Source organism: Lethenteron reissneri, chromosome 7 (assembly GCF_015708825.2).
Source record: "Lethenteron reissneri isolate LAM-NWPU_2019-01 chromosome 7, ASM1570882v1, whole genome shotgun sequence".
Classification (NCBI taxonomy): domain Eukaryota; kingdom Metazoa; phylum Chordata; class Hyperoartia; order Petromyzontiformes; family Petromyzontidae; genus Lethenteron; species Lethenteron reissneri.
In genome coordinates, this window is record NC_083785.1 from 10,285,226 (window position 1) to 10,861,941 (window position 576,716).

The 576,716-nt window shown below is 47.6% G+C and overlaps 6 protein-coding genes, 3 long non-coding RNA genes and 1 other non-coding gene across 20 annotated transcripts; 6 read left to right on the forward strand and 4 right to left on the reverse strand.

Moving 5' to 3' along the window:
- The first annotated feature begins 23,535 nt into the window (after positions 1-23,535).
- Positions 23,536-55,076, forward strand: LOC133357528 (carboxypeptidase inhibitor SmCI-like). The gene is made up of 5 exons (XM_061575503.1): positions 23,536-23,823; positions 37,911-38,114; positions 39,637-39,822; positions 45,660-45,833; positions 49,911-55,076. The coding sequence occupies exons 1-5, from the start codon at positions 23,739-23,741 to the stop codon at positions 50,066-50,068; spliced, it is 807 nt and encodes a 268-aa protein (XP_061431487.1). The 5' UTR covers positions 23,536-23,738; the 3' UTR covers positions 50,069-55,076.
- Positions 55,077-77,163: 22,087 nt separating this feature from the next.
- Positions 77,164-228,256, forward strand: LOC133357508 (calcitonin gene-related peptide type 1 receptor-like). 3 transcript variants are annotated; one of them, XM_061575476.1, is made up of 13 exons: positions 77,164-77,513; positions 149,488-149,574; positions 156,279-156,456; positions 165,200-165,310; positions 174,609-174,721; positions 181,068-181,159; positions 185,127-185,253; positions 190,703-190,856; positions 197,572-197,632; positions 199,784-199,850; positions 207,945-208,163; positions 212,747-212,788; positions 221,450-228,256. In XM_061575476.1, the coding sequence occupies exons 2-13, from the start codon at positions 149,527-149,529 to the stop codon at positions 221,789-221,791; spliced, it is 1,554 nt and encodes a 517-aa protein (XP_061431460.1). In that variant the 5' UTR covers positions 77,164-77,513; positions 149,488-149,526; the 3' UTR covers positions 221,792-228,256. The 3 variants fall into 3 exon arrangements, with proteins under 3 accessions (XP_061431460.1, XP_061431468.1, XP_061431477.1); XM_061575484.1 differs by having other exon boundaries at positions 77,165-77,287; XM_061575493.1 differs by lacking the exon at positions 77,164-77,513 and adding an exon at positions 108,178-108,318.
- Positions 228,257-230,113: 1,857 nt separating this feature from the next.
- TRNAQ-UUG (transfer RNA glutamine (anticodon UUG)) lies at positions 230,114-230,185 on the reverse strand. The gene has a single exon. It is a non-coding gene; the product is annotated as a tRNA-Gln (tRNA).
- A 98-nt stretch (positions 230,186-230,283) lies between these two features.
- On the forward strand, positions 230,284-240,998 carry LOC133357545 (uncharacterized). Of its 2 annotated transcripts, none has more exons than XR_009756978.1 (5): positions 230,284-230,557; positions 230,833-230,936; positions 236,367-236,451; positions 237,925-239,882; positions 239,929-240,998. It is a non-coding gene; the product is annotated as an uncharacterized LOC133357545 (long non-coding RNA). The 2 variants fall into 2 exon arrangements; XR_009756977.1 differs by having other exon boundaries at positions 237,925-238,231; positions 238,724-240,998.
- LOC133357553 (uncharacterized) lies at positions 238,316-416,321 on the reverse strand. Its single transcript, XR_009756980.1, has 4 exons — positions 416,239-416,321; positions 270,933-270,979; positions 241,623-241,699; positions 238,316-238,781 (listed from the first exon to the last, which is right to left on the reverse strand). It is a non-coding gene; the product is annotated as an uncharacterized LOC133357553 (long non-coding RNA).
- LOC133357536 (distal-less-like protein DLX-3) lies at positions 299,982-326,714 on the forward strand. Its single transcript, XM_061575513.1, has 3 exons — positions 299,982-300,636; positions 310,040-310,224; positions 325,037-326,714. Exons 1-3 carry the CDS (start codon positions 300,114-300,116, stop codon positions 325,529-325,531), a joined length of 1,203 nt encoding a protein of 400 aa, XP_061431497.1. The 5' UTR covers positions 299,982-300,113; the 3' UTR covers positions 325,532-326,714.
- A 44,363-nt stretch (positions 416,322-460,684) lies between the features above and the next one.
- LOC133358675 (uncharacterized) lies at positions 460,685-465,239 on the forward strand. Its single transcript, XR_009757110.1, has 3 exons — positions 460,685-460,754; positions 462,131-462,166; positions 464,942-465,239. It is a non-coding gene; the product is annotated as an uncharacterized LOC133358675 (long non-coding RNA).
- Positions 465,240-476,792: 11,553 nt separating this feature from the next.
- LOC133357557 (glycoprotein-N-acetylgalactosamine 3-beta-galactosyltransferase 1-like) lies at positions 476,793-499,836 on the reverse strand. 2 transcript variants are annotated; one of them, XM_061575551.1, is made up of 5 exons: positions 497,586-499,836; positions 483,983-484,238; positions 481,941-482,259; positions 480,278-480,626; positions 476,793-478,862 (listed from the first exon to the last, which is right to left on the reverse strand). In XM_061575551.1, the coding sequence occupies exons 2-5, from the start codon at positions 484,227-484,229 to the stop codon at positions 478,446-478,448; spliced, it is 1,332 nt and encodes a 443-aa protein (XP_061431535.1). In that variant the 5' UTR covers positions 484,230-484,238; positions 497,586-499,836; the 3' UTR covers positions 476,793-478,445. The 2 variants fall into 2 exon arrangements, with proteins under 2 accessions (XP_061431535.1, XP_061431528.1); XM_061575544.1 differs by lacking the exon at positions 497,586-499,836 and adding an exon at positions 493,425-493,765.
- Positions 499,837-502,942: 3,106 nt separating this feature from the next.
- Positions 502,943-534,502, reverse strand: WDR75 (WD repeat domain 75). Its single transcript, XM_061577330.1, is given in 23 exon segments — positions 502,943-503,993; positions 504,529-504,620; positions 507,308-507,499; positions 508,965-509,024; positions 511,396-511,458; positions 511,460-511,566; positions 517,096-517,191; positions 519,005-519,099; positions 520,851-521,067; positions 522,128-522,291; positions 523,014-523,192; positions 523,416-523,531; positions 523,874-523,933; positions 524,705-524,863; positions 525,701-525,789; positions 527,336-527,452; positions 527,861-527,931; positions 528,627-528,751; positions 529,930-529,934; positions 530,203-530,315; positions 530,736-530,801; positions 531,209-531,338; positions 534,340-534,502. Coding segments are annotated over 23 exon segments (2,640 nt in total). The 5' UTR covers positions 534,444-534,502; the 3' UTR covers positions 502,943-503,773.
- Positions 534,503-535,481: 979 nt separating this feature from the next.
- Positions 535,482-572,118, forward strand: LOC133357571 (solute carrier family 40 member 1-like). 7 transcript variants are annotated; one of them, XM_061575580.1, is made up of 12 exons: positions 535,482-535,765; positions 543,743-543,952; positions 554,182-554,395; positions 556,500-556,567; positions 557,792-557,951; positions 558,619-558,734; positions 559,489-559,612; positions 561,228-561,503; positions 562,380-562,621; positions 563,577-563,798; positions 564,513-564,666; positions 568,063-572,118. In XM_061575580.1, exons 3-12 carry the CDS (start codon positions 554,272-554,274, stop codon positions 568,431-568,433), a joined length of 1,857 nt encoding a protein of 618 aa, XP_061431564.1. In that variant the 5' UTR covers positions 535,482-535,765; positions 543,743-543,952; positions 554,182-554,271; the 3' UTR covers positions 568,434-572,118. The 7 variants fall into 7 exon arrangements, with proteins under 7 accessions (XP_061431564.1, XP_061431583.1, XP_061431555.1 ...); XM_061575599.1 differs by having other exon boundaries at positions 554,219-554,395; XM_061575571.1 differs by having other exon boundaries at positions 543,860-543,952.
- The last annotated feature ends 4,598 nt before the right edge of the window (positions 572,119-576,716 follow it).

Sequence of the window (576,716 nt, forward strand, 5' to 3'; positions counted from 1 at the left end):
AATTGCATTGAACTGCCAGGGGGCCGCAAATTGGCGTTTTTACAGTCCACCTGGGGGCGACCGGCTCCGGTTGCCCAGGTGCAGGCGTTATCGGAAGTTTCAGTTGATATTCCACCTGGCTCGCAGATGCTCATTCCCCTACGATACCGGAAGCCGGTTCCGGGTCGGCAGAGTGCTTGTGGAATTTTGCTGTCGCCGTCCGCCGCTGTTACGGGCGGATTGGCACTGGTGGGGGCGCAAACCATTGTCCGTCCGGATCAGCGCCCGTTTTTGCAGGTGTTAAATGCGACTTCTGAAAGCGTGTGTGTGCCGGCTGGTACCGTTGTGGCACACGCCACTACGGCGTTTACGGCTCAGAGTGACATTCCGGACGGGGGGCTGGTGGGTGGTGTTTCACACGACGGAGGGGTGGACGATCGTTGGATCGCCGAATTATGTGCGGAAAATTCGGCCCTTTCCGCTGAGCAGCGTTGTGCGATTCATAAATTATTAGCGAGCTATTCCGATGTGTTTAGCTCGGACGATTTGGACTTGGGACGCACCTCGCTGCTCTCTCATCACATCGAAACGGGGGACGCGGCCCCTATCCGCTTGAACTCGCGTCGGATGAGTCCGGCTGAGCGTGAGCACGTTCGAGGGGCAGTGGAAGACATGTTGAAAGCGGATATTATATCTCCGTCTAATAGCCTGTGGGGTGCGCCTGTCGTGTTGGTTAAAAAGAAAGATGGTAAATTACGATTTTGTGTGGATTTTCGGAAGTTAAATAAAGTGTCGGTGGCAGATGCGTATCCCCTGCCGCGTATGGACGATTCTCTCGACGCCTTGTCAGGGGCTAAGTTTTTTTCAACGCTAGATCTCTCTTCGGGCTTCTGGCAGCTTCCCCTTGACGAGCCCTCGCGGGAAAAGACAGCGTTCCGTACGCCGCAGGGGTTGTTCCAATTTAACTGTCTGCCGATGGGGTTGAATGCAGCCCCTGCCACCTTTCAGAGATTGATGGAGTTGGTATTGACGGGGTTGCAGTGGGAGACATGTCTCATTTATTTAGATGATATTATTGTCTTCAGCCGCACATTTGATGAGCATTTATTGCGGTTGGAGGCCGTTTTTGCCAGAATGCGTTCTGCTAATTTGAAATTCAAGCCTAAGAAATGTCATCTACTGCAACGTTCCGTTCGATACTTGGGACATATTGTTAGTGCGGACGGGGTGGCCACGGATCCAGAGAAAACTGCGTGTGTCCGGGATTGGGCAACCCCCGCCACGGTGGGTGATGTGCGTCGGTTTTTGGGGTTCGCCTCATATTACCGGAGGTTTGTTCCGAATTTCGCTACTATCGCCAGGCCTTTGCATCTCCTTACTGGGAAGGGGCACAAATTTGTGTGGGGACCGCCGGAGGAGGCGGCGTTTCGGAGCCTGCGCGACCTACTGGCTACTGCGCCGACGTTGGATTATCCGGATTTTGAACATCCCTTCATTCTGGATACTGATGCGAGTGACACCGGGATTGGGGCGGTGTTGTCCCAGTCAAAAGGTGGTGTTGAGCGTGTGGTGGCGTACGGGAGTCGGGTTTTGTCTCCCGCGGAAACTCGTTACTGCGTCACTCGCAGGGAACTTTTGGCTATTGTGTATTTTCTCCGCCAATTTCGACCGTATCTGTACGGTCGGTCGTTTATTGTCCGAACGGACCATGCGGCCTTGCAGTACGCTCTTAAGATGGACCAGCCATCCGGACAATTGGCGAGATGGCTGGACACGTTGCAAGAATTCTCCTTCCAAATTCACCATCGGAAGGGTGTGCGTCACGCTAACGCGGACGCACTGTCCAGGTTGCCGCAACAATCCCCTTGTGCGTGTGCGTCGGGGACGCATAGGTGTGGACCGGCTCAGCCCCCCCCTCAACCTGTCGCGCGGGCAGTGGATGTTCTCGAACCTCCGCTTACACCGGGACCGGTTGAAGGGGGACCGGCTGACGGGATTTTGCGTCTTCCAAGGTCTGTGTGGATTCGGGAGCAAATGTTGGACGATTCTTTGGTGTCGTTACGGAAACGAACGGAGAAGGCGGGTAAGGAAGTCGGTGCGGGTGGTAATTCGGAAACTGCTCTCCGAGATGGGTTACTGATGTGGAGGGAAGGGATACAGGAACACTGGCGTCTCGTTGTGCCTGCGTCATTGCGCTATGAGTTGATTCGATCTTTGCACTGTGACACACTTTTACACCTGGGGGTGCAGAAAACCCTATTGACGCTGCAACGAGACTATTATTGGCACGGCATGACGACGGATGTCGTCGGTCACGTTCGCGCGTGTCCCGATTGTGCCCGCCGTAAGCCGCCTAAACATCCATATGTTCCGCCGATACAATCGATTAAAGTATCTCGGGTTAATGAGTTGGTGGCGTTAGATATTTTGGGACCCTTTCCGCCATCAGCTAAAGGGAATAAGTATTTACTGGTGGGGGTGGAGTACCTCTCTCGCTGGCCGATGGCCTGGCCCTTGCCTGACCAGTCAGCGGCGTCTATCACGGACGCCTTTCTATTTGGGTATGTAATGGACAAAGGGGCTCCGGAGAGGCTCCTTACGGATCAGGGACGTAACTTTTCGTCTAAATTGTTGGGGGAGGTGTGTGCGGCTCTTGGAACTAAAAAGATACGGACGTCCCCCTACCACCCGCAAACGGATGGTATGGTGGAACGGTTGAATCGGACTCTGTCCGCCATGCTGTGCCATACAGTCGGGGAAAACCAATCTGATTGGGATTTGCATATCCCTGGGGTGCTTTCGGCGTATCGCATGACGCCGCACGCGGCTACTGGATACTCGCCGTTTTTCCTTATGTACGGCCGTGAGAACGTGCCGCCGATTCATGACCAGTTGGGAACCGGTGCGAGGGGGCCTGTTAAGCCTCTTCCTGAGTATATTAAGGACAACGTTCGGCGTGTCGCTGAGGCGAGGGAAAATGCCCGCATGGCTACTGCCAAGGCTCAGGCCAGGAATGAGCGGTGTGCCCGACGTTCAAAGGGGGAGTGTCCCTGGAAAAAGGGGGACCTGGCCTGGCTTCATTGCCCACAGGTGCGGCCAGGTACATCTCCTAAATTACATCGACCTTGGCAGGGTCCGGTCCGCCTCATTGAGGTTCCCAACCCACAGTCGGCGCGTGTTCAGGTTGGTGCACGGCGTTGGTTCGTGCACACGTCCCGGTTGAAGCCATACATTGCCCCACGGCCGGATGCGTCATCTCCCCAAGTTGCCTTGCCGGGGTCTGTTGCTGCCGACTCGCCCTTGCCTGTGTCTGCTGACCTTGCGAGAGCGCCTGTCGTACCCTTCACAGACAAGCCGGCCGTGACAGCGCAGGGAGGAGGACCTTCCGCTTGTGGGACGCCGACCGGAGCCGCAGAACCCACGGGACCTGCAGCTCTTCCTATCCCTCCGCGGACGCGAGTACGGGATGTTTCTGGACGCGAGCGGGACAGTGGCGGGCCTCCAATGGCGACGGAAGAACTTGCGCCCGTCGCCCCTAAAACCCTTCCACGTTCCCGCTCGGCGGGTGGGCCGCCGACCGTCCGGGACGGCCCGGCTACCCGTACTCGCTCGAAATCCCTCACGTTTCGTTAGATTGTGTTGTGTTGTGTTATTGTTATAATGTTCTTCAATGCTTCGTGTCTTTTTGCGTGTTGGCCCTTTACACCCGCATTGCTTTTCAGGTTGCAATTCAGCCGAGGTCGGCTGGATTTTCTTTAGGGGGGAGGGTGATGTAATGCGGTTGTAAACGGCCCTTCTGAGGTGCCGTCAGGGGGGGAGGAGTTAGGTCACGTGGGGGGAGAGGGGTTGAGATAGAAGGAGGGGAACCGGAAGAGCAAGGGGGTGACGGGGAACCAGGAACAGAGGAAGGCCACGAAGGGCGAAGCGGGGTGTGGCGAGATCGCCACGAACACGGGGGGAGCGAGGATCGGAACCGTTGGCCAGCGGTGACCGACCCGAAGCAGCGAGGAGGCTGCAGTCAGCAGCGGGGCTGCACAGAGAGAGTGGGCAGCGGGTCTGCATACAGTGACAGCCAGAGGGTCTGCACATAGGGGTAGCAGCAAGTCTGCAGGGAGGAGGTTACAGTAGATGAAGCAGAGAGTCAGAGGGGTGAGGAAGCTATAATAGCAGTGAATAGCCGGGGGCTACAAATACAGGAGTTATAACAGAGTGCCGTGTGGGTAAAGACGTGAACCTGAATAAAGACACGAAGACAGAAAGAAGTGTTCGAGTCCTTTTATTACACATGCATGACGCAATGTGTTCACGCTCGCTGGTTACTCTTGGCAACCGCATTGTTTACCATCAACGAGTTTAGAAAGGGCCTTTCACATCGTTCTCGGTTACCATACGGATGCAAACAAAGTCTTGTCGTAGTTATTTTACATTGGCAAATCCACAGGCGATTATTCACCGATGACTCTCATCGTGAGTGATGCAATTTTATGAATCACCTCCCGTACCCCACTCGCAAATTGCCACGCCGTACCCCCCCCTGCCCCCCTAACCAGGGGGGGGGGGGTCTGCCGTACCCCCCCCCCCCCTTTGAGACCAACACTGCTCTACAGTGCCACGCACTTGCTATAGAGGGCGCTGTGAGGCTGAGTGGATGGAAGCGCTCCTCCGCCGCGTTCACGCTCCAGATATATTTACAGCCAAGCTGGACAGGGGGCCCATGCGTGACCAATCTCTGCCCACCCGCCCGCTCTGTCTGCACGAACTGGAGGGGAGGAGAAGCACGGAGTATAACTCTCGTAAAAGATCATCCGACGCGAAGGGAAGTTTAGTTTTGCGGTCGTTAAGCGGTTGTCCAAAACAGTGGGGGACGCGAGCCAGAGCGAATAAGTGAAATTATTGCGCCAATGCTGCCATGGCAAAAATGCAATTTTGCACTCACAAGTCAGCGCGTTGACTTCTGTGCTGCCAATGTGCCATTCCCTTGGACAAGCTCAAGTTGGAGGAGCGTTCCGGAATCCATGCGTATGCAATTATTTTTCGATTTAAAGCTTTCGTGACTGCAGGGATTCATCTTCTTGGTTCTTTCGGTAAAGTCACGTAGAAGGGAAGTAATCAAATAATAAAAATAAAACATAATAAAATAATTCTCACGACGTTTCGGCCACAACGCAAGCAGCCGTCCTCAGGTGAAATTGTTATTATTTTTATGAACCGGTGTCCGATTCCGCGTGATGCAGTCAACTTGTAACGTTCTGACCCCGTGCTCCCGACTGGACATCTGTGAAAAAAAGAGCTTTGTAGCTCATCGGATTCCCCCAGTGTAAATACAGTATTCTGATGAAATAATCATTGGCGTCTGGGGTGAAAACACACACAACGCATTGCACTTTAGCTACTTCCCCTCCCGTACGACCCCCTCCCCCCCCCCCACATCCACCCTCTTTGTACCCCCAGCGAGAGTAAACAAAACCATCACGACCACTCTGAGCCGCCAAGTCAGCCCTCGGGCATTTGCGAAACATCTTGTTCCGAGTCTGACTCTTTCCCTCGGTGCAATGTATCCTCTCCTCTTACCGCTGTTTGTTTACAGCAAAGTTAGTGGTGGGGGAGTGGGAGGGGCGGGGTGAAGGTGGTGTGGTGGTTACCGCACTGCGGTCGTGAGAAGCATTCCGCACGTACGACACGATGCACTGTGCACACCATGTACGGCAGCATGGATAGTTTTGTGGCGACCGATCGTTTGGAAGACTCTTGGCCAGCATATGCGGGGTTTTACCGTGAAGAGGGAGCCGATTTACTCGTTTTCGTCCGTGTATCGTTTTGCTTAAAAAATATAACACACGTTGACCGCTGGAAATACACCAGCACGGGTGTTACATACACAACATTTTAGATTTTCATTCATGGGAATGTTGTGAATGTTGGCACAAGCCAGACCACGAATGAAAATGGCAGACCACACACGAAGCCTGTGCACATCAGAGATCACTGAACTGTTTGGGAAGAATGTGCTCGTCTGAGCCACCGTACAGCCCAGATCGAGCAGCCTCAAACTTTCATCTGCTGGGCTGTTTCAAGGATGGCTCTGACGGGCAGCATTTAAAAAAAAAATTAACCCGTAAAAACAAAGTTTTTCACTATAAATCCTTTATATGCGTGGCGGCTAGAGTCCTCTCGTCCTCTGGCTTGATGGCTGCCACCTATGGGTCAGATGATTGTCTGCCAGCATTAAGCAATTGGTAATTAAATATTTATTTATTTTTCCCTAAACAGTGTAAAATTTTGGAATTTTTTTTCACGAAAATTTATTGTCACGTACAACGAGTCTGTGTGCAAAATGTCAGCTCGATTGGATCACGGGAAGTGGGTTTTAAAACGACCGAAAGATTTGCACGGTCGTAAGCAAGCAAGCACGCAAGCACGCAAGCACGCAAGCAAGCAAGCGAACTTAATATAAAGGATTTAATGACACTGGCTTACACACAAGACGCAACACGGTTATGCGATGCTGATGAATCCTCATACGTTGATGGAATACTGCCCCTGATTTCACACTGGCACAATTGCATAGCAAAAAAAAATATACACAAAGGCAGAGGCGCAGCCCTGCAATTGTTTGCTCAAGCCACTGCATGGGGAAGGGCCTAGACTGGGGAGAGCTCTAATAGAGTCCTTGCAGAGCGTATTTTGGCCTACAAATTCCAGCCTGGGCAAGACGCATCGGAAGAGAAGTCGGATTACCGACGCTTTACCACACCACACGCGACTTGCTAATGGACTACACGCGATGCACCCATGCGCACTCAATAGCAGGGGGATTTCAAATACTTATCTATTGTTACAAAATAATAGAGACGGACGGGGCTTTATGACATTCCCAGTGAATTAACATTGGAAAGTGTTTTTTTTTATAATTAAAAGGACGGAAGAGTGTCAAAATGGGGCATTGCTCGTAGGTTGAAACTTTAAAATGTTCGTTTTAGCTCCAACGTAGCATCAGCTTTTTCCATGGAGAAAGCGCTGTCGCTTGGCACCACAACAGCTCGCTCACTGTAATTAAGCTGAATTCCCATGCAGGCGCAAGAGGAGAGAGCACGCGATATTTAATCTAAATGGATTTCCTCGGCAGCCCATGGCGTCAACCGAGGTGCATTACTTCTGGACAATATACGTGCCGTGTGCACCACGAGTGAGCGAGACGCACATATAACGGGGTTTTTGTTAAAGACATATATTTTCGGCAAACATTATACGATTCGGTAAAATTAATCCGGGGCTCAATTACGCGCAATTACTGCGAGTTATATATCACACCTGAAAGCGGCGATTTTTGTTTGTTTGTTTGTTATAAACGCGACGCTCGCACGCGCCTCCACCATTTCATCGCGAATTAAAATTCACTGGAGGCGCTTCATAATTCCGCGCAGCTGGTTTTTTTTTCGCGTGTAAATCTATCAGCGCGTGGGACTAAAATGGAGATTGATTGTGTCGGCGAATGCTCTCACGTACGCGTCCCCGTGAAACATCTGCATGTCCACCGCGAAACGTTGGCTTCCCTATTCTCTCAGGCCCAGAGGCCGGCAGACCTGTGTCTCCAGAGCTGCGGGCAGCTCTCGCACCTGCCAACCCATTCGGTTTACCCGTATTCTTGTACGGGTAAATTTAGTTTTTTTTTGTCTATTTGTTTTTGTTTCTCCCATGTGATGGGACTTTGTCGGATGAACGTTGAGATTTATAAAGGGGCACGGAGGTGACCAATAAGGTTTGAATTGGGCTGTAACAAGTATAACCCGTAAAAACAAAGTTTTTCACTATAAATCCTTTATATGCGTGGCGGCTAGAGTCCTCTAGTCCTCTGGCTTGAGATGGCTGCCACCTATGGGTCAGATTATTGTCTGCCAGTATTAAGCAATTGGTAATTAAATATTTAATTTGTTTTTCCTAAACAGTGTAAAATTTTGGAATCTTTTTTTCACGAACATTAATTGTCTCGCACAACGAGTCTGTGTGGAAAATGTCAGCTCGATTGGATCACGGGAAGTGGGTTAAAAAACGACCGAAAGATTTGCACGGTCGTAAGCAAGCAAGCACGCAAGCAAGCAAGCGAACTTAATATAAAGGATTTAAAAAGGTAGGGCACTGATAAGGGGTTGACAGGTGTGGGCTCTTTAAGGACTCCTTCGTGAGATGTCCTTGGCGTGCATAGCGGACCTCTTGAATTTTTGTTAGTTTTTTGGACTGAATTCGAAAAAAAGTGGCTCTGCTTGTTATTTTGGTTGTCGTCCCCCCGCTCTGCCTCAGGCGTAACGGCACCTCTTGAGCGCCTTAGCCGTTCTGTACTCGTGCAGCCCTAAACTACTTTGTGTTTAATGACCTTGTAAGGGTTTCGGGTGGGCTTGTTGTCGTTGCACGTAATGAAGGGCCGAACGTGCGTTTCGAGGCGCTGTACGAAAAAGTGGGGGGACGTGTGTTACGTGCGGCAGGAGGTGCGTGGTGTCTAACCACTGCGTAAGGGTTTTTTTGTTGTTGTTCGCGTTTGTGCCTGTGTGGCTCGCTGACGTGTTGAAATTCCAGGCTTGTACCGCTTGTACAACCAAAACATGCCTCTGGAGCTAAGGGGGATGCGTACTCTCTATCCTACGTTTTTTGAAAGGCGAAAGTCAGTCCATAGGCAGAGAAGAGTAAGGTCCTGAAACTGGGTTTGAATTCGACAGCACGGGTGGCTGTGGGAGGTTTATAACTGACTAGCGGTAAGTACCCGGCATTGCTCGGGCGAAAAAGTCAGACACGCACATGGACTTACACACATACATCGACCCACACACATAGAAACACATCGACTTAGACGCACACACACACACACATGGTTTAACCCAGGATGGATCGTTAGTAGGCCAGCCAAAATGTTTCTAACCGGCGAAGATGTTCAATGAGGGGGGTGCACGCTTCGCAAGCGTAGAGAAGTGAGAGAATTACCGTGGCCGAGCAGACCTGGAGCTTCATGGGGAGCGACAGACCAGGAAGCTTCCACACAGCGTAACGCAGCCGATGAAAGATAATGGCGCTCGACTGATTTGGAGTGAGACCTCTGCTGTTAAACAGATTATGAGGGCAGCAGAAGAGAAGGAGCAACGTCCTACAAACCAATAGTTGACTTGCTGGAGTAGTCGCGCAGTGGATCGTGTAACCGCACTCACATGAACCCACTGAGCCGATTAACACATCCAGCCATGGCTCACATCAGCGGCTAACATCAGTGGCGAGTGATATATGAACCGGGCCTGACCCCCCTCCCCACCCTTTTGACAAACCCACACCGACCAGCGTGGTGACGTACGACCCACAAACACCCCCTTGACCGTCACGGCATCATGGGGAGGCCATCAGCCAGAGGTGGATTGATAAGTTATCATCATAAAGAGGTATCGGATGAGTGCGTGAAGCATGACTCATGCAAACACGTGGCTACGTCTCAGCAACAACAATGAGACAAAGTCCTGATGCGATGTGTTTGTGTATTGCAAATGCGTGAATATGACCCCGTAGTGGCTTTGTCAGTCGCGATTATATACATGTAACGATTGATTGATTGACGTCAATTGTTTAGGCTCACGCACACATGAGATCGAGGTTTTCAGAATCGATATTTTTAGTTTCCAATCTTCAGGTCCTGTGTGGTGGGGTAAAGTGTGGGTAACTCCAACGCCTACCAAGACGTCTGGCAAGCGTGGGAAAACAAGACAGACCAACACTCCCTCGAGAGGAGCTTCCTTTCGCTCCCTCTTAGCAGAGGCCCTTCCGCTAGCAGTGGCTCGAGCAAGCAATTGCAGTGGCTGCGCCTTTATTTGTGTTTCGCTTGCACACGTGTTATGTAATGGGTTCGCAGGGGCTCACGTGACCCCAGTATACACGATCGGTAGCTGCATGCGCTCTGAAAGGGGAGAAGGATATTTTTTTATGCGCATATTTCTATTGGCAGTGATCTGTTCTGTTTATTGTGGGTCATAGTCCCGAGAATGTGTTGAGCAATTGACTTCTAAGCCTAATTGGCAGAGGCAGAGATGTGAAATCGCACCGTACAAACGCAGCTCTATGTTTGGACATGTTTGTGCGCGTGTCATGTGAAGCGTTTTATTTTTGCCTTTTAGGCCAATTCACGCACGCCCACTCCTCCCACACATGTGCGCGCTTAGCTCCGTTATAATCACAAATAATTGTACCCAGACCCGTAACCTGGGTTCGCACGCAATGCCTTTACGACAGAGAGAGAGAGAGCAGCTGCATCATATCGATCATTAAGATCACTCATTACAGTATTCTGTGGGTTACGAGGCATTCCGGAAAGTAAGACGCACCCCAAACGTGTGACCGGTGTCAATTAAGTTAAACAAATCTGATGACACACACAGCCCCCCCCCTCCCCGCTCTCAACTATTGCTTTAAATTGATGGTAACAGTGCGTCATAATTCGGAGAATACCGGAAGACAAAACAACATGTGATTGAATATGTAGGGAGTAGTGGCACTTCGGTTAGCACACTGCATTATGCAACTGAAAACTCATTTCTTTAGAACTGATTTTTTCTGTGTGTTGAGTTCGTTGTCCTTCCCCTGCACCTTCGATTAGCACGCTTGGCTACGTACGGTGCGAAAGAAGCTCAGCATACATACGTGCAGACAAGTGGTCGACCAGTATTTGATTTCCGGCCACGGCTACCAAGAGCGGCGTGTGGCATCTGAACTGGTCCAGCCTCCACGCTTCTGCTCCCTCTTCACAAGTCGAGAGTTATGGCCGAGCAAACCCCATGACCCACCACGGTGCGTGGGCGGCATTCACCCTCTAAGTGAATTGCCAACGGGGTCCTCATTTATTATCGATACAAAATATTTACCCAGGAAAGCCTCTCTCGGGAGGATCCTTCATTGGCATGTTTGACCAATTATATTGTTCGTGGGAGGAGACCAGATAACGGTACCCAGAGGAACAGCCCACGCATGTGAGAGGGGTTAACACTTAACTCTGCAATAGTCAAGCCAAACATTTTTGCAAGCTATGCACGAATATTCACGTTACCCTAATCGAGTGGATGGGACAGAACGCAGCGGAAACATACGTGACGCACGGTACAGAATGTGGGATCCTGCCGCGGTGCTCATGGTCTCCCGGCACGACCGCTGACATGACGGTGCGGGTTTCTCCAATGGCCCCCAGCAGTCTATGAATGGGTTCACCAAAATTGGACCGATGATCGACAGGTCGACAGGTCGCGGTGCTGTCGGGTACAATTCGGGATACTCCCACCTCTTCCAAGGCTTCTTATTTCCATCGTGGAAGAGGAGGCCACAGTAGCAGCTGCTGCACAGTAGGTACTCGTTAGTAGTAGGTACTCGCTTAACGCGTTTTCATGCGACGCGTTTTTTTTTATTCGGTAACACTTTTCGCGCGGCGCGGAACGCGCCCGTTATAACGTGGTTTTGGAGCAGTCAACGGCGTACTACCCTCTTGAGCTGCGCGGCTGAGCGATGTGTTGCAGCACGTGGAACGATCCCAGTGTGCGGCGGCGTACCCTCATCACAGTTCTTTGTCTCGCCATGGGATGACTGCGGCACGCTGTGGTGCAAAATGCCATTCAGTCGTCGTGATTGCTCGCTGAACACGGGTTTCGCTTCGCGCGGCACTTTTGTAAAACAAGACAACAAAGCATCGGTTCGGGGAAATGGTCACTGTTCTATGCTTAACAAGGAGATTAAATACACCCATTTAGACGAGTGAAACATTGGCGGTTTTTGTTTTTTTTGTTGCAAGGGCAATCTGCGTGACATCAAGTTATCGTAATTGCACTGAGCATATAATACTACAAATAAAAAAAAAACTATTTAAACGTAACATTGAACGGTGGCAATTCATGAACACTGTGGTCTAGTGTGGGATAGACTTGCCCACAGCTGCAGCGCTATATTTGACGCGGCATTGAGCGCATATCTGAGCTGTCAAAATTGACAAGTGGGTGTCTAAACTGAGTGCACCATGGGTCTCTTTTAAAGTGAGTGCCCTGCTGGGGGGGTGGGGGGGTGTTGAAGCAGCAATCAGCAGCCGAGCTTGTGGGGTTATGCTGGCCAAGCAAGCACTCTGTGTGCATACTTTTAGTTCTTTCGGTAAAGTCACGTGACTTTACCGAAAGAACTAAGAGTATGAATCCTTGCAGTCACGAAAGCTTCACTCTGTGTGCCTTACCCCACACCGCTCTTGTGGTGCTCATCTCAAGTTCGTCTCCTTCTTCGTCACGTCTCCCACCCGACCTTTCCCAAATATTTTGCACAGGCCACCGCTTCTGGTGTTGGCATTGGCAAATCTTAAAGAGTGCATTGCAGTGCTGCAGGGGATCTCAGGAGATGATCCATGGTTTTGCTTCTTCTGACAAGCACATTTAACAGTTGTGTCGAAGTCCCCCCGCATGAATTCATGAATTCACGAGGGTTGTATCTTAAGGAGTGCATGGCAGTGCTGCAGAGGATCTCAGGAGATGATCCATGGTTTTGCTTCTTCTGACAAGCACATTTAGCAGTTGTGTAGAAGTCCCACCCGCATGAATTCAAGAGAGAGTTGTATCTTCCGAAGCCCACTCTTCAATCTGTTTAGGGTCCGCCGTGTGAGCCATTCGGAATTGTAGCCAGATGCGATGATTCCTCGCCGGCTACGTTCAGCGGCTTTGTCGCTTGATTTATTTCCCTATTGCCAGAGGGACGTTATGGCAGATTCCGGTCATCATCTCAAGTGACGTTCAGCCAACCCGATAGAAATCCTAACAAATGAGCCCCGCGAATAAGGACCCGTACGTCACGTGACGACAGACAGTGTGGTTATTGTTGGCATGTGCTGTGGGCGACATGATATGATCTGAAAGGCGTCATATAGGCTGTAATTCAGATTTTTGTTTTAATACATGTCAGAAATGTGACTTAAGAATATGTTCACAAACAAAATAGAAGTTGTTCCAAAAAGCAAAGATGTGTTTTTGTTGCTGTTGTTATTAAATTCTGCAGCTATACCTCTGTGCTCTGTGTCCAGAGGTTTCACTTTCATAATTGATTTAAAAAAAATTGTGCCGGTTTATGGTGCTGACACATCATTGCAGTGTGGAACACTTTTTATTTATTAAATTTTACATGAAAGACGATTTTATCATGACACTTTTGGCAGCGAGCTTGCAAGTGATGGTGGATGGTTGGTCGGTCGGTCGGTGGTGGTGCTGAAAGTATTTCGTCAACATCGCATTTCATTTTATCGTGGGAGCCCTCCAGAAACAGATGTTTGCGCCGCGCGTTACAAACCAAAGCACGCAGATGCAGAGTGTCGTTGTAGACGAACGCTCTTGGGTGCATGTCGAGGCACGTCAGAAAACATTGCGATTAGTTCGTACGCATTTCTCTTCGATGTTTACCTTCATTTACTCCATCAGCAGAGCTTGAATTGGCGGAGCAGTCGCATTGGACGGGGGCTCCTCTTGTGCGGAGGGACTTTGCAGGAGCTCTGTTGCTAGGGAGGCAAGAATCGATCAGACTCGGGTGAAGTATGGTTCAAATTGTACCATTTAAAAGGGTTAAAACCTACTATTATATTTTGCCACTGGTAAAAGGGATCTCATAGTGTAAATGATTACCCCGAGCTCTCAATACTCTGATATTGCACTGTGTTTGAGTTGTACGCCTTCTGGTGTCATCTGGGTCAACACCAATGGGGACTAGGCTCTAAAGAAAGCCGTCTCGGGTGTGGACCAATCAACTTCAAGGACAGTGCATATTATTATCATTATCAGAGTTGCTTCTTTTTGTTTGATTTTTTGACTACTTGTGTTGTGGTCATTGCAAACATGATGCCTTGAATAAAGGTGTCAGTTTTGTACCAGTTAAAAGGATAAAAACCTACTATTAAGTATGGTTCTGTTGTAACTTGGGTTCAGCGTACTTGCTTGTTTTACTTTTTTAACTGCAACAAAAAACACCGAGGCGGAATTATTGATATGCACATTCGGAATGTTTGCCCGAAAACTTCAGTTGATTGTTCGCAGATTCCACGAATCGTATTTTATTTTTTTAACGAGAATTAGAATTGAAAACACGTGCAGATAAATATGTGTTTACCAAGCAAAAAAGTTCTGGAAGAGTGCAGTTTGTGCATTCTGCGAAACTCGTGTAGAGTTGTTTTTTCTTTTTCTAAAATAAGTTTAGTTATAAGCCACGTAAAGTAAAAAAAATGTAATAAAAATAAACTTTAAATGCAACGTTTAAAAAGAGTATAAAACATTCAAACGTCTGTTGGGATTTTCTAAATGTCGAAAATGTGTGGTTCATTCCCCCCACAGGTAACACCTAGGGTTGCACCAACACAGCAGTCGTAATTAAGAATAACTTTAAGCCCTTTCTCAAACTTGCATCAAGGCCTTCACCATGCAGCGTCAGTTATGGGGGTATGTTTGATCATACTTCACACTTAGTCACTATGCGTTGGTAAAGAGGTTGGTTCAGCTGTCGCTCGCCACTATTAGCCGTGGCCGAGAATTGAACGGAGACCACCGGGTTCAGAGTGGCCAGCGTGCTGACACTTTGTGCGAATATTGAATTCCCCACTTAGGTCGTTCGGTTGAATTTGAAGCTACATTGTAACTTTCTGTGTCTCCCCATCTCCACTGAGAGCAGAGGTAACACCGAGCCTCCCTCGTGGCCACACAAAACATTCCAGGGGCCACATGCGGATCTGAGGGCTGTAATTTCAGAGCCTTGATCCCTAACTGCCCGAGCCTCCCAGAACTCGCTGCTCTGTCTCCCACACCTCATTCCCCAGTCTCCCACTCCACACTCCCCTGTCTCCCACACATCGCTCCCCATTCTCCCACACCGCACTCCCCAGCCTCTGACACCTCAATTATTTGGCCTCCCTTACCTAACTCACTTCCCCTTCTAACGTTACTTGACCGAATTTAAATACATAAAAAAAGTAATCCTCTTTACATCGGGTGGCCATGAGGTCACATGCTCCGTGCATGGATCCGATGATTATTACACGTGACGAATCTCGCAATGTCAAGTGCTGTGGGACGTCGTCTTTGCTAGTTTTAGTACATTTCATGAGTGACCGAGGTTCGAGAAAAAAAAACTAAAATGCAGAAAAAGGTGCAGAGGTGCTCAAACTAAATTTCACTTCAGCCAATTTCGTCTCCTGGCCACTTCGCGGCCCAGTGGTTTTTGAAACTTCACGAGTCTCTGTGTGACCCACCAACCCTCGTTCTAAGCTCTGGATCACAGGCGCCCACTTTGCACCCAGATGTATATCGTGATTGCCAACCGTACCGATTGAAGCGAGTAGGCTGCTAATTTTCAAACCATTTCACTGCACGCTGATTTTGAAAGCAAAATTGGTCTAATATTTGTTTAGTATTTTGCCGTAAGAGTGGTACGATTAGCTTTCAACGTCGGTATGCGGTATGAATATTTAAAAATCGGCAGCCTAACGCAAGTGTGCCATCTGCTCCTGTTCGTGCAGCTTAGGATGAGACGGGAGACCCGTTTGTTGTTATGTGCATGGTGGTACGTGCGTGGTATATTGTGGTACGAGCGTGTCGAGTTCATTGAGGTGGATCATTCTATGCGTGCAAGATGCCCTCACCGTGCTCGGCCTATAACTCATTCACCACGGCCACATTTTTGGTATCTATGCCCGTGACACCAGGGTAGACACCCTCCCCATACACATACAGACACGTATACAATTCCTAACCCTCAGTGTCACGCGGAGAAAATAGAAGGATGAAATTAAAACCTTTAAAAAAAACCCTGAAATTAATAAATTACTCGTTTTATTTATGTATGCCTCATATTAAAATAATGTCGAAACAGTCACATATTTGCCAATAAAGAGAACTGACGTATTATTTTTTTCACTGGGCCGATCTGGATCTTGGACCGTGGATTAAATATCTCTCCCCTCCCCCCCGGCTAAATCCAGGACATGATATTCAGCGCGCAACATAATATGTCTTCCGCGAAGAAACACACAAACCCAATCTTCAATTAAGCGATAGCCTTGTTCATGAGATAGTGCATCTCAGTGGGCCCGCTGCTTCTTTTTTTAATTAGTTAAATAATTGATGAATTGATTTGACTACATCAATAGAGCCCGCGGGATGAAATGGAGCTCTTAGGTAAATGCAACGAGTGTGAAATAACAGTTCGGTTACCAAACGTCCCGGTTTAGCCTGGACAGGCCTGGTGGCAGTCAGAAGCTGTTGTGGAAAATTAGGAGGATTTTGTCTCCGGTAATTTGTTTTTAATCTAGCGCTGTGCCACGCTCATAATCGTGGCAGAGGGCGGGGCTACGCGAGTAGTGGGCGGGGCGGAAGGGGGGAGGGGCTGCCAGGCCACCGCGTGTCTCAAATAATAATGTAATTAATACAAAATTAAATCCCTTTATGCATGTTGAACTTTTTCTTCTTGGTTCTTCCGGTAAAGTCACGTAGAAGGGAAGTAATAAAATAATAAAAATAAAACATAATAAAATAATATAATAATTATGCTTTATTTTTATTATTTTATTATTTCCCTTCTACGTGACTTTACCGAAAGAACCGAGAAGATGAATCCCTGCAGTCACGAAAGCTTTAAATCGAAATTTATGTTGAACTTCTTTCACATTGTACGTAGCCAACCGTGCTAATTAGGAGGTGCGGGGGAAGGACAAAAAACTGACCACAAAAAGCAGTTCTACACAAATTAGTTTTCAATCTAGATTTTAAAGTGCATAGGGGCCGTCCATAAATGACGTCACGCGATTTTGGACGATTTTTGACCCCCCCCCCTTCGTCACACGGCGTCACAAAAGTCAGACCCCCCCCCCCTCAAATATGACGTCACAAAGCTCTGCCCCCCCCCCCCCCAAAAAAAAAGAAATGCTTCAAATCGCTTTAAACTATTGTCATTGTAGTGCGTATTTAATGTGGCGATGCACTCTGATGTTGAAGGAGAAAACATTTATTAAAAAGTATATTTAATTAAGTAGAACGTGTTGTCTATATTTATTTAAAGTTGCGCATTTTGATGTGACGTCACATTTCGCAAACACCTCCCCCCCTCGTCACGCATCGTCACAAATGTCTGACCCCCCCCCCTAGGTGCGTGACGTCATTTATGGACGGACCCATAGCTCCCAGTGGCTTCCTAATATCGTAAGAAATTGGCTGTAAAGTACAAAGTATAACTGATGAATTCCAACGTACATTGTAAACCCAGTGAATGACAGCTGTGGCAGTTGTGATGCAAGTTAACCTTCGGGTGCAGGAAGCCAGCCCAGGGTTGAGTCAGCTGTGCATGATATCACCCTCCCCCCCAAGGTAAGACACTCATACCCATAATACAGTACCTCGTGTCATGCCCATTACACAAGGCACAGTGGCTGGTATTGGTAGAACGTTAAGCAATATCTTTAAGTGTGTAAACGTACACCTTAAAAGACGCGCGTCATTGTGAACTTTAATAACTGCGCAACCTTCCTTGCGATTGAAACTGCCAACATCTTTGAAAAAAAATTTGAATGACACATCTTTCACGGAAAACGTTTAAACTACTGCGTACCATCATAATAATAATCATCAAAATAATTTACGAAACATTGTCAATCCACGGCTGGATGAAGGCCTCCCCAAGCTTATTTTATTTTTGCTTATGGCGATTTGTTCCGGAGATAAATGCCAATGTCGAGATCTGCTCGCCACGAGAGGGCTTCACGAGTTTCCAGTTCGTGTAGTTTTGCTGATCCTCCTCTTCCGTTGAAGGAGCGCAGGCCACGGTGGTTTTACTATATGGTCCATAGCTTGTGTTGCATGGCCACAATCACACTCCATACTGTGTCGGTTATGAGCGTTGTCTGACCATACTCTTTGGGTTTTTCGGTAAAGTCATGTAGGTAAAAAAATGTAAGTAAATTAAATCACGACGTTTCGAGCGCAACACAAGCGTCCTTTTTCAGGTGGGGACAACTTAGCGAAAAGCACACCGCTTAAGTGTGTGGCCACACTTAGCGAAAGCACACCGCTTAAGACACACTTAAGCGATGTGCTTTTGCTAAGTTGTCGCTTAAGACACACTTAAGCGATGTGCTTTTGCTAAGTTGTCGCTTAAGACACACTTAAGCGGTTGTGCTTTCGCTAAGTTCCCCACCTGAAGAAGGACGCTTGTGTTGCGCCCGAAACGTCGTGATTTAATTTATTTAAATGTTTTACCTACGTGACTTTACCGAAAAAAACAAAGAGTATGAATCCTTGCAGTCACGAAAACTTCACATCTAGAATTGTCTGACCATACTTCACCACACTGGTCAGTGCGAGTTAGTGAAAAACGGCGGTATGGCCTAGGAATTTAACTATTACAATCAATTATGGCCAAGATACAGCATCACGATGCACTTGCAACATATATATATATATAAAACGTGCACGTAAAAAAGGCAGTGATATATGTGCGGCTTTGTATTCTTTGAGTGACCCGTTCCCACGCACCGAGATACATTGCTCTAGCACTCGTTCAGACCCCTTCTCCCCGTGCTGCTGCTGCTGCTATGCGTAACCCTGGCAGACACGCTTATCTGAACCGTGACAAATCCCCGTACGATTTCCTTGCGTCCAGATGCAATATCGAGTTGCATTCCCGATCGCTGAGTCGGGGTCATTGGCTTGAGACCCCATATTGCCTGTCCAGTAATTGGACAAAGCCTTAACATCCGGGCCTTAGATAGTCTCATTAGTTTGATGGCAAGCGGCAAATGTTCAACACACTTGTTGGACATGTCCCTCCCTCCCCGCCCATGTTTTATGTGGTGCACTCTTGCCAATAAAATAACAGCTGCCAATCCAGCCGCATCTTTAGAACGGATGTTTGTGTTTCGGTTGTTGTCTCTTCCCCCGCACATTTGTTTAACAAGTGGAGCTTGTACTGATGAGACCCAGAATATTGGTCTGGGAAACCAATAGGCTGTGGACTGAAGCATATTTGTATTCATATGTGGAGAAACAGGATCGAGTTCTGCTTGTATTAACATAAGTGCAGGTTGGCCTGGGACAGAGCCCCATTTAGGTGGTGGTTCAATCGAGACATTTGTCCAGGGCTCAAAACTCCGGAAGGGACCACGAAAAAAATACAGTGAATTCTGTTGTTTATTATTCAGAAAGAGGAACACATGAGTTTGAATACACGCATATTATGGCACCATTCAGTTCCTGAATAAGCTCCAAGTGCATATCGTCGGACATCCCACACCTCCGATTAGCACGGTGGGCTATGCACGGTGCGAAAGAAGTTCAACGTATGGTACAAACATCACGCCGAACTAGACGCAGTACAACCAGGACATCCCTTAGGTGTCCTCAAACTGGCAATAAACGCGAGCGGGCTTGGGCAGGACACGTCGTGGCTAGAAGCGACGATGGCGAATGTTTGAGGAGCATGACAAGAGTGGGCAGCTAAAGGACGGAATGAGAAAACGTCAAGTCGAGGAGTACGGAGCAATGAAATCAGCTTGTGTGCGGGTACCAGAGGTCGCAACCGGGTACCCGATACCCGTACCCTACCCAATACCCGGCTACCCGTACCCGGCCGGGTACGGGTACGGGTAGCCGTTTGCGACCCTGGTGCGGCCGGGTACGGGTACGGGTAGGCCGTGAGTCACTGGTGAGTAACCGTTTGTCACTCATTTCGGTAGGGTACGGGTAAGGAACGGGTAGCCATACCCGGCCGGGTACGGGTACCCATTTGCGACCCTGGTGCGGCCGGGTACGGGTACGGGTAAGGAATCAAAACCCGTTTGCGACCTCTGGCTGGTACGTAGCAGTTTCTCTCCGTGGTCGTGTGGATTTTCTCCGGGTCATCCGGTTTCTCCCCTCCTCCTCCTCCTCTCCACATTTAGTATCAACATCACGCGTGTCGAGTATTTGGCTGCTATAAATGTCCACGTGACGAGCCACTTCGTTGAGCTTTCATTGGTGGCCAGGTCGCTTCTGAGCTACGCAGCTCAGTTCGCCTTATCTGGTAAAAAACAAATGTGGTGGATTACACTGGTCAACACACTTTTTCTGGCATAAGGTATTCCAACGATTTTAATGCAATTTTGGAGTGCCGATTCCAAATCTGGCATCAGTTTTTGTCTATCACATCAGGTTTTTGAGATATCAAATATTGCATTTTCAATAAAAACTGCAGAAGAAAAATATTTAATAAATGTGGATATCTACATAAAAGTATGTTATAAACACACTATCCTAAAAATACAGCACCATATTTTAACACTAAAGCAGTCACTGACTCGCAACAACTTGCAATCATAAGTGACAGAGTTAATTTCGGGTAAATGGGGTATGCCGATAGCATAAAAATGAGATGTGATAGAGCAAATCTGAGATCAGATTTGGAATCAGCACCCTGAAATTAGTCTTAAACAGCTGCAAAAGTCCAGGCCAGAAAAAAATGTTTCTTTTTTTGTAGACCAGTGTTATCGCATCGCAGAATCGTGAGAGATGGCGGCGGCTTGGCAAGGAGGCCTTCCTCCAGCAGTGGATTGAAAGAAGGCTGATGATAATTACAACGGCCAACGTAGGTTATGTTTATTCATATAATCGATTTAATATGAAAATATATAAACAATACTTTACCATATTTAAGTGTTAGGGTTTTCTTACTATTCCAGTGTGAGGGACGCAACGCATTTGAAACCATTTTGGGTTTGACAGCAACACGATGATGGCGATGATGATTGGGGGGGGGGGGAGTGTTTTCACTCTTTGTGTATCGCCGGGTGCCGCATGTCTGGGGCCACACTAAAGGCCACCAGGGGTTGCCAGTGGCCCCGCGGGGCCTTGCAATGAAGACCACAGCTCTATTCTAATCTGATGTCCTGGGGGGCAAAGATACCTGACTCCGACGAGCTGTTGGCAATTTGATTCTGTTATTTTTGTTGTTGTAATTAAGTTAAATTACGATGCGTCAGTGTGATTGCCCCGGAGGTATAATTGCCTTGCCCTCAGAGCAAAGCACTCTGGACGCGCCTGATCCCCGTCGATTTTGTCATAAGCTAAGCAGGGATGAGTTTTTGGTTATAATCTCCAAAGAACGTGTTCATGACCAGGGCATTGCCAGGTGCTGAGTTATCATACTCTTAGTTCTTTCGGTAAAGTCACGTAGGTAAAAAAATTTAATTAAAAATGTATAAAACAAAAATAATAAAATCACGACGTTTTGGAGGCAACACAAGTCTCCGTCATCAGGTGGGACCGTCACAGCCAGATTTGCTGCATCAAGTGAGGCAGGGATTCAAGATGCAAGCTCTTAAATACAAGTTAAGAGGGAGTTATCATTTGTGGCCAGGTCGCTTCTGAAAAAGAAGCTAATAAATAGCTCAGTGAGCTCTAAATGGTAAAATAAAAATGTTTTTTTTGTGACATGCTTACATTTCCAATACTTTGCACTTCTATCGTGTTTTGCTTTAGTTTGCTGCTGTAACGTTCTGACCCGCCCCTACTGAACATCTTTCACAACGAGCTTTATAGATCGTCGGATTGCTCCAACATCAACGAGTAATCTGATTCTGTGGCCAGGAACTATCAGCTCGTGATGGTGCAGTGCTGAGTGCCGTAATTTAGATGTTGTTGCTGGCCACGCGGCGTTTTCAGCCATTCTAGGCTTTTGCTCATAACCGTAATAACAAACAAATCTTGTTTGATACATAATTGCTTTCTTCTGGGTTAGGTCGTGTAACAAAAAAATGCAATAAACCCTCCTCCGCCCGACACAGCCAATTAATAAAAGTGTCCCCGTGAATCAAACGTGCGAAATGCATTGCCTGCTTGGGCAAAGCCATCGGTGTGATGTTGGAGAGTAATCTCACGACAATTATATGGCTACAATACGACGTTCCGCTGGAGGTTACGTTTATTTTACTTGCGACACGGACGATGGTCCAGTTTAGTCAGTCGCCCCCGATATTTTACAAAGGAGATCCGTGGTGCGTGAGCACACCAGCGACAGCATAACAAAGGCAAATACATCCGATATTGCAGAGAATGAGTACAGCAGGGTCATTCGGAGATATTGCACAGCTAACAACAAGGGGTATTTATCTGTCGCGAATAAAAAAAAGTGCAAATATAATGGGAGCAAGAGGTGTGTTAAAATGATTGACACAACTTCAAAGCAGTATATTTCTCGATGGCAACATGTTACAATTACACGAAAAGTTACAAACGGTATAATGAGTTATCAAGTTTTACTAACCATTGTATAAATGCTCTATGTGCCCTCCACCTGCTGTACAGACAACATCGAGACGATAGTTGAATTCGTCCCAAACGCCTCTCAAAGTGTCTTCTTCCACTGAAGTCACCGCTGCCGTGATTCTGTTTTTGAGGTCATCCAGATTAGTCGCCAATAATGGTGGCACAGAAACACCACGGGTCTTTGACGTATCCCCACAATAAAAAGTCGCAGGGTGTGATGTCTGGGGATCTTGGGGGCCAAGAGTGTAGCGCCAAGTCTTGGGGTCCCGTGCGACCTATCCAACGTTGAGGCAGTGTGTCTGAGGCTAGGGGCTGTTTGTGCGCTGGGAGAAGCATCGAGTGGTAATCATTTGACACTTTATGCCCCGCCCTTTCAAGTGGTAAGAATTTCATTAATGGACGGTTCGTGGTTGCAGAGATTTAGCGATTTCAAATCGGGTACATATTTTTAATCACCCTGTATATTCAGTCTACCAGTGACACAAACACACACAATCTAAAACAAAAATATGGAGCAAAAATGTGGGAGGAAGAGGAGCCAGAAAAAAAGTTAGGTACAGGCGGAAGTAAGTGCTGTTTTGGTGAAGTGGGGAAATAGATGGAGAGTGAAGAGACAGAGAGAGGCAAGCTGTGGATGAGCAGCGATGGGTTTCAGGAAACGTGGAGCAGCAACACGGACATATTTTTCACCAAAGTGTTTTTCTTCTCCAAAGTTACATCCAGCATCATGAGGTTGTTGACAGGAGCTCAGCTCTCGGAGGCTTTGAGACTCAGTGATAGGAAGAGGTGCCAGAAAGAAAGAAAACGTTAGGTACAGGTGGAAGTAAGCGCTGTTTTTTGGTTAAGTGGGAAAATAGAGGGAGGGTGAAGAGAGAGGGCAGCTTGTGGATGAGCTGCAATGGCTTTGCAGAAACGTGGAGCAGCAAAAGCGGAAATGTTCTTCACCAAACTAAGTTTTTTTTTAACCAAAGTTACATCCATCATCATCAGGTTATTGACAGGAGCTCAGATCTCGGAGGCTTGAGACTTCGTGAAGCTGTTGTTCCGATGTGTGGGTGGGGTGGAGGACGAGAGGGGGAGGGGTGTGTGGTTTAATTATCTTTAAAGAATGTGCGTAACAATACGTAGAGCACGATGACACACACACACAAGCTCATTATCTTCTTTGCTTACTCTTTGAGCGCATTAAAGTTGGACGTTTACGCCCACAAGCTGTGTTTTTACTCATTGAGCGTCATTTCCTGGGGGTTTTCTGCGTGTGTGTGTCTGTGTGTGTTGCGGTGAGTTGCGAGTGGGGGCGGTGAAAGTTTATACAGAGCAGCAGCAGCAGAGGAGCAGAAGCAGCAGAGGAATAAAAAAAAGGCGAACAGGCGGAAACCCGACCGGCTTATCCAGCCAGAGCCGACGTACGTACAGAAATCCTCGTTCAGCTCGGACACATCTCGTGAGATGACGATTTTAACGATGACTGCCACGTTCTTTTACTACCTCTTGGCGTACACGGCCATCACGTGCAACTCGCAAGAAGTCACGGGTGAGTGAGAGAGTCAAAAGGGTGCGGTGTGAAGTTTTTAAACGTGCTTCTGGCCGCTTGCTTGCGTACGACGGGGTTTTGTCGCGCGGTCATTGGCGACTGTCTGTCAACCCCGTGTGGCTGTTCGGCTCGATGTTCCGACGTTTCGCTCCTACATTGCCGGGGGAGCTTCTGCTGCAGCGCTCGAAAGAATGGTCGGGGCGAGGTGGCCGGCCGGTATAGGCAGACGTTCGTGGGAAGAAACTCGCAGCTCGTGCGGCGAAACGTCGGACAATCGTGGCGAACAACAACAACAACAAGAGGCAGTAGAAACCACGCGTCCACAACTCGAGAGTTGGTTCGACCAACTCTTTGTGCCGTGTTCTTTGTGGGCGCGTGTCCGTCCCGAATTGCTTGCCTCTCTGTGCGTGCGTGCCTCTCTGTGCGTGCGTGCCTCTCTGTGCGTGCGTGCCTCTCTGTGCGTGCGTGCCTCTCTGTGCGTGCGTGCCTCTCTGTGCGTGCTTGCCTCTCTGTGCGTGCGTGCCTCTCTGTGCGTGCGTGTCGCGGTGTTTGTGTTTGTTGCGGTGTTTGTGTTTGTTGCGGTGGGCGCGTTTGCGTTACGGAACCCGGCGATCCGAGTTCGATTCCCTGCTCACAGACAACTTATTTGTACTGGTGCTGGGCCTCCCGTAGGTGGACTCGGCACTCAAATGAGAACCCGGGTGCCGTGCGTAAAACATCGACACTGGGGAGACAAAGGCGACCGGGCGTGGTGCTGACCACCAACCCCCACCCCCACGTGTGCCGTGCCGGCCTTCACAAGCGCTACTCGCTAACAGCACTTGCCCCAACAGTCTGTCCAAGGCTATACGGGGGGGGGGGGGGGATCTTTGTCTTTGTGTGTCGTCTGGAAGTTGTTTTGTTTCTGCGGGGTTGACGACTGTTAAAATGGAAATGGGAAGAGGGATTGAGAAAAACACGTTTTCTTCATCTTGTCAATTCTCTTTGCGAGGCAATGTATTGATTGTCGATGCGTCCGATGCGTTCTGGTTACGTGTGTACGGTGTGTGTCGGTGTGTGCGGTGTGTCAGTGTGTGTGTGTGCAGTGCTTTGTTTCTGGTGAGATGACTTTGAGAAATTATCAGAAGAAAAAAAACACGAGCATGTGTTTTTAATTCGTGCGAAGACTCATGGACAGTAATGTACATGCTTCATGTGGTGTCTGCGTGTGTGCTGGTATGTGTGTGTCTTTGTGTGTGCTGGTGTGTGTGTGTCTTTGTGTGTGCTGGTGTGTGTGTGTCTTTGTGTGTGCTGGCATGTGTGTGTGTCTTTGTGTGTGCTGGTGTGTGCGTGTGTGCTGGTATGTGTGTGTCTTTGTGTGTGCTGGTGTGTGCGTGCTGGTGTGTCTGTGTCTTTGTGTGTGCTGGTGTGTGTGTGTCTTAGTGTGTGCTGGGTGTGTGTGTCTTTGTGCGTGCTGGTGTGTGTGTCTTTGTGTGTGCTGGTGTGTGTGTGTCTTTGTGTGTGCTGGTGTGTGTGTGTGTCTTTGTGTGTGCTGGTGTGTGTGTGTCTTTGTGTGTGTGTCTTAGTGTGTGCTGGGTGTGTGTGTCTTTGTGTGTGCTGGTGTGTGTGTGTGTCTTTGTGTGCTGGTGTGTGTTGTGCTGGTGTGTGTGTGTCTTTGTGTGTGCTGGTGTGTGTGTGTCTTTGTGTGTGCTGGTGTGTGTGTGTCTTTGTGTGTGCTGGTGTGTGTGTGTGTCTTTGTGTGTGCTGGTGTGTGTGTGTGTCTTTGTGTGTGCTGGTGTGTGTGTGTCTTTGTGTGTGCTGGTGTGTGTGTGTGTATCTTTGTGTATGCTGGTGTGTGTGTGTGTTTGTGTGCGCTGGTGTGTGTGTGTCTTTGTGTGTTCTGGGTGTGTGTGTCTTTGTGCTGGTGTGTGTGTGTGTGTCTTTGTGTGTGCTGGGTGTGTGTGTCTTTGTGCGTGCTGGTGTGTGTGTGTCTTTGTACGTGCTGGTGTGTGTGTGTCTTTGTGTGTGCTGGGTGTGTGTGTCTTTGTGCGTGCTGGTGTGTGTGTCTTTGTGTGTGCTGGTGTGTGTGTGTGTCTTTGTGTGTGCTGGTGTGTGTGTGTGTCTTTGTGTGTGCTGGTGTGTGTGTGTGTTTGTGTGCGCTGGTGTGTGTGTGTCTTGTGTGTTCTGGGTGTGTGTGTCTTTGTGCTGGTGTGTGTGTGTGTCTTTGTGTGTGCTGGGTGTGTGTGTCTTTGTGCGTGCTGGTGTGTGTGTGTCTTTGTGCGTGCTGGTGTGTGTGTGTCTTTGTACGTGCTGGTGTGTGTGTGTCTTTGTACGTGCTGGTGTGTGTGTGTCTTTGTACGTGCTGGTGTGTGTGTGTCTTTGTGCGTGCTGGTGTGTGTGTCTTTGTGCGTGCTGGTGTGTGTGTCTTTGTGTGTGCTGGTGTGTGTGTCTTTGTGTGTGCTGGTGTGTGTGTCTTTGTGTGTGCTGGTGTGTGTGTGTCTTTGTGTGTGCTGGTGTGTGTGTCTGTGTGTGCTGGTGTGTGTGTGTGTCTGTGTGTCTTTGTGTGTGTGCTGGTGTGTGTGTGTCTTTGTGTGTGCTGGTGTGTGTGTGTGTGTCTTTGTGTGTGCTGGTGTGTGTGTGTGTCTTTGTGCGTGCTGGTATGTGTGTGTCTTTGTGTGTGCTGGTGTGTGTGTGTACTAGTGTGTGTGTGCTGGTATGTATGTGTGTGTGTCTTTGTGTGTGCTGGTGTGTGTGTGTGTCTTTGTGTGTGCTGGTGTGTGTGTGTGTCTTTGTGTGTGCTGGTGTGTGTGTGTGCTGGCGTGTGGGTGTGTGTGCTGGTGTGTGTGTGTCTTTGTGTGTGCTGGTGTGTGTGTGTGTCTTTGTGTGTGCTGGTGTGTGTGTGTCTGTGTGTGCTGGTGTGTGTGTGTGTCTGTGTGTCTTTGTGTGTGCTGGCGTGTGTGTGCGCTGGTGTGTGTGTGCTGGTGTGTGTGTGTGTGTCTGTGTGTCTTTGTGTGTGTCTTTGTGCGTGCTGGTGTGTGTGTGTCTTTGTGCGTGCTGGTATGTGTGTGTCTTTGTGTGTGCTGGTGTGTGTGTGTGCTAGTGTGTGCTGGTGTGTGTGTGTGCTAGTGTGTGTGTGTGTGCTGGTATGTGTGTGTGTGTCTTTGTGTGTGCTGGTGTGTGTGTGTCTTTGTGTGTGCTGGTGTGTGTGTGTGTGCTGGCGTGTGGGTGTGTGTGCTGGTGTGTGTGTGTCTTTGTGTGTGCTGGTGTGTGTGTCTTTGTGTGTGCTGGTGTGTGTGTGTGTCTTTGTGCGTGCTGGTACGTGTGTGTGTCTTTGTGTGTGCTGGTGTGTGTGTGTCTTTGTGTGTGTGTGTCGCTGTGTGTGCTGGTGTGTGTGTCTTTGTGTGTGTGTGTGTGTGCTGGTGTGTGTGTGTGTCTCTGTGTGTGTGCTGGTATGTGTGTCGTTGTGTGTGCTGGTGTGTGTGTCGCTGTGCATGCTGGTGTGTGTGTGTCTTGGTGTGTGTTTGTGCGTGCTGGTGTGTGTGTGTCTTTGTGTGTGTCACTGTGTGTGCTGGTGTGTGTGTGTCTTTGTGCGTGCTGGTTTGTGTGTGTCTTTGTGCGTGCTTGGGAGCGGTGGCGCAGTGGTTGTCGCACTGCGTCACGAACCAGGCAACCCACGTTCAATTCCCGCTCGCGAACGATAAGAGTGGCGAATATTTGAACCGGTCCCTTGGATCCTTCCCCCTTAGATCGGCAGAGGCTTAAACGACTACCTGGTGCTGGTCTGTAAAACGAAAATAAAAAATCTGCACTGGGGAGACAAAGGCGGTCGGGCATGACCACACCGCGTCTTCCCCCAATATTAGTGTGTATTTTTAAATCCTTTATATTAAGTTCACTTGCTTGCTTGCTTGCGCGCTTACGAATCTTTCGGTCGTTTTTTAACCCACTTCCCGTGATCCAATCGAGCTGACATTTTGCACACAGACTCGTTGTGCGTGACAATTTCTTTTCGTGAAAAAAAATCCCAAATTTTACACTTTTTAGGATTTTTTTTATATATTTAATTACCAATTGCTTAATGGTGGCAGGCAATCATCTGACCCATAGGTGGCAGCCATCTCAAGCCAGAGGACGAGAGGACTTTAGCCGCCCGTTTCAAAGACCAATGTGGGCTGGGTTGTGGCCCATTGAACACGCATATAAAGGATTTATAGTGAAAAACTTTGTTTTTACGGGTTAATTTTTCCTGCCTGAGTTCGTGTTCGCTAACAGCACTTGCCCTCGCAGTCCGCCGGAGACTGTACGGTGGGAATCTTCCTGAGAGAAGTCGTGCTGCACACGATTGCCCCCCCCAGTGTCTTCTTTGTCGTGTTGAACGCCCGAGGCGTGTGGAGGAGAGGGGAGCGGTGGCGCTGTGGTTAGCCGCTGGGGGGATGGGGGTGCTGTGTTGTGATTCCCGGCGCACGGCTCGCATCGGTGGCGAGTGGCGCCTGAACCGGTCCTGTGGGGGCATTCCCCCAAAACCCCCTCGATCGCTGCGGCGTCAAATTTGCTAGCCCGGTCCGAGTGATGTTGTTGTGAACCATCAGCACCGGGAAGACAAAGGCTGCCCGGGTGTGGTGATGACCACACCGCCTCCTCTCTCTTCCCATGAGCCTGGCGTGCCTTAATAGGTGCTCGCAAACATAGGGTGTGCAGTCTGCACCGTGGCGTTATTCATACGGCCAGGGGGATGAAAGAGGGGGGGGGGGCAGAGCGAACATGTTCTCGATTGTGAGAAGACCGTTCGATAGTTTATTGTTCACGTGTTCGCGCTGTGCACGTCTGCATGGTCTGTGCACTGCGTTTGTTTCCGTGCTGCGATGAATTACCCGGTGGATTAATCCGAGTGGGATGTGCTCTCTTGCACGTGTGTACGTTGAACTTTTTTTCGCACCGTACGTAGCCAACCGTGCTTATCGGATGTACGCGGAAAAGGACGACAATCTGAACACAAAAGGCAACTAGTTCTAAATACAGTAAAACCTTGGATTGCGAGCATAATTCGTTCCGAAAACGTGCTTGTAATCCAAAGCACTCGTATATCAAAGCACTCGTATATCAGTTGTGATCACGTGACGCTAGGCAGACAAAGCGTATACACGTACTACTCGTATTGCAAGACCTCGCTCGTTTATCAAATTAATATTTATTTAAAAAAATTGCTCGTCTTGCAAAACACTCGCGGACAAAGTTACTCGCAATCCAAGGTTTTACTGTAAATTAGTTCTTCAGTTGCTATTAATCCATGTAATTTGACCCAGCAACTACGCAGCGGAAGCAACTGTCAAAGTGTTGTTCATTGCCATCCAGGAATTGTTGTAATGATTAATCATCATAATCACTTTCAACCGGTCTCTATCCACTGCTGGCTGAACGCCTGCCCCACGCCGTCGCCGTCGCCTCGCGGTTCCGTGAAGACGTCACGATCTTCCGCGCTCCTGCACGTGAACCGATCTCTCATCTAGATTTGAAGCTTTCGTGACTGCAAGGATTCATATTCTTAGGTTTTATCGGTAAAGTCACGTAGGTAAAAAAATTAAAATTAAAATTAATAAAAGTGAAATAAAATAAATTAATTTTAATTTAAATTTTTTACCTACGTGACTTTACCGAAAAAACCTAAGAATACGATCTCTCATCGCTGATCTCATGTTTCCATCTCTCCGGGAACAATCTCTCCTCTCCCTTGGGCTGCCGTTGTCACCATTCTTGTCCGCCAGCAATCGTCCCCTCTGGTCACGTGATCTGCCTAATGCCAACTTAATGTAATTCTTGGTCAACGTGGGAGTCTGATTTGTGTTTGGTCGCTGATGGATACATGTGTTACACGTGTTCAGCTCCCTCGGCCCTTCTTTGGCTGCCATTCCATCACCATTGCACGTATGTTGAACTTCTTTCGCACCGTACGCAAGCATTCTTCTCGAGATATGTCCTGCCCAAGCATCCCACTTACTTTTTCTCACTGACCGTGTGACGCATCTCATTTCCATTTATTCCCCAATCCACGCGCTCCTCCCATCTCTTCCCTCCTTTGACTCTCATTCCATCACCAGCCTCAATCGGCGGTCCAATGTCTCTTCAAAAATCAACTCGCATGCTTCTTTAGTCGATGTGCTTCGAATAATGTGCACGTTACGTGATCCATATTCTCCCTTTGCTCATCGATGTAACTCCGATCGTGCTTTTATGCGCACTCAGTGATCATTACGTTGCCACAATGATAGATGGCCTTTATTTCAGCAGGTGAGAGCCCATTGAGACCAGACCTGCGGGTCAATTACAATTGTAATTGTGTGATTGGTAATGCATTGCAATCGCTGTGAGTAATTGTAATTGTAGTTCCAGCTAACGACACTGCAATAAATATAATTAACATTGACCCCCAGGTTCGCTTGAGTTGACCCTCAGTCCGATTTCCATGGGTGACTGCGGGTAAACAAGTATAGACCAAATTAACCCTGAAATATTTATTGCACAGCACAGAGATATATTTTTTTTGCGGTTGTGATGCATAGGCTCTCTCCGATTGTATTCTGGCTGGTACCGCAATTTTTGGTTGGGAATGAGTTAGAACATTTTGCGTCAAGTGCCGGGAGCTTTTTCAGTTTGTCGGTGGGTTTATTTCGGTTGCTGTTGAGCGTTGTCAATGTCCAAACAAACAAACAAAAATCAATTTCGTGACATCTGACGAAGCTCTCCGAGCATATGGAGCGAGATGCAATGAAAGTCGCACACACCCGCGTGGTTTTGTAGTTGCACCGAGCCGTTTGTTTTGTCTCCCGCAAATGAGCTTCCATATTCACTTATATAACCGTGTAAAAGAACACGCAGAGTTTCTGTGTCGCCCAACACATTCTGGCCATTGGCACTGCCACGCACCACGTGGGTTACACAAATACACGGAGGGAGTCCATGGAACGTGCTTCGATTGGTATGCATGGCTGACACCACTTTCCATGCAACAACTTTGCCAAAGTTGAACTTTATCTCTGATTATTTGGCCTGAATATCCAATCCACTCCCCACTTGCCATGTGTTTTTTATTTATTTCGGACGGGTTTTCATAAGGGCCCGACTGGTGTTCTCTGGATGAATGTACGTTAAATCGCTTGTGCTTCATCACCTATACTCCTGCCCTTTTAACAGAGTGTTCGGATGGGTTAGATACATCCGCTGGCATCCCACTGGTTTGCTTTACGTTGTTTTTGCCAACGTAATATAACGCTGGCCGTAGAGCAGAGGTCGCAAACGGGTTTTGATTCCTTACCCGTACCCGTACCCGGCCGCACCAGGGTCGCAAACGGGTACCCGTACCTGGCCGTACGAGTATCGGGTACCTGATTGCGACCTCTGGGATGTAGCCATGTTGCAGGCGCGGGTGGGTTGATTCTAGGAACTTGAATTGTGAGAAGAGACAAGACGTTGGGAAATGAGTGACAAACGGTTCCTCACCAGTGACTCACGGCCTACCCGTACCCGGCCGCACCAGGGTCGCAAACGGGTACCCGGGCCGGGTACGGGTAGGGTACGGGTATCGGGTACTCGGTTGCGACCTCTGCCGTAGAGGGCAGTGGCAGCATTGGCTGTCACACTGCGCTGTGTCTTCCTACACTGCCACCGTAATCCGTCTAACACCTGCTTGTGAGCTAGGCTCATCCATCGCTCCCATCTCCATGGTGATTGTCCACTCCTGGTGGATTCCCTCCTTTGGCTGATACTCCGTCGTCAGTGCAGCGGATTGGCCGTCGTCGTCCGCTGTAGCCATGATGAGTTCTGCACAAGCCCCGCTGCCTTCTTGGCTAGAGCTCTCAGCGTGATGGATCCAAGTTGTTGTGTTTGTTGTCCGATTTGTGCTTCCTCAAATCTGTCATTCAGTTTAATTTCAAAGCCGCCTGTTCAACTAAAAACTAAAACTAAACCTTCCACCCTCCGCCTGATCCCACAGCTGATGCACAGGCGACACATGACCTCCAATATCTGCCCTGACAGTAGAAACCAAAAAGTATAGATAACAAAAGCATTTTTTATTTTACCAGGTAAGGTCCACTGAGCTATACAGCTCTTTTTCAGAAGCTACCTGGCCACAAATGATATCTCAATGAAGTGGCTTATCACGTGGAAATGTATAGCGGCCACATAATCTACAAAATGTACTGTCCTTGGAAAACTCAATTAGGTAGTGGAATGCAATATACCAATATTCATGAATAAAACACTTTCCAATAAGTCCATATATTTGTAATCCTATTATGATGACATGGATCACACATGTCGTTCAGTCACATGATCAGTAACAGACAAAACATTTACAAAAACTGAAATCTACGCATGGATGCATGGAGATACAACGTTTGGAATTATATTGAGAGACAGATATAGGAACACGTGGATTAGGGAATATATGCAGTTTTAAAGACAATGATAACTGTGAGGAATGGCAGGCAGGGTTCGGCAGGGACACGTCACTAGAAATTGATGATGACCGATGGTCCTGAATGATGATGGAGCGGCAGCCAAAGAACAGAACGTGTCCAAGCGGCCGTTCAGTGGGGAGACGGAGCGATGAAATCGGCTTGTGAGCAGGTGGCAGGTGCTAGTTGGATCATCATATCGCAGGACCATGAGAGACGGTGACAGCCTGTGTCGAGGAGGCCTTCACCCAGCAGTGGATTGATCATGGCTGATGATGACGACGACATATCAATTTGAAACATGGGCTCTGACAAAAGCTGAAATGTGCACCAAAGAAGAAACGGAGCGATGCAGGAGGCCCCTGTGAGTTACGCACTGCTTTTTACGGTCGTGCTCGTGATGATTTAAAAATACACGCAACTTATCGGGATGAGGAGGTCATGTGCTGCTATGTTATAGTACTGGTAATGCAATTTTAATACCCGCCGGTCTCATTATTTATTGTTCATAAACCTCACGTGCAATCGGGGGACCCGGTGAATTGTGTTTTTTTTTTGTGCGTGGGCGTAATTCATCTTGCATTCCAAAATACATCGTGACCGGGGCTTCTAGGGAGGGAGAGAAGAGAGAGAACGGTTCCAAAGGTTTAAAGTTCTGCGTTGGGAATTAAAAAAACGGGCGTATTTCTCCCGTGTTTTTTTTTCTCTCTCACCGCTTGCACCGCGTGACTATTCAGGCACCGAAGTTTCAATCTGCTTCCCACGAGCTTCATCTACAAGAACTGACGGAGCAGCTTGCGGCCGCGGTCTCTCTCAGCTACGTCGTCGCCGTTATGCCGCTGATGATGTTTGGTGTTGACCGGCCGATGTCCGCCGTTAGCTTCGTCACACGTGTGGCACACGAGCTGGTCGCTTGTGTATATGTTGTGATACCGGAGAGTGCTATCTTGTAGGGGTCCCTTGCCGATGCAAGTTTCAGCTGTTCACCAGCATTGGTTCGAGCAAGCATGACTCTGCTGATGAGACGCTGAATATCAAAACTGCTCCATTGTTTGCTTGCAAGGCCGTAATTATAATATATATTGGGGGGGGGGGGCACATCCCCCCCACGCCAATATTCAAATATGCTCAAAATGTCCCCCCCAAAATATATCGCTATAAAATAGATTTCTGTTTATATGATTGTGGTTATGGTTGTACTTTATGAATCCCTAATCTCTGTCATTACATACAATGAAACAAGAAAAGGTAAAACAGAAAAAACAGAGCAATGTAATACAATACACTATTAGACATTATTGTAAAAAATAAATAAAACGTCCATCCCATGTGTTAGTGAATTTTTTTATATTTTAGGCAGGAAATTAGTTTCCAAATTTAGATTTTTGTTTCTGGGTTGGGACTCCCAGACCCCCTGGAAGATTTGGTCCCCCCCAATGTTGACTCCATGGCTACGGCCGTGTTTGCTTATATCGAACAGTGCCTGCTGATAAGATGCGATCCCAGAAGGCCGTGCAGCCAATGGGATGTAGGGAAATTTAAAAATAAAACATTTTGTGAAGAGGCAAATATGGGAAAGAGGCATTCTTTCTCCCACGCAATGCGAGGGTGACGCACCTCTATATAATCGAGGGAGAACATGAAACTATGCCCAATCAGTTCCTGAAGAAGCTCCCAGCAAATGGAGAAAAAACGTCGGACATCACACTGAACAGCACGGGGCCCAACCTGAAAACACGAGTGAGACCCCTGCCAGCACAACCCTCAAAAAGCTCCGTGGTGGTTATCTTACGTGCATGTTTAATCACCCCTTAGCCATGTTTCACACTCCACCTAGTTATTTATTTGACATTTTAGCTTCGCCTATAAAACACGAGGGGGGGGGGGGTGATCGTATTCACCGACCTTATAAATAAGCGCCGAGTTCGTGACAACACGTTACGTAATGTTTAAAAATAAGAATATTTAATGGCATAGTTATAAACCATTTGAGTTAACCGTCCAACTGAATTTGTTGGCTGTACGTGGTGGAGAGTGCTCTAAAACGACCTGTGAAACGGACCGCTGTAGAATTAAGAGGGGGAAACGGCATTGAAATAAAACCAAACGTGCAAGTGAAGGTTATTTAAAATGTCACGCTGCGCCTAAGAGTTTATATTGCGCCCCTTGACCCTTCCAAGGGCAAGTCGGTGTTGTGGAACAAGTGTGACACACACGTTATCAAATTTTAGTTTTTTTTGCGAAAAGTTGCGCTCATCGTTATTATGATGATGACGGTAAAACACGGTTTGTATGTGAAAAATGTCAAACGTTAGCGAATATTAAATTACCCACTCCTTATCAAATGTTTGTTTTATTGCAAAAGTTGCTCTATCATTATTATTATGATGATGATGGCAAAACATTGCTTTCGTTAGCTCACGCACACGTTTTTTCTCGAAAAGTGCTGAAACATTCGTGAAGAATAAATGAAGAACAAAAACCCTCCACTCCTCAGGGCCAGTACAAGTACATTATAAGACAATGACAACTATTCATGAGATACGAGCGTGCAGTCGCGGATGGTTATGTCGAAATTATTGAAGTGTCCTTGGTTTCTGTCAAGGGTATAAAGTCAGCGGAGGGAGCGTTCACGCGGTGACTGGTGCACTGTACTACGAACCGAGTGACCTGAGTTCCATTGCCCCACACGGCAAAAACAGGCGGTAGCGAGTGATATGTCAACTGCTTCTGGCCCCCCTCCATAGCTTCACCAAGCCCGCTGCTCTCACGACACCGTGGCACAGCATGGTCAAACGAATCCACACGACAAACGTGTATTGGGGAGACCTTCGTCCCGCAGTGGATTGATAAAGGAACTGTAAGTTATTACGAGTTTAACCCTGCCAATTCCCCGATCTTAAGACCTGCGATTGAGGGAAAGATTAACGCGGACACGGCTGCGCATGAACGCAAACGCTACGAGTGTCCGCTCGTGTTGGGAACGACCCCTCGGCCGCCACGTCCCACGCGGCGGGCCGCTGGGACCTCTTGGCGTTTCGGCCACGGCGAGCGGTGCGTCGGAGCCCCCCCTCGCCCCCCCCTCCGGCACACTCTGTCCTCCTCTCCATGGGACATCGGTGTGTGGGGCAGCCGTAAGAGCGGTGAACGGCTGGATGACTACGGGCAGGGGACGCTCTGTGGCGCTGAGATTTGGCACCAGCTGGTGGGAAAGGTCACTCGTGATGGAGGTTTTTTTTTAGGGTTATATCTCGTAAATAGATAAATGTGTGCTGATAAATGTGACGAATTGGCACGTGCTGTTTACGTGACAACCCTTACTAGTTGGTTGTGTCGGGTGGTAGTTGGTTTTAACGACACATTTATATATTTTTACGCGATCTAACCCAAAAAAAACTCTATTGTGGATGATATTGGTCGCGAAAGCCTCGTACTTGTTAAACTGGGAAGCTCCGCTGTCCATCGTGATGAACACGAGCGTAATGTTGCGAATGAACTTTGTTCGCAAGCCGTTAAGACGGCTCTTTGGGGATTTCGCCATTGATGCCTCTCGGCTCTCTAATGCGCGTCAACCTGAAATGAACTCGCTAACTGGGTTGCTTTGACTAAAAATCACATTACAACAATAATAACGTCGAGGGTTTTGTTATACTCTAATAATACTAATACACGCATGGCAGCGTGAAGCCTATGAAGCATGAGTTTGCATCCTCATTAGCCATGTGCGTTTTTGGATATTAGGCAACATGCAGTTGCAAATTGCGATAGTTACGTGCAAACAAATAACAGAGCTAATTCATTAAGGAATGTAGCAGTTTTACACCATTCAAATTGTAATGGTGTTTTTATTGTTGTTGCAAATATATTACGTGAAAGCTATCGGGAGGTTTTTTTTTTAATGAAGCAGCAGTATTACATTTCAAGCTTTCAAATGGGGCGCAGCGATATTTAAGATGTCGGTGAGCATAAACATATCCAGTGGTAGACATTATAACCCCTCCAAGTGTGGTGCGCAAGCTCTTAGTCTGGAGAGAAAACAGTGAATTACATTTGTCACATGAGAAGCTGATACAAAATTAGTTTTATCTCTTGTTTCGATTGAAAATGCGCGGTTGCAATTTGCCAAATGTTGGTCAAGGCTTGCAAAAAATAATGCACGTACATATTGTATCCTTCAAATTACTATAATATGCTCCAGCGAGTAAGATGCACCCCAAACGTGTGCTCTGTGTCAATAATGTTATTTAAATTGGGTCACACACACGCACGCACGCACACACGCACACACACACTCACACACACACGCACACACACGCATGCAGTAATCCGGAGAATGCGGCGACTCTCACTGGGGTATGATCTTAAAAGTCAAATTATCGTACGTTGAACTCAAAGACACACATGGAGAGAAAATATGTTGTTACACTGCTACCGATTTTGTTGAAACATGTTTGTGCGTCATTCCACAATGAACTTGAGCAATGAAGTAAATTATGGATGAGCCTTTGCGATAGCTCAAAGAATGGCATGAATACCGCACTTTTTTTTAAACACAGAGGCTGAACATTGGCCCAAAACGTCAAAACGGCCAGCAACCAACAGCACTTGTCAAAATTGTAATAAATACTTGCTTAACGTGTTTTTTCAATTGAGCAAGGCCAATCATTATTTAAAACAAAAGCTTGGCAAAAGAGACGATGGTGGAAGGAGGGAATTCCGCAGTCGAGCACTGCCAGGGAAGAAACAGAAAGAGAAGCAGCATCTTGACCTGCACGGGTGACTGAGTGGCTGGGCGGGGGAGCTTGTTGTTGTGACCTGCGGCATTGTGATTGAACACGACATTGATGAGACAAATATGTACGGTGCATGAGCCGTCGTTTTTACGACGGGAGTTCAACCCCGGGGTGCCACAGTGGTTAGAGTGGTGCCGCGGTGGCTATGAGATGCTAGCGAGCTCACCTGGTATACAGGAGTCATGGGTTCGATCTCGACCCTGACGCCTGCTGTATATTTGAAGTTTGCAGTCTAGAATCAACGTGCATTTGTAGAGTATTCGGCTGCCATGAACTTCCACGTGATAAGCCACTTCGTTACGCTATCATTTGTGGCGGCCAGGTCGCGTCTGAAAAAGAGCTATTCAGCTCAGTGGGCCCTAACTCCGATTATCACACCATTGGAACTTCATTTGCCAGTAACAAAATATGATAATAGTTTTTTTATCCTTTTATCTGGCAAAAAAACTGACACCTTTTTTACAAGGAGTCATGTTTGCATTGACCACAGTACCTGCAGTCGGAATGCGAACAAAAAACATAACTCTGATAATGTAAAAGGCGCCAAAAGGCGTCATCTGGTCCAACACCATGTGAGACTAGGCTCTAAGAAAAGCTGTCTCGGGTGTGGACCAATCAATTTCAAGGACAGTGCATACATTATCAGAGTTATGTTTTTTGTTTGCATTCCGACCGCAGGTATTGTGGTCAATGCAAACATGACTCCTTGTAAAAAAGGTGTCAGTTTTGTTGCCAGATAAAGGGTAAAAAACCAATGATCTGATTGTCACGTTTGGCTACGCACGGTTCGAAAGAAGTTCAGCGTAAACATGCACGTACAAAATAGTTGTTTGTTATAGGGTCCTCCTCGTTCTCCCTGCAGGCGATGAGAGCGAGGAGGAGCTGTCCATGCGCGCCATCTGCACGATGGACAGCGAGATTGGGCCCTGCCGGGCCCTCATCCCGCGCTTCTTCTACAACCGCTACACGCAGCGCTGCCAGGAGTTCGACTTTGGCGGCTGCAACGGCAACGCCAACAACTTCGAGACGTACAAGGAGTGCCGCATGGCCTGCAGGACAGTGCAGAGTAGGTGCCCGCACTCACCACGCCACCGTCACCGCCGCCGGCGGCTATCGAGGGCAATGAGCGCTCAGGCAGTTTGTTGTCCTTCCCCCGCACAATTAGATTAGCGGGGTCAGCTGCGCACGGCGCGAAAGAAGTTCAGCGTAGAGTACGTACGTAACCCCCGGTGGCCTCACGTGTCGGAGAGACCCCACATGCCGAAGGGCCCCACGTGCCAGGGCGAGATATTGTGTTGTTTCTAAACCCATAGAATTTGGCCCCCGGGGTCAGAATACTTTATCTTATATGAACCTTGGGATACATGGGATATGTTCACCTCCCCCGCCCCCTCTCCCCTGTCAGCCCCCCCCCCTCGTCCTCACCTCCTGCACCTCCCCCTGGGTTGAGTTTACTATGTTGGGTTAGGGTCTCTGCTCATGGTTTCTCACAAAGCTTGTTCAGTTTGGCTTTTGTCAGCATTAATGCGCAACTCCTAAATGAGCTGTATGCCCCAAAATAATTGCAGCTGTGAGAAAAGTGGCGAGTGGCTTGAAGGACCATGCGGAGGGTGCGGTTCTAATAATAATTATTTACAGTGTCCTGACTCCCAAGGTCAGAAATCTACAGGGGTCTAAACGCTCTCTCACACGGGGCTATGAAGAGGGGGGGGGGGGTGGAAGGCAGACAGATTACCCTAATTAGTAAGGCCCAGCTCCTTTTCAGAAGTTATAGCTCAACAAGGTGGCTTAACATGTGGACATTTATAGCAGCCAAATACTGAAAATTCATGTTTTTTGAAATGTGGAGGGAAAAACCGGACGACCCGGAGAAAAATCAAGGCGACCACAGGAAGAGAGAGACGCGCAAACTCCAAATGTACAGTAGGTGTCAGGGTCGAGAACGAACCCACGACCTCCTGCACACCAGGCGAGGGATTTAACATCTCGCCACCGCGAACCGACTGCAGTGCAAGGATGAGCCCCCCTGAGCACGTGGTTGTGGTGAGAACGCCCGCTTGCCACCAGCGCTATTTGTGTATTACGTTGAACTTCTTTCGCACCGTACGTAGCCAACTGTGGTAATCAGAGGTGCGGGGAAAGGACAACAAACTAAACACAAAAAGCAGTTCTAGGTCCATTGGCTTACTAATATGGGACAGAAGAGCATTCCAGACGGCTGCATCTGAAAGCGTGTGATGCGGTGACCGTCTTGGTTCGCCAAAATCCGCTGCGAGGATGATCGGAGTTCGCGTGATGGTTTATGCTCCCTGAACGAGATCAGCGAGGTGTTGTGGTTCTTTTTTGGCGAGCACTTCGTGCGTAACGAGTGCGACCTCCTCATGTATTTGTTTGGCCACCAGAAACAAAGCAGCTCGGGCGAGCACTGAACGTCCGATCTTGCAGTACCCATCACGACACACGCCAGAGAATTTAGTCCCGCGGCGACATTCATCCGCACGCCCCCGCCATCGTCATCGCCCTTGCACGTCAGGTGTTTAAACTCCCCGCCATACCTCCCCCTCACCCCCCCCCCCCCCCCGTCGCAGGGGTGGCCAAGAAGTGCCGCTTGGAGCCGGAGACTGGCCGCTGCCGGGCCGCCATCACGCGCCACTTCTACAACATGACCACGGGCCAGTGCGAGAGCTTCGTCTTCGGCGGCTGCGGAGGCAACGACAACAACTTCCGCACCACCGAGGAGTGCGTGGAGAGCTGCAGGCGCCCCAAGACCAGAGGTCCGTGCGCCGCTGGGCCTACGCGTGATGCGTGCGGCCCCCTCTGGGCCACGCCGTGCGGGTGGCTGGCCTGACGGAGCTTCGACGCGTTTTAAGATACGTATGGCCCAGGAGACGCCCTGCGGCATTTTAGAAAAAATAATCGCGGTGCTTTTTTTTGAGTGCGTTTTTTTTTTAACTCCTCCGTTGCAGCAAGGCGACGTAAATGCCGATTGTGCTGCCGATGGATCCCTTCCGTTCACGGGGGAGCCCACGACCAGCGGGGGTTAGTACCGAGTCAATGGCCAGGAGTTGCCGTAGGTTAAATACGATTGGAGTTGCGGCGGAACTCCTCTTGTCCGTGACGAAGCGAGGGTGGGGGCCGACTTCACCGGAACCTATCTGGAATCTAACCGATAACCACGGGGAAGCGTTCATGAGTAGGACACTTCCCCCAACTCCCACCGTGGGACTGCGCCCCTGGCCAGTGAGCATGCGCTGGTGCACGGTGGAGACTCGATAAGGTCGGGGGGGGGGGGTGGTTAGGATCACGGCAATCAATTTCGATCAACGGGAATCTGCTCCGCACGTGATTAGTTAGGTACGCGGCACCGAGGGGAACGGAAAAGGAGACAACTACAAATCGGAGGAGTTGACCCCAAGTTCGAACTATCGCATTTGTGCACGCCATAGGCGTGCGAGGTTTTTCACCGTCACGCGGCGGGGGGCGGGGAGGTGACGTGTGGTACGAGCTTGCGCGTGCACATTGATGCTTTTGCAAGGCCGTGAGGCAAAAGCAGCTGCACTCTTTGGGACGTGCGTGGAGGGTGGGAGAGGGCCACGAGTTGGGGTGGTCTCCACCACGTGACGGCGGCGATCGAGGGGAAAACCAAAGAGCACATGGCGTGGGGAAGGGGGGGGGACTCCTCGGTGGCGAGATGTTAACTCCCTCGCCTGGTATGCAGGAGATCGTGGGTTTGATTCCGACACTGACACCTGCCTGTACATATTTGAAGTTTAAATTTCGATTTAAAGCTTTCGTGACTGCAGGGATTTATCTTCTTGGTTCTTTCGGTAAAGTCACGTAGAAGGGAAATAATAAAGACAGCGTCTTCCCGAGAGACCTGTTCTTCACCCGAGGACGGCTGCTTGCGTTGTGGCCGAAACGTCGTGAGAATTATTTTATTATGTTTTATTTTTATTATTTTATTACTTCCCTTCTATTTGGAGTTTGCTTGTCTCTCTCCCTGTGGTGTATAGTATGAAAGGCCGAAACACCCTAAGACCCAAAGGTTCACTACTGACGATGCGCTCCCCAAATTTCACCAGGCTCACTGTTCATGAACTCTTGGAAGTGCTTGCACAAAGGATAGTAACATCTCATCCTGTGTTCTTTGGAATCTGGTCGTGTGGATATTTTTCAGGCTCCTCCCATTTTTCTCTCCACATTCAGAATGGACATCACGCATTTCGAGTTTTTGATTGCTAAACATTTCCGTGCGATAAGCCGATTCGTCGAGCTATCATTTGTGGCGGTCAGATCGCTTGTTAAAGCTCGGTGGGCCTTACCTGGTAAAATAAAAAATAGTCAAAAGTTTTTAGTTTCTACCGTCAGGGCAGATATTGGAGGTCACGTGTTGACTGTGCATCAGCGGTGGGATCGGGCGCAGGGTGGAAGGTGCTGGTGATGAGGTGCGGCGGCGGCGGTGGTGGTGGCATCGATGGCTTTGGCCGTGATGACCTCTAGATGTTGACGATGAGGCCGCGTGGAATCGATGATTCTACTTGGTATTCTCTCCACTCTTCCGCTGAAGAGGAGCGGTGGGTTCGATAGACACCGATGCATTGCTCAGAGCGAAGTGTTCTATCTCGTTCTAGATTTGAAGCTTTCGTGACTGCAAGGATTCATATTCTTAGGTTTTTTCGGTAAAGTCACGTAGGAAAAAAATTAAAATTAATAAAAGTAAAATAAAAATAAAATAAAAATCACGACGTTTGTGTTGCCTCCGAAACGTCGTGATTTTTATTTTATTTTTTATTTTACTTTTATTTATTTAAATTTTTTACCTACGTGACTTTACCGAAAAAACATAAGAATATGTTCTATCTCGTTCGGACAACGCTGCAGCGGCCCTTTTACTGGGCGTCTGTGAAAAAGAGCTTCATAGCTCTTTGTATTTCTCCAGTTTAAATAAATATTCTGATTCTGATGTTTTTTTTACTCCACCCCCCCCCTCTCTCCCCCCCCCTTTTTTCTTCTCATAAGCCACACGGTCGGTTGGTCAGGTTGACACTGTTACTGTTTGAACGGGAAGAAAAATATCTGAAAACCCTGCCGGTCATTTTTTACCGTTCCGTACGAACTGCATGCTGATCGAGTTTGTTTGAGCACGTGTTTCAACGTAAACACGTGCCCAGGGCGGCTTTATTTCGGCCAGAGCCGTCCTGAGCTGAGTTACAGAAAATACTTCCCTACTCCCCGAGGCCCCACATCTTCCTCAGCGTGGTGGGGGTGGTACAAGGGAGGGGGGGGGGGAGTTTTGTGGGTCCTCACAAAATATTAAAATATTCCGTGAGAAAGCAAGCCCCGTATGTGGCATTGGGAAGTTCCTTCTCGTGCAAGGAATCAAATCTTCGGTGCAAGGAATGGTGCGAGATGTTTATTGCCACGCCTGGTATGCAGGGGAGTCATGGGTTGGATCCCGACCCTGATGCCTGCTGTATATTTGGAGTTTGCGTGTCTCTCTCTCATCATCATCATCATCACGGTGGCTAGGAGATGTTAACTACCTCGCCTGGTATGCAGGGGAGTCATGGGTTGGATCCCGACCCTGATGCCTGCTGCTGTATATTTGGAGTTTGCGTGTCTCTCTCTCATCATCATCATCACGGTGGCTAGGAGATGTTAACTACCTCGCCTGGTATGCAGGGGAGTCATGGGTTGGATCCCGACCCTGACGCCTGCTGCTGTATATTTGGAGTTTGCGTGTCTCTCTCTCATCATCATCATCACGGTGGCTAGGAGATGTTAACTACCTCGCCTGGTATGCAGGGGAGTCATGGGTTGGATCCCGACCCTGACGCCTGCTGCTGTATATTTGGAGTTTGCGTGTCTCTCTCTCATCATCATCATCACGGTGGCTAGGAGAATGTTAACTACCTCGCCTGGTATGCAGGGGAGTCATGGGTTGGATCCCGACCCTGACGCCTGCTGCTGTATATTTGGAGTTTGCGTGTCTCTCTCTCATCATCATCATCACGGTGGTTAGGAGAAGTTAACTACCTCGCCTGGTATGCAGGGGAGTCATGGGTTGGATCCCGGCCCTGACGCCTGCTGCTGTATATTTGGAGTTTGCGTGTCTCTCTCTCATCATCATCATCACGGTGGCTAGGAGATGTTAACTACCTCGCCTGGTATGCAAGGGAGTCATGGGTTGGATCCCGACCCTGACGCCTGCTGCTGTATATTTGGAGTTTGCGTGTCTCTCTCCCCGTGATCGCGTGGATTTTGTCCGGGTCCTCCAATTCTTCCCTCCGCATTTAGAATCAACGTGCATTCAGATTAGCTGTATTTGACGGTTTGCCAGATGCAATCGATGTCATATCCTGAGAGAAAAGTGGTCGAACTGCTTTCCCTGGGTCTGCCAGAGAATTTTAGTGGCTGCATTCACGCCAATAAATTGTCACCATCTGGGTTTGGACACTATTTGGTCGGGATGTAATGATTTGTTTCAGTCGGGTTAAAATCCCGTGCGACCGTTTACGATTGATAGAAATTATATGGATGTTGTAATAGTCCGCACACTGGACGTGCAATGCAGAGATCGCCTTTTTACATTTGAACTCCCGGCGCAGCAGTTGAAACGACGGTGCCAGTTTCCTCAATATCCCCGCCTCTGTTTACCCAGCAGTACAAACGGGTTCAGACGCTGTCTTTCCGACAGACCTGTTCTTCACCTGAGGACGGCTGCTTGCGTTGTGGCCGAAACGTCGTGAGAATTATTTTATTATGTTTTATTTGTATTAGTTTATTATTCCCTTCTACGTGACTTTACCGATAGAACCAAGAAGAGGGTACACCACAGTTGATCAATCAGCAGGTCGCGTGTGGATGGAGGGAATCGCGAGTACTACCGCATCTTCCACGGCCATCTGGCCAGGGTGGAAGTGTAGGCCCATGTACCGTCCAGGACAGGGCTCGGTACCCTGCGGCTCCGGAGACGAACGCGGCTCCTTAAGGGGCTGCTGCTTCGTGACGTTGTTTATTAAGGAACCTACCGTCTCGTATTCACGTCGCGTTGCGGCTCTTGAGATATCGAGTTGTCTTCTTTTTTTTACCGAATTTTGATTGCCGAACCCTGGTCTAGGAGGACTCTCTAGAGCTCCCTCTAACCGGAGGGCCTTCTGCCGGCAGTGGCATGAGCAAGCAATTGCGGAGCTGCACCTTGACCTTTTTTTACGTAATTTACTAAAGAAAATACTGATGATTTGCAAACGTTATTTGGAGGCTCATGGAAGTGAATGAGATGGAGCAAAACGAAACGAAACCTACGACGAAGATAGTTACGCGCGAGACGTTGCAGACCAGGCAGGCGGAAAAATAATAATCGATTCCTGAATTAAATTGCGACGCTCGCATGTGACAGTTCATCAGTATTGTTGCTTAGCATGTAAACTGAACCTCTTGAAAGGCGCGCGTCGGTGTTTTGCTTCATCGATTGCTTCGGTGAAAGCTGCCACACAAATTCCTCTCCCGCACGGCTCCTGCAAAAAAAATTATATTCCTGCCAAGAGAAAGATTGTGAAGAGAGACGTGAAAGCTTACTGTGTGACGGCTGTTTTTACGCAGAGCAAAAGAGATGCAATGTGACAAGATGGTCTCGGGTTAATGTGCCCTCTGGGGTTAATGCACCCTCTGCCACAGACAGCTGTCCTATATTTGCAAATTCCTTCCCTCCCCCCAACCCCGTAGGGTTTTTTCCCCCATTGCGTTGCATTTTAAACTCTTTATTTTGTTTTCGGGTGAAAGTGCGGCCACTCCCAACTCCTTCGAGGAGTTTTTCGACGGGGTGGGAAGAGCTGGCACAAGATACCCCTCTTAAGAGTGGGAGGCCCTTCCGCCAACAGTGGCGCGCAGGGGCGCCAGACCTTGCAGGGCTGCGCCTCATATTTTTCACCTGTTTCAGGTCAAAAAGTCCCAAGTCACTTCAAATCTCCCGTGTACAGCCCTGAGTCTGTGGTTGGAAAATCCACATTCTTATGGCAGGGGATGCTGAGTCTATCCCAGTGTTCTTCACTAATTTTCATGGTGGGGGGGGGGGGCACTTTTGCCGAGAAGACATCAGTGCGAGGGCCGCCACGCCTCCTGTGTGTTGTCGGGGGGGGGGGCCCACACATCAGGGGCTGCACTAAAGGCCACCAGGTCAGAGGTCGCAACCGGGTACCCGATACCCGTACCCTACCCGATACCCGGCTAACCTTACCCGGCTGGGTACGGGTACCCGTTTGCGACCCTGGTGCGGCCGGGTACGGGTAGACCGTGAGTCACTGGTGAGTAACCGTTTGTCACTCATTTCCCAACGTCTTGTCTCTTCTCACAATTCAAGTTCCTAGAATCAACCCACCCGCGCCTGCAACGTGGCTTCATCCCAGAGGTCGCAATCAGGTACCCGATACCCGTACCCTACCCGTACCCGGCCGGGTACGGGTAGGGTAAGGAATCAAAACCCGTTTGCGACCTCTGCACCAGGGTCTACCAGCGGCCCGTTGGCTTTGCAATGAAGAACACTGGTCTAGCCGTGGCACACCCACCGTTGACTGAACCACGATCCGATTCTCTTGGCAATGTCGTCGGACAGGGATCCCCAAGATCTGCCTGTGGCCGGCCGCGCGGGGAAACTGCGAGGACAATAAGCCGCGCTACTTCTACAACGTGGAGAAGCAAGCGTGCGAGACCTTTCACTACAGCGGCTGCGATGGCAACGACAACAACTTCGCGAACGAAGAAACGTGCAAGCATGTCTGCTCCAAGGGTGAGCGACAAGGCAGTAGGTGGGGCGGGGGGGACACAGGGGTATCTCGTAGCGCCGGGCGAGCACAGGGAGTTGGCGACCGAAATACAGGAGACTGTCCGTTATCCGCGTGCGGTTTATCCGATTTTGAGGATTGACCGCGCCTGGGATTTTGACGTAAATTAATAACTTGCGGATTTTCCCTTTGAGACCAAATTAACGATCTAGACACATTTCGATTTAAAGCTTTCGTGACTGCAGGGATTCATCTTCTTGGTTCTTTCGGGAAAATCACGTAGAATGGAAATAATTAACGACGTTTCGGCCACAACGCAAGCAGCCGTCCTCAGGTGAAGACGCTGTCTCCCCGACAGACCTGGTCTTCACCTGAGTACGGCTGCTTGCGTTGTGGCCGAAACGTCGTGAGAATTATTTTATTATGTTTTATTTTTATTATTTTATTATTTCCAATCTAGACACAGTTGTGCATTGTTATTCTTGAAAACGTTCGTGACAAGTCACGTGCTTAAGCCGAACAAACAAGTGCTCCGGTTGATCCGAAATCCACGTGACCACCCCTGCAGTACAGTAGTTGCCAGATCTTTACAAGGGTGGGAGGAGTTTGATTGATGTTGCTTGGCGTGGCTCTGCTATCCACTTAGTGGGCGGACTCTTCTACGGGGGAGCAGGAAAGTGTTATCACTGAGCACGTGCATCCATCGGTGATTTATACCTATGCAATAATTGTCTTGGAGACGACTTTTGGAATCGGTCCTTTTATTGACTCAAGTTCACATTTACTCCAGTTCACATTTACTCCCCGCTGCTGGTAGGCAACGGAAAGTGGACAGACAGACCACGAGAGACGCACAGCCACGTGGCACTCGGAGCCCCCGCTCGCGCGTGGCCCCTTCCTTCCTTCCTTCGTTCCTCGTCTGACCACGTGTCGTTCATCTCTCCCCTTATTTAATACCCGGGTCACGTGGTACGCTCCAGCCAATCCTTGGTAGCCTGCGCCGAATCTTCTAGGTTCCCCATCAACTCCCGGGACCACGCCCCTGACTTGCCTTCCCATTGGCTGAGGCCAAAGCCAGCAGAACCAATCACCCGAGCTGGCACCTCTCGATCACGCCAGGGCCATGCTCCCAGGCTTCCCCCCCATTGGCTGTAAAGCAGCACCGGCAGAGCCGATCACCACGTGAGCCGGACATAGGCTCTTATTACACCTATATTCGTGGTGTTTGGCATAGATAATCCACGGAAAATGGTTCTATTTTTGGATTATCCCCGATTTTGTTTTTAATCCGCGGCCGTCCTCCTCGTCATTAGTGCGGATAATCGAGAGCCTACTGTATCAGAATCAGAATGTTTGTTTGTACCGGAGGAGGAATCCGATGAGCTATAAAGCTCTTTTTCACAGATGTCCAGCAGGAGTACAGGGTCAGAATGTTACAACAACAAACACAATACACGATAGAAGTCCAAAGTATAGGAAAGGTAAGCAATTCACAAAACATTTATATATACGAATACAACTAGACTATTCTAGATTTGAAGTTTTCGTGACTGCAAGGATCCATACTCTTTGTTATTTTCGGTAAAGTCACGTAGGTGAAAAAACAAAACAAATAAATTAAATCACGACGTTTCGGAGGCAACACAAGCTTCCCCCGTGACTTTGCCGAAAAAACCAAAGAGTATGAAGACGGAAGCTTTTGTTGCCTCCGAAACGTCGTGATTTAATTTATTTCTTGTCTTTTTTAACCTCCGTGACTTTACCGAAAAAACCAAAGAGTATGAAAACTCGACTATTTTATTTTAGCAGGTAAAGCCCACTGACCTATTGGCTTCCTTTTCTAAAGTGGATTGACCGATTGCACCTTGATATATAGAGGACCCACAGAGCTTGGGCGATTGTTAGTAGGCACCGGCTCAGCGCTTGGCTGCCTTCCTGCGCCCTCCTGAGTCGTCTTCGAGAGTGGGTGCAGCTCTGTGCGGTGCATGACAAGTTGAAACTAATATATTTTATATTATCAACTTAAGGTCGAGCTAACCTATTGGAAGCCTGGGCCAAGAAGGCTTCGTGCCACATGGCAAGGTATTCTTAGGAATCAGAGTGCCGAGTCAACACCGCTGAGATCCTAGATTCGTTTCTCGGTTTCACCCGCTCCTGAATGAACCGATTGTTTGACATTGTCCGTGTTGCTGACCCGTTAGTTCATTAGCAGAGCATATGCAATGATTGAATGTTCCTGATTTATAACTGCGGGTGTAATAACCGTGACAATACTACGCGCCGTCATATATCCCTTGACGTCATTCACAAGAGTAGGCCATTGTGTGTGCTGGCGTCAGGGTACAAATTTGCCAAAGTCGAAAATTGCAACGCCAAATGAGTCAGTTGGGACTAAACACACACAACAAATGAATGTCCCAGGTCACTCTTGCAAATGGGACTTATTCTGGCCTAAATTTCGATTTAAAACTTTCGTGACTGCAGGGATTCAGATTCTTGGTTCTTTCGGTAAAGTCACGTAGAAGGGAAATAATAAAATAATAAAAATAAAAACATAATAAATAAAATTCTCACGACGTTTCGACCACAACACAAGCAGCCGTCCTCAGGTGAAGAACAGGTCTGTAGGAAAGACATTGAGACGCTGTCTTTCTGACAGCTCTGTTCTTCACCTGAGGACGGCTGCTTGTGTTGTGGTGGAAACGTCGTGAAAATTTTATTTTATTATGTTTTACTTTTATTATTTTCTTATTTTTCTTATTCTGGCCTCTTGAAATGTCACACGGTTAAACACGAAATAAGATTAACACTTTTTCTTTAAGCACTTCCCTATTGACTGCACTAAACACTATTACATTAAATAAGTTTGTTTTTACTTAGTCTGGCTTATTCCAGCCTTGATATGGGATGTTTTCAGTTTGACATGCAGAACTTTGCACAAAGAATATAAACGACCAGTGCGATCTCAGTGTGCATTAAGGCGCTCAATGGAGCGACTTCAGAAATAGTTCTGTGATCTCATCTTCTGGGGCCCATTGTCAGCCAGGGCAGTAACCGTGCGAGCGGAGAGAATACTAAAACGGACTTTTCTTCATCTATTAACGCAATGCAAATTAAATTAATTCACACGTGGATCATCTGGTTTGCGGTGCTCTCATCGGTGTGCCGAGTCACTGCACGCACGATAAAGAAATAAAGGCGCAGCCCTGCAATTGTTCGCTGACACCACTGCTGGCGGAAGGGCCGCCACTGGAGGGAGCCCTAGACAATCACTCTGGAGGGTTTTGTGACCTACTGTTGCACGCTCGCCAGATGTCTTGGAACAGGAGGGAGTACCCACACTTTACCCCACTGCGTGTGACCTGCCAAACGCGACTGTGGTTTATCTGCTTATACTGCTGAGTGGACAGCGTTGGGGGGGGGGGGGCGGATTCAAGATGCTGGCACCGTTGTGTCCACTGTACGCATCGAACCAGTGACCTCGCGCAAGGGGGCCGACTAACTACATTCGCAAAAAACACCGTTCGCCACTAAGTGGCGGTGACATCCCCACGTCGCTTGTGCCAGTGCGCGGTGCATCTTGAGGCCACGTGAAGTGTTGGAAGGCTCGCAAGCAGGAGGTTGCTGAACAGACCCAGGTGCCGTGGGTTGACTGGTCGAGATGACTTGCTGATGCACACTACACTGCAACAAAGATCCTCCATGTAGCTTTAACAGACTCTTTGAGCAAGTGCCGTTTGCGAGCACCTATGAAGGCCGGCACGGCACACGAGGGGGTGGGTGGCCAGCACCATGCCCGGCCTCCTTTGTCTCCCCAGTGGCGATGTTTGCACACCGCAGCAGGTGCTCATTTGAGGCTGAGTCGACCTAGGGTTGGCCCAGGACCGGTTCGTATAATCGTCACTGGTGTTGGCCGTGAGCGGGAATCGAACCCAGGTCTCCAGGTTCGTAGTGCAGCGTAGCGCTAACCGCTCCACCACCGCTCCCCACACACGCACGCAAACTCATACGTACACACGTGCGCGTGGATTGTTGATTTAACCTCAATGTTTTTTGTTTCTTTCCCCCACTCCCCCCCGAAGACATGAGAGCCTCAACTTCGATGATCCAACCCAGAGGCAAACCATTCGCCAGCCGGATGAGAGCGGGCATGAGGACCAGGGAGTGGAGGATGAAGCAAAAACAACTTCGGAAGAACGGTGAACGAGCTGACCGCACGGAGCATCGAGGGCAGAACTGACAAGAGTAGACAATCGCAGCGCCGTCTGTAGTCGCGAGGTCGGTTGGGTTTCATAGCAAGAGGCACAGACCGTATAATTGACGTACTTACTTTTTTAATTAACCCGTTTCACCACTTTCGGTTGCGCCGGCCTAACTCAACGGAAACGAATGTGGCTGCGTGTGAAAGGAAGTGACTTGCGTCGAGGTGGGGTCACCGATGTTGATGGTTCAGGTGGCGGCGGCTCTCCAGTTAACTACATTTAAAAGTCACGCGCCCGTTCTTATTAAACGCAATGCGCCTATCCCTCGCATCGGCATCTGCCGTCTCCTGCGCATTTCTTACTCGCAGTATGCGCATACTTAGTTGTTATTTTCAACCCCCGCCCTCCCCCCGATATCATTACAAATTAGTGCTGTCGGTTATCGCGTGTCGCGAGTCAAAAAAAACATCCATTTGGAAATCTTGCGGAGCAGAGAAGCATCCCTGAGAACGGCTGCTGTGTAAGAGATTTTGGAAGGCGCCTTTTAATTCTCTATGCGCAGCAGGGGGGGGGGGGACACTGTCCTGCACGCTCGGCCACGCAAGTATCACGTGACCGTCAGACCCCCCGTATGTTTCATTCTCAGTGCCTGGGAACTTAGCCAAATTGAGTGCAAAACCTAATTTGACGCGATGTGTTATTTGTGCGGTCATTCGTTACTGGGTCCAGACTCTCAACTTGCGAGCGCTGAATAAGTACCCGGTTAATCACGGATGTGTGAAACCCTGGATTTGAACCCAGGTTCTCAGCATTGCCTGCTTAGTGCTCTGACCTCTGACCAACTGGCAACGTGAAAAAATAGTCATCAAGTTAGAGGTGCAGCCCTGCAAATCCTTGCTCATGCCACTGCTGGCATTGGGGCCTCCCCTAGAGAACGCTCCAGAGGGGACAGAATTTGGCCTACTCTTCCATGCTCACCAGATGTCTTGGAAGCAGCGGGGAGTACCCACACTGGCGCCATTGTTTCGCCCGCCAAAATCGAAAGGTCAAATCGAACCGGTGACCTCTGGATATGCGAGTGCGGTGTGCTAACCGCTACATCACGGGAGTGGGTTTGGTGTTTTCATAGCACGCATAGCTGGTTTAAACACCGCCTGCCAGTGGACTGTAATTGGTTCGTACAGCGACCTGAGCGAGGGACCTCCCCCCCACGTGCTCTTTTGCGGCCAGCGATGGAATGCATCGCGATTGATCTGGCAAAATATATATTTTTTAAGGTCTAACCCGGCGCTGGCCACTATCATCGACACTCGCGTAACCTCCGTCCCGTCCGCCGTTCGTTGTTACACAAAAAAAGAAACGGAACTGAGCAGAAACATGACGCAAACGAGCGGAGGCTCGGCTTTCGAGATGGACATTATTTTGTTAAATCGTTTTAAATCAGGTGTAATTGAGTTTTATCGCCTAAATTAACATTTCCAAACGGACTGAGAATGTAGGCTCTTGTTGCGTGCGGTTATGCACTGCGATCTAATTAAGCCATCAACAGGCATTATATTTGCAATGGTTACCACGCGGTGTACGATAGGTGTTAGAAGTCTTTAAATCAGCGGTTCTGAACCCATCTGGGGGTGGGGGGGGGGGGGGGGTAAAGGCGGGCTGTGTGGACAAGGGGTCTCCCTCCACTTGGGGGACCCGCCAGAACCCAAAAACAACAGTCGGGCCACTTACCGGGGTGATTCGTTTCAGAATGCGTTTCCACCAAATTTCAGTAGAATCTTTCCAACTCTGACAAATCTTACCTAGCAAAGTGTCTTTCGTGCAAGTTGTCCGCATCGCCAGCGACCAGTGTCGCGACGCAACGCTGGTCAGGAAAAAGCCACCCTGGTGTCGCTGCCCCGTTAGGAGACCTGCGAAACAAAAGAGCTTCCATGGCTCAACGCATTCCTCGGGTCTAAAGGGAAAGCTTTTCGGATCCTGAGCAAATTCCCCCATCGCACGGTTCGCCCGGCGTCGCGCCTGCTGGGCTCGCGTCCGAGCGAGAGCGCCATTCCCAACGGCAGCTCTCTCCAGTAAAACGTTCGACGTTCTGCGTTAAACGGCGATGACGACGACGACGCGAGCGTGGGGTGACAGGTGACGGGGGCCGGGGCGACGGCGGCATCTTGACCCTGTGTTCACGTGCAACGACGGTTCGCGTCGCATTGCTCCCACGCCGTGAGTCACCGTCATCCCATATCCAATTCCGCAGCTCTGATTGCCGTTGTGGGATTACGCCGCTGCGGAGCGATTTAATCATCGCCGCGCTCAATTTTTGCCGAATCGCATTCCGTCGTGGCCGCTGCTCCGTCCATCAATTGGACGTCAGCTTCTCGCCGCCATTGATAAAAGGTGGCGAGGTTAAAGGCGCAGCCCTGCAATGTCTTTGTCTCGCTCAACTGCTGGCGGAAGGGCCCTCCTCCAGAGAGAGCTCTCGAGGGGCCCCGCAAGACTTACAGTGATTCTGCGACTCAAGTCTCATTTGGAAGACTCACCTGGGTGACCAATAATGCCAGGGAGGATTAAAATAAAATACACTCCAGGGGGGCACTATAGAGAGCGCCCTCTGGAGGATATTTTACCGACTCCTCCACGCTAAGATGTCCCGAAAGATGGAGTACCCACACTTCACCCCACCACACGCAAACCTGCTGAACGCCTAATATGTTTCCATTGCCATGACTCTGCTCTATCTTTCCGGTGGGTGCGGTTCCCATTAGATCATCGCCACCGGCTGCGTTAACAGGAAAAACATTATAATTGACCAACGCAAAATGCGAGCGGCGCTCCGATGTACTTTCTCGGAGTTGTGCCTCACGCTCCGCACGATGTTCCAAACTTTTCGCCCCACGTGCTGCGAGCTTCCTCCGGGAACTCACCGTGCCGAACATTACGCGCGGCACAACCCGAAAACACATTGGAGAGCTGTGCCGCACAACCGCGAAAAACCTACGCGCACAGTCGTAAATGCGGCCGTGGGTTTTTCCAATAAACACAAACACACACACACAGATCGACGAACACGCTGTGATTTTGCGATGTCCTCGTGCTATTAATGTGCCTGTCAGTGGACGTAGCGTGGTTGGTATGGGCCCTTGTGCAAGGGAGGGAACGCCCCCACCCCCCACTTCCACCCCTGTTGCCCACTATTAGATTTGCCCTCACCCCCCTCTTCACAGCCCAGCACCCGAACCACTCTGGCCTGTTGGTCTCAGTGCAGTTGTACCGCCTGCACCGCTTCTCACAGCCGCGCCGCTGGTGCCCATGTTTTTGTTGAGGGTGGCGGGTAATTCCTTGCACGGTGGAAGAATTTGAATAAGAAGACTCGTAGACACCGCGGGTGTGTGTATGTTTGCGGTGTTCGCTGTGAAGTTGCGTGTACGCTCACTAATTGTTTTTCTAAGTACCAATGACGGTGCCTGTGGGGTACTTCCCCGCGAAGGAAACCAGACGATTGTGAATGTATATGTAAATGTACAGCGGCGTATAGCAAATCGGGACGTTATTAAATTGAATTCGGTTCGGGGTTAATTTGTTCAATTCAAGATACCAGGAGAGCCTCGTTAGCAAGTGATCCGGGTCACCAATATTGTGCAAAAGGACTAAAACTAAATTCGGTCAGGAGAAATAAGCAAAAAAATCGGGGTAGAACAACCACGTTACAGGCAAAAATAAAAAAACATACTGCACATATATACTTATATATTACAATGTTAAATTAACTTAAACTACCCGTAGCATATAAGCTGGCTTGGTTAAATGATTATTCATGACCCAATCCTCATTCACTATCAAAATAAAACTGATACTGTGCAGTCGCCCTTCGAGTCAATCCGCTGCAAGAAGCCTTACCCTCCCCTTTCCCCCACGCCACGTCGATCATGGGAGTTGTTTGACCATTGGGCTGTTGCAGTGGCCGGTCAGTGCGTGTTGGCGAGGTGGAGCAGAGGTGGCCCAGCACTGGCTTTATGCGTCACCCCCCCTCCACCACCGACGTTAGCCACGTGGCAGGCGTTGAACTGTCGGATGTGTGCTGGGGTTTGGAGCGCAGCGCGTGACACCACTGGGGTCAATGCCTGTCGGGTCACAGTCACGCGTTGAGATGGACGTCGATTGGAGCGTTGAGTGTGTGCGTCGCGCGAAAAGAGTTTTTTTGGGATTTGGAGAAAGTAAAAAAAAAGACAAGTGCATTCATTTTGGGGCTGCGGGAGCCACTCCTCTGAGCGAGCACCTTCCTATGACAGCCCGCAAGGCCAACAGATGGGGCGTTGTGGTCTTAGATTTGAAGCTTTCGTGACTGCAAGGATTCATACTCTTAGGTTTTTTCGGTCAAGTCACGTAGGTAAAAAATAAAAATAATAGAAATAATAATAGATTCATAATTTTATTTCTATTATTATTTCTATTATTTTTTTACCTACGTGACTTTACCGAAAAAACCTAAGAGTATTCGTCAGGTCGTGTTGTGTTGTCGAGCGGTCGCTTCATCTTGTGAGGACCCTCTTCCTCGCTTGCATTATGAGACGCTGCGGCATGCAAGACCCGCACCAAAACGTGTGCCCTGCGTCAATGTGTGTACTCGTCCGATCAATTACACGCTCACACCTCTGCACGCGGATTACAAGATGCACGTAACACGTTTTGCTTATAAAATACCGATTAAAAAAATATATAGTGCGTCTTATAATCCAGATAGAATATACGGCAGTGGTGATCTTAACCGTGGCAGAATTAGTGTTGTTTTATCGTCTGTCATGGTCACCAAACACTATGGCTTAACGGCACGACGAGTATAACTCACGTCGTATTTTGTTCGTCGTGTTCGTCTCACTAAAGAAAAGTTGTAACGTGATTTTGTTGTTTTTGTTGTTATACGCTTGCAAAAAAATATATTTTATTTTCACACTTCAGTAATCGATGCACTACATTTTTCTTCTTATAGAGCAACAAACACAAAATCCGAGTTATGTTCACCATGTAAATAATAAAGGGCACTAAACCAAAAACGCCGGACAGCACCACGTGTCGTTGCACGTAATGGGCCAGCGGTGTCTGTGACGTAGTCAACGGCAATGCTGTGGCCACGCTTCTCGTACGCGCGTGTCTTTTTTTAAAATCCTTTATATTAAGTTCGCTTGCTTGCTTAGGACCGTGCAAATCTTTCGGTCGTTTTTTAACCCACTTCCCGTGATCCAATCGAGCTCACATTTTGCACACAGACTCGTTGTGCGAGACAATTAATGTTCGTGAAAATTTTTTCCCAAAATTTTACACTGTTTAGGGAAAACAAATTAAATATTTAATTACCAATTGCTTAATACTGGCAGACAATCATCTGACCCATAGGTGGCAGCCATCGCAAGCCAGAGGACGAGGGGACTCTAGCCGCCACGCATATAAAGGATTTAGAGTGAAAAACTTTGTTTTTACGGGTTATACTTATTTTTCTTTCTCCTGCTCAATAGTCGCGCTCACGTGCGGTGTGACCCCGGTGTGACCCGGGGTCCCAGAGCGATGTGGTTCGCAATCGCAACGCTGCCAGTCGAATCCTGTTTTGGTGGGTCCGGGGGCTGTGGGTGGGGGTTGACTCAGCCAATCATCCCGCTCTCTAGAGTCGACTAAATGAGTAACCACGTGGTGGAGAGGTCAACAATCGTCCTGTGGATGTACTCGCCCGCCGCCGCCGCCATATGAACGCGGAATTTCCACCGCCGGCTTACGCCTGTAAACAGGAGAGGAGTAGATGTCCTCAAAGCTCGTCTGAAAAGGAAATTCCTTAGACTTTAGATTTTTAGTCTCGGTCTGTTTATAGCTAATCCCCAGTGTCCAAAACATGCCATCAATACAGCGAGATTGAAAGCGTGAACGTTAATTTGTGTATGCTAATTTTGTCTCATTAGCTGCAGCGGTTTTTTTTTGTGTTGGCGTCAGCGCCAGCGTAAGTAAACACTCTTTTTCTAAAGCATGATTGGGGAAATAAATACGTTTTAATTTTAAACGCGTGATTGTTGCAAGGTGTCCATGCCGCAACTATCTTCACTCCCACAGTCACGTTGTGACGTGACTGTACAAATAGTTTACACTATGAGACCTCCTTTACCAGTGGCAAATATAGTAGTAGGTTCTATTGGGACATCATTTGCCAGTAAAAAATATGATAATTCGTTTTTTACCCTTCTATCTGGCAACAAAACTGACACCTTTTTTTTTACAAGGAGTCATGTTTGCATAGACCACAATACCTGCAGCCATAATGCAAAAAAAACATAACTCTGATAATATATGCACTGTCCTTGAAGTTCATTGGTCCACAACCGAGACAGCTTTTCTTAGAGCCTTTTGGCGTCATCTGGTCCAACACCAATGGAGACTAGGCTCTAAGAAAAGCTGTCTCGGGTGTGGACCAATCAACTTCAAGGACAATGCATCTCATTATCAGAGTTGTTTCTTTTTGTTTGCATTTTGACTGCTTGTGTTGTGGTTATTGCAAACATGATGCCTTGTATAAAGGTGTCAGTTTTTGTTACCAGTTTAAGGGGTAAAAACCTACTACTATACAAATAGTTGTTGTGGCTGACAATCCACTGCTGGATGGAGTTGAACAGCGATGACAGTGGTTGGGACGCCACGGTGGCGAGATGTTAACTACCTCGCCTGGTATGCAGGAGGTCGTGGGTTCTATCCCAACCCTGACGCCTGTTTTTGTTGAGTTTGCGTGTCTCTCTCTCCCCTGGTCGAGTAGATTTTTCTCTGCTTCCTCCGGTTTTTCTCCGCGTCCTCCGGTTTTTCTCTCCACACTTAGAATCAACATCACGCGTTACGAGTATTTGGCTGCTAAACATTTTCACATAATGAGCAACTTCATTCAAATATAATTTGTGACCGGGTCGCTTCAGAAAAAAATATCTATATAGCTCAAGTGGGCCTCACCTAGTAAAAAAAAAAAAACAAGTGAATAGTTTTATAGATGTTATTTGGATAATTTTTTACCACGCTGGCGAGATCAGAATCTATATTTAGACTGGAGGAATTCGATGAGCTTATGAAGCTCTTGTTTCACAGATGTCCAGTGTAGATGTCGTGTAAGAGGGCGGGAAGCACACACGCTTTACCCTCCGCCGCACGTGACCTACCGTTCGACTCGCTCTGGAGTGACCCGTTCACACTGTTCGGTGCACCATGCAGAAGAGGCACGGAGGGGATTTTAAGAAACTCAACAGTCCCAGCTGCCACGCTGTGAGATGGAATCGAACTGGTCCCCTCTGCATCGGAAGAGGTCCGGCGCGCTGACCGTCACACCACAAGTGGAAGCAAAATTGAATACAAAAACGTTATGTAAAACAGTGGAAAAATACAGCAGAATTTCACCAATCAATCACACGCACGTACACACAAAGACAAATATCCCCTCGCATAGCAAGTTCTGTGAGCGAGCAGCACTTATGATGGTGGCAAGGCACACGAGGGATGGGGTGGCCAGCACCACGCCCGGCCGCCGTTGTCTCCCGAGTGGGAATGTTTACGCACCGCACCAGGTACCCATTTGAGGCTGAGTCATTCTAGGGGAGGCCCAGGACCGGTTCAAATATTCGCCACTGTTATCGGTGGTAATGTAGCGCGCTAACCGCTGCACCACCACTCCCCACACGTACACACAAAAGACAAAGATCTCCCGTATAACCTTAACATATTGTTGGGGCAAGTACTGTTAGCGAGCACCTACACAAAAAGACAAAAATCCCCCGTATAGCCTTAACATACTGTTGGGGCAAGTGCTGTTCGCGAGCACCTCCACAAAAAATGACAAAGATCCCCCTCATAGCCTTAACATACTGTTGGGGCAAGTGCTGTTAGCGAGAACCTACACAAAAAGACAAAAATCCCCCGTATAGCCTTAACATACTGTTGGCGCAAGTGCTGTTATCGAGCACCTACACAAAAAGACAAAGATCCCCCGTGTAGCCTCAACATACTGTTGGGGCAAGTGCTGTTCGCGAGCACCTACACAAAAAAACAAAGATCCCCCGTATAGCCTCAACATACTGTTGGGGCAAGTGCTGTTAGCGAGCACCTACACAAAAAGACAAATCCCCCGTAAAGCCTTAACATTCTGTTGGGGCAAGTGCTGTTATCGAGCACCTACACAAAAAAGACAAAGATCCCCCGTATAGCCTCAACATAATGTTGGGGCAAGTGCTGTTCGCGAGCACCCACCCAAAAAAGACAAAAACCCCCCGTATAGCCTTAACATACTGTTGGGGCAAGTGCTGTTCGCGAGCACCTCCACAAAAAAGACAAATATCCCCCTCATAGCCTTAACATACTGTTGGGACAAGTGCTGTTAGTGAGAACCTACACAAAAAGACAGAAATCCCCCGTATAGCCTCAACATACTGTTGGGGCAAGTGCTGTTCGCGAGCACCTACACAAAAAAAGACAAAGATCCCCCGCATAGCCTCAACATACTGTTGGGGCAAGTGCTGTTAGCGAGCACCTACACAAAAAGACAGAAATCCCCTGTACAGCCTTAACATACTGTTGGGGCAAGTGCTGTTCGCGAGCACCTACACAAAAAAGACAAATATCCCCCTCATAGCCTTAACATACTGTTGGGGCAAGTGCTGTTAGCGAGAACCTACACAAAAAGACAGAAATCCCCCGTATAGCCTCAACATACTGTTGGGGCAAGTGCTGTTCGCGAGCACCTACACAAAAAAAGACAAAGATCCCCCGCATAGCCTCAACATACTGTTGGGGCAAGTGCTGTTAGCGAGCACCTACACAAAAAGACAGAAATCCCCTGTACAGCCTTAACATACTGTTGGGGCAAGTGCTGTTCGCGAGCACCTACACAAAAAAGACAAAGATCCCCCGCATAGCCTCAACATACTGTTGGGGCAAGTGCTGTTAGCGAGCACCTACACAAAAAGACAAAAATCCCCCGTATAGCCTTAACATACTGTTGGGGCAAGTGCTGTTATCGAGCACCTACACAAAAAGACAAAGATCCCCCGTATAGCCTCAACATAATGTTGGGGCAAGTGTTGTTCGCGAGCACCTACACAAAAAAAGACAAAGATCCCCCGTATAGCCTTAACATACTGTTGGGGCAAGTGCTGTTATCGAGCACATACACGCGCGCGCGCATGACTGCTCGGGTGTTCATCGCGTGGCGTATTTTGTTGGGCTGGCGCCTTCTCGGTCGGCCGTCTTGTTTTCTTCTCTGATAAGGTGAAAGAGCGCGTTGAGTTCTCCAACCATTACAAAAGCTGCTCCATCCAGATGCCCTTCAAAAAAACAAGTGGGGAAACACCCCTAAGGGGGTTGGGGGGGTGGTGGGGGGGTCTGCCTCCGGCTGATAGAGGCTCTTGTTTGCGGGGGTTTTTTTTCCGTCCCCCACCCCTCCGGAGGCGAACGCCGCGTTGCTATATTCTCATGGGAACGTATCCCCCCCCTGTGGGTTCATGCGTGTGGGAGCGATGGGATGGGAGGGGTTGGGGAATGCCTCTTCTGGATTCGCGAGATGCCCTTTTTAAATCCTTTATATTAAGTTCGCTTGCTTGCTTGCGTGCTTGCTTGCTTGCTTACGACCGTGCAAACCTTTCGGTCGTTTTTTAACCCACTTCCCGTGATCCAATCGAGCTGACATTTTGCACACAGACTCGTTGTGCGAGACAATTAATGTTCGTGAAAAAAAATTCCTAAATTTTACACTGTTTAGGGAAAACAAATTAAATATTTAATTACCAATTGTTTAATACTGCAGACAATCATCTGACCCATAGGTGGCAGCCATCTCAAGCCAGAGGACGAGAGGACTCTAGCCGCCACGCATATAAAGGATTTAGAGTGAAAAACTTTGTTTTTACGGGTTATACTTATTCCATTGTTTTACGTCTGCGCGCCTCCGCGTGCATTCGAGAAGCTACCCTCGCTTTGAGCGATGGCGAGGGGGGGGAAGTCTTTTGTTTGTTTGTTGTGGGGTGGGGGGGGTTTCGTTGTCATCTGCGTCGCATTAAATTAACCCCCCCCCACACACACCGCCCCCCGGGGGAGCCGTTTGCTGTCTTCTCTTGTAGTCGTACCCACGTTTTGCTTTCAAGCAGAGTTTGTTTTTATTTCGTTTTGTGTCGTTCTATATATCGCCGCACACATTGGAGGGAGTTCGTGGGCTGCCGGGGGATAGAGGGAGTGGGTGGGGTGGGGTTAAAACAACAAAAGCCCACACACACACACAATGATTGTTGCGTCTTGTTTACCCGGTGCAGCAAAGTGTCAATGACTCGAAGGTCGTCGATGCGATCCATGACACCGGCGGTTCTAACCTCGCGTGAACCCCCAGATTAAAATGTTCAAGGCGTAGCCCTTTTAGCCAGCCCTACGACTGGCAAAAGGGCCTCGACTGCAAGGAGATACAGAGAAACTCGCTAAGGTGTGGGGAGCATTTGGCCCTACTGCTGCTGCTGTTTAAACATTACGTCAACATGCTGCTTGGTAATAGTTGGGGAGATATTCTTAAGTTTTTTCGGTAAAGTCACGTAGGTAAAAATGTTTAATTAAAATACGGAAGCTTGTGTTGCCTCCAAAACGTTGTGATTTTTATTTTATTTTATTTTACTTTTATTACTTTTTATTTTTTACCTACGTGACTTTACCGAAAAAAACCTAAGAATATGAATCCTTGCAGTCACGAAAGCTTCAAATCTAGTTGGGGAGATACATTTTTTTTTCAAACCGATTCAGCTCGCAGCTGATGCTGTTCGCTAAAGCCACGTCGAGTACATCAGCCGTAAAATATTGGAACAAAATTTGGTCGGGACACTTTTAGCTGCTGTTTAAACAGCGTGCCGTTTTAATAAACGATGTTTTGACAGTTGAATGTTGGCACTGCCATTAATAATGCGTGGTGCACGGAAGCCCTGCTTACATTCCTGTGGCCGGTGATGAAACATTAGGGTGCTGAGACAATGTATGCCACTGTGACTTTGAATGAGGATCAGAATCTTTATTTATACTGGAGGAATCCGATGAGTTATCAAGTTCTTTTTTCACAGGTGTCCAGTAGGTATTGGGTCAGAAAGTTACAACTACAAACAACACAAAAGGCCACCGAGCTGTGAGCTTATTTTTCAGAAGCGACCTGGCAATCACAAATGACAGCTCAACGAAGTGGCTTATCGTCACGTGGACATGCATATAAGCCAAATACTCTAACTAACATAAACTCATGATTCCGTGATAAGCTCACACTCTGGGGACTTTGCACTATATGTATACGGGTGGCATTCTAGATTTGAAGTTTTCGTGACTGCAAGGATCCATACTCTTGGTTCTTTCAGCAGACTTTACCGAAAGAACCAGGGGTATATACGGGTGGCAGTCGGTTTCGTCAAGTGTTTGTTTAAATAATGTATTTCAGAAACTGATCCCAATGAAAGAATGGGATTGTTTGGCTTTTGAAGACGATGCTTGCCACAGCGGTGTGAACGGTAAGCTGCACACTGGTTCGGTTTTATCTTCCGGTGCGGCAATTTGAAAGAGTGATGCACTTTTTCTTACCCCCCCACCCACCGCTTCTACACACCCAGTAATATAAATGGGTTCACCGAAATGTGTTGATGTGCAGGGATCACGTGTGGTTGGGTAAAATGTGGGTACCCCGACCTCTCCCAAGACGTCTGACTTGAACAAGTACCTTTCTAAAGGGGCTCTCTTAGGGTTTCCCGCGAGTGGAGGGCCCTTTTGCCGGCAGTGATCTGAGCGAGAATTGCCAGGGCTTTGCACCTTTACCGTTTCATTTTTTTATTTTAGAAACACTTGTCATTGTGCTACCAGCACCCGGGTCAGATTGCATCGCTGTGTCCATCACTGGAACTGCCGCTTCTATCAATAAAGTGCATTCCTGTCTGGCTGCGAACATTCTTAAGACTTGGGAAAGTGGCAGGCTTGCATCTAGTCACTCAGTCAGTGGTCTCCTTTGTCTGCCGCTACAAAGGGGACACTTACAACTGCAGGTTCAAGCGCTTAGCTCCGATGCGTATTCGGCTTGTAATCGCGTCGCTTGGCACGATGTACGACGTTTCGCTGAACATGCTGGGAGCTTCTTCAGTTCGTAAACTTTAGTTCACCAAAAAAGCAGCTCACTTGCCTAAAAAACTCCCAGCGAGTTCGTGCCGAATATCTGCGCCGCTTGGCGTTCTGTCCAACGTTTCACCACACGTGTTGGGGAGCTTCTTGAGGAACTTGCTCTTCTTGAGGAGCTGAACTGAACTTACGCCAACTAGAAAGGTCGTCGGGACCCAACGGAATGAGGTACAGCTCGAGGACACGTCACAGGGAGCTTGCCAGCTGCAACTGCGACCACCGCCGCGAGACGTGGACCAGGAGGAGAGAGCTCTCGCTCGAGGGAGGCTCCCACCCTGCACTGCGTGAGATGTCACGGTGTGCGGTCAGTGCCGACACTGAATTGTGCTCGACACCGGAAGGGCATTCGCCTTTGGTGGACGGTGACGAAGAAGAAGATCAGAGAGCGAGAGCGAGAGAAATCGTCGCAGCACATCCGCGCGAAGTTGCGCAAAAAGCGAATGTCGATTTCCCCAGCGTTGCATCTTCACAATGTTTGTACCACCGGAGCTGCGAGTTGCCCAAATCAAGTGCAAACAACAATTTTGCTATGGGGGGGGGGGGGGGTTGTTGGGGGGGGGGGGCGAGTGTGAGTAAAGGTTTGTGTAATCGTCGTGATTGGAGCTGAAGCCATCCCAACCGTTATTCAGCGGGGATTTGTACCAATTTAAACCTTGGTCCGAAGATCGCACGTGTGCTGGCTTGGCACGATGGCGTTCGGGGAAAAGCCAAGACGCCGATCATGAATAAACACCCGGGGTGAGAGGGAGAGAGCTCAGATGTTGACGTTCGTTTTTCTGCAGAAATCCCTAAGAAAGAAGTTAGACTAGAAACTAAATTTTAAAAAATGTCAATGCGGCGTGGATGAAATGGAGGCAAGTCACCGGAGTCCTCTGTGATCGGAAAATGCCAGATAGGCTGAAGGGAAAAATATACAAGACCATCGTCCGACCGGTGGCACTCTATGGATCCGAGTGCTGGCCAGCCACAACTGTACACGAACAAGCTCTCCACACCATGGAGATGAGGATGCTCAGATGGAGCCTCGGGCTCACTCGATGGGATCGTGTCAGGAACGAAGACGTTCGGAAGCGACTTGGTGTGGCCCCCATTGCAGACAAGATGCTTGAGGCAAGGCTTCGGTGGTACGGCCATGTGATGCGAAGTGAAGAGTCATCAGTGGCCAAGACTGCCGTGCGTATTGAGCCAGAGGGCCGCCGTTCACGCGGACGTCCGAAGAAGCGATGGATGGACCGAATAAAGGAAGACATGAAGACGGCCAACGCATCCCCTGAAGATGCCCTGGACCGAGCCAAATGGAGAAGACAATGCCGAAAAGCGGACCCTGCGCCACAGCGGGAACAACGCTAGGAAGAAGAAGAGGTAATGCCCACTGAGCTGTATAGCTCTGTTTCAGAAGCGACCTGGCCACAAATGATAGCTCAACGAAGTGGCTTATCACGTGGAAATGTATAGCAGCCGAATACTCTAAACGCGTGATGTTGATTCTAAATGTGGAGGGAAAAACTAGAGGACCCAGAAAAAAAGCCCACGCGACCACGGAAACAGAGACAAGCAAACTCCAAATATACAGCAGCAGGCGTCAGGGTCGGGATCGAACCCACGACCTCCTGTATACCAGGCGAGGTAGTTAACATCTCCTAGCCACCGTGATGATGATGAGAGAGAGAGAGAGACGCAAACTCCAAATATACAGCAGCAGGCGTCAGGGTCGGGATCGAACCCACGACCTCCTGTATACCAGACGAGGTAGTTGCTGTACCCCCCACTGTGCCAGGCTAGGTGCAGGACGTCTCGGGACAAACCCTGCAGGTGCCATGGGTTGGCTAACTGAGATGACCGGTAGATGCACCACCAGCTGTACCCCCCACTGTGCCAGGCTAGGTGCAGGAGGTCACGGGACAGACTCATCAGGTGCCATGGGTTGGCTGACTGAGATGACCGGTAGATGCACCACCAGCTGCACCCCCCACTGTGCCAGGCTAGGTGCAGGAGGTCACGGGACAAACCCTGCAGGTGCCATGGGTTGGCTGACTGAGATGACCGGTAGATGCACCACCAGCTGTACCCCCCACTGAGCCAACCCCCCTATTGTGCCAACCCGTTTCATTTTAGCCGCCCGGCGCTCCGCTCACAACAACGTTCTTACCAGCCCCTACTGGATACCTGTGAAGCGGAGCTTCACGGCTCACCGGAGTCGCCCAGTATAAATAGAAATTCTGATTCTCTCTCGATGCCGTTACGTGTTTTGCTATACACCTGCCAATTGGGCACCACCGATACCCGTGCAAACGAGATGTCCCATCTCAGGGGCTTTTCTTTTTTCCCACGTGAAATAATGTTGTGAAAATAAACTCTCAATCAGCAAATGTTTTGTTTGGCATCGCCGTCTCTCGATCTCAGAATCTTCGTCCAGTATCTCCACGTCGCTATGTATCTCCCTATCTCTCTGTGGTCTCCGTAAATGTGAGCGTATCTACGTCCCTGCTTAGCTCCGTGTCTCTCGATGTCTGTCTGTGTGTGTATCTTCGTATCGGTGCACACTATATCCGTGTCTGTGTGTGTACCTCTGTGCCTCTCTGTGTATCTCTGTGTCTCTCTGGATATCTCCATATGTGTCTGTGTGTGTCTCTGTGTCTCTGTATATCTATGCATGTCTGTGCGTGTGTCTCTGTGTCTCTGTATATATCCGTATCTATCTGCGTATCTTCATGGGTCTCTGTCTATCTCCCGATGTGTCTGTGTGTGTTTTATCTCTGTGTCTCTCTGTGTATCTCCGTGTTCTATCTTGTGTTTAACCCGAGTCAAAACCTTGGAGGCGTCTAACTCAATGGCTTTCAACAGCCATGTCCAAGAGTTCAGGGTCTTCATTCAAAGCCACGATCTCCGTGACCTCCGTGACAACACTGCTTGTCTTAACCGCGACTGATGATGATGATGATGATAATTTCTAGTTTTGTTTAAATCATCGGGCTCCACTTTGCAAGTGGCACGCGATTGTGCTGTCCCAAACACGTCAGCTTTAATCAACACGGATCTGCATCCCATCCACCCATGGGAAAAGGTCAAACAGGCGTTTGACCTTTTCACTCGACCGACACGGAGCATCCCCTACGCATGCCAATTAGCGCGTCGTTCAAAGCGCCCAACGTTGCCATCTTGTGGGAAAACGGAGAAGTGCGTTTAACAACGAAGTCGGCTTTCGCGACGAATATTTATTTTCTATGTAAAATAGAGGTTTTTTTTAGGTTAACTCGCGTTAAATATAAATGTGTCGTTAAACCTTCCACCACCCGACACGCCCAATTAGTAAGGTTTGCACGTTAACAAAACGTGGCGACGAAATAATCGACTGCACGAGGTGAAACCACTGCCTTGCTCACACCACGCAAACACACACACACACAGATACACAAAGTTCAACAAATGCCTTGCTCACACCACGCAAAACACACACACACACGGATACACAAAATTAAAATAATTGCCTTATGAACACCGCGTTGGCAAGAGGCGTGGACACGTGATCTTTCCGGGGCTTAAGTGACCTCATTTGTGTTGTTCAGGTTAAGGGGGGAACGGGAGGGATCATTTATGCGTGTGGCGCAAGGGATTTAAATTCTACAAGGTTGATTCGAGATCGATGCTTGCTTTTGCAAAGGAATATACTCTAAATTTCGATTTAAAGCTTTCGTGACTGCAGGGATTCATCTTCTTGGTTCTTTCGGTAAAGTCACGTAGAAGGGGAAAATAATAAAATAATAAAAATAAAACATAAAAAATAATTCTCACGACGTTTCGGCCACAACGCAAGCAGCAATTTTTCACCTGAGGACGGCTGCTTGCGTTGTGGCCGAAACGTCGTGAGAATTATTTTATTATGTTTTATTTTTAGTATTTTATTATTTCCCTTCTACGTGACTTTACCGAAAGAACCAAGAGGATATATGTTAGTCGACAGCTGACGCGTACGTTTTAAATATACAGATGAAGCAATACAATACCAAAGAAACTGGTCACCTTGAGTCATTCACGTATAGCCTTCTCTCTCAAAGCTGTTTGAGTCTTGTGTTACAAGGGAGGGTGTGAACACCTTTAATACGCGAAATGAAATTCGCGAGAGACATCCAGAGGCTTTGAAATAAAATGGTGTTTTATTCTACAAGTCCTCACTCTTATTTTAGTGGGGTGTCTATTATAAATGTATCAGCTTGTATAAAGTCGATGAACTTTCAGACAATGGCCCTCCTTCAGAACAGAGAGAGAGAGAGGGAGAGCAGAGATATTCACTGACTTGTAGTGGCAGGTCACATAAAAAATACTGGGGGAATTATACTACTATAAAAAAAAATATCTATGGCCTCGAGTTTCCTAGCTGGCTGCTGGCTGGGCTACTCTCCACCGCAATGGATAACTCTGTTGTTGTTAGGGGCCGCTGCGGGCCGTTGCCATCGAAACTAGCTGGCTGCAATGGATTATTCCGTGTAACAAATAAACAGCAGTAGAATTGAATTTGAAATGACGGACGAAGTTCGAAGGACATTATAGATGGCGAGACCGAAGAGTTGAGAGTAATGGTTACAGAAGACTGGCGCAGTTTATTTAAATTGCTCTAACTTTTCAATTTGTGCTCCTATTAATGCATTTTGTCGGGAGCATTTAAAAAAGAACTTCCAGTTTATATAGAAATAAAAGCCTCGATATACATATTATCTTGCCATTGTATTACACAAAAACAGATTACGTACAGTTATCCGAGTAGAGGGGGAATTGTGAGAAGAGTGTGAAAATGACAGCTCTATTTTATTTTCCTTTGCTGAGCAGCTGGTTCGCTACTGATTCTATATTTTTTTCGAAATGCCGACAAACCATGTTCAATTGACGCGTCAACCGCAGTGTTCCTGTTAGTACACAACACTGGGTACCAGGCGGCCCCTTCATAAGTCACGTGTATCAACGTTGAACTTCTTTCTATATGTATTTTGAACTTATTTCCGTAGTTATGTTGAACTTCTTTCGCACCGTACGTAGCCAGCAGTGCAAATCGGGGGTGCGGGGTGGGGGGGAAGGACAAAAAAAACTAAACACACAAAAATCGGTTCTACAGAAATGAGTTTTCAATCTTGATGATGATGATGATTTGAAAGTGCATCGCTACAGTGGCTTCCTAACATCGGCAGGAAGAGCGTTCCAGACGGCCGTTGAAGCGGTGACTACCGCCGTCTTTGTTCAACGGCGAGTCAAAGGCTGCTTCTGCTGCGAGGACGAGCGGAGTTGGTGCGATGAAGGTTTACACTTCTCCTTGACGAGACCGCCGAGGTACTGTGTTCCTTCATTTGTCGCGAGCGCTTTGTGTGTGCAACGAGTGGCATGTGAGGAAGAGGAGTCCGAATACCCTCGGGAGGGACTCTCTCTCGAGATCTCCCTGCGGCGTGCTCTGCGTGAGCGACGTGCTCAGAATCAGCATCTGTATTTATCCTGGAGAAATCCGATGAGCTGTGAAGCTCTTTTTTCACAGATGTCCAATGTGTTGTCGCGTAATAACAACGACAACACAGCGAATGAAGTACACATTTCAACACATCGATGCCACTGGTAGTGTCTATTGCAGCGTTCTCGAGTGAATATCATGGACAGAGATGAATGGAAGGCCATTATTGTCGACTGGCATACAGAGACAGAGAGATAATACGTCTGTGGAAGGCAATCATCCAGCAGTTGATTTGTATCACGGCTCATAACGCTGCCGCTGTTGGGGCTGATGGTAAAGCAGAGACAGAGAGAGCGCTCAGGCTGGAGATCGAATTGTGGAAACCCGTTCCTTGCACCATGTGTGCCTAATTGAATGAATGATTGACTGATCAACGAATGTTAAGAACGCCTATTTCTGGACGTGCGATTCAAATCAAGCGCCCTCGGTGTCAATCTTCAGCAATGAAGAAGCTGGAGAGGCGACGACTTAAGGGTGATCCATGATCATCATCATCGTGGTGGTGAACCGCACGCGTTGAACGTTTTTGTTGTTGTACTTTTCAGATCCCCAGCCGGTAGGGACAAAATTTTGCCAATTAGCGCAGCCCAATATTCTCGATATCTGTCAGAAGTGCCAGCCATCCTTTTCCTCCTGTCACACGCACATCATCTCAGTGATCCCACGTTAGCGATATCATAATGACGATGATAATAATGTCAGTGCCAGACTCCTTACCCCTACAATCTGTTAAAGGCTCTGACCAGATTTTTGTATGTAATGAGGACGGCTGCTTGTGTTGTGGCCGAAACGTCGCGAGAATTATTTTATATGTTTTATTTTTATTATTTTATTACTTCCCTTCTACGTGACTTTACCGAAAGAACCAACAAGATGAATCCCTGCAGTCACTAAAGCTTTAAATCGAAATATAAATGTGCCGTTACACCCACCACCACCCGAAACAGCAAATTCGTCAGGTTTGTCACGTAAACAAAACATGCCAATTCCTGACCAGTACAGCACACCGGTGTGTTGGAGAGTAAACCCACAACATTTACATGCCTACAACACCTGGCAAGTCCTGACAGTCACCCATTCACTTTACTAACCAGGACTGACTCTAATTAGGGCCACGTGCATCAACATTGATTAATTGGTTGGCATGGATGGCTGGGTTCTACCTGGGATAGCTATGTGCCTTCGTAACCAGATGTCATCTGATTCGGTGCAGTAAGTCTCTCTTGTTCAGGGGTAGACACGTGGGAAGAAGTGAGGATGTGTGCGCTGAGAATTGTAGCTGGGAAGAAAATATGTTAAAGTCTTTGGAAAAGAGTTTTATTTTTTTTTATATGCGGCATATATTTTAAATGAATGAAAAATAATTGCATTCCTATGTTGTGTGTCATTCACAACCCTTTGTAATTTTCACTGCTGGGCAATGCTATCATTATAAGTGGGATATCTATACATGGATCGCCCTGCTGCGTTACTCAATAATTGACTCAAATTAATGCGCCGCGCGTCTTATCCATTGAACTGACGTGCAGCACCTGTAGGAGTGGCCAACTCGTGAAATCATTTAACAGGCAAACGTTGTTTCAGCTGGGCTTGGCAGCTGTTGACACTCCCAGTCAACCTGAGCGGTATATCGCGAGTGAACGACGTTGCACGAGAGACGGGTTAAAGCTACAGCCCTGCAATTGCCCGCTGAACCTCAACTGCGTTGGCGGATGGGGGACTCGATAGAATGAGCGCCGGAGAAGTGATCCTTTGACCTGCTCCTCCACGCGCTAATTTAGTTTTAATTCTTCTCTCAAACACGTTGGAGCTGTGCAAAGACCCACACTTTACCCCACCACACGCGAACTGCCGGCCGACTGCGGTGCACCCATTGTTGTTGTTTTTTTAATCCGCTCCCTTTGGTGGCCTGCGGCGAAGGTGTATTCGAGAAAGCTTGCCGATTGTTCCAACCGTCCGCGCCGTGAGATCGAAGCGAATCTCCGGACACCTCCGGATTGCAGGTGCAGTGTCGCGGACATCACTCGACTACAGCTTTCCGCGCTGTGCACGAACGCATTTGCGATTGCTGCAAGCGTCCAACGCGACCAAGATAGCGATGGATCGAACGGCGATGTTCTTTCTCCGCCTGCGCGGCACGTGGCATCAAGCATTGGCGACGATCAATCCACTGCTGGATGAAAGCCTCCTCCCCCCTCCCCTCCACTCCCCGGCGCCAGCTCTCACCAACTCCGTTACGTCAGGTAGGACACACGAAAGGTGGAGATTGCTCCCCGTGTCGACTTAACAGACAATATTTTTGGGGCAGCACCAGTGTCGGATTATCCCAGTAGCAAAAGTAGCTACATATGTAGTAGCTACGGGACCAGCACTAAATGCTTTCAAGCTATCAATTCCGGTTCAGTGATTCTGCACTTGCTCTATTACTATAGTACTATACCGCCTTCAACTTTGATGAACGACTGGGTGTTTAAGGTTAGCGATTTGTCATTATCTGGCTGTGTAGCAAATTAAAAAATACAATTACTTTACTATTAAATTAACAAAAATTGTGTTTTAATATTCATGTTTTTATGTAGGGCCCTTTTTATAACATATGCTACAGGCCCCGCACTAGCTTAATCCGGCCCTGGGCAGCACCTATGAAGGTCTGCACGGTACGTCACAGTTAATATTTACGAACGGATACGTCTAAAATGTGTTCGTCGTATGCGCGTGTAATGTGGAGAGCGATGACACAGTGCTTTGAGACCTGCTCTTCGATTCCCGGCCACGGCTAACATCAGTGGCCCTTCCCTCGGTTGGCTAGGCACGGCGGCGAAATAAGTTCAACCATCTATACAAGCGGCGAGTAGTTATCACACCCTGTTTTGGCAGATTTCCTTAGATTTACACTATGAGACCTCCTTTACCAGTGGCAAAATATAGTATTAGGGTTGTACCCTTTCAACTGGTACAAAACTGACACCTTTATACAAGGGATCATGTTTGCAATAACCACAACACAAGCAGTCAAAATGCAAACAAAAAGAAACAACTCTGATAATGATAATGATATGCACTGTCCTTGAAGTTGATTGGTCCACACCCGAGACAGCTTTTCTTAGAGCCTTTTGGCGTCATCTGGTCCAACACCAAAAGCTGTCTCGGGTGTGGACCAATCAACTTCAAGGACAGTGCATATCATTATCATTATCAGAGTTGTTTCTTTTTGTTTGCATTTTGACTGCTTGTGTTGTGGTTATTGCAAACATGATCCCTTGTATAAAGGTGTCAGTTTTGTACCAGTTGTAAGGGTAAACAACTATTACTATGGCTTCCTTTAAGTCAAGTCAGCCTTTTTGTTCATCATAAATGGGCGCCTGGTGCAGTGTATAAACACCCACACTGGGAAAACATTGGCGGCCCGGATGCGGCATTGTGGCTGGTCTCGAAGCCGGTGTATCGAAGCCACAGCGGCTTCGATAATAGTCGCTCGCTGACAAGGCCTTGCCCTACCTACACCAGGGGTCGGTAACCTGCTTTGGCAAGCGGCTCTTTAAAAGGACCGCTTTGTGGCGGTTATTTATTAAAGACCACCAGCGTCTTGTGTTCGCATTGCATTGCGGCTCTTTAAATGTTGAGTGGGTTTTTTTTAAATACCGAATTCTAACAAATAAGCTTCTCGTTTTATTTTGGATGCCGACCTCTTGGGCCTAATCTAACGGTCTATAAAACGAAACTTGATATCGTATATCTTTTGATTTGTGTACAAAACAATTCGTTTAGCCGCAGCGTGCTGTAAGAAGATGGTCATTATTACATAAGAGGTAACAAATCATATATTTTAATCAGAACTCCATCCTGTCTCTCCACATATCAACATTAATACGTCTGAGTCCAATGTTATTGAGCAGCCTTTACTTCAGCGACTTGTGTGATACAATGCAGTTGTTATTTATGGCCTCATGATGTTTGCGCGTATGCTACATGATCCAATTGTGAATTTAATATTCGGTATACATGTTCGCCTGTTCATAAATGTTAGAAATATTGAACACAATTGCATCATTGTATACACTCTATTTTACTGCGACGCATGTTGGCTTTTATAGACTCGTCATCATGGCTATTATAATGAGCCATGGTTATTCCACTGCTGGATGAGAGCCGTCGCCATCTCTCAAGAGTCCTGAAAATAACACGATCCGTTTCAAAACCCGCACTAGAGATGATTAAATCGCTTCGTGTCCGCGGTTTTAATCGCAGAGATAATGATAATTGTGGGTGCCACGGTGGCGAGAGGTTAACTGCCTCGCCTGGTATACAGGAGACCGTGGCTTCGTTCCTGACACCTGATGTATATTTGGAGTTTGCGTGTATTTCTCCCCGTGGTCGCGTGGATTTTTATCCGGGTCCTCCGGTTTTCCCCTCCACATTTAGAAACATTCCTTTAGAGTATCTGGCTGCTTTACATTTCCACGTGATAAGCCACATCGTTGAGATTTGTGACCAGGTCGCTTTTGAAAAAAGAGCTATATAGCTCAACGTGCCTTACCTGGTAAAATAATAAAAAACGTGTTTTAAAGTTTATAGTGTAGTTTTGAAGTTGTTAAAGGCTGTCATCGCTGGCGTGTTCTTTCACACGTTTGGCTACAGTTCCGTGAGCAGTCTCGTCCACGAAGCGTGATCACAATCGCCATGTCTTCTAATCGCGATTACGTGCCCTCCTCTCCAAACCCACTCCCTCTTCTCATGGGTCCAACATAATGCGCACTAATTTGCCCAGCGTGCGCCTCGATCAGGAGCGTAACGAGCGTGGGGGCAGGCACGACGGGATGCCTTGCCTCACCCCTCGGTGGCCAAAGCTACGAGTTGGGGGGGGGGGGGATGGCCTTAACAAGCACCATGAGAGATGTTTTCAACAACAATGTAAAAGAACCAAAAAACGCATTTAAAACGGGGTTAAATACTCACTGGTTCTTTCGGTAAAGTCACGTAGATATAAACAATAATAATAATAAAAGAACACGACGTTTCGGTCACAACACAAGCTTCAAATCAGGATTGAACGGGGTTAAAAATATATTTTTTAAGAAATTGCTTTCATTGACGTTCCAAGTTTTATTTTAATTTAATTAGAACAATATTGGGAGCCCCCACCTAACCGCTTGGCGCAACCCCTGAGCTGATAATAATGCCGTGAGCTCCGCCACTGGCCCCAACCCTAGTGCGGATCTGTGACATTTCCACCGTGCGTGCGTCTCTCCCTCCATCCTTCGTGAACGCTTCGTGCATTTGCGAGTCAGAATAATCGTTCATTCGGTCATTCTCTCTGTGGGCCGGCAAAATCCCATCACCACCTCCACGCGGTGCCGGCTGGATTCCAACCAACGGTGAAGGTCTTTGGCGTCAGATGGAGCGACCCGCCGGCCAAAGTATTTCTGTGTCGCATCTATGGCAACGTCAAATCAACTTGGAACAAGCTAGGGCGCCCCCCGGGGGAAACGCGCGCCGTCCTCGCCCAAACGCCGCGAGAAGCAAGACATAAAGACGGTCAACGCATCCCCTGAAGATGCCCTGGACCGAGCCAAATGGAGAAGACAATGCCGAAAAGTGGACCCTGCGCCACAGAGGGAACAACGCTAGGAAGAGGAAGGTCATTCTCTCTGTGAATAAAAAGTAAGCGGTGCTCTGGGGGGGAGGGGGGGTAGGGCACATCGCTCGCTAGACGGGAACGATGTCTGATGGACGAATGGCAGTCGAAGGGAGGGTGCAGATCCGTGGAGATGGAGCGATGGGACCAAACTCAACGAGCAGGAGTCAGAGGGAGTGTGGCATTGCAGGATCGTCGGAGAAGGAGACGATTTGTGGAAGACTTCATTCAGCAGTTGATTGATCATGGCTGACGATGATTTGCAGTATACGCATGCTGCTATACGTACAGTACAAGCACGGGTGCTCCTTGCCACAGCGCCACGTGCAGCAGTCGGTTAGGAGGGGTAACGACGCGTCGATCAATCGATGATGATGGTTATCGTGTCTCGCTCCAAAGTTGCACCCTTCAGCCAACAACGCATCGATTAATTGATGATGATGTTTTTCACTCCAAAACTACACCCTTATACCCAACGACCCATCGATTATTGAGTGATTGTATCTTTCACTCCAACGTGACATACGCCGTTATACACAACGAGTCCTCAATTAATCAATCTTGATGCATTTCACCACAATGCTGCACCCGTATATATTCCCAGCGACGCATCGATTAATCCACGATCATTATGACGATGATGTATTTTCGTACCAAGGCTGCGCGTTTATGCAATGACTCATTGATGAATCGACGCGCGCGTCTTGCCCTCCAAAGCTGCACATTTACATATTCCCAACTACTCATCGATCAATCCACGATGATGATGATGACGACGATGATGACCACGGTGATGACATTACAACCTTATACGTAAATGATAACTGCTGAAGTGTGCGCGCGATCGTGCGTTCGTGCGTGCATCCCGTCCAGTTCCCGTGCCACGAGAGATAAAGGGCGACTCTGATGCCCTTGCGTTGGTCGCAGCGGAGACGCGAGCTATATATTTTTTGTGGGCACGCACTTAAAAACCGCGAAGGCGAAACGACAGCAAACGAAACCCCCGCACCCCCCCCAAAAAAAAACTGGCACGTGGCGTCGCGCGCACAGCGCCCGTGGGACTACGCCGCTAAAGATCTCACAGATCTCTCGTGGCGGATGACGTCCGTCGCCCCCGCTGCTTGTCCGTCGAGTTTAGTGTCGAGAGAGACGACGTGAGAGAGAGAGCGGCGGGGGGGGGGGGTACGCAGCGAAGGGACAGCCCCGTGCGTTGCACGCGTTGCGGCCAGAGATAAAGATCACCCGTGTAGCCTGTAACATTAGACTGTTGGGCAGGTGCTGTTAGCGAGCACCTAATGAAGGCCGAGTGGCGATGTTTACACACTGCACCAGGTACGCATTTGAGGCTGAGTCGACCTAGGAGTGGTCCAGGACCGATTCAGATAATCGTCGACCGGTGTTGGCCGCGAGCGGGAATCGAACCCGGGTCGCCAGGTTCGTAGTGCACGAACCGCTACACTACCGCTCCCAGTGTGTCCAGGGATAGACACACACAGACCCACACAGACCCACACCGCGCCGAATTCCCCCGATGACTGTCGGTTTGATGGAGCCACTGCCAACACGACCGCTATCGCTTCGTCCCAGTGGCTCGTGCCTCTCGCTCTCTCCTCGCTCTTCTCCAGCACTCGCGTGCGCGCTGCGGAGTATAGGACGGCACGGCTAATCACCCGTGTGCCATCTCGACAGCTACAGCTCCGTACGGTGCGAAGAAAGTTCTACATGCAACACATTCCTGCGGAGGGAGCTGGTAGGAACGTTGGGTTGCTCGGTCAATGGCCAGGGTCAACGGCGGCGTGGTGTATTTCGCAAATATGCCCGACTGTGAGGGCGGGCACAAGCCGGCGTGAGTAGGTTAAACGTTGAGTTTTATAAGGGCACCACGGGGTGACCAGCCCCTCCCATCCCCCACCCAGCCCCACCCTCCCCATCCAGCCCCTCCCCACCCTCCCCACCCAGCCCTTCCCTCCCCACCCAGCCCCTCCCTGCACTACGGACGGACGGACACAATAATCCCCTGTGGGCTGGTGTAACCAGGAGGTTCCTACCAGTATAACTTCATACTCGACCGCCAAATATATCGAGATCAACCATGGTCAGTGCGCTGCGAGGTGAGGGCCTTCTCCAAACCGTCTCCACCTCTCAAAATGTATGCCAGGTAAAAACTTGATTTGGAGCATTCGTGACTGCAAGAATTACTGTTTGGTTCTTTCGGTAAAGTTACGTATAAATAAATAAATAAATTTAATAATAGCATCCGACGTTTCGATTGCAACACAAACAATTATCATCAGGCACAAATGAAAGAGAAAACAAACCTAGTAAACTTAGAAATATATGCAATACAACACAGAGAGTCGGCGAACACAACAGTCAACACCATACCTGGTTGATTACGTTCTTCCAAAGATTGCTAAATTTGAGAGAGAGACAAAACACAGACACACAGACACACAAGCAGAGAGAGAGAGATATAACACAGAGACACACACACAGAGAGAGAAACACGCACATAGGCACACTGATAAACAGAGAGAATGCCAGGTAGACAAATCCCCTTGAGCGCCTGCACGTTAACTGATTTCATCATATCGCTCCGTCTCTCCCCGTTGCACGCACTATCAGATACGTGTCACCCAGGGCTGCTGGCAGTCGGTTATTATAATTATCATCATCATCATCATCGGCCACCATCCCTTAGAGCGGAGTCATTTCTCACTTGATATTTTCCGGAACGCTTCTAGGCTGGCTTAGAGCAGGGACCATCGGCGCAAGCACTCCCAAGGGTACGGTAATTCTATCCGTGATAATTGTATGTTATTTTGTGCTCAACATTCCTGTCATCCCGACGAACAGATTTATAAATATTAGACGGGACAGAATGTCGCGATATGGATGTGGGCAGGGTTAAAAAATAAATCCTGGAGCAGCGTTCTGGACTTCTCCGGATGAAATGGCTCACTGAATATCGCTCTGTGCTCCTCCTCTATAGCGTCCCCTTCAAAAAGCCTACCGCTAACCCACAGCTGTCGTTTTCGTCCCGCAACAGTCGGCCCATAATGCCCGACTCTACAGCCACCTGTCTAACGAACGTGCGCGCGTATTGATCAGAGAGGCCGAGAGGTGAGAGGATGGTGGTCGTGGCGGCGAAGCGACGGCCTGTTCGGGGAAAGGGAGAGACTGAGAGGTGGGGCACACGCCACGGAGACACAGACAAAGATCCCCCGTATAGCCTGTAATAGACTGTTGGGGCAAGTGCTGTTAGCGAGCACCTATGAAGGCCGGCACGGTACACGAGGAGGCGGGTGGCTAGCAAGCACGCCCGGCCGCCTTTGTCTCCCCAGTGGCGATGTTTACACAGCGCACCAGGTACTCATTTGAAGCTGAGACGACCTAGGAGAGGCCCAGGACCGGTTCGGATACTCGCCATCACTGGTGGTGGCCGTGAGCGGGAATCGAACTCGGCTCCCCGGGTTCGTAGCGCCGCGCGCTGATCGCTATAGACGCGCGCGCGCACACGCAGCCCCATGCGTTTCAATGCGCACACCTTCCCTCGTTTCCGGGCGGCGTATAAATTCGCGAACGAGTGTTAAGTGGATGTGCCCAACGCTGTCCGCTATTGTGCGCGGAGCATAAGCTACGTGGCCCCACGCTCTCTCGCTCTCTCTCTCTCTCTGGCTCTCGCTGGCTCTCCTACCGGTCACGCCATCCTTAGCCCAGACCATTGCCACAATCCCAGCTCCAACCACCCCCCACCACCACCACCACCCCCCACTCCACCCTCCCCTAAAGCCAAACCCCTCTAGCCCCGTCCGCAGAGCGCGGCGACACGAGACCCAACCGGAGCCACCGCTGCTACCACCGCCGCTACTGCTGTCAAAATGCGCAGGGACATCCTCCTGCGGGTTGCCTGTCAGATGTGTCCGCGCATCGGACACTAAATATAACGTGAGAACATTTCTCTACCGGCACGCACACACACACACACATGCGTACGTACATACACGTGTGTGTGTGTGTACGTGTGCGGTTGTGGGTTTGGGGGAGGGGGTCATAGTTCGTGTTGCGCGGCACCGTCGTCCGTATCTGCGTAAAGCCGATTTGGAGTCCCGGCTCTGGATTTACGCGCGAGGAAGGGGATGGATGGCCAAGGATCGGATCTGAGCGCGCTGCGGTGAGTAAAGCTGATGCGTGGTGGCGCTCGCATTCATACGGCCAGTCGGCGTAAGGAGGGTAGCGTGCACGTCTCTCTGTGTGTGTGTGTCTGTGCGCGTGTGTGTGTGTGTATCTGCTTGTCTCACTCTGTCTCGTTTCTTTGTGCGTGTGTGTGTTTGTCTCTCTCGCTCTGCGTGTGTGTCTGTCTGTCTGTCTCTGTGCGCACGTCTCTCTCTCTCTCTCTCTGCGTCTCTCTGTGCGCGTGTGTATCTGCTTGTCTCACTCTGTCTCGTTTCTTTGTGCGTGTGTGTGTTTGTCTCTCTCGCTCTGCGTGTGTGTGTCTATCTGTCTCTGTGCGCATGTCTCTCTCTCTGCGTCTCTCTGTGCGCGTGTGTGTGTCTGTCTGTGCGCGTGTGTATCTGCTTGTCTCACTCTGCCTCGTCTCTTTGTGCGTGTATGTCTGTCTCTCTCGCTCTGCGTGTGTGTGTCTGTCTGTCTCTGTGTTCATGTCTCTCTTTCTCTCTCTCTGCGTCTCTCTGTGCGCGTGTGTGTGTCTCTCTGTGTGCTCGTTTATGGATGGGTGTCTCTATCTTTGCGCGCGGGTGTGTGTGTGTATCTCTCTTCGTGACTCTGTGTGTATGCGTGTCTGTGCACGTGTGTGTCTCTCTCTGGGCGTTGTTCTCGGTGTCCCTCTGTGTGTGTCTCTCTGTGCCTCTCGATCTATCCCTGTGCACGCGTATTTCGCGCTCTCCCTTCTCTCTCTTGCTCTCTACATGCGCGCGCTCGTGTCTTTCTGCGTGTAAGTGTATCTCTCTCTCTGTGTGTGCCCGTGCGCGCGTAGCTGGGTGCATGTCACTGCGTCTCGCTGTGCGCTTGCGTGTCTCTCTCTCTGTCTGAGTGCACGTGTCTGTCTATGCGCGTGTCTTTCTGTCCGTCTCTCCTTGTGCTCGCTTGTGTGTGTCCCTCTGCCTCTCTGTGCTGGCGTGTGTGTACGCGTGTGCGTGTCGCTCTGGGGAGCGGAAGTGTAGCGGTTATCGCGCTGCGCTGTGCTCCAAACCCGGCGACCCGAGTTCGAATCCCGCTCACGGTCAACACCAATGACGATTATCTGAACCGGTTCTGGGCTTACCCCTAGGTCGACTCAGCCTCAGATGAGTACCTGGTGCGGTGTGTAAACATCGCTACTGGGGAGACAAAGGCGGCCGGGCGTGGTGCTGGCCACCCACCCCCTTGTGTGCCGTGTCGGCCTTCATAGGTGCTCGCTAACAACACTTGCCCCAACGGTCTGTCAAGGCTATACGGGGGATCTTCGTCTTTGAATGTTGTGTGAAGCGGTGGTGTAGCGGTTAGCGCGTTGCGCGATGAACCTAGCGGCCCGGGTTCGATTCCCGCTCACGGCCACGACCAATGACGACTATCTGAACCGGTCCTCGGCCTCCCCCTAGGTCGACTCAGCCTCAAATAAGTACGTGGTACGGTGTGTAAACATCGCCACTGGGGAGACAAAGGCGGTCGGGCGTGGTTGCTTGCTCACCTACCCGCTCGTGTACCGTTACGGCCTTCAAATGTGCTCGCAAACAGCACTTGACCCCAACAGTCTGTGAAGGATCTAATGTAGGACCTTCGTCTTTGTGTGGCACTCTATGACTCTCTGCGCTCGCTTGTGTTCTGCCTCTGCCGCGTGAATCCTCCGCGAGTGTACACGAAGCGTTGGATGCTTCACATAATCTGTCATCGAAATAATGAGGCCGACGGGCATTCTTTATCCTTACAAAGCACAGGCGCGCGGCATGTTTTAGTTTTCGTTTTTTTCCCTTTAAAGCGAGAGTGTGCGTGCATGCGTGCGCGCGTTCACTGGCAGGAATACGTCCGAGAACACGAAGACAGGAACGTCATAGTATCCGTCTGGAGACGCCGTGCGTCTCTCCTCGGGAGCGGGGACATGAATAATAGATCACGTGTTTGTTTCAATTATTCATACTATTACTATTGTCATGTTATGCACTTCTCTGCATGGAGCGGTGGCGCGGCGGTTAGCGCGCCCGCCGCTACGACCGCGAAGCCAGCGGCGCGAGTTTCGTTCCCCGAGTGACATTCGGGTCCCGAGTCGCACACCGCTGCCGCCTCTCGCGGTCCTGCCGCGTGAATGATACAATCCACCTATCGCCTGCACGTAGACGTGATTTAAAGCGACACCCATCGATATCCATTCATCCGTACATCGATATCCATCTCTTTTGTTGACGTCCTCTCGTTGACGCGTTCCATCCATTGGCTGCCATTCCATTATTACTCTCGCCCATCCGTTATCATCATCATCATCACAATCATCATACCTAACAGCGGCACGTCGTGTCCAAGCCACACTCGCTGTTCTTAACATTTTGAATGATGTCAATAAACCCTGCTATGTATCTTCTCCAATCCAAATGTGCTCCTCTCTCTGCGACCACGTCATTGCCGTGTCTACGAGAACGCTCGCGGTAGACTGTGCGAGGCATCTTGTGATGTTAATCGCAAGCGATCGAACGCCTTAGAGTTCGCTGCCCGGAGTAGCCCTAAGTCCCGTGCCGTGATGAATGTTCCGCGAATAGAAAGCCAAGATTGAACGGGAGCTCAGAGTGAGAATAGCGGGAGCGATCGGAGCAGATTTACCCCGAGAATGCGTGCAGCTCTTTGAGTCAATCCACTGCTGGATGAAGACCTCGATCGCCATGCCGTTCTGGGTCGTGCAGGTTTCTTGCAACATACTTCACCACGCTGGTCAATACGGTTCGGTGTTGTCGCACGAGAAAAAATTAACTAACACGACATTGACCATTTGTTTCTATCCGTTTAGACTTTAGAGCGACACGCCGATGCAAACGATCAGCTCAATTAGCTCCACGCCTAACCGTGGATTTGCGCATCACGTGTGTGTCTATGTGGGGGGGGGGGGGGGGGGGTGGCCTCCCCGAGGTAAACTCAGCCTCAAAATGAGTACTTGACCTGGGGCGGTGTGTCAACGCGAGCACTGGGGAGACAAATGCGGCCGTGCGTGTGGCTGGCCGCGCTACCTTACCCGTTGCGCCGCGATGGCCTTAATTAGGTGCTCACTAACAGAGCTTTGCCCCTAGGTTCGCTCAGCCTTAAATGAGTATGCCTTGAACGGCGTGTAAACATCAGTGCTGCGGAGAGAGAGAGAGAGCGTGTTGCGAGCCACGCCAGCCTGTGCCGCCCTTAATCGATACCCACTCTAAGCACTTGCCCCAACAGTTTGTTCAATGTTATACCGGGGGGAGGGGGGCTCTTTTTCATTGCGGCATACCAATGATGACCTGCGTTTATTCACGAAAACGTGAGTCTCAAGAGCCTGCTAAGGAGGGTCCTGCTACAACTGGGACGTGTTGGCCACAGTGCCACAAAATGAGCAGTGCCCGGAAAAATTCCAGCGCGCATTCGAGAATAACTCTGGAAGCTCCGCACAGATGGATCCAATAAATATATATCCCCAAATAGAGTTGTAACCATTAGCCAGGGGGTCAATCCACTGCTGGATGAAGGCCCTCTCAAAAAAGCCGCCGATACCCTGGACGATCCTGCAATGTCATTGGAGTGATCCAACCTAAGGCACACGGCAAAAAAAGCCGATCCACGATTTTCATCACTCGCGCCATCCCAAATCCATCGCTCCGTCTCTCTCGGCGGCCCCGTTGCGTTCCGTCGGCCGGGCGCTCCTCGGCGTCCAGTTCTTTTAACCGCCGGCGTTTCCAAACGTTTTTGGGTTTTTTTCCCCTTCATCCCCCCCCCCCCCCGCTCGCTCCCCTCGTTCTAATTTCACACTCAAGCAGGAACTACCGGCCCGCTCGCTCTTGGCCAGGCGGGTGGTGGGGGGCGAGGTGGATTAACACGGTCCGCGTGCCGCCTGGGACGGAGATAACGGCTCCTGTGAATCCACAGAAGCGACCGTGCGTGCTTTTTGATAAGCAATAAGAAATTCGCGGAAGTTCCCCGCAAGATGTTTTATATTTGTTTTTGTATCGTCGTCGACCTATTCTTTATTCTCTCCTTTTTGTAAGCAATGTCGCGGGCACGAGGCTTTCTTTTTAGTTTTTTTGACATCTTCCAGGGCACAGCTGGGCGCTCCCATGGGATGCGTTTCCGTCTCAGATGCTTGTTCGGTGTAGGTTGCATTAGAAAGAACGCGATTGCGATGGGGGGCGGGGGGGGTGGTTTGCGAACTCGAAAAACGGCGTGGCGTCTGGTGGAGCTCCCCCGGCCACAGCAGCCTTAAAATACAAACGACCCGCATTTAGTTTTTTTGACATGGGGTTTCAAATGTACGCACACGAAGTCGAACACACTGCTGTAGTAGTAGCAGTATGAGTAGTAACCACACCTTTCCCATGCCTGTGTCAGTCACGTGGATTGTTTTTGTTTGTTTGTTGTTTGTGACCATACTTCACCACGCGCGTTAACAACAATACATGGTTGGCGAGTTGGTTGATGCCATCACTCGCCACTGAATCGGACTCAGGTTGGCGGGTTCCCATCACTGCCGTTGTGTGTGTGTTATATACTGTATATAATGGGGAGCGGTAGTGTAGTGGTTATCGCGCTGCACTACGAACTTGGCGACCCGGGTTCGATTCCCGCTCATGGCAAGCACCAGTTACGATTATTTGAACCGGTCCTGGGCCTCCCCTAGGTCGACTCAGCCTCAAATGAGTACCTGGTGCGGTGTGTAAACATCGCCGCTAGGGAGACAAAGGCGGTCGGGCGTGGTGCTGGCCACCCACCCCCTCGTGTGCCATTCTGGCCTTCATAGGTGCTCGCAAACAGCACTTGCCCCTACAGTCTGTTAAGGCTATACGGGGGATCTTTATGCTGTATATATAGACGACTACATGTGCTAATGCACGGTTGTAGATAACCCGAAGAGATTGTGTGGTGGTGGTGGTGGTGGTGGTTTATTATTGAAAACGTTGTGACCGTTTCAGATTTTATAGCCAGGCGACCTAAAGACCCAAAATGCGTTTGTGTGTTTTGTTGTTGTTGTTGTGCTGAGTGCGATCCAATTGTAGATACCCCACCGATTTGTAGTGGACGCGTGATATGCTCTTCTCGGCAAACCTATTTGGATACTGTGCTTGTGAAAGCCATGGTATCACATCTTACTGAGGAGAGAGTTAAGCGATTGAATACGTGGTGAGACTCGTGTAGAGAAGGCTTTGAAATAAGAGGTGTTTTTCTCTCTCGATATACAGTACTGTCATTTATCCTTATTTATGTTATCGGGGTGTCTATAAATGGGTCACTTTGTTTTAACTGATTCCGCTTTTATAATGGGGTGTTCTTGCAACAAACAACATCAGGGTATCCAGCAAAAAAGAAATCTTTCTAAAAAGCCAGATTCTGCTGATAAGACCCAGAAGGTCGAAACCAGTCCAGAGTTTGCTTGCTTAAAACATACTGCTTCATTTATAGCGAATGACTACAACCTATACATTCACCCTTATCTTCAGCATCGCTATGAACGTGATGATCATCGGTGATGATGGCAGCTGTATGTTCCATTTCCGCTCACGGCCAACGCCAGTGGTGATTATCTGAACCGGTCCTGGGCATCTTCTAGGTCGACTCAGCGTTAAAATGAGAACATCAGCAATGGAGAGACAAAGGCGGCCGGTCGTAGCGCAAGCAACACCAGCCCCGCGTGTGCCGTTCCGGCCTTCGTAGGCGCTCGCAAACAGCACTTGCCCCAACAGTGCATTGAGTCTATGTATGTAAAGGATTCCCTAATGGTCGGCTATCGTACATTTCTTAAAGAGCAGTAATTACACCGTGCGTGTGTTTTGAACTGCGGGATTGACTGTCGGCACTAAAGATGAAGTGTTTGCCCCCCAAAAAAAGCCCAAAAAGATCGAGTGATCTGCAACAGCCCGTAGCAGAATCGTTCCCGACAACCACGCTCAGCATACACTTGGGGACTCTTACATCTCAATCAGTGGCGCAGTAACTGCACCATCAGCTCAGGGGGGATGCGCCAATCGGTCACGTGGGGCTCCCAATACTCCTCTAATCAAAAATTAAAAGAACGTAAACGTAAGTTATTTCATTAAAGGAACTAATTTGAAACCGCGTTTTAAAATGTTTTTGTTCTTTTACGCTGTTGTTGAAAACATATCTCGTGCCGGTTGTCAAGGGGGGCCCCAACTGGTAGCTTTGGCCACCATCAGGGGGGTGGGTGGCGGGGCAAGGCACCCCATGCCCCCCCACGCGTGTTGCGCTACCGGCTGGCAGTGTTTGTCACGCGTGGAGTCACGTGATAACATCTTTCCACGCTTGCACGCGCGTGCGTGCGCGTGTTAGTGTGCACAGCAGTATCAGCCTACGCGTACACTTGGTTCATTCAAACTGCTGTCTGTCATTCTTCAATAATCGATGGCGTGTTGTGCTCCCGTGGGTGCGATGGTTCGTCGACGAGACCTGCAATCCGGAGTTCGCCGGTTCGATCTTTCGCTCTGGCAGTTGAAAGAAGATTCGTGAACCCCACTCTCTCCTTTCGTGTGTAGTAAAGTATGGATATTCCGACCTCATCCAAAACGTTTGTCCACGGCGTGAAAGAGAAGAGGCGAAAATAACACACGGAGAAGCGTTCTTCACTAGTTTTCAGATAGAGGGGGGCAACTTTCGCCGATAAGACATCATCGGTGCGAGGGGCGCCACACATTTGAAACCATTGGGGGTTTGACAGTGGAACGATGATGATGATAGGTGTGTGAATTGTTGTGGGGTCCGCACCTTAGGGGGCCGCACTAAAGGCCACCAGGGGCCGCCTGTGCCCCCCGCGGGGCCTCGCAATAAAGATAACTGTTATAGAGCGTCTCTCTAGCGGAGGCCCTTCCGTCAATTGTGGTGTGAGCGAACAGTTGCAGGGCTGCGCTTCTACCTTTGCGTTTTTAGCAATGACAAACATCCCGTATCATAATGCTCGTAAGTGAGCTGTGTGCGCAAATACAACCCCCCTTTGCGAATTGGAGACTATACAATGGCTGAATGTGTTGATTTAATTATCCTCTCCCACGGTTATACTGCAAATTGTACTCAAGGGTGACCTGTCATTATGGCGAAGGAGAAATGTCATAATAGTGCTCGTAAACTGTGAGCGCAAATACAATCTCCCTTTGCCAAATGGAGGTAATACAGTGGTTGGATGTATATATTCACCTCGCCTCTCCCACGTTGTATCGCAAATTATACTCATGCTGGATGACCTGCCATTATGGGGAAGGATGAATGTCAAATTAACCATCGTAGAGTTGTGCACTGGCCGTGTGTTCGAGGGCCGGTCTCATGAAAGGCGCAAAGGTCCTGTATCACAGAGATACATCCGAGAGCCTATTCAATGACCGCATTCTACCGAGTATTAGATGCTCAAAGAAAGTAACAAAAACAAAACAGCGCATCCCTCATTATCCCTATGTGGCCTGAACAGGAAATGTATATAAAAGGTGAATTTTCAGGCAATGTCCCTTCTTCATAGCACTTACATAGAGAGGCCAGATAAGTAGGCTGGATAATGAGATACTCAAGAAAAGAACTGTAAGACGCAATCCGAATTACACCTTGCACCCTGTGAATAAAGCCACGAACCAACCTGATTATAAGACGCACCTGCAAATGTTACTTTAAAACGCAGGACGAAGGGTTAGGACGGTGGGGGGGGGGGGGGGTGTGGTACTTGGGTTAAAGGTGGAGGGGTTACCAGCCCCTCGCACCCATCCAGAGCCCCCTTTGACCGCTGTGGTGGCTCCAAACGCCACGAGTTGAATGGCCAATCGAAATTGGTCTTCCCTCCTTGGCGCTGCTCACCACATCGTTACTCCCCGGCACCACCGAGGAGGTATGGGGGGAGGTGTTTTGCCCGGGGGGGGGGGGGGGGGTCGTGGTGCGTCTTATAATCCGGATAATACGGTATCAGAGAAGAGCTGTTGTGGCCCCTTTTCACATGAGCAAGAGGCGACAGCAGCAGCAGCAGCATCAGCAGGCACGGCTCCCCTGCAATGCTGAACTGAACCGCCTATGGGCGCTGGCGATCGACGCGGGCGGCGCAGTCGCGTAACGAGCGTGGGGGGGGGGGGGGCAAGGAGGGTGCCTTGCCCCCCCACCACCACCACCCTGGTGGACAAAGATCCGAGTTGGAACCCCCGCATTGACAACCACTGTGAGATGTATTTTCAACAACCGGTGTCAAAGAACCAAAGAAAAGTTTGTGAACGACTCTCGACTTAAAGCTTTCGTGACTGCAGGAATTCATATTCTTTGCGTCTTTCGGTAAAGTCACGTCGATAGGTTCAAAGAAAATAACATTTTTTTGTTATTTTTTGTTATTTTATTTGAACCCATCTACGTGACTTTACCGAAAGACCCACAGAATATGTGAATGATGTGATCAGGCAAGAGGAGTCACGGGATATAGAGCCTAGGTGCGACCATGTGAGACAAATCAACTATTAGGGCCCCTACCTGGCCGATGTCTGCACCCCCTCAGCTGATAATGTCGTCACTACGGCACTGCACGAGTGTGAAGTCAGTCGGATGAGTCTCCCTGTTGTCACCACAGCAGCAGCAGCAACAACAACAACAACACAGCCTCCATTCGCCACTAAGTTGCGTTGACGTTTCCACGGCGCCTGTGCCAGGCCAGGTCCACTTTGAGGCCATGTGAAGTGTCGAAGGCTCGCTGACAACAGGCCACGGGAACAGACCCAGGTGCCCAGATGGTCGAGATGAATTGCAGATGCACACCACTACAACAAAGATAACAAAGATCCCCTGTGTAGCCTTACCAGACTGCCGGGACAAGTGCTGTTAGCAAGTAGCATTTAAATTTCGATTTAAAGCTTTCGTGACTGCAGGGATTCATCTTCTTGGTTCTTTCGGTAAAGTCACGTAGAAGGGAAATAATAAAATAATAAAAATAAAACATAATAAAATAATTCTCACTACGTATCGGCCACAACGCAAGCAGCCGTCCTCAGGTGACGAACAGGTCTGTCGGGAAGACAGCGTCTGAATGAAACACCACCAGGCTTGGAGCGTATATTTAAGCTGGGTTGGAGGGGGAAGAGCGCCTTGACAAAATAATTATTTAATTATGCTTCATTTGTATTATTTCCCTTCTACGTGACTTTACCGAAAGAACCAAGAAGAAGTATCAATTAATGAAGGCCGGCACGGCACACAAAGCGGGTGGGTGGCCAACACCACGCCCGGCCACCTTGGTCTCCCGACTGGTCGACGTTTACAACACCGCACCGGGTACTCATTTGAGGCCGAGTCGACCGAGGTTGACCGACTCGTATGACCGTCAGCAACGAACGGAGTCTCACGCACGTGTCGCATTGTGCGCGAGGCAAAACACGAAATTCGAACCTTTATGGGCGAACAGCGACCGCAATTTCCCTGCTGATTTTTTGTTGTTGTTGTTGTTGTTATCGCTATCGACGTCGGCGTTTAACGCGGCGAATGGTTGTGCTCATTATTTCGTGGCGTCTGTTATGAGTGAGTGCGTGCGTGCGTGCGAAAGATTGCGAGCGGTGGGTGCGGTGGTTAGCGCACTGGAATAAGAATCCCGGCGGCCTCGGTTCGATTAATCGTCAAAAGCGGTCCGAGGTCGACTCGGATTAAAAAAAAAACTACCGATTACCCAGGTGCGGTGTGTAAACGTCGGCACTTGGGAGAGACAAAGACGGTCGTGTGCGGTGACAATCGCACCACCTCCGTGAGTGGTGAGCCGTGCCAGCTTTTCATAGGTGCTGCTCGCTTAGGGCACTTGCCCCAACAAGCCCGTGGAGGCTACTCGGGAGAGCTTTGTCTTTATTTGAAAATCTGAAATCAGAAGAAAAAAAAAGAACCCCTGAAACTCATCCCATATTGAGCTTGGATTAGAACAGCGTGTGAATGTGTGCTGTGGCACCTGAGTCAAGAATACATCATCCCCTCAACTGCAAGGCAGTGAAGTGCACTAGTGGGTACAGAGTCCACAGAGAGAGAGAGCCTCGGGCTGACATTATTGCGCAGTTGGGTGCATTGATGTTAAGGGCTTGAATTGCTCTTTAATTTAGGTTCCGTGAAAACAAACGCTTTGTGTTAAAGGAACTGTGTACGGCAACCACCTCTGCTGCCCTAACGTTTTCCAGCCGGGTGGCCACTGCTCCCTAAGTGGCCACCAGTGTTTCACCACTGGCTTCCACGTTTATTTAACGCCATTGCTGAACACGAGCACCCCAAACGGCCGACGTGTCGAGCGGCCAGCAACAAGCAGCACTAACCAATGGCATCCAAATTTTGACTTAAAACTTTCGCGACTGCAGGAATTCATATTCTCTGGTTCTTTCGGTAAAGTCACGTAGATAGAAAAAATACAATAAAATTAAGTGAATAAAAATATCACGACGTTTCGATTGTGCTGCGATCGAAACGTCGTGATAATTTTATTCACTTTTTTTCTATCTACGTGACTTTACCAATAGCATCCACTTTATTTACCATGCTAGTGGGAAGACGGAGGGGGCGGGTGATAGACCGATTCATTGAAATCGTGGACTGGTGCTTGAACCAGTGGCGTATAGGGTGGTTTGGCAAGGGCACTGGGGCAACGAATTTTGAAATGGGCACTCCCCACCCCTCTCCCATCTTCGTAGCCCAGATGCTAGGGCCCTTCCTGCCTGGTGGGCGCTCGGTGCCGTTGGAATGGCTGCACACTCGATTGCTATGCCACTGGAAAAAGGTCCCCCATAGATATGAACATTTTGAATCGGGAACATCACTTACCATATTGCTTTTTTACTACTACTACTACATCCTGCCTTCTAGCGTGCTTTTCATATCGCTAAAATGCATCATAAATACGGCGTACGTGTAAAATATATCAGCCCGCTATTCATATATTAAAAGGTGTCCCTTTTAAAATGTGCATGAATAGGAGGGATTATGAGGATGTTGGCGCAGCAGGATGGGGACATCGCTCACGGATTCGTGTTTACGCATTTTTTTCACATCGTGGCTCCCAACAACGGTGACGTTTTTTTTTTCACTTCTGGATTCTGCATCATCAACGTGAATAAATAATAAGCAAGATTGTTAGGACTCAATGAATTACTCAACACGAAGCATCCAATCGCTAATAACCATCAATAAATAATATTGTCACCATCAATTAATCATCGTCATACTCATTAAGTCACCATCATGATAAATTATCTTCCCAATTTTTTATTCATCGTTATAAATCATCACTCAACCAATCATCACGATTCACATCAAAACATCATCAATCAATCATCAAGATTATCATCATCATCCTCTCAATATAATCATCATATTGATCGAAATAAATCATTAATCGTCATCATAATTCAATCGTCAATCGCCACCATGAATAGTTCAAGCTTCAAATTTATTTTCTTTAACCAGGTGAGAATTCAATACACCAGGATAAGCCTCATTTGCAAGAGTGACCTTTTCGTGTAAATAATCCCGTATAGGGGAAGTGGACGGTTGGCCGTGGTACGCGTTTCTATCCCGTCTACTCGATTCATCCACCGAGGCAGCGATCTCAGTATTGGGCTCCTTGTAAGAGTTGAGCGAGTGAGTGTGTGTGAGTGTGTGTATTACGAGTGTGTGTGTGTGTGTATTACGAGTGAGTGTGTGCGTATGTATTACGAGTGAGTGTGTGTGTGTATTACGAGTGAGTGTGTGTGCGTATGTATTACGTTGCACTTCTATCGCACCGTACGTAGCCAACTGCGCAAATCGTATGTGCGCGGGGGGAGGACAACCAACTGAACGCAAAGATCAGCTCTAAAGAAATGAGTTTTCAATCCAGATGATTTAAAAGTGCATAGCTTCCAGTGCCTTCCTAATATCGGAAAGGAAGAGCGTTCCATACCGCTGCAGAAGCGCATCTGAAAGCGGCACGCGATGCGGTGACCACCGTCTTTGCTCGATGGCGAGCAGTCAAAAGACCACAGGAGTTCGTGTGATGGAGCAGCCAGTCCGCCGTGCCTAAGAGTGGACGTTCGTTCGACTCCACCGCCTGCCAATCGCACATTTAATGACGCCATCGAGAGCCCAGCCGTTGTTCAGAACAGCAGCGCGGTTGAAAGAAAAAAAACCGGATTAGCTCACTTGTCCTCTTGAAATTAAAACGGCACTTAAAGGCCAACGGGGCGCACCTGTCCTAATATGGGACATTTGCTAAGGGACCACGCGACAGGGCGGCACGTTAGCAGTGACACCACTGGCTGCGTTTCAGCTCCATTGGATGTTGTAATGTTACGTCACGTGCGTCTTTTCATTTTAGCCACATGTAGAATTTGTTTTTGAAATCCCAAATTTATTCAGATTCTTTTGGGATGCCGCCATGGTGTGACGGTTAGGACGCCTCGGTCCAACCAGCAGTATAAATTAATAATAAATTGGTACACCACAATTGCTCGGTGAAAATTGTGCTTTAATTCTCAGAGCTGACATTTATCCAAATTAAGTGGAACCCCAAAAAAACACTGAATGTTTTGGGTTTTTCTTTTTTATGTGCAGCCATTAGTAGGCCAGACCGAGTCCATCAGCTCACCGCACTTAAGAATCCAGTTTACTCGCGAGCTGTTCATAAACACCGAGATTCAAACCTCGGATCTCAATAGCGCCGGCTCCCTTCTCTGAATGCTCGGCCGCCTCCTCGAGGATGAACCTTGGATATGACACAGAAATGCTGACATTAAACTAAACAATTTTCATATGATCTTACCAGCTAAGGCCCACTTGAGCCACATTTGTCTTTTTCAGAAGCGACTGGCTATCACAAATGATAGCTCAACGAAAGTGGCTTCTCGTCACGTGGAAATGTATCGCAGCCAAATACTCTAAAGGCGGAATATTGATTCTAAACGTGGAAGGAACGACCAGAGGACCCGGAAAAAAGTCCCCACGACTACGGAGATAGAGAGAGACATGCAAACTCCAAATACACAGCAGGCGTCAGGGGTCGGAATTGAACCCACGGATTCCTGTATACCAGGCAAGGTAGTCAACATCTCACCACCGCGGTGCCCCATTCTGCCACTGCTGCTGCTAACGCTGACCGAGGGAGTGTATCACCTCTCTCCTCGTGCCAGATTAAGCTACTGCGGGGCCTGTAGCATATGTTATAAAGAGGCCATAATAAACTAAAATATTAAAACACAAATTTTCACTTGCACAGTAAAGAAATTGTATGGTCTTCGTTTGCTATGCAGCCAGATAATACGACAAATCGCTAACCTTAAACACCCGGTCGTTCATAAAAGTTGAAGGCAGTATAGTGCTATAGTAATAGAGCAAGTGCAGAATCACTGAACCGGAATTGATAGCTTGAAAGTATTTAGCGCGGGGCCCTTGACAGTGTGGGGCCCGTAGCTACTACATATGTAGCTACTTTTGCTACTAGGATAATTCAGCACTGCCTCCCCCCCCCAATATGCGAACGAGGTCTCATGTCTCCTGTTAATGGGCCAGCCTGTGGCTGCCGCCGCCAGGGGTGCAGGAGGAGGGTGACGGCGTGTCCGATGGAACGGAATGCGTGAAAAGTCGGCACGGTTTATTTTTGCTGAAGCTGCGCGCTCCGGCGTGTGTGTGCCGACTCCGGGCGCCTTGTTTACACGGCTCTCTGGCACATCAGACGGCCACCGCGCTTGTACATCGAAGGCGAATCGCTGTCACTTGCAGGAAAACAATCTGGGAGCTGGGAAATAAATTGATGCATTTTCCACTATTTTTGTAGGGAAACGTTGAGCTTTTTGAAGGTTCTGTGCATTCGCGCGTTTGATAAATCGATGGGCCAGTGCTGCGTTTGTTTGTTGCTCTCAGTTGTGGCTTTGTGGGGTCTCAAGCAGCAGCGACTAAACAGTGTCTCCACTATGGGGATCTCATTTGCCAGTAAAAATGTGATAATTGGTTCTTTACCCTTCTATCTGGCAACAAAACAGTGTCTCTTCAACCTCTTTTTTTTCTCTACTGCCGAACCAGCCCAGCCCGGCACGGGTCAGGAGGTGCCTGGTCGATTTTTTTAGTGGCAGAAGTCGAGTCCTGCCACTGACGTCTCACGCAATGAACTGGCGAAGGCGCGTGCCGATGATGACGCCGTGGAGCTCGTCATCCTCACCATCTCCTGACTGAATTCGCACTTTAACCTCTGCATCCCACCCCCCAACCCACGACCCCCCGAGCCACATCGAGGCGTCTTGTGACGCCAGCGTGTATCACAGTTTGGTTTCCGGCTCAGCTGACCAACAAACCACAGTGATTTGGGCCGAATGTGCCCGTGGAAAAGATCGTCTTTGTGTCTTCCACCATTCCATCTCAAAACGTATCTCCAAGCACAAGAAGACACGGGGTTAGCGAAGAGGGTGGAGGTTGTGCCCTCTCATTTGTTTTCACGCCCCCAACCCCTCCTCCAGCTACCTGACATGCCCCCCCCCCCAACCCCATGGATATTTTCCACCCTTAAACAACTTCCTAAGTGTCTCTGCACGTCTGACTTCAGGCGTTCTTTTCCAGCCCTTGAAGCCGTGACCTTTGGGACTTGTGACACGTCCTTCCTACATTCGCCGATGCTTTTGTTTTTCTCTTCCGTTCAGGCTGTACCCGCTACGCGTTGTGTTCGTCACGATGCCCGACGTTTTTCGCTGTACGTTCTCGGGAGCTTCTTGAGGAACAGAACGAACATCGTTGGTTTCCGAACACACACGCGGCGGCAATGACCCCAAAAAAGTGCACGGGAGAGTTTGGGAGGCTGACCGCGTCCTTGCCGTCGCGTGCCGTGGCCTGTTGCGTCCCGACAGCAATCCGTGTTGAATAACACTGGTCAACAAAAAAAAATGTTTTTTTCTGGCCTGGACTTTTGCAGCTGTTTTAGACTAATTTCAGGCTGCTGATTCCAAATCTGATCTCAGATTTGCTCTATCACATCTCCATTTTTATGCTATCGGCACACCCCATTTTCATTGATTTTACCCGAAATTAGCTCTGTCACTTATGATTGCAAGTTGTTGCGAGTCAGTGACTGCTTTAGTGTTAAAATATGGTGCTGTATTTTAGGATAGTGTGTTTATAATATCATTTTATGTAGATATCCACATTTATTTAATATTTTTCTTCTGCAGTTTTTATTGAAAATGCAGTATTTGATATCTCAAAAACCTGATGTGATAGACAAAAACTGATGCCAGATTTGGAATCAGCACCCCAAAATTACATTAAAACCGTTGGAACACCTTGTGCCAGAAAAAGTGTGTTGGCCAGTGTTATCTGTGAGCGAGATGACTTGCTCGCAATATTTTCACTGCGAATCTCAAATTAATGTTATGCGTAGAGTCGTAATAAATAATCTCCTTTTATTTACCCGACAGAACCTTATTTAATTACAAGACTGTTTTTTTTGTCTGAAGAGGTGTCCTGTATTTGGGTGTTCTGACGTATCTGCTCGTGAGAGTTTGGCACACGTGAGGCAGTACACAGACCAACACCGACGCGTATGAGGGAGACACACTCTGAGCACTGCAAATATGGATTCATGAATGCAACGCTGTACTGCTAAACTGCTGGCCACCTCTCAGTCTTAATTCTCCAGCACCGGTTACTTGTGAAGGTAGTCTCACATTGCCAAGTACTCAACCAAGGCCCTCTGGGAACCTGAGATCCGGGGAGATCAAGAGATCGTTGTGCGTTCACAATGATTAAGTCATTGTCATGTTTTTTTTTTTTACAAAATCGAGAGCTTTTCTTCTGTTATTTAAATTGGGATTCTGTCAAAACTAATGGCACTTCAGATGCCATTAGCCTGAATATATTACTTCCGTGAACAATTATAGGCACTTATGGATTTTGGGCTCATGGTTACATAAAGAGGTTCTCAAGCGTGATGCGATGGGGGTGTAATGGCGTTTATTTTTAAGATCTAAGTTTCCGTGATGTATCTTCACGTCACCGTCCGGCTGCGCGCTTAAAGATGTTAAAATGGAAATCGGCGGAGTAACAATTTGGTTAACGCCACGCAGCCCAACCGTGCGATGTAAGCGATCGCAGCAAATAGCAGGCACAATCTGTTCTCCTGTAACGCTGTGTGTTCGTGACGCGAATTGGATATAACGCGATGAATGTATTAGGAAATGCATTTTTATAACTGCGGATGCGAATTGAGATTTAACGCGATCGAGTGAACGAAACTCCATCGCGCGAGTCACTATAAGCGGTTGTACGGCTGCCTCGGCCGAAGCATCACACAAGGCATCGGGATGCTGCTGGATGCTTCTAGATGCTACCCACGTGCCTCAGCCGTTGTTCAGCCCTGCGGACGCATCTCCCGTTTTATCGCGGACTGTGCTTTACCGCCTTCATTTTACATTATTTATTATAACGCAATTTTTCCACAATGCGGTGTTCTTTGAGCACGCGACTACTACCACGTTATAGGAGAACAGAGACCGTACATTCTGCTGAGATGGCAATTGGGACGAGTGTCAACTGCAATGGGAACTGAACAATTTTCCAGGTGTATGGTTTTTTTTTGTCTGGATGCTGCCGTGGGGTGACCGTTAACCCACTGAACTTGCACTCCCAGAAGTTATCGGTGCTACCTTTCAGTGCGGCAGTTTCATTAATCCCCTGCTTCTTCCCTATTGTAAATGGGTTCGCCCAAGCCTTGATTTTTTTCACCTAATATTTTATTTGACTTCCGACCTCCATCCCTCCTAGGGGTAAGGGGGGGGGGAAGTGTGGATATATTTTCTGGAGTTCGACCCCGGACAGCTCCAGGCTGAAATTAATCCGTGGGTCCTAACCCACGTGTGTTGCGTGTAGTTGAAAAAGTGTGGGTAACTCCCAGCCTCCAAGACGAAAATACCCTCTAGGGTAACTCTCCAGATCTGTCTCCATTGGAGACCCTCCTGGCAGCAGTCGCTTAAGCAAGAAATTGCGGGGCTACACCTTTTTACCTTGCACTTTCTCATCTGTATTTGTTAATCGACGTCACGCCGAGTTTATCCCGTTTCGTGTGAGCTGCCCCGGAGATGAAATCCATCGTTAACTGACAAAGCGTGCCAGCATCTGCCTGCACATAAACCCTTGCTGTCCATAGCCCTCTCTCTCTCTATCTCGACGGGTTAACAGCAGCCACCGCGTCCAAGAGCGAGCAACGTTGTTGTGAGTTCAAGAACGAGGCGGTGGGGGGGGGGGGAAACGTGGAAATGTAAATCATTCAATTAAGCCGCGTGGCGGAGAGCCGACAGCACGGTGAGAGGACAGCTCGAGTCCCCCCCTTGAGCATTGCAGGGTTTCAAAACAATCTCGTTCTTATTCCGGCGCTTTCTTTCATTAATGTCAGGGAAAGAAGGATGCCGGCCGGCGTAATTGCGTTCTCATTCATGTTTTGTGTCTTTCGAGGACAGCCGCTGCCTCTGCCCCCGCCCCCCCCCCATCCACACCCCCCCCCCCCCGCCAGGAGCGATATTGAGACGATGCGTTACGTCTTTTCTCTCGCTTCAAAACATAACGCCACTCTCCTGTCCCCCAGGTGATGGAAAGAGCGCCGGCTTGCACCGAGGGGACAGGCGATGTGCATTGCGCGTGTGCCGTCTCTCCGGCACGGCAGCGCACGTCTGCTCAACGTGCGCGCGTGCGCGTGCGAGGAGTTTTCGTTTGTAAACATCAGAGTATTTATTTAGACTGGAGGAATCCGATGAGCTTATGAAGCTCTTTTTTCACAGATGTCCAGTGTAGGTGTCGTGTAAGAGGGCGGGAAGCACCCACGCTTTACCCTCCGCCGCACGTGACCTACCGTTCGACTCGCTCGGGAGTGGACCCGTTCACGCTGCTCGGTGCGCCATACAGCAGAGGCAGAGGTCGCAAACGGGTTTTGATTCCTTACCCGTACCCGTACTCGGCCGTACCAGGGTCGCAAATGGGTACCCGTACCCGGGTACCCGTTCCCTACCCGTACCCTACCCGAACTGAGTGACAAACGGTTACTCACCAGTGACTCACGGCCTACCCGTACCCGTACCCGGCCGCACCAAGGTCGCAAACGGCTACCCGTACCCGGCCGGGTATGGGTAGCCGGGTATCGGGTAGGGTACGGGTATCGGGTACCGGGTTGTGACCTCTGAGCAGAGGCACGGAGGAGATTTTAAGAAAGTCAACAGTTGTTCCAGCTGCCACGCTGGGAGATGGAATCGACTTGTCCATTAAGGGCAAAATAGCAACGGCCTAGAGACAAAATCACCCTGAAATGGATCCGATCCCATCGCATCTCAGAAGCTCAGCAAGGTTGAGCTTGGCTAGTGCCTGGATGGGTGGCCACCATTCGCCAGGGACAGGTGCCATTATTGGCGTTGTGGGGCCCTAGAAGAGATCAGTGCAGCAGAAAAAAAAGTGTTGTTCTGTTCTACCTTCACCAGCGTGGTGCCGTACAGTCAAATCATCTCTTGCGGCCATGCGTGCCAGGTGTGAGAGAGGCCCTCATCCAGCAGTGGAGTAATAAAGAAAACGGGCCTTGCATTGTGCTGCTCGAAACGTACGAATAAAAACCGCGCGATGTGGGGGAAACAAACGCCTAGAATTGTAATGTATTACTAATTGTTAGTAGCTCAGCTATTTGAAGAGTATATTTAGTATACTGATGATACCATGTAGTTTATACGTTAGTTGTTTACGTGGTGGTTTAGTTACTGCAGATACATACTATTAACATTCCTTTTCTTTATTAATGCTACCCCTACCCCCTCCCTTTGATGCTACTAATCCTGCATAATGCACGGGTATAATGACTTTAAACCCCCCGCCAAACCTACGCATTTCACAAGTAGTACTAATCGCATATCTGCATTTCCCATAAATATGCTAAACTCCTCTTGATATGCAAGTTATTTTGTCAAGGCGCTCTCTCCCCCCTCCAACCCAGCTTAAATAGTCGCTCCAAGCCTGGGGTGTTTCATTCAGACGCTGTCTTCTGGACAGACCTGTTCTTCACCTGAGGACGGCTTCTTGCGTTGTGGCCGAAACGTCGTGAGAATTGTTTTATTATGTTTTATTTTTATCATTTTATTATTTCCATTCTACGTGACTTTACCGAAAAAACCAAGAAGATGAATCCCTGCAGTTACGGAAGCTTTAAATCGAAATTTAAACGCCTAGAAGTGAAAACGACCGTCGGTTCGCAGCATCGTTTCCAATGGGGGCCTTGCACGGAGCCGCCACTCCGAATGATCGCCTATTGAGTTCCAGGCGTAAATAGAAGGCCTCTACTTCCATAATTTACCTTCGTGAGTTGTTTTTTTTAGGGGTGGGGAGCAGATGGAGGCGGTGGGGGGGGGGTGTATGAGTGAAACGGTGCCTCTTTCAAAAATGATCCCCATCGGCCACTTCGCTGGAAATGCCTGGAGAGGCGCCTGGCAAGCTTCGCCCGACGTGAGCGTGCACGGTGTGTACTTGCTGCGCACGTGTGTGTGGGTGGGTGCGTGGGTGGGTGGGTGCGTGCGTGGGTGGGTGCGTTGGTGGGTGCATGGATGCGTGGGTGGGTGCGTGGGTGGGTGCGTGGGTGGGCGCGTGTGTGGGTGCGTGGGTGAGTGCGTGTGTGGGTGCGTGGGTGCGTTGGTGGGTGCGTGGGAGGGTGGGTGCGTGTGTGGGTGGGTGCGTTGGTGGGTGCGTGGGAGGGTGGGTGCGTGGGTGGGTGCGTGTGTGGGTGCGTGGGTGGATGCGTGCGTGGGTGCGTGCGTGCGTGCGTGGGTGGGTGCGTGGGTGGGTGCGTGGGTGGGTGCGTGGGTGCGTGCGTGCGTGGGTGCGTGCGTGCGTGGGTGGGTGGGTGCGTGGGTGGGTGCGTGGGTGCGTTGGTGCGTGCGTGGGTGTGTGGGTGCGTTGGTGCGTGCGTGCGTGGGTGGGTGCGTGGGTGGGTGCGTGGGTGCGTGTGTGGGTGGGTGCGTGTGTGGGTGCGTGGGTGGGTGTGTGGGTGCGTTGGTGGGTGGGTGCGTGGGTGCGTGGGTGGGTGCGTGGGTGGGAGCGTGTGTGGGTGGGTGCGTGGGTGGGTGCGTGTGTGGGTGCGTGGGTGCGTGTGTGGGTGGGTGCGTGGGTGGGTGCGTGGGTGGGTGCGTGGGTGCGTGTGTGGGTGGGTGCGTGGGTGGGTGCGTGGGTGTACCTGTGGACTGGGCAGCGATGTTGGGGTGCAGCGGTGGGCGCGCTGCCCTACAAACCTACGAACCTACGAACCCGACGGCCCGAGGTTCGACCAACCGCTCTCATGGGGCCAACATTGGTGACAATGAACCGGTGCTGGGCTTTTCCCCTAGGTCGACTCGGCCTTAAACGGGTGTCAGGTGCGGCGTGGTAAAACGTCGTCATTGGGGAGACAAAGGCGGCTGGGAGTGGTGCCGATCACTCATCCCCTTCGTGTGCCGTGCCGGCCTGCATAGGTGCATCGCTAACAGCACTTGCTCCAAAAGTTTGTTCAGGCTATACGGTGGATCTTTGTCTTGTACCCGTGGGTGTGCGTGTGTCCATGTGCAGTATCGTGGGGAGTGGTCGTATCGTGGCTCAGTGCACCGTACTGCCAAACCCAGCGACCCGGGTTCGATTCCCGCTCGCAGGGCCAACGAATATCTGAGCCTTGGTCAACTCGGCCTCAAATGAGTACCTTGGCCCGATGTGTGCGACCATCAGCGAGACAAAGGCAGCCGCGTGCGGTGCTGACCTCACCATTTCAGGTTCCGTGTCGACCCTCAGTGGGTGCTCGCTAACAGCCCCGGCAGCGTACAACGTCTTTGTGCACGTGTTTCGGTGATGCATCGTGATGTAAGATGTAATTGCAAGCGGTGTTAATTCGTGACTTTTGCATCGCACACACGTTTTCAATGTCAAGGCTCGTGGAAATCACTAACATTTTTTCCATTTGGTAAAGGGACTGCATATTTTTTGCCAAATTCAAAGCCTTTGTAAACAGTAAGTGATCATGTTGACAACTTTTGCATGTTTATGCATTTTTTCGGGTTGCTGCCAGGACTCGGATTTTAGTGTTGAACTAGGCGCGTGTTCGTGCGCTTATGTGTGCATACAATGCGTAGATGTGTTAGGTGTGTGTTTACATGTGTGTAGGTGCGTGTAGGTGTGTGTGTGTGTGTGTAGTGGGGAGCGGTAATGTAGCGGTCAGCGCGTTACGCTATGAACCCGACGATCTGGGTTCGATTCCCGCTCACGGCCAACACCGGTGACGATTATCTGAACCGGTCCTGGGCCTCCCCTAGGTCGACTCAGCCTCAAATTAGGTCGACTCAGCCTGAAATTAGTACCTGATGTGATGTGTAAACATCACCACTAGGGAGACAAAAGCAGCCGGGCATGGGGCTGGCCACCCCCCACCCCCTTGTGTACCGTGCCGTTCTTCAAAAGGTGCTCGCTAAAAGTACTTGTGCCAAAAGTCTGTGAAGGCCACACGGTTTCTCTTTTTCTTTGTGAGCCTGAGCGGTAAAGAAGCATTAGGGACAATTTATTTAAGGACGCCAGTGGATAAAGAGTTCAAGTCTTTTTTTTAGCTGAAGAACAATTCGGTCAGACCCTGCTGTCTTTTTGGATTTACCCGATCGATACTCACCGCTTCCCTGAGTGAAGACGTACTTTATTTTATCTCTTTTATTTTTTATAGACTTATTCTCTGCCCGCCGCGCCACCCCCCACCCCTCCACCGCGAACAAGTGAGCCACTTTCTCGGCGCTGGTTCTGGCCCAATACTCAGCCAGAAGTCGCTTCCCCTTTGATGGAAAAGTCTCGATTTCCATCGACGCCCGTCGGTAGCCGCGATAGTTGGCGCAAAACAGCTTTTAGAGAAAAATAAATAAGCCACATTGACGTTCTCCACGCTCGAATATTTCAAATCGCAGCAGCGTTTCTACGATTTGTTGTTGTTGTTGTCGTCAGCCTGCAATTTCCCGCTGCTGGTCAAAGGTCTCTCCCCCTGTTCTCTTCTACTCCTTCCTTTCCCCAGCTGATCGTGTCCGGTAGTTGGCTCCATCTCTTCCGCTGCCTCTCCTCTCTCTACTTCGCTCCCCTACCCCCCTCTCTCTCAGTCGCCACTCTGGAATTGCTTCTGTCTAAAACGACGAAACTATTTTTTTTATTTTACCAGGTAAGGTCCACTACTGAGCTATGTAGCTCTTTTTCAGAAGCGGCCTTGGCCACAAATGGACTCCTCAACGAAGTGGCTGATCACCGGTAAATTTACAACAGCAGCCAAATACTCCGAACGCGCGACGTTGATTCTAAATGTGGAGGGAAAAACCGGAGGACCCGGAGGAAAAATCCAAAGTGGCTACGGGGAGAGAGAGAGACACCGCAAACTTCCAATATACAGGCGACAGGGTCGGGATTACACGCATGATCTCCTGTATACCAGGCAAGGTAGTTAACATCTCGCCACCGTGGTGTGCCTCTCATAAGTCCTTGTAATGATGTGCATGCCTTGCACATAATTACAGGAACACGGTACATGTGCAGCTCTTTGGTCAATCCACTGCTGGATTATGGCCTTCGACGCCAAATGGATCATGTTGGTTATTTTACCACACTTTGCCGTTCCTGGTGAGTTTGGGTTGATACTCTTTGGTTCTTTCGGTAAAGTCACGAAAGAACCAAAGAGTATGGATTCCTGCAGTCACGAAAGCTTCAAATCAAGATTTAGTTTGGGTTGGTGAAGGCTGGGAGCATAGACGTGGGAAGAAAGAAGTACAGAACAACAACGGAGTTTGATGTGTTCGTCCCTAACGCCGACATCATAGCATTGGAACACAGTGCAATAGTAATTAAATTTAACACATTCATCAATAATGCTGTGTGGCCTCAAAATAAGGCTTAAATATATATCAAATGGGCAACATTTAAAAAACAAATGGCCCTCCGTCAAAGCCCAATTGTGCTTGTGCACCACTGCCAGCGTAGCACCGCCATGCAATTAGCTCAACGGAAAGTATTTAAATCGTGGTGAAAAATTTGGAAACGAGTTGCGAAATCTCAGGACAACGACCGCTGCCCCCCCACCCCACCCCACCCCATGAGAATTCACGTCGTTGACACCCAGTCCCGTGCACGGCGAGGAGGACTTGGCGGACGGCCGTCGAGCAATTGCCCCAAGCGCGTCATCGCCGTCGCGTTTCTCGATCGGCACGGCGGCGGGAGCGGGAGCGGGGGACCTCCGCTGGCGCGCCGCGGTTTTGCGCGGCCCACCGGCCCGGGAGGGGGGGAGCCCGCTTCACCGGCGCGTTCGTCACCCAGGCGGGGAATCCTTCAGCCGCACCACCTCTACATAACAAAAGGCTCAGTCCCATTTACACGCACCTTTACATCAGCCGCACCTTAACAACTCTTGGAACCTCCGAGTTCAACCAGTCTACACAACAAAGGCTCATTCCTAGCAGCGTGCTTCAGCCGCACCGAACCTCACAATAATAATATCCAGGGCCTTCCTTGGCTCCTCCCACCCTCAACCAGTATATGTACAAGGACTGTTTTCTTGGAATTTCTCTTACTTGATACAGCTATCGTGCTGTGACGGTTCCTCCTGAAGACGGAAGCTTGTGTTGCCTCCGAAACGTCGTGATTTTTATTTTATTTTTATTTTACTTTTATTAATTTTAATTTTTATTTTTACCTACGTGACTTTACCGAAAAAAACCCTAAGAATATGAATAGGGAATCCTTCCTCGAGGAAATAAACAAGAGACGCGCTGCGGGCTCCGAGCCCGGTGACCGTATCGCCGCATCAGCGGAGCGTGCACGCGACTCTCCCGAGGTTGGATTATTAGCGAGACCCGCGTTCGTCTGTCAGCAGCCGCGCGGTGACGAGATCCTGGCGGTGGTAGCGGCGCGTTTTTCTTTTTTTGCCGCTCGTTGCCTCGGAGGTGTTTTGCGGTTCGTACTCCCCGCGGTCACCCTGGTTAATGGCCGCGGGTGCGGTTAACGATGAAACTAAGCGATTTTTTTTCTCGTGTCCGCTTCACGGTGGCCGTTACAAATCGCGTGAGGTTTTTTCGGATATGTCTCCGGAGACACGCGTGTTGATGTAGCGAGGCAAATGTGGCAAATTTTGAAAATGACACCGTAGAGTAATACTCGGGTTGGGTTCATAACACACGGTGACATCGCCTCCCACCGGCCGACTATACCTGTCTGTGAAACATCGCGTATTCACGATCGCCTCGGCCTATATCGGTGGTTCTCAACCTTTTGTGTCTCGTTTACGGCCCACCTGGCCTATCAATCGTCCACGGACCCCGACCAGCATATGCTGCGAATCATTAAACACATTGATTGTTAAATGTGAAATAAATGTGTAAGCGAGAGTGAGCGAGGTGAGAGACCAATAGCACTAACAGAGTGCTTGGAAGGCAAAAAGCGATCAAGCACAGAGTTTCGCCAAATCCAATAAAATAATTCGACAGCCTTCGCGTTGATGTGGTGCATACGCCACGCGGCACTGCTTAGTAGCCCCGAGTGACCATCGCCGCTACACGATTTGTCTCGCGTACCCCCCCCCCACCTCCCCATCGCTACAAATACCCCCAAGAGGACGCACACCACAGGTTTGGTAACCGCTGTGCCATAAAATTGCCGCGTAAAAAAAAAAAAACTATGAACTAAATTTTGATTTAAATCTTTCGTGACTGCCGGGATTCATCTTCTTGGTTCTTTCGGTAAAGTCACGTAGAAGGGAAATAATAAAATAATAATAATACATAATAAAATAATTCTCACGACGTTTCGGCCACAACGCAAGCAGCCGTCCTCAGGTGAAGAACAGGTTTGTCATTCAGACGCTGTCTTTCCGACAGACCTGTTCTTCACCTGAGGACGGCTGCTTGCGTTGTGGCCGACACGTCGTGAGAATTATTTTATTATGTTTTATTTTTATTACAAACAAAATGTGACACACTGCCTGCATGTGATTATGATTGTCATGGTAAAATCACGCGGGATAACACCCGCACAACGATGTGCAAGCTTCAGGTCAGAAAACCACCGCATTCCTCTCTCAAGCACTGCCACGCGTCTTCTGCGTTGGCAACAGCCTTACGGAAGGCGAGCTGTTTTAGTTAGGGCGCTGCGGTGGCGAGATGTTAGCTACCTCGTCGGGTATGCAAGGAGGTCGTGGGTTCCATCCCGACCCTGACGCCCGCTGTATATTTGGAGCTTGTGTGTCTTTCTCCCCGTGGTCACCTGGATATTTCTCCAGGTCCTCGGGTTTCCCCCCCACCCCACCTCGACATTTAGAAACGTGCATCTAGAGTATTTGTCCGTGATACATGTCCACGTGATAAGGCACTTCGTTGAGCTATCGATTGTGGCCAGGTCGCTTCTGAATAAAAAATATTCAAAAATACTTTTTTAAAAACACGTTTTAATGAAATGTACTGTCCGAGCTGCCCATCCCCCTGCCCCCTTCCCCCATCGCCCCTCCCCTCCTTCCACATCCCCCGCCCCTGGGCGTGGCTTCCCGTGGCTTGCTGTGACGTTAAGGGACCACGTGGTGATTTACAGCCAACGTGAGTTGAGCGTCGACAATTAGAGCCGTAAACGTGGAAAATTAGAGCCGTAAAAAAGATCGATTAAAAATACATATTTTAAATTTTCAATGATAGAATATAGTATTGTCATCAGTATGACACACCTATACCAAGTTTGCAGTCGATACGACATTGGGAATACGGTTGAAATTGAGTTACAAGATTTTAGGATACGACAACACATACAGTAAGTTAAATAAACGAGTGTAAAAAGTTTTAAAATATGTTTTGGAATTTTTATGATAGAATATCGTGTTGTCATCAGTTTGACATACCAATACGAAGTTTGCAGTCGAAAGCACGTTGAAAAGTGTGTAGAAATTGAGTTACAAGATTTCTTTTTTGAGGATACAACAGACGAAGTGAGTTAAATAAAAGCGTGTAAAAAGGACCGTACGTGGTAAAAGTAAATAAAAAGAATTGTCGCGACGAATGGACGACGATGTTTTATCTCTCTCTGGACGCCATCAGTGCACGCGGCAAGACCTTTTTAAAGGAACAGCTTTGGGTCGTCGTCTGATTTATTTCTGTCCTATCTCTGTAAACACTTGCGCAGCGCTCCAAAGCCCAATTTTCCGGGGTTTTGTGCGAAAACAGGGCCCAGATTTTTCGATTTAAAGCTTTCGTGACTGCAGGGATTCCTCTTCTTGGTTCTTTCGTTAAAGTCACGTAGAATGGAAATAATAAAATAATAAAAATAAAACATTATAAAATGAAGTCACGTAGAATGGAAATAATAAAGTAATAAAAATAAAACATAATAAAAGAATGTTTTATTTTTATTATTTTACCTAATAAAAGAATGTTTTATTTTTTATTATTTTATTATTTCCATTCTACGTGACTTTACCGAAAGAACCAAGAAGAAGGGCCCAGATTGTCCAAGGATTCCGACGCGCGGCACAGAGATTGCGTGGCCACGGCCCGTCTCGAGTTACCGGCGCCTACCGACGTCTTGCGTACGGAGCCGTGCGTGCGAGAAGGCCCACGTGTTGGAGAAGAAAGCGGGGGGGGGGGGGGGGGCAGGCAACCGGCCTCATGTAGAAATAAAGCTACGATCCGTGTTGCTTGGTTTTTTTCGTTTTTCTTTATTTTTCTGCTGCAATTTTACAACCGCTTGCCGGGTCTGGTGTGTGCGCACAGTGTGCGTGAATCGGTTATTAGGGGTAACTAGATGTCCTCAAGGACGGTACGAAGGAAAGTATGCCACAACAATGTAGGATTATTACGGACAGGCACACCCTTGTATTCTCATGTGAGTGCCTGATTCCAATTTTGCCAAGAAATGTGCATCACGTATTCATTATCGAATAATGAAAAATCTACCAAATTATAATTTAAACATTTCAATAGTTCCGACCTGCAATTGGCGTTCCCGGAAAGAAAAAAAACCCAATCGAGGTGAGAAATGAAGCCCTGCGTATACGAACGCGCAGCGTCGAAAATTTCGGGCGTCGTGCCAAACAGCACGAGGTCACGACCCCAGGAGCACGCCCCAGGGAGAGCGGCGTGGCACAGTCGAGCGACGCGTCAAACCCCCGGCACACTGCGCTATGATGTTTACCACATTATAGGGCCGATGATTACCATGGTGGTGAAAGGCCTTTATTGTTTTAGTGTTGGTCGATAGGCCGTGCTCCGAGTGTAATGGTACACCTTTCCACTAAATGCAGACAAAAAGGCCCTTTCAGCTGAATGGCAGTAATCCGATTCTGTCCCGAGATGGAAATGCAACGTCGATGTCCACACTGGAGGCGTGTATGTTGAACTTCTTATGCACCGTACGCAAGCCAACTATGCTCATCTGAGCTAAACTATTTATTTTAACCAGGTGAGGCCCACTGAGCTCTATCCCGTAGCTCTGTTTTTTCAGAATGGAACCTGGCCAAAAATGATAGCTCAACGAAACGGGCCTATCGCGTGGAAATTGATAGCGGCCAAATTATCTAAATGGACGTTGATTCCAAAAGTGGAGGGGGAAAAATGCCGGAGGACCTGGAGAAATGTTCGCGTGACCACGGCGAGTGAGGGAGACATGCAAACACCAAATATACAAGTGCCGGCGTCGGGATCAAACGCGCGACCTCCTGCATACCATTCATAATCAGCGTTTTTGGGTTGGATCACGTTATTTATAAATGTGTCGTAACCCTCCACCACCCGACACGGCCAATCATCAAAAAAGTGTCACGTTGACAAAAGACAAAATAGTTCACTACGTTATCCCACCGGTGTGTTGAAGCGTGAAACCACAACATTTACAATTTTTGAGTACGACGTTTCGCTGGTCATTGCATCCAGCATCATCGGGAAATTCGCCAGAGGCAGTTGGCATTTCGCCACCTCGACACCCCGAGGAGGAGCCACGGCTCAGGCACAACCCTCGAGATGCTAAACCGCGAGTCTCCGGTGACCCGCGCCGACGTCGGGAACCGGCGTCGGTGACCCGGCGGTCGAGCGAGCCGGCTAGCACAACCGAAATGCCACCGGTTGTGGTGGGGGCGTCGCTTGACTCGGTCAATCATCCCTCTGGGGTTCATAAAATTGGTACAGCTTTGTGGGGAAAGTCAAGAGTGGTTAGACCCCCCCCCCACCACCATAGAAATGTTGAATATCAAAGAGATGAGCATCGCCTCATTGCTCGTGTGAGCCGGACATCACACTGGCTTTTTATTTTACCGACGAGTTGATTTCACTTCCGTGGTGGTGAGGTCGCCAATTCGATTCGATCTCCCGGCACGTCAGTTTGAAACCACGGATAAAGACGCCGCCGCGCGCAGTGGAATGGTCAGCGCACTGCACTTGCAATCCAGAGGTCACCGGCTCGATCTCCCGGCGCGGCAAAATGCCACGAAGGGCGAGCTTCTTGGAATCCCCCCCCTCCCCCATGCCTACACATCAGTAATTAACGGGTAGAGCACGGTTAACGCGGTGAGGTGTAGTGTGCGGGTAACTTTCCTGCCTCTTGCGAGACATCTGGCCAGCATGCAGAAACGAACGCCAAAAATACCGCCAAGAGGGAGGGGAGGAGGCCCTTCCATCAGCAGTGTCATGAGCAGAGCAATTGCAGGGTTGCACCTTTTATTTTGTTTTTGCTGCTGCTGCTGCTGTGTGCGCAGACACACACCGCACGGCTGATTTAGAAGCGTTCACCCGGTATTTTAGCGGGGAGTTGCCGGGGAAGGTAATTGGCACGCTAGTGCCGTCTACCACTGTGAATTCCTCACAAGACAGATTTTTATCAAAATCCATAACGTACCATTTACGCGCGAGTCTCGTGGTGCGTCTACTCTGCTGTGCTCTGCTCACCGCTGTTTTCTGCTGTTGCCGTGTACACGGTTGTGCCCGTCTGTTTTGAGCATTCCTTAAACGGGAACCCGCGGGTTTTCGAGATGCAAACGTACAAGGGGAGGGAGCCGACGTTTTCGTCTTCTGTTCTTGTGTGTTATAGTTTTTTACTCATTTTTCTGTCGCACGGCACACACTTCCAACGGTAGACATACCATATTCTTAGATTTGAAGCTTTCGTGACTGCAAGGATTCATATTCTTAGGTTTTTTCGGTAAAGTCACGTAGGTAAAAAATACAAATTAATAAAAGAAACGTCGTGATTTTTATTTTTATTTTATTTTTATTTTACTTTTATTAATTTTTATTTTTTTACCTACGTGACTTTACCGAAAAAAACCCAAGAATATGAATCCTTGCAGTCACGAAAGCTTCAAATCTAGAGGTAGACCTACCGCACGGCGTTACAGGTCCTCCAGTGTCCTCGTGTGCAGAGCACACAAGGTTGGCCGTTTAAACTTCGGATTCCTACGGGACTGACACCTATTTTTTTTCAGAGAATTCACTTTTTTGAGATTTTTATTACCAATTGCAATGCGTCTCATTTTTTTTATTCGTTATCGGACTTATGCCTTAGGGTTAATACGATGTTCTTTTTACTGAAACGCCTACGGTCAGGTCGAATGTTTACGCGACGAAATCGACCTGTCCTGCAAAAATAAAAGTAACACGAGAGAGACTTCCTCACAGAGGGAATGAATTAAATAAGTCACCTTCCATTCGGTTATCTCCACACATCAAAATGATCATTCAGCCTTGCGGCAAAAAATGGCCTTCCAGATTTATGTCGAGCCGGCCAAAGCATTTGCTTCAACTGCGAACTCTGAGACCGGTTTTGCCTTCTTGAGGCTCGTCTGCAGTTTGGCTGCGGCCTAGAACGATTGGGAAAATAATTTGAAACGATATCGGAGAACAACAACGGCACGAACATGAATGAGGACATCGTAACGAGCTATGGGAGCGCGGAGGCAGCAGTCGGACTATTGAGTTTAACAAACGAGTCGCTTCCATCGGCCTCGATTGCCAACAAGATAACTGGGATAGGCTTAGATTTTGATTTAAAGCTTTTGTGACTGCAGGGATTCATATTCTTGGTTTTTTTCGGTAAAGTCACGTAGAAGGGAAACAATGAAATAATAAAACAATAAAATTTTCACGACGTTTCGACTGAATAAAATTATATAAAACAATAAAATTCTCATGACGTTTCGACTGCATAAAATTATATAAAACAATAAAATTCTCACGACGTTTCGACTGTAACGTCGTCAGAATTTTATTGTTTTTATATTATTTTATTGTTTCCCTTCTACGTGACTTTACAGAAAGAACCAAGAATACGGGATAGGCTTAAATATAAACGCATTTTACGTTAATATATATTCTGTCTCTGCTCTGAGGGACGGTCATTGACTTAAATTTCGCTTAACTTAAAAATATAACCTTTTAGGGGCAGTGTTATTGATAAATGTGTTACGTTTTTATGTAAACTCAAGTCTCCAATGGATGGATGCCCCCCCCCCCCACGCCTTCCATGTGATATCCGTTGTTTTTTTACCATACTTCACCACCCTGGCCAGTGCAGATTAGCGGATTAGGGGGACTTTAACCCAGGACTGGTTCTGATATCGCTCGCCACGTATGTAAGCCGTAGCCGGGAGCTGAAATTATTTCAATGCTTCATTATCATTTTTTTCCACGCAGTCGTTGCTGACCAGGCTGGGTTCATCCGCACCACCGCACAGTTCCCCGGAGAAACCGGCTTCAATGACGAGAGGCGGCTGCCTGGATGCGAGTCCGGGGATTTCAGCGCTGCTAAAACTCGCCGCTCCGACCGCAATCATCGGCTCCCCCGGGGTCAGCCCGGGGTCGTCTCTTAACCGTGATATATAAAACGTGACCACGAGAGAGGCGCCGCCCGCCACACGGTCACCGCCGCGACGATAACCGCGCAGTCGTGAGCGCACCGCTGACGTGGACACGGCGGAGGGGTCAGGCACGCAACGCACGCACGGTCGGTGACGAAGGGCAAGAGGGGGGGGGGGCACCGTTGCAGAGGTTCGCGGTTTCGAGTCACGTTAAAAATAATAATAATGCACTATGAGACATCTCCTTTACCAGTGGCAAAAATAGTAGTAGGTTTTTACCCTTTCAACTGCTACAAAAACTGACACCTTTATACAAGGCATCATGTTTGCAATAACCGCAACACAAGCAGTCAAAATGCAAACAAAAAGAAACAACTCTGATAATGGTAATGATATGCACTGTCCTTGAAGTTGATTGGTCCACACCCGAGACAGCTTTCCTTAGAGCCTAGTCTCCATTGGTGTTGGACCAGATGACGCCAAAATGCAAACATGATGCCTTGTATAAAGATGTGAGTTTTGTACCAGTTTAAAGGGTAAAAACCTACTACAATAATAATGCAATGTATAACGCGCGCACATTTGCGGACGTAACGGCCGCAACTCAGAGGCACTGAGCCAAGCTCAGAGTCGCTCGAAAGCACGTGGTTGTAGAGGTGAGTTTTTAAGTGTCTCTTGAAGGAGGCGATTGAGGTGATGCTGCGAATATGCAGAGTCCCATTAGCAGCAGTCGCACTTTAACAACTCTGGCACCTCCCAGCTCAACCAGTCTACATAACGAAGGCTCAGTCCTAGCAGCAGCCTCAGCCGCACCAACCTCACAATAATAATACAAAACTCCGATCCAGGGGCCTACCCTGGCTCTTCCCCCCTCAACCAGTATATATACAAGGTCGGGTCTCTTGGAATTTATCTTTACTTGATACAGCAATCGTGCTGTGACGGTACCACCTGAAGACGGAAGCTTGTGTTGCCTTAATTTTATTTTTTACCTACGTGACTTTACCGACAAAACCTAAGAGTAATATGCAGAGGGATGGCGTTCCAGACTGTTGGGGCTGCCACCGAGAAGCGGCGCATAGACGTGACCATCCTGGATCTTGGTATCAAGAGGAGGTCGTGAGTCGCGCTGCGCAGGCATCTGCCGTGTGCTGGGCTGCAAGTTGTCAATAATGAAGAAAGGCACGGCGGGCAGGCAGATGTGAAAGCAGTCACCTTCACTCACTAAGTTTCCGCTGCGCACTCAAGACGCGAGCTCACTCCAATCTCCCTCTCGTAACCACCACCGTTACTTTTTTCCCTCTTCATATTCTCATTGTACGGCTTTCGCTCATTCGCCATTCATTCGATCCGTTCACCATCATTTACTGCCCACGATTTCGCTTTCGCCGAATTCGCGCATCATCGCATATTTTGCCCCGTCGCTTCCTCTCATCAACTTCATTCACCTCATCCCACACCATTACATCCATACGTACCGTCGTTAATTCTGTGTAAAGCGCCTTCGATAAGGCGCTATATACATTCCTTTAAGATAAGATTAGGAGCTAAGGCCCCCCCCCCCCCGCAGCCATCCCAACGGTTAATGCCACGGGTGTGTTCACAACAACAAAACCATGTTGCATGCCCTGGTGCACGGTGGTCAATAAAAGATCCCGTGGCCCGGCATCATGGCCCCGTTATTGTTTGCAAACTTGAAGACCACTCACAAATTACCTAGCATAGCAACAGTGCCCCCCCCCCCCTTCCCTATATGCCGTGTAACTACTTGCAGGCTGAAGTCATCTTGAAACACCAATGCCTTCCCTTCGTGGTGGCCTCGCCGCTGTAAGGATAACGTAAAACCCAAATCTACTTTTCATTGATTCGATTTAAAACTTGAAAGGACAGTGTACAGGCTGTGCTATATGCAGCTATATATTTTTTTACTTTCAGAGGAATAAAAGCAGAACCTAAGAAGGACACAGTGGGTGGTTCGTGCACTGCGCTATGAACCCAGAAACCTGATTTTTTGTATTCCCAGCCGTGTGTGTTGAACTTCTTCCGCACCGTACGTAGCCAACCACGCGAATCGGAGGTGCGGGGGGAAGGACAACAACACGAAACACAAAAAGGAGTTGAAAAGAAATTAGTTTTCAATCTAGATTTGCAAGTGCGTAGCTCCAGTGGTTTCCTAAATAGGAAGGAAGAACGTTCCAGACGGCCACAGAAGCGCATCTGATAGTGCGTGATGCAGTGATCGTCTTTGTTCGATCGCCAGCAGCCAAACAACGCTGTTGAAAGGATGCCCCAAGTTCGCGTGATGATGGTTTGTATTCCTTGACGAAATAAGCAAGCACTTTGTGTGTATGTTCAACCTATCCTGAGTTTACATTTAAATCCACTGCTGGGTGAGGGCCTCCCTACGCCACGTTGGGTCACGGTGGTTACTTAAGCAAATAATATGAATTCCTGCAGTCACGAAAGCTTTCAGTCAAGCTTTACTTCAGCATACGTCACCTCGCTGGTCAATACTATACAGACTTGCAGACTCTTCTTGGTTTTTTCGGTAAAGTCACGGAGAAGGGAAGTAATAAAATAATAATATTTTTATAAAATAATAATATTTTTATTATTTTATTACTTCCCTTCTACGTGACTTTACCGAAAAAACCAAGAAGATGAATCCCTGCAGTCACGAAAGCTTTAAATCGAAACTTGCAGACTCGTTCCAGTTTGCGAGCTGACGAGCCGGCACGCTGAGCAGTGGCAGGCGGGGAGCAAACAGCATCGCAGCATCACGCCCCACTCCCATCTACTCCTCGGCCTGCACAGCTTGGGCAGCTATCGCAAAGGAAGAGGGGAGGAAGGTTGGCGATGCTAACATCAGCCTCATTAACTCCATCGACCGCAGTTAATCCGTCTCGATTTCTAATTACGTCGCAATCACCGTGCCCCATTTTTTTTTTAGTTTTTTTTTTTTAATGATCGGTCCTCGAGCAGTAAGGACGACGCCCGCGGAGCGCTAATGAGAACCCGAGGGTGATTTGCGAAGTTGCCGACTATCCAGTCGGCGTAAATCAGCGGCGAGCTTGCTGCTGGGATTCAAATTCCCCGCAGCAGGTGTGTGCGTGCGTGCGCGCGTGTGGACAGTCGGCGAGCGCGCACGGAGGTTTGACGAGATCACAATGGCCACGCTGTAATTACCGCTATTTAACACTGATGGCCTACGGTGTGGTGGGTCGGGGGGGGGCAGTGCCCCCCTCCACCACCCCCCAACAAGTGGCAAAAATCCAGCCAGAGTCTTGAGTCACGCCGCGGCACCGGCGCGATTGGCTGTTGATGCTGCTGCTGATGATGCTCGGGTGCGCTCAGAGCCGGCCCAGCCACTAAGCGACCCTTGCAATTGCAAAGGGCCCCGTGGCCAGCAGAGGGCCCCCTAGAGTCACTGCTAGCTAGTGGGTGAAAAAAATCAAACATCAAAGGGGCCTCCAACCAAATTTAGCTTAGGGCCCCCAAAGGTCTAGGGCCGGTTCTGGGTGCGCTAGATCAAGTCGCGCATTTTGTTGTTGTTGTTGAGATTCTCGAAGCGAGAGGTTGAGCTTCTCGGTGTGTTTACTGCCCTGGGTCAATTTTTGTTCTCGCTCTTATGCGCCGTGTGTGTGTGTTGAACTTCTTGCGGACCGTACGTAGCCCAGCCGTGCTAATCGGAGGTGCGGGTTGTGCCACAGGCATCGCGTTACTGGTCGGTGCAGGTTTGTGAAGTTGAGAAATCACTCACCACTGTTGTTAGCCATGGCTCACGAATCTAACTCAGGTCGCCAGGTTCCTATGACAGTGGGTCTAGCACTGGTTTATTATCACTCGCCACTGATGCTATCCTTGTCCATGTATTGAATTCAACTTTTCGGGAATCCATGGAATCGTGGGTTCAGGACCGCGCCAGATGTACGTATGTTGAACTTCTTTCGCACCGCACGTAGCCAACCGTGCTAATCGGAGGTGCGGGTTGTGCCACAGGCGTCGCGTCACGAGCAAAAGAATCCCTTCGGATGTCCCGCAGAGCAGTGCACGACCATTCGTTTCCGAGAACGGTCCGCGGAAGGGGATATCACATAGTTTAATTCTAAATTTGAAGCTTTCGTGACTGCAAGGATTCATATTCTTAGGTTTTTTCGGTAAAGTCACGTAGGTGAAAAATGAAATTAAAATTAGTAAAATAAAATAAAAATCACGACGTTTGGGAGGCAACACAAGTCTCCGTCATCAGGTGGGACCGTCACAGCCAGATTTGCTGCATCAAGTGAAGGCGGGATTCAAGATGTAAGCTCTTAAGTGCCAGTTAAGGGGGGGGGGAGGGAGGGGAGGGGCTTATCAGAATGTGGTAGCCAATGAATGGAACGTATCGGGAGGGGGGGGGGGCTAACAGAGGTAGTTCGGTGAGGACACAGCAGCAGATGTGAGTGTGAAAGCGATGGGTATTTATCCCGTCTTCTGGTGACCTCCGGTGCACACGACACAGGGCTGACCTTTCCCCACCCGCTGTGCATAAGGGAGGACAGTTCATCGCATGAGAAGCCAGACTGATATTTCCAATTTAACACGTAGGAGGCGTTTGCAACCAATATCATCCATAATAGAGTTTTTTTTTGGGTTAGATCGCGTAAAAATATAAATGTGTTTATTAAAACCCACCACCACCCGACACAGCCAACTAGTAATGGTTGTTTACGTGTCAGAGATGCATTTGATCCAGGATAGGTGCAAAACGAAATTTAATGTCAAGGTCTTTTTTTAAATCAGCGATTAGTAACTGGACTGAGGCTTGTCGGTAAGTGGATATTTTAAAGCAATGGTTCGTAACCTCGGGTGCTCGCTTTCCCTGGGGGTGCGAGATATGCCAGATATTTGTAGAAACGAAATAATTGAAACACAAATTAAACACGGGCACGTAAGTACAACTTACCGTGTTTCATCAAACCTTTGTATTTATTCACATAAAAAAATACAATTGAGAACCAAAGGTGTGCAAGGCTGCAGTAAAGGTTAAGAACCACTGGCTTAGAGGAAGAATCAAGGGACAAAAAACAACACGTACGACAGAGCCCTTTATATTGGGCGCTGGTCTGACGTCCATTTCACAATCACAGTGCCATGAGTGTGGCAATGTTCATGATACTCACACATGGGGAGCGGCGGTGTGGTGGTTAGCGCTACGCTGCACTACGAACCTGGCCACCCGAGTTCGAATCCCGCTCACGGCCAACACCGGTGACGATTATTTGAACCGGTCCTGGGCCTTGCCTAGGTCAACTCAGCCTCAAATGAGTACCTGGTGCTGGTGTTTAAACATCGCCACTAGGGAGACAAAGACGGTCGGCCGTGTTGCTGGCTACCCACCCACTCGTGTGCCGTCCTTCATAGGTGCTCGCTAATAGCACTTGCCCCAACACTCTTTAAAGACTACATGGAGAATATCTGTCCTCATACACGCGTGTCATTATTTTTTGTAACGTTGCTGGGGGAATAAACTCCAAGATTATAATTAATTGCCCAAGACCAGAAGAGGATCAATTAGGGCAAGGCTCAATTGTGTGCACTCGGTCTAATGCTGCACTACTCAACCCGCGGGTCTCAGGGGCTCGGGAGAGCGAGTGGGGGAGATGGGCAGGAGACGGCATAGAGAGCTCGAAGGAGCAATTTTGAAAGTTCTCAGGAAAAAAAAAATCTGCGCTAGGTTGTGGTGAACAAAACAGCCTAATGCACAACGTCAACACACACACACACACGTCTTACCGACACAAAGCACGCTCATAATAATGTTTTTTGGGTTAGATCACCCAAGTATAAATGTGTGGTAACCCTCCACCACCGGACAGAGCCAGGAAGGGTTGTCATGTAAACAACGCGCCAATTAGTTACTAGTATAGTGTATAGTGTAGTTACTATTTTAGCCCACCAGTGTGTTGGAGAGTAAATCCACAACATTTACAATTTGAATTTGCCTTCACTATTCTGGCAAATCGCGCGATGATGCTGAATGTAATTACCAGCGAAACATCGTACTACTCAAATTGTAAACGTTGTGGATGTACTCTCCAACACACCGTTGGGCTGAAGTAGTAACTAATTGACGTTTTGTTTACGTGACGAACTTTACTGGCTGTGTCGGGTGGTGGAGGGTTACGACACATTTATACTTACGCGATCTAACCCTAAAAACCTTCATTATAAATAATATTGGTCGCGAAAGCCTACGTGTTTAAACCGGCAAAGCACACCGATAGATTCCAAAGAACACAGGATGAGATGTTACTATCCTTTGTGCAAGCAATTCCAAGAGTTCATGAACAGTGAGCCTGGTGAAATTTGGGGAGCGCATCGTCAGTAGTGACCCTTTGGTTCCTAGGGTGTTTCGGCCTTTCATACTATACACCCTCCCCAAAGGCGGCCAGCGACAGGGTGATCAATCCTACGCTTGCGTCCCATTCCCAATTAGTCATAGGAGTTGCCTTGTTGTTGGTAGCCAACATCCCATGGGACTATGCATGGCAGGGGCGTCCTCCTCCCTGAGTCAAGCATTGTTGACTGCATACCTCCTGGCCCTCTCACTTTGGGGCCCAGCTGGGGTCTTTCCTCTTCATCCAGAGCCACTGACTGCTACACACAGCATTGAAACGCATGCCTTGCGAACACAAAAAACACACGAACGTACGGCGTTAAACAGAGGCCTTGAACATCATCTCTTTGTATGTCTTGCCCTGAGTAACCCGGAGGAGGTTGGCGAGTAGGCGACTCGGGGAGATGTTGGTGGGCATAGAAACAAATCAAGATACCAGAGCAGTTAAGAGCCGCTGGTGTAATCTTTATGCGTGGGGGGTTTTTTTTTGCTCGTCTTCACTGCACTTTTGGTATGTACACGTAAGTTGAACTTATTTCGCACAGTGCGTAGCCAACCATGCTAATCGGAGATGCGGGGGGAAGGACAACAAACTGAACAGAAAAAAAGCAGTCCTAAAGAAATGAGTCTGTGAATCTAGATGATTTAAAAGTGCATAGCTCCCAGTGGCTTCCTAATATCGGAAGGAAGAGCGTTCCAGACGGCCGCAGAACCGCATCTGAAAGCGCGCGATGCAAGTGACCGTCTTTGTTCGATGGTTGGCCAAAAGCCCCGGCGAGGATGACCGGAGTTCACGGGACGAATATCAGCAAGGCCATCGTGGTTCATTTGTGCCAATAAACACTTTGTGTGCAACGAATGCGACCTTGACATCGCCTCTTTGCCCTCGCGTTCTGCTCGGCCGTGACCTCTTCAGAAGAACCGACCCGATCGACACTTCTCTCGTACCCTCTCGGCGTCACGTTGTGCGGCGATCACGTGGGAGCCGCGTGCCAAGGATGGGGAGAATGCTCCACTCAAATTGCTAATGGCGCGACCCTGTTGTGAATTATGGTCTCACATCCCCCCCAGTGACCCCTTTCACACGTTGACTCAGACTTTGTTATTTCAGCCGGTAACGCCCATTGAGCTAAGCAGCTCGTCCACAAAAGGGTGATTACAGCCCGAGACTGTCGGCGGTTGAGTGGGAGGGACGTGGAAGGATGTTGTTTGATATTCTTTTGGAAGGCTATTTTCATCGGTGAAACTCACAAGGAAGGATGTATTGTCGGAATCCCAGCGATAACCTCTTTTGTGGAAGCGTCTTGAGACCCTTGGGGGATTTTGACATCGCACGGAAGCGAATTTGCGTTGGAATAATGTGCCGCGTTATAGTCACGGGTCGCAGATTTCCAAATGGATTTTTCTCCCAATGTCAACCTCGGCCACTTCACGGCACGATAATTATTGGTCTGGCTATCAGCGGCATAATGGGGGCACTGCAGTTAGTCAGTCGGCAAGTCCCGCGTGGTGGGCTACAGTGTGGGTAGCTGGCACCTCTTCCGAGATGGCTAGCCAGCATAGAAAAGTAGAATAAATGCCCCTTTTTTGGAGGTTCTCTATTAAAAAAAATTTAGTTTTTATTTTACCAGGTAAGGCCCACTGAGCTGTATAGATATTTTTCAGAAGCGACCTGGCCACAAATTATTGCTCAACGAAGTGAGTTTTCATCACGTGGATATTTACAGCAGCCAAATCCTCTCTCGGCCCACGTTGATTCTTAATGTGGAGGGAAAAACCGGAGGACCCGGAGAAAAATCCACGCGGCCACGGGGAGAACATGCAAACTCCAAATATACGACAGACGTCAGGGTTGGGATTGAACCCCACGACCTCCTACATACCAGGCAGTGGCGTGTGAAAGCAATTGCAGGGCTGCGCCTTTAACCTATTACAGATCACGACGGTCAGTGCTGCTGCAAGCGAGTCATTTAGAAAAAAGCTTTCGCTCACCCTGTCAATGCTCTTCTCTCTCTCTCATCATCGTCGCTTCCAGAGAGCTTATCTCAAATTAATTACGCTGGGTTTGAGCGATCATGGTGGTTGGTGGTGGTGACCCAACGGCGACATGTAAGCCACACTGCGCGCCACGGTGATGAGATGGTAACTACCTCGCCTGGTATACAGGAGGTCGTGGGTTCAATCCCGACCTTGACGCCTGCTGTCTATTCGGAGTTTGCATGTTCGCTATCCACGTGGTCGCGTGGATTTTTCTCCGGGTCCTCCAGTTTTTCCCTCCCCATTTAGAATCAATGTGCGTTTAGAGAGTATTCGGCTGCTATAAATTTCCACGCGATAAGCCACTTTCATTGGGCTATCATTTGTGGCCAGTTCGCTTATAAAAACACGCGTTATAGCTCAGCGGGCCTTACCTGGTAAAATAACAAAAATTGTAAATTTTTTTGACATTGAGCACTCTCCCCTTAATTGCTCCCTTGAAAGTAAATTGTTCGTGTCTAGTGGAGGCGGGTGTACATTTTCCTGATGTGTAAACGCGTGACAGTCAATGCTCAGATAGTGCCCCCCCCCCAACAACTTCTGGGTCGTGGTGACGTTTTGCTCCCCCGTGCTCGGAGCTTCTTCAGGAAGACGAAACAGTTCCCGAAGGAGCTCCCAGCACGTGGATCGAAACGTCGGACATCACGCCACGCAGTGCTTCCGTCAAAACCTACACAGTCGTAATACTCAGATCCTCCACAAACTCGCCACCACCTACCATCTCTCTCTCTCTCATCGCTATCTCCTCCCCTTCACAGATAGCTAAAAGTTATAATTTGCCATCGTTGCGGAGAATATAAACAACCAAATGGATAAGCAGCAGAGGATGTCTCCTTCATAAATGTGTCACGCCACGTAACAAAGACAATATACAGTACAAGCATTCCGTCAACCGAAAGACCTTCTTAGACTGCACAACAGCACTCTCCTTCAGGTGATCTCTGCTCCAGAAATCGATGTCATCCTTTAGAGAATCCCAGAGTCAGCCTGCGCTCAGCGGGGAGGCTGCTCTGTGTGTATGTGTGGGTGTGTTGAATTTCCTTCACACCGTACGTAGCCAACCGTGCTAATTGGATGCGCGTGACAAGGACAACAAACTAAACAGAAAAAAATCGGTCCTCAAGAAATGAGTTTTCAATCGAGATGACTTGAAAGTGCACAGCTCCCATTCGCTTCCTAACATCGCAAGGAAGCACGTTGCAGACGGGGCCGCAGAAGCGCATCTGAAAGCCCCGCTCCCCTCCCTCCCGATACGTTCCATTCATTGGCTACCACATTCTGATAAGCCCCCCCCCCTCTCCTCCCCCCTCAACTTGTATTTAAGAGCTGGCATCTTGAATCCTTGCCTCACTTGATGCAGCAAATCTGGCTGTGCCGGTCCCACCTGATGACGGAGACTTGTGTTGCCTCCGAAACGTCGTGATTTTTATTGTTTTATTTTTATTAATTTTAATTTCATTTTTTACCTACGTGACTTTACCGAAAGAACTGAGAGTACGCATCTGAAAGCTCCGTGCGAAGCGGTGACCACCGTCTTTGCTCGAAGACTCTCTCTGTCTCTCTCTCTCTTGCTTTGCTGCAGCTCCACAAGGGGTCTGGAAAACCGTCTCCCGCTGGTGGTCCACACTCCGGGGTTCGCTCTCCCGTTCGATTGCAGATTAGTTTTAATCTTTCTTCTGCTAATGTCCATCTCTCTCGTTTTTCTCTCTCGTTTTTTTCTCTCTCCGATGTCTTCGTTTTCACCTCTACTGCAGTGTTGTCCACCCGTTCCTTGTTCCATCTTTCCTGTACAAATCCCTCTTCCCCCCCACACCCCCCCTAAAAGTAGTTCAATCAGTGCCCAAATATCTTTCACTCTCTCGCTCTCACTGCAATCAGTTCACAGCCAGTGGTGGGTCCCTAGCCAATGCGGGCGGGGAGGGGGGTAACCACTGCGTCGATACCATTGGCAAGCGACCCATATATATAGTAAAAGGGGCCGTCCATAAATGACGTCACGCGATTTTGGACGATTTTTGACCCCCCCCCCCCACCTCGTCATACGGCATCACAAAACGTCAGATCCCCCTCCCTCAAATATGACGTCAAAAAGCTCTGCCCCCCACCCCCCCCCCCAAAACCATATTTCTATTTTGAAAATTAAACATGCTTCAAATCGCTTTAAACTATTGTCATTGTAGTGCGTATTTAATGTGGCGCTGCACTCTGATGTTGTAGGAGTGTTGCTATAACAATTAGTGTTGTTATAACAATTCTATATTTATTTATAGTTGCGTATTTTGATGTGACGTCACATTTCTCACCCCCCCCCCCCCCATCGTCACGAATGTTTGACTCCCCCCCCCCCCCTAGGTGCGTGACGTCATTTGAGGACGGCCCCTAATATCTGCCCGATTGTTTTTTAAAATGTATCGTTTACCGAGAAACCCCCACGGCCCGCCTTTCTACTTAATTAAAGTCGAGTGAGATGATAGAAAAGATACGGACGGGGGATATTCGATGTAAAGTGACGTCAGAGAAATGTAACCGCGGAGAGATGCAGTGAGGTGACGTCACGCAATAGACGCGATCCCCAGTGACGTCATACTTTAGCGTAAAATCCGAAAAACGTGGGTCCCACATTTTTCGCGCGGTGTCTTCGTTTTTATTATTACACGCTTTTATTTAACTCACTCTGACTGTTGTTGTAACTCAATTTTAACCCACTTCCCAATGTGGTATCGACTACAAACTTGGTATATTTATGTCATACTAATGACAATACTAAATTATCGGTTCTTTCGGTAAAGTCACGTAGAAGGGAAATCACACCTGATGATGATTGCTTGTGTTGCAGTCGAAACGTCGTGAGAATTTTATTGTTTTATATTTTTATTATTTCCCTGCTACGTGACTTAACCGAAAGAACCAATAATATTAATCCCTGCAGTCACGAAAGCTTTAAATCAAAATACTATATTCTATCGTAAAACATTAATATTTTTTAACATTCTTTTTTATATATCATGTTTCGGCTTGGGTCTTATTGGCCAGGGTCAGCTAACGTTGGCTGTAATTGCCCACGGTCCCTTAATTTATGCCCCACGCTTTTATTTTTAGTCAGTTACAACAACAGTATATTAAACATATATAATGCGAAGTACTTGAACAGAAATTTTTTTTTTACTTTTTTGTACATTTCATGAAAGCGTGTTTTTAAAAAAGTTAAAAAAATATTTATTTAAAAAGTGTTTTTTTTATATGTATTCTTTATTGTGTATTCGCCTTGAAAAGGCATTAAAAAAATTGAGAACTCCCAGGATTTACTCGCTCTTATTTTTGCTTGCGGAGCGCGGATGCCAAAGGGTTGCAACAGTTTTGAGTCTCAAGCGCCTCTCCGACGCAAGGCGAATTAGCGAAGCGGCTGAGAAAGCAACACGAGGAAGCGTTTAGCGCTGCCACGACGACGCAGATTGGCGCTGACCTCCAGAGAAGGAACGTGTTCTTGGTTCTTTCGGTAAAGTCACGTAGAAGGGAAATAATAAAATAATAAAAATTAAACATAATAAGTGAGAATTGTATTTTATTATGTTTTATTTTTATTATTCGCCTTACTACGTGACTTTACCGAAATCAAAACCAAGAAGATGAATCCCTGCAGTCACGAAATCTTTAAATCGAAATAAAAAGAACGTGGATGTAGCCTCTGAAATTTACGTAAATAGCACGGGGGGGGGGGGGGTTGAAACGCGGGTGGCTTGATGACTACTCGTCACGTGGGGCAGGTTATCTTGTGACTGGTCACGTGGGCAGGTTATCTTGTGAATGGTCACGTGGGCAGGTTATCTTGTGACTAGTCACGTGGGCAGGTTATCTTGTGAATGGTCACGTGGGGTAGGTTTATCTTGTAAGCGGAATGGATCCGGCTTCTTGGTGGGAGAGAAAGTCTCTTTCTAACTTCGTGTTCCAGGAAACCCAACAACGCTGCGTTCAATGGAATCGCAGCCGACGTAGTTTCGTTTGGAATTGACAACATTTTGAAATGAGACATTATTGGAGCGCTGCCTTGTGATGTTTTTGCGTGTGCCAGAAAGCAAATTTTATTATATAACACAATTATTAAAATGGACAAAAACGCCACACATCAAGCAATGACACTGCCCTCAAACATTTTATATAAAGTATATGCATCTAAAAGACATTGTTTTGCAGAAACGACTCATCTTCGTAGCAGAGAAGCAAAACAATACATTTTATAAAATCGGTGACATTTCAGACAATGACCCTGATAAGATGTAGAAACGAGGTGATGTTTTTTTGGTAATGTCCCTTTTTCATAGCAGAGAAGAAAGGGGCCGTCTCCGACATGCTTATATATAGCCGTTGTATCCCATTTTTAAGGAGTTGAGTTTGTTATTTGTCCTTTTGCACTGCTGCCAACACACAGTACCCCCCCCCCCCCCCCAAAAAAAAATGTAGTTAACATTTTTTTGTAAGCAGATGAAAGTTAAACGTTTAATCTGCTGCCCCGATAGAGCGATGGTGGCACTTTTAAAACGCGTGCTTTAATTGAATCTATTTCTGTCCGTGGCCTCGTGATGCGTAAACCTACAAGGTCAAAATTGCCACCCCGAGCCTCGCTGGACTGTGATTAGGAGACTTGTCGTGTCTTCGATTTGTCCGGTGGCTTTTGAGAGATTTTATTTCTCTACTTGAGCTCTCTTGCTACCAAATTGTAAGGTGATCCGTTATATAGAAAAAAAATTATCTACTTGTTCACACCATCCATTGTTATCCCAATGGGGGAGGTGGAGCGAGGTGGGAAGTGATGGGACACACGCGGGAGGAGTGGCGCATAGCGAGCTCATAGCAGGTATTTAAGCAACGATCTATGACCGAAGAATGACACAACGTTACCGTGTTCTCCTCCAGTTTATAAGACGCTCTGGAAAGTAAGACTTCAACTGCTACACGGTGTCAATGACGTTATACAGATCCGGCCTCATACACGCATCTGCCGGATTAAATAAATGTCAACACATTGATCAATATCACTGCCCTAATAGAAATAAACAAGTATTTACAGTAATAGGTAACGTTTTGGGCAATGGCTCGTCTTCATTGTACATAGACCAGAGAGGTAAAGTGAAAAATAAGAAAAAAATAAAAAATATATATTTTATTTTTATTTTACTTTTATTAATTTAGATTTTTTTTACCTACGTGACTTTACCGAAAAAACCTAAGAATATGAATACTTGCAGTCACGAAAGCTTAAAATCGAGAATGAAAAATAAGAGTTGGGGGAGACACTTAACACCATGGGGTCCAATGAGAATTGCTTAAAAAAATAACGTGATTACAAGTTTAAAATGTCATATGAATGTTTAAACTAGTCGATGGTGGATGACAGATAGACCCTTCATTGACGAAAGATTATCACTCCTAAACAAACTTAATTTATCTTTAAAGTAAATTGATCAAATGTAGCTTAGCACGCATGCTTTTGCGACCAATATCATCTATAATACAGGTTTTTTGGGGGGGGTTAGATCGCATAAATATAAATGTGTCGTTAAACCCACCACCACCCGATACAGCCAACGATTAAGGTTTCTCACGTGAACAGAACGTGCCAATTCGTTACTATTATTGACGTGATCTAAAAATGTAGCTGGCACATTGCATTGTGGGAAGATTTGTTCTTGGGAGCACAAGGCAAAGTCCACTTTAGCGGCGCATTCCTGGCCCTGATTGCCATTTCAACAAAAGGAATGTAAAACTGTTCGGCATTCCTCAGAAATACAAACGTGAGGTACACATAGGGATGATGTGTACCGAGCGCTCATTAATAAAGCTGTTTTGTAAGCGTATTATAAGACGTAACACCAACTTTTGTTTTAAATACAGACTAAAGCGTGCGTCTTTTCACGCGGGGGAATATGATAAGTATCCGTTTCTCGAGCCTGCGAAACATCAAGCGTTCAAGTAGTCCAGCTGGAGTAAGTCTATAATGCGTATGCACAACGATAGGAATTGAGTTTGTAAAATGACACTGTGGCCCAGACATTTCCCGAACGCAAATAAACCCAAACTTAATCGGTTCATGTGAAATAAATAAATAACATCCACACATTATGTAATTGTATTCGCTTACTATAAACACTGTCTACTGTTCGTAGCAGAAAGTGAGGTTTTAAATGTTAACACAATTCTTTGGGAAATTCGTCTTGTTAAATGGCATTATGTCAGTGTCGAGTGAGTTTCAATTGAATTGCAATGGTACGATAATTGCGTGAAATGTGTAGAATGTAATACCGTGCAATTTTTTTTGTCCCATGCTTTGTTTCAAAAGATGTATCAGCTAAGAAAAGTGTTTTTACATTAATTTCACACCTCTCGACTCTCAAACAGTATTTTGATGTCTCGAATTCCCTTGGACACCATTTTTTCTGAATGGAATGAGTATCCCTGTACCGTTAGATATAAATCATGTTCATATATACATTATATACTACATTGATATATATTCCCCTTTAACCCAAGACCATGGAGCTTTCTCCTACGATATGTCAAGGTATCTCTGAGTCTGCGGTCATTTTAAAGCTCATCTGAAATATTATTTACACACTGCCGTTTATTAAAAGTTTAGCTAATTCAGCAAATGCGTGTCTCGATTCGGTGCTGCTGAAATGATGCGCTTCTCAGAAGGCCTGTGCGGCTGGCGGGGTTGTGTCATTAATCCAAACACATTCCTCCTGCGGAGGGAGCTGGTAGGAACGTTGGGTTGCTCGGTCAATGGCCAGGGTCAACGGCGGCGTGGTGTATTCCGAAAATATGCCCGACTGTGAGGGCGGGCACAAGCCGGCGTGAGTAGGTTAAACGTTGAGTTTTATAAGGGCACCACGGGATGACCAGCCCCTCCCCACCCAGCCCTCCCCACCCTCCCCATCCAGCCCCTCCCCACCCTCCCCTCCCCACCCAGCCCCACCCCTCCCATTTTTGGATTCACGATGGACGGACACAATAATCCCCTGTGGGCTGGTGGAACCAGTGGGTTCCTACCAGTATAATTTGTTTTCATGCGGACTGATGGATATGTGACGGAGTCGTTATCCGCTTAATTATTTTGCTAATGTTTCATGATGTTCTCGAACAAACAACAACAACAACATTTCAGGTCAACCTTCTAAGACACCTTTTTAATGAGGCTGTTTAAAAGGCACTTCGAGCATAGGTGAGTCACCGTTGCCCGTTCACTGATGTGTAGGGCAGACTTTTCCACAGAGCAGACTTCACCCCCCTCCTCGTATTAAATACAACTCAACCGCTTTTTCGTTCTAATGGGAAAATTAACCGACAAGAAGCGTTGATTACGAAGCTTATTTGTTTGATTTTGATACCAATTTCCCAGGTGCGATTAAAACGTCCCCCCCCCCCCCCCCACCTCTTTCTCAAGATTGAGGAAGCTATTTTAGAACAAACGACCGCAAGCTATCTTCGTTGCCTCTTGTGTGGGCAGAGGGTTCGCGGTTCCAAATCCAGCGGTCGCCCTGGTTAATACTGCGGCGTGTACTGCATTCACCAAAACGATATTCCGCCGTCTGATTCGCAGCGAATGGCAGAGATCCCGTGACGGTGTTCGAAACAGAGCAAGGGACGCGTGTGCAAACGGCGTTACAATCCGGGTTTATGGCAAATTTGAAGAAGAAGAAAAAAACTGCTTGCAAATTACCTAAATTGGACAAAAGCACAAAAGATAATCCGTTCCTGGCAGACCTATTACCCGTCTGTGAAAAAGAAGCGCCCTTCGTGATAAACTTGTACGATAAAAGCAGCGTAGATACCAAATCTACGCATTGTGTGTTTTGTGTTTTTTTTACCAGATTATAAAACGTTTGCGTCGCCCGTGCCCTTGTAAGGAGGCCCTCTGAGGTAATCTGCGGGTGGTTTTTCAAATTAGGTTCATTTGAACCGGGACACCGGTACATCATGGACTACTATATATATTTAAATAACGTCACGGGATCTTTAACGTCCGTTGTGAAGCAGAAGGCGTTACGTATTTACTGTTAATACTGAAACTAAACTATACTTTTTATCTTCTTGGTTCTTTCAGTAAAGTCACGTAGAAGGGAAACAATAAAATAATAAAAATAAAAATAAAATATCTTCTTGGTTCTTTCGGTAAAGTCACGTAGAAGGGAAGTAATAAAATAATACAAATAAAACATTTTAATATGTTTTATTTTTATTATGTTTTATTTTCATCATTTTATTACTTCCCTTCTACGTGACTTTACCGAAACAACCAAGAAGATGAATCCCTGCAGTCACGAAAGCTTAAAATCGAAACATAATAAAATAGTTTACCAGCTAATGCCCACTTGGCTAAATAGCTCCTTTTCAGAAGCGACATTGCCAAAAACGATCCCTCAACGAAGTGGCTTATCGCGTGAAAATCGATAGCAGCCGAAAATGCCCTAAACGCACGTTGTTTTTAAATGTGGATGAGCAAAATTCCACGCGACCACGGGGAGAGAGACACCCAAATACACAGCAGGAGTCAGGGCCCGGGGTCGAACCCACAACCTCCTGCACACCAGGCGAGGTAGTTAACATCTCGCCACCACGGCAGTATTATCACTATTACCCAGGGCGGCCCCTGGCATCGAACCACGATACCCCTTCTCCGAAGCACCCATGCGACAAGCGACAAACGCGTGGCTATACATCCCAGGGTCTCCGTGGATTTGTGGTGGGTGATGGGGGGGGGGTTAGAAGTGGTCCGGGAAGACCCCCCGTTTACTTCACTGCGGCCAGCGAGATTTCGCGTAACGCTCCCTGGCTCGCGCACATCGCATTCCTGCGAGAGGTGCAGAGGGGGCGCTCCGGAGGTGGGAGGAGGGAGGGAGTTGGGATGGGGGGGGGGGGGTAGTTGGTGGCAGGAAGGGGGTGGTGGGGTGCAACGGTATCCTTTGATTTGATGCAAAAAGAACAGAGGTGGTTGTTGGTTCAACGCAAGCCGAAGCGAGGCGAGCTGAGAGCAGATGATGGTGGGGAGGGGTGGTAACAAAATAGGAGCGTGCCAATTCGCATTCCCTACGACCCCTTCCCCCAACTCTTCTTGAAATGATGAATTGCATCGATTTTGGGGGACGGGATTCGAGAATGAAATATTTTTTCATGTTTTTTTTTTTTAAAGTAATATGGTGAGTGTAGCGGTCTCTTATGGCTGGAGAGAGGTCACGTGAACCGTGTTACGACCAATGTAAACAAATCATCATCGGTCATGTTCAATCCACTGTTGCATGATGGCTTGCCCAAGCAGCCGCCGCCACCTCCTGCGACGTAGCAGTCAGTCCACTTAGTCCCATACACAACGGAATTATTTGATGGCTCCATCTCTTCAGTGGACATCCTCTCGAAAGTGTTCCAATCCTTGGATACTGCCTGCCCGGCCGCTTTTGTCTCCCCAGTGCTGATGGTTAAGCACTGCACCGGGTGCTCATTCTAGGCTGAGTTGATCTGGAGGGAGGGGGTGTGCAGGACCGGTTCAGAGTTTCAAGTTTTGTTTTGTTTAACCGGGTTGATAATTAAGTCAAGCGTTTCCCGCATGTCCGATTCGCACAGTTGGCTACGTACGGTGCGAACAAAGTTCAACATAACTCACATACATACTCCATTATTATTATTATTGATCATCGTTCATTATTCCATCTGGCAAACGTGTCCTGCCCAAGCCCACTACATTTTTCCCAACAGTTTGAATTACGCATTTTACCTGTGCACATTCCCTAAGTGAGACAAATAATAGATTTTAAAAAATGCCGATTCTTACACACACACACACAATTCTACGCGTGATTTGTGAATCTCAAGATCGATAGACATATAACGATGTAATCGATACATATACACTTCTAGAAACAACTGCCCCGAACCTCAGCTCCCAAGGCAGCTGTCGTTAACCACATATACATACATCGGTTAAATATAAGTTGGATGTATTTGTTTATTTTACTTCCGTCTTGGTTAATATTAGAAGGACGCTGCCGTGGTATGATGGTAAGCACACCGCACTTTCAATCTAAAGGTCGCCAGGAGATTGAATCGACCCGAGCCAGACAAGACGAAACAACGGCACGAGTATCTTGAAATCCCACCCACTGCCTCTGTCCACCCCACACAGTGGCACGAATGGATTCGTGCTATACGTGCGTGGTGGGGTAAAGTGTGGGTAGCTCCTACCCAGCAGCGGAAGTAACGACATCAGCTCAGGGGGTGCGGAAATCGATCAGGTGCCGAGCCCCAAATATATTGGTAATTTTCATAAAAAATATTTTAACTGAGTTTTAAATAACTTTTTGTTATTCTTTTACACTGTTGTTGAATACATATCTCAAGGTGGTTCTCAAAGGGGCCCCAACTCGTAGCTTTGGTCACTACATCGGGGGAGAGGGCAAGGCACCCCCTGCCCCCAAGCTCCTAATCTCAGCTCGTTACCTGTATAAAAGACACCTGGGAGCCAGAAATCTTTCTGATTGAGAGGGGGTCAAATACTTATTTCCGTCATTAAAATGCAAATCAATTTCATTTTTGACATGCGTTTTTCTGGATTTTTTTGTTGTTATTCTGTCTCTCACTGTTAAAATGAACCTACCATTAAAATTATAGACTGATCAATTCCTTTGTCAGTGGGTAAACGTACAAAATCAGCAGGGGATCAAATACTTTTTTCCCTCACTGTAGTTGGGCCCTCCAGAGCTCCCCTCTTAGTGAAGGCACCCTTCCGCCAGCAGTAGCGGGAATCGAGCAATTGCAAGGCTGCGCCTTTGCTGAATAGTTCAACATTCTGCCTCGTTTTCTTTGGATCTTTTTGTTTTTAAATCTCCGTGATGCTTGGTGACAACACAGAGTCTTTCTTGAAGACGTTAGTCTCGATGGGCACCCACACCAGGTTTCAAGTAAAGATTAAATTTGATCGATGGTAAAAGTCTAATGTTTACAAGAAGAGACGCCCTATGTCCCCCCACCCCCTCTCTGCTAATGCTACCACCCCACAGCTGTTGACCATGTGGTGTTTTTTGGGCGAGACATTGTGACCAAATCTCTGCCAGACGCCTTGCGAAAATTATCTGCAAAACTCTTCATCGCCTTGCTGACTAACACATCTCTCTACTGTTGACCTTTTAGTTTATTTCTCAACAATTGTTCTAATTGCATCTTCCTATTCATAATATACGTTTTTTTCTGGGTTAGATCGTGTAAATATAAATGTGTCTTTAAACCCTGCCACCACCCACCACAGCCAATTAGTAAGGTTTGTCACGGAAACAAAACATGTAAATTAGTTACTGAGTCCAGCACTCGGGTGTGTTGGAGAGTAAACCCACAACATTTACAATTCGAGTAACGACGTTTCGCCGGTAATTACAACCAGCCACATCAGGCGACAGCCAGAGTTGTGGAGAAATCCTCCTGCTGCGGTCCTATCGTCCAATTGTATCCCGACGGCGTTCCGCGAGCGACACGAGATGAACAAACCATCTTCTTGGTTCTTTCGGTAAAGTCACGTAGAAGGGAAGTAATAAAATAATAAAAATAAAACATAATAAAATAATTCTCACGACGTTTCGGCAACAACGCAAGCAGCCGTCTTCAGGTGAAGAATGAAGTTACAGCAGCAGATGTTAGTGTAAATGCGTTTGGTATTACCTTAGAGTCGCGGCATCTCTTCAGAAAGGTGAGAGACTCGATTAGCTGAGCCTTCTTATCACGGAGCTTGTTGAAGGATCTCAAAGTTACGTGGAATCCCCCCCCCCCCCCCCACTCGGATCTCTCGCGGAAGCAGTGCGACCCTTCGCGTTGGAGAAACGGTCCGCGGAAGCGGACATCGGAGCGCTACCTCCGAGATCCCGTCGAGTGACCTCCTTGTCCACACAGTAGAGCCGCAGCACTTTCCCGTCCGCTCCGCATTTGAGAGTAATGCTCGTCACGTGACAACATTGATAATGATTGTTGTCAATGAGATGTTGTGTTTGTCGAGACTTTAGGAACGTGATGTTAAACACAGGGACATGCGCTCAAACCGTGGATGTCGCCCATTCAAGCACTGTTAAGGGCTCGACGCTTGCTTAGCATCTGATGAGATCGAGCGCTTTCCCGGGGTGGTTTGGTCATTAGGCTCCGCATGCATGCGTTGTACACACGACTCAAACACGAGTTACTCTCACACGCGCGCGCCATTCCTGCGAAGAGCTTCGTGGCGGATAATTGGAGGCCTACCGGGCCAGCGTCTCCACCGAACTGCAATCCTCAGCTTTGTTCGATGTCATTCTAATTCCAATCAGGCCAGGGGTCACCTAGCGGTTAGAGAAAGCGGTTCGCAATCGAAAGGTTTGCGAGTTCAAATCCCAGTCAGTGGCTTTAATAGCAACGATAAATCACGTCCGTGTCGAACTACTCCAAGGCACATTCACAATGAGGCTCTGCGTCATACATCATCATACCGCATTGACATATTAATCGTTGATTAAGGTCGAGGGTTCAATATCCCGGCGCAGCAGTGGACGCAGTGGCGCAAGTTTCTTGAATCCTCCACGCCGCCTCTGCCCATCCGGTGATGCACGGACCTGCCGATCGCGTGGTCGATCGGCAGGTCGTGTGTGGTGGCGTAAAGTGTTGGTACTCTTCCAAGTCGTCTCGCCAGTTGAGGCTCTTCCGACAACGGTGGCAGCGCTGCTCTTTACACGTACGTTATACATTGAGCCCATGTCAAACACGCATTGCCATCGTCATTTTTTTTTGACACGGTCAATCTGCTGCTGGACGAATGCCCTCCACCTAGCTGCCACCATCTCTCACCACGCTGTCCATCTGAACATAGGCGACTCCGATAGAGTATCTGTAGAAACCCACATGCAAACGATTGAAGCGGGGGGCAGTGGTTGTTATTTATACTGAAGTGGTCCACGCCTTCACATTTGCCACTGCGGTCACCCCCCGTGGACTGTTGCTTAATCGTCCGTCGGTGTAGGATTGAAAATCAGCGTCTGCCGTGCGATGATGCCGCTGCAGCTGCGATGGGGGTCAACGCGGACTCGCTTGTTTGCGCAGGTTGGAAATGAACCCTTCGAGAAGCTGTTACGCGCGCCGCGCGTTCACCCCTGCCGTGGGAATGGAGAATTCCCACCAAATAGCCCACAGGCCTGTAAAGAGGCAATTAACGCCACCCTCCCTGTCGCGAGTGTTGTGTGAGTGGGGGAAGTGCTGCCCGTTTTGGAGTCGCGAATTTCAGCGTTCGGAGTAAGTGGCGCTCTGACCACGCGGTCAGGCGTCGTCATGGTCCCTAACGTTGCCTTCTACCCCACCCCCAGCACCCACCCCATTTACCATAGGGGTGGGTGCGAGCCAATTGCAGGGGGGGAGGCTGTGCAGAATTTACTTTTTTTGGGGGGGGGGGCGGTGGCATAGACTTATAAACTCCCAAGTGAGATGACAGACGAGAGACACACGAGATAGAAATGGAGCGAGATGAGAGAAGAGATAGACAGATGAGAGAGAGAGAGAGTTCCACACTTGAGATGTGAGATGTAGATAATAACATGTGTGGAGTTTGAAGAGAGAGAAGAGGAATTTAAAAGTTTTTTGGCAGTTCAATTATCGCCGGTGTTTGGTTCATTCCAATTCTTTGGACGTTATTAAATTATCTTCGTCTGCGTCTTGATTGGTTAATTTTGCCTCGTCGCAGTCGGCAACGCTTTGGCCTGTCGTAGGTTCTGTCGCTGTGGTCACTGTCGCCCTCGATGATTCTCATCCACTCGTGGTCACCGTCAGCTAAAATTAAATGAAAAAAATTAACTCGTAAAAACACAGTTTTTCACTATAAATCCTTTATATGCGTGGCGGCTAGAGTCCTCTCGTCCTCTGGCTTGAGATGGCTGCCACCTATGGGTCAGATGATTGCCTGACACCATTAAGCAATTGGTAATTAAATATTTAAAAAAATCCTAAAAAGTGTAAAGTTATGGAAAAAAATTATCACGAAAATAAATTGTCACGCACAACGAGTCTGTGTGCAAAATGTCAGCTCGATTGGATCACGGGAAGTGGGTTAAAAAACGACCGAAAGATTTGCACGGTCGTAAGCACGCAAGCAAGCAAGCAAGTGAACTTAATATAATGGATTTAATAAAAACACACTTTGTGGACGAAAGTTTCCCTCGCCCATTTCGTGAACACGATTGAGAATCAGAATATGTATTAACATAGCCACTTGTGTGCCCTCTAATTTCTCACATTAGCATCATGCTAATCCCTCCCATTAACATAGCCTCTTCCGTGCCCTCTAATCTCTCACATTAACATCATGCTAATATCTAACATTAACATCACTAGCACCGGCCACTTCTTTATAACCCTTGAGCAACACCCATTTCAAACATTTTAAAACAGTCTGCCTCAGCAGCAGACCATGCTTTCCCGATACGTCGTGATCTATTTTATTTTATACCTACGTGACTTTACCGAAAGAACCAACGAGTATAGAATATGTATTTATATGAGAGGAATCCGATGAGCTGCAAAGTTATTTTTATCACAAGATGTCCACCGCCGAGTCGTCTCCCCTCCCCTGCCCCATACCGGTCAACCCCTTATCAGCGCCCACCCTATTACAGACCCTATTGGTCACCCCGTCCCTTATAAATCTCAGCGTTCATCCTACAAAGTCTCATCAACAAGGGAGAAACACAAACAAATAGACACAATAATGTTTTGCCCGTATTGAAACTAAATTTCCCCTGTACAAGAATACGGGGTAAAACCGTATGGGTTGACAGCTATAGCCGCTATCACCCCCCCCCCCCTTCTCTCTCTCCGCGACGTGGCAAAGGCAATGCCGCGCACCTGTGAAGGCTCGCGAGAAAACCCCGTCCACAGCATCTGAAAGCGGTTAAGAGATCCCGCGGGCATGGCAACGTGTAGACACACCGCTCCATGTGGAGCATCCATTATCACGCGCGCGGAATTCCTGCGTCAGATTTTGTTTTTACTTTAAATGCCCACCGCTGGCTCGCAAGCCACTGTGCACTGTGGTAGAACCTCGGTGGGGCGGCGGGGGTATACTGAGGTTGATTTCCTGCCATGGGGAGTGAGCTATTTGTGTTTTGTTTTATTTTGCCCTTCCACCCGAACCTCCGATTAGCACGGTTGGCTATGTACGGTGCAAAAGAAGTTCAACATACATGGTTGATTTCCTGCCATGGGGAGTGAGCTATTTGTGTTTTATTGTCCTTCCACCCGAACCTCCGATTAGCACGGTTGGCAACGTACGGTGCAAAAGAAGTTCAACACTCGTACACCTGAACCGACGATTCCATAGATCCCCAGAAAGTTGAATTCGATACAGGGACAAGAATAGCACCAGTGGCGAGTGATAGCTAAACCAGTCCTGGACCTACTGTGGTAGGAGCCTAGCAACCCGAGTTAGATTTGTGGACCTCGGCTAACATCAGTGGTGTGTGATTTCTAAACCGGTCTTTGGCCGCCACCTTAACAAATCTGCACTGACCTACACGGTGACGTATAATCAGACAACCCACGTGACTGACTTGGCGCGTGGGATGGCCTACAACCTGCAATTGGTTTCAAAATGATTTGTTATTATTATCGAACACTAATATTTCTAATTTTTGCATCGGCATTGCGTTATTTTACTATCGATTGTCAGGTTATAAACAAACACAAATTCGGGTTCACATTATTTTTTATTGTTCAAACATTCGTTATTCATTCAGTTTCACGATGCATTGTGGCTCATTTACATCGTGGTTTCAAAGAAACAATCACGTTCGCAAAGAGCAAAGCTTGGCAAAGGGCAACAGTTTTATCTTCAACAAATCCACGCTCTCGCGTGAGACAGGTGCGTGCGCATTAAAAGGGCCCCTTTGAAATGCTCCGCATTGCAAACACCAACCGTGGAAGGTCACAAAGCCTTAGCTATTGTTCAAGTGGCGTAAAGGTAAAGGCGCGGCGCTGCAATGTATTGCTCGCGCCGCGGTGGCGAGATGTTAACTCCCTCGCCTGGTACGCAGGAGGTCGTCGATTCGATCCCGACGATGACGCCTGCTGTATGCTTGGAGTTTGCGTGTCTCTCTCTCCTCTCTTACCCCCCCCCCCCCCCTGGTAGCGTGGATTTTACTCTGGGTCCTGTGGTGTATTCCCTCCACATTTCGAATCAACAACACGCGTTGAGAGTATTTGGTTGCTATACATTTCCACGTGATGAGCCACTTCGTTGAGCTATCATTTGTGGCCAGGTGACTTCTGAAAAAGAGTTATACAGCTCAGTGGCCCCGACCTGGTATAATAAAAATGTGTTTAGTTTTAGTTTAGTGGAAGGACGTTCACGAGAGAGAACTCTTAAGAGCCCCTCTATAAGCGAATGGGCCTACTCTTCAACGCTGGTCTTGTTCGAGGTGGGAGTACCACCACTTTACCCCCCCCCCCACCCCCCGTTGTTTTACTGCTGAGTGGACAGAGGCGGGGAGCGGATTTGAGAAATTTGCACCATTGTTTCAACTGCCACGATGGGTGGGAGATCAGATCGAACAATTCAAAAACACGGCAGCAATCTTTATATTCCATAAGACACGTGTCACAATCCAACTCGCCCAGCTTACAGTAAGTGAGGCCTCGAAGGAGGGTGGAAGCCAATCATCTTTTTATTTCCTTCAAAATAATTGTTTATGAATAGGAACAATTCGCCCCGATTGCTGTTCTGCTTGTCCTATTGGCTTCGTGCATCGAGATGGAATGAAGGCGTCAGAAAAAATCTTAAAGAATGCTGCACCCAAGTGTCAAGTGGGCCTTATTAATCTGGTACACGGGAGCGGTTTGATTTTCCCAACCCTCTGAGATTGTCAAGGCCATTTTTTATCAGAGCTGTCATTCGACCAAATTAAGTGTAAAAGTACATTTCATGAGGTGGTGTTCTTGTGTGTGCAATCATTGCACCCTAGCCACTGTGCTACCTGATCACAGGAGATGATTGAGGAATACTCGAGATCACGTTTTTTTAAATTGTATCCAGATAATGTTTTTTCTGTATCTTGAAAAAAGGTCACTTTTATTCCAATATTATACCAGTTGTGCTATCAGCAGCATGTTACAAGTTGAAGAATCCTCTCACAGAGCAGTGCATGGCCCTTTGACTTATAGAACTGCCCACAAACGGATATTGCATGTACTGCAACCGTGATATCCGCTTCTGCGATTCCTTAAGAGTTGACCTCTGGTTCACAAAGTAGAACGAAGCACCTTTCCACCCGCTCTACACGTGACAGTGAATGTTCCGTCGCATTACAGGCAGGCTGGTGCTTCGATTTCTCATAGCTCGCATTTATCCAAATTAAGTGCCAGAGCCAATTTAATGTCGTTGGGGGTGGAGGGGTGGGTGGAGGGGTGTTCATGGTGAGGGCCAAGACTATCAACTCATCCCACTTGAGAACCCCAATTTATCTTCTTGGTTCTTTCGGTAAAGTCATGTAGAATGGAAATAAAAAATAATAAAACATAATAAATATTTCCATTTTACGTGACTTTACCCAAAGAACCAAGAAGATGAATCCCTGCAGTCACGAAAGTTTTAAATCGAAATTTAACCCCAATTTAATCACAAGCCGCCTGCATTGGGGACCCGGGGTTCGGAGCAGATGCGCCACGACCTCTGAGCCACCGTGGCCACTTCTCGGGAGCGCCTCAATGAGGCACAATCCCATCCGCTGTCAGGTTCACTGATGCACGCGACAGTGGCGGGCGAGGCTGCTTATAATTCAGCGCTCCACTGCAGTTCCGCCTGAATCCTTACGAGATGCTGGTACATCGACCCAAAGCGGTGGCATCGGGGCCGTCCATAAATTACATCACGCACCTAGGGCGGGGGGGGGGGTCAGACATTTGTGACGATGTGTGACGAGGGGGGGGGGGGTTGAGAAATGTGACTTCACATCAAAATGCGCAACTTTAAGTAAATATAGACAACATTTAATTTAATTAAGTAAATATACTTAATTAAATATACTTTGTAATAAATGTTTTTTCCTACAACATCGGCGCCACATTAAATACGCACTACAACGACAATAGTTTAAAGCCCCCTAGGTGCGTGACGTCATTTATGGACGGCCCCAGAGATGTTTTTAGTCGAGATTTGAAGATTTGTAGTGTCTCTGAAGTCCTAATCTCTCAATATTCGTTTCGCTTCATGGTGCAGCGGCATTACGTACTTAGGCTGCTTAATAGCCGTATTTAATTAATGTGCTGCGTTGTGGAAAGCGATTGTCTTTAATGACGCTATGTAAAATTAAATATCGATTTAAAGCTTTCGTGACTGCAGGGATTCATCTTCTTGGTTCTTTCGGTAAAGTCACGTAGAAGGGAAATAATAAAATAATAAAAATAAAACATATTAAAATAATAATATAATATTATAAAATAATAATATAATATTTTTCTTATTATAAAATTATAATAATATAATATAATGTTCTTATGTTTTATTTGGATTATTTTATTATTTCCCTTCTACGTGACTTTACCGAAAGAACCAAGAAGATAAAATTAAATAGTCATCATCTATTGTATATGTCCCAATTATATTCCAAATGTGCCCTTTGCGTCACGCCATGGGATGAAACGCCTCTCCGGAGACCTCGGAGAGCAGTGTATCACCTCGTGTCAGAGAACAGCCCGTGGAAAGAGATATCACAGAACTTTGTCTGAGAACTTCTGTTGAAGTAACTTGATATGTCTTTCATTCTCAAAGCTGGAATTTACCCAAATTAACGAGAGAGAAAAATGAGGTGTGTGTGTTTTTGTATACAGCAATTGGTGATCAGGCTGAGACCATAAACTCAATATACTTGAGAACCCAGTTTCTAATCACGAGTAAGTGAAATGCAGATTTGAAGCCAGGTCCTCAAACCGTGCCGGCTCATAGCTCCGACTACTGAGCCATCCAGCAGTTAGGATGTCATTTTTATTTACTCTAAAGGTTGCATAATAAGTACAATCTTCATCCAACCACGTCTTATTCTTTCGTATGGCAGGATGGTAAAGCAACTGTTTTGAAACGTCTTTTAATGTGTCCAAACAGCGTTTGTTTAATCTCTCGTATACAGTACGGTATTGCCCGCTGATTAATTATTTTGCATCGTACAGTAAAACCACAGAGCCGGACATGGGAAAACCAGAAATTGTGGTAAGCCAGAAAAGCTACAACATTTTTAAATGAATAAATACATTAACCTAATGGCGGGACCCCGGGGTCCCGAATAAACGGAAGTCCAAATCGTGATGAATTAATTTATTTTTGGCGACTCCGTCCCACCGCGCACATAAACGCCGCGACCCGCCTGGCACGGATAATTCTGATGTCGTGTCGTGTCCAAGCTGCAGCGGCGAGGACGAATGCGCAGAAGAGCTGAACAAGCGAATGCGCTCCAAGCTTGGGTATGGGCTGGATCGTAAGTGTTATCCAAAGCTGCTCAAACAGCCTACACGACTAAAGTATTTTATTTGTCATCACAGTATATGCATAATAGTATTATGATAATACAGTGAAACTGCTCTCTTATCTTCATTATTATTTGTGACCTACCAATGTCTGCAGCCAGGATCAATCGATGAAAATCCTATTACCTGCAGATATTTAACAGATGAGATGCGTTGCACCGTTAAATCCTCCTGTTTGATAATACTTCTTTTGTCCGTATGCATCTGTGCAGATTGGTTTTCTTTTTGCGGTTAAGCCATAGTCCCCACATACCGCTCGTATCAATGCGGATAAGAGGAGCAGCGACCCACTACTCTGTAGAGTAACATTGGTATAAACGCTTGTTACAATATGAACAGCGCATTGAAAACGCGTACTATTTTATGTACTGTTTACAAAGTGTTCACAAATCCACACTGAGAAACACGATGATTGACAGAGGGGTGTAAAACATGTTTCCGATAGTGTATTTAAATAGAGGTACTGCAGGAAAGTAGTATCGAGTTTTAAAGGCATAGTCTAACAAGACAACACTTGCCACCATCCTTCAAAACCCATTGGTGAAAAAGAGCAAAGTTTTTGTTTACATTATAATATAATGTGTATGCGAGAGCCGGGGGCTTATGGTTCATATATTAAAATACACCAAGAAACTCCCGAGTAGAAAAAAACTTGTTCAGGTTGCCATTAAAGCTGTTGTGTGCGGCAAGATACGGTGTATAACGTGCATTCCATTCGCGCGTATCAAGACTAGAAATATTCGTCAACTAACACTGCCTCTCAGCAGAAGAAATACATAATCGGGTGACGTTTCGGGCGATGGCCCTTCTTTGGAGTGCATGCACGAAAAGGGCGATTTCTTGCAAATGCGACCGTTTTTTTCGCCTTTTGCGTTGAGTTTTGTATTTGCTATTAATTGTAGGGACAACGCAGCTATTTTTGTTTCATTAAGACAAGGAAGTTGTGATACAGTAATAATTTTCCATTGCAATCTTGAGTGTGCACTGTCGTATGTACTATTGATAGTGCGTGTGTGCACTACTAATTCTAAAGTTGATTTTACAGCGAGCACGCGTCCGTTGTATGGAATCGAATCCATAATTTTGAATGCACCCCGCCCCCACTCATCCCCACGTTGTCTGCTTTAAAAGCCCTCCCCGAGTCTTTGCCACCTATTGCATCAAGGTGATGGTGACCGATTAAACTGTGCGATACGTAGAGTGATTTTTTTGTTTGTTTTTAAAGTAGTGTTGTCAAATATTCTTTGGTTCTTTCGGTAAAGTCACGTAGATAGAAACAATAAAGTAATAAAAGTGAGCGTATTGGCAGTCTATAATGTAGACTGTAGCCTGGTTTTAAAGTTGGTGAGCGTATTGGCAGTCTATAATGTAGACTGTAGCAATGGTTATTAAACTGAACCTGAGTGAGCGTACTGGCAGTCTATAATGCAGACTTATTCTGGTCCTTTCAGTAATACAGATAAAATAAATAGTGTTGTCAAACGTAAATTGCGTTTCGTATTTAGTTGTTTGATCTTAACTTATTACACGTTCAATGTAAATGCATCAGCGTGTGGTATTTTGTTGTTGCCTTGTGCGTCGCTGCGCTCTCACTTTTGGAGGCTGAGGTCTTCATTCAGCAGTGGATAGATCATGGCGGAAGTGAATAAGTTTAATATAATTGGTTCACATTGACCCCTGTAGCCACTCGGCGCCTCAACGTTTACCGCACAGTGGTTCAACCATTGCTGCTACTGCTGCTGATGACAAAAAAATATAAACGTGCTCTGTTAATGTTTGATGTCTAGGTTCATTGGAGGGTTCGTTATCTTCCAGTAGCGACGGTTTGGGCACACCATAGAGCCAGTGGATTGCTCTTGGCTGATGTATGTGTACCGTATGTTGAACTTCTTTCGCACCGTATGTAGCCAACCGTGCTAATCGGAGGTGCGGGGGACATGATGACTGATGGTGGTGATGGTGATGATGATTTCAGGTAGCCCGCATCCTCCTCCTTGCTCCGAATTCCAGACTTGCCGAGTTAATATTAACAACCGTCTCCACCTTCAGAAGGACATCTTGCCATGAGGGTCACGCACACTGACTGTGGCAAGGGTCCATTGATCCAGGCAAACACGAGCAGAGTTTAACGGACAAGAGGCATTCCTGCAACGCAAAGTAACCCAGTGGTGTGGCGACTTGACATTCAACATAGGGGCAGGTGCTGGGGAGGAGGCATGAGCAGAAGGGAGGGCCCCCTATAGATTTATAAACTCCCAAGTGAGATGACAGACGAGTTACAGACGTGATAGAAATGGAACAAGAGACATACAGATGAGAGAGATCTGCACTTGAGATGAGAGAGATGTAGATAGCATATGTGGAGTTACAAGAGAGATATAGATAAGATGAGAATTGAGATGTTTTTTGGAAGTTCAATTCTAGCCGGTGTTTGGTTCATTTCAATTCTTTGTTTCACTGAGTCCTAACGACGTTATAAAATTATCTTGATTGGTAAATGTTGTCTCGTCACAGTCGGTTCTGTAGTTGTGGTCACTGTCGCCCTTGATGATTCTCATCCACGTATGCCTACCGTGAGCCAAAATAAAACACACACATATTTTGTGGACGAAAATTTCCCTCACCAATTTAATTCACACGATTCAGAATCAGAATATGTATTTATACAGGGTGTTTTAAAATGATGGACCCAATTTAAAAGCAGTATATTTCACGATGGCAACATGTTACAATTACACAAAAAGTTACAAGCGGTTTAATGAGTTATCAAGTTTTACTAACCATTTTAGAAATGCTCTATGTGCCCTCCACCTGCTGTACGGACAACATCGAGACGATAGTTGAATTCGTCCCAAACGCCTCTCAAAGTGTCTTCTTCCACTGAAGTCACCGCTGCCGTGATTCTGTTTTTGAGGTAATCCAGATTAGTCGCCAATAATGGTGGCACAAAAACACGGTCTTTGACGTATCCCCGCAAGAAAAAGTGGCAGGGTGTGATGATGTCTGGGGATCTTGGGGGCCAAGAGTGTAGCGCCAAGTCTTGGGGTCCCGTGCGACCTATCCAACGTTGAGGCAGTGTGTCTTGCGAATGACTGCGGCTAGGGGCTGTCTGTGCGCTAGGAGAGGCATCTTGCGGTAATCATTTGAAACTCTATGTCCCGCCCTTTCAAGTGGTAAGAGTTTCATTCATGATCGGTTCGTGGTTGCAGAGATATAGCGATCTCAAATCGGGTCCTTCGTTTTAAAACACCCTGTATTAGAGAGATCCAGTGAGCTATAAAGCTTTTTTACAAAGATGTTCAGTAGGGGCGGGTCAGAGCGTCACAACAACAAACAGTACAATACACGACAGAAGTGGAAATTATAGTAAAGGTAAACAAATCACTTTAAAAAATGTGCAAATAAAACTGAACAATGGGACACATTTAACAATACTATAATAATAATAACCTCTAATTTTATAAAGCGTCTTCCTGTATTGAAGTGTCTCAAACCAGCTAGAGCGTAAAACAAATAAAACTAGTCGAGAAAAAATCGAAGCGAAATAGGAAGTTGATCATTTCCCATCGCTCTCTTTCTCACGTTTAAACCGGCGGACCTCTTGGATTTGCGAACTATTTAATTGAACTATTTTTTAATTTTCCCAGGTAAGGCCCACGGAGCTATATCGCTCTTTTTTCAGAATCGACCTGGCCACAAATGATCGCCCAATGAAGTGGCTTATCACGTGGACATTTATAGCAACCAAATAGTCTTGAGTGCATGTTTCTAAATGTGGAGGGGAAAAAAACCGAAGGACCCGGAGAAAAATCCACGCAACCATGGGGAGAACATGTAAACTCAAAATACAGGCGTCAGGGCTGGGATCGAACCCACGACTTCCCGCATACCAGGCGAGGTAGTTAACATCTCGCCACCGCGATGCAAGGCGGTGGCATCCTCTCCCGATGACACCACCCGCCTGTCCGCCTCTGTCCACCTAGTGGTGCACAGTATTCCTTTCTTATCCGCGAGGGAATATCTATAAAAAGATGTTCCGGAGATGCTCGTGAATAGCACATTTCGTGAGTGATGGTATCACAGACATACATTATTGAATACAGGCTGATTACCCTATAGAGGGGCTCTCTAGAGCTGCCTCGAGTGGAGGCTCTTTTGCCAAAAGCATTGTGAGTAAGTAATTGCAGGGCTGGGCCTTTGCCTTCACGTGACATCATCGTGGCCGTGATCGAGCTGGCTGGCGGATGAAGTTTTGCCAAAGTGAAAGTGCCGTAACACCTTTTTGGGTTTCTGCCAAATGTTTTTTTTTTCACGATAGGATATAAAATGTCACGATATGACACATTGTGACATCAGTTTCCGTTCATTCATTAATTGTATTTCACATGTTATCGTGTTCCCTTTTGTGCTTTTATCTACTTAAAGTTTTCTTCAAAGTAATGCAACAGCAGTTAATTCTCCCGAAGCCTGCCATCCAATAATCTAATAATACATTTTGACTTAAAACTTTTGTGACTGCAGGAATTCATATTCTTTGGTTCTTTCGGTAAAGTCACGTAGATTAAAAAAAAAACTCACGACGTTTCGATCACAACACTAGCGGTTGTCATCAGGCGGAGAGAAACGGGGGGGGGGGGTAATCCTCTAAATGCAACTGTTTATAAACGTTTAAAATGGGCGTAGCCCAAGTGTCAGAAGGAGTGGGGGGACAATAACTCGTCCAATCAGGCTGCTCCGTGGCTCTTGTCCCCCACTCCTCCTGACACTTGGGCCACGCCCATTTTAAACCTTTATGAACAGTTGCATTTAGAGGCTTACCCCCCTTTTCTCTCCGTCTGATGACCGCTTGTGTTGCGATCGAAACGTCGTGGGTTTTTATTTAAATCTACGTGACTTTACCGAAAGAACCAAAGAAAATGTAATCATAATTTTACAAAATAATGCTTATAACTCACAGGCTGTCAGAGAATTATGTTGTCATGATGACATCAACCATTATGCTCATATGGAAAACAAAATCTCGACAAGCTTATTCTTAATGGTTAACTATGTGTTTTTAGATACTTGATTATTTTCCTATTGTGAATGGTAATTGTATAACTTCAGAAATATTTGTCCTGAAATGTTCACAATTTTGAGTTCATTCACTAAAAGTAAAATGAGCAATGATAACCACAACTTCGGGGTGGAGTCGGTGGCGGCAGTGTTGAGCACACTTTTCCCACGCTCCGGGTCACCTGAGTTCGAATCCCGGTCATTGGTAACACAAGTCACGAGTGATTTATATCTGCAACCGGTTCCAACGCCCTCTCCGGCCCGTTCACCCTCTTCATCTACCCACCCTGACCAGGACGGTGACGTACGGTCAAGACAGCAACCGTGACGGTCGGTAGCTTTGCGGAGGCCTTCATCCGGCAGAAGATTGGCAAAATGGCTGTGAATTAATTTCATATTGTGCACTTCAGTGGGCGGATCACCGTTCGAAGTGAACTGCGACCCTCAAAGGAATGGTGCCGGCCCCCCCCGTGGTCACCCCACCCTACCCCACCCCGACGTGATCCATGGATCAAACAAATCACTCGAAACGGCCAGTGTATGGCAACCAAAAGCAGTCGATGCGAATTCTGCAAGAGGATACACGTTTGGCGCAACGGTCCTTCGCTGACTCTGCACGATGAATTAATTAATCTCACATTTCCAATTTAAATGGAATGATATTCAGTAAAACAGACGTTACGATTGTCATCCACCTCGTATCGTGTGATACATCGTCGTATCGGCATGTTACGACAACCCTAGAAATGCTCCCCCTGCCCCCCCCCCCCGCCAAGTGGATTTTCTGTTTTTTTTTATACAGCCGACATGGATGGACCGGCAAGTACGGTCATGTCAGGAGAGGCACGGAGTGTCCTTCTAATTCATGGGCTCGGAGCCTGCGAACCCGCCGACCTCCAAATAAGTAACAAAATTAACCCGTGGGATCGGATGGGACAGAAAATCATTGCAAAGGGGGGGGGGGGGGATTTAAAAAAAAATAATTTTGGACATTAAAAAAATTAAATAGCATTATTGCATTTTGCAGCCCACGGTATGCTAATATCTCCGCATCTACAGAGCTCGGACATACATAAATGGCATGTAATTACTCTGCTTGCGAGCATAATGGATTCGATAAGTGATCTCGTGCTGCGAGGCTGTCGGGACAAGACAGCGCTATAAACATTTGCTTCTGATTGCGACTGAACGGATTGCTGCCGTGGTGTAATGGTTATCGCGCTGGACTTGCAAATCCGAAGCTTCAATCTCCCGGCACAGCGGGTGAAACAATCTACAGATATTTCTTAAGTCGCCCGCCTCTGTCCGCCTAGCAGTGCGAATGGGTGATGCAACGAGACTACTGGCGGCGCGGCAGCCAAAGGGGTGGGACGCATCCGGAGAGAACGTCCACCGATGAGACAGAGCGGTTCGACTGATGATCGTTGTAAACCGGTTCATGTACACCATAAGGCCCCCTTACATTCACCGCAACGTTTTAACAACAAGAAAGAAGCGTGTTCTTGTATCGCATGACGAGCTGGGATTTCTTGCATTGAACTTCTTGCCGCTCCGTCGTACGTAGCCAGCCGCGCTCGTCAGATGTGCCGGGGGTGGAGAGGACAACGAAACTGAAAACAAAAATCAGTTTTCGCCGAGTGAATTCTGTTGGCGGCGCACCTTTCGGCGCCGCGGCGGACTAAAGAATTTGAATGTCACATTGTTTCGGTCCACTTTTGCAAAATAAATATTGCATCTCAGTGGGCGTTTTCCTGCTGGTTTAAAAATAAAGTCTCGATAAATACAAAAAATGGGCTTGCTCAACAAGTCAAGGGCCCCAGAACCAATAAACAAGTTCCACATGTCAAGATGGAGGTGATCCGGAGGAGCGGTCAGAGCGAGCCGCGCGACTAACCCGGCGAGCCGAGTTCCATTCCCAACAGGATAAGTGGCTTATCTTGTTGAAATGTATAGCGGCCAAATACTCGATACGCATGTTTCCACATGTGGAGGGAAAAACCGGAGGACGCGGAGAAAATTCCACGCGACCACGGGGAGAGAGACATGGCAACTCCAAATTGACAGCAGGCGTCGGGGTCAGGATCAAACCCACGACCTCCTGTATACCAGGCTAGGTAGTTAACATCTTGCCACGGTGGTGCCCTCCAAATTAACGTACAGCGTTGTGGGATGCTGTTGGCATGAATCACGCTATATAAAGTGAAATTGTTGTGAAGGAGAGCCGACACAAGGTTGCAGGGCGTTCGTCTTTAATTGCTTCCCCCAGTCCACACTCGTCCCCAGCCTTCTCTGCCTGTTTTCCCGCCAGCTCTTCTCCTTTTCTCGTCAGTTCTCCCCATTTTCCCGCCAGTCCTCCATCTTTTCCCACCAATTTCGCCCCTTTACCACTAGCTATCCCTCTTTTCCCACCAATTTACCCCTTTTCCCACCAGTTATCCATTGTTACGTCAGTTTTCTCCTTTTCCCGCCAAACCCCCCCCCCGCCCACTCATGGTTCGCCATTAGTCAGTACCCCCTTTTCCGCCATCTCTTTCCCATTTAGTTATCAATTTTCCCGCCAGTTCTCAATCTTTTCCCACAAATTTCCCCCTTTCCCATTAGTTATCCCTCCTTTCCCGCCAGTTTCCCCCCTTTCCCCACTGGTTATCCATTTCCCCACCAGTTCTCCCTCTTTTCCCGCCAGTTCTCCCTCTTCTATCTCCTCGCCTGCTCCTCCCCTTTGCACTGTCCCCCTCCTTTTGGTGGGATTCCTTCCCCTGACATCCCTGACAGTATTAACATTAGATACAGTACACATCAGACTCTTCGGGTACAGAGGTGTAGGTGGATATGTGAAGAGGTCGCATAAGCAAATATATATAATCACAATACTGGACCAAAAAAAAAATTAAGCACAAACCGCTTTGCACGTGGGGGCACATGCTTCGCCGATCTCGAGAAGTCAGGTGAATGTACGCGAGATGAATAGCGCATTGCTGCACATGAAATGGTCGGTGTTTTGCGTGAAACACCTACCGAAAAATGTTAGTTTCACCATGCGCAAATACTGCAAAGCTGCGCGTTGGTGGTGAAAGGGGTCTGCGTAGGAACGTATTCCCTTGCGAGTGACGAATGCAAGTTTCGTAAAAACGTGGCGCAAGCCGTCACAGTTTCGCTGGATTGGTCTCAATTAAAATGTGGTTTAAATTGTTGAGGGGGGAGCCCCTGTTCTCAATCAATGTCGTTGTGGAATTGACCAACACGACCGCAGCTCACAGCGTACCGGACCAGGTGGACTGCATTTCGTTTGGTCACTTTGGAAAAGAAAGAAAGAAAAAAACCCACAGGGAGATGGATTGAGGTAATTTTTAGACCATTTTTGTCTTTGATGAGTTTGTTTGTGTTATAAATTCCACTTATCTTCAAAGGACGAACGCAACTATGCGCATTAGATGTGCTGATTCACGTGTGTTTTATGTCCGTAATCTGGAGCGGCAATTAGCAATTACCCCATCGCTGATTATTTTGTTTGCATGCCCGTAAAATATGTGCAATTAATAAAAATTCCACCGCTAATCAGCACAAATATCTATTAATGCTCTTTAATAAATGCATAAATGGAAGCGCACTTTTTAAACTCATGACGTTGCCCCTTGTCTGCCTTCATCATAATGTTGTTGGTTGAGTGCACGTATTTCTGAACAATGTTTTTGTTTTAAAGTATACTTTTAGATAAGGGGCCGTCCATAAATGACGTCACGCACCTGGGGGGGGGGGGTCAGACATTTGTTCTACTTAATTAAATAAATATACTTTTTTAATAAATGTTTTCTCCTACAACATCAGAGTGCAGCGCCACATTAAATACGCACCAGGTTTGTCGGGGAGACAGCGTCTCAGACGCCGTCTCCCCGACAGACCTGTTCTTCACCTGAGGACGGCTGCTTGCGTTGTGGCCGAAACGTCGTGAGAATTATTTTATTATGTTTTATTTTTTAATATTTTATTACTTCCCTTCTACGTGACTTTACCGAAAGAACCAAGAAGATTATTTTATTCTGCAAGGACATTTTTTGATTAAAAAAAATAATGTCGCTAAGACTTTCTGAACATTCACAGCGAACGGAGGGAGCAACGGTGTTTACGAGCGATCACGTGCGCGTTGTGGATCTCGCAAAGAGTCTGACATTGACAGTGGTGCAACTTGGCCGCACTGATAAAAGCGTCGGGAACAGCGTGAATGCTGTTATTGTTGTTGATACTGTGCTGTTTCCCTTTGACGCCGACAAAAAACGAAATGCGTTTCTCTTGGCTCGGGCTGAGTTCGTGGTAATCTGTAGATGCGCGAGTGAACAAAACAAATCGCTTTCATATTCGCGCACCCCGTATACGTATCGGTACAAAAAAATAAATTAACTACAAAGTAAACTACTTTTTATTTGAACAGCTAAGGCCCACGGAGCAATAGAGCTCTTTTTTTCAGATGCAACCTGGACTCAGTATGATAGCTCAACGTAGTGGCTCATCATGTGGAAATGTATAGCAACCGAATACTCTAAACGCGTCTTGATTCTAAATGTCAAGTTTGGTACCGTACAACGTCGCATTTTCAACTCGCCGGGTGGACAGAAGGTATAGGCGTACGTGTGAAAAGGACAGATATGTGAACAGCTGAGAGTAAAATGACAATTACACCACTGTACACAAAGAGGTTACTAATTTTGATTTAAAGCTTTCGTGACTGCAGGGATTCATATTATTGGTTCTTTCGGTAAAGTTTACGTGACTTTACCGAAAGAATCAATAATGAAAAGGTTACTGGCAAAAATAAGGGCAATCTGCTTTTAAATCACGGGAGAAATGCTCGACTGTGATTTCGTTCTGAGCTGTTAAAAGTTGAATTAAAATGCGTCTCCCTCTGTGTGTGTGTGAAAACGCCGTAATTGTGAACTATCTATAGACTGCGGCAGTTTTACTCCGTGTTAAAATACCGCACTGGGCGTGGGCAGTTAATTGGTTGGGGTGGATATCACGGGACGGGATACGCAACGTTGAACTGCATTTGGATGATATAATTAATGCGAGTCGCAACGCTATCCCAACACGAGGCGAATACAAGCAGAATTCCGTTCTGTGTCTCCCATTGTAAATGTAATTATTTTTGTAGCTCATCAGTCTGTTGGGAATTCCGGACCGATATTAACGAGCAGCATTGCTCAAGCAACCTCTGGACCCGTTCCGACCCTCTGGGTCTCATCAGCAGAGTCGAGGCTTGCGGTAGCAATTTGGATTTGCGGAGCGCGTAAATGAAATCGCGTGTCAAAGACGCTGTAACAAAAAAATATTTGGGTCGCACCAACTTCTTCCGGAATGAACGTACGTGCAAACTCCTTGTCCGGATATTTACACAATAAGTAGGTAATCAGCAGTCATTTTGTTCCAATAAAAAAACTGCCTTTTTTTTTGCCCCATTATGTCTCTGCAAAGAAACAGATGGGGAAGGTGTCTCACCAACGCTGAGTCATGAGTATTAATTCAAGCCAGTGCTGTTCTATTTTAGAATTTATAAATATTAAGAGATGTTTTGTTCTTCGTGTAAATTAATCGTTTTTTTTCAAGCAGCCCTGACTCCCAGTTAGTTTTTTTTTCATTCCAAATTCACATTTTAATGAAGAATTTCCTCTGGGTAAAAAAGAAAAATAGCGGTGGCGTGAGGTTTAAAGACATTCAACTGTGACCCTGGCGACCCGAGTTCAATTGCTGACCACGTCTCGCATCAGTTGGCGAGCGACATCTGAACCGGCTCTGGGTCCCCCCCCCCTTCACCAACGTGCACTGACCAGAATGGGTCAAGTATGGTCAGACAACCCCCTACCATGACCAACATGCCGCGAGGAAGCATTCTAATGTCTGTCAATGAACATTGTTGTTGCATGATGAAATATCCCACCAAAAGTTTACTCGCAATAAAAACAATAATTACCGAGCGAAGCAAAATTACAGTCGTGACATCCTTTAAAGGGCCATTTCGCGAAACATCACCGCATTTAAATGCATGTATATTTTAGCGTATATTGTTGACTGATGAATGCGTTGAGCAGTTGCTAAACGTGCCCCCTGCTGCACCGCTGGCAAAAGCAGTACCACAAAACAAAACATTTTAAGGTGCAGGGGTTCATCTTCTTGGTTCTTTCGGTAAAGTCACGTCGAATTGACAGACCTGTTCTCCACCTGAGGACGGCTGCTTGCGTTGTGGCCGAAACGTCGTGAGAATTATTTTATTATGTTTTATTTTTATTATTTTATTATTTCAATTCTACGTGACTTTACCGAAAGAACCAAGAAGATGAGTCCCTGCAGTCACGAAAGCTTTAAATCGAAAGGTGCAGGGGTTGTTCCTGCCCATCAAGCCATGTGGATCACACCTGATGCATGAGTAACACTATACACTGTGCTTTTTTATTTGACCAGGTAAGGCCCACTGAACTCTGTGGCTTTTTTCAGAAGCGACCTGGCCACAAATGATAGCTCAACAAAGCGGCTTATCACGTGGAAATTCGAAACGGCCAAATGCAGGACTCTGAACGCAAGTTGATTCTAAATGCGGGGGGGGGGGGGGGGAACCAGAGGACTCGGCAGAAAAATCAACGCGACCGCCTCGAGAGAGAGAGAGAGACGCGTCAACTCCATTTCCTAAAGACGACTCACGCTGTCCGGGGGGAACTTGGAACCTCGTGCGACGGGACGTCTCGTCGTACCTCGCATTTGCTTGCTGCCGGCGGGATGGCGGAACGTTCAATTCCGCGTTCGACGATTGCCCTTTGAGCGGCTCTCCAAACTCCAGCCAGCCCTCGTTAATGTTGCTGTTTCCAACACGACGGCGGAAGAAGACTACGTTTTATAATCTTCTTGCGTCGTGCGACACGGCGGGCATGCCGCACGACCCCTGACCCACGGTGGCATCACCCCTGAGCCACTGGCAGAATGGACACGTGATCACATCATGAGATAGCCATCGAACAAAGACAGGCACCACATCACGTGGTTTCAGATGCGCCTTCTGTTGCTCGCCATCGAACAAAGATGGGCAATGCATCGCGTGCTTTTCAGATGTGCTTCTGTGGCCGTCTGGAACGTTCTCAATATTAGGAAGACACTGGAGATTTGCACTCTAAATCATCTATTCAGAACGTATTTTTTTCGAACTGCTTTTTATTTTTAGTTTGTTGTCCTTCCCCCGCACCTCAGATTAACACGGTTGGCTACGTACGGTGCGAAAGAAGTTCAACGTACATGCATGAGATCCTTGCTTCGTCACATCCGCTATTTATAATGATGGTGCACCTATTATTCTGTCCGAGTTTACGTGCCACTGAGCAATCGAAGGGAGGCTTATGTAACGACGCTGACAGTGTCCCATCGATCACGATACTTGCACGTTTTGAGACATGAATGCGTGTGCCGTCATGGGGAGTTTTGGGTTTGTTGCCACTCAGGTCCGGTCGTGACAAATTGAGATGTTAGTTTTCGGTTTTATGAAAGCGGCCAACAAAAGGTTGCATCGCGTTTTACAACAAATTCGTTAGAATTGCCGTATTCTCCAGGTTATAAGATGCAGTTTCATTTGCCTGTCTTTCATGGCAAAATGTCAGGGTGCGTCTTGCATAATTTGTTCGGCGTCTGTGTATTGACCGGATTTTTATAACTTTAGTGATACCCGGCACACGTTTGGGATGCGCATTACCTTCTGGAATTTCTTATAATCTGGAGAACGCTCTATCAATTATTTACAGCCCTTCATCGATCCGTTGCTGAATGAGGGGCTACCCACGCTGTATCCTTTGTAGGGGTTTGTCAACCCATACTTCATACTGGGCAGCGTGGGTTTGGCGAAGGTAGCGGAGATCAGTCCCGGCTCAGATATCACTCGCCAACGATGTCAGTCGTGGCCGAGAATGGAAGTGAGGTCTCCTACGTGTTCACAGCGCAGGGCACGAACCATTGACCTCCCTCTAAAAAATGTTGTGATTCGGAACTAACACGTTGACTTGACTATTGTGTTTGTTGATTTTTGCGCTGTCAGCGTTGCATTTGGCTGATTTTATTGTTATTTTTTTCTGACGAAGAATGTTATGTCTCTGGTCTGTGCAGGCTGATCTAGACCCGTAAACATCCAGCAAAAACCTCATCATGGAACACAGACTCGCCTTCCTCAATTTCATCATACTCATCAGCAAGGTATGGTCCACATTTCATTTCTTACGAGCGTGACTGAGTGGTTTACCAGAGTGACCTAAGTACATTTTTCATCGGTAGTATTTTGGATCTTTCGGTAAAGAACCAAAGAGTATGGATCCTTGCAGTCACGAAAACTTCAAATCTAGAAAAGTTTTTTGGAGTAAACAATTTTTTTTTAATTTCCAACTGCGCTCTCGGCATCGTGTCATGAGATCGAGTTTAGTTTATTTATTTTTTCTCACCCGTGGTAGTTGTGCCCATTGGGTCAAAGGGTTGTTTTGTTCAAGGGGAGACGCTTCCCCCAAATGGGACAGCGGTGGACAGGGGGGAGAATGCAACATTGAAAACCAGAAAATATAACGGCGGACAATTTGAAAAGGAAAATCCATCGCGGCAGCAGCAGGCACCTTAAAACTTAAAACAGCTCAAGCCTTGCCGTGTCGATCTCTGGGGGCTTTTTGCTTGTGGAATGTTCGGCTCCCCCACACCCCCCCCCCCCTTCTTGTTCTGTAATCGGTGCTGTGTACCGGGCAAACCGTTGAGTTGAGCTAAAATACAAACAATTTCTACAGCCAGAAGAAGAATCTATTCGGAAAGCCTCAGAGATGTGCTGCACCTCAGGTGGCAAGTGGCCTTGTTGTCATGCACACAGGAGGCATCCCGTTCAACTCATCTTATATGAGAAATGTTGAATCGCAGTCAAAGCGAAACGTCGTACTCAAATTGTACGCGTGGATTTACTCTCCAACTCACCAATGGATTAAAGAACTAACAAATTGGCACGTTTCGTTTACATGACAAACCTTACTTACATTTATACTCACGCCATCTAACCCAAAAACCTCTATTATGAATAATATCGGTCGTGAAAGCCTACGTGTTAAACACATTATTTTAAATATCAGAGAAAACTAATATCTTTAATTAAAATTTACGTCGGTTTTTTTGTACGTTTAAACAGTTGGTTAGTAGGACTGAGACCATCGCCTCACTGCAAATGGAGAGCCCAGATTATTCACAGATGGCTGAAAAAAATTGGCTTCAAACTCGGGGTATCAGCGACGCTGGCTCGGGTGTTATTAGAACTCAGAGCGACCCGGCCACACTGCTACTGATATGAATTCTGATCGTGTTTCGGAATGGCGAACAAAGTTGAAACGAGGGACAATCGCAGTTGGGACCCCTACTCTCATAACTAGAACAATCCTAAAAGCCACAGTCTTAGGAATTGGTCCCCTCAAATATGAATCCACACCAGAGGTGATTTGGTTTCACAAACAGGGAAGGGTTCTGTCTAAAGTTATCTATTGCTTTAATTATCGTGCTGATCACTTCGATGTATATGTCAATATTAACTAATAAGGAAATATTTTTTCTCACGTAGAGTATAACGCTAAATTAAAACAAAAAGCAATCAAAGCAGGGTCATATTTACTCGTATATCAGTTTAACACGCAGGCTTTCGTGACCAATATCATCCATAATGTACTGTACTCAGATTGTAAATGTTGTGGCTTGGTTCTCCAACACACCGGTGTACTGTACTGGTGGCGGGTTTAACGACACATTTATTTTACGCGATCTAACCCAAAAAAACCGATATTATTGATTACTTGTGTATATTGCCAAACACACACATACCGGTCGGGACTATTTACAAAAGCAAAAACAGTAATGGAAAAGCAAAAAAAAAGAAAATGGCGCCCATGCCGTCGGCTTCAACTTTGTAATTCCTCGTTGCGATGAATCCCAGTCTGCTGTCCAACCGCGTTTATTAAAACCACAAATAAGAGCGACAAACGGGGGACTCCTTCGGGGAGTGGAGGTGCGGCAGTTTCTCACGTCCGTATCGTCACGCATCCGTTTTTTTCTTAATGAACGCAGGTAAACATGTGTGTGTGTGTGCGTGTTATCGACCCGGGTTCGATTCCCGCTCACGGCCAACACCAGTGACGATTATCTGAACCGGTCCCGGGCCTCCCCTAGGTCGACTCAGCCTCAAATAGGTACCTGGTGCGGTGTGTAAATATTGCCACTAGGGAGACAAAGGCGGTCGGGCGTGGTGCTGGCCACCCCACCCCCTCGTAAACCGTTCCGGCCTTCATAGGTGCTCGCTAACAGCACTTGCCCCTACAGTCTGTTAAGGCTATACGGGGGATCTTTGTGTTATCGACCAAGGTTTGATTCCCGCTCACGGCCAACACCAGTGACGATTATCTGAACCGGTCCCGGGCCTCCTCTAGGTCGACTCAGCCTCAAATGAGTACCTGGTGCGGTGTGTAAATATTGCCACTGGGGAGACAAAGGCGGTCGGGTGTGGTGCTGACCACCCACCCCCTCGTGTACCGTTCCGGCCTTCATAGGTGCTCGCTAACAGCACTTGTCCCTACAGTCTGTTAAGGCTATACGGGGGATCTTTGTCTTTGTTAAGGGTCTTTTAAATTATTGAAAAGAAATCTCATTAATACAGAGGAAGGTGCTAATTTGGACGCAAGTTGCACGTTTGGCTTTGTTTAGGAATGCCCAACGTTGCTCGGCATCGCGCTCCGACGTATGGCCGTGATTATTGTGTCGTCTTTATCGTTGTTGTTGTTGTCGTTGTTGTCAACTCTGTGGTTGTTATCCTTGTTGTTGTTATTGTTGTCGTTGTTGCTGTTGTTTTTGTTGTCACGGTTTGTTGATAATTTTGACGAGCGATGCCCTGTGTTCCTGAGTCTACTAGAGGCAAGGGTAGCGCAGCCGACAAGCGTAATTCTCAGTGGAATTGTAAACGAACAAAAACAAAGTTTGACCATAAATATAGGAAACCCTGAACCGAGTTCTGCTTAGAAATGCGTTTACCCATAATGCTCCACAGTAACGTGTGATGAGTTTATATACAATTTCGATTTTATATATGTGCACTTTTTTATTTTTAAGACGATGTTAATGACCAATGTGTTGAGTGTATTTTTTATTTTAAAAAATGTAGCCGTACACAATATTGCGTTGTATTTTAAAGTGGAATACTCTCGCCAACAACAGGCATTTGTTGAACAAAACCTGACTGCTGCTGATGAGACTCAGAAGGTCAAAACCATGCCCAAATGCTGCTGGATAATGTGGGTCTGGATAAACAAGAGTTCTGCTTGCATGTGTCTTTAATAAAACTTCTGTCCAGCTTATAAGCGTATCGCGAGTTTAAATTACTTAAAGCCGCCTCCACCCACCCATGCCGCCCCACGTCAGATAATTTTGCATGGGAGTTTTTGCCACTAGCCCCATACGCGTACGCATGCCGCCGCCTTACCAAGCAGACATACGTAATCTTACCACGGACACGTTATATTACCACATACACACATAATCTTAACACGGACAAACGTAATCTTACCACGGATACAAATAATCTTACTCCAGACACGTAATCGTACCACAAACACACACACAATCTTACCACAGACACACACAATCTTATCACAGACACACACAATAATACCACAAACACACACAATCTTACCACAAACTTACTTAATCTTACCACAGACACACACAATATTACCACAGACACACACAATATTACCACAGACACACAATCTTACCACAGAGACACACACAATCTTACCACAAATACACAATCTTACCACAACCACACACAATCTTACCACAGACACACAATCTTGCTACAGACCCACATACAATATTACCACAGACACACAATCTTACCACAGACACACACAATCTTGCCACAGACACACACACAATCTTACCACAGACACACACACAATCGTACCACAGACACACACAATCTTGCCACAGACACACACAATCTTACCACAGACACACACAATCTTACCACATACACACACAATCTTGCCACAGACACACATACAATATTGCCACAGACACACACAATCTTACCACACACACACAATCGTACCACTCATCGTAACCGTGACACCAAATTGACCGAATAGGGAATTATCGTCCCGGGCGGCCGTCTCTCCATTAAACTCATATATTCCATCAAGGTCCTGAAGATCTTCCGATCTCCAACTGCTCAGCACTCCCCGGTCTACAGGTTGCGCTCTTTTGGTGATCAGGCTTTTGTTAGCGTGGCACCCAAGCCGTGGAACGCCTTGCCACTTGAAATCAGGGCAATCGGAGTCAGTAGATGAACACCAGATTGAATTGAATTAAATGATGACGTCACCCTGATGCTGCTCTATTTAAGACCGGAAGCAACAGGAGAGCTTCACCATTCTTGCCCGATGAAGCTGATTGTAATTATCAGCGAAACGTCGGACTACTCAAATTTTAAAATGCTGTTGATTCTCTCTTCAGCACACCGGTGGGCTAAAGAAGTCAATTAATTTGTCCTTTGAAAAACGTGACACATTTTTTACTGTTTGGCCGTGTCGGGTGGTGGAGGGTTACGAAACATTTATAAATAACGCGATCAGACCCAAAAACCTTTATTATGAATACTATTGGTCGCGAAAGCCTGCTACGTGTTAAATAGATGTATTTAAGTCTGCTTTGAAAACCCATCTCTTTAAAGTGGCCTTCCCTCTATAGTTCGGCCGGTTGCCCTGGTTCTGTCTTTTTTTGCTTCCTGCTTTTCGTGCATTGCGCATTGGGATCCTAGGATGGAATGCCGCATGACACATTTTAATTATTATTCATAGACGTCAATGAAAGCTACAGGCAGACGGACACCTGGCCGAGAGGTAGTGGCGGAGACGTGAACGGCGACAGTCTAAATGCCGTGATAGCTCTGCTCACTCGTATGTGTGTGTGCGTGGGGGGTTATGTTTTTGTTAACTTACAGATTCGAATCTTTATGTCAATCGGTGCTGCCCTCTTACAAGGGTCACAGCTGGGGGAAGGGGAGGGTCAGGGGACGGGGGGAGGGGAATGGAAAAGAAGTGAAAGTGGTTTCACGATGAGCACGGCATCGTGATTCTCTCCCATTCGGAGCGGCTCTGAGCCATTGGTGGAAATTCCATGTTCCATTAACTCACTTACCAACCGACTCACTCATCCACCAACTCACTTACTGACCGACTCACTCATCCACCAACTCACTTACCAACCGACTCACTCATCCACGCACCCACTCACTCACCGATCGACTCACTCATCCACTCCCTCACTTACCAACCGACTCACTCATCCACCAACTCACTTACCAACTGACTCACTCATCCACCAACTCACTTACTGACCGACTCACTCATCCACCAACTCACTCGCTGACCGACCCACTCATCCACCCACTCACTTACTGACCGACTCACTCATCCACCAACTCACTCGCTGACCGACCCACTCATCCACCCACTCACTTACTGACCGACTCACTCATCCACCAACTCACTCGCTGACCGACCCACTCATCCACCCACTCACTTACTGACCGACTCACTCATCCACCAACTCACTCGCTGACCCACCCACTCATCCACCCACTCACTTACTGACCGACTCACTCATCCACCAACTCACTCGCTGACCCACCCACTCATCCACCCACTCACTTACTGACCGACTCACTCATCCACTACAGGTGAATCACTTCCCTTTCCGCGTCTTCCCTCGCACTGCTCGACTTTGGAGTTGCCTCCCACCGCTGTCTCTTAACTATCGCACCTTTAAGAGTGCTGGCTATCGCTGGCCACTCGGTGCCCTGGGCCTCTGGGCCTGTGCTCGGCAACCATGGTGTAATACATTCAAGATACTGCCGAGCATTAAACACAGTGCTTGCGACACCGCAGATCCTCATATCAGCTGTGCTTACGAGCGTGACAGATGCCCTCTTCGGATGCACAAGCCCACACTTAGGATGTGTCCGTGAAAGCAATTTGCATGTCCACACCTGAGCATTCATCCGCCAGCTCTAATGCGCGCGAAACTCCACTATACGGCGGCAAGTTCATACATTCTCACGTGCGCCCGAAGGCGCTGTGTTGTTCAGCAATCTTCCATTCTTGTACCCAGCGTCGGCACGGGATGTCATCTCACCTCGGCAAAAATTCGGCACCAAAATGTTCTCCCGTTTGGTCCCGGTGACGCCCCTTGACGTGACTGCACGTGCCTCCGACTGTCTCCCCTCTCGGCCTTTTCCGACCCTGTACGTCACACCACCACTGCTGCCACCATCACCAAGGACAAAAAACATCCCTCGTGTAGCCTTAATAAACTGTCGGGACAAGAGCTGTTAGTGAGCATCTATGAAGGCCGGCACGGCACACGAGCGGGGTGGGTGGCCAGCACCACGGCCGGCCGTCTATGTCTCCTTAAGTGGCGATGTTTACACACACCACCAGTTACTCATTTGAGGCTGAGTGGACCGAAGGAAGGGCTCAGGATCAGGTTCAGATAATTATCTGAACCGGTGACGATTATAATCGTCGCTGGTTTTGGCCGTGAGTGGGAATCAGACTGGGGTTGCCGAATTCGTTTGTGTTTAGTTTGTTGTCCTTCCCCCACACTTCCGATTATCACGGTTGGCTACGTACCGTGCTAAAGAAGTTAAACGTACATACATCTGAATCGGTCCTGCACCAACATACTTACACGCATAACACAGCGCGCTAACCGTTACGCTACCGCTCCCCCCACCATCACCACCACCATCACCACCACCACCACATCTACCTGCCCCATCCTCACCCGTGCTTTATTTCTGCTCAACCTGCCGGGATTGCACGCGAACGACGCAGTGGCCACCGGGCTCGGATGCCCTGAACGGGAGCCGGCTGGCGACGTCGCCGGCGGTGCCGGAGGAGGAGACGGAGGCGGCGATGGCGAGGGTGCCCGTGGGCGAGGAGCAGTACATCGTGAAGGCGCAGTACGAGTGCTACATGAAGATCCTGCGTGACCCTCCCTACAACGGCAGCGGTGAGCGACGTGGGGTTGTTTTTTTGTTGAACTTTTTTTTGGAGGTGCGTGTGTGCGTGGTAGTGCTACGCTGCGCTCAGAACCTGGCGAGCCGAGTTCGACTCCCGCTCACGGCCAACATCGGTGACGATTATCTGAACCGGTCCTGGGCCTCCCCCTAGTTCGACTCAACCTCAAATGAGTGCATGGTGCTGTGCGTAAAAATATCGCCGCTGGGGAGACAAAGGCGGCCGGGCGTGGTGCCTGGCCACCTACCCCCTCGTGTGCCGTGCCGGCCTTCATTTGTGCTCGCTAACAGCACTTGCCCCAACAGTCTGTTAAGGCTATATGGGGGATATTTGTCTTTGTCTATATATAAGCTCAGTATCCCCTCGCGAACTTGCTCTCCGAGATTTTTGGCCATCCGCAAGTCGCATCTGGAACTCTACACGACTGCATCGCGAGAGAGAGAGAGAGACAAAGTGATGAGCGAGAAAGCGTATTTACATGTTATTGTTAAGGTTATTCATTCAGGTTTTCGTCGGCCAAATATCATTCTCCGCGAAATTTGATATTCACGAATAACGAAGGGAAACGCTGTTATCTCGATGGATGCTGCCTCGGTTGTAATGGAATAGAGGAAACTCGCTGGATTTGCATCACGGGAGGTCGGTGAAACAAAAGGAACGTTGATTTCAAGTCCCCCACCCAGCCCACGCACCTCTCTCCGCATCTCGGCAGTGTCTAAATGGGCAACACTGGGATTTAAAGTCGATTGGCAGGTCGCGTGGTGGTGGGGGGTATATTGTGGGCGCTACCACCTCTTCCAAGACGCTTGCCCGGCGCCGTGGAAGAGTAGGCCTCTTGGAGGGGGCTCTCAAGAGCTCCCTCGAGTGGAGGCTCATTTGCAGAGCTGACCCAGCCACTAAGCGACCCTTGCAATTGCAAAGGGCCCCATGGCCAGCAGAGGGCCCCCTAGAGTCACTGCTAGCTAGTGGGTGAAAAAAATCATACATCAAAGGGGCCTCCAACCAAATTTTGCTTAGGGCCCCCAAAGGTCGAGGGCCGGTTCTGGTCATTTGAGGAAACTAGAGTATACAGGGGCGCCACGGTGGCGAGATGTTAACTGGCTCGCCTGGTGTATACAGGAGGTCGTGGGTTCGATCCCGACCGTGACGCCTGCTGCATGTGTTCTCTCTCTCACTCTCCCTGTATTTTTCTCCGGATCCTCCGGTTTTTCCCTCCACAATTAGAAACATGCGCTTAGAGTGTTTGGCTGCTATACATTTCCACGTGATGAAACGACACTTCGTTGAGCTTACTCATTGGTTCTTTCGGTAAAGTCACGTAGAAATAAAATAAAATAAAAAATAGAATACCACGTTTCGATTTCAACACAAGTAACCGTCATCAGGTATGAATGAATGAGAAAACAAACCTAGTAAACTTAGATATGTAATGCAATGCAACACAGAAAGTCGGCTAACACAACAGTTAACACTTTACCTGGTTGATTACGTTCTTCCAAAGATTGCTAAATTTGAAGTTAAGTGTGAGAGAGAGACAAACACAGACACGGAGAGAGACACATACACAGAGAGAGAGAGAGAGAGAAACACAGAGAGAGACACATATGGGGGAGAGACACATAGAGAGACACACAGAGAGAGACACACACAGAGACACACAGAGAGAGACACACACAGAGGCACACAGAGACACAGAGACACAGAGAGAGAGACACACAGAGAGAGACAAACACAGAGAGAGAGAGACACACACATGGGGGAGAGACATAGAGAGACACACAAGCAGACAGAGACACACAGAGAGAGACACACAGAGAGAGACACACACAGAGACACACAGAGAGAGACACACACAGAGACACAGAGACATACACAGAGACACACAGAGAAACAATGACTCTGTGACGAGGCATTATATATATGGAGAGAGGGGGGGGCAGAGAAATTAGCATGTCGTTGAGCTTATCATTTGTGGCCAGGTCGCTTCCGACAAAACGCTATAAAGCTTAGTGGGCCTTACCTGGTAACATGAATGTAGTTTAGGTTTAGTTTAGTTTACATGGTGAAGCTGGGGTTGCCAACCAGTCTTGGATCTTCACGGAATTGTCTTCTTGTTGAGGAAGCTGCTGTCCCGGGAAATCCGTATTCTTCACGAGACATTAAAAGTCCGGATAATTGTCACTTGCGAAATACACGTAATAATCATAATAATAACATTAATACACCATTCTAGACGATGCATTACCATGTCGCTCTTTCCTATTCCGGATCTGTGAGATCATTTTGCTTCCTCCCGTGATATGTCCCTGTTTTCAGTACCTCGGAGGTGGCAACCCTAAGCCAAACCCCCCCACACGTACAACAATGAAAGCAAACACTCACACATTTGTAACAGTCATAACACTACTCTTTGGTTTGTTCGGTAAAGTCACGTAGGTAACACCTGATGAAGGAAGCTCGTGTTGCCTCCGAAACGTCGTGATTTATTTAGTTGTTTTCATTTATTTTATTGTATTGATTGTTTTACCTACGTGACTTTACCGAAAAAAACAAAGAGTATGATTCCTTGCAGTCACGAAAGCTTCAAATCTAGAAGTCATCACACTAATTTCCATACGTCCAGCTGCATTCGACATAACGCAGTATAAAAAATACACACCGTGCAACATTCGTTGTTCATCAACAACGTTATGCCTGTCACGAGGACACTCGTAAAGGAACTTAATATTATCTTATTATTTATTCAGAGCCGGAGGTACATTTGGGGTATGCTTTTTTTTGTACGTCCGCGTTAACAACCTGCCACGTGTTAACACATCATCGCGAAACTTACTTTCGGGAGAAAAAAAATTGCAGTCACGCCACCTTGGGCTCAGTGAGGTGGATTCCACAACATCAGAAAAAAATGCATCTGCAATCGATTTAGACGTATTCTGGGAGGTATTACTTATTTATTTGCTTGCTTTCCTGCAGTAACTAATTTATATGCAAAATACACTTTGAAACGTTCATTCGGTAGCAGAGCTTCCATCTCTTGCCTCTCACTGAGTCATTCTAAATTCCCCTTCAATTAGACAATTCAGAATCAGAATCTCTATCCTGGAGAAATCTTATGATCTATGACGCTCTTTTTTTCTCACATATGTCCAGTAGGGGGCACGGGGATTAGACAGTTAGGACAGACAAGAACCGATACAAACAAAAAGCAGCGATAGGAATGCAAAGTACAAGATATTTCATGCACGGTATCGTGGAAAAAATAATAGATGGGAAGTTGGAATGGGTTGGGATGCTTGTGTAGGATGGAAGAAAGAGAGGGGTAGCTTGCAGAGACGGTCATTGGACTGGCACCCAGAGATCAGTTACCAACAAAAAGAAGAAGACCTAAAGCCATTGATTTTTTTTGGGGCTCAGCCATCGAACAAAGACGGTCACTGCATCGCGTGGCGCTTTCAGATGCACTTCTGCGGCCGTCTGGAACGCTCTTCCTTCCGATATTAGGAGGCCACTGGGAGCTATGCACTTTTATACCGGTAGGAACCTCCTGGTTACACCAGCCCACAGGGGATTATTGTGTCCGTCCGTCGTGCATGGAGGGGCTGGGTGGGGAGGTAGGGGCTGGGTGGGGAGGGGGTGGGTGGGGAGGGGCTGGGTGGGGAGGGTGGGGCTGGGTGGGAGGGGTGGGGCTGGGTGGGGAGGGGCTGGTCACCCCGTGGTGCCCTTATAAAACTCAACGTTTAACCTACTCACGCCGGCTTGTGCCGGCCCTCACAGTAGGGCATATTTGCGGAATACACCACGCCGCCGTTGACCCTGGCCATTGACCGAGCAACCCAACGTTCCTACCAGCTCCCTCCGCAGGAATGTGTTATTATCTAGATTGAAAACTCATTTCTTGAGAACTGCTTTTGTTTTTAGTGTGTCGTCCTTTCCCCGTATCTCTGATTAGCACGGTTGGTTACGTACAATGCTAAATAAGTTTAACATACATACAGTATATACAGAGTGGTGCCATGGTATCAGTGGCATTGACTCTGATGACCTTTTGACCTTTATTGTTCGACTTGTCTCCCTTGATAAATATTAGCGGTTGAACGATGCATTGATTTCGTTGATCAATATTGATTCTTAAGCTCACGATAAACGCATCGGAAACCTCCCGTGTAAGAATCGATGTTTGTTGATTCGTATGTGTGGGTAATAATAGGCATGGCTACGGCATATGTCAGTAACTTTTAGTGCAATTCACAGCTGAGGGTGAGGGGATGTAGCGGCGTGGGGGTGGGGGAAATCGATAAAATCACGCGCGGCATTAGTTGAAAATAAGAAAGATAAAAAAAGTGCCTCGATCTTGACGCGACTTCACGAGCGTCGTTCAAACTCGGGCAATCCGCGACCTCCGTGACGGAATCGCGACCGTACTAATGGGGTTCGTATGCTTATACTCTTAATTCTTTCGGTAAAGTCACGTAGGTAAAAAATGAAATTAAAATTAATAAAAATAAAAGAAAAAAATGTAATCACGTTTCAGAGGCAAAACGTCGTGATTAAATTTTTATTTATTTAAATTTCATTTTTTACCTACGTGACTTTACCGAAAGAACTAAGAGTATGAATCTTTGCAGTCACGAAAGCTTCAAATTTAAAATTCGTATGCTTAACCCTCCCAGCCATTACAATTGTTGTTGTTCTTGTTGTTAAAATCAAACCCAATCGTCAGTGACTGGCATCAGGGGCAAATCATCGAATCGCGAGTGCTTTGGCACGAGTCGCCCGCACCGATTAATGCCGCAACGTTTCGGTTACGTCATTGAGCATGTGTGCACTTTGAGGCCATTGGAGGGGGATTGGGGTTGAGGCGCTATTACTTTCTTTCCATTTCCTTGGAAGCCTCAAAATTGTTTCCACGAACCCCCTATCAGCGCACAGAAGGGATGACTGCTACCACCTGGGGCGAGGCTTTGTTTAAATCGTCACAAGAGAGAACATTGACGGTCCATTTGTTAGTCAGCTGCCGGATGAAGACCTCCCCCCGCGCGGCGTTGTTGGACTATACTTCACAGTCGCCGCGCAGCGTGCGGGGTTGGTGATTGGAGGTCTGCCCAACAACGTTGGGTCCTGACGTCGCTCACCGCTGATTTTAGCCGTGGCCCCGGGGGGGTGGGGGGGGGGGGATCGAATGGACTGTTTTTCGTGGCGGCATCTGATTCCGGGACGTTTGGCCGATGTATTTTTATTTTGTTGTTGTTGAGTATTTTTCCACGTGGGCAGGAAGCAACAGGGTCGAACGAAAACCCACGCGCGTGCTGGGATGACACTCAAACCCCCCGCAAATGTAAAGGTAGCGTTGCTACAAAACATACTTGCTGCACTGCCTTCTTCTTTACAGGCACCAACAACAACACTGCTCCCGAGTTGGTCGCCATCCAGCCTCCTAGTTTGCAGGATTAGTTAATCATATTCATTATGACCAGCAGGAATTGATTATCTACTCATCCTACCAGTAGTTTGAATTGTCTCCATTAAAGGCCACAGTTTGATTCAGTGTTAAATTCCCATCAGACACGTTTTTACTTTCTCACTTGGACTGTTTCGTGCTGTTGTTGTCTATCACATTTCTGTTCACTCCATTAGCCTAAACGCTTCATGAGCGATATAATTCACGTTTAAAAAAAATTCACTGGACTTGGTCACGAATCGACTTTTTCTGCACAAGCGCGTTCCAGTGTCTGTTTAATGAGCACGAGAACGGGCCGTTCGTGAGTGGGAAGCCCAGCGTACCAGGGTTTCTTCCAACGTTTTTTTTCTAACTGAAGTTTTTATGCAACAACTCACTCACGGGCCCCCCGCGCCGTTCCATGCTGGAGGAGCTCCGTCGCGAAAGAAGGCGACCGCGGAGACGCAACTTGAGCCGTCTACCGGAAAGAATTGGGGGGGGGGGGGGGTTGAGAATTAAAGGGACGGATCGAAGGGGGCTATGGGTCCCCTGTCCCAACAGGTGGGGGCTGTTAAAACAGGTGGTGAGGTGGTGGCATTTTGTCCATGAAGCCATCCAGATATACAAACATAGACATAACTTCAACCGAGATGATGGATTAAAATTGAGCAATCATTGTAAGGATGTAATTAACCAAATTAAACTTTAGCTGCTGTGCAGTTTACTACGAGACAGTCAGTTTAGATTTAATTTTCATAAACATATCCATTTTCCAAGTCTGTTAACCCCAGCTTCACACACTACCATCACCATTACCACACACTGTTTTTGGTCTTTTTAGCTTGTCCGTCTCCAATTCACCCCATCGGCAGCGTAACAAAAGCCTGCGTAATCCTAGCTTGCTTATCTACTTCCACCATCTGCATCACAAAGCTTCAGTGACTATATAATTCCTCGTCACAGCCATCTCTGAGACATACCTAAGCGGCTGTGCTTTCGACTACGATGTCCCCACCTGAAGAAGGACGCTTGTGTTGCGCCCGAAACGTCGTGATTTAATTCAGTTGTTTTCATTTATTAAAATGTTTTACCTACGTGACTTTACCGAAAAAAACAGAGTATGACGTTAAATTCTAGATTTGAAGCTTTCGTGACTGCAAGGATTCATATTCTTAGGTTTTTTCGGTAAAGTCACGTCGGTAATAAATTAAAATTAATAAAAGTAAAATAAAATAAAACTCACGACGTTTCGATTGCAACACAAGCAATCATCATCAGGTATAAATGAAATAGCAACAAAAAATTCTAACCAAAAAAACTATAGACAGACATATAAGCAGACAGATATCACCAAGATACATAGAGAGAGAGAGTAACACACAGGTACAGAGAGGGGTGATCGTCTCTGTGGAGTGGCCTTAAATAGACAGAGGGGGCGGGGGCAGAGAGATGGAGGGGTTAGATAAAAAATTTAACATGTCACTGAGTGCGGAAAACGCGTAAAAAATCAACATGTCACTGAGTGCGGAAAACGCGTAAAAAATCAACATGTCACTGAGTGTGGAAAACGCGTAAAAAATCAACATGTCAATGAGTGCGGAAAACGCGTAAAAAATCAACATGTCAATGAGTGCGGAAAACGCGTAGTAAAGTAAGCAAGTTTGAACGCTCGGCAGAACGAGTTGAACGACGCCGCGGACTTCCAGCCTTTCACCTCGTTTCTATGCGTTCTGCTCCGCTTCTGTCACCCGCTGGTGTTCGCGAGGAGACGGCTGCCCGCCGGCTCGTGTTAATGCCGTGACGCGGGGGGATTTTAGTGCTGGATGCAGCGGTCGCAGATGCGAATGTGATTTTGTACTTTGATCCTGAAACCTGTGTATCGATAGCTCAATGGCTCAGTTGTTTAACACATGTGTACCTGGGTTGCTCTCTCTATGTATCTTGGTGATATCTGTCTGCTTATATGTCTGTCTATAGTTTTCTGGTTATATTCTATGTCGCTATTTCATTATACCTGATGATGATTGCTTGTGTTGCAATCGAAACGTCGTATGCTATTATTTAATTTATTATTTTATTTTTATACGTGACTTTACCGAAAAAACCAAAGAATAATTCCTGCAGTCACGAAAGCTCCAAAATCAAGACATGTAGGAGGGTTTCTGCGACCAATATTGTTCATGATACAGGTTCGCGTAAATTATATACGCGCGATCGAACCCAAACCCCCCCCCCCCCCCCTCGTATTATGTAGTTCTATGCTCGCGTTCCATTTTATTGTGGGACCACTTTGTGTTATTGTCTTGGTGCGGTCTGCGGCCGTTTTGTTGTTGTTGCTGCCTTGCCCGATCTTGATCAATCGGACTTATATAATTAATGTATTTATCATGTATTTCTATTTATATCTATGGGACCTTTTTTGCCAGTATCAAAGTATGAAAAATGATAATAGGGTTTTACCCTTTACTGGCAATAAAACAGGAGGTGTTACGGTTTCCAGACACCAAACGGATACCTTTGACAAGGAATCAAGTCTACACTAACCACATGTCATTGTGGTGAACATGCAAACTAAGCATGCTCTGATAATGTATGCATTAAATTTCGATTTAAAGTTTTCGTGACTGCAGGGATTCATCTGCTTGGTTCTTTCGGTAAAGTCACGTAGAAAGGAAATAATAAAAGAATAAAAATAAAACAATAAAATAAAAATTCTCTCGACGTTTCGGCCACAACGCAAGCAGCCGTCCTCAGGTTAAAAACAGGTCTGTCGGAAAGTCTTTCCGACAGACCTGTTCTTCGTCTGAAGACGCTGTCTTTCCGACAGACTTGTTCTTCACCTGAGGACGGCTGCTTGCGTTGTGGCCAAAACGCCGTGAGAATTGTTTTATTATGTTGAATTTTTTTTTATTTTATTATTTCCTTTCTACGTGACTTTACCGAAATAACCAAGAAAATGTATGCATTGTATTTTAAGCTGAAGAAGGCTGTCTCGTGTAGGCCAATCAGTTTCAAAGACAATGCATATATTAGCAGCATGTTCACCACAGGTACGTGTGTGCTCTTTGCAAGACGTGATTCCTTGAAAAAGGTATTTGTTTGGTGTTCATTTCTATTTAGCGACTTGATTACCATTTTCTCTGCTTTGCACTCCTATCGAGTTTGATGTCGTAAACTTGCTGACCCTCCCATACTGGACGTCTGTGTAAAAGAGCTTCATAGCTCATCGGATTCCTCTAGCAGTCTGATTCTGACGCTGATGGCTTGTGTATGTGTGTATCTGTGTGTGCATGCTTAGGACCTTACTGTAACCGCACGTGGGATGGCTGGCGCTGCTGGGACGACACGCTAGCAGGCACCGAGGTCTCCCAGAAATGTCCCGACTATTTCGAAGACTTTGACCCGTCTGGTAAGACGCACAGACCCACTCATTCATTTATTTATGTCTTTGTATGTGTTTTAGTGGTAGTGTAACGGTTAGCGCGTTGCGCTATGAACCCGGCGACCAGAGTTTGACTCCCGCTCACGCCCAACGCCGGTGAAGATTATTTAAACCGGTCCTGGGCCTCCCCTAGGTCGACTCTGCCTCAAATAAGTACCTGGTGCGGTGTGTAAAAACATCGCCAATAGAGAGACAAAGGCAGCCGGGCGTGGTGCTGGCCACCCACCCCCTCGTGTGCTGTGCCGGCCTTCGTAGGTGCTCGCTAACAGCACTTGCCCTAACAATCTGTTAAAGGCTATTTGGGGAATATTTGTGTGTGTGTATGTGTGTGACATCTGGACAGGTGCTTCTCTGTTTCGAGCACTTGACTCACAGTCGGAAAGGTCGTGAGTTCAAATTTCGGACGAGGGTCAACTCAGCTCGTCATCGCTGCTCGTTCTACTTTTGTCATGTCCACCGTTCTTTACTTTGAGATCCATTGACTCGCAGGCCGTAGACTTCACATAGATAGCCATATGCCTTAATTCTAGATTTGAAGCTTTCGTGACTGCAAGGATTCATACTCTTTGGTTTTTTCGGTAAAGTCACGTAGGTGAAACAATCAATAAAATAAACGAAATGAAAACAACTAAAGCCATATGCCTACATATATTTAAATAGATACCTATAGATGCAAATCGATAGGTAGACCCATAGAGTGATCCACGATACACATAGCAAAAAAAATTGTGTTTAGTTTGTGGTCTTTTCTCCATAACCTCCGATTAGCACGGATGGCCGCGTACGGTGCGAAAGAAGTTCAACATAAATACAACACACTCTTAGTTTTTTTTCAGGTAAAGTCACGTAGGTTAGACAAGAAAACAAATCAATTAAATCACGACGTTTCAAGTGACTTGATACAGTAATTTTGCCGTGACGGTTCCACCTGAAGACGGAGGCTTGTGTTGCCTCCGAAACGTCGTGATTTAATTTATTTGTTTTCTTGTTTTCTTTTTTAACCTACGTGTCTTTACCGAAAAAAAACAAAGAGTATGGATCCTTGCAGTCACGAAAGCTTCAAATCTAGAATAAATACAACACACCGTTCAAATTCTAGATTTGAAGCTTTCGTGACTGCAATGATTCATATTCTTAGGTTGTTTCGGTAAAGTCACGTAGGTAAAATTTTAATTAATAAAAATAAAATAAAAATCACGACGTTTCGGAGGCAACACAAGCTTCTGTCTTCAGGTGGATACCGTCACAGCCACGACAGCTGTATCAAGTAAATGAGAGATTGCAGGAGCTACCACTCCGTTTATATAATGGTTGGAGAAGGTGGTGGGGCAAGGGCCGCATACTTATTATTAATATGGTAAGGTGAGGCTTAAGACTAAACATCCCCTTTTTGCATGCGGTTGGCGGCACGGATTTCCTTTCTCCCCGTACCCCTCCTCTGTACCTCTTCTCAAGCCACGTCCACTGGTCCTCATCCTCGTCTCCTGGATTTAATTGCTCACTGCACCACTGGTAGGCTGAAGTGGGTACACGACGAGTAGACGCAGCCACCACAGCGAGAGGTGTACGGAACGTGGTGCGATGCCTGCTTGGACATTCACAGGGTTGCTCGCTCAGGCAGACCCGCCTCAAATGAGGACCTGCCCGTCGCGTTCCACTGCATCCTCCCGCATCCTCCCGTTCTCCCCCTTGGCTTCCCCCCTCCCCCTTCTCGTCATTCTGCCCTGCACCGGTGGCATCTCCCATAGCTCTGCTCCTCTGTGGGTCTCTGTGTGAGTCTGTGGGTCTCTCTGTGAGTCTGTGGTTGTTTCTTTGAGTCTGTGGGTCTCTATGTGAGGCTTTGGGTCTCTGTGCGAGTTCTTGGATTTTTGTGTGAGTCAGTGGGTCTTTGTGTGAGTCTGTGGGTCTCTCTGTGAGTCTGTGGGTCTTTCTTTGAGTCTGTGGGTCTCTGTGTGAGTCTGTGGGTCTCTATGTGAGTCTTTGTTTGAGCATGTGGGTCTCTATGTGAGTCTTTGGGTTTTTCTTTGAGTCTGTGGGTCTCTGTGTGAGTCTGTACGTCTCTATGTGAGGCTTTGGGTCTCTGTGCGAGTTTTTGGATTTTTGTGTGAGTCAGTGGGTCTTTGTGTGAGTCTGTGGGTCTCTCTTTGAGTCTGTGGGTCTCTGTGCGAGTCTGTGGATCGCTATCTGAGTCTGTGGGTCTTTATGTGAGTCTTTGTTTGAGCATGTGGGTCTCTATGTGAGTCTTTGGGTCTTTCTTTGAGTCTGTCGGTCTCTGTGTGAGTCTGTGCGTCTCTATGTGAGGCTTTGGGTTTCTGTGCGAGTTTTTGGATTTTTGTGTGAGTCAGTGGGTCTTTGTGTGAGTCTGTGGGTCTCTATGTGAGTCTGTGGGTCTTTCTTTGAGTCTGTGGGTCTCTGTGCGAGTCTGTGGGTATCTATGTGAGTCTGGGTCTCTGTGAGTCTGTGCGTCTCTATGTGAGGCTTTGGGTCTCTGTGCGAGTCTTTGGATTTTTGTGTGAGTCAGTGGGTTCTTTGTGTGAGTCTGTGGGTCTCTATTTGATGCTTTTGGTCTCTATATGAGCCTGTGGGTCTCTATGTGAGTCTTTGTTTGAGCCTATGGGTCTCTATGTGAGTATGTGGGTATCTATGTGAGTCTGGGTCTCTGTGAGTCTGTGCGTCTCTATGTGAGGCTTTGGGTCTCTGTGCGAGTCTTTGATTTTTGTGTGAGTTGGTGGGTCTCTCTGTAAGTCTGTGGGCCTCTATTTGAGGCTTTGGGTCTCTATGTGAGCCAGTGGGTTTCTATGTGGGTCTGTGGGTATCTATGCGAGTCTGGGTCTCTGTGAGTCTGTGGGTCTATATGTGAGGCTTTGGGTCTCTGTGCGAGTTTTTGGATTTTTGCGTGAGTCAGTGGGTCTCTATTTGAGGCTTTTGGTCTCTATGTCAGCCTGTGGGTCTCTATGTGAGTCTTTGTTTGAGCCTATGCGTCTCTATGTGAGTATGTGGGTATCTATGTGAGTCTGGGTCTCTGTGAGTCTGTGCGTCTCTATGTGAGGCTTTTGATTTTTGTGTGAGTCGGTGGGTCTCTGTGTAAGTCTGTGGGTCTTTATGTGAGTCTTTGTTTGAGCATGTGGGTATCTATGTGAGTCTTTGGGTCTTTCTTTGAGTCTGTCGGTCTCTGTGTGAGTCTGTGCGTCTCTATGTGAGGCTTTGGGTTTCTGTGCGAGTTTTTGGATTTTTGTGTGAGTCAGTGGGTCTTTGTGTGAGTCTGTGGGTCTCTATGTGAGTCTGTGGGTCTTTCTTTGAGTCTGTGGGTCTCTGTGCGAGTCTGTGGGTATCTATGTGAGTCTGGGTCTCTGTGAGTCTGTGCGTCTCTATGTGAGGCTTTGGGTCTCTGTGCGAGTCTTTGGATTTTTGTGTGAGTCAGTGGGTTCTTTGTGTGAGTCTGTGGGTCTCTATTTGATTCTTTTGGTCTCTATATGAGCCTGTGGGTCTCTATGTGAGTCTTTGTTTGAGCCTATGGGTCTCTATGTGAGTATGTGGGTATCTATGTGAGTCTGGGTCTCTGTGAGTCTGTGCGTCTCTATGTGAGGCTTTGGGTCTCTGTGCGAGTCTTTGATTTTTGTGTGAGTTGGTGGGTCTCTTTTTAAGTCTGTGGGCCTCTATTTGAGGCTTTGGGTCTCTATGTGAGCCAGTGGGTTTCTATGTGGGTCTGTGGGTATCTATGCGAGTCTGGGTCTCTGTGAGTCTGTGGGTCTATATGTGAGGCTTTGGGTCTCTGTGCGAGTTTTTGGATTTTTGCGTGAGTCAGTGGGTCTCTATTTGAGGCTTTTGGTCTCTATGTCAGCCTGTGGGTCTCTATGTGAGTCTTTGTTTGAGCCTATGCGTCTCTATGTGAGTAGGTGGGTATCTATGTGAGTCTGGGTCTCTGTGAGTCTGTGCGTCTCTATGTGAGGCTTTTGATTTTTGTGTGAGTCGGTGGGTCTCTGTGTAAGTCTGTGGGTCTCTATTTGAGGCTTTGGGTCTCTATGTGAGCCTGTGGGTTTCTATGTGAGCCTGTGGGTATCTATGCGAGTCTACGGGTCATTCTCAATAACCCCCTCTCAATGCATCTTCTTTGTCTCTTCTCAACACGTGTCCAAACCCGTGTCGCCTCCGTCACCTACTCGAGAATATCAGCAACCCCAGCTTGAGGCCTCTAAACTTCTTCATTCCGCCTCCGTTCCTTTGCAGATATTCCCAAGAGTCTCCCTTTTGCAGGAGGGCTTTGTTTGCAATTTTGCACTGCAAATCGTGACGTGCGTGGCTTTCGAGCGCCCGCACGCAAGGGAAGCCGAGGTGTAAATGAAATCACCTTCTCTCGAGCCGTGCTTCCCCCCCACCCCCCGCCCCCACCGTGTGCATGCATGCTCTGCTTGCTGAGTGGGAGCCATTCCAGCGGGAGGAGGCGACTCGCCCCTCCGAGTGTGTGTACACTTTTTCCAGAGCTGTCGTTTTTCGCCCCAGGCTGGGCGTTTTCTACGAAATTCGTGGACAAATGACGATGGCCAAAGCGTCCGGAACGTCTCGTGGCCGGGAGTAGCTGCGAGAACACACTGGAACCTCATTTGCCAGTAAATACTCTGATGGTGCATTGTCTTTGAGTTGTGCGCCTTTTGGCGTCATCTGGTCCAACCCATGTGAGACTAGGCTCTAAGGAAAGCTGTCTCGGGTGTGGACCAATCAACTTCAAGGACAGTACATACATTATCAGAGTTATGTCTTTTGTTTTTATTATGACTGCAGGTATTGTGGTCTATACAAACATGACTCCTTGTAAAAAGGTGTCAGTTTTGTTGCCAGATAGAAGGGTAAAAAACCAATTATCATATTTTTACTGGCCAATGAGGTTCCCATAGTGTAGATGCTTGCCCCGAGCTCTCATACTCTGATGGTGCATTGTCTTTGAGTTGTGCGCCTTTTGGCGTCATCTGGTCCAACCCACGTGAGACTAGGCTCTAAGGAAAGCTGTCTCGGGTGTGGACCAATCAACTTCAAGGACAGTGCACATTATCAGAGTTGTGTTTTTTTTGTTTGCATTATGGCTGCAGGTATTGTGGTCTATGCAAACATGACTCCTTGTAAAAAGGTGTCAGTTTTGTTGCCAGATAGAAGGGTAAAAAAACAATTATCAGTAGCTGCGAGGTTTTCGGGGGTTTTGCGCCGTGAACTTGCGATTTGCTTCAGGTTCGTGTTTAATTAGAGTTAGGGGAAATTAAGCGGCGGGGGTTGCCTGTGTGTGTGTGTGCGAGAAAGATGAGCAGGAGTGCACCGTCAACACGAGTGACAATTATTTGAAACGGTCCTTGGTCTCCTCTAGGTTGACTCAGCCTCAAATAAGTACCTGGTGCCATGTGCAAACATCGCCACCGGGGAGACAAAGGCTGCCGGGGCTTGATGCTCGCCACCCACCTCCTCGTGTGCCCGTTCACTTGCCACGACAGTCTGTTAAGGCTACACGGAGGGGGGGGCTTTGTCTTTGTCTTCTGAAAGAGAGAGAGAGAGAGCACTCGAATGGTCGTTCGATACAAAGGACGCAATGATCGTAACGTGAGAGACAACAACCTGTTCGGCCTACCTGCTCCGGCGAATAAATGCCCGTCGCACTCAGCATAATGAGGCTCTCGCAGTTTCCCAGATGGTGGATCATTACATCGTAGGATTGTGAGAAATGGCATCATCCAGCAGTGGATTCCTCATGGATTAATGATGATGATGAATAATTAGTAGCCATAATAATAATAATTTAGTGCATTCAGTATTCTCATCATTCACTTACACGGACGCATATAGTTGCTATGTGGTTTTACCTAATTAAGTAAATGTGTAGGTCTGAAACGCCAGCTGTGAAGCGGACGGCGTGTAGTATTTACGGTGATTACACCCGCAGTGTTAACCAGAGCGACCGCTGGGCATGAGCCCTGAATCTCAGCAACAAACACTTCCGTCATTGATTAATGAAAGGGTGAAGTGTCGAATTTTGCAGCTTCTCAGTCGTGGTTTACGCATTTAAAAACAACAACAACAACAACCCGAATGCGCTCGTGTTAATACCTGTTCGACCTGTCTCCTGAATCAAAAAAACCCCCCATCAGATACATCCGTAGCCCCCAAATCCTGTTCATCGCAAACCGCGAGTTGCGCCATGGGCCACTGCAGCACAGCAGGGGGAAAACTGGGGCTACAAAAGCGCAAACGGAGCTTGTCGTATTTTTTTACGTTTCGTCCGCTGTATTTTTTTTTGGGGGGGGGGGGGGGAATTGCTCGTCCCGGGGGGTTAAACGCTCAGCGACGGTAATCTGAGCCGGGCACGGCCCCCCCCCCCCCCCGCGGGCATCTTTGAACTCAATCGATGAAATCCCAGAATGCATCCCGGGGCACCACCGTGCCAGCTATCAAAGTCCTGGCACCAGTTGTAGGGGTAAGGGGGGTGGTGGTGGGGGAATAAAACGCTGGCAGCGTGTTAACGCGCGTTTCCCTGCAGCGCGCTTAAAGAAATATGCGTACGATAGCGCGAGGCTGTCAGCAGGCGCGCTGGGGTCTGTTGTTTCACGGCCATTGGGGGATTTGCACATTTACAGGAAACCGACCGCGCTCCGGTTTTTTCACGACCGAGCGTGAAGTTTAGCTACAATGCGAGTGGCGTTGGCGGCGTGCCTCGACCGACGTCAAGCTTCTGGGAAACCCGCCTCGCGGTTTACATCATCTTCTTGGTTCTTTCGGTAAAGTCACGTGGAAAGGAAATAATAAAATAAAATAAAAAAAACATGATAAAATAGAATTCTCACGACGTTTCGGCCACAACGCAAGCAGCCGTCCTCGGGTGAAGAACAGATCTGTCGGAAAGACACAGACCTGTTCTTCATTCAGACGCTGTCTTTCCGATAGATCTGTTCTTCACCTGAGGACGGCTGCTTGCGTTGTGGCCGAAACGTCGTGAGAATTGTATTTTATCATGTTTAATTTTTAATATTTTATTATTTCCCTTCTACGTGACTTTACCGAAAGAACCAAGAAGATGAATTCGTGCAGTCACGAAAGCTTTAAATCGAGGTTTACATCATGTTAACGTGCCTGCCGGGGTTGGTGGGCACGTTGCGGAGGGGGTTAACACGAGATGAAAACTACGATGCGTATCTCGCTCCCCTTCCCCGCCACGTTCCACAAGGCAAGAGACCTTCGCCTTCTCTATCCCACGCTGCGATTGAATGATGCTTTAACATCACCACCGCCATCATCATCAACCATGGCCAGTCCACTGCTGGATGAGGGACTACCCCCAAAGCCGCCGCCACCACCACCTCTCACGGTCGTACGACGCGATGACGCTCTGCACTTTTTTCCTCTTCCACGCAGACTCCGAGAACGCAGAGCCTCGAACGCGAGCGAGTCGATAACCGTACACTCTTATCAGTCACGGATTAGATATTGAAATAATTGCAGGCACCTTCTTCCTACATTTGAAATCTTTTACGTCGTGGGATTTTAGTCTTCTAAGCCATTGCCATTTATTTTCATTTCTTGTGTTTCCTGACACAAAGCTTGGCTTGTTTCCATGGTCTCTTATTTATTTTTCCTTGTTTATTTTCGCTCTTTCTCTCTCTCTCTCTGCACGGCTTGCATTGGCCCTTTATTGTGCTGCCAGATCTCCTTTTTGAAGTGGAACAAGTCTTTGCGGATCGCCACCTGGGTTAAATGAAGCAAACGACTGAAAATATAGACGGTTTTTATTACTTTTTTCTTGAAGCGAACTCAAAAAATGTCTTCACAACATTCTCTTTGGAAGTGTCTTCCTGTAAATGGGCTTGCTTTGTCAATTATTAGCACGAAGTTAGATTGTATATTTTCCGTGCCCCTTTATTTCGAACGTTCAGAAACTCACAGTGGGTATTTTTTTCCCCCCCGGTTAATTTCCCGTCGTGGCAACAATTTCTTATTTGACGTTGAGCAAGCATCGACGCTTTCTGTGCAAGAAGCTTTGTAAAAAAAAAGGAAAAGATCAGCGATGATGATGATGACATTGGCCAGAATGTCGACGATTATTATTCTATCATCATTGTCGTTATTGCTCAATTTACTTTCTTAAGGACTGCACTCTCGTGTGTAAAGGTTAAAATACAATGAACAACATTTTGAAAATCTCAAGTATGATTCTGAGATGTGTTCCTTGGAGTGGGAAAAGCAGGTGTAATGAGAGGTCACATTAAGACATGTGGTGGCAAAATTGCACGAGCGCGTGACATCACCAGGGTTTCGAAGATTATCGGACACAGGCGATATACAATATGGGGGAGAGAGAGACATCTACGTTTGTTGAGTCTATATGATTTTGTAGCACGGGCGAGAGTCTCCGTTTAACCATTCGCCCAGCTCTTTTAACAAAGGGATATAGATCTGTGGTGCGTGAGAGCAGCAGCAGCAGCAACAACGAGAGGCAAAGAAACATCGATATTGCAGACGAGTACCGTAGGGTCCTTAAGGGGATATTGTACAACTAACGAACGAGGTATTTGATGTTGATGCAGAGCGACCTGCTGACATTTCACAGTCACGTGGTCCAGCCACATAACCGTGTCTGCGTAAATATATAATGAAAATAATAGGCACCAGAAACAAAGTTAGGTGCAAGTAAGCTCTGTGTATTGGTTTAACAAGGAAATCAAGAGGAGGGAGCGAAGGGAAGGAAACCATGGTTACCGAGAGGTAGTGTTTGTTGTTCGCTCTTAAAGTCGTTAGTGATGTCTCCTTTTACCGTAACTTAGTTGTTATCATCATGAACCCTTGCTCAGTGTAATCGCCCTGAGCTCCTTAATTAGTGAGGGTGCCGAGAAAGAAAGAAATATACAACAGCAGTCATTGAACGTTAGGAAACAGGAGTTTAAGGATGTTGGCCTACGCTGTGTGATTATTATACTCAACAATACTCAGAGAATAATTATGCACAACAATAATATAATATAATCAAGCTTCTCAAATTCAATGTCTCCAGGGCACTGTGTTAAAATAAGCAATTTCCAGTTCCTGAAAAAAAAGGTTTCCTGTTTTTAGTGTTAAAAATAAAACACGCATTTTTCGTTTTGCTTCTTTTGTGTAGAACAAAAAAAAATATCTCGCACAAATGCGATGCACTTCTCAAAAAAACGTGGCAATTTTTTGTTTGTCACTTCGTGCGTGCACAAAAAGTTGCAAATGATTCTGATTTTTTTTTTCTTCTCCCTTCCTTCCCATCCAGAAAAAGTCACCAAGATTTGCAACAAGGACGGAAACTGGTTCCGCCACCCGGAGAGCAACCGCACGTGGTCCAACTACACGCTGTGCAATGCGCACACACACGACATGCTGAAGGTACGCACGTGACACGCTGAAGGTACACACACGACATGCTGAAGGTACACACGTGACACGCTGAAGGTGCACACACGTGACACGCTGAAGGTGCACACACGAAATGCTGAAGGTACACACACGACATGCTGAAGGTACACACACGACATGCTGAAGGTACGCACGTGACACGCTGAAGGTACACACACGACATGCTGAAGGTACACACGTGACACGCTGAAGGTACACACACGATACGAATGAAGGTACACACGTGACATGCTGAAGGTACACACACGACACGCTGAAGGTACACACACACAACACGCTGAAGGTACACACGTGACATGCTGAAGGTACACACACGACACGCTGAAGGTACACACACGACACGTTGAAGGTACACACGTGACATGCTGAAGGTACACACACGACATGCTGAAGGTACACACACACAACACGCTGAAGGTACACACACGACACGCTGAAGGTACACACGTGACATGCTGAAGGTACACACACGACATGCTGAAGGTACACACGTGACACACTGAAGGTACACACACGACATGCTGAAGGTACACACACGAAATGCTGAAGGTACACACGTGACACGCTGAAGGTACACACACGACACGCTGAAGGTACACACACGACACGCTGAAGGTACACACACGACATGCTGAAGGTATACACGTGACACACTGAAGGTACACACGTGACACACTGAAGGTACACACACGACACGCTGAAGGTACACACACGACACGCTGAAGGTACACACACACAACACGCTGAAGGTACACACGTGACATGCTGAAGGTAGACACACGACACGCTGAAGGTACGCACACGAAATGCTGAAGGTACACACGTGACACGCTGAAGGTACACACACGACACGCTGAAGGTACACACACGACACGCTGAAGGTACACACACGACATGCTGAAGGTATACACGTGACACACTGAAGGTACACACGTGACACGCTGAAGGTACACACACGACACGCTGAAGGTACACACACGACACGCTGAAGGTACACACACACAACACGCTGAAGGTACACACGTGACATGCTGAAGGTAGACACACGACACGCTGAAGGTACGCACGTGACACGCTGAAGGTACACACACGACATGCTGAAGGTACGCACGTGACACGCTGAAGGTACCCACGTGACACGCTGAAGGTACACACACGACATGCTGAAGGTACACACACGAAATGCTGAAGGTACACACGTGACACGCTGAAGGTACACACGTGACACGCTGAAGGTACACACGTGACACGCTGAAGGTACACACATGACACGCTGAAGGTACACACACGACATGCTGAAGGTACACACACGAAATGCTGAAGGTACACACGTGACACGCTGAAGGTACACACGTGACACGCTGAAGGTACACACACGACATGCTGAAGGTACACACGTGACACACTGAATGTGCACACGTGACACGCTGAAGGTACACACGCGACACGTTGAAGGTACGCACACAACACTTTGACGGTGGCGAGGGGGGTCGTTGGGTCACCGCGCAAATTTTTGTGAAACTCTCGTTGCCATGGGCGTCGAGCTCAAGCCCCGTCTGCTGATTTGCCAGGAGAAGGTGGTATAGCAAAGTGCGGACTCATCTCCATCTGTATGGGGATAGAGCGTTGCCCCCTCCCCCCCCACTCACCCTCTTAATGCATGTGGATTTTCTCCGTATGCTCCAGTCCCCCACCACTTGTACAGACACTCATCGCAAGTTGGCGGAAACACATTCTAAAATAAAAGCCCCTCGTGGATAAATAAATCATTCTTTAGGGGCTGGATCCTGTGGACCGTAGATTTTTAGCGATTCCCCAAGAGGTGGTTGAATCGCAATGCAGCAGCACACGATGGTTAAATCTCGCAAGGTAATTTGGTCGTCAAAAGCCATACCATCACTACGTGTCTTCTTGGTTCTTTCAGTAAAGTCGGAAAGACAGCGTCTTTCGACAGACCTATTCTTCACATGAAGACGGCTGCTTGCGTTGTGGCCGAAACGTCGTGATAATTATTTAATAATGTTTAATTTTTATTATTTTATTATTTCCCTTCTACGTGACTTTACCGAAAGAACCAAGAAGATGAATCCCTGCTGTCACGAAAGCTTTAAATCGAAATCACTACGTGTATCACTCCCAGTTTATGTGCCAACATTAAAATAGATGCGTTCATTTTCACTTTAATGTAGCCTTGCGAGTCTAACATCGCATTTTTCTTTTCTAAAAATGCTGGAGCCGAAATCAGCCAAGGGTGAGCAACAGTGGAGAGTTTATCATGGGGTATAGTTGATGGTAAAACAATCAAGGGAAGGCATGGCATTTTCCAAAGAGGGGGAGGGGGAGGGACCCACAAAACCATAACAGCTTCGAGCCCCCCATCAAACTTATTCCGGCTCTGGTGTCCGGCCGGCAGTACGTCTATTCGAATGGAAAATGTTGTTCCTCCAAATTTGATTCCTTGTTGACCTCGTCTCAAAGTGCGCGGTAATTTTGCTCCGCGTTGCATAGTGACCAGGCTAGCAGAGTGCACATTACATTTTAGGCACATTTTTTCCTCTCCCCTTATTTTATTCCAATTTTTGCTGTCGGCATCATCTAACAAAGGTGTGCGCAATTTTTTCCGTCTGGAACTCTGCAGCCAGCCAGTGCATCCATTACCCATGTGTCAGGGAACAGCCCCTGGAAGAATGACATCAGAGAACTACCCTTCATAAATCAGCTCGATAGACTTCTTCCTTTACCCACACTTGTGGCATACGATTTTTTAAAATGCCCTGCAACGATTGCTTTTTTTACACACAAAAAACTGACGTCAATCTGGGAGTCTCAGAGCTATAGAATCGGGCAAATTTAAATGACAGCCTGAATTGAATGCGGCGCGGGGTTTAGTTGTGCAGTCATTGGTGATCGGGCTGAGATGATCAACTCTCCACACCACTGGAGGACACAGTTTAATCACGGGTGGCTCCCCATCCCTAATTAAATCAAACCCAAGATCTCAGTGCTTTAACCTCTGAGCCACCAAATCACCATCTCCCCCACTGTATATTGTTTCCTGATTCAGTTACATTTGGGAACTGGGCAAACACACGCGAATTACAAATGTCCCAGATTTGAGGTCCACTTCAAGAGTAAACATGCACGCACAATTCTAGATTTGAAGCTTTCGTGACTGCAAGGATTCATATTCTTAGGTTTTTTTCGGTAAAGTCACGTAGGTAAAAATGTAAATTAATAAAAGTAAAATAAAAATATAAATCACGACGTTTCGGAGGCAGACGGAAGCTTGTGTTGCCTCCGAAACGTCGTGATTTTATTTTTATTCTACTTTTATTAATTTGAATTGTTACCTACGTGACTTTACCGAAAAAACCTAAGAATATGCACGCACAAGGTGAATCCTGCACAACAAAAGGCACATTTGTGACCCTGAGATCACTCATCCTGACACTGCCTTGCAAGTCATGTCACAATCCCACCTAACTGCACGTATCGCACAAACAGTCTTGATTCGAGACCACCTTCTCAAAGGTCAAGACGTCATCGTGGCCAATGCCACCCGACCCTTACAGATCCCGCAGCTGCTGCACAGTGGGCACTTGATCCTTGACCTCCAAGCTCTGCCCTCCCTGTATCCCACCATCTGGTCTTAGGTCTTGGGTCGTCAGACTCGTGGAGACCAATTATAAAGTCTGTCTCGGTCCTTCTCCATCCTGCACACGTCCCGCACTTCCGATCAGCCACGGTTGGCTACGTACGGTGCGAAAGAAGTTCAATATACAGTACATACGTACACACTTGTCCCAGCCGGTGCAACCTCTTTTTGTTTTACCTACCATAGTGTCCTCTGGATTTCTGCATTGTGTGTACCCTTCTCGCAACAACATTCTTAGCAATCCATCAGACACCGTTGCTCAGATGCAGGCGACTTCTTTCCCCTGTCGCTTATAAACTTTAGTTGACAACAGCAAAAAAAGTATAATTATCGCCTTTACATTTCAGACATCGACAGCGCATGAGGTTTTTTTTGTCCCTTTTTCACGGAGAGCGATTGGAGGAGTTTCTGCTCTTTGCTCGTTTTCTAGCCTCGGACGAAGCCTTTTGCAGGCTGCAAGTGCGAAAACGAAGTGGGCCGTCTGGTTGCATCGACTCCGGGGAAATTAATGGGGGCAATTTCCCGCTGATTAATTGCAATTAAAGCTTAATTTTCCTTTTTAACAAATTGCCTCGTAAAGGAGGGGAACACACACACGTAAAACCATTGCGCGACCCGCTTCACTGCAGTTCCTGATGAACTGAGCGATGTATAATTTATGTGAACAATTTATATAACTGAACAATTTTTATGCGGCATCCTGCCGTTGAGTATAAGCACGTGATGTAAGATAACCACTTCAATTGCCTCCTCTCCGACCACACAGTGAGGATGAAATTCTTAAAATATTGTGTTTTTGAAAACTAAATTGATAGTTTTTTGTTTAATATCTGACAGACCCGTTGTCAACACTTTCGACATGCACCAACATTAAATAAAATATGACTCGTACTCTAGTCCACCCCACAGTTTGCTAATTTCACTCATTCTTTATTTCCAGCAGATACACAGAGCATTGCGTTGCAAACGCTGAGATCCTGGGTTCTGAAATCTGTGCAGCCACCAGCAAGCCAGCACCATACTTGACTGCCTTTGTCTTTCCAATGCTAATGTTTAAATATACATCAAGTACTGCACTCATCTTCTTGGTTCTTTCGGTAAAGTCACGTAGAAGGGAAATAAAAAAATAATAGAAATAAAACATAATAAAATACAATTTTAAAAACACAATTGTATTGTATTTTATTATGTTTTATTTTTATTATTGTATTCTATTTGATAATGTTTTATTTTTATTATTTAATGATTTCCCTTCTACGTGATTTTACCGAAAGAACCAAGAAGATGAATCCCTGCAGTCACGAAAGCTTTAAATCGTACTGTACGCATTTAAGACTAAGTTGACCTAGGCAAAGCCCAGGATAAGTACGGACGGCAATTGCCTAAAATGCGTTAGCTGTGGTTGAGAATGAAAGTTGCATAACCAAGTTTGTAGCGCGGGTTTGTAGGTGCAGTGTGCAAGCCACTGCACAACCACTCCCCCACTAGTACATACGAAAGACAAAGGTTCCCCTGTTTAGCCTAATTACGGCAATTTCCTTGCGCCTTTGAAGGCCAGCATGTTGCACGAGGGGGTGGCATAGCTAGCACCATTTTACCAGGTAAAGACCGCTGAACTATTTTCTCTTTTTCAGAAACGATCTGGCTACCACAATTAATAGCGCCACAAATTAGCTTCTCGTGGAAATATATAGCAGCCAAAAATACTCTAAACGCACATTGATTGTAAATGTGGAGGGGAAAACTGGAGGACCCGGAGAAAAATCCACGCGACCACGGGGAGACCAAATATGCAGGCGTCAGGGTTGAGATCGTCCCCACGACCTCCTGTATCCCAGGCGAGGCAGTTAACATCTGGCCACCGCGACGCCCCGTGGCGCACTCGTTTAAGGCTGTCGACCTTTGGGAAAAGGCCCAGGACAGGTTCAGATATCGCTCGCCGCTGATGTTAGTTAGCCATGGACCAGACTCGAGTGAAGGTTATTGGGTTCGTAGCGCAGCGCGCTAACCACTGCCCTACCGTACGCACGCACGCACGCTCGCTCGCTCGCACACGAGTGCTTAGAAATGCACCCTCTGAGTCACCCTCGTGGCGTTGTTACTGCAGGCAGCCTGCTCAGAGAGCAAGTCATTCCCTAAACCACTGCTCGCTGCCGAGCGTGTTGCTATGGAGGAGGCTCGGAGTGACGAGGAGTGCTGAGAGAAGATGCTTGTGCAGCAGCAGCAGCTCATTGTCCGCTTGCTAATTCCACTCATTATTCGTTTCCAGCAAGGCGATTGAGAATAAGGGGTTGGGGGGGGTCTGGTGAAGAAAAACAGCTCCACAACACCATCCCCGCGCCAAACCCCCGCAAAAACACAATCGTTACTCGCGTGTGCGTTGATGGCTCGGACTGAGGCTGCGCGCGCGTGTGATTGTGTGCAAACATCTGAGGCTGCGATGTCCGAAGGTGAGCGGCGTCAGAGGTCGCCGTGTCTCAAAGATATCAAAGGCAACTTCGCTCGTGTTTCGATGTCCGCGTGCCGTGCGTGCGTCGCGCCGTGACGCAGTAAGCCCGGCGGTGCTGCCACGACCGCCTCGCTAAGTGCGCGCCCGGCGCTAATTGACGGTTCGGTGGTGCGGGGAGCGCAACGGGCGTTGTCTCGTTTTTGTTTTTGCAGATGGCCATGAACCTCTATTACCTCGCCGTGATCGGACACACGCTCTCCATTGTTTCGTTGTCGACGTCGCTCTTCATTTTCTTTTATTTTAGGTGAGTGGGGCTCCTCGTTGGTGGCGTTGTCGCCGTTGTTGTTGTTGTCTTTAATAACAAAAAAACACATCTCGCCGTGCACGGTAGTGGGGTATCAGGTTCCCCAACCGCGCACACTACTTGAAATCCACACACTCGCATTGTTATTATTGTACCTTCTCATGCGCAAATTCTGAAGAAGAAAAAAAGTTGTTGTTAGCCAAAGGAATCCCCCCCCCCACCGCCCCTCCTCAAATATGTTTAGGTTTGTTTCATATAATACAGTCACAAAAAATTCTAACGACGTTCATTACAAGCGGTCCACTGAGCCTCATCCCACCAGCCACCGCGAATGCTTTGCCTCAGAGCTCTGCCTTGCCCAATTATTGCACCGTAGCAGTCGCCCCATTGTCCACCAGCGCCGAATCGACGACCGCTCCTCCGCGCGAGAGAGGTGGTGGATTGCGCGCGGCAAAAAACTAAGTTTTTGTTCCGACGCTCTGCTGTCACCGCGGCCGAAAACGTGCCGAGAAATAATAGCGGTCGAGCGCTGAGGACACGATGGTGGACGAGGTGTGGGCACCCCCCCCCCCCCCCCAATGTCGCCAGCGCCCGCACCTGCGTACACAGGAAGTTGCGAGCTTGTGCACAGGACGCAGATTGACGCGCGATCTGGATTATCTTGAATCGGGAGTGTAAACAAAGGCTTGGAACTCGTGCGTCACGAAAACAACGGCGCGTTTAGGAAAGCGGAAATTGTTTTTTGGAGCAGATGTTGCCGTTGTTATAATGCGCGATTGAGAGAGAACGGTGGTGGATTGGGCAGGGCTTTGTCCAGCATAGGGTTAACCATGACCGTTATTGATGGTGATGATTATGAGTTTGATTGCGTTTATCACGCCTGTACTACGTTTGTTTCCCGTGTTATAAGCGGAATAGCAAGCAAAACATCGTTCAATGAATGAACGTTTTAATAGGTACATGTTATTTTCTACCGCGTGTCCGTGGGTGAAAAGCGTGGCCACGCCATGTCGGCCATCGAGGCCGTTTGACCATCACCTCACCACCTGGTGAAGTTAGGTGGCCGGGATTGTTTCAAATTTCACTCGACACTGACGTTAGCCGTGGCCAAGAATAAAACTCAGGCCATGGGGTCCATAGCCCGGTGCACTCACCTCTCACTGCGTCACCTGCTCGATTGACATTTGGATACATTTAAAGAGAGTATGACGATGATGGTGATGATAATGCTGATGATTACTGCACACGTAACAGCGGCTGAGATATCTATTTATAACTTGCCTAACATCCAGCCAGCAACCATCCTCACGCAATGTTCGCAGTTGTTGACAGTTTATTTTTCAAGAAGACTTACACACCAGCGTCATCTCTTCCACAGACCCGAACCCGAACATACATCATCTCAGTCAGCCCGAGGTCTATCAAAACTTGTGTTATATTGTATAAAGTTGAGCACATTGCCACCAGGTCTCGGCTACAAATCAATTCCTGCAAACCCGAACACAGTTTCCAATTGCAGGGACTGTCCGTGTCATGTCTGGGTCAAACCTGGACATGTGGCAACCCTAGTTAATGTGTGTGCAATCATGTGCATGCACACAGACAAAGATCCCCCCCGGATAGTCCTTAACAGGCTCTTCGGAAAACTGCTGTTAGTGAGTAGCACATATGAAGGCCAACACAGCATACGATATGGGTTGGTGGACAGCACCATACCCGGCCACATGTATCTCCCCTTGTCCTGATGTTTACACACCGTACCAGGTACTCGTAAACCCGTGTATATGCGCACACACGTGCTTTCTTAATACCGAACACGGCAACAACAGTGTTATTTGGGCGGAAATGTGCTCGAGTATGATGCATCCAGCAGTAAATAGAAAAGGCCAATTCGCGTTAAAACCTGCCTGCGCATCAAATATTACACATCAGCGCCACCATGCATACAGTGATCAGTGCTGTGTTTTCCTTTGACCCTTTTGAACTCGGAAGCCAGCAGCGTCATCTTGCTCGTAAATAACAATAGAGAGAACGCACTCGAGCAGTCTAATGCAAGTCAGATGTGCCTTCGTGCTATAAAGGAAGGCAACAAAAGCCATTTATTGACGCAGAACATTCGCTCCGGCATGGCTGCTCGGGATTGATACGTTCGCTCGGATGCGCGCCGCTCTTCGGCAATCGACAGTGGCCCACGTGGTGCATCATGCCGTCCGCTGTCGGGCGGCACCACTGGGCACAAGCGAGCCAAGCAAAAGCTTAGAGGCCAAAGAAGCTCAAAAGGGATGAAAAAAAAACAACCCCCCCGATTTTTCGATTTAAAACTTTCGTAACTGCAGGGATTCATCTTCTTGGTTCTTTTGGTAAAGTCACGTAGAAGGGAAGTAATGAAATAATAAAAATATAACATAATAAAACAATTCTCACGACGTTTCGGCCACAACGCAAGCAGCAAATCTAGCTGTGACGGTCCCACCTGATGACGGAGACTTGTGTTGCCTCCGAAACGTCGTGATTTTTTATTATTTTATTTCCATTATTACTTTTATACATTTTAATTTCATTTTTTACCTACGTGACTTTACCGAAATAACTAAGAGTAAGAGAATTAAAGCCAATTCATCTCTCGTGTGCACTGTTTGAATTATTATCTGTGTCTGTATGCTCTGATCTAAATCTATCTGCGTCCCCCCATGTCTATGTACATCTCCTTTCACTGCATCTCTGTCTCATCGGTATCGCAGTTTGCTCGTCTCACTACATCACTTATACCTTGTTCATACCCCTTCTGTCACCTCACTCGGAGTTTATAAATTGAAAGCAGAGGTTGCTGGGATCGGCAATATAATTGAAGTTTCGGACCCTCCTAATAGTCTAGCACAGGGGTCGGAAACCTTAACGCCTAGCACGGATAATAGTTGGGACAAAAAAGAAAATGTCTCGCCCAACGTCTCCACATGTGCCGCTGGACCAGAGGTGATGGGCGGAGCTTGGTGACATCATTGGTGTCGTCTTGGGCCTCGTTATACTGGGTGTGGCTTGTATGTTGAGGGGGGGGAGGAGGGTGTTTTTTTCAAGGTGGCTGCCACTTTTAAAGGCGTCCGTGTAAATATCCACACAAAAAGAATCGATTGCAATGCTTGGTCGAATAAGCCACTTTATCATTTCCGGCACTCTGTTTAGTTTGTTGTCCTTCACCCACACCTAATTCACATGCTCTCAATTGCTTTTGATTTATACGTGGCATGCATTGCGTTTATCATGGGATTCAGCGTTCGACGTCGCACCTCTCGTCAGTACGCGGGCTGCCCCCCCCTCTCCCCTCCCCCCCGGAGAAGCTAACAATTCAATTCCGTTATGCTTACCCCGAGCTCTCAATACTCTGATAGTGCGCTGTTTTTGAGTTGTACGCCTTTTGGCGTCATCTGGTCCAACACCAGTGGAGACTAGGCTCTAAGAAAAGCCGTCTCGGGTGTGGACCAATCAACATCAAGGACAGTGCATATCATTATCAGAGTTGTCTCTTTTTAGTTGCATTTTGACTGCTTGTGTTGTGGTTATTGCAAACATGATTCCTTGTATAAAGATGTCAGTTTTGGTGCCAGATAAAAGGGTAAAAACCTATTACTATATCTTGATTCAATTCCACAACGCACAATGAGCTCTCTTGGCAAGTAATGATGCGTTGAATCCATTTGTACCCTTGTGATACTTCGATTTATGCCTCTTATAGACCGATTATTAATGCAAATTATGCGACAAATTATGCTACATTTGTGCTTGACGTGGTGGGAGGGGGGGGGCTGGGTGGGTGAATAAAGCTGCACGGTTGAGACAGAATTTCTTTGAGAAGGTCCAAATAAGAATTGCTCCCCAGAATTCATTGGATCGGTGGCGGGTGAATCATTACATGCCGAGTGCTTACACACGTGCGTGTGTTGTGTGTGGGTGTGGATTTGTGTGTCTCCAGGAGCCTGAGCTGCCAAAGGATAACGCTCCACAAAAACCTCTTCAGCTCCTACATCCTCAACTCCGTCATCACCATCATCTCGCTCACCGTGGTGGCTAACAACAGGCAGCTCGTAGCCAGCAACCCTGTAAGATGCCTTTTGGGTCCTTTCCTTGTGCACGGGGTCTTAAACCTATGGGTATAGGCCAGGGTTCTTCACTCATTTTCAGATGGAGGAAACTTTCGCCGATAAGACATCATCAGTGTGAGGGCCGCCACACATTTGAAACCATTGGGGGTTTGACAGCAGCACAATGATGATGGTGGCGGGGGGGTGTTTTCACCATTTGTGTATTGTCAGGGGCCCCATTAAAGGCCATCAGGGGCCGCCAATGGGGCCCACAGGGCCTTGCAATGAAGAACACTGGTATAGACCACAATCTCTTTTCCACTGTATAACTGGGCCGTGCCGTGTCAGACCCGGCCACGGCTAAGCAGGCGCCGAGTTGTTTTTCCACTGTCAAAGCCACGCACGACGTGTTGGAGACGCCAGTCGTTAGCCCCGCCCCTGGCCCTGCTTGGCTCCCCAGCCTGATTTAGATGTCCTGTGAGGCCAGTGTAGCACGGTTTTGTTCAGGCTTGGCACAGCAAGTAGCCAGTAGAAAAGCTGCCTGTACCATGGCGACCCCACGCTCGCTCGTCTCGGGTGTGCCAATGGAAAAGGGGCATTGTTTTTTTTTGGATGCTGTCCAACAAAGGTTGAGAACACTAATGTTGTTTTATCTCTTTCGATAAGGGGGGAGCATGACAATTATCTTAAAGATGATCCAATTAGAACGAACCTGTGGTATAAAGTTGTGTCGCCATTACAGACTTACACCATTAAAAAGTGGCCACATCGATCCAAGGGATTTCCCAGAACTTGGAGACACTAATCAGAGCTAAGAGGTTTTAATTTCAACATGCAAAAGAAACATCTTGCCCTGAGTGCTATCCCTTGAGCTTCTGTACTGCAAACTAAATGAATTTGTAGACGAACGCACGGTGGAATGAATTTGGCTGCCATAACATTGAAATAAATAATAAAAACGCGCGCTCCCAAAACCGCACACCACGCAGAGAGTAACGCTGACTTGTCTTTAGCCTGCTATTTCAAGGGCACTTCATGGATCTATGATCTCTATAGATAGCTGAAAAATAGCCTTCATCGGTCTCTGGTATATATAGAAATGTGTTTTTTTTTTAATAGCCGCGAAGGTCCCAAGACGCCACATGGCCAGCAACAAACAGCACTATAACATTTCGATTTAAAGCTTTCGTGACTGCAGGGATTCATCTTCATGGTTCTTTCGGTAAAGTCACGTAGAATTGAAATAATAAAATAATAAAAATAAACCGTAAAAAATTAATTCTCACGACGTTTCGGCCACAACGCAAGTATCCGTCCTCAGGTGGAGAACAGGTCTGTCGAGGAGACAACGTCTGAAACTCTGTTTTATTACGTTTTATTTTATTTATTTTATTATTTTAATTCTACGTGACTTCACCGAAAGAACCAAGAAGATGAATCCCTGCAGTCACGAAAGTTTTAAATAGAAGCGTTCTGACCGCAGATTCAGAATCTTGGTTGAGACTGGAGGAATCTGATGAGGTTTGAAGCTCCTTTTCACAGATGTGCAGCATGCTCTGAGGTTTTTTCGGTAAAGTCACGTAGGAAACTAAATAAATAATAAAAGTAAAAATTATAGAAATAATAATAGAAATAAAGTAATAAATCACGACGTTTCGGAGGCAACACAAGTCTCCGTCATCAGGCGGGACCGTCACAGCTAAATTTACTGTATCAAGTATCATTTGTATAATTTACTATATCAAATTTAGGTGTGACGGTCCCACCTGATGACGGAGACTTGTGTTGCCTCCGAAACGTCGTGATTTATCATTTTAATTCTCTCATTTATACTTTTATTATTAATTTTTTACCTACGTGACTTTACCGAAAAAACCTAAGAGTATGAATCCTTGCAGTCACAAAAGCTTCAAATTAAAAAATAAAAAATGTGCAGCATGGGCGAGTGTCAGCGTGGATGATGCGAAACGGTCAAATGGGTACTCCGCAATCGATCGATCGGCAGGTCACGTGTGGTGGGGTAAAGGGTGGGTACTTTGACCTGGTACCAATTATTTCCTCTAGAGGACTCTCTCGTGGACAACTTTCCACATAGCAGTGGTGTGAGCAAGCGATTTCAGGGCTGCACCTTTACCTAAACGGAGGTGTTACGTTTATCTTGTTTAACCAGCTGAACACTCAAGAGACCAGTATGAGTCTCATTCGCAGAAAGTGACCTGCGGCATTAATCTGCCAGTAGGGCGTGAATATTTCTCTTGCCTTGTCCCCAATTGAGTAATTTGCGGGGTAATTTTCGAATCCGAGCTCTTGACGTCGGCACAAAAGTGGATTTACTGTTGCGCGTTACGTTAAGGCTGTGCGCTGTTAAGCGGTAGACGTTCACGTAGTATCGCGGTTGTTTACTAAACTATTTTAAACTAAAGAATGTTTTATTTTACCAAGTAAGGCCCCCGCTGAGCTATGTAGCCCTTTTACAGAAGCGACCTGGCCACAAATGAAGTGGCTTATCACGTGGAAATATATAGCAGCCAAACAACTCTAAATTAACCAGGGCGGCCGCCGGACTCGAACCGCGAGCGTGTGCAGCAAGAGGCGAACTCACCGCCGCTAGACCGCCCAGGAGGAGCGGTTGGCAACAAGCAGCGGCAACGTTAATAGTTTGCACGTCCACGGGCTACGCACTTGGGTTTTAATGTCTGACCAAAGGCTAAACATTGGCATATAGGCGCAAGAGCAAAATAGCATAATGATCAACCTCATTAACTAAATTAATAGCCACGCGCGTGTGGCCTTGCATTAATCAAACAAGGCAGTATTATCCACGAGCGCGTGCATTCATGCGGGGACCGCCTGCGACGGGGGGGGGGGGGGAGAATGCATAACACCAATTCCCGTCATCTGCATAACATTTCGCCACAACACGGTTTGCATTCACGGAGAATTTAAATGCACCCGTATTGTCAGCCACTGTACAGCTGTACGCGATACGCATCGTGCTCAATTGCACGCGAGGGCGCTGAAACGGGGGGACGTGCAGTTAGTCTCTCCCAGCAGTGGAGCAAGAGAACTCGGAACGGTCGAGAGTTCTAATGCCGGACGGCGGTTGGGATTTGCGACGGTCGGTAAATTCGGCGCACTGTGAATTATTGAAATGTTGTGTTTCGTTCCTGTTCGGTTGAACCGAAAAGACACCCAGTCCATGCTAATTCGAAGCATAACTACCACATGCGAAGACGTCGTGAGCCTTGTGGCTCAGTGAGTATAACAATCGGCACGCTTGACAGTTCAAAGCCTGGTTGGGGGCTGGAATTGGCCCATCGTCCCTCTGGGTTCGATAAAATGCGTAGCACATTGTGCGGACGCAGTAAACAGCAGTTGTCCCGCGGAGAGACTCAACCTGCCACAGGCGATGTTGGAGTTCCACCGCACACACAGGGCTGCAACATTGGAGATGAGCACCACCAATGCCTTGGTGGTGCTAATTTTGAGTGAGAAATCCCTCTCAGACTTCTCATAGGGCTGTAAGCGGAACGCATAACACAGCGAGATCCTCAAACAACAACAACAACATCGTCGCCGCATGTAATTGAACACAAATGCGTAAAATGCTGGGCCTTGGCGGGGAGGAACCCAACCGAAATACAGTGGGGCGTCGCAGCGATGTTTGCATACGGGGAGTGTATTTTGGCTCGAGGGAAGACCACAAAATAATTACAGCCTCAAAGCGATCCTGTTCATGTCCAGCGAAGCCCCCCCTCCCCCCCCCCCCCCCCCCCAGTATTTTCTGCCACTTTTTTACGCGCCGAATTCTGCAGCCCGGATCAAGTTCGCGTTGTTGAACCGGAGGCCAAAAAAGCGAAGCCACGGTTGTCAGCGAAGGGTTAAATATAATCTCCGCGCGTGCGTGTGGCACGACGAACCACGCTCCGTCGTGCATTATTCCCGGGATTGGCTGCTGCGGGACAAAATGTGATTTATGTGGCTTGGGACCGTGCGCCGAGCACGTACACGCGTGTGGCTTCACCCGCACGCACTATTTATAAATAATACATACGTATTCATGAGAGGGGGGCGGTAGGTGGGTGGGTGGGGGGGGGGCGCGAAAAGGACGGCTTGAGAATGGGGATATTGAAAGTTCATGTAGATAAAAATTTGCTTTGGCATTTTCCAGTATGCAGCGCTTCACCCGAACACCGCCGTTGATTATTCCGCGACACAATATGTGCACAGTAATGGGGATGCTGCTGCTGCTGCTGCGGTGTGATGGTTAGCGCACCGGGGGTGATACCCAGAGGTCGCCAGTTCGATTTGCCGACGCTGCGGTGGAAACTATGGGAAAGTTTCTTTAGTCTGCAGCCTCTGGAGCAGAGGTCGCAACCGGGTACCCGATACCCGTATCCTACCCGATACCCGGCTACCCGTACCCGGCCGGGTACGGGTAGCCGTTTGTGACCCTGGTGCGGCCGGGTACGGGTACGGGTAGGCCGTGAGTCACTGGTGAGTAACCGTTTGTCACTCATTTCGGGTAGGGTACGGGTACGGGTAGGAAACGGGTACCCGTACCCGGCCGGGTACGGGTACCCATTTGTGACCCTGATGCCACCGGGTACGGATAGGGGTAAGGAATCAAAACCCGTTTGCGACCTCTGCTCTGGAGGTGCCACCATTCACCGGAGTGCAAAAAACAAATTATAATTGATTCTTGAGTCAAATCGCGACCCTGCTTATGGAACCAACGGTTCCAACCATATGGCAACGTTTGCCCAACAGTGGGGGGGGGGGGGGGGAAGGGGAGAAAAAGGGGGTGAATCTTCATACCTCCAATTAATGTCATGTCTATTGAGCTGAATATACATCATTGTACGTTCGCCAAACATTGCCCTGCGTAAAAACCTGCCCGTGCATGCAGAGCGGTCAAGGCTCGAAACGTATAACCTCTTCTTGGTTATTTCGGTAAAGTCACGTAGAAGGGAAGTAATAAAATAATAAAAATGAAACATAATAAAATAATATTATTTTATTATGTTTTATTTTTTAGTTTATAATAATAATAAAACATAATAAAATAATATTATTTTATTATGTTTTATTGTTATTATTTTATTACTTAAAATAATATGATTTTATTATGTTTTATTTTTATTATTTTATTACTTCCCTTCTACGTGACTTTACCGAAAGAACCAAGAAGATGAATCTCTGCAGTCACGAAAGCTTTAAATCGAAATTTAACGTATATCCTCTTTTGCTGCGAGGCAACTTCACGAAGTAAAATGACGAGACGGAGAAGTCCTTCCAAATCGAAGTTGTTGTTTGACGTCACCTTTGGGCATTGCGAATGAATTAGACGCAGCGAGAGGATATTTTGGAGAGAAAGGGAGAGAGATGGGTGGTGGGGGTGGAGGAGGGTTGGTGGAAAAAAAGCGTGGCAAAATTGTTCTGAATCCGTGAAATTCTCTCTTTCTAGGTCGAGTGCAAAGTCCTCCAGTTTCTCCAGCAGTACCTGAACGGCTGCAATTACTTCTGGATGCTGTGCGAGGGGATTTACCTACACACGCTCATCGTGGTCGCCGTGTTCTCGGAGAAGCAACACCTCGTATGGTACTACCTCCTCGGCTGGGGTGAGGACGTCTTTCTCTCTCTTTCTCGTTTATTTTTGGACGCCGCCGCCGCCGCCACCGCTGCCAGCACCGGGTGTCGGGTTTTCGTCGGCCCGACGCTCACAATAGCAACGCGCGCGAGGGCACGTTCCGTTTTTTTTTCGTGTTCGCTTTCGGCTCGCTGTGGTTTTGAGTGACATGCCTGCACCCACCACCACCCACCCACCATCCCTACCTCCCCTCATCTCCTCTCTTCTCCCCCCCCCCCCCCCTGTTTCCCACCGCCGGTACCTCCATGTCCCCCTCAGAGGCACGTGGCTTTGGGCCCCGCTGTTGCCCCTGCGGTGGTATTTACTTAGCCCCTGGCACCTTGTCGCAAATACTAATACCACACACGGGCAGCACTTGCCGGCACAGAGGAGGAGATGGGGTTTGGGGGGATGCGGGAGGGGGGAAGGAAGGGTTTGGGAGACGTCGGGGGTGAGTGAGGGAGACACAAAGATAGATGTTGGATTAGTGCAAAGATAATGTGAGGGCTTGGACTGTTAGAAAAGGTATAAGGCGCAGCTCCGAAATTGCTTGCGCGAGCCACTGGCTGGCGAGAGAGCAAACCCCAGAGGCTACTTTTCCACGTTGACCAGACGGTGTTGGATGTGCGTAGCCACACTTTTACCCCATCGCACGCGACTGCCGAATGACGAACTCTAGCGGTGACCCCCGTGTTTACCGCTTGGTGGACAACGGCGTCGTGGGGGAATTTCAGAAACTTTCGCCATCGTTTAGGCTGCCGCGCAGAATTTAACTCGGAACAGTTCGGAATGCCATCTGAGGAATTGTTTAATATATTTTTATATTTTTTTTATTTTTTTTGCTCATAAACCTATTCGTAGGATGATAAGAATATATGGATTTAAAGCTTTCGTGACTGCAGGGATTCATCTTCTTGGTTCTTTCGGTAGAACCAAGAAGAAGAATATATGGCACAATAACGTGGAGTTATTACTGTTATTACGGATAATAATCCCAAAGCCAGCCGAGTAGTGTTCCGGCAAATAGCAAGTGATAAATAAGCCCCGATGTTTGGTAAAGTGTTGAAGCCTCTCCTTGTCTTCAGGGTCAGGAAATCCCCGCATTTGCAATGACCCGCAAATTAGACGTAATTACTATTTCTCATTAACCTTTTTTTGCCACTGAATTTGTGTATAGTTTAATAGTTCTGTATGCACTTGTTTTTATATGTATATAGATGTTCTGTAATTATCACCCAAAGGGAACACGGAGATGAAACACTTCATAATTACAATGCATGTTTCCTAATTATGAATAGTATAATTCAAACCATCAGCTTTCGGCGTTTGTGAATGCAAATATGTACCCCTCCCAACTTCTGTTGTGGAGGTTGCCGGTTCGATTCTATTTCCAGGCGCGGCAATTGAAACAGTGGTTGCAAGTTAAATCACCCTCTTCCTCCCACCCCACACACCGCCTCTCGTCCACCCAACAGTACACCGCAAAGTCACGTAGGTAAAAAATAATAATAATAAAATTAAATAATAATAAATGAAAATAACTAAATTAAATCACGACGTTTCGGAGGCAACACAAGTATATGTCTTCAGGTGGGACCGTCACAGCTAAATTTACTGTTTCTATTTTAATTTTTTTTATTTTATTATTATTTTTTTACCTACGTGACTTTACCGAAAAAACCTAAGAGTATGAATCCTTGCAGTCACGAAAGCTTCAAATCTAGAAGTACACCGCAATTAGCTGAGCATCAGGTCACGTGCGGTAAGGTAAAGTGTGAGTACTCCTACCTCAGCAAAAGACGTATGGGCCAGTGATGGAAGAATAGACCAATACACCTCTTTATAGCTTGCCCTAGCGGAGGACCCTTCTGCTAGCAATTGCAGGGCCTACGTGTTAAACTGCCATTGTGTTGTCCAATGAAATGCTTACGTTGGATCGGCGAAGGTCTCTTGGTGGAGCAGCTCTGACCCACGTGCCCTGTGTGGCATTGGCATACTCTGCAAACCGGATGGGTCCAGATGGAAGGGGCAATGTCGCTGTTATTACAGCATAAACTATGATTAATTAAACTTCAAAAGGCACGGCAATGGAAATGCCAAGCTTGAACACTCGCAATTAAAACTTAATGGGTCACGTAATGAAGCGGACAACACGTGCAACATTAAATGTAAAAGTTGTAGAAAATGGAAGTATAAATTTAATACCGAGTTTTAATTAACGGCTTCGCTCGTGACGGTAACGTGTTGACGTGACGGTGTCAGAGCTGGGGAACTGGATATCTGTGAAAAAGGAGCTTATTGGCTCATCGGATTCCTCCTCCAATCTAAATAAAGACTCTGATTCTGATACGAAGGGAAAGCGTACACACGTGAAATTCTGTCGTATTTCGAGCCTTATTGGGCTAATGTTAGACGTGTTGTGGTTTGTCAGACTCCCGAAGATAACTCACCTCACAGGAATGCGTTCGGTCTAATTTTACACCACCGTATTCTGTTACACCTTACTATACTTACGCATCGTGTTTGACATCTTAGGGAAACTTGGCATTCTGGCACACACACGAGCACACGCACACACGTATTTCGGGTACAGTAACCGCATACATGCATGCACATTCATATTTTTAACGGGCTCTGAAATGAATTTTTTGGTAAATAGTTTTTTTTTATTGACGGGCCTTTTTGCCGCCGGCTGATTTATCAGCCATTGTCAAGGCTGACTTATTTGATTTATTTCACCCATTTTATAATAACCATAGTAGACCAAAGCTGGTGAAAAAACGATTTATATACACAAACACATGTTGTTTCTGCGCTATGTGTGTTTGCGTGTATGTGTGTGTATAAATAGTGGGGAGCGGTGGCGCAGTGGTTAACGTGCCGCGCTGCGAACCCAGCAACCCGGGTTCGATTTCCGCTCACGGCCGACGCCAGTGATGATTTTCTGAACCGGTCCTGGGCCTCCCCTAGGTTGTCTCAGCTTCAAATTAGAAACCTGGTGCGGTGTGTTAACATCACCACTGGGAAGACAAAGGCGGCCGGGCTGGTGCTGGCCACCCATCCCCTCGTGTTCCGTGGCAGCCTTTATAGGTGCTCGATAACAGCACTTGCCCCAACAGTCTGTTAAAGCTATATTGGAGAGGGTCTTTATATTTTTTATATATGTTTCGATTTAAAGCTTTCGTGACTGCAGGGATTCATCTTCTTGGTTCTTTCGGTAAAGTCACGTAGAAGGGAAGTAATAAAATAATAAAAAGAAAACATAATAAAACAATTCTCACGACGTTTCGGCCACAACGCAAGCAGCCGTCCTCAGGTGAAAACCAGGTCTGTCAAGGCGACAGCGTGGCCGAAACGTCGTGAGAATTGTTTTATCATGTTTTATTTTTATTATTTTATTACTTCCCTTCTACGTGACTTTACCGAAAGAACCAAGAAGATATATATATGTTATTTTTGTAAGCCGGTAACTTTCAAGTTCGGGGCAGAGGCCTCCCCCAGTCTCCCCATTCCTCCCTTTTCCAGCTGCTCTTATCCAACAGCCATGCGTCTCTCTGCTGCCGCTTTGCCATCACCTCCGCTGCCCCCCCCCCTCCGCTTCCCTGCCCTTTTCTCTCTCTCTCTCTCTGGGTCTCCGCTGCATCGTTGTTTTTAAATCCTTTATATTAAGTTCGCTTGCTTGCTTGCTTAGGACCGTGCAAATCTTTCGGTCGTTTTTTAACCCACTTCCCGTGATCCAATCGAGCTGACATTTTGCACACAGACTCGTTGTGCGTGACAATGCATTTTCGTGAAAAAATTTTTTCCAAAATTTACACTGTTTAGGAAAAAAAAATATTTAATTACCAATTGCTTAATGCTGCCAGACAATCATCTGACCCATAGGTGGCAGCCATCTCAAGCCAGATGACGAGAAGACTCTAGTCGCCACGCATATAAAGGATTTATAGTGAAAAACTTTGTTTTTACGGGTTATCTTATTTTGTCTCTCACCTCTCGTCAGCTGTCCCCATGATGTACGCCTCTTGTCTAATGCCACGAACACAGGTACAGGTAAAAACCCCCTGTGGTCAATACACCTGTCCTGCCCAGTTCCGCTTAATTTATTTATTCCTTTATTTATTCTCACCAATCTCTTCAACTTAGCACTTCCAAAATAATCTTTGTGGTCACTATTATTATTGTTGGCGCGTATGGCACTTGTTTATCCGATACAAAGCAATCGCATTGTACATCTACACTGTGTATGTATAGCTATAAACACCTACAGTACATGTCTGTTCATATCGTGTTAAATTCAAATGCATCCCGAGGTGCTCCACGTGTAATACACACCGTCAGTGATGGAGTAAGCTAGTGCGGGTCCTGTAGCATATGTTATAAAGGGGCCTTAAACGTCGTAGTTTTTTGGACAATTTTTTTGTTTTACCTGACTTTACCGAAAGACCCAGAGAATATGAATTTCTGCAGTCACGAAAGCTTTAAGTCAATATTTACTTGTATTTTTTCATTTGTTATACAGCCAGATAATACGATAAATCGCTAACCTTAAACACCCAGTCGTTCATCAAAGTTGAAGGCAGTATAATACTATAGTAATAGAGCAAGTGCAGAATCACTGAACCGGAATTGATAGCTTGAAAGCATTTAGCGCTGGGCACCTTGAAAGTGCGGGGCCCATAGCAACATATGTAGCTACTTTTGCTACTCGGATAATCCGGCACTGCACACCGTGTATATATGTTTCTGAACAAATGGTGGACAACTCTCTTCTTTTTTTATTACACACACACACGCGCGCGTCACGTTTAATGTGCGGCAACAGTTTCATTGCACATGAAATATTTATTTCCGGCCATCCCGTCACTTGGCGACAATTACGGGCCGCGCGCGCGGGTTTAGGGCACGTGGTGCAGTCTGCTGTCGTCAGCATCCATACATCTAGAGGTGTGGGACAAGGGGGGGGGGGGGTCCCGAGCCGTTAAAATGCGTGAGCTGACTTGTGTTAACGTGGGACCCTTTTTGCCAGCAACAAAAGTATGCAAAAAAAAAGAATAGATCCCGTTTTGTAGCTGCTCACCCCGAGATATTAATGCATTCATTGTCTAATTGGTTCTTTCGGTAAAGTCACGTAGAAGGGAAATAATAAAATAATAAAAATAAAACATAATTAAAATAATTCTCACGACGTTTCGGCCACAACGCAAGCAGCCGTCCTCAGGTGAAGAACATGTCTGTCGGAAAGACAGCGTCCATTCAGGTCTGTCGGAAAGACAGCATCCATTCAGACGCTGTCTTTCCGACAGACCTGTTCTTCACCTGAGGACGGCTGTTTGTGTTGTGGCCGAAACGTCGTGAGAATTATTTAATAATGTTTAATTTTTATTATTTTATTATTTCTCTTCTACGTGACTTTACCGGAAGAACCAAGAAGATGAATCCCTGCAGTCACGAAAGCTTTAAATCGAAATTCATTGTCTTTGTACTCTTCATCTTTTGGCGTTCTCTGGTCTGGCACTGGTGAGACTAGGCCCTAAAGATGACTGTCTCTGGTGTAGACCAATCAGTTTCAAAGACAATGCAAATATAAGAGCATGTTTTATGCATATTCACCACAAGTACACGCGCTTAATGCAAACTTTATTCCTTGCAAAAGGTTTATCTTGGGTGTTTGAACATCTTAACACAACTCCTGTTTTAGTGCCAGATAGGGTAAAACCTATTCTTACTTTTTTCATATCGTGTTAATATATATCCGCGCGACGTATTGCACGGTGATTTTCCCTCCTATACTCTTGACCGCTGTGTATGCGTGTACGTGTGCTTTTTGTGTTCAATTAGTTGTGCTTCCCCGGCACCCCCGATTAGCACGGTTGGCTGTGTGCAGTGCGAAAGAAGTTCAGCATACAGCAAGGTCTCAAGAGCACGGCGGTTCGGAATACACGGACCCAGCTCGTTCGCGAGCGACCTCGATTTGTAAACTCGTACTTTCGCTACACGCACAGGGCGTGAGAAGCGAGGATTCAAATCGCCCGCCGCCGTGACGTGAACGTGTGTTTGGCGCCGTGTAACCGTATCGAGTGTTCTAATCCAGTGTTAATAATGGAGTGTTAATGGTAATAATCCATATTCTTGGTTCTTTCGGTTAAGTCAAGTAGAAGGGAAATACTAAAATAATAAAAATCAAACATAATATGATAAAATTCTCACGACGTTTCGGCCACAACGCAAGAAGCATCCGTCCTCAGGTGTAGAAATAGACCTGTCGGAAAGACAGCTGCTTGCGTTGTGGCTGCAACGTCGTGATAATTTTATTATATGATGTTTTATTTGTATTATTTACTGAAAGAACCAAGAATATGAATCCCTGCAGTCACGAAAGCGTTAAATCGAAAGATAATAATCCAGTGATCTATCTCACCTGGATGCTAGCAATAATTAGTGAATAATGGACTCTACAGTGCTGTACTTTATTCAACATTTATGTACATTTATACAGATTAAATATACACTCTTACATTTTATACACTACGCTCGTATAGGCGAACCCCAATTTAAGCTAATTCATGCTTGCGCGGGGGTAATACGGAACCTAACCCCCGCATACTCTGAGACCTTACTGTACATGCATACGGCCGACTTGCGTTCATATCCGCACTATCCGTTGCAGGGTGATTGTCTGTTTCTCTTGCCCACTGTGTCTGCAGTTTTCCCATTGGTCCCTGCCGTCATACACGCCGTGGCGAGATCCGTCTATTACAACGACAAGTAAGAGATCCGTCTGTTATAAGAACCAGTAGGAGATCCGTCTTTTGAAAGGACAAGAAAGAGATCCGTCCGTTGCAACGACAATTAAGAGATTTGGTTTGACACGTAGGGCTTTCGCGACCAATATTATTCATAATCAACGTTTTTGGGTTTAGATCGCGTTATTTATAAATGCTGCTGCTCTATATAAGAACGGGAGACACAGCAGAGCCTCACCATTCTGGCGAATTGCCCGATGATGCTGGATGCAATTACCATCGAAACGTCGTACTCAAATTGTAAATGTTGTGGTTTCACGCTTCAACACACCGGTGGGCTAAAGCAGTGAACTATTTGTCTTTTGTCAACGTGACACTTTTTTACTGATTGGCCGTGTCAGGTGGTGGAGGGTTACGACACATTTATAAATAACGCGATCTAAACCCAAAAACTTTGATTATGATTATGAATTAAGAGATTTGTCTGTTATAACGACATGAGGTCCGTCTGTTATAACAACAAGATATCTGTCTGTTATAAGGACAAGTAAGAGATATGTCTTATAATGACAAGAGATGTCTGTTATAACGACAAGATATCCATCTCACCATTGGAACCTCCTTTGCCAGTAGCAAAATATGATAATTGTTTTTTTTTACCCTTTTATCTGGCAATAAAACTGTGTGCCTTGTGCGCCTTTTGGCGTCATCTGGTCCAACACCATGTGAGACTAGGCTCTAAGAAAAGCTGTCTCGGGTGTGGACCAATCAATTTCAAGGACAGTGCATACATTATCAGAGTTGTGTTTTTTGTTTGCATTCCGACCGCAGGTATTGCGATCAATTCAAACATGACTCCTTGTAAAAAACAGGTGTCAGTTTTGTTGCGAGATAAAAGGGTAAAAAAACAATTATCAAGATAACCATTTATTTAAACGACATCATATGCGTCTGTTACAACGACATCAGATGCATCTGTTATAATGACATCAGATGTGTCTGTTATAACGACATCAGATCCGTCTGTTATAACGACATCAGATCCGTCTGTTATAACGACATCAGATGCGTCTGTTATAACGACATCAGATCCGTCTGTTATAACGACATCAGATGCGTCTGTTATAACGACATCAGATCTGTCTGTTATAACGACAAGTTCGAGTGCTGTCTCCCCACGGCACTCCGCTGCCCGCCAGGTGCCACCTTATTCCTCGTGACGTTGGGGAACCCCCAATCTCTCCCAAATTCGCCGAGCTACAAGCCACCCAATTGTGCCTAATATAGAGTATGTGATGCAATTTTGACAATTGTACTGCGGTTATTTTGAAAGATTGCGGCTGTTGTAATCCGTGTGTCTGATTGTTACCGGGAGCGGTAGTGTAGCAGTTAGTGCGCTGCACTACGAAACCCGGTGGCCCGAGTTCGATTCCCACTCACGGCCAACACCAGTGAAGATTATCTGAACTGGTCCTGGGCCTCCTCTCTAAGTCGACTCAGCCTCACATGAGTACATGGTGCGGTGTGTAAGCATCCCCAGTCATCTCAGTCATTTAACCCATAACACCTGGGCCTGTCCTATGACGGCCTGTCCGTGAGCCTTCCAGACTCCATTTGAGCTTAAAGTGCACCCAGTCCTGCACAAGTACTGTGGTGACATCACCATCACTTAGTGGCGAACAGTGGCTGTTGTTGTTGTGTGTGTGTTCGTGCATGTGTACTCGTGGGCGAAGTGGTCATTTACTCCTAATTGCTACCTCATTACTTTTTTTCCAAAATCGTAATAAACTAAAACCCCAACAATTGAGAAGAGAGGTGGCACAGTGGTTAGCGCACTACGCTCTTAACCTAACGACAGTGAGTTCGATGCTGGGCGGGGCGCTAAAATTGGTGGCGATTGTCTGAACCGGCCCTGGATCTCCCCTTGGTCACCTCAGCCTTAAATGAGTTTCTCGGCGCAGTGTGTAAACAAAAGCACTCGGGCGACAAAGGTTGTCGGGTGTCGTGCTGGCAACCCTCACCCCATCGTCCACCACGCCACCCTTCATAGGTGCTTGCTTATAGCCGCCCCATCAACCTGTGTAGGCTGCACGGGGGGGGGGGGGGGGGTGGGTGACCTTTACCTGCACGTGACTTTAACTTTCATGTACGCGTGTGTCGCTCTGTTTTACAGATGTTGGATCAGCTCTGAAACCTACTTGCTGTACATTATACACGCGCCCTACATCATCGCGCTGCTGGTGAGTAATGCGCCGCTCATCGCCGCGCTCTCCGACAGCCTTCGCTCCATTGACTGTGCCGGCTCTCGTTCCTAGTCGCCAAAGAGTTCGCCCCAGAATAAAAAAAGAAATCCCAGCAGCTGTTCTGGGTGATTTTATATACACCACGATGATACCCCCCCTTTCTGCCCCCCCCCCCCTTACACCCGCGGTTAAATTCCCCTGTCTTATACAAACTGGTCACGTCGGGTCTGAGACCCCCGAGTTTTTCCCCGTGCGGTTTTTAACGTCACCTAAAAGCGTTGTTACGGGCCTATGTTGTTGTGTCATAAAATCCTAACAAAAATAAATAAATATGACAAAAATCAATACCCCACAATGCACACAATGGCATTACACTGACAGGCAGAAAGAGGGACACGTGGACTAAAAACATTATTCAATGTGAGCTTTGGGGCAGGACGCGTCGCCCGAAGGGATAGTGGCTGGCGGACAAGATTAATGATGGAGCGGCAAGCCAAGGAATGGAATGCGTCCGGGAGGGGCGTTCTACCGAAAGGGATGAAGCGATGACATCGTCTCGTGTGCCCATCACACTGGGCTTGCTGCGTCGCAGAACCGCGAGAGAAAAGTAATTGTGAGGAAGCCATTGGAGCTACGTGCTTTTAAATCTTTCCTCAGAGCTGCTTTTTTGTGTTTAGATGGTTGTCCTTCCCCCGCACCTCCGATGAGCACACGGTTGGCTTCATACGGTGCGAAAGAAGTTAAACATGCATGCATGGGGACGACTTGGGGAGTTCTTCATCCAGCGGTGGATTACTCATGGCTGATGATGTCGATGACCTCACGATGATAGCAGCACTTGAAAAACTTCATCGGCACCACCGAGTGTCTCTATGATTACACTAAACTATTTTTAACTATAAAACTATTTTTATTTTCCAAGGTAAGGCCCACTGAACTATATATCTCTTTTTCAGAAGCAACCTGGGCACAAATAATCGCCCAATGAAGTGGCTTATCATGTCAAAATTTATAACAGCCAAATAATCTAATGGCATGTTTATAAATGTGGGGGGGGGGGGGGGGAAACCGGAAAACCCGAATAAAAATCCGCATAACCACGGGGAGAGAGACATGCAAATATGCAGGCATTGCCAGAGTGGGGATCGAACCCACGACCTCCTGTATACCAGGCGAGATAGTTAATATCTCCTAACCAACGCGGAATCCATCTCGAGAATACCCTCGAGCTTGGACCAGAGGTCGCAAACGGGTTTTGATTCCTTACCCATACCCGGCCGCACCAGGGTCGCAAACGGGTACCCGTACCCTACCCGATACCCGGCTACCCGTACCCGGCCGGGTATCGGGTAGGGTACGGGTATCGGGTACCCGATTGCGACCTCTGGGATGAAGCCATGTTGCAGGTGCGGGTGGGTTGATTCTAGGAACTTGAATTGTGAGAAGAGACAAGACGTTGGGAAATGAGTGACAAACGGTGACTCACCAGTGACTCACGGCCTACCCATACCCGGCTGCACCAGGGTCGCAAACGGGTACCCGTACCCGGCCGGGTACGGGTAGCCGGGTATCGGGTAGGGTACGGGTATCGGGTACCCGGTTGCGACCTCTGAGCTAGATGAAGTGAGACATTTGAGACGCTGCCATTGCTCTCGCCGTGTATCCCCATGGCAACCTTCCCCCCCGCCCAACTCCCCAGGCCTCGGCCTTCGGCCCGTCATGGGCATAGATAATTTAACTTCAAGTTTTCCATTGTGTACCTAGCCAAAACATTTGCTGAATACAAATCGGAGTCCGTCCGGAGATGGGGAGAGAGAGAGAAAGAGAAAAAAAGAGAGGATTCGAATACCGGCTGCTCGCATAAGACAAGAAGGAGCATTTTCCGTGGCAATTTTTCTAAATCGCGGAAGCCTTGACGCCACGGCACTTTGTCAAAATTGGCCGCGGCTGCTGTTATGACAAAGCACCGCGTCTCTTGTCGGCTGCCGACTGAGACCTTGGAGGCTTTGTTGGACCTGTTCTCCTCCACCCGTCTCACCCCGTTAACCGCCAGGCCGAGAGGCTGGCGGTGCTCCACTGTGGAACAGAGGTCGCAAACGGGTTTTGATTCCTTACCCGCACCCGGCCGCACCAGGGTCGCAAACGGGTACCCGTACCCGGCTGTACCCGTAACCCTACCCGTACCCGGCCGGGTACGGGTAGGGTATGGGTATCGGGTACCTGATTGCGACCTCTGGGATGAAGTCATGTTGCAGGCGCGGGTGGGTTGATTCTAGGAACTTGAATTGTGAGAAGAGACAAGACGTTGGGAAATGAGTGACAAACAGTTACTCACCAGTGACTCACAGCCTACCCGTACCCGTACCCAGCCGCACCAGGGTCACAAATGGGTACTTGTACCCGGCCGGGTACGGGTAGCCGGGTATCGGGTAGGGTACGGGTATCGGGTACCCGGTTGCGACCTCTGCTGTGGAAGGAGAAGCCGCGGGCAGAGTTGTCAGGGACACACAAAGACAAATATCCCCATATAGCCTTTGACAGACCGTTGGGGCAAGTGCTGTCAGCGAGCGCCTATTAAGGCCGGCATGGTACACAGGGGGAGACGGCAGATGGCCAGCATCATGCCAGGCTGCTTTGTTTCCTCACCGCTGATGTTTGCACACCACGCTCCGTACTCATTTATGGCTGAGTGGACCTATGGGAAGCCCAGGACGGGTTCAGATATTCGTCGTTGATATTGATCGAGAGAGGGAATCAAACTCGCTCAGTGCGCTACCCACTAACGCTACCCTTCCCCCATAGACGCACTCAGGTAGGCAGACACACTCGCACACACATGCTGGTTTGGTGGTGGTTGTGGGAGGTGGTCTGGGGGGTGCAGCTGCCAAGTAAGAGCGGTGCAGTGGGTGGGCCTGCTCAGAGCAGAGGCAAAGTTGTCGGGGGTAGTGTTCGGACGATATGGTGATACTTCAATGTATCGTGAGAGCCGAAAAAATCGCGCTCACATTTATGTAAAAACTAGAAACTTTTTTATTTCACCAGGTCAGGCCCCCATTGGGTTATGTAGCTCTTTTTCTGAAGCGACCTCGCTATCACAAATGATAGCTCAACGAAGTGGCTTATCGCGTGGAAATTTATAGCGGCCAAATACATTTTAAATGTGGAGGGACAAAACGGGAGGACCCGGAGGAAAATCCACACCTCCGATTCGCGCGGTTGCCTACGTACGGTGCGAATCGATGTTGATCATACATAACTTAATTTGGAGCTTTCGTGACAGCAGGAATTATTCTTTGGTTCTTTTGGTAAAGTCACGTATCAAGATAAAATAATAAATTAAATTAAATACTAGCATACTGTTTAATTTATTATTTTATCTTTATTACGTGACTTTACCGAAAGAACCAAAGAAGAATTATTTAAACATACACACAGAAACATGCCTTCAGAGTATTTGGCTGCTATACATTTCCAAATGATAAGCCACTTTATTGAGCTATCATTTTTCCCAGGTGATTTCTGCAAAATAGCTACATAGCTCAGTGGGTTAAAAAAAATCAATACAGTTCGTCATCGACTTACGAACACCCACACTTATCAACCAGCTTCCAGGAAATATAATTTTGAACATTGACTCGCACTTGCAAATTGAACCGCGCCACTATTTAGTTGAGCCGAGCGATCCTCCGCGAGATTTAACGAGTCGGCCTCGTGCTGGGAGTGAGTGTTTGTGTGGACATTTAAATATACATTCGATTGCTGTGTACCGACTTCCGAACCGTTGCACTTACGAGCGGGCTCCAGGAAAGAATTGTGTTCGTAAGTCGAGGAGGTTCCGATTCACTGACTCACCTCTGCAACCAATTTTGCTCGTTTAAATCAAAGCTCGTTATATGTCCCCATGTTTTTTTTTTGTATCAAATGACAAATGCCTCGCTGTGGTCAGAATTGTAAACAGGTAGGGCTATTGTGCATTCAATTGGTACTTTTGCAAATTGTTGTTCCCGGAGTAAATTGACGCCGCCGTTTATGGCGGTCGCTACCGTCATTTAATTATTTCAATGCAACTCGCACGTGCGATGCTTTTGTCCTTCGAGGGAACTCCAGTTGGGGCAACTTTCAAGTGATTTTTATTCCTGCAATGAAGTACTGAGAAGCCCAACCAACGATGCAATAAACATCGTGAATACAATGATAATTGTTTTTTTTACCCTTCTATCTGGCAACAAAACTGACACCTTTTTACAAGGAGTCATGTTTGCATAGACCGCAATACCTGCAGTCATAATACAAACAAAAGAACATAACTCTGATAATGTGCACTGTTCTTGAAGTTGATTGGTCCACACCCGAGACAGCTTTCCTTAGAGCCTAGTCTCACATGGGTTGGACCAGATGAGGTGTCAGTTTTGTTGCCAGATAGAAGGGTAAAAAACCAATTATCATATTTTTACTGGCAAATGAGGTTCCCATAGTGTAGATGCTTGCCCCGAGCTCTCATACTCTAATGGTGCATTGTCTTTGAGTTGTGCGCCTTTTGGCGTCATCTGGTCCAACCCATGTGAGACTAGGCTCTAAGGAAAGCTGTCTCGGGTGTGGACCAATCAACTTCAAGGACAGTGCACATTATCAGAGTTATGTTCTTTTGTTTGTATTATGACTGCAGGTATTGCGGTCTATGCAAACATGACTCCTTGTAAAAAGGTGTCAGTTTTGTTGCCAGATAGAAGGGTAAAAAAACAATTATCATATTTTTACTGGCAAATGAGGTTCCCATATCGTGAATACAATTACAGAGATGTGGGAAACCTTATATCACGGTAATTGTCACATCCTGAAATTTGGTGCCGTAGGCGGCAGAGACGTCAAATTACGCGAACCCAAGTAAGCCCCTTGAGCTTGTTGGGCCAAAATTGGCTTATTGTGACCACTTAGGGTAGCAACATAATCTCCAGATAACAAATAAGTACGACAGCAGGGTCAATGCGGTAGCTTTTTACGAGAGGAAAAAGTCAACAACAAAAAAGGTATTCTACATGAATATAATTTCACGTGATATGAAACTTTCATGGAATATAAAAAAAAAATCTACATTAATTGTGGCCATAAAACAAACAGTGTCTTCTGTCTATGGTGGGCATGGCCCATGGTGGACACTGCCCATGGTGGACCCCCTCGTGTAGCATTTACGTGCCACGCCAGGTGGTATTGACCCGGCGGATCCACCTTGGCTCATGGGCTGCAGTGTCGGGTTACGGCAGAGACACGGTCGAAACACGTGACCAGGCGCCATGGGGGGGGGGGGGGGGGGGGGAGGCCGCCATACCGTAGAGGCACCGTCTCTGTTGAATTCGCAAGGGCAGTGGGTGGTGGGGGTGGTCCTCGAAATGTATTCCAGGACCGCGAGACGTCAACCGCATTAGCCTGCGCCGCATGCACGAGAATACGACATGGACGCGCGTGCGCACGGGTCTCCAAATGCCACGATGCGTCGCACGGTTGTGGATAATTGACTGGCGAGATGTGTTTGCCGGAGAGGATATTACCTGTCAATCCTAGTCTTCGTGTTGTATTTCACTTTTTTTTCAATATACGTGTAAATAGACACCTGTGCGTTTTTTCACCGGTTATATCCCAAAAGTGCTATCAGCAGTCGGACAAAAAGTTAAGCCTTTTTGTCCGCTTTGGATGACACAATAAAGAGTGTCTGGCCTACGATGCAGAACACGCGATAATGGAAGTGGCCAAACGTTCTACTGTGCGAACCTGCGCCATCACCGCTCCCCAGGTATACGTGCGTGTTACCATGCTCAACGTGCATTGTGCAAAACACAGCAGGCCCATCAGTAAAAGACAGCTATATTTACTAGTTCTAGATTTGAAGCTTTCGTGACTGCAATGATTCATATTCTTAGGTTTTTTCGGTAAAGTCACATAGGTAAAAACATTATATAAACGCAGTGGTAACTCCTGCAATCTCTCATTTACTTGATACAGCTGTCGTGGCTGTGACGGTACCACCTGAAGACGGAAGCTTGTGTTGCCTCCGAAACGTCGTGATTTTTATTTTTATTTTATTTTACTTTTTAATGTTTTTACCTACGTGACTTTACCGAAAAAACCTAAGAATATTTATTAGTGTTATTATTACTAAACTCCACTGCAAATAACAGGGTATTAGAAAAACACTGGGGCTATGGACTTTTAAATCTAGATTGAAACTTATTTCTTAAGAAATTATATTGTGATTAGTTTGTTGTCCTTCCCCTGCACCCCCAATTATCACAGTTGACTATGTGCGGTGCGAAAGAAGTTTAACATACGTACATACATCTTAGGTCACTCTTGGAAATGGGACGCATCATGCTCTCTTAAGTTCTCTCCTAGGGAAACAAAACACATTTGGAACTTCAACTTAGTATCCGTCAAGGGTCATTTTACATAACCCACAAGACTTTGGTCGGTCCAGCGGATTGCTCTGCGCATATCCTGTGAAATATCTGTCGAATTAATTACCAAAATGGTACAATGCAGACCATCAACGTTCACACACACTTGAAACACCCGCTTCCGTTTGTAGACAACGCCGCGTTACACGTCGACGAGTCGAACGTTGACTCGTTAGCTGTTACATTTGATTTTTTATCGAGAATTAAATTCCGCACCTGAGTCTCCCTTGGACAAAGGGGGGACCGTGATCTCGGCGGTTTGTCACCTGGCTTAGGTACATGCTATAAAGGAGGGCCGTTGCCCATAACGTCACCCATTTTACACGCTATTTGTCCTTTTAAGGCGGGGTCATTGACGAATGTACTCAAATTGTGTTGCTGATGTTGTTTGTGCTCGTGCGCCACTGCCAATGCAGCAGCATCACCAAGTAATTAGCTTAAAGATTTGATGATGATGATAACTATGACAATGAGGATGATCGGATGGTCATCTACGGACACCCATAATGGTCCCCAGGCACGTAGTGTCAGGGGGTGGTGGGGGTTTCAGGGGTTAGAGCCCTCCCAAGTCACAACATTTACAATCTTGGCTCTCCAACACTCCGGTGTGCTGTACTAGTAACGAATTGGCACGTTCTGTTTGCGTGACAAACCTTACTAATTGGCTGTGTTGGGTGGTGGCGGGTTTAACGACACATTTATATATTTACGCGATCTAACCCAAAAACCTCTATTATGGACGAGCCTTAAGTGTGTATCGATTCACTGAACTACTGTATGTATCTTCTTGGTTCTAAAGTCACGTAGAAGGGAAATAATAAAATAATAAAAATAAAACATAATAAAATAATTCTCACGACGTTTCGGCCACAACGCAAGCAGCCGTCCTCATGTGAAGAACAGGTCTGTCGAAAAGACAGCGTCTGAATGAACACCACCAGGCTTGGCAGCGTATATTTAAGCTGGGTTGGAGGGGGAAGAGCGCCTTGACAAAGGAATTTGCATATCAATAGAAATTTAGAATATTTATGGGAAATGCAGATATGTATGTATGTGTGTATATTAAACTTCTTTCATATCGTACGTAGCCAACCACGCTAATCGGAGGTGTGGTGGAAGGACAACAAACAAAACACAATAAGCAGTCCTAGAGAACTGCGTTTTCACTCTGGATCATTTAATCTGGATCATTTAAAAGTGCACAGCTCCAGTGGCCTTTTAATTATCAGAAGGAAGAGCGTTCCAGACGGCCGCAGAAACGCAGATTAATATATTTACGCGATCTCACCCAAAAAAAAACTGTATTATGGATGATATTGGTCGCGTTAAACTGACTTGAGGCGCGCCTGCACAACAATTAAGCGATGGGCGTCACAGCAGCCATTCCTCAACGGCGGACAAACGCACGGATCGCACCGCCGTCATCATTACCCGTTCAGTTCAACGTTTGTTTACCGTTTGTTCAACATTGACCGCGTCGTGCCAACGCGTTCAACATATCCGACCCTATCCTGTCCCCCTGCCCTTTTAAACAAGGTCACGCATCACAGGGTTTGAAATTAACCTTCACCCCCCCCCCCCATTTCAACAACGCTCTCCTCTCCGACGCACCTGCCCCCCCCTCCTTCTGCCCGCCTCGCAGGTGAACCTGTTCTTCCTGCTGAACATCGTGCGCGTGCTGGTGACCAAGCTGAAAGACACGCACCGCGCCGAGTCGAACATGTACATGAAGGCGGTGCGCGCCACCCTCATCCTCGTGCCGCTGCTCGGCATCCAGTTCGTGCTCGTGCCCTGGAGGCCAGAGGGCCGCCTCGCCGGAGAGGTCTACGACTACCTGATGCACCTCGTCATGCACTACCAGGTAAACCTGATGCACCTCGTCGTGCACTACCAGGTAACCTGATGCACCTCGTCGTACACTACCAGGTAACCTGATGCACCTCGTCGTGCACTACCGGGTAACCTGATGCACCTTGTCGTGCACTACCAGGTAAACCTGATGCACCTCGTCGTGCACTACCGGGTAACCTGATGCACCTTGTCGTGCACTACCAGGTAAACCTGATGCACCTCGTCGTGCACTACCAGGTAACCTGATGCACCTCGTCATGCACTACCAGGTAACCTGACGCACCACGGCATGCACTACCAGGTAACCTGATGCACCTCGTCGTGCACTACCAGGTAACCTGATGCACCTCGTCGTGCACTACCAGGTAACCTGATGCACCTCGTCGTGCACTACCAGGTAACCTGATGCACCACGTCGTGCACTGCCAGGTAACCTGATGCACCTCGTCGTGCACTACCAGGTAACCTGATGCACCTCGTCGTGCACTACCAGGTAACCTGATGCACCTCGTCGTGCACTACCAGGTAACCTGATGTACCTCGTCGTGCACTAGCAGGTAACCTGATGCACCGAGGGAAACATTTAGCCTTCTCGGGACGCTATAAGTGATGGTTTTGTTATTTGCGTAATAATAACCACAATACACCGCTCGAGATAATTAATTTACATGTAGTTCTCTCGCCTGCCTTCCGGTAGTGTCAGGTATTTCTTCTTACCCCATGATGTGTCCTGGTTTTGCACCTCAGAGGTGGGAACACGAGCAGTACCCCGCATCCATCATCGAGAGCCCCGACACGTTCAGATGTAGATGTTTGTTTGTCCCCTGGGGACAAGCGAGAAGGAAAAAAAACACATCCCTTAGGCGGGACGATGGCCGAAGGTCAATAATCATGACGGAGTGGCATCCGGGGATGGAAACGCCTCCTCGGATCATGCCTATCGAGAAGATGGAGCGACGAGAATCAGCTCGTGTGGGGAGCGGTAGCGCGCTGCGCTATGAACCCGGCGACACGGGTTCGATTTTCGCTCACGGCCAAGACGAGTGACGATTATCTGAACCGGTCCCGGGCCTCCCCTAGGTCGACTCAGCCTCAAATGAGTACCTGGTGCGGTGTGTAAACATTGCCACTGGGGAGACAAAGGCGGGCGGGCGTGGTGCTGGCCACCCACCCCCTCGTGTACCGTTCCGGCCTTCATAGGTGCTCGCTAACAGCACTTGCCCCAACAGTCTGTTAAGGCTATACGGAGGATCTTTGTTGAACTTCTTTCGCACGGTACGCAGCAAACCGTGCTAATCGGAGGTGCCGGGGGGAAGGACAACGAACTAAAACATAAAAAGCAGTTCTCGAGAAATACTTTTTCAATCTATAAAAAAATGAAAGATGGTGGAAGCTTGGCGCGTGGGGGGTGGCGGGGGGGAAGTGCCTTCATCCAGCAGTGGATTGACCATGGCTGATGATATATAACACTGGAAAAGGATGGGCGTGTTTGGCTTGATGCTGTCAGTGTGGTGGGCGCTGTCGGGTTGTCTAGTGACGGTATCGGCAGCCGGTGACGCTCTTGGTTCGAGGTGTTAAAGGCATCGCTCACACGTGTTAATGACGGGCCAATAAGTCTTAACGAATTGTAGTACATTTCCTCGGCGTGAAGATAGTTTTAACGACTTATTGATCTCGTCCAGGCACACTGTGTGCAGTGCAGTGTGTTATATTTGCATTGTGGAAGCTTGTAAGTTTAAAGACCCAGAGGTGGGATCAATATTTTTAGTGGTACTTTTCAGAAAATTAGCTCTGCCGTGAGAATTAGGAATTCTCACCACCGTCTCAGCGCAATCAATGGGAATGAGAGATGATCAGACTTTAAAACATCATCTTCCAATAATTGTGATTTACATCCCCTTCATCATCATGAGACCTCCTTTGCCAGTACCAAAATATAATAATAGGGGTTTTCCCCTTTTTTTTCTGGCAACAAAACTGAAACCTTTTTTTACAAGGATTAATGTCTACATTAACCACAATACTTGCAGTCAAAATGCAAACAATAAACACACTATGATAATATATGCCTTGGTGTGGACCAATCAGTTTCAAGGACAATGCATATATTATCATAGTGTGTTTTTTTTTGCATTTTGACTGCAAGTATTGTGGTTAATGCAGTAACATGAATCCTTGTAAAAAAAAGGTTTCAGTTTTGTTGCCAGATAAAAGGGGAAAAACCCCTATTATTTTACATCCCCTTGTCAATACAATGCTGAACGAAGGCTTCCCATATCTCCGTCGGTCATGCCTGTTGCTTAACTATACTTCACCACACCGGTCAGTGCGGGTGATGGGTTGGCAGGTGGTGCCTGGGACCGGTTCACTCGCCGCTGACATGAGTCCTGGCCAGAAATCGAACCCAGGTCGCCGGGTTCACACTCTGCCAACCCCTCTCCACCCCACCGAGTTATAAAGAAGCTATGCAGTATTCTCCAACCAAAACCATTTGTAGGTCACAATTATAGTTGCTCCCGATAAGAATTTTAATTGCCATTTTCAAAGACATAGAGCGAACGCGTTTGTGAACTGTGCAACAGGTGGCGGCGTCTTCTCAGAGCCCTCTCGCGGAGCCGGCGATGATGATGATGTGGTGGTGACGCCTTATTGCTCTGCCTTATCACCTCGTGGGTGTGCTCTCGTTTGTCATTGTTGTTTTCCTCTCTGGCCAAATAAGACAGCACCGTTGAGCCTTTTGTGCTCGGGCTGGTTGATACTTCACGAGCCGAAAGGACGATTACGCCTGTGTGCGTAACCGCACCAAAAGCTTCTCGCCTGTGTACGAAAAGTTTGACACATGCTGCTGGCCTGCCCCGCTGTTATGGGCGATGGCCCATCGCGAGCATCGTGGATCACGTTTAGCGCGGTGCAGTGACGTTGTACCAGGGCGCCGCAGTGGGTGAGATGTTAACTCCCTCGCCTAGTATGCAGAAAGGTTCGTGAGTTCGATCCTGACCCTGATGCCTGCAGTATATTTGGAGTTTGCATGTTCTCTCTCCCCGTGGTCACGTGGATTTTTCTTCGTGTCCTTCGGTTTCTCCCTCCACTTGTAGAATCAACACTCGGTCCGAGTATCTGGCTGCTATAAATTTCCACGCGTTCAGCCACTTGGTTGAGCTATCATTTGTGGCCAGGTCGCTTCTGAAAAAGAGCTAGTCGGCCTTTCCTGGTAAAAAAAAAGTTGCTTAGTTTATAATTTTATAGAGTTCGTGAAGAAGGGACCCAGCACTGATTCAGATATAAGGAACGAAACAGATGGACTTTTCCACAAATCTGCCTATCGCCTGATTAAGCCAGTTGTTATTTCTGGTGAAACGTCGTACTCAGATTGTAAATGTTGTGGCTTGGCTCTCAAACACTCCGGTGTGCTGTACTAGTACACTACACTATACACTACACTATACACTACACTAGTGCTATACTAGTACACTACACTACACTCTACACTATACACTACTCTACACTAGTGCTGTACTAGTACACTACACTATACACTACACTATACACTACACTATACACTAGTGCTGTACTAGTAACGAATTGGCCACGTTCTGTTCATGTGACAAACCTTACTAGTTGGCTGTGTCGGGCGGTGGCCGGTTTAACAACATGTTTTCTATTTACGCGATCTAACCCAAAAAAAAACTGTATTATGGATGATATTAGTCGCAAAAGCCTACGCCTTAAACTGATTCAGATATCACTCGTCACTGATGTCAGCCAATGTCTGTGAACTGAATGCAGGTTACCCGGATTCGTAGTGCAGTGCGCCAAACCGCTGTGCCCCACTCTCCCCACCTATTAGGGTTGTGCTTCATCTGGATTTGAAGAAAAGAAATGGAGTTGTACGAGGGAAAATGTCAACATTTCTCACTCTCTCCGTGTGCTAAATAATGTATGCCTCACTATTAGTGTCCTTTTCACTGCTTAATATTAGGATGCACTTGCCATTCCTACATTATTCAGAGTTACAAGAAATTGCTTCAAGAGTGCCCTTTAAATGTCCACTTTATAATCTATAATTTATTTCATTTCAAATAACAAAACACTCTGTGGTGGGGAGCGGTGCCGCAGTGGTCAGCGCGCTACACTACGAGCCAGGCAACCTGAGCATGAATTCTTGGCCACGGCTGTAACACCCGGGGGTGAGTGATATATGGGGAAACTCCCTGCCTTCACAGATCTCCATTGACCAGCGTGGTGAAGTATAGTTAAACAAACCCCCAGGAATTACATGGCCTTGGAGAGATTTTCACTCGGAAATTGATCGACAAACAGGGCTCTAAATGACTATGTAAGATATCATTGCATGAACACAACCTGTTTTAAAAGCCAATGATGTTTTCTGCACAACATTGTTTGGAGCACAGATCCAGAGGAGATGAGCGGCTAAGATGGATTTGGTATGGGATTGATCATCACAGTGTGGCCTTATCTTCCAAGTTAAGTTGCGAGCATGTCCAGGTGATGAAAAAAGTTGGCATGGTGTTGGATGAATGACTTGGAGCGCTGTTAAAACATTTCCCCCTCCCACCCCCCTTCCCTTTCTAGGGTCTTCTGGTGGCTACTATATTTTGCTTCTTCAACGGAGAGGTAATGCTTTATCTTTTTGAAGTGTCCTTTTGAGTGCATTTGATCTACTGTGAGATAGAAAAAATTATTTCGAATATCCTCGTGCACAATGTATTTCGCAAATGGCCTTGAAGTGCTCTTTTATGTTAACAGATTTGTTGAGAACGGAGAACACACACGCTTTTGGGATTACATTCACAGCTTGAATTATAACAGTGTAGCACCTACTCTTACGGTGATCCTGGGGGAGAAAGTGTGGATATCAGAGCCTCCCCTTGCGTACGATAATGGCCTAGGTTTAACCTCGGCGGAATTTTGTTTTAAATGTGTTCGTCTGTAGCTTTATAAAATATTTCAAAGCTGCTCATTATTTCTCTATTCGTGTGCGTACGCCTGAGTGGGTTTGCTATTTCCATACGTCTCTATATATCTGTCTTCAGAATCAAAGATTTTTTTTACTGAAGTTCGCCGATTTTATTTTTCGAGCAGATTTAATGTTTCAGGATGATTTGGCATGCGTTTAAGTCCAGCATTGCATAATTTAGCAAAAGTTAGGTTTATTTAACCGGCAGATAAAGATTCCCCTCTGTGGCTTCTGGCAGACTGTTGGGGTGGTAAGTGCTGTTTGTGAACGCCAATTAAGGCCAACAAGTCGCACGAGGGTGCGGTGTGGCCAACTCTGACCTCGGCTAGACCCAGGACCGGTTCTGACACGACTCGCCACTGATGTTAGCCGCGGCCGAAATCTATCCCAGGTTGCTGGGTTCGTAGCACAGGCCGCTAAACTACTGCGCCATCACTCTGCACAGGCGAGAGGTTGAAACCCATTGAGGCAAAACAAAACTGCAGCATTACTGAGACGGACAGCTGCTAACTTTGCCCAAATAAAAAAAGGGCAAATTGTTACATTAAATTTATGATATCACGATAATCATCGTCATCATGAAGCTATGGTCTATCCCCTGTCGGTGAAGCCCTCCCCTTTCTGCCGCTATCCCTCGGCCAAGCGTTGCCGCAGTTTATCTCACTCCTACGCATGAGCGTAGCTCATTCTAGCGTGTACAACATTCTCTTGCACGTCTCGTCACGGGGTACTGCGAGATCCAACCATGTCCATGCAGTGCTCGCCGATTTGCATTGGCTTCCGGTTGCCGAATGGATACATTGTAAGGTCGCACACATTACACACGAAGTGCTTGCCACGAATTAACCACAATACCTCGATGATCTCGTCAAGGAGCATAAACGATCACGCGAACTCCGGTCATCTTTGCAGTGAATTTTGGGCCGCCATTGAACAAAGACGGTCACTGCATCACGCACTTTCATATGCGCTTCTGCGGCCGTCTGGAACGTTCTTCATTCCGATATTAGGAAGCCACTGGAGCTATGCACTTGTAAATCGAGATTTTAGATGTCTGCTTGGAAATGTTTTATTTTTTTCCTTTTACAGCCATTCTCTCACTAGACTAGTCTATCAGCCATCATCCTTTCGGGAGATGCAATCCCACTCAATGCATTGTCTCTGATGTGTTTACTTCCTGATCCATGGGTTCCTCTTTGTACCTCTAATTGTAATTGCATCTCTCCACAATTCTTTGGAGACTTTTCTTCCATTGTCCTTGCTGGTACCCCATGTTTCTGATCCATATGTCATGGCTGGCAATATGCACTGATTGAAAGCTTGTCTTCTTCGTCTTGATTCAGATCTGCCTTCAATACTAATACAGCGTGCTTCAAAAAAATTATAACACTTGATAATTGGTTTTTTACCCTTTTATCTGGCAACAAAACTGACACCTTTTTTACGAGGAGTCATGTTTGCATAGACCACAATACCTGCAGTCATAATGCAAACAAAAAACATAACTCTGATAATGTATGCACTGTCCTTGACGTTGATTGATCCACACCCGAGACAGCTCTCCTCAGAGCCTAGTCTCACATGGGCCGGACCAGACGACGCTAAAAGGCGCACAACTCAAAGACAATGCACCATCAGAGTATGAGAGCTCGGGGTAAGCATTTACACCATTGGTACCTCATTTGCCAGTAAAAAATGATAATTGGTTTTTTTACCCTTTTATCTGGCAACAAAACTGACACCTTTTTTACGAGGAGTCATGATAACACTTATATGGGACTTTCGTTTTTAATGGAAAAAAACCGGATAATACACTGTAACATGATAAAAATTTAATGTTAATAGCTTCAACAACTCAAAGAGTCTCCACTTGTTCGCCATCATTGTCAACACGTGCATGGAATCTTCTCCAGGTGGTCTCCAGAGCCCGGAGGCACAATTATTGTGGTATTGTTGCAAATTCTCAGAAGTATTAACATTTTTTTTAAGCACACCCTGTATTATATTGTTTTTCCGTTTGTTACCCCTTCGCAAACATTGTTTGTCTCCGATGTGCTTTCTGGTTGTACCGCGTGTTGTTCGGCTGCACACCCGACGTTTCACCGCACGTCCTAGGAGCTGCATCATTCAGTTCCTGACGAGGCACGCGACAAAAACGTCGGTCAACCTCGCGCGGACCAACATGTTGTAGCGCAACCGCGAAAACTCGTCGCAGGGGCTGTACGGCACGATCGCGAAAAACCTATGGAGTCACGATGATATGTTTAAATTAACAAATCAGTTGAGAGTGGAGATAGTATTTTTCTTTAATCAGTGATTCTTCCGCTGTAGAGCCAAGTGCCCCATCGCACGAACAATACAACCAGCCCTTCCTGCAGCACACCAGGGTGAATGTGGGATGCTGCTGCTGCCTGTTATCCTCAACGACATCCATTTACGTGGCCTGGCTCTTCTTATAATGAGGTCAAGTTGCAAAAAAAAATTACGCTATAAAAATGATGGGCTTTTAGAATCACTGAACCATCAAACTAGCTTCTTTCCCCCCCCCCCTCACCCTTCTTATTACAGACAATTATTCGCTCGCCAAGATTTCATTTTCATTCGCCAGTGATATCCTAACTTCTACCACGGATGTGCGCGTCCATGTGTCCGCGTGTGAGGGTTGTTCAGTGATCTGCGCAATGTGCTATGTTATACTCTTAGTTCTTTCGGTAAAGTCACGTAGGTAAAAAATGAAATTAAAATTAATAAAAATAAAATAATAAAAATCACGACGTTTCGGAGGCAACACAAGTCTCCGTCATCAGGTGGGACCGTCACAGCCAGATTTGCTGTATCAAGTGACTTGACCTCATTATCTTCACTTGATACAGCACATTTGGCTGTGACGGTCCCACCTGATGACGGAGACTTGTGTTGCCTCCGAAACGTCGTGATTTTTATTATTTTATTTTTGTTAATTTTAATTTCATTTTTTACCTACGTGACTTTACCGAAAAAACTAAGAGTATGAATCATTGCAGTCACGAAAGCTTCAAATCTAGAATGTGCTACGTTCCCAGAGACCCGCCTTGTTGGTTCCTGAACACTGACATCATTGACAAATTTCGATTGCTGCCTGAAAATGCCTATGACCAAAATCACCAGGATTTTCGCCCGATCTCGTTAGATATAGGAATAAAAGCAGGCTTTAACCTGGACAGTGCTTGATTAGGTGACTCTCTCTGCGTAAAAAAAAACAGTTGTGGGCAGCCAAGAGCAGTGCAGAATAAAATTGTACTGTACTTTACTCCCAAATCTATGCTCCTCACCTGTGCCGACCCACGTGGCCAAGTTTGGTGAAATCAACACCACGACGCAAGCGCGGGGGTCGTGGGGAGGCCCTCACACGGCAGCGGATTGTTTACTCGACCGAAAAATGGGGCGGCTGGTACGACTGCGGGCGGGGGGGGGGGGGTAGAGACAAAATCAGACGAAGAATCAGAAAGAATCGGACAAAGGTAGCCAAGGCGTGGATGCTGACCAAGCCACCTTTCTGGCGTGCGACGCTGGCCTTAATAGGTGCTCGCCGATCACAGTTTATAAATAGGAGGAGGAGGAGGGGGGGGGCAGGTATGTTTGCCTTTGTGTGGGTGGCTAAACGAAAGGTACATTTGTGAAACCTGAGCGTTGCGCCACTTTCACGGGTTCCGTGTGGACAGCTCTCGTCTCTCTCCCACGCCACCCCCCCACCAGCCACTTGCCCGCGAGCGTCACTCCCTCTCCGTTTTTTTGTTTCGCATTCCTCAACGGCAAGTGCAGCCGAGGTGAATCGTCGTTCATTCTGTCATCCTAAGAGCACGGAAAGGTGTGCGACCCCCCCCCGCCCCCGCCCCCTCATCACAATGTGATGGCTCGCGAACGCCGCTGCTGGCGGAAGGGACTCCACTCCGATGAGCATGATTGGTTACTTATGGTGCGAAAGACGTTCCACACGCATACACTCCAGGGGCAGCTCTGGAGGGTATTTGGCCTGCTCTTCCGCGCTGACCCGAGGGAGTAACCCTCGTTTCATCCCACCGCATAACGCGACCTTCCGACCGACTCGGTTTGCGTTGTTGCAAATTTATTCTGCTGGGTGGACAGAAGCGGAGGGCATTTGAGAAGCTGGCAACGTTTATTTCAACTGCCGTGACTGGCAACCTCTGTACTGTATCGCCACGAATGTGCTAAACATTACACCATGGCAGCTTCCTACTCGGCTGTCTACAACAATATAATAATACTTGCATTTCTCTTTGGCCCATACCATGGCGAAACGTCTCGGAACGCAGTTTATTTGTTGGCCTGGGGGGAGGGGGGGGACCCCTTTCTAGGGAGCTTGTCCCTGTGCAGCACAAAGCGATTTCAGCACCGGGCTGTAATGTAGGCATTAGCCTTGCCAGTCGGGGGGAAATGATTGCTACGTGAAATCCCAATTAAGCAATTGGGTCATCTACCTTAAGGCCATTGATGCATTTGGGATGGGGTTTTTTTTTGTTGTATCGCGATTGTTACCAGCAATGATCACGAGCGATAGTTTCTTGTTTCAAAATTGTTGTTGCCCATATCTGGACACATTTAATTTGCAATTCTACCCTGAGTGGACAACCGGGGAATGGCCACTTCTAGTCACATCAGAGACAAAGGTCACACGGCTGATTACCCGAGGTTGTGTCCTCTGTAGACCAATCACTTACACCATTGGAACCTCCTTTGCCAGTAACAAAATATGAGAATTGGTTTTTTACCCTTTTATTTGGCAACAAAACTGACACCTTTTTTTACAAGGAGTCATGTTTGCATAGTGCGCCTTTTGGCGTCATCTGGTCCACCACCATGTGAGACTAGGCTCTAAGGAAAGCTGTCTCGGGTGTGGACCAATCAACTTCAAGGACAGTGCATACATTATCAGAGTTATGTTTTTTGTTTGCATTATGACAGCAGCTATTGTGATCTATGCAAACATGACTCCTCGTAAAAAAGGTGTCAGTTTTGTTGCCAGATAAAAGGGTAAAAAAACAATTCTCAGACCAATCACTGTTCATCGAAGGTAGTTTTAAACAATATGTTTTCATTCCTCTCGGACGTTTATATATATATATTTTTTATTGCACCACGTGCTGCTGAAGAAGCTCCCAAGCCCATGGAGCGAAACGTTGGACATCGTGCCCGACAGCACGCATTGCCACCCGAAAACGCGTTGGAGAGCCATTGCAGCACATTCGCAGGGATTTTTCCACTCTCACTTCATCGGCTAGACCATCGGGGGTCATCGGCAAAACCCGCAGCTCTTTAAAGACTGCTTTGTGACATTATTTATTAAGGACCACCGTGTCGCATTCGCCACGCGCATTGCTCCTCCTGAAATATTGAGTTTTATTACAGAATTCTAAGACGAAAAAAATGTCTCTTCTTGTTATTTTGCTTGCCGACCCGTGGGCTAGACACAACTCCCATCACTCATTTGACATTTCCTTAACAAGTTTCCATCGTTGCTCAAAATAAACGCCATTGCTCGTGACGACTGATGGCAACAATTTCCCCTGAAATTGCCCGAGTTGCTGTCCACTGTGTGGGGGGGGGGGGGTGTGTAGTATATGTGACAGTTCACATGATGGTGGGAGGTTCACATAGGGTATGGTCATGCACAGCAAGTTGGCACAGTAGGGGGGCACAGCTGGTGCATCTGCCAGTCATCTCAGTCAGTCAACCCATGGCACCTAGGGTCTGTCCCGTGACCTTCTGTCAGTGAGCCTTCGAGACTTCACGTGGCCTCAAAAGTGCACCTGGCCTGGCACAAGCGCTATCACCATCGCCTGGTGGCGGATGGCGAGCGCGTATTGGTATTGGTCCGTCCACTGGTTTGCTTGTGGCCACGAGCGATTCTAAATCTGCGTGCGTTTATCTGTTGTGTGGAATTTAGTGAACGCGTGCACTGGACACGTTGGTCTTCGACGTGCCCTGTTGGTGCTCTCCCTATCTCAACGTCCAAATATAAATGATTTAATAATTTGCCTTTGATGCTCGTTTGGCAATGCGGACAGTTTATTGTTTGGTCTCATGGGGGGGTGGGGGGGGGGTCACAATGAGCGCAAGATTTGTAACCACTGGGCCTCGTGTATCATGGCATTTAGACACACTTTCAGTGGGAGGGGGGGGCGGTATACACGTGTAAGGTGACCTCTAAGACTTTGTCCTACCCCTGTGGGCTGCTGTACCTCTGCCGATTGGAACTAGAATAAAAAATAAAGAGGGGACTCGGTCTTTGTTGACCTGGGCAACGTCCGAGCCGGTATTCTCCTTCTGTAGTCATCACGTGAATTGGATTCCTTTCGGCTTTTTTTCATCCACGGCAGAGGTCGCAACCGGGTACCCGATACCCGTAACCTACCCGATACTCGGCTACCCGTACCCGGCCGGGTACGGGTACGGGTAGGCCGTGAGTCACTGGTGAGTAACTGTTTGTCACTCATTTCGGGTAGGGTACGGGTAGGGAACGGGTACCCGTACCCTTACCCGGCCGGGTACGGGTACCCATTTGCCACCCTGGTGCGGCCGGGTACGGGTACGGGTAAGGAATCAAAACCCGTTTGCGACCTCTGATCCACGGCCATAAGTATCGGCGCCACCCTTTCGCCCAGCCCTCCTTTTTTACGTATCCAGGCTGGGGACTGCTTCAGGTATCCACTGGGTTGTGGACCCCCCGAGGCGGAGTTAGAAAGAGAGCGTTCAGCGCAGTAGTCCCTCGGTTAACAGTGACATCGGTTAATGGGTTTTCGGTGAACGTTTCGCCTACCCATAGGAACCCCATGGCTTCGACGAACGTCGAAATTTTGATCAACGGTACCTTTGCGTGATGCACGCGAACGCAAATTTCGACCAATCCGAGCACGCGTATAAGTGGGGCTGAGCCATGCCCTCAGCCAATCAGCGACGTAGATTTTTTAGCATTCCGACCTCGACTGGCTTTGTTTTATTTTTTGACTTAAAACTTTCGTGACTGCAGGAATTCATATTCTTTGGTTATAAAAAATAAAAACCACGATGTTTTTTTTGCTGATGACGACCCTTGTGTTGCGATCTAAACGTCGTGGTTTTTATTTAAATGTAAACGTAGTATTTTATTATTTTTATTTATTTATTTTTATTTTATATCTACATGACTTTACCGTAAGAACCAAAGAATATGGCTTTGTTTATATTATAATTTCTGTTTGGCAGTGGAAACGGCCCTCTTGCAGACTAATTTTTCAACTTACAAGTTCATTCGATTAGCAGTTATTAGGAAAATGGAAAAAAAATACGGACAATATTTTAATCACCTGGGTTCTCTACTTTGCTGCAGTTTCGATAATAATTTAAGATCGGAAATAATTTCCTGCCAGATTAAGCGCAGCATTAGTGTCTCTGCACTTTATTTACGTCCAGTAATGAAACGTAATTACGCTTATTCGATTTGTTCCTTACAGCGCGTGGCACAATTCCGTGGGTTTGTAAAAAAAAAAAAATGGAGCTATTATTTTCTTTTTTGCCAAATTGATTTTGTAACTCACCGTTAAGTGCTTTTGATTAACTGCAAACGTGCATTCATAGCTGTTCTCTATTGAAGCAGTTAGCTTAAACGAAGCACTTAGACTTGCTCAATGTAATGTGCTAACGTAGTTCTAATTTGGCAATATTTTGACACAAAGCGCTGGGCTGTGCAGTGACGAGCGGTAATTATTACGTCCTTGCGCAAGCCGGCGTCGAATGAAGTTGCGGTGGTTACAAAACTAATGTGCTTAATATTTGGCATGAAAATCAACAGTCTCGGATGACAAAAATAAAATCACTTGGGTCGCCGCAGCGCATTGTCCGGCACGACGCCTCACGGTTGGCTCTACGAGGCCGGAGGCCTTCTCTTCTCCGGGAATCTGTTCAGCTCCACGCAGCACGTCGGCTGTCGTGCCAAACAACGCGCTCCTCGGCCTACTCAATGCGCGTCCAAACCCTTCGGAGGTCTCTCGCGACCAGTAGCAACCCCTGCCGAGGGTCATCAACAGCTTCTTCATTCTGCCTCCTGTCGCCTCGGAAATATTCCCACTCGTAACCGTGCGACGAGCCGCATTGAGCTCGCGACGGAGCTCCCGAGCATACGGAGCGAACCGTCGGACATCGAACCGAGCGGCTCTTTGCGGGCAACCTGGAGAGCCGTTCGGCAACGACCAAACCGCCGACACCTCCTGGCTTTGACCGTCACGGTTCCACTGTGCTGTGTTCCCGCCGTGTGCCCCATCCCCCCGCCCTTCCCTGCGCAGGTGCAGACGGTGCTGCGGCGCCACTGGATGCAGTACCGCCTGCGCTTCGGGCACCGCCGGCGCGTGGAGCACTGCTCCGTGCGCTCCACCTCGTACAGCACCACGGGCTCCGTAGGGGACGCCCCCCTCCCCGCCTCCTATGCCTTCGTCAAGACCGGCAACGGCCAGGCGCGCAGCTGCAATGGAGCGGTGGCTGGCGCCGTTGGTGCCAGCGGTGCCGGTGGCGTCGGTGGGGTTGGCGGAGGAGGAGGTGGTGGCGGCAGCGGCGGCGCTAGTGGTGGCGGCAAGAGAACCGGCAACAGCGAACTGCTTGCGCTCAAGCTCAATGAGACCAAAGCGTAGCCTGGTGGCGATGTCGTGGCGTTTGCGTCGCACCGCCCTGGGCTGACCGAGCGTCGCAAGACGATCGCGCATCGTGCACACCTGCGTTCTTTTTGGTATTTAAGTGCAACGAGTTGCAGCAGTGTCATTTTGTTTTCTATATATAGACAGTCAGTGCTAAATCGCTGCTTAGGACTGCCACCAACAAGGGCAACGGTTGTAATGCAGTAAATTAATTAACCCCCCACGAGGTCCCCCCCCCCGTCACCCTAGCCGAACCCGTCTTCGGTAATAAATAGCCGGCGAACTTGGGTTTCTGATTAAGAAGGACGGTGAGAGAAGACCTGCATACGCAAGCTTTTGAAATAAATAAACACGTAGACATTTCAAATCGAAGGCCAGGACTCCTTTTCGTTCGTTTAGAAAAAAAACCCTCCGACCGCCCCACGTTTGTACCCAGAATGTTTCTGCCCGCTTGGGACACAAGCGCCTTTTAACATTCAGTTCCACTTGGGCAGCAGGCCCTCGACGCCAGCTCTGCGATGGTTTTGGCTGCTGCAAGGGTGAGCCTAACTATCACTACCAACAGCCTGTGCCTAAGTCATTCAGGTTTGCAACTCCGCTATTTATTTGTTCTCGCATTGAGCACAGCGGTCAGAACGTGTGACTATTTAACGGCGACGTCAATGGAAAGAGTGTTGCTCGCACTGAGATGCCGTGTTTGTGGAATGGGGGGTGGGGGAAATATTCCAAGCACATCTAAATAATTAGAGTGAAAGGTTTGGTGTCCAGTTATGGTTTGGCTCGTTTGCAAATCAACACCGCCGCTAGAACACAGTGCGCTCCGTCAGATGATGACAACAAGCCAGCCTTGTGCTAAAGTCGCATTACATAAATGGCTTAATTCACTCACGGTTAAATGTACCGTTTTAATTTTTCTGTGACGTACCCCCCTCTGAAATCATTTAGCGATAAGTCATCTATCATTGACATTTCGAAATCTATGGAATCCGTGATCCTGCAGCGCAAGATTGATCGAATGCACGAAGTGGCGGAGGGCAGCATGTGCCGTGACGGTGTTCGTTCACGTTCTTATTTTTTTTTGCGAAACAATCTTTCGAAGCAGTTTTGTCGACGGCAAGTGGTGGTCACGTGGGAGAAGCGAAAAATGTTGCAAAGGAGCTAAGGTGGAAGAAATTGGAACTCTCGGCGAAAAATGTTGACATCTTACACAAAGGACTCCCGAGCAAATGCGCGGCTTGTTCAGTCGTGTTGAAAGCTGCTTGTGTCGAAAATGCAAATTGGGCTAATTACAATGGAACAGCGAAATGTTTCGCCATGAGAACAGGGCACGCCATAGATGTCGTCCGTGATGGATGTGAACAGTGATTGGTGCGGTGGGAGGGAGAGAAAAACAAACAGGATTACGTTCTGTGTTGAAGGTGGTTGTTTTTTTCACGGAAAATATTAAGATCCTTGTATTTATTTCCTAAATGGAGTTTAAAAAAATACTTATTTAAGACAGTTTATGTGTGTATGCGTTGTGTGTAACTGCAGTACAAACATGTATTTATAGTCACAAAATCGTGTAATTTTGAAATATAGTTTTGTCATTGCCCGTAATTTAACTGTTTGTGTAAGTTGTTTGTTAACACAGTGACAACATGATGATGATAATTAATGTAAAAGCAAATAGGATGGACGATGCTTGACACTGAATGTCGGGCAGTGCGTAGGATTAATTCCAGAGTTAAGTAGCCGTGATGTAAGTAATGTGACCGTCAAACAGGCTGTGTAGCCATTCGCTTTCTCATCCCAGAGATGCACGACAATCTACTGCGGTCGTGTTCCATACGTCTGAGATGTGCTACACGTCTTTTAATGGGTCGATTAAAGCAAACATCTGTTGGCAAATTGCTAACGCGACACGTTCGGCACGGCGATCGTTCTCTGAAGCAGTTTGCTGTGCGTCACCGATGCCATAGTCTGGATCCAGGTCGCCCTTGGCCATAAATCTGGATCGCATATTCAATTCCGTCCACGTGCCCGACGTTACAGACACGTCGTGGTGGCGAGATGTTAACTACCTCGCCTGGAGTACAGGAGGTCGTGGGTTTGATCCCGGCCCTGACGCCTGTACAAATGGAGTTTGCGTGTCTCTCTCCTCGAGGTCGTGTGGATTTTTCTCCGGGTCCTCCGTCTTTTGCCTCCACATTTTAAATCGAAATGCGTTTGGAGTATTTTTGGCTGCTATAAATTTCGCGTGATGAAAAGCCACTTTGTTGAGCTATCATTTGTGGCCAGGTCACTTCTGAAAAATAGCTCTTGAGCTCAGTGGGCCTTACCTGGTAAAATAAAAAAAATAGTACGATAGTTTTATTGACCTGTCGTCACAAATCATTATACAACAATCTATTGAAATCGATCCTTATACTCACGATAACACGCATCGAATCGCGTGTGTGAGACATTTATTATTTACGATTTATGCAAATTATATTGTAAGCGATGTGCTCTTGTTACATTTTTCTAAACGACTGAACAAAATTGTACTGAGATACAAACAAAGCAATGAAAAAAATCAAAAATGGGAAAAAATTATAATTGATTCTTACATCGAGGAGCGATCCTGAATCTTGACAATTCATCGAATAGTGGTGGCGGACGGTTGAGAGATAGGACATGAATAAGAAATAATTCCACGTCCTGTCCCCTGAATCTCCAAGCAGGGCAAATAGGCGATGGTCTGCCCAAGGGCAGTCGGTTATCCCCGTTTGACATGGGTCGCTTAGGTCTCGCTCTGTCTCTTGACTCATAATGGAGCAGCGGTAGGGACGCTTTGAAGCTGTGCTGCTGTGAATCCCCTGGTGAGCTGAGAGTAGAGCACGGCACCACCTGGCGTAACAGAGAACGTGAGCCTTCTGAAGGAGAATATATTTATAGCGCATGTAAATACTCGGCTGGTCACGCGTTGGTTGGGGTAAACTGAGGGTGCTCCTACCTCATCCAAGACATCTGGTCAGCGTGGAAGAGTTCTGTAGAGACCCTTCTAATGGAGGCTCTTCCACCAACGCAGTTGTGTGAGCAAGCAACTGCAGGGATGCACCTTTGCCCTATGTAAATACGATTTACATTGTAATGTGAATAGATAAAGGCTCCATGTGCCACAGTGGCTGCTCTTGGATAGAAAGGACCTCCAGGATGAGGGAAGGGCCCCTGTGACTTGTAGCCTCTTTGGAAAAGGAGACTTGGATTAAAATACGTACATAAAACTGTTCAATAAACTCAACGTAGTAAACAGGACAATGTAGAAACATCCATTTGAACAAAACTCAATGAAGAAATATGAAACGAGGACAACATTTTTTTAAATAATTACATATAATGTACATCATCATCAATATCAGCCACGATCAATCCGCTTCTGGATGAAGCCAGTGGATGGAGGCTTCTCCGAGCCGTGGTCATCTCTCACGGTTCTGCATTGAAACAATTTGAACACACGCTTGGGGAGAGAGAAAAAAAATCCTAAAGTAACATGGGTGCCTGCATTTTCTTAAAATATTCACAAATGTTTACATTGGTAATTATCAAACGACGGCTCTTGACAGTTCTCGAAACGTCCTGGGCCCTGTCAAGCTGCCTTGTGCTGCGTTGATGTCCTTCCGTTGAACCGTGACACCATGTCCTCTCGTAGAACGGTGCGGAGGGGGCCCCCCTTTCACGGAAACGACACGCTCGCATGCGATGCAGACCGACATCGGCCCCCTGCCCGTGTGTGTGCGACCGGTGAACGAGAACAAATCTCCCTGGCTCGCCTTCATTCGGCCAAAAGGATAACGCTCAATTTGGTCTTGGCGCTGAGAGCTCGTCGTTTTCCCACCGCTCGACCACCTTGGCAATATCTTCTGTTTCCTGAAAGTGAGATGTTTCCTGCATGGGGAGTCTCACCCGCGCCTCTCTCTCTCTCTCCCCGCCGCCGCAGCAGCAGCATCACGCCTTACGTTTCTCATAGATCAAGCTTTGCTCCCCCGGTCCCTCGGGCCACCGAGACGCACGCGAAACCCTTAAAGAGATCCCCTGCAAAATCTCCGCTCTCTCCGCATTGACCAACGGGGGCACGTGTACAGGGAGGGCAACACAGGCAGCTGACTGCCCTGGAAAAAATGTCCCCTTGGCTGCCCCCCCCCCTCTACCCCCACTCAACTCTCGACTCAATTCCCCAACTGGGAATTTTGGGTACAGTGCACAACATTGTGAAATTTGTGCCTCCACCGCTCCATACTCTGCCTCCCCCTTCTCACAACTAAAATTAGACCTGTTGAAAAGGTTGTCCTCATTTACCCCAGCTTAAATAATAATAATGTTCTTTGTATAACAAAGCCAAGCTTTGGACGTGTGTTTTTGCAAGAGAGGTCCCCTGTGCTTGCGAAATAGAATTCTCTCTGAGCTGGCTGACTGATTGTCTCGGACGTGTGTACAAATACTGTAGCGAAAACGTGGTCAAATAAATTGTTCTTGGACAATGCGTTTGTACGAGAATGAGAGCAGGTTGCAACGCTTGGTGGGTTGGTGCCAGTTGTAAAGTTACTATCAACATTGTTTGCGAAGTGAATGTTCAAGTTCAAGTTCATTTATTATGTATAGCCCTGTGAGCCATTCGGCTCTTGAATCGGGTGCAACCGCAACAAACAAAAAAACATGAACAAAAACATCTTAAAGTGAATATGTGACTAAGTGCAAACAGAAAATCCAAGAAAAGACAGCAAAATATTGCAGAAAAAAACACCGTACACCAACGCTGTGTGCAAAAATCCCAGTGGGATGTGAATGGAGTGAGAGAACGCCATGAAGTTCCGCATCTTCATAAAACAAAATATCACCTTACTCAAAGGGGATATAGGTAGGCTGGTTAATTCTACTCACCTTTACACCCTATCCATATCCTCGGTAATTTGGGGGCTTGTCAATGCATAATCATTATATTTATGAGTGCCATGGCATTTCAGTGATTTTCAAGGGTGTATTATTTTTTTTGCTTCAACCAAGAAAGATATATTATGACAGGTTGCAAAAAAATATACGGGGGCACTGCTAATCACTAAGGTATTAAACATATCTTGGCCCGATGTAAATTGATATTGTTTCATTCCACAATTTAGCACATGAGTACTTTAAATTATTTCTAGATGAATAATTCAGAGGAATTGAAAATGTTGTTTTTGGCAAACGTTGAAGAACTCAAAAATAGCGTAATATTAGGGGATGTAGTTCGGTGGTATAGCAACAACACACAAATATTTGGACGGCTGTAATTGTTTATGGAAGTGGCTTTGAGTTTTTTTTATATCTTGGCAATGACTTAGATGATTTTCGTTGAGGTCAAGTTTTGGTGACCATGGGCACCAGTTACTGTATTTTAGGCACTTTGAAGGACGCAAGCATTGCTAATCGTCAGACGTGTACAGCACAACGTATACTATTGTAAACAGCAGAAGCCATAAGTCGATCTTATTATAGACTTAGATGTCGTGACGACACCGTGTTATTTTACGCTCCTGTACCAATGCATTCGCGTTTAAATGGTACTTCATAACACGCGTGTTCAAATCTCTTGCGTGCGTGTCTGCTGATTCACGTCAATAACGGATCACTTTCAAGGACGCTGCATTTAACAAGCACAGTTTATCTTTAATGTAATATGAGTACTGTACGTAGGTATGCTCACAAAGGATAGGCTATAACCAGCTGTACTATATACGTATGGTTACCGTACTACTACTAATACAGTACGGTATATAATATATAGTGTTTGTGTGTGCGCGAAACATTTTCATTTTTTTAAATGCAAACAGCCATGTAAAAATATATATATAATCAGAAACGATGTGGGAAAGAAAAATTGTACAGAGATTGCATTGCATTGCATTTGGTATGTGGTATATTCTACGCCAGCTGGGAGGGTAGGCATTGTGTGTGTAAAGTACAGTATATATATTTTTGTATTTTCAATACAGTATATGTCCCTGTATGCAAGAAGTGTAAATTATAATGTGTGTCCATTAAAGATACTGAATGTACGACAATTTTGTCTGATGGATTGTTGAGGCTGGAAGTTGGAAATTTGGCCTCGAATATTTGTAAATATATACACTAAATCAATGGGATATTTGTTCAACAATTTGAAAATCGGAACCAGATACAACATTTCGGATTATCCGAAAATGTGATGTCACAAAACACGATGTCACAAAGCATGACGTCACATCTGTACGCTCCTCGCCGAAAGTGGTGACGAGTTGCATCGTGATGTAATTTGCATTATCGCAAAGACACATGAAGTTATTATTACAGAATGTAAATGATCTGAACTTTACATTCTTTAAAATCCTAAATGTATATATCCGAAACTCATTCCTTCTACATCACTACTCCTGCCAGACTGGTATTGTTGATTATGATTGTTGTTCACTTTATTCATCTTATGCTTAAAGGTGATCTGATGCATATTCCAATACTCTTGCTTGTGGCTGGCTGGATAGTAACTTGTAAGATTATTGAGCAAAGAAATGGCTTCAGTTGATGTGCTGTGGATTGCTTTGGATGCCCTTGTTGAATGTTTTAGAGTTCACATTGGTTCACTGCTGTGTGGTCGATGGTGTGGTCGGTGTTTTTGAAATTGCATAGCGGGCTTCCTTTGAATGCCACTTGCATAGGTGTAGTGAGGCTGATCTGCCGTGCAGATTCGATTTTATGCAATCCTATACGATCTGGAAAGGTGAAATTTGGCAAAAACAAGTGGAGAATGCGGTTATAACTAGAAAAATCCTAACCACATGATTTTCCAATTGGGGCTGCCAAACAATGCCGGGAGGTTGATTGGTTTCACTCATGGGGCAAGGTCAGTCCAAAATTAGATGTTGATTAAAGTCCCGTATTAAACAGTTAAAATATTCAATCCAGAGGTGGCCTGGGTTGCTCAGTGGTCAAAGTGCTGACTTTATATATATATAAAAAAACCTATTGAGAAGTAAATATTGCATACTCTTTGGTTCTTTCGGTAAAGTCACATAGTTTGAAATAAAATAAAACAAATCACGACGTTTCGATCGCAACACAAGCGGCCTGATGACGACCCGCTTGTGTTGCAATCGAAACGTCGTGATTTGTTTTATTTATTTCTACCTACGTGACTTTACCGAAAGAACCAAAGAGTATGGATTCCTGCAGTCACGAAAGCTTAAAATCAAGTAAATATTGGCTTGACAATCATGCAACGAACGTTACACTCATTATGGGGATCAGGTCGGAAAGTCTGCCCCTCTACCAGGTAGACCACAAGTCAGAAGTAGCTCTGTGTAATCCGCTTCCGTGGTACCTTTAACACGAAAAGTTTCACTCCTCTCCGAGAGATTCTAATTGACGCTTATTCTTATGACATGACGCTGACGGCACAACTGGGATACAATTTGGGTAAATGTACAAAAGAAATGCGCTATGACACGTGGTGTTGTGGATTTACTCTCCAACACACCGATGGGCTGAAGTAGTAACTAAGTGGCGTTTTGTTTACGTGACAAATCCCTTACTCATTGGCTGTGTCGGGTGGTGGCGGGTTACGACACATTTATACCTTTCTTGTGAAAAAAATGCATATTAATATTATGCAGCCAGTCGACTTGCCAATCTTACTAACGCTTGCCACCTTGATTTTCAAAGCAACGTTTTACAAAGCGGTATTATTCACCATAAGGTTGCATATTTGCGTTGACACGGTTGCAAAGTGACTTAAATGGGTAAGGGTTTGCCCAGCAGACATCGGTGACCCCAAGCAATTGTTAGTTGCCTTCCATTGTCCGCCGTGGAGTCTGTAAGGACGAGATGTCGCCCCCTGCCGATGTGACCGGCAACAACTCTGTCGGGGAGTGAACCCACAGTCATGATTCAAACAAAACATCAAGTACGGAAACAACAAACAAAAAACTACACCCGCTGAACGGCAACTCGCTCAGCCTCTTTATGGCTTTATTTACAACACGTGGTGTGAAAGAGACTTGAATCGAAGGCAACAACATGTTTAAAGCTGAGCGAGGAGGTACAACTTAGACAAAACCAATGAATAACATCATCAGTTCGTTTGCGAGAAGGAAAATGCCTCCTTTGGCAAGCCTCGTCCACCAAATCTCTGCACAAAAAGCTCGCGATGGAAATGGGTAAAATCTACCCCCGGCAGCATTAAAGAAACATGGGCTAATTTTCAATCGCTCCACGATGGGAGCATTCTTATTTTCTGTCTGTCTCTCTGGGCGTGGAAGTAAAAAAAAAATAAAAGTAAAAAAAATGAGGTCCCACCGAGATTTGAACTCGGATCGCTGGATTCAAAGTCCAGAGTGCTAACCATTACACCATGGGACCGCCTATACGCGCTGCTGACCCAAATCGGTATAACAATCTACCATGGGGCCCTCTCCACCACGCTCGATCCACTGCTGCATTGCAGGGCACATCGGGTCAACTGCGGCGGACGTGAAATTTAATGGAGCAAAAAATAAAAATCCGAAGCAATTTTTTTTATCGCGGCGATAATTTACCAACGTTGTTTAATTTACGCGCAAATGAAATGCAGTGTCGCGGTAATGGGATGATGATGATGAATTGGTTGGAAATGTTCATACACGAGTTGCATCGCTAGAATGTTAAAATGTCCCAAAGTTCAGCATCAGCCGTGGTCTATCCACTGCTGGATGAAGAACGACAGTCCCAAGCCTCGTCGTCATCTCTCACGACGTAATAATCCTTCCCACATTCGTTCTTCTTGATTCATTTAAGTTAAACCTTGAGTCCAACAACTCGTTCAGATACTTAATTTCTGTTCAATTCTTCAAGCTCAGACGTGACGTTTTGGGTTGCCTCTCTGTGTATGATCGAGTCCGTTCGTTTAATGCTACAGTCCTCGCTCGCGGCTCTTAAAATTGCACTTTTACAGTCTAGTGCTGCATGTTATATTATAATTATTACGCGTTAAAGAATGTATACATCCTGCGTGCAACATTGTTCTTCAGGAAAACTCCGAGCGAGGCCTATGCCCCGAGGCCGGCCCGCCCTTGCCTGATCTTCCTGCCGGGTTTGAGTCACGTCTGCCGGCAGAGTTCGTCAGCTCCGCGGGGTAAGTGTTGCGATGAAACTATAACCGATTTTAATTGTCAATCAATTGTTCGATTACGTTGTGTAAGTCGTGGGGTTGTTGTTTTATTTGACCATACTTCACCACGCTGGTCAACACGTGTTGATAAAGGACTGTTTCAATTATCAATTGCCACTGATGCGTTCCGTAGCCGTGAATCGAACTTAAGTTTCACAGTGCACGGTCATAAATGTGATACTTTAACTACTTGCTAACTTCATTCCATCAGTAACTTCACAATTTTTCCCCCTTTTTTTTGCTTGGACCTTGCAGAAAAAAAACATTGATTACCGCCTCCCTTGTAATGCTGCAATACTGAATTGTAATTCGCAATTGATTTTAGTTTTTTGTATCAGATCGCCTAAGCACAATTGTCTTATCTGTCCCAAAAAAAGAAAAAAATCAATCGAGAATCATCAGCCGATGTGTTACGTCTAATGAATTATCGATTACAAGTGAAACGGGAGGATGACGGTGATCATATTGCCCGCGTTTAGCCACGCCGTGTGCGTTGGTATTCTTTATCCACACGAATTAAGCTTAAACAACGAATAGCTTAGACGAGTGTCCTTAATAGAGGTGGGTTTTTTTTCTTGGGGGGTGAGAGATCAAGTAAATGTAAACGCTTCGTCAAAGTTAGTGAGGTTTGTCACGTAAACAACACGTTCCTGCGGAGGGAGCTGGTAGGAACGTTGGGTTGCTCGGTCAATGGCCTGCAGGGTCAACGGCGGTGTGGTGTATTCCGCAAATATGCCCGACTGTGAGGGCGGGCACAAGCCGGCGTGAGTAGGTTAAACGTTGAGTTTTATAAGGGCACCACGGGGTGACCAGCCCCTCCCCACCCAGTCCCACCCCCCCCACCCAGTCCCACCCCCCCACCCAGTCCCACCCCCCCCACCCAGCCCCTCCCCCCACCCAGCCCCTCCCCACACTCCCCTCCCCACCCTCCCCTCCCCACCCAGCCCCACCACTCCCACCCCCACCCAGCCCCACCCTCCCCACCCAGCCCCTCCCCACCCAGCTCCTCCCTGCACGATGGACGGACGGACACAATAATCCCCTGTGGGCTGGTGTTACCAGAGGTTCCTACCAGAACTATTTCAGTACTTTTTTCGATTAAAAGTTTTCGTGACTGCGGGGATTCATCTTCTTGGTTCTTTCGGTAAAGTCACGTAGAAGGGAAGTAATAAAATAATAAAAATACATATTATATTATTATATTATTTTATTATGTTTTATTTTTATTATTTTATTACTTCCCTTCTACGTGACTTTACCGAAAGAACCAAGAAGATATTTCAGTACTATGCTCAATGTCGATGCTTCTCGCCTTCTCCAGCCACACTGACCGGTGTGGTGAAGTATGGCCAAATCACCCCCATTTCCTGCATGGCTACAGGAGAGGTCCTCATCCTGTGCATGCATAATCATTGGCACGTATATTAAAAACACTTACCTTTACTTAACAAAGTCGCATACTCTTTAATGAACAACATTTAAAGCCCCCATGTGCATTATGAATAAACATTTTAGTAGGGCGAGCTTCCAATAAAACAATGGTATTCTTTGCAAGAGAAATCTGGACAAGCAATCCATTGATCCGAGTTCTAATCGTACCACACTCGACAATTGCTGTGGGTTTGCGTGAGAATGCCATGATCGGCGTTGTATCGTCTCTTGATGTCGTAAATAGAGACAACTGGCCTCTCAAGTTCAATCACTTACCATAAAGTTGCTCAAGGAATCGAATGGGCTCTACACTTGAATGTATTTTGTGCGTGTGGTTTTGAAGTGCTGACTCGTTTGCAACTTGAAAATGTAGGCCAGGTTGCTAATTCGTGATTTTGACATTTGTTTTGATTTGCCAATTTTCCTTGGAATTCCCATTGCAGGCTGCAGTCAGCGCGGACATTAGCTTGCGGGCAATAAAGTAGCAGCCAGCAAGTGTGTCTTGACTTCAATGCTGAAAAATCGTTACTGGCCAGTCAAGCGCATCGGTGCTATCCGATGTGCTTTCAGGTTTGTGCCACACATTGTTCCGCACTGTCTGACGTTTTCTTCCACGTGCTGAGGGAGCTTCTACAAGAACCGAATTAAAAAGCGCTCCCAGCTCGCAAAGCGAAACGTTCACACATCTCGCCGCACAAAAAAGTTGCGCAGCTCAAAAGCACATACATATCTGTCAACCCATACGGTTTACCCTGTATTCTTGTAGAGGGAAATTGAGTTTTAAGGTCCATACGACATACAGCCGTTTTAATATGGGCAACAACAAAAAATTATATTTGCCTATTGTTTTGTGTTTCTCCCTTGTGATGGGACTTTGTAGGATGAACATTGAGATTTATAAGGGCACAGGGTGACCAATAAGGTCTGAATTTATCTGTAATAAGGTAGGCATTGCTAAGGGGTTGACAGGTATGCACATCAGAGAGGTATACAGCACAACCGTGAAAACCTACGCAGTTGGATCGGTGTGTTGAACGGTAACGGGAACAGGCGAGTATTTACTAATTATTCATAATAAAGTTTTGGGGTTTTTGAGTACTCAAACATTGTTAATGTTGTGGATTCACTCTTCAACACACAGGTGGGCTAAAGTAGTGAACTATTTGTCTTTTGTCAACGTGACACTTTTTTTGCTGATTGGCCGTGTCGGGTGGTGGAGGGTTACGACACATTTATAAATAACGCGATCTAACCCAAAAACGTTTATTATGAATAATATTGGTCGCGAAAGCCTACGTGTTATTTACTAATTGTTTCCACTGCCGTCCAGCATTGTGCTTGTTGATTAAGTACATCGCACAGTCATCTCTTCTCTGATGTTATTTAGGTGACATGCATTGGCTTTTTTTATGGTCGGCGAGAAAGCTGCACTGGTTGGCAGTACGTCAGCATTCGTTTTTGAGAAATGCTGGAAGTGGAAAAAAACACCTCATGACATTAAAATAGTCGTGGGAAATGTTTTGCCTCTTTTTGGCAGTCATGGTCATTTATGTCTGTGAAATATTGTGCGCGTTGCAATTGCACGACTTATTATTATCGTTTTTACGTCGAGTTTATTTTGTATTTGCTTGCTATTTTTTGTTCGCGAGTTAATTAGCGATTAGAACATTTCAAGAACTAAGCACACTGTGATGCTAAGCCTATTTTAGAAAGTGTTTGTTTTCTGTACTTGTTGACACTAAATCCTCAAACGCTTTCTTCGTTTCCATCATTCTGTCACTTTTAATTTCACGATGGTCCCGAGTTGGCCCCCCGCTTTTGCTGGGATTTGTGACGTTCAATCGTCGCGGCCTCTTGACCTCTCACATGATTCCCTTTGGAGCAGGGTTGCGAACCATTTCCCTACAGAAGTCCGAATGGGATTCTCAAATACCTTTGGCTGTGCCACGCATGAACACCATCGTTAGCGTTATTCAATAACGGAAAAATATGAGGGCCCACTTTTGTCGTAGTGATAGAAGCGAGTGATCACACTAAAACAGTGTTGCCACGTGGAAAATAGTCCACGATTGCCGATTAGTGCAGCTAACATTCTTTCAGCAATGGATACAGACGTTTGTGGGTCGTTTCAAAGTGGTAACCGGGTGGTGCAGGCGCACGCTGGTGATCCGGCGCTGTAGAGGCGAGCGTTGGTGGATGGATAAAATGTTGTGAAACTCTTTTTATATGGGTGTCGAGGTGCCATAACCCTGGCTTGTCAGGATAATGCGGTACATTAAATGTGGATTATTCCACCTGTTCCAGCTGCATAGGTTGGTGTTGCCCCCTCGCAAAAGTGGGTTTTCTCCAGGCGCTTTGGTTTCCTCCCACATGTAAACACGTCACTTGACCAATAACACCTTAATATATAGAGGACCGCAGAGCTTGTGGATGAATTTGATGCCGGCTCACTGCCTGGCTGCCTTAATGCTTGCCTGTGGTTCCTCGTGCCTCTGAGTCGTTCTCTCACTTAAAGAGTGAGCGAATTCTGAGCTCATTTACAGGATTGCAATGGGTTGTGGCGTCGTAAGACTGAGGGATAATGATGGCACAGGGAGGTCATCATTCCACAGTGGATAGACCATGCCAACTAATAAACAACCTCAAAAACAGGTACTAATAAATTATGTAATCATCATAACACCCTCATTATTCTTTCTGACTCCTGTCCAACGCACATTTTAATACATTACATTTCTTCGCCTCATTCTGTCTAACTAATCACGAACAAGAATGCTCCGCCATCTGCTAACCATTATGAGTTGACACTAAGCAAGCTTCCGTAGCAGCCCCGCTGTCTGGTGCCGTGCCACATTGAACACTTCAAATCCGTGCTGCGTGCAATAATCACATTATAATGATTTGGGTGCATCTGCAATGGGGGTGGCTGTTCAAGTCACAATGCAGAACACGTGGGCCGAATAGGACCTCACGGACAAAGCCAAAGGCCAGCGTAGCCAACTGTGATTGTTTTCTGAAAATTGCATTGGCTTCCAGGAAACTCCAGATTCAGACTGTATACTGGTAGGAACCTCCTGGTTCCACCAGCCCACAGGGGATTATTGTGTCCGTCCATCGTGCATCCAAAAATGGGAGAGGTGGGGCTGGGTGGAGAGGGGAGGGGCTGGTTGGGGAGGGTGGGGAGGGGCTGGTTGGGAGGATGGGGCTGGGTGGGGAGGGGCTGGTCACCCCGTGGTACCCTTATAAAACTCAACGTTTAACCTACTCACGCCGGCTTGTGCCCGCCCTCACAGTCGGGCATATTTGCGGAATACACCACGCTGCCGTTGACCCTGGCCATTCGCCGAGCAGCCCAACGTTCCTACCAGCTCCCTCCGCAGGAATGTGTTTTCAGCTGCTATGTCCCATTGAGCTATGCAGCTCTTTTACAAGCACAGCCACAGTCCAAGAACGTCGACAGTGGTGGCAGTTACGCTCACATAGAAAGCTGCAATAGAAGACCACTGAACATAATTCCGATCAGATTTGACATCACTTGTGACTGTTTTGAAGTTGTGATGTGCCCTTGGTGTGCATATGGATCTGTTTTGTTCATGTTTTACAACCAAAGAAAACATAATTTATGCTGAGCCCTGTTCATTCGTAACGGGGGAAGGGGTGGGGTAATAACGCTGTTCACAATGATCTCAACTGTTATATAAAGTTGTGTTGCCATGAAGGATGTACCCCATTTTAACCAGGCCAAATTGATCAAAGAAAACCCCATATTGGAACGCACTGGATATTCCACGAAAACTCAAAAAGAAACTTGTTTTTAAAGCAGTGTTATTGACAAATGTGTTGCGTTTATTATTTGTGCTTGTGCAACACTGCCAACGAATTTTCACCAAATAATGTTACATAATTCGCGAGTAACGCATGATTATTCCTAACTTGTTTTCCTGTGCTATGATGGTTGCTTAGGGAGAAAATGCAGTCCACTACTTGGTTGGACTGCCCTACAGCAGCGCTTTCGCCAGCTGGAAGACGTTGAACCTTCATGAACCAAGTAAGCTCCGATTAGCACGGCTGGCTAAGCATGGTGCGAAAGAAGTTGAACATACATACAAATAACAGCTGTTTTTTGCATTATTGTAAGCTACAGTATTGCTTACTTAATTTTACTCCGCAATTTTTTTCATGTAATTTAAAAAAAAATTATTTCTAGACTTAATTTAGTAGAAGATAGCTTACGTTATAGAGTTCATAACATTGAATCCAAGGCCACTAGAGCAATTAATTTTAATTAATCTTAAACGTCCGATTAGACGTAACCAATTTTTGATTTTAAAAATTTACCCTTAGGACATTCCTTGTTCACGTATAACTGCAGGTTAACTATAGAGTGAAGGGATGTCAGGTGACTCATTTGAAGGAAACTATGGATATACCAAAATGTTACTCTATGCCCTTGTGCGGTTGCTGATGATCTTAAAATACCATTGTTTTCGAGGGTAACACTGCTGTTAGATGTTTCAGGTATATTAAATAGCAATCGTGTACGCTAAGTGAAGCAAATGAACACTGCTACGTAATCAAACAAAAAAAAGTGATACTATGTTGGCAGTGGTACATAAGCACGGTAAAAAAACGTGTCAATCACTGTCATGTAGAAGAAGAAAATCGAAAATAGGTAACGTTTTTGGCAATGCCCCATATGCATAGCAGTGAGAAGAGGTTTTCTCCGTTTTTCTGGCAACAAAACAGGTGTTAAGATGTTAAAACACCAAACTGAAACCTTTTACAAGGTCTGCATTAACCACAATGCTTGTGGTCAGAATGCAAACAAAAAAACATACTCTTATAATATATGTATTGTCTTTTAAACTGATTGGTCCACACCAGAAACAACTTTCTTTTGAGCCTAGTCCCAAACGGTGTTAGACCAGAGGACGCCAAAAGGCGAAAAGCACAAAGACAATGTACTATCAGAGTAATGAGTGCTCGGGGTCTAACACCGTTTGGGACTAAGACAATGCATATATTATCAGAGTATTTTTTTGTTTGCATTCTGACCACAAGTATTGTGGTTAATGCAGACATGATTCCTTGTAAAAGGTTGCAGTTTGGTGTTTTAACATCTTAACACCTGTTTTGTCGCCAGAAAAAAGGGGAAAACCTATTCTTATATTTTGGTACTGGCAAAGGATGTCCCATGATGCAATAGCAGTGTTGTGTTTTTCTTCTTGCTACTTTTATTGTGCTGCACTGTTGAGAAGACCTAATGATTGCACTACTCAAATTGATATAGCTTTGTGTTGAACAGAGCCCTCTAAATTGCAATCGAGTGCTATTGCCAATAACATCTAACTCTGGCAAGGAGACCCAGGATGCTTAAACAAGTGCAGCTTGATGATATTAGTCTGAAAAGTAAATTAGGCTGAAGGACTAAAACATATTTGTATATCTGTATGGAGTCATAACAGAATTCTGCTTGTGTAATAATTAATCATTGATATTGCTACCTTTCTGTCCTTTGCAGGTTGTGGAGAATTATGGCAAGAGACAGCACAGGGGTCTGCTACCCCAAGCAAGCCATGAGTATAGTTTATAATAGCACACATTTGTCTGCCGAGGTTGGCAGTGGCAGAACTTCGTTGCTTGGTGGCCATTTTACCAAACAACCGCAGAGTTGGGAGGTAAAATGGCTGCCACGGCCGCGGGGATTCTGTTGGTGGGGCGCAGCCCTGTTTTTTTATTTTTTTTATTTTCAGATGTCTCTTGTTCACACATCTTTAAATACAAGTTCATGGAACATGCTGGTGCATCCCTGCCTATGTGGCGCAGAGGTAAATCTGGAAGCCAGCCATGTTTTTTTTAATCTCACAAGTGCAAGAGGTCCACGGTTCAAATCCAACACAGGCCAACAAATATATATTTCAAAATCAGTTTTTTATTGAAATCATGTTAAAAGATAACAATATTGAACAGTGATTACTTTCAAAATATGTAGCTAAAATGTACCTTTGACATGAAACATCAAAACAAACATTGGCTTGTATTCAGCAGTATCGTTAGGATTATTCAAATACAATACAAACTGCACGTAAGGTAAACGAAAATCACAAGCATAAAAAAACATTTTTTAATCATGGCACAGGAAATGTAATATGTTTCCAAAATTGATTTAGGCCATTTGAACTTCACTAGATGCGTATTTTATTTTAAAGTTGGCCTGATTAAAGCCAGGCATCCAAGCGGCTTGTGTTCTCCACGTCGCAACTTCAAGGGAAGAAGCTCATTATGCCCCCCCCCCCCATCCCATGATGGTCATCTTCCAGGACATCAGCGGAACTCGGTGCGAGGAGGCATCAAGAGAAGGGTCCAGCTCAAGCACGACTGGACAGAAATAACAGCACAGAGCATCGGCCGCGTTATTGCCACTTCGACAGTCGCTCTGCCTTACATTCTCACTTTCATTGCAGCTCCATTCACATCACTCTCTGGTATTAAATGCTAAAGAATAATTCTCCAACATGAGCGAATGGTTCACAAATAAAAAAAGATGAGGCACAGTAAAGTAGGGCAGACTGGGACGATATTGGAAACACGCACAACCCGGTTGTACTCGCGCAAAGACTTCACTGCCACTCATATCACCATTATTCATTCATTCCTTAGCGCCCTGTGTTTGTGCAAAAGAACAATTACACCCCCCTCCCCGAGTTCAATACTGGCCCTGTTTCTGCCGTTTTGTTACAGAGCTCTTTACCAGACAACAAAATGTCAACATATGCGAAATAATTTATTTTGCTTGAAGGTTATGGATGAAGTGCTGGGGGTAGCTGGGGAAAGCAGCAGCAGCAGCATACATCTCCATGGACCCTAGGGTCACAAAGGGTCACCTCTATAGGGACGGCTAAAGGTCTCCACAGACCCACTCCCACCTCGCCCTCCATCCCATAATGCTAAATAATACGAACGAAAGCCCATGCATTATACAGCATTATAAATCCTCTCTGTTTGCAGAGCACCTGACTGTGTGTAATTGTACGGCGTGACCTTGCTGCCTGATTTTTTTTTCCTCTCTCTGTGTGCCTTTGTTGATTCAGATTTACAGTGCAGCGCCTCTTATAGATCAATAGTTCTTCTGCCTTGAAATGTACACGTACTCCCTCCCAGTGTAAGGGTAATCATTAATCTGCCATGTTAAATTACAGAGAGTGGACGAGCGTCCTTATATTGAACGATGGCTGTAAGGAAACGGCGAGCGATAAATAGCATCAAACAGCTTTCATGCAATCCGTGTATTTTTTCATATGCCTTTCGGGCCGCAGCAGCATAACGAAATAGTTCAGCAATTGTAGCCATTCCAATACGAAAGGAATTTAAAAATTATACGCTGTAAAAACTTACGTGAAATATATTTGTTGAGACGTAGTCTTTGCACACACACACAGTCTTGGTATGGTAAGGTCGGATGAGAGAAACATTTGGGAGGTATGCATACAGACAATGCAGTGCACGGTGTAGAAACATTTGGGAGGTATGCATACAGACAATGCAGTGCACGGTGTAGAATGTTTACAGCCCTGAGTGGAATTGCAATATAGGAATTATTCCAATATTGAACATTGGTGACACTGCGTTGGCAGTGGTGCACAAGCACAACAAAAATCACATTCGTCAAACGCTGTGGCCTTACAAAATTAAAAGTGTAGAATATGTGACGTTTCAGGCATTGGCCCTTCACAGCACAGGCCAGGGAGGTGTGCTGTGAAGAATGGCCATTGCCCGGAAGGTCGCGTATATGTCTTCTATTTAAAGCCACAGTGTTATAGACAAAAGCGTTGAGAGTTTGTGTTGCAGTATTGAAATTTCGTCGCGAGTTTGACTCTAGAGCCTTGTTAAACAGTTGCGACAGCGTGATAATCGGAGGCGCGGGAAAACCAAATTAAGTACAACTTTAAAGAGTGTCTTCTGCAATCATTGGATGAAGGCATCCTAAAGCTGCCACCATCTTTCGCAACCCTGTGATATATTTCCATCTTGCAAATGACTTTAAAAAAATGGGTAGGGAACATTGTATTGCTAATAATAATGTAGAGCCGTTTCTCAGTTTACTGTTGCATGATGGGTATATGATAAACTTTGGTAGCAAGTCACGTGTTTACATGTTTTAATATAATTACAATAAAGGAGAATGTGACAACTTGCAGGTGCAAATTTTGATGTCTATATGCGATATTAAGTACTGTAGTACTCTTTAACGTTGAGCAGTTGGTACGTAAATATTTATTTATATTTTGTTGAAATGAAAAACGAGACTCCGCTTGTTTTAGTCACGAAAATATGTGCATTTGTTTAGATATTAACTTTTATAACGGATGCATCTTCAATATGAAAGAAATAAAATGAAAAAATAAAGATTAGATTTTTGGCCAAAATTGTTCGTACTTTTTTTTCTGTTTCATTGTTGATAAAACAAAATTATGCTACATCTCTGGAACACAAAATAAAATATGGAAAATATTATATTTTGAAAGCTGAGAATGTAAAACGGCTCGTGTTGTGTTGGCAAAACATAATTCCTCATTTCGTTTTTATCAATTTGAAATATAATGTGAATTTTAAACATTGAATTCCTGCAGTGTCAATTAGCTTCAATAACGACTTAATGTTTGACCAAGTTTTAAATTAATAATTTCGGCATGGAAAATTTGATCTTCGCAACTCATTGCTATTTCCTTTAAATTAGAACATCAAACTGCTCGCAATAGAATTGTAGCAACAACAAAAACCCCAAAGACGACATTTGCGAAAAAAACAAAAATATATTATACATTTGTGGGTACTCCCGAAGGAAATGTCAGGCACTTTGTTGATATTGCAAGGGCCAGGTGCAATCTTGAAAAGGTGTTAAGCAAAACTATACAAACCCCATTGAAAGCACAGCATGTATGGACCATTTTGCCACTATAATGATGTCACTGAATGAATTCTGAAACAGTCAAGACTTGGAATGCGCTCTGAACATTCACAGCCCAGACAAGCAAAGGGTCAGCGTCGTAATCTATTCTTTGCTAATGCCTGCCGACAATAGTTTTACTGTGCGGGCACGGCTTCCAAATTATTTCCGGGAAGAGGAAACTCGTTAAAAGGGTTGCTATTTTTAGGCTCATTAATTTTCTGTGCATGGCGTGATTTGCGGTTGGTTGTGAGCGAGCATTAACGACGTACCTTCTGATGCTGGTTGCTGCAGCTTGTGCTTCTGTCCGACGAAACCCCACGAGACATTTTCGCTTGCCATTCATTATCTGGAAAAAGGAAACACGTTTGAGAGCATCACGTAATTGCAAACGTGTTGATAAAACTGGTGCTAAAAACGGTCAAAGGTGCTGCCCTGCAATTTCTTACACATGCCGCTGTTGCCAGACGCGCCTTCACTCCCGCGAGCTCTGGAGAGCCTCTCGAGAGGGTATTTTGCCACTACGATTCCACACGTGACCTGCAGATCAACTCGCTGTGGTGTGCCCATTCACACCGCTGGATGGACACGTGACCTGCAGATCAACTCGCTGTGGTGTCCCCATTCACACCGCTGGATGGACACGTGACCTGCAGATCAACTCGCTGCTGTGTACCCATTCACACCGCTGGATGGACACGTGACCTGCAGATCAACTCGCTGTGGTGTGCCCATTCACACCGCTGGATGGACACGTGACCTGCAGATCAACTCGCTGTGGTGTGCCCATTCACACCGCTGGATGGACACGTGACCTGCAGATCAACTCGCTATGGTGTGCCCATTCACACCGCTGGATGGACACGTGACCTGCAGATCAACTCGCTGTGGTGTGCCCATTCACACCGCTGGATGGACACGTGACCTGCAGATCAACTCGCTGTGGTGTGCCCATTCACACCGCTGGATGGACAGAGGGAGTGGGATTTTTTTAAACCTGCACCGTTGTGCCAACCGCCGCTGAAGTCGATCAAAGTGGATTGCAAGTCCAGCGTCCTCGCCGTTACACCAGGGGTCACAGCATCCCAGCTTGATTACCGCGGTTTGCTAAGTACGGTTGCGAAATCAGTTCAACATGCGTACATTTTGAGTGAAATGTCTTTTTCATAAAATATTTCAATAACATACCATTTCCTTAGAGGGGCTTAGATGTCCGTAAAACATTTTTTTTTAACAAAACTTCATGCAAAAATTGTCTTGTGGGCTTTGGGCGCAAGCCAGTGATGAGCACCTGGACAGATGAAACCAAGGTCTCCTGGCCACGCACGGTACGGCGCGATGATGTTTACACACAGGGTAACAACACAAGACAACCGCAGCTGTAACTAAACACGTCTAGACACTTCCAATTTAACGTGAAGGTGAAACCCAAAATGCAATGCAGATAAAAGCTCTGTGACGTGCCGTAGTATTTTCAGTCAGTTTCGTAAAAATTCCACAACGGCGGCTCCCATCGAAGTCAACAGCAGCATTTTGTTCATAATCAACGTTTTTGGGTTTAGATCGCGTTATTTATGTGTCGTAACCCTCCACCACCCGACACGGCCAATCGGTAAAAAAGTGTCACGTTGACAAAAGACAAATTAGTTCACTGCTTTAGCCCACCGGTGTGTTGAAGCGTGAAACCACAACAATTTACAATTTGAGTACGACGTTTCGCTGATAATTGCATCCAGCATCATCGGGCAATTCGCCAGAATGGTTAGGCTCTGATGTGTCTCCCGTTCTTATATAGAGCAGCAGCAGGGTAACGTCATCATTAACTCATTAATTCGTCAGGTGCAAAGATTTGAGGGGGGGTTATTGTAAATATACTAGATTAGTAATCAGGCTATTGTTACGATGCGAGTTGTAGATTAGTAATCATTTGGCATGTGCATTTTGTTGGCAGAACCGAATACGAAGAGCGCAGCATTTATTATATATATATATATATTTGGAAACGGGTGCCTACAAATATTTGCGTGCGCCACGCCACCTGACCCAGAATTCCCATCGCAATTTTGCACAAAAACGACAGCGCAGGAAGACCGTCAGTCAACCGCAAAGGCTTGCGCCGATGATTTTAATCTCAAATCTCACCTGCTCGCATCTTCGAAGGGATTTTTTTGTTGTTGCTACATATATACACACACACACACCAAATCCTGGGCTCATGAGCATTCATGGAGATTATATTGGATGGAATAAGACAAGATATTTCATTGGCTGTTAAGACTGTAATACATTTCCAATATTGAGATGCAGTTGTATTTAGATGCAACATCAACCTGAATTGTATTTGTGCAATTTTCGATTGATTGACTGGTGACATAATATAATTAATAACAATGTATTTTTACGTGTATATATAATGTATTTATCCACGAGTTAAATTACTTTTTCAGAAGGATCCCACTCGATTGGGTTTTTATTTTACGATGTGTTCATACAAGTGGGAGGAATCATGATTTGAAGCATTCGTGGAGGAAACCGGACAAGAAAATCCAAGCTCGCGATGAGGGGCGAGGGGGGGGGGGGGAGCAACGCTCTATCCCCATACAGATGGCGATTAGTCCACTCGCTGTACCGCCTTCTCCTGGCGAGCCAGGGTATGGCACCCCCCTCGACGCCCACGGGAGGGCAGTTGTGCAACAGTTGTGCAGTCCACCAAACCCCCTCCACAGTGCTGGATTGCAGGACACGTGGATAGCTACGACCGCCCGGCATAGCAGTCAGCACACCGCGATATGAACTCGGCTACGGACACTGCTAAGATAATGCCTGATCCAATTCCGGGTCCCTAATCCCACCTTGTGTGGTGAAGTATGGTCAAATAAAACCCATGACCGACTTGCCATTGGAAGGTTTTCATCCAGTAGTGGGATTTATAAGGAGACTCTAAATGAATATTGTCCTGCTGTGTAGTATTATTATTATTGTGTGTAAGAATGCAAAGTTATATCGAGGAAGTATTTTAATTAAATAGCCAGACATATAATTTAATTGCTTGCTTTATGCATGAGCCAAATTAAAATTGCAAATGGTGTCCTGTATGAATGTGAAAGCTGGACAATTACAAATGCCCTGCAAAGCAAACTGGAAGCGACAGAAATTATTGTATTCAAGAAGGATGTCAAAAATTGTAAACGGATAGCAGGTACACGACAAGAAAATTACTGAGTTTTAATTAGAGAAAAGGAAGTTTGATTTCTTGGACACGTTAATGAGAAATTAAGAGACTGAATATGAATGTGTTTTGACTGGGACAATTCTAGGTACGTGAAGCCGGGGTGAATACAGCGAATTAAGTGCATTAGTAATTTGAACAAGTGGGCTGCAATTGGGAGGACTATCGATAGCAGAATGCTCGAGTAATCTCACGGACAGAGCTAGACGGAAGACCGTGATCAGGCAACCACTTTTTTTTAAGAGAGGCCGTGGCACAAAGACTGGGAGGGAGGCGGCCGCTTGTAAAACAACACGAGATTTCCGGCAGCACGTTCCGTTGCTAAAATTAAAATGTAGTGGCACAACGAGCAACGAACGTGGATGCAATGCCGGTGAGTTATGCAAATGAAATATCAATTTAATATGGAACGCGGTTGCATTTCATTACATTTGTGATCCTGTCTCTGAGCCTTCACGAGCACCTGCCACACACAAGCCGTGCAAGACACTACAACTCGGGCAGCCGAGGAATGATATTAACGGTTAAGCTAGCCCAAGATGAATATTCTCCAATACAGCTCTCACTCATTCAGACAGTAAAATATCACTGACAAGGCCTGAAATCGAATAACATGGTCCCGCTTGAATAAGCATTTGAAGTATTTGATATTCTTTACAGGTTTACATTTTAACCCCAAAGGTAAAATAAATTACAATGTCACGCAAGGCAATGCTTGAGTAACAATCCTATGACGTATGGTTTTGTAAGAAAGTTACAAAACCAAACAAAACAAATACAGGATGAATGCCTCTGCACGCTATGGTGATACTTCACCACAATGGTCAGTGCGGGTTGGTGAAGGCTGGGGGGAGGTTTGGACAGAAGTGGTTCCGAAATCAGTCGCCACTGATATTATCCATGGCCACAAACGCTACAGAAGCACAGTGCAGTGCGCTAACCACTGCACCACCAAAGGTGTCAGTTTTGTTGCCAGATAAAAGGGTAAAAAAACAATTATCAATTTTTTACTGGCAAATGAGGTTCCAATGGTGTAAATGCTTATCCCGAGCTCTCATACTCTGATGGTGCATTGTCTTTGAGTTGTGCGCCTTTTGGCGTCATCTGGTCCAACACCATGTGAGACTAGGCTCTAAGGAAAGCTGTCTCGGGTGTGGACCAATCAACTTCAAGGACAGTGCATACATTATCAGAGTTATGTTTTTTTTGCATTATGACTGCAGGTATTGTGGTCTATGCAAACATGACTCCTTGTAAAAAAAGGTGTCAGTTTTGTTGCCAGATAAAAGGGTAAAACACCAATTATCACTGCACCACCAGTTTGTAATTGAATACATTATTTGTCAGTTGTACGATTTCACAGCAACAAAGACCAACAGACAGCGAAATGTGTTACTTTGTTTTCTTTACAAAAGGTCACCATTCGCCACGAGGTGACAGCGACAAGACGACAGCGTTTGTGCCAGGCTGGTTCCCCTTCGTGGCGGTCACGTGGGGTGTCACTGAAGGCTCGCTGACGGGAGGTCACGGGACAAGCCCAGTCGTTTCGAGTTTAATATTTTCCAAACCTACTCATTTCAAAGTTTTTGGCTGCAAATTTTTGAAGCGAAAAATTCCATCCAAATTTGACATTTTTATAAAGCCATACGATAATTATCTTTGAAAATAGCCTTGTGACAAAAAGTGTTTAAAAGTCGACAGCGTATAAATGATGTGGTAAAAGTTTTGGCAACTGTGGAGCTCATAGGTTAACCTTACTCCGATGTCCCTTTAAATATATATAAAACTAGGCCACGTTTCTCAAACATCACACTTTATGTGGGTGGGTGTATATATACGGGAGCCAAAATCACAAGAAACACATGAGCAGCGGCTGGAAGACAGAGAAAAGACCCTGCAATGTGAGGTCTTTCAAAGTGGGGGGTGGGTGGGGGGCATGCAAAGGGGTGGATGCGGCGCACGACACAGTAAATGTTACAACAGACTTTAAACAAATGTTAAACGCGAGAACAGAATGAGTAACGGTGCCATCCCGCTTTAGTCTCTCACGCCCTCTGCGTAGAAGAATAGGCCTGGGGGACGCCCATCGTCACTTCATGGACTGCAAGAAAACTCGTGTTATCCGTGACCCGCAATTACCCGTGGAAACTCCCGTTGTCCGTGGATGCCGTCGCAAAAACGTCCTTTTAAGCGGGCCTCCTCTTCCCTCTCTCCGCAATTCATCGCGGAGGTGCTTTCTTTCATGCCCACATTTTTCACCGAAAGGAGGAATCGTCCATCAGATTGATCCAATTTTCCGCTGTTGTCCCCCCGGCCCACACCGGTACCGCCCCGCCCTCCTCCACCCCCACCGCGGATATGCGGGCAATTCTCGAATAAGACCTGCGACATTAGTCCGTATCACCACGGATAAGAGGAGTTTTATGTTTGGGGGAGGGAGGGGGAGGTGCTGAGTTTTCAGTCTTTCATCAGTTGGAGGGGGCCTCAGCTGGCAACAACCCTCACCAGCCCCCCCCCCACGCAACAGGAGAGATGCCACGGCTAACATCAGAGGCGCCACGCGACACGGCTCCACGTGCGCGCGGGAGGAGGAACGGGGGGTGGGTGGTGAAGAAGAGCTGCGCGCACGCAAAGGGTTAAGCACGAATTTCGATTTAAAGCTTTCGTGACTGCAGGGATTCATCTTCTTGGTTCTTTCGGTAAAGTCACGTAGAAGGGAAGTAATAAAATAATAAAAATAAAACATAATAAAATAAAATATTTTAAAAATAAAACGTAATAAAATAAAAAAAAATTTATGTTTTATTTTTATTATTTTATTACTTCCCTTCTACGTGGCTTTACCGAAAGAATCAAGAAGGTTAAGCACGAATTGTTGTCCATCACCGCCGACGGGCGCGTGGGGCGCGTCTGGAGAGAGCGCGGGGGGGCGTTAGCCACCCCCGCCGTCTGTGTCCCTCCGTTAACCCCGCCGGCTCAAAGCGGAGAGCGAGCGAGCGAGCCAAGCAGCCGGGTAAATAATTTGGCTGCTTTTTCTTTCAAAAGGACAGACAAGAGACGTACGTGGGTGGTTGGGTTTGGTGGGCGGGCGGGCGGGTGGTGGGATAACCCGTGTGATCTCGGTGAATGTGGTTCATCGGACATGGCTCCGGTCAACAAAAAGTAATGCGCACTTTGCATGTTTCTCAGAAAGGGAAAAACATTTAGTTTTTGCTGTTCACCGCAACTTTGTTGCGCGTCTACGGTGGGCGAGTGGCAGGGTGGTGTCGCTACAAACGCGGCGAGTTCGATTCCACTCCAAGACTAACATCAGCGACCAATAACTTGAACCGGTTTTGGGACCGTCCCACAGGTTAGCTTGGCTTCAGGCATTCTTCTTGGTTCTTTCGGTAAAGTCACGTAGAATGGAAATAATAAAATAATAAAAATAAAACATAATAAAATATATTATATTATTAGATTATTTTATTTTATTATTTTATGTTTTATTTTTATTCTTTTATTATTTCCATTCTACGTGACTTTACCGAAAGAACCAAGATGAATCCCTGCAGTCACGAAAGCTTCACATCGAAACTTCAGGCGATTGTTTACCTGCTGCGGAGTGTAAACGTCAACACTGCTCGTGGCCCGTGTCGGCCTTCATTGGTGCTCGCTCACGGCAAATCGTCCCGACAGCCGATTAAAGGCAACATTTTGTCATCGCTGGTCAATTTCGGAAGAAGGGGCTGCGTCTGCCCGCGAGACAGGGCTTATTTTAGGATGGAGTGCGTGCTTGCGATTTTAATGCATGTATCGATTAATTCCACCACCGTGAAATTGGGCCACGCTTTAAAATATCCTCTCGGCCGGCTTCTGCAGACCGCAAGCCCCCCCCCCCCCCCCCGCTTTTACGCTTCGTGATGAGTGATGGTTCCCCCCCCCCACCCTACCCACCCTTGTGTTCACGTAATGTCCGTCTGCACATTGTTATTGTGCTGTCTTGCGTTGCCATCGAGAAGCAGGAGGCCCAACGCTGCTTGCGCCGCTCGCAATTGCTGGCCGCTGCGTTTTTCGGGGTTGCGCCACGTGTCGCTGTTCGGCAATGATGTCCGACGTTTCGCTCCGCATGCCGGGAGCTTCCTCGGCGACTGAATGACATCGTTCATTCCCCCCCCCCCCCCCCCCGGAATGATTTCTGTTGCTGCAAGAATCCAATATCGTTCTAAACGCTACCTCCATCCCATCGCCAACTCGCACTGACCAGCGTGGTGAAGTATGGATAAAATAAGACTGAGGTGGTGTGGGGGTGGGTTTCATCCAGCGGTAGATGGAGAAAGGGGCTCTCCCATGTCCATAATACAACTATCATCAAAACACTCCGAGAAGCAACCTCGAGACTCAATATAATAAAACAAAATGACAACTGTATATATACTGATAGGAATGATCACCATTGCAACATAGTGTTATACTGATAGTAGCATTGTGTACACATGATAAGCAGAGCGTTTCAGTATAACTTTCTAAAATGTGAAGTTGCTTATCATAAGTCCAGAGAAGGCCCACTGGGCTATATGCAGCTCTTTTTCAGAAGCGACGGGCCACAAATGATGGCTCAACGAAGTGGCTTATCACGTGGACATTTAAAGCAGCCAGATACTCTAAAACACACGTTGATTCTAAATGTGGAGGGGAAAACCCGAGGACCCGGAGAAAAATCCAAACAGCCACGGGGAGAGAAACACGCAAACTCCAAATATACAGGCGTCACGGTCGGGATCGAACCCATGTCCCTCTTGTATACCAGGCGAGGGGGTTAAAATCTCACCACCGTGACGCTCCACTTAACCATCGACTTGCGAGTGGGGATATCGCCAGCTGTGTACGGCTCGCGTCTCTCGTCATCGATTACAAACGTGATGTCCACAAGCTGCAGTGTTAAAGCTCTTGCAATATTCCCTTGCAAGGCCATCTAGGATAATGATTGATCAATGATGGAGATATTGATGATGATGATGATGATGACGACGATAACGACAATACATGACGATGGTGATGCTAGTTTGATCAAGAACATATCACGACAAAAATTAGGGATGATGGAATGATGATGATAAAGACAATGGATGATGCTGATGTTGATGGCACAATAAAATTGACAGATTTATGAAGGACACGGATGATGGTTAGGATATCGATGGATTGATGATGGGAATAATAATTATGATGAGGAGAGAACCCATTGCTCTTCAGTGGTAAATAAGAGAAAGCTTTCATTTTCATAGTCTTCTCACAATCGTCTACTCAGAACACAAAAAGTAATCCGATTTTTTACGTCATAAAACTCCAAGATAATACGTAATGTGACGTTCTTTTTATATTCTCCAGGATTCGAGGACTATTCTTGCGACAAAAAATGACATAAGTAGAACAAGTTGAACATTTACAGCAATTTCAAACGAACTGTGTCAATCTTTTGAATTCATTATGGCCACCGCTTCAGTGTCACTCTCCATTCCCCGTCTTTCGAACTTCTTCCACCGTTTAAATTTTAATGCAATGTTTATATGCTACAGAGAGAAAAATCTAATAAATTTAGCCAGTTACCCAGCTAGCTTCAGTTGCAGCGGTCCGTAGCAGGCACTAACAGCAGCAGAGCTATAGTAGTAGGTTTTTACCCTTTAAACTGGTACAAAACTGGCACCTTTATACAAGGCATCATGTTTGCAATAACCGCAACACAAGCAGTCAAAATGTAAACAAAAATAAACAACTCTGATAATGGTAATGATATGCACTGTCCTTGAAGTTGATTGGTCCACACCCGAGACAGCGCATTACCATTATCAGAGTTGTTTCTTTTTGTTTGCATTTTGACTGCTTGTGTTGCGGTTATTGCAAACATGATGCCTTGTATAAAGGTGTCAGTTTTGTACTAGTTTAAAGGGTAAAAACCTACTACTATATTTTGCCACTGGTAAAGGAGGTCTCATAGAGCAGCAGAGCTATCGTTGGGGTGGATAGAAACCCAGCCAGGACACTCGAGGCAATAGATTATTTTAAATCCTCGCATGCTTGATTGACAATGATGATGATGATGCTGACAATTGCTCATGGTGATGACAAATATTTTAATTGAGAAGTTGCCTTTCAGTTCTTCCCATTAATTGGATCCAATTTACGGAGTTAATATCTCCGATTTAAAGCACTCAGGATGAGCATCTTGGCAAGTATGGTGGCGCAGCTTGACGATTTAATTGCAACAGCGCTCATTTGTCGAGAACGTAGCCGAGGGAGCAGCTAAAACCGAAATGCGTTTAAAAAAATACTTGCTCAATAAACCCTGAGCTGGCAACGTCAGATACTAGCCCATTTCGTCTGTACTATTCATTGCACGGCCAAGTCCTAAATGTGCCACTTCCGCACGCGTAGGTGTCAAGCGTGAACTAGATGATTGTGGAAATGTTTCTGATTAAGAGATCGTTGGGATTAATGTGTTAAAGCGTGTACAACAACTTGCAATGCCGTCGTCGTCTGCCGGCCGAGTGGCCCTTGGGACAGAGAGCCGCATAGGTCAATGAGGCTTTGCTCGGGAAACAAAACTCCTTAATTCTTCAGCGTGTCCAGTTGAGGGACGCACATAATCTCAACAAAACAAAGTCAAAGCGATCTTCTGCTCAAATAAGCATCGAGCCGTTGCTAATCTCTGTTTCACAGCCGTACACAGCCAGTGGTGGAAATGCAGCGTTCCTATGGCAGGGTCGAGTCTCTCCATCGAACAGCCACTGACTGATAGCCTTCATCTAAGTTGTCTTGTGGTTGTTGTTGTTTGACTTGCATCCCACTGGGATTTTTGCACACAGTGTTGGTGTACGGTGCTTTTTCTGCAATATTTTGCTGTCTTTTCTTGGATTTTCTGTTTGCACATAGTCACTTTAAGATAGTTTTCTTGTTCATGTTTTTGTTTTTGTTTGTTGCGATTGCACCCAATTCAAGAGACGAATGGCTCGCAGGGCTATACCTAATAAATGAAACTTGAAGCTGGACTTCTTTGCAAAGCGGTGTTCATTTAATCGCCGCCAGAGGGGCAGTGAATGAATTCTCGAGCTTCCGTTTGTGAGCCGCTTGCTCTACAGCTGAGCCAATTGGCCAAAGGGCTTCTTCAAATCACAGCCAAACCCAGAATAAACACACCTGGCCGGCATTGCACAGCGGCGCCACGCTCGTTTTTTTGCCACGCAAACATATGTACGTTGAACTTCTTTCGCACCGTGCATAGCCAACTGTGTTAATAAAAAAAATAACTATAAACTATTTGTATTTGACCAGCTAAGGCCCATTTAGCGATATAGCTGTTTTTGAGAAGCGACGTGGCAAAAAATGGCCTATCATGTGAAAATTTCCATCGGCCAAATTACTCTAAACGCATGTTTCTGACTGTGGAAGGAAAAACCGGAGGACCGAGAGAAAAACCCACACGACCACGGGAAGAACATGCAAACTCCAAATATACAGGCATCAGGGTCGGGATCGAGCCCATGACCTCCTGTACACCAGGCGAGGTAGTAAACATCTCGCTACTGTGGCTTAGCATGCTCCTAACCTGGCACTAGAACTCTAATAACATCGCTACCACTTATTGGCAAACCAAAACTGTTGTTGTATTTGTGTGTGTACATACGTGCATGAGTGTATACAAAATATGTATGTCTATCTATCTGTATGTATATCTGTATGTATGTGCATCTGTCAGAGCATCAATTGCAACCTGCAATTGAATTGATGATGGGGGGGGAGGTTGCAACTTCCACCAACGTTTAATGCTCCGAAGCCCTATTGGGGTCAACCGCTCATGGCCCAAAGTTTCTTCTCCAAGAACTCACAGAAAACCCAGCATTGTACCATATCTCGCCACCGCAATCGGAGGTGCGGGGATCTCAAAACATCGCGATTCGCGACAGCAGAGGGGTGACATCGGCACTCAAAACGTGCCCTCAAACATTGCCCTGCCACCGTCGACTCCACCGCGGCTCAAGTCGGCCGTGCCCCTTCAACCCCAAAAAAAATTGCCCCTTCGTCTCTTCCTCCTCCTCCTCTTCTCGTGCCGAGCAGCCGGCGTGGGCTTCGTGGAGCGTGTCACGTCGCCACGGAGACGGTTGCCATGGCCGCCGGGTCCAGGCGGCTGCGGAGAAGCTCAGGGCATCGGGGCTCATTCCGCAAAAAAAAAAAAACGGAGTTCACCCGGTCCGCACCGCGTGGTGGCGGCGGCCGTCAGGACGGCTGTGGGCCCGTGACGGCAGCCAGTGGCTCAGAGGGGCACCGCAGGTTGCCTGGAGGCCCCGGGGCAGAAAGTCACGAGGGGTTTAATCGTCCGCTATGCTCACACCTACATCCCAGGTTCGTTTTCGGCAAAAGGCCACTTAGTTGATATTTTGTTTTAAATATGCCTGAAATGCATGAGTGGAGTATTAAAAATGCACTTAAAGCTTGCTTGTGTTGTGATCGAAACGTCGTGATATTGTTGCTATTTTACTATATTTTAATTTTTATTTCATTTTGTATTATTTTTTCTATCTACGTGGCTTCACCGAAATACCCAAAGAATATCAATTCCTGCAGTCACGAAAGTCAAAATCACGGAATGTATTTTAAGCTGTCACCAACCCATCGACCACTATGAGTGGCCTAGTTACTTACACGGGGGGGGGGGGGTGCTGGAAAGGTCCCTTGGTTGTGCAGCCTTCTTCCGTGCGATGCTCCCAGGCAAATTGGGCCCACGGACACGGACACGGCCACCCTCTCTGGGAAACTCTGCAGGGGGAGGGGGCAACATTGGTGCCTCATGGCCGTGTGGCTGGCAAGGGTAAATGTGCAGCGCCCTGGAATTACAGCGTTCTCCGGATTACTTAAGGCGCACGCCAAACTGCGGGGTGAGGGTTCGTCATTCCGCCCCCCGAGTGCCGAACGGTGACATCAGCATCATCACGAAATAAAAAATTAAAATCTGCGGCGTGTTCATTTACGAAGAGCTTGACGGCACAGGGTACATCAACAGCGCCAGACCAGTGGTTTCCTCTCGTCCCCGGCGATGCGGGGGGTGGGGTGGGGGGGGACGTTGCCAACGCGATAACGCGAACATACCCCACGGGTCCTACTCCCGATACACAAAATGAACGCAACGTGAAAATTTTTCACGTCGATGATCACCAACGATTGCATAGGGGGGTCGAGCGACGAGCTCCCCTCTATCCACGCGTGTCTATCGGACATTCGCTACCCCCCCCCGCCTCACACAATGCCCTGCCGAGAATTGTCTTCGGTGCCCACCCCACCCCTTATCCCGAGTCGAGGCACAGGTAGGAGAGGCTCGTGAACGACCAGCTCCGCGCATTTTCTCGCGGCGCCGCGCCCTCGTCGTACTGCGTCGCAGGGACCACTCCCCTTGTCGTCGACTCGTTTCCGATCGGATCCAGTCGCTCCCCCCCCCCCTCCTCCTCTTTCCTTTGGCGTCTCTTCCCCCAACTCTTCCCTTTCGCACGTTTCTGCCGGGCACGCGGAAGCCGTTCGCCCCCGGCTCCGTGCGGACGATCACTTTGACAATGTAAAAAAAAAAAAAACAGGGCGCTTCAAAAAAACACTTCAGAGAATTTGCGACAATGCCACAAGAAATGTGCCCCCGGACTCTGGAGAATAAGTGGAGTCTCTTTGATTTTTTGAAGCTATCAACATACGTTTGTTATCATGTTGCAGTGTTTTATCCATTATTTTTCCATTAAAAACGATAGTCCCATGTAAGTGTTAACATTTTTCTTGAAGCACCCCATACATGGTCTTGTATGTGTGATGAACGTCTTTCGCAACGTACGTAGGCAAGTTGTCTTGCGGGGAGAGCAATTGTCTCGTTTGTTCCTTTGCCCCCCACCCCGCCCCCAAAAGCCCGCCACCGCTTCTTCCTCTTACTCCGATTTAAAACTTCTCGCTCGTGCGCGGATGCAATCATCTCAAAAAGTGCAAACAGCTCGCGGTAGACGGGCTCGTAAGCCTTGCGAGGTGCATTTCACAAATCGTCCCCGTATCGTAGCAACGGCAGGAAGAGGCATGTTTTCGGACGATTATTTGAACGTCTGCATCCGCAAATAACCATCTGAAGAGTGAACATTTTCTAAAGGTTGCCATGTTAGAGGCAATTCGGAGAAAGAAAAAAACCCGATTCATCTACGTTCTGTACGCGGCGTTAGTTTTGCATCCCACGGTTGACCGCGGTTCAAGACCCCATGAAGTCGCTACCGTGAAGATGCGTGGGACAGGGGACCCTTGAATTAAATAACACAACTCGGCTAGTGCTCAAGTGCTCCGATGGACTGTCGCATCGCAGGACCACGAGGGATGGTGGCAGCTTGGGGGAGGCCTTCGTGCAGCAGCGGAATGATCGTAGCAGCTGATGGCGGTGATGATAGAATTTACATGAGGGTGAACAGCAGGGCAGTACCGGAGCAATAGGCCAGCAGAGAGAGCGTGAGAGAGAGCGAGAGAGCGTGAGAGAGAGAGCGAGCGAGCGTGAGAGAGAGAGAGTGAGAGAGCGTGAGAGAGAGAGCGAGAGAGCGTGAGAGAGAGAGCAAAAGACAGCGGAAGAGAGCGGGAGAGAATGAACCAAAAACAATTTATTGAGTGTGCGACGTGGAGAGGTGAACGAGATGATGGGGGTGGAGGGGAGGGGAGCGGGGTAGCAGAGGTGAAGGGGGTGGCAGAGAACAGGAGCGAGGGAGGGAAAACGTCGAGCCAACGCGCAGCTAAAAATACAGCGCACACGTTCATGCAAAAGTCTTGCGAGGGATACGGAGAAGCGCCAACAGGCAAATGTTTACCTTCAACCCCGCGCTTGGAGTGCTCGCAGTGTAACGTACCACGTTCGTATCACTCCTCGTGCAGCTGAACGTATTAATAATTTACATGGTTTGCTGCCACTGTGGTGTGAAGGCGAGCACACTGGGCTCGCAATCCAGAATCTAGAGGTCATCGGATTGATTCCATCTACCAGCGTGGCGGTTAAAACGGTGCAAGTTTCTTAAACCCACCGCCCCCATCACCACCTCCTTGCACGCAGCAGTGCATCAAGCGTCGTAAATGGGTATGGAACAACCACAGTTAGTCTGTGGTCGGCAGGTCACGTGTGGTGGTGGTGGTGGGTTGCATCGAGCAGCGATCCTGAATCTTGACAACTCATCGAATAGTGATGGCGGAGGTTGAGAGATAGGACATGAATAAGAAATAATTCCACGTCCTGTCCCCTGAATCTCCAAGCAGGGCAAATAGGCGATGGTCTGCCCAAGGGCAGTCGGTTATCCTCGTTTGACATGGGTCGCTTAGGTCTCGCTCTGTCTCTTGACTCATAATGGCCAGCGGTAGGGACGCTTTGAAGCTGTGCTGCTGTGAATCCCCTGGTGAGCGGAGAGTAGAGCACGGCACCACCTGGCGTAACAGAGAACGTGAGCCTTTTGAAGGAGAATATATTTATAGCGCATGTAAATACTCGGCTGGTCACGCGTTGGTTGGGGTAAACTGAGGGTGCTCCCACCTCTTCCAAGACATCTGGCCAGCGTGGAAGAGTTGACCAGCGTGGAAGAGTTGGCCAGTGTGGAAGAGTAGGCCAACTATCGTCAGAAGCAGCTCTCTAGAGCTCTCGAGAGCTGCTTCTCGCAAAGGCCCTTCAGTCAGCAGTGGCACGAGCAGCAATTGCAATACTACGCCTTTAGCTTCATGAAGATGTCCAGCCCTTTGTCGGTCGCTGCGGAACAAAGGCCTCTTCCATTCCGCGTGGGTTAGTGAAGGTGGGGGGAGGTGAGGGAGGGTGGGGGGGTACCCATAACCAGGTGAGGTGTTAACGCTCGCCACTGATGTTGGTCGTGGCCGGGAATCGAACTCGGCTCACCGGGGAGTGACGCTCACCGCTGCGCCACCACTTCAGCCCTTTAAATTCATGATTAGGCGCAGTGTAACCACCAAGGCAATCAGCAGTTTAATTCAAGGGGCATTTTAATCAGGAAGTGCTGCGACTAAAGGGCAATTTAATACACGCACAAAAGTGGCAGTCAAAATGGTGAAGAAACAAGATATTAAAACTCATAATTATAGTGTTAGAGTTTTTCAAATACATTACTCATATCATGAATTCACTTATTTCCAGGGTATGAATAATACATATCAGTTCAGATTGAAAATAAATGTGATATTTAGGTCAACGCGCCCTTAATAGTATCTCATTCTCTGGGATTAGACAGCTCCATGCGTCCACTTGATATTAAATTGAAGAACTGTGAGAGATCGCGGTGACTTGGGGAGGCCTTCAGCCAGCAGCGGATTGACCAAGGCTGCTGCTGAGAATGTGAATATGTACACACGAATTGTACGTATGCTGCGAAAAACATGGATTCTAATTTGATCATGGAAAAGTAGCATACCATTGTGCCTGCATTGTAATATTCTACACAAGTACCAATTCAGAATCAGAATATTTAGACGAGAGGAATCCGATGAGCTATGAAGCTCTTTTTCATAAATGTCCAGTAGGGGCAGTTCATAACGTGACAACAAAAATACAAATAAAACACGATAGGAGTGCAAGGTATAGGAAAGATAAGAAAATCACGATTTAAAGCTTTCGTGACTGCAGGGATTCATCTTCTTGGTTCTTTCGGTAAAGTCACGTAGAAGGGAAATAATAAAAAAAGAAAAAGAAAACATAATAAAATAAAATTCTCACGACGTTTCGGCCACAACACAAGCAGCCGTCCTCAGGTGAAGAAACAGAGCTGTCGGAAAGACAGCGTCCTAATGAACACTACTAAGCTTGGCAGCGTATTTAAGCTGGGTGAAAGAAGAAGAGCACCTTGACAAAGGAGTTTACATATCAAGAGGAATTTAGCAAAGCAGTAGCTATGATAATGTGAGAGATTAGCATGATGTTAAAGCGATAAATTAGCATGTAACTGCTTGTGTTGTGGCCGAAACGTCGTGAGCATTGTATTTTATTATGTTTTATTTTTATTATTTTATTATTTCCCTCCTACGTGACTTTACCGAAAGAACCAAGAAGACAAGCAAATCACTTTAAAATATACAAATGAAACTAAAATGTGTTTTTTTTTTATCTTTCCAAGTAAGGCCCACTGAGCGACTATCGTCTTTTTTCAGAACCGACCTGACCACAAACAATTCCTATGGTCACTGTTTAATTGCTTTTATGGCTTTATTTTGGTGATTTTTTAAAAGTTTTTCGGTTTGGCCATGTTTGTTTGTTGTAGTACACAGTTAGACTGATGGCCTTAATCTACGTTGTCTTGTGGTTGTTGTTGTTGTTTGACTTGCATCCCACTGGGATTTTTGCACACAGTGTTGGTGTACGGTGCTTTTTCTGCAATATTTTGCTGTCTTTTCTTGGATGTTCTGTTTGCACATAGTCACTTTAAGATAGTTTTCTTGTTCATGTTTTAGTTTTTTTGTTTGTTGCGATTGCACCCGATTCGTGAGCCGAATGGCTCACAGGGCTATACCTAATAAATGAAAATGAAAACTAATTGAAACTTGAAACAAACGACAGCTTTGACACACGAATCACGAACGCGGGCAAACGACAAACAAACTTGAAAACAAACTGAAGAGCGCATGAAGTGATGACCCTTGGGAAGAGACGGGGGGGGGGGGAGAGTGAAAGAGAGATGCATGTATCAGAAAACATGCTAATCAGAAGTTGTCATACTGACTGTTTAGAAACGCAAGTGGCTTAGGCAGGGCGCATCCATGGTAGGTGATCGACCAGACTCACTATCGTGTCGCAGATTGTCAGCGTGAGTTAATGAGTTAATGATGACGTCACCCTGCTGCTGCTCTATATAAGAACGGGAGACACAGTAGAGCCTCACCATTCTGGCGAATTGCCCGATGATGCTGGATGCAATTACCAGCGAAACGTCGTGTTACTCAAATTGTAAATGTTGTGGTTTCGCGCTTCAACACACCGGTGGGCTCAAGCAGTGAACTATTTGTCCTTTGTCAACGTGACACTTTTTTATTGATTGGCCGTGTCGGGTGGTGGAGGGTTACGACACATTTATAAATAACGCGATCTAAACCCAAAAACGTTGATTATGAAGTGTAGACTCAAGTGGACTCAGGTGGACTCAGGTGGACTCAGGGCCTTTCCTCCCTCCCCCACGCTGCTGATGAAGTTTCCGTTGCCGGACTCGGCAAGACGACCGTGTAATAATAGTTATGATAATAAAAACTATATTCACACATCATTAACACCGAGGACTGAATGTCACTTAACGTAATTGCAATTTTTCGATTTAAAGATTTCGTGACTGCAGGAATTCATCTTCTTGGTTCTTTCGGTAAAGTCACATAGAATGGAAATAATATTTGTATTATTTTATTATTTCCATGGAATCTCAATGATACGCATAGCCGACGAAGTGACCAACACCACCACTATGACGTGAATTGTAGCTTGTACCCCCCGCACACACCCCCCCACACACCCCCCCTCATACCCCCCCAACCCCCCAGGGTATGCGTACCACCGGATTTGAAGGCCGCTATTGTATTCGACAGATATCCATGTCCATTCACACATTCGAACAATCATCACCCGCGGTCTGCATCTCGAAGTTAAAATTGTACTCTGAACGTTGGTAAAGTAATTTGTCCGAAGCGAAATTGATTTCAGGAAATTTATTTAAACTTAATATTGAGTTATAATTCTGCAGAATTTCCAATTTCCCTTGGAAGGCATTTGTTGTTTTTGCTTACTCCAATTTTATTTGGTTGTTTCCGCTCCGATATGTAATTGGTTGCTATTTATAAGATTTGCATCGGCCGTTTATGCTCCGATTTAAATTTGCCTCATCGTCGTACTTTTATGTCATTCTATTGCGACGCAGAATAAACACCTCATTCGAGATCCAAACATTGCACCTCCCGGCTGTGACTTTCCTCATCCTCGCAGACACAGGTGGAACCTTCACATGCATCAGAACAACATCAACAGACCGATGCGCGCATCTCCTTCATGAATGGAATGTTAAAGACAATCCACAGTCGTGCGATTGTGGCCACGCAACCCAAACTATGGACCCTATGAGTAAACCCACTGTGTTCTGCGCTCCTCCTACGGAAGAGGAGGACGCGGAGGAACAGAAAAACGACGTGAACTCTCTCTCTCTCCCTGCTGAAGCCCTCTCGTCTCGACATTGGCATTGAGCTCCTGCACAGATTGCCATACGTTAATAGAATTTGAATGCTCTTTGGTACTTTCGGTAAAGTCTTTCTACGTGACTTTACCGAAAGAATCAAAGAGTAATTCCTGCAGTCACGAAAGCTTAGAATCTAGTTACAATTTGATTTCTTTGCCAGTTCGGTGGCCCAGGTTCATCTTGGCAAATCAGATTCTCCGCTGGTCTCCTCAGTGCTCACCTGGTTGAACAAAATACACCTGAAGCACCGTATGTGTGTACGTGTGTTGAACTTATTTGGCGCCGTGCGTCAAATCAAACACTGGCGATCGGAGTACTAATAATCTGCCCGCAACCAAAGATTCCATCTTCCCATAGAGCCAGGATAGATTTCGACTTAAAACTTCCGTGACTGCAGGAATTCATATTCTTGGTTCTTTCGGTAAAGTCACGTAGATAGAAGAAAACTATTTAAATAAAATTTTCAAATAATAAATAAAAGCAAAAAACCGACGTTTCTATCGCAACAGAAGCGGTCTTTATCGGAACGTCATGGGTTTTTTGCTTTTATTATTTGTATTATTTATTTTCTATTTTATATCTCCGTGCCTTTACCGAAAGAACCAAGAATAGGATAGATTCCGTGTCTAGGTTTCTGCGCGGCGTTCATCCCTCAGCAGCGCAAGCCCCACGCCCCCCCCCCCCACGCCCCCCCCCCCCCACCGCTTCCATCGTTTCCACACAGCAGCTAAGGGAATAAATAACAGTGCAAGGTCCTCCGCCTGCCTTTGTGTTATTTCTCTTGCCGCCCCCCCCCCCCACGCGCCGCCGCTAATCCCAAACGCAATTACGATACGCGGGGCAAAAAAACCCACTTCGCGTCATAAATTCGTTTATAAAACTAAACTAGCCGAGGTGCCCTTGTGCAACGTGCCTCCAGGTAAAATATGCACGTTCAATAAAGGTCCGTCGCAGCTATTATGCCTCTCATGACCCTTAACCGCCCGTTCATTTCGTACTCGGGCGAACAGGGGAGCGCGCGAGGGGGGGGGGGGGCAGAGGACACTTGATGATTGCATCGGAGCGTTCAGGGCTTCTGCAGAGCATTAAGCTTGTGACCATCTCGTCAAGAAGGCACCCACCCAATCCCGCCAATACAGCTTGGCAAGCCCTAAGCAGTGTGTCGAGTTTGCATTGATGCTTGGATAGGTGATCGCCATGCATGACAGGCGTTGCAAGGCTGCTGCTGCTGTACTTCTGTTGCTGAGCTGCCTATACTGGACATCTGTGGAAAAGAGCTTCATAGCTCATCGGATTCCTACTTCAGTCTAAATAAAGATTCTGATTCTGATTATTCCGATGCTATGCTCCGGCATCTACTTTCCCCCCCCCCGCTCCCCACCCCCACCACCACCGCCTTCTACGACCCACGCTGACCACCGCGCTGAAGTATCGTTAACCAACTCCTCCACCACGACCTGCACAGCACGGGGGGAGGGAGTATTGCATCCAGCAGCGGATTGACAAAAGGGCTGCGTGTGCGCCGTATCCTCCGAGACACAAGATGCTCCGGCAGAGTGAGGCGCACCCCAGAACTTGTACTCGCCGTCAATGCCGTCAAACAAAAGCCGGCCAGACGCGACTTACTTTTGCCTTAAAGAGGCATTCCGCATCCATTCAATGCCACACTCATTGGGTGACCTCATCGGTTCACTTGTATTGCCGTGTGCACAGCCACGTTGAAGGCGTCCTCCAGAGAGACGGAGCGGTGAAATCCACTTGTGTGCAGGTGCTCCGTGAATCCTCACCCCATGGGACAGCGAGCGGTGGCAACGACTTGGAGAGGTCTTCGTCTAGCAGTGGACTGACCGTGGTTGACAATGATGCTATATTGCCCGGAGGCAGTGGTGGTGGCTACGCACATGGCTGCCTGTAATCCAGCGCGGTGGAGGCAGCAGCGAGGGTTAGTAACACAAATGGCAATTAATTCTAGATTTGAAGCTTTCGTGACTGCAAGGATTTAGGTCTTTTCGGTAAAGTCACGTAGGTAAAAAATAAATAATAATACATAAATAAGAATTATATAAGAAATAATATTATTTTTATTATATTACTTTTATTATATTATATAAAAATAATATAAGAAATAAGAGCATTATTATTTATTTTCGTTATTTATTTATTTCCTACGTGACTTTACCGAAAAGACCTAAGAGTATAAATGCCAATTAGTAACAAAATGCCAATTTGTTACTAGTTCAGCACTCCGGTGTGTTCCGAGAGTAAACCCACCACATTTACGATTCGAGTGCGACATCTCGCCGGTAATTACAACCAGCTTCATCAGGCGACAGCCATAATTGTGGAGCATTCCTCCTGTTTGACTCTTAAATAGAGGGGGTGAATGCGATGTCGTCACTGTGAGCCTATCAGGTGCGAAGACCAGAGGAGGGTTAACGCAGTGCAGGGAATCCTCTAATTACGAATGAGTTAGGTTCCAGAGGTCTGTTTGTAATTTGATTTGTCCGTAAGTCCAACTGCACTCCTGTCGATTCCAAACAAGTTGTAGGGCATGTACACCGAACACGGGAAATGGCTTTAAAAGTTGTAATATCTCCTGTAGATGCAGACGCCACTGGTAATTCACGTTCTGCAGATGTAGATGCCACAACCGCCATCTATTGCGCGGTGGTTGAACTTATGACTCTCGATCCGAACAGGTAACTGGACAGGTTTGTTCGTATCTCTGAAAGTTCGTAAGTCGAATGTTCCTAAGTAGAGAAGTCCCCGATATATATCTTTAAAGGTACAGGCACAATTTGACCCTCGCGGAAGCGCTCTGTGGGAATTTTGCAACCGTGGGGGGCTCGGCGGAGGGGTGGAGGGGGTCAGTGTCGCGTGGTGTCACCGCGAGTCACTGGCCGTGGGGGGCTCGGCGGGGGGGGGGTGGAGGGGTCGGTATCACGTGGTGTCACCGCGAGTCACTGGCCGTGGGGGGCTCGGCGGGGGGGGGGAGTTGGTCATGTGGCAGCACCGCGAGTCGCTGGCACCCCACGGAGACAATTGAGCGGAGCTTTGATTGGCAAAACGAGCTGCAGTGGACGGTCTTAGGCCAACGCTCACCCGTGGTGGTGTGGCTCTGATACGCAGAATTGAAAGATCGATCATCCGCCGTGCGGTTTACATTAACCCCCCCCCCCCCCCCTACGGGTCACTTTTAGGAAAAAAGAAAAAAAATTAAGAGCCATGCTGACTCGATTTTCTAATGGCGGTAAAGGTGCAGCCCTGCAAACTGTCGGAAAGGCCTCCACTATGTACGTACACGTATGTTGAACTTCTTTCGCACCATGTGAGGCCAACCGTGCTCATCGGGTCTTTTCTGGCCTATTCTTCTCCACGCTGGCCAGCCGGCTTGGGCAAAAAGCAGAAGCATCACACGCATTACCCCTCCACACGCAGACCTGCCGATCGTAGACCAACAATGGAGTGAGCACCCGCTTACACTTCTGGCTGGGCAGAGACGGCGGGGGTCGGATTGAAGAAGAAACTTGCGTCATTGTGTCAACTTGCCACGCCGGGGAGATGGCATTGAACCGGCGACCTCCGGACCGCAGGCCCGGCGTGCAGCATCCCTCTCCCAACACGGGGAATCATCCACTTACAAACGAGTTAGGTTCCAGAGGTCTGTTTGTAAGTCGATTTGTTCGTAAGTCCAACTTTACTCCTGTCGACTCCAAACATTTTGTACGACATGTACACTAAACACGGGGAATGGCTTTAAAAGTTGTTTAATCTCCTGTAGATGTAGATGCCACTGGTTCTTCATGTTCTGTAGATGTAGATGCCACTGGTTCTTCATGTTCTGCAGATGTAGATGCCACTGGTTCTTCATGTTCTGCAGATGTAGATGCCACTGGTTCTTCATGTTCTGCAGATGTCGATGCCACTGGTTCTTCATGTTCTGCAGATGTAAATGCTAATTCCCTTTGGTGTTCATGTTTCCTCTCGACTCTCTTGAAAAACTTAACAAGAAATGTCTGCACAGTTGCTCTCTTCTTCTCTTCATAAATCCACTTGTAGCAGGCAATAGCATCGTGAACACGCTGCCATCACCTGAGTAAACCTTTCAGTGTTTGGGTCCCTAGAACCAAAACAAGCCAGTGCCATATCAATCATGCTGAAACCTTCAGCCGGCTGCTTGGTGTTGAACCCTTTCCGGTTTCTCAGCCTCCTGTCCCTTTTCAGTGATCTCATCGTACACCCTGTGAGACTCCAGCTTACGACTCTCGGTCCGGACAGGTAACTGGACGTATGGCCAGGTTTTTCGTATCTCTGAGAGTTCGTAAGTCGAATGTTCGCAAGTAGAGGAGTCCCTGTACAAAGATAATTGACATCTATGGGACCTTTTTGCCAGTATCAAACATTATGAAAAATAAGAATAGGTTTGACCATTTCTAGAAATAAAACCTGTGTTAAGATGTTCAAAAACACCACATAGACACCTTTTGCAAGGCATCAAGTCTGCGTTAACCGATACTTGCATCATCTTTGTACTGTTCGCACTTTAAGCGTTGTCTGGTCTAATACTGGTGAGGCAAGGCAATAAAGAAGGCGGTCGCGGGTGTAGGCCAATCAGTTTCAAAGACAATGCAGAAACTATAATATGCAATGGTTAATGCAGACTTGATGCCTTGCAAAAGGTATCTATGTGTCATTTGAACGTCTCAACACAACTCCTGTTTTATTGCCATGAAGGGTAAAACCTATTCTTAAAGATAATGTAATTCGTCACCGGTGTGATGAGACAGGCCTTTACATATGCAAATGAAGCACCTATGGAAACGGCTTGCGCACGTCTGTACACACACATCGGATGCCCTGGCCTTTGGATAAAATAACCGCCATAATTATTGAGAGCACAATATTGCAGCGGCATATGGGTGTCACGAAACCCTTGGTGGTCGCTGGGCATGGGCAACACAAGCAAAAGCTTAGGCCCCAAAAAGCTAAAGGGGGAGTTCTCTAACATTTGGGTCCACACACTCACATCTCAAGGAGGGCTCTCGACTCACGACAATATATGGGTCCATGGACTAACGGCTGAAGCCCAAAGCCTCATAAACATGACAAGAGAATTAACTTTAAAAAAATCTCTCTCATCGCTATGTTGAACCTATTTGGCACCGTATGTCGCCGACGGTGCTAATCGGAGGTGCGGTGTCAACATCGCTCTCCTTTCATCTCACTTCCTTATTTTGGTTTAAATTCTTCTCATCTCGCTACATTTATATCTTGTCTACATCTCGTCCGTCATCTCGCGAGGGGTTTTATAGACCCAAGAGGTAGGGCCACCCCACAGAACACTATCTGCTCAGGGCCCCCAATTGGCGAGCGCCGGGGCTGAGTTTCTCACTCGGTATTTTCCGAAACGCTACTTGGCTTGGCTTGGAGGAGGAATTATCGGCGTAAGGTACTACCACTCGAGCAATACGTACCTTTTATTCATAATAATCATGTTTAATTGTACCCTACATTACCAAACATTCTATGAACAGATACAAAAAAAACATTAGGTGGGCAAAAAAAGAAAGAATTCCCACAACAGGGTTCCAGCTTGCTGTTCCTGGTGAAACCTAAGCAATGGCTATTGTCAAGGATCATAAACTATCACGCAAATCAACGAATAAAGACGGCCACTGCATCGCGCGCTTTCAGATGCGCTTTTAGTGGCCGTCTGGAACGCTCTTCCTGCCGATATTAGGAAGCCACTGGAGCTATGCACTTTTAAATCACCTTGATTGAAAACTAATTTCTTTAGAACTGCTTTTTGTTTAGTTTCTTGTCGTTCCCCCCACACCTCTCATTCACACGGCTGGCTACGTACCGTGTGAAGGAAGTTCAACGTACTGTACATACATACTCGCCCACCACACTGCACTGAGCGGGGAGTTTATCGGCAAAGCTGAAACTAATGTGTGATTTAAAGCAAAAGGAAGAAGTTCAACATTCATATGTACATTACTGCCCCAAAACATGCAGCGAGGGAGCGAGCGAGCGTGTGTGCGTCACGTGACAGCAAGGCAATATAAATAAAACGGTGAGCAATGAATAGCGGAGACACTTAAATACGCGCGAAAGCAAAAGCGCGAGGAATTGTCACCAACTGGTGCGCATTCCGAGCGGATGAAACGTTTCCCGGGAATGCAATGAATGAACGCGCCGTTGGTTTAATCTCATCCGGGAAGAGAGGGCACGAGGTGAGAGCCTGTCTGCCGGGGAACGCCCATCCATCACCTTCACGGCTTCTCAGAAGGGAACGTAAATTGTGGTCAGCAACTTACGAGAGGAAGAGAGAGAGAGACAGAGGGTGCTCGCGAGGTCCGCTCGGCTTTCCCCCCGGGGGCGACGTAACGCAACGTAACGGCGACGCACGTGCGATTGGAAGTGGAAGCACCCCCCCCCCCCCCCCCGTCACCTCTATCCTACAGCTAACCACCGCTGGTCCAAGCGTTGCCAGAATGTTCCAAGCGTATTCAATTAAATCCAACGAGCTGCAGTCTCTAGAGAGAGGGAGTGCCACTGGCAGGTGAAAGCAAAGCTGTCGCAGCCCCGGCAGCAGTTGTCAGACTCACAGCCCTTAGCACCACAACCCGAGGCTCAGAACCACGTGGCAAATGCTGCGTGTGTCCACCATTCGGCAATGCCCACCATGGGCCCCTCCAATTGGCACGGTCGGCTACGTACGGTGCAAAAGAAGTTCAACATAACATACGTAGGTCCACCACGGACATAGGGCAGCTTCCTATGTATTTTCTCATATTATTCGATGTTTTATAGCACATAGCTTCTTTTTCCCAAACGATATTCTCCATCTAACACACTACGATACAATTCTTTTAAAGGCATTTAACGATATGAACTTACCACAACGACCTCGCCAGCGTTCATTTACATTTGTGAAGTAGACATTAAACGCTTCATGGGCTGTACCAATAAAGCCATTTTTTGAGGCGATAGCTCAAGGAACAGCCACTCGAAAGCCTTGTACACCTAGGGTGGCGACAGTTCGAGACCAGTGGCCACCCTGGTTAATACTGTAGGTGCATTAACTGTCCATAGCATGGCATTTGCTCCGCCGCGGATTTTAAAAGATCCCGTGAGGGCATTCGACAAAAACAGCGGGCCATGTGCGCCGGTGTCACAGTTCGAAGTCGCCAAAAATTTGAACAAATCATTTGCCAATTTTATGCCGGAAGATTACTCGACGAGGGAGAGTTCAGCTCGGTCAGCAGGGTCACCACTCGCCAGGGGGGCGCTGCTTTCTGTGCGACTGTGCCACCCCCACTCCACGCTGCTCGCATCTCCAAGCGGATCGGCCGCCCGATGAGTTTGTAACCGCGTCGGCTTTCCTATTTCGTCATCACAAGGACTGTCAGGTTACCCGCGCGGTAGCGACATCGCCGGACATGCGAGCCTGTGCACTGGATTCACCGTTATGCCTGCGTAGGGACAGCTGCCACTTAGTGTCCCCCTAGGCTAGACCGCCGCAGGGCGCCCCAAGGTGTACAGCATGGGAGGCGCGGTGTAAATAATAAGCGATGATGATGATAGGCTATTGTTATCCACTGCTGGATCAGGGTGTCTTCAGGCCATCATGTGGGTCATTCATGGGGCCTTGAGTGAATATGCTCGATCAATATGAAATATGGGGGTTATTTGACCATACTTCACCACGCCGGTGAGGTACGGATGGATGAAGGCAAAGAGCGGAAAACGTACACTCATAAACGGAACTGGTTAAACATCCCAATGCATGACCCTCTTTAAAAAAAGTCTCGCGACTATTCCACATGAATGCATGTCTACGGTTAAACATAAATAAGTAAAAAGGTTGAGTTACATTGTTACTCAGTTACAAAAGGACGTCTCAATATAGTTCAGTTATTGCCGACATAGCCACAACCAAATGTACCCAAAATAAAAAGGCAGAATATTAAAATCCAGATCGGACACCTTCGCCGCGTACTTGGCCGACAGGCTTTTAGCAGGATTGATGAGTGGCCTGTTCGCTCCGACAGTCAAAGCATTTCCCTTCTCCGTTTTCAATTCAGGATTCATTATTTATATTAATCAGTTTTTATTATTTTGCCGCTCGTCCGACGTGGCCAAGTAAAATATTGTGAAAAAATGTTTTACACTGTATGCTAATTATCTTCTTGGCTCTTTCAGTAAAGTCACGTAGAATGGAAACAATAAAATAATAAAAAAAAAAACATAATAAAATAATTACCTGTTCTCCACCTGAGGACGGCTGCTTGCGTTGTGGCCGAAACGTCGTGAGAATTATTTTATTATGTTTTGTTTTTATTATTTTATTATTTACATTCTACGTGACTTTACCGAAAGAACCAAGAAGATGAATCCCTGCAGTCACGAAAGCTTTAAATCGAAGTATTTTAACCCCACATTCTTATTATCCTAATCAGTCATGATTTATCCACTGCTGAATGAATGAAGCCCTATCTACATAAGCCATCATCACCCCTTTTTGCATGTGGAAGATCTATCACGTGAAGGGGTCTCAGAAGTGGGTCTGCAACATCTCAGAAAGCGGCCATTGTCCTGCGAGAGTTGTGAACGGAGATATTTCTTCATCGCATTGTGCGCAGATGAAAGGAGGAATGAGTGTGCTTTCTATTTTCGGATTTATCCGAAAAATCTGAGAATCGGGCCTAGGTATGAATAACCCGGATTAACTGGCAAAACATATCGTTTCGGATGAGAGTATGAATCAACGTCGCCTGCCAAACGTGGCATTCTTAAGCAAAGTGTTGCGTTGATTTTTTGTCGGCACCAAGATACGTTTACATTCTTTAATAACGCAAACAATCTGTTAATCTGAAAAAAAGATCCAAAAGTTGCCTCAGAATCTTTTTTAAAATCTCAAAATCATTCCTACATGACAGAGCACAACTGGAATAAATTACAATGATTGTAAAATAGAAATTCACGAGAGGACACAACTGGATCAAGGTCAGGCCTGGTCGCGTCAATTTAATTAGAGTGGTGGCACAAAAAGTACCACATCCGCCCGCCGAATAACACGTGCTGTTAAGGAAGTGCACTCCTTGGATATAATCAAATGAGAAGAGTGGAGTGAGCAATAAAAAAAATGTGTCCAAGACCGTATGGCTTGGACAAGACAATCTGGATCTCTGTGGCTCACTGAAACACAGGAAGGAACACGCACTCGCGGTTCACTCAATGTGTTCCCTCGTTTTGCCGGCTTTGGGTGGAATTTAATACGCGACTCAGATCGGTGGCCAAGCGGTTTAAACGCTAGGGCGCTGGAGCCAGAACCGCATGAAATCCAGAATTCATATTCTTAGGTTTTTTTCGGTAAAGTCACGTAGGTAAAAAATTATAAAAGTAAAATAAAAATTAAATTAAAATCACGACGTTTCGGAAGCAACACAAGCTTCCGTCTTCAGGTGTAACAGTCACAGCACGATAGCTGTATCAAGTGAGACTCTGTATCAAGTGAGACTCTCACTTGATACAGTTATCGTGCTGTGACTGTTCCACCTGAAGACGGAAGCTTGTGTTGCTTCCGAAACGTCGTGATTTTGATTTTGATTTTATTTTACTTTTATTAATTTAAATTTTTTACCTACGTGACTTTACCAAAAAAAACCTAAGAATATGAATCCTTGCAGTCACGAAAGCTTCAAATCCAGAATTCATATTTGGGTTTCAGCCCCCCGGGATTAAAGCACAGTGAGTCAGTGATCCCAGCCCAGTCAGAATTAACTACACACAAAACTACAGGACGGTTGGCTACGTACAGATCTTTCATACCGTAGGCGCCACGATGGTGAGATGTTAACTACCTCGCCTGGTATACAGGTCGTGAGTTCAATCCCAACTCTGACGCCTGTATATTTGGAGTTTGCATGTCTCTCTCCCTGTGGTCGTGTGGGATTTTCTAGGGGTCCTCCGGGTTTTCTCTCCACGTTTAGGATCAACATCACGCGTTTACACTTTTTGGGTGCTATAAATATTAACACAAGTCACTTTGTTGAGCTATCATATGTGGCAAGGTCGCTTCTGAAATAAGAGCTATATAGCTTAGGTGGGGCCTTACCTGGTATAATAGTTTCGTTTTAATAATGTTAATAAAAATGTGCGTTCAATTTGGCTTCTGACAGGTGTCAGTAGCCGCCCCAGGTCTCCCCCCCCCCCCCCCGGTCGCTCAATTACTCATCACCCTCACCTCACCGGCCTCACCTCACCACACTCACCTCACCACACTCACCTCACCTCACCACACTCACCTCACCTCTACACACTCACCACACTCACCTCACCACACTCACCTCACCACACTCACCTCACCACACTCACCTCACCACACTCACCTCACCACAATCACCTCACCACAATCACCTCACCACAATCAACGGCAGACGGCGGAAATCTCTAAACGAAGACTCCCAATAGCGGTCCTAACGTCGCAAATTAGTGCAATTAATTAAGCACGTGGTATACACTGTGGGGCGATTTGCATGGAAAACAAATGCATCGCTTAACCATTAACTAAAGGCCACGTGGATTGCAACTGATATTGCCGTTACTTTTCTCCAATATAGCTTCATCCGCAATCATCCGATCTCTCCGTATCAACCGCAAATCCATTACTCGCAATTGGGGCCTAAATTCCTCAACTGAATATTTTGCGGGTCGCTGGTAGACTCGAGTCGGTGTCACGTGACTGGCTGTAGACACAGCCATCGTGAGAGGTACATTTGGTGGCTGTGTGCCAGATGCGGGAATATCTTCGAGATCGCCGGACCTGGATTGACCCGTCTCAAATTAAGCCCCTGCGTATACACGTCACTTAGAAGGGTTGATGGCCAGGCCAAGGATAGTGACGGAATGGCAGCCATGGAATGGGACGCGTCTCGTGCGCAAGTGCTGGGTTGCATTGTGGGATTATGGACGATGGCTCTGGCTTGGGGAAGCTTTCATTCAACAAAAGATTGACCGTGATTGATTACGATGACGATTCAGAGTCACTGATGAATCGACGCATTAATCGGGATCGTTGTACCCTGGGACAGCGGAATAATTAAGAATGTTACCTTCGCCACCCTTGCATCCGTCTTGTCATCCTCCGAGGGGACACGCGCTGCAAACCGCAGGTGAGAAAAAAAAACACCACAAAGCTGCAATTAACGACATCGTTAGGGAGTGAATGAAATGATCCTGCATGCTAAATGAGACGCTGTCCTTCGGGAGCTTCTGTCTGGGTCTGTTCTCACAAGGAGATGGCCTGCACCAAGCGTGTGGCACCAGGCGGAGGGTGAGGATTTGCGTGCATGCAGCGCGTGCCTACCTGCCTCGGCATTTCAAACCGCCTTGCCTCCCCCATCTCGTCTCGACTATTTCGGCGCCCCACGGCGGTCCAGCATATGGGGGACCACCCAGTGGCTGCCGTCCGTACGCGGAATAACGGTGAAAGCAGCGCACGGGGGGGGGGGGGGGGGGACAGCGAGTGGGCAATAAGTCCGGCAGGCACAACCGGCGATGGCGCCGCATGCGCAGGCTTTCCCAATTAGTTCTAGATTTGAAGCTTTCGTGACTGCAAAGATTCATACTCTTAGGTTTTTTCGGTCAAGTCACGTAGGTACAAATAAATAATAAAAATAGAAATAATAATAGAAATAAAATAATAAATCACGACGTTTCGGAGGCAACACAAGTCTTCGTCATCAGGTGGGACCGTCACAGCTAAATTTACTCATTTGATACAGTAAATTTAGCTGTGACGGTCCCACCTTCCCACCTGATGACGGAGACTTGTGTTGCCTCCGAAACGTCGTGATTTATTATTTTATTTCTATTATTATTTCTATTATTTTTATTATTTATTTGTACCTACGTGACTTGACCGAAAAAACCTAAGAGTATACTTCCCAAATAGGTTTTGCGAGTCCTTGTGACGATGAAATTGGAACAGCGACACGGTCGCAAACTCATCGGGCGGCCGATCCGCTTGGAGATGCGAGCCGCGTGGAGTGAGGGTGGCACAGCCGGACAGAGAGCAGCGACGACCCTGCTGATCGAGCCGAGCGCAGCTCAACTCGTGGCCCAACGGAAAGCGAGGTTTTTTTTGCCGTGGTTTGAACCCTGGCGCCCGCCCTGGTTAATACGGCGGGGCGAAGTAAACCGTAAAAACACTTCGCGCGCCATCTGCCTCACACAGCTGGACGTGGCAAGTTCCCCTGACGTCATTCCCGATGGGTCGGCCATTGTGTTGCCGCCGTCATAGCCCGAATGCGCATAATCACCTGCGAATTACTCAATTGGCATTACACACGAGCAGAAATCATCGCCCCCCCCTCCCCCCCCACTGGCAGACGAATGTCCATACTCTTTGGTTCTTTCGGTAAAGTCACGTAGATAGAAAATTAATAGATCACGACGTTTCGATCGCAACACAAGCAACCGTCATCAGGTGAGGCAAACACGGCAGGAAAACTGCTGACGTAGGAGCTGTGTTTGTCTCACCTTGCTGACGGTTGCTTGTGTTGCGATCGAAACGTCGTGATCTATTAATTTTCTATCTACGTGACTTTACCGAAAGAACCAAAGAGTATGGATTCCTGCAGTCACGAAAGCTTCAAATCAAGATTGAGACGAATGTCCGTTAACTTTTTTGTGTTTAGTATGTCGTCTTCCCCCACCCCGCACCTCCGAATCTCCGATTAGCACGGTTGTTTACGTTCGGTGCAAAATAAGTTTAAAACATACATACTAAGTCACCTTGTGCCCCGCAGCGACAGCTGCTACTGGTGGGTACCCTTTGGAACGTGTTGAGTTTAGACGAGATGCGAGCCGCTTATCGCCTAGACGCCCCTGTATAAAGAGGAGGGCCGCTCCATCAAAAAACTAAATTCCTTTTTCAGTGGTATCATGAGCCACTTAATACGACCCACTGCCCCAGTCAGGCCCGCTCACTCACTCGACAAAGAGGGGACACATTTGAAGAGCCAGCCTCTTGACAGGGAGAGCAGACCCAACAGCTAGGAGCGAGGGGATAGGCAGGAGAGAGTGTGTGTAGGGGAGTGGAGTGAGATGAAAGGGGAGAGGTAGGAGAGTGCGTGGAGGGGAGTGGAGTGAGATGAATAGGGGAGAGACAAGTAGAGAGGTGTGTGGAGGGAGTAGAGTGAGATGAGAAGGGGGAGAGGGCAGGAGACGTGTGCGTGGAGGGGGAGAGGAGTGGAGTGGAAATGAGAGGGAGAGAGGTAGGAGAGTGCGTGGAGGGGATGGAATGAGATGAGGGGAGAGAGGCAGTGCGAGTGCGTGGAGGAGGAGTAGAGTGGAGATTGAGAGTATGGAGAGTGCGTGAGAGGGGAGTGGAGTGAGATGAAAGGGGAGAGGCATGAGAGTTTGTGGAGGGGAGTGGAGTGAGATGAGAGGGTAGGAGAGTGTGTGGAGGGGAGTGGAGTGAGATGAAAGGGGAGAGGCAGGAGGAGTGCGTGGAGGGGAGTGGAGTGAGATGAAAGGGGGAGATGGCAGGAGAGTGTGGGGAGGGGAGTGGGTGAGATGAGAAAGGTGAGAGGCAGGAGAGTGCGTGGAGGGGAGTGGAATGAGATGAGGGGAGAGAAGCAGGAGAGTGCGTGGAGGGGAGTAGAGTGAGATGAGAGGTAGGAGAGTGCGTGGAGGAGAGTGAGATGAAAGGGGAGAGGCAGGAGAGTGTGTGGAGGGGAGTGGAGTGAGATGAGAGGTAGGAGAGTGTGTGGAGGGGAGTGGAGTGAGATGAATGGGGAGAGGCAGGAGAGTGTGTGGAGGGGAGTGGAGTGAGATGAAAGGGGAGAGGCAGGAGAGTGTGTGGAGGGGAGTGGAGTGAGATGAGAGGTAGGAGAGTGTGTGGAGGGGAGTGGAGTGAGATGAATGGGGAGAGGCAAGAGAGTGCGTGGAGGGGAGTGGGGTGAGATGAGAGGGGAGAGGTAGGAAAGTGCGTGGAGGGTAGTGGAGTGAGATGAGAGGGGAGAGGTAGGAGAGTGCGTGGAGGGGAGTGGAGTGAGATGAATGGGGAGAGGCAGGAGAGTCCGTGGAGGGGACTGGAGTGAGATGAGAGGGGAGAGGTAGGAGAGTGTGTGGATAGGAGTAGAGTGAGATGAGAGGGAAAGGTAGGAGAGTGCGTGGAGGGGAGTGGAGTGAGATGAGAGGGGAGAGGTAGGAGAGTGCGTGGAGGGGAGTGGAGTGAGATGAGAGGGGAGAGGTAGAAGAGTGCGTGGAGGGGAGTGGAGTGAGATGAATGGGGAGAGGCAGGAGAGTGCGTGGAGGGGACTGGAGTGAGATGAGAGGGGAGAGGCAGGAGAGTGCGTGGAGGGGAGTCGGGTGAGATGAAAGGGGAGAGGTAGGAGAGTGTGTGGAGGGGAGTGAAGTGAGATGAGAGGGCAGAGGTAGGTAGGGGCGAGTGTGTAGACCGGTGGGAGATGCTCGCCATGACGAGAGAAAGCGAGAGGGTGAGAAGGATGCACACCGAGTCGCGTTGCCCCCGTGCACTTCCCAAGTCACATCACAGCACCGCTAACGTAATGAAAATTCTAATGCCTCACTGAGTGAATTGCAGCGTGAATCGATGGGACCCAGAAATAGCAAGAGACAGCCATTAACAGGAAGATATACTTTGCTGGATATCAAAGGCCAGAAGGCTTTTAAATACTGCCTGCATTATACCCTAAAGACGTATGAGTGCACGCATACAAATGGGATTTTTTTTTCTGAATGGACGAGGCTTTCAAAACATTTATTTAGGAGAAATATCGCTCTCTCAATCCTCGGTCTCCCTTGGAGAAGAAACAAAAGACAGAGTGTGCGATACCACGCTGGCTGGCAGTGATGCACATACACAACTGAAAATTTAGCACCATGGTGGCGAGATGCTAACTTCGTCGCCTGGTATACAGGAGGGCGTAGGTTCGATCCCAACCCTGAAGCTGCATATTTGGAGTTTGCATGTTCTCCAATTGGTCCCGTGAATTTTTCTCCAGGGTTCTCTGTTTTTTTAAATCCTTTATATTAAGTTCACTTGCTTGCTTGCTTGCACGCTTACGACCGTGCAAATCTTTCGATCGTTTTTTTAACCCACTTCCCAGTGATCCAATCGAGCTGACATTTTGCACACAGACTCGTTGGTGCGTGACAATTTATTTCCACTTTTTAGGAAGAAAAAAAATCATATTTAATTTAAAATACCAATGTGATAAAAATGAAACTCTTACTCAAGAAAAACAAAAATGAATAATAAAATACAACCGATGCCACGCATATAAAGGATTTATAGTGAAAAACTTTGTTTTTACGGGTTAATTTTTTCCCTCCACATTTAGAAACACGCGTTTCGAGTATTTGGCTGTTCTAAATATCCATAAGATAAGCCACTTTGTTGACCTATCTTTGTGACGAAGTCACTTTTTAAAAAGAGCTACATAGCTCAGTGAGCCTTAACTGGTAAAATGAAGAGTTTAAGTTTAGATATAAAAATGCTCAAACCGTTTCGGCCACCATCCCAGCATCTCGGCCTCTAAGAGACGAGTCAGCTCGACTGAGCGTCCCTTGGAAGAACTGGCAACGTTCCCGGGCAAATCAGGAGGGCCCTCTCTGTTCTCGTTTTCATTCCCACAGGGCGAGGGCTGCAAACTCCGGGGCACTCCTGCGGCCAACGAGCGGCATCTGTGAACAGCAACGCTGAGGGTGAAGGCAAGGACTCGGGACTGTTGCCGACGGGTTTCCAAGTCTAATTGGTGACTTTGCTTGTTTTCCTACGAGAGCTGTTGTTGAGCTTACGTTTTCCTGGCCGAAATATTGCTAACCTTATTTATGTTACATATCTGTTGAGCAAGACGTACACAAAAACACATGGCGATGTGTGTTTTTGGTTTTTTAAACAACCAATTTAAAAGTCGATATGTATTTGCGCTCTCCTGTCGATCGGCTAAATGACCAACGCTCTTCCATCTGCTTCAATTCACGGGCGCAACGACATCAAAGAGCCGGAAACGTCATCACCACCGTCGCCGGAATGCGACCGCCACGGAGCTCCAGCTCTTCCAGGGCAATGAAATCCGCTGTGAATTCCGATAAGCAGCGGGAATGGTGGCGCAAATGCAAGGAAAGTAAACTGGATGAAAATGCGATTTTGTTTTTTACAAAGTCCTGTTCAGTCACAAATACAATTTCAGTTTTGAAAACACAAACCATCAACGCACTCCTGTTACGACGCGTGAACAGAGCCCACGCGGTTTTGGCTCTGCGCGTATCGCGCGTTATGTAAGGGGGGGGGGGGGGGGAACGCCACGCGTATTTTCAATTAGCCCAATTTTATCAGTTTCAATTTCCAGCATCCCACGCAAATGGACAGACGCCGGGCAACCGTAGAACACAGCGCAGACAGGAAAATCATAACGACGGCGCACCGGCCGCCGTGGTAATGGCCCTGTTTGCACCGCTGGCGTATACAATCCGACACTTTTTCCCCCTTCCCAGCCCAGTACCACTCAATCTCAGCGGCAGTAGCATGATCCACAGGCCTCTCCCAGCCGACGATCTCGACTTTTAACCCTAAACTGAACGATAAACTGTTTCTATTTTACCAGGTAAGGCCCACTGAGCTCTGGAGAGCTTGGATGAAGAGGAAAGACCCCAGCTGGGCCCCAAAGTGAGAGGGCCAGGAGGTATGCAGTCAACAATGCTTGACTCAGGGAGGAGGACGCCCCTGCCATGCATAGTCCCATGGGATGTTGGCTATCAACAACAAGGCAACTCCTATGACTAATTGGGAATGGGACACAAGCGTAGGATTGATCACCCTGTCGCTGGCCGCCTTTGGGGAGGGTGTATAGTATGAAAGGCCGAAACACCCTAGGAACCAAAGGTTCACTACTGACGATGCGCTCCCCAAATTTCACCAGGCTCACTGTTCATGAACTCTTGGAAGTGCTTGCACAAAGGATAGTAACATCTCATCCTGTGTTCTTGGAATCTATCAGATGCAACCAGGTCGCAACTTGAAAGCTCAACTCTGTGGATTATCAAGTGGAAATGTATCGTAACCAAATACTCTAAATGTAGAGGGGAAAAACTGGAGGGCCCGGCGAAATCGTTATTATCATTATCAATCCACTGCTGGATGAAGGCCTCCCCAATCCGTTTCCACCTCTCACAACCCTGAGATGTAATAATCCACCTGTACACAGGATTATTTCATCGTCCAATCGCACCGTGACGTATATCATCATCATGGTCATCGTGATCATTCGAACAACTGCGGTCAACCCATCAATACCGCGAGGTGAACAGAGGCAGGAGATCGCATCGAGGCAATAAACTCTGGATTGCGAGTCCCGGTGATCTATTACACCACGGCATCGTCACAAAAACCTGTGCGTTCGAATATGGAACACAACCAAACAATAACACGCACGGACAGGTGGCATTAACTGACCTCTTGTCATCTCTCACCACTTTCCACTCTCTAGTCCACGACAATCATGGGACGACGTCACAGGCAGCCCTGCGTGGCGTGCTGGAATTCGAGCCTATTCATTGCCACACATTCCTTGGCAAATGCCTTTACCCACACAGCCTAAATCGGCTACATTTTATATCCACCGTTCCTGCACAATTTAAAAAAAAACATGCGAACAATAAAATCAATTACCGAGAAATGTATTCTTCAATTCTGTTCTGCGGCAGTACAATGCGGGGGTAACGTGAAAGTCATTTCGAGGTTGTGGACGGGGGCAGTGGAGGGGGGGGGGGGGTTTGGGAGTTTGCTTACAACAAAAGATAGCGGTCAATGTCCACCAATTGTACAGCTGTGATTCATCGCGCAAAATTGCACGCGCGGGCCAGTCTTATATTATATGTCACTTCCCCCCTCCCCTAATGTTTATCGCGATTAAGCTCTCGACGTTAACATCAGGAGACGACGAATCAATTCACAACTTTTAAAATAATAAAAATAAAACATAATAAAATCATTCTCACGACGTTTCGATAACTGCACGCAGACCTGGTTTTCACCTGAAGACGGCTGCTTGCGTTGTGGCCGAAACGTCGTGAGAATTATTTTAGAATGTTTAATTTTTATTATTTTATTACCTCCCTTCTACGTGACTTTACTGAAAGAACCAAGAAGACTATTCACAACTCTCGCAGAGTAGACCAGCGTGGCTCTCTGCGGAGCTGCCCCACATAAGCGGATATTACGGAGCTAGATCCGAGATCCCTTCAAGTGACCTCTGGTCCACACAATAGTGGGGGGGAGAGGGGGCAGCACTTTCCAACCAGACCCTGCTCCTGGCAGTAAGTGCCCATAGCGTGACGGTTAAGCCAACGATCATAATTCACAGAGGATGGAATTGAGCCAACTTAAGTGCAGAGCCAGATTTAATGAGTCTTGTTTGTGTACCAAGAACCCACTTCTCAAGTCTGAGGCATCTGTCTCTCTCTCTTCTCAATCCCCCTCTCTTCCAGATCCTGTGAAGGCTGCGTGCAGTTATCGTGTTGGCAGGTCCATATTTCCGATTGCTCTGGCCCAAATGTGACATGTCACACAGCCAAGACCTCCCGGGGGTACCACGCAGCTGCACAGCATCAGGGCTTCTCTGCCACAAAGCCATTGTTGCCAGGTACGATGCACAAATAAACCGAGACATGACCATGGGAAGATGAATATCTCCGGAATACCGGAAGAGGTGCATTCATTAGGCAACTGACAACAACAAAAACGGCACCGTTAATGCCCTGGGAAGACTCACAGATTCCCCAGGACAGCAGCCATCTCCTCAACAAGAGGATGATGCCTGAACAAAAAAAAAGACCAGGACTGGTGGCAATCCAAATCACAGCTCATGAGGAGCCCAGGGCTGAACCTAGAGCCGAGCTGGCACTGTCCATTAGCACCAGCTCACGCAGCTGGTGGCAATTTAGCCTGGCGTTGCGAATAACCAGTCGGTGAATGGTCGATGACAACCTGCGGAATATCAGCCAAGTCCCAGTCCGTGGATTTAATCCGCTCATTCTGTTGGTTTCGTTGACTGAAAGCAGTCAACTATTTTTAGCTATTGCAATATTGGGGGGGGGGGGGGGGGGGGGGTGATGGGTCTGTGGTTTCTACTGCCTGACTCTTGTCAGGTCAAACCAATCGGTGAGCTAAAGTTAAATCTTGTCACATACATGAAAAGTCAATTACCTTGTCAAGTTTTCCTGAATGCACTCGCAGCCTCCAGAAACCAAATTATCTCAGTCGGAGTCTTCATTCAGCCTCGTTAGTTTTGTCCGGTCATGGTCAGTCATGCCCCAAGTCTCTGGTGCGTAGTCAGTCATCGCCTTGCACAAAGCCATCATCATCCTCAAAGTCTTCTTGGTTCTTTCGGTAAAGTCACGTAGAAGGGAAATAATAAAAGAATAAAAATAAAACATGATAAAATAATTCTCACGACGTTTCGGCCACAACGCAAAGTCATCGTCAGCCATGGCCGATCCGCTGCTGGATGAACTTCCTCCCCAAGCCACTGCCTCACGATCCTACAAAGTAACAATTCACCTCGGCCCCTGCACGTGCGAGTGCTCTCCTCGCTCCATCTCCTTGCGGGAAGGTCTCCCCGGCGAGTTCCCTCCCTCGGCTGCCACTCCGTGGTTATTAGTAGTATTATTAATCTCACCGTCATAGTCGACTATAAAACGACAAAACAGCACATGAGTGACGAACACTTTCGCGACCAATTCCGTGAAACAAATTGACAAACCCCGTTACCCAGCAGCCCGAGCAGGACTCTTGCTTCGTTGCTCATCCCGCCCCCCCCCCCCCCCCCCCTCGGGACTGGACTGGGGGGCACCAGAGGGGTGAGTGACAGTGCAAGCCACTGGCCAGACAGAGGGCCCCCTTTTGGGGGGCTGCGACTGTAACCGAGCGCAGTGCCCGACTCGAGCGACGGGACCCCCCCCCGGGACCACCCCCCCCCCCCCCCGTGTGCGTTTCAGAGGAGGCGAGCTCCTGCACTTTGATGGTGGGAAATCATGTCGTGTCGATAGTTCGATTAAACATGAGAAATTGCGATTTAATTGAGGGACTGCGTGTTCTCTTCTTTGTGTGATCTGAGACTGCGTTTTGTTGCTGTTGTTGTTGCTGCCTTGGCCACCTCCGATTAGCACGGTTGGCTTACGCACGGTGAGAACTAATTTCAACATGCGCAAGTTATAAATTGTATGTATTGTCGTACTTGCTTGCCTTTTCTATATTTTGCACACCTATCGTTTTGTATTGTTTGTTGTTGTAGCTTGCTGACCCGGCCCTACTGGACATCATTAAAAAGAGCTTTATAGCTCATCGGAATCCTCCAGCCGAGATAAAGATTCTGATTCAGAATGAGAGAGGATCAGGTTATAAAAATAAAAAAATGTACTCGTCCATCAAGCGTGCCAGCTGAAGGCTTGTACAGACACCTAGTGGCAAAGGCAGGAAGCGTGCGTCGACCATTGCCAGAGCGAATTCCTGCTCAAATGCGCATCGACGAGGAAGTTCTCACCTACCACGTAGAAGGGAAATAATAAAATAATAAAAATAAAACATAATAAAATTCTCACGACGTTTTGGCCACAACGCAAGCAGCCGTCCTCAGGTGAAGAAACTGAGCTGTCGGAAAGACAGCGTCTTCATGAACACTGCTAAGCTTGGCAGCGTATTTGAGCTGGGTGGGAGGAGGAGAGAGCCTTGACAAATAAGTTTGCATATAAACAGAAAATGTTGCATATTGATGACAAATGCAGATATGGGGTTAGTCACTCCTTGCGGAATGTGTTGGCGGTGGGGGGTCTCAAAGTCATATTATGCTAGTGTATTAGTATTTCGCTTTTATTATTTCCCTTCTACGTGACTTTACCGAAAGAACCAAGAATATGAATCCCTGCAGTCACGAAAGCTTTATATCGAAATTTCTCACCTACCGTTAACAGCCCCCCTGAGTCAGTGTTGGAAATTCCACATTACTATGGCAGGAAAGGGAAATTGGTACTCTCTTCTATGACAACCACTGTTCACTTTCTCCCAAAGCGGGTATCTATTTTAGCGGCCCTGGTGGAATGATGGGCTGAGTCAACCACCCAAGCCGAATTTGAACTCGCAAATCTTCAGATTGCAAGCCGCCAGTTTCTACCGCTCAACCGCCTCGCAGGTGAACCTTGACCTTTGCATCATCTCCCGTCCTGACGATCATTCCTGAATGCTCATGGGTTAAAGGGCTGGCCTGACCCATCCGTAATTGCCCACCAAGGTCAGAAACTGCTGCAATCGTGGTTGCGCTGCTTTGTAAAAACCCCGACACGAGCTCTCATGATAATTGGTTCTTTACCCTTCTATCTGGCAACAAAACTGACACCTTTTTGCAAGGAGTCATGTTTGCATAGACCGCAATACCTGCAGTCATAATACAAACAAAAGAACATAACTCTGATAATGTGCACTGTCCTTGAAGTTGATTGGTCCACACCCGAGACAGCTTTCCTTCGAGCCTAGTCTCATATGGGTTGGACCAGATGACGCCAAAAGGCGCCGTGCGCCTTTTGGCGTCTATGCAAACACGACTCCTTGCAAAAAGGTGTCAGTTTTGTTGCCAGATAGAAGGGTAAAGAACCAATTATCATATTTTTATAGGCAAATGAGGTCCCCATAGACGAGCTCTCATGTTACGCGGACACTTGTTTTTATTCCCATCAACCACCCCCCTCCCTCCCCCCCCGAAAAAAATAATTGTTTCAGTTCAATGAGATTTAAAGGCTGGATTTATGACATGAATTATATGTATCCACATCTTCAGAATCTTAATTCGTCCCTCTGTGAGTGAAAGCATCGCATTCGTACACGAGATATTTGAATTTTGGTTCAGCGGTAGGAATCTTAATATGAGACGCTCCAGAAAGTAAGATGCACCAGAAAGTAAGCCGCGTAAGCTGCAGTGGCTTCCTCATATCGGGTGAGCGTTAACAGATGGCCGCAGAAGCGCATCTGCAAGCACGCGATGCAGTGACTATCTTTGTTGAATGGTTAGCGAAAAACTGCTGAGAAGATGACCGGAGTTTGCATGATGGTTTATGCTCCTTTTATTATGTTTTATTTTTATTATTTTATTATTTTCCTTCTACGTGACTTTACCGAAAGAACCAAGAAGATGAGATCAACCAAGGTATTGTGATTCATATAACGGTAACAAGCGTGTTCGCTGGCGAGTTATACACAGCCACGTACAACAGGACGTTTTAATAGTGCCAGAATGCACAGTCCCACGTGGAATGAGTGAACACTGCCTACAATACAATTTGGTAGTTACAAAGTGCCGAAATGTGACTGTATTTACTACATTACTATACATTATATGTAAAAAAGTGAATAATAATGTATTGGTAGTTAATGATATTATATCAACAGTGCCAGAACGCAGTCACATTAGTAGTAAGTATTTTTGATAATAATGTTTAATAGTTTACTTATTTACGCAGGAAAGCCATACCGAGTTCAATGACTCTCGTTCAGGAAGGGTCCTGAATACTTCGGGGTTTTTTGAATTTTAAGATGTTCTTAGGCCAATTAACAACGCGTGTTTATTATACAAGTCGGAGGAAACCGGCACACCCAGAGAAAGGCCACGTGAGCGATGAGGAGCAACGCTTTGTCCCCATACAGATGGTGATGAGTCCACTCGCTGGACCAGCTTCTCCTGGCGAGCCAGGGTATGGCACATCATCGACGCCCACGGGAATGGAGTTTCGCATCAAGTACACTGACACATTGTACATGTTGTGGCTTTGCTCTCCAAACACACCGCTGTACTTATCACGAATTGGCATGTTCTGTTCACGTGACAAACCTTACTAATTGGCTGTCGGGTGGTGCCGGGTGGTGCCGGGTGGTGCCGGGTGGTGCCGGGTGGTGCCGGGTGGTGCCGGGTGGTGCCGGGTGGTGCCGGGTGGTGCCGGGTGGTGCCGGGTGGTGCCGGGTGGTGCCGGGTGGTGCCGGGTGGTGCCGGGTGGTGCCGGGTGGTGCTGGATTGAACAACACATGCGCGATCTAACCCAAAAAAAACAGTATTATACACTGACACATGGGTGGGGAGGCGGAAGGGAAGAGGGGGTCAATATTTCTCGGGAGATTGAAGAGTGGTTTTACTTTTTCCAAAGTAATTTTTCAGACAGAAGAGAGGGGGCAAATCAGACACCATCCATGCAATTCGCTGCACTTAGCCACCGCTATCTCCCTTTCTGCCAGACCCCGTAGTAATTTGCTGTTTGTTGTCGCCAGGCCTCCGTTGCAATACTCAGGCTCCTCGCGAATCAGACACCAGCTCAGAGCGAATTGCGTTAGAAAAAAATTGTAAACTCTACTAAGTTACATTTATTTTATACTCTTTGGTTCTTTCGGTAAAGTCACGTAGGTAGATAGAGCACGACGTTTCGATCGCAACGCAAGCCATCGTCAACAGGCGGAAGAAAGAGGAGGGAAGCTGCTGATGCAGGCTGCTTTTATAGGTTCGAGATGGGCATAGCCCCAGAGTCATAAACGAAGTGGGGGGGGGGAGAGCTAGTGATGTTAAAGTGAGAAATCTGCATGTAAATGTACTGTGTAAATGTGATTGGCATGTGAATGTAAGCTCGCAGCGCCCCATCACATCGAGGACTGCATGTAAATCGGAAAAATCTCGGAAAGGACCACAGCCACATCGGAGCAAGCAAACGACGGTGGCTGTGTTAGTGAATGTAAGTCAGAGAGTCGCAAATAACTGCTAAACTTGGGCAGGTAGGAAGGGAACATCACTGCCAGTTATGACCTAAACTGATTACTAACGTCCTGATTTTACCAGGTAAGACCCACTGAGCTATGTAGCTCTTTTTCAGAAGCGACCTGGCCACAAATGATAGCTCGACGCAGTGGCTTATCATGTGAGTATTTATAGCAGCCAAATACTCTAAACACCTTGGTCAATAATTATTGTGTGGCCTTAAAAAGAAACAAATATGTATAACAGGTGACGTTTTGGGAAACAGCCCTTCTTCGCAGCACACAAAATACGAGATATTACCATGATAATGGAATAAAGGAAATGATAGTGAGGAATCAAACATTTAAACAAGATTAAAATCATAAATAGAATAAATTCTAATGAATTAGCCCGTGAATTTATGACAATAAATTCTAATGATTCAGCCCGTGAATTTATGATTAACGATGTTATCTATTCTTTCACACTGGTCGTTAACTTGACGAGATTATATGAAAGGACTTAGACGTACTGTTCATCCATCCTTATCAAGGCTACAAGCAATTGTCCAAACAACACTCACATGAATAATACTCCCATTGAAAAAACGTGAATTATAAACACTGCCGCGTGTTTCTGATCGGTGGTTTGCATCCTGCCCATCCACGTGGCCACCATGCCCTGTACTGGACACTAATATGTTGTTAAAATCATCAGAACATCATCAAGAACAGGCCACATTCCACACAAATCCTTCCTAATTGGGAACTTAAAAGACACAAAGCCACAGTAGTGCGATTGTGGCCATTAAACACAAATTATGGACCATACAGTAATCTCATTGAGGACATGAGATAAAAAAATACCCAGATATATTGTAAATACATGAGACCCATGTAGATACATACTCACATAGATACATAGAGACACATCGAGAGACTCATTAGACACATAGACAGTCGGGTCCAGATGTCTTGTGACGCCCTCAATTAATTGACCCCTACATTTTTGTTTTCCTTTACTTATTCACTTGTTTTCACATCCATTGGTATTGTATCAAAAATATTACGTTTTAAGATAATTAAATGGTGGCGGTCGGGGGGGTGGTAGTCACGGGACATCTAGATCAATCTGTCCATTAAAGAAGAACCACGTCAGTGAGATTGTGGTCATGCAAGTCAAACTATGGACCACACATAAGAGTAAAACTAAAAAGAGGTAAAAACGAAGCTTTTCAATGCACTTTTATTTGCACTCAAAAGGAGAAAATAAATTATTTTGACCCCACAATTCATCAAATTGTATGTGCTCAATAAATGTGCATTTAAACATGCTTTCGCGACCAATATTATCCAGGTTTTTTTTTGGGGGGGGGAGGGGGTTAGATCTCGTAAATATAAACGTGTCATTAAACCAGCCGTAAATGTTGAAGGGTTTACTCTCCAAGACACTACTGTGTGCTCTACTAGTAACGAATTGGCCACGTTTTACGTGAGAAGCCTTACTTAATTGGCTGCATCGGGTGGTGTCGGGTTTAACGACATATTTATGCGATCTAACCCACCCACTCCCCCCAAAAAAAACCTCTTATCATGGATAAAAGTGGGTGGCTTGCAGAAAATATACTTAAAACATATCAAAGGTCACCCACTTTTATTCAACACATCAACATTTGATGGAATTCCAGCGCGGGGGAGAGGGTCATAAGAATGTATTTATATTCTAGATTTGAAGCTTTCGTGACTGCAAGGATTCATATACTCTTAGGTTTTTTTCGGTAAAGTCACACAGGGAAAGGAAGCTTGTGTTGCCTCCGAAACGTCGTGATTTATTATTTTATTTCAATTATTATTCCGCATTATTTATTTATTTATCCATACGTTGAGTGCAAGTAAAGGTGTGTGTGTGCGTTGCTGAAGCTTGTGGGTGTTTTTGTATTACCTAGCAATAGTTATTGTTGTACTTGTTGGCCTCGTGCTAAAGGAAGAAAAAAATCAGCCGCAGCGGCCGCTCCTGCGCCACGTGGGCCGCCTCCTATTGGTCAGAAGCTGGCCCAGCAACAAGCGCTGTGATTGGACCTGAGCCGTTTGCAGTCGTGGGGTGGGCGAAACCAATCGTGGCCGCTCCTTGCGTCATGTCAAGCGCCGCCTCCCATTGGTCAGAAGCTGGCCCAGCAACAGGCGCTGTGATTGGACCTGAGCCGTTTGCAGTCGTGGGGTGGGTGAAACCATTCGTGGTTTCAAAAAAGGTGGGGGGGGTGTGGAATGTACTATTGTTAATTAGTAAAAACATTGTTAAAAAAAAATTTTTTCATTACATCTTTAATTTTCACACGAGTCTGTTTAGAAAATGTCAGCTCGTTAGGATTCGTAGATTCGAAGATATATTTAGCGTTGAAGGTTCCAAAGATTGTAAGCCGTCGAAAGTGGGCGCGACCATTCGTGATTTAAAAAAGGGGGGGGGGTGGAATGTAAGATTATTCATTGGTAACATTTACACTCTTTGGGTCTTTCGGTAACATTTAGTAAAATAAGTATAACCCGTAAAAACAAAGTTTTTCACTCTAAATCCTTTATATACGTGGCGGATAGAGTCCTCTCGTCCTCTGGCTTGAGATGGCTGCAATCTATGGGTCAGATGATTGTCTGCCAGTATTAAGCAATTGGTAATTAAATATTTAATTTGTTTTCCCTAAACAGTGTAAAATTTTGGAAGAAAATAAATCACGAAAATTAATTGTCACACACAACGAGTCTGTGTGGAAAATGTCAGCTCGATTGGATCACGGGAAGTGGGTTAAAAAACGAGCGAAAGATGTTCACGGTCCTAAGCAAGCAAGCGAACTTAATATAAAGGATGTAAAATATATTCGCTTGTGGAGAAGGATTATTAATGATTACATTTTGGTAAAAATATAATACACGATGTCCGGGAACCTGGACAGATCTCTATTTTTTTTTATGAAATCTCGAATTGTCACGCGAGACGGCGAGTCTGTGTTGAAAATTTCAGCTCGTTGATCCGAACATATATTAAGCGTCTAAGATTCCGAAGAACACGCGATTTTGGACGATTTTTGACCCCCCCCCCCCCCCCCCTTCGTCACACGGCGTCACAAAAAGTCAGGCCCCCCCTCAAATATGACGTCACAAAGCTCTGCTCCCCCCCCAAATATAAAATATTCTTCAAATCGCTTTAAACTATTGTCATTGTAGTGCGTATTTAATGTGGTGCCGCACTCTGATGTTGCAGGAGAAAACATTTATTAAAAAGTCAATTTTATTAAGTAGAACGTGTTGTCTATATTTATTTAAAGTTGATATTTTTACGTGACGTCACATTTCTCAACCCCCCCCCCCACCACTCGTCACATCGTCACAAATGTCTGACCCCTCCCCCCCCCCTAGGTGCGTGACGTCATTTATGGACGGCCCCAAAGAGCGAAACGACACCAACTTTTTATTTAAAGCTTTCGTGACTGCAGGGATTCATATTCTTGGTTCTTTCGGTAAAGTCACGTAGAAGGGAAATAATAAAATAATACAAATATAAAACAATAAAAATTCTCACGACGTTTCGTCTGCAACATAAGCAATCATCATCAGGTGTGAAATCCACAGCAAGAAAATTTGATGAAAGTGTTGCACCGTGAATATTATCGGCGTGCAACGGCGACGCACACGCACACGCACGACCGGTACAATATCAACTTGGACCTCTCACTCGATCAGGTCAGTTTAACACGTAGGAGGCTTTCGCGACCAATATCCATAATGCGTGTTTTTATCCTTTATATTAAGTTCACTTGCTTGCTTGCTTGCGTGCTTGCTTGCTTGCTTAGGACCGTGCAAATCTTTCGGTCGTTTTATAACCCACTTCCCGCGATCCAATCGAGCTGACATTTTGCACACAGACTCGTTGTGCTTGGCAATGAATTTTCATGAAAATTTTTTCCAAAATTTGACACTGTTTAGGAATTTTTTTTTTAATATTTAATTACCAATTGCTTAATTGTGGCAGACAATCATCTGACCCATAGGTGGCAGCCATCTCAAGCTAGAGGACGAGAGGACTGTAGGCGCCCGTTTCATGATGACGCAAATGTTGACTAACCACATGGCATGAAATCCCTGCCCCCACGCTGTACAATGGAGACTATTTATAGAGCAGTTACATTGAAGCCGCCAGGTTCTTGAAAGTGGTAAAACGGGTCAACGCTAGTGCCCTCAGGAATATACGGGGCATGTCAAGAGGTGATCTTTCATTTTTAAATCCTTTATATTAACGCCACTTGCTTGCTTGCTTACTCAAGAAAAACAGAAATGAATAATAAAATGAAATCGATGCCACGCATATAAAGGATTTATAGTGAAAAACTTTGTTTTTACGGGTAAATTTTTTTTTTCGGTGAGATCGTGTAAATATATAAATGTGTCGTTAAACCCGCCTACCACCCGACACAGTAAGGTTTATCACGTAAACAGAACGTTCCAATTCGTCACTAGTACAGCACTAACCGGTGTGTTGGAGAGCCAAGCCACAACATTCACAATCTGAGTACGACGTTTCGCCAGTAATTACAACTAGCTTCATCAGGCGACAGCCAGATTTGTGGAGCAGTGCATCTGTCTCGTTCCTTACATGGAGGCGTAGATGTGGTGACCACGCTTATGTGCTAGGGTCCCCTGCTCCTTCTTGGATGGTTACCAACTTGCGAGTTATGGAGTAGTTTTGCTTGATACGACCATTGGTGTAGGAACTACGACGTTTTTACAAGTTACACATGTCCATATGGGGGGGGGGAGGTTACAATGTGCCAAGATTTGTCTGCAATGTAGCAGGTGCTGCAGTGTTGGCCAGTGATTTCTCAGCTGATAGGAAAATCACGAACTCTGATCCGGTCATTGCTTTCCTCCTGGTACTGTGGCAGTCGGGGGCTCTTTGTTTAACCCCCCCCCCTCCCCCCACTTATATTTCTATCATATGGCCGATGATGTAGATGGCAGAGCAACAACTACAATTCCACATTGAGGTGGTCAAGCCAGCAACAGCTAACCGCGTTAGGAGAAGCGAGCAGAGTGGTATCGTTGTGATGTCCCCTTTTTACATCCTTTATATTAAGTTCGCTTGCTTGCTTGCTTGCGTGCTTGCGTGCTTGCTTGCTTGATTACGACCGTGCAAATCTTTCGGTCGTTTTTTAACCCACTTCCCGTTATCCAATCGAGCTGACATTTTGCACACAGACTCGTTGTGCGAGACAATTAATGTTCGTGAAAATTCTTTTCCAAAATTTTACACTGTTTAGGGAAAGCAAATTTAATATTTAATTACCAATTACTTAATACTGGCAGACAATCATCTGACCCATAGGTGGCAGCCATCTCAAGCCAGAGGACGAGAGGACTTTAGCCGCCACGCATGTAAAGGATTTATAGTGAAAAACTTTGTTTTTACGGGTTTACTTGTTATTTGTGGATCGGGGGGCATTGCGTCGCTACACGTTGAAGGGTCTGTTCTGGATTACCACAGTCACACACTAATGGAGAGTTTTTGTTTTTATTTTATCCCTAATGCTACCCCACCCCCCGCCAGCTTATTCGATGTATAACCTTCATAGTTCAGTGCTTGGGAAACTTTTTAGGTCTGTAGATCACTCATCCGATGCCATAGAATATGAATTCCTGCAGTCACGAAAGTTTTAAGTCAAAATTACGGAATGTCTTCTAAGCTAATTGGGAATGGGACGCAAGCGTAGGATTGATCACCCTGTCGCTGGCCGCCTTTGGGGAGGGTGTATAGTATGAAAGGCCGAAACACCCTAGGACCCAAAGGTTCACTACTGACGATGCGCTCCCCAAATTTCACCAGGCTCACTGTTCATGAACTCTTGGAAGTGCTTGCACAAAGGATAGTAACATCTCATCCTGTGTTCTTTGGAATCTAGGCTGTCACCAACCCCTCGACCGCTAGGTGGCAGTAAGCATCCAAACAAATGCCCATAGAAATAACTTTTTGACTGTGATTAATTATTGTTATTCTTGCCACGAGGCAACAATAATGGGTCCCCAAAGTGCAGAAGTGGGTTCTTAGAGGCAGACTTGGCAGCAGTGAGCATTGGTGATCGTACTGATGAGTCCTAATGAAGATGAAACGGGCATGCAGTTGTCCGTCTCACTGCTGCCCGGTTGGTTCGGCGCAGCTGCTCAAAGTATTGATGTTCACTTAAGACAAGTGGACCACAATGCAGTTCTTCGGGAGCTGGTGGTTTTTTCATCGTGCCAACACTACAACGTATTGTTGAACATCTTCTTGGTTCTTTCGGTAAAGTCACGTAGAAGGGAAATAATAAAATAATAAAAATAAAACATAATAAAATACAATTCTCACGACGTTTCGGCCACAACGCAAGCAGCCGTCCTCAGGTGAAGAACAGGTCTGTCGGAAAGACTGCCCCAGAATCCCTTGATGCCCATTTAATCATCAATAGTGACAACCTTTGCCCGATCGAGCATTGGAGGCGGTATAGATCACTAATTTACAGCAATTCCACATTCATATGACAGAGACGAGCGTTTCCATTGGACAACCACTGTTTTTTTTTTAGCGATCCCCTCTCCCGGGAGGCATGATGAGCTGAGTCAACCCAATTCCCACCTGCCCCCCACCCCTCCCAACCGCGATTATAATTCACATCCTTCCGACTGCGAACCGCTCGCTCCCCCGCTGAGCAGCAACATCAAGAAAATTGGAATTGGCCACAGTCGCCCGGTGACACGCAGCCCTGGCCACGACCCCACCGTGTAATTGTGCCGATGATGCAGATGTCATTATCGGGGGGAAGCGGGTGTGGGGGGAGGTGTTGGAAGAGGCTCGCCTTCGCCACCGGAGGAAAATTACGAGGCAGCCGTGACTAAACGGTGATGCCGTGTCCAGATGTTTCCACGCTCCAGGTTCCTCCCGAGGAGTCAAACTCGAATCCCCGTTGCACACGCAATGATATTATAGGTTTTGTCGTTTGCTTCCCAAGCCTCTGGTTGTATAGCACATGTTATTAGTAGGGTCACCGACTGGGCCTGGTCTCTCCTTGTTAACATCTCGATACGCAAAGGCATTATTGCTGATCTGCGCGGCGAATACGGCTCGTGTTATTGCCCTCGCACGGACGCTTTAAGGAGCAAGCGCACATCTACAGCAGCAAGTTTGTGTCAATCCACTGCTGGATTGGGGTGGAGGGAGACCTCCCCATACTTCACCATTCCGGAGTGCAGAACAAGAACGGGTGGATTTTTTTTTCTCTCTCCACTGCCCTCAACAGCCATTAAACACATTCAGCGCTTATCTTTTGAATGTGCCGGTCACCAAATCCAAGCGCTATCCAGGCTCAACACCCGCTTAGCTTCCCGAGATCGGATGAGTTCGGGTGCATTCCGGGCGAATGAGTCGTATGCAACTCACAGTGCAATGCCAATTTAATACCCAGGGAAGCCTCACTGTGTCTCAAGACTAATTTAAGGAGGGTCATGCTACGTCTGGATGTTTGGCCAAATGAGATTAATAAGTATCTGAGATGAAAGTGGAGGACCCAGAGAAAACCCTGCATCATAAGAGGGGGTGACACTGGCCACACCTCGTAGCCCCACTGGGGCTGTGGATCTATCGAGCTGAGTTCGATTTCCCGAGATGGTTTACATCGGCGGTGTCATCCAAACCGCTCATGGGCATTTCCACTTCACCGTGCAGCACTGACCAGCGTGGTGAAGTATGGTCAAATAACCGCTTTGGCCCGCATAACCTCGGGGTAGGCAACCAGCAGTGCCTTTACACATAAACTAATCATATATGTATGCGTGTTCAAGACAAATTTCACAGAGAATGTATGAACACGTGCAAAATTAATGAATGAAATAAATTGTGTCCTCTAGACAATTTACATGGCCACAAAACGGAATTATATACGACCGGAAACAATGGCGCACGTGACCACAAACGTATATTCACAAGCATACCCGTACGAGACAATGCTTGTACACACACACGCACACGGCCACTTGAAATATGAGAAGCCATTACCAACAGATCACCGTAGCCAATATTTGGCGAGACATTACAACAGCCAACTTTCGACCGCGAGATGTGTCGCCTACATTTGTGCGCAAGTTGCCAGGAGATGGCAGTATATCAATGGGTCGTTGAATCTTAACTGTGCAGAGCTTTAACATGTTATCCCCCTCGTATTTGCCGGTGGTGGTTTTTCTCCGGGTTCTCTGTTGTTTGTTTTAGTCCTCCACGAAGTCACTCATTGATGAAATTGGCCAAACATCTCAATGGAGCCGAACCTTGACAATAATCACTCTTGAGGCTTTGGTGGGTAAAGAAGGGACATCATTTACATCGACTCCTCTGAACAAGGCCAATGGTGCTTCATATTATTCGCTTTGTAACTAAATGAGCTCAAACCTCCCGTAAGTCACGTGACTTCCGTGTTGCCACTCCCACTTTGAATCTTCCCCATCGCTCCGCCCCCCGTGAAAACAGACGCCGCTCCTCCGTGCAGTAGCAGCACGGTCGAGGCCATTACGTTTAGCCTCTTCCTCCCTCATCCTCATCTCTCCTGACCCTTTGTGCTCCAGTTTCTCCGTTCCTTGCCCGTAATTTTCCTTTTACTCGTAATAAAGATGTTTGGGTTAGATCGCGTAAGTATAAATATGTCGTAACCCTCCACCATTCGACACAGCCGGTAAGGTTTGTCACTTAAACAACGCGGCAATTCGTTACTATTTCAGCCCACCGGTGTGTTGGAGAGTAAACCCACAACGTTTGCGAAACGTCGTACTCAAAATCCAGCTGGGTGTAATTAGCAGTGAAACGTCGTACTACTCAAATTTTAAATGTTGTGGATTTCCTCTCCAACACACCGGTGGGCTGAAGTAGTAACTAATTTCCGCGTTTTGTTTACGTGACAAACCTTACTGGCTGTGTCGGGTGGTGGAGAGTTACGACACATTTATACTTGCGCGATCTAACCAAAAAAACCTTTATTATGAATAATATTGGTCGCGAACGTCTACGTGTTCAACTTAATAAAAATTTTGATTCCCCATTCTTTCTCTTCTCTCTTCCCTTTCCTATTTCCCCCATTCATTATAACTTTGACCCTTCTCTCCCATCTCGTGGGGTGTCACAGCTACAAAGTATTATAATTGGATCAATCATCATCAGCCATGGTCTATTCAAAGCTGGATGACCGACCTCCCCTCCAAACGCTGTCGCTCACCCTTGTCCTGGATTGTCACGACTCACAAATCATCTCACCCGTGCACAATAACTCATCGTAGAGTTACTCTTCTTTCACAAATCGTTGTTTGACTTTAAATAACGTCGGTTAAGTTCTACAATAAACTTACACACCATGGAAACACAAGTGTCACTTTTCCGAGAAGCTATACCAAACACAGTGCCGGAATATCCGAGCAGTAAAAGAAGCTACATATGTAGCTACGGGCCCGCACTTTCAAGTGCCCCGCGTTAAATGCTTTCAAGCAATCAATTCTGGTTCAATGCTTCTGCACTTGCTCTATAACTATAGTACTATACTGCCTTCAACTTTTATGAACAACTGGCTGTTTAAGGTTAGCGATTTATCGTATTATCTGGCCCTAAAAGCAAATGAAAAAAATACAATTACTTTACGATGCAATTTAACAATACGTGTGTTTTAATAGTGATGTGTTTCATTATTTATTTAGGGTCCCTTCATAACATGTGCTACAGGCCCCGGCACTCGCTTAATCCGGCACTGACCCAACACTGTATAGAGCACGTGTTTTCAGAACTGCGGATTGCATGTTTACAACTATTTGTGCATGTGTGTGCACGCTGCTTTCTATAGCGTAGGTGTGTCTGTGTTTGTGTGTCTCTTTCTGTCTGTGCGTTGCGTGCATCTGCACGAAGTGTGGTGGTTAGCGGGGAGTGGCAGCGTGGTGGTTAGGGTACTGCACTACGAACCCGGCGACCCGAGTTCGTTCGATTCCCGCTCACAGCCAACATCGGTGGCGAATTTCGGAACGGGTTGTGCCTCCCCACCCCATCCCCTCTCTCGGTCGACTCAGCCTTGAATTAAGTGGCTGGTACGGTGTGTGTAAGCGTCAACGTCTGGGTAACAAAGGTGGCCAGGCCGTGGTGCTGGACACACCATCTCTTCGTACGCCGTCCCGACCTTCATAGGTTCTTGCTAACAGCACTTGCCACTTACATCCTACTTAGGATAGATGGGGGAATTTATGTTTCTGTGCGAGAGGTGTTAATCTGTGTGTACGTGTGTATGTGTATCTGCGCGCTGTGCATATCAGTGTGTGTCTACACTCAGATGAGTAGCTGGTGTGGTGTTTAACATGGCCACTAGGGAGACAAAGGCGGCCAGGCGTGGTGCTGGCCACCCACCACCCCCCTCGCGTGCTGTTCCGGCCTTCATATGTGCTCGCTAATAGCACTTTCCACAACATCCTCTCGAGGCTATACGGGTGATATTTATCTTTGTGCGGCTATAAACACGGGAACTGAATAATCCGTGCTCTCGTTTTCACCGTTGTATTCTCAACCAGCACACGCACCTCCGGTTGGCACGGTTGGCGACGTAGGGTGCGAAAGAAGTTCAACAAACTCACACACCAACAGCAATCTGAAGTGTAACCCAACTCTGTCGGGTTACATGTGTGGGAAGGGGCGGTGGCGCAGCGGTTGGTCTTCACTGCCATAGTTCGATTCCAAGTCACAGGCAACATCAGCGGCGAGCGATATTCCATATTCATGAACCGGTACTGGGGCCTCAATCGTACCCCCCCCCCCCCACCACTTCACTGGCTAGAGTGGTGAAGTATGGTCAACCCCCCCACTCACCACTTCACTGGCCAGAGTGGTGAAGTATGGTCACCCCCCTCCACCACCACTTCACTGGCCAGAGTGGTGAAGTATGGTCACCCCCCCCCATCACTTCACTGACCAGCGTGGTGAAGTATTGTCAACCCCCCCCCCCCCACCACTTCACTGGCCAGAGTGGTGAAGTATGGTCACCCCCCCCCACCACTTCACTGACCAGGGTGGTGAAGTATGGTCACCCCCCCCCCCCACCACTTCACTGGCCAGAGTGGTGAAGTCTGGTCATCCCCCCCCCACTTCACTGGCCAGAGTGGTGAAGTATGGTCACCCCCCCCCCCCCAAATAAACACGGCGTAGGGAGGCGTCCACCTAGGAGTGGATTACATATGAAGGCCATGGATTACCTTAACAATGGTAATGATTAACAATGATTACATTACATTAACAATGCTAACGTTACGTAGTGCCTGGCGTTAGTCCATGTTTAGCAATGAGTGCCGGCTGCTGTATGACGATCGTGTGTAGAAAACAGGCGTCGTGTTAACAAAGCACATGCAGGCTTGATGGTGGAGCTGCTCACCCCGGGCTTTCAATGTCCTGAGAGTGGCATTGTCTTTGTGCTGTTCGCCTTTGGGCGCCGTCCTCTTGTCTAACACTGTTTGAGACAAGGCTCTAAAGAAAGCTGTCTCTGGTGTGGACCAATCAGTTTCAAAGGCAATGCATCACATACTACCAAAGCACGTGTATTTTTTTTGTTTGCACGTTCAACTCAAGTATATGTGATTCATGCAGACGTGATTCCTTTGCAAAAGGTTTCAGTTTGGTGTTTTAACATCTTAACACAACTGTGTTATTGCCAGAGAGGGCATTACCACTTCTCATAGGCGTGATGATTGCCGACGGACGAGACTGGGGACGGAATGGCAGCTGACGGAGCAGGGATCGCGTCCACCGCGAACACAGCCACTTGCCGTGACGGGATGAGCTGATGCGCAGCAGGAGAGCGATGAATGGTAGGGACACGGCGCTGCATTGCCAGGGATGGCGACGGCGTGGGTAGTCAATCATCCGCCAGTGGATAGACCCGGCTGATGATAATGCGGTAACAGTACAAGATGATGATCGAGATGGAGATAGATTTGTTTGCGTATTTGTTTTGCTACTTATATTCTCGACAACGACGCGAATTTCTGTTTGGTGTTATGTGTAATTTCATTTCGCGTCGAACTAAGGCATATCTTTAAGAGAGAGGACCCTTACCTCTAAACATCTGGCTGTTTATCAGCAGTTCATCAGCATCAGAAACAGGCAATTAAGCCTGTTCCTGATGATGAGGCCTTGTATGTCAAAACCGGTCCGGAGTTATTTATTGTATTACCACGATAATTTGCTGATCTCGTCGAGAAACTTAAACCATCATCACGCGAAATCCGGTCATCCTCGCAGCAACGGCTTTTGGCTGCTGGCCATCGAACACAGACGGTGGCCACTGCATCGTGCGCTTTCAGATGCGCTACTTCCGCGGCCGTCTGGAACGCTCTTCCTTCCGATATTAAGAAGCCCGTGAGAGCTATGCACGTTTAAAGCGTCGAGATTGAAAACTCATTTCTTTGGAACTGCTTTTTGTGCTTAGTCTGGTGTCCTTCCCCCGCACCTCCGATTAGCTCGATTGGCAACGTACTGTGCGAAAGAAGTTCAAGACACACCCACATTATATTGCACCAATGTTGCTGACATTACGCACTTGCGGAAGGCCTTGTGGTGGAAGCGATGTTTAAAAACAAAACACTTTTGTTTTGCAATCACGTGGTGGGGAAGATGTACACGTCCGCTCATCCGAGTTGTTTACTGTGGTAAGTTAACGACGCAAATGTATAGAGCCACCTACCCAATCGGTCTGCGTGAGTCTCCACGCAACGAGAAGCGTGGCCAAATAAGGTCACACCGCATACCTCGCGCAGCCCTCACTTCACTCAGCAGAGCACGTTGACTGCAGCGCTCACCTGGTTTCAATTACCTCCTACAGATCCAACGTTACCGCCTGATAAATGACCGCCAAAAATACAAGAAAAAAACCCCCCACGGAACGATATCCCTTCGAGTCGGTCAGCATGGTGTCCCCCCCTCCACTCTCCTCCTTCTGGAGTTACGTACGGCTTATACACACTGCCCCCCCCCCACCACCCCCCGTCATCAACAACATCGTGGATGTAAAAAAAACAACACATTTCATTTGTTTAAAATGTAGTATTGCTACGCAATGATCCTGCTGCTGCTGCCCCTGCGGGGAGGTGATGGCTGGCGCAAGTGTAGAGGCAGAGAGAGAGAGATTGACGGTTTGATTCAATTCTCTGCCGGCGCCGCAGCTGAAACAACGGCCGGGTTTTATTACCTTAGGAATCCCCCGTCTCTCCGTGACGGGCAGGTTGCGTGTGGCAAAGGTGAGCGGGAGCGGTGGTGCAGCGGTTATCGCGCTGCGCTACGAACCCAGCGACCCGAGTTCGATTCCCCGCTCACGTCACAACACCGGTGACGAATATTTGAACCGGTCCGGAGTCTCCCCATGGTGCGGCGCGCAAACATCGCCACTCGGGAGACAAAGGCGGACCGAGCGTGGTGCTGGCAAATCCACCTCCTCGTGTGCCTTGCCGGCCTTCATAAATGCCACTTGCGCAACAGCACTTGCCCCAACAGTCTCGCAGGGCTACACGGGGGGATCCTTTGTCTTGTGTAACTCACACCTTCTCCGAGGTGTTTGGTCAGCGTGGAAGAGTAGGCCAAATGCCCTCGAGATGCGCTCTCTAAAACACCCTCGACCAGCGCGCAGAAGGCTCTTCCGCCGACGATGGAGTGAGCAAGCAATTGCAGGGCTACGCCTTTGCCTTTCTATTCCCCACCGGGCGTGAGACTGCACGCAAAGCTGTACCGGGCACTGAATGTCGGCTGCGAGGTGGACAAGGAGATAGCAGCGCTGAGCGTCACCCCTCGAATCCAGTCACGGGTTCTTAAACGTTACCATAACATCACCCAAGTGTAGCAGGAGCCTCCTTAAACATAGTCTTGAGACTCGGTGAGGCGTTTGCTGCAGCGCAGCAATTGATTCTTGAAGCCATCTTTACGGAGTTGTCGGTTGTTGTTGTTGTTGTTGGTTTTTTTCCATCAGGCTCTTTTGGCTTTCTCCGACACTATTAATGGAATTGGCCAAACATCCCCAAGCGCAGCACGAGCCTCCTTAAAACAAGTCTTGAGAACATATGCCCATACACACGTGACCCGCGAATTAAGAACATCCCACAATGCAACTGCGGGCATCGATCTCAAATCGGGGACCACGTAATATAGACGACTGTACGTGAGTCCATGAGTCTCTATGTGAGTCTTTGGGCGTCTATGTGAGTCTACGGGGTTCAATGCGAGTACACACATCACAGCGTAAACCACACAGCAAAGCCCAATTCTACCATTCACACAGCAGACATTCATCAAGCTAGTCGTGAAGCCTGGTCTATTCAGGTCTATGGGTCTCTATGTATAACGTCTGTGGACCAATAAACCATTGCAGTCTGTGCACCTTCGACGTAGGAATAGCAAAGGTACACCAACGCTCTCCAGAAGGCCTCTCGTGCCCAGCAGACCGTGACATTGGCATCGAGCTCTTGAACAAATTGCCACACTCAAGAACAGAATTTGTAAGTCTACGAGGTCTCTATTATGTCTATGAATCTCAATATGAGTCTATATATATATCTCTGAAACCACATGGACCACAAGGTAACTATGTCTATGAATCTCAATATGAGTCGGTGTTTACATCTGAAACCATATGGACCACAAGATAACTATGTCTATGAATCTCAATATGAGTCGATATATATATATCTGAAACCATATGGTCCACAAGTAACTGCGTCTATGAATCTCAATATGAGTGTTTTTCTATCTGAAACCACATGGACCACACGGTAACGCCACTGCCCCCTTTTCTATCATTCACTGGCAGAGTCTTGAGGATAAGTCACCGGGGGGTACCCCTGATCGCGACCACTTGGCTCAACTCAGCCAATCCTCGACGAGAACTTTGTACTCCACTGCCGGCACCGTCCCTGACACACGAACGAACAACAAACGCCACGGATCGTCGTTAGCGACGCAATGCTCGAACTTCGCAAACAACTGGGCAGTTGGCAGAACTTGGAAGACGCCGTGCACGGTAGAGGCAATAGACTAGACTGTTTTGGTTCGTTAAACTAAACTATTTGTATTTTAGCAGGTAAGGCCCACTGAGTTATATGGGTCTTTTTTCTTTCAGAAGCGACCTGGCCTCAAATGACAGCTCAACGAAGTGGCTTATCACGTGGAAATGTAGAGCAGCCAGATACTCTGAACGCGTGTTTCTAAATGTGAAGTGAAAAACCGGAGGACCCGGAGCAAAATCCACGCCATCACCGGGAGCGAGAGACACGCAAACTCCAAATACACAGCAGCAGGCGTCAGGGTCGTGATCGAACCCACGACCTCCTGTACACCAGGCGAGGTAGTTAACATCTCGCCAGCGCGGCACAATAGACATGGGCATCGGGCACTCTGTGAGGTCTTGCGTATTCAATCGAGAATTCGAGAATCGAGAATGCTGCGCCGACAAGGTGTAGCTTTTAGCGCATTGGACTTGCGATACAGAGAGGTCGCTCGTCTGATCTCCCGTCGCGGCAGTCGAGACAATGGGCAGGCCTCGGATATCCCCGCATGCCCGTCCCACCGCGTCTGCCCGACCAGCAGCATACATCCGCACGTCGCGTTCAGGGCGATCGGCTCGTCACGTGTGTGGTGGGGTAAAATGTGGGTAACGCCAACTTCTTCCAATACGGTTTATCCAGCGTGAAAGAGCGCGTCAAATACCCTTTGACCGACGGCTCTCCGAGGCTCCGTCTACAGCAGCGGAGGCCCTCTCCGCCGGCAGTGTCGCGAGCAATACATTGCAGGGCTGCGCCTTTACCTATTCACCTTTTTAAAAAAAAAATAAGGGCCACTTATTGGGGGTAACTATGTGGGCTTGAGGTATTGTGTTTCCACGGGAGAAGCCCGAGATCGGCGGAGATAAGTCTCATCGCTGCGTGACGTCGTCTCACCCGGCCTCGCCTCGCCCTGCGCACAGCGCTGGGGCTGCTATATAGCCCGCGTACAAAGCGAGACCCCCCCCCCACCCCCCGTGGAGGGACATGACCCCCCAGTCAATCAGTCGGTGACTGCTGCTGCTGCTGGCCACCCTGGACTCCTGGCACCGTGGAACGAAGCGGCCAAACGAGCACAGGCGCAGCGCAGCGAGCGAAACGCCGGAGTCTTAGAGTTGTTATTGATTTAATTGTTGTTGTTGTAAGCGAAGTGTGATCTCTTCTTAATTTCTTAATTCACACTTCCCCCCCCCCCATCACCTCCTCAACACACAAGCCCGACCCCCACCCCTAACACCCCCCCCCCCACCACCATCACCACCCAACGCCCCCACCAGCCTAACACGCGTGCGTCACTCTGTTGATCAAACAACGCTGTCGGCAACTTGCGCCGTCACACGCTGGTCGCACACGCACGCGAGCGCGCTGCCTCTACTCCGAGCTCGGCGGGACTATGACGGGCGGCTTCGACCAGCAGCAGTTGCGGAACTTCCACGCCGCCGCCTCTTCCTCTTCTTTCCATGGCATGCACCCGCTGCACCAGCAGGAGCAGCAGCAGCACCTGCAGCAGCAGCGGCAGCAGCAGCAACAGCAGCTACAGCCCGAGAGCGCAGCGACTACGGGCGCTGGATTTTACGCATCAGCGCCGTACGCCGCTTACCAGCCATCCCCAGCCGCCTTCTACGGACCGCCACCTCCGCAGGGCCAGCCGGCAATCTACAGCGAAGGGAGCTACTTGAACCATAGCCACCACCACCACCAACACCACCAGCAGCAGCAGCAGCAGCAGCACGCGCACCATCATCAGCAGCAGCAGCAGCACCAACAACAACAGCAACAACAGCAGCAGCAGCTGAGTGCGTATTACGCGGCTGCCGAAGCACTGGATGCACCCTATGACGCCAAGGAGCACAACGACTACCCCGGGTATAACTCGACTGCCGGAGATGCGCAAGACGGCAAAGCTTTTGACAGAGGTAATTATCATCATCATCGTCGACATCATTTATCGTCGGTTTCCATTGCACGGTGATCCGTAAATGCGCTTGTGGTAGTGTCAACAACCCCCCATTCATATCCTCTGTGTTGTGTAACCTGTATTGTTTTGTTGATAAAAATATATATACTTTTGGGGGGAAACAAATAAGACATCATTATAGTCAGCTGCAGCAGAATCAACATAATCGGCAATAATGTCAACAACGTGGTGATCATCATCAACATAATCAGCGGAAGCGGCAATTTGATCACTGCCAGAAGTATCAGCGTCGGCATCATCAGCGACATCAACGTCGTGATCATCATCAGCAGTAGTATAATGAACAACATGATCAGGAGCACTATCATCAACATCACCAACAATTTTTTGATCATCAACATCGTTCTTCGTAATTGTCATCATCAGCTGCGCGTACATTGATATCCATTGTAATCACAGATGGATTTACTTTTGTATTCAAAATCGGACAATGTGTTTGGCTTGGGGAGCATTCATTCATTTATCATCACGTTACATTCGTCGTCATCAGCAGCAGCAGCAGCGCCTCGTAAATTGGAATATAACTATACATGGATTTTTGTTATTCGTTTGCTGAAAGTTATAGTGTTTGTAACTGGCTGGTTGGTATTAATACACTCATCATAGTTAACTTACTTTCACCACCAACATCATCATCCTCCTCCTGCACCATGGTATACAGTATAGCCATAAATATCTAAACTTTTTATGAGTATTATTAAATATTGCAGAATGGTTGTAACTGGCTGCTTAGCATACACTCACCACCATGAGTTGTATGGACTGGAAGCTGAACCTCTTTCGCACCGTACGTAGCCAACCGTGTTCATCGGAGGTGCAGAGAGTCAATTAACTTCATCATCATCAACAACAACGCACCATTACCATCATCGCTCTCAGCCATTCATTAGTATTGTTATTATTATGACTATCATCATTAACTGTAATCCACCAGGCAGGCTCCCCTTGAGAGACACCGACCCACCGAGGGTGTGTGAGGGTAGCCGGTCCCGACCTGCCTCTGTGTGGGGCTCATCTCTATGCTCGCAGCAACAACAGCGGCGGCTTTTGGCCGCTAATCCATCGAACAAAGACGGCGGCGGTCACCGCATCGCGCGCTTTCAGATGCGCTTCTGCGGCCGTCTGGAACGCTCTTCCTGCCCATATAAGGAAGCCACTGGAAGCTGTGAACTTTTAAGTCAACTAAATTGAAAACTCATTTCTTTAGAACTGCTTTTTTGCGTTTAGCTTGTCCCCCCCCCCCCACACACGCACCTCCGATTAGGCTACGTACGGCGCGAAAGAAGTTCAACACGAGGGTGAGCGAGCTACGGTAAATGCAAGAGCGTGCAGCAAATCGTTCTACCAAACTACCGAAATGCCATCGTCCTCCCTCCATTGAAATTTTTGTTGCTTTTTTTTTTAACCGACAAGAGTTTTTGGAAATAGTGTAGTTACACACATCATGTGTGTGGCCAGCTGTTCTCCCCCTCTCCCTGTCTCGCACATGCGAATGACGACAGAGGACGCCAAATCGAAAACACGCTCCCATCGCTCTGGGCATTCGCCCCAAACATTTTTTAGAAGTCGTTGGCGATTGAGACTTCGGCGCGGGTTGACGCCAAGAATCGCACGGAATGGAACATCGGCCAAAGAAATGTGAAGGAGGGTCTCAGTGATTTTTAAATAACAATAATAATGTAACACGTAGGCTTTTGCGAGCAATGATATAATAAAGGAACCCGGTTACACGAGTTCCTTACCCCACCTCCACCCGACACAGCCTTTGAGTAAGTTTTTTTTAGTAAGGTTTATCACGTAAACAAAACGTGCAAATTAGTTACTGCATCAGCACACCGGTGTTCAAAATAAGAAAGATCTGTTCATGTTAATAGGAACCATTTATTAAACCCTTCTCGCCAATGCGACGTCTTTATAACCTTTACGCACAACTTCAAATGAATATTCAACAGCAACAATGAACCATTGAACACATTTGTCAATACAACTCTGTTGTCTTAAAAATAAGTATATATGTGCCGACGTTTCGGGCAATGTCCCTTCTTAATAGCAGTTGTTGATAATTATAATCGTTAGAGACTATTATCAACTATTCAGATCATCGTCACTGGTGTTGGCCGTGAGCGAGAATCGAACTCGGGTATTCGGGTTTGTAGTGCAGCGCGCTAAACCGCTACACAGGGTAAACAAAGACAAAGATCCCCCGTATAGCCCGTAACAGACTGTTGGGGCAAGTGCTGGTAGCGAGCGCATATAAACGCCGCACGGCACACGAGGGGGTGGGTGGCCAGCACCACGCCCGACCTCCTTTGCCTCCCCGCACCAGATACTCATTTGAGGCTGAGTTGACCTAGGGGAGGCCCATAACCGGCTCAGATAATCGTCACCGGTGTTGGCCGTGAGAGGGAATCGAACTCGGGCCGCCGGGTTCGTAGCGCAGCGCGCTAAACGCTACACCTACCGCTCCCTAAAGGTTAAGACAAAAATCCCCCGTATAGCCTGGACAAACTGTAGGGGCAAGTGCTGTTAGCGAGCACCTATGAAGGCCGGAACAGTACACGAGGGGGTGGGTGGCCAGCACCACGCCCGATCGCCTTTGTTTCTCCAGTGGCGATGTTTACACATCGCACCGGGTACTCATTTGAGGCCGAGTCGACCTAGGGGAGGCGCAGCACCGGTTCAGATAGTCGTCCCCGGTGTTGGCCGTGAGCGGGAATCGAACCCGGGTCGCCGGGTTCGTAGCGCTAACCGCTCCCTAAGGGGTAAACAGACACACGTGCACGCACACTGCGCCACGCGGGTGCTTTGTTATTTGACAAACGCGATGGGTATCAATAATTTAACTCCGAGCTGTTCTCCGAAGTGTTTTCGGGCTTGTACCGCGTGGTGTTCTACACGGTGTCTGACGTTTAGTTCCACGGTGCTGGGAGAGAGAGGGGGGGAGGACACGTGGAAGAGTGGTGATTAAGCCACGTGATAGAACCCGGCTACATAGATGCATTTGAATCTTCAACTCGACAACTGCTGCTACTTTTAATGTATCCAGTTCTTTTTTAAAATAAATATATATTTTTTATAATAATAACAGCGTGTTTATATAACCTCGTGAATAAAATTTCAGGAGGGTCGTCCAACTGGATTGCCTAGTCATTTTCTGTTCAATCTGACATGGTGTCGTAAGTTCATGTTGCATATAAATACTTTCATATTTAATTAATCTTATTCTGGAAGTTGCTATAATTACAACAATTTAGAGCATTTAATCAATCCGCTACCGGATCAAGGCTTCCCCATGCAAGTGTGGGCGGTGGTGTTTGTTTGACCATACTTCACCACCGTCACCAATGTCAGCCATGACCTGGGATCGAACTCAAGTGCGCTAACCACTGCGCCACCGCTCCTCAAAAGGAGGGCTGAGCATAATGTAATTTATCATAAGCGATGTTGTTGCAATTACATTTAATTTATTTGATCAGGGAAGTCAACTACATTATCGAATATTTTGACGTTTCATTATTTCACTTAACTGCGTTTCCAAACCACAAATATGTAATTAATGTCACTTTCACATTGGCTTAAGTACTTAAAGGAATTATGTTAACGTAATTAACTGCACATATACAACATTCCGCATTATTATATAGGTACGTAGACCCATAAAAATAAACGTACGTTTACATATGACGCCACGTTACATATCGTTAACGCGTAATATACATATTCCGTTTTAGAATTTAGCAAAATTTCGTAGAATCATAGCGAAACGCTTGGTTTAAGAAGTCACATCCCCGAATTGTTTATCTAAGGACTGCCGGGACTCAAGACTCACTCGCAGGAGAGTCCTACATTGGCACGTTTAGGCCAATTCCCGAATCAATGTACGTATAGTGTAATTAATTTTACGTATTTTACAACACGTTGGACGCACCAACGCTGATTAAAAAAACATAACTGCTCCACCGTATTAGCCTGATTATATCCATTTTTGTTTTTAAAAAATCCGGATAGGAAGACGCACCCCCAACTGTTGCTTTAAATTACGGATCAAATGTGCGCCTTATAATCTGGAGAATACTGAATCACGATCATCGGCGCATACAAATGTACCCAGTTGTCCTTGCTGCTAAATGCATTGCACACACACAACACACACACAACGCACGTACATTATACGCGTTCATAAGCGGCACATCTCAAAAGCAAGATCCCTCTGCATAGCCGTGCAGACTGTGGGCGCGAGTGCTGTTAGCGAGCACCTATTAAGGCAGGCCGTCGTGGCCTACGACGGGGGTGGTGGCGTTATGGTGTGGCCAGCACCACGCACGGCCCGGGTGCCATCGTCTCAAGAACTCGGCTGTGCCGTTTGCAACGCACCATTTTGCCAGGTGCTCGTTTAATGCTGAGTCAACCTAGGGGGAGAGTGGTGGTGGTCGGGTGAATGGAACTCGGCTCTACCGGATTAGTAACGTGGTTTTACGGGCTGCGCGCAGCTGAACTCGTTAATGCTGGGCAGCTGAACTCGTTAATGCACATCGCAGAAGCTTCGCGCACAACAACAACAACTACAATAACATCAATGAACTAAGATTCGTAACTTTTGCTCCACGGAGATTGATTCGTTTCACGCCAAGTCGTCCCATTTGCTTGGCTACCACTCCGCCACTGTTCTTGTTGGCTACGTACGGTGCGAAAGAAGTTCAACGTACGTGCATACAATAACACGGTTGGCTACGTACGGTGCGAAAGAGGTTCAACGTAGTGCATATCCTTGGCGCGTCCTGCCCACGTGCCCAGTTTGATTGATGCCTTTAACCGGAGTGCGCTTTCAAATGCGTTTCTAGTTTTGTTGTTGTTGTCATTCCAAAATAATTCATATCCTTTGGTTCTTTCGGTAAAGTCACGTAGAAAAAAACTAAAACTCACGACGTTTCGATCGCAACACAATCGCTCGTCATCTGGCGCCTGATGACGAGCGAAAGAACCAAAGAATATATGTTCCAAAAGAGTTTGCGTCTTCTCTCCATGCTCCATTGTCGCACTCTCTACCGGTTTTTCTTTCGTGAGAGTAGCGACCGCGCACGTGCAAGGGTGGCGTGCTGACAGCACCACGTCTGCATTGCCACTTTACATCACCATACCGCGTGTGTACTGTGTGTGTGTGTACTGTGTGTGTACTGTGTGTGTGTACTGTGTGTGTGTGTGTACTGTGTGTGTGTGTATTGTGTGTATGTGTGTGTGTACTGTGTGTGTACTGTGTGTGTGTACTGTGTGTGTGTACTGTGTGTGTGTACTGTGTGTATTGTGTATGTGTGTGTGTACTGTGTGTGTACTGTGTATGTGTGTGTACTGTGTGTGTGTACTGTGTGTACTGTGTATGTACTGTGTACTGTGTATGTACTGTGTATGTGTGTGTATACTGTGTGTGTGTACTGTGTATGTGTGTACTGTGTGTGTGTACTGTGTATGTGTGTGTACTGTGTATGTGTGTGTGTACTGTGTGTGTGTACTGTGTGTGTATGTACTGTGTGTGTACTGTGTATGTGTGTGTGTACTGTGTATGTGTGTACTGTCTGTGTACTGTGTATGTGTGTGTACTGTGTATGTGTGTGTACTGTGTATGTGTACTGTGTGTGTACTGTGTGTGTGTGTACTGTGTGTGTTTACTGTGTATGTGTGTGTGTACTGTGTATGTGTGTGTGTACTGTGTGTGTTTACTGTGTATGTGTGTACTATGTATGTGTGTACTGTGTGTATGTGTACTGTGTGTGTTTACTGTGTATGTGTGTGTGTACTGTGTATGTGTGTGTGTGTACTGTGTGTGTGTTTACTGTGCGTGTGTGTGTGTACTGTGTGTGTGTTTACTGTGTATGTGTGTGTGTACTGTGTATGTGTGTGTACTGTGTATGTGTGTACTGTGTGTGTGTGTACTGTGTGTGTACTGTGTGTGTGTACTGTGTGTGTACTGTGTGTGTACTGTGTGTGTGTACTGTGTATGTGTGTGTACTGTGTATGTACTGTGTATGTGTGTGTTTACTGTGTGTGTACTGTGTGTGTACTGTGAAAGGTGTGTGTACTGTGTGTGTACTGTGTATGTGTGTGTACTGTGTGTGTACTGTGTATGTGTGTGTATTGTGTGTGTACTGTGTATGTGTGTGTGTACTGTGTGTGTGTACTGTGTATGTGTGTGTGTACTGTGTATGTGTGTACTGTGTATGTGTGTGTGTACTGTGTATGTGTTTACTGTGTATGTGTGTGTGTACTGTGTGTGTGTATTGCGTATATGTGTGTATTGTGTATGTGTGTGTACTGTGTATGTGTGTGTGTGTACTGTGTTTGTGTGTGTGCACTGTGTATGTGTGTGTGTACTGTATGTGTGTGTGTACTGTGTACGTATGTACCTTGTGTGTGTACTGTATGTGTGTGTACTGTGTGTGTACTGTGTATGTATGTACTGTGTATGTGTGTACTGTGTATGTGTGTGTAATGTGTATGTGTGTGTGTGTACTGTGTATGTGTGTGTGTACTGTGTGTGTACTGTGTGTGTGTGTACTGTGTGTGTATGTGTGTGTGTACTGTGTATGTGTGTGTATGTGTGTGTACTGTGTATGTGTGTGTTTACTGTGTATGTGTGTGTGTGTACTGTATATGCGTGTACTTTGTATGTGTGTGTGTACTTTGTATGTGTGTGTGTACTGTGTATGTGTGTACTGCGTATGTGTGTGTGTGTACTGTGTATGTGTGTACTGTGTATGTGTGTACTGTGTGTGTGTACTGTGTATGTGTGTGTACTGTGGGGAGCGGTGGTGCGGCGGTTAGCGCGCTGCGCCACAAACCCGGCGACCCGAGTTCGAATCTCGCTCACGGCCAACACCAGTGGCGATTATATTATCTGAACCGGTCCCGGGCCTCCCCTAGGTCGACTCAGCCTCAAATGAGTACCCGGTGCGGTGTGTTAACATCGACCACTGGGGAGACAAAGGCGGCCGGGCGTGGTTGCTGGCCATCCACCCTCTCAGTGCGCCGTGCCGGCCTTCATAGGTGCTGCTCGCTAACAGCTCTTGCCCCCAACAGTCTGTTAGAGGCTATCCGGGGGCTCTTTGTCTTTGTTCATACAAAACACAAGCACTCAAGACAAACACTCGACGCATGCGTCAGTAGCGCTTGCGCTAAAGACGATGAAATACGACCTAAATAGCCGACGTTTCGGGCAATGGCCCTTCTTCACAGCAGGCCCATTTCCCGAAACGACGCATTTTATTGTCCTACGACAACGACCTTCGTGTCGCACGTATTTATCCTGAGCACAACTAGGCAGCCCTGCTTTAGCCTCTCTCATAGCACGCGAACACATTGCGCGTGTACACAATGAGCGTGTACACACGGCACGCGTATACATTGTACGCGTACGCATGACACGCGTATACATTGCACGCGTACGCATGGCACGCGTATACATTGCACGCGTACGCATGGCACGCATACACGTTGTCACAAAGTTCAGGTAGGAAACAAGGTAGAGAGAGGCCAGCCAGCCACGGGAGCAAGCGGAGTTTAGGAAAGGTTTCTCTACACATATGGGCGACGTTTCAGGAAATGACCCTTCTCCATAGCTGGTTCATTTCCCGAAATGTCACGTGTCATGTTTATATATGTTCCGTGCTGTGTATATACGGTGTGTGTGCTACGATTCGAGGAATTGTCATTAATTATTGAAGCGTCAGTGCGCAGAACGTCACTTATTGTACGCTTAAAATATTTTACATGTGTGTGTGTGTGTAACGTTTCGGGGAATTAACCTTATTCATAGCAGGACAATACAAAGTAAAATAGACGACGTTTCGAGCAATGACCCTCCTTCAAATGTAGGGTCATTGGTCAAAACGTGGCCTATTCCATTGTGTATCCTCCACAGGGTTTCCTCCCCCCCCCCCCCCCCCCGTTTTACGTCGTTTTGCAAATGCGTCACTGCTTTATGATTAACACCACGACCCCATTAACGTCGCTTCAACCGACCCCCTCCCCAACACTTAACGTCGCTGACAACATCGTCCGTCTGTCCGTCCTCGTCTCGTGTATCCGTCGCCTCAGCCTTCGTCACCACCACCACCACTACCACCACCACTACCACCACCACTACCATCACCACTACCACCACTACCACCACCACTACCACTGCCACCACTACCACCACCACCACTACTACCACCACTACCACCACCAGCACTATCACCACTACCACCACTACCACCACCCTCTAGATCGGTGGTCTTTTAACCGCGGGGGGGGGGTGCGAGGTGCCCTTTCTGGGGGGTGCGAGACATGGGCAAAAAAATGTTTCTTTCAGAAGGTAAATGATCGAAAACACAAATTAAGCACGGACGCGGAAGCACAACTTACTTAGTTGCATCAGACCATCAGACCCGTGTGAGTATTAACATTATTACATTTGTTGACGATTGAAAACTAAAGGTGTGCAAAGCTGCAGTCAAAGTTCAGGACCACTGCTGTGCACGAACTACAGGTTGTGCGTTGCGCATCGAGAAATGCACGTCCTGTAGAGCACAATGTATAATGTACGTACATTCACGTGTTTTGGTGATTCGGCAAAACAATTGCTCTGGTTTGCTGTGCGTCGTTTCGGTAGTCATCGTCGTCGTCGTCGCACCCTTTCAGGAACGCATCCCCGAAGTCAACCGGCCTACCGCTGTATCTCTTGCTTGACTGACTCATCTTGTTTCGGGTCGAGTGTCGGGGCATTTGCACGCGCAGCACAGCGCTCATACCCCTGCAAATCGCTTTGATTTAACGTCGTTTCGATATGCGTCGAACGCCGCGCCTTGCAGCAACGCATCCCCGACGTAAACCTTCTTCCCATCCCCTACAACATGAATGCACCAACAATGGCCATGTGTCTTCTTGGTTCTTTCGGTAAAGTCACGTAGAAGGGAAGTAACAAAATAATAAAAATAAAACATAACAAAATAATTCTCACGACGTTTCGGCCGCAACGCAAGCAGCCGTCCTCAGGTGAAGACGGCTGCTTGCGTTGCGGCCGAAACGTCGTGAGAATTATTTTGTTATGTTTTAATTTTTATTATTTTGTCACTTCCCTTCTACGTGACTTTACCGAAAGAACCAAGAAGATGAATCCCTGCAGTCACGAAAGCTTTAAATCGAAATTTTATTATGTTTAATTTGTATTATTTTATTATTTCCCTTCTACGTGACTTTACCGAAAGAACCAAGAAGATGAATCCCTGCAGTCACGAAAGCTTTAAATCTAAATTCAATGGCCATGTGGCTGAACATTGACTCCACCGTGCGCGCGTCTTGACCGTCAGATAAGGACGACTCCGAGCCGGAGGCGCGCCTCGTGAACGGCAAGCCCAAGAAAGTGCGCAAGCCCCGAACGATCTACTCGAGTTTCCAGCTCGCAGCCCTGCAGAGGCGCTTCGAAAGGACTCAGTACCTCGCCCTGCCCGAGCGAGCCGAGCTTGCGGCCTCTCTGGGACTCACCCAGACACAGGTAAGCCTCCCTCCACCACCCCCACCCACCCCCCCCATCGTCGCCACCCTCCTCCCGGCCCTCTCTCCTCCCCGGGGCGCATGCTTAGGCAGGGAGTGGATGGATGAGTTGGAGTGGAAGTGGGGTGGGTGGAGGGTTGGTGGTGTGGGTTGGTGTGGGGAGTGGGGGATGGTGTGAGTGGGGTGGATTGGGGTGGTGAGTGGGGGGTGGTGTGGGTGGGGTGGTGGGTGGGGTGGTGAGTGGGGGATGGTGTGAGTGGGGTGGATTGGGGTGGTGAGTGGGGGGTGTGTGGGTGGGGTGGTGAGTGGGGGGTGGTGTGGGTTGGTGTTGTGAGTGGGGGTGGTGTAAGTGGTGTGGGTTGGTGTGGTGAGTGGAGCTGGTGTGGGTGCGGTGGTGAGTGGGGGTGGTGTGAGTTGGTGTTGTGAGTGGGGGTGGTGTAAGTGGTGTGGGTTGGTGTTGTGAGTGGGGATGGTGTGGGTGGGTGTGGTGAGTGGGGCTGGTGTGGGTGGGTGGTGAGTGGGGGATGGTGTGAGTGGTGTGGGTTGGTGTGGTGAGTGGGGCTGGTGTGGGTGGTGTGGGTTGGTGTGGTGAGTGGAGCTGGTGTGGGTGGTGTGGTGAGTGGGGGATGGTGTAGGTGCGGTGGTGAGTGCGGGCGAGCGGTAGTATAGTGGTTAGCGTGCTGTGCTACGAACTCGGTCGACCCAAGTTCGATTCCCGATCACAGACGATGATCTGAACCGGTGCTGGGCCTCCCCTAGGTCGACTAAGCCTCAAATCAGTACCCTGTGCGGAGTGTAAAAATCGACATTGGGGAGACAAAGGCGACCAGGCGTGGTGCTGGCAACCCACCCCCTCGTGTGCCATTTCGGTCTTCAAATGTGCTATTCGCTAACAGCACTTGCCCCAACAGCCTGTTCAGACTATACGGGGGATCTTTGTCTTTGTGGTGAGAGGAGACGAGGGTCAAACGTGGGTTTGGGGTGGTGTCAGATAGTGGTGAGGTGGTGGTGCTGTTGGCGGTGGTGGTTGAGGTGGTGGTAGTGCTGCGTTGAAGTGATTGTTGTTTTGGTGGTGGTGGTGGTGGTGTTGTTTTCTACAATTGTGGTAGAAGTGATAGTTGTGGTAGTGTTGTGATGATGACGATGGTGGTAGTGGCGTATTTGCTGTGGTTGTGATGGTGGTGGTGCTGGTGGTGGTAGTGGCGATGCTTGTGATTGTCGTGCTTGTGGTAGTGAAGCTGCTGATGATTGTTGCGGTAGTGGTGGTGGTAGCGGTTGTGACAGCGGTGGTGGTGGTGATAGTCGTGGTGGTAGCGGTGGTGACAGCGGTGGTGGTGGTGATAGTCGTGGTGGTAGCGGTGGTGACAGCGGTGGTGGTGGTGGTGATAGTCGTGGTGGTAGCGGTTGTGACAGCGGTGGTGGTGGTGGTGATAGTCGTGGTGGTAGCGGTTGTGACAGCGGTGGTGGTGGTGGTGATAGTCGTGTTGGTAGCGGTTGTGACAGCGGTGGTGGTGGTGGTGATAGTCGTGGTGGTAGCAGTTGTGACAGCGGTGGTGATGGTGGTGATAGTCGTGGTGGTAGCGGTGGTGACAGCGGCGGTGGTGGTGGTGATAGTCGTGGTGGTAGCGGTGGTGACAGCGGTGGTGGTGGTGGTGATAGTCGTGGTGGTAGCGGTTGTGACAGCGGTGGTGGTGGTGATAGTCGTGTTGGTAGCGGTTGTGACAGTGGTGGTGGTGGTGGTGGTGATAGTCGTGGTGGTAGCAGTTGTGACAGCGGTGGTGGTGGTGGTGATAGTCGTGGTGGTAGGGGTTTGTGACAGCGGTGGTGGTGGTGATAGTCGTGGTGGTAGCAGTTGTGACAGCGGTGGTGGTGGTGGTGATAGTTGTGGTGGTAGGGGTTGTGACAGCGGTGGTGGTGGTGATAGTCGTGGTGGTAGCAGTTGTGACAGCGGTGGTGGTGGTGATAGTCGTGCTGGTAGGGGTTGTGACAGCGGTGGTGGTGGTGATAGTCGTGGTGGTAGCAGTTGTGACAGCGGTGGTGGTGGTGATACTCGTGGTGGTAGGGGTTGTGACAGCAGTGGTGGTGGTGATAGTCGTGGTGGTAGCGGTGGTGACAGCGGTGGTGGTGGTGGTGATAGTCGTGGTGCTAGTAATTAACAAACAACACGCGGACACGTGTTTAAAAAATATTCAGCCTTAGTGCATTATGCAAAAAACATCAACAGTTCCTGCAGAACTGCATTGAGGCTTTACCGTCGTACGTAGGTCACCCTCAACATACATTTATACAAATTCAATTATCCGTCGGTCACGATTCCTCAAGGGCCACAATGCAGTTCGTGGTGAACTGTTGATGGTTTTTCGCACAATGTACAGAAGCCGAGTTTCAATGTGTACACGTCCCCCTCTGTGCGTCATGTGTATACGTACGTTGTGATTCTGTAGTAATGATGATGTCGATGATGAGTTTTCTCGTCACTTAAATATTTTGATTGGTGTTAGTAAATGATGTCGGTGCTGGCAGTGGTGGTAGTGGTGATGTTGGACATGGTGGAGGGGGTGGGGAGCGTCGGTGGTAAAAGTGCAGTGGTGGTGATCAAATATATGTATTTTATAACTGGAAGTCCGAACGTCCTATGGATGTGACCATCCATCGGCCCCTCCAGCCAGCCAGGAACCCAGCCAGCCAGCAAAACTTTTTCTCTCATATCGTATGATGAGCGCATTAGCGGTGGTTAGGTGTGAGTGATCAAATATATTTATTTTATAACTGAAAGCCCGAACGTCCCGTGGACGTGACCATCCGTCCATCCCTCCCTCCAGCCAGCCGGCCAGGAACCCAGTCAGCCAGCCAAGCAAAACTTTTTTTATCACGTAGTATGATGAGTGCATTAACGGACACTTAACCGAGCCACCGAATGTGGAAGCCGCGATACTTCCCGTGGCTAAGAGGCTAAGAGCCAAGTAATTAACCCCCCCCTTGCTGCTAATAATCAGTAGCAGTCTGGCACTATACACATATCCACAACACGGCAAGGTCTACCAACTTCCATTCGTGCGCTGCCCTCGTATGTGCACGGGATATCACTTAAGGGGTTCGCAAGCGATAATGGTTTCTCGCTGTTCGTTTATCCCAATGAAACATTGCCGGCTGACTTTCCATACAATTACGCGGGCAACAATGAAATGACAACATTCACGTGAACAACAATCGTAGAACATATCAACATCACGACATCGATTTGACGTGTCAACGTGAACGACGGTGTTATTGTCCGTTTCAACAGCACCGACAACAATGTGCCACGCCAGTGACGTCGGCGTGAATATCGTCAACATGCACGTGCATTCATTCAGAGCGGTTGCTTTGCCACCCACGAGATGGAGTGGCGAAATCAGTCTTTGTGCAAGTGCTCAGTGGAGTATTGCATTGCCAGTTTAACACGGGGGCTTTCGCGAACAATATCATCCGAATTGGCCACGTTCTGTTTACGTGACAATCCTTACTAGTTGGCTGTGTTCGGGTGGTGGCGCGGTTTTAACGACACATTTATATATTTACGCGATCTAACCCAAAAAACCTCTATTATGATGTATTGCCAGGATTGCGAGAGGTTGGGTGGGAGATCTTCATCCAGCAGTGTATGTACACGTATGTTGAACGTCCTTCTCACCGTGATAATTGGAGGCGCGTGGGGGGGGGGGGAAGGACAAAAAAACCTCACCATGGCTGATGATGATGTAGTCGCATTTGCAAATACACGATGATGATGATGATGATGAACAGAAATGTGTCATTCCACTGCTGGATGAAGGCCTCCCCACGCCGTGTCGGTCATGATGCGCTCTTGTTTAAACCACATCTCATCACCTTGGTCAACGCGGGGCTTTGCCGGAGAAAGGTTGGGCCCAACGCCGGTTCTGACATCACTCCTCACTCACGTTAGTCGTGACCGGGAACTGAACCCACGTGCCCTGCATCGTCGCGCAGTGCGCAATCCACCACGTCACGAATTCTACGACAGTGCACCATACATTTATATATAATCATCCGCTCGGTCTGCCCTCTCTAATTGAATTGTGTAAGGCCTCCATAATAGGGGTATTTTGGGTTAGATCGCGATCTAACCCAAAAGACCTCTATTATGGATGATATTGGTCGCGAAAGCCGTCGTGTTAAACTGTGTAAGGCCCATTACTCGAAATGTACAAGACTACACACAGGATGGGAGTGTGGCCTAGCGGCAGCGCGTATCGTTGCGCAGGTTCGCGGTTCGATTTCCAGCAGCCGTCCTGGTCAATACTCGCGCCTGGATTAAAACACGTGATACAGTCCTATGACGTCAACGTTCTGCTGACGTCATTCACAAAAGCACGCCATTTTGTTGTGCTGGCGTCTTCGTCCGAATTTGGCAATTAGTTAAAGCATTTACACCATTGGAACGTCATTTGCCAATGGTGTAAATGCTTACCCCGAGCTCTCATACTCTGATGGTGCATTGTCTTTGAGTTGTGCGCCTTTTGGCGTCATCTAGTCCAACACCATGTGAGACTAGGCTCTAAGGAAAGCTGTCTCGAGTGTGGACCAATCAACTTCAAGGACAGTGCACATTATCAGAGTTATGTTTTTTGTTTGCATTATGAGTGCAGGTATTGTGGTCTATGCAAACATGACTCCTTGTAAAAAAAGGTATCATTTTTGTTGCCAGATAAAAGGGTAAAAAAACAATTATCATGCTTCAACGTGTGAAGTTTAAGCTGAAATAATAATTGTTTTTGGTCAGTCAGCCATCCAGATAAATGTTTTCCTCAGCAGCTTACGTTCAAGTGACCAAACCCCGAACCGGTTTTGCCTACTCTAAGTCTCATCAGCAGGGCCGTGGCCTGCTCAAACAAAAAGGGGCCATCATGTTTCAGAAGCTTATAAATATTTCAACCTCCTAATCCACCGCAAAGTTCAACGTGAAAGGGAATCTCTGGGGCAGCAGTAGCTCTGTAATACCCACTTCCGTGGGTCATTCAGTTTTCCCACTCCTTTGCGAGGGTTTCCTACGTGCCATGACGCCAGTAGCACGATCGGAAGCCAATTCATGAAAACATTACCACAAATATATAACGTCTACATATATATATATATATTTGCGTGTACATGTATAAATAAAAGAAACCCATCATCACTAAGCAACAACACACCTCACTATTTTAAACATCTCAAAATGTTCTCGGCTGGGTTAGAACATTCGTGTCTTGAGGGCATTTGTATTCAGTATTTATATATATTTTAAAAAAAGATCACACCCTAAGGCTGGTCGCGGTGGAACATCTCAATTCAATGAGCTGAATGGAGAGCACAGACTCTCCCAACTTGACTCAGATCTTCAGCTCGGCTAATCCTGTGGAATTACAGAGGCTCATGGTAAGCTGGAACGCGCCGAACGCCAATAACATATCCATCAGTATCACGGTGACCATCATCATGATGATCATCATCATCATCGCTATTATCAGCCACGTGTCTATCCACTGCTGGATGAAAGCCTCCCAATGTACATACATCAAGCGGAAGAAACGTGAGAGTGAGAAGGATCTATTGTATTTGAGACTTTACCGAAAGAACCAAGAAGAAGGTGAGGTGATATCCCGTTGAGGCTATTCAGACTCTTTCTCAATCTTGATTTGAAGCTTTCGTGACTGCAGGAATCCATACGCTCTGGTTCTTTCGGTAAAGTCACGTGGGTAGAAGCTAATACATGAGATACTACTGGACATCTGTGCAAATACTGGACATCTGTGAAAAAATTAGCTCCATTCGTCATCGGACTTCGCCAGGATAAATGAAGATGCTGATTCTAAAAAAATTAACCCGTAAAAACAAAGTTTTTCACTATAAATCCTTTATATGCGTGGCATCGGTTTTATTTTATTATTCATTTCTGTTTTTCTTGAGTAAGAATTTCATTTTTAGCACATTGGTATTTTAAATTAAATATGACATTTTTTTTCCTAAAAAGTGGAAAATTTTTGAAAAAAAATTTTCACGAAAATAAATTGTCACGCACAATGAGTCTGTGTGCAAAATGTCAGCTCGATTGGAGCACGGGAAGTAGGTTAAAAAACGACCGAAAGATTTGCACGGTCGTAAGCGCGCAAGCAAGCAAGCAAGTGAACTTAATATAAAGGATTTAAAAAGACGAAGTCTGTATTTACACCGTATCTCAACGTTAATATGCAATGTCTCTTTAGCCTCTCGGCCGAACGCTGCACTTTCAGGGTAACGTGAACCATCATCAATGATGGTTAAATGGACTAACGCTATTCCGGCTTTTTCCCTCTTCAGTTTCATCAGCAGTCATACCTGTGGCTTCAAGAATGTATTTACGAACGACCAAAAAAATGTCCCGTTGAAACGCAACTGGTTGTACAAAAACTACCGGAATGTACTGTAAATTAAATTATATATTTAACAGCTACATGCAATGCGCATTACTATTCGTAATGTATATTGGTCAGAGCACTGTAATTTGAAGTGCACATTCATGTGTTTAAATATATAATAAAAACAAAGATCCCCCGTATAGCACGAACAGACTGTCGGGGCAAGTGCTGCTAGTGAGCACATATGAAGGGGCGACACACGAGGGGGTGAGTGGCCAGCATCACGCCCGACTGCCTTTGTCTCCCCAGTGGCGATGTTTACACACCGCACCAGGTACTCACTTGAGGCTGAGTCGACCTAGGGGAGGCCCAGGTACCGGTTCAGATAATCGTCGCAGGTGTTGGCCGTGAACGGGAATCGAACTCGGGGTCGCCGGGTTTCGTAGCGCAGCGCGCTAACCACTACTACTGTTATTATTTTCAATTTATTTTTTATTTACAAGTGTAATTTTTTACTATTTTTATTGTGGGTTTTTTGCTTTTATTATTTTCAATTTATTATTATTTTACTTTTATTATTTTGATTTTTTTTTCTATCTACAGTGACTTTACCGAAAGAACCAATAATACACTACCCTCCCGTCAATATAAAATCACACACACACACGCGCGCGCGCGCGGGTACACACTCGGTCGGGTTGAGGTTTGTACAGCTTAACCCGGTCGCATAGGCGTTGTCGCTATACCGGGGCAGTTGCGCCGAGTTCAAGCCGGAGTGTTCCGGCTGTAGGGACTCGAGAACGGGTGATGAATTACTTTGAGAGACAGGGAGAGGAACGTTTCTAAGGGTAATGACATCGCTCAAATCGTGGGAAAAAAATTACTGATTTTTGGCTTGGGCAGAAGACGTCACTTGTAAGTCGGGATGATGGACGATGGTCAAGAATAATAACGGAGTGGCAGCCGAGGGATGGAACCGCATCGCGAGAGAGTTAGCCGACGTGATGGAGCATAGAGATCAGTCCGTATGGAGGTGCTGGGTGGATCGTTAACGTCGCAGGGCCGTGAGAGAGTGGCGGTGGCTGACGGAGGCCTTCATCCAGCAGTGGAACGACCATGGCTGCTGTTTGTGTTTAGTTTGTTGTCCTTTCCCCGCACCTCCGATGAACACGGTTGGCTACTTACGCGTGCGAAAGAAGTTCCACGAACAGAAATGGCTGATGATGATGGTGGTGGTGGTGATGGGTAATCATTTACAGTCATTTGTCAGTGCAAATCATTTTGCTTGAATGGTTAATACGACTTAGTTTCCAAATGTAATACGACGTAGTTTACCATATTTAATGTAAGTCATTTAGGAAGGCCGAAGTAATTATATAATAATGATACATAATTAAATAAAATCAGCGGCTGTATAAGGTTTGCAATTATTTAATTCGTTTTACAAAAACGGTTATTTGCGAGCCTGGGATGTAACAATTCACCCGGTATGAATTGATTTCATTGCTCCGTCTCCCTCTGATGCGTTCCATTCCTTGGGTATCACGTTATTATTCTGGACCATCGGCTAGCATCTCTCCCTTCTATGATCGTGAATTATTGTTACGAAGAAAATGTGTTTTTTTATGATACATACAGTGTACCATACACAAGCAAGACACACAAAGACAAAGATTCCCCGTATAGCCTTAACAGACTGTTGGGGCAAGTGCTGTTGGCGAAAACCAATGAAAGCCCGTACGGCACGCGAGTGGGTGGCCAGCACCACACATGTCCGGGCCGCCTTTGTCTCCCCAGTGCCGATGTTTTATACACCGCACCCAACCCAGGCACTCAGTTAAAGCTGAGTCGATATGAGCGAAGATAATTATCGTCACTGGGTGTTCGCCGGGAATCGAACTCGGGTCGCCTGGTTCGTAGCGCAACACGGTAACCACTACACTACCGCTACCATTATAGGGCACAAACAGACAAAGATCTCCCGTATAGCCTTAGCAGACTGTTGGGGCAAGTGCTGTTAGCGAGCACCTATGAAGGTCGGCATGGCATGCGAGGGGGTGGGTGGCCAGCACCACGCCCGGTCGCCTTTGTCTCCATAGTGGCGATGTTTTTACACACTGCACCAGGTACTTATTTGAGGCTGAGTTGACCTAGGGGAGGCCTAGAATCGGTTCAGATAATGATCACTGGCGTTGGCCGTGAGCGGGAATCGAACCCGAGTCGCCAGATTGGTAGCGCAGCGCACTAACCGCTACACTACCGCTCCCCAGATAGAGCACACGACACACGCACACGTGAATCTCTAGATCCCACTGCTCGCGATGTTGGCGAATATTTCCTCTGCGTCCGATTTTTTTTTCCTTTTCTCGCGGAAGCGCGAAGACACCCGAATAAAAATCGGACACTAATTAACACAGCGATTAAACCAGCAATTAATTACACACGGGACAATTCGCCAAGTCGATCAAATGTCGGCCGTGAACCCGCGTACAAATGGGTTCCAAAAACTACCACTCGGGTGTCGAGTAAGATTTTTTTGTTGTTTGAAAATGTATGCATACATCAAACGTCGCGCATTCAGGACTGTAATTCATTAGGGGACGATATTAATTAGTGCGCTTCCATTCGGGACACGAACGATGTCCTTTTAGTGTGTTTTTTAATGGAAGACGGATTCGTTTTTTTTCATAATCGAGTCAATTATATTGTCTTGTGGAATACGTTCATGCGTATATACTGTATCGTATTATATAATACACGCACACACGCAATTCCCAACGAACACCTGGTGAGAGGTGGCGGAGATTTGGCGAGAGGTCTTCATTCAGCAGTGGGTTGACCATGGCTGCTGATGTGTATTTGCTAACGCTAACGCAAATGCGTGATGAGTATAATTGCGATCATTGGCAATCCTTTTGTCAATCCACTGCTGGATGAAGGCCGCCCCCATTGTCCAACTGTCCCGCACGGACTACGGACCGATTTAAAAAGGGTGTTAAACAAGTGGTTTAATAAAGTGTGTAGTTTTAAAGTCAAGGGTGCATCGTATATCGCATTTAACATGCCATCCCACGCGATGCACGAAGAGACGGATACATGGTGTTAACGAATCCAACATACGAAGGATCTTGATAGATGAGTGAAAGATGTGTTATTGTGTGTATATATACTGGCTGAATGTCCACCAGTGGCGTGTACACGCGGGGACACGGGCAGCAGTAGATTAATGGGTTTGTACTCGATGGGGTGGTAGACGTAGCTGTGTTGGTAGAAAAATGTCGAGTACTCGACAGAGAGTCCCATTCAAGTACACCTATGCAGTATAAGTACGGCTATATATTGTCAACAAAACTACTAAACATTTTAATTTGACCAGGTGAGGCTCAGAAGCGACATGGTTATCACAAATGACAGCTCAACGAAGTGGGCTTATCTTCTTGGTTCTTTCGGTAAAGTCACGTAGAAGGGAAGTAATAAAATAATAAAAATATAACGTAATAAAATAAATGAAACCATTTAGACGCTGTCTTTCCGACAGACCTGTTCTTCACCTGAGGACGGCTGCTTGCGTTGTGGCCGAAACGTCGTGAGAATTATTGTATTATGTTTTATTTTTATTATTTTATTATTTCCCTTCTACGTGACTTTACCGAAAGAACCAAGAAGATCAATCCCGGCAGTCACGAAAGCTTTAAATCTAGAAGTGGGCTTAGAGTGTGGAAATTTACAGCAGACAAATGCTCTAAACGCGTGTTTATAAAAACGTGGAGGGAAAACTCACAGGACCCGGAGAAAAATCCACACGATCACGGGGAGAGAGAGAGAGAGAGACGCGCAAACTATAAAAAATACAGCAGGCGTCAGGGTCAGGATCGAAACCACGACCTCCTGTAGACCAGGCGAGGTAGTTAACATCTCCTCGCCACCGTGGCGCCTCCGTTGTATATACAAGCGTCGTCTTTATGATCTAAGATCGCATAGAACGGACCATTACAAACACACACAAAGCTAAAGATCCCCCCGTGTAACCTTATAAACTGTTGGGGCAAGTACTGTTAGCGAGCACCTATTAAGGGCCGAACTGCGCGCGAATGGGGTTTTGTTTGTCGCCTTTGTCTTCCTCAGTGTGCTGCGTTGACCCACCGCACACCAAGTACACATTTAAGGCTGAGTAGACCTAGAGGAGGCCTAGCGCAGGCTCAAGATTTAATCTTGCCACTGATGTGAGCCACGGCCTAAATATGAAATCGTGGTTTTCAAAATCTGTTGTTGTTGTTGTCGTCGGTATAGACCAGGGGTCGGAAACCGAAATAACAACAAGAGCCATTTTTTGTTCTTTGAATTCGGTCAAAATTGAAAACGCATACGTTGATATATTTCAAGAGTCGCAAATGCTGCAATGTGAATGCGAGACGCTGGCACTTAACAGACAACGGTCACGGAGCCGCTCGCGGCTGACTCCCTGTGACTATTAGACGACCACTCGACTACAATTTGTGGTAAATTGCCAGAACGCTCTCTCTCTCTCGCTCTCTCTTCACGAAAACGTGCATCAGGAGTCATCGCCGTTGACTTTACGCACGCGTTTGGCAATACACGTCAAAGCTGTCAGCCTCAAATGGTATATAAAGTATGGGTTTTGGGTCAGGTTTGATTGATTGCTGCAGATGGATAGGCTGGTGTTAGTATAATTACCAATTGATACGCGGAACATGGCCCCAGAGCTTAGAACGTCACGCTACGAATGATTACAGCCACCACCACCACCACACATCGGCCCCACGTCGACAGGCACATATATTTAGACGCGCTACTTTTAGAATGCAATGTTTTGCTATCGGCTGTGAGTTTGCATATTGTATATAGAGAAACCGAGGGCAGTGCTTAAGCTACACACCACACGCATCTTCTTGGTTCTTTCGGTAAAGTCGCGTGACTTTACCGAAAGAACCAAGAAGATGAATCCCTGCAGTCACGAAAGCTTTACATCGAAATACCGCACGTATGTATACACGCAACATACGAATGGGAGCGGTGGCGCAGCGGTTAGCGCATTACGGCTGACATCAATGCGGCTTGAGGAGGGCCTTCATCTGGCAGCAGTGGATTGACAAAGAGCTGAAACGTTACTGGAACGTTTATAAAACGTACGGTAATTACACACGTACGTAAATAGTTAACTACTACCTCACATAAATATATATGTATATAGGCCTGCTGTGTGTATGTGTGTATATACATACGCACAACATAACTGGCTGCAATATTATAACACGTTTTATATTCCTTAAACTTAACCATATTATTTTATTTCGATTTAAAGCTTCCGTGACTGCAGGGATTCATCTTCTTGGTTCTTTCGGTAAAGTCACACCTGAGGACGGCTGCTTGCGTTGTGGCCGAAACGTCGTGAGAATTATTTTATTATGTTTTATTTTTATTATTTTATTACTTCCCTTCTACGTGACTTTATCCAAAGGAAACCAAGAAGACATTATTTTACATGACCTTTTACAAATCCGTTGTTGGATGAAGGCCTCCTCACGCGACCTCGGCCATGGGGGGGGGGGTTGTTTGACCATACTTCACCGCGCTGGTCAATGCGGAATTCGTGAGGTCTTTGGCGGGGGCAGGAGGAGGGGGGAGTTCAGACACCTCCCGACCAGTTCAGACGCAGCTCGCCACTGATGGTAGCCGGGAATGGAACTCATGCGGCCGTGAGCATGCTGCAGTTGCGCTAACCACGGCGCCACTCTGTGATATGTGTCCTACAAGAATAAAAATAATGATAAAAATCGTGCTGGCATTAGGACCCACACTCCATTCGCATACACGCACAAAGACAAAGATCCCCCGTATAGCCTTAGCAGACTGTTGGGGCAAGTGCTGTTAGCGAGTTGCACCTATGAAGGCCGGACACAGACAAAGCGGTTGGTGGGGGAGGGGGGGGGGCTGATCAGCACCACGCCCGGCCGCCTTTGTCTCCCCACTTAGCGTACCACGTACTCATTTGAGATTGAGTCGACCTCGGGAGAGTTCCAGGACCGGTTCAGAATAATCGACACTGACGTTGTACGTGAGTGGGAATCGAACTCGGGGGGCCGGGTTTCGTCAAGCTAACCGCTGCACCACCGCTCCCCCACTCACACACACACACGAGTGTATATATATACACACACAGCGTAAACAGAGTTCACGCGCTAACAGAGAAATAGCTACCACTGTCGCTTAATGCACAATGGATCCTTGTTCAGCGCACGCGTAAAGCACAGCTACAGTACAGCTCTTCACGCTGGCACGTGGAGCGAAACGTCAGACATCGTATCGAACAGCGGGCGTTGCAACCCGCAAATACATTGGTGGGGGGTGGGGCTATATCCTACAGCACAACATAGTGGTACAACAGCAATCTGTTCTCTATATATTGTAGGTGAAATGATGTTGACTTTCGATATAATTTACTGGTGTGTTCATTGAATGACAGTTTTTGTTGTTGTATTCCAATGTTGGTAAATATCGATGGGATTTTGTATATGCCAATGTACGTGCCCCTTACACAGCGAATGTGCGAGATCATTGTTTATGTATGGACGGTAATCTACTTTTAAATGTAGTAAATTCATTATGGAATTGGTTAATAGTGATGGGCAATAGATATATATACGCACATACATAAACAGACACATCTTAGCACGTAAATAAGCTGGCGCAAATACACACACACACAAATACACACATATACAAGCACGCACGCACGCACATATATATATACATACACACACAGGCACAAACATACACAAACACGCGTACACACAACTCACATACTCACAACACGCAAATCATATACAAGGGTCGGTGCCGTCATCACAGCGATTGTGCCAGGTTAGGTGCACAGACACGCTCATACACACAAGATTAAGAGCCCCCGGATAGCCTCTAACAGACTGTTGGGGCAAGTACTGTTAGCGAGTAGCACTTACAAAGGCCCAATTAGTACAATATACACGCGTACTCATAAACACACACATACGTCCGTGCTTTATTATATATACTGTATTTTTGCTACGTTTCAAATACTTCTAGCTGTTAATACAATTGTTGTGTGGTAACGTTTTAAATCGTATCAATGGTTTACAGCTCTTTATATATATATATGATCATTATGGCTGTACCACGGGGTTTTAAATAATACAAAATTGCCGAGGCAATTAAATACTTTATTTCTGGGACACTAGTTTTCCCCAGGGGTGTACTTAACTCCGCGACTGGGGTACCAATCAATCCGACATCAGTGCCACACTCCGCGATGTCGAAACGCAGCGAGGACGATTGCGCCGAACCCCTGAACGCTCGCACGTGGCACCGTGGTGGTGGTGCATCGTGAGTACAGCTCCTCGAGATGAGTCGATTGCCGCATCGCCGACCATCAACAGACTAAACGTGACTGCATCACGGGCATTATGCGAGAGCCGGGGTACTATGGTAGCCCGGGGTACCGCCATGAGGTTAATGTACACAAACACGCATTGGATATTGCGAGCCTCTACCTGTGTTATGGTAATGTCGCGTTACGATAACGATGACAACAATGCCATTCGTTTTAGCCAACCGTACCTCATTGAGTTCATTCTCAAGCCCCTTCTGCAGTAAGGTCCATGCGATGCGATGTTTGGGAAATTGTTTTTTTTTTAATAAGGCGCTTATGATAAGCCACTTCGTTGAGCTATTAATATTTGTGGCCAGGGCGCATCCAAAGAAGATCTATACTGTATAGCTCAGTGAGCCTTACCTGGCAAAATAATGATAAAAAATGTGTTTAGTTTAGTTCGCTTGAGTGTGTAGAGAACTGAGAGAGAGGTGGAGAAACTTGATGTCGCATACGAGGAGATACCAATCACAAGTTCGCACAGCCGGGTTCGCGAGCCCGCTTGCTCGACTCGGAACTCGTGGCCACCTCGCAGCACGGCTGGACGGGTGGGTGGGTTTGGGAGTTCCATAGATCTCCACGTGATCCACCAACTTTTACCTCCAAAACGCAGGATCGCAACGATGGCGATGATCATAATGAGGATGGTGATGAAGATGATAATGACGATGACTGGAGTGATGACGATGGCTATGATGATGATGAGAACTCACGATGATGAATCCAGCGGATGACGTGTGTGTGTGTCGAACTTCTTTCGCACCGTACGTGTCCAACCATGCTCATCGGAGGTGTGGGAGAAGGACCATCGACATGATGGTCCACGTCGAGGGTAACATTGATAACCATGGCCAATATGATGATGATGGTGATGATGATCACGACGACGACGACGATGATGATGATGACGACTATCACGACGACGTACCCAGAGTGCGCATTCCATCAACGAGCATCTGCGCGCGCGTCTCATCATCGTCGCTCTGACATCCCCCCTCCTCCCCATCTCGCAGGTCAAGATCTGGTTCCAAAACCGGCGCTCCAAGTTCAAGCGCCTCGTCAAGAGCGGCGAACTCGGCTCGGAGCACAGCCCCGGAGCCAGCGACTCCATGACCTGCGACTCGCCTCCCTCGCCGGCCCCCTGGCCCGACGCGATCCCGCACGGAGCCCCCGCTCCACCGGGACACCCAACCGGGGGTCTCCAGGCCCCGTCGACGACGCTCCTCGGCCTGCGCACCCCGTCGCCGACGCGCGCGCACCACGACGCGCCGCTGATGCAAGTCCACGTGGCGCCGTCGTCGACTCCGACGACATCTTCCACGTCGTCGTTGTCGTCATCGTCGTCGTCATCGTCGTCAGTCGTCGTCGTCCTCTTCGTCGACGTACCAGCCGTGGTACCGGCCGCCCCACGACTCGAGCTTTGCTCCTCCGTACCTTCGACTGTCGTCGTCGCGGCCATGCAGCCCCTGTGCGGTGGAGCCGCAGTCAGCGCCGGGGTCATTTATTGATCCGACACTGATCGACGTCGATGTCGATGATGATGATGGATCAATACCGATCGATGTTGAGCCATTCTAATCTTCATCGGTATCACTGTCAAGTGCCCTGTTCAGTACTACTACCGCATCACTATCATCAATTTAAACAGCCACGATTACTCCGCTGCTGGATGAAGATATCGCCATCAATCACGGTCCATTGCTGCGACGGTGCAAGCAACAATGCGTGCATCTCCCGCGGCAGCACCTGCAACGCGGGTCGATATTCGTCACTCCGTCTCCTGCGACACCGCGCGTGCTAGTGGACGTTGACTGCCTGCCAAAACAGACGATGCTCCAAGAAGAGGAAACGTAGAGAGATCGCCCTCGTTACAAACAAATCTTGAGGCCACAATTTTTTTGCGATGCATGGGCCGAAAATGCACGTCTCTTACGAATTAAAAAAAAGGTCCTAATATGTCGTAAACACAGCGACTTCGTTGGCGATTTCACCCATGGTTGTGGTTACTGTGCACAGTAAACACTAGCAAACAAAAAACGGACGAGAAAAAAACACGATATCGTCAACAACGAGTAATCGTCTTCCTATACATTCAAGTTGGTGTGTGTGTGTGTGTGAATGTGCGTGAGTGCACCTAGCCTGGCACAACTGCTGTGGTGATGTCAGTATCACGGCAGCAGCTGTTGTTGAGTGCCTTATCAATGAATATATATCCTGTATATATATACACACAGAGGCCAGTAATTAAATATATTGTACATAAAATTTGCGACGGTTATAAGGAAGGGTTAATGACTATAAGATTATATCCAAGGGTATATATAAAAACTACGATCTCGTATACACCATTTGCGTGTGTGTGTGTAATCGCGTAGTGTAACCTATGTTGATTGATTAATGTTCTCGAAGGCTCTAGAGAGTGTGCAGGAGACAATGGCTCACACGTCTGTGGCGTGCGTGAGTGTGTATCGAACTGTTGATGTTGTTGGTGGTGCATGTTTGGAATGAAGTTATTTTTTCATAGCCGGTAGGGAGAATCAAAGATGCAAATATTTATAAGCCATTTGTTTATCTTCGTTGTGTAACTGTTTTTTTTTCCACTCGTAAAAGCTTGCTGTGTGCCTACAATCAATGCCGTGATTTCATAGACACCACTTTTAACCAAGTTAAATAAATCAAAACCAACCTCTGGATCTCAAAGTCATTCTCTTTTTTTGTGAGTCCATCGCCCCAGCGAGCGATCTTCATCGTGAACACTAAACCCAGCACGTTTTTTTTGTTTCAAACGGACAAACTCTGGACTGGTTTCGCCCTTCTTGAGACTCATCAGCAAGCGTCAGACGTGCTAAACAAATACTTTCGGATTACCGAATCGTTATTGGGACTCTGCTGATGAGACCCAGAAGGGCAAAGCCAGTGCGCGTTATCAACAAATACCGCTGGTTGGCGGGTGAAGTTACGTCTCAGAAAGGCCAATAGGCGGATGGACTGAATCAACGATTATATGTTCTGCGGCGGAGTTACGCAAAGTATCCTTGTGTACATGTATTTATTTTTCTATCCATAATGCTCCACTCACAGCTTGCTGAGTACAGTTAGCCGGTCGTCAGCTAATCGCGCTGCAAGGAGGTAGAAGAGGGCGGTGGGGTGGGGGGTGACTTTCTCCTCCCTCTTTCTCTCTCCTGAGATCCCCTCGAGTGGAGGGAGCTTCTGTCAGCAGTGGCGTGACCGGCGGTTGCAGGGCCTGCGCCTTTAACCCCTTTGCGTGCGCGCTCGGCGCAGAGTGTGACAACTCTTAACGCTAGAGTTCGGTTCATCCTCGCGCCTGTCGATTTATAGAGAGAGAAAGCGGGGGGTGTGGGGGGAAAACACAAATTTGGTTAACCAGAATTTGGTTAATGGGGGGTGTGGGGGGTAGGGGCAAACGACTCGGCTATTTTTTTTCCAACCCACCCCCCGTAAAAAGGAGAGCTTTACGCAAGTGCAATCGAATTCCGCAAGGATTGCGTAAAAACTTCCAAAAGGAGTTGCGCACGAATTCACCCACCGCAATTAGATGACACGCAGCAAAGCACGAGGAATATGCCATCGAATTCCTCTGCTGTTACATCGATTCCAAGACGTCTTGGACAAGAAGGACCACTCACAGTTGGAGGTGGGCGGGGCGGGAGGAGAGACTTGGGGGACTCCCACGTGGCGTTCTGCCCCGGGACCTCCAGCAACCTCTGGGTGGCCTTGCTGATCAGCGCAGGAAGAAGGGAGAATAGGCCAAAGTGCGTTCTCGAGAGAGGCCTCTCATGGGAAACCCATCCACTAGCAGCAGTGGGAGCTAGCAATTGCAGGGCTGCACCTTCGCCTTACTGGGGTGGTTTTATTATTATGATTCATATAGTGCGGCCACACGCGTGATTGTTTTACCAGAATCAGAAATGTGAAGTGGGGAAAAATTGGGTCAAATACGGTAACTTACAACTGTCTCCAGCACGATTGCCAAGCCAGCGGTATCCATTTATCCCCCGTATTCTGCGGATTAAATGACGCCCTTTCCCGTTGCCCTGTATGTAAACGCAAATGTTTTGGGGTGCGTATTAAAATCCGGAGAATACGGTATATACCAGTATGCGTGTGTGGTGGCGGTGGGAGGGCCTGTATGTGTATGTATGTGTCTGTGTAAATGTATGTGGTGTTGGCCACCTACCCCCTCGTGTGCCGTGCCGTCCTTCGTATAGGTGCTCGCTAAGAGCCCTCGCCCCAATAGTCCGTCAAGGCTATACGCATGTGGGTATCTGTGCCGCAGTGGTTAGCGCACTGTGCTGCAAACCCAGCGAGTCCTGCTCATGGTCAACACCAGCGATGAATATTGGAACTGGTCCTGGGGCCTCCCCGAGGTTGACTAAGCCTGAAATGGGTACTGCTGGTCACCCACAGCCTCGTGTGCCACGCCGTACTTCATAGGTGCTCGCTAGCAGCACTTGCCCCAGCAGTCTGTGAAGGCTATACGGGGGTCTTTGTCTTGATGTATGTGGGTGTGTGTTCATCGCGGGTGAGTGTGTAGCTTAGTTGTTAGCGCACTGTGCTACGTACCCTGCGACACTGGTTCAATTCCAGTCTACGACTGACCTCGGTGGCAAAATTGACATCTGAACCCGATTCCCTGAGTCTACCCGAGTTCGACTCAGCCTGGTGCGGTGTGTAAACGTCAGCATTGGGAGGGAGACAAATACGGCAGGGCGAGGCTCTGACCGTACCACCACCTCGTGTGCCTATGATACATGTACCTCCTCTTAATAGGTGCTCGCTAACAGCACTTTCCGCAACAGTCCGTAGGAGCTTTGTCTTCAGTGTGCGCGAGCGTGGCCGCATTTTGTGCATCATGTACGGCATGTGTGAGTGTGTGTACTGGGAACGCGTTGCGGGGAGCGGTAGTGTAGTGGTTAGCGCGTTGCGCTACAAACCCGGCGACCCGAGTTCGATTCCCGCTCACGGTTGACTCAGCTTCACATGAGTATCTGGTGCGGTGTATTGAATCGAATCATCGCCACTGGGGAAACAAAGGCGGTCGGGCGTGGTGCTGGTCACCCACCCCTTCGTGTGCCGTGTCGGCCTTCATAGGTGCTCGCTAACATCACTTGCCCCAAAAGTCTCTGCGAAGGATCTTTTGTCTTTGGGAGCGTGTTGTGTTGTACGCGTGTGTGTGATGTGGTGTGTGTGACCAAGCAGAGTTGTGAGTGACTCTCACGTGGAAAGCACAAATGCCCTTCTAACCGAGGAGTGAAAGACCTCGCCAGTGGTGGTGGTGGTGGGAGGAGGGGGTCACACGGAGGGTAGCACAAAAAATACGCACGAAAAACGACCACAATACCGCTGTTGTGAACTCCCCTTTTTTTCTGATTACAACTAATGGCTGTGTCAAGAACGAGTCCAGCGTTCTATTTGAACCGTCCCTGGTGTGTTTAAATCTATACACAGTTATACATCGTGCGCAATGTGTTGTGGCCCCCTTACCTTGTGGGCTCTCACCCCATTCCCCTGCCCCTTCCCCTAACAAAGAATGACGTTTTGCACGGCAGCCCAGCGCCCGCGTGCGCAACGTTCCAGATCATTCTCTCCAATACACCTGGCATTTCGATTTAAAAACTTTCGTGACTGCAGGGATTCATCTTCTTGGTTCTTTCGGTAAAGTCATCACGTAGAAGGAAAATAATAAAAGAATAAAAATAAAACATTATAAAATAATTCTCACGACGTTTCGGCCACAACCCAAGCAGCCGTCTTCTCGACAGACCTCTTCTCCACCTGAAGACGGCTGCTTGCGTTGTGGCCGAAACGTCGTGAGAATTATTTTATTATTATGTTTTTTTTTTTCCTTCTACGTGACTTTACCGAAAGAACCAAGTAGATGAACACCTGGCATCGTGATCCATTCTGCTGGACCTCGACGCGCCCTGCCATCCACCAGAACTGCTTTTTGTTATTCTTAGGTGTTTTCGGTAAAGTCACGTAGGTAAAACATCAAAATTAATAGAAATAATAAAATAAAAATAAAGATCACGACGTTTCGGAGGCAACACAAGTCTCCGTCATCAGGTGGGACAGTCACAGCCAGATCAGCTGCATCAAGTGAGGCAATGATTCAAGATGTAATCCCTTAAAAGCGAGTTGAGGGGGGGAGGAGAGGGGGGGGAGGGGCTCATCAGAATGTGGTAGCCAATGAATGGAAAGTATCGGGAGAGGGTGGGCCGTCGCCCACCTTTTGTTGGCCCTTCTCTCCCGATACTTTCCATTCATTGGCTACCACATTCTGATGAGCCCCTCCCCCCCCTCTCCTCCCCCCCTCAACTCGCTTTTAAGGGATTACATCTTGAATCATTGCCTCACTTGATGCAGCTGATCTGGCTGTGACTGTCCCACCTGATGACGGAGACTTGTGTTGCCTCCGAAACGTCGTGATCTTTATTTTTATTTTATTATTTCTATTAATTTTGATGTTTTACCTACGTGACTTTACCGAAAACACCTAAGAATATGATTCCTTGCAGTCACGAAAGCTTCAAGTCTAGAACTGCTTTTTGTTGTTGTCTGTGTTTAGTTTGTTGTCTCTGCCCCGCCCAGTCGCACCTCCGATTAGCACGGTTGTGCTACGCACGGTGCTAAAGCAGTTCAACATAAATGCATACACCAGCACCGACCAGAAAGCCACACACAATGAGCCGGATGATTTAACCCTGTAATGTACTGTGCTGTAAAATACACTGAAGTGCTCGCGCCGTATATTGATTTTGTTTTACGCATTCATTCTTAAATCGGGGGATTTGTTTTTTTTATTTGCCGTCAGCCGTAACGAGAACTATATTTATTTATACGTGTGTGTGCTTATGTTAGAGGCGTTTTTAATTCAGATTTGTCCTGAGATCCACAATTTAAAGAAGAAAATCTCCCAGCGATCATCCACGTCCTGGGTCTCGGCAAAAGGTAAAATCACAACTCATGGGGGGGTCTCGACGTTTCTCGTTGAATTGTGCCCGTCCCAAGCTTCGTCATCATACTCCAAGCTCAATCCACGTTTGGATTAAAGGAGCTTGCCCCCCCCCCCACCCATTCCCCACTACCACCTCCCCACCGCCACCTCCGACGATGTAATGATAATTCACCTAAGTGCCTCGACATGAGATGATTTTGTCGGTTGACGTCCTCTCTCGCAGACGCGTGCCAATTCCGTTCTTTTTTAAATCCTTTATTTTAAGTTCACTTGCTTGCTTGCTTGCGCGCTTACGACCGTGCAAATCTTTCGGTCGTTTTTTAACCCACTTCCCGTGATCCAATCGAGCTGACATTTTGCACACAGACTCGTTGTGCGTGACAATGTATTTTCGTGAAAAAAAATTCCAAAATGTTCCACTTTTTAGGAATTTTTTTTTTCATATTTTATTTTAAATACCAATGTGATAAAAATGAAACTCTTACTCAAGAAAAACAGAAATGAATAATAAAATAAAACCGATGCCACGCATATAAAGGATTTATAGTGAAAAACTTTGTTTTTACGGGTTAATTTTTTTCACCCCTTGGCCATCGCCTGCCTGTCACCCCTTCTGGCCATGATGGCGTGTCCCTGTCCTGTCTCTTGAGTTCCAATACCGACGAAGCTTGCGTCTCTCCACGTGCCCCTGTGCCCTCCCACGCTTAGCCGATGTAAATGTCCGTTAAGTTATGATTGATGTCATTTGACGCAAGGTGTTGTATGTGTGTGTTTATGTTTGCCGAAGATTATTATATATTGTGTGTGTGTATATATGCATGCATGGTGAACAATTTATAGATACCCCACTGGCTTATGGAATATTGTTTCTTGAAAGTGATGGCCCCCGTAATCTCGCAGGGGAGAGTGTTCTTTGATGTAATAATACAAGCGGACTGTGTTGGAGATTGGTGGGAGGCCGTTATAGGCTGTGAACGTGTTGGCTTACAGTAATTACTCGACCCGTTAATTTTAGTGAGGGTATCTACAAGCGGATCACCCTGTACTAATGTAATGTGGACACATTAAGTCCTACCCGGTGAACGTGGAGCATCGGGCCAACGTTGAACCAACGTTGGGCAAACGGTGCCTCGCCACGTGCCAACATTGGCCCAACATTGGCACGTTTACTGGGTTGTGGATTGCACTCTCGCATTCATTTAATCCATTCTTGAGAAACAACTCTCCTGTACTGGAGATGGTGCAAGGTGTGTTCCCTCGAGAGTAAGCTCCTTCGTCTTTAGTTCCGCAGATAATCGTCAAAGTAACTGACAATGTGGCTGTCCAGAGGTTTTTTGGTTTCTTTTTCTTCCAGTGCTATCGAATACATCAGGCAAACGGTTCAGGTTCATGCCATCACGTCTACGCAAAGCAATGCGGTGGTGCGGGGAGAGGTGGGGGGGGGGGGGGCAAATGTTGCATCTTGCTGTTGGTGCAATGGCGATGCTATCTCAAAGGTTAAAGGCGCAGCCCTGAAACGCCCCGTTCACGCCACTTCTGGCGGTAGGGCCTCCATCGCAGGCAACTTTGTAGTAACGGCTAGCACGGTTGGCTACGTACGGTGCGAAAGAAGTTCAACGTACAATACCCCCCCTCCTCCTCCTCCCCCATAACCACCCTCCATTCCCCCAAGCGTACTTTGGCCTACTCTTCCACCGCCGAGGACCAAGAGATCAGGTTTACCTTGACTGACCTCTTGTCCCCCGTCTTGCCACGAACACCGACGACGCCTGTACGTGACTGTAACTTGCATTTGATGTCACGAATATTTGTAAATAAATAAAATAAACCCACCATGTAATCCTTACAAAAGGCGAGGTTGTATGATTTGAGTGGCTTTCTTCCAGTTGTGATTGCATTGAGTGTTTATATATATACTGTGTATGTGCCAAAGAGAGGAAGTGATTAATTATATATATATGCATGTGTTGCTCTCACGAGCATTCTTGTTGCTTTACATCATTGGAATGACGCAAACATGGGAATTTGGAAACGCGAGTAAACAAGAGGGAAATAATATAAAACGTTAAGAATAACAATTACTATTATAATAATAATAAAAAGAGTATTAACCCTTTGTCAATACGGCGAGACTGGAGGCGTCTCCGCACTTTGCCGGTCCATTGGGGTCGTTTGACCATACTTCACCAAAACAAAGACAAAGATCACCCGTATAGCCTTTAACAGACTGTTGGGGCAAGTGCTGTTAGCGATCACCTATGAAGGCCGGCAAGGCAAACGAAGGGGTGGGTGGTCGGCACCTCCCACGGCCGCCTTTGTCTCTCCAGTGGCGATGTTTACACACCAAATACTCACTTGAGGCTGAGTCGACCTAGGGGAGGCCCGGTTCAGTGCACACACAATAACGAGGACAGCCTCCATTTGATACGAAGTGACGTCGACAGAGCCACAGCGCTAGTGCCAGGCTAGGTGCACTTCGAGGCCACGTGAAATGTCAGACTCGCTCTGTGTGTGTGTGTGCATGTAACCGGGTTGGTTAGGTACAAAGCTTCAGCGTCCTAAAAATAACACAACACAATGCACGTAAATACATATTTATATTACTATATAAAAAACAAAGATCCCCCGTATAGCCTTGACAGACTGTTGGGGGAAGTGCTGTTAGCGAGCACCTATGAAGGCCGGAACGGCACACGAAGGGGTGGGTGGCCAACACCACGCCCGGCCGCCTTTGTCTCCCTAGCGGCGATGTTTACACACCGCACCAGGTACTCATTTAAGGCTGAGTCGACCTAGGGGAGGCCCAGGACCGGTTCAGATAATCGTCACTGGTGTTAGCCGTGAGCGGGAATCGAACTCGGGTCACCGGGTTCATAGCGCAGCGCGCTAACCGCTACACTATCGCTCCCCACATATTACTATATACACACAGTTACACATCCACACGCTCTACACATATGTTCCAGATATGGTGATGAATTGTGTTGTTGGTTGTGCCTTTCGTTTTAATGTAATTTCTTTATTTGTTGATTAATTGGCAGTAGGGTTTTCATATTCATGGTGCTTTCGGTGAAGTCACGTAGATAGAAAATAAAAATAAAAGACCGCTTGTGTTGCGATCGGAACGTCATGGGTTTTTTGCTTTTTATTTTATTTAATTTTTTCTACGTAACCTTACCGAAAGAACCAAGAATATGACTTCCTGCAGTCACGAAAGTTTTAAGTAGGGTTTTCATTTGCTGAGTAGTAGCTGCATATAGGATTTGGTCATTATACATTAAATAATAATTTATGTACAGCGTTATGGGATGCAATTAACATGAATGACGCGATATGAAATGGAAGTATTGTTATATTAAACGGAGTCATTGGGGAATGGGAAACTTGAAATACCACGGGCATTCGTTAATTACCAATATTAATAATTCCCAGCCCTTTCTCGATCCACTGCTGAATGAAGGCCTCCCCACAGTCGGTCATGGAGGCTATTAACCATACTTCACCAGGCTGGTCAGTTCGGGTTGATGATGGGGGGGGCAGGGAGTGGAGGATCAAATCAGATAACACTCGCCACTGATGTTCGCCGTGGCCGGGAATCTCCGTCTCTTTTTCGAAACTGATCAAACATGAAAACTAATACTAATAGGGTTTTTCTCCTTTTTTCTGGCAACAAATCTGACACCTTTTGCAAGGAATCATGTTTACATTAACCACAATACTTGCAGTCAAATGCTAACAAAAAAACAATACTCTGATAATTTATGCATTGTCTTTGGTCCACACCAGAGACAGCTTTCTTTGGAGCCTCGTCTCATATGGTGTTCGACCTTTTGGCGTCATCTGGTCGAACACCATATGAGACGAGGCTCCAAAGAAAGCTGTCTCTGGTGTGGACCAATCAGTTTTAAAGACAATGCATAAATTACCAGAGTATTGTTTTTTGTTTGCATTTGACTGCAAGTATTGTGGTTAATGTAAACATGATTCCTTGCAAACGGTGTCAGATTTGTTGCCAGAAAAAAGGGGAAAAACCCTATTAGTATATTTTGGTACTGGCAAAAGAGGTCCCATGATGTAGATGAAAACTAATTTCTGCTTTTTTTCTTCTGTTTAGTTTTCTGTCCTTCCCGCGCACCTCCCATCAGCACGGTTGGCTACGTACGGTGCGAAAGAAGTTCAACGTACGTACATAGAATCGAGCGCCCGTTGACTCCAGTCGCTCGCTCACCAGCGGTCAGTCGCATCCGTTTTACTCTCATCACGCTACTGCCACGGTTACTTCACCCAAGCACTTTGCTCTTTGATTCCTCTATCCATGTTGAAAAGTGCCTATCAGACGGACGGTTTCATCCCGTATGTGGAATTCGCTCACATTTTTCATTTTAATATAACCTTGCTCAATCCAAAAATTAAGTATTTCCTCTTATCCATCACGGTGTCTTGCTCACCGCTCGGTCTAATGGGCCCGTCCTCAGAAACCGTGATGAATAAATGCATCAACAACTCAACATATTCGTCAATAACACGGCGTGGCCTTAAAATGAAAATAAATATAGACACGTGTCGGACATGGTCCTTCTACATAGCACATATTTATAGTAGGCGACGTTTCGGGCAATGGCCTTTCATATCACGTGCACGAAGAAGAGCCATTGCCAAACCGGTGCCTTTTATACGTGACGTTGTAAGGTAAGAGTGTTAATGACGATTGTGTTAATTTGTTAACTGTGCCGACGCAACAGCAGCAGGAGCAGCCTCGCCAACAAAATAGAACTCGTTTAAAACAGACATACGTCTCATTTAAAAAAAAAACATACTCGCTGTGTGGAACGTTCAGCTTATTTCATTTCCCTGGTGATGATGATAATAACGCTAATGATATTAAAGCAACTAAAACTTTTGAATGTTGGCAGCCTTCCTGCCCGCAGCCACAAGCGATGGGTTTGTGTGCACACTCAGACATCGTCAAGACGCGGGGTCGGCCGCGTGGCGTAGGGGTCACGGCGAGGTCGCGGCGAGGTCGCCTCGGGCCGGACTAAGGGGTCACGACTTCCACGCTAGGTCACGAGTTCCTGGGTTAGGGTTCGGGTCAAGGTTCGCCACCGGTTAGGGGTTTGTCCCCAACACTCCGGGAGAATGGGCATCGGTTGTTCGAGTGGCAGCCGGAAATTGATTAGTGCCGATGTCCGTCTGGCACCAGCTATCACGCTGTGTTGAACTTTATCGCAAAAAAAACTTGCATGGTTTTGAGAAGAGACTTCGCCTGAATGAGAACTTATATCGGGGTTTGGTTGATCACCGTTGGTTACCCTACAATGCAAATGAAGTTTAACAGACATACAACGATAATTGGTTCTTTACCCTTCTATCTGGCAACAAAACTGACACCAATTATCATATTTTTACTGGCAAATGAGGTCCCCATAGTGTAGACATACAACGTTCAGAGGAAAGCTCGAGTTCGGTGAGTTTGGAGTAATTCGGATTTGCGATGCAACGAACCATCTCACCCCTCTGCACGTTAAATTGATTTCATCGCTCCATCTCCACGGAGATTATACTCTATAGGTAACGTGCAGACGAAGAGGATAAGGGATACATCGCGTGTCCGTATGTATAACTTCTTTAGCACCGTACGTAGCCAACCGAACAATCATACCACCGAAAGGTATACTGTATACAGTACTTAATCAGTGTGGGATACTAAAACTATAAATAAACTATTTTTATTTCACCAGCTAAGGCCCACTGAGCTTTCTAGCTATTTTTCAGACGCGACCTGGCCACTCAACGAAGTGGCATATCGCGTGGAAATCTATAGCGGCCAAATACTCTAAACGCATGATGTTGATTTTAAATGTGGAGGGGAATACCGGAGGACCCGGACAAAAATCCACGCGACCACGCGGAGAGAGAGAAAGAGACGCGCAAACTCCAAATATACAGCAGGCGTCAGGGTCGGGATCGAACCCACGACCTCCTGTATACCGGGCGAGGGAGTTAACATCTCCTAGCCACCGTGATGATGATGAGAGAGAAACAGACGCGCAAACTCCAAAAATACAGCAGGCGTCAGGGTCGGAATCGCGACCTCCTGCACACGAGGCGAGGGAGACGTCTGCTAGCCACCGTGGCGCACCTGGAGCATTTGCTCACGCAACTGGCTTCTGGCGGAATGAAGAGGTACAGGGCAGTGCCTCTTCATTGCAAGGCAAGCGAGCCACTGCCGGCCCCTGATGGCCTTTAGTGCGGCCCCTGACAATACACAAAGAGGGAAAACACTCCCACCCCTCACCCTATCGTGCTGCTGTCAAACCCCCAATGGTTCCAAATGTGTGGCGGCCCTCACACTTGACGATGTCTTATCGGCGAAAAAGTTCCCCCTCCCACCCTCCTATGAAAATTTGTAACAAAAAAATAACAACCCTGCTGTTGGGAGCTCTGGGAGAATCCAACTGGAGGGTACATTGGCCTACTCTTCCACTGTGGCGACACTTTACCCCACTCCGAGCTGCCCGCCGATCGCCTGGCGTCGTCCTGCCTGTTTACACAACGCCACCTATAATCAGAAAGTCGAGGTAAACAACAACAACAACAACACTTCTGGGTGGGCAGGCGCAAGTGCGGTGGTGGAGTTTGGAGAGTTTCAGAATCTGCGCGCCCTGTTGCTTTCAACTGCCGCTGCGCCGAGAGATGTGACCCCAGGGGTGTCGCCGTGCGGGAGGAACGTGCCATGATCCACAGCTAGCCGGTGAGACCTCGGCAGGAGCAGGAGGGGTGCCGAGAGAGTTTCCATCACCGCCGCGTGATTGACGACGGTATTTCCGCGTCTCGACAAAAGTGTCCATTGGACGCACTCATTCACTCGCACGTCCGGGGGAGAGACGCGCCGAGTCACATGGCTCTCTTTCAGGAGGGTCCTGCCGTCGCGGACACCGCCGCTGCATTGCGCTTTTGTTGAAAGATGTTTTCAGCCAATTAATGACGAGATGGATCGTGGCCGTTTTTTTTGGCGGTATCAAAGTATGACAAATAAATGACTTTCGTGACTGCATTAATTCATATTCTCTGTTCTTTCGGTAAAGTCACGTAGATAGAAAATAAAAATAATAAGTTCTAAATTAAAAATAATAACTTACATTTTGTTATCTACGTGACTTTACCGAAAGAACCAAGAATATTAGAAACAAGATTAGGTTTTACCCTTTCTAGGCGATACAACAAGTGTTAAGATGTCCAAACACCAAATAGAAACCTTTTGCAAGGCCTAAAGTCGGCATTAACCACACGTACTTGTGGTAAGGTACGGCCCATTGTCACCGCAAGTACGTGGTTAATGCAGCCTCGATTCCTTGCAAAAGTGATCTGTTTGGTGGTTTAACATCTTAGCACCTCTTGCATTGGTTCAAGGACACATTTATATATTTACGAGATCTAACCCCAAAAAGCCTTGTATTATTAACCTCTTTTAATGTCAGAAAGGCTGAAACCCTATTCTTATTTCTCGATGACGAATTGTGTTTGTTATTGACTCGTGGGAGGAAACCGGAGCACCTGGAGGCAACCCACGACTTGTGCGAGGGGGAAACACTCTATCCCCGTACACATGGAAACAGATGGCGATTAGTCCACTTCCTGTACTGCGTTCTCCCTTTAGAGTTTACTCAATTTGTCACACGGATTATAGTCCCGTTTAGCCAGCTGCCCGGCTATTTTACAAGGCAGATCCGTGGTGCAGCAACAACAAGACAGAGACAAGACAGAGACAAACACATTCCTGCGGAGGGAGCTGGTAGGAACGTTGGGTTGCTGGGTCAATGGCCAGGGTCAACGGCGGCGTGGTGTATTCCGCAAATATGGCCGACTGTGAGGGCGAGCACAAGCCGGCGTGAGTAGGTTAAACGTTGAGTTTTATAAGGGCACCACGGGGTGACCAGCCCCTCCCCACCTAGCCCCACCCCTCCCACCCCCACCCTCCCCACCCAGCCCATCCCCTCCCACCCCCCACCCTCCCCACCCAGCCCCTCCCCACCCTCCCCTCCCCACCCAGCCCTACCCCTCCCATTTTTGGATGCACGACGGACGGACGGAAACAATAATCCCCTGTGGGCTGGTGGAACCAGGTGGTTCCTACCAGTAAAACATTAATATTTCAGCGAGCGAGTACCGGATCCTTAAGGAATATTGCACAATAAACGAGTTATTTAACGGCCATGAACAAAACACGCGAATACAAAAAAACATTGCCAACACATAGCACCTCCTTGACTCCCACGCCAAGGGAGTTTCACAGCATTCGCGTGTTGTGTCATCCACGAACCCTCGCTGCTGCCTCTGCACTTGTGGATTATCAGCGGTAAGTCCACGCTTAACGCGCGGTGTTCACACAACGCGATTTCACTACAACGCGGTTCTTCCATTCGAGAACACTTTGCAGAACGCGGAACGCGCACCGTTATAACGCGTGACACGCTCCGTTATAACGCGGTTTCTAAGCGGTCGACGACGAACTACTTTCTTGAGCTGCTCGACTGAGTGGTAGAGTAATACTGTACGCGTAATGATACAGTAACGCGGCGGCGAAAACCCTCGGTTATTCGTCATTGCACTGTGCACGCGTGTGTGTGTGTGCGGCGTTTTTCGCTCAACGCCGCACGTTTCAGGAACGCACCCACCGCGTTAAACGAGGACCTGCCGCGCGGGCGAGCTACGCGCAGCCAAAGCCGCAACCGCCACCCGGCTACCCGGAGCAGGGGTCGGAATAGGCGAGCTCTTAGGCAGGCACGAGACGCGCTGCATTGTATGGCAGGATTTCAATGAAATACGACCGCCGAGTCGCGTGCCACGGTGAAGAGGCCCTCTGTCGGGTGCCCAACAATAACAGCGCTCCAGCAGTCGAGCACCGCGCCTCCGCGTGCAGAGCCAGCGATGACACACGGACAGACGCGTATCGGTTGTCGTCGCGAGCGCGCGCGCGTGTGTGTTTATGGGGAGCGGTGGTGTAGTGGGTAGCGCGCTGCTAATGCGTGTGTTTATGGGGAGCGGTAGTGTAGCGGATAGCGCGCTGCGCTACGAACCCACCGGTGAGGATTGACTGAACCGGTCCCGGGCCTCCGCTAGATCGACTCCGCCTCAAAATTTGTACCTGGTGCGGTGTGTAAACATCGCCACGATGGTGACAAAGGCGGCCGGGTGCGGTGTTGGCCACCCACCCCCTCGTGTGCCGTGCCGGCCTTCTTAGGAGCTCGCTCACAGCACTTGCCCCAACAGTCTGTGACAAACTATACGAGGGATCTTTGTGTTTCTGTCGCTGAGTTCGAAGATTAATTCGTGGTGGATCGTGCAATTAACCACGTGCCCGTAGATGTTGAACAGCTGATGTATTCATGTAAAGAATACGTCATCATGATCAGCAGCAGCAGACATTGTCTTCATGATAATTAGCAATTATCATTCGCTAATGATGGTACGTGCTATTAATTAACAATGACGATTATTATCGCCAACACCTATATCATCATTACCTCCATCGGCCGTCCCATTATTCACAATTAATTGTCTTAATACCATCGTTTCTTTCTCTCTCTTGTCTACTCATGGTTGGGGGAAGTCCTCTCTCATCATCCATTACACGATGTAACACGATTTTTGTCCCTGGGTAGTAAGTGTTATTTGTTTATTGCTTATGCCTAAAAAGTATATAAAATGGCTATTATTCCCCACGAACTTTGCTTTTGTGAACAGGACTCTATGTGAAGGAATTACGTTTATCATTGAAAAAAGGTAAATTGCTAAATATCACTGTCCTGGTCACAAAGGCTAAGTTTGTGGGGAATAACAGCCCTTGTCTGCACTTTTGAGGCATAAGTAATTATGAAATACACTTACTCCCCAGGTACAAAAAAACATTTTTTTTACACAGTGAATTATCGACCGTCTGTTGGACGAATTCACCTGCGTCACCACCACCACCACCATCCACCAGCACCACCACCACGACCATCCATTGTCAATCCACTGCTAGATTGTTAAGATTAGTGTTGCTGCTATACATGTCCACGTGATAAGCCAATTTGTTGAGCGGTCGCTTCTGAAAAAAGAAGTTAATAGCTCAGTGGGCTTTACCTGGCAAGATGAAGAAAAAAATGTTTAGTTTTATTTGTATATATTTTAAATCATTGTTTTACCTTTCCTATACTTTACACTCCTATCGCGTTTTTTGCATCGTTTGCTGTTGGGACGTTCTGACTCGCCCCTACTGGACGTTGGTGAAAACAAATAAAACGCTTTATAGCTCATCGGATTCCTCCAGTACAAAATAAATATTCTGATTCTCAGATAAATTAATGACGCACCACGCCACGTCTCCTGCAAGCGAACACGGTATCGTTGCCCAAAGCTCCCAATCGCCACGTTCCAAAGATCCATGGGGGGTGGGAACCTCTGCTGTAGAGAACAAACTTTGGGACAACTTTGTGCGGCAGCATTCGCCGCAAACTTTTCGACGCCACGGCCGTCGGTCACTCCGCGTGTTGAGAGTTGCTTTGGAACACTTTTAACAGTGCCGTGTTAAGTCCTTTCCAAAAACCTAACGCATTCGTCAGTAACACTGTGGCCTTAGAATATTAATAATAAAACAAATGCATGCAATAGGTGACGTTTCGGGCAACGACCCTTTTTCATAGGATCCTTGCGGGGGGGTTCGTTATAATTCGGTCATCTGCAACGCACATTTCACAGCTGTTGTCTTAACGATTCAACACGATGTGGTGGTGATATTGCTGCTGCGTTTGCAGTCGTGTACAAGCACAATTAACAAAGAGCTCGCTGTAGGACCATTTCTGGGATCGTTTTCTTCGTACGGCCGATGTAGATGTTTAGAGCAAAGACTATACTATCACAACGAGGTGGTTGAGCCAGATAATTGCGTCAGGAGTAGCAGAGTGCATCGCCGTGATGACGATTGAGTCATTCTCTGTTCCGCGGCTCCGTTCTTGGGTGGTGACCACAGCATCCGCACGCTGCCGGAAAGTTTTAAGTTTTTGTGCCACATGTGCATCGTCGTCGTCGTGATCAAGTATCCACATTTGCTACCGTGGTTTGTGCGGATGCGGTTCATCGCACAAAACTGTGGATCGCTTCGACTATTCATCGCTGGCTCGGTCAAGTTACGGGGCGGTTGCTACTGGATCCTCAAAAAACCACTTCAAAAAGGCAGCAGCAGCAGCAAGCAGCAACAACAACAATAACAACAACGCCACATGCTGGGTCTGGCTGGCTTGCTGGCCGTAGCGCAACCACGCACGAACTCAGCTGGCTGGATCACTCACAAACCCGCGCACCCCACCACCACCACCACCCCCTTCCCCATGCGTTGGCTGATAAAGAGGCGTGAGCCAGTCCCCCCGGTGCCCGCCTTGGGGGCGTGCGCGGCGCATATAATGGATGCCGTTGAGAAATCCGTCTACAAAAGCGCAGTTTGCCCCCGGGCGCGGAATGTAAATTGCCGAGTGTATGCGCGCGCTGGGGTCCGCCCGGGCACGCGGCCCAACAAAGCGCCCTTGAGGGCTGGCGCCTGATCCGTCCCGCCGCAGACAGGCGAGCCAGTCCCCCCCCCCCGTCCGCCCCCCGGGTCAGAGCGGGCGGGCGGGCGGGCGGGCGGGTGGGAGGGGGGTGAGGGCTGCCTTGGGGTGGCGGGGCGGTTGGGTGTGGGGAGGGTGTTGTGGGCAAGGGAGGGGTTGAGATGATGAGTTGGGCTGGGTTGAGTTGGGTTAAGCCGGGCTGGGCTGGATGGGAGGAGATGGAGGTGGGGGGGGAATGGAGGAAGAGGGGAGAAGGGTGGGGGAGGGAAGAGGAAGGGAGAAACTGGGTTCGTGAGCTACCGACCCAAATTTGACTTTGCGCTCGTGCGTAAAAGCGCGTGGTTTAGTACGGGGCCGATCCAGCTATTATTACTGTCGATTGTGTGCGCGAGTGTGTGTATGTATGCGCTATTCATATTATCATCGGCTGCGTAACGCTGTGTGGAAGCTACCTGGTCTGTCGCTCCATACAAAGCTCCGGGTCTTCTCGGCCACAAGTTGTGCCCTCCATTCTTTCCGCTTGCGGAACGGGGATCCCTCTGAAGTTCAAACGAACATATGCGCCGGTTTGAAACATCCAGGCTAGCCTGCCTGGCTTAACCAAACTGGACTGTGTGAGTTCACATAGCCTTGAAAGATCTGGACACCCTCCCATCAATAAGCTCCTCCGCAAAGCGAGGCTGTGTTGGCTGGGTCATGTAGCCCGCATGCCCAGCCACCGCATGCCCAATCAGCTTCTGTTCGGCCAAATATATGGGGGCGAAACGGGCGCGGCAAGGGCTAGAGAAGAGATGGTTGTTGCTGATGTGGTACAGAAGGATGTTGGAGCTGAGTAGACTTGCCGATGACTGATACCAGCGGTGTCCAGATCGGCCTCTGTGGAGGAGGTTCGTGAAGGACGCCGCTGTGGCAGTCGCCCTCCTATCAGTCCGTCAACCCACGGCCCCTCGGGGTCTGTCCCGTGACCTGTCAGCAAGCCATCGACACGTGGTCTCGAGAGTACACCTAGCATGGCACAAGCGCCGTTGTGACGTCACCGCCGCAGAGTGAACGGCGGTTGTGTTGTGTATGAGCGTGGCCGTGTGTGTGAGAGTGTGGTTGAGCATCAGTGTGAGAGAGAGAGTGTGCGCGCGAGTTTGTGTGAGTGCGAGCCTGTGTGCGAGTGTAAGAGAGCACGTTGTGTGTGTAAGTCTGAGTGTTTTCTTGTGTATGTGTAGCCGGTATGTGCGTGCTCACGTGTGTGTGAGAGTTTGCGTGATCACGTGTGTGTGTGTGAGTTTGCGTGTCCGTGCTCGGCCTGTCATCTCACTCAGTCGACCCACAGCACCTGGGTCTGTCCCGTGACCTCCTGCCAGCGGGCGTTCGACACTTCACGTGGCCTTGACGTGCACGTCGCCTGGCACAATCGCCGTGGTGACATCACCGCCTCTTCGTGGTGAATGGAGGTTGTTGTTGCTGCTGCCGTGTTCGTGTGCCCATGCACTGTGCGTGCACCTAGCGTGGCACGGACGCCGCTCTTAACGTCACCTGCATTCATTCCGCGTCGCGTGGCGGTTGTTGTTTGCTGGGTTGTTATGACGCTCCTTGTGTTCGTGTGCAAGGAGCGGTGGGAGCAGTGGTTTGCGCACTTGCGTCCATTGATGACAAGCGGAGTCCGAATCTTCACGCATTCTATGTCTTTCCGAAGTCGGTTCACCATGATGACGAGTAGCTGTGCACGGCAGAACTCGCGAGAGACGACGGCGGCCAGGTGCCAGTCGGGCCTTTATAGCTGCTAACTAACAATGCATATCACAATATAAATACTGTGTACATAACGCCACGTAGGGATGGGGAATGTCAGCTCATTTGCAAGAGCGAGCCATGAGAGGTGGCGAAGGCTTAGGGGGTGGGGACCATCCAGCAGAGGATAGATCATGGTAAATGATTTTAATGATGAATATTCCAATTCGCGATTTAAACCACAGGCAGTGTGACATGAAGGTGTTTGATTTGAACAATTAACTTCTATTATAGATGGGTTTTTGGGGGATTAGATCGCGAACATTTTTTAAATGTGTCGTTAAACCCGCCACCACCCGACACAGCCAACTAGTAAGGTTTGTCACGTAAACAGAACGTGCCAATTCGTCACTAGTACAGCACACCGGTTATGTTGGAGAGTAAACCCACAACATTTACAATTCGAGTACGAAGTTTCGCCTGATGATGCTAGCTGTACTAGTAACGAATTGGCACGTTCTGTTTACGTGACAAACCTTACTAGTTGGCTGTGTCGGGTGGTGGCGGGTTTAACGACACATTTATATATTTACGCGATCTAACCCCACAAACCTCTATTATGGATAATGTTGGTCACGAAAATCTACTGCGTGTTAAATTTACTGAAATGTTGTCATTTAAGACGCTGCATTTAGAACGCTTACACATGCGCCAGTCAATTATAGCTGTACCGACGTGTCTATTAATCGATAAATACAATCGATTTTTCTCACGATACATGCGTCGAGTCGCGCGTGTCTAAGAATCGATTATTTGTGTTGCGCGGATGAAGGTTGTTAATCGGGTTCACGCGAATTTCCTCCAGCCACCGGAGGCCGCTTACATTGACCGCGATGTTTACAACAACAACAACAAAATAATAATAAATCGAACTCTAATCGAAAACTCGAGCGGGGGGCGGTGGGGGGTGAATCATCTACAGGTTTACACCCTTACCAATCAACCAAGACTCACCACCACCACCACAGCTCCGAGTCCCAAACAATCACCCCACGTGTGCACCCACAGCAAATTGCTCACACATGTTTAGTTGCAGGCCACGTGCTGCTGTTCAGTGTCACGAATATGTGTGTGTGTGTGTGCACGCCCGTGTATACAAAGGCTATACACAATCACACAGATCCATATACCCCCCCACCCACCACCCACCCACGGTCTCCACACCCTGCAGGCATACAGACTATGTTGTTAGCGAGCACCTATGGAGGCTCGCTCGGGCACACCAGGGGGTTGTGTTGGTGGGCAGCAACCACGCCCGTCTGCACGTGTCTCCCCAGTGCTGATGGTAATCATTTGAGGCTGAGTCGACCTTAGGGCGCAGGCCCCGGGACTGATTCAGATGTTCGGTCACTCAACGTTCTTCTGCGATCGGGAACCGAACTCGGGTGGTCGGTTAAATCGCTACAGACCCCCCACCCGCCCGCCCCCCACTTAATTACAAAGATAAATATCCATCCCCCCCCCCCCCCCGATATTCTCAAGACTCTTGCACGGGGCGAGTGCCCATTACGGCAGACGCGGACACACGAGGGGGTGGAGTGGGGTGGGCCAGCGACGCGCCAGGCGGCCTTTGTATGCATTACACAAGCCCACACACAGCCAAACAAGGTTTTGATATTCTTAGGTTTTTTTCGGTAAAGTCACGTAGGTAAAAAAAAATTAATAAAAGTAAAATAAAAATAAAATCACGACGTTTCGGAGGCAACACAAGCTTCCGTCTTCAGGTGGAACAGTCACAGCACGATAGCTGTATCACTTGATACGATAGCTGTATCACTTGATACAGCTGTATCACTTGATAGCTGTATCACGTGATACAGCTATCGTATAGCTGTATAGCTGTATCACTTGATACAGCTATCATGCTGTGACTGTTCCACCTGAAGACGGAAGCTTGTGTTGCCTCCGAAACGTCGTGATTTTATTTTATTTTTATTTTACTTTTATTAATTTGAATTTTTTACCTACGTGACTTTACCGAAAAAACCTAAGAATATGAATCCTTGCAATCACGAAAGCCTCAAATCTAGAATTAAGGTTTTGATATTGAGATCTACTGCCGTATTAAACTTGAACAGCCGACCGTTTTAATCCGGCAATCGATTGACATTGGCTCACGATGAGGATCACAATGAACAGTAGTAATTCGTCCGGAACGTGAAGCTCATTTTAAAGAATCGCCCGCGTTCAAACGGCTATGAGAAAGGTGCGAACTTGTCAACGTGTTGATTATTATACTTGCTTGGCGAGGGGTTTTTTGACCACACCTTTACCAAGCTGGTCAATACGGGCTGGAGATATAGTACAGCCTGACAATGGCTTCACTGCTTTGCCCACTACCGCACCTCTGATTTGCGCGGTTAGCCACGTATGGTACGAAAGAAGTGAAACGTACGTACGTTTATACAACAAAGCCCAGCATTGTTCGGACAAAATGCCGAATTCAAAACGTTACACACGGTCTACCTTAGAAACCTCCTCAATAATTGCAATTCATTGCAAATGTCCGAGGCATCAGAGGTTCCGACGCCAAAAACTCAACTCTGACAGCCCTCCCAAGACCGATGACGCAGCGCCTATTATGAAACAAAACACCGAACGACGCGTTACCGGCAGAGAAACACCACCGGTGGTTTCGCGATTCGATAAATGAACCTTATGGCGGGACCCCGGGCTTTCTTAAGCCCCCGGCACCTCGCATAAACTGCGTTGCGACGTCATTTTATGTCTGTTTAATGCGAATGATACGGCAATCTATTCCTCTGGACGAGCTCTACACGATGCGCTAATTAAAGTTTCAAAGTTTTGTTTATAATTACGGTAATTTTGGCGACGACGGGTGCTTGCTGAAGAACGAGAGGATTGATTTCTGGTGGGTCGCGGCGTTTATTACGATTTTGACGTCCGTTTATTCGGGACCGCGGGGTCCCGCCATAAGGTTGAAATCATCAGTTCACGAAATTTCATTTTCATCTCTTTCACCCACCCCCTTCGCCACCCTGTGGGAGTCTGTCAAGGGCCACATCTTGCCACTGTCAAGCCCCCCGAAGTATGAGATTGATGATGACGCAGTCGCGTTATCGTTTGACGCTGACACGGGTGTCCTTGTGAAATGAGAATAATGCCGACAGTGAATCTATCCCCCACCCTCCCCCTGGCCCGTTGAGCGCCTGCGCAGTTGCACCGCCTGCACACTCGATAGCTATGCAATCAGGCGATCGGGTTTTTAAAAATATACAACTTGGCTTGCGCGTTCTGCGCATTCCCCCCCCCCCCCCAAAAAAAAAGACTAATAATAGTCCAGCAATAATGCTATTTGCCCAGAAAAAGACTCACCGAGTCTCCAGCACTCTCTCTCAGGAGGGTGCTGCCACATTGGGATGTTTGACCAATGCCACGAATGTGCGTTTTTTTTAATTTTTTTTGGGGGGGGGGGTCCTTAGCATGGAAGGAAACCGGAATGCCCGGGAGAAAATTCACCGCGCAGAGATGGAGCTGACACTCACAGCACGGCCACCTCCTAGCCACACGCCTACAACACCTGGCAAGCCCTGGTTGGTGGACGCCCATCCAAATACTGCTCGGGGCTTTACACCGCTTTAGCCTCAGTCTCAGTCGCTTACACATGCACTACGGTACTGTATTTTCCAGAATATAAGACGCTCTGGAAACATAAGACGCGCCCACGAAACATGTGTGCGGTGTGAATAAATGTACACAAATGCGATCTGACACACACACACATTGGATTGGAACGCGTTCTAACCTGTGTTTTAAAATATAGGGGGCGAGGGCGGTGGGGTTCAGTGCGTCCGATGATCCGGATAATATGGTAATTGAGTGGAGAATGAGGCTTGGGGCACGTGGGGAACGAGGAAATGAGCAGCCCATCGAATCGTTACAAGAAACTCAACACATTCACCAATAACGCAGCGTGGCCTTAAAATAAAGGAAACATATATAATAGGCGACGTTTTGGGCAGTGGCCCCTTCTTCAGATTTTATCGTTACAGGCATTCCCTAACGTTACCCAGCATGGAATAATCAACACGGTGTCCTTTTTGGACTACGCATGTAAGTGGACGCTAAGGTATAATCAGGGCTTAATCTATCACTCGATATTTCCCGAAAATTGTTGCCGGGCTGGCTTGGAGTAGGGGATTATTGGTGTAGAGGCACTGCCACTCGAGTACACGACACGCCGATCCATAATAATCTAGTCCGATAATCCTCTCGGCAGGTTTTATACATTTCAGGGCAATATTAGGCGAGATCGATTGTGGCGTACAGACAATTACAGGAACAGCGTTCTGGACTCTCTCAGATGCAATGAGACCCTGGATATCTTGCTGGGTTATCCTAAAACATCAGTCCACGCGATCCTTCGCTGAACACCTTCCCACGGCTTCAAGTCTCCTCCGTTCAAATGGGAATTAACGCGGTACACGCTGCACTTGCCTGATGATTGCTAAACAAGTGTCACGTGTCACAGAGAGCGTTGATTCAAATGAAGATATAGATTACGTGCGTGCGCCGATATCACGTGACCTAAAAAAAAGTCAACGCATTCGTCAATAACTTTGTGGTCTTAAAAGCAAAACACTTGGAATAGGCGACGTTTCGGGCAATGACCCATCTTCATAGCACATATACTGAGAGGCCAGATAAATAGAGTGGATAATAAGAGTTGGAGACTGCACTTTACACCATGCGGCCTGATGAGAATTACATTTTAATATGTTTTCTGATGAACAGTTTTTAAATAGACATATGAATAGGTACACTATTAGTGGATATTGAGTAACTGACAAACCGTTTGTCATCAAAAAACGTATTACTCCACGAACTAATTTGTATTAAATGTGAAATTACTAAATGTTCCTGGCACATCGTAGTGTGGGGTCGATGTCCAACGCGTTCTGAGATCGATGCATAATCGATTCTTGTGGAAACAAGCGATTCTTGAATCTAAACGCCATCGGCAAATCTCAGATCTGCAATTAACGAGGAAACTCCATCATGACAAAATAATAGTGCACGCCAGAAAGCCAGAGCGTTTCAAACAAGACACAAAACCGTGTAAAAGGGAACACATCCATTTGTACTTCTGCAAAGAATAACTAATACTGGTAGGAACCTCCTGGTCACACCAGCCCACAGGGGATTATTGTGTCCGTCGTGCAGGGAGGGGCTGGGTGGGGAGGGAGGGGTTGGGTGGGGAGGGGAGGGTGGGGAGGGGCTGTGTGGGGAGGGTGGGGAGGGGCTGGGTGGGGAGGGGAGGGTGGGGCTGTGTGGGGGGTGGGAGGAGTGGGGCTGGGTGGGGAGGGGCTGGGTGGGGAGGGGCTGGGTGGGGGGTGGGAGGGGTGGGGCTGGGTGGGGAGGGGCTGGTCACCCGTGGTGCCCTTATAAAACTCTACGTTTAACCTACTCACGCCGGCTTGTGCCCGCCCTCACAGTCGGGCATATTTGCGGAATACACCACGCCGCCGTTGACCCTGGCCATTGACCGAGCAACCCAACGTTCCTACCAGCTCCCTCCGCAGGAATGTGTTTGGGGAGTTGTCCGTCGTTCACATTTGATCCCATTTATTTCGATGTACGCATGTTGAACTTCTTTTGCGCCGTACGTGCACAACCGTGCTAATCGGAGGTGCGGGGCAAGGACGACTAAACGCACACACTAAATGAAGGAGATCTCAGACAACATTACCCACAACGCAACTATTTTTTCGGTGTTTGTTGATGAAAATTTTCGATCACAATATTAATTTTTACCGGAGGAATCCGATGAGCTATAAAGCTTTTTTTCACAGATGCCCAGTAGTGTGGAGAGGCGCTTATGACGTCACGTTGGTGAGGTCGAGGGGAGGGGTTAATTGGACTGCGGTGGAAGGGGGGGGGGGCTGATGACCTCACAGACACTGGGATGATGTGAGGAAGAGGGGGGTGATGACGTCACCTGACACTGGTGAGTTGTGAGCATAGGTGTCATGACATCACGATAGATTTTGTTGTGCGTTGGTGATGAGAGGGGGTGACGTCACCAGGCGCGGGGGGTGTTGAGGGGAGGGGTCGATGACGTCACGCTACACAGGCGAGGTGCACGGCAGGGATTGATGAGGTCGAGAGACGCGGGAGTTGTGAAGGGAAATAAAGATCACGACGTTTCGGAGGCAACACAAGTCTCCGAAACGTCGTGATCTTTATTTTATTTTATTTTTATTAATTTTGATGTTTTACCTACGTGACTTTACCGAAAAAACCTAAGAATATGAATCCTTGCAGTCACGAAAGCTTCAAATCTAGGGAGATGGAGCGAGTTATGACGTCACCCGACATTGGTGAAGTACAGGTGAGGTGTAGGAGAGGAAGTGATGATAAACAAAAAAATAACCGCACATCTTCGCCTGCCTTTCTTTTTTTTTTTCCGCGGAAGTTGCGCGCGACCCTGGGAAGCGATGCTTTCTTGGCTGTGTACTCGTTACGCATTTTTAAAATCCTTTATATTAAGTTCTACTTGCTTGCTTGCTTGCGCGCTTACGACCGTGCCAATCTTTCGGTCGTTTTTAACCCACTTCCTGTGATCCGATCGAGCTGACATTTTGCACGCAGACTCGTTGTGCGTGACAATTTATTTTCGTGAAAATTTTTTCCAAAATTTTCCACTTTTTAGGAAAAAAAAATTTCATATTTCATTTAAAATACCAATATGATAAAAATGAAACTCTTACTCAAGAAAAACAGAAATGAATACTAAAATAAAACCGATGCCACGCATATAAAGGATTTATAGTGAAAAACTTTGTTTTTACGGGTTAATTTTTGTTGTGCCTTGTTCCAAACTGGAGGGCAAAAACATCGTCACGCACCCGTCTCTGGCAGGAAGAGACGTCTGTAAATCTTTCGTCTCGATCGGGGAAGACACGCGGTGAGGTTGTTTTTTCAATTTTCTTCAGCGGATGCGCCGCTGCCAAACGAAATGAAGCATGTGATTTATTGCACAAGACATTTGTTTGGCAGCGGTCTCAATAAGTGTCGAGATAATGTCTTTATTCACCCAGGAAAGCCCCGAGTTTCACGAATTATTTTATTTTTATTTAGCAGGACTAATGCTGCTGTGGATCTTTGTCCAGTTTCTGTCGGGAGATTAATTTTCTTTTTTCTCGTGTGTGTGTGTCTGTGGGATTATTTCAGCGTGCTTGCCCTGAGAAATCCCACAAGTGGTGTCGGTTATTTATATATTTTTTCCGTGAAAAATTGATCACGAGATCTGAGCAAAAGGGTCAGCGGGCAGCAACAATCAGCGCCCTTTGAAGATTGTAATAGAGAAGAGTTTCACGCGTCTCCTCAGCTGAGCAAGGCTGCACGAAACTTGGGTGGGAAAGATGACGAGAAGGGAATTCCATACCAAAGGAGAGTGGGTCGGTAAAAAAAAATCAGGTAGAAAAAGTGTTGCGACCTGCAGAGCGGTGATGGGTGACTAAGTGATCGGGTGAGCGAATGAGCAAGTGAGTGTCTTGAGTTAGTCATTGCGTGAGTGAGTGGCCGAGTGTGTGTGTGCGTGCGTGTGTGAATGGGTGAGTGAGTGAGTGTTGTTGCAACCTGTAGTGTAGTGGCCGAACACAGTGTGATAGGTGAGACAAAACAGCCAGTGGCTTGGTAAGAACCGAGTTTTCAACGTTGGTGGAGCAATCAATGAGTGGCGTTCACGGGGAGAGTAACCCTTGCAGCAGTAGCGATAGAATAGTGATAAGGAGGTGAGCGAGTGGCTGGTGCCGTGTAATACATTCACTACCCAAAGAAAACCAATTGTTATCTTGGAGATGGCACCAAAGGAACGCGAGTCTCAGGCTGATCCTTCGACATTAATTCCCGACCTTATTGAGTAATGGAGTTGGCTGATTCCATCATGAATTAGATCTAATTCTCCATCCAGTGAATTGCTGTAAACTACTTTCATGTTATATATTCTTGTTTTTTTCGGTAAAAGCTTTAAATCTAAATTTACTTTCATGATGTGACCACGCGGGCCGGATTCAGAGCTCTAGTGACGTTACAGGGACACTTCTGAAAGTCATTTGAAAGTCGTTTTGCCACGAGGAAGGCTTCCAGCAGCCTATAGAAGGTGTGTGTGTGTTTATATTAAAGACAAGAGGTGTTTGTGTTTGGGGTTGTTGTTTTTCTGTCAGTTTGACCGAGCCATCGACACAGCCTTTTCTCAAACATCCTCAGCGTCATTCGCCACGATCTATCGACTGCTGGACGATTCCCTTCCATAATTCTAGATGTGAAGCTTTCGTGACTGCAATTATTCATATTCTACGGTCTTCGGTAAAGTCACGTAGGTAATATTATAATTATTTTATTTTACTTTTATTAATTTTAATTTAAAAAATTTACCTACGTGACTTTACCGGAAACCTTAGAATATGATTCCGTTCCCCTTAGCCGGCGCCTTCACTCACGATCACGCGGGAGCGACAATCCAACCATAGCTCCCTGCACGCGACTTGATCTAATCCGGTGGTTCATAACCCGTACCCTTCACCCCCTTTGGCTCTCAATCGTAAACAAAATGTACAATCTTAATAGATGTTTGACGAAGCAAAGTAGTTGTTACTTACGTGCCGGTGCTTAATTTGTTGTTGCGATGATTTGCCTTTCTAACAAAATCTGGCTACGTCTCGCACCCGCAGAAAGGGCATCTCGCATCCCCCAGGTAAAGAACCACTGCTCTAACCACCCCATCTCCTCGACGGTTAGCTACGTACGGTGCAAAAGAAGTTCGACGTACGTACGTCACCTGCCTATGGAGGTAATCTCCTAGGGGAAAGGGGGGGCGTGTTCCTCTCCTTTGACTGCCACTCTGTGCCTAGTCTCGACCATCGCGCCCTCACCACTTCCAGCGGATTGTACCGACTGCCAAAGCCCCCTCGTAACTCGCCGTTGATGCCTCGACGTGTCTAACTTTGACGTACGTTCTTGAATCCAACACGCACCTCTCTATCTATATATATACACTGATTTGTACACATTGCAATCAGGCGTGTTGTCGTCCGCTTTCGCAAAAATTTGGTTGAGAAATATCGACTCAGACAAAGGAAATGGAGTGAGGTGGTGCTAGGGGGAGGGGGGCGGTGGTGACGCTGCAAAGTGCGCAAAGAAGCCTGTGGTCCTTCATCTTTGTTCGTTTAGAATTCAATTCAGTCGGTCACCAACATCTATTGGCCACCCAACAATAACGTGCCTAAATTGAATATTTGGAGAGAGAAAACAACGCAGGATAAACACGTCTGGTCGTTAACATGCAGTACACGGTCAATTGTGTACGAACGCATCTGTACGGAATGGCGCGTAAATCATAACTTGGAGAATCGACGAATACAATCAATGCCGAGTGATACAATAAAAAAACACGCGCGAATTAAGGATGCATCTACAGCGGCACCTGCACACGAGCTGATTGCAACGCTCCATCTCTTTGCCAGACGTCCTGGAAATTAACTACAAAGATCCCCCCCCCCCCCCGTGGAGCCTTGAACAGACTGTTGGGGCAAGTGCTGTTAGCGAGTAGCGCCTATGAAGGCCGGCACGGCACACGAGAGGGGGTTGGTGGCCAGCACCACGCCCGGCCGCCTTTGTCTCCCCAGTGGTCGATGTTTACACACCGCACCAGGCTACTCATTTAAGCCTGAGTCGACCTCGGGGGAGGCCCAGGATCGGTTCAGATAATCGTCACCGTCGGTGTTGGTTGGTGGCCGTAATCGGGAATCGAACTCGGGTGGGGCGGGTTCGTAGCCCTACCACAACACCCATCACGCACGTGGCAGCCTCTACATCATCCACCGCGAATACAAATAAGAGATCACATTTGTCTCATTTTTAGACAAGCGTGGAGGACTTAACAAGATAAACGGCCGTGTCGACACGTCGTCGTAGTAGTTAAAGTCGTGTTAGCTTGGGGCTACACACACACACACCAAGAGGAAAACAAAGATCCCCAGTATAGCCTTAACAGACTGTAGGGGCAAGTGCTGTTAGCGAGTAGCACCTATGAAGGCCGGAACGACACACGAGAGGGGGTGGGTGGCCAGCACCACGCCCGGCCGCCTTTGTCTCCCCAGTGGTCGATGTTTACACACCGCACCAGGTACTCATTTGAGGCCGAGTCGACCTAGGGGAGGCCCAGTATCGGTTCAGATGATCGTCACTGGTGTTGGCCGTGAGCGGGAATCAAACCCGGGTCGCCAGGTTCGTAGCGCAGCGCGCTAACCGCTACACCACAGCTCCCCAATACACAAAAATACAAAGATCCCCCATATAGCCTTAACAGACTGTAGGGGCAAGTGCTGTTAGCGAGCACCTATGAAGGCCGGAACGGTACACGAGAGGGGGTGGGTGGCCAGCACCACGCCCGGCCGCCTTTGTCTCCCCAGTGGTCGATGTTTACACACCGCACCAAGTACTCATTTGAGGCTGAGTCGACTTAGGGGAGGCCCAGGATTGGTTCAGATAATCGTCACTGGGTGTTGGCCGTGAGCTGGAATCGAACCCAGGTCGCCAGGTTCGTAGCGCAGCGCGCTAACCGCTACACCACCGCTCCCCAATACAAAGACAAAGATCCCCCGTATAGCCTTAACAGACTGTAGGGGCAAGTGCTGTTAGCGAGCACCTATGAAGGCCGGAACGGTACACGAGGGGGTGGGTGGCCAACCCCACGCCCGACCGCCTTTGTCTCCCTAGTGTAAATGTTTACACACCGCACAAGGTACTCATTTGAGGCCGAGTCGACCTAGGGGATTCCCAGTGTCGGTTCAGATGATCGTCACTGGGTGTTGGCCGTGAGCTGGAATCGAACCCGGGTCGCCTGGTTCGTAGCGCAGCGCACTAACCGCTACAACCACCACTCCCCAATACACGCACACACACACACGTGCGTGCGTTCGGTCTTGTGCTGGTTCTCTCCCGAGGCGAGTGTCCGAGCGAGCGTGTGCGTGTGTGTACAGGCCGGTGGCTGTGCATTGCACAAACACACGTGGACTGCCCAGAGCTGGACGCGGAGAGGCAGGAGCTTGTCCCGTGTGGCGTCTTATATCACGCGTCTACAGTATTGTGTACACACATTCGGGGGAGCAGGTGGCTCAGCGGTTTAACGCGCTCTGCGCTCGCCGATTATTGCGGTTGCTGTTTAGTCTCTTGTCCGTCCACCGCACCTCCGATTAGTACGTTTGGCTACGTACGGTGCGAAAGAAGTTCAACGTACGTACATAGAAACGCGCGTCCACTCACTCAAGTCGCTCGCTCACCAGCGGTCAGTCGCATCTGTGTAACTTTAATAACGCTACTGCCCCGAAACGTTGCGATTATACATTTGTAATTTTAAGGCCAAAGTTTGTTTTTACGAACGTGTTGAATGTGTTGTTATCTTCGCTTGAGCATCATTGTCTAGTTAGTGCCGAATTATCCAAGTAGCAAAAGTAGCTACATATGTAATAGCTACATGTGTAGAAGCTACATATGTAGCTACTACACATATGTATTAGCTACTACTAGCTATGTAGCTACTACACATGTAGCTACTACACGTATAGTAGCTACGGGCCCCGCACTTTCAAGGGCCCCGCGCTAAATGCTTTCAAGCTATCAATTCCGGTTCAGTGATTCTGCACTTGCTCTATTACTATAGTACTATACTGCATTACACTTGTATGAACGACTGGGTGTTTAAGGTTAGCAATTATTATCTGGCTGTATAGCAAATGAAAAAAAAAATACTTTACTATGAAAGCAAAAAAATGTGTGTTTTAATATTTACGTGTTTTTTTTTTTATTTAGGGCCCCTTTATAACATGTGGTACAGGCCTCGCACTAGCTGAACCCCGCACTGTGTCTAGTACATACACAGGATGCCCTCGCTGTATGCGGTAGTAGATGCGTTCCAAAAAAAGGGTCGCACAAAGCGAAACGGCACAAGGCCGCATCGCCTCGCAGTGCACACACTACACAATTGCCGTTACCACGTCCGACCGCATAGCATTATTAAATTCAATCCGCATATAGCGAATTTTGGGGAGCAATCGTTTAGCCGCTTGCACGCGAAATAGCGCAACCTGAAGCCGCATAAAGCAAGGGAATCCTGAACATACATACGCATTGTTCATAAATGTCAGTTACATATACACACAGTAGATGCATATTTACATAGTAACATAGTCCACCTATGCAGCATACATACATGTGGTCTACAGTGCTCACAATAAAGTTATGATTACATAGCGTCGATATATACACACACACAAAATACAGAGGCATATATACACACACACATTTAGTTACAAAGATAACGATCCCCCGTATAGCCCTCACAGACTGTTAGGGCAAGTGCTGTTAGCGAGCACCTATGAAGGCCGGCACAAATTTGGTCAGACGTCGACGTGCCCGACCACAAATATAATTTATGTGTCCAAACAATAGCCGCGAAAAACAAGGACGTGTTAGATGTATGCTCGACAAAAAAATACATCACGAGCGAAAATAAGTAGTTTACGTGAATTACAGAGTTACATAGAATGCAATCCTGCTAGTTTATATATTACGGCTGGTAATGTCCTTTATTTTATATCTTTGGTGCAGTGGTTAGCGCACTGCACTCTTGAACCAGGCTTGCCGAGTTGCAATGCCTGTGAGCGGACACGGTATAGGGAGGGCCTTCATCCAGCAGTGGATTGACACATGGGCTGGAAAATCATGGAATACATTTTTTGTAAATCATTATTATTTATTAACGAGTTATATAATGAATACACACATTTGGGTACGCTGCTGCAATAACATCATGGAAATTCTTTTAATTTGGTCTCACTTTATTACGTCTGTGTTGACTCGATGATTTAATTTTAACGCTTTTATGCTGGCTAATATTTCTAGCCATAAATAAACTTGCAAAGTGCGGGCACTTTAGCGGTGCAACAACGGGGCATTGAGTTGCAAAAGTGGCATGATCAAAACGAATGTTATTTTCAATTGGATTAAAACAAAAATATATTACATAAAATATTGTTAAACCAAACATCTTAGCAACCTCAGATGTTTAGTTTCTCTGATGGAAAATCTGCCAACGAACACCTTCCTAGGAACACGTGACGACCGACTGCGTGTTCTCTTCTTTCACTTGCCCTACAAAGACAAAGATCCCCCGTATAGCCTGTGACAGACTTTCGGGGCAAGTGCTGTTCGCGAGAGGGGATGGGTGGCCAACACCACGCCCGGGTCGCCTTCGTCTCCCGAGCAACGATGCTTTTTTCACATCGACACCAGGTACTCATTTGAGGCCGAGTCGACTTAGAGGAGGCCCAGAACCGGTCACAGAAAATAGTCACCGCTGTTTGGCCCGTGACACCGGGAATTGAACTCGGGTTGGCCGGGAGTCGGAGCGCAGCGCGATAAACGCCACAATGCCGCTCCCTATAAAAGAGAGACAGTTCACGTAGTCTTGCTGTTCGCGTAGTCTTGCTGTTCCTCCTCCTCCTCCGTTGAAGGACGCGCAGGATGAACACGTGCCTTATTATGTGTTTGGCGAGAGCACTCGATATGAACGATGGCACTTGGTTGAACGCAAACACAAAAACAACGGTAGATGAGGCCTTCATCCACCAGTGGAGTTCCTAAGCGGCTGCGTGTGTCGAGTCCGCGGTCTGTATTCAGAGCCACGCTTCTCCTAGCGCACATTTTCCCGATTCATTCATTCGCCCCCCCTTCCCCTTCCCCCATCAACTGCTTCTCCCACCCCCACCCCCCCACCAACTGCTTCCCCCCCATCAACTGCTTCTCCCACCCCCACCCCCCCACCAACTGCGTCCCCCCCCCCCATCAACTGCTTCTCCTACCCCCACCCCCCCACCAACTGCTCCCCCCCCCCATCAACTGCTTCTCCCACCCCCACCCCCCACCAACTGCTTCCCCCCACCAACTGCTTCCCCCCCCCCATCAACTGCTTCTCCCTACCCCTACATCAACTGCTTCTCTCCCCCCCACCAACTGCTTCCCCCCCCACCAACTGCTTCCCCCCCCCCATCAACTGCTTCTCTCCCTACCACCAACTGCTTCCCCCCCCCCCATCAACTGCTTCTCCCACCCCCACCCCCCACCAACTGCTTCCCCCCACCAACTGCTTCCCCCCCCCCCATCAACTGCTTCTCCCTACCCCTACATCAACTGCTTCTCTCCCCCCCACCAACTGCTTCCCCCCCCACCAACTGCTTCCCCCCCCCCCCATCAACTGCTTCTCTCCCTACCACCAACTGCTTCCCCCCCCCCATCAACTGCTTCTCCCACCCCCACCCCCCCACCAACTGCTTCTCCTCACCCCCACCCCCCCACCAACTGCTTCTCCCACCCCCACCCCCCCACCAACTGCTTCCCCCCTCCATCAACTGCTTCTCTCCCTACCACCAACTGCTTCCCCCCCCCCCATCAACTGCTTCTCCCACCCCCACCCCCCCACCAACTGCTTCTCCTCACCCCCACCAACTGCTTCTCCCACCCCCACCCCCCCACCAACTGCTTCCCCTCCCCCATCAACTGCTTCTCCCACCCCCACCCCCCCACCAACTGCTTCCCCTCCCCCATCAACCTGCTTCCCCCCCCCCCCACCAACTTACCCTTTAATGACCGCGATCAGTTTAATTATCTAATTATCCCGTTATTTGCGGACACGGCGGCGACTTAACCGTGCCGTGCTTTGTCGGGTGCAGAGGCAATTAGGGAGAAGGCGTTCGGACAGCAGCCAATTAAACTGTTGCTATAAAAATGCGAGCTTCAAGAGCCGAATTTGAGTTCACGGAGATGCGGATTGCACGACGCAACGGGGCGATAGGATCCGTGCTGGCGTTAGCTATAGGATCCGTGCTGGCGTTAGCTATATGATCCGTGCTGGCGTTAGCTATATGATCCGTGCTGGCGTTAGCTATAGGATCCGTGCTGGCGTTAGCTATAGGATCCGTGCTGGCGTTAGCTATAGGATCCGTGCTGGCGTTAGCTATATGATCCGTGCTGGCGTTAGCTATAGGATCCGTGCTGGCGTTAGCTATAGGATCCGCACTGGCGTTAGCTATAGGATCCGCGCTGGCGTTAGCTATAGGATCCGCGCTGGCGTTAGCTATAGGATCCGTGCTGGCATTAGCTATAGGATCCGCGCTGGCGTTAGCTATAGGATCCGTGCTGGCGTTAGCTATAGGATCCGTGCTGGCGTTAGCTATAGGATCCGTGCTGGCGTTAGCTATATGATCCGCGCTGGCGTTAGCTATAGGATCCGCGCTGGCGTTAGCTATAGGATCCGCGCTGGCGTTAGCTATAGGATCCGTGCTGGCGTTAGCTATAGGATCCGTGCTGGCGTTAGCTATAGGATCCGCGCTGGCGTTAGCTATAGGATCCGCGCTGGCGTTAGCTATAGGATCCGTGCTGGCGTTAGCTATAGGATCCGTGCTGGCGTTAGCTATAGGATCCGTGCTGGCGTTAGCTATAGGATCCGTGCCGCGCATTGCATTTGGCGGTGCGCCGCGCGTGTCCCCGTGTGTGCTTGCTGCGTGGGGAGCGGTGGCGCAGTGGTTGGCGCGCTGCCGCGTGGACCCTGCGTTCTGATGTGTGAGCGGCGCCTTCCCCGTGTGTGTGTGTCTTCAGTTTGAGGAGCGGTGGCGCAGTGGTTGGCGCGCTGCGCTACGAACCCTGTCGTGTGATGGCGCATTTGTTTGTTCAGGGAGCGGTGGCGCAAGTGGTTAGTGCACTGTACTACGAACCCGGCGGCGTGATGAGTTTGAGTATTTGTGCATTGGGGAGCGGTGGCGCGGTGGGTAAGCGCGCCCCAACGCGATGGCCTTCGCATGTACGCGGACCTTCTTTCGCACCTTACCTAGCCGACCGTGCTCATCGGCGTGCGTGCGTTCTGCGTTGGCATTCGGGAAGCGGTAACGCCGGTTCTGCGGGTGCCGCGCGTGCCCACGCACGAGTGCGCGATCGTCTTCGTGTCCAGGGGAGCGGCGGGTGGCACAGCGATTAGCGCACCGCGCTAACCAACCCGGCGGTGGGATAATACGTGCCCGCACGCGCGTGTGCGTTTGCGTGCGTTCGGCAGAAAGCGGTTGGGCCAGAACGGTGCGCGCTACGACTCGACTCGCCAACGGTGGCGAGCGGTATCCGGATCAATCCTCGGCCTCACTCTCCTAGGTCGATTTCAGCCTCGAATAATTGCCCCGGTTGGTGCGTAAAACATCATCGCCCTTCTCGTGCGCCGTGCTGGACTTAATAGGTGCTCGCTGTTAACGCTTACCGCCAACAGTTTAGAAGGCTATACGGGGATATTTGTACTTTGTGTGTGTGTGTGTGTGGAGCGGTGGTGCAGCGGTTAGCGCGCAGCACTACGAACCCGGCAAAGCCGAGTTCGATTTCGGCTCATGGCCAAACACCGGTGACGATTATCCGAACCGGTCCTGGGCCTCTCCCTAGGTCGACTCGGCATCAGTGCCTGGTGCGGTGTGTAGTAAAACATCAGCATTGGGGAGACAAAGGCGGCTGGGCATGGTGTTGGCCACCCATCACCAACCACGTGTGCCGTTGCTGGTCTCTGTTCAGGTGCTCTCGAATCGCAACTTGTCCTCAACATTATGTTGAAGGCTACACGGGGCATCTTTGCAGTTGTGCGTATGTGTGTGTGTGTGCGATGCGAGCAGTATAGATTACAGTAATTATGTTGTCTGTTACTCTGACAATATATTGCTGCTTTTGTGATCTGTGCAGTTAAGAAAATACCATTTGGAATGTCAATTGCAGAAACCAAAGGTAGGGAATAATACGTGCGTCGACATTTCTTGCAGACGAAAACAAATACGTTTTGTAAATTACCAATGTACAGTTCTTTTGTATCCTGCGCTATGATTGAATATGCTTTAGGCCCAGAACTCTATTCGAGCGTAGGGCAGCAATATCTTTCAAAGCTAAATGCCACTGTCGAGGTCCTTGGTAGTTTAAATTCAATTTCGCTAAATTAACATCCAATGCACTCGCTGGACCACTTTGCTGTTGTTACTGCACTACACATCGGCCCCCTCACAGTGTTGGTGGGGTAGTTTAAAGCTTCTTAGGTTTTTTTCGGTAAAGTCACGTAGGTAAAAAATTAAAATTAATAAAAGTAAAATAAAAATAAAATAAAAATCACGACGTTTCGGAGGCAACACAAGCTTCCGTCTTCAGGTGGAACTGTCACAGCACGATCGCTGTATCAAGTGAGAGAAACGTCGTGATTTTTATTTAATTTTTATTTTACTTTTATAAATTAAATTTTTCACCTACGTGACTTGACCGGAAAAAAACCTAAGAATATGAATCCTTGCAGTCACGAAAGCTTCAAATCTAAAATTAGTTTAAAGCTCTTACATCCTGAGGACATCATCAGGCAACCAAAGGGGCATTTGTTTAAACCCGGCTGATTAGACTCACAAGTTTAAGCGTGCTTTGTAATCGTAGCATGCAGCAGATTCGTCCGCTATTAATTTAACAATGCAGACTTCAAGAGTCGATCGTGACTGCCCTGTCGTTTCATTCCGATGACATTCTTCTGCTTATTCTTCTTACACAACGGAATGGGGAGAGGGGGGGTGTTGGGGGGGGGGCTCCTGTCTCAGCGAATCGAGATGTGGCAGCAACATCGTTGACCAGGCATCGCCACGACCACCATCATCGTCGTTGGCCACGCTCTCTCCACTGCTGGATGAAGGTCGCCTCCCCCACCCCTCACCCCTCGCACACAGTCACGATAACTGTGGTCGTCTCGCCGTGCAAGAATCCATCTGTGCGGCGGTAGTCCTCTTCCCCAAATTCAGTGACTAACAAGTCGTCGTTTTACCCTACGCAGCCTTTCAGACTTGATACACGATGACCAAATATAGTTGTTATAATTTGGCCCGAAAAAAAAATCTCTCAGTGGAATGATGCAAGTAAAATACGTGGCATATATGTTACGTGTACATTGCAATAATTTAGATTTCAAATACACTTTGTGTATATATATTTTTGTCAAACGTTTAGCGCTACATTCAGTGTACAGCATACACAACCCTATATGTACACTGTAGTGTACACAGCAACATGTGTTTTAATATATTATATATACAAATTATAACAAGTATATAGCAAGTGCACGCTAGTTTAACTGCTAATGATAAGATTGGAAAATATGACGAGTTTATAGGCAATTGCTCAGACGAGTTAAGGGCCTACATTGTGTGTGCAATGCACCGAACAGTGATGTATCATTATAAAGTATTTAAAATGTGTATTTTAAATTCATTGTCAACATTGTATTCCCGAAATAAGACGGCGCTATTTTACAGCTCACCTAAATTCGCTTAAACGACGGGAAATTACTGCCCTAACGTCACGCCTAATGCGTACAGACGCAACAATCTTCATTCATCCTCGAGAAATCCGACGAGCTGAGAAGCTCTTTGTCAGAGCCGCCCAGCAGCTCACAGATTACCCAGGTACCTCCATTCCGCTCGCAAACATCGCGAGCATTTGCGGGCGGGCAGAGCAAATTACGATCGGGGGGGGTTAACGGTGCATCGTCGAATCATTGTTGGTTTGCCGAGCTCGTGATATGAACGCTGCTCATCGATGGCTGTAATGGCTTCGTGTCAAGATTCCCGATTTAACAGTGGTGGAGAAGGCAGCGCGCACTGCGAATGGCAGCCGCGGCTGACATCGATGGCAAGCGATATCACATCGGCGGTGCCAGCCCCCTCCCCCCCCTCCCAGCTCTTCTCACCAACCCACACTCACACCAGCGTGGTGAAGTATGGTCATTAACACGCAAAAAAAGCCCCACCATGACCAACGTCTCCTTCAGCGGGGGTGGGGTAGGGGGGGGCCTTCATCCGGCCAGAGTATTAACGATGTCCAACATTAATTTCACGTTATTTTATATTTATTTGAAGCAAACCGCACGTTGACAACGACTCCGTCGCTTCGTTTTCTTTTATCCATTCGCGGTCACCTTTTTTCGCGGCACTCGCCGAGAAAAGGTCACTGGCAAAAGAGTATTAAAAATTAAGGCGCACGCACACACACGCGCACACACGCACACGCGCACACACACACACGTGTTCTACATGCGTATGTACTCGTGAACTTTGACAACCGGCTCTTCTAGAATGTGTGGCTCTCTATATATATTTACACTCACACACAGGCAAAGATCCCCCATATAGACTTTAATAGCCTGTTGGGGCAAGTGCTGTTTGCGGGGTAGCACTCGTGAAGGCCGGCACAACACACGAGATGTGGATTGGCTGAAACCAAGCCCGCCCGGCCGCCTTTGTCTTCCCAGTGTTGATATTTTTACACACCGCACCAGCTACTTATTTAAGGATGATTCGACCCGTTTAGATAATCGACACTGATGATGGCCGTGAGCGGAACTCGAACTCGGGTCGTCGGTTTTGTGGCGCAGTGTGCTAACCACTACGCTGCCGCTCCCCTCTCTACATATATAAAGACAAAGTTCCCCAGTATAACCTTAAAAGACTGTTGGGGCAAGTGCTGTTAGCGAGCACCTATGAAGGCCGGCACGGTACACGAGGGAGTTGGTGGCCAGCATCACGCCTAACCGCCTTTGTCTCCCTAGCGGCGATGTCTTTACACACCGCACCAGGTATCCTTTTGCTGCCGAGTCGACCTAGGAGAGGCCCGGGACCGGTTTTTATTATCGTCACTGGTGCTGCCTGTGAGCGGGAATCGAACTCGGATCACTGGGTTCGTAGCGAAGTGTGCTCAACGTCAACGTTGCCTCTTCCCCCCTCTCTCTCTACACACACACACATATTCACGTGAGTGGGCTTCATGCATTGCATTGAGTTGATGTAATCACACATGACTATCAAAAGAAGACTTCTTCAGTTCAAAGCAGTCCCCCGTGGGCAAACATCAAACTCGATGGCAGAATGGCGCCCGTGGCGTCGAGTGTCCTTAAGATGCCGGGCCACGAGATGGATCAATTGAGAGTGAAGCTCTTGTCAGTCATCAGAGCTATCGGCTCACCTTTTACCTGCACCGCAACAATTGGGCAGGGCCTTTGTCCAGCAGTGGATCGATCACGGATGCTGCGGGCTACTGACGGTGATGTCATTCCAACCGAAAATTCACATCGAGAGATTTCAGGATCCCATCATGTTAACCCGTCTGTAAAGTCATCTTGTTCAACAGCTGGAATAATTGACAGGGCCTTTGTCCAGCAGTAGATTGGCCGTGACTGCTACTTCTGCTGCTGATGCTTCTGACGAAGATACAGATTGAAGTCATGCGAAACTAAATAAATATTGAGACATATCAGCATCCAGACATATTTAACATTCTGCTTCTTCCCCCATCAATCATTGTAAATAAGGAATGGATAGGGCCTTCATCCAGCAGTGGATCGAGCATGGCTAATTGGTGGTGATGATGATGATGAAGAAGTAATTTCAACCAAAATGGTACTCTTGAGACATTTCAGGGTCTTACCCTCTCACCGTATTCTCCAGATGTATAACTGCACTCTTGCCAATAACATATTGTAATTCAGCAGGATTAGTTTGACAAGTCTGACGCGGCTGATGAGATCCAGGCGGTCAAAACCTGTGCAGCGTTTGATTGCTGACACAAATGCGGTTCGATAATATTATTCTGAAGAGCCGATAGGCTAATGGACTAAAACAAATTATGTGTATGTACTCGTATTGTACCCAATAATACTTCATGTAACGCATCATGACTTTGCATTATAAGATGCTCCGGAAAGAAAACCGCATCCCAAACTTTGTGGCTGGTGACCATAAAGTTCAACAAATCTGCTCCCAAGACAAAGATCCTCCGTATAGCCTCAACAGACTGTCGGAGCAAGTGCTGTCAGCTAGGACCTACGAAAGCCAGCACGGCACACGAGAGGGGGGCGGGGGGGCAACACCACGCCCGGCCGATATTTGCCCCCTGAGTGGGGTACTCATTTAAGGCCGAGTAGACCTAGGGGAAGCCCAGGACGGATTCCGATGATCGTAACTGGTGTTGGCCGCTGCACTACCGCCCCCCCCCCCTCCACACATATCGGCTGATAAAACGCACCCCCCAACTTTCGTTTGACTATGCAGGGGGGGAAAAATCCAGGGGGTATAATGAAACCATATGCACATCCGATATCAATCTCTGGGATGAGGATAGCGCCTTTCCCTTGGCTTTCTTCACCCCCATGAGAAGCTCATGACATCTCAATCAGATGCCGTTTGTCCAGCCCATGTATTCTGACATTCCTTTGCTCGCAAATCACAAACTATCTCCGCATCTGTCCTTCACAATGACGCCCTCTTTCTTCTAAGGGATGCTTCAGCAAACGCTCTGATTTTTATTTTCGCTTGTGTTCCTTGGAGTTTCCTTTTTGTTACGACTTCTAAGTGTCCTTATTACAGTTCCGAGTTTCAAATCTCATGTCTAGACCGACACACACACACACAAATTAAATGCACTGAATAAATGACATCGTACTTTAAAGCTGTATTGTCGAAAATATATTAAAATTAGGTAATGTGTGTTGTGGCTTTGCTAAGTTTTGTGATGATTCAAGTTTTGTTTTTAAAATGCGGCACTTATGGAAGATATAGAAACGACACGGTCATTACTCAAAACGTTTGTCATCGTCATCACCGTCAGCCATGGTCGATCCACTGCTGGATGAAGGCCTCCAACAAGCCCCACGCACCACCGCTCGTGATCATCCGTCAACGCAACAGCCCAGGACACGAACGTTCGCGTAATCGCCTTTGCTCAAAAAACACAATCGTGGACAATAAGCGATGAACATTTTGAACTGCAAATCAGTAATACTTTGAGCAACGACAATATAAACATATGCTGTATATCCCGAATAGGGATGAACTGTGCCTTAATGGCTCGCGCACTCTGCTACAAATCTACCGACCAGAGTTAAAGCAGTCCCAGTGGCAGGTGATACCTCCAATGGCAGGTGATAGCCCCCCTCCACCCTCCCTGCCCCCCCCCCACAGCCCCCCTCTTCTTCCACCCTCCCCACTTCACTTCACCAACACAATATTGGGGAGAGGCCTTCGTCCAACAGTGGACTGAGCCGATCAGTTTCAGTTTAGATAGCAAGCCCCGAGGCTTGAATAGTAAATATTAATTGTTGCAAATTGCAACGCGCCACTGCGCAGCATCGGCTGCCTCTTGCGGAGAGAGACGGCGACTCGGGGTCACGAGGAGGCTCGGACAAGTGGCACGGCAGCCAGGCGGCGAGCCAGCGTTACCAACAATTGTCCAAGCTCTGCGGACCTTTAACTATAACTGTTAACCCTTTCCCGTTCCGATGACGTACGCGTACGTCGTTCAGTTTTTCTTCCGGTTTTTGTTCCTTCCGATTCGGAACGGAATCAGAAGACAAATTAAAATAAAATCACTTAATCGGTACCGAAGCTCTCACAAGGCCGTGCAGCACAGTTTGGTGCCAGCTGTCGTAGAGAGTGCGGTCGTGTCGCTACGGCTCTCTGCGGGTGAGTAAAAACGTCTTTAAAAACGGCATTACGCCTCTCAAAATAACAGCAACGCTAACTGCGTTCTGAGATTCAGCGGTAAACGGGACCAACCCTGCAATTTGGTAGACGTCCCGGAACGGGAAATGGTTAGGATGTAATCGACCAATTAATAGCGTGTTTACACGCGGGAGGAAAACCGGATAACTCGGAGGAAACCCAGGCGTGCGAGGGGGAAACACTCTACATGTATTTTGTTTAAAGATCTCGGCTGTATGTGCATTTGCTTGCCTATTAAATGTTCATAAAGTACGCTTAGTAACTAAAATAGTGTGCGACCTTAATTCACAATCTACTCAATTAGGTACGTGTTGAGGAGGTTTGTGCATTCCTCCCAATGTTAAGCGTGGAGAGATGCACGCTTCGGATTACACTAAGAGCGAGAGGAACACGTGAACAAGAGAACCTACACAGGTTAAAGACATCGTTACATTCATTTTCAGCCAGCGGTGATTAGACCATGATGAAGATTACACTGAGAGACGGAGAGACACACCGCGGGTTCAATGTGCAAGTTAAACGTTAAGGAATGATTCCAAGATGTTCGGAGGTCGATATCAACTAAAGAGTGCCAATTCTAGATTTGAAGCTTTCGTGACTGCAAGGATTCATATTCTTAGGTTTTTTCGGTATAGTCACGTAGGTAAAAAAAAATGTATTAATAAAAAGTAAAATAAAAAGGCTCGTTCCTAACAGCGTGCTTCAGCCGCACCGAACCTCACAAAAATAATATTCAGGGCCTACCTTGGCTCCTCCCACCCTCAACCAGTATATAAACAAATACTGTTTTCTTGGAATTTCTCTCACTTGATACAGCTATCGTGCTGTGACGGTTCCACCTGAAGATGGAAGCTTGTGTTGCCTCCAAAACGTCGTGATTATTTGTTTTTCATTTTACTTTTTATTAATCTTAATTTTTTACCTACGTGACTTTACCGAAAAAACCTAAGAATATAAAGAGTTCCAGCCAAAGCAGCGACACTCCCACCATGGAGATGGAGCGATAAGATCAGCGCGTGTGCAGGTGCTGGGTCGATCCTTGCATCGCAAGATCATGACAAAATGGTAACAGCTCGGGGAAGGGGCCTTCATCCAGCAGTGGATCGATGAAGGCTGATGATATTGAGGAAGTCATTCATCCTCGCAGCGGTTTTTTGGCTAACCATCGGACAAAGTTGGTCACTGCATCGCGCACTTTCAGATGCACATCTGCGGCCGTCTGGAACGCTCTTCCTCATGATATTAGGAAGCCACTGGAGATGTGCACTTTTAAGTTTAGATTGACAATTCATTTTTTAGAGCTGCTTTTTGTGTTTTGTTTGTTGTCCTTCCCCCGCACCTCCGATTACCATGGTGGGCTTACATACGGTGCAAAAGAAGTTTAATCGAAATTAAGTCTCGACGGGTACGGTGTTCGACGTGACTAAAACCATCTGCAGCTCCTCTGCCAATCAGCTGGACAAAGGAGTCAGCCGACAATTTCGTCTTCCACAATCATCCCCGATCGCGTTTCCCAACGTCAAAACCCTCGGCACCACGAGAGTTTTGACGTTGGGGAAACGTTGGGTCGCGTGCGGTATTCACACGGCGTGGGTAATGTCGACAATGATAACGGCAGGAAAGCAACTCTTTATTTCATTTTATAATTTTCTATTCTATTTTAGCAGGTAAGGCCCACTGAGCTCGACAGCTCTTTTTCAGAAGCGAACTGGCCAGCAAAAAATGATAGCCAAACGAAGTGGCTTATCACGTGGAAATTTAAAGCAGCCAAATACTCTAAACGTGTGACGTTGAGTATAAATGTGGAGGGAAAAATCGGAGGACCCGGGGGAAAATCCACGCGACCACGGGGAGAGAGACAGAGAGAGAGAGACACGCAAAATCCAAATATACAGCAGCAGGCGTCGGGGTCGGAGATCGAACCCACGACTTCCTGAAGACCCGGCGAGGTCGTTAACCACAAACGAGGGTCGTGGCGACGCGAGGAAGGCGATGGCGGTGAGCAAAGTCGCCGCGCGAAACACGGCAGAGCACGGCATCACTTCCTCCATACCAGAGAAAGCGATGCCAGATGGGAGATCCCGTTACCGGTCGGCAAAAGGCCCCCCCGCCAAACGCCACCGCCATCACCACCACCACCGCCACCGCCGCCGCCACCGCCGCTGCCGCCTTTCCACGGACGGACCCGGTAACGCTGCGTTTCACTGCAAAGACAATATTTTGCGTTTGGTGGTCGGGGGGGGGGGAGAAATGGCGAGAAATTATCTGGTTGCTCGCACACGCTCCCAAGGTCAGTCACCCCCCACGTGTATCTCTGTGAAGAGGAGGAAGAAGAGGAAGAGGAGGAAGAGGGTGCAATTAAAACGGAAGTATAATTGTCATCGAGAAGATCTCAATCAAATAGAGTCGTCTACAAAAAACATTTTCTTGGGACTACATCGAGGTTTTGGGACTACGCGTGAGACGTTATCGGAATCAACTCTCTTCAACGTGTAGCGGTAGAACCTTTTTTGTCGAACCACTGCTGGACGTGGGTTGCTAAAGGGGCAGAAGGATTGGACTTGATTAAATGTTGCCTGCCACTGATGTTAGCCGTGGAGGGATAGCGAACTCGGGGTAAGCAGGGTTCATAGCGCAAGAGCACACACTCGAACCCCCCAAATTATAACAGAGCCAAGTCGGAAATCATCGATTCCTATGGATGAGACTTGATGCATCCGGATCTACATGAATGCATCGATTCATACACAGGAAGTAAGTCTAAGCATTGCTTATGAGTCCAGTCCGTCGCGAACGCGCACTGAATCACACACGCGCACACAGTGCAAGCTCTTTGGAACAACACTGGATTTAAAGTCTCTTGCAAACAAAAAAAACTGGCTCGGGGCTCAGGGGACGGACCCCGAACGTGAGCCTGGCAACTGGTTCCGAAGCTGGAGACCTCACGAAACGTGCGCTGGCTCGCCGTATCGCCGCACCACGAGGGTTCCCCACGCGGTGCTCTTCAGCGCGTCAGCGTGATTGCGGCGATTTGGATCCATCCGTTGAGACCGACCGCTCGCCGCGTTTGCGAAAAAAAAAGTGATGTCGGTGCAAGACAGTGCATTTTATAGGCAAAGCTTTCACGACGAGTCTCAACCAGTGTTCTTCTGGGTCCCATCGTCGTTGTGGGGTACAATGTAATAGCATATTCAACTGCGCGCCTCCACCAACGCAGCGACGCAGAGCCAATCGAATCGAGTTGTCAGGTGGTGGGCAAAGGTGCCGAAACGTTTATTTTTTATTTTTATTTCAGACACAACTGAGAGCAAAGCAACGTTCGGTGTTGACAATGTGTGTCGCTCGCATTTCAACGCTCCTCCCGGTTTTGCCGAAAGACCAACATCGGTTGAACCCGATTTGATGGGTCCCTGTGGCTGAGCGATGGGAGGGCCTTAAATAAGAAAGTGTCATCACGTGCCGGCCGACGCGGCAATAGAACCAAAGGGAAACCGAACCGCGAATCACAACGCACGAACTGCGCGTTGAGCTTCATCATTACGCGACGTACACAGCCAAACGCGCTAAATCGGAGACGCGCGACGAGGATGAACGGTTCAATCTTGATATGAAGCTTTCGTGACTGCAGGAATCCACACTCTTTGGTTCTTTCGGTAAAGTCACGTAGGTATAAAAAAAATTAACCCGTAAAAACAAAGTTTTTCACTATAAATCCTTTATATGCGTGGCGGCTAGTCATCTCGTCCTCTGGCTTGAGATGGCTGCCACCTATGGGTCAGATGATTGCCTGCCACCATTAAGCAATTGGTAATTAAATATAAAAAAAAATCCTAAAAAGTGTAAAATTTTGGAAAAAAAATTTCACGAAAATAAATTGTCACGCACAACGAGTCTGTGTGCAAAATGTCAGCTCGATTGGATCACGGGAAGTGGGTTAAAAAACGACCGAAAGATTTGCACGGTCGTAAGCGCGCAAGCAAGCAAGCAAGTGAACTTAATATAAAGGATTTAAAAATAATAAAATCACGACGTTTCGATCGCAACACAAGCAATCTTCATCAGAGTGAGGATGAACGGATTGCATCGGTCTGCACGGAGCGAGGGTACGGACGCGAGGGGCGTCAGTCATCATCGTGACCCGAGTCACGTCTACGGCTGGAGGGGAGGAGGGCGTCCTACAAGTGTGTGTTGTGCGGAGGGGGGGGGGGGCTGTCGGGGGGGGCGGGGGGAGCCACACAGCAGAAGGCCCCAGGGGCAGTCACCCTCGGAGCGGCGTCTCGTGCTCGGGATGCGGGCAAGATCGGAATCCGCGGAGCGGCGGATTGCAAAGTATTCTTGGCAAGCAATCCCAATGGTAGCATTGTGTGCGCTGCGATATGCCAACACTACTTACACGTGCCAAGAGCTTACGAGAAGCGACTTTGATTAACGAGTCACAAGACAGCGGAGTCGTCGTCCTCCCCGTCCCCCCCCCCCCCCCCCCCCGTCGCTCAGGCTGCACAGTGCCAGCTCTTGTCGGGACGGACGAGCGAGACCCTTGTCCTCGTTGATTTTTCACGCTGAGAGGGGCCCCCTCTACACTCCCCCCCCCCCCTCCATAAATATTGTCAACACCGGAGGGTGGGGGGTCAAGTCTGACGACACGTGACAGTAGCAGTCGTTTTCACGCCCTCTGTTTACCCAGAGAAGCCGAACGGAGTCTCAAGACTTTTGTGTTCGAGGATGGTTCGGCCACCTTGCGAGGTGCGGCCAATTCCAAGCGTGCGTAGTGTTTTCGTGGCTGTGCGGCACGGCTCTGCGATGCGGGCGCATTTCGCTGTGGATCGTGAACCGCGCGCGCTGCTCTGCGCCACGTCCGACGTTTCGCATGCACGTTGCCGGGGGAGCTGCACGCGACGGAGAGAAGCGTCGGACCCCGTGCCGAACATCGCCGGACGGTTGAACGGCAGTGCGGCTTCGTCTGGGAGGGAACCGGGCGAACCAGGAAAAAACTTTTTTTTAACTCCCTCTTTGTATACGAGGGCGAAACACTCAAGATTTCCACATACATGGATTTAATCCGCTTGCTGCGCTCCAATTTCCTGGGCCACCACGCAAGCCCAGAGGGTTTGGGTGTCTCGCAAATTCGGGATTTGCAGGCGAGCGCCACCGTGCCCGGCCGAACGCGAGGTAACGCGAGGTAACGCGAGGTAACGCTATGGCTCGGCTCTTCAAACTCAACTGTGACGTCGCTCATTTTCAGAAGCGACCTGGCCACAAACGAATGGTGGCTCAACAAAGTGGCTTATCACGTAGAAATGTATCGCAGCCAAAAAGTCTAAACGCGTGATGTGGATTCTAAACGCGGAGGGGGCGCGGGGGACCGGAGGACCCAGAGAATAATCCACGTGGCCACGGGAAGAGAGAGACACACAAAATACAAATATACAGCAAGCGTCAGGGTCGGGATCGAACCCACGGCCTCCTGTATACCAGGCGAGGTAATTAACATCTCCTAGCCACCGCCACGGACTCTGCTGGATCAAGACATCCATCGGTGGATCTCTTTTAATTTTTATTCAGTTTTATTTGTCAAGAGTTTGTTCGAGGCTTTCTTAATTATTTATTGCAAAGCGCTGCGAGGCCCCGTGTGAATGGCGCTGTATCAAATCGGGTTTCACTTCAGACATACTTCACCACATTGCTCAGTGCAGGCTGGTTAAGCGAGGGGAGGGTTCGCCGGGTTCTTTGCGCAGCGCGCTAACAACTACACCATCGCCCCCCCCCCGCTCCAAAACACAATTACCTGTCCTGCACCTCCTAACCGGTCAGGATGCACGAATAGTTTGGAGTCAACGAAACACGCGGTGGATGTAAGGGGCGCGTGGCGGAATGCAAGGACCAGGAGGAGGAGGACGGGGGGGTCGGTGCTGGCGGTAATTAAAGTACCGGACGCCTTCAGTAAAATCACCGTCGCGTTTGCCTTCGGGTATTCATTTTCATTACAGGAAAAAAAGTAAATAGAGTCAACTCGAAATTATCTGGGTTCATGGAGTGGAGGTGGCGGGGGCTGGTGGGAGGGTGATTGGTTTGGGGGGGCCGGTTACATGTGGGGGGGGGGGGGAGATGAGGGGGGTGGGTGAGAGGGGCGGTGGGGGGGTGTGAGTGAGTGAACCGTGGGGGCGCTGGTGCAGTTGCACCGCCTGCGCGCTCACTCGACAGCTACGCCCGCCGACGTCAGCGGGTTCCCCGTGGTGCCCCCGGCTTCGTTTGAGACAGCTGCTACCCCCCCGCGCGATGCTCCGACGGCACTGAGCCAGTTCTGTTGTTCAAATAAAAAGAGGAGGGAAACAACGCCCCGCACCTGCCCCCCCCGCCCCCCCTGCCCCCCTGCCCCCCCCTGCCCCCCCGCCCCCCCGTCCCCCCCCCCTGCCCCCCCCTGCCCCCCCGCCCCCCATTCCTCTAAGAGCCTCTGCAGTGGTGTCACTCCGCCGGCTGGGGATATTCAATCTACGGCCCGGTATTAATCCATTGCTGGATGAAGCCAACCCGCCCATCCACCCACCCACCCACCCCGCCCCCAATGCCGTGTACGCGACGTGCGCCCTCCCACTAGCACTGTTGGCTACGTACGGTGCGAAAGAAGTTCAACGTAAATCCGACGTACATATAAGGGGGCCGGGCGGGGGTGGTGGTGGTGATTTAACAATATTTTACCCATGCTGGACTGCGTGGCTATGGGGGAAGTGGTCGTAAATCGAATTGGGTTGTCGCTGGGGACGTGATGATTGCTGCGTGGAGCGAACAGCAGCAACGCTCCGCCCATGCAAAGCGATCGTGACGATAAATGCGACTCTCAATTCTAGATTTGAAGCTTTCGTGACTGCAAGGATTCACATTCTTAGGTTTTTTTCGGTAAAGTCACGTAGGTAAAACAGTAAATTAATTATTAATTAACTTTTTTTTTTACCTACGTGACTTCACCGAAAAAACCTAAGAATGCGACTCTCAATGTCAACGCGTTTTTTTTTTTACAATTCCACGATATCCGCAGACACTGAATGGACAGCGGCGACCGCTGCTGTGTGGTCGGTTACCTCCACTCGTTCAGAAACAAAACAAAAAACCGACCAACGATACGAATCAGCCTCGACGGATCCGACCCTGTGGTGGGAGAGGTAATGACGGTGATGGTGGCGGTGGTGGTAGTGGTGTTTGTTGGTGTGATGATGATGATGATGATGGCGTTGATGATGTGATAGTGGTGGCGATGACATTGGCGATGGTGGTGGCGGCTATGATGATGTTAATGGCGATGATAGTGAGAAGATGATAGCGGTGGTGATGGTGGTGATGATGACAATGATGATGTTAGTGGTGATGATGATGTGGTGATGAAGATGATAGCGGTGGTGATGGCCGTGGTGATGACAATTATGATGTTAGTGGCGATGGTGGTGGTGATGATGATGGTAGTGATGACAATGATGATGTTAGTGGCGATGGTGGTGGTGATGGTGATGGTGGTGGTGGTGATGGTGATGTCAATGATGATGTTAGTGGTGATGATGATGGTGGTGGTGATGACAATGATGATGTTAGTGGTGATGATGGTGGTGGTGATGAAGATGATAGTGGTGGTGATGGCGGTGGTGATGACAATGATGATGTTAGTGGCGATGGTGGTGGTGATGATGACAATGATGATGTTAGTGGTGATGGTGGTGGTGGTGATGATGGTGATGACAATGATGATGTTAGTGGTGATGGTGGCGATGACAATTATGATGTTAGTGGCGATGATGGTGGTGATGGTGGTGATGACAATGATGATGTTAGTGGTGATGATGATGGTGATGGTGGTGATGGTGATGATGACAATGATGATGTTAGTGGCGATGGTGGTGGTGGTGATGAAGATGATAGCGGTGGCGATGGCGGTGGCTGCAACAGCGGGGGGTGCGGGGAGACAGAGAGAGAGACACACATCTCCTGTGTTGGTAAAATTACATGGTAAATTACGGCAATTGAACGTTTCCTGGGTTGACCCTGCTTCCTGTGTGGAGGGGGTGGGGGTGGGGAACAGAGCACACAGGAACCACATGCCAACTCGATGTCCAATCCACCGAGTCACCGGAGTCACCAGGGCGCCTTGCCCAGGGGCCCCCCCACTCCACCCCTTCCCCCACCACGGCCTCCTCCCCCTGGGCCTGGAAACAATCTCTTGAATATCCGAAACAGAGACCGGTGGCAAAGTAGACTAAACGTGCGGCTTGCCACCCCGGGCAAACCAAAGCGCCCCCCCCCCCCCCGTTTAGTTCGGTTGGTGAGTTTAAAAGACGAAGATGAAGAAGGAGGGTAGGAGGTGTCGAGATGCCCCGGCGAATTAAAGCGTGGCGGCGTACGGGCAGACGTGGGACCTTGAAGGCTGCATGTAAGCCGAGCGCGCAGTGGAACGAATGAAATCAGTTAAAACAATCCATTCCCCCCCCCCACCCCGATCGATTATCCCTCTCTCTCGCTCCTACACTCACTCACTCTCCCTCTCGCTCTCTTCCTCTCCCTCTCGTTCTCACTCGCTCTGTCCCTCTCCCTCAATCCTCTCTTTTTAAATCCTTTATATTAAGTTCGCTTGCTTGCTTAGGACCGTGCAAATCTTTCGGTCGTTTTTTAACCCACTTCCCGTGATCCAATCGAGCTGACATTTTGCACACAGACTCGTTGTGCGTGACAATGCATTTTCGTGAAAAAAAAAATTCCAAAATTTTACACTGTTTAGGGAATTTTTTTTAAACATTTAATTACCAATTGTTTAATGCTGCCAGACAATCATCTGACCCATAGGTGGCAGCCATCTCAAGCCAGAGAACGAGAGGACTCTAGCCGCCCCGATGCCACGCATATAAAGGATTTATAGTGAAAAACTTTGTTTTTACGGGTTTACTTGTTTTCTCTCTTTTTTTATTGTAGTTGTTTTTTTTAACGATCAGACGAGAAAGATGCTCGGTCTTTCGGCACTTTACTTCGTTCATTATGTCGTTTGTTTGTAGTTTTTTTTTTAAAATCAAGGCTATAACGCGGATTTCCCGTGTAACATTAGTCCCATTGTGTGTTACTGTGTTCATAGACACCAACAAGAAAACAAATCACCCTCAAAAACCCATCACCAGATCCCCTGCTGCTGCGCTACCAGCACCATAGCGGCGAAGGCACCTGCCTGACCTCCCCTCCCTCCCTCCCCTCCTCTCCCTCTCTCGCTCTGTACAAGTCTCCCGTAGCCAAACGCTGCGGTGACCTCCAGTGGAGGTTGGCACGCTGCACGTTGCCATCGGCCGTGTGGCTCAGCCAAATCTCGCCAGGGGTAACAGACTTGTGCATTTCCTGCGGTGCCAGGGAGGATCTGCCCCACCAGTACTTACACTGCCAGCGGCTCAAAACAATGTTCCGCCTTTTGGGGGACATCTTCAGGAAATTGGGGGTACCCTTCTACAACAGCAGCTTCGTATATGGGGTGGTGCCTTACCTGGCTAACAAGCGCCATATCCTCGCCAACTTCGCCTGTGCTCAGGCGAAGATGGTGGTGTATAGAATGAGGAAAAAGAAGCTGGAAGGTGACACTGACGGCTGCTCTGTGCTTACAGTGCTCAGGGGCCTGCTTAAGTCGCGGCTCCAGTTGGAGCACACATACCGCACACATGTCGGTGATGTGCAGCGCGTCTTTTTCGAACGCTGGGGAGCCGGAAAAGCCCCTCTCTGTACCAGCGTGGACGGCACCCTCGTGTTCACCTTCTGAAGCGCTCGCTCGTCGCCGTGGCGTGCGCGATGACCACTACCACCACGTGACTTTTCTTTCGTGTTGTGCGCAGTGCTTGTAGCGCCACAGCGCGTGGATTTGTAGCGTTTGTTTTATTTGTTTGCTGGTGACTGTGTGTATTTCATATCGGAATCGCCTCCAGTGCTGTTGCTGCTGGCGGCAATAAAAGTTGTTTAAAAGTTTCTCGCTCTGTCCCTCTCTCTCGCTCTCTCTCCCACGCTCTCTCCGAGTTGTTTAGCTCACTGTTTTGTTGCACGCTTGTTCAGCGCCTTCAGGAGCTGAACCAGCGGTCGTTTCACTCGGCCTCCGATGATGTTGTCAATTGGCGTAATTCCCCCTGCGAGGCGTTCGAAGCGCTGCGGATACAACCAGTGATCGTTTGGAGTGCGGTTTGAATTGATATTTGAAGTTTAGTTTGACATGATAATTGGTTTTTTACCCTTTTATCTGGCAACAAAACTGACACATTTTTTACAAGGAGTCATGTTTGCATTGACCACAATACCTGCAGTCGGAATGCAAACAAAAAACATAACTGATAATGTATGCACTGTCCTTGAAATTGATTGGTCCACACCCGAAACAGCTTCTTTAGAGCCTAGTCTCACATGGTGTTGGACCAGATGACGCCAAAACGCTCAAATGTTCACCCATCCAAAACGTCTCCCTTTGTCAATTATAAACTGTTACTTTGTCAACTTTCTTAACGCGGTCCCACTTTTCTCAGAGCCTCATTGTGTAAAGAAAACGCTTCAACTTAAAATCAAGCTAGGTGCCGCGGTGGTCAGATGTTAAATACCTCGCGGGGTATACAGGAGGTTGTGGGTTCGATCCCAACCCTGACGCCTGCGGTATATTTGAAGTTTGGGTGTTCTCTCCGTGGTCGCGTGGATTTTTCTCCAGGTCCTCTAGTTTTTCCCTCCACATTTAAAAACATGCGCTCAGCGTATTTGGCTGCCATAAATTTCCACATGATAAGCCACTTCTTTGGGCTATCATGTCTGATCAGCTCGCTTCTGAAAAAGAGCTATATAGCTCAGTGGGCCTTACCTGATGAAATATAATAGAATCGTTAGAATTGTAATGATTTTGTTGTTTTCTCTCTCTCTCTGACAAAAACGTCGGCCTGTGTTATTTATAAAATTGAGACAAAATTAAAACATTTCTGGCCAATGTGATTTCACTAATGTGTGAAGGTCTACTACCTACTGCCGTGTCGGTCACGTGGTTTTGTTGACCCCATACTTCACCAGACTGGTCAGTGCAGGTCGGTGAAGGGTGGGGGAAGGACAGCACCGATACTGATGTGAGCCGTGACTGGGAATAGGACTCGGGGTTTGCCGTCTTCTTAACGCAGAGTGCAAACCACTACAGCACCGCTCCGCCACTCTCCATCACGAGGCGGCACTCGTTAATCGCTCACCACCAATAACGGTGGCGAATATTCGAACCGGTCGTGGGCTTCCCCTAGGTCGACTCAGCCTTAAACGAGTAGCTGGCGCAGCGGTGCGTAAACATCGCCACTGGGGAGACAAAGGTGGCCGGGAACGGTGTTGGCCACCCACCTCCTTGCGCGTCTCGTGACGGCCTCCCGTAGGTGCTCGCTAACAGCACTTGCCCCGACAGTCTGATAAAGGCTACCTGGGCGGCGGGGGGATCTTTGTCTTTTTTGTGTTTACTTCTGTGTACGTGGTCATTGGTGGGGAGCCATGGTCAATGGGCGCTTAACTTAAATAGACATTTATATCCTCCGGATAAAACTGGAAGGACTCTTTTTTTGTCATGTTTTACCGTTAACACTGAACAGAACGCAGGCACGACGACGGCGAACGTCGCGAAACGTGAACAATTAATTCGTCGGATACAGTTTCCGCTAAGAAAAATAGAAATTTGCTAATTTAATCACGTTGCCTCTCAATCGCTGTGTACGGTGGTGGTGGTGGGGGGGGGGGGGGGCGGGGGTGGTGGAGAAAAATAATCTGGAGAGAATCACTCCCCTTACCAACGGAACACGGGAAGCTCCGGTGGGTGCCGCGTGACCGCGCGCGCCCCGGGCTGCTCCCATCACTTATTTTCCTTCGTCTTCTTCTTCCTCCTCCTCCGACAAAAACTAAAAATTCCAAAACGACACTCGCACGACACCCGCGGTCGGCGCGATCCAACCCACCCACGCGCACGCACGCACGCGCACGCACGCGCAAACGACAAGAGAAACATTCTCACCCGTATAGCCGTCGCAAACTTTTGGGGCAAGTGCTGTTAGCGAGCAGCACCTCTGAAGGTGGGAATGGCCCCACGAAGGGAGAGGGGTGGGTGGGCAGCAACCACGCCCGGCCGCCTTTGTCTCCCCCAATTGCGATGTTTACGACACACCGCACCCAGGTACTCATTTTAGGCCGAGTCGACCTAGGGGAAGTCTGGGACCGGTTCAGATAATCGCCAATGGGAATCGAACTTGGGTCGCTATAGGTTTCCCAGAGCAGCGCACTCACCACAAACACGCACACACACAAACACGCACACACACAAACACGCACACGCGCACAAACAACACGTGCACACACAAACACGCACACACGAACACACAGCACGCACGCACACACACAACACGCACACACAAACACGTACACACGCACAAACACGTACACACGCACAAACACGCACACGCGCACAAACAACACGCACACATACACATACAAACACGCACACACACCCACAAACAACACACGCACACACAAACACGCAACACGCACGCACACAAACACGCACACACACACACGAAAACACGCGCACGAGAGCTCAACACTCCCACACCCACGCATGGACCTAGGGCGGAATACTGCTCACGGTACGGTGACAGCACGCGGCAGGGAAAGGTGCAGCCCTGGCAAGCGCTTCGCTCACGCCACTGTTGGCAGAAGGACCTCGGCTCCAGAGAGAGGGACGGCCCCTCAGGAGGGTGCCTTGGTCTACTCCTCCACACCGGCTGACTGCGGGTTAACCTATCTACAGGGCCGGTGGACAGACATGTAGGGGGGGGGGGGTTAAATACACTTGCAGCAATGCTTGAACTATATTCTTGGTTATTTGGGTAAAGTCACGTAGAAGGGAAATAACTAAATAATATAAATATAAAATAAATAAATTTTAATTTATAATATTGTATTAATATAAAACTAATATATTTATATTACTGTATTATTTCCCTTCTACGTGACTTTACCGAAAGAACCAAGCATATGAATCCCTGCAGTCACGAAAGCTTTAAATCAAAATGTAATGTTTGAACTGTTATACAAAAACAACGATGTTGCCACGTTGCATTGGCAGCGGTGCACAAGCACAAACTTAACACATTCGTCAATATATATGATAGGTGACGTATTAGTCAATGGTCCTGCGTTGAAGAAAAGCCATTCCCCGAAATGTCACCTCCCATATGTGGGATTTCTTGTTACTATTTAGCGCGGTGGTATTGAAGAATGTGTTGACTTTCCATCATTCCAGGCGTCACTCCGGGACGGTGAACATTTGATCCGGCGAACTCTGGATCGCACGTCCGGCGTGCTGCTTCGCTCAGAACGTTGCAAAAAAAAATAGAAATCAAACAAGGGAAGCCACACCTTGCGTTGGTGGTGCCTGTCAGAGCGGCCGATGTGTGCGGTCGAGCGGGCGGGCGAGCGAGCGAGTGGGCGGGCGAGCGAGCGAACGAACGTTCCAGCGGGCGGCGACGTCTCGCTCTCGGCACCTTACAGGTCAAGCCTCTGACTCTCGGTCAAAAAATTGCCCAAAACCGCCGTGCGCGGTCCCGACAGTCGGGGTAAAAGTCAAAACGCTCCCACCCCCCCCCCCCCCCCCGCCGATGATAAAGCTGCAAAAAAAACGACCCGGTGGCACACGTGTTGCGAATTTTACCTTTCACATCAATTACGGCTATCGGGAGCGACGCCGCGGCTGCTACTGCGCAGCGTCGCCGAAGCGGGCCTGGGGGTGGCCGCCCCGTTCCTCCGCGGCTCACTGGCGAGGAGCCGCAGCCGCCGTGGCCCCGGTGTTGTGCGAGGCCACGTGGTCGGGTGGGTAGGTGGGTGGCCGCGAGCGCAAAACGCACGTCCCGTCGTCCTCGGAGGACCGATGGAAAGCAGGCGAGCGCGCCAGGCAGCCCCGGCACTGCCGACTCGGAGGAGGCAGTTGAGAACTCCCCCCCCACCACCACCACCATCACCGCACAGCGCCACGGACCCAAACACCGCTGCCGCCACGTTTGACACGAAATCTCGGGAAATTCTGGGACGCCTCTTAGTTCGTTATCGTTAATTAGTGCGGGATTGGGATCGGGCCGATCCAGGTTTGTGTTTTCGGGCCGCGCCGCGTTTCGTTCCACGTCCTGGGAGCTTCTTTCTGACGCAGCGTGGGCAGAGGCCTTCATCCGGAAGCCGATTTATGAAGGCCTGCAAATTATTTAAATCATTTATGACTTTTAATATCAGTCTAATGTTTTCCGGAAGCTCTCCAACGATACCTCTCGGGTGCGTTTTCGCTTTGACCCGCGCGTCGCTTGGCGCGATGTTCTGGCATTCCGCTACAACCCACGTGCTTTGCAGAGAAAGAACCGAATTCTGTTCCAGAAGCAGTTCCCATCCCAACAAAAACAAAATCAAAACGAAAACCCGTACAGAGAGCTGTACGGCACCGACCGTGAAAACCCTCGCATATGTCCCATCAGAGTCGGTTACAATGATCCACAGGTGGCTGACAGGCTCCGCCACTTTATTTGGCAAACATATTATAAACATGACGAACAACACAAAGCGAACACAAAACACTATTGCTGCCCAACCATGTGCAGCGCCTTAAGGGACCCTTCAGATCGTGTAAATAAAAAAGAAAATTCAACCGTGACTTTTTTTTTGTAGAAACTGGCTTATTTGTTTTGGTTCGTCTGCACCGATTTTCAATCAACCCCCCCTCCCCAAAAAAAAAAACCTGTTAATGTGAGAATCTCTGGTAATAATTTGACACATCTGGGCTACCGGGCGGTCTGGGAGTCCAGCCGCCTTGTGCCCCCCCAAGACCGAGTGAGCTTCACTCCTCCCCCCAGCCGAGCTCTCCCCTCGTCCCCATGACGTCTTGTTCAATAACAGCATCCTGCGAGGACGGGGAGGCGGCCGAACGTCACATGATCACAAGGCTCGAGGCGAGCCAGCCCGGGCAGCAGAACGACGCCCTCGGGACGATTCTCCCCCGATTCTTCTCGGTGCGCTGATTTGAAATTCGCTTTTAGTTTCGTTTATTCGGTGCCTTTGGCAAAAAATAAGCGTTTCAAATTTTTTTTTATTATTGAACTCCTATTTTGTATATTACCGGATAGGGCACACTGAGCTATTTTTCAGAAGTGACCCGGCCAGAAATGAAAGCTCAGCGAAGTGGCTTATCATCGTGTGGAAATGTAGAGCAGCCAACACTCTAAACTCGTGATGTTGATTTTAAAGACGGAAGGGAAAACCCGCTGAACCCGGAGAAAAATCCACGCGACTACGAACTTCAAATATAGAGCAGGCGTCAGGGTCGGGATTGAACCCATGACCACCTGGATACCAGGCGAGGTAGCTAACATCTCGATACCATGGCGCCCCAACAAAACATCGTTTGGCGTGACTTGGGCAACTGTCCGTAATGGAGTCAGTTTTAGTTCCGTTTTTAGTTTCATTTATTTGGTATAGCCCTGTGAGCCATTTGGCTCTTGAATCGGGTGCAACCGCAGCAAACAAAAACATGAACAAGAAACAGCTTAAAGTGACTACACGCAACAGAAAAATCCAGGAAAAAACAGCAAAGTCTTGCAGAAAAAACGTCGTATTTCAACGCGGTGTGCAAAAATCCCAGTGGGATGCAAGTCAAACAATAACAACCATAAGAGAATTTAGAATAAAGTTATCAGTCTAACTCTGTACTACAACAAACAAATATGGCTAAACCACGTTTTCGAAATGACCAAAATAAAGCTAGAAAAGCAATGTAACAGTGATCATAGGAACTGTGATTTAAATTTTACAATAAACGATATACATAACAGTCTTTGCATACACTGCTTGTGGAATGCACTTTTCTTCATTTTATGATTGTCATCTGTAGTAAGTGTCATTAATATTCTTTCAAAAAAGGCTTAACCATTTCTGGCATAAATATAGGAGGTGTAAAGATGTTCAAACACAAAATAGACACCTGTTACAAGGCATCAACTCTGCACTAACATCTTAGCACCTGTATTTATGCAAGAAAGCCTATATATGTTTTCCTGATAAAGTACTTGCAAATAGGATCCCATAGACAGTGGGGATATTTAAATTCTTGTATGTCCCGCATGCAGATGTCTACATATTCTTACTGATCACACACACACATAAATATCACAATCAGAATCTTCACACATATACAATAATATTCTTAGGTTTTTTCGGTAAAGTCACGTGGGTAAAAAATTAAAATTAATAAAAGTAAAATAAAAATAAAATAAAAATAATACAGCTATCGTGCTGTGACGGTCCCACCTGAAGACGGAAGCTTGTGTTGCCTCCGAAACGTCGCGATTTTTTTTTTACTTTTATTAATTTAAATTTTTTACCTACGTGACTTTACCGAAAAAACCTAAGAATATGAATCCTTGCAGTCACAAAAGCTTCAAATCTAGAAAGACATACAATAATCCCCGCATCTGCCGCGGACAGCGCAGCTCACGGCACGCACCGGGAGAGGGAGGGAGGGAGGATGGGTGGTGGGAATGCGACGTTCCCTATCCCCATGCCACCTCATCTCGAGTCGTTACCGCGGGGCGGCGCGGGAGATGGTAGGGGAGGGAGTGGGCAGGGAAAAAGTTGCGTAAACAAACGCGACGTTTCTTACAGTAATACTATACTCCGCGCGGAGCGTTTATTTAGACGGTTATTTTTAAGCCAACAAAAACAACGAGTGGAGAGCAGGAGTCCGCTGTCTTGACACGATGCAGGAGACACGCGCAGCCCGCCGGCGTCCGACCACGTCGCCCCCACGCCAATAGCGATGGCATCGATCCAATCTCGGGTGGTGGTGGTGAAGATCGCCCACTCACCGCCGCCTTGGAGATCCTACACGGACTCGCCCCCACCTACCTCTGCTCTCTCATCTCACTCAACTCCCCCCCCCCCCCACGCACTCCCCTACCTGGAATCTCACTCCCAACCACGCACTTTCCCGCCTCTCATCCCACTCCACTCCCCTCCACGCACTCTCCTACCTCTCATCTTACTCCCTCCCCACCACGCACTCTCCCACCTGTCTCCTCTCATCTCACTCCACTCCCCTCCACGCACTCTCCTACCTCTCATCTTACTCCACTCCCCTCCACGCACTCTCCCGCCACTCCCCTCTCATCCCACTCCACGCACTCTCCTACCTCTCATCTCACTCCACTCCCCTCCACGCACTCTCCCGCCACTCCCCTCTCATCCCACTCCACGCACTCTCCTACCTCTCATCTCACTCCACTCCCCTCCACGCACTCTCCCGCCACTCCCCTCTCATCCCACTCCACGCACTCTCCTACCTCTCATCTCACTCCACTCCCCTCCACGCACTCTCCTACCTCTCCCCTCTCATCTCACTCTACTCCCCTCCACGCACTCTCCCACCTGTCTCTTCTCATCTCACTCCACTCCCCACCACGCACTCTCTCACCTCTCCCCTATCATCTCACTCCACTCCCCACCACGCACTCTCCCACCTCTCCCCTCTCATCTCACTCTACTCCCCACCTCATACTCTCCTACCTCTCATCTCACTCTCAACCCCTTAGGTTCCTGGCCAGTGAACTGAATACCCTATTACAGTACTTGCGTCGAAAGTATTTTCCCAGCAAGTTGAACAATAAAATTTATTTCAAACTTATATTTGTCGCTTGTCTCTCCATGTAATTAAGTATTTTTCCTGATACCATCATCTTAATTGTATATAAATATACATCCAATTTTGATATGTATGCTAAGCAGAGCCACGTGGTTTGGAGGGGGTGCTCATGCCAACAACATCTGGTGGCCCAGCAGCATTTATTTAACGCGCCTCACTCTGCTGATGAGATCCCCAAAGTGTAAAAAACCAATCCGCAGTTTGCTTGTTAAAGTATACGCTGCTGGACAACGCAAATCCTGAAAAAGCCAATCGGCCGATGCGCTATGAACCTTGTTTCACGGGGTAAGACGAAGAAAAACAGACGTCCGTTTATTTACAGCGTTACCCATGATGCTCCACAAGCGCTTACATGACGTTTTAAACATCGCAAAAAAAGCGTGTTTTTGCACTCTCATTCTGTAGAGAGGGAGTCTAAGCTTTAACTCCTGTGTGAGGCCGCTCATAATAATTCATAGGAAGCCATAGGTCATTGCAATAAGCGTACGTGCCAACGGTAATACGAGCAATTCTTTTCTCGTGTTCTCTTAATATTTACCTTTCTGCTTTAATAACAGGCAATGGTAATGACTACTTGCTTCTGTTTGGAGAGCCCTAACAAACGGGCATGGCAAAAAAAACCACACAAACGTTCTGCTGAGAGCAAACCGTTCACCATTGTGTGCAATTCGCGAGCGAATTGAACGCGATACCCATAGAACAATCGGAGAAGGTGGCACGCATCCAGGGATGTGACCACGCGCGTGGCGGCCACCACTTCCATCACGACGACGTGGGTGGGTGGGGGGGACCCCTTCCATACCGAAGGCCAAATAGGGCTTCAAAATAGCAGATAAATTAGCCGTTGGTGGGGTCAGATATTGATGCAAAGACCCGTATAGCCTTTAATAGGATGTTGGGGCAAGTGGGAAAATACTATTCGTGAGCACCGATGAAGAAGGTCGGCACGGCGCACGAGGGGGTGGTGTGGCCAACACCACACCCGGCCGCCTTTGTCTCCCCGGTGGCGATGTTTACGCAATGGACCAGGTAATTAATTTGAGGCCGAGCTGACCAGTTCAGATATTCGTTGTTGATGTTGGACGCGAGAGGGCAAATTCAACTCGGGTCGCCGAGTTCGTAGCCCAGCGCGCTAACCGTGACACTACCGCTCCCCGCTGACACCCACACACACACACCTTAGCGTCACCTAATAGCCACGCGGCCCTCGCCGTGCTTGTCAACAGAGCACAAAGGGCCCCTATGCAGTGACAGAAGTGACCGACCGTGGAGCTAAAAATAAAGAAACGCGGCGTAGTTGCCAGGTCGAAAATATGCCCCCTCGAGTTCCCGATTAGTGTGGCTACGGTGCTTGCAGCGATGTATTCTTACGGTCGTTGTTATTCCGCCTCTTTAGCCAGGAAGGCCTCAACAGAGTCTTCAGACTCCTTTTCAGGAGCGTCCTGCCAAGTCTTCGCTGGAGTGAGGGGGGCGGGGGGCAATGTTGCGATGTGTGATCCCAATCGAGTACTTGTGAAATACTCTTAGTTTTTTCGGTAAAGTCACGTAGGTAAAAAATGAAATAAAAATTAATAAAAATAAAAAATCACGACGTTTCGGAAGCAACACAAGTCTCTGTCATCAGGTGGGAGCGTCACAGCCAGATTTGCTGTATCAAGTGAGGCAGGGATTCCAAGATGCAAGCTCTTAAATACAAGTTAAGGCGGAGGAGAGGGGGGGAGCTTGCATCTTGGAATCCCTGCCTCACTTGATACAGGAAATCTGGCTGTGACGGCCCCACCTGATGACGGAGACTTGTGTTGCCTCCAAAACGTCGTGATTTTTTATTATTTTATTTTTATTAATTTAAATTTCATTTTTTTCCTACGTGACTTTACCTAAAAAACTAAGAGTATGAATCCTTGCATTCACGAAAGCTTCAAATCTAGAATTACTTGTGAAATGTTAACTTATTTTGTTGATCAATTTTACTTATTTATTTTTCGTCCTTTGCTTTTATTTCCGATACTTTGCAACTCCGGTCGTTTTTTTAATGTATCGTTTGTTGTTGTAACCTTCTGACTCGCCCTCTACTGGACATCTGTGATAAAGAGCTTCACAGCTCATCGGATTTCTCCAGGATAAATAAAGATTCAGATTCGAAGTAATTTGCAGGTGAATTTTTAGCATTGGGATGTTTGCTCGATACCGATTACATTGTGTGTTTGTAGTGATAGGTTTTTACCCTTTCAACTGGTACAAAAACTGACACCTTTATACAAGGCATCATGTTTGCAATAACCACAACACAAGCAGTTGTGTGCCTTTTGGCGTCATCTGGTCCAACACCATGTGAGACTAGGCTCTTATAAAAGCTGTCTCGGGTGTGGACCAATCAACTTCAAGGACAGTGCATATCATTATCATCATCAGATTTGTTTCTTTTTGTTTGCATTTTGACTGCTTGTGTTGTGGTTATTGCAAACATGATGCCTTGTATAAAGGTGTCAGTTTTTGTACCAGTTGAAAGGGTAAAAACCTATCACTATATTTTGCCACTGGTAAAGGAGATGTCTCATATTGTGTGTGTGTATGTTTTAGCTATGGGAGGAAACCGAAGAGCCCGGAGAAACCCCACGGAGAAGAGGGGGGAAAACGTTTCTAACGCCACAAAGCAAGGCGCCACAGTAGGGAATCGAACCCAGGTCATTCTGACTGCGAGGCGCAAGTGTGACCACTGCGTCACTCTTGGTCAAATATCGTTTGCGTACCATTTTAAAGTTGTGACAAGCCAAGTATTGCACCTTTCACACCCAGTGGGAAGTGCAGACGTGCATGGACAGACATAAAATTTTGATTTTGGTGCGAGTCGATCAGTCAATCGATCTTTATTTTACGTACCACTATCGCCCTCAATAAGGTAATCATCACAACGGAACGGGAACGGTACAGAGGGGCACAGTGCGACGGGAATGACAATGTACTCTGCGCAAGTCGGCTAACACTGACAGTGCAAAGTAGATTATAAACGGCACGCGAAATAAAGTGCAAGCGTGCGCAACGAATCGCATAGGAAAAGTAGTAAATACGATAAGTAAATCGTTTCTATGTTATGGGAAGGCAAGTTCGAAGAGGTGTGTCCGGCAGAGACCGCGAAGTTGCCAGGCGCTCGGCGCATTTCGTGACACGTGGGCGCACGCGTGGCACGATGGACGTTGTGCTCTGAGACACAGGCCACCCGGACGAGCCGCCTGCTGTGACTGCCTCCCAGCAGTGGCCGGCTGGTTTCTCGGTAAGAGGAGGTGATCGCAAAGTCCAAAGGAGACGGTCCCAGCACAGACACCAATGAATGGGGCAGGAGGGCTGGGGGAGAAACCCCCACCACGTTGCATTTGGTTCTTCACTTAAATTTTAACAAAATTCGAATCTTGAAAAATGTAAAATATGAATTTGGCTATCGGGTGACGAACATTATTTACAGTGGCAGTGTGGGTGGACAGGTGATGCCCCCCCCCCCCCACCCCGACTGCATTGGACCCAAGGTCAATTCAAGGGATTTCTGAGGTAGCTCTGCAGTTTCCACTTCTGCAGGCCTCTCTCGAACACGAAAGCTTGCACTGCTCTGCGAGTGATCCAAATGGATTCGTGGCGTGACACCAATAGCGCAACCAGGATGCATTTCGCAAAGTGATGAACTAAAAAATTAACCCGTAAAAACAACGTTTTTCACTATAAATCCTTTATATGCGTGGCATCGGTTTTATTTTATTATTCATTTCTGTTTTTTTTGTAAGAGTTTCATTTTTATCACATTGATATTTTAAATTAAATATGAAAAAAAATTCCTAAAAAGTGGAAAATTTTGGAAAAAAAATTTCACGAAAATAAATTGTCACGCACAACGAGTCTGTGTGCAAAATGTCAGCTCGATTGGATCACGGGAAGTGGGTTAAAAAACTACCGAAAGATTTGCACGGTCGTAAGCGCGCAAGCAAGCAAGCAAGTGAACTTAATATAAAGGATTTAAAAATAAGAAGACATTGCATGCAGCGCGACTTGTATGGAATGCGAGCTCCGAACGTTTCATTTCTGCAGCCTCTTGCGGCAATGCCCGGCTTGGCTGTCGCCCCGTGTGGCGTCGAGGTGGCCCAAGAGTCTGGGGAATGTAGCATTTGGCTGGTCCAAAGTAAATTACAGTTTTGTTACTTACCCAACCGAGTGAAGTAAAATATGTACTAATTCAGAATTCCAATCGATGATTGATCGCACGGCCGGCGGACGTGGGGTACAAACCGGCCGGTAAAAACAACGCGGACGTGGGATACGTGGGACGACTCTAGCCGTGGCGGCACTGGGCACAAGCAAACTAAGCAAAGGCAGAGCATCCGAAACAGCTCAAGGGGCTGAACGGTTCGTGAAATATAAACAAATTAAAAGGGGTGCTTCAATTATCAGCTAAAATGCAAATACTGCCACAACATCGCAAATCAGCTTGAAGAAATTGAATCTCTGCCATGTGTCTTGTCTTGATGTGCACGCTGCTACCCTCATCTCACTACATCTCCAATGTTGTCCACTTTTATCTTATCTCACTGCGTCTCTGTCTCTTGTCTTGTATCTCCTTCATAATCTCACTCGAATATTATCAATTGGAAGGTGATGGTGGTGTTGGGGGGGGTAGAAAAATTATGGACGAGCACCACCACTAAAGTGGTGTGGCAGGCTGCTGCCCTGGGCACCCCTGCCAGAGGTGGGGCAGGAGAGGGGGCAGGAGGAGGGGCAGGAGGGGGGGGGCAGGCACCACCCAAATGTGTTGCCAGAGAGCTGGAAGCAGCTGCGGGTGGTGGCTCGAATATTTTTCGATTTAAAGCTTTCGTGACTGCAGGGATTCATCTTCTTGGTTCTTTCGGTAAAGTCACGTAGAATTGAAATAATACAATTATAAAAATAAAACATAATAAAATAATTCTCACGACGTTTCGGCCACAACGCAAGTAGCCGTCCTCAGGTGGAGAACAGGTCTGTCGAGGAGACAGACTCAATTCTACGTGACTTTACCGAAAGAACCAAGAAGCGAATATTTGTTGGGGTGGTGCCGGCTCCGCAGCAGCCACGGCGGGGGTGGGTGGGGAGGTTGTTAGGGGTCAAAGGTTTTCTCCCCGGTAGCCAAAAACGTCCATCTCGGGTCGTCCCTTCGGCCCCTTGGCGTCGCTCGCTCAAAATTCACGACGCGTCTCTGGGACCTTCGTCGGGGCCGTCTGGAGAGCAGCTTCACTCGACTAACTAATTCCGGCCACTTAATTAATCTGGCGCCCACGAGCCCACACACACACGCGCGCGCACTTGGGTTCTGTGTTAAGTTGCAACTTCGAGTCAGAGTTGGCCCGGGAGACTGGCGGTGGGCGGGCGGGGGAGGGGTTAGGCGGACTGACAGCGGCTACGATAGGAAAAAAAAATACCCTCACTAATCACGCGTTTTTACTGGCAGGGGGGCGGAGGGAGGAAAATTTTCAATTCGTTTGGATTTGGTTTTTGAAATATGGAGAGAGAAGAAAAAAAGCTACACAGCAGCCGCGACTGCGCCGCAAAAGCGTCCTTGGATCAAACCCGCGAGCGGTGGCGATGAACAACGCCGCCGCGCGACGCCAGCCGCGAAAGTTACGGGCGCGCAGCGAGACGCGGTACAACGTCGCGGACTTGACAGCCAACTGAAGTGGCTCGCAGTGGCCGCGTGCCACGCAGCAGGCGGCCGAGGCAGAGCGGGGCGCGACTTGGCGTTCCGCAAAAAAACGCTCGCGGTGTTGATCACCGCGGCCGGCGAATCCGAGAACCTGTGGATCGGTTGGAGTGAGCCAACCTTGGATATGAAAGGTGTGACGGTAGTGCCCCTCCCCCCCCCACCAACTATAACCCCTCCCCCCCCCAATCGAGCCCCCACCAAACGTGCCCCCCCCCCAATTCGAACCAACAAATTGTCACGTAAGGGAGGGGACTAATGTTCGATGGCTTTTTTAATTGGCGCGATATAAATATGTATGTATGTTGAACTTCTTTCGCACCGTACGTAGCCAACCGTGCTAATCGGAGGTGCGAAGTGAGGACAACAAACCAAAACGCAGAAAGCAGTTGTAAAGAAATCAGTTTTCGATCTGGAAATTAGTTTTTCATTGAAATATGGTGGCCGCTCAAGGCTGCAGCCCAATACGTCCTTTCCTGGACGTGCAATTTTAATTGCGAGTCGCATGAGCCTAAGAATCGATGTTAAAATCGATCAACCGGTGCTTCGTTACTTGCGAAAAAAATCCACCGTTACCCGTGCCATTATTTGGTTTCATTATTGGCCGCTCTCCACTCGTCGGGGGCCAGCGACTCGGTGAAAAGAAAAGAAAAACCAAACAACACACGTTGAAAAGTCCTCATCGACACTTTTAAACGGTGATTACGTTTTTTTAAAGCCAAATTCACGTAACTTTTGCTTCGTCCGTGCTTTTTGTTTTTATCTGGCCCACCCATCCGTCACCCCCCCTCCCCCCGCCAAGGCCGCCCGTTACCCTGGACAATTTAGAGTTTGGCCGAATGTAAAAGAATGATCCTTACAACTTCCTTGAACCTTGAATGAAATCGTTTTCAGTAAGCCACCCCTGCTGGGATTGGGAAATGACATGTACCGACGTCATTTGCTTTCAAGGTCGCTTCACTACGTCCAAGACCCGAGCCCCGGGCGGCTGTGAGGTCTTACGGCTCGTGTCAGCTGGGTCGTGCCGCTGTGCTTGAACGTTCGGCGCGATGTCCGACGAACGCGCTCCGTGCGCCGGGGAAACCTTCTTCGGGGGCCGAGAACGTTTGGTTCGGTGACGAAGCTTGCGGAACGAAACGTCGGACGCGGCGCCGAACGAAAACGCCGCTGAACAAGCGCTCAAGGGCGTCGGGAGGAGGCGCGTAGCTACATGCCGACGAGTTGATTTTATTTAACCAGGTGAGAAGCAGAGCGCAGTCTTCATTTGCAAGATCGACCTGGGTCACCAACCACGAGATGACGTAATGAAGTGTATGACGCACAAGCACACACGCACACACACACGCGCACAAGCGAGCACCGAGAACTCAAAGGCACTCACTCATTTTAAACCAATTTACAAGGTCCACATTTCGACGTCTTGAGAGCCCTCCCACTGGAACTCCGTGTCGACGGCTCAAAGTGATGGAGCCCTTCTCTCAAATGGGATTTGTCAGATTGGACGAGGCCCGTGCTTTATTTGGGGCTTGGCTGGATTTTTGAAGAATGCCAGCAACATCGAGCCAATGTCCCTCGGCGTTCGCCGAACGGCAGCCCCCCCCCCCACCACCCGCGCCCTCTCCCCTCCCCCCGACCGGAATAACAGCGGCGGCGATGAAGGGAGAAGAAGAAGGGGGAAAAAAACTTGTTCAGAGTTCGTGGCACTCACAGCGAGGCTTCTGGGGGTTGTTTTTTTTTTATGAAAAGCAGTCTCGATGGCTGTTGATCCGGCACTCACCGATTCGCTCGTCTTGCAATTCCGATTAAAACCGTCAATGATAGTGCTGTTTGTTGCTGTCCGCCCGCCCGCCCGGCACAATTCTATGGCCCCCGGTGGCTTCGGCAAACTGCCTGCGACTTGTTCGGACTCTCAATTTCGTCCGCCACCGTCAAGCAGCCCCACCAAACCCGTGTTGGTGTCACGTGGCAGGTCGTGGCGGGCGAGGAGGGGGGGCAGGGGAGGGGGGGCGGGGGGAGGGGGAGGGGGGCGGGGGAGGGGGGCGGGGGAGGGGGGGTGTCTCCGCGATCAGAATCAGAATCTTCACTTTGGAGATAAATCCGATGAGCTATGCAGCTCTTTATCACAAATGTCCAATTGGGGGGGGGGGGGGGGGTGGGGCGTGGGGTGGTTGCACGGAAAGTTACGACAACAAACAGTGCAAAACCCCCCGATAGGAGTGCAAAGCATAGGAAAACTAAGTAAGTCACTAATAATAAATAAATAACTATATATGAATAAAGTATATAAGTACAAACTGCCAATTGACATCAATTCCTGCCGATTTTTCAACGCGAAAAGCAAGCTTGGGCAATTCTAGATTTGAAGCTTTCGTGACTACAAGGATTCATATTCTTAGGTTTTTTCGGTAAAGTCACGTCGGTAAAACATCAAAATTAATAAAAAAAATAATAAAAAAAATAAAACAAAAATCACGACGTTTCGGAGGCAACACAAGTCTCCGTCATCAGGTGGGACCGTCACAGCCGGATTAGCTGCATCAAGTGAGGCAATGATTCAAGATGTAATCCCTTAAAAAGCAAGTTGAGGCGGAGGAGAGGGGGGGGGGAGCTAATCAGAATGTGGTAGCCATTGGCTACCACATTCTGATTAGCTCCCCCCCCTCTCCTCCCCCTCAATTTGCTTTTTAAAGCTTGGGCAAGGCAGCAAAACGACAACAACAACAACAACAGTCCCAGACCACACCAACACAACGCACGGTACCTAAACAAAATTGCACATTCACATTGAAATATCGTTACTACACAGGGAGGGGTAAGGCTCAAAGCTACAAATCACATTTTAAATCCAGCACTCATCCTCTGCTCCAGCAATATTTCCCGAAGGAAGATTTACGTTGTTCAAGGGCGGAAGACAAGGTGGTTTGACAGATTAAAGAACGACTTTGTCATATTCGATTCCAATTCTTGTTCTTGGAATAATAGTTTTAAAAGGGGTGGGGAGGGGGGGCGAGGGCTCTCTCTCCGTGCAGCTATCACAAAAAACCCTAAAAGAGAGAGAGAAAAAAAAATTAACCCGTAAAAAAAAGTGTTTCACTATAAATCCTTTATATGCGTGGCGGCCAGAGTCCTCTCGTCCTCTGGCTTGAGATGGCTGCCACCTATGGGTCAGATGATTGCCTGCCACCATTAAGCAATTGGTAATTAAATATAATTTATTTTTCCTAAAAAGTGTAAAATTTTGGAAAAAAAATTCACGAAAATTAATTGTCACGCACAACGAGTCTGTGTGCAAAATGTCAGCTCGATTGGATCACGGGAAGAGGGTTAAAAACGACCGAAAGATTTGCACGGTCGTAAGCGCGCAAGCAAGCAAGCGAACTTAATATAAAGGATTTAAAAACCCCACTAACACCACCACCACGTTTGAGGCTTTAAATATGCGGCGCTTATGCAACGTGATTAAACGCAGCTCGGCGGTGACAGTGATTGAACAGGCGCGCCCGAGTGAACGGGGCCCGTTGTTGTTTTTATTTTTTTTAGGGGGGGGCAGGGGGGCGGGGGTGGGGGTGTTGGGGGGGGGGCTGTCCCTGCAAGGTGAAAGTCGCCGCAACGATCTTGAGCCGAGTTGTCGGAGCGACTCGGTGATTCTGGCGTTTGCCTGCGACATACCAGCGGTGTTAGCAGCTGGCTGGGGGGGGGGGGGGCACAAATCCCCCGCCCCCCCCCCCCCCCCGCTGCACCCCTCCCCCGTGGTCGTCTTAGAAAACAAATGACGTGACGCGATGTTGAAAACGTCGCTCCGTTTGGCGTAAGTGACTGCAACTTCTGGCCAGCTGGGATTGTCAGGAGGATGGCGTCCGTTTGCGAAGGGCATTTAGGAGGGAATGCCCACGAATCTTGGCGGTCCGTGTCAAGCCCATTCTACTGACTCGCACGCGCGCACGAAATGATATGCACTAGGGCTGAACGATTTGGGGAAAATATCGAATTGAGATTTTTTTTTTAATTACAGATAGTGCGATTGCGATTTGATTTGCGATTCATTATTTTTTAAGTCAAGTTTCAGTGTAATAGATTTAAAAACATGTGATGGAGCATTACCACGTGATACCATCAAAATGTGAACTGCTCTATATTTTAATGCAAGGATGAAAACTTAAAATACATGAATTTTTTTGAACATGTATTTATTAAAATGTTTTAATTGAAATAGAACAATCAAACATAGAACAATTGTTAAGTTAAATAAAGAAAGTTATAACAATACAAAATAAAAAAATTCCAATAAGAAAATAATAGAACTTTTCAAATCGCAAAAAATCACAGCCTTTGCGATTTGCTAATCGCATGGTTTCAAATTGCGATTTCGATTAATCGTTCAGCCCTAATATGTACTCACTCATCACACACATACAGCGATCCCCCCCCCACCCCCATATGTAGAAGAAGTGCTGTTAGCGATCACCCACGAAGGCCAGCACGGCGTACCACGAATGGGTGGAGTAGCGAGTATGCGACGGGTGACTTACTTGAGGCCGAGTCAACCTTGCAGAGGCACTGGACCAGTTCAGATATTCACCACGAGGATGTTTGCCACGAGAGGGAATCGAACTCGTGTGGCCAGGTTTGGCAGCACTGTGCACTAATCATGACACCAACGCTACCCACAAAGACAAAGATCCCCCGTATAGCCTTAACAGACTTTTGGGGCAAGTGCTGTTAGCGAGCAGCACCTATGAAGGGCGGCACGGCACACGAGGGGGTGGGTGGCTAGCACCACGCTGGGCCGCCTTTGTCTCCCTAGTGGCGATGCTCACACATCGCACCAGGTACTCATTCGAGGCTGAGTCGACCTGGGGGAGGCCCAGGACCTCGTCACTGGTGTTGGCCGTGAGCGGGAATCGAACCCGGGTCGCCGGGTACGTAGCGCAGCGCGCTAACCGCTACACCACCGCTCCCCACACACACATACACACATCCACTAATATACACATATGCTCATATTTACACGCAGATAGACGGCACGAATGTTCCGCCTTTCAGCCTTCAAAGGACGGATGGGGCAAGTGCTGTTCGCGAGCGCCTATTAAGGCATGCGCACACCTTTTAGCAGGTTGTGGTTGCAGTGTGTAGCCTAAAACAGGCGTGTGACCTGCCATAGAGAAATAGCCGGAAGACTGCCAGCGATGTGAGCGGCCTCTTAAGACAAAAGTTAATTCTGGGTAGAAACTTCACTGACGGGCCTTCAAAGCAACCCCCCCCCCCCTCCCGTATCACGATGAAGGCCACACGACCTTTAAACGACTTGGCCGGTCAGAGTAATTCTCTTTTCGTCGGGTATTTTTTTTGTAGTCCCTCCCCGCTCATCCTCCCTTCCCATCGTTACGAAGATGATGTCATCCGAGTCGGAGAACTTCCGACATGGGGAAAAAAAAACTTAAATGTATCTTCTCAGCCTTTTTGAAGTTTCACATTTCGGCCCTTCATCGCTCGCCATTGCGCCAGGCGGTCCCGTTCTGAAACAATATTTTGAAAGAGAAAATGAGGGTGATGTCATCCTCGGTCAAGCCCGATGATGCGTCGGCCCAAGTAGAGACAGGTGCGGTTTAAGCATTTTGCGGTGACGCGCTGTCACTCGCACCTGAACCACACCTTCTCTACCTGTGCAAGCGAGAGCAGCGGTGAGTTCATACTCTATATATAACAATACATATAAAGGAATGCCGCGCCACGGTGTAATTGGTGAGCACATTTGCAATGCAGAGGTTGCAGGTTCTCTCTGAGAGCCCAGATTTTCTCTCTTGACCATTCCCTTGCTGTTTAAAACGTTGGCTATCGCGACCAATTTTATCCATAAAAGTTTTCTTGGGTTACATCGCGTCAATATAAATGTGTCAGTAAACCCGCCACCAACCGACACAGCCAATTTAGCAAGGGTTGTCACGTAAATAAAATATGCCAGTTCGTTACTAGCACAGCACACGGGTGTTATGGAGAGTAAACCCGCAACATTTACACCTAGTGTACTTTCCTTTTCCCTCCCCTCCACTCCTTCCTGTCCCTCCCCTACCCTTCCGTGACCCCGATGTACCCCTCTTTCGCGGTCACTCATTCCTCAAACCCCTGCATGCCCCTGCCATCTAAATCATTCCATTCTGTCACCGCTTTGCAATTAATGTCAAGCGCCTTGAGTGAAGGCGCTCGATATGAATACAGCACCCCCTCGTTATTCGCGGATTTGATATCCGCGGATTTTGGCTACCCGCGAATTGCATCTGGAACTCTACACGGCTGCATCGAGAGAGAGAAAGTGATGAGAGAAAGTGATGAGAGATAAAGTGATGAGCAAGACAAAGTGATGAGAGATCAAATTATGAGAGAAAGTTACGAGATACAATTATGAGATAAAGTGATGAGAAAATGTTCACGTACTTAATAGCTTATTTGTGTATTTAAGGTAATTCATTATTACGATAGGATTTTGTAGGCCAATATTATTATCTGTGAAATGTGCTATCCACGTGCATCTGCAGAACATACTAATAAATTTAGATTAGACTATCTTCTTGGTTCTTTCGGTAAAGTCACGTAGAATGGAAATAATAAAATAATAAAAATAAAACATAATAAAATAATTCTCACGACGTTTCGGCCACAACTCCAGCAGCCGTCCTCAGGTGAAGAACAGGTCTGTCGATAAGACAGAGTCTGAATGACACGTCCTAGGCTTGGAGCGTCTACTTAAGCTAGGAGGGAGGAGGAAGAGCGCCTTGACAAAATAATTTGCTTATCAACATATGCTAAATATGCTAAAATTCATCTTGATATTCTTTTATCAAGGCGCTCTTCCTCCTCCCTCCCAGCTTAAATAGACGCTCCAAGCCTAGGAAGTGTCATTCAGACTCTGTCTTATCGACAGACCTGTTCTTCACCTGAGGACGGCTGCTTGCGTTGTGGCCGAAACGTCGTGAGAATTATTTGATTATGTTTTATTTTTATTATTTTATTATTTCCATTCTACGTGACTTTACAGAAAGAACCAAGAAGATGAATCCCTGCAGTCACGAAAGCTTTAAATCGAAGATCTACCCCTTATTGGAGACCCTTCTGCCAGCAGGGGCGTTAGCAAGGACTTGCAAGGCCTTCTCCTGTCCGTTAACTGACCGCCCCCGTCAATCCACCACTTGTTCAAAGGCCTCCTCAAGGCTTTCCGTCATGCGGCTTGTTTGGCCAGTGGTGGTGCCTCGGAGCGGCTCACTCATGTGAGCGGTGAGAGCCCATTGCCTGCACGGACCCTTCACTTTTAGTTGAACAATTTTGTAAATATATTTGTAACAAAAATGTTGGTTTGAAGTGGGGGGGGGGGGGTGCAAAGTTAACCCACCGCCCCTACCCCCCCAGCCCCCCCCCCCCCCTCAACACTTCACCACCCCACGCTGACACCAGCACGGTCAGACATCCGCCTGCGACCGACACGGCAAGGGAATACCATCATCCAGCAGCAGATTGACAGGGGGGCTGGAGACTATTAAATAGATTTGAAGTTTTCGTGACTGCAAGGATTCATACTCTTAGGTTTCTTCGGTAAAGTCACGTAGGTAAAAATAAATAATAAAATAATAGAAATAATAATAGAAATTTAAAAAATATATCACGACGTTTCGGGCGCAACACATCAGGTGCGACAACCACAGCAAGAAACACTTCAGCATTTGTTTCTTGCTGTAGTTGTCCCACCTGATGACGGACGCTTGTGTTGTGCCCGAAACGTCGTGGTTAATTATTTTATTTATATTATTATTTATATTATTTTTATTATGTATTTTTACCTACGTTACTTTACCGAAGAAACCTAAGAGCATGACTATTAAATAGTTATTATTCAGAACCGCTTTAACATAGTTTTTTTTTAAACATATTAATCTCTACCGGTAGATGGCAGAGTGGCGGAGTCCTTCATCGAACAGTGGATCGACCCTGGCCGACGCTCACCATCATCATCATGGTCACTACTATGACGACGACGATGATGAAGACTACAACATCAGGAACGTTCCACCCGGAGCACCTTTCCCAACCAAATCCCACGAGGGTTGAATTGGCAGCACCAGGCCGGTGTGCACGGTCAGCAGCCGGAGTAAGTGACACATGAAAGCATACCAGCCTCGCTCGGAGCAGACTTCTCGCTGCACCTCGGACGTTTGCGCGCCCCGCCACGCTGACAGCCGGGGGGCTCCCACGTGGCCCCCACCAACATCTGCGTCGTGGACAGCGGCGGGGGGCAGGGGGAGCTTTGGTTTGTGCCGGGAACCCAGAGCCGGCGCGGCTGGACGTCTCGCGAGACGTCGATCTACAAGACTTGGGGTTTCGGGGTCAGGGGGCGAGGGGTCAACGGCGGCGCTTGCACGCGCACGAACCGTGGGAGGCGTGCCCTTGGCGGCGGCGCGTTTGTTTGGCCGTTTGCGGCTCGAATCCAGCAGCAGCCCTGGTTAATACCTGGGTTGCGAACGAATCGTGTTGCACCCCCCCGCTCCCCCCCGCGTCCTGCTTCGAGCGGTGGACGTTAAAGACCCCCTCCCCCCAGCCTCCCACCTCGGTGTCGCTCGCAACTGTGGATCGCCGTCGCGGCGTGTCGGTGGCGCGCTACCAAATTTACCAAACTTTCGACAAAAATTGCGCCACGGCAAATTACTCGATTGGGATTGTGCACGTCGCAGCAATCGTTGAAAGCACGTGGCAGTCACCCTCACGTGGTAAGAAGTCACGAGACTCGGCGAAGCTTCGCGCGGATACAATGGGCGAGATAAATAATGGGCGATCACTTGGGTGATTGTAATGCAGGTCAAGTCGGTTTCATACCCCTGGGACTGATACATTTCCATTCCACCACTGAGTTCAGGTTGACGTAATGTTTTATACGTTGGTGGTATAACATCATTCAAAGTGGATTTTTTTTTATCAAACGCTGCTTTCTTGAGTTACGTGTGTAATCACGGCTTGAGACAATGGCCCGCGAAAGGAGTTATCACAGAACTAATTCTAAATTCCTCTTCAACTGACCTCTTTTAACCACTCGCCATCGGCCAAGATTCATTCACCGATGGACGCCTCCCCCAAACCATCGCCATGTGCCCCAGTCTAGCCATGCGGGCCGAATTCATCGCTCAATTCCCATGATGGACGTGCTCAGACGCATGCCTTTATTTGTGTTTTCCCTTCATATCCACATATCGTGGTGCTATAACTTCTCACGTGCCCTGCATGGCAGTCAAAGCGATTGTTTTCATTCTGACAGCTGGAATTTCGCTAAATGTAATGAAAAATCAACATTTAAAATGATGGCTTTTTTACGTGCAGCCATTAGCGATTGGGCTGATAAACTCACTGCACCCAACAACCCGAATTAATCACGTTTACGAGCAGAACAGGGTTCTGGACCGCCACATATGAACAAAATACGTATCAGTCCACGGGTCTATTGCCTTTCTAGACCCAACATCATCCAGCGGCATTTGCTTTACGAAGAAAACATTCTGCACAGGATTTCTACATTCCGGGTCTCATGGGCAGAGTCAGGCTTGGTTTAAAAAATAAATGCTACTTGGACATGGGTGGCTCAAACCGAGATCCAATTCCGGTGGGATGTCCGCAGTGCCTCTTCTCATCGTGGTGCGTCCTCATCTCTGATCACGGAGCCACCCGGCCTGGCTCCCCATTGCCACTTGGGGATTTATTTTTTGGTAAATTTGAATGCCACCTACATTTGCCTCGTGGCATATGTCACACCCCTCCTGACGTGCGTACGTGTGGTGCGTGCGCGGTGCGTGCGCGGTGACTGCTTGCAGTGCGTGAGATGCGCGTGTGGTGTGTTTGGTGTGTGTGTGGTGCGCGTGTGGGGTGTTTGGTGTGTGTGTGGTGTGTTTGGTGTGTGTGATGTGTTTGGTGTGTGCATTGTGTGCGGTGTGTGTGGCGTGCCTGCGGTGCATGTGGTGCGTGCGGTGCCTGTGGTGCGTGCGATCGCATGGCAAGGGAAGGTCACTCACAGTCGAGACCGGAGGCAGAGCCTAATCCCGTCCTCTGGCAGAACGTCTGGATGCGCTTTTAGAGAAAAGGATGGAGAGATGGGGGGGGGGAAACAGAATTTTATTTTTTTTTCTCTCCCGAGGCAAGGGCCCCTCCTAGCTGAGACAATGCGCTCTTGATGCAATAAGAAGATAGGGAGGGGGGTCCTCAATGTCTTACGGCCAAGTGCTGTTTCAAATGGTAATCTCTGCACAATATCCACATTGTCACTGTCTGCGAATGCTTGTAAACGTGCTTGCGCAAGCACGTGGAATTTTTCGCCCTGTAAATTTTGTTTCCCCCCCCCCCATACCCTTCCCCCCCCCGCCCCCCCACCACCACCGAAAAGACGAAGAACGAATGAGGATTAGTAAAGAAACACCCCGAACGAATGAATGTTTCTTACAAATATTCGGCTTGTCCACGACGCGCGTGGTTTTCTTCATCACGCCATGCCACGCCGCTTGGACGAAAGGGCCCTCACACCGGGTTCGCTCGGAGCGCGCGATCTCGGCCCGGCGAAGTGTCGATAAAAATCGGCAGCTTGTTCCGACTTTCCCGTCCGCGATCTCTTTTCCCTGGGTTCGCACGAACCTCGCTCGGTTTCGTTCGAGGAACGCATCAACTGCTATCCTACGTATCTGCGAGCCGCCTCCTCGTTTGCGCTTCTGTCGCTTCCGCCGTGGCGACTGCTCCCACGGATGTCGCTTGGCCAATTCATCCTCTCCGCACGTTGAGGAATTGGGTCTCTACCGGGTTCAAATCGCCGCACCGCAGGGCGCAACAAACTCACTCACTCAACCACCAAACCGCAGGGCACAACAAACTCACCAGAGGTCGCAAACGGGTTTTGATTCCTTACCCGTACCCGGCCGCACCAGGGTCGCAAACGGGTACCCGTACCCGGCCGGGTACGGGTAGCCGGGTATCGGGTAGGGTACAGGTATCGGGTACCCGATTGCGACCTCTGAAACTCACTCACTCCACCGCTTGCCATGCCTCTGTGCTCGGCAACCGTCCGATAAAACGAGGGGGGTGGCGGCAGCGGTGGCGGCAGCGGCCACCGCCGCCGCCGCTGCCGCCGTGAATCCCACCCCCGGGGTTCGTTCGAGCTCATTCACGACGGGACTAATTGACAGCGCACATCCGCGGAGAGCGGTTGCACGTTCGCGTCAAAGATCATCCAGCGGCAGAGTTTCCCCCTACCGCCGTGGCCAGAACGCGAGCCGAATGCGAATGCCGCGAACGCCGGCACCACGGAACGATGTGTTTTTGTTCACGGCGCCGTCCGTTGTCAATTCCGCAAGGAGACAGCCACCACGGGACTCTTACTCCGGTATCTTAGCGCTCCCCCCCTCCTCCTCCTCGTGCCCACCCCCCTTCCTCCCCACGTCAGTATCGGACGCCGTTTTACGTAAAGCCGCCACGTGTCCCGTGAACGTTTTTTGACTGGAAAAATAAAATTCCAATAAAAGGTGCCGATCGTTGAAGTGAAAGTTTGTTTTTATTAAAATTGAAAGGATGGATGAAAATGCGTACGTGCTTTATATTTAGTCAGATACATATACCCTTAGGATACTGTAGATTGAAAAAAAATATTCTTATTTTCGTACGGCGGGATGGAAAAGCAACAGTTTTGTAAACGTATGACAGTTTTGAAACGTGTGATAGTTGAATGGATTTCGAGGAATACCAGGAGGCTGGAGGGAAATACTGCGTGTGACAGATTTTAGCCTATCACAGGCGGTTATAATCATTACGCTATTGCGAAGACACAGCAATCACTGTTAACAATGGCAATTACAAAGAAACAATTCCTTACTAAACTCCATCCGACAAAACTTGGACAATTTTGAACGCAACTGATCATTTCTCCTACTTCTTAATGGTAACCCGTGCCACACGTTGCATTTCATGTCTTGTCGACACAGATCATCGGCAAGAAAATCATCGTCAGCCTACTGGCAGACGATTGCCTGGTCACAGCGTGTGGGTCAGGGGGAGTATTTAACAACAAATCACAATGCCGGTCAGTGCCGGTCACTGAAGATGGGGAGCGTAGATGCAGGAGCATAGAAGTATAGTCCAGCATCGCATGTTGCTGCACCGCCCTCTCTACTGCGTACCACGCAGCATCATGGGCAACCCGGTGGCAACCTGTTTAGATAGTCGTCCATCCACAAGCGCTATCCAGGCTCAGCCCCGCTTAGCTTCCGAATTACGATGAGACCACGCATAATCCCCCCAATTTGTCGTCAAAATCGTCTTCAAAGCATCGGAGGCAACACACAGATGCCGATGACTTCTCTCAACTGGAGCGCTTGTTGTGTGTTGTAATTTTTATTTATTTTCCGTGACTTACTCACCTTTTCTCTATTTTGCAATCCTGTCGTTTTATTTTGCATTGTTTGTTGTTGCAACTTGCCAAAATGGCCCCGACTCGACTTGTCTGAAAAAAAGCTCCATGGCTCATCGGATTTCTCTAGTCTCAATAAAGATTCTGATTCAGAACTTCAAAAAATGTGAATTCTGTTCCACTGCATCGCCCCCGCTGCGAATGGCCACGACCACTTAGAGATCTGTAAAACTCCACATCCTGCAAGCGGTTATAGGCAATTCCAAATACACAAACAATAAAAAAAAACTTGCTACAATGTGCTCTCGGGTTAAAATTGCACATCGTTCGGCATTGTGTGTGGTGCATCACGGTGGCGAGATGTTAACTGCCTCGCCTGGTAACCAGGAGGTCGTGGGTTCGATCCCAACCCTGACGCCTGTTATAATTGGAGTTTGCCTGTTCTCCCCGTAGTCGCGTAGATATTTCTCCGGGTCCTCTGGTTTTTCTCTCTCTATATTTATAATCAAAATTGCGTTCGGAGTATTTGGCAGGTCGCTTCTGAAAAGTAGCAATACAGCTGGTAAAATAAAAAAAAATAAAAAATAGTTTAGATAGTTTTCAGTAGCTTTAAATGTCGGACGTTTCGCTACCACGTGCTCGGAGCTCCCACGGCCACCACCACGTCTACCCACCAAGTCGCCTGCTCATGCCGAGTTGCACTGCAAAGCCAACATTTGCTTTGGGGGGAAACTCGTCAATATCTCTGGTTACGTACTCTCACGCGTTCCCGGGGTCATTCATGCCCGCGCATCTCCGTTTAGGCGAGGGGGGGCGGGGAGAAGAATGCAATTAAAACGGGAGTAGAATTCCAGCCCTCCCATGTGTTTTTGGGTTTCCACACGCCGTGCGTTGTTCATTTGTCCGTTTCGCTCCACGTGCCGAGGGAGCTCCTCGCCAAACTCTGCCGTATTTTTTGCTCGGCGTTTCAGCTCCCGAAGAAGCTTCCCCGGGGTGCACGGGAGCCACAGCAGTCGGACGCCGACTCCACGGTCTCAAACGGTTCGAAAAACAGCGCGGGGGGCACGTGGGCAAGCAAGCAACAACAGCAACAACAGCAACAACAAACAAACAAACAAAAAAAACAACCCGCGCGCCGCCGCGTCAACCGTTGGGGTCCCACGATTCGAAGGACACTCATCCCAGCTCGCGCCACGTGACCGTCATTTACGTAACTGCGTGCCAAGCGTCTCGGCGCACTCTCATTAGACGGACGCCTCGGGGCTATGAGCGAGCCACGCGCGTCCCACGAACCAGTCAGTCGACCGCAGAGCACGGCGTGGGCCCGTGCGGTTGGTTCATGTTGGTTGGGTTAATCCTGGAAGAGGACAAAAAAACACCTTTGGTCTCAAGATAGCTGGAAGCAGGGTACAAGCGTGCATTATTTATGGCTTTGCATATTATGGGCCGCTTGCCTATCCGTGATGAAAGCTTTCTCATCAACCTGCTTAGGCACGCACACCATCGGGAGCCAGCGTCTCCTCCTACTCCTCCTCTTGGCGCCCAATTATGGCAACGCCACAATTCTGTTGTTGCGTATGATGGCAGCAATGTGTTCCTGAGCTCAAGCCCAATGTCGAGGTCTGCTTGACACGACGAGAGGGCTTCAGCAGAGAGTCAGTGTAGTTTTGACGACCCACCCCCATTGAAAGAGCGCAGGCTACGGTGGTTTACTGTATGGCCCCTAGTTTGGGTCTCGTGGCCACAATTGCACGACTGTGGCTTTGTGTCTTTAATGTTCCATCTACGAAGGAGATGTGCGCGTCAGCTACCTTTAAATGTTCTGATGCGATTGATGGCTACACCAATATCTGGGGTGGGGGGGTGAATGTCCAAGCCAGGCGATGTGATCTTTGAGTTTTTCGAAAGCGGTGTTTATTCTGGACAAACGCCGTTGCTTCGCTCTGTTCGCCAGCATTTAGAAGGAACCAATGCGATACCGCCTGAAGGACAATAAGGCTTAACACGTTATCATCCGATATTTTCCTAAGGATCTTGCTCAGCTAGCTGCTCAGAGCAGGGCGGTGGTTCCCAAACTGTGGTCCATGGACTCAAGGCAGCGTCCGCAAGGCCGTGGAAAGTGGTCCGTGGAGTCGTTACAGATGCCACGACTCACAGCGAGTTTTTTTTTATTTTGAGAAATACGTTATGGGTGCTTGGTGGTCCGCAAAAATGTGCCAAGGATTTAGAAATGTTGGGAGCCACTGTGAGACGGGACTATTTAGGCATAAGGCACTACCACGAGAGTACAAGTGAGGCCTATTCACAGTAATCATGTATTATTTTACCATCATTGTACCCTATTTTCAATGAGGATATAATGATAATGTCGCGTGCCAAATACAGCTAAAATTCAAATCCTAATAAACATAAAGAGTGAATTAATGTCTCTCATCGCTAACTTCTTCTCTCGCCTCACGAAATCTCTCGTCTCATGAAATCTCTCGTCTACATTTCTCTCATTTCACTCCGTCTCATATGTGTCTCTCCCCACGTACATACCTCCCCTCGAATCCCTCTACAAGAGATTACATCAAAAGAGAGGGGGGTCAGCTCTTCAAATAAACTCTTGCTACACCACCTCCTTTGCCAAATGAAATGCAGCAGAGCAGCAACAGGAAGACAAAGACGGACATGGTGGGGGGAGGAGGGTGGGGGGAATTACAGAGGGGGGCCCAGCTCAGGACGAGCCTGGAAGTGCCAGGCGGCTGACTGTCTCAACCTCCGAAACCACCAACTGCATGGATGGATGATGGATCTGCACAACGCTTGGATCTTTTTCTCCAAATGCAACGCACAGCCTGCCACCTGCAGGCTGTGTATGAGGGAATGTGCGAGAGAGTGGGGAGCGGTGGTGCAGCGGTTAGCGCGCTGCGCTACGAACCTGGCGACCGAGTTCGATTCCCGCTCACGGTCAACACCCAGTGACGATCATCTGAACCGGTCCTGGGCCTCCCGTCGGTCGACTCAGCCTCAAATGAGTACCTGGTGCGATGTGTAAACATCGCCACTGGGGAGACAAAGGCGGCTGGGCGTGGTGCTGGCCACCCACCCCCTCGTGTGCCGTGCCGGCCTTTATAGGTGCTCGCAAACAGCACTTGCCCCTACAGTCTGTTAAGGCTACACGGGGGATCTTTGCGAGGAGAGAGAAAGGCGCTGGGGGGACTGTGGAGGGGCGAGAGCAGCGAGTCGTTGCCGAGCTTCCACTTGAGGCCGGGTCGCTTCTGAATAAGCGAATAAGCTCAGCGGGCTTCGCCAGGTAGGATATACACAAAAGTTTAGTTCTGTTTGTAGATTTTTTTTAATGATATGTTTACCTTTCCTTTACCTTGAGCTCCTATCGTGAGTTTGTATTGTTTGCTGTTGTGACGTTCTGACCTGCCCTTACTGGACATCTGCTCAAAAAAAGAGCTTTAAAGCGCATCGGATTCTTCCACTATCAATATTTTGATTCTGATTCTCGTCATCATCTTAGTCTTCGTCCAATCAACGACTGGTGCGATATTAGTCACGGTTTATCAATAATTCCTGGACTAAAGCAGTCAAACGTTTAGTCGCTCTTGTTTATTCACTGTTGGGGTATAAGGGGTGCACAATTTTCCTTCCCGCCACCCCCACCCCGTTCCGTCAGCCATCAGTGAGAATTGAGTGAATCGCTGGTTCGGACACTTACCACTGCGGTCTCTAATAACGGTCACTCAATTATCTGGGGCCGCGTTTTCTTATTTTATTTCTCACGCTCGTGAATTCCGTCTGTCACGGGCGGTCGCGCTTTGGTTTCTCTGGTGGGGAAGCAGACGTGGTCATCGTAACGCTTGGCGACATTTAGTCGTTGCAAGTTCATCATCGGGGTTTACCGTCTCGCTCCGATGTGTTCCACAATGCCGCTAAAGATGCTCGGCTGGCACGCAGCAGTGATGATCGGCAGGAGGCACGACCAACAGAGAGGGCGCCACGATAGCGAGATGTTAACTACCTCGCCCGGTATACGGGAGACGCGTGGGTTTGATCCCAATGCCTGTATATGAGAGATTCCATGTCTCTCTCACCCGCGGTCGTGTGGATTTTTCTCCGGGTCCTCCGGTTTTTCCCTCCACATTTTGAATGAACAACACGCCTTTGGAGTATCTGTCTGCTGTGGGATTTCCACGCGATAAGCCACTTCGTTGCGCTATCATTTGCGGCCAGGTCACTTCTGAAAAAGAGTTGCATAGCTCAGTGGGGCCTGACCTGGTAAAATAAATATATATAAACATGTATTTTAGTTTTCAGTTCCAAGGTACACTTATCCATAATAATTCGATAAAATCATGTCCTGCACATCACCACAGTACCACGAGGACAAAATGAGGAACGTCAGATGCGGCGAGCCAAATTTATATTAAATACTGGTCATCTTTGACCTATATATATTTATATCACTTAGTCGATGAATATTTTGCTCACCAATGTTGCTTCGCGAAATTAACTCTGGTCAATGGACTTAGCGGGTTTGGTGGACGACAGCTGAGAGTAGAATGTAGAGTGAGAGAGCCGAGATAGAGAGAGAGAAAGACGGGAGAGTGGAGAATGGGGGGAGGCAGGGGGAGAAGCGTGCGAGAGAGCACGGAGCGCGTGGAAGCAGCGATGGAACAGTGCCAGGCGTGGGCAGTGACGCACAGTGCCTGCCCTGGGGGTAGGTGGGGGGGAGAGGACATCACAACGAGGGTGGAGCAGCGCGGTCCGAACCGGCGAGCACGCAACGCCCCAGCGTGGCGACTCACGCCGCCGGTGGGCGCCGCAGTGGCGGCCTCGGCGGTGGCGGTGGTGGCAGTGGAACACCCCACCCCCCACCACCCACCGCCCACCATCCACCCCCCACCACCTACCACCCACCCCCCACCGCCGTGGGGCAGCGGCCCGGCCCGGCCCTGCATCCACCCCCGCCACCGCAGTCGCTGTAACCACCACAACCCCGATGGGGCGAAGCACGCCAAGGAAAGAAAAAACACGCACGTGCATGGATTCTGTGGCATCCAACGGTGTGCGCTTTGTGCTCGGAGGCGCCGGTGTTAAATTGGCGACGGTGGAGGGAGGGGGGGAGGGTGAAAGGGGAGGGAGGGAGGGAGGGAGGGGAGGGGGGAGGGAGGGCGCCTTGGCCGACGTGGCTTTCCCGTTATCGCTGGTATTTTATTTATCGCCACATTTTGGCCGACTGTTCAATCACTTTGCCCAGTTTGTGATACAGAGTAAAGTCCCGAAGGGAAACGCGACTTGACACGGTAACCGCAATTCGTGTTTTGATATATCTTCTTACGAGGGTTATCGTGACCCTGTGTTTCAGACAGGAGGGCAGGGCCCAACGCATCGCCGACGCTTTCGACCTCATGAGTGAAACTGAAACCTCACTTGGTGAGCCTTCAAAACCTGCCGACAATTTGAAATCTACTGGAATCCACCACGGCACTTCGCTTGTCGAAGGCCTCCCGCGCCATGCCGTGGTGTGGTCGTGGAAGTTTAATTCACCAATTGCACGCTCCCCACTTCACCTCGTGATGCGCACGTCCAAACCGTTTGTTTCCGGCGTCATGAGATGCGGTGGCATTTAATGCGACTATCACCACCCGTCACCGTTGTCGGCATCGTCAGCCATGGCCTATCCACCGCTGGACGAATTACGCCCCAAAACGTAAAAACCACATTTTCAACATTCTAGATTTGAAGCTTTCGTGACTGCAAGGATTCATATTATTAGGTTTTTTCGGTAAAGTCACGTAGGTAAAAAATTAAAATTAATAAAAGTAAAATAAAATAAAAATCACGACGTTTCGGAGGCAACACAAGCTTCTGTCTTCAGGTGGAACCGTCACAGCACGATAGCTTTTATTAATTTGAATTTTTTACCTACGTGACTTTGCCGAAAAAACCTAAGAATATTTTCAACATTGTCCCCTTACTGGCCTTGTACGTTAAGAATGGCGTGAACACCACGAGTACGAAATTGTAGTATATTATTATAGATTACAGGGTAGTAAAAAAAATGTTTTTAATAAATGGGCCACTAGAAATGTTAGCTTAAAATCCACCCTGCCCATTGCGTGCCAAAATGTCACGCCGAAAGTGCTCGACCCGTGACCGCGTGCTGCAACAGCAGCAGCTCGCCCAATAGCGTTCGTCCCCTACGACAACGTGGGGCCCGAAAAGTGCCGGGCATGCCGCTCGGTGTACACACGACCCGACGGGCGAGCATGGAAAGAGCTGCCGTGACGACGCGGCCGCCAAAGCACCCCCCTCCCTCCTCCTCTCCGTCTGAAATCCGTCACAGCCCAAGTGTCACTCACTCTGCAGTGTGGCCGCACACGCCCCGGCTGGTGCCCTGGCTAAATGAAGTGCATTTACCAGCGAGGTCGTCACGCCTGACTTAGCCAAGCGCAAGCTCTCTGGGCATCCAGAGGTGATTCATTTCACTCGCACAAACATCGGGCACAGTTTGCACTGTTTCCACTTCACACGATTACCCCAAACCCTCACCCCCCCCCGAACACCGCCCCCATGTGTTAAATAAATATTGATACGCGAAAAAACACACGACACATATCATTTTAATCCCACCTTGTATTTTTTTTCTGGGGAAAATTTACACGACTCCAAGATTCTTACAGTTTTGTTTTATTTAATATCATCTCATATTCAACCTGTATTGATAGTATATGTCTATTGATTTATATCTAAATTGCCAGGCGGCCAGAAACAAACAGCGGCAAATATATAGTTATTTTTTATTTTTAAATGATCAACCCAACGAAGGATGGAGTCACAACATGCCACGTCATGGAGAGTTGCTTTGACCATACTTCACCACGCTGGTCAGGATAGCCGAGACAATTGCTTTGACCATACTTCACCACGCTGGTCAGGATGGCCCAGACAATTGCTTTGAACATACTTCACCACGCTGGTCAGGATGGCCCAGACAATTGCTTTGAACATACTTCACCACGCTGGTCAGGATGGCCCAGACAATTGCTTTGAACATACTTCACCACGCTGGTCAGGATGGCCCAAACAATTGCTTTGAACATACTTCACCACGCTGGTCAAGATAGCCCAGACAATTGCTTTGAACATACTTCACCACGCTGGTCAGGATGGCCCAGACAATTGCTTTGAACATACTTCACCACGCTGGTCAAGATGGCCCAGACAATTGCTTTGACCATACTTCAACCACGCTGGTCAGGATGGCCCAGACAATTGCTTTGACCATACTTCACCACGCTGGTCAAGATAGCCCAGACAATTGCTTTGAACATACTTCACCACGCTGGTCAAGATAGCCCAGACAATTGCTTTGAACATACTTCACCACGCTGGTCAAGATGGCCCAGACAATTGCTTTGAACATACTTCACTACGCTGGTAAGGATAGCCGAGACAATTGCTTTGACCATACTTCCCCACGCTGGTTAAGATAGCCCAGACAATTGCTTTGAACATACTTCACCACGCTGGTCAAGATGGCCCAGACAATTGCTATGAACACACTTCACCACGCTGGTCAAGATAGCCCAGACAATTGCTTTGAACACACTTCACCACGCTGGTCAAGATATCCCAGACAATTGCTTTGAACATACTTCACCACGCTGGTCAGGATAGCCGAGACAATTGCTTTGACCATACTTCCCCACGCTGGTCAAGATAGCCCAGACAATTGCTTTGACCATACTTCACCACGCTGGTCAAGATGGCCCAGACAATTGCTATGAACACACTTCACCACGCTGGTCAAGATGGCCCAGACAATTGCTTTGAACATACTTCACCACGCTGGTCAAGATAGCCCAGACAATTGCTATGAACATACTTCACCACGCTGGTCAAGATGGCCCAGACAATTGCTTTGAACATACTTCACCACGCTGGTCAAGATAGCCCAGACAATTGCTTTGAACATACTTCACCACGCTGGTCAAGATGGCCCAGACAATTGCTATGAACATACTTCACCACGCTGGTCAAGATAGCCCAGACAATTGCTTTGAACACACTTCACCACGCTGGTCAAGATATCCCAGACAATTGCTTTGAACATACTTCACCACGCTGGTCAAGATATCCCAGACAATTGCTTTGAACATACTTCACCACGCTGGTCAAGATATCCCAGACAATTGCTTTGAACATACTTCACCACGCTGGTCAGGATAGCCCAGACAATTGCTTTGACCATACTTCCCCACGCTGGTCAAGATAGCCCAGACAATTGCTTTGACCATACTTCACCACGCTGGTCAGGATGGCCCAGACAATTGCTTTGAACATACTTCACCACGCTGGTCAGGATGGCCCAAACAATTGCTTTGAACATACTTCACCACGCTGGTCAAGATAGCCCAGACAATTGCTTTGAACATACTTCACCACGCTGGTCAAGATGGCCCAGACAATTGCTTTGACCATACTTCACCACGCTGGTCAGGATGGCCCAGACAATTGCTTTGACCATACTTCACCACGCTGGTCAAGATAGCCCAGACAATTGCTTTGAACACATTTCACCACGCTGGTCAAGATAGCCCAGACAATTGCTTTGACCATACTTCACCACGCTGGTCAAGATAGCTCAGAGAATTGCTTTGACCATACTTCACCACGCTGGTCAGGATAGCCGAGACAATTGCTTTGAACATACTTCACTACGCTGGTCAGGATAGCCGAGACAATTGCTTTGAACATACTTCACGCTGGTAAGGATGGCCCAGACAATTGTTTTGACCATACTTCCCCACGCTGGTAAGGATGGCCCAGACAATTGCTTTGACCATACTTCACCACGCTGGTCAAGATAGCTCAGACAATTGCTTTTAACATACTTCACCACGCTGGTCAGGATGGCCCATACAATTTCTCGCTGCTGATGTTGGCCGTGGCTGGGAATCGAACTCTCTGGTTTGGCGGTATCGCACGACGACGCGCGCTCACCACTTGATATCTGCAAAGTAAAGTTTTTTTTTAAAGCTCAGAGAGTTTCAAAACAAAAAGTTGCAAAACAAAACCGGGTTGTGTGTATTGACGTCAGACCTGTAAAATATCCCTCGGGCATCACAAATTCCACCTCCCACACCCCCGATACACCCCCCCCCCCCCAAATCATGAACAGACATGAAAGTACCTACATTGTGAACATACCGCATGCCAAACCCACCATTTGTCCCCGAGAGAGCATTGCGTGTTCTGCATCCTTCCAAGCCAACATCTCTACATTGGGTACAGCCCAACGTGTGTGTGTGTGTGTGCCTGTTGACGTCGGTGTGTGTGCGAAGCGATAGTGTGGCAGTGGTGTTGGCGTGCCGCGCCCATTCACCCGGCGTTCCCGAGCTAGATTGCCGCTCACGGCGATAGATAAAACAGCACTGGGGAGACAAAGGCGGCCCCGGCATGCGTGGTGCCGGCGACACACCTTCATCGCCGGTCTTCATAGCAGTTGCCCCGACCGCCTGTTAGAGGCGACACGTGGTAATCTTTGTGATTTCATCAACACGTGTGATCGCGCGCATGTGCGTGGCGAGCGGCAGCGCGGCGGTTAGCGAACCCAAATTTGCGATGGTGTTCATAGGTGCTCGCCAACAATCCCTGCTATAGGATACACGGGGCAGGGAGATGTTGGTTTTTGAGTGCACGCGTTTGTGTGTATGTCACGTTGGTGCTAACGTGTGCGTCACCAAAAACAAGCTGCGCGCACACACACGCACACAGAGAGAGAGAGACTCCCCGTAATTACAGCTCTCGACGAAAAATCTAAAAAAGAAACTCCAGATTTTTCCGCAACATCGTCGCGGCACCAAGCGCCGGGGGTGAAACCGCCGGCCTCACGGGGAATCCCGAGCACTCCAGGTATCCGCGCACAGCTCCCAACACGTTGGGCGAGTTGCCGGAGAGCCCCCCGCGGCGGGGTCTAAAACAGATCGACGGCGGACAGGGAGGTAGGCAAGGGTCGTGGGGGGGGGGTGGTGGTGGGCAGGTGACATAAAAAGGTCGGCTCAAATATTTTCTCGGAGGCTGCTGCTGCTGCGACGACGACGCAGTGGGGACACCCCGCAGCGCAAATCTTTAGTGGGTCCGCGTCGCGCCAGGCACCAAAGATGAACGGCGCGGCGACTTACACCAGCTCGGGGCACTGGGAACCCCCCCCAACCCAACCCAAGCCCCCACACCGCCCCATACCGCCCCACCTGTCACACGAAGACAGGCAGACATCCTTGGCCGCGCGGCCCTATGCTGGACTGTTGGGCAGGGTGGGGGGGAGAGGCCGAGTGCTGACGGAGAGCGTGGGCGGCCAGGTTCGTGGGACCGCATCACGAGACCCCGGCGACCCCGAGTTCGATTGGAGCTCACGGCCAATTATTGGCGGGGGGAACACCTCCGACCTCGCGTAGGTGTCGCTCGGCCATCAAACGAGTGCGTGTGTGTGTACACGTCGGCACCGGCGAGGCAAAGGTGAACGCACGTGAGAAGTCCCCGCCAGACATCCGCGTGCCGTGCCGTCCGCTCCCTGCCACTGCTCAAGTCCGACGGCCTCAATGACCGACGATCGGCCCTATCTCGCTATGGAATACGCGATGTCCCTGGTGTTCGTACGGCGTCTTGGGCATGCGGTTACATTGAAGGTTTCATAGAAAGCCACGTTGTATCGCGTTGCACGGTAACGAGCTTTCAAAGTAACAAAACCGCCGACAGTTAAACAGAATTAAGTGGCAACCACGTGACGTGTAGCACAGTACTGATTCAATAAATATGCCTCCATGTCCCCTGGAGGAACCATGTCCCACACGGGGGCTGCTGGGGTGGCCTCCTGCTCCGCTGAACGTCCCAAACGTCCCATGGACCCAAGCAGGTTCCCTCTCCTTGGCGGTGAAGAGCGGTCACGGTGCCCCCCCCCCCCCCACTCAGCGTCTCGACTGTCCCCCCACCCCACCACCACTCTACCCCATCCGAAGTTTCAAGTTTCATTTATTAGGTTTTGCCCTGTGAGCCTTGAATCGGATGCAACCGCAACAAACAAAAAAACAAAAACATGAACAAAAAAACATCTTAAAGTGACTATGTGCAAACAGAAAATCCAAGAAAAGACAGCAAAATATTTCAGAAAAAGCACCGTACACCAACACTGTGTGCAAAAATCCCAGTGGGATGCAAGTCAAACAACAACAACCACAAGACAGCGTAGATTAAGGCCATCAGTCTAACTCTGTACTACAACAAACACGCATGGCCAAACCGAAAAACTTTTCAAAAATCACCAAAATAAAGCCATAAAAGCAATGAAACAGTGATCATAGGAACTGTGACCGAATTTTCACAATTAACGACTTAAACAACATGTATTACCAAACTCTGCTGCCATAGCTGGCTGCACGAGTCACTCCACAACAGCAGGAGCATCAGAGCCGGAGCCAGGCAATGGGCCCGCTGTTCTATAGAGTGCCTTGAGATGAATCTCAAGGCGATATACACAACCCACCGTCCATTGTAATTGCATACATTTGCGTATTACAAAGTATTAAATGCATTCCCGTAGATAGAAACCTGGGTAATGATATTATCAACTGGGATGTGTTTGGGGGTGACTGCGAAAGGCAACCCTTTAGCTAGTACCGATTTTAGGCTGTTGGAAATTGGGCTGTTACTCTGATTGATAACAATAACTTTTTAATGTGTGGCTCTGGCTTCTTCTTAGACAAGAGGCTGAACTTGGAAATCAGGTTCTCTTTGAATTTCGCTGACATCGAGGCGGCTGAAGAGGCTGTCATGTTATCTATTAAATACATTCCAACCATTCTCAATCCACCAATGGACGAAGCCCACGACCCCATGCCGTGTTGTACGGGGTAGGGGAGGATGGAGGGGGGGGTGGAGTTTGACCATATTTCACCTCACTGCTCAGTGCGCATTCGTGAAGAGCGGGCGGAGGGTAGGACCGGTTGTGTTATGACTTTGCCACCGATGTTAACCGTGGCCGGGAATGAAACTTGGCGTCTTTGGAACGCAGCGTGCCAGCCGCTTTATTAGTTCCAAAGTATTATTTTATTATGTTTAAATTTTTTTATTTTATTATTTCCCTTCGACGTGACTTTACCGAAAGAACCAAGAAGATGAATCCCTGCAGTCACGAAAGCTTTAAATCGAAATTTAGTTCCAAAGGAGTTTTTTTCGCAAAAAAAATGTATTGATAAAAAAAGTGCGCCGCATTGGTGCCATTATCACTCGCCAGCGCTGTCAGCGATCCCCGCTACCGTCGTGCGCAGGGGAGCGGGCGGGGGGGGGGGGCGCCTACCCCGACCCGGCTCTTAAAATCTCCCGGAGCGCCACTAACCCCGGGACCGCGTGGCAGAGAGGCCCTCTCTGCCAGAGCCACCACCACGGCCGTCGTCGCGATTCTCCACGACATCAATCACACGTCTCGAGACGTCTGTTATTGGTAGCCGAGGATGTGTAACCGGCGGGGGACGGATGCGGGGCGATTTCGAAAGCCCCCGGGAGGAGCGGCCAGGAGCTCGTTAATAATCCCTCGGGACTGTCTGCTCTCCCCCGGGGCGAACCTAGATGGGCTGGCGCTCGCGTGTCGGATTCGACGAATTACGGCACCGCGGGCTTCGTGGCATCAACGAGACCCGTCTCTTACAAAAGTATGGTCCGTGGGCCTTGCCAACTTCATTCAAATGTAAGGTCACCGCGCCAGTGGCTGTCCTCCAAGAACCGATAAGTCACAAATGTTACGTCAGCAGCAGCAGCGGCAGCTGACGGCAGCGGCAGCGTGCCTGAACACGGTGTCAATGTTCACATCATGCTCGCGCTGGTAACCTATATTTGTTTTTCGCACGACCCGAAAGCCGAGCACAAATGCTGGACTTGCACTCACTGACGGAGCCAGTGGAGGGGGTGGACACGTGCCCCCCCCCCCCTCCAATGATCCGATCGAAATCTCTAATTTCGAACGGATCATTAGGTTTATTAGTAATAAATCGGCATTTTGCGACCCCCACTGCCACTGTGTAGCATATTATTACGTGCCAGGGACTCTATGAGACGATAGGACCATAGTCTGGGTCAATAATTGGCAATAAGTAACGGCAAAGCGGTTATAAGTGACTCACAGAATTGTGCGCAGTTGCGTATACAGTACACGACTTCCCTGAAGGCAAACACCTTCAACGATGCCGATCACACAACACGGTTCGAATTCGACCCTCAATCGATGACTGCGCCATCGCCGCACACGCGTCGAATAAAAAGCAAGGGACAAGTCCTTACTTACTAACAAATCCTCTATCATTTTTCATAGCTGGAGGGGTGGCCCCCCTTACCTGAAAATTCTGGCTCCCCCATTGCTTGCGATCCTAAGGTCACCGGTTCGATTCCACATCTCCCAGCGCGGTAGCCGACAGAGTGATGCAAACCCTGTCATTCAGACTCTGTCTCCTCGACAGACCTGTTCTTCACCTGAGGACGGCTGCTTGCGTTGTGGCCGAAACGTCGTGAGAATTATTTTATTATGTTTTATTTTTTTTATTTTATTATTTCCATTCTACGTGACTTTACCGAAAGAACCAAGAAGATGAATCCCTGCAGTCACGAAAGCTTTAAATCGAAATTTAAGAGTGATGCAACGTTTCTTAAAATTGCCCCACCACCGCCTGTGGGTTGCCAACCCGGAGGTACAAAATCTGGGGCATACCATGGGGGCGGGGAACATCTCCCGCAGAGACCGAAAATGAGATAACTTCTTGTAAATGCATCGTCCTGATTCGAGTGGTGTATTATTATTATTACGCAACTGACAAACACCAGGACTTGCACTGTATTGGGATTCATATTGCTTGGGTCTTTCGGTGAAGCCACGTAGATAAAAAAAAATAACATAAAATAATACAAATAATAACAATATCACAGTATTAGGATTCACTGCTGATATTCCCGGACAGCTCCTGCAAAAAATAAAAAGCCAATTTATGGAAAACCGGGACAGGTGGTAACCCGACTCGCAAATCTCATGGCACAACGCCAGGCCCCATCACCGGTGCCAGTCTGGAGGTAGCGATGGCACAAACCCACGGCGCGGTGCCACAGACCCACTGAGCAGTGGCACAGACCCACTGAGCAGTGGCACAGACCCACGGGGCGATGGCACAGACCCACTGAGCAGTGGCACAGACCCACTGAGCTGTGGCACAGACCCACGGGGCGATGGCACAGACCCACTGAGCAGTGACACAGACCCACGGGGCGATGGCACAGACCCACTGAGCAGTGATACAGACCCACGGGGCGATGGCACAGACCCACTGAGCAGTGGCACAGACCCACGGGGCGATGGCACAGACCCACGGGGCGATGGCACAGACCCACTGAGCAGTGGCACAGACCCACTGAGCAGTGGCACAGACCCACGGCGCGGTGCCACAGACCCACTCGGCGAGCCACTTTTTTTGGACGGAACACCGGGGTCTGGCTGGGGTGCGGCCGCCTGCGGACGAAGAATGAAACAGTCGCCCGGTTCTCTCTGCGACAGCGAGCTGCTGCTGCTGCCGCCTGCCAGCAGCGTGGTTAATCTGGCGGGTGAGATGCAGTCGGCGTTCCAAAAAAAACGAAACAGTTGCACGATTGCCTGCCTCGCCAATCGCTCATGTGAGTGTGTGTGAGTATGTATGTGAGTGTGTGTGTATGTGAGTGTGTATGTGAGTGTGTGTGTATGTGAGTGTGTGTGAGTGCGTGTGTATGTGAGTATGTATGTGAGTATGTGTGTATGTATGTGAGTGTGTATGTGAGTGTGTGTGTATGTGAGTATGTATGTGAGTGCGTGTGTATGTGAGTATGTATGTGAGTATGTGTGTATGTATGTGAGTGTGTATGTGAGTGTGTGTATATGTGAGTATGTATGTGAGTGTGTGTGAGTATGTATGTGAGTGTGTGTATATGTGAGTATGTATGTGAGTATGTGTGTGTGAGTATGTATGTGAGTATGTGTGTGTGTGAGTATGTATGTGAGTGTGTGTATGTATGTGAGTAATGTCGTGATTTAATTTAGTTATTTTCATTCATTATTATTTTCTTTTATTATTCTTTTTTTCACCTACGTGACTTTACCGAAAGAACCTAAGAGTATTAATCCTTGCAGTCACGAAAGCTTCAAATCTAGAACCCCGACCGTGAGCGAGCGAGCGAGTGAGCGGGTCGCCCACTCTGACCACTTGCTCCACCCAGCCGGATTGATTCGACGGTTAGGAAACAGTTCAGTGGGATTACCGCCGTTCCGGTCGGATTGAGATATTGGCACAAAAAGCTGCGGTGTGACGCGAAGTAAACAGCAGACACAAGTTTTCCTCGCCTTAGGCCAACAGATTACGGACTTACGTAAGGAACGGCGTTATAGGGCACTACACACTCGGTCTCCAAGTTGCGTAGGAGTAAAAAAAAAATTTAGTCGGCGACATCCCATGGAATTTCAGTCGAGTCCGAGTCTGCGGATCTCATGCGGTCATTCTCTCTGTGGTCTAGTCGACGAGAGAAGGTGTGCGTCACATCGCCCACGATGTACCGGCTTGGAAAATCTGTGAACTCGGTAAAGCTTTTATGCCGCGACTCCGATTAGCACGAAAGAAGTTCAACGTGCATCCGTACATATACAGTGAGGGAAAAAAGTATTTGATCCCCTGCTGATTTTGTACGTTTGCCCACTGACAAAGAAATGATCAGTCTATAATTGTAATGGTAGGTTTATTTGAACAGTGAGAGACAGAATAACAACAACAAAATCCAGAAAAACGCATGTCAAAAATGTTATAAATTGATTTGCATTTTAATGAGGGAAATAAGTATTTGACCCCCTCTCAATCAGAAAGATTTCTGGCTCCCAGGTGTCTTTTATACAGGTAACGAGCTGAGATTAGGAGCACACTCTTAAAGGGAGTGTTCCTAATCTCAACTTGTTACCTGTATAAAATACACCTGTTCACAGAAGCAATCAATCAATCAAATTAAAATGCAAATCAATTTATAACATTTTTGACATGCGTTTTTCTGGATTTTGTTGTTGTTATTCTGTCTCTCACTGTTCAAATAAACCTACCATTAAACTTATAGACTGATCATTTCTTTGTCAGTGGGCAAACGTACAAAAAATCAGCAGGGGATCAATTACTTTTGTTCTCACTGTACATGGACAGTGTAGATTATTGCCATTTGTGCTCTTCTTGACTTGCACAGCAGTCTCGCACAAAATCACGAAACTAAAATGACCTGAGCCTGCGATGTTAATTCGTGCTCGGTGATTGCCTCGTTACAACCGGTCGTGCTTTGCTCTCTGTTGGCAGGTCACCAGTCATTGTGACCGTCTGACAACAATCACTCAATTGGGGTTACACACACACACAAACACAGCAGCAGTAATCGTCGCACACCAAATGCCCCCCCCCCCCCAGGGTCACGCTTGCAAATGAAACTCATCCTGGTCTCGCGAGTTCTCACCTGGCCAAACAAAATAAAAACGTGGCACGAAAAAACCTGATTCACGCCCGCTCGCCGCCACCGCCGATTAAGATGCAAAGCGCAAGAAAGGCCTTGTTAGCAGAATAAAAACGCCCTCTCCCCTCCTTCGACTTGGCGAAAACACCAAACCACGACAATGTACGCGTGCTAGAAATGTCTCCCTCCCGTTGCCCCAACCGCGACATCACCCCCCGTCCTCCTCCTCCCTCCAAACACCCTTGCAGACGCCTCGAGAGCCATGAAGGCACAATTTATGCGGCCTTGATGCACTCCGCGAGTAGAACGCACCGTTCGGGGGAGCTCGTAAACCGAGCACCACTTGTGCATAAATGTACAGGCCGTTTCGTTATTTCCAAGAAAGTCCGCGGCTCTCCCGACCGTGCATTCGCGGGGTTCAAACCCGTGAGCCCGACTCTGACGATGTCGAAACCGGGCGAGTTTGTGCGTCTTGGATCAATGGCTGCTGAAATTATGGACTCCACGGAGGCCGTGCATACGTTTGGCTGTGTAAAAGCGATTCTTTATTTTGTTCACGTGAAGAGACGGATATGTGAAGGAGACGTACATCGTTCGGCTCATCTTCTTGCTTCTTTCGGTAAAGTCATCACGTAGAAGGGAAATAATAAAATAATAAAAATTGAACATAATAAAATACAATTCTCACGACGTTTCGGCCACAACGCAAGCAGCTGTCCTCAGGTGAAGAACAGGTCTGTCGGAAAGACAGCGTCTGAATGAAACACCACCAGGCTTGGCAGCGTATATTTAAGCTGGGTTGGAGGGGGAAGAGCGCCTTGACAAAATAATTTGCATATCAAGAGGAATTTAGCATATTTATGGGAAATGCAGATATGTGATTAGTACTACTTGTGGAATGCGTAGGAGGTGGGCGGGGGGTTTCAAAGTTATATTATGCCCGTGCATTATGCAGGATTAGCAGCATCAAAGGGAGGAAGTAGGATTAGCATTAATAAAGGGAAGAAATGTTAATAGTATGGAACTGCAGCAACTAATCCACCATGTAAAAAAACTAAAATATAAACTACATCAGTATCATCAGTATACTAAATATACTATCGTCCGGCTCGTTAACTTTGCCGTTTTCAAGTCGCTTTCCTTGCTGCGCGATGACCCCACCATGCCCCATCGATGTGGTCAGCGCCAGAAGCGCAGACTTCTCGCAGGACACGAGGTACGCGGCCCCTTCCACGACGTCCTGCTGTCGTGTTCTCGCGGCTCTACAAGCACGCCGAATCTCCCATCCGCCGGTAAACAGTTTAGAACCGCTCGAAGGGCACCTCGTCGGGAGAGACACTTTGAGAAGAGCCTCCTTGTCTTCCCACAGAAATTCCACCGCACACAATAGCCGTGGCCCTGTTTTATATTACACGTCAAGATAGCCACCGAAATAGGAATACCCCGAGCTGCTCTGCGCCGCCGTGAGATCACTGTCACACGGGAGATCACAGACGTCGCCAAATGCCACCGTTCCACGCAGACTGTCAGCGGCGATTTTGTCCGTCATTCTCTTGCAATTATCTCGATCAAAGAACGCAGGTTGGCCCCTGATCCGGCCCCATAATTTCTTGACGGAGAGACTCTTTGTCCAGAACAGATCACTAATTTTAGTTGCTGTTGCTGCTGCTGCGCAGTTTTTCGTTATTGCTCTGTACGGCACTGTGATGTGTTTCTCGGATCGTACCGTACGCCGTTGTCAGAAACTCAGTTCCTTAAAGAAGTTACTGCGCCCCCCCCCCCCCCCACGGCCATCCCCACCACCAACACCACCACGACCACATGGAGCGAAACGTCAGACGTTATGGCCGAACAACAGACGGTAAAACCCAAACACACATCACACGGCTATTTTTTCTGTGCCCCACCGGGCACTGGTGGGCAAGACCCGTGAGACTTTGGCATGAAAGCATCCGGAAAAGCGTTGCCCCCTGTCGTGAACACGAGCATGGAAAGCGGCCCTCTAAACACAAACAGAGTGGGGGGGGGGGGGCAGCAGACAGCGCTGGCAGTGGCAGTGGGAGCACAACCACCCACCCCCCCAGGGACGCGCGGAGCCAGAACTCGGGTCCGCCCGCGGGCATCGCCGTGGCGAGGTTCGCGTGCGAGAGAGAGGGCGTGCTTCGCGACTTGCTTACAAAATACACGCAACGCACACGCCACCCAGAACCCCCACCCCACACCCCCCCCCCGAGTGAATAAATAAATAACTTATTTACATCATGAAACTGTCGCGATGTTTTTCCACCCCCCGCCAAAAATGTAAACAAGAAAACAAACACGTTCCTTCCGTGTCTGATTCACCTACTTATCGCGTACATTTTTTCGCACGTCAACAAAGGTCCTCGTTTGAACCCTGCCCGATGCACATGGTTACGAGGTTGAGAATCAACTTTAAATCGGCGTCCACGTTGGCAGTGGAACTAACTGCTGGCTCACAGGGGACGCGAGTTCGCCATAGACTCACCCATAGATGATTCACATACAGAGAGCCAGAGACTCGCATGCAAAGACCCATCATCTACATCATTATCTGCCATGATAAATCCACCGCTGGATGAAGGCATACGAGCCGATTTCCTGAGCCCGTGGCCGACATAAAATCCGAAATGTTCATTTTAGCCATCACTTCCGACTAGTACACGAGGATCTACATCATTAGACCTCCTTTGCCACTACCAAAATATAATAATAGTGTTTTCCCCTTTTTTCTGGCAACAAAACTGACACCTTTTTACAACGATTCATGTCTGCATTAACCACAAAACTTGCAGTCAAAATGCAAAAAAACACACTACAGCTGTACGCCTTTTGGCGTCCTCTGGTCGAGCACCAATAGGGTCGAGGCTCAAAAGAAAGCCGTCCTTTGGTGTGGACCAATCAGTTTCAAGGACAATGCATATATTATCATAGTGTGTTTTTGTTTGCATTTCGACTGCAAGTATTGTGGTTAATGAAGACATGAATCCTTGTAAAAAGATTTCAGTTTTGTTGCCAGAAAAAAGGGGAAGACCCCTATTATTAGTACACGAGGCTCTATGAAATCATAATCATTAGGGAGTGATTATCTTTTAAAAATCGGACAAAAACGATTGTTATACTCGTGATACGCATAGAAAATTGTTCGTGTAAGTATTAACAATTATCAGTCGGATTGCTTTGTGTCATGGGTCACCTTTTCTGATGCCACAGGCCACTAAGTTCACCACAACAAATAGAAAATATAGTTTTCATCAAATCACAACCCAAATTGAGACAACTACTTTGTATGTATGTTGAACCGCTTTCGCACCGCACGTAGCCAACCGTGCTACGTGCCGCGAATGATCAATTTCTCCATGAATATTTTCCAGGTCGCTGCCAGACTGGGGTAGGTGTGTGGCTAGCAGCCCATGCCATGGTGAAAGTAAACACTGGAGGCGGTGTGCCCTGGGCTCAGTTTCAGACGGAGCGTATTCCGGCTCATTGGCAGAGTTGTGGAGGTGGCATGCGACGAGAAGTACGTTTAGATGTGGTGTGCCGGGCACGGATATTTAAATGTATTTTTTTCCTGGGTCGCCGACCCAGATAAACATATCTGGCCACGAAAAAAATACCCATTTACCGTTCTAATAACCATAATCCCCAAAATAAAAATTCCTCTTGTGACTAAACACATCAGTAGAAACACAAGGAATGGACAACGCTAAGAAAAGAGATCATAATGATGCGTGGAACAATGCATCGAGTCATCGATTTAAATTGATTCTCACAATGAATGCAGCATGAATCGAAGCATGCATGCAAGAATCATTTTCTATAATTCATTCAAATTCCATGCAAAGAATGTGACGATGTGACGTTTCGGCAAATTTGGTCAAAATTGTTGGAAACGAAACAAACAAAACGAGACAAAATCCACCGGTGGCACATCGAGAAATGTCCCAAGGGAGGGCGATCCATACATTTCAATCTGGTTAAATTAGGGCCCTACATTAATCATCAGAACACTCTAATTATTCTCTCTGGTAATATCAACAAATTACCTTTTTTATTTCAAGGAAGGGGAGAAGGGGGGATAACCCCCATTGCTCCCTACCCCACCTGCCCCCTCCCTTGGATTCACCACCGAATTCAACATAAAGACGCGTGACAATGGAATTTGGGTTGTCTCCGGGTGCTCCGGTTTCCTGCCACATGCAAAGCCCTCATTAATTGGTCGACAAACACCTTTACATATTTAGGACCACAAGAGCCTTGGCGATTTCGATTTAAAGCTTTCGTGACTGCAGGGATTCATCTTCTTGGTTCTTTCTGTAAAGTCACGTAGAAGGGAAGTAATGAAATAATAAAAATAAAACATAATAAAATAATTCTCACGACGTTTCGGCCACAACGCAAGCAGCCGTCCTCAGGTGAAGACCAGGTCTGTCGGGGAGACAGCGTCTATTCTCTCTGCCAAATATCAACAGCGTCTGACGCGTCTGACGCTGTCTCCCCGACAGACCTGGTCTTCACCTGAGGACGGCTGCTTGCGTTGTGGCCGAAACGTCGTGAGAATTATTTTATTTTGTTTTATTTTTATTATTTTATTATTTCCATTCTACGTGACTTTACCGAAAGAACCAAGAAGATGAGTCTTGGCGATTGTCAGCGCCTGCTCAATAGGGGTGGCTGCTGCCGAATGTGGCTCCTCGCGCCTACCGAGTCGTTCCCCCACTACGAGAGTAAGCGAAATACTGTTGCGGAGCCATGACAATTTTTAAAATATATATTATTCTTGATTTTAAGCTTTCGTGACCGCAGGAATCCATACTCTTTGGTTCTTTCGGTAAAGTCACGTGGGTATATAATAAAATAAATCACGACGTTTCGGGCGCAACACAAGCGTGATTTATTTTATTTAATACCCACGTGACTTTACCGAAAGAACCAAATAGGATATATGATTCTCTTTATGTGTCGCTGCTCTTGATATTGAGTCAGCCTGGGCGAAGTTGCCGTCAGCCCGAGGTCTCGTAGATGTGGCATGGCAGCGACATCTAGTGGTGTTATCACGCAGAAGACGACAGACCGTACAGGCAAATTAACGCAAATATTACAAACAAGGCTTAAAAGGAAGAAAAACACCGTCTATTTCCCAATCGACTCGTGGGTAGAACGCACGGAACAAGGTGGTACAGATGCGACAGTGTGGCTCAATGCGAATGTGAACAGATGAAACATGCAGAACACAGAATGCAAGTAAACTAAATAATCTCTACTAGAATTTTGGATGTGCTATGAAGGGCCATTGACCGAAACGTCGTCTGTTATACACGAATCAATTTTTGCAAGGCCAGTGTGTTATTGATGAATGTGAGTTTAGACATTGAAACGAATCGTCGTAATTCTAGATTTGAAGCTTTCGTGACTGCAAGGATTCATATTCTATGGGGACCTCATTTGCCAGTAAAAATATGATAATTGGTTCTTTACCCTTCTATCTGGCAACAAAACTGACACCTTTTTGCAAGGAGTCATGTTTGCATAGACCGCAATACCTGCAGTCATAATACAAACAAAAGAACATAACTCTGATAATGTGCACTGTCCTTGAAGTTGATTGGTCCACACCCGAGACAGCTTTCCTTCGAGCCTAGTCTCATATGGGTTGGACCAGATGACGCCAAAAGGCGCACAACTCAAGGACAATGCACCATCAGAGTATGAGAGCTCGGGGCAAGCATCTACACTATGGGGACCTCATTTGCCAGTAAAAATATGATAATTGGTTCTTTACCCTTCTATCTGGCAACAAAACTGACACCTTTTTGCAAGGAGTCATGTTTGCATAGACCGCAAACATGACTCCTTGCAAAAAGGTGTCAGTTTTGTTGCCAGATAGAAGGGTAAAGAACCAATTATCATATTTTTACTGGCAAATGAGGTCCCCATAGTGTAGATGCTTGCCCCGAGCTCTCATACTCTGATGGTGCATTGTCCTTGAGTTGTGCGCCTTTTGGCGTCATCTGGTCCAACCCATATGAGACTAGGCTCGAAGGAAAGCTGTCTCGGGTGTGGACCAATCAACTTCAAGGACAGTGCACCTTATCAGAGTTATGTTCTTTTGTTTGTATTATGAATGCAGGTATTGCGGTCTATGCAAACATGACTCCTTGCAAAAAGGTGTCAGTTTTGTTGCCAGATAGAAGGGTAAAGAACCAATTATCATATTTTTACTGGCAAATGAGGTCCCCATAGTGTAGATGCTTGCCCCGAGCTCTCATACTCTGATGGTGCATTGTCCTTGAGTTGTGCGCCTTTTGGCGGCATCTGGTCCAACCCATATGAGACTAGGCTCGAAGGAAAGCTGTCTCGGGTGTGGACCAATCAACTTCAAGGACAGTGCACATTATCAGAGTTATGTTCTTTTGTTTGTATTATGACTGCAGGTATTGCGGTCTATGCAAACATGACTCCTTGCAAAAAGGTGTCAGTTTTGTTGCCAGATAGAAGGATAAAGAACCAATTATCATATTTTTACTGGCAAATGAGGTCCCCATAGTGTAGATGCTTGCCCCGAGCTCTCATACTCTGATGGTGCATTGTCCTTGAGTTGTGCGCCTTTTGGCGTCATCTGGTCCAACCCATATGAGACTAGGCTCGAAGGAAAGCTGTCTCGGGTGTGGACCAATCAACTTCAAGGACAGTGCACATTATCAGAGTTATGTTCTTTTGTTTGTATTATGACTGCAGGTATTGCGGTCTATGCAAACATGACTCCTTGCAAAAAGGTGTCAGTTTTGTTGCCAGATAGAAGGGTAAAGAACCAATTATCAGGATTCATATTCTTAGGTTTTTTCGGTAAAGTCACATAGATAAAAAATTAAAATTAATAAAAGTAAAATAAAATAAAAATCACGACGTTTCGGAGGCAACACAAGCTTCCGTCTTCAGGTGGAACCGTCACAGCCACGACAGCTGTACCGAAAAAACCTAAGAATATGAATCGTCGTAACTAATCGAAATTGTTGGAGGTGGATGGGCTGGGGGAGTGGGAGGTTGATATTTTACTGTAAGACGCTCCGCAAAAGTAAGACGTACCCCAAACATGTGTGGCCGGTGTCAATGAAAGTTGTACGAAAAGTCTCACAAACACACGAGATTATAAGACGCACACCCCAAAATTGTTCGCTTTACATTTTTCATCTTATAAGCCGGGGAAAAAAGGGGTCAGTGACAAGCAACCCCACATGTCACCAGATGGGTTGAAGAACGATACTGCAACACAGAGTTGTCAATCATCGGGTGTGTGCAGGGTGCAACGACCTCATGTGCATTGCATCGGAGAACATCGGCAAATGCGGAGATTGGCAAATGTGGAAGAGCCATTTGTGAGTGGATCATGGTCACGGTCAAAAGCTGGATAACATTCTGGCCCACCAGTGGCACGAATACTGCGATCGGAATGTGCAAGCTCAATGCCATCACGACGGAAGGCGCCGCTGTGTTTCACGCTCAGAATATTTATGTTGGAGGAATCCGATAAGCTATAAAGTTATTTTTCGCAAAAGGTGGGCGATGTTGCTGCGTGTAATCCCAATTGATGTAACGAAACCAATTGCTGGTCAGATTTCAAAGTTGGAACATGACGCCGTAGGGGCTATGGCCTACTCGTCACGGAATATGTGACGTCCACCGTTAAGCTGACAGCGCGTAGTATTTTTTTTGGGTGAATACAGCCCGGCAGCATTAACCAGGCCGGACTGCCGAATTCGAACCGCGAACTTCTGGGACTTTGACGTTCGCGTTATAGGGCATCAGGTGTTCGCCTAGACCAGAGGTCGGCAAAGCTACGTCTTTAAAAGGACTGCTTTGTGCTATTATTCACAAGCATTGCGGCTCTTGACATGTTTTTTTATACCGAATTAGATTTGTTTTATCTTCTTGTTATTTTGGTTGTCAACCCGTGACCTAGACTATCAGTCCATGTGCCGATCTGTTTGCTGCCTGCCTCTCTCGCTCTCTCTGTTTATCTAATACTATGTCTGTCTCGGAATTGTTGTCACTGTGCCAAACCGAGCAGAGCACCGGGCAGATAAATCATGTGGCTCACTGGGGAGCACAGGACTAGCATCTGTCAGTCACCCGTCGCATTAACCCACGGACCCTGGGTCCGTCCAGCGATGTTTGACCTCCTGCCAGCTGGGAGCCGTCAACACTCCATCATCGGCCACGATCAATCCACTGATAACGACGTAACCAATCCACCCAGTTTGGGGAGGACTCCATCCAGCAGTGGATATAGACCGTGGGTGAGGGGGCAGCAACTCAAACGATGGTGCAAAAGACGACGAAAGGGTCCCGTACTTGCTCGTTAGTTGTCTGTCGTCTTTTTTTCCCGGTCTACTCGCGATCGGCTTCCAGCCTCCTCCGACGCGCCGTGTCGATTCGTGATCAGCCTCCTCCGCCGTTCCAACCACGCGAGCTTATGTTCGCAACCGCGACGTCGATGAACGTCTCACAGACGTATCCATGACGAGGGCTAATAATGCGGCGAACGATGGATCCACTCACGCGTGTGAGAATCTTGGTTTTGTTTTGTTGGCACACGTAAACCACACGCGGTGATCGTGCCACACGCCGAGTCTCGTGTTGACCCAGCGTGTGCCGTACGCACAGAGAACAGGGCGCAAGCGGGAACGATGCAAACGAGATGAGTCAGATGATACTAACAGAATCGATTCTGCAATGGGGCAATGGGTTTCGCGAGTCTGCGTGTGACCATTTATGGAATCTCTTGAGGATTTGCGGGGTGATCGTTGTCACGCCCTGTGGTGAGATGTTAACTATCTCACCTGGTACACAGGAGGTTGTGGGTTCGATTTAGAACCCTGACGACTGCAGTGTATTTGGAGTTTGCGTGTTTCTCTCTCTCCCCGTGGTCGCGTGGATTTGTCTCCGGGTCCTCCGGTCTTTCCCTCCACATTTATAAACACGCGTTTTGGAGTATTTGGCTGCGATAAATGTCCACGTGATAAGCCCACGTCGTTGAGCTATCATGTGTGGGAGGGTCTGTGGTCTCTACATGTGCTATGAAGAAGGGTCATTACCCAAAACGTCGCCTATTGTTGTTATTATTATACTGTATGATGCTCCTTTTAAGTTCTAGATTTGAAGCTTTCGTGACTGCAAGGATTCATATTCTTAGGTTTTTTCGGTAAAGGCCACAGTGTTATTGACGAATATGTTGATGGGGAGTTTTTTCTTTAACCCTTCGGTTGAGATGCTATAACGATTCATCTCCAAGCTATTCCACTGCCACGATCCGGAGTCGAAATTCCATCACAATCAGAGAATCTTGTTCGCCTCGTTTGTTTTGTATCTACCCCCCCCCCACCCCCACCTGGCCACAAATGATAGCTCAAGTGGCTTAACGTGTGGACATTCATAGCAGCCAAATCATCTGAATGACGGATCGGTAGCCAAATGAGAGAATGACCCCCCGACTGGATGTAAATACCGGCGTCTCGTTAGCCTACATCCTAAACATCGTCGGTTCTCACGCGAAGATCTGTACAATTGTCAGCCATGGTCAATCTACGGCTGGATGAAGAGACCCCCAACCAGGTCGTCGCCGGCTCTCCTGGTCACGCGATGCAATATAATTGACTCAGACCCTGCGTCGACGAGATTGTTGCAAAATGGGCCCTTTTTGTCACGATCAAACGATGAAAACAAATATAAGAATAGGGTTTTACCCTTTCTGGCTATAAAACAAATAGTCTTTCGGTAAAGTCACGTAAGCACGCTTTCCCACCTGATGATGGACGCTTGTGTTGCGCCCGAAACGTCGTGACTTATTTTATTTTATACCAACGTGACTTTACCGAAAGAACCAAAGAGTATGGATTCCTGCAGTCACGAAAGCTTCAAATCAAGATATAAAACAAATGTTAAGAATATTCAAACAGCTAATAAAAAACATTTTGCAATGGATCAAGTTCGCATTAAGCACGTGTACTTGTGGTGAACATGTATTATTTATTTTATATTTTTTACCTACGTGACTTTACCGACATAACCTAAGAGTATGTAAACAAAACATGGTCTAATTTTCGATTTAAAGCTTTCGTGACTGCAGGGATTCATCTTCTTGGTTCTTTCGGTAAAGTCACGTAGAAGGGAAGTAATAAAATAATAAAAATAAAACATAATAAAATAATTCTCACGACGTTTCGGCCACAACGCAAGCAGCCGTCCTCAGGTGAAACCAGACGATGTTGCCTCGACAGACCTGGTTTCACCTGAGGACGGCTGCTTGCGTTGTGGCCAAAACGTCGTGAGAATTATTTTATTATGTTTTATTTTTATTATTTTATTACTTCCCTTCTACGTGACTTTACCGAAAGAACCAAGAAGAAAAAAACATGGTCTGGTAATAAAAGACATGGCATTGTCTCTGAAACTGATTGGCCTACACCAGAGGCAGCCTTCTTTAGGGCCTCTTCTCACCAGTGTCAGGCCAGAGGACGCCAAAATGCGAACAGCACCAAGGCAATGCACTATAAAAGCATTTATAGCTCAGGGATTATTACAGCCCTTCATGTCCCCCGGTAGACGTCCGGTTCGTGGGGGTTATTCCCTCCTCTGGCTACCGATCCGTCATTTAGACCAGCGGTCCCCAACATTTTTGGCACCAGGGATCGGATTCGTGGAAGACAATTTTTTCACGGACCGGGGGGGAAAGGGGGTGGTTTCATCATTGGGTCTTTCCCCCTTTTCAAAGAAGTTCTCCAGCGACGTTTGTTTTTTACTCATCTTGGCTACTAGGGTTAGAGCTCGTGGGCTTACAACAAAACTGTGACTGTGACAAGTGCACAGTGCGGGCAAGAGGCGCGGATGGAAGTGGTGAATAGTAAAACAATGGGGGCGGGTTCCACGGGCGGACTCACCGCTCACCACTATGCGGTGTGTAGAGTGTGTACACACACGGACTCACCGCTCACTACTATGCGGTGTGTAGAGTGTGTACACACACGGACTCACCGCTCACCACTATGCGGTGTGTAGAGTGTGTACACACACGGACTCACCGCTCACCACTATGCGGTGTGTAGAGTGTGTACACACACGGACTCACCGCTCACCACTACGCGGTGTGTAGAGTGTGTACACACACGGACTCACCGCTCACCACTACGCGGTGTGTAGAGTGTGTACACACACGGACTCACCGCTCACCACTATGCGGTGTGTAGAGTGTGTACACACACGGACTCACCGCTCACCACGATGCGGTGTGTAGAGTGTGTACACACACGGACTCACCGCTCACTACTATGCGGTGTGTAGAGTGTGTACACACACGGACTCACCGCTCACCACTACGCGGTGTGTAGAGTGTGTACACACACGGACTCACCGCTCACCACTACGCGGTGTGTAGAGTGTGTACACACACGGACTTACCGCTCACCACTATGCGGTGTGTAGAGTGTGTACACATACGGACTCACCGCTCACCACTACGCGGTGTGTAGAGTGTGTACACACACGGACTTACCGCTCACCACTATGCGGTGTGTAGAGTGTGTACACATACGGACTCACCGCTCACCACTACGCGGTGTGTAGAGTGTGTACACACACGGACTTACCGCTCACCACTATGCGGTGTGTAGAGTGTGTACACACACGGACTTACCGCTCACCACTATGCGGTGTGTAGAGTGTGTACACATACGGACTCACCGCTCACCACTACGCGGTGTGTAGAGTGTGTACACACACGGACTCACCGCTCACCACTACGCGGTGTGTAGAGTGTGTACACACACGGACTCACCGCTCACCACTATGCGGTGTGTAGAGTGTGTACACACACGGACTCACCGCTCACCACTACGCGGTGTGTAGAGTGTGTACACACACGGACTTACCGCTCACCACTATGCGGTGTGTAGAGTGTGTACACACACGGACTTACCGCTCACCACTATGCGGTGTGTAGAGTGTGTACACACACGGACTCACCGCTCACCACTACGCGGTGTGTAGAGTGTGTACACACACGGACTCACCGCTCACCACTACGCGGTGTGTAGAGTGTGTACACACACGGACTCACCGCTCACCACTACGCGGTGTGTAGAGTGTGTACACACACGGACTCACCGCTCACCACTACGCGGTGTGTAGAGTGTGTACACACACGGACTCACCGCTCACCACTATGCGGTGTGTAGAGTGTGTACACACACGGACTCACCGCTCACCACTATGCGGTGTGTAGAGTGTGTACACACACGGACTCACCGCTCACCACTATGCGGTGTGTAGAGTGTGTACACACACGGACTCACCGCTCACCACTATGCGGTGTGTAGAGTGTGTACACACACGGACTCACCGCTCACCACTATGCGGTGTGTAGAGTGTGTACACACACGGACTCACCGCTCACCACTACGCGGTGTGTAGAGTGTGTACACACACGGACTCACCGCTCACCACGATGCGGTGTGTAGAGTGTGTACACACACGGACTCACCGCTCACTACTATGCGGTGTGTAGAGTGTGTACACACACGGACTCACCGCTCACCACTACGCGGTGTGTAGAGTGTGTACACACACGGACTCACCGCTCACCACTATGCGGTGTGTAGAGTGTGTACACACACGGACTCACCGCTCACCACTATGCGGTGTGTAGAGTGTGTACACACACGGACTCACCGCTCACCACTATGCGGTGTGTAGAGTGTGTACACACACGGACTCACCGCTCACCACTATGCGGTGTGTAGAGTGTGTACACACACGGACTCACCGCTCTCACCTCCTGCTGCTGTGCGGGCCGGTTCCTAACAGGCCACGGACCGGTCAGCGGCCCGGAGGTTGGGGACCCCTGATTTAGATGATTTGGCTGCTATGAATGTCCACATGTTAAGCCACTTGAGTTATCATTTGTGGCCAGGTCGCTTCTGAAAAAGAAGCTAATAGCTCAGTGGGCTTTACCTTATGAAATGAAAGAAATAGTTGTTAAATAAGTTTTAGTGACATGTTTACCTTTCCCATGATTTGCACTCACGTCGTTTTTCTATCGTTTGTTGTTGTAACGTTCTGACTGCTGAAATATATATTTATAGCTCATCGGATTCCACGAGTATGAATACATATTCTGATTCTGATTAGCCTCAACCATCAATGATCCCTTATATAGAGCGATGTGTCCTGCCCAAGCACCTCTTTACAGACCAATCGAAACCAATTCCGGGAAATGAACAGGTGAACGAGACGATAATCGGGGCACCTTTTTGGAAAAAAAGTTAACTCTGTAATGAATATCACCTGCTGAGGGGCACGGAGCGTAAACATGGACAATGACTAGTAAAATGAAACAAAATATGAAAAGTACGCCAAGAAGCATTGAGAGAGAGATACACCCCTGGAATTGCACAAAATAACCATCACTGGTGTTGGCCGTGAGCGGGAATCGAACCGGGGTCGCCAGGTTCATAGCGCAGCGTGCTAACCACTACACTACCACTCCCCACTACACACACACACGTACACGCACACGCACGCACACACACGCACACACACATACATACACACATACACACGCACACATACGCACACGCACACTCACATACACACACACGCACACACACATGGGCATCGTGCCTGGGTCCCTTAGAGTAAATAAATGGAGGCGTTTGAAGCCGGGTTCCTGTTAGTGGAGCGCGTGGTGAAGTATGGCGTGGGCAGAGCACGGGGGCTGGCGGTGAGAGGGGGGGTGTTGTTGGTGCCGAGAATCCCCTGTGATCTCCACCCATCTCGGGGGGGGGGGGCGGCCACCCCCCTCCGTCCGAAAGAAACATTTTGATGTTGTTTATTTATCTCGACTAAGATTGCCCGACTCCCTCCCCGCGGTATTAGCTTTGAACGGACCGTCGGTGAAAGTTGCTTGTTAGCGAGTCGCAGCAGGGGTAACAGCAGCAGCAGGGGTAACAGCAGCAGGGGTAACAGCAGCAGCAGGAGTAACAGCAGCAGCAGCAGGAGTAACAGCAGCAGCAACAGGAGTAACAGCAGCAGCAGGGGTAACAGCAGCAGCAGCAGGGGTAACAGCAGCAGCAGCAGGAGTAACAGCAGCAGCAGGGGTAACAGCAGCAGCAGCAGGAGTAACAGCAGCAGCAGAGGTAACAGCAGCAACAGCAGGAGTAACAGTAGCAGGGGTAACAGCAGCAGCAGCAGGAGTAACAGCAGCAGCAGGGGTAACAGCAGCAGCAGCAGGAGTAACAGCAGCAGCAGAGGTAACAGCAGCAACAGCAGGAGTAACAGTAGCAGGGGTAACAGCAGCAGCAGCAGGAGTAACAGTAGCAGAGGTAACAGCAGCAACAGCAGGAGTAACAGCAGCAGCAGCAGCAGGAGTAACAGCAGCAGGGGTAACAGCAGCAGCAGGGGTAACAGCAGCAGCAGAAGGGGTAACAGCAGCAGCAGCAGGGGTAACAGCAGCAGCAGCAGGAGCGGCGTTACCCGTGGCCGTCACTTTTCTCGTTCCACGCGCGCTGCTCCGCGCGTCATCGTGGCGCACAAATTCGCAGCCGCCGCGGTTCCAAATCAGCGACCACTTCGTCAATTTGCAATGATTCTCCGGGGGGGGGGGCGTGGGGCAGGGGGCTGCTACTCAAACCTCAGTGGGCACGACGAACGTCAAACCCCTCGGAAGTGTCGCCAAAGATCGCCTGGCGAACGTGCGAATCGAGTGGTCAATGCGCGATCCACACTTTCGCCCCCCCCACCACCACCATCCTCCTCCTTCACTGGAACAAACTTCCCCCCTCCACGTTAGACAGACACTTTCGCTCACCGAGTTTCCGCTCCTCACTGAAAACTCACCTAATGTTACCCCGAGCTCACCCCACGACCAATTCATATCTCCCCCCCCCCTACGCATAACCACCACCGCTCCTGTTCCCTCTTCACGTTCTCATTATACGGTTATCGCTCATTGAGCCCATTCATTCAATTAATTCATCAACACTTACTGCCATCAACGTCGCTGTCTATAACAATAGGATTTACCCTTTTAGCCAATACAACAGTTGTGTTAAGACGTTTAAAACACCAAACAGAATCCATGTTCAAGGAATCCGGTCTGCAACTAACCACACGTACTTGTGGTGAGCATTCAAACAAATAAAAAAACATGATCGGGTAATTGTCTATGCATTGTCTTTGAAACTGATTTCGCTTTCAACGAATTCATCATCACCAGCACCACAGATCGCGCCCCCATTGCTTCCTCTCGTCTATTGAATTCGCCTCGTCTCCACCATCACATTCGTGCGCACCCTTCTTGATTCTCCGCTATATTTATAGAACGCGTTCGGATAAGTGCCGTCAACTTACACTGGGTCATCGTAACACGGCGGTCGCGTCGTACGCGGAGGCGGATGGGAATGATGCGCTGCGATCGTTCGCGCCATGGCGTTACCGCTCGCGATCGTCTAAAGCTGTTTCGTCTTTTTTTTAATCCTTTATATTAAGTTCACTTGCTTGCTTGCTTGCGCGCTTACGACCGTGCAAATCTTTCGGTCGTTTTTTAACCCGCTTCCCGTGATCCAATCGAGCTGACAATTTGCACACAGACTCGTTGTGCGTGACAATTTATTTTCGTGAAATTTTTTTGCCAAAATTTTACACTTTTTAGGAAAAAAATAATTATATTTAATTACCAATTGCTTAATGGTGGCACGCAATCATCTAACCCATAGGTCGCAGCCATCTCAAGCCAGAGGACGAGAGGACTCTAGCCGCCCGTTTCAAAGACCAATGTGGGCTGGGTTGTGGCCCATTGAACACGCATATAAAGGATTTATAGTGAAAAACTTTGTTTTTACGGGTTAATTTTTCTCCCCCCAATGCTATTCCAAATCGTGACATCGACGCCATGTGATATCAAATCAAGTGTCCATTTGGAACTCTCGCACGGGGCATTGAATATGCCTGTTTTTAGAGAAAGGGCCATTACCCAAAACGTCACCTATTATACATATATTCTTCTTGGTTCTTTCGGTAAAGTCACGTAGAAGAGAAATAATAAAATAATAAAAATAAAACATAATAAAATACAATTCTCACGACGTTTCGGCCACAACGCAAGCAGCCGTCCTCAGGTGAAGAACAGGTCTGTCGGAAAGACAGCGTCTGAATGAACACCACCAAGCTTGGCAGCGTATATTTAAGCTGGGTTAGAGGAGAAAGGGCGCCTTGACAAAGGAATTTGCATATCAACAGATGAATTTATTACTGCTAACCCCACTTCCTCCCTCCGTTGCTGCCAATCCCACACAATGCACGGGCACAATACGACCCCAAAACATATATTGTTTTTCATATATATACATATATTGTTTTTCTTTTAAGGCAGTGTTATTGATGAATGTGTTGAATTCCTTGGTTTTACAAAATGGCCTGCAGACATTGATATCACAGAACTTTTGTTGAGACACCTTCGAGTGAACCTTTTTTTTAATCCACTTTCTGATTTTGCCCTGCAGCAGAGAAATATTGGAAGCGCTCGTAGTTAAAGTGATATTATTCACTCTAAGACCTCAAATTGTGGTAAATTAATCGACAAATCTAATTTAACGTGATGGTTTGGTTGCCCATTCATTTGGTGGCAAGCCTGAGGCCACCAACTCGCTGGACTTGAGAGCGCAGTTTAATCATGGGCGACTGAATCTCTGACTCAACCCACAGCACTTCAGCGATTCCAGCTCAGTGTTTCTGGCCATCGTATGCACTGTATGTTGAACTTTTTTCGCACCGTACCGTGCTCGTTGGAGGTGCAGGGGCAAACAAAAGCGAGCTTTATAGACACATTTTCCTACAGACAGACGCATTAATTATACTCATCCCAAACGCAGGCCCTGCATAGGAACCGCTCATTCAAGGAATTGGCCAAACATCCTAGCGTGGCAGGAGTTTCCTGAAAAACCTGATTATTGAAACTCAGTGAAGGTTTCCTGGGCAACAAAGATGGAGTAACTACGGTATCAATAAATAAAAGCCGTCATCCAGCAGTGGGTTGGCAAAGGGCAGTAAAATAGTTTATTTTTATTTAACTTACATTCACTTTGAGGTAAACATCTGTTAGTCTGTCTGCGCCGCGGTTGTGGAATTCCCTACCGATGGAAATTCGTTTATCCGATAATGTGGATACTTTTTCATTCTCGTCTTAGAACATATCTTCTTAAAATTAGTTGATTCTATTTCGCTTCTCTGTCTCACTTGGCCTTCCCTTAACCTTATTCTTACAAGGCTCCTTGATACATTAGTGGAATGCGCATTAAAAAGCACGTGTAAATTATTATTATTCGGAACATGACAAACCACCATTCAAATGTGCCTCTGTCAATGCTTTATTAAATCCTTTATATTAAGTTCACTTGCTTGCTTGCTTGCGCGCTTACGACCGTGCAAATCTTTCGGGCGTTTTTTTTACCCACTTCCCATGATCCAATCGAGCTGACATTTAGCACACAGACTCGTTGTGCGTGACAATTAATTTTCGTGAATTTTTTTTCTCCAAAATTTTACACTTTTTAGGAAAAAAAATTATATGTAATTACCAATTGCTTAATGGTGGCAAGCAATCATCTGACCCATAGGTGGCAGCCATCTCAAGCCAGAGGACGAGAGGACTCTAGCCGTCACGCATATAAAGGAATTATAGTGAAAAACTTTTTTTTACGGGTTAATTTTTTAGGATTCATCTTACCAAATACGCATCAAAATGCCATCCATTTGACAATTTTGAAAACTTTTTTGGCCGCAACTGTCTACGTTCTGCATGTCGAGCATTACCCGATTTTGTGCATCCTTATTTTGAACTCTGATCGCTCTTTGCCCATTAAACAACAACAAAACTCAGTAAAAAACATTTTCACGACTGCATCTCCTACTCCGCAAATGTATTCCCACAACGTAACATTTTTATTGTAATTTGTACACGCGTATTTATGATCAAACTCCAGAAATCCAACAATGTACATTTACACCCACACACTCACACATAATGCAGCTGAAATGTTAGTTTTATTAAATTATTTGAATTAAAACCAACAGCGGGGTGTAGTAACAAAAATATATAAATCTCATGAGGCGGCACCGAATGCTAAGAAAATAACGCACATTTCGTTTCTCTCTGCTAGGTTTTTTTTTAGGCCCTTTTCTTTGACAAGGTCGCATTTCGCAAGCCTCATTCCTGCCCTTCCGGCCGCTGAGCTAATCGCGCTTGGGCATCACGACTGCGGTAATTGCCGGCCCCCGAAATGCCAGTGGTGCGTGCCCTCTTTGATAGGGCCTTATTTAGAGATGGGATGGTCTGGTGGCAATGGCCTACGTGCTCTTTGGAGCGTTTGACACAACATTATTTCAGTTTATTCCAGAGTTTTTTTTTTCTTCCATTCCCTGCCTTCCTCCTCTGAACTTGAAACGATCTTCATGTGGTCAACGGATGACTGTAACGAGGACACTTGGATTCATCATTATTTTTTCTGCGATCCTCATCGTCGTCATCATTTCTACCTCACCGGTAACATCATCATGACCGCTGAAGTCGGTAAGGTTGTGAGTTCAAATCCTGGTTGCGGGGTTAAGATGCAGCCCATCATCCCTCCAGGGTTGATACATTAGCACCAGTTTGTGGGGAAGTCAGCAATGATGTAATTTACACCACTGGCTCGTGGCTGCCAAGAGAAAATAGAGCTTCCCCACTGCTCTATTGAACGAGAAATCACTTTGCCTCTTGCATAGAAAAACAATTATCACCATCATTTTTAAAATCAGATGGGGTGTAACGAGAGCTCCATTTCTCATTCAAGATTTTCCGGGTAGAACGGAGTTGGAGCCATGTGACTAGTCACCACAGCCATGGCGAAAGGGTATGATGAATGTGGTGTGCCAGTCGCAGATATATTTTCCAGCTCGCCAACCCAGACCCAGCCGCTCGAAATGAAGCTATGGGCATAGCGACTGACCTCGCTGGCGATTCGACGAATTGTCATCATTGTCAGAGTCATGTTTCCATTAACAAATATTGTTTTTCTGACATTGCCGAGCGCCTACCAAGCAGCTGTGGGTGTCACGTGGACCCATTGCACACAACATATGTGCAAACCAAACCCGTCGATTCTTCCGAACACCGAGCTTGAGAGAAACGGAGAGCCGACAGTGGTACCCATCGTACAACCAGCTGAACGATAGTCGACCAAGGCGGGCAGGTCGCGTACGTAGCCAACCGTGCTAATCGGAGGGCATGCGACGAGAGGGAAACCCACGGAGGAGGAAGAAAGATCCCAAACATTGAAGCACCAGGACGGAGATTGAGATGCACGGCCGAGAGCGAGGTGGTTCGGAGTGTGGGTCAGGATGTGAAGGACTGTGGAGTGGACGTGGACATTGATGGCCTAGGACAGGAATGAGCCGAGAAAGAGGAGGAGGAAGGCAGACCCCACACGAGTGGGGTCTGTCAGAAATTAAAATATGACACTCATTCTAGATTTGAAGCTTTCGTGACTGCAAGGATTCATATTCTAAGGTTTTTTTCGGTAATGTCACGTAGGTAAAAAATTGAAAATTAATAAAAGTAAAATAAAAATTAAATAAAAATAAAAATCACGACGTTTCGGATTCAACACAAGCCTCCGTTTTAGGTGGAACCGTCACAGCACGATAGCTGTATCAAGTGACAGCTATCGTACTGTGACGGTTCCACCTGAAGACGGAGGCTTGTGTTGAATCCGAAACGTCGTGATTTTTATTTTTTATTTTTATTTTACTTTTATTAATTTAAAATTTTTACCTACGTGACTTTACCGAAAAAACCTAAGAATATATGACACTCAATCTACGCTCATTAATTCCGAGCCATCTAACAATCAACCACATTTTATTCAATCGCACGTTACACTGCTCGCACAATGAGTTTTCTAAGCAAACAAAATATAACGCGCTTTGCAACTGCCGTTACACAACATCGTTATAAAGTATTGCCACGTATGCTCAAATTTTTTACACCATCTGAGCCATTCGTACAAAACTGTCTTATTAGTACCAAGGGTGGCAATTGCTACCCATGATTTTCTTGAAGGATTTATTCATAGAGCACAAATATGCATGATAGCAAGGTTGTCGTGGTAGCAGCTTTATATATATAAAATATATAGTATTGTCAAAGAAGGGTATCGTTAGTATGTTTCATCGAGAACATCGTTCTGGAAATAAAATAATTTTATGTGAAATGAATCATGCACGGAAAATATAAATACAAAGTGCGTTTATACAACATTGTCAGTATATGCCTAGCTTGTTGTCCATGGTGGACCCTGCCCATGATGACCTCTGCCCAGGGTGGACACTGGCAATGGTGGACACTGGCAATGATGGACACTGGCAATGATGGACACTGCCCATGATGGACACTGTCCATGATGGACACTGGAAAATGGTGGACACCGCACATGGTGGACACTGGCAATGATGGATACTGCCCATGATGACCTCTGCCCAGGATGGACACTGGCAATGGTGGACACTGAAAAATGGTGGACACCGCACATGGTGGACACTGCTTATGGTGGACACTGTCCATGATGGACACTGGAAAATGGTGGACACCGCACATGGTGGACACTGGCAATGATGGATACTGCCCATGATGACCTCTGCCCAGGGTGGACACTGGCAATGGTGGACACTGGCAATGGTGGACACTGGAAAATGGTGGACACTGGCAATGGTGGATAATGCCCATGATGACCTCTGCCAGGGTGGATACTGGCAATGGTGGACACTGCCCATGATGACCTCTGCCCAGGGTGGACACTGGCAATGGTGGACACTGGAAAATGGTGGACACCGCACATGGTGGACACTGGCAATGATGGATACTGCCCATGATGACCTCTGCCCAGGGTGGACACTGGCAATGGTGGACACTGGCAATGGTGGACACTGGAAAATGGTGGACACTGGCAATGGTGGATAATGCCCATGATGACCTCTGCCAGGGTGGATACTGGCAATGGTGGACACTGCCCATGATGACCTCTGCCCAGGGTGGACACTGGCAATGGTGGACACTGAAAATGGTGGACACCGCTCATGGTGGACACCGACAGCATTTCCCACCCCAGGTGCTACCGAGCGACACCCTTGGCTCATGGGAGAGCCGGGAGAGAAGCGTCAAGTCCCCCCCCCCTCCCCCTCGTGGCCTCCACGCCGCCTTGGAAAGCGGAGTTATGCTCGCAAGACGGCGAAGGAGGGATAATTACCGCCTGCAATCTCGCACCAAACTGCACCGGGCTGGGAGCGCAATTTGCTTTGTTAAGGCAGTCAATGGGTGGCGTGCGTGTGGAGGGGGTGGGGGTGGGTGGGGTAGCTGGTGAGTTATGAAAATGAACAGAATAGGAATTCGTCCAAATGTATTGTTTTTATTCATTAATTCGCCTTGGGGGTTTGTGGTCGTGCGTAGGCCTCGGCAAGGTAAGGTAATTGTACCCTTTTTACCGGGTAAAAGGATAAAGGTGTCGACATGCCAAAGGGGTAAGGGTAAAGGGTAGGGTAAAAAGTAGGCTCGTTGATTTTTAAATCCTTTATATTAAGTTCGCTTGCTTGCTTACGACCGTGCAAATCTTTCGGTCGTTTTTTAACCCACTTCCCGTGATCCAATCGAGCTGACATTTTGCACACAGACTCGCTGTGCGTGACAATTAATGTTCGTGAAAAATTTTTTTTCCGAAATTTTACACTTTTTATGACAAAAATATTATATTTAATTACCAATTGCTTAATGGTGCAATGCAATCATCTGACCCATAGGTGGCAGCCATCTCAAGCCAGAGGACGAAATGACTCTAGCCGCCACGCATATAAAGGATTTATAGTGAAAAACTTTTTTTTACGGGTTATACTTGTTACCTTTTAGCTTACCTGCTAAAGGGTAAAAGGTAGGGTAGAGTGATTGTATTGTGGTAAGGTAAAAGGTAGGGTAAAGGTAGGCTCGTTGTTTTTACACTTTTACCTTACCTTGCCGAGGCCTAGTCGTGCGTATTGCTTGTTTATTAATTTATTTTAGAGCAAGCGTTCTAGGATGCCGGGTACCTTTCATTCGATCTCCCGGCTTAGGGCAGCTGAGACGATGGGCCAAGTTTCTTAAATACCCCGTCGACCCCCACCCCCCCCTCCTCCATCTACCCAACAGGAGAGATGATGATGATGGGTGACACCACGGCCAAAGTTGATTTGGCAGATCGAGTACGGTGAGGTGAAGTGTGGGTTACTCCTGTCTCGCCAGAGACGTCTGGGCAGTGTGGAATAATCAGAACATTAATTTACACTGGAGGAATCCGATGAGCTATGAAGCTCTTTGTAAACAGATGTTCAGTGGGGGGGGGGGGGGGGGTGGTCAGAACGTTACAACAAACAGTACCGAGTCTCATTCAGACTCTGTCTACTCGACAGACCTGCTCTCCACCTGAGGACGGCTGCTTGCGTTGTGGCCGAAACGTCGTGAGAATTATTTTATTATGTTTTATTATTATTTTATTATTTCCATTCTACGTGACTTTACCGAAAGAACCAAGAAGACAATAGGAGTGCTTAGATAAAAGGAGCAGTAAGCAATTCAATGAAAGAAATATATATGCAAATAAAACGAAACATTTTCTTTGATCTTACCAGGTAAGGCCCACCTGAGCTATTAGCTTCTTTTTCAGAAGCGACCTGGCCACAAATGATAGCTCAACGAAGCGGCCGGTCGTCGCGTGCACAGTTACAGCGAGACGACCTGGGGGCCCAAATAAAATGCCCACGTGTGTGTATGTGTCTCTCTCTCTCTCTCGGGGTCTAAGGAAATTCCTCAAGCGCCCGGGGGGGGGGGGGGGGGCGAGGGCGGGGGAGCCCATCCGCCGGCAGCGACGCGAGCAAGCAATTGCAGGGCTGCACCTTTACCCCCCCCCCCCCCCCACCCTGTCATTCAATTTTGGCACTGCCGGCTAGAAACGAAAAAAGTTCGCAGAGCAGCAGTAGCACGGCCTTGGGGGAGGGGGGGGGCTTCGTCAAGCGTCGCTGGGAGCTGGAGTTGAAGTAGCTGGCACGCCGCTGCGAGGGCAAGAATGTTGCTCCCAACTCAACTCCAGGCGCATGGAACACCGTCTGTGCATTCTAGATTTGAAGCTTTCGTGACTTGCAAGGATTCATAGTCTTAGTTTTTTCGGTAAAGTCACGTAGGTAAATAATAATAAAATTGAAATTAATAAAAAATAAAATAATAAAAATCACGACGTTTCGGAGGCAACACAAGTCTCCGTCCTCAGGTGGGACCGTCACAGCCAGATTTGCTGTAACCACTTGATACAGCAAATCTGGCTGTGACGGTCCCACCTGATGACGGAGACTTGTGTTGCCTCCGAAACGTCGTGATTTTTATCATTTTATTTTTATTAATTTAAATTTCATTTTTGTTACCTACGTGACTTTACCGAAAAAACTAAGAGTATACCGTCTGTGCAGTCAAGACGGTGGGGGCCCACACCCGCGGGGCCGCATGAGACAGAGAGATAGAGAGAGAGAGATCAACTTGTTGACTTTTAAACAACTTTTATTGCCGCCAGCAGCAACAGCACTGGAGGCGATTCCGATATGAAATACACACAGTCACCAGCAAACACATAAATCAAACGCTACAAATCCACGCGCTGTGGCGCTAAAAGCACCGCGCACAACACGAAAAAAGTCACGTGGTGGTTGTGGTGTCATCGCGCACGCCACGGTGACGAGCGAGCGCTTCAGAAGGTGAACACGAGGGTGCCGTCCACGCTCCCCAGCGTTCGAAGAAGACGTGCACATCACCGACAAGTGTGTGGTACATGGCGTGTTCCAGCCGGAGCCGCGACTTAAGCAGGCCCCTGAACACTGGAAGCACACAGCAGCCGTCAGTCGAGAGAGAACCCACCACTTCAAAACAGCTCTTTCGCAAGCACCGTCGTATCTGCCACCGCGAGGATCTTAGCCGCACTCTCATCGGGGTGCCAGAGGGGGGATGGTTTTTGTTGTTCTTGTGACCCAACGACAACAACGGCGTTCGGCCACTTCTGTCACTACCGCCAAAGCGGCCACTTCTTCGTCCAGAAACGAGCAGCCAAATGTTGTGCCGCGCGCTTACAGGCTTCCGCGTACACGCGCCACGCATTCGCCATCCTTCACTGGCCTCCGTAGTGAAGTATGGTCAAACGACCCCTCCCGCCTTCCCCATGCGTGGCGTGCCAATTGGAAGGCCCTCATCCAGCAGTGGATTGACAAACGGTCTGCGCACACACACGCATGTACGCAGGGCTTGACAATGTTTCGCTCCACATTTTCCGGAGCGCTGCTAGGTCGGCTTGGAATCGGGATTATCGGAGTAAGGCACTACCACTAGAGTACAAGATGCGCCCAACCATCGTCGTCATCATCATCATCATAAATTATTGTACAGGTTGGTCAAGATGTCTTGTGACCTCCAAATTAATTTACCCCCTAAACATTTTTAGGGGGTCAATTACACCCACTGGTACACAAAAATGTCAAGTTTTAGAGGCATTATAAACTAGGGGGGGGGGGGGGGGGTCACAAGACATCTGGATCACCCTGTACAGTGATATTCCTATAATCCTATGCACAGGTCGAGGACCAAATGAGGCGATACGTGGCGTGCCAAGACAATTGAGCCTTCTGAACTATTCCTGCGGAAAACGAAGCGTGGCATGTCACACAACGACCGCCAGAATGAAGAGCAGGGGAGCAGAGCGGGCGGGGGGGGCGGTGGAAGTGAGGGGGGAGCTGGTAGCTGTGAACGTCTCCCGTTTGGAGAAGCACAACACAACTGGCTCCACGTGTGGACTTTCGGCGGACGGGGGCGCGGGGGAAGTGGAAATCTGAATCGTCAATCCTGAGCTCCACCTGTCCTAGGGCTGAACACCTGGTGAGAAGGTCAGAAACCCACCCCCCACCCAACCCCCCACCCCCCACCAACGTAGAGGCAGGTGTCGAGACTCCCCTCCCCCAACGCAGAAAAAAAAACTCCACCGCCCATTGGTCAGAGCCAGCAACAGAACCACGTGGCTGGGGATCCTGCCGGGGCTGCAGTGGACACGTGGTCCAGGTGGTCTAGGCTTGCAAGCGGACACTGCTCATCGGTGTTGTTACGACAGCTGCCTGATCACGCAAGCCTCGTACCGATTAGAAATGCGCTATCGGAGAAGGTTGGAGCGTGGGGGGGGGGGGCGCAGTGGTTAGCGTGCTGCGGTGCTGCGAAAGGCGAGAGCCCGTGTTTGAACCGGTGCCTGGCTGCCTCCTCGTGTGCTCGACTCGCGCTGGACAGGGTGCTCGAGTGCGCTCAAACACCCCCCCCCCTCCCCCATGACTCTCACACGCAAAGCGTGGGGAGGCCCTCGTCCAACAGTTGAGAGAGCGTGGCGAATGATGACGATGAGAAAGAAAACCACGTTGACTCGGCTGATTGTGTTAAAATGAAGTGAATTTTTTTTTTAATCTATGACATTTTTCACCAGCGATTATTTGTTTGAGATACGAGGCGAATTCCAAGCACCGTTTATCCACGGCTCGAACTCATTACGCGTTGACGTGCGGAACATTGCGAGCCAATGATACAAATGTGCCGTGTACAAGCAGAACAAATACCGCTAGAGAACATTTGTCTGGAAAGCCAAGACGACGAGGCTGATGGCCGAGACCAGCATTGTTCAATATCATTTTCAGAACGGGGGGGGGGGGGGTGACATTGTCAGTGTGAGGACCGCCACGCATTTGTAACCATTGGGGGGTTGACAGCAGCACGATGGTGATGGTGATGATGGTGATGATGATGGTGATGATGGTGATGATGGTGATGATGATGGTGATGATGATGGCGATGATGGTGGTGATGATGGTGATGATGGTGATGATGATGGCGATGATGGTGATGATAATGGTGGTGATGGTGATGATAATGGTGGTGATGATGATGATGGTGATGATGATGGTGGTGATGATGGTGATTGATGATGGTGGTGATGATGGTGATGATGGTGATGATAATGGTGATGATGGTGATGATGGTGATGATAATAGTGATGATGGTGATGATGATAGTGATTGTTATTTATTATTGTTATTTATTGTTATTTATTATTTATATTGTTTATTATTGTTACGTGTTATTGTTATTATGTATTATTGTTATTTATTATTGTTCTTTGTTGTTGTTGTTATGTATTATTGTTATTTATTATTGTTATTTGGGCGGTGACTTGGCCTAGCCGCGGCGCGTGCGTGCGTGCGTCTGCTTCACAGTGAACGCTGAAGATCCCGTGACCATGATGCGCAAGGCTCGGCCGTTGTTTTGCCGGCGACTCGGTGATTCTTTCCTGGCTCGTGATAATAATTCCAATTCTACGTGAAGATATAGAATAAAGGTCTGCGTATGTTGTACGAGTGTTGAACTTCTTTCGCACCATACGTAGCCAACCGTGCTAATCGGAGGTGCGGGGGGAAGGACAACAAACTCAACGCAAAAAGCACTTCTAAATAAATGAGTTTTCAATCTAAATCATTTAAAAGTGCACATCTCCAGTGGCTTCCTAACATCGGAAGGAAGAGCGTTCCAGACGGCCGCAGAAGCGCATCTGAAAGCGCGCGATGCACGCTGGGTCACAGTGGGATAATGGAGGCTGAGCTGTATGCATAGCAGGTTGCCATCGTCCGTTGTGGTGGTTGTGCTGCGATGGCTTAGCAGCCAAAAGCCGCTGGCTGCGACGATATGACCGGAGTTCGCGCTTCATGAGCATGCGTCCAAGACGTCACTCTCCACTCGACCTCGTCCAACGCTTTACCGAGGCGCCACCGCGCCCGCCCACTCACCCAACTCTACCCTACGTGACTCGCCACGCGTCCTGAGTGTGCGCAAATGTGACGGGGTGGGTGGGTGGCTGGGGTGGGTGGTGCTCGACAGAACGCGCCCGTGCGACGTTCGGCAACGTTGAGAGAGGCCGGGAGGTCACAAAACGCTCTAACGGCGCAAGCGAATTTTGCTTTCAATCTCTCGTTAATCGCTGACGGCAGAGGAGCACACGGCGTGACGTTCTTGTCTGATGTGACATGGTGATGGAGGGGAAGGGAGGGATAGGGGGGTACGTGTTCGTTCGTGGCGTGTTTGTGCCATGGGAATTGAGCAGAGCGAGCCAGTTGCTCAGGTCACCGCGAGTGAGCTTGGCAGCGAGCTGCGGGGAGAGCGAGCTAAAGTAATTTAGAAGCGGTACAAGACGACAATCGTGACCCAAGTCACCGGGCGATGTGACCAACGACACAGAGCGACGGGAATGTGTGCGTGCTGAACTTCTTTCGCGCCGTACGTAGCCAACCGCGCTAATCGGAGGTGCGGGAAGAGGGGGGGGGGGACGATAACCATTCTGATTTCTGATCACAAGCATTGTGGTTAATGCAGACATGATTCCTTGTGAAAGGTTTCAGTTTGGTGTTTTAACATCTTCACATCTCTTCTTGGTTCTTTCGGTAAAGTCACGTAGAAGGGAAGTAATAAAATAATAAAAATAAAACATAAAATAATTCTCCCTTCTACGTGACTTTACCGAAAGAACCAAGAAGATGAATCCCTGCAGTCACGAAAGCTTTAAATCGAAATCTTCACACCTGTTTTGTTGTCAAAAAAAAGGGGAAAAACATATGATCAGTTCTAAAGAATATAGATTATGAAGCTATATTTAAAGATTTAAAAGTGCACAGCTCCGGTGACTTCCTAACATCGGAAGGAAGAACGTTCCAGACGGGCCGCAGAAGCGCATCTGAAAGCGCGGAATGCGCGCTCGGTCACAGTGGGATATTGGAAGCTCAGCAAGGGTTGAGCCTGGATAGCGCTGTGGACGGGCGACAGCTGCGTGCATACCAGGTTGCCATCGGCGGAGGTTGTGCTGACGCAATGTGCAGCAAGAGGCAGTGCATCACAATCCGTGGCTGTGCTCTCTCACACGCGCGTAACCCACGCCTTCCTCAGTTCACCACGCGCTGGCCAGCGTGGTGGAACCTGGCCAAATCACCACCTCCACGCAACCCGCGCGGCTAGGGAGGGCCCCTTCATCGCCCAGCAATGGACTGGCAATCTGCCGTGCATGTCTGCGTCGTGAACGTCAAGCACTGTGGGCCAGATTAGCCGGGCAGGATGCACTGCGGAGGCAGCAGCGAAAGTTGGTGGATCACCGCAACGAATGTTGGGAAACTCCCTTTCACCGGGGGCGTCGAGGAGGAAGAGCTCATACCCTGGCTCGCCAGGAGATGGCGGTACAGCCAGAGATGTCGACTCCACGTGTTCCATCTGTATGGGATGAGCTTTTCTCCGAGTGCTTCCGGCTTCTCTGCCACGTGTAAATGCTCGTTTATCCGTCTGCCAGTAAGGGCACGATAACTCTCCTTAAGGTGATCCGATTTGCATTAAATTTCAGTATCAGATTCTGTTGCACACCAGCTAAACCGATTGGTTCCCCAAATCTTGGGGAGGCCAGGGCTATGAGTATCTACCTTGGCATCACGGCCTGTCTCCAGGATGAATAAAAAGAAATCTGATTTGACCTCCCCTTTTTTTCGCTGGTTAGACGTCTTGTGAGACGCGGTAGAAGCGAGTTGCGCGATCGACTAACAGGACTTACCTAATTACACTGCTGGGTGCACAGAGGCGATGATGGGGATGATTTAAGACACGTGTGCCGCTGTTACAACTGCCGCGCCGGGAAATCGAGCCTCTGGAAGCGTGCAAACCCATTAAGAGCAGGGCAGCTACCATTCACGTAAAAATTAAGCGTTAATGAGGTTGCAATAATAATGTTTGTTTCCATTGATGTGTTACATGTTGTACGTGTATTCCAATATCACCAACAAAACACATTAATCTGAGCACGTTCACACATTTGCTTTAAGTCCACTCTTTTTTACAATCGCTGGCGTCCTTTTATACACGGTGGTAATGTCACACTGATAGCGTTTTGTCTTACACATTGATCTCATTATTCACGGAAAACGAAGGCACGTACCGGTCTTCGCGGTTCGAAGTCGTGAATCGTGGAAGGCGTTCTCCTGCCCTCTGGTGGCCGACAGTAAACACCGCAACGGGCCCCGTTCCCAAATCACCGCGAGTACACCCCAAAGGGTTTTCGGAATACAGGACAAGCTGTCCCCGCTTTGACGACGCAACCGCAAACCCCCCACGATGTCGTAAAACAGGTCGTTGTAAATTCTAGATTTGAGGCTTTCGTGACTGCAAGGATTCATATTCTTAGGTTTTTTCGGTAAAGTCACGTAGGTAAAAAATTAAAATTAATAAAAGTAAAATAAAAATAAAATAAAAATCACGACGTTTCGGAGGCAACAGCGTGCTTCAGCCGCACCGAACCTCACAATAATAATATCCAGAGCCTACCTTGGCTCCTCCCACCCTCAACCAGTATATATACAAGGACTGTTTTCTTGGAATTTCTCTTACTTGATGCAGCAATCGTGCTGTGACGGTTCAACCTGAAGACTGAAGCTTGTGTTGCCTCCGAAACGTCGTGATTTTTATTTTATTTTTATTTTACTTTTATTAATTTTAATGTTTTACCTACGTGACTTTACCGAAAAAACCTAAGAATAAGGTCGTCGTAAATCGTATCGCCTTGAATAGGATAGTCGTAAATCGGACCATATTTCTGCATGGTATTAACAGTAGAAACATCACTTGCCGATGATTTATTTCTCTCTCGTTCTCTCTCTCCCTTTTATCAGCCAAAAAAAAATCCACAAAAATATTTGAGAACAACAAAGCCACGCGCCAAGTTTACAGCAGAAACCAGGCCGACTCTGTTCAAATCTATTCAGACGTGTCGGATGATGCGTTGCAAATCATGTTTCTGCAACGTAAATCGTAAATCGAGCCACGGTACATTAGCGTCGTAAATATGGGCCGTCGTAAACCGGAGACCGCCTGTGCACTCATTCCTCGTTTAACGCGGTGGATGCGTTCTTGAAAAGTGCCCCGTTGAACGAAAGCACGTTAAGTGAGGAACGCCTGCTTCTCATGCGCATTTGCACTACGGCATAAACTCATCCTGCGGCCACCCCGTGGCGGGACAAAGAGCTGAGATGACGGTGCGCCGCCTCGTTACTGTATCACTCCGCGTTCTGTGTCGTACAGCTCTCGAGAAAGTAGTTCGTCGTCGACGGCTCAGAGACCGCACTATAGCAGCGTGCGTTTCCGCATCGTGACGGTTCACGCGTTCCGCGCCCAACGGAAAGTGTTCCCGAATGGAAAGAACCGCGTTATAGGTGGGGAAACGCGTTATAGAGGGATAACGCGTTATAGAGGGATAACGCGTTATAGAGCGAAACGGCGTCAAGCGAGGGCTTACCCGTGTACAGCCTGATCAATAGTGCCACACTCTACTCGGATGGGTGACCACGACCGCTGGGGCTTGCCAGGTGTTGTAGGCTCGGGGGGGGCGGGGGGAGAACGGGGGGCTGCGTGTTGAGTGCCGAGTCGTTATCTTGTGCGCGGCGTTGGGTTCCGGTATCTTCCCGCACGAAGCCAAAACTCTTCCCGATGAAGTTGAGCAAACATCTGAAATGGAACAGGGACGGGCCGGGAAAGAAGGTCCTGCGGGCCTCAGCGGCACCCCAATGGGAATCACGAAAACAGCATCATGACGATTCCATCGCATTCACAAATCTCCACGCGTCCGGCTCACAAACACCGCCGTGGCAAGAGTCAAACTGGGCCCCATGCTCGCGGTCATTCGTTTTGTAAATGCCACGTTACTATGACAAGGGACCCAAATAAATTCGCAGGATTTTGTAAAGCGGCTACTAATCCGGCCACCGGCCTTAAGCGTGCTTGCTGCTGCTGCTGTTGTTGTTGTATCCCAATAAAAAGCGGGTGCTTAGAGCGAGAGAGAGAAAAAAACAATCTATAATCACAAGATTGCTATCCAGAGCATTGTAAAACGAAGAATGCGCATTGCCCTCGCATTTAAGCCTCTTTTCGGCTCTTTGTCTCTGCTTCGTGGCAGCTGATCTCGCCAGAGGGCAGGTTTCACGTTACAGACTCGGCGGGTTGGTGGCGGTGGTGGTGGCGGAGGGAACGTGAGCCACACACAAAGGTAAAGATGTCCCGTGTAGCCTTAACGGACTGTCGGGGCGAGTACTGTTGGCGAGCAGCTATGAGGGCCAGAACGGCACACGAAGGCGGGGGGGGTCTTCCGGTGCGGGTAACTCGCTATCTTTAGGGGCCGTCCATAAATGACGTCATGCACCTGGGGGGGGGGTCAGACATTTGTGATGTGTGACGAGGGGGGGGGGGTGAGAAATGTGACGTGTACATCAAAATGCGCAACTTTAAATAAATATAGACAACACGTTCTAAATTTTTATTTAAAGCTTTCGTGACTGCAGGGATTCATATTCTTGGTTCTTTCGGTAAAGTCACGTAGAAGGGAAACAATGAAATAATAAAACAATATAAAAAATAAAATTCTCACACGTTCTACTTAATTAAATACTGCAGACGTTTTAATGTTTTCTCCTCCAACATCAGAGTGCAGTGCCACATTAAATACGCACTACAATGACAATAGTTTAAAGAGATTTGAAGCATCTTCTTGGTTCTTTCGGTAAAGTCACGTAGAATGGAAATAATAAAAATAAAACATAATAAAATAATTCTCACGACGTTTCGGCCACAACGCAAGCAGCCGTCCTCAGGTGAAGAACAGGTCTGTCTATAAGACAGAGTTCATTCTACGTGACTTTACCGAAAGAACCAAGAAGATGAATCCCTGCAGTCACGAAAGCTTTAAATCTAAAGATTTGAAGCATGTTTTATTTTGGGGGGGGGGGGGGGGGGCAGAGCTTTGTGACGTCATATTTGAGGGGGGGGGTCTGACTTTTTGTGATGCCGTGCGACGAGGGTGGAGAGGGGTCAAAAATCGTCCAAAAATCGCGTGACGTCATTTATGGACGGCCCCGAATGACATCCAACATCGATTTTGCCAGAATTGTCGCCGGATGAAAAGCGCATCGGACCGACAGGGGGACAGACCGAGACGTGTTTGACGCTGCCGCTCACTTTAGCAAGCGCAGTAACGCGGTGCTTTTTTAAATCCTTTATATTAAGTTCACTTGCTTGCTTGCTTGCGCGCTTACGACCGTGCAAATCTTTCGGTCGTTTTTTAACCCACTTCCCGTGATCCAATCGAGCTGACATTTTGCACACAGACTCGTTGTGCGTGACAATTAATTTCCGTGAAATTTTTTTCCCAAAATTTTACACTTTTTAGGAAAAAAATTTATATTTAATTACCAATTGCTTAATGGTGCAATGCAATCATCTGACCAATAGGTGGCAGCCATCTCAAGCCAGAGGACGAGAGGACTCTAGCCGCCACGCATATAAAGGAATTATAGTGAAAAACTTTGTTTTTACGGGTTATACTTGTTCTTTCTGAAGTTGGAAAACGAAAGTAAGAGGCGAATATTCATCACCCTCGTCGTCGTCGTCGTTCAGTGTTCTGTCCGTAGAGAGACCCGACGCAAACTTCTCTCCTCCACTGTCGCTCCGTCTTCCACCGCTGTCTTCATCCGTCCATACACCCTTCATACTTTATTTTGTTAAATATTTTTTTATATCGATTTTACTCATTATGTTATTATTATTATGGGTTTATTCTTACGTATTTTTTTGCCCCCGCTAAATGCGTCACGGCTGATAGCGGAAATTAACTTGAAGGTTTTACTTCCCTAAAAAAAAAGATGACCCAACATAACTCGCAAGTTACTTACAATGTCATTCTTCTGCCGCTTGAACAGCAATTTATCTAAAGCGGCTCCATTGAGAGCAATTATTTAGAATGCTTTCATACGGGGAAAGCTCTTTATTCTGACAGGCGCGGGCAGAATGGCTTATCAAGGCTTGATGGCGTGGGAGACTGCGCCAGAATTATCTCTGACAATAATGCCGGCATTAAAGGACGAGGCATCCGCGATGTTACCGTCGTGCGGTCAAGTCGTACCGCTCATCGTGCCACACACGCTGCCTCGCGCGCCAGAGCTCCACTCGCCGCGGGGAGCTGAACAAGCGGAACAACAAACTCCCGGCACGTGCAGCGAAACGTCGGAACATCGACACGTGGTGACGACCCGCAGTTGTCCTGAGAAATGTTCTCTTTGCCGTCATCTGATGCCATACGGCGACTTACAGTTGACAAAGAGCTTCTTGAGCCACACACATACCGGCAGGCAGTGGCGGCTCCTGCAAAATCTCTCAGGGGGGGCAAATGTCTGGATGATTGATAAGGATAAGGTCCACCCATGCAATGAATAAATTAACAGCTTAAGCATGTAAAGGCAACTTGACTTCTTTAATATTAATGAAAAATAAAGTGACTCTTACAATACATCTTGTTTGTTTATATACTCACTATTAAAACAAACCACTCAAGTTTATTTTATTAAAGATTCCACTAGGTAGCGATAAATTATATTGTTGGATGAAACGTGCTTACGTATGATGACGTTAGCACGTATGATGACGTAAGCACGTTAGGGCTTGCCCTCCCGGAAGCCATAGAGAATGCATTGGAGCGCCCCCGTTCGAAAAAAAAACATCTTTGAATGTAAGTCTATGGGAACACTCGGGGCGATTCTCAGCCGGAGTGAAATCGCCCCAAAAGAGGCGGTACTCCACAGAACGTGACATGACGCTGATTGGACTATATCCAGAGGCTGACAGTGACGGCTAGCGTGACTCTGTGGTTGAATGACATTGGTGGTGCGTCGCCCAATCGCCCTAATGAAGAAACCGCCCCTGCCGGCAGGGTGTTCACAAAGGTATCATCCATGATTAAACGTTAACGTTTAAATTGTAATTCTCATCAGGCCCCACGGTTGTTAAGTGGTGTCTCCAACTCAAATCTCTATGGCTTCTCAAATAAAGTGCTTACGATGAAGGGGCCATTGCCCGAAACGTCGCCTATTATATACTTTAACTTTTAAGACCACACAGTGTTAGAATACTGACAAAACGTGTTGAATTCTTGTTGGTTATTTGTTTTTGTGCACCACCGCCCAATGCAGCATCGCCAAATAATCGTGTTTTATCCATTATTAAACTAAACTAATTAGCGTTTTTTACCACGTAAGACCCAATCAGTTGTATAGCTCTTTTACAGAAGCGACCTGGTCACAAACAGGAACTCGACGAAGTGGTTTATTATCACGTAGAAATTTCTCACAGCCAAATGTTAAACACCCTTCAAAATTAGGAGAGAAAAACCGGAGGACCCGGAGAAAAATCCACGCGATCATGGGGAGAGAGACACACAAACGCCAAATATACAGCAGCAGGCGTCAGTAGTCGGGATCGAACCCACGACCTCCTGCATACCAGGCGAGCTAGTTAACATCTCGCCACCGTGGCGCCCTTAACGCGTGTACTGGTGGAACAAGCGGGCTGCTCCACTCAGCTACCCCACTACACCACGTGGTGTGCTGGTGGAGCAAGCGGACTGCTCCACTCAGCTACCCCGCTACACCACGTGGTGTTCTGGTGGAGCAAGCGGACTGCTCCACTCAGCTACCCCACTACACCACGTGGTGTGCTGGTGGAGCAAGCGGACTGCTCCACTCAGCTACCCCGCTACACCACGTGGTGTGCTGGTGGAGCAAGCGGACTGCTCCACTCAGCTGCCCCGCTACACCACGTGGTGTGCTGGTGGAGCAAGCGGACTGCTCCACTCAGCTACCCCGCTACACCACGTGGTGTGCTGGTGGAGCAAGCGGACTGCTCCACTCAGCTACCCCGCTACACCACGTGGTGTGCTGGTGGAGCAAGCGGACTGCTCCACTCAGCTACCCCACTACACCACGTGGTGTGCTGGTGGAGCCCACTCAGCTACCCCACTACACCACGTGGTGTGCTGGTGGAGCCCACTCAGCTACCCACTACACCACGTGGTGTGCTGGTAGAGCAAGCGGGCTGCTCCACTCAGCTACCCCGCTACACCACGTGGTGTGCTGGTGGAGCCCACTCAGCTACCCACTACACCACGTGGTGTGCTGGTAGAGCAAGCGGGCTGCTCCACTCAGCTACCCCGCTACACCACGTGGTGTGCTGGTGGAGCAAGCGGGCTGCTCCACTCAGCTGCCATGGAACGTCTTACATCCTTAGACGTGCCATTGTATTGTGCCCTCGTGCGTTTTCCTTCGACCGCCACGTCGAAGGACAGGACGAGGAACCACGGGTCCGAGAGCCCGGCAACTCATCCGGCCCCTTGCGCGTCCTCACACGCGTCGTCGCAAAACATTGGCCACGAAATATTCTCCTCTCTCTCTCTTTTCATTTGTTTCTTTTGCGAGAGTGAAAAGGCGCCACCCCCAATTCGGCCCCGTTGTGACACGTGCGGCGTGATTCGGTCGACACCCCCCCCCCACGCACCTCTGCGTTATAAAAAGGGGTAACGGCATCGCACGGTTCCACACTCCCCCACCACCATCATCACCATCATCACCACCACCACGCCGACGGACAGCATCGCCATGCGGTTGTATTCGTCGGCATGAGGATCGGGCGCCCCGGGGACTTCACTCGACAGCAACTCACGCGAACGCAGCGGGCAGCATCCATCGCTTCTTCTTCTTCGCTCATCATCACCATCAACAACAACAACATCAACATAATTTTCAATAATCATCATCATTATTACAATTATTTTTTAACTCACGTAAAGATAAGGAACTCGAGCAAGCAGAATACAAAACAGCAGCAGGAGCAAGTCCCTTGCCGGTTCTTGCTCTGCCAGGCGTGCGGTTGCCCAGGTGAGCTTCGTGGGCACGCGAGCGACATGCAGGGAAGGCCGACTTCACACGCCCGCAAAGCCCCGCGCGTCAATGCCCTCGGCTAATTCACAATAGAGGGTTTGTGTTGGGTGAGATCCGCGTAAGTATAAAGGGAGTCGTAAACCCTCCACCACCCGACACGGCCGACCAGTAAGGGATTTGTCACGTAAACAGCACGTGGCAATTAGTTACCACTTCAGCCCACCGGTGTGTTCATCTTCTTGGTTCTTTCGGTAAAGTCACGTAGAAGGGAAATAATAAAATAATAATAAAACGTAAAAAAATACAATTCTCACATTATTATGTTTTATTTTTATTATTTTATTACTTCCCTTCTACGTGACTTTACCGAAAGAACCAAGAAGATGAATCCCTGCAGTCATGAAAGCTTTAAATCGAAATTTCACCGGTGTGTTGTTAGAGAGTACATCCACAACGTTTACAATTTGAGTAGTACGACGTTTCGCTCGTAATTACAGCAAGCATCCTCGGGCGATTTGCCAGAATAGTGAAGGCAAATTGAAATTGTAAATGTTGTGGATTTACTCTCCATCACACCGGTTGGCTGAAGTAGTATACTTCACTATACACTACTATACACTACACTACTATACACTACACTAGTAACTAATTGGCGTTTTGTTTACGTGACACATCTCTTACTAATTGGCCGTGTCGGGTAGTGGAGGGTTACGACGCAATGATACTTACGCGATCTAACCCAACAACCTTTTTAGTGAATAATATTGGTCGCGAAAGCGTGCCACGTGTTAACCCCTAAACTCATGCACGAACACACAGACCAAACGTATGCCGCAACTGCTGTATGGCACACGCATTTGTGTGTGTGTGTGTGTGCTATACAGCTGTTGTGTTGCCATTGGTGCGTGTGTGTGTGTTAGTGTGTGTGTGTAGGTGTATGTGTAGGTGCGTGTGTGTAGCGGTGGTGTAGCGGTTAGTGCGCTGCGCTACGAACTTGGCGACCCGGGGTTCGATCCCCGCTCACGGCCAACACCAGTGACGATTATTTGAACCCGTCTTGGGCATCCCCTAGGTCGACTCAGCCTCAAGTGAGTACCTGGTGCGGTGTGGAAACATCGCCACTGGGGAGACAAAGGCGGCCGGGCGTGGTGTTGGCCACCCATCTCCTCGTGTGCCGTGCCGGCCTTTATAGGTGCTCGCTAAGGCTAGACGGGGCATCTTTGTCTTTGTATATACATTTGCAGGAATATCTTATGCGGCGGTGCTGGACTTCCCCTAGTTCGACTCGGCCTTAAAAATCTCACGCGATGTGTGACACTTCGCTGCCGCTGTTGTCTGCTGATACAGAGCTGTGTTAAGCTCAATGGGGTATTTACTTAGACAGATACAATTGTGCCGTGATGTATATTAACTATTTGTATTCTAGATTTGAAGCTTTCGTGACTGCAAGGATTCATACTCTTAGGTGTTTTCGGTAAATAAATAATATAATAATAATAGAAATAAAATAATAAATCACGACGTTTCGGAGGCAACACAAGTCTCCGTTTCCAACAGATTGACAATTGTTCAACGATACCTCATCAATGACACTTGATACAGTACATTTAGCTGTGACGGTCCCACCTGATGACGGAGATTTATTATTTTATTTCTATTATTAATTCTATTATTTATTATTTATTTTATTTTTACCTACGTGACTTTACCGAAAAAACCTAAGAGTATAACTATATGTAGTTTGCGTGTCTCTCTCTCCGTGGTCGCGTGGATTTTTTTCTCCGGGTCCTCCGATTTTTCTCTCCACGTTGAGAAACACGCGTTCCGACTATTTAGATTTTGTCTTTGCCGCTATAAATGTCCAAACGATAGGCCACTTTGTTGAGCTATCATTTTTGTAAAGTTAATATCTCAGTGTGCTTTGCCTGGTAGGCTGTGGATGGTTTAGTGTTGTATTTGTACGAGTTTGCGTGACTTGCTTACCTTTCTTATACTATCGTGTTGTTATTCTTAGGTTTATTTTTCGGTAAAGTCACGTAGGTAAAACATTTAAATTAATAAAAGTAAAATAAAACAAAATAAAAAATCACGACGTTTCGGAAGCAACACAAGCCTCCGTCTTCAGGTGGTACATTTTTTACCTACGTGACTTTACCGAAAAAACCTAAGAATATGAATCCTTGCAGTCACGAAAGCTTCAAATCTAGAATATCGTGTTGTTGTACTGCTTGTTGTTGTTGTAAAGTTCTTTACCCCGTGCACCCACTGGACATGTGTGGGAAAAAAGAGCTTCATTGCTCATCGGATTCCCCTCTGCAGTATAAATAAATATCCTCATCCTATGTCGTGAATATGGTACATGTCACAGCGCTGTGTTGCCATTGGTAACATTTCCTATTTTGTAGTTAACGAAGTTAACTCAAAAATAAATCCTTCCACGATGAGGTATCGTTGAACAATTGTCAATCTGTTGGAAATGTTGTTCGTCACACGAGACGATAGCAACCGTGGCAAATGTTGAGTCCGTAAAATAAAAACCACGCAATTCACGGGATCCACAATTATCGTCGATCTTGGCAGCAACAGTTTTTCAAACTCGAGTGTTTTTTTGAAGGCTGCCAGAAAAAAAAAACGAATTCAATCGAACCGGGGCGGTGGTAAATAATACATTATTAAAATCCTTGTCGCCTTTCGCTTTCACGGTTGTCTCGTACAGCTCCCCGATGTGTACACCGCGTCGATCACACAGAGACCGACGTTTCGCTCCACATGCCCCCCCCCCCTCAGCGGGAGTTCCCGCGGGAGGGGGGGTGGGCACGTGGAGCTAACCAGTCGGGCACTGTGACGAACAGAATCAGAATATGAAAGTAATACTAGGAAGGAATCCGATGAGCTATAAAGCTCTTTTTTTAAACAGATGTCCAGTAGGGGCACGTTTAACACGTGGACTTTCGCGACCAACATTATCCATAATAGGTGTTTTTGGGTTAGATCGCGTAAACATAAATGTGTCATTAAATCAGCCACCACCCGACACAGCATCATTTGTTTAGGTTTGTCACGTAAACGAAACATGTACTCGAATTGTAAGTGCTGTGGGTTTACTCTCCAACACACCGGTGTGCTGAACTAGTAGCAAATTGGCACGTTTTGCTAATGTGACAAACCTTACTGAATGGCTTTGTCGGTTGGTGGCGGATTTAACGACACATTTATATTTACACGATCTAACCCCCCAAAAAAATCGTCTGTGGATATATGAGAGGCAAAACAAAAAATCACTTTTTTTTTTCATGAAACACAAATACGAGACAACGACGCGGTGCGACCCGCAAAGTCACGTGCGCGACTCCCGGTGGGGGCCTGAATCTTCCACGCAGGGCCACGGTGGTGACCAGGACGGCGCCATGGTGAGCGCGCTGGCTGTGGCGTCGCTGGTGCTGGCGCTTTGCTGCTGCGCCGCGCCAGCCCACGCCGGAGCACCTCGACGCCTCCGCGACGGTGAACTCCACGGCTGTTGGTGGGCCAATGTACGCGTGTTTCAACAGCGCAAAATGTGCGCGCGCGCGTGCGTGCGTGTTACAATCCAGAGTTGCGAAACGTTTTCGCAAACGACTTAACCCGTCTTCTTGGTTCTTTCGGTAAAGTCACGTAGAAGGGAAATAATTCAATAATAAAATTTCAACATAATAATAAAATTATTCTCACGACGTTTCGGCCACAACGCAAGCAGCCGTCCTCAGGTGAAGAATAGGTCTGTCGGAAAGACAGCGCCTGAATGAAACACCATCAGGCTTGGAGCGTAGATTTAAGCTGGGTTGGAGGGGAAAAAGCGCCTTGACAAACTTAACCCGCTTTGCCGTTCCGATGATGGACGTGTACGTACGTTGACGTCATCAGTTTTTTCCTTCCAAAAATGGGAATTGAAAGGCCACGCGGGAGGGCTTGCGGCACAGTTTGGCGCCGGCCTATCGTAGAGCGCGGTCGTGTCGCTACGGTTCTCCGCGGTGAGTAACAATGTCTTTTAAAAAAAGCAGCGGCGCTACGCCTCTCGAAATAAAGTCAGCGCTAACCGCTCGCGCGTTCCGAGATCCAGCGGTGAATGGCCACCACCCTGCAACTTGCACACGTCTCGGGAAAGGGTTCATTTGGAAACCAATAGCACCATTGGTACCCAGACTTGGAGACTGATGTCCCCACTTGCAGGAATGGTGTCGCACCGAAACAGTTGCTACTCGGCAGCAGGAAATTGGAATGTTTGAGTTGCTGGCACATTTCAGTGCTCTGTACGGGACATGCAAAACCTGATCGTTTTTGACTCAGCGCTTTTACCTGGCAAGAGGGCATCACCGTGCAAGGTGCCAGACGAAAACGTTCACTTGATAACAACTGGAGTTTGCCAAAAGTTGGTAGGAATTTTTCATTTTAAAAAAATATTAAAGGAATAAAATAGTCGACTGGTAAGGAAGTAACGTATGTTTGGTCATACACAGGAAGGCGGCTTGATTTTTCAGAGGCGAGTCTACGAGAGACGGTGCTGCCATCCCCTAGACACGTCCCGGCGAAGCACCGCTGGTCGGACAGAAATCGATTTGAATGGGGAGGGCCGACGAAGGGGATATTTGGGAGCGCTTTTGGAAAATGAAACTCAGTAAATGAAGAAGCAACGTGCCCAATGCGCTGCAGGACGAACGTTTTCAATAGATGGATATATCGCCTCTCGGTAAACATCCAACGTTTAGCCCAATGTTGCATGTTTACTGGGCTGCTGTGGCAAGGGGATCATAAACGCGGACACTGACGGATAAAAGCGGAACGAAAACTAAAAAGTTGCGCAAAAAGAAGCACGGAAAGAGAGGAGAGAGATGCACGCTTGGAATTGCACAGAGAGAGGGACACTTGGATGAGAGAGGGCATATGCAAAGTATAAGATGTTCACTGTTTGGAGTACAAGATATTCACTGTTCGAAATATAAGATGTTGCAGAGTATAAAAAAATCACCGTTTAGAATAGCAAGTGGTGCATGGGCAGAACTCGTCGCTGGAAGCCATGACGGCCCGGTGGCCGAGACCAATAACAGAGTGGTCGTCAAACGAGGGGGATGGCTTTCCAGGGGGCCGTCCACCGTGTGACACCGAGCCGCGACATCAGCTCGCGTGCGGGCGCGACCACCTAGGGATGGCCGTCGTCCAGCAGTGGATTGATCACCTCTTAGCGCGCTCATCGCCTGCGGTGTTCCCTCCTTTGATTCCAGGAGCTGAGGATCGAGAGTCTCAACCCAAAACCGAGGGCCGGGTCAAGGTCACGGTCAAGGTCGGGGTCAAAGCCAAGTCACGCCATCACTGCAGAGGGAGTTCTTTGGGCTCATGGGCCGGAGAAGTTCGGGTTTGTTTCCTTGCCGTTTGCTGTTTTTCCTCGTACTTTTGCTAATATGAAAAACTCACACGCAACAGACACAGCACTATGCAAATGCATAGATTCTCACGTAGAGCCTTTACAACCCGTTGGGGCAAGTGCTGTTCGCGAGCCCCTATGGCAGGAGTCGACAACCTGCGGGTCCGGAGCCGCATGCGTCGTGACGTTATTCATTGAAGACCCACCGTCTCGTATTCACGTTGCATTGCTGCCCTTGAAATACTGAGTTTTTTTTTCCGAATTCGAAAAAAAAATGGCATTTTCTGTTATTTTGATTGCTGACCTCTGACCTATGGTGTGGCAAGGACCACGCCCAGCCTCCAGTGTCTCCCCAGGTCATAATTTAAGGCTGAGTCGACCTAAGCGAGGCCTATCAATTTCATACGATTCGCAAACATTGAAGATAATCAATTCTACGGCGCGAGATTCGATGCACGTATGATTAGCTTTACATTGTTTTTGTTTGTTAACGGATAGATTAAACGATGGATTGTTAGGTGTGCTGGCCTCTGGCTGCCTTGCTGCAACACGGCTTGTAACCCGCAACCGTGGGGGCAGCGAGGGTTGTTGGATCACACACAGACTCACGAAATCTCCCTGCCTACAGCGTGGGCGTTGAGGTGGCAATCTCCTCATTTGCCAGGATATGATGGCAGCAGGATATGATGGCAGCAGGGTATGATGGCAGCAGGGTATGATGGCAGTAGAACAAGTCGCTTAATTTCCAGCTGTATTCTATCTGTACGGAGGAATTGAGTGTTGCCCCCACCCCTCTCCGAGTTCCTCCCGACATGAATCAAACACCCCACAAAGCGCTTGCCACGAATGAACCACAACAACACCCGCGCTGATCTCGTCAAGGAGCATAAACTATAATCACACGAACTCCGGTCATCCTCGCAGCAGCTGGCCGTCGAATAAAGACTGTGACCGCACCGCGTGGCGCTTTCAGATGCGCTTCTGCGGCCGTCTGGAACGCTCTTCCTTCCGATATTAGGAAACCACTGGGAGCGATCCACTTCGAAATCTGGATTAAAAACGCGTTTCTTTAGAACTGCTTTTTGTGTGTTTAGTTTGTAGTCCCTCCCACCGCGCCTCCGATTAGCACGTTTGCCTCCTTACGGTACAAATAAGTGAGTTGGGCAAACATGCCAATACAGGCACACAACTTTGGCAATTGCTGTCACCAGATCTGGCTGCCTCCCGCTTTGCAGGGTTCCCCGTGATTCATTCTCTCTCTCTCTCGTGACAAAACGTGAACAGCACAAGGTACTGACTCCGAACTGGCGCTCGCGAGTTGATGCGACTATGATGTGCTGACGCTGCTCGCGTGCGTTTCTTAACAGATGAATTCTTCGGCCTGATGGGAAAACGATCTTCGGGTAAGACGCAACACACTCGTCAGTCGCACGAAAGTCTTGCTGCTCGTGCTGCAGCAGCACCACCACCAAATCTGTAGGGCGTCACGGCGGCGAGATGTTAACTACCTCGCCTGGTATACAGGTCGTGGGTTCGATTCCTACCCCGATGTCCATGTTTATGTGGAGGAGGCATGTTTTCGCTTTGGTCGCGTCGACTTGTATCTGGGGTCCCTGCGGGTTTTCCCCTCCACATTTAGAAGCAACGCGCCTTTAGCATATTTGGATACCGCTATGAATTTCCACGCGATAAGCCCACTGAGGTTGAGCTATCATTTATGGCCAGGTCGCTTCTGAAAAAGAGCTGTAAAGCTTAGTGGGCCTTACCCTGGTAAAATAGTTAACAAAAGTAAACAAAGCAACACGCACGCATACACGTGACACGAATACTCGCAAACAGACAAAGGCCTCTGGTTTAGCTTTTAACACGAAACCTGTTGAAGAAAGTGTCGTTCGTGAGCACCTATTAAGGCGTCCAGAGTGCACGTGGAGGCAGGTGTGGTTAGCACTACGCCCGGCTGCCTTTGTCTCCCCAGCGGTGATGTTTACACACTGCACCAGGTGCTTAGTTCATGGCCAAGTCGAACTGGGAGAGGTGCTGGTCAGGTTCACACAAGGCCGTAGTTATAATATATTTTGGGGGGGGACAATATTGAAATATGCTCAAAATGTCCCCCCCAATATATTGCTACAAATTAGATTTCTGTTTATATGATTGTGGTTATGGTTGTACTTTATTAATCCCTAATCTCTGCCATTACATACAATGAAACAAGAAAAGGTAAAAAAAAATAAAAACAGAGCAATGTAATACAATACACTATTAGACATTATTGTAAATATAAATAAAAAGTACATCCTATGTGTTCGTGAATTTTTTTATATTTTATACAGGAAATTCGTTTTCAAATTTAGATTTTTTTTTCTGGGGGGGGGGGATGCTCATACCCCTTGGAAGATTTTGCCCCCCCCAATGTCGACCAAAAGGGAGACCCAGGGACCGGTTCAAATATTCGCCACCGATGTCAGCCGTGGCTAAGAATCAAACTCATGGTCTGGTTCTTAGCGAGCGCGTTGCGCTAACCACAACGCCACTGCTCCACCCGAACAAAAGACACGACGCTCACGCGCGTTACATCCATTCTGCTGCATTCGCTGTTATTCTCGTTCGTGTCCACGACAATACATCACCACTGGCTCACAACTCAATCCACCACCACCACCACCACCCGCATCACCCTCTCACAACACCGAGATATGCACACGAGAATTTGTATGCCGCTCGGCAGACCGTCATTTGAATTTGCAGATAACCTTCTGATCGGAAGAGCGATGGCATCTTTAAAGTGCCGTGCTGTTCCGTACATAATCCGCCAAAGCCACTCACCACCACCACCATCTCTCTTCCCCGCCACCGGCTGGCTCTGTGCTGGCGAAATTTCAGACTGACGGACAACGACCGCTCCCCATTGCCGTAGCTGCAAATTGATGTCCCCCTCCACTTTCGTTGCATGAAAATGCTGGAGTGATTCTTTGTTATCTTGAGGAAGGAAGTCAGTTTATTTCAAGACCCGGTCAAGACTGCTTGGTACGAATGCCTCATGACTAACGCGGGTTGAGCGCAGCGATTATCTCGGTTACGATACGACAACCCGAGTTCGATTTACCAACGCCAAGGTTAAACGCCATCAGTGGCGAGCGATATTTGAACCAATCCTGCTCTCCCCCCCCCCCCCCCCCCACATTCACCAACCCATACTGACCAGCATGGTGAAGCATGGTAAAAAAAAAAATATTCGAACTTAAACTTTCTATTTTGCCAGGTAAGGCCCATTGAGCTATGTAGCTCTCTTTTTTATAAGCGATCTGGCCACAAATGGCTTGTCGTAGTCAAGTGGAAATTTATAGCAGCCAAATACTCTAAACGCGTGCTGTTGATTCTAAATCTGGAGGGAAATCCAGAGGACCCGGGGAAAATTCCACGCCATCACGGGGAGAGCACGCAAACTCCAAATATACAGCAGGTGTTAGCATCAGGATCCAACCCACGACCTCCTGCACACCAGGCGAGGGAGTTAACATTTTGCCACCGACGCGCCGCTGGGAGCCTTTCATCCAGCAGTGGACTGATTGACATAAGGGGGGTTGCGCATTGTCATCATTGTTATTTAGAAATTCACGATGCGCACGATGCCAGCCACCACCAATAGGGCCCAAACGACCAGGTGAGGCGACACTTGAGAAATGTTCTTTGACCCCATTTCTCCGGCCTTCTTCATTGGTGAAATGAGAATAGCTGGCTGGATTAAAAATTTGGTTTGCATCCTGACCGACACACATAGGGTACCATAGGTGCATGCATTTGAAGACAACATGTCGTTGTTTGGGGTGGCAGGGTGGTGCCGTGGTAACACTCGTGGTCACGGCAAAAAAATCCTTGGTTAGATTCCCGACCCGGGCTCCTTTCTGAGTGGAGTTTGTACGCTCTCTCCCCCCGTTCTGTATGTATCTTTCTCCGCTGTCCTTCCATAGCTAAAAAACCAAACATGCAATGTTACTGTTATTGGCCAAATAACTCACAAGGTGAACAATGATCGAATTGCTCAATTGGAACGTCGTGGGGGGGGGGGGGGGCAGTCCTTAAAACGAGTTTTTGAGACTCGGCTGGGTAAGAGGCATGAGAATGTAAAAAAAAAAAGTTAATTGCACGACTCTCGTCTGGTTTTTTTTTTCTGCCAGATTCTAAGTCGGCAGCCTGGCGCCTGAAAACGATGCTAAGCTGCCTCCTGAAGAGCACTTCTCAAGCCACCAACGCTGGGCTTCCCTCCCCGGAGAGAGCTCCACTCCACAAAACGCCGGTCATGCCGTAGCCAAGAGGTCAAGTTTGCCCGAATGGGCCAGAGTGCACCGTGAGAGTCCCTTTCTCATTGATAATCTGCACTTTTAAACGCGAGAAAATGTGTTTTTCTTTTACACGTCAGGTTAACACAACTGTCACGAGGGATGCACGTGGGTTATTTTATTTGCGCCCCCCAAGTCGTCCTGCTATACATTTCCACGCGACAATAAGCCGCTTCGTTGAGCTATTATTTGTGGCCAGGTGGCTTCTGAAAAAGAAGCTGATAAGCTCAGTGGGCCTAAGCTGGTAAGATTTAGAAATAAAGTTTAGTGTTATTTTTATCAATATTTTAAGTGATTTGCTTACCGTTCCTAAACCTTGCACTGCTATCACGTTTTTGTATTGTTTGTCGTTGTAACGGTCTTACCCTCCCTATTGGACATCTGTTGAAAAGAGCTTCATAGCTCATCGGATTCGTCCGGTATAAATATTCTGAAACTCGCCACGTGTTTTAATACTTTCCAACTCGGTTTCGTCAAGGAAGTTGACGCATTAGCACTCTCTGCTCGCTTGCCTGTCTTCCCGTCAAGGGCACGGTAACTCTCGAAAAGATGATCTGATATGAATGAAATGTCAGCATCAGGTTGTGTTGCACATCAGCCAAACCGATCAACGGGTTCCCCAAAATCTAGGGAGGCCAGGGCTATGAGGACACACCTTGGAATCACGGCCCCGTTTGCCGAGGCACACCCTGCTGGATAAGGCAAAGTTGTGCAGAACAAAGAGTGCACGTGAAACTTGAAATGCCCTCGTGTGTACATAGGCCTGTGATGTGTTGATATGATAAAGCTATTGAAGTTCAAGGCTAATTTGTGGTCGCCTCGTTACACAATGCCAGCAGTTAGTTTGTCGATTGTAAGCTTTCGTGCTGAAACTGGGTGTTTTTTTTTGTTTTGTCCGTAGATGTGACTTTCGGTAAAGTCCCGACGTTTCGATAGCAACACAAGCCATCGTCCTCAGGTGAAACAATACAGCAGTCCGCCTGCTGTATTGTTTCACCTGAGGACGATGGCTTGTGTTGCTATCGAAACGTCGTGATCTATTATTTTTCTACCTACTTGACTTTACCGAAAGAACCAAAGAGTATGCATTCCTGCAGTCACGAAAGCTTCAACTCAAGATAGTAACCATATTGCACAATTAATGGTAAGATACAGACTAAACCTGCTAAGCCGATTGTTGAATGGGGGAAATTAAGCTGAACTGAAAAAGAATAACAGGGCACGGTTAAGTATGGCTGTCTCCACAGCAACCAGGGGAATCTGAAGCACTGCGGTTTTGTGCAAGCCAACTTGAACTGGTGACAAGTCCATTCCCCTCCACAAAGCCGCACGGACCAGCGTGGTGGGGTATGGTCAACACAATTTCCAAACACGCCGTGGGCATGCTTTCAACCCCCCCCCCCGTTGTATATATATGACAATCGTTGCACGTATGTTGTATTTCTTTCGCACCGTACGTAGCCGACCATGGTGCACTGAAATATCGTCGAGGATACCGATGAGAAATATGTGCACACACATGGAGTGTATGAACACTCATTAATTGGCCGAAAGCTTATTCTGTGTAGAACCGCAGAGCTTGGGAAATTGTTGGCACTGTCTCACCGCCTGGCTGTTTCCTTCCAGCTTGTCTGCAGGCTCCTTGTCCATTGTGAGATGTCATTTGCGCGAACAGCGAAACTAAAACATTTTGTCATTATGAATGTGCGAACAGGGCGTTACTTTCTGTTGACATTTTTTTATTGTTTAATTTATATAAATCTGTACTTTCAGCCACCACATCCGATGAGGAAATATCAGTCTACAAAAGGTGATTAAACCGACATGATCTTTGCATTCACTTGCCACACACACTTTAGACACCCCCAAATCATACATTTGGTGTGTGTTACAATGCGGCATTTACCCAATATCACCATCCTATATAAAACTACAAACAATTCACAGGTGTATTTCTCATATACTTGTCTTTACAAATATTAAAAAAACTATTAAAATATGATTTTTTAAGTGTTGCACATCAAATCAGGTTACATATTCACATGTTCAATGTCCCTATAGCAATACAGCAACAACAAAAGCTTCGACTGAACGTGCATTGCACTTTCACACGAACCGCGCTCTCGGCGTCGTATGGAGATACAAAACAAAACAACAACCTCGAGTTAAAATATCGATTTGACGAGGTCGTCTTGAGTTGCACGCTTGAACGCCAAAGTCGGAGGCACGGGTTGCGTGCAACAAGTAAACATTGATTTCCCCATTGCCTGCACTGGCAGGGGGAGGTCACACACCGCAATACGAACCAGGAAAAAAACCCGAGTTTGATTCCCAGCGAGAAATATCTGAATACCCCCCCCCCTCGCCCGCCACCCCCTTCACCAGCCCACAAGCATCAATATGAAGTATCTTCTTGGTTCTTTCGGTAAAGTCACGTAGAATGGAAACAATAAAAATAATAAAATTAAACATAATAAAATAATTCTCACGACGTTTCGGCCACAACTGCAAGCAGCCGTCATCAGGTGAAGACCAGGTCTGTCGGGGAGACAGCATTAAATTGAGGACCCCCCTTATTCAGACGCTGTCTCCCCGACAGACCTGTTCCTCACCTGAGGACGGCTGCTTGCGTTGTGGCCGAAAGGTCGTGAGAATAATTTTATTATGTTTTATTATTATTTTATTATTTCTCTTCTACGTGACTTTACCGAAAGAACCAAGATCATTACCGTGATTGAATTTCAACCATCAACGTTGTCCGTCACAGTGAATCCACTGCTGGATGAAGGCCTCTCGCCAAGCCGCTGCTGCCACCTCCCATGATCCCGCCCGGTAAATGGATCGCCAAGCGAAAATGATTCGCCAATATTCAAATATGCTCAAAATGTCCCCCCCCCCCCCCAATATATTGCTATAAAATAGATTTCTGTTTATATGATTGTGGTTATGGTTGTACTTTATTAATCCCTAATCTCTGCCATTACATACAATGAAACAAGAAAAGGTAAAAAAAAGAAAAAAAACTGAGTAATGTAATACAATAGACTATTAGACATTATTGTACAAAATAAATAAAAAGTCCATCCTATGTGTTAGTGAATTTTGAAATATTTTAGACAGGAAATTCGTTTTCTAATTTAGATTTTTTTCTGGGGGGGGGGGACCCCCAGACCCCCTGGAAGATTTGGTCCCCCCCCCCAATGTTGACTCCATGGCTACGGCCTTGCGCCAAGCACCCGAGAAACGTCGCCAATCCACGGCAGAAGACACGCATTGACAGGTCACATCGACTTGAATGACAAGCTCGTGCAAATGTGGACTCGACGCGTCGCACGCGTCCCGAGCGGCGCTTCACGTGAACAACACCGCATCAAGAGGAAAAACAATAAAATAACGGAAACAAACATTCTTGCACGAAAATATGATGTTCACTGCGGTGACGTTTTTCATCTCCTTCATCATAACCATAGCCTTTTCTTTTTCATTACTCTCAACACGCAAAGGTCAGTCTTGCACTGCTTGACAGGCACTGACATGTTGAGCCACTGTGAAAGAGCTTCATTCTTTATTTAGGCATTAAATTGAGGACCCCCCTTATGCATGTAAGAATATACTGTATCAACTTCCATCTAAAGCACAACGACCTGAGAAGACAATTCACCTTCAATTTGGAAACAACAAAGCATTACAAGCCAAATGAGTGTGGATCACAAAGTAGTTACACGGAGCGCCCTTGTAATGGGTTGCAATGTTATGGAGCTAAATAAATTATCGTTTCATATGATCATTTTACTGTGTGCGCAGGTCGCATTAAAGATTTATCTTAGTACTAAAGGCTCCAAAGGAATACGTGAAATTATTTATCCTCCGACCCCAGCGATACATTGTCACGAGTCAGCGTTGCACTTCTGCTTGAAGAATCGATTGTTGAAAGTTGTACAAGCGGCAAATGGTAGTGCCTCTTAAGTTGCTGCAGGGATGCTGTTAACCAATTCCATTTTCGCCAATCGAAAAACATCCCATTCTCGATGCATGGTTGCACCCCCACTATCAGTAAGTAACTTTCCAATGAAGCCCAAGTGGAAAGTTGGTCAAAGCTACTGCTACAACAGCATTAATCCACCATGTCGTACTCAGATTGTAAATATTCTGGATTACTCTCCAACACACCGGTGGCTGTATTAGTAACGAATTGGCATGTTCTGTGCACGTGACAAACCTTACTACTCTTCGGGTCTTTCGTTGACTTTACCGAAAGACCCAAAGAGTATGAATTCCTGCAGTCACGAAAGCTTTAAGTCAAACCTTACTAATTGGCTGTGTCGGGTGGTGGCGGGTTTAACAAGACATTTGTATGTACACAATCTAACACAAAACACCTGTATTATGGATGCTATTGCATTGAGTTGATCTGTTTTGGTCTCTATGCTGCAGGGAAAGCCAAAGACAGGTTATAATTCGTAATTATTTCATTTTCTTGGTTCTTTCGGTAAAGTCACATAGAAGGGAAATAATAAAATAAAATAAATTTCTCACGACGTTTCGACTGCAACACAAGCAATCATGATCAGCTGTGAAATCCACAGCAAGAAAATTTGTGGATTTCACACCTGATGATTGATTGTGTTGCAGTCGAAACGTCATGAGAATTTTATTGTTTGATATTTTTATTATTTCCCTTCTACGTGAATTATCGAAAGAACCAAGAATATGAATCCCTGCAGTCACGAAAGCTTTAAATCTAAATTTAATTATTTCATTGGTGAGGGCCTGGTCCCTCTGGCATCTAATGACAAGATACTGCTCAGATTGGTGCCCCTGTCAAAGCAGACCATGAAAAGCTGGTGTTGACGCTTTCCTGAGTTCTCAGGTTCTGCCAGGATGCGGTCACGAGATGCCTGGACATGTGCTGCACGTTGCGTCTGGGTCATGGCATTAAAATGATATCAAATGACACTCAATCAAAAGAACCTCTCATACCCACCAGTCCATCACAATTGTGTTTAAATATACAACAAAAAAATGCTTTTAGCTCGTGTTCTCTTGTTGCATTAGAAAAAAAACTCTGTATGAATTCCCCCAACACCGACATGCTCAGTCTTGTTCAATATTGCCTCTGTAAAATCAAGATTCACGCCGTCAGCAGTGCGAGTGGACAGCGAGCTGGATTGCTTTACCGTGTTGCCGGAGAGCGCGGGAGGTCATGCAATGAACGTTAAACATGTGTAGTGACATAGAATGGGTCACTACGGCGCGTAGCCCTGGTTACTGGTAGAGAGCGGGATCGTGGGTGCGATAGCCCCGTCTACCAGCAGGGCAGGTGCAGTGTGCCACTGCAGCGCGTAGCGCCGGTTGCTGGCAGTGAAGGGCATTTGAGGATACAGCGGCCGGTCTGCCAGTAGGGCACGTGACAGGCACGGATGTAGGGTAAAGGTGACAGAGGGGACACGTGGGGCAGAGCCCAGAACCTTCTGGTAGGTTCCAGAAGGGGGCGTGGCCGAGGGCGTAGCCAGGCCTCACTGGGGAGGAAAAAAATTAACCCGTAAAAACAAAGTTTTTCACTATAAATCCTTTATATGCGTGTTCAATGTTCCACAACCCAGCCCACATTGGTCTTTGAAACGGGTGGCTAGTCCTCTCGTCCTCTGGCTTTGAGATGGCTGCCACCTATGGGTCAGATGATTGCCTGCCACCATTAAGCAATTGGTATGTAATATATATTTTTTTTACCTAAAAAGTGTAAAATTTTGGAAAAAAAATGTTCACGAAAATAAATTGTCACGCACAACGAGTCTGTGTGCAAAATGTCAGCTCGATTGGATCACAGGAAGTGGGTTAAAAAACGACCGAAAGATTTGCACGGTCATAAGCGCGCAAGCAAGTGAACTTAATATAAGGATTTAAAAATAGACAAACTTGCAGAGAAGACAAACACAATAGCAACCGCGAGGTTATAAACTTAGCAGCTTGCTAAGTTTATAACCTGCAAAGGCCCAAACCCCCCGCGTCAACGCTGGCCCCATGCACCACCACTGTACTCAACACTGCGCGCTCGGCACTGCGTACAGTTGTAATTTTGTGAGAAAAATGTTAATTTATATATCTTTAAAGAAAATAGACGTTAATTTAGTGTAAGTTTGCGTGGTCTATGTCGCTATTGTCCCGAACAAATGCGTATCGAGGCTGTACAGTGTACTGTACCGTCACCATAGCAACGCGCGGTATTTATTCATATAACTTTATACAATTTAAACGCACTACGAATCAAATATCAAACATTAACGAATCGTAAGCGATCGTTTTGTAAATAATAAACCCGTAAAAACAAAGTTTTTCACTATAAATCACAACCCAGCTCACATTGGTCTTTGAAACGGGCGGCTAGAGTCCTCTCGTCCTCTGGCTTGAGATGGCTGCCACCTATGGGTCAGATGATTGCCTGCCACCATTAAGCAATTGGTAATTACATATTAAAAAAATGTTCCTAAAAAGTGTAAAGTTATGGAAATTTTTTTTCACGAAAATAAATTGTCACGCACAACAAGTCTGTGTGCAAAATGTCAGCTCGATTGGATCACGGGAAGTGGGTTAAAAAACGACCGAAATATTTGCACGGTCGTAAGCGCGCAAGCAAGTAAGCAAGTGAACTTAATATAAAGGATTTAAAAAGGGAGGCCCTGATGCTGGGTCGGGGCTGCTGCGGTTTGGGAATGGAGCCCGTTGTCCACGAAGTCTTCGTCCTCCTCGTCGGTGTTTGGTCAGGCAGTGTGCCGGCTGTCCTGAACCGTATATAGTTATCCCCTATACTGTGGAAACTGTTGAATAAACGTGTATGCCTCCTACTATTAGTGTCTTTGAAGTGATACACTACACGTGTCCGCCAAGCTCCGCCAGGACACACACACAAAAAACTCACCTCCGAACAAACAAGCTCCTGTTTGTGTCCATTATTTTCTTTAATTAACCTGTGCTCAATCAGTGCAGAAAGCAACAGCAGAATGGACGGCATGCCATTTAGTACACGTGTGAACACGTGACCAATGAAGAACGCCGGCTTGCAGTCCAGGGGGCAAGGTGGCTCCACACAACTGAATTTCCATCAATCTCTGGGATATACATACATTACATATGTACATAGCACAATCCCTGGCCAGCCATCTAAAGATGAACATACGCGTACAATGGAGCCACCAAAACCCCTTTGGGAATGAGAATCAGAAAGAAGTACACTTGGCATTTATGTACTTATCACAGAAAATAATAATCGGCACAGAGCGATGTTAAACGTTGTGCCAACAGTACATGTAGTCCTGTCTATTGAAGAGCAAAAAGTTGTATAACAGTTTTGGATGTGCAATTATCCATAGGTTAAAAATCGACCGAAGACACTCCGGATGTATTGAATCGTGCGTGTAAGAATCGATCGTTGAGTCAAGTCACCACCAAGAATCGGGACAAATAATCGAATCGTTACGCGCCCAATACATTTAATGTCCCATCTTCAAAACTGCTTGACTGCCTCTCACATGTCATATGTACAGAATTTAAAATATATATATATATGCTGCGCATAATAAACACACATCGGGGAGAACTATTGCGAATAGCCAAAAAAGCACATGTTACAACAAAGGCAATGTTTTAGGAGCACGATTTATAACTAAAAAATATCCTTCAAAAACGGAACACTCATCTCGCAATAACTAAGAGAACAAAGTGTGGGGGGACTGCGAAACTGTGCGCCAAAAACCAATGGCAAATCCACCATCACAAAAGGGGTAAAAGGGGACCAAGACGGTAATGGAGATGATGCTAAAACAGCTGGCACCAGTGCCATCACAAAACAGGACACACGTAAAACTGTGAGCATAGTGAAAAATGAGACCAAATGAAGGTATTGATTTGAAATTAAAATACTAAACAATGGGTGGCATTTCTTGCTTAACTAAAAAAAGCAGACCTTGTATTTGCCAAACGTTTCACAAAAACGAAAACCCAGCCACATGTCAAAGTTGCTGGAGGACACCTCGAGTTCTCATAGATACCTTTCCAAGAATAAATATCTGAACATCTGTATGAAGACAGATTAAATTGAATTGTATTAATTCACACATGTATGTTGAACTTCTTTCACACCGTACATAACCAACCCTGCTAATTTACATATTATGTATGCCATACTCTTTGGATTTTTCACGTAAAATCACGTAGGTAAAAAATTTAATAAATGAAAAACAACTAAATTAAATCACGACGTTTCGGGCGCAACACAAGCGTCCTTCTTCAGGTGGGGACAACGCAGCGAAAGCACCCCGCTTAAGTGACATGCTTAAGTGACACGCTTAAGTGACACACAGTGACACACTTAAGTGGTTGTGTTTTCGCTACGTTGTCCCCACCTGAAGGACGCTTGTGTTGCGCCCGAAACGTCGTGATTTAATTTAGTCGCTTTTCATTTATTTAATTTTTTACCTACGTGACTTTACCGAAAAAACCAAAGAGTATAAATCCTTGCAGTCACGAAAACTTCAAATCTAGAATTATGTATGCCATTTAGAGTTATAAACGGAACATTAAGATTCGTTTTTATCGACTTCATTTTGTTGCCAATGCAAGCTGTCATTTATTACTAGGGATGTAATTCACTCCCCCCTCTCACCCACCGCAAATACATTTGTTGAGATTCAGGATCACAACACCATTAACTAATTACTTGCTTAATCATTTTAATGAATGACGACACCTCAGGTGTTTGCAGCAGACATAAACGGATTATAACGCGAACAAGTAAAAAAAACCCATTATGTTTTACATGAGCGATTATACGCATGTTGCAATAAACTAGGAATGTATCACTGTTCCACCCATAGGTGTTTTCCAAGTGCAATGTTCTTAGCTTTGCACTTTACTCTTAATTATTTACAGAGGGAAAGGCAACCGATGAAAACCATTGTTACGATGTAATACGATAATCCAACGAGGGTAGTTCAGACAAACAGAACATACGGCTGGACAAACACCAATGTTCATGATGAGCACGACATGCTTATTCTCTGGTATATTCTGTGCCTGCAGTCCTGTGCAATATGAGTACATTGGTAAATTAAGGCAGACTTGGGGACAATAAGCGCCCCATTTAAACAATAATTGTAAAAGCATCGACTCATCTTACCACCGTCTCCCCGGCACTGGCACGCCAACTGGCGACGCGAACGCGACTTCATTAACCGAGCGACACAGGACTAGAAAAACACATTCCTGCAGAGGGAGCTGGTAGGAACGTTGGGTTGCTCAGTCAATGGCCAGGGTCAACGGCGGCGTGGTGTATTCCGCAAATATGGCCGACTGTGAGGGCGGGCACAAGCCGGCGTGAGTAGGTTAAACGTTGAGTTTTATAAGGGCACCACGGGGTGACCAGCCCTTCCCCACCCAGCCCCTCCACACCTTCCGCACCCTCCCCACCCAGCCCCTCCCTGCACGACGGACGGACACAATAATCCCCTGTGGGCTGGTGTAACCAGGAGGTTCCTACCAGTAACAATGCACTTCTCTGCTAACGAAGCGAATCTGCAATTGTCAGGAAAACAAGATAGGCAAGGGGGGAGGAGGGACACTTCCATACGTTCATTTTGCACACTGCGCATAACACCGTCAACTAAAACTGACCGCTCACCATTGCATTTGCATTCACTTTCGAATATTGTACGGGTCTACGTCGGGTGGAAAATCAAGCTACGCGACAATATGCCATAATGCACCCACATTTGTTTACAAGTTTTGATCCATGGTGTGGCAGTCACAGTGATAGCTTTGGGGGGGGGGCAGGGTGTTTCTTTGATTGGGGAGAAGCGAGGGACTCGCGGGGGGGGGGGGGGGGAGCTTCGTGTGAAAGTGGTTGCAGATGTGTGGGATTGGATTGGCTCGTGGGCACGGGAGTTTGGACTCGTGCTCATCAAATGGGGGAAGGGCCCAAGGGTTTGACTCAATATAAGGCCCCGCCGCGGGGCACCAAGAGAGAGGCGGGGGGGTAGATTTCATTCTGCGCCCCAGCCTGTTTCGAGGCAGGTGCTGTGCTGGAGACTGAGATCCGAGGTGGCTGGGGGTGCTGATCTGGCTTGACGTGGCTGCTGTGCTTGGGGCTGATCCTGCTCGAGGTGGCTGGGGGGGGGCGGGGCTGATCCTGCTCGAGGTGGCTGGGGGTGCTGATCTGGCTTGACGTGGCTGGGACTGATCCGGCTCGAGGTGGTTTTTGTAGCTTTTGTTTGGTCTGTTCCAGAGCCAGGTGGTGCTTCGTACGTGCCTTTTGGAGTTTTGCTCAGCAGTTTTCTCCCACCAGCGTCCGTGGTGAAGGAAGTCGGTGAGGCCGTGGTTTTCGGGTTGTGTGACTGTTGGTTGTTGTGAGGGTCATTTGGGTGGGTATAGCGCCCTGCGATGCGTGCACTCCCAGACTAGTAAGCCTGTTGCCCTTTAACAATGTAAGATTTGTGTAGAGATAAAATTATAAGTAAACACTATACATCTGAAATAATATACCGGCAGTGATCTTGGTTGTGTTCCGCGCACGGTCATTTGGGGCATCGCGTGAAATTTAAACAGTGATTGCGAGCTAGGTTTATGACGATAGACCGAGACCGGCTAAAGCATGTCCCAAAAGGACGCACCGTTACACATGGGTGATATTCAAACACACTCGTACTACCGAGGCCAACCAACCCATAAAACTTGAAGATCAAGTTGCTTCTATTCAAGGCCAGTCGGTCACGCTCAGGTGCGCACAGACACTAACACATTCCCCTCCACAGTGGGGACTGAACACATTAAAACGCCACATTTCTCCCACCCACGTGACGGCACACAGCGCACACTTGATGTGACGCACGCCCCAGTTATATACGAGTGCAGCACAACCAAAGGGATCGCTCAAACTGTGGGACCTGCAAAAAAAATGAAACGGGCGCACCAGACTCCTTATCCCAATGGCTGATCTAAAGGCATTTCCATGTATTCAAGTTCTACGCATGCTACAAAAACGTACAAACCACGCGAGACGCTTATTCAAAAGCTATAAATATCCCACAAAGGACCCAAGAGTCGAAAAGCCCACAGATGTGTTGTTAGGCGCTAAGTGCTTCTATAGCAGGCACTTATTTGTTGGTGGGCAGAATTTGATCAGCACACCACCCCGATGACACAATACTACAAAAGGTGCGGGGTAGGGGGGGGGCGCGGCAAGTTTGTTGACGTCGTTGACTTCTGCTTTGCTACACACGATACGGTATACAGATTCTCTTTTCCGTGGTTGACAATGAATTTGGGACAGAATGCGAATGACAGAGTGGACATCGGTGTTGTCCACCAGACACTTCCGCCAAAGTACCACGAGCAATCGCCGATTAAAATGCACACTTCAAAAAATCAACCAAGGAGAATTCGGCAAACCATCACTTCAAAATATTGATGGGACACTACACGGTGTACTTGTACACTGATTGTCTGCAAACTGAAATATACACTATGTACAGGTAATGTATAAGCCTGTGAAAAAGGTTATTTGTATCGACTTATTTAACATTCAGGCAACAGAGGAACAATGTGGAAGAACCCACAAGTACTACTGACATCAAGTGCCTATTGGAGTGAGTAATAACATTTCACACAAGCTGCAATGAAAAGCCAGAATACAGGCCTGCATTTTTGAAATTCAATTGTACTGTACAAAAAGACATTTCATGAATCACAAATCGCATTGCATACTTCAGCTGGGATGGCTGTTGCAAGCCGACTGAACTGATATAATCAATCAAACTGGATGGCAAGGTAAACAGAACTACACAACCTTACATGGTTAATATAATCTCAATCCGAGTGGGATTTTTCAGGTTGGGCTGCACGTTCATTTACGATTCTATCAAACGTTCGCCGCCTACAATGCCTGCGGGCAACATCAGGAGTTGAAGAAAAGAAATCCTCAAATCACATCCCAACCTGGAAAACCACATTTGGATTATAAGCGGCTGCCAATATTTACGCATTAAAATTCACGCCGAGGTGGCGAGATTATATCTCCCCTTGCCTGGTATGCAGGAAATCGTGGGTGTGACCCCGATGCCACCCCCCCCCCCGCCACCGTGGTTGTCACATGGATCTTCTCCGGATCCTCCGGTTTTTCCCCTTCACATTTAAGATGAAGTTGTGTTTAGATTATTCGGCTGCTCCTAGAAGTTCCCACGAGTGATGATGATATCAGCGCCTCTTTGAGGAGGTATTTGTTGTGGCCAGGTCACACCTCTGAAAAAGAGCTAATAGCTGTGGGATTTACCTGGTAAAAAAATTGTTCACAAAAATTAAATGACACACCTCGAAAAATTGTAAATGGAAAACGGCCTCAACCAGCCTGTAATGCTCTTAATTTCACGAGTCGAGGATGGTTTGAAAACTGGCTGAAGATTCCGAGTTATATACTAGCCATTTGTTCATATCGAGTGGTGCTGTGTGCTTTGGGACAATGTTCAAACCTGAATATTGAATTTAAATCACATTCAATTGTCTGCCATACAAAAATGATTATACTGTACTTACATTAAATATTTATGGATCAGTTCTTTGTCTTTAATGGAGATTTCTTCACACAAAAGGGAGATGTCAGTTTGACATGTAGGCTTTCGCGACCAATATCATCCATAATAAAGGTTTTTTGGGTTAGATCACGTAAAATGTGTGGTTAAACCCGCCACCACCCGACATAGCCAATATGACAAAGGTTTGTCACGTAAACAAAACTAAATTGACAAGAAGTCTTCCTGTTTCCGTCTTTGACATGACCGATTACTGGCAGAATAAACAAGAGTGCAGATGAAAAATATTTTAACCAGGAATATAAATTTGTACTATTGAGCTGCTGTACTTGAGTCATTCATTTTTCAGAACTGGTTAACGCTCAATAACCACGCAGTTAGGCAGTGAGGTGCACTCTCATGATGGCTACAATAACTTGAACAAGTTGAGCTTAGCTGACAATGATAATATAACAACAAATTATTTACGTGAACTGGTAGTCAAGAAGTGTTAAAACTGATACAGGTGCATGCTCAGAAGATCACCTTTAACTGGACGCTATTTAATTACATTCAAACCACAGCATCAACCTTCACTTGACGAACCACCTCAAGAGACAATGTAGAACATTTTTGTATGAAAATATTTTCAAAAAAAATAATAATGTAAACCACTCAACCCATACTATTAGTCTCTCATTAAATTTGTAGTTTTTTTGTTATTGTGATCAGTCCTTTTTCAATTATCCTTCATATTGTTCTGCTAGAAGCCAGATCATCTCCACGTTCTATATCGTTTTCTTTTGCTCATTCGCGTCAGCCGCTTTTTTGTCTTCCACAATGTCCTCGATAACGTTAGAAATCTTTTTCGAGGTGTCTCTCGACTTCTCTGGGACAACTGCCGCTGGCTTCTTCTCATCATTGCCCTTCACCCCAGGGCCTCCTCCTCCTCCTCCGTCTATCGCATTGTCATCGACAGCGGGCGCATCACCTTTCTTCTGCACGTCCGGCAGCCTCAAGTTGCCCTCGTCCTTCGGCTCTGCCAGCACCACGTCCTTACTGTGCCCGAGGTTGGACAGCACGGGCTGGAAGCGGTACCTGTAGCCATACGGCCGCAGGTGGTAAGCAAAGTACTCCAGGATGTACATCCACGTGGGGCTCACGTAGTGGAATGAGATGGTGAAGTCGGAGCAGCATTGTGGGCCCTGTTGGAGAAGAAGAAAAAACAACAATAATCATCTTATTATAAGGGTCCCCGTAACTTTAAGTGGATGGCTCATGACAATAACATCTGGACACACGTCAGCATGTTTACGTCTGACTGCTGATTTGACCAAAGTCAAAACTGGCCCAGAATTTGCCAGCTAAAAACACACATAAGTGTACCTCCATTAAAAGGAAGGTCCATATGACTACCTCCCATTGGTGGAGAGCCATTCATTTACAGGTTTACCGTAATTAATTATGTTGAATGATTATAATTAACAATGAAAAGAATAAAGAGAAATCATAACATTGATGCACGCACGAAGTACCATCATCCTCATTGCGACCATGATCCATTATCCAACGACGACCGGATTAAGGTCTCTTTAGCCATCTCTTGGAATATTTTTATGCCATAACCCATCCCATTCCTGCATACTACATGATCTATCTCTGTGGTTGGTTGGCTGCCATTCTGTCTCTAGTCATGTCTATCAGCCATCATCCCTTTTACCAACGAGCCCTTTCTAAGTTCTCTTACTTTTACCGTAACAGTCACTTCATCTCCGATTTGCTTTTATTCCTTGATGAAATGCGTGCAAAGTACACGGATATTTGAATTTATTGCGGAACTTTTGACAATAACTTATGACCATCCTCTCCGTGGGCACAAAGTAACCTTCAAATAGAGTTGGCATTTTACAAGTGATCATCTGCCGAGTTCAAACAACGTGGTCGGGATTAAAAGATTATTGTTGATAAAAGGGCTTTGCACACGTGGGGTTAAACCATGGGGTTTAACAGCTTGAATGTGAAAAGTTCATCAAGATTAATCTTTAGAGTGCACCGCTTGCTCAACAGATACCATATGTTACTAAGCGTGTAATGCAAAACTCCAGATGAACTGACACAACCTGGATTAAAGTCGACATCATACGTTTTGTCTTTTTTCGTATTCTTCGCCTTGTATGTTCTGTTAAATTATCTATGTCATTCAAGTCTTTGTTCGGACTCGTGTAAGATAGCCCAGAACCCACAGCACTGTGAGACCCTTCATCCAGCTGTGACAAGGCAGCACACGTCCCAACATCCTGGACATAATCTGAGTTCTGGTACCCTACCATCAGTTTTTTTAAAAATAGCTGTGAGCTAAGGTGGAAACAAGCCTGCTTCTTGCACCATTAATGGGTGTTGTTTGTTGCTGTCAGCTTGCGGTTTATCGGCCTTTGGGCCTGCGCTCTGCAACTGTGGCGATGCGAAAAAAAACCCACAACACCATCCATACCCCCCGTGGGTAGGTCCCCTTGCACAGCCGTGTGTTGAAGTTATTTCACGCTATATGTAGCCAACCGCGCTAATCGGGATGTGCGGGGCGGGTGGGGGGATGAAGGACAACAGCTTAATCAGCGCTCACCTCCACTGCTGGGTAGAAGCAGTATTTCCAGTACCAGAATGACTTGGGCAGGTAGTTGGCGATGAGGTGGTGCTCCGGCACAAACGGGTGGAAGGTGTCGCGCGCGGCAGAGTCGCGCGAGTCGCCCGCCACCACCCCAATCTTCTCGAGGCACGAGCCGATCGCCAGGTCCTCCACCGAGCTCGTGTGCGTGCACGTGCCCTTGGCGAAGGCGTCTACGAAGCGGACGAGCGCCTCCTTGCTGAGCACGTAGCCCGCGCCGCCGCTCATGTAGCCCTGCTTCACGAAGGGCTTGAAGCGGCGCCCAAAGTAGATGGGTTGCTCGGGCGTGTAGTTGCTCAGCATCAGTCTGGTGGGTTTGATGGGATGGGTGCATGCACGCAGGCAAGCGGGCGTTCAGAAGAAATGCGTATGTAAATAACCACCGACTGTTTAAATTAGTTTACAGGAATTGGACTGGAGAGGTAGCAGTGGAGAGCGCGCTTCACCATGATGCTACCCAACTTCGATTGCCGGCCGCGTTAGCAGCGGACCAGATCTGAACCTGTCCTAGGCCTCCACCTCTTCATCAAGCCGCACTCACCAGCGTGGTGAAGTATGGTCAAACAACCCCTTGTTGAAAGCAGAGGATTTACAAAGGGTTGTACTTTTTTTTCAATATGAGCAACTTTTTTTCAGTAAGTCAACAAACTTGGAAAGAGTTGTTGAATGCCATGTTCAGCTTCGGGCTCCGATAAATCCTTTAAGCGGATCATTCTGACCGCAGCCGGTCGAAAGTACACATCTTTCACAGGCCAGCCGCGTGCAGCACAGAAGAACAAATGGTCAGATAAATGGTTGCCGCAATATCATTTTTCACAATACGATGACATATCATACCACACTGCACGTTATGGCAATTATCATGATTTCAGTTTCCTGTAACTTTCACATTTGTGTTAGATTGTTTTTATGCTTTGATGTACTTCCACAGTGTGAATATTACTTAAGTTCATAATTCTTTTTTTTTGGGTTCGTTCGTGTTAAAAATTGTGTTGTCAACCCTCCTCCACCCGACACAGCCAATTAATGACAGTCTCACGTAAATAAAACATGCCAAATGTATTACTGTTTCAGCAGCACCACCAGTGTGTTTTGTAGAGTAATCTCACGACATAGATATGGGTACGACGTTCTGCTGGAGATCACATCCAGCATCGTCAGGTTAACAGGAGCTCAGATTGAGCATGGAGGAGGGTTTCACGGCACACATTTTTCCAAAACTTAACCCAAAACATACCAATTATGAATAATATTGGTCGTGAAAACCTACATATAAATTTCAGTCCACACAACATCATACATTCGTCAATAATACTTCCCTAAATAAAAAATATACATGTAGATACAGATGACGTTTAGGACGAAAGCCCCATTTCGTAACGGCGAGATAGGTGATGTTTAATGTCATGACACTTTTTATCTCTGCTAATAAAGAAGGGACACTGCCCAAAAAAGTCACAAACTACATATTATTTTCCTTTTAGGCCCACCACGTTGCTGACGAGCGTGTTGGCTTTCTTGCACCAAGACGGAATTCGTCGACACCCACACCACCACGTCGCAGCGCTCCCACGAGAATTGGCGGCAACCAAACGGGAAGCGCCGCCACTGCCGCCCTCACCTCAGGTTGTCGACGATGACGTAGGTGTCGTCGTCCGCTTTCAAGAACCAGTCGGCGTCGCCGAGGTGGTGTTCGTGCACGTACTGGAAGGCCCTGATCGTCTTCCAGTAGAGCTGGTCTCGCCCCTCCTTGGTGTGCAGCCCCACGGCGGGGAGATCCTTGTCCTCCTCGGAGCTCATGAAGAGCACTTTGTCGCAGGCCCTGGTCCAGGTGGCACGCAGGTGGCGTGCCTTCTTCTCCAGGTTCTGGGGGCCCGTCATCACCCAGCAGAGGACGCGCACACGCCGGCGCAGCTCCTGCATCTGGCTCATGTCCTCCTCTGCAGGGCGGCGCGCGCACAGCAGCGGCGGTGGTGGAAGTTACGCGGCGGAATTTCGTCGTATACAATCGGTCGAGACTGATTAATTTCGCACCTCGATAAGCACGGTTGGCTACGTAAGGTACGAAATAATTGCAAAATGTACACATACATGATTGACCAAGAACAACGTGACGACTACTCCCTTTGTAGTCCGGTATGCGGGTCCCCACACTTTGCCTTACAGAGGCGAGAAGCCCTCTGCAAGCAATGCCAAGCGTTATGTGGCTAATGATGCCAATGATGTGAGCAAGCCCCTCTCATCACCTCCGTTCAAGCTGCATACATGAGAACAAAGGTTAGCGATCATCTTTTTCTCAACTATTTCTGTTACGAAATTAGTTGAACGCTTGAACAATCCATGCATTATTACAATACTTGCATCATCAGATAGTCCATATTTAGCTGTAATGTTGTTGTCTGGGTTGCTGATTTACGAAGGATTCATGTACATATTCTTAGGTTTTTTCGGTAAAGTCACGTAGGTAAAACATAAAAATTAATAAAAGTAAAATAAAATAAAAATCACGACGTTTCGGAAGCAACACAAGCTTCCGTCTTCAGGTGGAACCGTCACAGCCCGACAGCTGTATCAAGTAAATGAGAGATTACAGGAGATACCACTCCGTATATATAATGTACAGCTCACTGCTGAGGGCCTCCCCACAACGTGTGAATAGTCGAGGTTATTTGACCATACTTCACCATGCTGGGGAGCAAAGAAGTGGGAGCACATAAGCAGAGTACAGTCATACCTCGGTATACGACCGCTTTGGAATATGTCGAATCTGGTATACGTCGTGTTTTGACGAGAAAAAAATGTCTTGGGATACGACGTCTTGGTTGGAAAACGATGCGCTTGCTAGAACTTGTATGGGTCGGGATGAGTCACCGCGTACCCGCGTAGACCCCGTTCACAACTCCTCCCCTTCCTCACCACCATCCTCGTAGGCTATCAACTCCTCTCAGCAAGGTATAGTGATGTCAAATTTTATTTTTATTTATATTTATTTTAATTTATTTATGCATTTATTTTAATTTATGTATGCATTTTGGTAATAAGTAGTGTCTAAATTATTTTATACAACCCCATTAATGTATAATATGCCATATAAAATATAATTTCTTATACTCTGGAACGGATTATTTCCTTTCCCTTTATTTCTTATGGGAAAAATTCGTTTGGTATCTACGTCATTTTCGGTACAAGTCCTACCTTCTGGAACGAATTAACGACATATACCGAGGTACCAGTGTACAACAATGGATTTTGCTGCGCTACCTTCTGCTGCCAAATGACAACCTGTCGATGCGTGGTAGTCACCCATCCAAGCACTATTCGGGCACAGTCTGGCTTAGCTCCTGAGATTCGATGACTTTCTGGGCGATTTGGTCATCTGACAAATGTAAATGATCAAATGGAAAACTCACAATCTGTCCCAGACACCATCCACTCTGACCACAAGGCCACCCCCAGCCACCCTCCTACCATCTCTTTTCCCTCTGTTCATCACAGAAAAAAATTACAGCATTAATTTGCCTGTACCGTGAGGGTCCGGTGCTGGCTTAGTTCAGATGTTATGGTGGAAAAGAATCAGCTACCGGTAACTTGGGCCAAGACCTGAGGTCGTGCCGCCTCCGTGGCAGCTTCAACGTGTACGGAGGGCGGAGGCGCCTGACGCACCTTTATGATCGCCGTCATGGACGTGGAATTTCATCTGCCCCTGTGGCGCGTTGCCATCTTCGTTGCTGGCGCGACCCTCCGGATGCGGGTCGTGAGGGTTGTTCGGCAGCATAACCACGGGCGTGCGCTCACGCTCCTCCGTGCGGTCCAGCGTGTACACCGCCAGCAGAAGGTAGCTCAGCGCAAAGCCCACGCTGGCGCCACACACAAGGCTGAAGAAGGACGCCCTGGTCCTCGGGATTATCATCGCGGCAACCTGGAAGCACAAGCAGGGGCACACAAACGCAAGATCTCTCTCTATTGCTGCGGTGGTCTCAATGCCTTAGTCCGGGTCTGGCACGTCATCATAAAATCATCAGCTGCGTCTTTGGTATAAGGTGCATGCACAAATACTGCATATATGGGTGATATGTGGAAAACCCTGATGTATAACTCATGAGCTAAATGCAGCTTAGTATAAAACTAAAAGTTTAACTCAATAAACTTTAAGTATATCTTCATATCAACTGATATGTGGATAACAACAACACCCAGAGCATAATTTGTGATGCACCATCGGTATTAGATGCACCTGCACCAATTTGGCTGATTGCATAATGTTCAAACGCCGCCACCTCCAATCCTTTGGAGAAACTGGTCAACGGCTGGGTAATAAATTTGTTCAACATCTCATCTGGTGATGTCCACACCAGTGGCTCGTCATTTCAACAGCGGCGACCACAGCCCGAGTGACGTGTCGGTCTTTGGCCTTGTTGTGATCTTTTGTGGGAAAGAAACCAAAGGTCAAAGAAGGCTGCCTCCTATTTAAACTGAATACTCTTCTACTGGCAGGATTGAATGAATGCTTCACTTACAAAGTACAGTAAAACCTTAGATTGCGAGTAACTTGGTCTGCGAGTGTTTTGCAAGACGAGCAAAATTGTTTTAATCAATCTTAACTTGATAAACGAGCGAGGTCTTGCAATACAAGTAGTACGTATACGCTTTGTCTGCCGAGCGTCACGTGATCACAAATGAGCCGATGGTTCTTCTCTCTCGCTGTTTAATTTCATGTTCATGTGTACTTCCCATTGAATTTCTCAGGACTTCTCTGCCTCGGGAATGGAGGACAGTGAAACTCCTAATACTGAAATGGTAATCAGGCTGGGTAGACTGTCCCTTGTTGGATTACTCTGTTACTCAATAGCTACTATCAGATAACTATTCATATGCCAATTAAAAAATCTGTTCGTGAATAAAGCATTTTAACATTTAATCCTTATCAGGCCCCATGATGTTAAGTGCAGTCTATAACCTTTATTCATTATATCTCTCTGGCCTATGTAGAAGGGCCTTTGCTCAAAACCCATTATATATTTTATTATTATTTTAAGGCCAGTATTGTTGAAGAATGTGTTCAGTGTTTTTTGTTAAGTGTGCAATTATTTGGCAACAACAAAAATGATGAAGTGTTGGTGATTTATTTCGGTGGTTATTACCATTTGCGAGCTACATTTTTAAATAAGCAGACAATAAAATGTAAAAAGCATGTAAAATAGAGGTCTAATGATTATCCCCCACTACGGGATCATGATTTGATTCGCAAGTTTGTTCTTTTACAACACTGTGGCAATTGTAGTAGCCGTTGGTGGCTGCAAGGGGTACCATGAACACATTTTGCACAACACAAAAAAATCACATGCGATGTGGTGGATGTATAATGAGCTTAATAATCAATAATAATAATAAATACATATGTAGTGACTGACTTGGAGATGTAACTTATTGGAGGCAATTCTTGAATTTAACACCGAGCAAACCCTTCTTGGTTCTTTCGGTAAAGTCACGTAGAAGGGAAATAATAAAATAATACAAATATAACATAATAACTGTTACACACTCTCTGCTGTTACACAACGCTCTGTCACTCGCTTAAACGCAACTCTACTCTGGTTGCTAGCCTACAACACAACGCTATCCGTCTGACACTGACGGCGCTGAACCGAGACAGCCAACCACTGCTAGCAGCGCAATTATCAAGTGACGACAAAAGCGACGAAGGCACGAGTCGACAGCGGCGAAGGCGACGACGACGAGGGGATCCCACTCCAAACGACGGCCCCGATCTCCCGCTCGGGGTCCCCTTTTATCCTGTTAGCGTGGCTTCGCTCGCCCTCGTCCATGCCCCCCTTCTGGAACTTACTAGCGGGCTCTCGACGTGTCCCTTCCGTAACCTTTCCGCTAGATCCCTCTCGGGTCTGTCACGTGGCCTGCAGTCAGTCAGGGCTGCTTCAAGCTGCAGATCCCCTTCCCTGCCAGCAACCAGCGCTATGCTACGTAGTGACCACGTCTATGTCACTACACATCCATTGCATCGTTTAACATCTCGTGGAAATGTATGAATAATTACTGGGCAATATCAATTATGTTGTATGTTTGTTTCTTTGGAAAGAAATCGGAGAACCCGGAGAAACCCCATTCAGAAAAGGGAGAAAAATATGCAAAATCCACAGAGGGGCACCCGAGTTGGGAATCAAACTCAGGTTCTTCTTGCAGTGAGGGCACAAATGTTACCATGGAATCACCCCGTCTCCCAAATGATAATACTAATATATATGATATCGCTATTTTACGCACTGAAAATCGTTACGTTATAAAATATCCCTGAAGTAAACTCTACTTCTTAGAATGCATTTGGGTGCAACTGTTTGTTTTAAGCTCACTGAAGAAAAACTAATTTTCAGAGAACATAATAAATGTGTACCGAGCGTATTTTACATTGTTTTCTTTGGATTTAAAAATATTGTAAATCCAAGTGACCACTATTAGGATATTTAAAGCAAAATACATCCTGGTTTGCATCATGCTTAGTCTATCCACTTATGGACTATAGGGTACGTGTAAAGCATTAACAAAATTTATGTTTGCACTCGCAACAAGAACATTCAATAACCTTGAGCCTTTAAAAAAAAGAAAGATTAGCAACCCACAACACTCCCAGGACATAAAGCTCCCAGCCAGCCAGCCAGCTAATGTTTAACCTTTTATACAGCCCTGTATATCTCTCCACCTTTCTCTTGCTTCCCCTGTACTCTACTTATACCATAAGCAGCCCCTTCGTGATAGTTCATATCTTGTAGACAATTTTGGAACTTCCTTAACAAGAGAATATTACTTTAAATCAGCCCGTGCTACACCGTCGCACTCTGGTTACATTAATATAGTGGTGTAGTTATTGCACATGTACAGCCCTTTTTTTGACAAGGGTTTTACACGTTCTTAAATTGGCACATTAAACCTGCGGAGATTTGTTTGGATGTCAGGTGGTACAGGGTCTTTTACGACTTACTTGGTCACATCATTACGACGTGATCTAACCCAAAAATTGATTACAAATTATCTTAATCCCGTTTGCCTCCTCAGTCGAGGTCAAATAACAGACGGTGCTTGAAATAGAGACAAGGAGTCACAACGGGGGCCAATAGCCGAGTCACCAAGAGCGATGCTGTTGCCCTCAAACAAAGACAACACAACTCCTCAGTGATGTGCGTGCCCTGAAGAGACGCTGTGCGCACCACTTGGCAGGCAGGGTCAAGATCGGAGGAAACTTGAACAGGCGGGGGAACATCCGTGAATGTGTAACTTCGAAAGAGCCCTTTTGGGTTTTTTAAGTGAAGAAAGTACTTTTCGACGTTTAAATCGAGTGCCACTTTACATTGGAGCCCGTGGAAAAAAAAGTTAAGTTTAGCACTCTTTCCAGAACCTTGCTGCCAACCACTAAGTAAACAGACTTTAGGACGGAATGTCCTATTGCACAATATTTAGGTGTATTGTATTTACCGCCGTTGCTATAAAGCATAATAAAACATGTACTGTTAAAATTTTCATCAGCGTCATTTTGTTTACTTACCATTTTTAAACACATGCATTCTAATGATTTGAACACAAGCGTGATCAGCTGTTTCGCTATTTTGTTGTTGTAACTTTATGTTTGACCATCTCATTCAAAATCCTTGTCATTGCTTCCTCCAATGACTAATGCAAGGTGCTTTGCTAGAACAGTACACAACATGCACCCACCAATGTCTCTGGCCGTTTCACGTAAAGGTGCATTACTACCCTCCAGTGTCTGCAGCTAATTGTGGAAACAATCACTCCACCAATTAGCACGAGTGGCTACGTACAATGCGAAAGACATTCACCATACATAGTACGTAAACTATTGAACATAATGCATAGTACTTTACAGAGTTATTTATTCGTAGGGGTATTGCCGTGGTGTTATGGTTAGCACGCCGGAACTGCAATACAGAGGTCACCAGTTCGATCTCGTGGCGAGGGACTTGAAATAGCCACGTTACTTAAATTTCACCTCCTCCAGCCCGCCCACTCCAGGACACCGCAGTGAGTCGTGTGTGGTGAAGTAACGTGTGGCTAGCGTGGAAGAATAGGCCAAATCCAATCGAGAGGCTCCTCTAGAGCTCCGTCTTATGAATGTCCTTGCAACATCAGCACCTTGAGCAAACGATTGCAGGGTAACATCGATGCCAACAGTACTATACAGAATGGTAACGTTAACCTTTGGAGCATGCTCTTTTCTTTGCGGCATGAAGGAACAGAGGTCACGGGCTGCAATGAGACTAACTAAATGTACTGGTTTTCTGGAAGAGGTTGTTAAATATTCAGATGATTAACATCCGGTAAAAACGGCTGCTGCACAAAGGGCAAGAGTAAACAAGGACAGTCGGTTCATGACTCCGCAAATGTTACGTAATACGTGTAAAACTGTCACGTTTAAATGCGTGTAAAAATTCCTGAATGATGATGCAGGAGGCGCTGAGCTGACTTGTCTCAAAAGTAAAACGTTCCATGTTACCACTAACCCTGTGCAGAATTAATTGACAACGGTGAATAGCAAAGTTTTGAATGTAAGAAAATATAAAAACAGAAGCGTTTTAATGAGGTAATAACTAACCTAGATTCGGGTCCAAAAGAAAAGATACATTCCATGACGATTAAATTACCCTGAGGGCAAAACTGCATTACCTCACGTTATTTTGTGCGAGTCTGACAAATCAATTCCTCATTTTAGAGGCACAAATGCGGCATAGGACGAGGGGGATACAATACCCATAACTGTATTCTGAAACGGAGCGAGCATTTCACAATATCGTACAATAATGCATCGGTGACCTGGGCACTTTGTCTAAAGGTGCCTCGTCGTTGGTTTGTGACATTAGGATTATGATTCAGTGATACGTGTCGGTGTGTCATAGGGTTTGTGTTCTGCAGCCGCACTCGTGGACAAACGTTTCGGGAGCAATCCACACTTGCGTGACAACATTGTTCGTAAGTTTTAACACAACATCGGTACATGCATTGATGAAAACTGTGACGATTACACCTTTGAAACGGTGGTCAACTTGTACACGGAGAATATTAATGGTGCAGACGTGCTAGGCATTCACACTCAACTGAAACCTCACCGTTGAAAGGGATTAAAGGATAATCCCGATGTCATTAAGAGTTTTCGTAAAAAAATCTAAAGGCGTTAATTCATTTATTTATTTAAATTGTCGAATGCGAAATACATGTACTATGAGCGAAGCTAATTCCTCGAATCTACATATACACATACAAGCGTTTCGTAAAGTCACGTAGCTGCTTGCGTTGTGGCCGAAACGTCGTGAGAATTATTTTATTATGTTTTATTTTTCTTATTTTATTATTTCCATTCTACGCGACTTTACCGAAAGAACCAAGAAGATGAATCCCTGCAGTCACGAAAGCTTTAAATCGAAATTTAAGCGTTTCGTAGTTTTACTCTAAAGTCATCTGAGACAATCGTGAAGTTCGAACGTAGGTGACGTGACGCGTTAAAGTGCTGCATGATTTAGAGGTTTTTGGTAATGTGACAGAACCACAAAGAGTTTCTTCCAAACAACACACGGGTGTTATTATATCATCCCTTCTAATGGCGAGCAAATTCCGAAAATTCCACCACACCCTTGTCGGGCGAGTTACCTTTTCATTTAACCTTAAACGTGCATCTACAATGGAAGTTAACAGTCCAAACAAAAATCAATAATCCTGAATTATGAAACAAAACGGTAAAAAAAACATGTTTTTTTATCATCTCTATTGTCACGTATTGTGAATACATTTCGAGAAACAATGGCACGCATACAAGTCCCCCATTGTTCACTGTTAAGCATTAACTTCCTTCTTTAGCAGTGATGTGCCACTCACATATGATTACGAAACAGGGATATACTGTATATTGCTGTTACGACGACGTGCCCAATGTCCTTTCATTTTTAGCTCGAGCCAAATCCTGGTTAAACAGGCACAACCGTGTCGTAACGCATCTCTCATTCTACTTACGGAGATGTAAAGCTTTAAGGATAGTGACCAGAGGCCCAATTCCTTGCCAAGGTTCACTAACTCACATCTGAACCAGTCTTGGGGCATGCCCTTTTTCATCCCAAGCCAGCGTGGGCAAATATGGCCAGACGAGACCCCCACGACTGCCGACACAGCACGTGGGGAAGGAGGCCTTCATTCAGCAGTGGACTGACACAAGTCTGACAAGATTTGTGATGTCACAGTTATGGTTATATTCACCCGGTGGTTCTTAACCTGGGGTGGCCGCACACCCTGGAGGTACGAGATGCCCTCCCTGGGGGTGTGGAGACATGGCCAGAAATTTTTTAGAAGGTCAAATCATTGAAACACAAATTAAGTACGGGCACATAAGTACAACTACTTTGATGCATCAAACCTATGTCTTTATTAACATTACACATTGTTTTAGGGTGAAAGGCTGCAGAGTAAAGGAATAATAACCACTGTATTAACCAAAAAGAATGCAGTTGGCAAATGGCCTAAAATTACATAGTACACTGTACATTATTCTGAGTTTCCAAATCGTCTCACTGCCGGTAACATTTGCGTGTTAATTGACATGAAAAGAAGACAACCGCCAGCTAAAACTTGTCCAAAAGGTAACCATTGACCTTTGTGTCACGACAGTTTCATCTTTCTCAATTCTGGCTCGAAAACATTAAACTTTTATTCCACCACTACTTTGGCATAGAATGCGTCACTGCATATATTATGTAACGATAATTTGTTGGTACAAAAAAAAATAATCTTTATATATTTTGGCTATGCATACGCACGCCCAGCCTAATTACCATTGTATGCGAATATAAATACAAGTGTGGTACATCAACCTATTGCGTGTTCAGACATACTATCGGGCAGCGTGTCTGTGCAATAAAAAAAGGATTTGACATTCAGGGCCCCATCGGCAGTCTGGGCCAGAAAACAAATGTTTCTGGATTAAGCACATGGCGGGGACCCCGGGGTCCCGAATAAACGGAATTCAAAATCGTGATTAAGTAAAAACACATTCCTGCGGAGGGAGCTGGTAGGAACGTTGGGTTGCTCGGTCAATGGCCAGGGTCAACGGCGGCGTGGTGTATTCCACAAATATGCCCGACTGAGGGCGGGCACAAGCTGGCGTGAGTAGGTTAAACGTTGAGTTTTATAAGGGCACCACGGGGTGACCAGCCCCACCCATCCCACCCAGCCCACCCAGCCCCACCCATCCCACCCAGCCCCACCCATCCCACCCAGCCCCACCCATCCCACCCAGCCCCTCCCCACCCAGCCCCTCCCCACCTAGCCCCACCTCTCCCATTTTTGGATGCACGATGGACGGACACAATAATCCCCTGTAGAGGTTCCTACCAGGATTATTTTTGGCGACCCACCCGGCGCAGATCGTTGAATGCGCAGGAGAAACAAAACTTTCAAACTTTAATTAGCGCATCGTGTAGAGCTCGTCGAGAGGAATAGATTGCCGTGTCGTTCGCCTTCAACAGACGTAAAACGACGTCGCAACGCAGTTTATGCGAGAGCCGGGGGCTTATTTGACCCCGGGGTCCCGCCATGAGGCTAAAATGTTACTTGCAAGACCACTGCATCCCATATACAACCATGGACAAATCCTCGTTCAACGCAAACAAAAAGCAATACCATACAACACAAAGTCATTGTTTGCACAATATACACGTACTGCAAATGTGACAGCATAACTCCTGTGTCATTATTAGCTCGTACATGTTTGGAACGAGTACACAGAGAGAGGATGCAAACGGATGTGCATACATGCCACTCAGAGTACAGAATCTCTAATACACGGCGGATTTTACAAGCCTCTCTCACTCACGTCTTGACGGAGAGCATCTCCATACACACACTTTCACATCGTCGTCATTGTAACGCGTGGTCTATGAAGTGATGCATGAAGGCCATTTCGTGTCTCAAATAACGCCACAACCCACCTCGATCATGCACTTGAAATGAACGTGTCACTCAATATTCATGCACAGATGCATACATACACACGTCCTTAAAAGCACACACAAATACACACAATAGTAACTCACTTCCCTCCCCCACATGGCCTTTCAGAGGCACAACTACTGTACTGCCCGGGCACAATTGCAAGTATTTATCCGATGATCTGCTGAAAGAAACGTGTTCCCTAAACGTGCTCTCCACAAAACTATGCTTTACATTTTAGCTTGTTTCATTTGGTCAATATGGATGTTTCTACCCATCTTACATCGTAACACCGTATACAGTATGGGGGAGCAGGTCAGCAAAAATCTATTTATGTAGAGTATTGTACTGCACTTCTATGCTCCCTGCCTTTACCAACCCAGCCTGCACTGGTCAGCGTGGTGAAATGTAGTCAAATGACCCCGACGGCGTGTGGAGGGCCCTCATCCAGCAGTAGATTGACCTCTGTTGATGATGACACAGCCATATGGGGGTTGTAGGGCAAACCCATTGTACGGGTAAGTGTGGTTGTACTGCACTTCCTATGCTCCCCGCCTTCGACTCGCCCAACATGGTGAGGTATGGTCAGTAAAAGCCCCACAAACAACGCGTGGTGATTGGCAATGCGAGGGTTGTGTGCGATGGACTCATCCATTAGTGGACTGTGACCATGGCCCCACAACACGATGGAAGTAAAGGCAACAACAAAGTCTTGGGTTTTTTCGGTAAAGTCACGTAGGTAAAAATAAGAAAAATAATAATAAATGAAAATAACACAATTTTGGTTATATTAAATAATTAGAAAATAATAATAATGAAAATAACTAAATTTTGGTTATTTGCATCTATTATTATTCTATTATTAAAATAATAATAAATGAAAATAACAACAATGTAGTTATTTACATTTATTCGTATTTTTACTGACGTGACTTTACCGAAAAAAAAAACCGAAGAGTATGAATCATTGCAGGCACGAAGGCAACAACAAAAACCCGCACAGCCACGGAGTGCTTGAGGGAGGCCATCATCCAGCAGTGGCATGACTACGGCTGCTGATGATGGCGATGACGACGATGATGGTGATGATGATGGTGGTGCTGTTACGAACCTCGTCGTGACTGACAGCAGCAGCAGCCGAGGCCAAATATGATCACAGTCTTTCTCTTCAACGCCTGTCGCCGCGGGCGTCTTCCAACTCGCGTTTAGCGACGAGACGTAGTCGCCCACATTACACACTGAGGCGGGCTGGGTGACGACGGCCGGCTCCGTTACTCACAGACAATAAAATAAACTACTACCACCATCGACAACAACCAAGCGAGCGTCAATTCACCAAAGTTGTTAATGTTCAATTGTCGTACAGAGGACTTGTGCTTTTAATGAACGCGGAGATGTCAGGCGACCCTCGGCTGCCCGCCACCGACTGATGCCCGACGAGCCGCTGCAGAAAGGGGCCCTCACGGCGGTGCCCCCCCCCCCCCCGCAGGACCTCTCGTGATTGGTCGAGGAGCGCGCGCGTCGACATTCGCCAGCCAATGGGAGAGCGCGACACATGCCGAGCTGAAGCGTTGGGAGACTTGGGGAGGGAGTGGGGGGTGCGACTCGCCCCGCCCCGCGTCCCTCTGACCCCTCTCACCCTCCTTCCCCCCCTCCTCTTCCCCCCGCCCCCTCCCCCTCTATCCCCCTATCCCCCGCCCCTCCCCCTCTACCCCCCTACCCCCCGCCCCTCCCCCTCTACCCCCCTACCCCCCGCCCTTTTCCCTCAGCCCCCTTCCGCTTCTCCCCCTCCTTCCCCCGCCCCCCCTCCCCCTCACCCCCCCCCCGCCTCACCCCCCCACCCATCCCCCCCACCCATCCCCCCCCCTCTCACCCACCTACTAATCGCCTGACTTCAATGGATTTCTGAGCTTTCGTCAAATAATTATCATTCCTGCAGCCCCACCTTAGGTCTAACAAAACAAAGCAAACATGCATTTATTAAATTTTGATTTAAAGCTTTCGTGACTGCAGGGATGTATTAGTTAAGCGAGGTTTAATAAATGTGCTGAAATGTCTTCTTGGTTCTTTCGGTAAAGTCACGTAGAAGGGAAGTAATAAAATAATACAAATAAAACATAATAAAATAATATAATAATATTATATAATTCTGAAATGTGTTACAATAGTGTGTTGCAATGTAAATTTTCAACTCGAAAAAAACTCAAATGCAAAAATGGCCATTCAAACTAAGTTTCCACAAAATAATAATCCAATTCTCTCGTGTAATTCTTCATCTGTTTTGTGTTGTTTTAGCAATTGAGTGATACAGAAAACGTAAACACAATCTACGCCCCCCTATTCGGTTTTCTTCGGTGAGTGGCACCATGACCAGCGTGGTGAAGTATGGACAAAATGTATCTCACTGCCCCACAGGAGGCCGTCATACAGCAGTGGATGAAACAAGCGGACTGTACATATACAGTACATTAATTTGGCTAAGCACACATTTACCTCACAATAAAACAAGAACTCACATTGCTCAATCACACCGCCTCAAAAGCAATCACTAATACTATAAAGGCGACATTTTGGCGTTTCTTCAAAGCCCGTGATTTTCAAAGCACATTCCTTTCCATGTGTTCTGAAGAAGGGGCATTGCCCGAAATGTCACCTATTATGCACGTCTCCCTTTTAGGGCCCCAGTGTCATTGACACGGAACGTGTTGGAGAGTTGTTCATTCTTTTTATGTACAACTGCCAAAGCAGCAGAAGCATCTTAACCAAATTGTTAACCTCATTGGATGGATGATGTGGCTGGACAGCTGCATAGGATGGATGGTGTGGCTGAATAGTTCAGGTTTCAAAATGTACTAGCACTGGCAAATTCCTGATTTAAAATCCTGATTTTGACCACTGCGGACGAAACAGGTTTCTGCTTTATAAAGAGTGAGTCAACTCGATTGTCTCGGCTGCGTTCAAGCAATGACTTAACAGAAACGGCCACGTCGCTTTAAACCTTTTTTATCATCTAATTTGGCAAAATTCCAGTTGTAATCATTAAATGTAATTCCAATTGGACATCTAGAATGTGATGATCACTGACAACTCAAGACAATAGGCTTTTTTTTGTTGAACATGAAGAAAATGTGCGAAGAGATGCGCGTATGGTCACCTGAAAACATTTTGAGTCGTTTTCTGCCACAAATTGGCACATTAGGGTAGAAGGAATATTCTCAACACGAGCCACTGAACCACATTTCTAGAATTGTTTCCACTTCCCAGTCCCTCCAACTGTTATTCCTCAAGGCTGACACCACCACACAGCATATTTTCAACTACTGCAACTCGTCCAATTGTACGCAATTTATAGTTCTTTGAACAGAGTTTGAGAGCTGGTGGCATAAAATACCATGCGTTTTCGTTATCGCTTTAAAATAAAGGAAACTATTAAAGTTCAAGACGTTTCATGTGTAGCGAGTCCAACTGAGTCACAGACGTTGTCTTGAGAGCAACACTGTTGATTGACCAACAATACGTAACACAACACAACCTACACTCGGGTCTCGAATGCCCATCTAGCCACGCTACGGCAGAACTAGACACGGTTCGCTATCCCGGTCCGGACCACAAGCTACTGGGTCCCGGACCGCGTGGCTCGAGGCTTCTTTTTCCCGACGTGGATCATCGAACACCAACACTTGAAGAACCCGAGCTCCTCACGGAGCCCTCCTTATATGCTCCCGGGCTGGGGCTGGCTCCGCCCTCAGCCCCGCCCACCTTCCAGGCTCCTCGAGCCCCTTCTCGAATGTTCCCGAGAGCTCTCCGGGACCACGTGGCCCCCTCTAGTTACGTCCAGTCACGTGACGACAGGTCAGCCAGGGTGTCATGCCCCAGAGTGACCCCGGCTGGCTGACACTCTCTCTCGCCCCCTCATTGGGAACCGGCACCCATACTGCTCGTGGTGCCTTTGCGCTAACCAGCGCTCACCCAAACACCGCAAGTGTTGGTACTGGAGCCCACAATCCGGGCTGCCCACAATGACATCATCTGGATTTGAAGCTTTCGTGACTGCAAGGATTCATATTCTTAGGTTTTTTCGGTAAAGTCACGTAGGTAAAACATAAAAATTAATAAAAATAAAATAAAACAAAAATCACGAAGATTACATCTTGAATTATTGCCTCACTTGATGCAGCTAATCCGGCTGTGACGGTCCCACCTGATGACGGAGACTTGTGTTGCCTCCGAAACGTCGTGATTTTTGTTTTATTTTATTTTTATTAATTTTGATGTTTTACCTACTTGACTTTACCGAAAAACCTAAGAAAATGACATCATCGTCCGTGACTTCGCAAGTCCCGGCACCACACAGTGACAAGTACAGTCACTACACATGAAACCAAGAGCACAATAAAACATGCTTTGGTACTTAAGCGCATGCCTACAAAATCATAAAAGCGTGGCTTTCAAATTTTGACCTATCAGTTTTAGATACAAACATAAAAAAGCAGTTCTTAACATGCTAGAGCATGATTTTAAGCTTTCATGACTGCAGGAATTCATACTCTTTGGTTTTGTCGGTAAAGTCACATAGGTATAAAATACAATAAATCTAAACGTCGTGATTTTTTTTATACCTACGTGACTTTACCGACAAAACCAAAGAGTATGCTACGGCATGTTTATGACACCGTTGAGTTCCCTGGGCTTGAGACCGGATTTCAGCAGTCTGCGATTAAACTCAAGTGTAGGGTGTTCATTGCACCATCGTTACGAATGTAAATAAGTAATATTTTTAAAAACTTTTTTAAAACACGCTTTTAATTAAATGTATCCTACTAGCAATGGAAGAACTCCACGACTCCAGGAAGTGGCCCCGAAGCTTTCTATAACGTAAAGGGGACGTGGTGATTTACAGCCAACGTCAGTTGAGCGTGGACAATTAGACCCAAGCTGAAACATAACATATACAAATATTTATCTTATTGTTTATTATTTCTCTTCTACGTGACTTTACCGAAAGAACCAAGAATATAAAAAAATATTGTTTAAATGTTTTATTTTAATGATAGAATATAGTATTGTCAGTATGACATAAGTATACCAAGTTTTGCAGTCGATACCACATTGGGAAGTGGGTAAAATTTTAGTTACAAGATTTGAGGATACAACAACAGAGTGAGTTCAAGAAAGCGTGTAAAAACGAAACTTATTAAATTTTATTTTGATAAATTCAGCTCTGTGAGAATAAAAAATATATCAGTGCTTGACACATCACGTGGCAAAATACCTGTTTAGCAGGCAGGGTAAGGAAGCACAGGCCGTGTCCTTGTGGATCCGAGGTCACTTGAAGATGCTTTCAGAAGCAGTTCTATATTATCGCCTTCTGTGGACCGTTCTCTTAGCACAGCCGTATCCTTGTGGATCAGAGGTCACTTGAAGATGCATTCAGAAGCAGTTCTATATTATCTCCTTCTGTGGACCGTTCTCTTAGCACAGCCGTATCCTTTTGGATCAGAGGTCACTTGAAGATGCTTTCAGAAGCAGTTCTATATTATCTCCTTCTGTGGACCGTTCTCTTAGCACAGCCGTATCCTTGTGGATCAGAGGTCCCTTGAAGATGCATTCAGAAGCAGTTCTATATTATCGCCTGCTGTGGACCGTTCTCTTAGCACGGGGTGATGCAATCCTCTGCGCGAGGAACGAACCCAGCCTTCATCTGGTATCGTGACAATTTCTCTCAAGAGACAGAAAGAAACCAGATTTCCAAATCACTGCCCAAAATTACACATTAATCCAATAATCCGCGTGACGATAACAACCCCTACGTTTCGGTGTTTCAAGGTGGGCATAAGTCCCACGTTAGCGGTGATTGATGTTGTGCTGCGAAAGGGCGTTATGAATCACGGAGGTGTGGCAGCAACACCGGGGCAGAACCAACGAGCTGTTTGTTTTGGGAGACATTGAGCAAGAGGATGACAAATAAGCGTGCGCAATCTGCAGCGGGTTCAGTCAATCGCACAAAGCCCGTCTACTGTGGCGAACAAGAGGACACGGTACAATCGTTCCATAAAACAAAAACAATGCATAGGCAAAGCTGGGGTGCATGGGTTAGCACGTTGTACCAGTCTTCTTGGTTCTTTCGGTAAAGTCACGTAGAATGGAAATACTAGTACTAATCACATACCTGCATTTCCCATAAATATGCTAAATTCCTCTTGATATGCACATTATTTTGTCAAGACGCCCTTCCCCCCCTTTCCAACCCAGCTTAAATATACGCTCCAAGCATGGTGGTGTTTCATTCAGACGCTGTCTCCCCGACAGACCTGGTCTTCACCTGAGGACGGCTGCTTGCGTTGTGGCCGAAACGTCGTGATAATTATTTTATCATGTTTCATTTTGTTATTTTATTATTTCCATTCTACGTGACTTTACCGAAAGAACCAAGAAGATGAATCCCTGCAGTCACGAAAGCTTTAAAAAGTTGTACCAGCTTGAGTCGCATTGCCGGCAAACGGCTAAAATCAGTGGACGAGCGACACCTGACCCCGTACTAAAAGGTAAATTATTCCGTGAGTCTTCGTCGAGATGCACAACACACCACGAGCACAAATAGCTGCAAGCAAAAACATATGAACAACCATCGTAATATTCGATAGACTGTCAATTCACAATTGGCCCGCGGTCGTTGAGCGTCTGCAGTGAACGAATGCTCCACGCAACACACTTTGATCGATAACCCTGTTGATGAAGCGATTTTAGTACGACAGTGGCCGCGTGCGGTTGGAAGAACAAACGAATACCCTTGGGGCCAGGTGGATCATTCACGTCGTGGTATAGCAGGTGCAGACAGCAGGCAGTTAACCGGACGGGGCTTTTAAAAAAAAAAAGCACGTGGGATTTAATTCAGTGGCACGAAAAGCATTGCGTCCTTAAACCCCGCCACCACCCGACACGGCCAATTAGTAAGGTTTGTCACGTAAACAGAACGTGCCAATTCGTAGCTGGCAACACAGCACACCGGTGTGTTGGGGGAGGCAAGCCACAAGATTTACATTCAGAGTCCGACGTTTCGCCAGTAATTACAACCAGCTTCATACTCTTAGTTCTTTCGGTAAAGTCACGTAGGTAAAAAATGAAATTAAAATTAATAAAAATAAAACAATAAAAATCACGACGTTTTGGAGGCAACACAAGTCTCCGTCATCAGGTGGGACCGTCACAGCCAGATTTGCTGCATCAAGTGAGGGAGGGATTCAAGATGTAAGCTCTTAAGTACCAGTTAAGGGGGGACGGAGGGGAGGGGCTTATCAGAATGTGGTAGCCAATGAATGGAACGTATCGGGAGGGGGGGGGGGCGGGGTCGTGGTCAACGACGTGTTTGTGCGCAAGTCACTGTGAATGTACATAGTAGAAAAGGAACGAAAATGCCTATGTTTATACCAGTGTTGGCTGACAATAAAGTACTGTTAAACGTTAGGGATGTAAACACTCGGCAAAGTAAAATATTTCATTTTTTACCGACGTGACTTTACCGAAAGAACTAAGAGTATGAATCCTTGCAGTCACGAAAGCTTCGAATCTAGAAATACAACCAGCTTCATCAGGAGACATCGACATTTACACAATCTAACCCAAAACAAAAAGCTGTATTATTGATATTGGTCGCGAAAGCCCTACTACGTGTTGAACTAAAACTTTGTACATTATTTGTCTTCATGCGCCAATGAGGAGCATCCCCCCCCCCCACGACACCCACACACAGACTAACTTCACCACAACCTGCACAGACCGGCATGGTAAAGAAAAGTCGAAAGTAGAAAACAATCTGCTACCTTCTACCTCGTGTCCGTTCACGAGTCATTATCTTCTGTTTACGTTGGTGTGTTCAACCGAGAAGATGAACACAAGATTTAGCAGTCTTTTGAAATGCGCGGTCAACCAGGTTTAGTGTCCTAACCGTGTTGTTGGCCGACTGGGTTGCATCGCATTATGTTTCTAAGGTTTGCCTAGTTCGCGTCTTCCATCTTCTTGCTGTATTTGCCTACGTGCAGTTTGCCGTTCTCGGTGTGATCTGTGTGTGATGGCTGTGTGTGATGTCTGTGTGTGATGTCCCTCTGTGTTCTAGATTTGAAGCTTTCGTGACTGCAAGGATTCATATTCTTAGGCTTTTTCCGTTCCACCTGAGGACGGGGGCTTGTGTTGCTTCCGAAACGTCGTGATTTTTATCTTATTTTTAATTTACTTTTATTAATTTTACATTTTTACCTACGTGACTTCACCGAAAAAACCTAAGATTATGAGTCCCTCTGTGTGTTCCCTCGCTGTGTGGTTTACACCATTTTCACCTAAAGACGAGCGCTTGTGTTGCGTTCGAAACTTCGTGATCGTATTTTAATTGTATTTCTACATACGTGACTTTACCGAAAGAACCAATGAGTATAGTAATCCCCAACAACCATGGTCAATTTAACACGGAGGCTTTAGCGACCAATATCATCAAAAAAACCTCTTATGAACCCTGCACGCAGGGCAATAATCCCAGGAGTGGACGGACAAAGGGCTTCAAATGATTGAATTTTATTAAACTTTACGGAAATGAATATTAAAAAAAACATTAAATCCACGTGAACGCCCATTGACATTAAACATTCAGTACAGGTATTGGATAAAAACTGCTAAACATTTCGCACCTAAGTTGGACAACCAAATAAATAAATAAAAACATGCATGTGACTCCGAGACCAGTCTGAACATATTGACAGATCAATACCACACTGCACTCGGAAGCGATTCTACGCAGTATTACATTTCATGACTAACCACCCATTCTCCTACGCCGCACCTCCGCATTACTGTACGATCACAAAGGACTTTTGGATTGGCAAACAGGCTGCAATTATCTGCATTTTCTAACTCCCTTTAATCGCAGGGCTTACTTACAACAGGGCGTGTATTTACATGAAAACACCCAAGTGGGATACCGAAAGCTGTACAATGGATTTACCCCCCCCCCCCCCGCTTTCAGACTGCCTGTGAGGGTGTGCTTATATACAGAAGTAAAAAATTTAACCCGTAAAACTAAGTTTTTCACTATAAATCCTTTATATGCGTGGCGGCTAGAGTCCTCTCGTCCTCTGGCTTGAGATGGCTGCCACCTATGGGTCAGATGATTGCCTGCCACCATTAAGCAATTGGTAGTTAAATATAACAAAAAATCCTAAAAAGTGTATAATTTTGGGAAAAAAAAATTCACGAAAATACTCGATTGGACCACTGGAAGTGGGTTAAAAAACGACCGAAAGATTTGCACAGTCGTAAGCGCGCAAGCAAGTGAACTTAATATAAAGGATTTAAAAAATACAAATTAATACAAATAAAATAAAAATCACGACGTTTCGGAGGCAACACAAGCTTCCGTCTTCAGGTGGAACTGTCACAGCACGATAGCTGTATAAAATGAGAGAAATTACAAGAACACGGTATATATATAAATACTGTTTTCTTGGAATTTCTCTCATTTGATACAGCTATCGTGCTGTGACAGTTCCACCTGAAGACGGAAGCTTGTTGCCTCCGAAACGTCGTGATTATTTTATTTTACTTTTATTAATTTAATTTTTTTACCTACGTGACTTTACCGAAAAAACCTAAGAATAAGAATCCTTGCAGTCACGAAAGCTACAGACGGGGTCCTCTAAGAGGGCCTCTCCCTTGAGTCCCCCCCTCTCGTGGAAGCCCCTTTTAATTTTAACAGCAAGCCGTGAGCGAATTGCACTTTACTCTTTGGTTCTTTCGGGAAAGTCACGTAGGTAGAAAAAAAATAGCAAAAAAACTGCTGTGGTTCTCACCTGATGACGATTGCTTTGTGTTGCGATCAAAACGTCGTGATCTATTATTTTTTCTACCTACGTGACTTTACTGAAAGAAGCAAAGAGTATAAATTCCTGCAGTCACGAAAGCTTCAAATCAAGATTGAATTGCACCTTCATTAAAATTATGCAAACCTGAAAAAACACGATTTACTTAAAAATTGAGAAATTTACTTTTTTCAAAATGGAATCTTTGAGACACTAAACGATGCAAAGATTCACCGTTTGATGTATGCGCAGAATGTGCGGCGCATTCTTGATTGCAACCATTGGTAATTGGAGATTTGTGTCAAGTGTGGCGAATTGACTCGAAACGCAAGCACCAAGTCTTAAATATATTTATTAAAAATATAAAACAATAATTTCCATCCGAGACATCAGCAGCATAGTTTGAAGGACATGCATTTCAATCCATCCGACTGCATTTCCCAGTAATATCAAATTAAATAAACAGATCTTAAGGGCCGTCCATAAATGACATCACGCGATTTTGGACGATTTTTTTACCCCCCACCCCTCGTCACAAAAAGTCAGACCCCCCCCTCAAATTACGTCAAAAAGCTCTGCCCCCCCCCCCCCCAAAAAAAATGCTTCAAATCGCTTAGAACTATTGTCATTGTAGTGCGTATTTAATGTGGCGCTGCACTCTGATGTTGTAGGAGAAAACATTTATTAAAAAGTCTATTTAAGTAGAACGTGTTGTCTATATGTATTTAAAGTTGCGCATTTTGATGTGACGTCACATTTCTCACCCCCCCCCCCCCGTCACACATTATCACAAATGTCTGACCCCCCCCCCCCCAGGTGCGTGACGTCATTTATGGACGGCCCCTTATTTAAACACTTTAAATGGGAAAGCGGGAAGTCTTACGTTAACCAAAATATCCATATAGTACACGTCGCATATCTGACCATCACTCACCCACACTGAGCAATGAACAGTCCATAAACCCAATGCCATCATTGTGGATGGTGTGACTGTCATCATCCTCAGATCTTCACAAATCTAACCTCTTCACACAGCCATTCATTCTTATTCTCGCACACAGTCGCTTGTTTGGAAAGCAAAGCCGAGCATTTTTTAAAGCAGTTTGTGCTTTATTTTTATCCAATAACCTATCGTGTGTGATCTGTCATTTTCTATAGATACACCTATATCTGACCTTATCAAATATTGGCCTATAACCAAAGTCAAATGTGATAAAGTAGTGTAGGTGTTTTCACCACAAAGGTCAAGAGCTACCCCCCCCACAGTAGCGACACGTTTGTGCCAGTTCCGGTTGCCATACGGGGGCAGATCCTCCCATCTCCACAAACACGCGTTCAATAATTCAGGTCGGGGCGAGACAGGGTGCGGTCTTACAAATGTGCCGTGCGATAGGACGCAAGACCCCATGTTGTTGTAGAGCCGGCGGACAGACGCAGCAACACTGGAGCACAATTAATGACTCAGGGGTGAGGGGGGGGGGTAGAATTACATCAGAGACAAAGTTGCGCAAGGCCACATTTAGCCCTAAGTCGCTCGCAATGTTGCGTGCTTTCAACAGTTCGGCAATTGGCGAAAGGAACGCAAGATCATCGATTCCCGGTGGTGCGTGTGGATTCACGGGGTGAACTCTGCCACCCAGCCGAAGTCCGATCTACCGAGACGTTTGAGCCGTTTCGCCTCGGACCGACTCAACGTTGGCGTACGTCCCTCCGTCTCTTCGCCACGAAGTTCGTCATTTTGTGGAGTGCGCGACGCGGGTTCATCACTCTCTACATCGGAGTCGACCTCTTTTTTAACTACATCGGTTTCCATCTTCTCCTCATCCGGAAGCTCGCTGAAGAAATTCCAAATGAAAACAAAAATTCACACATTATTATAATAATAATCTTCAGTGCAATCTTCTTTACTGCCATTGAGTTAAGGAAGCATAATGGTATGAACAGTCTCAAACGGCCTGCAAACAAATATTATTATTTAACAAATGAGTTATCTTTCCAGGCGCTCCCGGTTTCCTCTGACATGTAAACATTGTTTTATATTTTTATTATTTTATTGTTTCCCTTCTACGTGACTTTACCGAAAGAACCAAGAAGTGCATAAACTATAATTACTATTATTTCATCCAAGTACAGTTATTGCACCATCTTTCGGCATTCATTTAACTCACGAAGATAATTCTATTTGTATTTTATTATTTACCCCGGGTGAGTCCCTATGTTGACGGGGTTTTCATAATCAGATGTTTTCTGCCAATGAATGAGCGTTTATACGCGTGCGAGGTTAAACCGGAGGCACCTGGAGGGAAAGCACGGCAGTGATTCCCACGGTAGTGTGTGGCGAAAGCTACAGAGAAGACGTGCTAAACGTACCTTTTCTCTTTCTTGGAGATCAGCAGGGAGGTGACAAAGAGGTTGCAAAGGACGGAGGCAGGAGGCAGCACATGCGCTGGGGTACTCAGCATCTGAAAGAGCAGGCCGTGACAACCAAAGTCGAAGATGAAGAGTGCAATTTTGATGCGGTTGTTGCTTAAAGCATCGTTGTCTCCGTTGCTGTGCAACTTGTGAGTAAACAATGTTGCTCACAGCTTCGCAACAAGACAACTTTGTTCAAACTGCGTTCAAATGTTGGTTCGTTGCACTTACAACACACGCACGCGCTGCGATCAGCAGGGTGGGATCGGTTGGTCATCGTGGGAATACTAAATGCAACATGGCATGTATTTTTTCCATGCAATTAAAATCTCTAGACGTTCAAGAAACTAAACGATTTTTTTTATAAAGGCAATGTCACCAACACAAACTATCTGCATTTCCCATAAATATGCTAAATTCCTCTGGATATGCAAATTCCTTTGTCAAGGCGCCCCTTCCCCCCTCCAACCCAGCTTAAATATACGCTGCCAAGCCTGGTGGTGCCCATTCAGACGCTGTCTTTCCGACAGACCTGTTCTTCACCTGAAGACGGCTGCTTGCGTTGTGGCCGAAACGTCGTGAGAATTATTTTAATATGTTTTATTTTTATCATTTTATTATTTCCCTTCTACGTCACTTTACCGAAAGAACCAAGAAGATGAATCCCTGCAGTCACGAAAGCTTACAATCGAAAAATCTGATCAAAGTGGTCAAGTGCGGTAAAATAACCCACCCCATAATCCGCACGGCATGGGCAGGCCCTCATCCAGCAGTGGATCGACAACAATACACGTGTAAAACAGGTAAGTATCAAACTCACCATAGCTATTTTCACAGCATGTTATTATACTCTTTTCAAACATATGGTTGTTGAGGAGGTTTTTTTCTTTCCTGCCCTGTTTACCCCGGGGCAGATGGGAGGTAAAAGGAAGGACCGTCCAAGCCTCTGTGTTATTACAATACAATGGGTGAGAATCGATTTAAAGCTTTCGTGACTGCAGGGATTCATCTTCTTGGTTCTTTCGGTAAAGTCACGTAGAATGGAAATAATAAAATAATAAAACTAAATAAAGTTTGTGGAATCCACTATGGGGTGGGATTCTACAAAACTTTATTATGTTAAAATTTTTTATTTTATTATTTCCATTCTACGTGACTTTACCGAAAGAACCAAGAAGATGAATCCCTGCAGTCACGAAAGCTTTAAATCGAAATTTAACCGCCACTACGGGGTGGGGATTCCACAAAACTTTATTATGCTTTATTTTTATTATTTCCATTCTACGTGACTTTACCGAAAGGACCAAGAAAATGGGTGAGTAATTAACCAAAGTTGAAGGCGCAGCCCTGCAATTGCTTTGCTCACGCCACCGCTGGAAGAAGGGCCTCCACACGAAGGAATTCTAGAGAGCTTTCTCAAGGGCATTCTCGCCCACTCTTCCAGACTGGCCAGTAACGTCTTAGAAAAGAGAGACATGAGAGTGCCCAAACTTTACCCCATCGCACGCGACCTTACACTAATCAACTGACAGTGGTGAACCCATTTACACCGCTGGGTGAACAAAGCCGGAGGGGATTTAAACAAAAACTCTGCCCCCCCCTCCCCATCGTTTCAACCATCGAATTGAACCCGTGACCTCTGGACAGCAAGAAGACAAGTCTGGTGCGCTAACCCATTACACCAGTGGCAGCATTTCCCCCTCCCCCAAGTCACCCATGCATGCGGCCGTGTTGCGCAACAGCGTCAGGGGTATAGGCAATGGTTTAACAATAGGATGGTTGCGCAACATATGAAGAATCAAAGAGCTACACTTGAGGTATGCAACCCCATTCAGCTTCTTTCTTCTCCCGCCGCCGCCTGCGTGGCGAACGTCACCTGACAAAGGCAGGTGACGTTCGCCTCACCACACGTCTCTGTGAATAACTTTGGCAAAAGCACGTCACCGTGCCCTCCGTACTTTCCTTTCGAGTATTTTGTGGTTGATGCTAATTTACGCAAGTATGTATGTGTAGTGCCAACCCTACAGGACAGGGTGTGCGAGTGCCGCCGAAGGATGAGGTTACTCAAGGCCATGGAACACTCTGGTTGACACCGGGAGGACACGTGACCATTTAATTCTACAAAGGGGCCCCAAGTGGGGGCTAGGGGTGGTCACGTGGTTAGCATCCAGATCCTTCCTGAGGATTCTAGAAGGTGGTCGTGGCCAAGGGCAGAGCCGGCCACGCCGTAAAGATTATCAGCCGGGTCCCGAGAGGGACCAGGGTTGTTGTTGTTGTTCATCCTGAAGAAACCTTCGTCTACGTTCTCCAGTTCAATGAGTCTCCAACACGTGGACCCGGACCCAAGCTGTTGGTCCCGGTCCGTATGACCAGTTACGTAGTAACCAGTGTAGTTAGCCTGGTGGTCACCACCTTAGGTTGTTATTCTGTTAAGGGGTAGTTACCCCGTGTGTTGGAGTTGAATAAATGTGTTGCCTCTAAGTCTACGTCTGCGACTCAGGTGAACCCACTGCATGTGTGTGTATGTTTGCGAGTGGAAACAAATGACGAAATTTGCAGTGGACACCTCCAAAGTGCTCCATCACTATAGGTCACGAGAGCTGCAGCATAGCCCCACCCCCCACCACCAGGCTGGCGACAGCAACATGGGCAGACCTTAATCCGGTCAGCGAACAGATCATGCCTGCCACCGCTGCCAATCAATGACGACCACAATCCCGCCTCCCCCACCACCTACCTCCCGGACGGTGAGCGAGCCCGAGAGAGCAGCGGCAGCCTTGTTGTCTCTCTCCACGACGGCGTCCCTGAATGCACCGAGTTCCGCGTTGTTTGCGGTGGCAGCACCATCCTCTCCCTGCTGCTGCTGCTGCCGGTGGTGTTGCAGCAGCATGGAGAACGGAGTGGCTGGGATGTTCTCCGCCAGCACCAACTGGCAGGTCCGAGAGAGAGAAACGAATGTATTAGTATGTAACCAAGTAAATAAAGAGCAGAAGTCACCTTTCATCAGAATCTTTATTCACAGTGGAGGAATCCGTTGAGCTCTAAAGCTCTTTTTCAGGTGTCCAGTAGATGTCCAATTATTATTATTCGTAATAATGATGATACTGGGTTTTTATACAATAGGGTCGTTTATCCCACTACATGACACAACGCGCCGCCGGCAAACACAGAGGTGCGCAAGTTAGACTGGGAATTAACCTGAAAAGACCGCTTACAAGAATATTGGGATTGTTAACAGAACCCTCCAATCTTGGAATCGCGCTCTATCAAAACTAAGTTTGTGCAAAGGGTGTCTACAATGTGTCATACACGTGATATATTCACAGTCCTTCTGCCAATTCACCGCTCGGACCTTCCTACACCGTGCGTGTGGCCTGCCAAGAGGATGATTTGGGCCCCAAACTTCACCGTGCTGGTCAGGGAATGTTCGTGATGAGAGAGGGGTGGGCTGCCCACTACCGGTTCAGAGAACGCTCACCACTGGCATTAGTCGTCACAGCTGTAAATTAATTCGACAGGCCGATTGACGGAGGGACACCACACAGATTTTGTAGCTCAACAGGTGTGTGACTGCTCCCCCAACTGTTTGACTAAAATTATTATAATTAGAGACAGTGGTGGTTCTAGAACCTATTAAGACAAATGGCGATCCTGACATTTCAAGGTTATTAAATCGGACCCTACAATTCAAGAAAAACCCATTAAATGTAACTATTTTTGGTAAATATCAATGAAATGGCAAATTTCGGTGTCCTCACCGAGCATGGATAAGAGGTCACTACACGCACACACTTTATAGTGCGAAGATTTAATTGCACGATTTTCAACCCTTTAAACCACATCTGCCCACGGCGCAGATGTCGCCAACATATTTCCCGGCCACAAACAAAACCCAAAACACCTGTTTTTTTGCTGGCGGACTCCCATTAGTTAAGTACCAAAACAGACTCCACCCCCGCTTTCGAATTCAAAAGGTCTTATGAAATCTGGCACATTCAGGGTAATTTTTAGCCATTTGCCCCTCAGGCCAATGGCTCAAAAAATGGGTAAATGGGACTACCCACGGTGGGGTGGTTAATGCTCGCGCCGATTTATTTTTAGCAATATATTTCCATCGCATATACGCACAGGGGTGGGTGGGGGAGGGGAAGAATGTCACCATGGTAGCCTTCACACAAAACAGAGGAAACATTTTTTAGCATAAAAATGTGTTTTTGGAATATGTAAAAAAAACTGTGTATAGAAAAACAGACAGTGTTTATGGCTTGCTTTCTGCCCACTGGTTGCATTTTATCCACCCCAAGGTGGTACCGAACTACCCCCCCGCCCTCCCTTGGCTCACAGGCTACAGAGGGCAATGCAGCGAATGAAGCGCCACAGCAACGGATAGATACCTGCTTAGTGGTCGGAGTGATGTTAACGTCCAGGTCATCTGCCGTGACCGTCAGCAGCTCCTGTGTGCAGACACATCACAAGGCATTATTACGCCCCTGTTCATCAACCTCTGATAACACAATAATGCCATTCCCATCGTCGCATTGGGTCGTTTCAGTTCGGCTGTTGCAAGCGAGCGGTTGCCACAACAGCCGCGAATTTCACGAAACCAGTCACGAGGGGTGGCTACCAAGTGGCTCTCGGGGTCGGAGTGCCGGGCCAGCGACGATGAGTACCTGGGTTTGAATCTGGAGTTTAAGCCACCCGTGGATTAAGCCTGGATGCTCAAGTGTTGCGAGCAGCTGCGTCATCAGCCAGGGTCACACCAAGGACTGCATAAAAATATATATCGTGGTAATTTAGGTTCTTTTACTTAATTTCACTTTTTCCAGCTACAAAAATGTAAAGAAAAGATTTCAGTTTGACTGCGCTGTGACAAACATCTCGGTACCAGAGCGTGTGAAAAAGCGCGGCACCCAAAGTGTGGATAAGAGGTCATTTGGCGGGAGGGAACTCAGAAGTAGTTCTGTGATGTCCGCGGCGAAAACAAGTTGCTCTGCGAAAGGTCACTTTGTCACACGATGCCAACAGGACAACTGGCATACCATTGGGAGAAACGTGCATTTTTTTTTTTTTACACTTTCCAACTAACGTTGGAAGCTTTTATGGATTCGCTCTGCTCCACCCGTCTGTCAGTCCATCACAGGGTGGGGTGAGCAGGTGGAGGATCGCTATAGCTTTCATAACGATGATCCAAATGTTCACATAACGCGAGTAATATTGTGTTGCTCTTCAGGAATTACCAAGTTTTCCACTCATGGTTTACACCCCCGACTCCCCGCAGGGGGCTTTACAGGTCCGGTTTTACAGGTTGTAAGCAATGGCGGAGCCAGGATTTTTAGGTAGGAGGGGGTCAACCCCTCCAGCAATGAAAAATGATAGGAGTTGTTAGTAAGTAAGGACTTGTCCCTTCACTATGGGGACCTCATTTGCCAGTAAAAATATGATAATTGGTTCTTTACCCTTCTATCTGGCAACAAAACTGACACCTTTTTGCAAGGAGTCATGTTTGCATAGACCGCAATACCTGCAGTCATAATACAAACAAAAGAACATAACTTTTTTTATTCGACGCGTGTGCGGCGATGGCACAGCCATCGATCGAGGGTCGAATTGGAACCGCGTTGTGTGATCGGCATCGCGCTCGCTGAAGGTGAATGCCTTCAGGGAAGTCGTGGACTGTATACACAACTGCGCACAATTCTGAGTCACGTATAACCGCTTTGCCGTTACTTATTGCCAATTATGGACTCAGACTATTGTCCTATCATCTCATAGAGTCCCTGGCACGTAATAATATTTTACACAGTGGCAGTGGGGGTCGCAAAATTCCAATTTCTTACTAATAAACCCCAATGATCCGATCGAAATTAGGGATTTTGATCGGATCATTGGGGGGGCACGTGCCACCCCACCCCCCCCACTGGCTTCGCCAGTGGTTGTAAGCGTCCTTAATTAGAGCCTATTGTTGAGAATTTCACAAGGGTTGGGCCGTTCTTTACTTTTAGTAAACACAAGAGGGGTGAGGGGGAGGCTAAAATGTTGGAGACCAAAGAGCTGCGCATGTGTCAGCATGTTACTACGACCATATGCGGTTGCCCATCTTCCTCGAAGCGTAAACAACCCCCCCCCCTTATCCGCTAATTAAATACTTGTGAAGACAAAACGCACAGTGGAGTAAATGATTCCGTAACTCACGCACGCCCATAATATTTCCCTGTCCTTCACTTTCTTTTATTGAACCCATCGCACTTCCAGACGGTCGGAGGCGAGATGACACTCGGCCGGGGGGGCGGCCTTGCAGGTTGTGTCCTCTGGGCTAAAGAGTCTCCCTGTTACATGTACGTAAGTCGAACTTTTCACGCTGTACGTTACCAACCACGCTATTCGGAGGTGTGGGAAGGATAACAAACTAAACACACGCAAAAATATATATACACATTCCTGGAGGGAAGGGCAAGGGAGGGGGGTACATTATCTGGATAAGGTCGGGGGGGGGGGGGGGAAGACTATACGAGAAAATAAAACACACCAGGGACTTTTCGATTTAAAGCTTTCGTGACTGCAGGGATTCATCTTCTTGGTTCTTTCGGTAAAGTCACATAGAAGGGAAATAATAAAAATAAAACAAAATAATTCTCACGACGTTTCGGCCACAACGCAAGCATCCGTCTTCAGGTGAAGAACAGGTCTGTCTATTTTATTACTTCCCTTCTACGTGACTTTACCGAAAGAACTAAGAAGATGAACACCAGGGACTTGTTTAAATGAAATGCGTCCGGACGAACGTCACAAGCGTTTACAGCTTCACCGCGCCCAGAACTAACTCACGTGGTTGGCGTTGAGGAAGTAGAGCTGCGAGCGGGCGAGCCATCGTGCCGAGTCGGCCGAGAATGCGGTCCGCTCGCTCCCGCGGCACGAACACGGCGGAGGAGACGAGCTGGGGGCACACGCCGCGCTGCGCCAGCACTGGCCTCGCCTCGCTGGGCCGGAACACGAACACTGCGAGGGGCGGCCAGGAAAGAACGCTCCATGTCAGGCCTCCCTCTCCACAACCTTCGGTGTGATGAAGTTTAATCAGGGCACTCCAGGCAGCCTGGAGTGCCCTTCAACCAGCAGCGAATTGGCAAGAGGCTGCAATTGATGAGGTATGAAGAATTCACCCACCACCACCCTCCATGACGCTCAAGACTAATTGTCACGATTTTGGGGTCACGACCTTATTCAAGTTCAAGAATCACATAATTTTTTGTTTACAATTGTGGGGCGTGTAAAATAAATCTCTCGAGGAGTGGCTGCAAACGGTCTCGTTAACCGGTCAATCGGACGCACGGCGATGGCTACGCATGCGGCCTCTCATCCGGCACTGTGGAGTCGAGAAGAGGGTTGGCGGATCACGGCGCGAATGTTGTGCAACTCTCTTCCCGTGGGCATCATACCCTGGCTCTCCGGAAGGCAGGACCAGCAAAGCACAGACGAATATCATCTTTCCCTTCTCTACGGCATAGTGTTGCCCCCACTGCATGCTTGGGTTTTCTCCGGGTGCTCCACTTTACTACCACATGTATAGAAGAAGGCCTGCGGTGCTTGCGGAATTGTTGGTAGCCCCGGCTTAACACCTGGCTGCTGCCTTCAGACCTGCCTCTGGTTCGTCAGCGATTGCGAGATGCAATTTGGATGAATGACGCTCTATAAAACTAAATATTACATGCCATACACCAACATAAAAAATGGATTTTCAGAATACAATTTGAAACCTGCATCTTCAAGAGCATGATTCGATTTAAATAGACTCGTTACAATGTCGCAACGTCCAGGACTTAAAAAAACAACTTCAATGCTATACATCCGCACAGCAGGTACGGCCAGAATGTAAGATAGAGGTCACGGCCAACCTCGGGTTTTCGTATTGCTTCCAGAGAGACGCGAGTAATTTAATCACAGCGGTATTATTCTACGGTCACAAATGCGGCGCGAGGCCTTGTGAAAGATTGCTCGGCACATTTTGCCGACACTCGATGGCGATTGCCGTCAAGATGAACGGCCCCAACACACGGCGCTCGACTTTTGAGCGGTAATCCTAAACAATCGTCTTGATGAAAATCACCCGCATTGGGGGGCGGCGTTGCGTTGTCACCAAATCGGCCTCCCGGCGTGTCGAGCTGCGTCTGTGACGAGCAACGCCGAATCAATCACGGCGCTCGTCGCAATCAGCGCTTCATCAATCTCGCACGTCCACGGAGCTGTCGATGCTGCTGCCGCTACCACTCCTGTCGCTACCACTGATGCTGCTTCTGTGTAGCGTGGCACAAGCTCTCTCTCGAGCTTGCCCTCGTGGAAACAAACGCAGGAATCGATGAAGGGGAGGCGGCGGGGGTTATAACATGAACGCAAAGGCATGGGTGGCCCCAAAAGTGCCTTATGGCATAAGGTCCTGAGACGTTTCGCTTGGAGAGAGTCGGACGCAGCACAACCGCGGAAGCCCACACAAAAGTTTGCAAAAAAGTGAGTTTTCAGAGATAGGTGCGCATTTTTATTACGTGTCTTATTTACGTAAATGATCACCATGATAATGATTTAATTACAAACACATATGAACTAACGATGCAGAGTACAGTACTGCTGATGGCAGAACTTTGCCGGCTGATATGCGGCACTGCCTATGACAAAAAAAAATCACCCAAAATGCATTCAACCCAACGAGATGTCAGGAGCTAAGCAGGCTCGAGTGTGGACATTAAACCCAGTCACACCTCAGAAGTCAAGCGGGGTTGAGCCTGGAAAATCAACCGCCGTCAACACTGGTTGTTCCGGGTTTGAGTCGCGGTGTTGACCATTCCTTACATCAAGGTTTCGCCATGTTTGACTGCAAGCAATGCGATTCATTAACCCCCGACCCATGCCGAGACTAGAGGGTGGGTCTCCAATATCCCCCCCCCCCCTCGCACCGCCTATAAACAAGGCCAGCGGTGAAGCTCAAATCCAGGAGTGGATTGACGCGACGTCGGCTCGCTGGTTACCAAACTGCCGACCTCGCCGGGTCTCCCGGGTGCCGTGGCCTCAGGTAAATCCTTTTGGGGATCACGCCGAGCGGTGGAACCAGCTCGTCATAAGTACACGTCTCATCATCGGCCACGCACCAGAGTAACTTCTCCTCAATTGCCTGCAACTTCGCATTTTCCTGAAATTTCACAATACCCCACAACTTGCCTGCAATTTTTCTACTGCCTGCAAATCCATATTTGCCCGCAATTTCTCAATTGCGTGCAATTTCTCAATTGCCCGCAATTTCTGATCTGTCTGAAATTTATCATCTGTCCGCAATTTACTCTGTATGTGTCCCATAACACCCTGGACACCCTTGCAAAGAAGACGTTCCATCTCAAAACGGATTATCGAGATAAAATACTTGCTAAGAAAAGAAATAAAAACACAGGCGGTCTGCGGTTTACGACCGTCCGGTTAACGACGATTCGCATTCACGACGTTGACGTAATGGCCACCCCCCCCATGGATCTTTCACCGTCTAAAAACTTTATTTGCAGCTTCCGGCAAGACTCCAAACGCGTTTGAACAGAATCGGTCAGATTTTTCCCGATGTGACTTGGTGTGGAGCTTTTGTTATTCTAGAGTGTTTTTGTGGATGTTCACCTACTAAACCCTATGAAATACGTCTCATAAAAAGAGAAAAACACATCCTGCAAATGATGTTTATACCGTTTCTATCATCTACAGTAAACCCTTGTTAATTCGACACATATGGGGGCTCTGGTCTTGCCGAATGATCCAGTATTACGAATTATGTACAACGGTACTCCCCCAGTGCCTCCTGCCAAAATATATTTTTGCTTCCAAATGTTTTCCAAAAATTATTTGACAAAAAATATAACACTTAGCATCAGTAACCGGCACTGCAGACCGAGGAGGAGGATGTGTGGTAGGTTCCATGTGGCAGGTGACAGGTTGTGGAGGGGGGGCTTAATGCGCTTAGTATGCGCTTACTGTATGTACTGTATGCCAGTGCATGCTAAGTGCCCATGACGAATTACTAGTATTTCTGCCGGAGGCGCAGCCGTGCCGAATTACCCCCAATCACGAATGATCAAATACCGAAAAAACGAGGTTTTACTGTAAGGGGAACTAGGGTCCGATTTTACAATGGGGTTTCCAGGAACGCATTGTGCAGGACCGCCTGTATAAACAATTCCTGACGGTGGCATTATAACTCACGTCTGAGTAAATAAAGCACTGCGTGCATTAAAAGGCGGATTGATGGGTCGATTCATCTTCATATTCTTAGGCTGATGGTAACCGCGTCGATTCGCGATGTGTCTTCAAATCAGCATGTGGCGTATGCAAATTGTACAGATCAAACCCAGAAGCCAGTGGAGGAACAACCATTCAATTTGTATGTCGTATGTAAATGGGATCCCATGTCGCCTGCAGCCACTAGAGACATTCACCATTTTCCTTCACCAATAAATAGATTCTTGAATCGAATCCTGATCCATGAATCGCGATAAATCATCGAATTTCCAGGAGGGTGAATCGTTCCACCTCTGTGACCACACATTAACTCAAATCGGCACCTTACTAAAAAGCTCATCAACCAAAATTTTTTTAGTTTCCAAAAAAAAACCCTTATTGCGGAACAGTCAATTTACAGAAGGTAACCGAATGCCCGCACTTAAATATATATTTTGAAATATCAAACAATCCTGAAACTTTGGCTCTCTATTTCATAAGCAAAATTCTAGAAAACTTTTAACTTCCATTCAATTTAATCTCAACGGTTTAAAAACACGAATCCCCCCCCATCCTCAGCACACGGATTAATTTCACATGCTATGCGTCAAATTTCCATTTGCTGTGGCCCTGGGAGCAAAGATCAGCCAACGCGCTTCACACACAGCCACATATGCTGCACAGCTTTGGAGTCAGCGATGGGAAATCACAGATTTTTTTCCCTTGCGTTTGTTTCAAAGTGGGAGCTGTTGTGTTGGTTTGTTTCAAGTTTTGCGCATTACAGTAGATGATGCTTCGAACCATTAACGTCTTTTTACGAAGGTCACGGAGAAACGCCCGTAGAATCTGGCGCGCGTTGATCGATGTTTTTCGAGTGGTTAAACGCAAAACAAAAAATGAATAGCAAACAAAAACAACCGAGTTACTGAATAGCAACAAACTGTCCAATGTGTAAACTTGTATAACAATCTTGACTTGAAGCTTTCATGACTGCAGGAATCCATACTCTTTGGTTCTTTCGGTAAAGTCACGTAGGTATAAATAAAAAAAATCTTCCATGGTGAGTTTTATAGACGGGTGTATGGAAATGATGTAGTTAGGAAATTGGTTCAGTGCTGGCAGGCCATGTGGCCAGATGACAAACGTGTCATCTACGTATCTCTTCCACAAGGACAGAATGGTGGATGTCTGGATGGCATCTGTCTCAAAATTTTCCATGAAAACATTCGCTACCACTGGCGATGAGGGAGAATCCAAGCAGGCTAAACTGGTTCTCTCTGAGAAAGGGGTGCGCCAAAGTACGACAGCACAGACAACAAACTATACCTTTGATAATAGGTTTTCCCCTTTTGTCTGGCAACAAAACAGTTGTTAAGATGTTAAAACACCAAACTGAAACATTTTACAAGGAATCATGTCTGCATTAACCACAATGCTTGTGGTCAGAATGCAAACAAAAACACTGATACTATATGCATTGTCCTTGACACGATTCCTTGTAAAAGGTTTCAGTTTGGTGTTTTAACATCTTGACACCTGTTTTGGTGCCAGAAAAAATGGGAAAAACCAATTATCAGATTTTGGTACTGGCAACAGAGGTCCCATGATGTGCACCTTTGTTGGGGGTTGTTGGCTTAGAAGGCGATTAATTGTGTAATTAAATAAAATATCATAGCATTAGCCCCAGCTGCAAAGCTGCAGGAAACGCTGTCGTCGATTGACTGGTGTTGAGTTGCGAGACGGGACAGCGGTCGAGCAAGTCTCATTAATTACCTCCGGTCGAGGTGGCCGGGTGGCTCGGAGGTCAGAGCGCCAAGCTAGCACGATCCTGGGATGGAATGCGGGCACCAGCTGCCTCCAATTAAAACGCGTTCTTAAGTCCCGCGAAGTTGAGGACCTCGGAATGCTCACGAACTGGTTTAAAAAACAAATAAGTGGCTACAATTTCCAGTTCTGAGAATGACAATATCGGTGTGACCGTCATCATGTGACGAACTCTACCCCCTAACATGCAAAGTGGGTAGGAAAATGCTGCCCTCTACTCCGTGTGTGTGTGTGTACCAGAGGACACTTTGAGGTAGCTCTGTAACATCCGATTTCCGTGTACCATTGTCGGACACGAATAAGGGTCGCAACCGAACTGTTCAGAAACTTTTCAAACAGATTCTGCCCCGTGACGTGCCACCGACAACATAATTGGGATACAATCGGTGGGCGCGGGGGGGGGCCAAGGCACTTAATGGGGGGGGGGGGGGGGGGGAACCAAGCCTAAAAATCTTTACGTACGGTCTGTGGTGGACGAGGGTGTGGTGAAGACCGCCACGTGGTCCGACAGAGGATTGGCGACAAGGACGGCCACAGACAGCTGCACGCTCCACTCCACTGCAGGGCCACATGCACAGACACACCGAGAGCAAACGTGAGAAGAAATCTCCCCCCCCCCCCCGCCGCCCCATATAGCCTTGACAGACTGTTGGGGAGTGTGCTTAGCGAGTTGCACCTATGAAGGCCGGCACGACACACGAAGGGGGGGGGGGGGGGGGTAGTACCCGGCCACATTTGTCTCCAAAGTGGCGGTGTTTCACACAACGCGGCGCGAGGTACTCATTTGAGGCCGAATCGATCTAGGGGCGGCCCAGGACCGTTTTAGATGATCGTCACTGGTGTGGTCGTGAGCAAGAGCCGAACTCGGGTCGCTGGGTTCGTAAGGGGCCATCCATTTAGTACGTACGCATGTAGGGGGGAGGGGGGGGTTAACCCAAATGCGTACGCTTGCGTATGGGGGGGGCTCTACTGACAATGTACGCAGCATAGGAAACGGGGGGGGGGGGGGTGAAGCCTCGATAATAATTTGTCTACATTGGCTTTCAAATGAGTTAGATAGTCCGGCGTTGGACTGTTTGCTTAAAGACGTTAATATTATTAATCCTTGATCGTTTCTGCGTGGATTAAATATCGGTCGTTCTATAGGATTCGGGGGGGGGGGGGGGGGGGGGGGGTGTCAAGTGAACAGGTTTTTGCATACGTACTAAATGGATGGCCCCTAACCGCACTCGTACACACGCGGTGGTTTGCACGCTGCACTGTGAAGCCTGCGGTCCGAGTTCAATTCCCAGCCACGGCGAACTTCAGTAGTGAGCGATCTGTGAAGCGGTCATGGATTTTGCACCCCCCCCCCAACCCGATCTGACAAAAATGGTGAAGTATGGTCAAACAACAACAAGAGCCAATATGGCATGAGAGGCCTTTGTGCAATTGAACCTTACGGGTCCCGAATAAACAGAAAGCGAAATCGCCATATATTTATTTATTTTTGGCAACTCCGTCCCACCGCGCACAAACGCCGCGACCCACCAGACATCAATCCTCTCGTTCTTCACCAAGCACCCGTCGTTGTCAAAATTACCGTAATCATAAACAAAACTTTGAAACTTTGATTATCGCACCGTGTAGAGCTCGTCCAGAATAATAGATTGCCATGTTGTTCGCCTTCAACAGACATAAAATGACGTCGCAACGCAGTTTATGCGAGAACCGGGGGCTTATGGGACCCTGGGGTCCCCGCCATGAGGTTCAATTGTGCATTGAAGAAAGTCTGCAAATCACTATAGACGTGTTTTATATATTAAAAAATATGTCACTTTTTAAAACAGGCCACCATTTTTTTTTAGGCAAGTCAACAAAGAAGATCACATTAATTCGGTGACAACTGATGTTAACTACCTCGCCTGGTTTTCAGGAGGTTGTGGGTTCAATCCCAACCCTGATGCCTGTATAATTGGAGTTGGCATGCTCTCCCTGTGGTCGTTTGGATTTCTGTCCGGGCCCTCCAGTTTTTCCCTCCACATTTAGAATCAACATGCATTTATTTAAGAGTATTTGGCCGCGATACAATTCCACGTGATGAGCCACTTTGTTGAGCGATCATATGCGGTCAGGTCGTTTAAGAAAAATAGCTACAGAGCTCAAGTGGCCCTTACCTGGTAAAATAAATATAACATTACAGTTTAGTTTACCCGATTAATTCCTGGCATGCGTGGCTTGGCCTCAGTTAAATCCTTAAAGTGGTATCATCCCGACAGAAGCCGGTCATGAGTACACATCTCATCACTGGCCAGCCACGCGTGACGGTACACAGAGGGGGGGGTGGGGACAGGGTGGGGGGGGGTGGAAGGTGGGGGGGTTCAGCGCTTACACCAACAGCTGAGCAGGTTCCACACGTGCAGGAAGCCGGTGTCGGTCGCCCCCACCAAGTACTTGCAGGAGTTCTTGTTGCCGAAGCAAAGTTGCCTGAAGGTAAAATATTAAATCAGAATCTACATTTATCCTGGAGGAGGAATCTGACGCCATACAAAACTAAAATGAAGAGCTTCGTGGCATTCATCTTCTTGGTTCTTTCGGGTAAAGTCACGTAGAATGGAAATAATAACATTAAAATAAAACATAATAAAAAAATTAATTCTCACGACGTTTCGGCCACTCGACAGACCTGCTCTCCACCTGAGGACGGCTGCTTGCGTTGTGGCCGAAACGTCGTGAGAATTATTTAATATTTTTATTTATTTCCATTCTACATGACTTTACCGAAAGAACCAAGAAGATGAATCCCTGCAGTCACGAAAGCTTTAAATCGAAAAAGCTTCGTGGGAGTCGGACTCGGCCCACTTTATGTGGAAGTCAACAGTGTTTTTTTTTCCTATGATGAGACTTGCCGCCCCCCCTGACATAGGAATTTCCATCACTGGCTTAGGGCTATAATGAGCACAGTTTAAATTTTTATTTCAGCGGAAAATCCAGTACATGTTCTGTGTGTGCATGTTTGGATATATACGTGTAAGAGACTCACCCTGTTCTTGGTTCTTTCGGTAAAGTCACGTAGAAGAGAAGTAATAAAGTAATAAAAATAAGACATAATAAAATAATTCTCACGACGTTTCGGCCACAACGCAAGCAGCCGTCCTCAGGTGAAGACCAGGTCTGTCGGGGAGACAGCGTCTTCACCTGAGGACGGCTGCTTGCGTTGTGGCCGAAACGTCGTGAGAATTATTTTATTACTTCCCTTCTACGTGACTTTACCGAAAGAACCAAAAAGATGAATCCCTGCAGTGACGAAAGCTTTAAATCGAAATTTAGACTCACCCTGGTCAATGAATTGCCCTCAATAGGGACTACCCAGACCAATCATTGCCCTCTACTGGTAGACTAAATTAACCAACTAAACTATTTTACTCTTAGGTTCTTTCGGTAAAGTCACGTAGAAAGAAAATAAATTAGATAGAATATGACGTTTCAATTGCAACACAAGCAATCATCATGAGGTAGAACTAAATTTGAGAGAAACAAAACACAGACACGGAGACAAACAGACATACACACAGACCCTGTGTGTCTATGCTGTGTGTCTCTGTATTTCCGTGTCTGTCAAATTTAGTTCGACCTGATGACGATTGCTTGTGTTGCAATGGAAACGTCGTATTGTATTATTTTATTTATTTTCTTTCTACGTGACTTTACCGAAAGAACCAAAGAGTAACTCCTGCAGTCATGAAAGCTTCAAATCAAGTTTAAACGATTAGTATTTTACCAGGTAAGGTCCACTCAGCTACACAGCTCTTAAATTCAAAAGTGACCTGGCCACAAATGATAGCTCAAAGAAGTCGCTTATTATCACGTGGAAATTTATATTAGCCAAATAGTCAAAACGCATGTTAATTCTAAATGTGGAGGGAAAAACCGGAGGAGCCGGAGAAAAATCCACACGACCACAGGGAGAGTATGCAAACTCAAAATATACAGGCGTTAGGGTCAGGATCGAACCCACGACCTCCTGCATACCAGGCGAGGTAGTTAACGTCTCTCCACCGCGGCGCTCCAGGCCGCTCTCGAATGCCACCACAGGTCACTCTTAAAAACGAAACTACATCCCCCTGGCCTCCCGAGTTCGCACGTGGCTGAACCAACCGTCAACGCCCCTACCGAACGTGACCCCCCCCCTACCCTCCTTCCCCTACGCTGCAGGTGGTGCGCGGCATGTCGCGTACCGGATGCCCCCTGGCGGCTGGCAGAAGGTGGCCCGCATCTCCCAGCACTCGGGCTCCCACAGCGTGACCACGGAGCCAAAGGCGACGGCCAGCACAGAGCCGTCCTCCGAGAAGCAGCATGTGGTGGCTGGAAGCTTCCGGAAGGAGCCCACGAAGTCGCAGCTCCAGTTTACCCCTCCTCCCTCCTCCTCCTCTTCTTTCCCCTTCTCCCCCTCCTCTAATGAACACACACGCGTGCGCGCCGACACACGGACCGACGGTGCAGGCGAGTGCAGGTCAGTGCGTGTGCTGGAGTGACAGGGTGGCGGCTGCAGATTTACGAGCGGTTTAGATAGTTACTTGCCACTGATGTCAGCCGGGGAATCAAACACGGCCCACTGGGTTCATGACTGTGTTCAGCAAAGTGCGTGTTTTAGGTATGCGTGGTGCTGGCTACCCGTCCGTTCTCACGTGTGCCGTACCGGCCTTTATTAGGTGCTCTCTAACCTAACAGCGCTTGCCCCAAAAAAATCTAAGGATATACAACAGGGGTTCTTTGTCTTTATGTGTACACAGGAAGTCCCCGGGTCACGGACGAATTCAGTTTCTGAGATCGAGCCGTAATCCTATTTTTACGTACGTCAGAAACTGAAAAATCTTCCCCCCAAAATCAACGATAAAATCCCATGGCGTTTCCCCTACCCGATGACCAATTCGGTTTCACTCAATACCGTATCTCGCTGTCGTCCGTCTTTCATAGTTACCGGCAGCGTAACGCTGTACATATGCTCTGCACTTCCTAAAATGATTTCATTTAAATCGAATTACTACCCTAACACTAATCATAATTAAACTAACGGAACATATGCTGTATCCAATTGTTTATGAATACCACGAAACATTTTAATATTAATTGTTAACAAAAAGCAGTCACTTCGCAAATGTTCGTTAACCATGCATTAGGCTAGGCCTGGACTTTTCCGATTGCTGTTGGCTGAAACCACAAGCAATGGATGTACATACGGTTAATAACTAAGTGAAATAAACTTAGAATAAAAATAACTAGCAATAAAAACATGGGGAGAAAAAGACAGGTCTACGCATAGAAAACAATTACGTAATGCAGCAAAGGGAAAATAATTACGTAACACGACAAAAAATTCCATTTACCTTAATCCTAGTGAACATGTCAGTTTTATTTGGGTCCCAGAAAAAAAACTTCCCTTGCTGCTCATCTCAGCTCGTCAGGACAAGACACAACCAACAGGCGCCTGGGGCCAGGCACGGGGCCCGGTTACCTGCGGCCTCTGGGTCCCGCGCAAGCGTCCACACTTTGAAGCGTCCGTCGAGCGAGCAGGTGACAAGGGTCGACTCCGTCTCCCGTCCCGGCGGTTGCCGGCGGAAGCAGACGGCGGTGATGTCGAGGTCGTGCGGGGCCGCCACCGTCGTGTTCAGGACGAAACTGCGAGCGCACGAGCGGTAGCGCAGCAAAGCAAAAGCCCCCCAAAAAAATCAGGGGAATCATCTTCTTGGTTCTTTCGGTAAAGTCACGTAGAAGGGAAGTAATAAAATAATAAAAACACAACATAATAAAATAAAATATTTTAATAATAATAGAAATAAAACGTAATTAAATAAAATATTTTATTACGTTTTATTTTTATTATTTTATTACTTCCCTTCTACGTGACTTTACCGAAAGAACCAAGAAGATGAATCCCTGCAGTCACGAAAGCTTTAAATCGAAATTTAAATCAGGGGAAGCCTGCGACTCCCGAGCCAATGCGGTGGCGCCCCTCGCGGGAGGGGGCTGGCTTCCCACCGTGCCGAGCTGGAACCAAACCTCGATCACCAGGGCTCACGACAACATGCCTCTATCTGGCTCGTTGTACGGCTCTCGAGAGGTTAACGCTCCGATTATCTCGAATTAAAGACTTCGGATGTTGGAGAGCGTGATAGAATCTATGCGTGTGCTTCGTTGGTGCTGTGCATAAAGGTAGCGTCATTGTCGGAGGCGGGCAGGGACAGAGGTAGGCAGGAAGGTAGAGAGGGAGGGAGTGAGGGAGTGGGGGCAGAGATGAATGCCTCGAAGAGAATCCATGCTTATGTACAATTTTTCCTCCTCATTTCAGCAATCAGGAGGAGGAGGAGGGGGGGTGGGGGGGGCTGCATTTGAGGCCTCACCTCTGCTGCTGAACGTCGAAGGCCCAGAACTTGAGCTGGATCTCGGGCTCCGCGTTGAGGCCTCCGGCCCGCTGCTCCACGGTGGCGAGCCAATCGCCCAGCGTGTCAAACGCGGCCTTGTGCAGCTCGGTCTGCACCAGGCCCCGCTGGAAGATGTGCTCCTGTTGCACGATGTCCAGCTGCACGTGATGGGAGGAGAGAACGAGACACAGCTTTGGATTCCAGCTTACACGGGAAAGCCCGCTCGCAGTCAAGACCAGAGCGCTCTCCCGCTCGGCCACGTTACAGCAGAAGTGCAATGTGGCCACGCTGCCGGCGCGTCACAAGCCTTTTGTGCGTCGGCCGCAAATTGAGACCCCCACGGAGTGGCCGGTAAGAGGTGGCCGTGCGGCACGCGCTCACGTCGTAGAGGAGCTCGTCGGTGCCGAGCGAGTAGAACTGCAGGCAGCCGGGTTTCCCGTTGAGCGCCAGAGCCTTGCTGCGCGGGTCCACGATGAGCCCCGTGCTCGCGGAGCCTCCTGCACCCAGAAAAACCGGCGGCACCAGCAGCGTCAGTATCAGCAGAACCAGCAGCATCAGCAGCACCAGCAGCACCAACAGCACCAGCAGAACCAGCAGCACCAGCAGCGTTCGTATTGGCCGTGGCAGCAACAGCAGCATCAAGCAGCTTCAGCAACATCAGCAGCACCAGCAAACATGAGCAGCACCAGGAGCATCAAGTATCAGCAGCATCAGCACCAGGGAGTGTCAGTACCAGCAGAGCAGGTGACAGTAGCCGAGCCAGCAGCAACAGTACCAGCAGCACTGGCAGCACCCGCATCAGATACGAACACAAACAGCAGGGCTCTCTCGCGACTTGCCTCTCACGAGGCCTTGAATGACGCGGACCACGAACAGGTTGCTCTTGACGATCGTTATTTCTGGAAAGAGAAAGACGAGCATGGAGGCGGCGATGATCTGCATTTACGTTGTTTACGATGTCATGTTAACGCCACTGTGGATCGATTTACGACGCATCTCAAGACACGACTCCAAAACACATTCGTGTCGGTCTCTCACAGCTTTTGCCACGCTCGATTGCGAGCAACGCGAAATCATTCGCCCCGACCCGAGGCTAGAGGCTGCTCAAGGATCCTTCAAAAAACACTCCTCCCCCCCTCGCACCGCTGACTAGGGCCAGCGGTGCAGCGCTCAAATCCAGGAGTGGATTCGTGCGACGTCGGCTCGCTGGTTACCAAACTGCCGACCTCGCCGGGTCTCCCGGGTTGCCGTGGCCTCAGGTAAATCCTTTTGGGGATCACGCCGAGCGGTGGAACCAGCTCGTCATAAGTACACGTCTCATCATCGGCCACGCACCAGGGCAACGTCTCTCAGTTGCCTGCAATTTCATTTTCCTGCAATTTCGCAATTGCCTGCAAACCCATATTTGCCCGTAATATCTCAATTGCGTGCATTTTCTCAATTGCGTGCATTTTCTCAATGGCCCGCAATATCTCAATTGCCTGCAATTTCTCATCAATTTACTCTGTATGTGTACCATAACACCAACTCTTATTGGTGGCGCTTTACGGCTCAAAGGTGACCGATGGTGTGAACGAGTGAGCCACGGGTGGGTGGGGGGAGGGATTAAGGGGGGGGGATTCGGGGGGGGGGGGGAGACAAGACACTGGGGGCGCCGTGGCAGTACATACTGTTGTCGACGTGCCCCGTGGCGAGCAGCGCGCCGCACGGGGACGTGCTCACGCTCGAGATGGGCGCCCCCAGGCGCGGCAGGAAGTCCTTCTGCTCCTCGGCGCAGTGGCGCCACTGGACCAGCACAGCCTCGGGGCCGCCCGTGAGCAGGCAAGTGCCTGCAAGACAGAGGTCGCAAACGGGTTTTGATTCCTTACCCGTACCCGGCCGCACCAGGGTCGCAAATGGGTACCCGTACCCGTAACCGGCCGGGTACGGGTAGCCGTTCCCTACCCGTACCCTACCCGAAATGAGTGACAAACGGTGACTCACCAGCGACTCACGGCCTACCCGTACACGGCCGCACCAGGTTCGCAAACGGGTACCCGTACCCGTACCCGGCCGGGTACGGGTAGCCAGGTATCGGGTAGGGTACGGGTATCGGGTACCCGGTTGCGACCTCTGCTGCAGGCCGCACGCAAAAGTCGGGTGTGTCCGGACGGGTCGACTTATACAGAGCCACGGGTCGCTGGCTACAAACGCCGGCTGGTTAACACGAGTCGAAGACATGAGAGGCCGATTTGCGTTGGATCCACCACAGCACGCCATCACTTAAGACTATTTAAACTGAACAATTTTTTTTATTTTACCAGGTAAGGCCATCCGAGCTAATAGAGCTCCTCTTCAGAAACGAGCTGGCTATCACAAATGATAGCTCAATAAAATGGCTCATGTGGAAATGTATAGCAGCCAAATACTCTAAACGCACGTTTCTAAATGCGGAGGGAAAAAAAACAGAAGACCCGGAGAAAAATAAACGTGATCACAGGTAGAGACACACGCAAGCTCCAAAGATACACCAGGCATCAAGGTCGGGATTGAACCCACGAACCTCCCCTATACCTGGCGAGGCAGTTAACATCTCGCCACCGTGCCCCCCCCCCCACCCTCTCCAAGGCTGGTGTCCACCAGGATCATCAAGAAACCCAATCTGAAACAGCAAAATGTTCCTTTACCTTCGGCAGAGTAGGCAAGGTCAGACACCCCCTCGGAGTGCCAGTGATACGTGGAGAACGTGTACTGCTTCTTGTGCCAAAAGTTTCTCCTGAAAAAGACAAGCGAAATAACCACGGTTCATCGAACAATTTCGAATAAGCAAAAAATGCATCCCCCGTCGACCCACTAGCACAGCCGGCTACGTACGGTGCGAAAGAAGTTCAGCGTACACAACAAAGTTCCCTCGTTATCCGCCACATTTGGAATATCCGCAAAATCTTATCTGGAACTCTACACGACCGCATCGAGAGAGAAAGATGCGACAAAGCAATGATGCGCAGCAGCAGCAGCATCATCATAACTTAAGGAAAGTTAATTATTAAAGTATTAAATAATAGTTTATAGTGTACTTTTATTTCCGTAATGTTTATTACCAATTTATAACATTTCGTGTTGATAATTTTCACGTATTTAATCGCTTATTTAAGTTTCAATTTAAGGCTTTCGAGGGCCAATATCATAGACCCACGAAATTTGCCGTTCACACAAGCTTCTCTGGAACATATCCCTCGTGAATAACAAGGGAATACCACCATTAACTCACGGACGAGGGCCTTCCTCACACGGCGTCGGTCGTGGGGCCTTGAAGGACCATACTTCACCGCGCTGGTCAGTGTGGGTTAATGAAGGGGAGCCCCCCCCCCCCCCCCCCCCGGAGTGATTTGGATATCGCTCGCCACAGACGATGGTCCGTGGGGTCCAGGAGACGAACCCGAGTCGCAGGGTTAATCACGCGGCAGTGCACTAACCACAGCGACGTCGACCCACGTAAAGAATAGTTATTGCTCATGCATTTGACGCTACGGGTATGTACTTGCTTTTTCCAGATATAACAAATACCAAAAGAAAAAAAACTCTCGTGCGATATATATCACGGACCCGACGTCCTCCATCAAGGGCCTAGGATAATAATACTTGCTTTCATATTGAGCCCATAACGAGTTATTGTATTTAGTCTAGGGTACGCCCCCTAGTGGCAGTTTGTCTTTATGTGGCACAAGATGAGCACACAGCACTGTCTGGTCGGAAGCAATGTTGTTCTTGGTTGTTCCAGAAAAAAATACTTGGCAAATTTGGACCATGACACTGACACAAAGTGGCTTACTATACGCCTTATAATCACATCACGGGGGATCTTTAACACCTTTTGGCGTCATCTGGTCCAACCCATGTGAGACTAGGCTCTAAGCAAAGCTGTCTCGGGTGTGGACCAATCAACTTCAAGGACAGTGCATATATGATCAGAGTTATGTTTTTTGTTTGCATTATGGCTGCAGGTATTGTGGTCTATGCAAACATGACTCCTTGTAAAAAAGTTGGCAGTTTTGTTGCCAGATAGAAGGGTAAAAAAGCAATTATCATATTTTTTTTACTGGCAAATGAGGTTCCAATGGTGTGTGGCACCTTACGGTTAATACACACACACCGCAGTATTAACCAGGGCTGCCGGCGAGGAGCGTGTAGGGTAGCACCTTGAACCGTAAAACTCTCAGCTGTGCGGCGAACGCGCCACTGCTCCTGCACCGCATCCCTGAACAACCACACCAACCCCCCACCCCCTCCCACCACCGATTTAGTTTCGCGTCTCCACTCACCACAGGCGAATCCTGCCGTCGACGTGGCCCGTCGCTATGCAGTCCTCCGTGGGGTGGCACGCCACCACGACGAACGTGTTGTCCGTCTTCTTCTTCATGTTCGACTTTAGCGTCAGCCTGCGGCCCACCCCCCCACCCCGCAGACCCAACGACCGATTACAGCGCAGTTCCATTTCTTTGACGGTGTATGTGCGTACACGATCAACCCCCTTTAGTCGATTGTAAACTATTTTTATTTTACCAAGTAGGGCCCACTGAGCGATATAGCGCTTTTTCAGAAGTAATCTGGGCTACAAATGATAGCTCAACAAAGTGGCTTATAGCGTGGAAATTTATTGCAGTCAGATACTCTAAAAGAACCCCCGACCTCAAAGATAAACAATGAATACGTTTTTAGTGGCTCATTAACATGATTGCCATTAATCGTATTTTTGTTCTGTCGAGGCCACTGCTCCCCAAATTACTCAGAGGGTTGCCGCCGCCCTACACTTTGCATAATCGACGTGACATTTACTTTCATCTCACCAATTCCACTTCTTTTTCTTGAGGTGGAACACCCCGAGCATGTCGTTTTGTACAAACGCCAAGTACTCCCCCTGCAACAAAATGAAGATGACAACAAGCCGATGTAAACAGCGTAGTCAACACAAATTATTATGGCGGTGCACGAGCTGAATGAGTGCCATAGCCCGAAACGCCACCAATTATATATTTTAATATTATTTTTAAGGCCACAGTACTATTGACAAATACGTTGTGATTTTTTGTTTGTTCAACTACGTAAGACCTTCACACAACGACGACAGATTTTATATGCTGGCTTCCACGACCACTATTATTTTGGGTTAGATCACCGTCTAAGATGTCAATTTCTAACTGTAACCTTCCACCGTCTCAAATAGCCAATAAAATCAAGTTTTCAGGACATAGACAAATACACCAATTGATTTGTTTTATGAGCAGAAATGTTGAAAGCAAGCTAAATTCAACACTTTGGCACAACGTTCCTCCTGCATCACCATCAGGTGGTAACAAAATCTCAGCTCTCGCGTGAACGAGCGTCCTAATTTGGGGTCCACAAAAGCAACGGAGCTGTAATTTCTGATTTATTAAACAGTTTCCGTGTCATTCCGACTGCGTGGCAAGATAATCGTCTGCAGGGAGAATACAAACAACAGAAGACAGACGGATAAAGAGAACTCGAGGCAACAGCCACGATCATCACGATGACCCAACGGGGAGGGGGGGGTTGGGGAGGGGGGGCTGTGGCGCAGGTGGGCGAGGCACTCACGTGGCAGCTGAACGAGATGGATTTTTCAGAGCACTCCGACGTCTCCACGACCTCATCGGACTCCGTCACCTCTACCTCCACCTCCGGCGACTTGGGAACGGCGAGCGCCAACAACTGGAACCTCCCTGCTCAAGGCGACACGGGCCGTTGTTTAAGGGCTTCGAGATTACTTTATTTGACCAGGGGTGGTGTCAACGTCAACGAGACCAAGATAGGTTTAATTTGCAAGGAGCGACGCGGGTACAGCATTATTATTAAAGCTAAACGAATTAAAACGAGAACAAAAAGTTACCGCATCTATGACGTGACGACTTGAAAAAAACGCAAAAGTTACTTCCCTCCAGACTGAATGCAGCACAAATTAAGAAACTAAGCTCCAGGAATATGAACATTAAACAGATCTAGGGTGACTTTCGTCCTGATATGTAAACAAACAAGGGTATATGTCTTTTATAAGTAGGGTCGCTGCGATACTATGATACAATTCTAGATTTGAAGCTTTCGTGACTGCAAGGATTCATATTCTTAGGTTTTCGGTAAAGTCACGTAGGTAAAAAATTAAAATTAATAAAAATAAAATAAACATCACGACGTTTCGGAGGCAACACAAGCTTCCATCTTCAGGTGGAACCGTCACAGCACGATAGCTCTATCAAGTAAGAGAAATTCCAAGAAAACAGTCCTTGTACATATACTGGTTGAGGGTGGGAGGAGCCAAGGCAGGCCCTGAATATTATTTTTTACTTTAATTAATTTAAATTTTTTACCTACGTGATTATGATACAAGTCAGCGAATATTCCGTTTGGCAAATATTGTTCAATGCCACTTTGTGACTTGGCCTCAGGTAAATCCTTAAAGTGGTTTCATCCCGACCGAAGCCGGTCATGAGTACACATCTCATCACAGGCCAGTCACGTGTGGCCCACTGGCGCCACGGTTTCAGCGTAAGGGTTGCGCCTCCTCCAAACGACAGGCACTACCAAGTCTCATACAGCTTAAGGTCCGCGATAATATCGTCCAATTTTGCCAAAACAGATTTCCATCGTGATTTTCGCTCGTTTTATTCACAGAAAATTAGAATTTTCCTGACGATCTATTTCTGAAAGAACACTAGTTCAAGATCACGAAAATAATATTTAATTAAAAAACATGCTTTTTCCCATTAAAGGCGTACTATGTACAGCGCTGTCCATAGGGGGGTGCGGGGTATGGGGCAAATTGCACTGTGCCTATAACGTTATAACGCGGAAAGATCAACTCGTTATAACGCTGTGTCCGAGCGGCCGCTGACGAACTACTTACTCGAGCTGCATGGCCAAGCGGTACGATACGGTACGCGGAATGATATAGCAATGCGGCGGCGTAACCTCAGGTATTTGTCCCGCCATCTAACCTTGTGCTGTGCGTAGTAGTAGTACATCGTATCCCGGCAAACTTTATCGCGAAATTATTTCATGGGGAAATAGTTTTCGCCGAACGCGGGCGACACTTTTCAGAAACGAATCTACTACCGTGTTAAACGGCGACTCGCTGTGTAAGTGGGAGTGTGTGAGGAGTTGGAAAGTTGGTAAAAACCTGGTACAGCTGTGCCAGAGCCGTTGGTCTCTTTGGTGCTGAAGACGTAGAGGCGGCTGGGGGTGGTGACACAGGTGAAGAGCGCCTAGCAGGGGACGATGCACCAGGAACGTCTGGTAAAAAGAGAGACGTTCGACTCAAATCGTAAACCATCACACGCGAGTTCTGGGTCATCCTCGCTCGCCATCGAACAAAGACGGTCACTGCATCGCGTGCTTTCAAATGTGCTTCTGCAGCAGTCTGGAACTGCTCTTCCTTCCGATATTCAGAAGCCACTGGAGCCATGCACTTTTAGATCGAGATGGAAAACTAACTTCTTTAAAACAGCTTTTTGTGTTCAATTTGTTACCCTTCCCCCCACCTCAGATGAGCACGGTGATTTGACCTCTGACCAAAGTTCTTAAGAGACCCATATCAACAACTGCTTAGAAGCTGCAGCATTTATCAAAAGGTGACTAACTTTCATAATATTTAGCAAATAGTATGCATGAAAGTGTACACAATGATAAAATATAACTGAGTGTTTCCTATACCTTAATCAGGATGCCATCCATGTAATCCCAGAGCTTAATTGTGCCATCTTCAGAGCTGGAGTAAGCCTGCAAAGCACAGCATATATTTTAAAACACGTTAAGAGACTTGACGAGAAAACAATGAGTGCCAACAAAGTGCGAGCATTCACGTGATAATAGGGGGCGGTTGCGCTTTCGCCGCATGTGCACAGACTCGCGGTTCGAATCTGGCAGGCCTGGTTAATACTGCGGTGTGTGTCAACTATGAAATAAGCGCCATCTGCTTTAATTTCACGTCAAAGATCCCAAGATGTAATTCATGGTCCAAATTTTACAATGTACCAGCAAAAGAGTCAACTGGTACTATGTCTGTGAAAATTGGTGCCTTTTTTTTATAGCCATGGCTGTTAAGAACTGCACAAATACCGAATGTACAAATTATTTGATTGAACAAAGTACCAATTAGGTGATCAGGTTAAAACGAGCTGAGGGACCTGAAGGTAGTTGTTGGGGTTGAGTTGGATTCCTGTGACGAGTTGTCCATGTCCTGTGAGCTCGTGCAAGGTCTCGCCCGTTGCAGTGTTGAACACCTTGATGAGGTCTCCCGATGCGCACAGCAAATACCTACACACATGGCGCGATCCAGACACGTGCTACTCTTAATATACAAAATACGAATGTCCAACAATATATCCTTAACACTGTTGGGGCAAGCACTGCTAGAGCACCGAAAAACTAAACTTTTATTTATTTTACCAGGTAAGACCCACTGACCTATACAACTCTTTTTCAGAAGCGACCTGGCCACAAATGATAGCTCAACGAAGTGGCCGATTACGTGCACCATTTATAACAGCCAAATCGTCTAAACGCGTGATGTTGATTCTAAATGGCAATCGAAAAACCCAGGGACCTGGAGAAGCATCCACACGACCACGGGAAGAGAGACGCGCAAACTCCAAACAGAGGCATCAGAGTCGGGATCTGCTGTACACCTCCTAGATACACCAGGCAAGGTAGTAAACACATCTCGCCACCGTGGCGAGATGTGTTAACACCACACCCAGCCGGCCACCCCGGTCTCTCCAAGACTAATCTTTACACATCGCACCAGGCACTCAGCGACGGCCGAGTTGACCTCGGATAGGGTTCTGGACCGGTACAGAAATTCATCACCGATGTTGGTCGCAAGCGGGAATTAAAATTCGCGTCCCTGAGTTCGTAGCACAGTGCGCTAATACTCCTAATGTACTTGCGCACGCACAGTGAACAGAAGGCACTATGGTTAATGCTGTGGTGGACAGCTGGTCATACAGCCCATGCACTTCATGCACCAAGAGGTTTCTAGAGGGGCTGTTTTGAGCTCCTCGTGGAGACGATTCTGCCAGCAGTGACACAAGCAATTGCAGGGCTGCGCCTTTGATCTTCTATGAATAATATTATTAACTAGTCCATGGTCAATTCAACTGCCGGACGAGGGCCCTCACCACCAACAACGTCATAACCTCGTTATAACGAAATCGATTCATCTAATGATTGTTCTTACATGCCATGTCACCTTATTTTTAAATCCTTTATATTAAGTTCGCTTGCTTGCTTGCGTGCTTGCTTGCGTGCTTGCTTGCTTACGACCGTGCAAATCTTTCGGTCGTTTTTGAACCCACTTCCCGTGATCCAATCGAGCTGACATTTTCCACACAGATTCGTTGTGCGAGACAATTAGTGTTCGTGAAAAAAAATTCCCAAAATTTTACACTGTTTAGGGAAAACAAATTAAATATTTAATTACCAATTGCTTAATACTGGCAATCATCTATAAGTGGCAGCCATCTCAAGCCAGAGGACGAGAAGACTATAGCCGCCACGGATATAAAGGATTTATAGTGAAAAACTTTGTTTTTACGGGTTTACTTGTTCAAGGGTGTGTGTGTTTTACAGCCTGAAACGGCTGCGAACTGCTCTTGATCCAGCACTTTGGAGGACGAGGGTTGGCGGATCGGAGATTTGGAAGCGAGGGTTTTGGTGCATCAGTGATCTGTGGCAATATCTCGATTGTGGCAATATCCCCAAAACCTGCCTGGGCTTCAAAGGTGCTTGAGAGGAGGCCTTGAACACCGTCGTCACAAAGATTACGTGGGGCGCATTAAATCCAACAGGAGAAAAACGGCTAGATGATGATCATCTACGACGATGAGTCGTTCGTTCAGCAAAACAAGATAAGGTGCCATCCATTTAGTACGTACGCATGGAGGGGGGGAGGTGGGTTAACCTAAATGTGTACGCTTGCGTATGGGGGGGCTCTACTAACAATGTAAGTACGCATAAGAAACGGGGGGGGGGGGGTGAAGACTCGATAATAATTTGTCTACATTAGCCTTCAACTGAGTTAGATAGTCTGGCGGTGGACTGTTTGCTTAATATTATTAATCGTTGATCGTTTCTGCGTGGATTAAATATCGGCCGTTCTATAGGATTCGGGGGGGGGGGGGGGGGGGAGTACAGGGAGGGGGGGGTACGGGGAGGGGGGGGTACAGGTGGGGGGGGGTACAGGGAGGGGGGGGGGGAGTACGGGGAGGGGGAGGAGTACGGGGAGGGGGGGGGAGTACGGGGGGGGGGGGTACAGGGAAGGGGGGTACAGGGAGGGGGGGGGGAGTACGGGGAGGGGGGGGTACGGGGGGGGTACAGGGAGGGGGGGAGTACAGGGAGGGGTGGAGGTACAGGGAGGGGTGGAGGTACAGGGAGGGGGGGTGTACAGGGAGGGGGGGTGTACAGGGAGGGGGGGGGGTACAGGGAGGGGGGGGGGTACAGGGAGGGGGGGTGTACAGGGAGGGAGGGGTCAAGTTGACAGATTTTTGCGTACTTACTAAATGGATGGCTCCCAATGGCTCGTGATTTTTTAATTAAGATTTCATCTACTCGTGTGTCAATTGATGATTTAAAAAAAAACCCGCACCGTGTAGCGGCCTTCATCAACAGTAGACTGGTTTCCGACGGAAAGGCCTTCAGCCAGCAGTGAATAACCCATATTATGATGAAGAGGGCCTTAATCCAGCGGCAGACCATAGCTCCTGATAAACAAATATATACCGAGGCATTCATCCAGCAGTGGATAGATTACAGCTTCTGATAAAAAATGGTGAGGCCTTCATCCAGGGAGTGGCAATCGGATAGACCGTAGCTTAAGATACTAATATTAACAGAGGCCTTAATTCATCAGTGGAGTGACCATAACGTACAATACAAATGACGGGAAGAATAAATTCTGGATTGGTTACCGTGCTAGACCACAGCTCGAAATAACGCCGAGTAGGCCTTCGTTCAGCGGTAGACATACTAAATTATTGGTAGGCCTTCATGCAGAAGTAGCGGATGGCTTACGACGATAATGGGTTCACATGGCACCGGATAGCCCCTGGCTTCCAATTATATTATTAGTATTTATTTGACGAAATTTAATCTGAACGTGAGTAAACCCGCCACGGCACAGACACTGCAACGAGCTATATCACGCACGGCGCACGTGTTCTCAAAAGCCTCGCCGCTCAACCGGATCCCGTGCAAACTTAAAACACACAGACAAGTAAAACAATAAAACCATTATCGTTAATTTTGCAAAGGCGCTCACTTTCCGTCGTTCGTGAAGACGGGCCTCCTGAAGACGAGCCTGCTGCCGCCGCTTCTCGCCACGCGAACTCCACTCGGCTCCTCGTCCACGCTCATCACCCCCATGGCCTCCGTTTCTCTAACCCTGCTGCTGCTGCCTCTCTCGCTCGCTCGCTCCCGGCAAATGGAACTCCCCACCCAGCACCACCACCCACCACCACGTGTCTCTCACTACCCCCCCACCACCACCACGCTGCCGACACGTGGTTAGGAACGTGTGCAGCGCGCCGCCATCTTACCAAGGGAGAGGGGTATTAAATAACGTTGGATGACGTCATCGACACGGGACGATCTCTCGCCCCCCTCCCCCGCCCCGCCACAACGTTGTAGACACACCCGCCCCCCACGTAAGATGGCCGCCGTTATATGTTGTGCTGATGGCGTCACAGAAATTGGCTTCACTTCACCAATCAAGCGGCGTCTTGCGGCTCGGTCACGTTGTTGTTTGGAAGCGTTAACACTGCGAGGTTGTTGTTGTTGTTGGTGGTGGGGGTGGTGTCACGCGCGTGAAGACGCTGCGTTGAGTTTGTCAAGAGCGTAGCGTTCGTTGAGCAACGTCGCGGCACATTTGGCCATCGTTCGCGTCCAATTTGGGAACGGGCATGCGGGCGATAAAGCAACGCGGCTTGTCGCCGCCACTCGTGTGTGCGACGGCACGCGGGAACTTCCGCGGGTTTCTAATCCCGCGTTGCATCTGGTGTTGGCACGGGTCCCGTGTCATCGACACGTGCTGCCGCGGATTTCTGAGAACTTCCACGGATTTCTAATCCCGTGTTTCCGGGATTGCCACCGGGCCTGTGTCTACACGTGCTTGCGCGGATTTCTGAAGACTTCCGCGAGTTTCTAATCTCGCGTTGTGTCCGTGTTGGCACGGGGCTTGTGTCATCGACACGTGCTGCCGCGGATTTCTAAAGACTTCCGCGGGTTTCTAATCCCGCGTTGTGCCCGTGTTGGCACGGGGCTTGTGTCATCGACAGATGCTGCCACGGAGTTCTAAAGACTAATGCGGATTTCTAAAGACTTCCGCGGATTTCTAAAGACTTCCGCGTATTTCTAAAGACTTCAGCGTGTTTCTAATCCCGCGTTGTACCCGGGATTGGCACCGGGCTTGTGTAATCGACACGTGCTGCCGCGGGTTTCTAAAGACTTCCGCGGATTTCTAAAGACTTCCGCGTGTTTCTAATCCCGCGTTGTATCCGGGATTGGCACGGGGCTTGTGTCATCGACACGTGCTGCCGCGGGTTTCTATGTCACGCATCACGCTTGAGTTTGATTTGTGTGTTTCACCACCGTCATTCGCCGTGTTCAATCCACTGCTGGATTAAGACCTCCACCGCCAACCAACCAACAAGCCGTCACGGCGCCACCACCACGCTGCCGCACACCAGGTGAACCCCATCGCTCCCTCTTAACTCGCTTGGAATATATATCTCCCCTAAGAACGCGTTTCGTGAGTGGACTGCCGTGCCACTCGCGTTATTCATTCCTTGACTGCCCTGCCACTCACGTTATTCATTCCTTGACTGCCCTGCCACTCACGTTATTCATTCCTTGACTGCCCTGCCACTCATGTTATTCATTCCTTGACTGCCCTGCCACTCACGTTATTCATTCCTTGACTGCCCTGCCACTCGCGTTATTCATTCCTTGACTGCCCTGCCACTCACGTTATTCATTCCTTGACTGCCCTGCCACTCACGTTATTCATTCCTTGACTGCCCTGCCACTCGCGTTATTCATTCCTTGACTGCCCTGCCACTCACGTTATTCATTCCTTGACTGCCCTGCCACTCACGTTATTCATTCCTTGACTGCCCTGCCACTCACGTTATTCATTCCTTGACTGCCCTGTCACTCACGTTATTCATTCCCCGACTGCTGTGCCACTCACGTTATTCATTCCTTGACTGCCCTGCCACTCACGTTATTCATTCCTCGACTGCTGTGCCACTCACGTTATTCATTCCCCGACTGCCCTGCCACTCACGTTATTCATTCCTTGACTGCCCTGCCACTCACGTTATTCATTCCTTGACTGCCCTGCCACTCACGTTATTCATTCCTTGACTGCCCTGCCACTCACGTTATTCATTCCTTGACTGCCCTGCCACTCACGTTATTCATTCCTTGACTGCCCTGCCACTCACGTTATTCATTCCTTGACTGCCCTGCCACTCACGTTATTCATTCCTTGACTGCCCTGCCACTCACGTTATTCATTCCTTGACTGCCCTGTCACTCACGTTATTCATTCCTCTACTGCTGTGCCACTCACGTTATTCATTCCCCGACTGTGTCACTCACGTTATTCATTCCTCGACTGTGTCGACTGTGTCACTCACGTTGTTATTCATTCCCCGACTGCTCTGCAGCTCACGTTGTTATCTGCTGTGCCACTCACGTTATTCATTCCCCGACTGCTGTGCCACTCACGTTGTTATTCATTCCTCGACTGATCTGCCACTCACGTTGTTATTCATTCCTCGACTGCTCTCCCACTCACGTTATTCATTCCCCGACTGTGTCACTCACGTTATTCATTCCTCGACTGCCCTGTCACTCACGTTATTCATTCCTTGACTGCCCTGCCACTCACGTTATTCATTCCTTGACTGCCCTGCCACTCACGTTATTCATTCCTCGACTGCCCTGCCACTCACGTTATTCATTCCTCCACTGCTGTGCCACTCACGTTGTTATTCATTCCCCGACTGCTGTGCCACTCACGTTGTTATTCATTCCCCGACTGCTGTGCCACTCACGTTGTTATTCATTCCTCGACTGCTCTCCCACTCACGTTGTTATTCATTCCTCGACTGTCGACTGTGTCACGTTATTCATTCCCCGACTGCTCTGCAGCTCACGTTATTCATTCCTCCACTGCTGTTCCACTCACGTTGTTATTCATTCCCCGACTGCTCTTCCACTCACGTTATTCATTCCTCGACTGCTGTGTCACTCACGTTGTTATTCATTCCCCGACTGCTGCCACGACCACGTCAAGCCACGTGTCCACGAGTTCCGATTCTCAACATGTCCTGCAGTGTCCCCAGACCTCGCGCCGTCTTCTCCAATACACGCGATCATCTTCCCCGTCTCTGCATTTGTTTTATCCCTTTGATCCTCGGGATCGATTTGCACAATCGAACAACCCTCGAGTCTCCGCGACAAATCGTACATTTCACCTTTGATTTCATAATTATCACGAGTTCAACTTTTTTTTTTACACTGCCCGTTTTTTTTCTTCCTTGTTAATTACTAATATCGATACGTGCGGCTAAATCGATGATAAATAATCGATGTGCCATCGGGAGCGTTTGGTTTGTTGCGTTGCGTTAAGGATAATGCTACAAAATAAACCAGATTTTGAGATTTCTTCACGTTGATCATAAAAATACCTCTGCGTGCTCCCTCTTTGTTACTGGCTTACCACTGTGAAGAATGATTTATTTTTGCTCGGATTAATTCTGTTGAATTCATTGTTGTACAGTACTTGAAAAGTGTTCTTGCACTTTGTGATCATGTTGGTGCCACAGATCACGCTGGCAAATGCCACATACACAAAGAAGTTGTTTAAGACATACATCCTGCCACTCTGACCCTTCTTAACGATTGCCCTGCTAGGGCCCCTTTTCAAGGTCATAACACAAAGACATCTTCTTGGTTCTTTCGGTAAAGTCACGTAGAAGGAAAATAATAAAATAATAAAATAAAACATAATAAAATAATTCTGACGACGTTTCGGCCACAACGCAAGCAGCCGTCTTCAGGTGGAGAACAGGTCGACACGGGGATATTGGTACAATGTGGACTGTGTGAACTCTTTTTTGTATTTTTACACGCTTTTATTTAACTCACTCTATATTCTTGGTTCTTTCGGTAAAGTCACGTAGAAGGGAAATAATAAAATAATAAAAATATCAATAATAAAAATTATCACGACGTTCCGGCTGCAACACAAGCAATCATCATCAGGTGTGAAATCCACAGCAAGAAAATTTCAAATTTTCTGCCACTTTTTCTAATTTTCTTGCTGTGGATTTCACACCTGATGATGATTGCTTGTGTTGCAATCGAAACGTCGTGATTATTTTTATTCTTTTATATTTTTATTATTTCCCTTCTCCGTGACTTTACCGAAAGAACCAAGAATATAAATCCCTGCAGTCATGAAAGCTTTAAATCAAAATTTAACTCACTCTGTCTGTTGTTGTCGTATCCTCAATCTTGTAACTCAATTTTAACCCACTTCCCAATGTGCTATCGACCGAAAACTTGGTATACTTATGTCATACTGATGACAATAGTATATTCTATCATAAAAAATAAAATAATAGATTTTTAAACAATCTTTTTAAACGCTTCCTATTAACTCAGTCTGTTGTTGTTGAATCCTCAAATATTGTAACTCAAGTTTAACCCACTTCCCAATGTGGTATCGACTGCAAACTTCGTATACTCATGTCTTACTGATGACAATACTATATTCTATCATAAAAATAAATATTTGTAAACAATCTTTTAACACGCTTTTATTTAACTCATTCTGTCTGTTGTTGTCGTATCCTCAAATCTTGTAACTCAATTTTAACCCACTTCCCAATGTGGTATCGACTGCAAACTTGGTATACTTATGTCATACTGATGACAATACTATATTCTATCATTTAAAAATAATAATTTTAAACCATATTTTTTATATGTTATGTAAAGCCTTGGGTCTAATTGTCCACGCTCAACTGACGTTGGCTGTAAATCACCACTGTCCCTTACGTTATGGAAAGCTTCGGGGCCACTTCCTGGAGTCGTGGAGTTCTGCCATTACTAGTACGGTACATTTCATTAAAGCGTGTTTTAAAAAAAATATTTTTAATTACCAGCTGAGGTCCACTGTGTTATATGGTGCTTTTCAGAAACGACCTGGCTACCCACAAATGATAGCTCAACGGAGTGGCTTCTCGTCGCGTGGAAATGTATAGCAGCCAAATACTCTTCAACGCGTGATGTTGATTCTTCTAAATGTGGTATTTGGAATGAAAAACCCAAATGACCCGGAGAAAAATCCACCACCACCACGGGGAGAACACGCAAACTCCAAATATACAGCAGGCGTCACGGGGTCGGTATCGAAACCACGACCTCCTGCATACCCGGCAAGGTAGTTAACATCTCGCCATTGTGGAGCACCAAGCAGCTTGCAGGGAGAGAGACCCATATTTGAAATCGATAGGGAAGCTTGGTTGCTATACAAGAGTTGATTTGGTCCGGAACTGCCCTTTGCTCACCAATGAGGTGGCTCAGAAACCTGCTTAGCTTACGAGATCGAGGATTTTCCTGGGCAATTGAGTCACATGCTACGGCTTAATTGTGGTACGCTAATAATAACCCTGTGGGTATCGTTACCCAGGCAACCATCACCACGCTTCATTGCAGAGGGCTTTACACTTGGCTAAATCAAGGTAAAGCCATGCTGTTGTATTTTTGCAACATCTAAAGTAGCTCGGAGGTGCATTCTAAAGTTGGTATGATGTTAAAACCTAAAACATTGCATCACCTTCTGCTATTAATAGCGGGGTGAGTGGGCATATTTGAGACAAAAAATGCCAGACCTGTGGTTCAAACAAAGATCTGTCCGATAATTCTGTATCTCATTGTAAACTAAATAATGCAAAGATATAATTTTAGGCAGCAGGGAAGGATGGATTGGAATGTTTCTCCTACTACTCTTAGGCTTTTCGATGAGTTGTTCTGGTTGTTGAACCTTTTGATCTTTTACACTGTTAGTTCATAATCATGGTCTCGTGTAACTTGGGCAACTTGTATTGGTGCTGCGCTCTTCTGCCATTTACAGCCCTGAGTTACTCGTGGAAATTCCACATTCCTATGGCAGGTGCGAGTAATATACATCGGGCAAGCAGTGGTAACTGCTCATTTTAATAACCCCAGAGAGTAATGATGGGCTGAGTGAACGCCCAAGCAGGATTTGAACTCGCCACCTTCGCATTCTGAGCCTGCCCTCCTGGTCTCTAATTCATTTACAGTTTGCTACAGGGATAATTACTCAAATCAGAATTACTCGAGAGATTAACTCGCGTGATTGGAGTGTTACATTTCGGATAGTTGCGTTATACTGGTAGGAACCCACTGGTTCCACCAGCCCACAGGGGATTATTGTGTCCGTCCGTCGTGCAGGGAGGGGATGGGTGGGGAGGGTGGGGAGGGGCAGGGAGGGGCTGGGTGGGGCTGGGTGGGGAGGGTGGGGAGGGCTGGATGGGGAGAGGCTGGTGGGGAGGGTGGGGAGGGGCTGGGTGGGGAGGGTGGGGCTGGGTGGGAAGGGTGGGGAGGGGCTGGGTGGGGAGGGGCTGGGTGGGGGTGGGAGGGGTGGGGCTGGGTGGGGAGGGGCTGGTCACCCCGTGGTGCCCTTATAAAACTCAACGTTTAACCTACTCACGCCGGCTTGTGCCCGGCCTCACAGTCGGGCATATTTGCGGAATACACCACGCCGCCGTTGACCCTGCAGGCCATTGACCGAGCAACCCAACGTTCCTACCAGCTCCCTCCGCAGGAGGAATGTGTTAATGCGCAATTCATTTCATGGGCATTTAATTAATATGCCGAGTTGAAATGAAAACGTCTTATTGTAATTTGAACTCGCATACCAGGATTGTAGTTATGATTATTTCCTTGTTTAGATTTATTTCCATGAATGTCATTCATTCACAGGGTATTTTCGTTCATTTAAAAACACTGCCATGTGCAATAATACTGTTGTTTGCGTATGGTGGTGTAATGCATTTGCTATTTCATACTTCGTGAAGTAAACAAGCGGTTAATTGTGAAATGTGCCATGCAGTTGTTCTGCGTGAACACACAAACTTGCAATTTAACGTACACGGCGATACTGTGGAACTCTGTTGAGAAATGCTCTGTTATCCAATGATTTTTGTTCATCTTTTCATTGACATTGTAAAAAATCGAGCATTTCATCGATGCACTACTGGGCGTTGCATATATGTAGTGTTTTTATTTCACGCGGACAACTTATTTTTCTCATGTGTCACTTTTAATTGAACAGAACTCCTCGCGTCCAACACCCCGTAACTCCATCGCAACTCGCCCGCTTAGCTCATTTCGCTCTTTCCACTGCTAACCTGTTCTCTCTCTCACTCTCCTAGCCTCTCCACTGCTAGCCTGCTCTCTCACTCACTCTCCTAGCCTCTCCACTGCTAGCCTGCTCTCTCACTCACTCTCCTAGCCTCTCTACTGCTTGCCAACTCTCTCACTCACTCTCCTAGCCTCTCCACTACTTGCCTGCTCTCTCTCTCCTAGCTTCTCCACTGCTAGCCTGCCTGCCACGCTCCGCTCGCTTCGCTCTCTCTGCTGCTGGCCTATCACTACACCCCTCTGGTAGCGTCCCACCGTACACTCTGCTAGCTTCTCCACTGCTAGCCTGTTACCGTACACTCTGCTAGCTTCTCCACTGCGAGCCTTCCACTATACCCTCTGCTAGCTTCTCCACTGCAAGCCTTCCGCTATGTACTCTGCTTGCCTCTCTACTGCAAGCCTTCCGCTATGTACTCTGCTTGCCTCTCTACTGCTAGTCTTCGCGCACTCACACTTAGGATTCCGCTAGCCTCTCTACTGCTAGCCTCTCTACTGCTCGCCTCTCTACTGCTAGCTTCTCTACTGCTCGCCTCTCTACTGCTAGCCTTCCGCTATGTACTCTGCTTGCCTCTCTACTGCTAGTCTTCGCGCACTCACACTTAGGATTCCGCTAGCCTCTCTACTGCTAGCCTCTCTACTGCTAGCCTCTCTACTGCTAGCTTCTCTACTGCTCGCCTCTCTACTGCTAGCCTTCCGCTATGTACTCTGCTTGCCTCTCTACTGCTAGTCTTCGCGCACTCACACTTAGGATTCCGCTAGCCTCTCTACTGCTAGCCTCTCTACTGCTCGCCTCTCTACTGCTAGCTTGTCTGCCCTCGCCTCTCCAACCTCGCCCTTGCCTCCAGTGGGGGATCAGCCATCACCGCTGGAGAGGACGAGGTGTGGCGCGTGGGCCCCGGACTTCTCTCGTCTCTCCTCTTCTCTTCACTCCGACCAACGCAACTCCACTGCCTCACCCGTTCCGTATTTATCCTCCTCATTAAACGCCCAAATTAAGCTGGCGTCCTCCTCCCGCACGTGGCACGTCCGCTGCTATCGCCTCAATCTGCAGACTCCGAGGTGCCTACTCCGCACCTGCATTTGCAGCCAACCAATCACGGCTCTGCATCTTAATTGGCCCTGTCTTTCTCGCTAGCAGAGGTCGCAATCGGGGACCCGATACCCGTACCCTACCCGATACCCGGCTGGGTACGGGTACTTGTTTGCGACCCTGGTGCGGCCGGGTACGGGTAGGCCGTGAGTCACTGGTGAGTCACCGTTTGTCACTCATTTCCCAACGTCTTGTCTCTTCTCACAATTCAAGTTCCTAGAATCAACCCACCCGCGCCTGCAACATGGCTTCATCCCAGAGGTCGTCCCTGGTGTTCGCCATGAGCGGGAATCGAACTCGGGTCACCGGGTTCTCCGGTCTTCACCTTTAGAAGCAACTTGCGTTTCGAGTGTTTTGCTGCAATAAATTACCACGTGACAATCCACTTCGTCGGGCTATCATTTGTGGCCCAGGTCGCTTATGAAAAAGAGAGCTGCTATAGCTCAGTAGGTCTTACCTAGTCAAAAAATAATAATCGTACATCGCGCTAACCACTGCGCCACCACTCCCCATTAGACTCGTCAAACGAGCCTGGACCGCGTTGTTTCCCCCATCTGCAGGCGGTAATAAAGCGAACTGCAACATTTGGAAAATGTAAGAGGGTCGGAGACCCCGATGCGCACTTTGGCACCAGTCGGCGCCAGTCAGCGCTGGTTGAAACGGTTGTTTGTGTGTTGTTTGTGTGTGTGGGTGCACCTATGTGGGGAGCGGTGGTGTAGCGGTTAGCGCACCGTGCTGCGAACCTGGCCACCCGAGTTCGATCCCTGCTCACGGCCAACACCGGTGACGATTGCCTGAACCGGTCCTGGGGCTTGCCTTAGGTCGACTCAGCCTCAAATGAGTGTGTAAACGTCGCCACTGGGGAGACAAAGGCGGCCGGGCGTGGTGCTGGCCAACCACCCCCTCCGTGTTCCGTCCCATGCCCAACCTCAACACCCGACGAGTGCACACCAACAACAACCAAAACACACACAATGTTCACGTTGTGCGGCCTCAAAAGTGCGTGTGTTGGATAGCGCCCTGCCGTGGTTACACCATTGACTGCTGTGCAAGTGAAATGTGAGCCGCTTGCCATAGGTTGAAAGCAACACCCCCTCCCCGTCTGCTTCAGGGCATCATCACCTGAACACGAGGGGTGGCGGCCGAGGAGACTTAAATGCTTTGCGTTTTTTTTTTTATCCTCCTCCACACCCTCAACCCGCGTCTCCACACTTCACTTGCTCTGCAGGAATCGCAAATGCCACGACGCGCACAGAGCTCGCCACGCCAATCACCGCTTGGTCAGTAACGACAGGAGGAGGAGGACGACGAAGCTTGTCAGGTGAGCCACGAGCAGAAGCAGAATGTGTATTTATACTGGGTGAATCCGATCAGAAGCAGAATGTGTATTTATACTAGATGGATCTGATCAGAAGCAGAATATGTATTTATACTGGATGAATTCGATGCGAGCCAGGATCATAAGCAGAATATGTATTTATACTGGGTGAATCCGATCAGAAGCAGAATATGTATTTATACTGGGTGAATCCGATCAGAAGCAGAATATGTATTTATACTGGGTGAATTCGATCAGAAGCAGAATATGTATTTATACTGGGTGAATCCGATCAGAAGCAGAATATGTATTTATACTGGATGAATCCGATCAGAAGCAGAATATGTATTTATACTGGGTGAATCTGATGGGAGCCAGGATCAGAAGCAAAATATGTATTTATACTGGGTGAATCCGATCAGAAGCAGAATATGTATTTATACTGTGGGAATCCGATCAGAAGCAGAATATGTATTTATACTGGGTGAATCCGATCAGAAGCAGAATATGTATTTATACTGGGTGAATCCGATCAGAAGCAGAATATGTATTTATACTGGGTGAATCCGATCATAAGCAAAATATGTATTTATACTGGGTGAATCCCACCAGAAGCAGAATATGTATTTATACTGGGTGAATCCGATCAGAAGCAGAATATGTATTTATACTGGGTGAATCCGATCAGAAGCAGAATGTGTATTTATACTGGGTGAATCCGATCAGGAGCAGAATGTGTATTTATACTGGGTGAATCCGATCAGGAGCAGAATATGTATTTATACTGGGTGAATCCGATCAGAAGCAGAATATGTATTTATACTGGGTGACTCCGATCAGAAGCAGAATATGTATTTATACTGGGTGAATCTGATGGGAGCCATGATCAGAAGCAGAATATGTATTTATACTGGGTGAATCCGATCAGAAGCAGAATGTGTATTTATACTGGGTGACTCCGATCAGAAGCAGAATATGTATTTATACTGGGTGAATCTGATGGGAGCCATGATCAGGAGCAGAATATGTATTTATACTGGGTGAATCCGATCAGAAGCAGAATGTGTATTTATACTGGGTGAATCCGATCAGAAACAGAATGTGTATTTATACTGGGTGAATCCGATCAGAAGCAGAATGTGTATTTATACTGGGTGAATCCGATCAGAAGCAGAATGTGTATTTATACTGGGTGAATCCGATCAGAAGCAGAATGTGTATTTATACTGGGTGAATCCGATCAGAAGCAGAATGTGTATTTATACTGGGTGAATCCGATCAGAAGCAGAATGTGTATTTATACTGGGTGAATCCGATCAGAAGCAGAATATGTATTTATACTGGGTGAATCCGATCAGAAGCAGAATGTGTATTTATACAGGGTGAATCCGATCAGAAGCAGAATGTGTATTTATACTGGGTGAATCCGATCAGAAGCAGAATGTGTATGTATACTGGGTGAATCCGATCAGAAGCAGAATATGTATTTATACTGGGTGAATCCGATCAGAAGCAGAATATGTATTTATACTGGGTGAATCCGATCAGAAGCAGAATATGTATTTATACTGGGTGAATCCGATCAGAAGCAGAATGTGTATTTATACTGAGTGAATCCGATCAGGAGCAGAATATGTATTTATACTGGGTGAATCCGATCAGAAGCAGAATATGTATTTATACTGGGTGACTCCGATCAGAAGCAGAATATGTATTTATACTGGGTGAATCTGATGGGAGCCATGATCAGAAGCAGAATATGTATTTATACTGGATGAATCCGATCAGAAGCAGAATATGTATTTATACTGGGTGAATCCGATCAGAAGCAGAATGTGTATTTATACTGGGTGAATCCGATCAGAAACAGAATGTGTATTTATACTGGGTGAATCCGATCAGAAGCAGAATGTGTATTTATACTGGGTGAATCCGATCAGAAGCAGAATGTGTATTTATACTGGGTGAATCCGATCAGAAGCAGAATGTGTATTTATACTGGGTGAATCCGATCAGAAGCAGAATGTGTATTTATACTGGGTGAATCCGATCAGAAGCAGAATTTGTATTTATACTGGGTGAATCCGATCAGAAGCAGAATATGTATTTATACTGGGTGAATCCGATCAGAAGCAGAATGTGTATTTATACTGGGTGAATCCGATCAGAAACAGAATGTGTATTTATACTGGGTGAATCCGATCAGAAGCAGAATGTGTATTTATACTGGGTGAATCCGATCAGAAGCAGAATGTGTATTTATACTGGGAGAATCCGATCAGAAGCAGAATGTGTATTTATACTGGGTGAATTCGATCAGGAGCAGAATGTGTATTTATACTGGGTGAATCCGATCAGAAGCAGAATATGTATTTATACTGGGTGAATCCGATCAGAAGCAGAATGTGTATTTATACTGGGTGAATCCGATCAGAAGCAGAATGTGTATTTATACTGGGTGAATCCGATCAGAAGCAGAATGTGTATTTATACTGGGTGAATCCGATCAGAAACAGAATGTGTATTTATACTGGGTGAATCCGATCAGAAGCAGAATGTGTATTTATACTGGGTGAATTCGATCAGAAGCAGAATGTGTATTTATACTGGGTGAATCCGATCAGAAGCAGAATGTGTATTTATACTGGGTGAATCCGATCAGAAGCAGAATGTGTATTTATACTGGGTGAATCCGATCAGAAGCAGAATATGTATTTATACTGGGTGAATCCGATCAGAAGCAGAATATGTATTTATACTGAGTGAATCCGATCAGAAGCAGAATGTGTATTTATACTGGGTGAATCCGATCAGAAACAGAATGTGTATTTATACTGGGTGAATCGGATCAGAAGCAGAATATGTATTTATACTGGGTGAATCCGATCAGAAGCAGAATGTGTATTTATACTGGGTGAATCCGATCAGAAGCAGAATGTGTATTTATACTGGGTGAATCCGATCAGAAGCAGAATGTGTATTTATACTGGGTGAATCCGATCAGAAGCAGAATATGTATTTATACTGGGTGAATCCGATCAGAAGCAGAATGTGTATTTATACTGGGTGAATCCGATCAGAAGCAGAATGTGTATTTATACTGGGTGAATCCGATCAGAAGCAGAATGTGTATTTATACTGGGTGAATCCGATCAGAAGCAGAATATGTATTTATACTGGGTGAATCCGATCAGAAGCAGAATATGTATTTATACTGGGTGAATCCGATCAGAAGCAGAATATGTATTTATACTGGGTGAATCCGATCAGAAGCAGAATGTGTATTTATACTGGGTGAATCCGATCAGAAGCAGAATGTGTATTTATACTGGGTGAATCCGATCAGAAACAGAATGTGTATTTATACTGGGTGAATCCGATCAGAAGCAGAATGTGTATTTATACTGGGTGAATCCGATCAGAAACAGAATGTGTATTTATACTGGGTGAATCCGATCAGAAGCAGAATGTGTATTTATACTGGGTGAATCCGATCAGAAGCAGAATGTGTATTTATACTGGGTGAATCCGATCAGAAGCAGAATGTGTATTTATACTGGGTGAATTCGATCAGGAGCAGAATGTGTATTTATACTGGGTGAATCCGATCAGAAGCAGAATATGTATTTATACTGGGTGAATCCGATCAGAAGCAGAATGTGTATTTATACTGGGTGAATCCGATCAGAAGCAGAATTTGTATTTATACTGGGTGAATCCGATCAGAAGCAGAATGTGTATTTATACTGGGTGAATCCGATCAGAAACAGAATGTGTATTTATACTGGGTGAATCCGATCAGAAGCAGAATGTGTATTTATACTGGGTGAATCCGATCAGAAGCAGAATGTGTATTTATACTGGGTGAATCCGATCAGAAGCAGAATGTGTATTTATACTGGGTGAATCCGATCAGAAGCAGAATGTGTATTTATACTGGGTGAATCCGATCAGAAGCAGAATGTGTATTTATACTGGGTGAATTCGATCAGGAGCAGAATGTGTATTTATACTTGGTGAATCCGATCAGAAGCAGAATGTGTATTTATACTGGGTGAATCCGATCAGAAACAGAATGTGTATTTATACTGGGTGAATCCGATCAGAAGCAGAATGTGTATTTATACTGGGTGAATCCGATCAGAAGCAGAATGTGTATTTATACTGGGTGAATCCGATCAGAAGCAGAATGTGTATTTATACTGGGTGAATCCGATCAGAAGCAGAATGTGTATTTATACTGGGTGAATCCGATCAGAAGCAGAATATGTATTTATACTGGGTGAATCCGATCAGAAGCAGAATATGTATTTATACTGAGTGAATCCGATCAGAAGCAGAATGTGTATTTATACTGGGTGAATCCGATCAGAAACAGAATGTGTATTTATACTGGGTGAATCGGATCAGAAGCAGAATATGTATTTATACTGGGTGAATCCGATCAGAAGCAGAATGTGTATTTATACTGGGTGAATCCGATCAGAAGCAGAATGTGTATTTATACTGGGTGAATCCGATCAGAAGCAGAATGTGTATTTATACTGGGTGAATCCGATCAGAAGCAGAATATGTATTTATACTGGGTGAATCCGATCAGAAGCAGAATGTGTATTTATACTGGGTGAATCCGATCAGAAGCAGAATGTGTATTTATACTGGGTGAATCCGATCAGAAGCAGAATGTGTATTTATACTGGGTGAATCCGATCAGAAGCAGAATATGTATTTATACTGGGTGAATCCGATCAGAAGCAGAATATGTATTTATACTGGGTGAATCCGATCAGAAGCAGAATATGTATTTATACTGGGTGAATCCGATCAGAAGCAGAATATGTATTTATACTGTGGGAATCCGATCAGAAGCAGAATATGTATTTATACTGGGTGAATCCGATCAGAAGCAGAATATGTATTTATACTGGGTGAATCCGATCAGAAGCAGAATATGTATTTATACTGGGTGAATCCGATCAGAAGCAGAATGTGTATTTATACTCGGTGAATCCGATCAGAAGCAGAATATATATTTATACTGTGTGAATCCGATGAGCTATAAAGCTCTTTCGCAGATGTCCAGTAGGGGTAGGTTGCAGAGCGTAACGACAGCAAACAATACATAAAGTACTGTCTAGGAAAGGTAAACAAATTACTTGAAAATAAACAAATACAATTTAACTTTTTATCTCGCCACATAAATAGCCAGGAAACGGGCGCGTCCATTTGAAATCGGCGATGATTGATTGTTGGGGCTCAGGATAATTTGTGCGTCATGTCGCATGTGTAAGAAGATGCATTGACGTGAAGAAAGGTCGTTGCCCGAAACATTGCCCATTGTGCTTTTGCTTTCAATGCCCAACAGTGCTATTGCCGAACGTGTTGAGTTGATTTGTGCGTGCGTAAGAACAGTAGATTCGTAAACTGGCATAAAAAAACGAATCTGTTGAACTCACCGAATATAACTTGCAAATGGCTTGCGTAGCGTTTGTGCGTGATAACAATTAAATGAATTCATTCATGACTCGAAATGTTACGTATAAAATAGCTCAAGGCGCAACGATGCATGCACGACATTTCCAGATGAATGTCGACTCTTAACGTTTGTGACACGTGCATCGAATCACGCGCGTGTGATGTGTTTTTTAAAGCTTTGTAATTATAACAATTACCGTATTGTGTGCTGTGGGCTTCACGTGGTAGCCACCTGTAGCCACTAGAGGTGCAATATTTTCTGCAGCGTAATAGCATAACGACAGCAGCGTGTCGTCTAGTTATCCCTCGCGATACGGTCTGTTCTCTTATAATGGGTAGCTGCGTTCCTGAAGAACACCGCGTTAAGGGGAAAATTGCTTCATTATGAACAATATATAATAAGGGGTAAAGCACAGTCCGTGATAAACGCGTGAGATGCATACGCAGGCCGAACAAAGACCGAGGCGCGTGGGTAGCATCCAGCAGCATCCCAATGCCTTGTGTGAATCTACGCCGAAGCAGCCGTACAACCACTTATTGCTACACGCGTGAAGTAATTCTGTTCACTCGATCGCGTTAAGGGGAGCCCCCCCGTTGGTGAATTATGGTGAAACGCCTCTACATAACATTAGCGACTCAGAGGGTATGCAGCTTAGCAGGAGTGCACGCTCATAGGACTCTGCTGTGCAGCACCACAGCAGTTAATAGTGCACAACAATGGATTCATATTTATTTAGCATCTTAAATGCAACTGCTTCTCAAGACGCTTTACACAAAATCGAGGGAATACATTCGTAAAGCTTGTGGTTGTTTGAGGCGGATCAACAACGGGAGAGAGCTGAGAGATGGCAACAGCGTTGAGGGCACAGCGCGAGACCATGCAACGGGCCCCAGGGGCTTCCGATAACTCCGAGGGCAGCCTCGGGGTGAAGGCGGCAGGGCCGCCAGCCTATCAAGCGCAATGCCATTGCGGTAAATCCCAAACCATCGAACGCATCGCCGACGATCGCACCATCCCTACGCACACCCTGGCGGCATTGCTGCAATCAGTAAAGTCTGTCGCCGTGGATTGATTGAACGCCCGTAATGTTCAACTATGACATCTATTTATAATGGTTTTTTTGGGGGGTTAGATCACGTAAATATATAAATGTGTCGTTAAACCCGCCACCACCCGACACAGCCAATTAGTAAGGTTGGTCAGGTAAACAGAACATGCCAATTCGTTACTAGTACATCACACCGGTGTGTTGGAGAGCAAAGCGCAAATATTGCTGTCGCCTGATGAAGCTAGTTGTATTTTTCGATTTAAAGCTTTCGTGACTGCAGGGATTCATCTTCTTGGTTCTTTCGGTAAAGTCACGTAGAAGGGAAGTAATAAAATAATAAAAATAAAACATAATAAAACAATTCTCACGACGTTTCGGCCACAACGCAAGCAGCCGTCCTCAGGTGAAGAATGAGACAATGCCAAGCTAGGAGCTTATATATAAGCTGCGTTGGAGGTGGAAGAAAGAGCACCTTAACAATATATGTAGTGACAGAGCGGTCACTGCTGTATTGGCCCGTACGAGGGCTGGGGGCCCCAAGGGGGTGCCTGGGGGGTCACCTGCTGGAGGGATCCGGACCTTCCCAGAGGTGGGGGAAGTGAGGCGTGGCCTGGGAAGGGAGGCGTGGCCTGGGAAGGGAGGCGTGGCCTGGGCGGAGCCGGCCACGCCAGAGAGACGAGATATAAGCGTGGTGTGAAGGCAGAGCAGGGCTGTTCCTGAGAAGAATGAAGACACCTCGTGAAGATGCCAGAAGAGAAGACCTACAGTGAGCGGACTGCCAGCAACCACCTGGCTGGGTCACGCTGGAGCGGCTAAAATACAATTGTGTGTTAGCTAGTGTAGGTCGGTGGTCACCACCCTATGTGTAGAGTAAGAATAACTGTTGAGTAAACGTTGTGTTAATTAATAAATGAGTGTTGCCTCCCAAGAAGTGTGTGCGCCTAAATTGAACCCATTACATTTGGTGTCAGAAGTTGTGGAAAAATAAATATTGCTAGGTGTTATCCTAGGGAAGTAAAATGGGCACACGAAAAACAAATACAAAACTCATCTGGACTTCTTCGTACGACGGGGATGGTGTGACGACCGTCCTTCGGACAGCCCCGGGGATGGCAGCCCCGGTGACAGAGAGAGAGAGAGATGGCGCTGCACGCGGAGTGGCGGGACTTGCATCGCACTGCTGCTTCGCCGCCATCGGCGAAGCAGCAGTGCGATGCGGCATTTCGGCAGCAGGAGCGGTGTTTTGGCGGGAACAGCGCCCCGACCAGCCGCCGAAATGGCGGGAACGGCGTTTTGGCGGGAACCGCGCCCCGACCAGCCGCCGAAATGGCGGGCCCACCGCGTGGCCCGCATGCCCGGGCCTCCCCCGCCAGCCACCGCAGCGACGATGGTGTCCTCTCGCCGCGGCTCCGTCGCTCCGTTCCCGATGGCGGCGAAGCAGCTCTGTCACTACATATATGCTAAATTCCTCTTCATATGCACATTCTTTTGTTAAGGCGCTCTTTCTTCCACCTCCAACGCAGCTTATATATAAGCTCCTAGCTTGGCATTGTCTCATTCTTCACCTGAGGACGGCTGCTTGCGTTGTGGCCGAAACGTCGTGAGAATTGTTTTATTATGTTTTATTTTTATTATTTTATTACTTCCCTTCTACGTGACTTTACCGAAAGAACCAAGAAGCTAGTTGTAATTACTGGCGAAACGACGTACTCAGATTGTAAATGTTGTGGCTTGGCTCTCCAACACACAACCGGTGTGCTGTACTAGTGACGAATTGGCCACGTTCTGTTTATGTGACAACCCTTACTAGTTGGCTATATCGGGTGGTGGCGGGTTTAACGACACATTTATATATTTACGCGATCTAACCCAAAGGAAACCTGTATTATGGATGATATTGGTCGCGACAGCCGAGTATGACATCTATAAAAACTGTTGCTTTCCACCGCCCCCTTCCCCTTGCATGCCGTGCCAAAGAAGATCTGCACAATGTCCATCCTACAAATTCCCTTTGGTTTTTTCGGTAAAGTCACGTAGGTAAAAAATTAAATTCAATAAAATGAATTTGATTTTATTTTTTACCTACGTGATGAATTTTTTTCATTTTAATTTATTTAATTTTTTACTTACGTGACTTTACCGAAAAACCAAAGAGTATGGATCCTTGCAGTCACGAAAACTTCAAATCTAGAACTACATATTCCCGCTGTGTATTTTGTGGAGGGAATGGTGTAATGGATGCACACTGGTCTCGATTAAATCTTCCTACGCGGCAGTTGAAACAATGGTACAAGTTGCTTGAATGCATGCCCTCTGCCTCTGTTTCGCCAAGCAGCGTTAATGGGTACACCCACGGTCAGTTGATCGGCAGGTCGTGTGCGGTGGGGTCAAATGTGGGTACCCTCACACCTCTTTCAAGAAGGCTGGTAGCAAAACTACACAAACCGTCTCCTGAAGCCCTCTCTCGTCTTCGCTAACAGACCTCAACGTTGGCACTTTAGCGTAGAAGAGTAGGCCAGTTACCCTCCAGAAGGGCTCTCTAGAGCCCTTCCGCCAGCAGTGGTGTGAGCGAGCAATTGCAGGGCTGCACCTTTACCCTCTTTACCGTGTTGTTTGTGTTCAGTGTTGGTAACCAACACTTTGGCAATGCCCTGCGTTTTGCGGCTCTTTCTAGACAGTCTACGTACACTTGTTTATTTTAAAAAAAAATCAGGTTTCAATCCAAAATTGGTCCAAAGCCGCGAATGAAAATCGGCTGAAATATTTGTGTGGTGATTATTTTGGAAGCTTGTGGTGCAGATATTTTGAGTGCAAAATAACCCCATTGTAAACCCGGCACTTGGGTTGCAAGTGCAAGCTGAAAACGATCCTGGTATGAACATTTTACACATCACGGCGGTAAATTATACACTCTGAATATATAATTAGGTATGTGTGCGACTCAATAAATTGCCATGATTCTGCATCATGTTTTGACCCAAAAATATGTATTTTTTGGCTCGTTTGTACCGTCTCACTTGTATTGTGTCTCGTATGTTCTTTCCTTCTGTCACTTTCTACAGGGCGGTTCCACATTGTGGTCATCAAATGGCAATTGTGTACTGCACGTTTATACTCCCACACAGATATGCTGCTTTGCCTTCACCAAACCACACAGACACAACTTGCACATCCTAGGGAAGCACTCATCCAGCCACGGTGGTGTGATGTTGACTACTTCACCTGGTATGCAGGAGGGCATGGGATCGATCCCAACCTTGACGTCTGTATTTTTGGAGTTTGCATGTTCTCCCCGTGGTCGTGCAGATTTTTCTCCGGGTCATCCGGTTTTTCCCCCCACATTTAGAATCAACATGTTTTTAGAGCACTTGGCTGCTATCAATTTCCACATGATAGCCACTTCGTTGAGCTATCACTTGTGGCCAGGTCGCTTATGAAAAAGAGCTACATAACTCAGTGGGCCTTACATGGTAAAATTGAAAAGTTAAAACAGTTAATACTTAATTGATTAACGGTCTATACAAGCACTTTAGCTTCATGAATCGTTGAAGTGTTCCACGCCTAATGGTCAGAGAGAGCGCGCACCTGTGGCGTGTGTGCATTACGTGTGCACGCCTGTTGAACCTTCGCCTAAAACACCCACAACCGAGGTGTTGTTTACAGTCGATGTGCGCTCGCGTTACCGATCGCCGGCGCCTGTCGCCACAGTGATGCGTTCTACCCCGTTCATTCACCGCGACGACAGCTGTGTTGTGAGCCGAGCCACCAAAGCGAAAAACCCAACGAGGACGAGCGAGGATGGACGACGCCGAGGCCGCCAATGCCGACAAAGAACCGGATCGCGATGGGATGGCAGATGCTGAACCGGATCGCGATGGGATGGCAGATGCGGAGGCTTCCCCGCCCAAGAAAAACCGATGTGGTATCGACTTCATGATGTGGCGCTCATTTTTATTGTTTTTGGTCAATTCGCCCCACAATGCTGGAATGCCTAAGGCGGCATGAGCCTGGTTTGGTATGGTACGGTTTTCACTCTCGAATATCCGTGGGTAGCAGATAAAAAAAAAATTGGATTGGACATTAACCGTGCTTGCGCAAAAAGAAAGTCTTTGTGCGCGTTGGTTTAATTACTGGCTGCTCCTCAATCGTCGAGAGTCAGCGACTAGTTCCCCACGTGACCGCAAACGCGTCGGCGGGTCACTGGACTGCTTTACAAACCCGCAAAAACAGACTCGTGCGTTCAACCGTCTTCTCCCCTTTTCTGCATAGGTAATCAATTCGGTACGTGTTCATAGCCTAATCTTTACACGCTTTGCTTTATCCATGTCTTATCTGAACCACCCCTCCACTACCCCGGATAATCGAGAGTTTATTGGATTTGTGATGTGGGGTTTACCCCTGAATGTGCCCAATCCCGGGCGATTTCAAAGGCCAAGTAGAGTTGAGCCTGGTTAGTATCAGCATTTGTTTACTGAAACTGGAGGGATTTGATGAGCTATAAAGCTATTTTTCACAGATGTCCAGTAGTATTTATTTAGCGTGTGCGTTTGAAACTAGGATACCGAGAGTTGCAGCTCGCAACATTTGGATCATAAAAAAAAAAGATTTAAAACTATTAACATTTTTCCAGAAGTCACCTGCTCACAAATTATAGCTCAACGACACGGCTTATCACGTGGAAATTTATAGGAACCAAAGACTCAATAAGCATGTCGATTCTAAATGTGGAGGGAAAAACCGGAGGACCCAGAGACAAATCCACGTGACCACGGGGAGAGATGCAAACTCTAAATATAAAGCAGGTGTCAGGGTCGGGATCGAACCCACAACCTCCTGCATGCCAGGCGAGGTAGTTAACATCTCACCGCCACCATGACGCCTGTGGCCAAGGTCACTTCTGAATCATGAACTGGGCTTGCCAGGCGTTGTACGCAGAGCGGTGGCCAGGGAGATGGGAGTACAGGAACAGGTTTTTTCCAAAGATGAATTGCATAGATTGCGTCTGTGGATTTAATGCACATGCGCAGAGCTTTGAGAGTTATCCCCTCTTATGGTTAGGACCCGAATGGGAGACTGGGAAGACGAGCTATTGTTGGAGTGGCTGGCCAGGTGTCCTGGACATATCGGCACAGTAAATGGATTCGTCAATCTGTCCATGCGGATTATTCGAGGAGAACACCCATACACGCTTGATGGATTTTCTCCAGGTCCTCTGGTTTACTCCCGTGTACCAAATATAGGGTGCTTAAAAAAATGTTACAACTTCTGAGAATTTGCAACAATACCACAAGAAATGTGCCACTGGGCTCTGGAGACCACCTGGATAATATTCCAGGCACACGTTGACAATGATGGCGAACAATTGGAGACTCTGACTTTTTGAAGCGATTAACGTACATTTGTTATCATGTTACAGTGTATTATCCGCTCTTTGTCCATTAAAAACGATAGTCTCAAATAAGTTTTTTTGAAGCACCCTGTACTTTTCGATTTAAAGCTTTCGTGACTGCAGGGATTCATCTTCTTGGTTCTTTCGGTAAAGTCACGTAGAAGGAAAATAATAAAATTATAAAACATAATAAAACATAATAAAATAATTCTCACGACGTTTCGGCCACAACGCAAGCAGCCGTCTTCAGGTTGAGAGCAGGTCTCTCGACAGGCAAGCAGCCGTCTTCAGGTGGAGAACAGGTCTCTCGACAGACCTGTTCTCCACTTGAAGACGGCTGCTTGCGTTGTGGCCGAAACGTCGTGAGAATTATTTTATTATGTTTTATTATTTTCCTTCTACGTGACTTTACCAAAAGAACCAAGAACACCCTGTACTCGTAAATGAAAATGGCCAAACAATCCAAGGCAGCAGGACCCTCGAGAAAAAGAACCTCGATGCTCGGCGAGGCCTTTCCAAGGTGACAAATGGACATTATTAAGACGATGTATTTGTCGCGCAAACTCTCACGCTAACCCAGTCATAGCACTCGCATGCTTTACATTTTTCAGTCGTTTTTTCTTTCTTTTCTTTGCAGCCTCATTTCGGAAATTTGTCAAATCTCCCCGGTTTTACATATTCCTCAGCCACTCCATGTCCACGTGGGTAAGACTATTCATGAATGTGGAGAAAGCACACTTGACACAACTGAAATGTTTGCGAGTTCAAATACTGACGGAGTGATCGGGCAGACTTCACTCGGACAGATCAAATGGTTAGCCACTTTGTGGGACGCCACCATTTCCACCTGTTGCGTTCGAAACGTCGTGATTTATTTTAATTTAATTTTATTTAGTTAAATTTTATTTTATTTCTACACACGTGACTTTACCGAAAATACCAATGAGTATAGTCATTTCTGCAGTCACGAAAGCTTCAATTCTAGATTAATTGAATCTCTTTCACATATATATCTTGATTTAGCCCCATTTTAAATCAAGGTCATATTAAATAATTGTGTAAAAATATCACGGTGGTTATCTTATGGATAATCTGGCCCCTGCTATACGAATGCGGACTTTCTCCTGCTGGGCTCAGAGCAATAGTTGTCGCCGTCCAATACGGACGCTGGTCGCCATGTTTACATACTCGCTGGTGCGTCAAGAAGCATGGATAGGTGCCACCTCGAAATGTACACACCGAGCCACAGAAATAGAAGCAAGTATCGATCAGAAGCAAGTGAGAGACGTCATTTTGAGGACTCGGAGAAGTGGCTCTGGAATAAAAAAAAACTTTATTTGACCAGGTAAGGCCCACTGAACTACATAGCTCTTTTTCAGAAGCGACCTCGCCACAAATGATAGCTCAGCAAAGTGACTTATGTGAAAATGTATAGTGGCGGAATACTCTAAACGCACGTTTATAAATGTGGCAAGAAAAACTGGAGGAAAATCCATGCGACTACAGGGAGAACATGCAGACTCCAAATATACGGGCGTCAGGGTCGGGATTGAACTCACGATCTTCTGTGTACCAGGCGAGGCGGTTAACATCTCACCACCGCAGTGCCTGTTAAGATATCACTCTCCATTAACGTTAGTCGTGGCCGGGAATCCATGTCGGGTCACCGGGTTCATCGCGCACTTGACGGACCCGCACACCACCGCCGGTCCATCCCTTTGGAATCAAACATCAAGATGTTATCACGACCTACCACCACACTTCGTTGCCAAAAAAGATCACATTCCACTCTCCTGCCAGATCCCGCAGCTGCCGCACAGTCAGCACATTCGCAAAATTAAATTTAAACAAAAATCGCCGTCCATCTCTCGTCGGCGGAGCGTCGGTTGAGCGCGTCCGAGCGCGCTCGCGATCTGCTGTCGTTTGCAGGGCGACCGCATGTGGCACTTCGCCATGAGCCTCTTCCTGGTGGAGCTCTACGACAAGTCCCTCTTCCTGGCGGCAGTCTACGGCCTCACGGCGTCCGGGTCCCACATCCTCCTGGGGGCCCTGGTGGGCGACTGGGTGGACAAAAACCCACGCATGCGCGGTGCGGCCCCCCCCCCCCCCTCTTTTACCCTCATTGCCGCACTCCACAACGCCACCTCGCCTTATAGTTGCTAAAAAACAAATGCAAGGCTGTGTGATACACCGCGGCAGTGGCGGCGGTTGCACGAGCACATATTGCAACGTCTTAAACGTAAAACACATTGCTCGGTCAATGGCCAGGGTCAACGGCGGCGTGGTGTATTCCGCAAATATGGCCGACTGTGAGGACGGGCACAAGCCGGCGTGAGTAGATTAAACGTTGAGTTTTATAAGGGCACCATGGGGCAACCAGCCCCTCCCCACCCAGCCCCACCCCTCCCACCCCCCACCCAGCCCCACCCTCCCCACCCAGCCCCTCCCCACCCTCCCCTCCCCACCCAGCCCCTCCTCACCCCCTCCACCCAACCCCACCCCTCCCATTTTTGGATGCACAACGGACGGACGAACACAATAATCCCCTGTGGGCTGGTGTAACCAGGAGGTTCCTACCAGTATAACGCTGCCCTATACAGGAAAAAAATAATAACGACATTTTGGCCAGTGGGCCTTCTTTGCCCTGCTACGAGTGCCAATTCCTCACAATTCACGTTTTTCTAGCAGCAAACGTTTGACATTTTTTCTCGCCAAAAAAAATATTCTAATTTTATCCCCGTTGTGCTATCCCGCAGTTGTGCGCCTGTCCTTGAGCATCCAGAACGCATCGGTGATTCTCTGCGCCTTGGTGCTGCTCGCGATCTTCCTGTGCAAAGTCCAGATCAGCCCCGTGTGGAACGGCTGGCTCATGGTGAGTTCGCGTTCGTGGCGGGCGGTGACAAACCCAGCGACGTGACACGAGAGCAGATCCACGCATAGTGGCCAATAATTCTGCCTCGTCACCCCCCCCCCCACCACCCCCCCCCCCTTTCTGCGGACACCTTTGACGAGCAAATACGATTCCGCACGCCCATATCCAGTTACCTTAGCTTCGGCGAATTTCTCACCTGGCCTCGGTTGCTGCCGATCTTGGGCTCAACAATGGAGAGATGTTAACTTTCTCGCCTGGTATACAGGAGGTTGTGGGTTTGATCCTGACCTCCGGCACCTTTATATTTGGAGTTTGCATGTTCTCCCCGTGGTCACGTGGATGATAAGCCACTTTGTTGAGCTATCATTTGTGGCCAGGTCGCTTACAAAAAGAGCTAATCGCTCAGTGGGCCTTACCTGGTAAAATAAAAATAGTTTTAGTAGTTTAGTTTTAATTATGAAGGTGCAACTGAACGAATGTCCTGTGGGTGGCTCTCAAGTGGCTTACAAAATCGGAAGGTTTGCGAAGTCTATAAAATAATTACCACATTTGGGGGACATTCATCCTATGTAGATGCCGTCGCCATGGGACGACTGATTAAAAAAAGTTTGCACGGCACAACCCGAAAATGCTAGACGCTACAATTATTGTGGATCCCGCGCCGCGAGACGCGTCGTAGTTTTTGCGAAGTCGCCGCAGCCCTGCAAAGAAGGGGAACGGCAGACGCCTCCTGCGCTCGCCTCCACTGCCACAGGTGGCGTGCTACGTGGTGGTGATCACAATCGGGGTCGTGGCGCAGCTGGCCGGCACGGCCATGACCATCGCCATCCAGCGCGACTGGATCGTCGTGGTGGCTGACAGCAAGGAGAAGCTGGCAGGTCAGCGGGTGCACGTCTCTCCTGGGTCAGCAGGGTGGGCTCACGCACGCAGGATTTTGGGCAGTGGCCAATTAATCCTTTCCCGTTCCGAGACATCGCAGGGTGGGTCCCCGTTCACCACCGAATCTCGGAACGCACGGGCAGTTCAGTGTCAATTTTATTCATAGGAGGCGCAGCGCCGTTGTTTTTAAAGACATTGTACTCACAGCAGAGAACTGTAGCGACACGACCGCACTCTACGAAAGCTGGCGCCAAGCTGTGCCACACGCCCTCCCCGCATGGCCTTGTGGGAGCCGCCCCTCAGTACCGATACAGTTATTTTATTTTATTCCAAATTGGATGAAAAACTGATGACGTACACTTACTTACGCGTACTTCATCGGAACGGGAAAAGGGTTAAGCACAGCTCTTGCCCGCAACGACAGTCTGCTGTATATATTTTATTTTTGTATTTTTTACATATATATTTTTAAAGAAAGACAGTGTCCACGACAAACATGGGTCGAGACTTTCTTGGTGCATGTGTGCGAGCACCACTGCCAGTGCAATTTGCTGAAAAGAATGTTTTCTAGTACCAATATCAAATCGGCCTTTCATCACCCTTGTCCAAACAAAGGGGGGGGGGGGGGGGTCAACGCCTCTCTCCAGCCTCTCGCCTGGCTAAATTGCAGACGACGGATTGAAATGTTTATCGAGTGTAAATACGAACGCCTTTAAAATTTGGACCCAAGTGTAGAAAAAAAATATGAAAAAATAAATCGCTCGCACTGCTGTTTTACCATGTGTTTGGCAGAGAATGTGGAACCCCCCCTCAATGGAGCCATTTAAAAAGGCGATTTTTAAAGTCGCCCTTTCTTCCAGCGTCCCTGGACACAACTTCGCCTTTGTAACCCGCCATGCCGAGACTGCCCATTAATAAAACGTATATGTTCGTCTCCTTATATTTTATTCCCCCCCCCCCCCAAAAGGTGGAATGTTGTAGCGGTAAGTCACTAAAACTCCCGTCTTGTTCTTTAGCAGCATAGATTCATGCCAGAGGGCTCTAACCCAGCCAGACTGCAGGATAAACATTCGGAGGACTCTTTGCTTAAGCTTGCTGGACCACCTTTCCTATTGTTTTGGCTTTTCCCCCACAATTACGGGACATTAAAAATAAAGTGCCATCTTTGTCTCATCTCAGGAGAAGAAAGACAATTCCATCAGGAACCCTGCAACTAGCAGTGCGCCCTCACCCTGTGTAAGAATTTGGCCTACGGAAGATGACCTCACTGAATTACTTTCTCAGATCATTTCGATTTGGCCCCTTTCCACAGTTGCTGATGCACTGCAGCCGTTATGGCACAAACGTTGTGGCGCAAACGCCAAGGCTAATCTATCTAGCGCTGTTTTTCATCTACTACTTTTGGCCAATATATATATTTTTATCAATTTGTCCATTATTCTCAAGGGGAGGTCGCCAATAGCAACTCATCTTTAGTCCATACTGCATCATCTTTACGGGAGTTATCACACCGCCCATTTACATCGACAGGCAGAGCTCACGTTTTAACACTTTGAACCTTCGTTTAGAAAGCATTAAAAACAAAACGTTGCCCCCCCGCCCCCCATCGCGCAGGCATGAACGCGACCATGCGGCAGATAGACCAGCTCAGCAAGCTGCTGGCGCCCATGACGGTGGGGCAGGTGATGACCTTCCTCAGCCTGGAGTTCAGCTGCGGCGTCATCGCCGCTTGGAACCTCTTCTCCATGGTGGTGGAGTACTGGCTGCTGCGGCACGTGTTTCGCAGCGTGCCCGCGCTCGCTACCAAAGGAGCCGCCGTGGCCGACGCCAAGCGAGCGGGGGAGACCGAGGCCGCCGCTTGCGAACTGCATCCGCTGGCGGCAGGAGAAGGTAAGCGACGCGTCGCTGCTTCGTACCTCCGATCTGGCACACACGGTTGGCTACGTACGGCTGCATGGCCTGCCTTCCTGGCAGGCCTGGGTCTGGACTTCCTACAATGACGGTGTTGGCATTTCATGAGAAGTGCGGTGGAAGGGCAAACTAAAATACAAAAAGCAGTTCTAAAGAAATTTGTTTCGTTTCCCTGCCTACGTCTGTGCACTGTCAGCGCAGGAATTTTCGTTTCTCTACAAAGCGATGCAGATGCGGAGGTGGGGGAAGGGGGGCGGTTTAGCGGTTGTGCCCGTGCTGCTCTGCTCTGTGTTTTCGGGTTGTACCGTATCACCCCCCGCCCCCCCGCGACGTTTCGCTCCACATGATGGGAGCTTCGTCGGGAACGGAATGATTCAGCTCATCTGTTGTATTTAAACAGCATTGTGCTACTTTAATTGCCTGCTGTGTAACTTCTCCCTGAACCAGAAATCGGATTACTTAACATTGTGAACAATCACTACTTATCCAAAACCTATGGTAATTGATTTTTTTGTTATTATGTGGATTTAAATAAAATATTTTTACCCTCCACAAATGTCATTTGTTTTGGGCGTTTAACTAAATCAAATGCGTGATATATTATTACCATTGGATCATGAGACATTACGACGGTTTGGAAGTGGGGGGGGGGGGGGGGGGCCTTCATTCAGCAGTGGATTGACCATGGCTGAAGATGATGAGAATAAATTATCCGCTTGCAAAGCCACACAAAGCACAACAGTGTCTGGTAGGAGGACGCAACGCTTGCACGAGGATCCGCGGAAGCCGTTTCCGCGATTTAGCCTCGGGAACGACGCCGCCCTCCCCACCCCTGCCTGTCCGTTTTGTCCTCAGATAACGAGGCCAACAACACCGAAGAAAAGCCTGCCATCGACAAGAGCTCCAAACCTCAAGTCGTTCCAAACACCAAGTCTGGCAGTTGGCTGGCGATTCTGGGGAAGCCCCTACGCACGCTTCGCTATGGATGGGTGGCGTACTACCGACAGTCGGCCTTCCTGCCAGGCCTGGGCCTCGCCTTCCTCTACATGACTGTGTTGGGATTTGACGGCATCACCACGGGTTACGCGTACGCGCAGGTGAGGTCACGCAGTAGCAGAGGCAGAATTGGTATTGCTTTCGTAATGTAGGTTTTTGGGTTATATCGCCTAACTATAAATGTGTTGTTAAACCTGCCAACACCGAACACAGGCAATGAATAAGGTTTGTAAGCAAAACATGCCAATTAGTTGCTAGTTCAGCACACCGGTGTGTTGGAGACAACTGCTGACGTAGGAGTTCTCCTGCTGTGTTTGTTTCATCTGACGACGGTTGCTTGTGTTGCGATCGAAACGTCGTGATCTATTAATTTTTTATCTACGTGACTTTACCGAAAGAGTACCTATTAGTCATATTAATACATTAATATTGCTTAAGATTTTGCTACCTTAGGTGGTACCAATTTCTGCTCTGCCTCCTGGCCTATATAGAAAGCATGGCCCCACATTTCTCTATATGAGCCCACGCAAGAGGGTGGGTGGGTGTGTCGTGTCATGGAACCATACTGATTTTTCCGCACGGGTGCATTCCTACCATGTCAGGAGCTGTGAAACCGGTCCGACCCAAAATCTAAAAGTGGACAAACAGCATGGACAAAAATTGCTGCAGACGCCAAACTGGGTAACGGCCGAAACGCCCGATTAAAAAAAAACGGCAAAGATAAAGACCGAGAAAGTGTCAATTTATGACTGGGTGAAAAGTAAAAAAATTAAAAAATCAAACGTTAACTTAAACATTTAACAACCTTGCAAGTAAGCTCCGGAATTTGCGGAATTAAAATCTCGCGGCTGCCATCGTTAAATCTTGCGCCTATATTCCAGCGAGACAATGTGGCTTTACCGAGCAGCACGATTTGATCGTGGCTGCCGACGGTGATTATGATGATGACGACGCCGACGGTGATTATGATGATGACGACGACGACGACGGTGAACATTGATGAACGTTATTGCTGTTCTCGTCCCGCCACCTCGCCTGCGCCCCCGCCGGGGGCAGGGCGTGAGCACCTCGGTGCTGAGCATCATGGTGGGGCTATCGGCCACGCTGGGGCTGGTGGGCACCGTGCTCTACCTGCGTGCGCGACGCCGCTGCGGCCTGGTGCGCACCGGCGCCCTCTTCAGCCTGGCGCAGGTCTGCTGCCTCCTGCTGTGCGTTGCGTCCGTGTTCGCGCCGGGCAGCCCGCTCGACCTGACTGCCCCACTGCACAAGCCGCACCTGGTGAGACTGGTCAGGTCACCGCCGCCGCCGCCGCCACCACCACGATGATGATGACGACGACGATGAAGATGACGTCGCTGTTAACAGCGCCATCACTGTTAGTAGCGCTATTTGCCCGCACCTCCGATTCGCACGGTTGGCTACGTGCGGTGCGAAAGAAATTCAACATACATAGGCCCACACACACACACAAAGACAATGAATGATGGCATTGTGAGGGCTGTTGTCATCTATCAAGACAGAGATCAGCCCCCCCTCCCCTCCCATAAAGCCTCAAACAGACTGTTGGGCCTATGGAGGCCAACACGGCACAAGAGGGCGCAGTGTTGGGCAATACTACGTCTGGCCGCACAAGGTACTTTATTCAAGGCTGAGTCGACCTAGGGGAGGCCCGTGGCAGGTTCAGATATTCGTCACCGAGCGGGAACGGAACTCAGGTCACCAGGTTCGTAGCGCAGTGCGCTGACCACTACATTACGGCCCACACGCAAATTCACGTGGATTGGCTGCTGGGGCTGCGGTCATCCCTGTAAATAGGCATATACCAATACCAAGGGGTGGAATGTTGCTTTTGTCTATTGTGCATTTTGCTCGAGCTCCCACCCACCCCGCCCTGAAACTCCTCTCCGACGGGGCTATTGTAGCTTCTCCATCCCGGGTCTGACAGCCACCCTCGCGCGCCACGCCGTGCGACTTTCTGTGTGTGTACGACAGGATCATCACGCAGCAGAGCCCACGGTTGCTTACGAGGCAAACGGGACCTGGTTTCAAAACGTCACGACAAACGGCACCGCCACCGTTCAGCCACAGATCCTCGACTACACCTCGATTTCGCTCTTCTTTGCCGGAGCCATCCTGTCCAGAGTTGGTACGTTGAGCAACGCTTGAATGTACGTATGTCGAAGCTTCTTTCGCACCGTACGTAGCCAAGCGCCCCAATCGGAGGTGCTGGCCGAAGGACGACTAAACATAAGAAGCAGTTCTAAAGACGTGAGCTTTCAAATTAGATTTAAGTGCATGTCTCCAGTGGCTTCCCAATATCGGAATGAAGCGCAATCGAGACGGCTGCAGAAGCGTGTCTGAAAGCGCGTGATAGCCAGCCAAAATGTGCTGCTGCGAGGATGACCGGAGTTCGCGTGATGGTTTATGCTCCTTGACGAGATCATCCAAAATTGTTGGCAAGGCTCGCTTAAAAGCTAAAATAACGACAACAAATGGTGTAAAACCCTTGGATATAATCGCTCCAAGGGAATAGGTCTGCTGCGAGAGTTAAACATCCAGGCCACAAATGGACAATTCAACCTCATTGCGGGACCCCGGGGTCCCATGAGCCCCCGGCTCTCGCATAAACTGCGTTGCGACGTCACTTTACGTCTGTTGAAGGCGAACGACACGGCAATCTATTCCTCTCGACGAGCTCTACACGATGCGCTAATCAAAGTTTCAAAGTTTTGTTTCTTCTGCGCATTTGTCCTTGCCGCTGCGCTTGGACATGACATGACAACAGAATGATCTGCGCCGGGTGGGTCGCGGCTTTTATGTGCGCGATGGGACAGAGTCACCAAAAATAAAGAAATTACGATTTTTTTTCATTTATTCGGGACCCCGAGGTCCCGCCATAACGACTGGACGTTGGTGCAAGGAACGTGTGTTGTATGCATTGTGTCTGCGTGGCCACTAGAGGCCGCCATAGCGTAACAAACACAATTCTCATACTGAATTACGACAATGACATTGTGATGTGGGGTGGGGAGTATGAATCATTACTCCCTTGAAAAAATCAATAAACAATCGGACCGGCCTCATTTCGTTCCTCAGTACAGAACTGAACTTTCGTCTGCGTTGTCCTTCTTGACCGAACAAAAACCAAGGTGCAGTGGCTGTACCTTTGTTTTCCCAGACCATGAGAACTCTTTATCAGCCAGGAGAGAATGTTACCTTGATACGCAATTTCAACCTCTGCGGAGGTGGCCGGATAGCTCAGGAGGTCAAGGACTCTGAACGGGCACCGCTTAGATCGTGGCTTAAATTAGTTTTTATAGTTTTTGGGCCACTCGTCATTAAACTGGGCTTTCTATTGTCACGAGTCGAGTCTCAGCCCGGGTCACCAGCGACTTGCACGCTTATAAAACAACCCCCTCACTCCCTCCCTGTTACATTCGAGTTTTGATCTTTCACTCAATTTCGGAAGATTGCAACTCGGAAAATATTAAATGTTGGTTCGATTGCCATTTTGGGTTTTGACTGCCACGTGGCATTTCCATTGCAGAGCATCTGGAGAACTTGCAGTGCTCCCAAGTGTGACTGAGAGGTCACTTTAAAAAAGTGATTTCAAAAAGTAGTTATGAGATGCCATCGTCTTCTGCAGGCACGTTATCTAACACGAGGCGATCCGCTGCACTGCTTTGCAAGAGTTCCCGATGGACACTTGATAATCGATTATCCAACGACATGATGCTCAATGCATAATTTGGAGAGATAGAAAAGTTATAGACTTTAAATTTCGACTTAAAGCTTTCGTGACTGCAGGGATTCATCTTCTTGGTTCTTTCGGTAAAGTCACGTAGAAGGGAAATAATAAAAAAAAAACGTGCTTGCGGTGTGGCCGAAACGTCGTGAGAATTATTTTATTACGTTTTTATTTTTATTTACAAACTAATTATTATTTTACCACGAAAAATACCACAGAGAGCACGTGGCGGCTAGGGATCAGCTGGCTATTCTAACCCTCAAGAGGCACTGAATTAAGCAGGGAGGGATGCTTTTCTTTATTCTCCATTACCCTGATAGTCATCCAGGACGTGTCCAAGAAGATGCTCATGTGGCTCAAGAATTACCATTTAACATTACTGCTCTGCTGCCACAGCGCAACGACGCAGGTGAAAACCATTTCAAGAGAGCACGTGGTTGTGCTTAAGAATTTATTCGTAACGGCTTTGGAATCCTTTGAAGTGTTGACCCAAGCAGTACCGCAGTTCGTCCGCTGGACGATGGCTTGTGTGGAGATCCAGGCTTGTGGTTCCACTCAGGTGCAGCAGTTGGCGGGCCAAGTGGTCAGACTGTGCGACTTGTGATCGGCTTGCAGTGCGTGTTCTTCGGCACGATGTTCGACGGTTCGCTGGGAGATTTTTCAGGAACCGAACCCACATGATCAGCACAACCTTCGTGAACCTATTGCAAAAGTGGGCACTTTTAGTAATAACCCAAACGAGGGACCACCTTCCTTGGTAAGACTTGGGTTGAGCGGCGGTGGTTTCGTGGTTATCGCACTGCACTGTGAACCCAGAGACCTGAGTTTGATTCCCAGTCATGGCTAACAGCACCGATGAGTGATAGCTGAACCTTGGACGCCCGCCCGCACTTCACCAACCTTCACCGACCAACGTGGTGAAGTATGGTCAAACCCCCACGATATTTGGTCAACCAAATAATTTCTCATTTTACTCAAAAACTCCTGTGATTATGTTCTTGAGAGAGTGTTCTTGATGTGCAAATAATGGGGTCAAGAAGCCACTCCTGCTGGTGCTTTGACGATTTCCAAAACAAAACAAGGGGCATAGCAGGTTAAGCGGAAAGGTTTTGAGGGTGGCACTGTTCGTTCATGTTCCGGAAGGATATGGGGCCAGAACCCAGGCCTATCAATCATTCATTAAATCACAAAATATGGTGAGACACGACGTTAGCAGCGCATACAAAAGACAAAAACATCTCACATTTGTCAAAAACACTGTGGCCTTAAAAAGTATTCAATGGGTGACGTTTCGGGCAATGGGCAACGTTTCGGGCAATGGCCCTTCTTCACAGCACACGTGAAGAAGCCAGAGGGGTAGTTGCATCAGTCATCAAAGTACACCATCTGCACCCGGCTGGGCCGTGTACACCGCGTGGCATCGGAGAGAGGGGCGCTGCAGGCCTTCACCGTGGGGTGCCACGGTGGCGAGATGTTAACTACCTCACCTGGTATACAGGAGGTCGTAGGTTCCATTCCAGCCCACATTTAGAATCAACAACATGTACTTAACAGTATGTGGCTGCTATACATTTCCACTATGATGAACCGCTTCGTTAGGCCATGTTTTGTGGCCATGTCGCTTCTGAAAGAGCTATATTATAGCTCAGTGGGGCCTGGCAAAAAAAAAAAAAGTTTAGTTTTTAATAGTTTATAGTTTAAACGATTTGGTATGTGCCCATGGAACAGAGGCGCAATAGTGTCTCTGAACTCGCTTCAGATCTCTCACCTATTTTTGCCCGCCCTCGCACGCAGGCCTGTGGGGCTTCGACCTGTCGGTGACGCAGATCTTCCAGGAGACAGTGGCGGAGAGCGAGCGCGGCGTCGTCACGGGCGTGCAAAGCTCGCTCAATAGCCTCCTCAACGTGCTGCGCTTCATCATGGTCATGGTGGCGCCCAGCGTGCACCATTTCGGCGCTCTCATCCTCGTCTCCGTGGCGTTCGTCACTGCCGGCGGCCTCCTCTACACGCACTACGCCGTGCGCACACTGGGCCCCGGCGGCCTCTGCACCTGCGGCACGCCGCCGCCGGAGCTCGACGGGCCGAGCAGCGGGCCGGCGGCCGAGCGGGACAGCGGGGAGAGGGGCGAGCGGCGCGGCGAGGACGACGGGAAGAAGCGGATGTGAGGGGCCGTTGCCCGCGGTCACCGGGAACGCGTTGCCGGCGGGAGCATTGCCTTTTGGCGGTTGAGAGGAATGCCGATCGTCGGTGAGATCGTTGCCTGTGGCCTCTGGGAGTTGCTAGCGACGTTTGCGTGAAGTCAGTAAGAGCGCTGCCTTTGGCCGGTTGGGGACTGTTGGCTGTGGCCGTCGTAAGCGTTGGCCCCATGTGCTTGCCGGGAGCGTTTCCTGCGGTCGTTGCCTTTGGCCAGGGAAAGTGTTGCCTGCGGCACGTGGCGATTTTGCTTGTAGCAACCGGGGGAAGTCGAGTGGGATCGTTCCCTGTGGCCGATGGGAGCGTTGCCTCGGACTGGTGGGGAAGTGTTGCCACCTTTAGCAGGCATCAGCAGCATTACTTGAGCCTGTGGCGGGTGGCAGTGGTTTCCTTCACCTCATGGGAACATTGCCAATGGACAGTCGGAGCCTTGCCAGGGGCCGGTAAGAGGTGTTGCCTACGTTCACGACAGGAGTCGTTCCTTGCCAGTTGCTGGTGGGTCGTGTGGTTAAGCGGCCACCGTCACTACTTGACCCTGCGAAATGCATTTGCACATGCCACCATGCCACCCTTGCCAGTGAGGTCACCCTGCTCTCATCCGGGTGTCAACTAAATACAACTTAAGAGTCAGTTGGGTATTGTAAGCCTGTGTGGCCTGATTTATACAGAGCAGAGGCATACTTTAAATAGCACTGAGCAGGTAGCAAGCATTAGGTTTGGCCGTTTAAAGCGCTAGATGACTTGTAAGTATTACTTTTTTTTACGTTATCCCCAACATCCGTGCACTTGTCGAGGGGAAAGTTGGTCGACACTTGACCACGCCGGTCGGTCTGGGTTTGTGACGTAGACATTTGGGGCATTGCAACTTGTTTTGGGTCAGCGGTGTTCTTTTTCCAGAGGTTTGTCCCAATAAGTAGACTCTGCTGTCTGAGTACTCTCTCTCTCTCTCCACGGTCTTCGCGTCATCGCCATTTCTCTTTCCACCAATGCTGTCTTCCGACCCTCCTGGCCACATGTCCGAAACATCTCGGTCTCTTCTCACCCCCACCTTCTCCTCTGTCCACGATGTCATCGAGTCACATCATTGGAAAGCGTGGAGCCTCATCGTCGTCGTCATCCTCTTCATTCAAGTTCTCTCCTTTGACAACCTTTTTGTGTGCGTCCTGTCCAATCTCGCGGACTCTTCACGACTGTCATTTTAACGTCTCCAATTTGGGTTTATTTGTTCCCAGATCCACGTGCAACTCGTCCTGTCAGTGCACTCGTAGTGGTGCGCTTCTCCAAGCTTCTGTGCCCAATTTGAGCTTTTGTCCCATTCGGAAACTTCGCCCATGGTCTGGGTGAGGGGCTCTCTGGTGTTCCCTTTTAGTGGAGGCCCTCCTGCCCAGCAGTGACGCGATCAGGGCTGTTGCCTCGACTTGCAATCGACAACCCGTGGCTCACTCTCGCTCGGCTGCCTTTGACCACTGTGCCCACTCGCACGCTAACTAGCCAGGCGACTCACAGGCCGAACTGTCGATACAATTACCTCGCTTGTTTAGCCTTGTGGCTCGGATAATTTTGGCAAAAAAATGACGGTGCTCAAGTCTGAAAAATTCTGCTGCTAATCCGATCATGCCAGTGTCGAAGAGATCAGTGCTGGCGTGAGGTGCTCAATCGCTCCTACGCAGGGGTGACAATACCCGTCGATTGATATCGATTTAAGCTCACGACGCGTAGAAATATATTTCTATTCGGATATTTTGTTTCGCGTATAAAATGGGGTCATGTGATCCTTCCAGCCACTAGAGGCCACTGCGTTAACAATAAGAGAATCGATTCTTGATTTGAATAACGTCCCTGAATTATAATTCATTGAATTGTCAGGGGGCGGGGGGGGGGGGCTGGGGGGGATTGTGGCTGCCCTACTCATAAGAATATATTATTTAGTTGGAGGTGGCTCGGTGACTCAAGAGGTCAAAGCACTGAGCAGGCACTGCCGAGGTTATGGGTTCCCATCCAGGCAGTCGTCGAAAATTCCATCATTTGAGAATTAAAATAATCATTGTGCTACCCTCCTCCGACTTGAGATCACTCGGAGGGATCTCGCCGGGTAGCTCTGCGACATCCACTTCTGTGGGCCGTTCTCGAACACGAAAAGAGGGGGGCTGCACCGCTGTGCGAGAGATCCGAATGATTCCTCGGCTCGTGGCGTGACAGCCAAGAGCACAATCAGGGTGAAATAGTAACGGGAGGTGGGGGGGGGGAATAACACTCACAAAAATAGGAAAAGGTGTATTAAATCAAGAATGATTCTTGCGTACTTTTTTTTCATTTGTTTTCTTTTTACTGCTGTTATTACTGTATGTAGATTGATAACGTGTTGTTTTTTTAAGTGGGACCAGTGGAACCAAAGCAAACACTGCAGGATGGATTTGTTTAAAACGCACAATACGGTATACGTTTGTTGGTTTTGTTGATACAATACGAACGTTTCCGTGATCATATGTTTGTGAGCTTTCCAGCGCTGCTAGTGTGGAAGCTGTCCGGACTTGTTACTCTTTTAAACATCGTACTTCCAGGCATGACTGCACTGACATTTGTTAGCGGATATGCAATGCAGCCCTTGCTATTACTGCGGATGCAATAACTATAAATACTTCGCACTGTCTGCTTCAAACAGCGGACGTTAAAAATCCCGTGACATTATGAATACTTTATTTTTAAAGAGCAGGCCGTGTGCACGCGCGCGTGCCCGTCATGGAGCAAATTTCGGAAACATTAAAAAAATACTGCAAAGTTATTAATTGGCGAAACCCTCATTGCGTCATCGCCCCCTTTCTGGGGGACTGTTCTACGTCTGTGAAGCACATCGCCCTTTCCACTTTAGCCTCGTGCTGTCAACAGCGGTGGCCAATGGATGACTCCGTAGGTGTGGCTTTCCAAAAAGATTTGTTGTGAATCCCAGGACAAAACGGAACGAAAACTATCATAAGCATACATACGTACGTACAAACAATGTTTATTATGGCCGATGGGAAATATAAAAAAAAATCCCCGAATAAAAAAATAAAAAAATATCTCCTTGCCAATCGAAGATGCAGGAGAACTTTGGTGCAAAGTATATTGCAGTCAAATCCTTCCAGCAATTGTTGGTCAAAAATGGATCACAGTGCCTGGTGTATTGGCCACTGCTGTACTATACGAAGGGTGGAAATACTGAATACTGTTTTATAACAGAATAGTTTTTCATGAATGTATTCACGTGTTATCGATGCTGGAATGTGAATGTATTGTTTATTATCTATAGGGGTGTAACGATGCATGGTTTAAATTTACGATTGTCGAATCTTTAAGACTGACGATAGGCGGTTCTCGAACCACGCATGCAAAAATCAAAGTTGTAATTTTGCGCGTGTCGTCCGTAATGGGATCACATGACACCCCCGCAGCCACGAGAGGCCGCTACTTTCACCATCACGTAAAAAAACTAATCTAATCGTGCCCTGTATCGCAATAATCAAATCACAACATGGGGCTCTAAGTAATTAATTCTAGATTTGAAGCTTTCGTGACTGCAAGGATTCATATTCTTAGTTCTTTCGGTAAAGTCACGTAGGTAAAAAATGAAATAAAAATTAATAAAAATAAAATAAAAATCACGACGTTTCGGAGGCAACACAAAATGACGGAGACTTGTGTTGCCTCCGAAACGTCGTGATTTTTATTTTATTTTTATTAATTTTAATTTTTAATTTCATTTTTTACCTACATGACTTTACCGAAAGAACTAAGAATATATAAGTAATTAGTACACTTATCATGACAAATAACATCAGTAGCCGTGTGTGTGTGCGCGTAAGTGATGTTCTCATCAACGCAATCTGAACGCTACCTCGCTGTGTAATACATGTAGCGGAGGATGTTGACCGTTTTTGAAAACTTGGAGTAAAATAATGTGGGGCCCCCGAAACAAAAAGCTGCCGGGTTGGTTTAAAGACACCAAAATCCAAGCCACGGAATGCAATCATGGGACAGTCCAACGAAGTTACATCTCAAAAGTTGTGGAAACCACGTGGTACAACCCACCCCCACATTTGTCCCCGTCCGCAGGATAAAACACGCGTGGAAAAAAAAATCAAAGGTCGTGTTGGTTCTGCGCAAGTCAAAAAGCACTGCGTCCTGTGTGATATACACACACACACGCACCGCTGGAACGAAGCATGCCCAGGAGCGAGAGCGGTTTAACCAATGCCCGATTGCAGCCGTGTCTGGGGCTTTGGTGGTGTTCATTCAGACGCTGTCTTTCCGACAGACCTGTTCTTCACCTGAGGACGGCTGCTTGCGTTGTGGCCGAAACGTCGTGAGAATTATTTTATAATGTTTTATTTTTATTATTTTATTATTTCCCTTCTACGTGACTTTACCGAAAGAACCAAGAAGGTGTCTGGGGCTCTTTTTGACATGTTCCCACCCGGCACACCGCATCCAGAATACCTCCTGCTGTGGCTGTTAATGAACGTGCCACCTACTCCAAGTCTACCAGTGATCCAGGACCCTGGGTGTCACACAGGCTAGACACTACCTACCTGCACTCGACTGAGTTGTGGGCTTTATGACAGTGCCTAGCTACACAGTTAATGTTGGACAGGTGTCTTAACAGTTTCGTGTTCAAGGATTGGAATGCAAAGACGCCGCCACTGTACTGCAGTGGTACACGAGGGCATTGTCGGGATTTCCGTGGCTAAACATAAACAGTGGCATCAACACTGTCTGTCGGGTTGGAATGATTTTCTATTTGCTTTCATTGCTGTACTTTGTGTTTTTGTAATTTCGATTAACCGGGTGGATGTTGAAAAATGTTAAGTATTCTGGTCACTCGTTCTCACCTGGTTACACAAAAAGAAACAAATACTTCGCGTATGCTGCATTGGTTGTGGCATACAAGCACAAACAAAACAACTCACACGTTCGTTGTGGCCTTAAAAGTAAAAAAAAGTACATAATAAGCAACATTTTTGGCAACGGTTCCTCATTTATATGCAAAGAAAGCCCCTTTGCCACAGTGTTAGTGACGAACGAATGTGTTGACTTTTTTGGTTTGATAGAATTGGTTTGACCTCCACAGCCACCAGAGATGTTTATGTAAATGTAAAAAAAGAATAAACAATTATCGGTTTGAATCATAACCATGAATAGACAAGTGAACCTTATGGCGGTACCCTGGGCTACCATAGAACCTCGGCTCTCGCATAATGTCCATGATGCAGTCACTTTTAGTCTGTTGATGGTCCGCTATGTGGCAATCGACTCATCTCGACGAGCTGTACACTACAATGCACCACCACTACGGTGCCACGTACGAGCGTTCAGGGTTTCAGCGCAATTGTCCTCGCTGCGTTTCGGATTGATTGGTTCCCCAGTCGTGGAGTTAAGTACACCCCTAGGAAAAATTGTGTCCCAGAAATAAAATATGTAACTGCCTCGGCTATTTAGTATTATTTGGTCACCCCGGGGTACCGCCATAAGGATCATATGAATCCTCTGTGACCTCGCAATTCCAATAAGACCTGAGAGAAATTCTTGAATTGCACCCGCCCAATGCCACGCAATTTGGCAGCCTGGCCCGAGAGTGAGAGGCCGGTTTGACGGCATGTTTCAGAGGTACGTTGTGCGTCGGCATTTTTTGTGTGTGTGGGTGCGCGCATTCCACTGGGCATTAGATGTTTTAAATTATGGATTTGGGAGTGTGTATATTAAAAAAAGTGAATTGTATGCATTGATAACCTGAAGGCCGTCACCAATTTAGCACACTTCTGATCCTTTTTAAATCAATTGTCAAGCACAGCCCCAAACTGCAAAGTGCACAGCTGCAAACAATACTAATTGAGGCGTAATTACCTGCAAGTTTAACACAAACCGAGTTCATCAAATTAAAGTGTGCTGCTCTGTGGAAAGGCTTACAGTGGTCGTCCTATGGACAACAGGCGCTCGTCCCCTGCGAATTAGGAATGTGGATTTGTCCACCGCCGTAAACGGGAGCTGAATACTACCACTGCAAGAAGGAACACAGAGGGGGGCTTAACACACGGGGAAGCCCCCCCCCCCCCCTCCTTTATTGCCACGTGCAGCCTCCCAGTCTCGGCCTGTCTCTCTCTCTGAAATGTTCCCACACCTTGTCCGTAGATGTGACAAGCTCTGCTGTGATGCTATTTTGCTAGGGGTGCTTATAAACAACACCCTTACACTACACCACTGCGTGCTCCTTTGAGCGGGAGAACACTAAAAGCAACAGACTACAGCACTTATGACCCCACGGGGTTTCATCAAGTACTGTGCTTTCCCACAGGGCACTTTGCCGTGTGCTGGTGGCAACCTGACCGCGCAGTATAATCATCATCTGATTTACAGCCCGGTTTGTTAATCCAGGCCGTGTCTGCTTAACCATACTTCAGGCTGGTCACTCACCACTGGACCTTAGCCGTGACCGGGTATGGAACTCAGGCCACCGGGCTCGTAGCACAGCAGCGTGTGACATCCACGACGCCACCGCTCTGCCGGATGCGGTCATACTCACACCCCGGGCAGCATTTAGCGATTTTTTTTTCTCAAATTTCAAAACGGAATTTGAACTTGACGAACCGAATTGGAATGCCCATGCGTTCGAGGCTCACAATTCGCGTGGGCGAATTGTGAGCCTAACGTCACATTGCAATGCTTGCAGTAACCCAGTAAGAGTTGTGTTTCTGTGCCTTCTTCCCTCGTCAGTTACGCAATTAAACAAAACCTCGCTTGCCCGTGGACAAGTAGAGTTGCTAGCTGCACAGTGTCACTTCCGACGCGTACGGGTCACAGCACGTGTCGATACATCTACGATGGCTGTTGCCGCGGTGGAACGGGCCAAGGTCGACAGTTCCACCATTCCACCTCCTGGTGTGGAAGTTGAAAAAAATTGAAACGTTCCATAAACCACCCGCCCCCGGCTGTGTCCACCCACCAGTATAAACTGGTACATCAGTCTCATGATCGGTGGGTCGTGCGTGGTAAAATGTGGGTATCCCCACCTCTTCCGAGATAGTGTGTCCAGCGTGGAAGAGGAGACCAAAATGCCTGATCGGTGGAGCTCCCTCGTGGAGGCTTGTTCTGCCAACATTGGGCATTAGCGAGTACTTGCAGGGCTGCACCTTCATGAACAATCGTTTAGAATGAGTTTTGTGGTTGGAGTGTTTTTGGTTGGTTGCTGTTTTTATAATGTTTTTTGCAAGAAAATTTATATCAGTTTTTTTTTAGATGACCGAGTCAGGATTGTCGAATTATATTTCCATTCAATGTCATCGTTTATTTTCCAACTGTGCAATGATTTAAGTGACGAAACGTCTGTTTTGCAGTACCAATCTGTAATTAGGATTACTTTCCCCTTGGCCACTTATTTTTTTGATTACTTAAAAAGCACGCCGTTTTGGCATGTAAAAGCTGTATGTTGGTCCTGCCACACTGATTGTGCAGGTATAATTTGCAAGTGTGCAATTTTTTTCGTCACCGCTCTAGGTGCGTCAGTCAAATAATTATTTTCTAAACGTCCATTGAATAAAATGAACATTTGCGTGCGGTGCCGTTTGCAAAATCGCCACCATAAAAAATAAAGTTTTTTTCCATGGTTGTATCCTAATATTTTCTTGTACATCATTATGTCACATTACAGATTTGTCACAGTCCACTGCTGGATAAGGGCCTCCCCCATACACCTTACAAGTCCTGAACTGTGTGTTGAACTTCTTTCGCACTGTACGTAGCCAACCGTACTAATCTGAGGTGTGGGTCGGCAAGATGTCTGTAAACGGGACATGAAGAGCTGCGACATCAACCCAAATGACTGGGAGAAAACTGCCGGTGACCGACTCAGCTGGCAGCAGGCTGTGAAAACAGGCCTCATGAGAGGCGAGGAGAAAAGACACACCGCTTTGTAGACAAAGAGGAAGCGACGTAAAGAACAAGCAACAAACACCTCTAGAGCTGCCACCGCATTCACTTTCAATTGTTGTGGCAAGGATTACCACTCAAGGATCGTCCTACTAAGTCATTCTAGGCGCTGCACAACTTACAGCTGACCTCGTAAGGCGCAAAAGAAATTGTCTCTCGAGACACAAAGGCCTATGATGATGGGTCGGGAAGGACGACAGATACTCGCTGACCGCATCGCTTCATCTTCATGTGGATCATCATCTCGGGCAGGTTCTCTCCTGTGATTGCTACTCCATAAGCAGAAATGAAGTTGA

What these genes read in the sequence shown, in the direction of transcription:
- LOC133357528 (XM_061575503.1), top strand. Translation starts at nt 23,739, where the DNA reads ATGACGATTTTAACGATGACTGCCACGTTCTTTTACTACCTCTTGGCG. An exon ending in GGCCTGCAGGACAGTGCAGA is followed by an intron (nt 38,115 to 39,636) that starts GTAGGTGCCCGC and finishes CCCCCGTCGCAG; the next exon opens with GGGTGGCCAAGAAGTGCCGC. An exon ending in CAGGCGCCCCAAGACCAGAG is followed by an intron (nt 39,823 to 45,659) that starts GTCCGTGCGCCG and finishes GTCGTCGGACAG; the next exon opens with GGATCCCCAAGATCTGCCTG.
- LOC133357557 (XM_061575551.1), bottom strand. Translation starts at nt 484,229, where the DNA reads ATGATAATCCCGAGGACCAGGGCGTCCTTCTTCAGCCTTGTGTGTGGC. An exon ending in CCATGACGGCGATCATAAAG is followed by an intron (nt 482,260 to 483,982) that starts GTGCGTCAGGCG and finishes GCCGCCCTGCAG; the next exon opens with AGGAGGACATGAGCCAGATG. An exon ending in GCTTCTACCCAGCAGTGGAG is followed by an intron (nt 478,863 to 480,277) that starts GTGAGCGCTGAT and finishes CTTCTCCAACAG; the next exon opens with GGCCCACAATGCTGCTCCGA.
- LOC133357508 (XM_061575476.1), top strand. Translation starts at nt 149,527, where the DNA reads ATGGAACACAGACTCGCCTTCCTCAATTTCATCATACTCATCAGCAAG. An exon ending in TTCATTTTCTTTTATTTTAG is followed by an intron (nt 181,160 to 185,126) that starts GTGAGTGGGGCT and finishes GTGTGTCTCCAG; the next exon opens with GAGCCTGAGCTGCCAAAGGA. An exon ending in TCCGTCTATTACAACGACAA is followed by an intron (nt 197,633 to 199,783) that starts GTAAGAGATCCG and finishes TCTGTTTTACAG; the next exon opens with ATGTTGGATCAGCTCTGAAA.
- LOC133357536 (XM_061575513.1), top strand. Translation starts at nt 300,114, where the DNA reads ATGACGGGCGGCTTCGACCAGCAGCAGTTGCGGAACTTCCACGCCGCC. An exon ending in CGGCAAAGCTTTTGACAGAG is followed by an intron (nt 300,637 to 310,039) that starts GTAATTATCATC and finishes CTTGACCGTCAG; the next exon opens with ATAAGGACGACTCCGAGCCG. An exon ending in TGGGACTCACCCAGACACAG is followed by an intron (nt 310,225 to 325,036) that starts GTAAGCCTCCCT and finishes CCCATCTCGCAG; the next exon opens with GTCAAGATCTGGTTCCAAAA.
- LOC133357571 (XM_061575562.1), top strand. Translation starts at nt 539,424, where the DNA reads ATGACCCGGAGAAAAATCCACCACCACCACGGGGAGAACACGCAAACT. An exon ending in CGGGTTACGCGTACGCGCAG is followed by an intron (nt 562,622 to 563,576) that starts GTGAGGTCACGC and finishes CGCCGGGGGCAG; the next exon opens with GGCGTGAGCACCTCGGTGCT. An exon ending in AGCCATCCTGTCCAGAGTTG is followed by an intron (nt 564,667 to 568,062) that starts GTACGTTGAGCA and finishes CCTCGCACGCAG; the next exon opens with GCCTGTGGGGCTTCGACCTG.